This window comes from Bombus vancouverensis, chromosome 11 (assembly GCF_051014615.1).
Source record: "Bombus vancouverensis nearcticus chromosome 11, iyBomVanc1_principal, whole genome shotgun sequence".
NCBI lineage: Eukaryota > Metazoa > Arthropoda > Insecta > Hymenoptera > Apidae > Bombus > Bombus vancouverensis.
Window position 1 is genome coordinate 10,153,794 of NC_134921.1, and position 428,101 is coordinate 10,581,894.

General features: G+C 43.9%; 23 protein-coding genes and 1 long non-coding RNA gene across 56 annotated transcripts; 13 read left to right on the forward strand and 11 right to left on the reverse strand.

Annotated features, from left to right (window-relative positions):
- Window positions 1-12,280: 12,280 nt before the first annotated feature.
- LOC117154787 (uncharacterized) lies at window positions 12,281-87,072 on the forward strand. Of its 5 annotated transcripts, none has more exons than XR_013059563.1 (3): window positions 12,281-12,469; window positions 35,671-35,804; window positions 79,660-83,364. It is a non-coding gene; the product is annotated as an uncharacterized LOC117154787 (long non-coding RNA). The 5 variants fall into 5 exon arrangements; XR_013059565.1 differs by lacking the exons at window positions 12,281-12,469; window positions 35,671-35,804 and adding exons at window positions 52,451-52,719; window positions 84,307-87,072 and having other exon boundaries at window positions 79,660-82,666; XR_013059564.1 differs by lacking the exons at window positions 12,281-12,469; window positions 35,671-35,804 and adding exons at window positions 52,451-52,719; window positions 55,660-55,892.
- Window positions 87,073-87,215: 143 nt separating this feature from the next.
- Atf-2 (Activating transcription factor-2) lies at window positions 87,216-90,069 on the reverse strand. Of its 2 annotated transcripts, none has more exons than XM_033330050.2 (7): window positions 89,728-90,069; window positions 89,476-89,569; window positions 89,243-89,385; window positions 88,861-89,186; window positions 88,564-88,780; window positions 88,142-88,478; window positions 87,216-88,067 (listed from the first exon to the last, which is right to left on the reverse strand). In XM_033330050.2, the coding sequence occupies exons 1-7, from the start codon at window positions 89,776-89,778 to the stop codon at window positions 87,664-87,666; spliced, it is 1,572 nt and encodes a 523-aa protein (XP_033185941.1). In that variant the 5' UTR covers window positions 89,779-90,069; the 3' UTR covers window positions 87,216-87,663. The 2 variants fall into 2 exon arrangements, with proteins under 2 accessions (XP_033185941.1, XP_033185940.1); XM_033330049.2 differs by having other exon boundaries at window positions 89,243-89,388; window positions 89,728-90,068.
- A 680-nt stretch (window positions 90,070-90,749) lies between these two features.
- Window positions 90,750-92,185, forward strand: LOC117154782 (mitochondrial ribosomal protein L16). Its single transcript, XM_033330051.2, has 6 exons — window positions 90,750-91,088; window positions 91,156-91,224; window positions 91,307-91,464; window positions 91,539-91,670; window positions 91,727-91,837; window positions 91,929-92,185. Exons 1-6 carry the CDS (start codon window positions 91,049-91,051, stop codon window positions 92,142-92,144), a joined length of 726 nt encoding a protein of 241 aa, XP_033185942.1. The 5' UTR covers window positions 90,750-91,048; the 3' UTR covers window positions 92,145-92,185.
- A 309-nt stretch (window positions 92,186-92,494) lies between these two features.
- Window positions 92,495-173,237, reverse strand: dtn (transmembrane protein 132C dtn). Of its 3 annotated transcripts, none has more exons than XM_076622829.1 (11): window positions 171,946-173,237; window positions 138,464-138,706; window positions 120,984-122,100; window positions 112,753-112,896; window positions 106,576-106,831; window positions 102,172-102,315; window positions 101,267-102,100; window positions 100,526-100,964; window positions 99,377-99,822; window positions 98,373-98,653; window positions 92,495-98,274 (listed from the first exon to the last, which is right to left on the reverse strand). In XM_076622829.1, the coding sequence occupies exons 1-11, from the start codon at window positions 172,040-172,042 to the stop codon at window positions 97,602-97,604; spliced, it is 4,674 nt and encodes a 1,557-aa protein (XP_076478944.1). In that variant the 5' UTR covers window positions 172,043-173,237; the 3' UTR covers window positions 92,495-97,601. The 3 variants fall into 3 exon arrangements, with proteins under 3 accessions (XP_076478944.1, XP_076478945.1, XP_033185937.2); XM_076622830.1 differs by having other exon boundaries at window positions 99,377-99,711; window positions 171,946-173,235; XM_033330046.2 differs by lacking the exon at window positions 138,464-138,706 and having other exon boundaries at window positions 171,946-173,230.
- Pla2 (phospholipase A2) lies at window positions 122,204-125,555 on the reverse strand. The gene is made up of 4 exons (XM_033330052.2): window positions 124,865-125,555; window positions 124,352-124,511; window positions 123,293-123,451; window positions 122,204-122,824 (listed from the first exon to the last, which is right to left on the reverse strand). Exons 1-4 carry the CDS (start codon window positions 125,007-125,009, stop codon window positions 122,746-122,748), a joined length of 543 nt encoding a protein of 180 aa, XP_033185943.1. The 5' UTR covers window positions 125,010-125,555; the 3' UTR covers window positions 122,204-122,745.
- Window positions 125,731-135,041, reverse strand: LOC117154786 (phospholipase A2-like). The gene is made up of 4 exons (XM_076622831.1): window positions 133,497-135,041; window positions 132,894-133,053; window positions 131,838-131,996; window positions 125,731-130,934 (listed from the first exon to the last, which is right to left on the reverse strand). Exons 1-4 carry the CDS (start codon window positions 133,669-133,671, stop codon window positions 130,856-130,858), a joined length of 573 nt encoding a protein of 190 aa, XP_076478946.1. The 5' UTR covers window positions 133,672-135,041; the 3' UTR covers window positions 125,731-130,855.
- Window positions 173,238-175,959: 2,722 nt separating the features above from the next.
- On the reverse strand, window positions 175,960-181,606 carry LOC117154840 (ras-related protein M-Ras). Of its 2 annotated transcripts, XM_076622567.1 has the most exons (5): window positions 181,444-181,606; window positions 180,851-181,172; window positions 180,664-180,784; window positions 180,407-180,581; window positions 175,960-180,302 (listed from the first exon to the last, which is right to left on the reverse strand). In XM_076622567.1, exons 2-5 carry the CDS (start codon window positions 181,038-181,040, stop codon window positions 180,213-180,215), a joined length of 576 nt encoding a protein of 191 aa, XP_076478682.1. In that variant the 5' UTR covers window positions 181,041-181,172; window positions 181,444-181,606; the 3' UTR covers window positions 175,960-180,212. The 2 variants fall into 2 exon arrangements, with proteins under 2 accessions (XP_076478682.1, XP_033186076.1); XM_033330185.2 differs by having other exon boundaries at window positions 180,407-180,723; window positions 181,444-181,601.
- A 245-nt stretch (window positions 181,607-181,851) lies between these two features.
- Window positions 181,852-186,416, forward strand: LOC117154839 (116 kDa U5 small nuclear ribonucleoprotein component). Its single transcript, XM_033330184.2, has 8 exons — window positions 181,852-182,119; window positions 182,376-182,646; window positions 182,702-182,973; window positions 183,045-183,733; window positions 183,807-184,036; window positions 184,117-184,835; window positions 185,229-185,509; window positions 185,835-186,416. The coding sequence occupies exons 2-8, from the start codon at window positions 182,401-182,403 to the stop codon at window positions 186,338-186,340; spliced, it is 2,943 nt and encodes a 980-aa protein (XP_033186075.1). The 5' UTR covers window positions 181,852-182,119; window positions 182,376-182,400; the 3' UTR covers window positions 186,341-186,416.
- Window positions 186,417-187,477: 1,061 nt separating this feature from the next.
- LOC117154841 (uncharacterized) lies at window positions 187,478-199,913 on the forward strand. 4 transcript variants are annotated; one of them, XM_033330186.2, is made up of 4 exons: window positions 187,478-187,596; window positions 193,118-193,258; window positions 193,722-194,323; window positions 194,547-199,913. In XM_033330186.2, exons 1-4 carry the CDS (start codon window positions 187,581-187,583, stop codon window positions 196,320-196,322), a joined length of 2,535 nt encoding a protein of 844 aa, XP_033186077.2. In that variant the 5' UTR covers window positions 187,478-187,580; the 3' UTR covers window positions 196,323-199,913. The 4 variants fall into 4 exon arrangements, with proteins under 4 accessions (XP_033186077.2, XP_076478734.1, XP_033186078.2 ...); XM_076622619.1 differs by lacking the exon at window positions 187,478-187,596 and adding an exon at window positions 190,136-190,368; XM_033330187.2 differs by lacking the exon at window positions 187,478-187,596 and adding an exon at window positions 190,279-191,254.
- Window positions 199,914-207,151: 7,238 nt separating this feature from the next.
- On the forward strand, window positions 207,152-218,169 carry LOC117154720 (uncharacterized). Of its 4 annotated transcripts, none has more exons than XM_033329954.2 (6): window positions 207,152-207,822; window positions 212,160-212,311; window positions 212,392-212,482; window positions 212,576-212,679; window positions 212,881-213,305; window positions 213,604-218,169. In XM_033329954.2, exons 2-6 carry the CDS (start codon window positions 212,197-212,199, stop codon window positions 217,144-217,146), a joined length of 4,278 nt encoding a protein of 1,425 aa, XP_033185845.2. In that variant the 5' UTR covers window positions 207,152-207,822; window positions 212,160-212,196; the 3' UTR covers window positions 217,147-218,169. The 4 variants fall into 4 exon arrangements, with proteins under 4 accessions (XP_033185845.2, XP_033185847.2, XP_033185846.2 ...); XM_033329956.2 differs by lacking the exon at window positions 207,152-207,822 and adding an exon at window positions 208,204-208,424; XM_033329955.2 differs by lacking the exon at window positions 207,152-207,822 and adding an exon at window positions 210,250-211,311.
- Window positions 218,170-218,712: 543 nt separating this feature from the next.
- Window positions 218,713-222,363, forward strand: LOC117154724 (cyclin-L1). Its single transcript, XM_033329962.1, has 4 exons — window positions 218,713-219,051; window positions 219,152-219,336; window positions 220,804-221,388; window positions 221,472-222,363. Exons 1-4 carry the CDS (start codon window positions 218,821-218,823, stop codon window positions 221,716-221,718), a joined length of 1,248 nt encoding a protein of 415 aa, XP_033185853.1. The 5' UTR covers window positions 218,713-218,820; the 3' UTR covers window positions 221,719-222,363.
- Window positions 222,303-223,252, reverse strand: LOC117154726 (leucine-rich repeat-containing protein 51). Its single transcript, XM_033329964.2, has 2 exons — window positions 222,928-223,252; window positions 222,303-222,838 (listed from the first exon to the last, which is right to left on the reverse strand). Exons 1-2 carry the CDS (start codon window positions 223,043-223,045, stop codon window positions 222,357-222,359), a joined length of 600 nt encoding a protein of 199 aa, XP_033185855.2. The 5' UTR covers window positions 223,046-223,252; the 3' UTR covers window positions 222,303-222,356.
- A 216-nt stretch (window positions 223,253-223,468) lies between these two features.
- Window positions 223,469-224,920, forward strand: borr (borealin-related). Its single transcript, XM_076622654.1, has 2 exons — window positions 223,469-223,561; window positions 223,645-224,920. The coding sequence occupies exon 2, from the start codon at window positions 223,725-223,727 to the stop codon at window positions 224,589-224,591; it is 867 nt and encodes a 288-aa protein (XP_076478769.1). The 5' UTR covers window positions 223,469-223,561; window positions 223,645-223,724; the 3' UTR covers window positions 224,592-224,920.
- Window positions 224,921-225,126: 206 nt separating this feature from the next.
- Window positions 225,127-230,581, forward strand: LOC117154797 (BLOC-2 complex member HPS3). The gene is made up of 3 exons (XM_033330079.2): window positions 225,127-229,073; window positions 229,164-229,278; window positions 229,349-230,581. The coding sequence occupies exons 1-3, from the start codon at window positions 225,849-225,851 to the stop codon at window positions 229,528-229,530; spliced, it is 3,522 nt and encodes a 1,173-aa protein (XP_033185970.2). The 5' UTR covers window positions 225,127-225,848; the 3' UTR covers window positions 229,531-230,581.
- A 192-nt stretch (window positions 230,582-230,773) lies between these two features.
- Pex5 (peroxisomal biogenesis factor 5) lies at window positions 230,774-234,057 on the reverse strand. Of its 4 annotated transcripts, none has more exons than XM_076622537.1 (9): window positions 233,745-234,057; window positions 233,256-233,433; window positions 233,063-233,145; window positions 232,524-232,968; window positions 231,896-232,439; window positions 231,656-231,824; window positions 231,421-231,578; window positions 231,190-231,357; window positions 230,774-231,113 (listed from the first exon to the last, which is right to left on the reverse strand). In XM_076622537.1, exons 2-9 carry the CDS (start codon window positions 233,326-233,328, stop codon window positions 231,074-231,076), a joined length of 1,680 nt encoding a protein of 559 aa, XP_076478652.1. In that variant the 5' UTR covers window positions 233,329-233,433; window positions 233,745-234,057; the 3' UTR covers window positions 230,774-231,073. The 4 variants fall into 4 exon arrangements, with proteins under 4 accessions (XP_076478652.1, XP_076478651.1, XP_033185978.2 ...); XM_076622536.1 differs by having other exon boundaries at window positions 233,256-233,438; XM_033330087.2 differs by having other exon boundaries at window positions 233,063-233,433.
- A 314-nt stretch (window positions 234,058-234,371) lies between these two features.
- LOC117154801 (uncharacterized) lies at window positions 234,372-236,358 on the forward strand. Of its 2 annotated transcripts, XM_033330089.2 has the most exons (3): window positions 234,372-234,465; window positions 234,555-234,626; window positions 234,806-236,358. In XM_033330089.2, exons 2-3 carry the CDS (start codon window positions 234,578-234,580, stop codon window positions 236,233-236,235), a joined length of 1,479 nt encoding a protein of 492 aa, XP_033185980.2. In that variant the 5' UTR covers window positions 234,372-234,465; window positions 234,555-234,577; the 3' UTR covers window positions 236,236-236,358. The 2 variants fall into 2 exon arrangements, with proteins under 2 accessions (XP_033185980.2, XP_033185979.2); XM_033330088.2 differs by having other exon boundaries at window positions 234,373-234,626.
- On the reverse strand, window positions 235,617-241,115 carry LOC117154802 (beta-1,3-galactosyltransferase 1). 3 transcript variants are annotated; one of them, XM_076622538.1, is made up of 6 exons: window positions 240,750-241,115; window positions 240,191-240,252; window positions 239,861-240,101; window positions 239,035-239,300; window positions 238,692-238,963; window positions 235,617-238,612 (listed from the first exon to the last, which is right to left on the reverse strand). In XM_076622538.1, the coding sequence occupies exons 3-6, from the start codon at window positions 240,099-240,101 to the stop codon at window positions 238,189-238,191; spliced, it is 1,203 nt and encodes a 400-aa protein (XP_076478653.1). In that variant the 5' UTR covers window positions 240,191-240,252; window positions 240,750-241,115; the 3' UTR covers window positions 235,617-238,188. The 3 variants fall into 3 exon arrangements, with proteins under 3 accessions (XP_076478653.1, XP_033185983.1, XP_033185981.1); XM_033330092.2 differs by lacking the exon at window positions 240,191-240,252 and having other exon boundaries at window positions 239,918-240,101; window positions 240,750-241,113; XM_033330090.2 differs by lacking the exon at window positions 240,191-240,252 and having other exon boundaries at window positions 240,750-241,113.
- A 1,382-nt stretch (window positions 241,116-242,497) lies between these two features.
- or (AP-3 complex subunit sigma-2 or) lies at window positions 242,498-245,215 on the forward strand. Of its 2 annotated transcripts, none has more exons than XM_033330096.2 (3): window positions 242,498-243,327; window positions 243,403-243,786; window positions 244,188-244,494. In XM_033330096.2, exons 1-3 carry the CDS (start codon window positions 243,259-243,261, stop codon window positions 244,251-244,253), a joined length of 519 nt encoding a protein of 172 aa, XP_033185987.1. In that variant the 5' UTR covers window positions 242,498-243,258; the 3' UTR covers window positions 244,254-244,494. The 2 variants fall into 2 exon arrangements, with proteins under 2 accessions (XP_033185987.1, XP_033185986.1); XM_033330095.2 differs by lacking the exon at window positions 244,188-244,494 and adding an exon at window positions 244,587-245,215 and having other exon boundaries at window positions 242,528-243,327.
- Window positions 245,212-246,486, reverse strand: LOC117154803 (GATA zinc finger domain-containing protein 1). The gene is made up of 3 exons (XM_033330093.2): window positions 245,935-246,486; window positions 245,654-245,856; window positions 245,212-245,574 (listed from the first exon to the last, which is right to left on the reverse strand). The coding sequence occupies exons 1-3, from the start codon at window positions 246,208-246,210 to the stop codon at window positions 245,361-245,363; spliced, it is 693 nt and encodes a 230-aa protein (XP_033185984.1). The 5' UTR covers window positions 246,211-246,486; the 3' UTR covers window positions 245,212-245,360.
- Window positions 246,487-246,666: 180 nt separating this feature from the next.
- On the reverse strand, window positions 246,667-248,089 carry Pym (partner of Y14 and mago). The gene is made up of 3 exons (XM_033330094.2): window positions 247,937-248,089; window positions 247,567-247,663; window positions 246,667-247,491 (listed from the first exon to the last, which is right to left on the reverse strand). The coding sequence occupies exons 1-3, from the start codon at window positions 247,965-247,967 to the stop codon at window positions 246,966-246,968; spliced, it is 654 nt and encodes a 217-aa protein (XP_033185985.1). The 5' UTR covers window positions 247,968-248,089; the 3' UTR covers window positions 246,667-246,965.
- Window positions 248,090-248,681: 592 nt separating this feature from the next.
- LOC117154799 (uncharacterized) lies at window positions 248,682-335,461 on the forward strand. Of its 5 annotated transcripts, XM_076622930.1 has the most exons (19): window positions 248,682-249,276; window positions 249,901-250,039; window positions 250,209-250,342; window positions 250,467-250,707; window positions 250,802-250,918; window positions 251,495-251,724; window positions 252,826-253,035; window positions 254,220-254,463; window positions 254,932-255,206; window positions 255,288-255,609; window positions 255,866-256,342; window positions 257,364-257,494; window positions 262,108-262,259; window positions 262,370-262,632; window positions 263,084-263,377; window positions 263,461-266,014; window positions 266,319-266,482; window positions 275,264-275,451; window positions 278,409-278,549. In XM_076622930.1, exons 2-15 carry the CDS (start codon window positions 249,904-249,906, stop codon window positions 263,362-263,364), a joined length of 3,213 nt encoding a protein of 1,070 aa, XP_076479045.1. In that variant the 5' UTR covers window positions 248,682-249,276; window positions 249,901-249,903; the 3' UTR covers window positions 263,365-263,377; window positions 263,461-266,014; window positions 266,319-266,482; window positions 275,264-275,451; window positions 278,409-278,549. The 5 variants fall into 5 exon arrangements, with proteins under 5 accessions (XP_076479045.1, XP_076479044.1, XP_033185973.2 ...); XM_076622929.1 differs by lacking the exon at window positions 275,264-275,451 and having other exon boundaries at window positions 248,682-250,039; window positions 278,409-278,535; XM_033330082.2 differs by lacking the exons at window positions 266,319-266,482; window positions 275,264-275,451 and having other exon boundaries at window positions 248,682-250,039; window positions 278,409-278,538.
- Window positions 277,694-287,130, reverse strand: LOC117154888 (uncharacterized). Its single transcript, XM_076622932.1, is given in 4 exon segments — window positions 277,694-280,811; window positions 280,932-280,999; window positions 281,064-281,398; window positions 283,133-287,130. Coding segments are annotated over 4 exon segments (834 nt in total). The 5' UTR covers window positions 283,514-287,130; the 3' UTR covers window positions 277,694-280,761.
- Window positions 335,462-371,210: 35,749 nt separating the features above from the next.
- Window positions 371,211-419,326, forward strand: br (broad-complex core protein). Of its 8 annotated transcripts, none has more exons than XM_076622713.1 (7): window positions 386,359-386,516; window positions 388,605-388,806; window positions 388,978-389,169; window positions 389,641-390,223; window positions 390,609-390,668; window positions 415,754-416,029; window positions 419,189-419,326. In XM_076622713.1, the coding sequence occupies exons 2-6, from the start codon at window positions 388,621-388,623 to the stop codon at window positions 416,014-416,016; spliced, it is 1,284 nt and encodes a 427-aa protein (XP_076478828.1). In that variant the 5' UTR covers window positions 386,359-386,516; window positions 388,605-388,620; the 3' UTR covers window positions 416,017-416,029; window positions 419,189-419,326. The 8 variants fall into 8 exon arrangements, with proteins under 8 accessions (XP_033186189.1, XP_076478824.1, XP_076478828.1 ...); XM_076622714.1 differs by having other exon boundaries at window positions 390,621-390,668; XM_033330298.2 differs by lacking the exons at window positions 386,359-386,516; window positions 415,754-416,029; window positions 419,189-419,326 and adding exons at window positions 371,211-372,229; window positions 398,431-400,661.
- Window positions 419,131-419,544, forward strand: LOC143303395 (uncharacterized). Its single transcript, XM_076622898.1, has one exon. It carries the CDS (start codon window positions 419,131-419,133, stop codon window positions 419,542-419,544), a length of 414 nt encoding a protein of 137 aa, XP_076479013.1.
- The last annotated feature ends 8,557 nt before the right edge of the window (window positions 419,545-428,101 follow it).

Sequence of the window (428,101 nt, forward strand, 5' to 3'; positions counted from 1 at the left end):
CTCCTCGCGATGCAAGGACAATTCCTACCGATAGAGGGAGAGTCGATGACGCGAAATCGCGAGTACTCGCTATTGTTTTCATAAGAGGAAAGGACAAGGAGAGAAGCAACGATGGGTACCACCGCATCCCCGTTGGTGGTGTGTCTTCATCGGGTCTTCTTGGGTATCGGTTACGCGCGCGTTCCCGGATACCATCGCTAGAAGGGGTGAGAAACGTAGAATAAAAAAAAAAAAAGAAGAAAAGAAAGAAGAAGAAACAGAGAGGAGAAAAAGACGGGAGAAGAATGGGGTGGGGGTGAGCGCGTAGAAGAGAGAAAGAGGAAAAGGGAGTCGCGCGCGGTAGGCCGACTTTTTAATATCCAGGGATGATCTGTAGCTGCGGGATGCTGCGTCAGCCGCTGTCATTGTTATACGCCCGGACCTCTTCAGCACAATGACAATTTCTCTGGTTTTATTCTCCGCTAGGCACTGCCTTTTTCCCGCCCGTTTCCGTCTCGCGTATTACCGTGCCCTCCTACTCTCTCACTCCCTGCCCTGCCCCCCGCCCCCGTTGCTCCTCACCGTTTTCCGCCAGGTCCCCCCCCCCTCTTTTTTCCCTCGTTTCAACCATCGCGAACTCCCTGCTCGTTTTCTAGCCGGTCTCAGCCAGCTTCGTTCCGTTTGTCTACGCCGCGCCTCCGTCCGTCGACCAACCGCGTGTCCATCCGTCGACGGTTATCGCTTCCAGTTCTCGTCGTTTCGACGTTCCACCGGCTTTTTTGTCTATGACAATTGCTCGGAAAGTGGTCTCCCCTCTTTTTTTCCTCCGCCTCGCTGCTAGAGTTACCTCAGAGCTACCCGATCGCTTCGCTGAACCGGCCGAAAGCACTCGCGGAATCAGAAACCGCTCGTCGTTCTTCTCGTTCACCCGGACGTACCGATATCTCTTACCTCGTCTTCGAAAACCGAATTTCCATTGCACCGACAGAATTCTGGATATCCGTGTAACATCAAGTATGCTCGGCGAACGATCGGGAGAAAGAAGACGACGCTCGGTTTTCGGAGAAGAAACGTCGTGCTCGGGTCCCCGAAGGTTCGACGCAAAAACGAATATAGATACCGCTCCCGAGGACGCAAACTGCACGGGGTAACACGTACGGGATGTGTTGGTCGCGGAAGGATAGAAGAAAGATGGAGAAATAAAGGAAAGCTAGCACACGGTTGCGTGAAAAAAGAAAAAAAAGAAGTGCGATCGCCTTTCGTGGCGCTCGGCTGGAAGTCATAACGGAGATAGACGCGCATCGGAGCAATCCCTCATGCAGTCTATACGCTGGTAGTCACGTACGTGTATCGCGGCTGGCTGTATTTGTTTGTATGGCACCCGCCGGTTCCAGCCCCACGGGACCGGGTAATAGATTTATTGGACACCCGGTACATGGGATATAGATATGGATGTTATAGGCGCTCGAGTTAGAGATACAACCCCCACTGCCTAGCCAAGCCACACTGCCACCACCATCCCTGGCAAATACGACCGGCACATCTAACTTTATGAAATGTATACCCACTGTCTGCTCTCGCTCTTTTGTGCTTCCTTCCTTTTTCCTCTGTGTTCGTCTTCGTACGTTTCACCTTGCCTCCGTTCGAGAACTTCTTCAAATAGAATCATTTTCTACGTATATAATAGCACGGGTCCTCGCGAATGCAGCGTAATTCAATTTACGAACAGTTTAGAAAGTAACAAGAGAGAGAGAGAGAAAGAGCGAGAAAGATGGAGGAGAGGGAAGGGGAATGAAAGGAGAAGAGGTAAAGCATACGATGGCGCGTTTGACGTCCTCAACTAAACGTCCCGCTCTGTAACACGGCTCGTTTCGGAAATTAGAAACATTATCTTTCTTTCTCATCTCCCGTATCGTTCTTCTCGTAACTAGGTACTCGCGCGAGGCTTTACGAGTGTGGTGGCCGCGCGAGCCGCGTAACACATCGAGCTGCGATCAAATATGAATCTCGGCTGCGTTTCGTGTTTACCGCTTTTAATCAAGTCGGTCGACGAAAACGATAGTCGATTTGGCGCCTGGATAAGTCGGTAACAATATCTCGCTCGACGAGATCTCCATGCGTCTGGTTCCGTCCGAAAGTAACAGAGAGGAATACGGAAAGAGAAAAGACTGAAAACTCATTCGTATCCCTTATCTGCTAAGACAGCTCGTGGTTGGAGACCTTGGTCGTTTCACCCTTTCATCGTTGCGGAGCTTGTCGACCATGAAATTACGCGCACGAAAAAGGTAAGCTTCAGCGGCGAAAATATTCCGACGGATTCCCCTTCTTCGCCAACCTATTGCAACCCTTTCGCGTATGCACCATCCCCACGGCCACGCGGAAACTTAGCTTCGAGCCCGACTCTTATTTACCTAGAAACGGTCACCAACACGATTCCAATCCCTCTTCTCCTACGTACGATGCGTGTTGTACATGTGTGTGAAGTTACGAGAGAAAGGGTAGGGGGAGAGAGTGGTCTGTTGAAAGGGCTGGTTTTGATTAGCTCTGTAGACAATACCCACTCTCTGATACCACTGTGATTCTCTCTCTCTCTCTCTCTCTTTCTCTCGTTTGCTCGCTCGCCTACCCATCTCCACCCACCGTGCCATCCTCAACCCTCGACCCACCCCCTCATCACCCACTGGTTCTCCTCGGCTTCGCCTTCGCCGCAGCGAACGCAGCAGCCACTTTGTACGCCGACTGTTTTGTGTCTGGCGAACAATGGGCCTGCACCACTGACAGTGCACCACCACCAGTACACCTATCATCATCGTTCTATGCACCATTGCCAGGCTAGTTTCTCACTAACACCGATAAACCGCGGTCTGCTCGTCGCTGCGGTATTAAATAGCGCGCGTGGCGGACGCGTGTATCGAGATAACTTCCTCATCCTTCGTTTAAGTAACGACATTTTGAACCGCGCGTTCCACACGGTTGCAAGCCTCGTTGTTCCCCACTAGTTGCATGACTCAAGCTGCCTGAGACTCGGCGCACCTTGATTTCCGATACTTGACTTCGCGACACCTCGGCTTTTTGGCCCGGGACTGGCCCTGCCAAACCGAATCGATCGTTTCTTCAGAAAGAAATTTCTTAGCATTTCATTTGGAATATCTTCTATGGGATTTGATCTCGGCTGTTCGCTAAAGTAACCACGCATGGTTGAAAGAGATGTTCCTTTCATACTTTCCACGGATTGTAGGAATTTTCTAATGACAGAAAGTTATGATCGATGCAGATCCAAAAGATGCAGCAAGACTGAAATAGGAGCGTCTTTGTTCTTTTATTTTTTACTTTTCTCTGATAGAAAGCTAACACGTCTAAAGGAAAGATCACACAGCAGACAGGCGTGCAAAAATTACGTCGTTGCGGTAGGATAAATAAGTAGTAGGGCTTCAATTTCGAACACATTCTCGCGCAAAAATATCGACTTCGCGCGCAAGTGAATACGATATAACTAAAACAATTGTAACAGATAACGTGGATATACAGGCGGTGACTGACCCTCGCTTTTTCTGTCGCAACATCCCATTGGGTCCACAGGCTGAAAAAATGTCTACATCTTCCATAGAGCGTCGCTTCGGCGTAAATATCAGCGACGAATATGGAGGACGATCGTCGAAGAAGAATCGTCAAAGATACAAGGCTTTCGCTGAAACTTTCAAGCTTCGATTTCGCGTATTCTCTTATTCAAGCGCGACATATATCTTTAACGATCTTCCGCGCGGCCAACTCGCAGTCCACGCGCGAGGCGCTTTCAAGATCCGACGAAGCTCGAACGTAAGATAAAAGGGTGGCGGTTTCGCTCTTCGGTATTTAATCCCGCAGAATGGTTAGCGCGATCTTATCAGGCTGCTGGCGAAGTTGGGAAGCGACAGTAAGCGTTACGCGATATTAACGAGAGAGGCAACTCGTAACTCGATGAATAACATAGTTAATAAATGACTCGGCTGATAGTGAGCATAGTTGACGAGTCGTACGTTAATGCATCGTTATATGCATTAAACTAGTTAGAGAACTATTTTACGCGGCGTACCTCGAACCTAGTTGTCCGTGAACTATCGATAAGCCGTGTAACAGGTTTCCGTTAGTTACTCTTTCCTTGGTACGCGTTACGATATTTTCGTTCGTACGATATTTCCACAGGCCACCCTTTCCAACCCTTATCCTTCTCTAGCGTCTGTCAATGTTCGTAGTGGTGCGCGTCTCAAACGAAGAGACAGAGAGATATCACTTTGGTCTTTGAGATTTAATCGCGCACAATGGCAGAGGATCCTGTTGCGGTATTGTCACCGTTGTCGGTGGCAGACAAACCTAGGCAGGGGGAACGAAACTTAGTTACTCGATAGAGCACACGAGGAAACGCTTTACTCCCGGTAGCATGAGTGACGATGTGACATCGCGACTACCTTTGGCCTACCTCGCGAGACATCTAATTCGCTTATACGTCGCTCCCTCAGATAGCTTGCAATCTGTTATAATTCATACGTGCGCGCTACCTTCGAACAAGTTTCATCGCGTACCCTAATTGAATACGAGTTGTCGCGGCGTGCGGCGAAGAAAAATCAACGTCGCGTTAATCGAGCGGAGTAATAGCTGCGGAGAATAGCGTCACCATTTCCAACCGAAACGCTATCGTTCATTCTCGAGCGCTCTATTCGACCAAGTTTCTCGTTCTCTGAGAAAATTAACACGAACTCGGGGAAAAGTCAGAGTTACCGGCGAAGATTACATCGTGGAATAAACTTCTCGATGGTATTATTCGAGGTCGTCCTAGATCCCCAGCTTTTAATCGTTTTCGAGCCGATCCGTTTCGCGAGATTCTCGTTGCGCCGAACGCAACAATCGCACTGCCGGAATTTCAATTATTCCTCTCTGTCGGGGTAAACCTGTTTATACATGGACGACCTTCGCGGACGAAAATTGACGCCAATCAGAAAACTGCTTGCACATCGTCTCCTTGTTTTCGTTGTTCGATATTAGCCGATCAATTTTCATACGATCCAGCACACTTACCGGTATTCATCGAACGCGCATCGGCGAAAACTCTCTTCTCACCAGTGTCGGTTGGCGTAGACCCGACGCGACTCGATAGAACGAGACAGTGAACGCGTCGGATAAAAAACCTAGAGGGAGGGAAAGAGAAAATATTCGCATCACCTCGTATAGCCGGGTCTCGATTGGAAATTACTCCCTTTCATCCTTTCACGGGGTGAAAGAGTAAGTAGGAAAAGTGATGCAGTCGACGCTATCCAGCTGCGCCTCGAATACATTTTTTTCTTCTTTTCTTTTTTTACTTTCTCCTCTAATGCGCGTCTCTCTTTGGCCCTCGGCTCATGAATTTCGTTACGTCGAACTATCGGGCGTACGAGATACGGCGCGCTCTAGCCTCGTGCCGTTATTATCGATACGGATTTAATTAAAAAATGCTTAGCAAACCCCAACCGCCTGCGCGATGTTTCTCCTTGGAAACCGCGTAAATATTAGCCGGCATTCCGTGGTTAATTTCCTTGACGTACCGCGAGCCTCGTGGCCTGTTATTATCGCCAAAATAAAGATAAAATCTCACGGTAGAGCACAGAAAGAGCAAAAGAGGCGCGAGCCACCGGATAATTGCACCGGCTAAATTAAAAATTGCACTATCATCGTTCCGCTGGTGTAATGAAGCTGTTGGGTCGACAGCAAGTTCCGGATGTCCAGCGTGTCGCGTCAAATAAACCTTGAAGCGTATGTCCAGCCTCGCGTTGTACTCGCGAGCGTGCATTTAACTCGCTCGAGGAAGAATGCGTTGCGCGTAGCTCGCGTGCAACGCTGCACCCTAACGCATCCCCTTAGCAGCGGGCCGAAAAGCGTTCCGCGCGTGCCTGCGCCTCCTAAGCGAGCGCGTTATTGCGCCCGACATTCTGAACGCGCGTTTCTTCCCTTTTTTCGTTTCTTCCTTACGCAACTACTCGTTCTCGTAGGAAAGGACGCGCTTTCTGATCGTTTACTTAGTCGATGGGTTTTGCTTATCCATCTTTCGATACGTTTGCCTCAACGTGATGGAATAAAAATATTTCCAGCCAGTGATCCTGCTCACGCCATATCGAGCGAATTTAATCTTTACCTGTGTAATTCTCGATTTTTCGAGTCGGATTTTTCGACTCGTCATTGGTGCCGGTTATCTTTGAAAACGATGGATTGTGAATTCCAATTTCTAAAGTAGCATACAGAGTCAATGACGTCTGACATGTTCGCAATACACGATACGCAAGGAATTAATCTAAATAAATACTATTTTTTGTCAAATTTAGAAGAATTGCTATTTACTTCCTGTAAAAATTTGTTCAACAGTTTAAAAAACATCGAACCCTAGAACCGTAACATATCGAGTTAGCCACGCGTGTGAATCAAATTTTCATCCATGTAACTTTGAAGCTTTAAAATCGGATTTTCGTCGTCGTCGGTGAGTCTCCTTGCCTTCGGTACCGATAGCAAAAATTTTAATTCGCCAAACGATATATCGATGACAATGTTCTTCTAATGCGTGGAGGATACACGATATACAAGAAATTAAATATGCGTTACAGGGGCTAGATGGCTGACGAGAGAGTCGGCTCGGTGGTATTGGATTTATTCGCAGGGGCGTTCTCTGCGGCGACGAGAGGAAATCTGACTTCGCGTGGAATTTTTTAATTAGCAAAAGCAAAATCCGATGCCACGACGGCTTGTTACGCTCTCGTCGGATAAAGTCATCGACGTGTATAGGCGTATCGTGGCGTTAACACGATTTAGTCGGAAACCGGCGTCGATATCGTCCGGTAATCGTCCCGCCATCGATTTAACGATGCGTAACATTCATTATTGATACACTTAGTCGCCTGATGCGTGCCCAGGGACTGTGTTTCAAAGTGGTGTTCGCGTGTTACGTTACGATTTCACCGACAATAATTGTATCTCGTCCAAAGGCAGTGGCCAATTGCGAGTGGAAATGTAAAGAAAGAACGCACGTACGACCGCGGAAGAAACGATAGCGACAAGATGCGAGTACTTTTGCTTTGAAAGTTTCTAAAATAGATGGTTATTATCGTCGTTCGGTTAAGAGAATGTGTGGACTAAAATATATTAGATATAAAATATATATCGACTTTATAGCTCTATCGATCTAGAGCCGCGCGCTTTATAACGTACATCTGTTACGAAACTGTGCATGTTTCTTTATTTAGAATGACCAATATGTCGGACTGCACTTACCTTCGTGTTACGAAAAGCATTGATTCTATAGAGAATATTTGATTAAAGATCACATATATCGAACGATCGAAGGTATCTCAGACTTATTGGCAGCAGAATATACATATACTGGCCAGTGTAGATCAAATGTTTAAACAGAATGCAAGAAGAACTAAAAAACATTTTCTAAATCCAGTCATCAAAGTCGCTTGATATCGCAGGTGTCTCTGAATAACGAGAGCATCGTGGATAATCATCGTTGAAGCTGGTCAAGATCCTTTATCTCGTATCCTTAAAATCAAGATCGTTAAAATATTATGGAGATCAGCTCGAGGTAAGAGGATCATATAGCAGTCATTGATTCATAAACGCATTGATGATTTTATTGATAAAACAAAGGATTACGAACTCATTAAGTCTGTAAAATATATGGATCGATGAAAGAAACGATTAAGTGAAAACCACTAAAAATAATTGTTACTCATGGCACATGTTGCGAAGATAGATGTAAATCTCTTTATGAAATAACTAGGTGAATTTTCGGAATAGCGTGGCCACCGCGGAACTCCGAAATTGCGATAGGATTACATCGCATATAGGTGCGCTAGATTAAATTAACGAGAAACGCTTATGTCAATGTGTGAACGTTCAGCGAATCGTGTATCGATGCCGGTAACCTCAAAAAAGTAATTACGAAATGATGGACAGTATCGTAGGATTGGAAGATCGAAGTGTACATCCATCGATCCATCGTCACATTTTTCTTTCTTTCAAAGAGCACATAATTCACCTATATGTACAGTACATTGACGAGATAGAATCTTGACAATTTTTTACTACGATCCGTTGGTGCTTGTGCGTCTTCTTTTTTTCTTTTTTTTTTTTTTTGTTCAAATTGAGCGTCGATCAAATTCACCAAGATTCGCGTAATATATCATATACGAGAGTCGTGATAAAGTTGAAAATATTAAATCATGAAATGTTTCAGCCGGTATCTTTGCTTCTTTAAAACCACCCCATAGCGCTGCCCACACTCCTCCCATGGGGAGAAAGAAGGTGACGACACGCGTAATGGGGTTACGACAGTGTTAAAAACCTCCTTTATCCGGGTTTAACGTCATCCGCTATCGCGATAAAGCCTCGGTTGCTCGCTTAAATGACTACGACTTATCCAGAATTTGTACCGTTTCCGTATCCACTCTCCTTCTTTTTTATTGAAAGCTCTCCGACCATTACGGTGTCGTTCGATTTTCCAAGTGCTTCTGCGTAAAATGTAACATCGTACGATCTTGCGTAAACCGATTAGAAAAAGCGATTAGACACGTGTATTTAAGGCTGTAAAATATACGGCGCTTCAACTCGTTCGTATGTTCACAATTTTCTACCGAAAGTCACACTATCGATAAAAATTCCTTTTCTAAACTTTCTATAGTACCAAACCGTTGTAGTCGTATAAAAGATACCGCCAAATGATTCGAAGTTTAATATACTCGGACCTAGTTAATTAATTCGTAAATGCTACGATAAATACAATAACGTTCCAGTACTTTTTGTAGCCGCTTGACAAGTACCTCGGTGAGCCACCGAATGAAATAACGCCACAGTCTCTCGCAGTTAGTTAGGCGAAGATCTCTTACCAGTGAAACTCTCTCTCTCTCTCTCTCTTTCTCTCTCTGAAACTCTCTTACCAGTGGCCACAGCGCAGTGCACAAATGATATTCAACGAAGTGAGAACGCGTTGTCTGCTTTTAAATTTCGAATCTACGCTCGATGATCTTTGCCGGCGATGGTCGAAAGTACCGCCGGCGAAAGATCAACGAAGGAAACAGTGTCGCGGCGTCTGCATACCGGCTGATATAACGGTACGTAGGCTCTCGCGTCGCGAATCATTCACGCCAGGCGCGCATAAGCACGTAAGTCCATACTTGGACGCATGCTTTCGTACGAATACGAAGTCTATAATGCGTGTGCGGTAGGACCGCGCGAGTGAAAGGGGAGTGGGGGGTTTGTATTCACCCCTTCTACATCCGTGGCAACACAGTGATGGTCCACGGGCGCAGCGATCAATGCCACCGTCGGCCCTCTATGCTTCATCCCCACCGATGCATGGGTCTCCATGACGACAGCATCCCTACGATCCCCTCCAGATCGGCTATAGGCTAGTTGGTGGGGTTGGAAAGCCACGAAAGGGGTGACAAAGCACCCCTATCGCCGCCGCAGCAAGGAATTCCTAGGGTGCGCGGGAGACGACCAGGGGATTTTGACCCTCTCCCGTCGAATCTCCACTTCTCTTTTCGTCTCTCCAACTACCATTGTCTCTCTCTCTCTTTCACACACACACACACACACAACCACCCTCTCCTTACCCCCTTTTCACCAAACCTTGTCGCTTCTCCTAGTCCTCTCGCCGTCTGCCTCCCTCTATCCCTTTTCGCCACCATCGTCTCTCGTCGTTTTCGCATCTCCGTATGCACCGAGGGTCAGGTGGGTCACTCCAGGTGGCTCGGCCCTGACACGATATCGTCGACACGATTTCTGGATCGTTGATTAGATTATCACGATCAACCTGACGAGAATTCGACGACGGAAGGTCGTCGCGTTTTTCGCCGGGCCGCATCCCTCGCATTGCGCTTTCACCTACGCTTTCGAGATCGCCTTTAGGCAAATGATATCTCGTTTAATCCTCCTGTTAAGTCGAAGAAATGCCTAAAGTTAATGTCGATTATCTGCTCCGTGGATGTTTACGTTCCGAGCAGCGGAATCTCGCAGATCCTCGGACCAGATTTTCTCAGTTCTGTCAGCGAACTCGCCTGATCCGGGAATCTTCGTTAAAAACCTGAGCTGCTCATTGCGGCCACCTACGAGACTGCCTTTCGCGTGCGTGGCATAAATCAAGAAGGAAGGTGGGCGTGTGCGGCCTGTCGGCCGTCCTCGCGCCCCACAAAAGGAAGATCGCTAAGGTGGACGCGGCCAGCTACTGGAAGAGGAAAGAAGCTGATGGTGGAAGAGGGAAAACTGCGAGGGTGAGGGAATTCGATCCGCCTCTAAATCGAGTTACCCGGCCTGTTGGAGATAATGATATTTATGCGCGTCAAGTGTATGATGTGTGGTCCGCCACGCGTGGATCGCGCATATGTTTTCAGGGGAAAAAGAAAGACGGCTGTTCGAATGGGAAAAACATAGGTAACTGCGAAAATGTGTCGCGGGTTTGCCCCGTGAGAATGTGCACAGGGTGGCGTGAAACAACGATGATTTTAAAACTTTCTTACCCGTGCCGGTCAAAATTCTAAGGTGATTTAAAAGCAGCATCCACCTTGGGACGTATTAAATTGATTTACCTTCGTGAATCTATCTGTTTCATTCTTATATTCAGTTTGCAAATTGGCATTCGTGATGGTTCGTCTCGGTATATAGAAAGGAATCGAATGGATTTGCGCCTGGGAGAAGCGAAGGAACATTGAAATTTATGTAGTCGCACAGGTAGCACAGTAGCGTGCAAAGGGATGCAGCAGTAAAATAGAGGAGACGCTAACGGGACACGAATGCAAGTCGGGTTATTTTTCTGCTATTGTTCTTTCTCCTTTATTACGAGACGCTTTGTGTACCTCCGCTTTTTGATACGAGTCATGTACACGCGTACTTTTGTACCGCCGCGAACCTACTAGACGACTCTGCATAATCTTAACTGAAATAGCGATATTATTATCCTTGCGTTTAATCGCACCCGTTCCCTCTGTTGCTTCTGTCTCGAAACAACTCTCGCCACCATTGTGTCTTTTTTTATCGTTCTATCGTATTAAAAGCTGGTTTTAAAAAAGCTTCTGTTACTTTATTAAATCTTGGGTAGGTAGCCAAAACAAACAGACAGAGAATAAACAGTGGTACGGAGGATAAAACATGATTCGAGTTTGTCAGAAGTCAAACAGACCAATTTCACCATTTTATGCAGCTATCAATTTGTCACTATCCAGGCACATAATTAATATTCAAATTTCTTTATCGAGACAAGAATGATCACAAATTCTAGGGCGAATTTAAAGAAGTAATCGCGATTTGTAATCGTCATTTCTCCGCGACGTTTCTATGGATTTCCGAGCGATTCGTTTAGCGTCACAAACGAACGACGCAAAGGATCCAAAATGAATCGATTATCTTCGCGTTGTAACGCCTATCTGCTTTGCAATTTTAGGTACTCGCCGCGGAAGACATCATCGCACGCACGCAGATTAAATATCGTGGGAGGCACGAGTGGCTCGATTCGCGCGACCGGCGAGCATCGCTGCGCTTTTCAATGAACGAACGTGACTCATGTTCCACCGCGACCGCGTAAATATTTATCGCGAATAATGCAACCGCGTGGGAGGAGGCTGTATCTTGCGCGCGGGCCAAACTTTGCCTCTCTCTCTCTCTCTCTCTCTCTATCTCTCTCTCTCTTTCTTTCCGCTCTCTCGCCGACTCCTCTGACCCTGAGGGACATTCTTGGCATGACGCGTAAGATCTGTCCCGACGAGGAACAAGGAGAACCAAACGACGACGGCCAGAGACTAGAGACAACGGGTAGAGAAAAGCTTAGGCTGGTGAGCCACGGGGTTTTGAGCACGAAGTTTACACATTGTCATTTGGGACACGGCGCGACGAAGACGGAGAACAACGAAGAACGGCGACACGGTACGAAGGAAGCGAGAAGCTTCGCTGTTGAGCTAAGGATGAAACGAAAGGAAAGGTTCGGATCGGTAAGAGGGACAAGGTGGAAGCACAAAGCGGAAGAGAGAAAGAACGAGAAAGAGAGGAAAGGGAGAAGAAGGAAAAGAGGGAGAATTTTAGAGAGGGTTAAACGGAGAGAGAAAGGACGACCGAGGGAGAGAATGGCAAAGACGGAGAAAGGGTAACGGAGTCCTTGGTGGACCACTAGGATCCATCCCCACGTAGCTGCCGTCTTCCGTGCAGGGGTTGCTCCGGTGGAAGGGATACTCAGGGGAAGATTAGAGGGGTGGGGGTGCTATATAAGACCGGCGCAAGGGGGGGAGAGCTCAGTTCGTCCAAGAGAAGCGTATCGGTCACGTCGTTGCCACGATCGTTCACGAGAATCTCATGGAACACGGGACTTGTCTCTCCACACATACACACACACACGACGCCGTGCTCTTGTCGCCACGAGAACAACGAGACCGGACCACGCTCTAGGATTCAAGGTGTTTTCCACCGCATTTTCGAAGGAAACGCAGTGCAGCTACAGTAAACGGTAAGTACTGCGTCGAGCTACCCCTAGCGTAACCTTGAAACGTGCTCTCTGAGAACGGAAGCCACACGATGGCACGGTGAAAACGCCGAGTATCGCAGGAAGTATCAGAGTTTCGGGTCGAATATATAGTGAACTCCGTGAGTAATCTGATATTCGCGTAAAGTTGGCGTAAATCGAGTAAAGCGCTGCTTTTCCCTCACGATCATTTATGCAAGTTTCACGAGAGTTATCGATCGATCGATCGTGCTGGACCGGACCTACCGCTGTAGAAATCGTGCGTAAATTACGCTACCCGGCACTCTCGTGTTTGTAAAATGTTTATGTATCATCGAAGCTACGCTCGTATATCTTCTTTGTACTCGTGCTACGTCTCGTTGCGTTTGGTCTTCGCGATGGAATTCGTTTATTCCAAGGCAAAGTAATCGTTGATATCGCGGCGAACCGCATCGTGATGTTTGTCCGCGAAGTTAACGTCGTTAGAACTTCACCGGGAATTAAAAGAAAAACGTGTTAACGATAGCAGAACTATGTCAGAAAACTTGTTTGCATGCTATTTTTGTATGGAAAAAATTGTCCCGAGAAAGATGTGAAAACCGTTGGCCTTCCAGAGCACAAGTCCATGAATATTACTGCAATTAACAACAGGCGTATCGACTTATGAACGTTAATAATACGTAATTTGAACAGCGGGCGATAGTTTCACTGGGCCGAACTAATTTTAATGAAATCATTTGTTCGTACGTCGATCCATCTGGTTAGAAACAGTAGATGTGGGATTAATTTTAATCGTATCAGTAACAATCGAACGGGCATCGATATTTACTGTTAGATTCGACAACATTAAAAGTTACTAATGGGATTCGATATATTCGATTCGCGAATAAAATTGGAAAACTCGTATTGAAACGAACATTGTCGTCGAGAGTCATCGAAACACTGCGCGGACTCGTTTTAGATTGCAGTTTATCGCGCTGTATCGTTTCTGTCGTAAGTAAAACGATTACACGGGCCATTAGAACGATCGTTTCGTAGTTTTCCAAGGAAACGGTTATAAGTCACGTTGTAATAAACGACAGCGACCTGCAAAGATACCTGTCCTTCTTTTTATACTCGGCATCGAGCACAATTTAATCGGACAAAAGGGGATTTCTTGTCTTATCGAGATAACAACTGGATGTTAAATAACCAACCGATGTTACACGGTATTCGTCGCAGAGGAAGAGGAGGATTAACGCGCGCGAGTTCCACCCGCGATATAATATTTGCCAGCTGCGACAGGAAGTCGAGTAAATGAGTATTTTCACTGAATGAAATTGTCTGGCGTACGAGTGCGACATCCGTTTACCGAGAGACTTCCGATTCGTTTTGCCTATGCTTTTCGTGCCTATGCGGTTGCGATATTAATACATTCAAACTGGGTCAAACGTCGAACCTTCAAAATAGATATTTTGCGCGATTCTAACCCGACAGTCAAACATTATTTCCCGATATCATTTCTGATAAAAATACGCTCCCTATTTCGGTTAGCCTTTTCCGTTTTATCGTTTACTCGCGGCTGATTTATCGAGCGAGTCTGCTTTTAGATTTCAAAAAAGCACGCACTTTTCCAATTATGTCACGGTTTTTAAACGTTTTAAATTAAACCGGTCGTTGAACAAAGTAATCTCGCATTCACGTTTCGCTTCGAGGAAAAAGTACACCGTCTGCAGCACACTTTCGCAAACCGCCAGGAAATTAAGCGCAGGGTCTTTTCTTCTTTTCCCTCTTTTTTTTCTTTCTTTTTTTTCTTTTTTAATTTAATTCGCGGTCAAAGCCGCATGGTATCCACTTAAAAAAATGTATTTTGACCTGCTGTGCAGCTCGTAGCGAAAATATCAAACTTCGCCTTTCATTTTTCTTCGCGTACCACTTTCGGGTGTCACTTGCAAATTTCTAGCCGCGTCTCCTCGAGTGTGTAGCTTAACTGAAATATGCGCTTTGTCGGGTCACGCTGAACCCGCCTTAATCCTGTTAACCTATCAACACATTCAAAGCCTTTTACGCCATACAAAGATATCTTCATTCTCAATCCCATTAAATCCCTCCATCCGGGAGTTTGAGACACGATGCCTTTAATGTCAAAGAGAATAATCTTTTATGGCGTGTGTTATTTGTTCGTTGGCGCGATTGTACGACGTGAATCGACACGGTGTGTTCTTTTATTTTAACGAATATTTTGGATCGTTTAAACTCCGATATTTCGATAGATTTGGAAATTGGATTGTAGATAAGAGGGATCGATGAAACTTCAGTTTGGTATTTCAGTCGCGCAATAATTAACTCCCTTAGGTGACGCTAATGAAAAATCGATTTTGATTTTCCCAAGCATTTCATAATGTAGCTGCACTTTTTCAATAGCAATGTTCTTTTGTAATAACAATAAAAAATATTTGCCTGTCTGTGTGCAGAATTTAATAAGGAAACGAAACATTGTGTATATTCAACGATCAGAAAGTTCCTCCCTCTCTGTTCATCTTGGAGGCTCTTTTCATCGAAATTCTTTTTCCTACGATGGCAACGTGAAGAGCGTCCTACCGTTAATTAATACTAATATGACCGTGCCTCATTAACGGTTACATTCATTAAATATTCACACCACGCAGACAGCTTGTATCCGAGCCGCATCGATTCAATCGTATTGTGAAAGAGAGGCAGAATGAGAACTTGTCATCTCGTACCTTTCAGCCGTGTTTCCCTTTGCCTCGCGACTCGGATTCAGCCGCATTCACAATAAAACTGACGTGATCTCAAGGAATGAGCCGCGTTTCGCTTTCCTTCCTGGAGCCCGTTTGCGGAATAACAAAGCCTGCGAAGATTGATTAGGAGGACAGAATAGTTTACTTTTCAACTAGCTTCGAATACTTTACATTAAAAAGTTATTTATATTCGCCATACAAATCTTAGAAATTTGAATACGCGGGAATTACAAAATTTGGCGATTCGAATAATTGGAAATTAAAAAATTGGAGAGTTTGAATATTTGCAAATTAAACAATTTTGAGATTACGAATATTTGAAAATATAGATAACTTGGAAATCTATTTAAAAAATTGGAGAAATATTTGAACGTTTGATATACTAAGGAATTTGAATGAAAGGTTTGGAATCAAAAGTTTCGTATTTTCATTTGTGTAGTTTCAAGATTACTCGACAAGATTCGAAGTAACAATAGAAAAGTTGTAGCCGCTATAGGAAATTTATGTGTTTGTCTGACGCGAACAGAGCTACACTTTCCGAGAGTTCATCCGGTGATTCATTAATCTCTTTTTTTGCCAGGTAAATATATCGACCGTTTGCAAAGTTTGACCGAGTCAGATCGGTCCTCGAGTCCGTGTTCGAAAGGCTAAGCGAATTCTTAGCGAAATTCCGCAAACTCCATTCCGAAATTGTTCTCGTCGATGGAGATGAATCCTCGGTATGGAACTCGGTAGAGAGGCAGCTGCGATCGATTCCATACGGTACAAAGTCGAAAGTTTATTTAACAGGGCCACTTTGCAACACCTAGTTCCTGCACGGACATTAAATAATATCCTGTTGGCGTAAAGTGGACACAGAGTTTATCCACCGAACTGAACTCTGAATTAATATTGTTCGTATAGAGAACACGGGGGAATAATAAATATAAAGCCGCGATGCTGTTAGCTTTTTCATTCGAATTTACGCATTAGCTTTGTTCCATTGTACAATTCGTATTCTTGTCAGCTCTCACGCGATTCCGTTAAAACTATAATTCTCTTGTCGTGTCCATTCAACGAATTAATTTCGCCGCACGTTGCGCGCATTTCTCGATTCGTTTGAAACGTTTCACGTGTGTCGAGCCACTTTCCGTGCTTCTCGTTCCTCGCCGATGCTCTCCCCTTTGCCCCACTTTTCCCGGGAAAAAAGAAAGAAAGAAAGAAAGAAAAAACAACAGCTTCGTTTCCACTCTGACGAAATAGTAATAAAACGAGCGATCGTGCGGGTGTTCTTCGTCGAATCATGGAAGCTAGATTTATCGTTCCTCGGTGACGCGCGACGTTCATCCTCGCCATGGTCTGTGTACGATAGCTGGCTTTTCCATCCCAACAGAATCGCCTTTTCTCGCGGATTTTATCGCGTATTGATTCGGTCGCATCGTCATCACCGAATGACTTGTTTTATTCGGCCTGCCTGTAACGTATACCGAGGCTCCGCGATCGCAGCTAGAAATCGGCGTTTCGTACAGGACGCTTCGCACAATGGCCAGGCCGCTGACAATGGCGTCGTTAGCGATGGCCTCGGGCTGCTCTCTATCCCTCTACCTACCCTCCGTTCCTCACCTTCTCGCGCTATATCACCCTCTGTATACCTCTCTTTCTCATCCTCCTACCCCTTATAATTCCCCTTTCTCTCTGTTTCTTTCTCTGTATATACACGTCGCACAGCGTCTTGCTTCCACCCTCTCGATCTTCCTCCTTTCTCTCCTTCTCTCCATCAACCTTCATTTTCTTAAACTCCCTCCTCCCTTCCCCCGTCCCTTGCCATCCCTTTTCTCTACTTACGTATCTCCGATTCTCCGTCCCTTTCTCCGGCTTTTCCCCTATTAGCCGCGTCTTTGTCTGGCCCGCGTGGCAGCGTGAAATGCAAACGTTCAGGTTCAAAGCCGACGAAGAGGAGCTTAGCGCCGGCGCTAACCGAACACCTACCACCTACCTCCGTCTACGCTACCGACCGGGAGCACCTCTGCCAGCGATATCTGTAATGATCTTTCTGCCAGCCGTGTATCGCGCCGTGAACCGCTCGAACAACCACCGTTCCGTCACCTATTTCTCCTCTGCTTCCTTCGTTTTTTCTTTCTTTACTTTCTTTCAGCGACGTCCCGAGGAAACGAGATTTTCAAGGGCTTTAAAAAAGCTGTTAGTACACGGAGCCAGATTGAAAAGTAGCATTTCAAAAGTAGCATTACGCTCCTTCCTTATTTCCCTGCACGTTTTATTCGAACTACACCGACAGCCATAAGTATTAGGCTACTTACTTGTTATATTCATCGGAGAGCCCTGACAAATTCTACTTTATTTAATATTTTACCCGTGGCCCGTGCTGTTTCCCAAGGTTGTTGAGAATTTTCGTTTACTCTTGGAAACTCGTTACAATCTCGCAGACGAACGCAAATAGAACGTATCACTCATTCGCTGCAACGCTGACAAATATCAGAATTTGCTTTGATGTTTGAGAAACTTCTTACGGGTTGTGTAAGTGAACTCTGGAGAATTGCGTCGATGTCGCGTTTCCACGTTTGCTCCGCTTCGATGCTGACGTATCTCTGCATGACCTAATACGATACGAATAAAGTAACAGATTTATATGGAAACAATTGAAAGTTGATAGGAACGGGAAGCATTCGGTAACTATTATCGGCAATCTTAATATTTATAGCCAGCGTGTACGTGTTCCGTGATTCTATCGACGAGAAACGCGAAAGACTTTATTCTTGGAATCAGAGTAATTAATTTAATTCCGTTGTTTATCGCGACTGGGATCCGGAAACTTCTTTGATATCGTGGCGTAATTTAATTAAAAGATCGCAAAGATACCAAGTGAATTTACAGTCTGCGGAAATTCCAATTCGAGCTGCAAAATGATATAATAAGTCATTTTTAATTTCCCTTTATGAAGGTGCGTGTTCGCGCAAGCAGTCAGCGGTAGCAGCTGATTAAAGTCCTCCCGTGGTTGCGCTTCCATTCTCTGCGGCTTCGCTAAATCCATACTAATTCGGCGAAGAAAAGACAAACGGTCTGGACGCAAATCCTGGCTAGCTGGGTAGCTTAGCGCCGGCGCCATCCGAATCTCTGCAACCTCCAACTACTCTATCGACTGGAAGTACCTCAGCCAGTGATATCGTGTAATGATGTTGGCGCGATTCACGCGCTCCAATCCACCCTCGAGAACTAGTAAAACGAAAGAAAAAAAAAAGCGAAAAGGAATAGAAAGGGAAGGAACGAAAGAAAGAAGGAAAAATGAAAAAGAAAGGATGAAATTCCTTCTTCGCGCGGTGGATGGATCGGGCGTACCTTTTAACGCAGATGACAGGGGAAATCTGGAGAACGACACTGCGGCAGAGAACGGTTTCACACTTAAAAGCCATTACTCGCCGGAACTTTCGCCAGCCTCCCTTTAGTTTTCCTACCCCTCCCTTCTCTCTTTTTTTCTTTTTTTTTTTCTTTTATTCGTCAGCTTTAACGTCTCGCTTTTCCGACTTCTGGCACGCCAACTCCTCGAACACCGCATGACGACCATGATGGACCAATCGACACGGTTTAGTTTCCGTTGCTTTCAGAGAACAGCGATCGTTTCCCCAAGAGAAATTCTAATCGTACGACGCTTTGATGTATCGCTCTTTTGGTCTTTTTTTCTCCGCGAATCTGAAGATATGACGCGGTAGATCGTCGAGAGGATTCTTCATTTTGTTCAATCATTTTACTCTATGCCATTAAATTCTGTCTGTAATTCGGCCAAGACCAGGATAATGAACAGCGAGTGCAGCTCCATCCTACTTAGAAGGTTAATTAACCGCGGAGGTAACTCGAGAGGTTGGGAAAAGAGAAAATCGCGGTTGGCAAAAGGACTGACCAATGGAAAACCCACGAAATGATACCGTCACGCTGTGCAGCTTTTCCGTTTGACTTACATCCCCGTTTTTTCTCCGTGGCGATTTCGTTCTAAATTCTCGGTCTAGATGAATTTCACGGCCCTTTACTCCCGCAAGTAACCGCGTTTGATATTATTCGTCCGTATATTATTCGCAGGATTTCATTTCGACGGCTCGTTGCGTTTCTCATGAAAATTCAACGCGCGAGCCCTCTCCCTCCGTCGTCTCTGACATTCTTTCGCATACGCCTGAAATTGATGCACCAGCCTGCATTTTTTTTCTTTCTCTCTCTCTCTCTCTCTTTTTCTCTCCTTCGATCAAATTCTGGGGTAAAGAGATCGCGACGCCTAGGATCACAGACGAATATAACACGAACGCGTAGCCGCGAGAAAAATTTCATGAAAGCGAGAAAAAGGAAACGAAAGGGAAGATAGATCGATCGATCGTGTGGCAAGTGTGCGAACCCTGGCAAATTATCGCCAAGGATAACAGAGGGTGTCTGTCCTTCGACATCCTTGGTCCTTGGGGCTGAAGTTTGTCTTTGTAAGGAAAGAATCGAGGTACGAGAAGAGGATCGCTAACAGGATTTTCAGATTAGGGTAACACGGTCTTGGTAATTGTTTCCGTGTCTCTGTTCAATTCCAAAGAGCCTGAAAATGCTATTGGAGCGTAGCAGAATCCCTTTTCACGGGGGTAAAGTTGAGCAACGGTCTACTCGTTTCATCGCTCTTTTTCGCCGACCTTTTGAATTAACCCGCTAACCCTTAACGACCGAACGTTTCGTGATAGATTTCGAGGTTTAGATTCGTTCGTTGTCTACCCTTGTTTCGATGTAGTCGTACGTATTGCGTAAAATCGATCCATAAACCGAAGAACAGGAAAAAGTTGCAACTATTTTCCCAATTAATTGCATAATCCGCTCTTGTTTGTGCCACTTTTGCGTAACAAATGAATTCATAGGAGTAATTTTTTTTTTTTTTGCAACCAAACAGTAATCGCGTACTTATGTAACGAAATTGAGAAATTGATAAAAAGTGGAATTCGTATCACAACATTTCATCGATATATCTGTATAATTAGACTAGAGCTCGGTTTAAACGAACTTGATAGTTGTACAATTGAAGTTCGCATAATACAAGTCTCTACTGGTTTGTTCCACTATCTATAAGTTTTCGTTCGTACAATAGGAGTTCACCGTCGTACAAGCGAAGTGAACCGACAGAAGATCGTTTAATCGTGCATATTAATAATCGAAAATTTCATTGAAATAAAAGAACGTTCCTGTACGACGTATATAGTTGTAGTATGCATATTTCTGACCGAAGAATGGAGGGACGAATTCGAAGTTGGAACAGAAAAATCTTGCATGGAGCATGGATGTTGAATTCAGGTGGAAAATGTGGAGCATCGAAATCTTAACTATTTCGATAAAAGGACGGTATGTGGGCAATAATGTTCCTCTCGGCGGAACGATTCACCAGAGAGCAGAGATTTCACGAACGATTCGCGGCCAACAAATTGTTTTCCGCACTCGACCAGGCAGCCAACCATCCCCTCGTACCACCACTGTTTTCTACAGCGTATCGGAAAGCTCTTTGCGGTTAGTTCGGTCGCGACGTTACCCCATTTTTTTTTTTTTTGCCTCCGCGACTATTAACCATCCTCTTTCATCCCTCTTCCGGGCTGTCTGCTCGTGGTTTGCCGAAAGTACCCGGTAGCTCTCGCACTCATTAGCCGCGTTTCAAATTGAGCGTAATCGATACTCGATCGAACGTCACCTCTCAGACGTCTTCGTTTCGGAAGACGACGAGTGAGCGGTGAAAAAGGAGGGAAGGAGAAAGAGGAGGAAGAAAGAAGGGCCAAGGTAGTAAACGGTATTTCGAGATGGAACAAAGAAACCTCGAGAGTCCTCCGGGTGTATCGGCTGGAAAAGTGGCTGTTTTACGAACACAACGGAATATCAGAAGTCGTGACGCGCGAGTGCAAACTCGCCGGATAACAGCGAAAAGCCTGGGCCGGAAAAGGGAAAAGAAGGAGGGACAGTGTGTTCTCTTACTCGTGACGAACATGGTGTAACGTTTCAAAGAGTTTCGTGGGATCAAACGATTTCCTGCCGCCTTGCCCCGGTTCGGCTAACTGTCTCGGTGATAAAACGAGTATCTTACGGGCTCGATTTTCGAGATTGGGTGACCGGGAAAACGAAGTGAACATCGAACAGTACGTTCGGGTACGTCTTCTTGATTTTATCTTTCAATTTGCTTTGTTCGATTCATCGTTACGTTTTTACCGACGATCGAAGGGCTCGTAAGAAAAATCACCCTTGCTCGCGTTAGGGTGAATTCAGGATGTTCATGATAGTTTCGAAGGATTAAACAGGAACGAATAGCTTTGAACAAGAATATTTGCATTTTTGTCTTTTAATCTTCCTTACGACAGGACATTTCCAAGCTTTCCATTAATCGGTGTTTTGGTAAATGCGGTTTCATTGTACTACGAAATCACTAACGAAAACACTAGTAGATAAATCGCTGAATTTTGCGTCGAACTAAATTGAAAATAAACCACGTATGATCCAGTTTCTCCGCCATAGAGCAGCCTGCGCGAATCAAGCGCGATTTTCCCTTTATCCCGAGATTTCGAGCAACCCGTGACAGCGAACAAAACCAGGTGCAACGCAATAAAGTGGTTGCTCTCGTCATACAAATGTTCCAATGGGGAAAAAAGATCGAATAGAGGGAAACCGAAGTTGAATCTCTGCGCGAGCACCGCGCTTGATCCGGTGATATCCCGGTAGCCTGTTCATCGAAACTTTGAAAGATAACTCGCACGTATCAAACGAACGATCGAGTTCGGTGAATAAGAAGAAAACGCGTGGTTCTCGTTAAGTGTCTTGGAAGAATCGATAGTCGTCCACTTGCTACGCCTGTACACCGTGGTCGCGTAAGAAAGTAGAAAAATGGGAAGGATCAGAGAGAAAGGTGAGGCAAAGAGAAGAGGGAGAGAGTAGTACTTCGAAATCGAACAATGAAAACTCGAGGGTCCTTCGGGAGTAGCAGCGGGAAAAGTGGCTGTTTTACGAACACAACAGAGTGCAAGACTCGCCTCACGCGGGCACAATGTGACGACTTGAGAGGAACAAGTTGAAGAAGTGGGAAGTACGTTCGGCCTGTGAAGGCGTTTCACCGCGCTTCTGCTCGCCTCGGGGATTTCCACGACGCGTTCTAAACACGTTCTCTGGATCAACCACGATACACTCGATGCCAACGAGCGACTCTCCTATCCGAGTCTGTTATTCCGAGTTATTATCGAGTACCACCTGTATACGATCATTCCGTGCAGAGATTCTGTTTCGTGTTCCTTTTTCGCTCTCTCGGCCGAGGTAGACGCGTAAATTCACTGGATGCTGTCGCCAACAAATGCCGGTCTCGTCTCTAACGAGGCCAGACATCGAACTTCGCGTAGTTACATATATACCAGGAACTATTTACAAGGATTTTTCGACACGGTACAGATCTCGTCGGTCGAGGCGTGCAACTTTGCCCCGTAACGTCCCTGACAGTTCGTAGCGTGAAACGGTTTAATAATTCACTCGCAGTTGGTTAGGTTCAATCGTGAATGCCGACGAGATCTCAGGCAAGCGACAAGTCTGCGAACAGTTAGGCAGCTAACACCGCGGAACTCAATTCTTGGAGTTAGTCGGACGAATGGGTGGTAACGAGTTAACGGTGTCGGTCGACTAAACTTCAACCCAGTCGCACCTGCGTGCCGACTTTATTCTCTGGCAAACGTCGGGGCTTCATTCATCATCTTTCACTGTCGCAGTACAGTCGTTGGCGACGAGGCGATGGCGGTTTGAATATCCGTGTTTCACGCCGGCAGATACGCGACGTTAATTGTGAAAATTTCGAACGTAGCCATGGTATATCATCGTTTGGTCGGACAACGCGTCCGTTTGACCATCCTCCACCCCTGACGTGTGCTTGCCTGTGTCCCTGGGTCTCTCGGTTTTTTCATCCCAACGTGCACCAAGCTCGCCACGATCGATCTTTGTCACCACCTGCGAGCAAACAGCCGCACGCACGCACACGCGTGCGCGCTTTCCAACGTCCGAACAGGTTTTCGCCTGTGTGTGCCCGTGGCAAACACAGGTCCCAGACAATGCAGACGGGACGAAGGATTCATATTTCCCGATGCACGCTGGCCAGAACGCCAGCGAACGAACAGAAAGAGAGAGAAGCAGAGATAAAGCGAGAGTGGGGAAAAAAAGAGGGTGTGAGAGGGAAAAAAAGCAGGGCGCGAAAGTCGCTGCAGACCGTGGAAACTTCGGAATATGGAGACGGAATAGCCGATACCGAAGAGACGAGGGAACGTCGCGGCGCTGCCAGTCGGCAAGTGGAAAAAAAGAAAGAGAAAGATCGCATGGGTGGAGAAGCGTGCAAATATTTTTCCAGTCCTAGGAAAATCGAGCCTTCTCTTTCCATGCTTTCCGCCTCTCGCTGCCTTACAATCTCGATATCTCTATATTTGCTTCGGCTTCTCGTTTCGTTCTCCCTTACTTTGTTCTCGCCTCTCTTGGTCTGTTCCCCTCGCTTCCTCCTCCTTCGCTGTCGCCGCCACCTTAAATTCTTTAAACGGGCAACTTTCTCGATACCAAAGACTCTTTAATTTCTTTTCTATTCTTGCTGCGAGCGCGCGTTCTCCCCTGTTCGCAGCGTTTCTTTCTCATTTCACGCGACAGGATGTCCCTTTGAACGCGTGCACACAAACGCCGCAATAAAAAATGACGATTCAGAAACCCGATAATCGAGGAACCTCAGCTGCTCTACAGGTTTTCGATCACCCCCCTGAACCAGAGATGCTCCCGTTGACTCGTGATTCTTCCACAGAATGTGGTCCATTGTGCGTGCATCTGTTGAAGCCTACGCTCCACCCATCTACGAAAGAGTCTTTGACGTGCGATAAGCTGCTTTTCCTCTCGTGATAGATCCTCGAGGAAAGAAAGCCGAGGTATTTGCGATGCCAGGTCGATTCGAACCCGATTTGTCGCAAGTGTATATTTTTAATGTATCGATAGAATCGCAACGAATGATAGCCACTCGCAATTTCTTTCGAACACATCTGCCGAGAATCGACAAGTCTAATTGCAAACGTAAAAATAGTAGCGGAAACAAGCGGATGAACTTGTCGATGACCGTTTGAGTCGTCGGCCACCAAGAAAGCTGATTTCACGACAGCCGTATATTTTCTCATTTAACCAGTTAACTGCGAAATTTAGTTTTAGAAATGTCTCGCGGCATCAGGTCACGAAGCGCGCAAATAAATCTACACGACGACCAGTGTACGCGCCAAACGCACCGAAATAAAGTTTTTCTTCGACACGGATAGACTCGTCAGACGCAGTTAACCGGTTCGAGAGAAAAATATCGGACCCACCGAACGTCGCGAGCTTTGCTACTGTTTACTCGTATTCCTCCTGTCTGTAGCTACTGTTATCATTAAGACAAGACACAGGGTCTGGCTGTATTATCGAAACACGAATAACCTCCTGCGATTGTTTTCTGGGCGCGCGATACGCAAGCTCCTCTTCATCTAGTGGAAATGACAGCGCGTAAAACGCGAAGTGACACGACGCGAGATACATTATTCGCACAATGTAGCAAATATTCTCTTCTTTGCGTCATTGTCGACGTTTTTGCGATCGGTATAGCGAAACAAAGATAGATGACACGATTAATATCCCAGCGTTTCACGTCCCTCGAGACGACCAGACGTTATCATGCTCATTAATTAATATTGACTTATATCTATCCGAAGTTCATTTTAATGTTCGCGAATCGCGCTAATGGAAACGTCTCGTTAACACGTATTTCCAATTGCACTGGCCTGGTTTCGCTTGATTAAGGACAATCTCAGTCCGCATTAAGGACAGTCTTAATTTGGCCCGCGGTTAAGAGCGATAGTTTCCACTCCATACGTAACTCCAGCAGCGTACGCATTATCTGAAACTTCTTGCACCATCGAACCGACAGATCCTCATACGTCTATGGAAAATTCAACGATGAGAAATTTACCAAATATATCAAATATCCAAAACAAAGAACTCGTTACGATGTCTAATAAGCGAAAGGAATCTCCATTTAGCTATCATTTTTTAAAATCACTCTGACGAGGATGAAAATTTAACATTTTCAGATTGTTGTTGCCACGAGAATCGTTTGAATGGACAATTGTAGCATTGAACTTTCGAAGTACAATTTATGACTTAACAATGTTAGAGTCTAATCTATTCGTTATCGAGACTGACGATCGCGAGGTATAAAAGAAGGTAAAAGAAGAGACAGAAGGAAAAGAGGAACAGAGTGTTTGCACAGGCGGTTGGATACTTCTGTGAATCACTGTATTCAACGCGATAATTTGTATAATCGAAAATAATTCGCCCTTTGTCTGACATAGTACGAGTACGCGTGACGTGTTCTACTTAGAAGTAGGTTTCTGCGTACGGTGTTAATTCGATGGTCAGGCAGACCATTGGCAGAATTACATTCGGCAAAATCTTGTGCATTTTCAGCTTGTTCCGCGCGAAACTCTTTCGCGAACGAGCCAACGACATTTCGCCAAGAGAAGGTTTCCGTTTCCGCGACCGAGTCTGACAAGGCACGCGCGGTTAATTAAAGCCTGGGTCCCTGGGTTAATTAGCGAGACGTCGATACCGCGTAATTAGCGATTATTACCGTCGAAATCTCGCGGAAAGAGAATGTCTCTCGCGGCGAGAAGGCGGCGGCCTGGTTACACATACCGACAAATTTTAATTAATTCAATTCGCCGCGAGTTTTCACGAAGCCAGCGCACGATGGTTACACCACCTGGACTAACCCTTTCGATATTACCGATGAATATATTGAGAAGAAAATGCTGTCGAATTTTACGCGTATTTTGGTTCGACAATCGAACAATTTGCAAAATTTCTAATCTGCTCTTATCGAATAGGTCTACACAGGGCAAAATGGAAGGGATCTTCTTTGAAAAAACGCCATCTCTGGCGAATAACCCGAAAGAGAAACCAAAAACTGAGTAATTAGAATGTCTATTTTTATTCTATCTTCATCGTGTGAAAGGGTACATTTACAATTCCATCAATTTTGCGTCAGAGAGCTATCAACCTGCCTTAGTTTTACAACGCCGGTTCATCTTCGGTTGTTTTGTGAGGAAGGTTGCACTACTTTCGCGAACAATGGAATATTTTTCATTTAGTCAGCCTTGTAATACATCGTTGAAATGACTCGCCATCGTTTCTTTCCAAATTTTAAAACGCCTCTCCCCTAACGTTGACATTTCTCCAGCCGCGCCACTGTCAGAGCAAAGCAGCGATATGTACATAGATTGTAACACGTTTTTCGCGAGAATAGACAAAAACAGCGTAAGATATACAACGCGGACTATCGACATCATCGTCGTCTTTAATGGAATTTCATCGGATGTTAATGAGCGCAATGGCGTAGGATCGCGGAGCATCCAGTCCCGGTTACTCGTTCGATGAGCTACTAACGATCCACGTTGCAGACTTAATTATTTGAATCGGATCAGCGATACTTCCCTGCTGATCAAAAGCGATTCTCGATGACGGCACTGAAATCCTTGCCTCTTTCCGCTATCTTGCCTCGATTGGCATTGATAATTGAAAAGATACCTTTGAAGGAGCATTGTGTTTATTGAATAACGGATAAAAGTGGTGTTCTTTTTCTTCCTCCTCCTCCTCCATCCTCTCCTCCTCCTCCTCCTCCTCTCTCTCTTTTCCTCTTTGTCTCTGCCTCTGGCAACGATAGGTGTAATTGGCTACGGGAAATTCGTTCGTTACCGAGAAATTAGACGTAACGCCGCGGCTGGACACGTCGAATCCGTTTCATTGTATTTCTCCTTAAAAATAGAGCATCGAGTAATAGTGTCGCGAGATAGACGAAAAAAGGACCATTACTTTTCTCCTAAACTGTCCGTCGTCCAGCGAAGAATCGGAAAATATAAATTTAAGTTTTTAGCGATCGATTATTTATTTGCAGCAATAAATGACAGTATCGGACAGTTGAAATGGAATTCGAATGATGGAAGGTCCATCGTTTTTGCGAATTGTCATTGGGATAGGATCATGTCGAATGCGGGACACGTGAAAAAGCGTGTAATTAATTCGAGGGGCGTCTGGGCAAACTCCAATCAAAGTGTGCAAATATTAGAAAGCATATCGCGGCACCCCGCCCACAATGCAGCACGCTAGCACCCAACCAATTACTGCCCTCGCCTGTTACGACGATCGCACGCGCGGATAACAGAAACTCGAATCTGCTATTATCGCGACCGGCCAGCATTTTTCTGACCAAACGATCTTCCAGAAGTACCTCCGTACGTTTGCGAATAAAATAGTCCAACAACAACCACCGCATAGTCCCTAATCCCATAGTGCTAACCCCATGAACGTGTATTTCTCTGTCGTCAAATTGAATTTTGCATGGTCCGTGTAGATGAACGTTTATGCAAATTCGTGTTCTTATAGAAAGTAAAGATTTGCTTTATCTGATAAATGTTACATCTTCTGGTAGTTCATATATCGTGTTACGATCTGGTAGATATTTTCATATTTCGCGAGCACCCTGTACATTTACGCGACTTTGAATTTCCCATAAATGCGTAAACATTCCCGGTGCAGTCATAAACACCGCTACAGTGATAAAATGGTAAAAAATGGTGCTACAGTTCAAACATAGTTAAAAAATGTGCCTCGAAGCTTTTAGGTGAACTACCATAAGTCAGATTACCGCTATACTCGCAATAAAATTCACAGACGGTATGGCGCCGACCTTTGGGACGCATATTTCGTATATTTATGAAACAGCGTGCTTTCTCGAAGTCGATACGTATCGTTTAAAAAACTGACCAACGTACTATAATCCTGATTCTTTCTATTTGTCATTTTTCAAGTATTTTTCACGCGACCGTTCTCAACCTTAACGGTCAATTCGTTCGATGTGTAAAAAAAAATAGAAAAATGTTGGCATCGAAAACGGAGAATCTGCATTGTTATTATATTAATGCAACAACTGCGGTACAGATAACAGCAGCAAATTCGAGGCGATTTTCGTAGTTGGAAATTTAATCTGTATTCGCAGGAGAGGCGCATTTATTCCGGTTGGCGTTCGCGCTTGACCATTTTCAAAAGCGGCAAAGGAAATTGTTTTCTCGTCAACGGGAAAACCGTGCTGGCCGCGTAATATTACGCGTGGTCACGCTCAGCATCCCAAGAGCGTGGACGACATATTTTATTACTTATTCAGCCACTATGCATATAGCAGCTGCGCAAGCGTCCCTGGAGGCAGTGGCTCGTGTGCGGCACACGAGTAAGTACATATCGATGCCAGGGTAATTTATAAATCCCGTGTCACGTTAGAAATTAACAGCCGAGGTGTTGAACAATTTTTAATCTCATCGCGCGTCTCGACAAAACTGGTCACGCATTTTACCTCCATTAACGTTGCTTTTCCCTTCTGAATTTCTCTGATATTTCCACGTGACTATACAACGAAAGTGTTGCTACCACCATTTGTGAATATCTTGGTCGTCGTTTAGTAACGTTATACGAATCGTAGCGAAGAATATAAATTAACGATGAATTACTCGTTAGAAGCCACTTTTCCTATCGTTCTATAAAACCATCGATCTATGAATATAAATCGCGCGTTAGAACACCTGGCAATCGCAAGGTTCGCATTCGCCGCGGATAGAAATTCTCCGCTAGAGTCTCGACAGATTCCAAGCACGGAAACTCCTTCGTTCTATTTTCCAAAGGAATCCTTTCTGATGATCGTGGAAGAGAATGACGAAAGGTCGCGTTCAGTCACAATTACCACGCAGGAAAGGACGACGATTCACGAACGCAGTCGCCGTATATTATCCTTTATTTCACGCAGCCGACGGTTTCGCGGTTATACACTTGGCAGCTTATACCGGGCGACCTTTATCCGCGCATCAGCCGACGAATGCGCTCTCTTGCGTTTATACGGCAGCTAAAACCTCTCGTGTCGAGCTCGGTGTGCGAGAGAGCTTCTAGCTCGTATAACAGCGTCACCACCTCGAGCCACCCTCGAGCCAGCGGCAATCGTGCTCCTGAAACGTCATGGAGCCGCTAGCACGATGAATGACACCGAGAAAGCCGAGAGGGATATATACTCTGCGCCCTCCATTCTCCTGATGGAACGCAGCAACGGCGCGAGACGAAGAGAGGCAGAAAGAGAGTGAGATAGACCGACAGACAGACAGAGCGAGAGGGCGAGGACGAAGAGGAAAAGACCGGCGGAGGATAGAGGAGATCGTAACTTAAATCCAGAAGTGATCATTTTAATAGGGCCAAATTAATTTCTCGCGAGAATGCGGCTGCACCGAGAGCTACTGACGTGAGAAAGAGAGAAAACCAGGGACACCCGAAGTGTATAGATAGATAGATAGATAGAGAGAGAGAGAGAGAGTTTGGGATGAGGATGGCTGGTGTGTCAAGGTGGAGAGAGAAGGGGCGAGTTCCAGAGGGGCCGCAGCGAGCAAGGCTGCACGAGGAGGAGGGCTAAACCGAGGGCTCCCGGTGCCGGTGGAACCTCGAGGTTAGCGGTTGCAGAGAGGTCGAGGGCGAGGGAGGAGGACGCGGGGCATAGATTATGAGATGGGTGACATTCTCTGACATTTTAGTAATGTCGCCACCACCTAACCCACCTCCCCGGTGCTGGTATTTGGTACCCAAGGGGCATGCGGGCATAGTTCGCCCTGGCGCCCGCTACAATTCGCCTGGCAAGTTTCTCTGGCTAATTACCATATAGTGTCTTGCGGCTCACAGTCCGAGGGCTGGTTTAATAGAGATTTCGGACAGTCCGAACTACCGGAAACCAGTCACTTTTGAATTACGACCGACCATTCTTGGCTATCGGCGATCTTCGACCTCGTGCCACATCTTTCTCCGGAGAAAGACCGGCATCCGGGTCACTCGTCTATCTCGCTTATCGTTCTCGTTTAACCGTTCTCATCGTTCGGGCTAAACGATGTTTCCCCGTGACACGACGTTTTCTATAACTTATCCGATAGGATAGCAATCGAGGATTAAAAGATAACTACAAGGCGATCTTCGAGAGATAAGAAAAAAAAATACCGTGGAGAATTTCTCGATTGGTCGCAGTCGCTATTGTAAATACAGTTATTGTCGGTGATCGATATCGGTACGCTTTCAAAAGATCGCATTGGTCGTTTTAACGAACTCTCACGGATCGAAAATCGAACGGACAAGGAAAGATGGCATAAATTCTTTTTTCCTTTTAAAGAGAGAGAGAGAGAGAGGAAAATGCGCGACAGCGAGCAACGCCGAGCGTACTGCGTCGGAACGTCGATAAATCCGTCAAAGTGTCGTTGAATTTAAAAAGCGTATCGGATCAAATAGACGATGCAATAATATCCAGGAGGAGAGAGGCAATTTCCACGGCGCGACAGCTATAAGGAAGAACGTTACTGGCAGAACGGAAGAACAATATCTTGACGCAGGGGCTCTTTCAGCCGACCTTTCGCTGCTCGTTGTCCATTGTCGTGGAGCTGATACGACACGGCCGGAATTGTGCGACAAGACGCGTGGAAAAGTCACTCAAAAATATATACCGAGGTAAAAGGAGCAGAGGGATAGAGAAAAACACGAAGGGGCGAGAAAAATGGAAAGAAAGGTAGGGACACGCAGAGAGGAAAAAATCGTCGGAAAAGCAGAAGCTTTCCGGTGAGCGCATATAAATGCATGGAGTTGCGCCAGGCTGCACTTGCCGGAATACTATTAATTTCATATTCATTTCTTCTTTCCATGCTCCGCTTCCTAGACTCGCGATCGCCCACTCGTTAACGTTTCCTCCTCACAGCACTTTCTCGTCAACCACCAAATCTCAGCCGCTAAAAATTTCAAGGATTTTTCACGCCGTCGCTATGTTACGACGCAACGTATGCAAATACGTCATCGGCTGACGTTCGCGCGGTCCAGTCGATCGTAACGAAGAATCGAAAGATCGGTCGAAGCGTTTGCTATCGTACGATGAACCTGTCGATAGAGAAATTATAAAAGCGCTAATCGGGCCGAACAATCATCGTATCTGTTAGAATTTCCACTTTTCTTTCCTCAAACCTCGAGGCATGGATCGTTAAATAAATGGCTGGTCAAATAATTTTCGGTATCAAGATTACATCTATTTATACGATTGTCGATTATTTATTCCGCCAGGTGTTCCAAAGATATCCGAAATGTACGAAACGGTCCAGGAATCCGATCGCGATGGTCGATGATCGATCGATCGACAAAACTCGCGCGTCCCAGAGGAGAATGAGGCAGTCGTGTTCAGACGCGTTTTAATATATCTGACGAAGCTTAACGCGCGGCACCTAAGGGCGTAGACTCGGTATTCCTGTCGTAAAAGCCGAACCATTTGGCTCTCTTAAGCCAGTCGTAATATACGAACGGACGAGAAACGAGCGTACGAAAGAAGACGTAGAAAGAGAGGCCGAATCACCGAGACGTCCTGGCCTTCGTAAGTAGTTTTATTAAGGGGTTCCTTTCGGAAAACCGTGCAGGATGGTTGAATATACATCGGGCGAGATATATGTGATATCGATTACCGTTTGGGGTTCCGATATTACGCTCGTACCCCTTCGCGCCCCTGCTTCAGTCCGGCCCTTCTGTGCTTCTCTTCCTACATAGTACTGATGGTACTCTGCATCTCTCCCTCTCTCCCTCTCTCTCTCTATCTATCTATCTATCTATCCATCTATCTCTATCTCTATCTGCCTCTCTCTGGGCACTGTCGCATATTTCTCCATCTCCTGTTCTCATCCGTGTGCTTCTCCCCTCGCATAGATACGCAGTGCACACGCACACGAGCGCGTACGCGTAGACGCGATCGTGGTACATAGGGAAATTGTATGTACATAGGGAACACGACGCTAGGCCCCCGCGAAATAACTTTGGAGCGCCGTATCTACACATAGCGGCGTATGCACGTGGCGGTGAAAGAGTCCTGGCTACGTTATATATTTTGACCCTTTAAATAACCAGAGAAAGTAGACACACACACACACACACAGGGCGTCGTCGTTTGTACGGCACGCGCTACGCCAAATTGAATGTAGTTGGACATGGCAAAATATTTGCGCTCGGCCGTCTCTGCCGCTTGTCTTAACTTTACCATCGTGCGAAAAGTCAGGTAACTTGTCGTTTAAAATGAAATAAAAACTTTATAACGCAGGCGAGAGAAGTTGCAACTGGGAGGATTTTTCGTGATTGAACTTGCTTCTGCAGCACACCGACATTTGCGATCTATGTTATCATCGTGTGACAGTTTCTGACGAATAGAAACCCAATTCCATGTATAACCGGAAGTCGTTATTTTAGAAGCTACGCGGATCTAAAATTCATGCGTATCGCGCTGGGTCTTTCGGATTCCGCTCGTCACAAACTATCATATGTTACAGGAAGGTGACAAATTCGCTGTCTCGCGGGATAAAGCTCAATCTTTTTCATACTAAAATGTAGCAACGATATTATGTAACGCGAAAGAGAGCGTCGGGTTAAAAATAATGTTTCACAAGGAAAGAGTACCAAGTAGGTTAAATTTAGTCTCTTTACTGATTCACGAGTTTCAACCCCATTTTGTTCATCGCGGCAGAAGCAAAATGGAAAGGGATATGACGATCGTCGTTCCAATTTATCGTAGCACACGTAAAGAACTTATTCGTCCCGAATTTCCCAGACCGATATAAACCACTTTACCGACTGTCGTACAGTCCGTAAAATAACTTTGAATCGCCGTCGTACACACAGCGGCCTATTACGCACGTGACTATAAGGGACTTTGATGTTCGGTTTTTCACCCTTTAAATAATCAAAGGACGCTTGACCGGCAATATAGCGACTTTGTCGTGCGCGTGTCGTCGAATCGAGTAAAGTCGAGTCGACGGACGTATTTGTTTCGCGAAGAAGATTTTTCAAACCAGGGCGAGAAGTTTGGCGCCCGGAGCGGATCGTTAGCTCGTTGGTGGATGCGAAAAAGTTGAACGTTCGTTTGATAAATAACCTCGTTTCCACGTATAAAAGTGTGTAGCGGTTTTGTAAGTAGTTGCTGAACGAAATACGTCAGGGAGGAGGAATCTTGCTCGTCCATGGTGCACAGCGTTTCCTAGCTCTGGAAAAATAACTCCGGTAAATTATGTAGGTCTGGAGAAATGTTCCGAGCCGGATATATTTTTACCCTTTAAATAAGTGAACAAGGTAGACCTGCGTTCTTTGCCATCAAACGCTGCCGTCTCGTTGAATAATATACTGGCCGCTGCAAAGAGGAACCGTTCCAAAACCGTGATCTCCTCCCACGATACACAATTAAATTTCCCTCCGCTGCAGATATATTTTTCACTCGTTCGTTCCACTCGTAACGGATCTGGGATAAGAAGTCGATCAAGAATTTATGTATGAGCGCAGTGCCTTCGCCGTGTTCCTTCTCATTCGAACAAGAATAATGTTAAACGATCGTCCGTATCGCGCTCGATAACGCCAAGAGAACGGTTTCGCAGTGACGTATGCGTTCTTCCATGCCAGTTCCAGCTTTCTCTAATTCCCCTCCACTCGCCTTAAAAGCTAAATCCCCAGAAAAAATTCGCGAATTCGGTAGAACAAACGGTGTTTCACAAAGAAAATCCAGCGTCTCTTTCGTCGGTAAAATACAGAGAGGGATATTCATCGGGACGTAACTATTATTCTCGAATGATACAGGCGTGCATTCGTAAAATGGTCAGGGAAAGAGTAAGACAGAAGACAAAAGAGGAGAGAGATGTAACGAAGCGTATTGCGACTGCTTTTAGGATCGAGTCGCCATAGATCGAAAGCCTTCGTGACGCACGCTGTATGTAACTACGCCATTGTCTACGAAGCTACTTGTCGCTGATGCGAGTCGGAGCCGATACGCGTCTCGCATCTTCTCCGTATCAATCCATCGTGTTTGCGCGCCTGGCGTTTCCAGCTTTCCGTTAGAATGGCAACAGAAAGTTGAAAGTCTGGCGGACTCGAATCTTTTTTTACGGCAGTCTTGTGGCACGGCTTGCGTTTAAAATCAATGTTCAATGCACATACGGCTTCCTTCGCTTTGTACGGATAGCAGAGATGGATGTACTCGTAGGAAGGGGATCCGCACGCGCGCCTGCCCGCATACACCGGGCTGGTATAGTACGTGTGCACGACTTTGTCTCTGTGTACGTTCTTTGAGGGATATACGTGTATGTAGATATAGGGTGGCTCGCAGAGACGTCGAGGAATCGAGGGTGATTCTTTAAAGCGGCGTACGGAGCAACGGAAAACCAATTACAGATGCGACGGGACATGCCCCGCAATTGAATCTCCCGATTAAATTTTTTTCTTGCACGTGGCAACAATCTCGCGTAGCTTTGTATCGCGACTGGCGGTTAAAGCCAGCCGACGTGCCGGACGCCGAGCCTGATCTACTTTGCCACTTTGTCGCCGTTCAGGCAAAAATACATACGCCTTTCCACCGTATCGTTATGAATTAATCCGAATAACCTCGTACCTTGACGTTCACGATGACCGTTGTCTCGCGTTTTCTATGGCTTCTCATCTTACCAGAGGATTTTCCAGTGTAGGTAATGACGCAGGAAAATAATCGCCGACAACTTGGATGGCCCTATGTGAAATTACGTTTATTCGACACGGTCGGGGTACCAAACGTATCGAATAACCAAATCAGTCGGATAATAGAAGCCCTTCTTCTTTTTTCTCGCTGTTTATCGTTCGTATAATCGCAGTTAATTTTCATATAATTGGATTTTATTAAGCCGACATTTGTGTATACTAAGACAAAACAGCCTTTATTCGTATTAGATAACGTGGCCTGGAATCGAATAATAAAAGTTGAGGAACATATTCGCTAAATCGGGCATTGTGTCGACGTCAGTTCGCATAAACGTAGTTCGAATAAACGGAGTTCCACCGTGTATGTGCATGTATATCTGGTTCTTCCCCGATGGTACTTTGCAGTTTGATAGTTTGTACACTTTTATGGGGAAATTCTATAGCATTCCGGTTATCTATCGCGAAACGAAATAAAGTTCAAGGTGGTACATTCTGTAACTTCCCACAATATTCGAGCCAGTCTAGTTAGAAGGCGTAGCCGATAGCGTGAAGTTTAACAATGCGGTTACACGTGCTACCTCGAGACTGCTGCCTCCACTTTGAGACTCCATGCAACATTATAAAGGGCAACTTTCGACGTACGGTCTATCAACTTCCCGCAAGATTTCCCTCGTCGCTCTCCTTGAAACATGCGTGTTACCTCCGCGCGTTACTGTTCGATCATGTTTGGAATTTTTCGACAAACGCAATATTTCATTAAATTGTCTTAACTGTAATCCCCTGACGTGAAAGCTCAAAATAGCCGATAGTCGTAGCATTAATTTTCTTTTGAAAGTCAGTAACCTGATCGTCAATTTTCCTTCGTTTCAGAGATTTCACGTGCAATCGGAGTGAAGAACTGGCAACACAATTATGTCTGCGGCTTCTTCATCAACGCGATCAGCGGACGGTGGCATCGTTTACACCTGTACGGCTTCGAAGCTTCATCCATCGCCGCGAATTGCGTAAGTCTTGTTCAATTTCTTCGCTATCGAGCTGAAAGACACTGCTGCCAACACGCGGTATGCGACAACAATATCATTCGCTGTGAATGAAAGCTTCGAATCTCGTCTCTGCTCGTTCTTCCAGCTCCTTTGTTCCTCCTCCTTCTACTGCGTTTCTACGTTTTTTTTTTAAAAAAGCATCCGCCGAAACGACGAGAAGATTGGAAGTGACCTGGATAGGCGGCGCCGTTGCCGCGTGAAAATTTACTTTAACGAGCGCGAAGGACTTTTGCGCTTTTCATCGAGGGAAAGGAAACTCGATCGAGCCGTTCTTGAATCTTATTCAAACGATCTCGAGTATTTACGGCAGTTGGTTGTTGGCCACGGGGCATCGTGATCCTATACATTTCACGCCTCTCGCCTCGGTGAATACGAAATTTATTAAATTTTCCTTCTCTCTCGCCGAATCTTAGGTAAACTCGCGATCGATCGAGATATTTCTAAAAATAGGGGAAAAAGAGTTTACGAGGTTACGGGAAAATTGACACGACGGGCTGATCGATTTTCGACTCGTGTTCTTTTATGAATCTTAAACGCGTCTCAGCGACGAGGTACATTATGTAGACGTTCTCACGTTGCCATCGCTCGTCTCTTCTTCGCGCGTTTCGTCTCGCCGCGCGTCAACTAGTTGCTTATTCGCGAGATTGGAATCACGATGCTTATCGACCCGCGTGGATATCGCATAAAACGACGCATTGCAAAGCAAATAACGGACAGAGACAAGATTCCCTTTACGAGATTATCGGGAAAATTTGTGCTCGCGCAACCGCTATTTCGATCTTGTCTTTTTTCTTGCGAAACACCTTGCGTCGCGATCAGGCTAAAAGGAGTCGAAAATCCTCTCAGGGGGACGCATTTCCGGGAAACTTACCGATCGCCGGAGGCACGAGCAGGCGCTCTACCGGCTCTTTTCATCGTACACGTAGCTTTCCTACGTCCCTCCATCTCCTCCGCAGCTCGGTTGCTTCCTCCTCCCCCCTCACCCAGTACCCGCTTCCACCTTTTCGTCTTCCTGTTCCGGGTTTTTCTCCTTCTTCCACTTTTTTCTTTTTTTTTTTTTTGTCTTTTGCCGTTTAGTCTTTCAGAGAGACTTAGCTCTCTGGTCTCCTCGTGGCGTTTCCTCGTCGCTCGCGACAGATTCCATCAGCGTGGCGTTCCGCCTCAGCCCGCGGCATCGTCATCTCGTTCGTCAACGAAACAGGCTAAAACGGTCAGACGAGCCTACACTTACGAGCTTACGGAATGACGAAATGAACTGCGAAGGGCGGAAAATGCGGGGATCACGCGTTTCGTGTCGCGTTCGACGAATCCGCGAATAATCGGGAAGCAGAAGAAAGAGAGGAAAATAGGGAGGATGGTAGGAAGCGAGGGGTAAGATGGAAATAATTAAAAAGAACGACGTGGAAACTTCTCGTTCCGCTCTCCTCGCTCGCTGCTGCACCACCAATTATTGTGCTCTTTATCATCGTCATTACGCGCGATGATTATTATTATCATGCAGCGTCTTTAGTTTCCTTTTAGCTCCCCTTACGCGACGACGGATTCGCATAAAAAGATCCTCGATCCTCGTCAGCGTCGAAAAGCAGAGGGCGAATGAGCGAAAGTGTGCAGGAGGGGCGGAGGGTGGCACGAATGGCAAGTAGAATATCGTAGAAGGGGCTGACGGTTGAAAAAGAGGGGTGGCGAGCCTAGAGATATTATCTGGCGGTGGCGTTCTTCGGCCGCGTCTTTGTCGCATTCGAGAAGAAAACGCAAATTGGCGAACTTTGGCGAAACTCCTGTACAATGGGATCGCAGCCGTGGCAACAATGAGCCTTGTATCGGCCTTCTGGCCTCTTTCTCTCCTTACCTTTTCCCCCTGTGTATCGGGCGAGCGTGTCACTTTTGCCCTTTAGCTTTGAAACGCGAAAAGAAGAAGTTGCATTCATCTTCATTGTCGAAACGCCTGCGGAAGCAGCCGGACTTGGACAGGAGGCCGATGGACATTGTGCCCAGCTAACGAGAAGAAACCTTTGCTTATTCTTTCCTCCGTTACGAACGGGAAACGCGATTGAATATTATCGAAGAGTCGTCGTTGTGTTCGATCTTGATTCCACGCGTCTGAAATTTATCACTGAAAATATCGCTATCCAACAAATTTAGGCCACGAATTAATTTTCCTTTCGTTTTCTTTTTTTTTTTTTTAACTTTCCCTAGGATTTTTCGCGACGAAAAATTTACGCCGCTCTGTGGAACGAAAGTCAAACAGCGGTCGGTTCGTTAATGGACGGAACATCACGGCAAAGTTGGCTGTTTGTTCGAGGCATTGGACCGCGAAAATACGATTGAACGTGCTGCAGTATTGCGGCCAGCGTATGAAAGTTGACGAATAATTAAAGCGCGCTATCGAAATTACTTAGCGCGGTCTCGTGCACGGACGGAAACGCTTTTCGTTTAAATTGAACCGTTCGCGGATGGTTTGACTCGGGTCATCGTGGAGTGGCGCGGGCATCGTCGACGGCGAAATCGAGAGGAAGAACGAGACCCGATGGAAAAAGTTGAGCAGAGATGCCTTGTAAGAGCATTACTTCGCATTTAACGATAATTGCTCATTCGCTGGCAGTTCGTTATAAGATGAAAGAGTCGTGACTTTGCACGTTGCGACGCGCAACCTCCGGAGAGGAATGCAACGCCTCGACGTAAGCGCTGACAATATTCACGGTAATCCAATTGAAATTAATTCTCGAGCGAAGGCTCTTTGTTTCCGTCTCTGTCTTCTCTTTTCCTCTCCGACTCTGTTTCGTTCCCCTTGCGCCTCTCCCCCGAACAAAGTCTCATAACCTCTCCAACTGAAGGGGCCTGTGGAACCGGAAGTGACGTGAAATATCGCCGTGCGACGTAATCGAGCGCGCGCTGGAACAACGGATCTCTTCGAGGTTTGTCTACTTGTTACCGTGACCCTCTCAGGGTTAATCATGCGACCAAATCCACACGGTAACTCTACTCTCGGAGAGGACGCATCTGCCTCGTAAGTTGACCGTCGATTCTCTCTTTCCACCTTCTTAATTGTCCTTCGTTAAACGATATTACGAGTACATTTAACGGTGACTTAGTAGCCGTGAAAATTTCAATTTTGTTCAACCACCAACGCAAACGGGCGAGTTTCGCGTATGCTTTAACGATAGATCAATGTAACGTTGTTTGGATCGGAAAGATACTCGAACGAAACTAAGAAATTCGTCTTGTAATTCACGTATCTCCGTGATAATATCAAGAACTAACAACGTTTCGCGAAAGAATATCGCTATTCTGTACAAATTTCAAGATTGGATTTTCGCATGTTAAAGATTCGCTGATTCTACTGAATCGGAATACGTTTCGTAGATACGATAGGACCCGTTAATTTACCACGAAACACTGGCGAAATGCCGGTGAATTTGAGGATTATCGGACTACGAATTAGCAATCGGGAATTCGACGAAGCGATTCACGTGACGCTGCGAACGTGAACGCGTGTCGCCCACACGCATCCCGCGCGATAACAATCGCGCTCGCGTAGCGTGCGCGTCGCGTGAACAAAGCATAAGGCGTGTAAACGCCGCCTTCCTCATTAGAATGCCAAACATTCAGCCGCAAAGCGACTTCCTAACCTTCCTAATTCGGCGCTTCCGCGTGTTCTCTTCTCCACCCACGCGATCAACCAATCCAACACACAACCCACCATGTGTTGTCGTCTGCTATTGTATCTGCAGCGTACTCGTTTTCTGTTACACCGTGTGTTTCATCGAAATTGAGATTGTCGCACACTTGGAATATTCTGCCGGTCGATATGGCTTTTTTATTTAGTCGGAAATTTCGGTGAAAAATGATTAACAGAGAGAATTACAAAAGGCGAATAAATCGCGGTTTGGCTGGCACGCGGTGACGCGATGCCGCGATTCAGCGAATCAAAGTCGCGACTTTAGCGAAATTATCTCTACATTTGGAAAATCCCGTCGATCGGATTTTTCCAAATATAACAGTTGAACAAGATTAACGGAGAAATTAAAAGGCGGATAAATCGTGGTTTGTTACGCGGTGGCACGAAATCGCTATTCATTCGCTAAATCAAAATCATCGCCGCCGTTGAAATTATCACCGTATTTGGAAAATTTTGTCGATCGGTTTTTTCTGTTTTTTTTTTCTCTCCTTTTTTGTACATTTTCGATCAGGAAGGATTAACAGGGAGATTAGAAGGCGAATAAATCGTGGTTTGGCTGGCGCACGGTGGCGTGAAACCGCGATTCACTAAATCAAAATCGTCGACGCCAGTGAAATTATCTCCGCCGTGAATCTCCGTCAATAGCGGTCGCTTTTGAAAAATGAGAAATATGCTCGCGTCGAGTTCGCGAGATATTTCTTTCGAGGGTGAGAGAAAAGGGGGGTAGAGCGAGGAGAGTCATCGGAAATTTGTCGATATTTTAACCGGCTCTGCCTCCAGGGCATTTCGTCTAGCCATCCTCGTTCCCTTTTTTCGCCCGCCAGTTTACGTTCACCTACCGTCACCCTTAATACAGTCGTACGTACGCCTATGATTTATTGAAAGCTAAAAAAAACTCTCTCCTCTCTCTCTCTCTCTCCTTCTATCTCTGTTGCCCGATTAAAAAGTTCGCCCATTACCGGCCGCGTCGCGGTGGCATTCAGGACCCATTCAAAGATGTCGCATTGTCGCGAAGCCGTTTCGGTGCCTTGGAAAAAGCTGCCGAGCTTTATACAACAATGTGTCCTGACCGCGCGCATTCGAAGAGAAACCGCACAGCCGGTTTGCCGAGAAACCGGCATTTACCTCGCGATAGAATAATAATGGGCCGTTTATGCGAGACTAATACGCCAGCCTGTGCGCATGCAGACCGATGGAATTCGCGGATCATTGAGAACCGCTGCGGGCTAAGCTATCATAAAGCTGCCACCTCCGAAGCTGCTATAATAAACCGCGATATAACGCGGCAATAAATGCGCCGCGTGTTCGAGAGAGGCCACAGCTCTGAAAAACACTCGACCTATACATAACCGTATGGCGAAGAAAAGTTTTTCCTTCCCTTTCTCCGCTTCTTTTTCTTATCGTTTCTTCTCTTCTTTCTTTTTTTTTTTTTTTTTGCTTTTTTTCTTTTAACAAACGATGGCCCGGGCGGATGTAAGAGGTTCCAGGAAAATTAATTGCGATCCGTCTTATACCTGGGATCGATGCTTTAATTATTATTATTGGACCACCAATTTAGAAATGAAGGACGGAGTGAATGTGGTTGGAAATCGCGAGGGACCCTTCGCGCCGCCTTGACATTTTTAAACCTACGCGAGCAGCATTTCGCTTTATTGAAAAGTTCGTTTGACTAGTTTCGCCAGTGTTTCGTCGCTTTTCAATGTTTAACAAATCTATATTCGTACGACGATGGAAAAGAATAAAATTATTGTTCTTTTATCGCTAAAATCTACTGCGATAAGTATAAGCGAAAATAATGAATTGTTCGTCTTTTTTATCTACTTTTAGTAAGATTGTCCGAGTCGCGAAATTTTGACCCTGACCCGACGCGAGGCATCTAGCAATTAGAGAAAAGTAATCCTTCGTCGACTGACACAGTTCCATTACATTTTTCGTTCCGTCCCTTTATGTCCTCTGGGCGCCTGCGTGACACCAATGTACATAATAAATTAATAACGCGACAATGAGAGGTATTCCCGAGCAACGAGACAGAGAATGAAAGTCATGGAGGTACCATGCCACGGTTAATTTGTCGTTTCCTTTGGCCAGTGCGTCACGTTCAGTCTCATTCACCCGCTGCAGCACTTTCAGACTCGTACCGTCGATATTTTCCCCGATGACGTGTCGATCCTACAAATACCTTCCTTCTTATCGACGTTTTAAAATTCTCCGAACGTGAAATTTCTCGACACACATATATCACGGCGAAACTACTTCTCGTGAAAGCGTAGACTCCATTAGTACAGAAAAATTACACCGCCAGAAGAAGGAGACACTCGAAGTAATACGAACGGCGATGCATCCAGGCGCCGTTTTACGAACCGACGAACAAACACGAATACACAGCTTAACTTAATAACACAGTGCCTAAATTCGTGGTGCAAGCAGAGTCAAAGTATTCGAAGAAGAGAAGGGAATATTTTTCAAATTACGACGAAATTTATAAACCCGCGAAACCGGACGAAAGTACAATTTTTCTAACGTACGATTAATCGACGAATTACTAAATCTTAAAAACCGCTGCCTTGTAAAAACTTACGACTACTTCAGACAGAAACAGAAGTACGTGGAATCGTAATTTACCAGCGATGTATACCTGCTTCTACTTCTAAATTTGTTTCTCCTCGAAGATGAGATCTTACGTCGCGCAAAGTTTTCTTCCACTTTCTCAGCTCACTCTTCCGCAACGCGTCGTTACTGGCTCTCTCGCAGCACGATTACAAGGACACCCTATATTACACAGAGGGAGCAGAAAAAGGAATAGAAGGATATCGCGAAGGTGAAAGAAAAGAATCGTGCCGATGTTAGCATCGGGGGCGCGTATCATCGGTCCCCATTAAACGCATCCTACTTTCCCAACTTAATTCCATTCGAGTCGACCGCTTAATTGTACGGTCACGTTCTCGGACGTGCAGCAGGGTCGTAACGTCGGCCGATTGCGAAGGGGCAGGACAGGATTATATAGCTGGAAGCGCGTAGGAACGCGCGCAGACAGGAAATCCCCCTCGTGGCACGAGTGCAGTCCACATTAGGCGGCCGACACCGGGGCGAACAATCGGCCAGTAGGGGCTAATCCGACCGAGGCATTTCCATCCGGCGTTTCGGAACTTCCCACCAGCCGCTCAGATTCCGACGTCTACCCGCAGCCACGACCGCCTCCTCCACTACCTCCGTCGCCGCCTTTCCCCCACCGCCCACTTCTCTTTTCCTCCAACTTTGTTACAAACTGCAGCTAAGCTAGCCGCCCAAAATCACGCGACTTAATCGCTATTTCAGCGATGCACCCCTCCAAAACCTAACCGAGAACACGCTACCAGAACGCATTATTCGAATGCTGCTCTTATTTGCACCGGCTCGTTAAGGATACATTCTCCTCGCGTCTGATCCGTTCTCTCGCACCTTTTGCTGACATCGTCCATTCTCTCCGTTCCCCTTTAGGTTTACTTCTCTAATCGTGTTTCACGCCGAACCTGAGCGAAGACCCGTTTTAATTACTCGAACTTGAGGAAACTTTTACGCCATCTTATCTCGTTACTCGGAGTCCGAGGATCGTAAAGCTAATATTCCGTTCGGAGGTGGAAACGCCGTGACCATGGCCTGTAAACATTTCGAAGTATCGTACGTGTGTTGTAAAAGTAACGCGAGTGGCAAGTTTTTCAGAAAAATAGGAAAATCTATCCGGTGGTTGAAATCGTTTAAAACACGCGTAAAGCATCGAGCGTAGAAAACAATGGCGAATTTATATTTTCGTGACGTTTTCGTTTTTATCCTTTGGAATCCTCCGTTGACAGGGTTCGATGTTCCTTCAACAGAAGCGAATTATTTCGAGTCGCGACACTTTTGAAATAGCCAGACGCGCGATACGAAGCCAAGCAATTGTGCAACCGAATCGTTGCTTTGTCAAACAACTTTGTTATAGAAATTATGTTACATAGAAGTCGTGGAGTAAGAACGCGTTTCGATAAATCTTGTTAGTCTCTTTTGCGGATACATGGTTCGAATAACCGCGCCTTCTAGGCTACTTGACGATATTCTCGGACCAGACCACGCGGTTCGTGCCAACTGCATTTTCCTCAAATCAAAGCGAACTTGCGCTCCTATAAATCTCGACCCTGTAACATGACTTTCTATTTCCGTTCTCTGGTGGTTTTAGCACGGCTGATTTACGCATCTCGATTGAACGAACGTCAGCGCGCCGATAGGTGAAACGCCACGAGAAAACCGAATCGCTCGGTAATCGGTGGACGATCGTACGCGTCGCCATCGATGTCATCCATTTTTCTCTCTGGTGGTAAGAATCACGGAGAGAAAGGAAGTGGAGCGCGAATGCATCCCGCGAATTATGCAATTGCAACGTTAATGACCGCGGTCTCTGAAATCGTTCTCCCTTTCTCTCTTTCTCTCGAGGTTGTCGACGCTTGGCGGCGAATCGACCGCACGGTTATTGCTTTATCGCGTATTCCATTTTGTGGTGTGACTGTGTTGGAACGTCGCGCACGCAGTTATGCATTTGGAACGCATTAACGCGTCCTCGTAGACGTTTTTGTTCGGTTGGTGCGACTGGTTGTTCTTCAGTCAGTGTGTAGCGGATACATGGCTCGCGACGACGACGACGACAACGATGAAGATGACGATGACTATGAAGATAACTACGACGAGGCTCTGAAGTACGCAGAAAGCCTGTACAGGTCGCTTCAAAGACAAACCAGCAGCGAATCTCGCCACTTCGAAACATTGTGGTCCTCTCTTTCTCCGTCCCTTGGATCCTATCCCCCTTTTTACCTTCCCCTTTCTGTCTTTTTTTCACTCTTTCACGGTATTTTCCGACCGCCTCTCGTCTCCTATTTCTCTCGCTCTTATCCACTTTTCTCCGCTGTTCCCTGTCGCTCGATGGCCCCCTCTGCACCCGTCCGTTCGTCCGTCTGTCTGTCTGTTCGTCTCTCTTCGCTTAAAGCCCTGTACACACATCGCAGCGTGTACATGCGGTGTGTGCACGGGACTCTAAAAAAGGCGGCCGGGGCCATTCGATGGCAGCTGTTCCACATTTGAAGGATGGATATTCTTCGGGCTTTGTCGCCACGACAAAAGACCCTCTTTCACAAAAGGCCGAGCCGAGCCGAGCTTTCCGCGCGAGTCTCTTTCTTTCTCTGTCTCTCTGAGAGCCTGGCACAAGCATTCAGGGGTCTAAGTTCCATATGCGCCACGGCAGAGGCACAACCAGCACCACCACCACCTCCTCCTCCTCTCTTTCTCTCGTCTACTCTTCCCTTCCCTTTTACCTATTTCTCTCTTTCCAATGTTCCTCTCTGACCCCAGTGTTACGGCTCGACGAGCGACAGTTCCTCTCCCTCGACGCGAAAGCTTACGAGGACTCGCCTCTGGTAATTAGACGCCCGCTATTACCGTATGATCCCCCTTTTCCGTGGGAAAAAGCTGATAATCCAGTTCGAGTTCTGCGCTCTTGTCGCGTACCGGAGTTAATGATAATTCCGCTCGACGCGGCTGGTTAGATCGTTAGCGAAAGTATTTCACAACGGAACGAGGTTTCTAGGACACTCTGACCATTCTGCGCCCCTTTCCATTCGTTTATTTTACGTATCGGGATTTTAACGAAACCAGCTTCCTCCTAACCAACGACCTATATATCGATATCGTGTTCGGTTACATCGGGGTTTTTCTTTCTTTCTTTCTTTCTTTTTTTTTTTAACGTAATTCTCCCCCTTTTACAGTCTGTCTGCTGGAATTCCTCTCACGAGAAACGCGAGTCTTTCGTACCACCACCAGTCCCCATGACCGATAAAGGAGAATCGTATGGTGGCTGGGAAAAAACCGTCCGGAAATGCCAAGCATCGACTAGTAACCCTTAGCCGAACTAGTTTCCTTTTGATTCGAACGGAAACTGTCACCCCGCCCGTTTCGGAACCAGTGTCCGTACACCGCTGCCAGAGAGGACTCGCTCGTAGAACGACGAACAGTCTGTTCTGTGGTGACTAATGAATTTGCTACGAGCTGCTCTTGCTCGACGACCCCGTTTGACCCTAGGCAGCTTTGAAGCTACGAGACGCGTTACGAACAACCGGCACACGAATCTACCAACGTGCCACGCAACCAGTCTCCCTCGTGCTCGTTGTGACTCACGAATGATTAAGTCCGTCAGCCGGCCCATGATTTCGCGATGGAATTTCGTCGACAGATTTCATCCTTCGATTAAACTATCCGAGGTTAACTCTGCGTATACGAGCGTAAATTACAAAGTGATACAAAACGCTCGTATATGTTCCAATACGAGCTTCGTTGTAAATTTTAATATACTACGACAAAGTATAATATACTAATATCGTAAAACGATAGTCGACACTTATCAATGTGACGAGATCCGTTCCTCGCAAGTTGAGGAGAGTCGTCGCGCAAAAGCGTATTAAACAGAGTTCTTCGACTTCATTAGGCTAAAGTCGGGCTTAAATTAGAAATAAGCACGAGAGTTTCTCGCGTGACTGGAATCGAAGGTTTCCGATCGTGAGCACGAGTTGGCTGGATGCGTGAGCGAAATTAATAATTCCCGATCGTGCGATCCCAGCGATTGTCCAGCAGCTGCGCCGCCTGTCCCTAAATAAATTTTGTTTATTCGAACAGAAAAGGTACCGAATTTATTATCCCGCTTCGCGATCGTTCGTCGAACTCACAATTAGTTGCTCTGTAACACGCATTTGCTTTCTAATGCATTGCATCGGTTAGGCTATGCTTGCAGCCTGCTCTGACCAATAAAACATCTGTAGAACGACGTATCTACTTTCGTAAGAATCCATGTGAATATGTTTTCAGCGCCTGGTCTCGTAACTTCTGTGTAGATCTTCGGATTGATTTCATTTCGCCGACGTAATGTTAATTAACAAAGTTTCACAATGTATTATACAACACGTACGATATGCGCGTAAAAGTTTTCGATAGCAAGGAAGAATTCTATTTGATCATTGCGACGTATTCGTCGGAACGTTAGTTGGTCGGAGAACGGTTCCGCCATATCCATAGCCCCACATATACGTGCAATTTCCCTCTTGCCTATACAAATCTGAAGATGATAAAATTCAAGACGTACGAGTGAAATTCACCGGGAACCACATTGGAATACCGGGTCCCCTCTATACGGTGATCGATCGTCTATTGAAAATTATGAAAAACCCCCTAATTCCAGCGAATATTCGAAGCGTATCGATTCCGAGCTGCACGTACGACTAACGACTCGGTATCGGAAGAATTTCATTTAAATCGGGCTCGATTGAATTGAAATTTTTCCATCTCGCGGCTCGCGCCGTACAAACGCGGCCGCAACAATTCAAAATATGAAATATGGCATCGTGATCAATTTTTCGGTACTCGTATTCTCGGCGGACGCAAATTTTTCATCCATACCATACCTCGAAAGAGAAGAGAAGGGAAAGACGCGAGGAAGGGTGAGTCGAACGATGGGTGTCGAGACGATTTTTCCAAGGGATGGGAGTGATCGAATGCATCCTGAGACGTCACCGACGAAGATCGCCTCGGATGTCTCCGCGATGTCGCTCGATAAGTTTCGGACCATTTCGGCTGTGCTCGTCGTGAGTGGTGGTGTTTGCAGAGGGGGGACTCGTCCGTGATTCGATTCAGTTCTCGTACGTCCGCGCAACAGTTCAGATACCCATCGTGTAACAGGGATTCGGCCTTCCTAATTGGAGGAGTTTGTGTTGAGTTAAACGAGATAAACTGATACAAGTGCGCCTCGAGATAAGCTTCGACTCTGGCCTCTATCCCGTAATTGACCGAATTCAAAAATAAAGAGCGTTCACGCAGATAGATCGTCTGTTTTCCACATTGATTGCTGATTGCAAGAAGATAGAGCTGTAGAAACCGGTGGCAAGGTAACGTACATTTCATCAACCAGCCTAATTGGAACGACGATTAATTCGCGTCTCGCCTTAATTGGCATCTTTGCTTTATCGATTGTACATTGGTCTCTCGCGGTCCCTGGTTTATTTTACTCGCACGTTAGATTATGACTAGAATGTACGAGTGCTCTGACGAGCGCGTCAGAAGGCTCAAATATAGTGGCTGACGAAAATATTTGAACGCTCACCATACAACTCATTCGTGTGTTATATAAAACATTTTGAAATTTCTCTTGCATTTGAATAACGGAAAATAATGTCACGATCAAATATATATTGGTAAATAAATTGGTCCACGAAAAGATTGATTGGACTCTGGATGGGTTCAAAAATATAATTCGATATTTGGAAAAGCAACGATCAGATTGTAGTTCCTCTGCGACTACTTTTATAGAATTAATAATTATTATTATTAGAGAATTATTATTTTATAGAATTAATAATTACGTCGTATTAAAATTCTCCTGTTGTATCGTAGAGCGACGTTCAGATCAGAAAATCCTGCAAAAATATACCTAACGTCTTTCTTTCCTACGATCTTCGTACATAGATTCTTACGAATGATATTTCAATTTCCAAACGTATCCACTGTAGCCATAGTTCCATACGTCCGCATTTATCGAGCACAAACGAAAAAGAAAAATTCTCGCGGCACTGTTAAACTGTCTAATAAAGCATGGCATATTTCGAAGGTGCATGCATAACGAAGCATTTTTAATGCATACATTAAAAAAGCAATCTTCGGAAAATCGGGTGGTAGCTCGGTGAATTTTGAGCGAGAGTGGAACTGTTCAATGGGACGTAGAGAAAGGAAAAAGAGGATGGCGTGTGAGACGCGTATCGGGAGGACGCACACACGCCCCTGGCATGCTCCGGTTCCCATAAAGTTGCTCCCCACGTGGTGTTAAAACCTTCTCTATATCTCCGGCGTTCGTGTCCGCCCGTTCGTCCATGTGTTACGACGACGATACGAGAGAACCGCGATGACCTAACCAGACTGTCAATTAAAACGCCACCGTATACCACTTAAACTGTTCTAAATTTCAACCATTAACCCCCCACATGTCTCCGGCTGTTGTTCACGACCTATAACCCGCGATACTAAGAAGGGAAGGTACGAACTGCGTAATGGTAACGAAAGAAACGCGTCTTCCTTAATCGACGCGCGCCATCCTCGAATCGTTGTCACGACATAGGCGCCGAAGGGGAAAAAACAGGCTATTCCTGTGATTAAAATCAATTAGCGGTTCGACGGTACAATCATTAATCTCGTTAACGTTGCAACGCGCCGTTAATCGAACCACGTGTCTCATTTCGTATTGCTTAACGCCTATTTTCATCAACGTATCTTCCGTATTGCGCTGTCGCCCGTACACCGAAACGTTTGCCAAAATCTTGACACGGTGATAGACTGTCGAAAGAATTAAGAGCACGGAGACAATTAAATTTGAGTAGTGTCACACACGGAATTTAGGATAATGACAACTTGATCTCTCAGTCGCGACTTGAGAAACAGAGGGCCGCGTCGTCCGTGTCTGTTCGTTGTCAAGGAAGCTTATACGAAAGAAAAAAGGGTCTCCGCTCTCGAGTGGCATCGGATGAATAGGCCACCCGTTGGCCGCGCAGAGTCATCCGGCTTACGTTCTTCTTTCGTGACGAATCGCCGACCAAAGGAGTGCAGGAGACGCATACGTTGCAGAAGTGCGACGCACGCCTCTGTTTCTCTCTCGGAGAATCCAACCCCTGCAGCCACTCGCGCAAACTCGCCTGCCTCTACCTCGGTGTGCGTCGGGCACACGCAAACTCGCAGTATGTAGCGAACTAGAAACGAAAAAGAAGTCGCATTACTCTCGTGCATGTTATAGGGACGTACTCATTAGTAAATGAGCCCTGGGCAATCGAGTGTCGGGGTCCCAGGTGTTATCTCTCCTGGCGAACGAACGATGCGAACGAACCCCAGAACCACCTTCGCGTCCCACCGTGTATATAAATAGCGCTGCGCTAGGGTAACGGAGAGGGAAAAGCCGGTTCGTTCTCCGTGGCATAATGCCTTTTGTTAATTATTACAGCAGCCACACTTAGGGGCTTAAAATTCGCCATAAATAATCACTGAGACAATACCACCCCTCCCCTCCCCCCCCCGGACACACCAATACCGAGTCGAAGAGTCGGCTCTCTTGCTCTCTTTCGCCGTATCGCAGTACCAACACGCGCAAACCTCATCGTCGCCGTCGCCGTCGTCGTCGTCGACCCTTTCTCCGCTCATTTTCCATCGTCCACCCCCCACCCACTGCCTCTCGCCAGTGCTCATTGCACCCTTACGCCCCCGTTTTTCGACTCCCTTTCACAGCCTTTCCTTTCTCTCGTTTCGCTCGCTCCGTTTCCTGTTCGTCGTTTCCTGTCGATATCCTCCGGCAAAATCCGGCAAAAAAAGAAAGCTACGCGCGCGATATTCGGAACGCGGCGGGCGGTAAGGGTGGCCGATGGGGGCGGAGAAGGGAAGCGCGAAAAACGACGCCGCGAGAGACTACGGCAATTTAGCCGGCGATGTAGCTAAAGCTTGGAATTAATCGGTGGATCGAGTGCTGCGTCCCTTGCAGCGCGTCGTTACGATTTTCTTTTAAAACCAAACTCGTGAAACGCTAATGATATCGCCCCCTCCCCTTTTTCCGCTGAGTTCGCGCTCCTTCCGTTTCTTTCACCTGCTGAAATTATTTGTACATATTTGGAGAGCGTGATGATACCTTTGCAGTAGGCAGATTATGGGATAGTTCGAGTATACAGCAGGTTACGAAAATATCCGAACACTTGGCAGAAACCGTTCGCGAATGCATAAGACGAGACGCCTAGAAACGTTCCGTGTTACGTGTCCGTTGCGTACGTTCCCAGTAAATGTCTTGCAACCTCTCTGCATAGACTTCCAGAATCGTTCGAAACTTTGCCAATTTAATGGGGACGGTCGTGTCTCGTTGGTGTTGGTAAAATTTAAAAACGTTTTATGCGATACATATCACATGCGCATACATAAAAGTTTCCTTTACAGTCGTTACAGAGTTGGCGAAATTAGAGAAGAGTTTCAGATTAGAATTCGCAGTTCCGTCCGGCCAACGTAATATTTTTAACCGTGTCATTAGACCGCCGTGCGAGGAGAGATCCGCGAAAGATCGTAATTTTTCGAATGTACTCCGCTTTAAGGAAACCCAAAGCATTTTCCATGAACGTAATTTTCTTCGCAATGTAACTCCGCTTCCTCGTTCCTTCGCTGCTCTGCTTTTAAATTATCCGCCTCTTTAAGCACGCCTCCGCCGGCATTGCAAACGTAAGACGAGGATATAATTGGAGAGCAACAACCCATTAACATTTTGCAATGACGAACGATATCGCGGATACGAATGGCATATGAAATCAAATGGCAGAACAAATGGAGAGATTGGCGAAGGAATTCTCTTTAATCGATTTCTGATTCTATAGAGAAAAAGCTTGATGTTTCAAGTACGATAAACCCTTGGTCAATTAGCAACGAGAAAAGGGGATGTTGTACGTCGTAAGGGATGAAACTTTATCATCCTCTGGCTACCGGCTTTCCATTAGCAAGCGTTCGTCGACGATTTTTCAGCGTCAGATTTTTCAATGAGCCAACAGATCGGTACTACCCGGTAGGGAACGTGCTTGCAAGAAGATAGATACTTACTTAGAACTCTTTACATCAGGAACGCTTTTTATCCGGCGCGGTTTAGGTTAGGTTTAGATCGTAAAAAACTGTCGGTCGATCGGCCACGATTCGCGGACCAAAGAAAGGAGGAAACGATAGCGAACCTGGTTGACGTTAAATTTATGACCATCGCTAAGCACAGAAACTCTCCCCTGTCTTTTTTATCGATTCCCAAATCCTGCCAAGTGATTTTCACGGAAAGACCGCCTGGGGAAAGTGGATGTGAAACGCGCGTGGAATTAATTGAAACGAAAAGCGTCGAATTAGCCGCACACCGCCAGGTGATCCGTTACAAAACCTTGAAGAAAAATCGGATTCTTTTTTTAAATAGCCAATGGCTTTTTCGACGATTCCGCCGGTTGCTTTCCCGATGACGCTCGCTCATTAGACGCGGCCGATAATTGGAACGAACGGAAAAATTCGCTCGAATATAGTAGACAGCCGATGTGTCGCGTACGAGGAATCGAATTTTTCTGCGATCGGAATTTTTGTCAGTTGACTGACCATTATATAGATCCTTCGTGAATTTCAAATTAAAATCGGTGAAGTTCGAAGGGAGACGTGACGGTATCATCGTGATTTCCCAAACGTCGATTCGATCGGTATTCCGTTGAATTTGAATTTTTTTCCCAAAGTAAAATAATCCCCTTTCGTGACGATAAGAGGCGCGCTAACGAACCAAAATTATTTTTCTACCTTTAATATGTAACCTATACCTCTTTTTTTCTTTTCATCAATCAGTTTCATATTGAAGCTATCTCTTCATTGTTACACGTACGAGTCATTAATTTAGTCATCCAAAATTCTAAAATGTATCTCTGCCCTTATCTAGTTTCTACTCTCACAATAGGATCGATGTATTCCAACATATTCCGTACTATTATCATCATACTATATCGAGATTATGCGCCATAATGATCCTTATTAACGCGATATTAGTACACGTATCTGGTGAGTTGCACGCGTTGTGATTAGCGCACAGACCTGTTTGTCCCTGGCTGTCAACTCGATTCTCTCTCTCTCTCTCTCTCTGTCTGTCTGTCTTTCTCCCTCTCTCTTTAGAAGTTTCGCGACAAAATGCCTTTTGTCGATCGCTGTAGTGGCAAACATGCGTTCAACTTGGCGAGCTTCGTTGCATCGAAACCGACAGAGTGAGAGGGAAGTGGCTGAGGCGCGGCAGACGATGGAAGGGGACTGGATGGACGACAAGGGTCAGCTGATAGCGGACAATTATCTCTCAGTTTAACCCGAGCGATCCGTGCCTCTAGCCGCGATGTTGTAAAACATTATTGTACGCAGTCGGTCGATCGTCCTGGGAAATCAGCTTTCGTGAAATATTCGAGGAAACGGTTGTTTGCGGTTAATCGAACTTTCCTTTGCATGTCAGTGACGATAAAAAATACCGTATACTTGGTGCTTTTAATATGACCGTGGTCTAAAAACGTTCAAAATTGATATATCACGTTGGACGTTTTTATCGAAGTTTCAAATCTAATTTGGATGTCTTACACGATGGATGACACGGTAAGAGGATATCAGAGAGCTATGGAATAAATTGTTCGGTGTATTTTAGTCGCCGGCAAACACGATATATTTCCGTCCTTTTATCGGTGCAACTGCCTTTTGCGGTATTATGTCATCGGTTGTATTAGATTCCGCGACGTGGCACGGCGCGCCATTACCTATCCCCTTGTGTTTTCCGTTACGAATTGCAAGCTGTCAATGATAAGGACCCGTACTTTTCGTAGAAGGTAAGGTATCGTGTAACGAATCGAAATTGGTTCTACTGTATGCCTCTTGTTGCACTTCCAAGAATTCGTATGTCGTTCATACATCTTATTATTTCAAGTTTTCTATCGTCGCGCAAGACAAGAATATCGTTTGATCCGATGAGAAGAAGTGATACGCTAAAGAACAGTTTAGTCGGAACAATCGTTGAGAATATACTGTAGAAAGCGCATCAACTTACCCTTGAAAATTGCCATTTTAGACCAGTCGTTTTCTAAAGTTGAGCTAACGTTAAAAAATATCATTTGATTAAAATAACGAATCGACAATTCTATCCGATGCTTTGTAAATCAATTTATATCAACGAATTAACAAGATGGTGTTTCTCAGCGTTCAACGATTAAACAATGTAAGAACTTCATCATCTACAATTCTGTTCCTTCTCGCTTCTTGCGTTATGTAATTTCGCCTTTGCTCTATCCTTATATTATAGATATATCTTCGATTTGATAGCATATCGAACGCCGGCTTCAATTCGATCGCGATTGGAATATCGACATATTTATTTTAACGTTATGCGCGTCGCGTTTCGTTTCTTTGGCTTGTGCGCTCGCTCAATCGCAAATTTTCTGAAAGCGATCTGAACAATTCGAAGACTAAATTTTATTTTACTTCAGAAAACTTCGCCTTAGTTTGTATTTCATATTTTACGTATTAAAGATATCGCACTGCGATATAAAATACGAGTTAAATCAGAGGGTTACGTTCCGAAATAGTTAAAGGAAAATGCAACGCAAACGTACTCGGTTATCGAGCCACCCTTAATTAATTGAACTTCACCTTCGTCGGATAAGAGGCAGTTGAGAAAATAGCAGGTTAGGATGTTGCTCGTGAGCCACGCTATTCCACTACTTTCCACCGGAATCGAGATTTCTCGTTAGAGGTTAATTCGCACAATTGAAGCGGTTGCCATCTTAAAACGACTGCCTCTTTCCTCTTCGCCATAGTGTCATTCCCCTCGCCAGCCTGGCAACGGTTTCCCATTTCGGATACAGGTTTACCCTCTGACGCGACCAGACGGGAAAACAACCGGAAACGGAAGGGATGCAGAGACACAGAGAGGAAAAGCTACAGAGAGACAAAGCAACGGTAACGATAGAAAAATGCAACAGGAGCGGTTAAAACGCAACAGTAAACAAAGAAAACATAAAGTACATCAACTTGAAAAATTCAGTTTTATTTCGTAGTTTAAACGTAAAAAGGAGACGACGCTTGTTCTCAACACGTTGCCATCGTTCGCGACTATTAAGACGCTTACAGAAATCGAAAAAGTCGTTAGAAATTTATCAGAAACTTTGCAATTATCATTTGCTTAAAACTTCTTAATTATTCTTTACATTCATCTTCTTATTCTTTTTTACATCGAAACTTCTTAAATTAAAAGATCGTGGATATTGAAATTTTCGGATTATTTTCTTGTAACTATTACAAATAAATAACTTTTGGAATTATATTTCCTGCGTACTTCGAACTTCGCATAATTCTCACCGATTACATAGTCGTTCCTTTGATAGTGCGAGCCAGTTACACATGAAAAATTAACAGATGTTTCAATATTCACGAACGAGGATAGCTTGGAAATCGGCGTAAAACGTACAGCGATATAAAATGAATTCTCAGTTGAATTCGCGAATCAAAGCTCCGGCAGGCAAGCTTCCACGTAGCTGTTGCAGGCAAAACGGTTCTGCTTACACCTTGGCGAAGCGCAGGTTCGCGACGACGCACGGGGGAAGGGTTTATGCTTCCTCAAATTAGTTTGTACACGGGAAATTTATCATAACCCCACCCTGGCCTCACTCCAGTAACGTAAATACTATCGTAAACGTGCAGCCGTCGTTTGCGACCCGGCGAGAAGCTGTTTCTCTCGGGAAGAAGGGAGTGAAGAAAGGGAGCGAGCTCGGGTCGATGTGCACCCATTCGGTTGGATTTCCATCCGAGCGACGAGAATCCGTCGCGTTGAATACTTGTCACGAAACTAATGGCCCATTTCCGGCGTTGCGCGCCTTCGACTGTTTCTCAGCTTGCTTTTCTTTTGCCTCCAGCTTCCTCCCCTTCTGTTCAGCTGCTTTTTCTTGCATTCTCTTGTCCGATCAAGGCAGAAGAAGCAACTGTCGGGGGCAAAAGGCGACGAACACCAGCGTCTCTGAAGGACAATTAAGCGAATTGTCTTTCGTGATTCTTGAAAGAACGGTGTCGATCTTCTTCTGTCTTAGCGATAATTGGCCAGGAGTAGACGTTGACCTTCGCGTGACGACCTCTTCATCGTTTCCGAAGCAGGAAGGATTTGTCTTTATCGATGGTATCATTGCGTGGCTTGCGGTTTACTACGCTGATGCTTGCTTGGCTCCCCTTGCTTGGTTAGAATATAGTCGTAGCCTGCGCGATATTAGGTCGTAAAATTGTCATTTTGCGGGATTTGATCGACGTATTTTCACTTGTCCCCGAGAACGTGCAGGCTCTCCTCTATACACAGTGTTTCGTCCGCTACTACGGCTTCTGTTTTAATATCTTTGCACCGTATTGCAATAGCTTCTCTCTCAACGCCATTACGATTATTTTTTAGGATAATTTAAATATCGACGGAAGTAGTTGAAAGTAGAAAGAAACCGGAAACGTGCCCAAAAGCGTTGACGGTAAACGAACGGTTTTAAAGAATGTGACTGTTAGTGTTTACAGACTGACCATTAAGTGAGACGTCGCCTGTGACAGATACTCGACTAGAGGGTAAAATCGGTGGGTCTGTTAAAAATCGAAGACACGGGAATTGGATTAGAAGGACCGGTGAAAAAGGTCGCGCGGTCGTTTATTCTCTCCTGAACCCTGTCGAGTGAAGCTTAGCCTGAAATAACATCTGGTTGTTGTCAAGTGCTCTTCCTGCTCCAGTCGATTCATCTTCGATAAGTTACAAGGTTAGTGACACGTGCGATGTGCGCTCAGCGTTAGTATAAACCAAAGTAACAAGTGATTGATAAAACAACAAAGTGTCAAAATCTACAGGTCCAAAAATTTCGACCAACCAATTAACCGTGAATTAACGAGAACTCGAAAGCTCCATTGGAACTGTACAAAGGCCACGTTAAACTCGATCAACGAAAAAAGCAAAATATTGCGTTTAGACCTTAGATCGTGGATTTTTCTAACAGCCAGCTATCGTCGTCTTTTAATTTAATTAACGCGTAATCGATAGACCCTTTCAGGGTTAGGCTACAACGATTCTTTCGGAAACTTTAGGTTCGCGAGACTTTTTCAAAGGAAAGGCAGACGAGATAGAGATTCGAAAAATAGTGAACGACGAAGGTAGAACTGGGCGAGACCGGCTAACAGGGGATGAATCGGGGGAACGGGGTGTAGATGGAATAGTTCAATGGCCGGAAAGCACAAAACCGATGCTGGAAATAATGCCTCTCGTGGCGCGCGCGGAAAAATCGCAACATGGCTGTCGCGTCACATGCACTTTTCACTTTTTTTCGCGATTCCTCCGCGATTGATTGACAGATCATGCCGTTCCCGGCTGCGTATCTCTCCCCTATCAGGTAATATCCCAAGCCTGGAGGTACGCCGCGTCGCTCACGACTCGAGGAAAATTCGACCAGCTGTCCAGCCTACTGACAGATCATATTTACGAATGCTCGGGTAAACTTTTGTACCCGCGTTTCGGCCATTAACCATGATTTAGGATGCCAGCGAACGAACATTTACACGCGTAACGACGTTGCTCGTTCTAATCTTAACCCTCCATGGGCAAATACATTTTCAAACCCTTCATAAGCAGGCTGGGTCTTGTGCATCCACGTCCAATTATTTTACCGCTCTGCACGTTGAAAAGGTCTAAACTATTTTGAAATATTTGTTAGTTTCTACAACGTTACGCAACCGGGTTTTAAATGAAATGTCCAAAAGATTTCTCGGGAAAAATTCGCACATTCACAACATTCTATGGGAAAATCGCAGTAGCTCGCGAGTAAAATTTCGCTCGAGGTTGACTACGGACGTTATTACGATCGGTGACTCTGAATCGTGAATGTGTTAGTTACCACCATACAATACAGTTATTTAATATTCTGCAACTATGGAAGTATTGGATTTTTCTACGAACATGATAATGGAACACGTGGAATATTCTATATACGGAAGGTAATGTTTTAATCGCGTTCGTGAAAAATAAGTTAGTTCGTTAATCGGATATTCGGGAAAGAGACAAATTTTGGCTATACAGAAATCCGCATAAATTCGAAAGCTCTTCTCCTTTATGCATCGAGTCTATCGATGGTTCGTACACGCCTGAATGCCTGTATGCCGCAGTCATCTCGATCATTTTCCCTCGACGCGTCAGCAGTAAACCGCTGAAGCACCTTTTCATCGAGAATTTCGCGCGATCGAGCAACACAACGGGCAAAAGAACACGAGCAGAACGAAAACGCTTTATCGCCGAAGATAAAGCGAAGGAGAGGGTTAGAACATCGGCAGAGGTAGCGTACGGTTGGAGACGAAGGAAAAGGGACCGATCTGGACGATCCAATAAAAAGTAATGGTTCGAAAAGTCAGGGGTCTTTGGCGAAAAGTCGCCCCGACACCTTTTAAGCCTGCAGACGAACGTTCTTCCATCCACCCCTTTCGTCGTCCTTTTAGCTTAAACTCGATGCGACGGTGCGATCATCCTCGCGAGACACGAAATTAAGCTGCAGTTAAGTGCAGGCCTGATGAAAAATTAACGGTGACTGCAGGCGCGGATTTCCTTCGTTTCGCCTTTATGGAAATTTCGGGACGAAATTGTTTTCCCTCCCGCCATCTTCCCCCACCCTTCTTCATCCACCCCTTCCGTGAGCGACGTCTGCCACCATCCTCTCCTCTTTCACTGTTCGCAACGAAATTGTTTTCGAAATTTATTAGAGCAGGTCTGTACCTACACTCGTCGCGCTCATGACGATTTGTGATTTCAATTATTTCCCGGCTCCTCCGTGCTGTCATAGAAATTGGCATAATTCTAAAAGCACGACCGGTTACAGACGAAAATTTATCGCGGCGTGGCCAATTGTTTTTCGAACGTAAATGGCCCTTGTTCACCGAGGAAAAGAGAGAATTACGAGCATGGTAATTGTTAGGCGGACATCAATTACCAACGAGCGGCTATACATGGTAATTTTCCGGAGCAAGGTTTTCCCACGGCTCTTTCATGCTCGACAGATATCGAATGTTTCCAAATGTAGGATAGCCGACGATAGGACGATAAAATTGCGGTGTTGCTATCGACGCTCGCCTTATCGTAAATCACCGATAGCTACCTCGCTTCGATTATGTAACGTCTCGTCATCCTGCTCACGATACCCAGTCTCCTTCTTTTTTTCCTCTGATCTCGTCCGTCTTTCAGTTTTAACGTCGAATCTAGATACGAGGTACTCGCGACAAGATGGAATTAAAGCTCGCCGATCGGTAAATTCCTGAGGGTTCGATGATTATTTTTTCCGGCAGATTGGCTTCGCAACTCGCACTCCGGTTTTCCCGATAATCATCTTTCCCGTTGACTAAAATTTCCTCGCGTAACTTTGATCTTTCGATCGAGGCATGAAAAAATCAAAGGCGGGCGAGCTTCGTGTCCCGGTAGTTATCAAATGCATTTCATTTTCAGGCATATTTCATTTTCTCTCGTACGCATCGCGATCCATGCGTGCCACAGCATCGTGTCCCGGAAAAATTTTTCTTTACTTCGTTCGTCTCGCCAGTTTCTTTTCCCATCTACGTACGTACGTACGTACGTACGTTTCTTCTCTCTACAACCAGTTCGTTCTTCCCTCCTGTTTCTTGATTTCTCTTCGTCTTGGTGTTCTCCCTTTCTCTCCTTCTCTTCACATTTATCAGCCGAAAGCTCGAGCCACGGAGGCCGCCCATTATCACTGGAGAGATAATTAAAAAGGCAGGCGCGGGAGAGATATTAAAGCGTTGAAGAGAGGGTAGGCTCTTATCAGCGGGCCGTTATCGTTTGACGGCCATGTTGGGGTCGACTTCTTATCCTCTTTGCATCTTTGTTTCTTTACTCCATCCTCGTGTTTCCTCTTTCCTTCTACGTATCTCCCTCCTTCTCTGTCTTATCCCTTTCCGTATACATAATCGCTTTTACGTGACAGATTGTAACTATCTGGCCACTTCTTTTTTCCCTGCGCGTCTTCGATAATCGAAGGGTCTAGATTATCGACAGATATCTCGCTCCGCTATTCGTACTCACGATTGTCGAAGATTAGTGAACGAGCCAACACGATCGTCAATCTTGACGATCGATAGCGTCTCCAATGACGTGGAATTTCGTATTTTAGGGCTATCGGTCCAACATACAGAGCTGGAAGGAAGGCTAAACGAAACGTAGGTCCGTTTGATCGAAATGGATTTAGCGTGCTTTAGTTTCATAGAAATGTTTAGATACACCGATAATTATTCCCCGAATTGATTATATTTACCAATTGTGTCGTCCGAATGAGCGAGTACACTGGATAGTCTTGTACAAGTGGTAACAACTTTGACCATCCCAGAAACGAAATCATCGAATTTCAAGTTATCATATTAATTGGACAAGTTGGAAATTATTTAACTATCCCATTGGACGTAAAATTGAGAAATTGCGAGAAATAAATTTATTCGCTAGGATATTATTATTATTAAATATTCGTGCAGAAGGGAGGTTTTAGCTGCGCGTAGTACTTGGTAGTCAGCGAGTTACCATTTCTTCCAGCAGTTTTCTCTTTATAATATAACGTGTTACGCGCTTTCCTCGATCCTCGTTGGTCCACAAGACTGGAAGGAGAGCCACGAATACGTAAGCTTGCACGAGGTTGCCTCGTAACGTCCGTGAAGCGTTTGGCTGGTAGCAAAACGTACTACGAGGGTCTCGATGGTGTAAAAGGTAGAAAAATGGTGGAGATCTTGGCGGGAGGGTGAGAAGGCCCCGGTGACGTCATGCCAGCCGCTCGACATCTTATTTCCTACGTGTCTGATACCACGCGAGTAATCTACAAAAGGAACAGGCCGAACAGCAGCTGCTTTTCCTCTGCCTTTTTGTTTCTTTTGCTTTTATTCCAGCCTACAGAGCTGTCGTGAATGCACGCCAGATCCACCAGGCTGTCCTGCCTCTAATGTAGATCTTTCGCGATACAGTTATCGAGAGACGAGACAGGAAAATAGTGCAGGATCGTCGACACCCGGCAGAAATTCGTTTTCATCGTTATCGAACTTGCAAACCTATATTCCATTCAATAAGAGACGAATTCTATCTCTAGCCTTTCGTTTTTGTATACAGTGACGACTCTCACCGAACGATTATTCTCATAACGATTACTCAGCACGTCGTGTTAGTCATTTATCTAGGAATTAGGCCATGTGCCAAATTCCTTCGTGGCGAATGTACAGCAGGTTGTCCGAAAAGTTTCTTTCGTTTCACGAGGAAATACTAGACGCACAATGTTTTATATTATTTTTTCGAGTTACGTTGCCGTGTTGAGATAAACACCGCGACGTTTCACAGACTTGGTTTCTTCACGTTTCTACGAGGGTGCACTGTTGTGATAAACACGTTTGCGAAAGAAAGATACTTCTCGGGCAGCCTAATATCATAGCTGTTTATGCAGTTTACACGTACCTATTGTCGCAGAATCTTACATTTTGTAAAAATATCTTCCTCCTCTTTGGTGAAAATAGTTTTTGGCCAATTATCCGAGGATCTAGATAGAGGATTAACACAGAAATACGACATATATATGGAAGAGGAGGACAAACAAAAACGAGAAGAAGTCATATGTACTAAGTGAAGAGAAAACTTCATCTGCATAACTTTCCACTTTTTAATTTTCCTTCGTTTAAAAAAGAATTACGGTAACATCTAGCGTGAAAAACTGTCGGATGATATCGTACAGGCTTGGAAGAGTATCGGAGAATTTCTGAGGATTTTTTGAAACATAAAAGTCTAAAAGAAACTGCACGAACATAAACGAGCCGGTACGCAGGCGACGTGAGTAAAAAAGAGGTAGCAGACGGCGGGTCGATATACTAACAAGCCATTTTAAAAGCCATTTAGACATACAGCGCGTCGAACTATGGAGAAGAGCGGCGTAGATAGATGTTATAGATCAAATTTATAATCTGGCAAACAGAAGCTTAGAAAATCCGTGTGGCAATTTGATGCTGGCAACCGCGTGTCATACGACATAATACGCAAGATGAAACGGATGCGTTAATATTCTTGAGAGAATTGTGGCGTCTACTCGCGTGGGTAGTGACCTACTTCGTGCAGGTGACAAAAGAAAATATAATGCGACGTATATATCGTGAATCACGCTGCATCGTCCACGTCCAAAAACGGAATTTTACGTGATCCAATCGAGGTGATAAAAAATATCACGATTGAAATTTCATCGTCTATTTGTCGAGCTTAGATTAACGAAGCTGACAAGTCGACAAATAAAATCGTCAAGGTCCACGAGTATCGCGCGTCTGTCTAATCTACGTTCGGCGCGTTAAGCCTTTCACACCGGGACAGTGTCGTTCATTTACGAACGAATGAAAAGATTGGGCACAATTGTCTCGTCCTGTATCGGGCCACATGCGATTCCTCCGACCCTACGCGCTTTTAAGGTCAGCCAGCCCTCGGCGGAAGTTAGAAAATCCTTGAGGAACGCGCTACATTCGTCCGTGTACCAGATTGATAGAGTACGTGGATTTGAAACGACGAAGAGACAGGTTGGATAACAGCGCGTACGCCGGATATTGTTCGAGTCGAATTAAAAGCATCCAGCCGCGTTGCTGTTCGTTGCGGTCGTCTGCGTGGGCGTGTTTACGCGCTTATTAGTGGTTTCGTTGCTATTAAACCGGCACCCGGAAACAATGGCTCGTCTTGATTGTTTCGAACGTCAATGGGGATGCATCGCGTTTACGCGTAACTTTGTTGCTCATTTGCCGCATTGTGCAAAGTCCATGCTCGAAATTTCCAGCGTCGAGTCTTTATACGAATCGAATTCGTGTCTTGCTTTTTCCACTCGTATTCAGCTCGGTTGTGGGTATCGAGTCCGGCGGAATTAATTTTTATTGTTAATAACTTTATCGCTAATAATTGCACCGCGATTGTTTATGCGTTTATGGGAAATTTAAACATTCGAAAACACGTAGAATTTGGACGATATGTAAATAATTATTCGTTTGAGTCTACCTAGAAGCGTGTAACATATTTAGGTGCGTGGTAAGAGTCGCGTTGTTAATTTACATATTAGATACGTTTCTTAACGAGGCAAAATTTTCAGTCTACTCGTCTTGGTGGCTAAGATCTTCGCCGGAAGATAGGTTTGTCAGATTTCCTTAATTTTACAATTAAACTCCCTTCGCCCTCTATTAAAACTCGCACCACCCTCGTCGTATCCGCGGGGCCATTACTTTTTCCACGCTGTTCTACCCTGCAGGGCAACGTAATATTAATGCCGTAAAGTTAGCCCACTTCTGTCAGAAAGCTCATTCCGCCGTTATTTCCTCGTGTCATTAATACCGGCCGCATCTTGTAAGCAGGGTTAATTAAAACATTCACGCGAAATTAACAATCTATCCCCGGGGTGGCGATGCTGGACATTTCCCACAGGCTTCCTGAAATTATCCGATTAACGTATTCTTCGTACCTACGCCTCTTTTCGCTCGCAAATTCGCTCGTTATTAATTGCCACGATTATCCTCGGTCAATTCGTCTTTCGGAAAAGTATCTTCTTATCATAGCCGAGTGCTATGTAGTTCGAACGTTCGAAGTTCATTCTCGTCAAGGTGTTGCATTCCAGACACGCGAGTATCCAGTTTCATCGTTGATCAGTTCAACACAGTTCGACGTCTTCGGTGTTTCGATATTACGGCGAACAGTATTTTTAAACGCTAGAGGTAAAGTATGGAATGTGTTTACAAGAACGACTATTATTAGTGCGTTGGCAGTTGCGATAGATAAGAATGAGATAATTTGGATACGTTCCACAGAATGACCGGGCAGATTGACTTTGTAATTTCGACCAGCATTATATCGGCGATATATTTTTTCAAGATCGCGTAGCGCGATATCGATGATTCTCGCTCGTGTTACAGCAGGCGTAGTCACCAATAAAGGAGACTATACCTAGCGTCGACGCGTTTGCGGCCAAGAACGACGTTATCGATCAAAGGGCTGACTGCAGCCAACATCACGAAGCAAAGGAACGTGCTGTGATCCAAAACACGGGATCCATGGAACGCGGCAAATGTCACGACGAGTCTGCACGAGCAAATAACATAAAGAGTGTGTTTTGCGGGGGAGAGACAGAAAGAGAGAGAGAGAGAGAGAGAGAGGACTAGAGGATCGTAGTAGTGGCACGTGGGCGACGTTAGCCCACTTTTATCAAAGTTCTTGTCTCTCTCTCTCTCTCTCTCTCTTTGCCTGTGGTGACGGCGGCGGCGCCGTTACTTTTCCGCCCTTTCCAACAAAAGAGGAACGAGCTTGCTTGAACGTCGCCGTTTACGAGCACGGCACATCGCTCTGTACACGAATACATATTGCCTGCTGGCGGTAGCAGTGCAATTAACATCACTCGGGCTTCAAACCCTCTGCCCGATGACTGACGAAGGACGAAACGAGCGAGAACTCGCAGAAGAGAGAAAGAAAAGAGAGAGGCAGAGAAAGACCGTCAGAGAGGAGAGTAATAGTTTTCCCAGTCTCTCTCGTCACACGTTTACGCACCTCTCTCTGTAGCCGTCTCTCCTCGTCTCTCCTCGCAGCCTCCCCTTAACCAACCCCTTCCCTTCACGGTCGCCATAGCAACCGCTCTCTCTATTCTGTCCTCTCTCGCGTTCTCCCTTTCTGTCCAAGTCGCTCTCTTTATTTTCTCTCTCGTTCTCTGGCCGGCTTCGCCCTTGCCACTCCGACCGTCCCAAAAACATTGACCTTAGCATCGAGATTGCCTCGTGCTCTCTCGCGTACGCATCCCGTATTCATCGGGTCCCGCAGTGAATCGAAAGCGGAAGCGAACCGTCCGATCGAAAGCGTTCCACCCTCTCGGCCGACTATCTCTGTCTCGCTTGCCACGGCTGTCTCTATGCCGTCTGGGTCATACGACGGAGGCTACCGGACGCGCTCCAATCGAGAACCACTGGGCTAACGACACGTGCACGCTCCTCCCGGCAACGGGACCGCTCGATCGCTCGATGGCCAACCTACGTATCGATTTTCCGCGTTCGCGGTCCATTTTCAGCTCCGCACCGATGAAACTTTACCGAATTTCGCCAGGTAAACGAACGCATTTTGGTAGAACCGCGTACGTATGGCATGATCTGACGCGTAAGAAAATTTGTCGGACGCGGTTGCAGCGTCGAACGCTTTTCTCCGCTTCAGTCGTAACTTGGACACGAGCCACTCGGAGGACACGTCGATCGACCTGAAAATCGGAAAGCGGAGAAAAACGATAACGTTACAATGTTGCCTTAGAAATTCCTGTTATCCGTCTCGTTTCTTTGTTATAAATGAATTCCTGAAAATAAGTTTTGTTTTTTTTTCTTTTGTTGAGAATTGAACGTTATTGCTCTATATGTATACTTCGACAAAGTGGAGTTGACCTGTTTGACCCTCGAATGGCTCGCTCTTCGCTGTAATTGCTTAATCGTAACAAATACGTAACGGACGCAGAAACCAATGTACCAGTAACGTACTAAGAAGTAGCGTGTATACGGAAAATGATGCAAGTATTTGAGTCTTGGAATCAGGTATACTCGATGAGAAACGAGAAGGTGAGAAAGAATTTTCACCCCAATTGCGGATCTCTATTATATCGTGACAGATTGCTATCGGATTGCAGCGTAGAAGACGGAAAAGCGATTGTTACGAGCCCTCGCTGGAAAATAAGCGTCGATGTTTAGAAATAGTGCAACGTCAGCTTAAAGATGTAGCTCATAAGCGATGGATAATTTATCACCTCTCGAAAGAATAAGAAAGAAAACGTTCAGTTGTGTCGGATCCAAAGCGTCTATACTCGTTCTCAGTTACGCGAGTTCGTAACGTTCGACGACCCCTACCGTCGTTCCAACTCCCTTCGATCAGATTAAACTCTTTACGGCTCGTGGAAACGCTGGCAATTTATCGATTAACGAACACCTTTAGCGAAACATCCCCCTTCTTCCTTCTTGCGGGAAAATTACGTTCACCCAGTAAAAGAATCCTCTGGAAACAGTGAAGATCCGTAGCTCCAGCTTTCGTCCCTGTGTGGTCGTCTTTCGAGTAATTGGAGTATTCGAGTTCACGAAAATATTTAAACGCCGTCGTACGATACATTTGTAAATTTCATTAGCGTTAGAATAAGACCTGCCATGATTATCTCAGCATCTGTTTCACTTCGTACGAATTTAATTTCATTAATATATAGGCGATCTATATATATATATATATATATATTTGACATCTTCGTTATTACTATGCATTTCTTTATCACAGCAAGATAGTTTATATTTAAGAGAGTGACGTTTGCAATTGCAATTTTCCTCGACTGTTCCATTTATGAAATTGATCAGACTTCTGAACGTTTCAGGCGCCTGACATGGCTGTTCATGTGGCATTCCAATCTCTTACCAAATGTATGTCCGCGATAAATGTCATAAATTCTGTTACATCGTTATCGTTGTTATCGTGTCTTGTAGATTTTCGTCAGTAGTTTACCAATTTGACCAACGTACTTCGAAACTGTGTTATACAGCACGCGCGTCAAACGTAAAACTTTTTTTATGAAGTGTCCAAATAGTTCCGTGAGTCACAGCGTATCGAACGTTCGAAAATATCGAAGGTCAAGACGAAACTTTTTTTCAACTGGAAAGTTGCCCAAGTGCAAGGTAATTGCCCAAGTTGCTGCGGTCTTTACGTAAAAAAGAAGAGAGGGAGATAGGAAAGAGAGGAGTGGACGGTTCGAATAATCTGATTAGCCAAAGTGTGTCTGATCGTTTAAGGTCGACCACCGTTTTCATCATCGCGCTATCGCCGGAATGCTTCTGTTTACTCTTGCTCTCGCTTTGCATACTCGAATGAAGCGAGGAGTGTTCCTGAATCCATTAACCGTCGTTTCAGCTTCCGTTTACTTAACACCGTCGCCACGGGGCCACACGGCGAATCTGCCAAGAAAGCAAAAACCTTTATCAGCCAACGACAAAGTGTCGGCATGCCGGTCTCCATTATCGCGAAATCGTTTCAGTTGTCGAAAGATCGCACGTGCAAACACTATCCTCTATCCGGGCGTTTGATCGTTTTCACCCCAGCGATATCCTTGAAACAGCGGTATCCTAGGATAATACAAGTCGCGGTGTTCCTCTTCGTCATCGGACTCGTTCCTCCGGACCGACGACTGTCAACTGCAACGTCAACGTGAATTACCCGCGACTCGACGAGCCGAAGAACCAACCCCCTATTTCTCTGTCGGTGTAACAAAGTTCTCTCCCGGCTGGTTACCAGCGTGCTTCATCAATTTTAATTAAACCAGCCTTACGTAAACCGTCATTCCCAGAAGGTTCGCCTAGGCACGCAAACTTCCCTTTCCATCGTTACCATCCTTCAACCGTTTGCCGAAAAATTCCTTCGGATGCGTGTCGGTTTAATTGCTGCAGGGTGGAGCGCGGAGGATCGTTTTTCGAGGGAAAAACGGCCAACGGGAAATCGAGCGGATTTGCATGCGCGAACCGCCGCTGAATTCTTAATCGAGTGGAAACAGATAATGCCCCCCGGAGAAAAGTCACCCTATTAACCCATTAAACACGCCGATGTCCTATTTACCGACTCTTTTATTTGCGTTCGCCGCCAACGAGCCTGCCTCCGGCTGTGGACGCGGCAATCCATAGCGCCGAGATTAAATTTCACATGGAAAATCAAATTCGACTCGCCACTTCGGCTTCCATTTTAATTCCTGATAATTTCAAAATGGAACAGCATTGTCGATGCTCGCCAATGTATACTTGCACGTTTATTACAGTTGCGCGGAATATGTTACGCGAGTACGTGTTCAACGAAAGATCTTACGCGAATGTATACGGCATGATACGATTGGCAATTCGTAAAGTTGGAAATAAATTCAGAAACGTAGAGATATACAGGGTGGTTGGTAACTGGTGGTACAAGCGGAAAGGGGGTGATTCTGCGCGAAAAAAGAAGTCGAAAATATGGAATAAAAATTTAAAAATTTAAAAAAATAACGTCAATCGAGATAACGATCTACAGTGAGATCCGTTGTAACGAGACGTGATAAAGTGCGCGCGTACCGACCGAAGATTCAAAGTCGATTTTCTCGAAAACAAAGCCTCAGACGAAAAATTTTTATTCTATATTTTCGACTTCTTTTTTCGCGTAGAATCACCCCCTTTCCGTTTGTACCACCAGTTACCAACCATCCTGTAGAAGTTGGCAAACATTTGTTGTAAGAAACATACGCTTCGCCGGAGTCGCAAATTGAACTGTCTCGTACCAGCAGAATTATCCATTATATTAGTAATCGCTTTTATTAACTGTATGTATTATTTATACATTTACGTGAGAAACGACTCGGTTAATGGGCTGACTCGTCGTTCATCGCCTTTTTCGCCTGTCCGAATCTACTAACAGGAAACGAGGAAGCAAAAGTTATGTTAACGGAGAGCTGAAAATCATAGTGATAGAAATTGCTAATATGCGTGAAACAATATTCCACGTTTATCATTATAAAAAATTGATTCTATCATTCCAAATCGTAAGAACTTCATCGATTATGAAACTAAAGGGACGATATGTTTAAAAGTGGAAATATTAGGTTGTCCGAAAAGTTTCTTCCGTTTCATCGCAAGGTGATGATAGATGAACAATAATTTCTGTTTTATATTATTTTATTGAATTAGGTATGATCCATTTCGTTCTATTTCTATTATTATAATAATAAAAAATAATAAATTAATATAAAACAAAAAACATTGTGCGTCTGCTATTTCCTTGTAAAACGAAAGAAACATTTCGGACAACCCAATATATAGAAACGCAACGGTAAAAGCGTCTATCGAAAACGGAAACATAGACACGGCCGGCTCTGGAAAAGTCAAAGATGGATTCCAGAAGGACAAACGTATGATCACGTGGAATTTGCATATGTAGCAGCGAAATCGTTTGGACAGAACGAGCAACTTAGGCGACCACGTAACGACCACAATCGGCGTTGAAAGCAGACTCAAGAAACTTCGATTCTACGGAAAGTCTTTGGCGCGTTTTGGTGCCTCGCTCGAATCACGCATAAATATTTATCAGTAAAGTAAATCGAGCACCGGACGTGAAGGAACGATACGCGGATCTAACGTGACGGAAATTTCACTCGGAATAACGAACAAAGCGTAAAGTTACGAAGGTAATTTGAATTTAAAAGTCGCGCTCGTCGATGGATTTTAAAGCGGACAGAGCAGATGCAATGAATAACCGCGAAGAACTCGACCTTGTTATTCGAACAATTAGCGCCATTGTGTTTCCACTGAGGACTTATTAAGAACCGTGATCTTGCGCAGAGTCCTGGCGAGCTTTTCCGCAGCACTCTGCGAGTTCGATCATCTCTCCTTTTTCCATCGGCGATGCGAAGTTGGCCGAAGGTGACGCATAAATTGCACCGCGTGCGCCGTTTCAATTTTCCCTCGTAATTTCGGGGCTTTTAAAAAAGTTCCGCGTAAAATCTCATTTCTTCCCACGGAAAGCAATATTTGCATGCGCCGACAAGCTAATATCACTGTTTACTTGGAAAACATAATAATCGTCCGGCGTGCGAGCCAAGTTCGCTGACGGAAAAAATGGTAAATTCTTGACAGACCATGGACAGCTTTTTTTAATATCGATAGGGAAAAAATAAGGAGAGAAAGGGAAAGAAAATGCACCGATGGGGTCGGAGCTTTTCCAACGCTAGCTTGAGCGAACGTTACCCGAACGAATGATCGAAACTTTAATATTTCACGCGACTGTGAAAACGCTCTCCCAATTTTCCGCTTGTACAATATTTTTTTTTTTTTTGTGCGCGGTTTCGCAGCTCTCTTTTATGCATTTATATTTCTTTCTCTTTTTATTTTTTTTTTTTGTTTAACTCTCACCCTATCGGAGAGTCTTTTAGTCTCGTTGTTACGTTGCATAACAGAGACATGCAACGTTTTAAAACATATATCTGCCAAACGGTTTCGAAGCGGTACGCCAATCACGATTTGGAATTTGCCTGAGAAAAAGCGTTACGTGTGCCGTATTACGTTGGAACGTCGACGTCGTCGCCAACGGTAAACAGCTTGCATAATAATATCGTGGTATCGGTGGAGAGGCGGGCAAATAAACAAAGTTTCGCCCGGGAAGTGGTGCTTGTCGCGTTCGCATGGAGATCATGCGACAATTTGCGTCAGGAAGCTAAGCGGCGAGTTTCCGAGATAATCTCGATCTCGCGTCCCCGAAGCTCTCGATCCCAATTTCGGGCGGGATCGTCGCCGAGAATTTTAATTCGACGCTTCAAAAGCGGGAAACAGAAGCGTTCCGACAGCCTGCTCAGGAAGCGAAAAGGGGACGACGACGTGGCTCAAAGGGAGAAATAAAACGCGAAAGCTTAGCGTCTCCGTAAAACTGCGTATTACCATCCGGAGGAAATTATAATTTTAAATCTGGAATTAGCATTTCACTTACGTTCACCGCGAACGAAAATGAATATACAAATCGAAAGCGAGCTGCTGACGTTTCGAAAAAAAGCCACGCGGAAACAGGTTGCCCGGTAACGATTTCCTACTAAACGATCGTTCGTTTATTTATTTGTTCAGTTACATAGAAGAAGTGTACATGCTTTGGTGCGTGGAAGATAACACGTGGGAAAAAGAGACGCGACCGAGGAACAAATTACAACAATGTAGGTCGCAAAGCTTGTTTCAATGATAATAGAGATCGACCAAAGTTTCAGAAGAATGAGAAAACACTGCTTTATTCATAAACGTAATATCAAACATTATTCTTCTGTTGGTCGTGTGAACGAAATAGCGAAATAGCTATGTCTGGCTGTAAGACCCGCAGACCTTTGTATGGAATGCTTTCAATATCGTTTCTGTAAGATTTATAGCATGAAGACCAGATAATACTACCATAATGATAACGATAGCGGCAACAATCGTTTCGTAGCGATACGAGGCAGATTACGAGAGGGCTACGTGATATTTCAGAAGTTGTTTGGAGAAAAGAAAAAATACGAGAAGTCGTTAGTGAAAGTTCATAATGGATATTCGCGATGCTTCTGTCCGAAATTAACGACCAGAGCCGTGGCTCTCGTGGGCCAGGTCAGGTGCAAGAACCAACGCGAAGAAAGTTTAAACAAAAAGATTGTACGAGGCAAGCTTTCGAATAAAGGGGGTCGCGCAAGTTTTCGTTAATTCGAACGGGCGAAACTTCTCTCCTCAGGTTAACATCGTTGCTCATTGAACTCGTTGCATCATCCTGCCATAGTTATTTTCGTTCTGGCGTATCACTTTTGATATTTTCCATTAACGAACCGTTTTCGAACAAATACTTGGAAATATAATTTGCTAGATAGACTGGTCAGCTTTCCGATTTTCAATATTTACCGTATCTTCTATGCAGCTAATTAAATTTCCCGTTTGATTGCGATAAAACTGAAAGGGATGCTCGTTTGAATTTCCCTCTGAAAGTGAAATTGGAAATTCAATTTTGATTAATTTTATAATGCTATATTGGAACTGTTTTATTTCGCGATTAAATCATTGGAATTTCTGTTACACTGTTTTATTGCTGACAAAAGTCGAATCGTTTTCAACGATAGCGACGTTTCCTACGCCAAGCGTTCGGCATAATAACGATAATTCCAATGCAATGGTCGACACATTAGCATCTCTTGCCCCTCGGGACCTTTGTCACCTCTGACCCCGTCATCGAAGCCGCTTCCCGTCGAATCTTTTCTTTATCGTACCACCAGGTTTGTCGGCTGTTTAACGTAAGAACAGCTCGCTGGTTCTTTTGAATAGAAGGGGAACGTTCGTCCGGATTTAGCCACGAGGGCAAAGGGATTCGTTCTTGGATTTCCTTGTTCCTTCCCGGTGGAAATGGAGATTCGTGAAGCAACCGTTGTCACGAGAATCTTCTGTGGGAACGATAAATGTGGACGTTTGAAATTGAGGAAATTTCCTTTGAAATTTTACTCCTTTTTTCTTCGGGAAATTATCGAGTTCTTCAAACTCCTTCCTCTCGTCGATTATTTTATCGAGACTTCGATACTTTTCTTTCGTTTATTTATTCGCGCAACGATTTTTCTAACGATCAACCAGCGGCGAAAGTTTTTCTCTGTAATTCTTCCGTTTTCCAGAGATTCTGTTCCGTCTTTCCTTTCGATAACCTCGAAGAAAAATAGGAGAGGTCATGGAAGATATTCTTAAGACCTCGTTCTCGTTTGTTCGTTTCTTCATTTATTTATTTATTTGTTATTTTGTTGATGAGAAAATTCATCGACAACAGAACTAGGGTTAGATATTTGACTATTTGATCGAGTCATCCGCTTAATGAGACTTTCAATGATCGATTAGCGATCTCTTCTCTCTTCGAATGGCATTTTGAAAAGTCGAAACAGACAGGATACCGCGAGAGAAAGGATCGAAAGACGAAAACGAAGGATCTCCCTTTGATTATAGGGGCGAGCAGAGAGTTATACACTTAATTATGAAAAGCGACGATACTCAACGCGCGGTACACGGTGAAAAAAGAAAAGCGCGCTGCTCCCCTGTAACGGAACCGTCGAAAGGATTCTCGAAAAGGGGGAAAGCAAGGAGAAATTTCATCCGGCTGTACGAGGAGAGTTTTCGAGTCGGCAGATGAACTTTGAAGGGCCTGCTGGCCTGGCTTGCGCCACGCATACCAACCTCGCGCCAGCGATTCGTCGCTTTTCGCTAGTTCAGCGCGCGATTCACGAGGACGCCTAGACGACCCGTCCCAAGCAATTTTCGTATTTCCTCGAGAATTATGCTAATTACGAAGCTCGCTGTCGCGACAGCAGGGCGTGTGTTTTACCTCGTACACGTTGTTTCGACCGAAGAAGAGCCGCCTCGAGCCTTATTTCGTCTGGGCGAGAGAAAAAGCAGAACGAGGATGGATGACACACGCTCCGCTGCTGGAGACGAACACACCGGCTACCAGCTCCGGAAGAAATCGATTTATTCGCTGTTCCACAGCTCGCAGGTCACCTCTCCTTCCTGGCGATACACGCTCGGCATTCACGGGGCAAATTGGGAACGACAAAAATACGAAGATCGATCGTTCGAACACGTTGCCACGGAAGCTGGAAATATAATTTCAACTTTCCCAAGTGTAAATATTAATCTGGAAACTTGAGTATGAATTTTTGAATGCGAATTTAACCTTTTGCAAGCCTACAGTGGCTACCAAAAATATTTGCCTGGAAATTAATTATATCCAAGTATCGATCACGCGGATACGCCCGTACGGAAATCCAATTAAATGAAATAATTCCAACTTTTTCACGTTTAAATTAAAACTTTCGAACGTAATTTATGCAGCGACCAGATACTTACATCGTGAGCTCTAAAGATATAAATATCTCGCGCGTTCGAATTACCTTTCGATTCGGTTTGAACCGATCGGAATAAAACAAGCGACACGTTTTTTAACTGAAATTTTCAGACGTTCGCGCTAGTTTCTCGAAGGCGCGAAAAAGTAATTTGGGCTTGGAGACGCAACGGAGGATTAAAAGATGACCGGTGAGATTAAATTCGATGCTTCTCGAGCGGAGACTAAAGGTGACTCGTGTAAAAGGTTGTACGGTCTTTGAGACTACGTAAGTGGAACCAGTCTGCATTTTGTTGCACACTCGTGGGACTCTCTGCCATATACCAAGCATCCTCTAAAAAGAGAAATAGGTTCTTTAAATTGAATCACGGACGTTAGGGAATTACGTGCTTCATTTTGCGTGTATTATGGAATTTACGAAACGACTAGTTAATAAAAATCCGATTACTCGCTGCGTTGATTATGCTAAAAGGACAGAAAATCCGGGCGTGAATAACGGAATAATTAACGAATCGTCGGAATCGTGTAACGCGATCATCGCCGATAAATACGCGAAACTGTCGTCCTACCAGCCTGTCGAAAATAATCGACGACACGAAGAAAACTGCCAACGCGTTATAATGGACATTACGTTTAATTGGAAAGAAGTATCGATCGAATATTAATCAACATTCGTTCGCCGAACGGACAAACGAATCGCTGAAATTTGGTACCAATTGTCTGCTCTCTTGTTCGAATCAGAATCATCGAATAAATGTACAATTAATATCTCACAATAATAAAACATCGCTCGAGGTAAGAGAAAATACAGAATTTCACTCGAAAGCATTAAAAAGCTTGCTTACGTACGCTATCCTTCATAAATATTTATTACTTTATCGCATTTCCAACATTACGATAGGAGAACGTGTAAAAATTCTGCTAAATTTAACTCTATTGCGAACCTTGAATTTTTATATATCGACGTCACTCTTACTTTGACAAATCTAACGTCTCGAGACAAACTTTCGCATAAAATCGAATCACAAGACATTCGTATCGATGACGATCGTATCGTACTTTTTCTGGAATTGGAAAAATCGTTTAACAATAGAGAAAACATGATCGCGCGTCGGAAACGACCACGGAACGCAGCAAGTTTACAGAGGTTTATTTCAAATATATTTTATATATTTCCATACGGTAATTTGGAAATATGGAAATATGCTTATGGACGGCAGTGCACATATTCGAGAGGCATCGTTCCTCTGTTATCTAACATTCAACCATGATGATAAAAATACATACAACGCCACGTTCTCGTGGCTTGATAAGTTCGATCGAGATAGTGGCGAACTGCGTGATAACGGAACAACGAGTTTTATTCAATCCCGTTTGAAAAATGTATTATAACGTAATAGTTTCTATTTCACAACCAGCGTTGATCTTCGATCTCGATCGCAACACCAACTAATCAGTTAAATGAATCACGATTGAAAGGATCCCTTTATCATCGTCTATTCTCCACGAGGAGGACGCAAAGTAGCTCGATAAAAAGGCCGATCTTTCAATAGGAATTTCAAAGTCCACCAATAATTTTAACCGACGAGTGTCTCCTCTCTCTCTCTCTCTCTCTATCTATCTCTTCCCCTCTTTCGTTCTTTCTCTCTTGCTGCTCTTCTAACAAAATACGTTCCTATCGAAAATTACACGCCATCGAACGTGTCCCGATCCTAGTCCTTAATGAATCATAATTTGCCGATCCGCTGGTTCTCTCTTTCTCTGTCTCGTCATTCTCTTGTGCGATGGCGGAACGCTTGGAAACCAGAGCCGTACAAAAGTACCAAGCCTCTGGCAATCGAGGCAGGAAAAAAGTCGTGGGAACCAGGCGGAAAGTGGGTGGACCGACTCGCAAATGCGATATCTTGCTAACGAGCCAGTAATGTGCGGCGAGTCGCGCCAATAATTTCAATTTACTGGCGTCGAAGGTAGTGCGCGGCTGGTGGTGGCTGGTCGATGGTACGTCTCAAAGGGCCACATACCCTAACTAGGAAGTGTTTTTTCATTTATCCTTTATTTTTCGAATCTTCATTCTTCTGTTCTTCTCTTTTCGGTGTACTTAAAAAAAGACAGCAGTGCCTTCTTGTAAATAATTATTTACCAACTAATAAATAGCAACGAGTCGATCAATTACAAGTTACAGGTGATAGACTTTTATCTTATAATTCTGTAATTTTGCACGAAACGTATTGGAAGATCTGAGTTTGTCTGACTAACAGACCTGCTGATATTTTGCCGGGAAATTTGTTGATGTTCGTAGCTTGTAACGCGTAAATCCTCGTTACTTATTAGTTAGACTAAGGCATGAAGAACCTGGTATTCAAGCTACAACTCTGATACTCGAAATGGTAAAAGGGAACATTCCCTGTTTGGTAGTACTAGCCTGCGAATAGTCAACGCAATCTCGCGTGCGGTAATTATCGCCAAGCAAGATAGATCGAACGTTTCAATTAGCGGTTATCAAGACCCGTTACATCCGATGCAAGATTTACGCTTGTCGATTAGGTTTCTGTACAATTGGAAATTGGAGATACCGTGGCAGAAATAAGCCTTGCCGAGTTTCCACGCATGAACTGAAAGCTCATAGCTGTTGAAGGGTTTGCAACAGCAACCAGATAGCTATTTAGCAGATAGATATTTAAATTCCATCTATTGGAAAGGAGAAGAAGATACAGGTTTCATGTTGGAAAGTGCAGAAGTTTATTATTACGAATATAGCGTTACATGGCCTAATAATCTGTTCTGGCGTTATACAGAAATTTGAACTTTTCTCATCCTTTCAAAAGCGTATCAACTGTTACAAGTTGAACATCATCGTACGTTGGTACTGTTTCATTTCAGCTGCTTCAATCGTATAATATTACACGTCAGTAGTACACCCACTGATCTCGCTTACTTAAACGCTCCAACGATCTCTTATATCCCTTTAGATCTTCTCTCATCGTTTCTCTCTTTTTCTTATTTTATTAGTTATCAATTCTTCGTATTTACGATTCTAGTTCGGTATTTAGTTAGTTTCATTAATTACAATACTACCCAGAATTACTACTATTTATCAGGTTTCTGGTAATTATGTTGAAGTGGTCACCACTTCTAAGAAAACTCTACATCTGGTCTTTTTAGTTTTCTCAAGCACTGAAACCATCGACAGCGTATAGACAAAAGACTGGGACGAATGCAGACCATAGACAGTAGACAGGCGACGATGGCTACGGGGTTTTCAGTTATAGGGTAACACTGCTGGCTGCACCAGCTCAAATTATATTCCTACTTGTACTTACACTTCTGTATTAAAGTATATTTTCTACCTTACAATTTATCCGCGCGTTTCTCTGTTTATACATCTAATAACCTCAACAAATTATAATTATTAATCGATTATTCTTTTAATCGCGTGTCAGTCTACTACGAATTTTTCATGACTTTGGCCTTCGGTTGATCTTCGTTGTTTACTCGGATCCCTGGAAAATGGCAATTGCACGATACGATAAATATTGTTGTTAAAAAAGATTGAACAGGAACTAAGAATATCGGAATATCTGACTTTCTCGGCAAAGAGCCCCTCGAGTCGTCGTTACACGAACCACGATAATCAGGCTACGCGAGAAACAACGAAATTAGGAGAATTTCAAGCTCGTTCGAAAATAAAACACCTGTAATAATAGCTTGCGTCGGTGAGATGTCAATGCCTCCGTATAATTATTCCAACGCGTAACACTCTCATAAGTATCCTCGAGATGGCTACGGCTATTAATAACCTTGCCACCAAGATTCACGTAACACGACTAACTATAGGCGCATTTAATAGAACGGTGATATCTTTCCGACCGAAAGCTCCTCTCCTGTTTCTTCGTCCCCTTTTCTTCCAACCGTGTCCCGAGGGCGCGGTTTGCACTTTTTAGCCGAATTTCCAGACCTCGGCGACACCGACCGCCGCCTCATTAAGGAGTGACGTATCGACCTGGGAAATCGGCGTTATTCTCTACGGTTCTTGCAGTAATCAGTGCGTGGCGTTATCGCGAGAACGAATCTACGCGCCATTACTCGCAAAATTCGCGCACCCCTCGAGACTCTTGTCGAATTTACCGAGCACACTCGAAAGATTGAATTCGTCGTACTTTACAGTCGGGACGCGTAACTTCGTAGCAAATTAATCCTTTAACATTCTGACTCTTTTAACGATTGATCGCGTTAAAGGTACAGGGATTTTGTTTTCGGTATATTCGAGGGATTATATTCTGCGAATGTAAAAGCACAGGTTGTGCATTTTTTACGCCGTTCAAAATGCTTTTATCTTTGATATTTAAAAATAGAGAGTCGTAGGAAGATGTACAATTCGATAAATCAATAATAACGCGATAACGATTATAACAAAAAGAGTAAAAGAGGTAACGATACAACGTACAAAAATAAAACTCTGAATTATCGGGAATAAGAGCCGATAAAAAAAAGAGGGGATTACTGAATATAATGATCATTAAAAAGTTGAACAGGTACACGAGAGATATCAACTTGAGCTTTGTGAACGATGTATCACACGTATATTTTACCCACCCGATACAACTATAAGGCGAAGCACGCGTCTTAATTTTTCTGTAAAATATTATAATTTCGTTTCGACAATGTCTCCGTATGTAGCTCCTTTTGCGGACGTCACGAACTTGAATAAATTCGACGTTTTAACATAGCCGTGTATCTAACGAACATGGGCGTTAAAGAGTTAAAAGAAGAAAATCGTTGTTTCAGCCTGTCTGAAGTTGCTCTTTTTTCCCAATTGTCTGTACACAGAGGCCAGCGGGTCCAAGTAATTTCGCTAAAGATAAACGAGAAGTCGTTTTTCGACGTACACGTGAAATTAATTTCCTAGCAGGTTGTTTGGCCATTTTACAGTCATCCTGTTTTCACATCCACCCTCGAAACTAGCACGAGGGCGGAATAAAAAGATTAGTGGGTGTACTAGTATCGATGGACCAAGTAGCCTTGTCATGCCACGTCCCCGGAGATTGACCATACCGGACGCCGTAAATAGAAAACGATGGATAGAGGTTGCTCTCGGTGAACAGGGGATACGGACCACCACCTATCTGCTCCGATAGGCAACGGTCGTTCCTCCTCGTGGAAGGAGGAGATGTCCGAAACGAATGAGTGAACGAAAATAAAAAAAAGAAAAAAATAAACGACATACAAAAACGAGTAAGAATGGGGAAAGGAGAGACAGGAAACGAAGAGAAAAAGGGGAGGTTAGAGGGAGAAAGGGAGAAAGGAAAACGTGACAGGGTGAAACGGTAGTCATGGTGTGTACATATGGAGCTCAAGGTTAAACCTTGACCCTCCTATTCTGAATTGGAAACTTACCACGCCCTAAAGATGAACCCTCGATCCCTTTCTTCCTTTTCCCAAATGCTTTAACCGCTTTTCTGATTTATCCAGACTCCTTGCAATTTCTTATCGCGCCGCGTCTGCTCGGAAAGGAATTCTTCGAAAGTTAGGAACTTCCGACGCTTAAGATTCTTAAGCACGCCTTAATCTGTATTTCTCTTTAGCGAAATACACGAGCTTCTTCGAGAAGTCCATTCGACGCGTATGCGGTTAGGCATTTGGCGAATTTGGTTGGACGAAACGAGGGAAAAAGAGTGGAAATTCAGGGTGCAAATAGAAGCAGAGTGAGAGGGGGAACGATGCGAACGCTAGACGCGCGGCGAGAAAAAAAGTTGCTTAATTATTCAGCGGGGGAAAGCGAATGGAAGATGCGCCGAAAGTTAAATAATTACATTTCCAGCAGCTGGCTGAAAAGCAGAATAGGTTAATTAAAATGAGCAGCATGCAACACCCGCCATACACCCGTGTGATATTCACGATCCGTTGAAACATTATGTAAATACGGTTAACGATCGTTTGTTCTCGGTTCTTCTCTTCTTTTCTTTTTTCATCTCATTCTTCCCGTTTTCGGCCTGCGATTCGCATGGTCCTTTTCACACCAATCTCGACGGTCGTAGATCTCTTCTTTTTCGCTTTTCTTTCCCGTCTTTCGAAACCTGTACGCGGAAGATTAAAAACCATCCTTTTCCCATTCGTGATTATTACAAAAGAGCACCGAGTAGCTTGAGCTTTTATATTATTCGGCCTGAAAATTCCGGTCTTATCTCGTCCACAATGTTTCACGGACGTCTCCTCCCGGCCCCTATCCTCTGCCATCGCCACCATTCTTTTCGACCCCGGCGATACGAGTATTCAACGCGTGCCGCGTGCTCTTGCAAATTTTCAATCGCATCAGTCATCGCGCGGTTTCGAATCGCTGCCGAGCATTATCTGTATCTGGGAAAAGCTCAAAGCGCCACCCACTCGCGTCGATCTGTCCTTTCAATTCGTGCTCTCGTACACGGTGCATTTAACCGGCTGCTATACGTACAACTCGCCATGTATTCTTTTTCGACGCTTACGAAAGGCTATTTACCGTTGAATAACTCGCCGTTTCTCGAATCTCGTATTTTTATTCTTGTTTCTCCTTGTTGCTTTTTTTCCTATTCTCCGTTTGAATTTAACAAACGACAGGACAGTGGTTTGGTCGAAAAACTCACAGACTTTTTTAACCTTTGCTCCAGCAAGTGCTGGATCGTTATAATCCAGCGCTTATATTAATCCGTCTGTTTATGTGGACGATACAAAATATAGTATTGCAAATATACGACTTGCTATAAATACACGCGGTTGTTTTTTAATACGATTCATGGCGCACCAACATCTTACACTCTCTTCGTATCAAGTTCAATAATTTGAACTTTTTTCAAATTTTGAAAAAGATATAAGTACCGTCCTAAGATTTTCGAGCTGTTTGATAAACATTCGCGTGTTTCCTCCAAGGAATAAATTATTTTATAAATCCTAGTACGAGTACGAGACATTTCAGAAAAATAAGACGAAAATTTAATATGAAAAATTATCTTCCATAATGTTCGCGTCGATGGTAGATCAGAGTGAACCGCAGTTCGAAAATTGAATGGACGAACCTTATTTCTCTAAATCTCGGCGTCCGATTCACACGGTATTAACCAGTGTCGTCTCTGGTACGTTTACAGATCCAGAAAACAGCTGGCCCGAGAGCGAAGGTCGCCGGCCATGGAATATAATTAGTCCGCACCACTTATGGAACGTCAGGCCAACTATGGGTACACTGTACGCTGAAACGCTCACGCTAGTCGTCACGAGATCTACTTGGAAATCGGCCTTTGTCCAACACGTGTGCCCACGGACAGTTTAGTTTCCTTCTTAAAGCGACTCCTTCGTTCTATCGTTTGGACCATATGTCACGAAAGGAACGTCAGGAAATAACCTGCGCATTGATGGTCAGTATCGGCAAATATTTCAAGGGTAACCAACTTTTTTTCCAGGAACTTCCATGGACTTGCTCTATTCCTTTAAAGGATCCTTAATCGGGTCGATTGTTCGACGAAGCCTTGGACGAGCCTTTGGATTTTCCAAATAGCAGATAACCGATGCCAGAGTACATAGTAATTACGACAGCTGTAATTGCCGGTGTATTAGCCGTTGCAAATGTCGAACCTGCCAACCACAAGGTTTCCCTCGTAAACCTGGGGGAAGAAGATCGTCCAATTAACTGTCTCGTTTAATTGAATCTTATTTCCTTTTCGCTTGGTCCAGTTCCATCGGGGCTTCCGCGCTTAATCGCGCAAGCCGAACGCAATGCCTAGAAGAACAACCACGGACAAAAGTAATTTCAGCCTGCTCCTGGTAAATCACGGGACAATTTATTGTACGATAGAAAAGACAGAGTTAAATGGAGCAGCATTTTTGTGGTAGTCGTTGGTACTTCAGCCTTCGACAGCTCGCAAATTGTCGTCGAGAGCCGCTCGAATTTTGTGAAAACGGACCATACCACGTTTAAATGCCCGTCCAGACACGGGGCATTCTTTCGAATTTTTCAGACAATTCGTTTTGCGGCGGATGCCACGAGGGAGAGAACAGCAAGCAGAAACGAAGTAGAGGAGTTTCAGGAACCAAGGGGATGCGGGGAGCAATTCCCCGGGACGAGTCGAGGTGGAGGTGCAGGTATTCTTTTTAAGGCGGAACACTTTACCGTTGCTCGTTCCACGCTGGTAATGGAGAATCTCCCAGCCACCCCAAGGAATTAATTCGGGGCTAACGCCGAGACACTCCCCGATATCGAGTCACTTCGTTCCACGGGCCAATGTTAGTATCTGCTTACCACCCTCTCGGTTAGCTTTTCACCGTACTTAGCCATTTCGACTCCTTCTTTTCTCTTCTTGTTCAGCGAAACGATTTCTAATTTGTCCTCTAATTTGTCCAAGATCCTCGAATTCGTTTTACTGGGTCACTTGAAAAAAAGGAAAGAAAAAGGATAGAGAAAAAAAAAAGGAAGGTAAAATGTTCTCTGTATCTTTTTCCGCCTCTTACGCCCACTGGCTGCATCTGCGTACGTATTGGTCGGATATTTGGCTGCGATTTTTGCCATCAATTGTGCGCTTAAGCAGTCGTAGTAGCCCTTTATTGCCAGGCTCGCGGTCTCCAAGATGAAAAGCGAACTCCTGGCGAGCTTCCACCAGAATTAAGAGACACTCGAGGCGCTTTTTAATTAGCACGAAAGGACATCATCGGGAAGAGACAGAGCTTCGGTCTAAATACGTAATTAAAGCCGTGAATGGGGTAGTTACAGTAACTGCGTGGAACGTCATCGACTGCCAGTGAAATCGGCCGGAAAACGCACTCCTTCGGAAGCGTGCTGGAGCAATTCCTCTTCCCACATCCTCTCAAAAACTCATTCTCATAACTTTATCGATATTTACGCGTGTAGCTTCTTCGTCGTAAATGCAAATCTTTCAGAAATTTGTTTACATTCTCGCATCGAGGAAGCATCACGGTGGCATCCCTCTTTCACGATACAAAGCGCGCGTTATTCGCCGCTTCGCATTTCTCTAAAATTCTTCCAGCGTAAGTAACATCCCTGCCCTTCAAAAAATTCGGAAAATTCCGCAAGAAAATCAGAAACTGCCATTCGAAAACTTCCCGCCACCCCCTAACTTTACCTACGCCTACTTTATGCGTGAAATTTATTTCATAGACGCAAATCTTGTAGATTCTCGTACGAAGGAGAAATCACGTCAGGATTTTCTTCACTATGCGAAGCACGTGTCGTTCGCCGCAGAATCTGCTTCTCTATGGAATTCTTCGAGTATAATCTCTCCCCTTCTGACGAAAATTCGGAAGATTCCGAAGAAAAGCGAAAAATCGAAATTCGAAAGCCTGGTGTTTGAGTAACTACACACAGGATGCCTTTGAAAGCATCTTCGGGCGCACGAAGCGCGCGCGAAAGAGATGAACGAGATCGGGGCGCGAGGTCGAGGGAGGCTGGCACAGCTTGAAAGGGAGGGGGAGAACCCGAGGGCCGAGAAAGAGAGGGAAATTCAAAGATGGCGCCACGCGTATGCCCGACAGAGATAAAGCACAGGGGTTAAAGAAAGACGTGCACTTTCGTTGGCTTCCCCTCTCACAGCGACGAAGAGTGACCGGGCCGAAAAGTCCGAATCCGATCGTGGAACGGCTCAGTAGTGCGCGAGACACATTTCCCGACGCGTGTTCGTCGCTCGTATCGATATCTCTCGATGATTCACGAGCGTTGCGGCGAGAATACGCGGCGACCAATCCCCAGTTCCGTTACATCAGCATCCGACTACGTGGGTCCTCGACGATTGGCTCTCTCTGCGCTGCGCTCGAGTATCTCTCTCTAGCAACCAGAAAGGGAGAAAAAGAGATGCACTCGTATATTTTATACTCGCGATTCTGGCTTATTCTCGTACGAGATACAGCGTGATCCGTTCGCTGAAGAATCGTGCGTGCTTTTCGTGTGAAACGAGAAATTACGAGCTTTCGACGAAGAGGAAACGTTAGCGAGAATTCAACCAACAGCCGAGCGACAGAGAAAGGGAAGAGAGGGAGAGCAGAGCAGAGCAGAGTAAGAGGGTATTTTGGACGCAGATCGATCGGTCGCGGCCGCTCTCCGGTTCGCGCCATGTGACCGGTCAAAGACCAGTCTGCATAGGAAAAGAGGTTAGAAAACTTATCCGTTGTCTTTGCGCGTACGGTGGCCGCGTGGTGTTACGTCCGTTCGTTAATCGAGAAAATGAGAGGTGTCGAGTAGCTTGACGTTGTCAGTAACGCGCGAGCCAGTGAAAGATTCGCTTGTTTTTCATAAAGTGTGCATCGGTCGCCTTAGTTGTTCTAGTGGCGGTGTTCGAAGAGCGCGGTCGCGAGGGAAAAGAGAGCAGCGGAGTTTGCTACGAGAGTGTGTAGTTGTCTCGGGTCAGATGTAAAAATAAAAGGAAGCAGACGTGTCTCAAGGCTATCGCGCCGCATATTGTCTCGCCAGGAGCGTAAAATCACGCGAGAGTCTCCCTGCATGCCGTTTATTTCATTCCGCCGATATCCTCCGATGTAAGCGCGCGCATCCTCTTATCATCTCTTCGCTCGTATACTTGCACGGTTTACACGCGAGAGTGTTACTAATATAACCCGCTTTCCGAGTGGAGCTTTTGTTCAGTGTCACGAATTTATTCTTCGTCGCTTGAAAAAAATCGCGCGCTTTAGGAAGGAAATAAATTAGATCACGGTAGTTTAAGCAATTAAATGTCAGCTGAATATAATGCAAAGCGTATAACGTGTATATATAGGATTATAATATTAATTCCTCTTGTTTTTATATTTGTTACTGTAAAAAATACAAAAAACAGGACGAATTTATGTTACAACCTAGTAGTATAATACAATCTAAGGATTAATTCCATCGTTGATATATTGGGAACAACGAAACGTATTTTTCGTTTGTTTCGTTTTCGATCTCTTCTCTCGCGGTATCTCGATTCCGGTGAGACAAAAAGAACGCGGCTTGGAACAAATTCGTTCGTGCGTGAAATTCTACGAGGTTCGTTCCGAGAAAGAAATCAGCTCCAAGAAAAATAAATAAACGTGTGTTGCTTCCCTGCATACGTTCGATACATCGTTAGCACTTTTTCGAGGTTCGTTTGTGACAAAACTTCACTATCGTATACATATATAGCAAATATTTATGTATTTAACCGCTTTAGGGCCGATAGTCAGTAAAATTCGTTTCGGAAAGATAGTACGATCTACCAAGATCTATCTCTTCATGGAATCATAAACTTTGAAAAGCACGTGTGCTCGGGCCACGTGTTCTGTAACGTTACGAAAGAATTTTCTCTGGGGTTTTGAATCTTCCTTTATTCTTTTTTGTCCGTAATACTCATTCTTGCGTTTTGTTAATAGCAAGCGAGACACGAATAGTTTATTTCTTTTCACTCGATTAGGAAGATGTTAAAACATTTTCTTTCTGGCTTCAAGTTTTTTTTTTTTTTTATAAATGATATTGTTAGAAAATTAATTTATGGAACACTGTTACGTACACTAAAATAGTAAATGGCATTTCTTGAACGATTAAAATATCAAGCCAGCGTTAGGAGCTATATGTATATGGCGTGTATAGGCAGATAACGTGTGCTTATCTAGAAAAGCAGAATTCGTCTGCCAAAACCTTGAGCATTTCCGATTAACCTCTATTTATTTATTAGAGATTTATTAAAGCTTGCTGAATTATGATTCCTTCTTATTTTTCCAAGAAGAATCAGAATATATAACGTGACGTAGTAAAAATTATTCTTCTTTTCTTCTCACAGTTACCATTCAGTTGACAAATTTCTCGGAGAACGCATCTGTATTAAAGAGAAAATTCAACATACGCGTTAGTACTCCGCGAGAGGTTGAAATATTTGCGATAGAATTGCGACAGTCATTGAAGTCAGCGAGGAAATTGAAGCCCAGCGGAGACAGATAAGTGGGTCGCATTCGCTTCTGACTGCTGATTTCTGAATTCACTGTCGCTGTTGCGAATCGACGTCAATGAGATCGATATCAATTAAGCCACGGGCCGTTGATCGCTGGAAACCCCATAAATGGCAATCTGCTTACACCGGTATTTCCTGAGAATGTCTAACACACACTGACCAAGTGTGTTTAAACATAATCCATATATTTCCTTCACATTTTACTTTAAAAAAAAAAAAAAGAGAAAAGGGAGAAGAAAAAATGAAATTTGAACTCTTACTTCATTTACTTTGTTTTATTTCATTTCAAAAATTAATGTAGCGTGTTTGAAGACGTTATGTGATCTTTTTAAAGACTATTGGCACATAGCGCGTAGAATTAAGTACGCCAAGCTATCTGGAAATTACGTTTCTTTCATTTCCCCATGGAAACATGGTGTTCGCGGAAATCATGATCTGTATCAACGATTCCCCGCGGGCATCGAAAACGAAAGAAACTGGTCAGTCTGGACCAAGGTTAGAAGATTGCTCGTGTTGTATAATAGCCACGCGAGCTTGATTCAGGGCCGTAAAACTCGGGAACTCGCGAGGGGAGATGTGGTCTATTTCTGTGCGCGCGTTGAAAGCGGGAAACGTAGAAGCTTAAGAACGACATGCCTAGTTGGAACCATAAGTGACACACTCTTTTTATCTTTTAATCGTCGAGTCAAACAAACTTTCCAGATAAAATACTTGTTAATTCCTACCATCGAACCAACCAATTATCGATACTGCTTGTATCTTGTATAATTCATGTTTCTTTCCAAAAAGATTTATCCAGATAGATAGTAACATCGTCATTTTTGTTCTTAATATGCTTCCAAAGTTTGAAATGAAGTTCAGGTTCTTTCAACTATCGCTTGACTTGAAAAAGAGAACATTGTTACATTATATTTCTAATTATAATTTACATGTACACGCAAGACGTTTTATTTTCCATTAAGTATACTCTGGAGAAATCAAGTTACTCGAATTAGTAGTAACTTGATTGATCTGAACGAGATCTAAGAATCATTACAAATTTTACAAATTTTCATTGATCTACCGGTTACCGATATTTATCGAAATATTGCATTAACAAAATTTACTTTCTTTCGTTTCGCTATCGATATTCACGAACTGTCGTTCTTTTTCCCCCCCTCTCGCGTTCATTCTCAATGTGTGTCCCTTAGTTTACTTTTTCCTGCATCTCCAGATGCAACCGGAGAATCCTGCAGCTTTTTCATAAGCGATAAGGTTCTCATTGGAATACGAAGAGAAGATACGTTTTGCCTAACTCGCTCGCCTCGGTTATCGAAGAACCGGCTTATCGACGTAGCAGAGCCGTTGGTATTTGCCGAGTATAACCGATAATTCAGTTACATTTCACTTGGCCCGTTGTGTTCTGGACACGTGAGTCATCGGTGTGACTCAAGGGGACGGAAATCTTGTTTGTCGAAAAAGCACAGGCTTTTTTCATCGTGTTTCACGACTTCGATATCTCTGTTTGACCGTTGTGTCGTATTCCGCCGAAAGAGAGACACAGACAAACTCGCTGACAAAATACCAGATCGGTGACGAACTAAGTCGGCACATTCTACATAATCAAAGGATAAACATAAATTTCTCTGTTGATTAGATAAAGTTACGCGACAATATGCGTTCGTCATTCAGAATGTCAGGAGACCATCAATTACTTACTTCTATCAATGTCTGCCATTCATTGGATTCTTTTTGAGAAAAGGGGAATGGTTATAGCAATATATATAGAATGAAACTGATGTAACCAGAGGGTAAGTGACGATAGGAATATGCTCGAGGAGCATATAAAAGAATATTCTTTTTTAGAATTTACAGGAAATCACGAGAAGATTGGATACCAGGCGGCAAAGGAAGTTTTCGGTAGCCTCGTGTCGAGGCGTTTCGTGCCCAAAGCCCCTTATCATTCTCCTGTCCGGTGTAGAATTGTTAGACGACTGGACGGAGAACTGATAAGGGCCCGAGGGTCACAGAATCATCGTGAGATTTCTTGCAACGCTAAATGTGGATGAAAACCTGTGGAATCAATTGGGAAAACTTCATAATTTAAATTTTGTATAATTTTTCCTCGATGAACAGTAAAGTTTGACACATTTTTAATAAAATTGAACTGCTGATTAGAAAATTTAGGCGTCATTTTGTGTGAAAAAACAAATGTAAAGGAAAGGGAAAAATTGTCAACATTTTTGTAAAAGAAAAAAATATTTAAGAAACATTATTCTGTGTAAGTAGCAGATGTTAAAATTAATTCCGCACATTTACATGTAATCGATTGTCGTCTGTATGCGTTAAGTCAAAACCTTTCCCTGGCTTCCTACGTTTTCCAGGTATTTTGGCATAGAAAACCACTTGTATCTCAACGTTGATAGCTATGTCGGAGAATGAGATGTATTTTGTGAATAAACGTCTAAGTTATGTAAAAAGGCACGAAATTAATTTATAAGACTAATGTGTTATATATTCATCTTTTTACATCTATGTCATGTAAACAATAGATAAATGTAGGTATATGTATTTTTGCTTTTTTATTAACAAGCGATAAATAATTCATATACATATATTTTCGGATTAACCGGCAGGAAGGGAATAGGAAACCTACTGTATAATAAATGTTTATAAAATTTATTCAATAAAATTATATAATCATTAATTAATATATTTTTCTAGAATGATGGAACCAGGTAAAACAAAGTGGATAAAAAACATTACCAGAAAAAATACTCTATTTATTATAATAGATAAATACTTGTATGATTTCTTTCACAGACGCACCCGCAGATATACACGCGACAGGCACTGTGTGAAAATTTCCGGGATGATACTCTTACCCTACCTATTATGAAATAATAGTATCAATGCAGCACCTCTGTTCTCTCCTCTCTTGTTTGCTGATTTAAACCTAAATGAGTTCAAACATATCGCGTGAATAAAAGAGAATCGTTACGCCTTGTAGTATGAAACCCGCCGAACTCCTGTCAACCGCAACGCGCGAAATTTGAAACAGTCGTAACCCAATTACGAATTACGGCGTGCTCGTAATTCTACGCCAATTCCTCACGGAGAATTAGTATAACTGAAATTGTTTAACGACTATTTACGATACTTGTCTTTTATACCTTTGAGCAAAATTTTAAAGTGTCCGATAAATTACATTCACGGTTCATTAGTCTTTGACGCGCTCTGATCAATCTCGTAATTAGGGTTAATTTGAATTATTTGCCTAGTAGGATTCTCCACTTTCTTCATAGGATTTTGTACAATAAAAATTTGCTTCGTTTCTTCCTTTTCTGTTAATAGTTGACCGACACCCATAATTTTTAAAGTAGGTACTGTTTTTATTAACGTAGCATTAGGAATTGATAAATTTGTATTGCAATCTACTTTTGGAAATATTATAGGGTTTTTCGAGACTGCCAGAGATAATTTTTTCTTCGGTGTAATAGGCACTTCCATGGAAGAGAAGGTCGTCCTTTTTATCGCAGATGCTACTGGAACTGGGTTTGTTATAGTATCAGAATTTACGGATATTATTTTTGGACCAAGTATTATACCATTTCCTGTAAATAACATGAAAAGATAAAATAAAAAATAAAACAAATAGTGAGTAATTATTTTCATATTATTCTATTACCTTTTTGCATCGCCTTTGTAATTGGACAGTCTTTGTGAGCCAATAGAAGCGTTTTTAATTTAGCAACCTCCGTTCGTAGAACTTTGATTTCCATTTTTAGAGCCACGTTGGTCTCATTCACATTGGTAACCGTCCTTTCCAGCTGCTGTATCCACGCTTTTCTTTTAGCTCTTGCCCTCATCGCGCTAGCACGATTACGTTCGAGAATTTCTTTCTTTTTCAATTGATCTTCTACCGTTTTATTTCTATTCTTTTTTGAATTATTTAACTCATCTTTCGAGAAATTGCTATTCGGTTTTAAATTTTGTGAACTTTTCGTTAGTGTTTGTTTTAATTTCTATAATTATACGAAAAATATTATTTTCCAAAAGCGAGATAACTAAAATATTTTATTGAAGTATATCCTAAATATATTAAAATACCATTTTCGCTAAAGATAGTGTAGAAACCGTTGGATTCTTGGACTCTAATCTTGTATTACATTGCAAAAGTGGTTCCGTCTTTATGACAACCGTTTGTTGCTTCAATGACTGCACGTTTGTTGTACCAACAGAATCGCAAACAGGAATTGCTGAGAGTTGCATTAATTTTCCATCTGCCGTTTTTAGTAGTAGTTGTACCTCCTCGCCGTTAATCAATCTTTACAAGAATATATTTTTTATTCATTTGTGCAAGAACATTCAAATTTTGGATGAAAAGAAGATTTAAAAATTACTCACAATTGTGGACTAGGTTGTTCTTGTAAAACTTTCGGCATTATTGGCGTTTGTGTAACTTGATCGATAACATTTTCTGTTAAGGTCACATTTCGTTCAATGGTTAACTTTTCCTTCATTAAGTTCTGTTCATCCGTTTCAGTGAGTTTTACTGTACTGCAAACTTCAGTATGAATGGTAGTTTTTTCTTCTGTGCTCTTTTCAGTGATCGAGATGCTTCCACATTCTTGCACTGAATTTTCTGACAACATTTGACTGCTAGTAGACAGCACGTCGGCTATGTGAGGAAATATGTGCGGTGTATGCAAAGTATCATCCGTAATTCCAGCCTAGAGACATACTTGTAATATGAGATATTGAAATTTATTTTAATTTCATCATTTACCTCTGGTACTGCCAGCGTGCCAGTGTTCCCAGACTCCACTGCCCTCCTAAAAGTTTCTTCGAAAGGATTTACATTTTGTAAATCTTGGAATAGGCCAACTTCCTCACAGTTTCGAATGAAACGTGTTGGCGTTGGTGTTTGATCTGCTGCAAAATGTATAGACATCTCTTATTTACTTGTCTCTATGTTTGAAATATAATTCAATGATTAAACTTATTTCAATTGCAACCTACCAACAAAACTGCCATTCTTGGAACTATTTCCAAGATTTAACATCATATCATGTTTCTTCTTATGAACTGATAACTGGTCCTCGTTTGCAAAACTCTGTAGAATAAGTGGAATATGATTAAATGATATATTCAAGCAATCAGAAATTCTTGTTCTTCTTTTAATACAAGGAAGAATTACAAATTTATAATGAAATATAATCATAAACAAAATGTTTACTACTTTTAACATAAATATATAAATATCTTCATTACCATATTGCAACCGGATGAGGAGCAAGCAAAAATTTTCTCATTGTGTGCCATTATTAATCACTATTTTATGGCAACGGTTCACAGGTGGTACGATATAACAGAAAAATGAAGCCTAGAAGGTTGTGACACGGCACGATTCGCCAGAAGGCACCATTCTTTTGGACACTTTTATATAGATCATACATATTTTTGCTTAGTGTTGGTTCTTTTATACTTTCCAAGTCATTCAGAACCAAATACGTGGAAAAGAACAATACACACAGTTTCCAAAAATGTTTTGACACAACGACTCATATCAGCTGTTTCAAAGTTAGATGAACAGTCTTTCATTATAAAAAGATAGAGCGGCAGATGGTAGGTTGCATAATTTGTATCTAGGGACATTTTACTACTTGCTTGCAGAGATGAATAAGGAGGTTGCTAATGGCATGAGAGAAATTCAACTAAAAGTACTCTCCACGTATTACCGTCTCTTGGGTTAAACGATGGTTTTCGATCAAACTATACACACATTTTTTCTCCGATGATTTTAGTGGAAGTAACATGCGAATACACGAAGAAGGGTGGAAATAGATGTGCGTACTGGGTCTACGGAAAGTAGACGCTTAATGACGATTTGAAAACGAATAACATTTTGATCGCCAGTTTTACAAAAGCAGAGTTGTTTAGCTCCATCAAGCAACGGAATCAAATTCTGATAAAATTACGCAATTACGTAAATTACTATACAGAGAATCATGAACTCATTGTAAAATTGTACGATTATCGTAAATTTGCAAATTGCAGTCAATAAATCAATCTTATTTTGCAAATGAACAAAGCGTTTAATTGTTGAAAATCCTTGCAGCATCCACCATACTCAAACATTATCGTTTTCTCTTTCCATCGCCGTTCGTATCCACTTACACAATAACATATGACTTGTGTACTCTATCTTTGTCTATGATCTTTATATTTCTACGATTACTTTTAAATCATGTTTGATTTCTTTGTGGTTCCAAAGTGAGTCTAGTGTTATTTGTGGTGCATAGGTTGGTGATCTTTTTTAGTTAACTATCATGCTGTGTTGTGGTTATGTATTTACATTTAACAATATTATGAATGAAAAATACAATGTAAAAGAAACGTGTTAAACAAACTGGAGATATTACAATACCAAATATATTAGAATTTTGAACGGAGGTGCTATTTTTTAAATACCGAGGCAATATTCACAATCAGAAAGAAGTTTGAGGTTAAAAAATTTAGAACATAACATTTTTTAAAGCAAATACGATCAAATATTTTTTAACGGAGTAGGGCCTGTATAACCGTTGTGAAGATGCAAGTGTGTAGGAGAATCTCAACATTATTGTTGTCACGTAAGTTTTACTACAATTATTTCCTTCCTAAAATATTTCGTTTTTACTAATTTGCATTATTTTATAGCACATTGTGTGTTTAAGTCGGTACCAGCAGCCGGAGTAAAATCTTGTGCATTACCAACTGACTTTAGTGGTATTTGAAATGATTAATTTGTTATAAAATAGAACAAAAAATATGTGTATACATATTATTAATAAATAATTATCCTTCATAGATGTTGAATTTCCTAGTCGTATGAAGCTCAAAGTTATGCCAAAAGTACCTCAGTATCCACCTCAAATACGCCCTTATAAAACACAAAAAAGATTGAGGCTAATGCGAGGTCCAGAAGAATATCATAATACCCTTTTACACAGACAATATGGCATAATAGTAAACGAATAAACAGTAAAATTGAAAGACTATATATGTGTTTGATTAAACATAAAGATGTGAATTTTTTTCAGGCAACAGGTGGTGGCAGACTGAAATATAACAATTTTGAAATGATCCGTATGACAATTTTGAGAAATGTAGATTACAGTAAAGTATTTGCAATTTGGAGAGTACCTGCTCCTTGGCAACCTATTACTAAGAAGGTAATGGATATGAAATAACATTCGAAGATGCTAATTTTAACTTATACATAATATAGGGCCATGGATTACGGATGGGTGCTGGTAAAGGAAGTATAGATCATTATGCTACTCCAGTAAAAGCAGGACAAGTTATTATAGAAGTTGGAGGAGAGGTTGAATATTTTGAGGTATTGACAAAATTTTATTGTAACCTTTCGACCTGTTATCGACCTGTTAATATTTTGACATAGCACGCGATATTACAAATGACCTTTTTAGGTTAAACGCGTTTTAAAAAATATTGCGAAAAGATTGCCATGTACTGCTATGGCAGTTAATCAAGAAATTATGGACAAAATGGCAGAGAACAAGGAAAAAATGAAAAAAGAAAATCTAAACCCATGGACTTGGAAATATATCATTCAGAATAATATGCTTGGTTGTCATAAATGGATCTCAAAATATGACAAGCGATGGTTCAACGAGTATGTTTAATTTAAGATCTATATAGCTGTAAATATACACTGCTTAAAACACTCAAATGTCTTTTTAATTTTTGTATCTTCTCGTGTTTGTTTATCTTTTTTTTTAATCATTATATTATACCCAATCTTTATTAGAGAATAGTACGAATTATATATCAATCAAGTATATATCTATAAATGAGGAACAAATAAAAATCGTAGTATACGAATTATCGTTTTCGTTTCATTCTTTTTCGTCTAATTCTAAGAATCCATTTTCGACGTGTAACGCGCCATTACTTACCTTGTGTAACTAGAATTAGTACGTGTATTCGTTAACGATGGATAGGATTGAAGTAGAATTCGAGCAATACCGGTGTGTTACAATTACAATATTTTATATATCTTTGATGACGGTTTGGTGGTAACAACAGGTAAATACTACATATTGTACATTGAGTAGGCGATAGTCGTATCTTATTGTTTAATTAGCGTATCGGTTACGCCGATGCCGATGGCGATGGCGACGTCCACCACGACGGCAACCCCAAACGACAGGGCGAAACGCGGCGAAAACAGCGATAACAATAGCAGCAGCAACAACAACAATCTCAATAACAATAACAATAACAGCAACGATGATTATGATCGTGATAGATTAAAGATAATCATTTTCATAATACAATAAATATACATACTAATCGATAAGTACAAAGTGAATGATCTTGGTAACGGATTTTACGATAAATCCGTGCCAGCTAGAAGAACGATAAATAGATATGTGTATAGCGAGAGGATAGTGATTCGCGAGAGCATCGTCGATTATTGCCATCGTCGTCGTGGACGCGGTCGTCATCGCCGTCCTCGTCGTGTTTTGTCGCCGTCGCCGTCGCCGTCATTGCCGTCGACGCCTCGTCAATCGTTTATCTATTTTATCCGCATTTATCACACTTAACGTAGATACAGCGACATCGTGTCTGAGGAATGTGTGTGAATGCAGAGTCAGCATTGCGACGATATTCTATTACAATATATGTATATATATATATTTATATATTTATAATATAATCCTCCCTGATCGGTGGGAACTTATCAAAAATAAAAAAAAGGAGAAAAGAGAGACCGGCAGTTTCGACTTAAACAGGGTGCCCCCTGTGTGAGAATGCTTCCGCCTCTAGGACGTGCGGATTTCGTTTGCGCCAAACAAAGCTCCTGGAGATAGTATCGTATATTATAAAATTCGGCGTTATGAGTTGCATCGTGCTTTAAGCTTCACTTTCACCATTCTGTAATCGCAAAACGATCACGAAAGGCGTTCGAAAATGATCGAACGAACGGATAAAGTTACCAAAAGCGAGCCGAGGAACGTCACACAGTTTCTCTTACGCGAGTTTACATTTTTCTGACTTTTGAACGAGAAAACAAGGAAATGCGTGTATATATATATACAATGTTTTGGCCGTGGCCAGAGCTGGAGGAAATAGTATTCTAAGTAAAAAATAGTAACTGTAAGATCGTTTGTACGTTGATAGTGTTTAACGGCGAATCGGGGGGCGGTTTCGCTTCTTCCTTTTTTTCTTTTTCTTTTTTCTTTTTTCTCTGTAACATCGCGGCAAGCGAAACATTCAACAGCGTTCGTTTCGCGTGAAACAGCTTCGCAAGCTCTCCACTATTTTCTATCGTAAATACTATTTTTTTCCGGCTCTGCGCGGGGGGATTCCTCGTCCTACGGGGATGTTTTCGTCCATTTTTCCTTTCTCGTCTCGTCCGAAGGACGAGATTCCCTGGCATACGTTTAAGTAAGTGTAATTAGCGCGTCTCTCACTCACGGTACTCGATATGATTGATTCGTTTTAACGACTCGCTATCTCGGGAACGAAGAGTCGTCTCTCGATGCTCCTCGAAGGAAAAGGAAAGGATGGCCGCGGGCAGAGCTGCGATAACGACGCCACTTCAACCCGCCAGACGATTCGAGGATACGTTTAAGTCAGGCGAAAGGCAACGTAGATCGCGCTTCGCGTTTATTAGTATTTATTAATTAATGCATTAGTTACGCTATAAGACTAGATTCTCGGCGGGGTATCTTACGTTGTCTGCAGCACCTTTTAACCCTTTGCAGTTATCTTTAAAGGTAAGGACATTCGTTCGCGACACGATGTACGAATTAAAAAAAAAAAAAAAAGAAAGACGAAGGAATGTTAGTAGAAATCGAAAGTTAATTAAATAAACGTTATTGACGATCGATTAGGAAATGTAGAGGCCTTAACGAGAATACGATTAATAAAATAATTCTCTTATTTAGTCGACGTAAGATCGCAAAGGGTTAACGTGCGTGGCCCACGTCGACGCGCCTCCACGCTTTTCAACGCCGACTCGAACGTCTTTTCTCTTTTTTTCATTGTGTTCATCGGCATTACATCACTATATCCCACGCTTGACATGCTAACACACAACTTACAGATACATACATACTTAGACACGTAGTCCTTAAATGCCTATATAAGATAGAGCGACCCTTCAGGGATCCGTTGGTTTATAGATCGGATTGCTGCGATTCCTGCGCGCCTTGGCTGTTCGCCTTAAGATTTAATCGTTTCGTTTAACTCGATGATCCTTTACATACAGGCTACCCACGTTAAGGAAAATTGTTTCCTACGTTGTTGTCAAGCTATCGAACTTTGACAGTGTTCTCCTATAAAAGACTCGGTAGTCTTCATATAGAATTTATTCGCGATACAAACGAATAATTGCACGTTCGTTATAAGAATATACATTCGTATAACAGGGGTTAGCTTAGTCAGATATTAACTAAGTTCATTTATTTCTTTTACGTACCAACGAATAGCTGACGAATTCCATCGTATTTTTAAAGGAAAATCATTTCACGAAAATTCTTCCTTTCTTAAGTATCCATTCCTATCGACCTTGATAAGAGTAAAAAATGATTAGTCTCGGACATGGGTTTGCCTGTTGGATGATCTTTGACGATCGCAGGGAAGAATGAGGCGTGCGATTGGATTCGCAAGTGGAAATCAAATCAGTGCGGAAGAACGAAGGCTATAAGGTGTGCGTGTACTTTGCATTTGCATATCTCTCTAATCCATTCATTCATATTCTCTCATACAGATTCATTCCATTCCAGTCTCTCTTTCTCTCTGGGTGTAAACGTGTATTTGTATATGTATAGACGAACATGGACGAGGGACGCGTCTCTACGATGTAACTAACGATGGCACAGATGCGATTACGCTCGCATTCACGCGGGGAAGCACGTGCCTTGACTCGCGACGCGTTTAAAACGAGCACTCGCGATCGGTGGCACGTACGAGGACAATTGCGGAATCCAATCGATGGGTTGAATGGTAATTAAAAGCGATACCGGAGCAGCGTCTCGGGCCGGTGCGAGCTCGTCTAGGAGATTAGCGTTTCCCATTTCGCAGCTCGCAAATCTTCTAATAATCTACACGGCTCGGCTTTCCTTAACTCGTTAAGCAGGTCATTTCTTGGCAATTAATTCTGTTTAACCGTGTTACGCGTGTTTGCATTTATATATAGCGATCTCGTTCTCGCTTCAACAACGCGGAAAGATTCGCAATATTTTCAGAAAAGTTTCAACGAGTGAAACAAGCGAAACACTGACAGCCATTGACGGTCGTAATTAATTAATTGCGCCGTTGGTTTTGCAACGCGGCTCCCCTTTCCGATTGTATCGCGTTAATTAAAGTATTTCTGTTTAGCAATCGAAAAAAAATGGAACTTATCAGCAAGAATGGACTCATCGTGTTTTTCCCCATGTAATCTTCGAATATAAATGTGACGTAACTTATTTTTAGCAGAAACGATACGACGCATTAAAAGGCAGAATATTTATAAATCGAAAGATCGTTACGTTCCAGAAAATTGAGTCTGCTCGAACTCTCCGGTTAACAAGTTAAGGAGGTTTCAGAATACGTTGTTTCATCGTTGGACGAAACTCTGATTTTTCCATGGTTTTTAGATAAGTCTATATATGCGTGCGCGTATGTGTATGTGTACGTGTGCGCGTGTGTGTATGTGTGGAAAATTACAGGTTAAAGTACGCATGGCAAATAGGTGATTCGCGTGAAGAGAGCGATTCGGTAAGGTCCGTACAAAACGAGGAGGATTAGAATAGACGGGAAACGCCGATAGGTAGAAAGGTGCACGCGGCCCGTGCTCGCGTTTTCGCTCGGCTCCGTCGAGCGATTAGATATGCGAGTTAGTTTGCTCTATGGAGTTTTTGCCATACAAATGTAACTTCGTAATCTGTTACAGTTCATAATTAACATGCGCTAGGTCGCGATATATATATATATATATATAATATATATATGTACACAGTCTTACAAAGCAAAATTTACAAACATTATGACGTACGGACGATCGAATAAATATTACGTTTCCCCCGATGTAGATTGGAAAAAGAGTAAATGGCCCTGTGCCCGACGATCGTTCATTCCGATATCGATCTCGGCCCACGACTGGAATTTACGGTCGGGAAGACTCGAGCGCCAGCGAATACTTGGAAATAAAACGGGTAAAATAGCAGAAAAACCTTGAGGGAAAAACATCAGGAGAAGCTTTATCTTTATCGTTAGGAACCGACGATAGATAGAGCACGGATGAACACAAAAGGTATGGAAAGACGACTAAAAAAGACGAGGCATTCGTGCGGTTTGAACGTCGCTATCGAAGCCGAGGATCGATTTCGAGACAAAAGAGTCGGTTTTTGTCCGGCCACTTTTTGGTGAATGCCCTGTCGCGTGGCAGGAACGAGGGAAAGAGGTTTGTTCGATTGGCGTGAGGGAAGGGCTTGAGCGAGAGATCGATAGTGCACGGAGGCGGAAGAGAGGATCGGCGGTCGATTGATCGTCGAGGAGAGAAAAGGAAAAGCTGGTCGAATCGAGCGCGCGATCTACCTACACCACCCCGGCCACCGGCGATCGCATCTTTAAAGCCTCTGCGTGTGTGTATATGTGTGTGTGTGTGTGTATACATATACGAATGTTCGTGTGCTCTCGCGCGTGTATCATTCCTTGCGTACACTGTATTACAAGCAGAAGTCGCGCGTATTGTACGATTCGCGATAATTCGCGTTGGAAATACGCGCGCCTCTTACAGCTTGCACCTGCTTCTCTCGCGTCTATCTTTTTCTCTCTTTGCCCATATGTATCTGTGTATGTATGTCTGTATAACGTGTCTCGTGTCCATGCGTTTGCGCGATACTCTTGATGTGCTGCTAGGAAGCTGACTAGATTATAGCCTAGAATACGAAACGTCCGGAGCGTCGTTCGAACGGCGCGAGCTCGACCCTTTTGGTTCTCCATTGCGAACGTGCTACGCGGCGAAAGAGGAAGCGGAGAACGCGGCCGAGCTCGTTATCCGGCTATGCCGTTTAGTCTCAACGAGGGTTCCGGGGTTTCGTATCGACCTTGACTACTCGGCCTTCTTCAAGGCCGAACGCCATCACCTAGGCGTTCGACTCTTTCAAGTTGTCGAAGTACTGCATGATCTGGTTGTAGTCCATGCCCAGGTTCAGATCGTCCAACGCCACCGATTCCTCTTGCTCGTGGGACGAAGACGCGGACGACGAAGAAGAGGACGAGGAAGAGGAAGCGGTAGAGGACGGCGACGAGTTAGGCGGTGACGAGGACGATGAGGCCACGGTCGGGCTGGACATGTTCATGGACGAGGCGATCGCGTTCGTCGAGAACGACGAGAACATTGGATTACCGACGATCGTCGCCCTCTTCACTTCTCTGGCTCTCGCGTCCTTCGAATGCCTGTTGTCATCGTGAGTCACTAGCTCCACAAACTCCTCTTCCTCCGCGTCGTTCTCTTTCGGACTACCTACTCTAGCTTTACCGTGTGGCTTGATATGGTGAATCTGCTTGCTGTGCCGCTGATTGTTCCCATGATGAGCGCCCGCGCTGCTACTCGAAGCTCTGTGACGATGTTTCCTAGGTGTTTCCGGTAGTCGTACGATCACCCCTGTGTTTCTGTGTGGTGGTACGGGAGGTTTGTAGTCCTCGTTGCCGTTGTTGTTGGTCGTTGCGCCGACGGGAACAGCTGCAGTCGTCGAAGCCATCGCCGAGGTTACGGGGATTCCGTGCGGTGGTAAGGGTGGTGGGACGTCATCGTTGCTACGTTAAGATAAACCAGTTACTTTATATTTCGAGCGACAGAAAGCATTTAGATTCTAATCCTTCTGCTCTCCTATAAAATAAAATAAAACAATTACTCGTTTCGTGCGGATGCCACGGTGGACGTAGCCATAGATGTCGAAGTAGCGATTGTAGTTCCTGATACCACCGTAGATGGTTTCGTTACGGACTTCGTCGCGAAACTGTTTCGTGGCAGTTTGTCCCTCTTGCAATAAGTCGTGGTATCTATCGGCCCTGATCCATTGCTACGCTGTCCCGCCGAAGGTAGCTCGATGTGGTTTGGATTGTCGAAACAAGTTGCCAATTCACTCGCTTCTCCCTCGTTTTCGCCAGCTAGTGGGTTACTAGTCACTCTTACCTGAAACACAAATTGTCGATTTAGTTCGATTCGCTTGTGAAGCTGAAAATTATTAGGGGCTTGAAGATCGTGGCCCGAATAACAGCACAGCGCACGAACGATATAACATCGTTATCTTGCTGTTACTGGCAGCGAGTGTGTTATAAATAGTTCACGAGTAGGCGTTCTATTCTGTCTCTTTATTCCCGACCCTACAGGTAATAAGAAGGATCCTTTCCAGGAAGTTTGGTTCTTCTTGTGAATCATCAAAAATATCCGCTCTTATTTATTGTGCCTGCCATATTACGATATTATTTTCATCGACTGTCTGTAAACTCTTGTTACTTTCATTGACTGTCTTACTTATAATCATTAAACTCGTCCAATTATTGGAAAAACGTTGCGAGCTTCGACTTTCCATGTATAACAGCATTTTTCATTTCACGTAGATATCAATTAAATCTACTGAAAAAATTGGAATTAAATATTTGTTTGTTTAATCAAAATATCCCCTTTAATTAAATGCCTGTGTAACGTATGAAATTCAGCCCTCAAACTCGACAGCTTTAGCTGGCAAATAGTATCGGCGTGTAAATAATTTAAGATCGTTGTCGCATCGATGCTATGCTATCGAATAAGCGATAGTTGCGAATACGTGCAAGTTGATTCGACGTCGTTCACGCGTTATGATATCGCACAGTGGACGACGACCTTCAGACTCGTCAAAATGTATAGCATTGATACCTGTTGCGGTCCGCAAGCGGCTCTCTCGAGAGTGGCTCTGCCCAGCCAGACCCAATCGTGCGCGTTCGTGGTAGACTCTCTGGGAGGTCTTCTTCCCGATGCCAGCTGGTTGGCGGCTGCTCTGGCCCTGGCTGCTCCTGACAGTACCGGAAGCGCTGACCCGGGTAGCGGAGAATCCGGTGGCTGCAGTTTGAACTTGTTCGCGTAGACCACGCAGGAGATGAGGAAGACGACGATGGCGAAACAGAAGGCTGCCAGAAGGACGTACATTCCGATCTCGAGTGGGCTCACACGGTTTACTCCGTGATGCCGTATCCCAACACCGCCCATTCCTCCTGAAGACATGCCATTAGCTATAGCCGTGCGGTGCTGCCGTGCCTGCACCAAAGGTTCGTGCTCGTGCTTGTGCTCGTGCTCGTGCCCGTTCTCGTCTTTCAGCGGTAGCCCTTTGCACAAAAAACAAAGAGACAGGAAGAGAGAGGAGAAGAGTGAGAAACGAGTACTGGAAGTAGAGAACGAGGCAGCTCCCGGCTAGCTGCGTATCCTCCCGCGCGACCAGCTGCCTGCAGAAAAGCGACATCGATGCTTTGCGTCATGCACGGACAAAGAGAGAGCGTGTCGAAGCTGACAGGTCGAAGAATTCTCGCATATTACTCGTACGCACGCTCACTGGACCCGTCAGTTCGCTAAGCGATACAGGATCGAGCGATGGAGAAGATTCGAAGCGATGGCGAAGTGACGAGCAACGGAGATTCAAACGAAGAAACGGAAGGTGATGGAAAGCGAAAGAAGCTGTTACGTTGTTCGTCCGATAAGTCCGAGCAGTTTATTCTTTTTGGCTATTTGGTCGTTACAATAGTTATCCCTGATCATTTATCTAGAAATCAAAATACTTATTATTCGCTGATCTTCTCCTCTCAGGTACTAGCTCTGATCTAAATTTCATAAGACTCGTCGTTTCGGTTGTTTTAATCACGCGACACGGACTTATTGGACAAACGACACGATTTACGCTAAGTTTCGAGATTGGCGGAGATAGAAATGGATGGAAGTTAGAGGACGTGAAGCGCTACCAAAATATACAGTGGCATTCATCGAAAAGAAAAGAAGTGCGAGAGCGTGCGACGAAGGAGAACTGGATCTATTTACCGATGAGAATGTCGTGCAAATCAGGTGCCATCTCTCCCCTGCTGGTCTTCCTTTCTCTGTGATGATGAGAGCCAACCGTTCCACCTCCGTCATTCTGTACGAACTCGGGTCGATTGGGAAGATCGCTCGAGGCAAAGTCCACCTCAACGTTGGCGGAAGCGCTGGCAAGGGCTGCCGCGGTCGCTCTTTGAGATCCTTTTCCAGACCTCCTGCCGGTTAGACGACAGGCGTCGGCCAATTGAAGACTGACTCGTAACAAATCGCCTCTCCCTTCGCCGACCGCAATCACTCGAGGATGATGAGAAGCGACCATCGGAGCGAATGCCACCACTTCCGGGTCTAGACTCTCCACTAACAAGTGGTAGTCGTTCACAGCGATTTCTCTCAACGGTGTTCTCGTACCGTCAGAAAATTCCACGTCTATATCCAGCAGTCCCTCCTATGTTCGATGCAGAAATGCGAAAGATTATAATCCGATTGCCGCGTAAAAATATCCGAAGCAAGCTTTGTTTTCAAATAAATGCAAGAAAATATTCAAATCATAAATGTTACTTCTAATATTTAGCGAACGAAATAGATCTGCGGTTTCGTTAATCGTATCAACGAAAAGATGTATCTGCATAGAAATCCCTAACGAGGAAAATAACGAATTTCCTTATTGAAATTCGATCGTTTCTTCCTCGCAGCTAGATCTCTTACTCGATAGATATTTTACGCTAACAAGAGAAACATGTACCTCACCTGATACTGAGCAGTCAGCTTCCTCGTCACCGACGTCTCCGCGACATATCCATTTTCTATAGCAGTGTCCGGACTAATAGTGAGTTGTAATCCAGACACCACTCTGACTGACAACCTGGTGACCGCCACACGGTCGTTAACCACTCGCACTTCCTTCGCGCCGATTACTTTGCTCGTAATCGGCGAAAGAACCTGCACCTCCGTTCTACCCACTCCACGACCTTGAACGATTCTCCCTTGTAACAGGTCAGCGATCCTGGGATCAGAAACTCGAAGCATTCCGTTCACCAGATCTGTCACTCGTAGCCAGGTACGACGATTCACGAAGTAAGAGACTCTTCCTGAATCGTGGTCGGTGGCCAGGAATCTCGCGTGTACTTCGATAGGACTCTGCTGGAATCGTAGTCTGCAATTGGTAGAAGATCCCCTATCTATAGAATTGATCGTATCCCATCCGTTATCGGTTCCTCGAAATCTTTCCTCCTGCTCGTCTTCTTCCAAAATCACATCCGCGTCTTCGATGTCCATCGAAGTGTCCTCCAACTCCGCGGCGCTCCTCTTTTTGGTTTTCGTGCTGGATTCGTTGGAACGTGAATTGGTGGAGTTCAGACTACGCTTGCTTTTCGCCCCTACAGCGTGTTCTTCGGGAACTTTCCAGCCTTTAATCTGACTTAATCTGGTGTCCGCCACGGTCATCTCCAAAGGGAATTCCGGCATCCAAACTGTGAATTTAGCCAGCCCTGTGTAAGTACCGTACTTAACGAGAACTGACGCGTTGCTGGAGCCACGTATCTCCGTGCCGTCCACGTACACGCTGCTACAAGAAGATGATACCTGTAACACAACACGTAACACCTTGTCAGAAACGATTCTTCTCGTAAAGCTGGAAACGGAAAGTCGCGTACCTTAAGCACACTCTCGTCCTCCGAGTGACAGGAGGATTGCAGCGTAACGTCGGCGACGGTTCCGGCCTGGCTTACGATGAAGACCTTCATCCCCTGGGACACTTGGCGACCCGTCAACACCGCGGTGTTCATCACCTCCCAGTTCTACGACGAAAATGAACTCGATTAAAGCGTCGCCTTTGCCTCTATGACTCCTCGGGGATCTTGTTAAAGCGTTCTCCAACTGCATTTAGGAAAGTCGCTCGGTCGTATTAGCGAACGGCGATCGTCCCTTGTTCGTTGGAAGCTTTTGTTTGCTCCCGAGCGGGGCTGTCAGAAAAGTTTCGCGGATGGTCGCGGTCTGCAGTCGAGGGAAAAGCTTTTAAAGGGTCTCCTCGATGGCCTAGACGAGTCCGTCAGCGTTGCTCCACCATTTCATATGTATACACGCGCCTGTATCACAGGTATACACGCACACGCGCACGCACACGTACACAGAGGTGTAGTCGTATCGTTATGGAAGTTATTCTACGTGTTGGCTGTACATCATATTCCTTGGCGGTGTGTGTACTTTAGAACGGCCATTCAGTGGGAAAGGGGACGGCAGGACGAGAGACGAGAGCAGCCTGGTGCACGAGAAGCCATTTCCAAGTTGGCTTCCGTACAGTCTGCCCTTTGGAAGGAACATCAAACGACTCGGATATTGCAGCGAGGGAATTTAAATCTCTGACCCCGAGCGGCTCTCTATCCGTCCACCTACACCCGCTTGTCTTCGGTTCTACGTGTGCGTTCATGCCACCTACATACATATATATATGTGTATATATATATATATATATATATATATATGTATATATATCTTTGAACCCGCGCCCCTGGTTGGCATCGATAAGCTCGATCTTAGGCGAGCGCAAAAAACCTGCCATTGAGTGCATTCCGAATAGCACAGGCTCATCGGACTTTCTCTTCTAAAGTGTTCCCTCCGGTCATCGATATTCTTTCGATTCACGCGACTTCGAATCGAGACTTGGAAGCGTATGGGCGCTTTTCCTGCTTGCACGAATCCTCCATTTAACGTAGGAGAATTTTCTCGCTGGAAAATTCGTCCGGATAACACCCACGGGATTTATTTTCGTCCTTCGCATCGGCGAGTTTGCTACGGTCGTTCGAGATAGGGTGAGAGTGCCAGTTACGGTATTTTAGCGATCGTCTCGATAACAAAAGCATTTGGGCGATCGAATTCCAGCAGAGCCGCCCCTTTTGTTCCAGCCAAAATCTCATTGAACCGTCGTCAGGGAAGCTGCTTTTAGAAATCCGTGACCGCACGTGGAAGCAGGAACTGCGTTTAAAACAAACATCGAGCGCAACGCAGCTATCCGGTCACGGAGAGCCAAAGTTCCAAGGAACTCCGCCAACTCTGCGTAACCTCTTCTCTACCAAGTCGAGTAGTTAGTCGGCTTCGAACTACCGAACTTTATCAGGAATCTCTGATCTACTTAGCTTCGTTCTGCTGTTCGGCCGTGTACAAGATTTAGTTATGCATTATCAAGGTACTGCACCGCGTCAAAGGGCACGAGTCGTCCGAAGCGAGCTACTATTCCTGGATAACCAGGCTGCATTTCTTATCCTCGTGGCCTAAATATTTATACGCCCGGCCCGGCTGCCGTACCGTCGTCGGCCTTCCGCCAAAATATTTTCTTTTCGTTGATTAAACGAGCGTGGAGATTCGCGTTTGGCCAGCTACGCGAAAAGCAGCCGCGGCATAGATGCTGCATAGAGTTAAGCCGGACCGGCAGAGCTTTGCCGAGTGCGAACAGACGACGAGGGTGTCTCTTTTAATTAAAAACTTCCCCTCCTTCCGCCTGGCGGAGGCAACGAGCAATTAGAGTACGGATAATCAAGAAGCTTCCGACAACTTGCCCCTTCTGCCAGCCTTTCAAAGGAATATGTAAGCGAATTAACGAACTAATTAATCAATTAGGCAGCTCGTGCACGAATCTCCTGCTGATTGTCGTGTACACAGCGCACATCCATCCCCCGCCTTCTAACCCCCTTTTAGAAACTGACCGATTTCACGTCGTTTAATTCGCGAGTTGCGGATCGATGCCGAAACGCGGCGAAGTTAAAGCAACTAACACCGAAATCAATTAACCTCGGTACGCCAAGCTTCCAAAATCTCGGTCGAAGAACCGAGAATAAATCGAATAAATTTCTCCGAATGACGTATCACCAGGAGGCCGATGATAAAAACCAGTCGGGGACACGGACGTGCCCTGTTTTATCTCGAGGAAAAACTACATCGCTAAACCTTTTGGCCGGAGAGCTGCGAGTTAATGGCGGTGTCTTTTTGCCAAGAGGAAATCTACCCGCGTGCCATTATTAGTTTATCAACGACATAGTCTCAGACTATATCACGACAATACCCAGATACTAACTTCGAGACGTTCTCTCGGCGCAAGAAACTAAATTTCGCGACTGTCGTTTCGTTCTCTTTGTCACCCGGCGAAATACGTGCTGTGTTAGAAAAGTAACGAGACTGATGTCATTTCTTGCGACTTATTGTTCGCAACGGCATCGAAACCTTACTTCGCCGCCGGAGTCGCACATTTATACCGTTGCTTTTATATCAGCTACAATTCCGTAGCTACAGCACGTATGCTTTTACGATGATTTGTGTAAACGCGTGCATTAGGTAGAGAAAATGGAACAACCACGTGTTAAACATCGTTGTGCTCCAAAATTCTGTGCCGAAACGAATAAAAAAAATGACGAATAGGTACATGGGGAAAAAAAGGTAAAAATATAGAATAACGTTTTTCATTTTCTACGGAACAGAGTTTCAACACGTTCGGTTAACATTGCTCGATAAATTATCAAATTCCATTTTCTCGCAAATTATCTTATTCCAGATTTCTGATTTACTTTTTCACGACAGATCGCTCTCTTCTCCATTCTACTATAATTACTAGAAGATTACGCTACATAAGTAAAGTACATTATTATTTCTTGCAAAGTTCTGTAACCGAAGTCGTATTTTCCACCCTCTAACGCCTTCCGTTTTTACAAAAAAAAAAAAAAAAGAAAAAGAACGGATCAGGAGGACATATGCCACGTACAGGTCCGTATCGATCGGCACTTTTGCCGGCGGTTATCGGCCAACTTAGCGGATTCTTTTTCAAGAGATCTCGAGAATGGCGGCGGATACGTCGAAGGACAGAAAACGAGGGTTGGCTGGTCTAAAAATCGTGCCGGTTCGACGAGTACCGATATTGGTTCGCGTAGGAGACTAGTACTCGCCCCATTCTCCTCCCTCTTTTTTCTCTCTCTCCATCTGGTTGATTCTTTTATTTCTTAACCGGTGCGAATTCGTGGAATTCCATCGTAGTTTCCGCTGTGGAATTCCGGGTGCACGTTCCAGGCACAGTTGGCGGGAATGAAAATCGTCGGGCACGTATTCGATGGTGTCCCCCGACAGGAATTGCACCAGGAAGCTCTCTTTATCGCCACCGTTTCTCCAACCTCTGACCGCGCGTATCGGATCGCAAACACAAACACCCAACGTTCTTGTGACCAATCGAATTTTACGAACAACAAAGCGGCAACGAGGTTCGTCGTCGAGATTTTGTTAGAGAATACACGCGACGCTGAATAATCTTCGTGGCGTAGCTAACCAGGCTTCAGGGATATGCACGCACCATTGCGGTGATTCAGGATTCCCCGGCTTACAGTCTCATCCCCCTCGAGGAAGACAAGGTTTTTATCTCGACGAGCTTAAGCAGCTAATATAAGGTTACCGTGGATGGAAACGATATAGAGTGGCCGTAAAATCAGGGGAAAATTAAAATTTATACTTCCGAGTGGCGAAACGTGTTATTTGAGAGATTATCGGACAGCCATAGTGACTGAGTACCATTCGAGACTGTTGTGCCAAGTTGAAACTGTCCTTGTACTACTTTCCAAAAGAATACAGTGGCCTGAGAAACACAAGCGTAAAAATCTGTAGAAACATCTTGAAATTTCGATGAATTTTATTCCTTGAATTCGAATTTAGGTGATCTGACGCGATAACGATTCGCCGATTAACTAGGTCCAAGCGTATTAAAATTCGTATTCGTGTAATTAGAAAAGAAAATGAAACGTAGAGCTTGGCGAAAAGGCACCTGATTGAAAAATAAAGGTACGCGTGCATACATTCTGTAGCTATTGCATGTTCGTAGAGAAACTTACGATTGCAAGTACGAGTACGTTGATGGAAATGTCTTCTTAGATCTTTAATTTAGAACGACGTTGTATCGTTCCTACCTAGCATAGAACAGAGAATACGTAGAAACGTATCTCGGTCAAAGTCGAGTAATCTTCATTATCTCGACGTTATCGTAAAGAAAACGCTAGAAAGGCAAACTTTGCGCACGTGAGAGAGCTCACCTTGGATATAGGCAGCACGGCCTGAATGTCGTCTTTCTGTATTTCGAGGCGAACCTGTAGCTTTCGCCTCTCCGCGTGATGATGATGATGGTGTTGCATTTGTCTCTGCTGTAGTCGTTGTTGATCCATCCCATTTAGCTGAGAGCCGTTGTCGAAAGCGTAGCGTACGCTCCACACGATTCGACCACCGTCCCAATTCCCTTCCACCCCCTCCTCGCTCGCCTCCAGAAGCATCGTCAGGATCTCCTCTGCCGATCTGCAAATGACAAAGATGCGTTCCCAGTGACAGGATCCCGATTGTTTCCCGACAGTAATTCTAGCCGCCCGATGCCAGTCAGATTCATCGCCAGCCGTTTATATCCGAAACGCCCCAATTCCTCGCGTAACGCCAACGTCCACGGAGTGTCGAGCGTATTTGGAGAAGGGCTGAACTATTTACAGAACCGATTTCTTTGACGCAGCCATGGCAGATAGAGTTTTTCATGAAAGTGCCGCGAGCCGGGATACCGATCTACTTCCCTTTGAAGTTCGTCTGTCGGTCAATGATTTTGTTTAGTCACCTTGGCGATTCCCTTGATATTCTAGAATTTTATTTTTAGACTCGTCTATCGCATCTGGGATATTACACGATGGTGTTTTTTTTTGAACGTTGCTCACTAATCTACCCCTTTGCATTCGGAAACTTCCGGCTGATCGTCTACACACGTTTCTTACAAAATAACGAAAACCAAAATTATATTCACTCGCTTACTTCCGAATGCGACATCATCATTATCGCTACTGTACTGTTTCTCTCCGCATCGATTACTTGCTTTCTCGTAACATAGTTTTTGCAATATCCGCATAAACGTTTAAATCTAACTCACCGCCGCTTATATCGCAACTCTCGCTTGTTTTCATTTTTCCACTGTTTTACAAACTGAATAAACGAGAGAGGAAAATTGCATCCGATACGTGTGGTTCGATTGTCGAATACGGTCTCAGCTTCGCAAGTATTCTTCTTAGAATGCTACAATAATCAGCTCGTGTATGTTTCCGCGATAGCGAAGTATCGTTACATCATAGAAATTACGTTACATCACGAAACAGAAACAATTTCTGGGAAGAGAAACGCTCTATATCGTCGCCGTGTCACAGCACCGACATCACTGCGAAGACTTTCGTACTACCAGCTAACATACTCTTACGTATACCTGAGTATACATTTCATTTCTATATTTGTTTTTTTCGTGCAACGTGAAACGAAACTTTGGAGGGAAGGTATATTTCATAAAAATGTTTGGCTCGTGTAATTTCCTGCTACATAATCGTCAGTAATCTCGTCGTGTTCCCTCAGAGGAGAAATCCGAGTTGTTTGCCAGATTTACGATGTCCCCTCGCGAGGCATATTGCAGCGCAAAGGTTTAGGGAACCATCAAACACGATGATATTTTATATAAATTGATATTTTCCACTGCTGTTATCCATCTTCTAGATACTTCAATATAAATCTGTCATTTTTTTCATCGCGCCTGCCTCGCCGTATCACACACAAAACGTATGATACGATAATAATTTAATTTGTAATAATAAATATAAAAGACAAGTAAAAACTAAATAGACTAAAATTTGTTGGAATCGCAACGACCAAGTAAAATTTGTTAGAATTCTCGATAGATAAATTTTCCAGTTAGTTGTCCTGATACTTATGGCCGGCGGGGTGTGCGATAGACTCAACGTAGCGGCAAACTCAAACACCCGTGAGGTAACTAACGAATAAGACTTGCCAAAACTAGACAGAAGAAGAACCAAGCGTAAAACGTGGAAGTTCATCCACAGTGAAACAGTCCTGACTAGAGAAGCGGACGTGGGTAAGTTGTTACGTTAAAGCGTCCTCGTAGCCGGTATTTCTCAAGCTCCGTGGAACTAACGAGGATTTCGCCGAACAATCAGCGAGACGAGTAACTCGCGTCGAGGGTATTTCTAGTTACAAGTCGTTGGTGTTACGTAACGCGAGGCGCAACACGGTTGTGTTACAAAGTCGGCGGCGTTTCACGATTCCGTCGAACACGCGTTAACGACCCATCCGTCTGCGTTTGACCGTGAACAAGGATCACCATGGAACAGACGGTTATTACCGAAGGATTTACGACTCGGAACAAGCGTGCTTCCCATCAGTTTTCACAAATTGAAGAGAAGAACGGTCTATCTTGAGATGCCTCGAAGTTTACGGGCTACGAAATCACAAAGAGATTTGTCTTGATGAGAATTCCAATACTCGAGAGCGCAAAATAATATTCTACGCTCGATGCAAGCTACACTGGTTCACGAACATATTTGAAAAACCATAGAGAACGTTTATGCCCATATTGTACGCGTTATGTGAAACATTTTGAAATTTCATTAGCGTGTGCAACGAGACACGACCGTCACGATTATGTTGGTAAAATATGGAACGAATCTGAAAATGTATATGGAAATTGCCAGATATTTATTATAAACATATGTTTGGCGAGAAATTAGTATACTGTGCATTTAAACGTATAACAAATGTTAAATATAGTGCCACTGAATATCATGGTTTATTAATATAGTGGATAATTTAATGTTTGAATGTTTTCGTAATCTCTGTGAAATATACAGGGTGGTTGGTAATTGGTGGTACAAGCGGAAAGGGGTGATTCTATGCGAAAAAATAAGTCGAAAATATAGAATAACAATTTTTTTTTTAATTTTTCCATCGACACAACGATCTACAGTGAGATCCACTATAACGAGACGTGATAAAGTGCACGCGTACCGAGCGAAAATTCAAAGTCGATTTCCTCGAAAACAAAGCCTCGAACGAAAAATTTTTATTCTATATTTTCGACTTCTTTTTTCGCGCAGAATCACCCCCTTTCCGCTTGTACCACCAGTTACCAACCACCCTGTATATTCGCGCTAAATGTAAATATCTTCAAACTTTACCCACGTGGGTGTTGGCTAATGATAAATTTTAGATTCCACTATATCGTTCCATCTTTTGTACATTATTCGCCTATCTATTTCAATTATCGTCCTAAGGAATAGTATAGTTTCTGATCCTTTTCATTCACTTTCCTCGTTTATGAGAAAAATCTTGGCGTCTTCTACTCCGTCGTTTTGTTTCGATTCGAGAGCAATTCCGGATGGCATGGCGCGATAGAGACAAGCAAAAACAAACGGAGCGAAAGATTAGGAGATTTATCGGTGTCTCGTAGAAGAAAGAATGGGATTTAGAACGGTGGAAGGCGAAAACAACGCGAACACGATTGGATTTGAAAATGAAACGCAATGTAAGAAAATTAGCAGAAAAGCTGATGCACGAAAGAAGAGTGGAGATGGAGTTTGATTCCTGGTAACGATAGCAAGGTTTCTATATACGTTTTATCGAGAGCATAGGTCTCGATGTTGCGTGTTTAGCGTTTTCACGACCGATGATCCAATATCATAGTACTAAACTGTTGATTCCAATGAAGCCGCGAATACGTAGAAGCAGTACAGGGGCAAAGGGGAGGAAATTAAATCGGAGCATCGCAGGGTTAGATGCGATAACATCATCTAATATACAGTGATACTCACTACTTTTACTTTTTGCCCAAACTACGCCGAAACGAACGCTTCGCGCCTCTATTCTCGACCGCGATAAAATCTTTCTCCGACTCTCGCCAAACACGGTCTCACCTCGTTCTCTTGCCTTTTCACCGTTCCTTTATGGTGTCATTTGCATATTTCCAAACCCTATTACCTTTCGAGATTAACCTGCTCGAACAGATGCTGGTAGGTTCGTTTCGCGCTACGGAGAAATAGTTTGAAACGCGAGGAGCAAAGATGATTCTTCCATCGATACGTATCGATGCGTTAGCTTTTTCAACAGCTTCTAACAGGTATCTCTATAATTTCGTGCACTGGAGAAAGTGTTCGGATACGAAAGCAAACGCGTCTACGCTGCCACATCCATACATTTGATTTTACATATTTTGTAGAGAAAATTATCTCCTAGAACGGCTGCTATATTTTTAGTCTCGCGCGTGCGAACAATTTTTCGTGCGGAATGCGAAGATGTTGGACGTTTGTTCGACGAGCAAAGATAGCTTCCGCACGATGTCGATACGTGAGTTTTTTTTTATAGTTCATATTTGTTTAATTCATACACGGAATAAGGTTCCATGTACAAGAGGTTAACGCAACACGTATAAAAATATCGAAGCGTATAAAAAGATACGTTACGTAAGTTTACAAGAAGCTTGTTACTCGAAATAACGCGAACGTGTGTACGTGCAGAAATGAGAAAAACAAAGGCGAACGACTGTCTGGAGAAGCGATCAAATTTACTACGACTTGGAATTACGTTTGCGAGAAATATTGGGTCGCAGCTGTATCGCGATACTGAAATAATCCAATAACGGATTAATCTCGGCTGGTCCAGTGATCTATCAGCTTCCCATGAGTACCACTGCTCTTCCGATACGTCGCTTCTTCTTTCTATCTCGAGCTTATCAGGCGTCCGTTAGTGCCGCTATATAAGACCGCGAGCAGACGAGCCGCCAAGTTCGATATCGCGGATTCAGCCGGTGAATTATCTTCGCGAGTACGACATGCGTTCCAGTGCATTAATAATCGTCGCTCTGTCCGCTGTGGTGGCCTCGATGATCTACATCGAAGCGTATCCACTGGCCGAACAGAGCCCGCTTGGGCCAGAGGGAAATACAGCCACCGTGAAGCCATCTACGGACTCGTCCAGCCAAGAATCCAGCAGCAGCAGCGACGAAGAGAAAACCAGGAACGTGAACGGAAAGGCCAAGAGAGAAGCGATCGACGTAGCTGAGATGTTGATCGAGGGAGAAAAAGAAGTTTCTGTAAGGCTGGAACGATCGACCAAGAAGAAAAACGTCGACGATAGTAGCAGCAGCAGTAGCAGCAGCAGCAGCGACGAGGAGAAAACCAGGAACGTGAACGGAAAGGCCAAGAGAGAAGCGATCGACGTAGCTGAGATGTTGATCGAGGGAGAAAAAGAAGTTTCTGTAAGGCTGGAACGATCGACCAAGAAGAAAAACGACGACGACGACGATAGTAGCAGCAGCAGTAGCAGCAGCAGTAGCAGCAGCAGCAGCTCTTCCAGCGACAGCGAAGACGATAAGAAGAAGTCGAAAAAGAAATACGGCTGCGACGACAGCGACGATAGCGACGACGATGATTGCAAGAAGAAGAAAAAGTCGAGGAGGAAGAACTGCGACGACAGTGACGATAGCGACGATAGTGACGACGATGATTGCAAGAAGAAGAAAAAATTGAGGAGGAAGAACTGCGACAACGGTGACGACAGCGACGATAGTGACGACGATGATTGCAAGAGGAACAAGAAATCGAAGAAGAAGGACGACGACAGTGACGACAGCGACGACAGCGACGATAGTGACGACGATGATTGCAAGAGGAACAAGAAATCGAAGAAGAAGGACGACGACAGCGACGATAACGGCGACAACGACGGTGACGATAGCGGGTGCACCAGGAGGAAATACAAGAGGGAAGTTGATGGACAGGACAATGATACGGTGAGCAAATCCTCTTCCGAGGAGAAGAACAAACCGTAGTCTTTACAGCTTGCTGAACCTCTCTAAGAATCCATGTAGAGGTTCCTTCAACGTAGAAGCCGATTTTCGCACATCCTTGGAGACACGGAGAAAAGGAGGAAGAATCGGAGAAGAGACACGTAGACAGCGAATGTCATTACGTTTACGAGGAAAAGGAACGTCGTAGATCGCGATATTCCGTTTATTGCATATTGTTCAGCAGATTTTACGACGTAACAATTGTTTAGATAGGCATATGTAGATAAAGTTCGTCGTATTATCGTTCTTAATATCGTTCGTAAATGTTTTATTAATGTGGGCGTCATTTTGATTCGCACATCGATACGCGCTTGTACATTTCTACGGTATTTCTCTTCTTGGAATATTCCCGCAATAAAACGAAAGTACACGTGTCTCTCGATTAATTTTCATTTCTCACCTAGTCCTTACAGCGGTTTACGAAGGTATTCGATCGCTTCCTGTAGAAAACTTTTACGTTCGGATATACTTTGCCCAGTCATCGTAGATCGCTCGTCCCATCTTCGTGATAGAATACAGCGCGAATGAAGATGACGAAAAGCAAAAATAGCGACGTACTTACGCGCTTGGTAATCGCGAAGCATTCTCCTTTCGCCTGGCAGTGAACGTAGCGATCGTGTTCTTCGCGTTGATCTTGCTGTCGACGATCCAGTCGGGATTACTGGACGAGGCGTCCAAGATTTTCACGCCAGATTTCACCCTGGCCCTGTAACATTCATCGAAATCTCTATCAACGGCGATATTAAACGATATTAAACGCCGAATAATTTCGTTTATTTTGCGCCGTCTGTTCGAGAATCAAAGAGAATACGTTATTCAGAAAGCAGGAAGAAATCCGATTGGTCGGAGCGAAATTCCACCGAAATTCGCGACGTGGCCAAACAGTCGCTTGAAAATGCCATGTAAACGGAAAAACGACAGAGTAAACGAGAGCGTTTTCCGGTCGTTCTATCGAAACCGCGAGGAAAAAGGAGAGAAGAGGCAATTAAAAAATCAGCATCGAGGCTGTAGGGAGGCGGGAGAGAAGGAAAAATAGACGACGGAAGGCGAAGGAAAAAGGAAACGTCGGAACGCGGAAAATACGGTACTTCGGACGAGTTCAAGGGTGAAATAATTCTCGTGGAGCTACTTTTTCCAATAACCATAGGCACGTTGTGCTCGCGATCGATGCACAGCCCGGCAATTATCGGCTCAACTCCTTGGAATAATGCGACCGACCGGGCACACATCGTCAACTTTTCCAGCCCTTCGGTCCTTTCAATTATCCTAGGTGACTGCAAACGAAGCGTCACCTCCTTGGTGCGTACGTATCGGATTTCCGTTCGATCGCGTCTAACTGCTGGCCTGAACACACGGCACACTTTCAACCCTGAGTTTGGCCGTCGTTTCAACAACGTCCTCGTTTGCCATGGCATAACGCAAAACCTGTCGCAGCTTCGACTCTCTATGTTTGCCAAACGATCCAAGTTTTCGTCCGTATAAAGTGATTTCTACTCTTCCGGTAAATTATACGAGCATAATCTCTACAAGCAAGATGCTAGATAACTGATCACTGTTACAAGCTAATTTAACGACGATCCTGGTTCGTTTGCACAATTTAAAACATCTTAGTCAGCGCTTTACTGATCTTTACGAATTCATATCTCCGAACAATTAATCACTAGATATCAAGATCACTTTCTTCCTAGAAAGCTTCATTTATATATCAGCTTACGTAATAAATTTGTTTTGTACTTGTTCGAAGAAACGTTCAAGATCGTTACTATCTGGTATACGGAATATTCAGTCAACGATGTATATCGGGTTGTCCCAAAAGTTTCTTTCGTTTTACGAGGAAACAATATAATTTGTTCTATTGGAATACAAAATGGATCAAACATAATTCAATAGAATAATATCAAGCAATCCATCGTTTCTTTATAAAACGAAGGAAACTTCTGGGACAACCTAATACTTGTTATACGACCTCATATACATGTCATTACTAGAATCCTTAGGGTCAAATCTGAATTGAACTCGGTGCAGCGTTCAATGAACCGCGAAACTCTCTGTGAATGCGCGTCGCATCGACGTAATATATCATAGTCTAAAAATACATAATCGATGTCTGTACCTTCAACCGGATGCCAACACAAAGATTCTATGTCTGAAAATAAAAGGAAAAGAATAGCGAAATTTCGCCGCGATACGCCTGTCTAATGGAAAATTAATAGGTAAATTCGCTTATACTTAACAAACTTTCAACCTTGTTCCGTCATACAGTCATCGAATCTCTCTGTTCCATAAATTATCCACCGTCTCGCATACATCGTTTATCGACCAGAGTTTCTCGTACGAATCAATTTCGTGCAAGGTTTCGTGTCTCTGTCTCGTGTCGGCCGGTATTCCCATAGTGATATTTCGCGACAAAAAAAATTTATCTAGTACGGCACGTAAATGGAAAGACGGGCGGAATCCTCGTCGTTCGTTTCCGCGGCGTCGCTTATCCCAAGCGATTACAAAGTACCAGATTGGAAATTGAATTTTCTCGGGCACGATGAAATATGGTCGGCCAAGGTGGCTATTCACGGGTGCGGGTTCCGTTTAGACAAATCGTTTGCCTCGGAACGGCGACCTATTATATATATCGCGTTTTACTCCCCGGGAGCGATCGCGCGCGACGTCGATCATCCACTCGACGTGCCTCTCGAACGCGAGTGGTTCACGGTAACACCTCCGCTGCAAAAACCTCCGACCGGCTGTTGCTGTTTGTATATTTGAAAAATATTTTTCGCTCTGTCCGATTCGATTACGGGTCGAGGGTCATCCTATGCGAAAGCGCGAGGCACAACGCGATAACAAAGATATATGGAACGTGACGATGGCGAATATCAATAATACAGAGGTATCCGGATGGATGAGAGGATTCGATAAAAATTAATCAAAGGAATTCGCGTTGCGAAAGAGAGCGGTGCCACATTTCTCTCGCGTGCTTTTCGAAAGCGATATAGCGTAGCGTTTCACGATTGCTGGCAATAACGCGCCTCGTGAAAGACCCTCGTGTTCAGCCGAGCCGCAGAAATGTGGAGATCGTTCATCCGGCGTGGCGGTGGTCGCGTCGCAGTTTGCTGGCCAAGATTGCAATTTTAAACGATCGGCTCCGAGGAGACTGGCTCGCGCGTTACGAGACGCAATATCGAGACGTTGATAACGAGAAATCTACGCACTGCGTCGACAGCGGGCGTAATTAAAACGTCCCGAAAATGGTTTATGCGGATTAATGGCAGTGGCAGCGAGCCGGCCCACTAATGCGTTTTAATTAGAAGAGCGGCGTGTTACACGCGAATCTCGTGCCCCTCCACCTAATCCTCTTCGTAAAAAATAATTAATCCGCGTCGTAATTAAACGAGACCACGGTCATCAAAGGAAAGCGTACTCTCTCTCTCTCTCTCGTGCAAGTACAAGGATCGAGATGAGAATCTTTGTCGCGACTAGCGTGTTTTTTAATCGAGTACAGTGATATGACATACGTAATACGACGAGCCGAGGAACAAAAAATTGTACAATATCTTATAACTATAATCTCGTACGCTTTGCGTTATCGTTCGTAGAAGATACTTGCGATCTATAGAAGCCAATTGTTTCTTTTTTTATCAAACCTCTCTTATGAATCACATTATCGGTATAAGCGGCTCTGCGTTCAAGATTCATTAATAGGTCTTCGAGCGTATCAGCAGCATGACGGTTGCTATTTGTGATACGATATTTCATTGTAACGATATCGTTGTACAGATACGCGTATATCTCGAGTTGCATATTACCTCGAAGTTGCAGATGATACACTTACAGACCTGGAACTTCTTGCGAACTCGAGTTCCGCTGGTAGAATAACGCATCTAAATTCATGACAAATAATTTGACACAGAGCGTCTTAATATTTCGACTCGTAAAGCGACTTATACACCACAACGCTTAGAGTTACGAGGATTCCAATATACTGTACGTCGTATCTTTTTACGTTATTCGCATACCTACATCTACCTAAAAGGATTACTCGTAAATGAATAAGTAAGTTAATTTGCAGTTCGTGTGGCGACGGAACGACGCGTTTAAACATTTACAGGCGAGTATCCGTAAACGAAGTTAGGAAGAAAGAAGAGGAAGGTAAGGCAATATCGAACGTGGCAAATGTCGAGACGACTCGATCGCTAGCTCCGTCACGAAAGGGAAAAAAGCTGGTCGTTCGCGGCCACTCGAAAGGACATTTGCCTGGCGTCGCGACGCCGGCTTGGCTACGTTCTAGCCGAGTCTTCGCTCCCGAGAATTCACGCTCCAGTTACGTGACCGGGTCACGAGGTCGGTGTTACGGGGAAGTTACGATGCGCGAGGATAGCTGCCGTCTATCCGACGCCACGTCGGATAAATATCGATGCACTCTTCTCTTCCCAACCGATTCGCCTTCGCGCCACCAATGGAATAGCTGCTCGCGTTGTTCGCGGTTCGTTTGCGGAGGCTTCGTTCGCCGCGCGAGAAACGAGAACTCGATTGGCGCCGTGAGTTTTTCTTAGCCCGAAGGCTACAGCAGCAAAATCTGATAAGTCACATTGTTCGATTCTTACGGGCAAGTTTAACGATTTGAAACTAAAACTGAGCTTTTATTTGACTTTACAGCTAAACGTATACATTCTACGTGATTTTGATTAGATAGAAGATAGAAAGATATCGGCAGATCGCGCGTCTTCGCGGTTACAGCGACTGCGAGAAACATCGATAGATATTCTTATTTTCCAAAGGAATGTTATTTTTATCAGTTGCTACGTTCGATGTTCAGTGGCGATACGACAAAATTTGATCGAATACCTTTGACTTGTTTCCGTACGTAGCCGCAACATCGGTAGCGCTGTAACTTATGCGGAACATCTTGCGTAGATACGTATGTTTTTCTGTTGAAATCCTCAACCTCGAGGTATCCCATAGGCAGAAAAAGAAATTCAAAAACATTATCCCCGTGGAAACGAGGGCGCGAGAGATAGGGAATTTTTGCGAGTTCGACGAAACGCAACGAAGGGAATTTTACGCGGTCGCGTGTTTTTCGTTTTGCTATTTCTCCGACGGGTGAAAATGCGCAGCTACATTTTCAACGTTTGTTCTACGTCGTTGTTCTCCGCTTTGGGGTCAGGTAATATCCTTCTTTTTTTTTTTCTTTTTTGTAGCACGCGAGCAGAACTGTAATTGGAACGAATCATTTTTCCTACGGTGCTCTAATGTTCCCACGTTACCTTTATAGTTTCGATATACGCGGCGGAAAACGCAACCGTTTGCAGCGTTCGAGGCGCAGCGAAATCGATACGTGCGACCGGTGTGCACGACGTGGACAATCGCGAGCGTGAATTATCGAGAGACCGTCTCTCCGATACAAAATAGAATCTAGCGGCGCTACGATTCCGGTCAAGGGACAAAGCGCTCGTTAATTCGATAGACGATGCAAAACAAGCGGTAGATTCGATTTGTGTGCCTGCCGACCGAGTAGATAAGTCTTCCGCTTCGGCCCCGTTCTCGTACTAGCGTACATCAACGCTGCGGAGATCGATAGAGAGTTTTCAGCTTGGCCAAGGGGAACGAGAACAGCAGCTCGTCTTTTTTCAAATCGAATTACACCTGGTCGAGGTCGATTATTCGAAGCAAACGAACCCTCCGACTTAATTAAGTTAACCTCGTGTCGGCTGGAAATTAGGGTTACGAAAGGTTGCGGCAGGTTAGTCGCGATATTCACGCGCCAGAGAAAAAGGCTAGTCGTCCCTGACGAGAGAAGGGTAAACGCGCTAGTCGCCGGTAGGGAGAGAGCGAGAATTGGCCGGCTTTTGAAAAGGAACGTCCACGCAAAAAGGGAACAGTGGTGAGCTCAGTTTGCCCTCGACGCGAAACCAACCCCCTGTTCGGTACGCGGAATGACAGCAAGCGTTTCGTCCATGCAATTACAAGTCCGAATCAAGTTATTTCCGCGGGGCCATCGACTGGCATTTACATACAAATCGGCGACGTGCAAAACGGCTGGTATCGGGACGATCTCGACAGGCGAGGGAAGCTTGCCGGATCGCGTTGACGAACGACCGGTGTCGGGCTACGGCCACAATTTATTCAATGACTGGTACGGCTGGCGATCGATCCCGTAACGAAACAACGCGACATCCCGGCCGATTGCGCAACCGGTACATCGCGAGGAACGTTCGCTCGATTAAGCATCAACGTGTCACCGATAATTCGGCCGATAATTATGATCGAAACCGAGAGACGGCCGGTTGGATACGGTTTCGTTGCTCGTACACGATATTTTCGAGAGAACCACGGGATTTGGCCAATATCGCGGTCGCAACAGCTGTAAACGTGTAGCCGCAAGCGGGCGCCGATTATATAAAATTCCTGGCTGACGTTGGAAGCCGATATCGTGAAAATAAAAGCAGGATTCCTCGAGAAAGTGTCGAGGCCACGGTACATAAAATAAATCGACGTTTTTCGGATAAGATTCGAGGACACGAGCGCAAATTCTTTTATCACGCGAGATAAGGACGCGTGTGCAAACTCCTTCCGTAATCGAATTTCTAAGCGAGTGAAGATAGCGCTCTTGATTTCTCGTTAAAGGGATATGCTTAATCCCAACCAGAGCGCGAATCGTCTTGCTGAAACTAATTTCGCACCAGACTATTCCTCGATACGATCTAATTTCTATTCTCGCATATCGGTCGAAACGCGTTTCATTTTAATGCGCCCGGGGTTTTCTTTTAGAAACCTTTTAGAGAGAGAAAAAGAGAGAGAGAGAGAGAGATTGAAAATGAAAAAATTGCCTGCGGGAAATTGATTCGATCTAAGCGATGGATTTCCACGAAAGCAGAGCTCTTGAAAATCTACACTTTCCTGAACATACATGCACGCGAATCCGGCTTAAGAAGCATCGTTTCGCGTGTACAATACGAAACCCCTTTCCCATCTACTTTAACAGAAGGCGCGACTGTTTCTTGTATTCATAGAATCAGGTCCATGGTCTGGCTGGTCCATGAATCTAACCAGGCTTTTTCAACGAGTCAGCTTCGATAGCAATTATCAAGCAACGATGTCGAGTTAGAAAAGGGGTCACGATAGGATCGTTGAAAGAGCCTGATTGCCGCGGTGCAGCTCGCGAATCGCTTATGCGAGCACGAACGAAACGTCGGTGACAAGGAGCAGGAAACTGTTGGAGAGTTTACTAACAATGGAAAAGTTGTAACTTTACGCGAGGTGCTTGACAATTCATCCAATTAGAAAATTCCTGTTCCTCCTCTCCGTTCCGGATCTTTTTTCCATGCCACTCCCGCTACTCTCCCCCAAGGGGTGCATTAAGACAGTTCCGCTCGCGTGGACGAAAAACGGACGAACGAGCGAGCAAAATAAATTTCAGGAGTTCGCAGAATCTTCGCCGTATCTCATCGGTGTATTTTCAACGCGAGGAAAAGGAAAAATCGAATGGAAGTTGGCAAGTATGTTCGAACAGCGATTATCTTGAACTTGAAACGGGCAGGAAACGAAAAAAGAAACGAAAACTGTACGCGCGATCTCGAGCTGCTCGTTTCGTCTGGCAAGTTTCTCTGTTGCGAAAACGTGCTTCGTCTTTTTCGTAATTACTTTTCCAACGGCTCGTAATTACGTACAAAAGAAACGCAACGAATTCGAACAGCTCCGCCGTTATCGCTAATTCGCTATTATGTAACTAACTTCCCGATGGAACGGGTAACCGCGTCTCTCGCCGCGAGATTCAACGTTTAAAATATTTTTAACCGCTTTACGATGTAATGCAGTTTCATCGCGATTCGCGGTAATCCACCTGATATAGAGGAAACTCTGGCGGCACAGAATAATACAGTTCTGCGTTCCGTATTCCACGGTCGTATTGTTCGTTAAATTTTTCCTAATTTTCTCGAGCGTTAAATGTATATTTTTTACACATTATTTTATACGTGTTTTATTTCCTTCTATCAAGTTCCATTTATAACGTAAGTCGCTTTTTTCAAATTTAGATTTTGCCAGCCCACTTTTAGCATCAATTTCAGCGAAGTTAACGAATGAAACACCACCTTCCCCATCGTGTACAACCCCCCGCTATTGGATTAGAACCGCTTCAATACGTTTCATTTTTTTCTGTAAATTTGGGAGACGCGATCACGTTGTAATAATAAAATTCACTGACCAAGCTTAGGTGTTGCACATATAAATAGCAATTCGCAGCTCAGTTATCTGAAACCTCGCGTTCTCATTATTTTGCCAAATATTCAAAATTGTTATCTTCAAATCGGATAATGCAGTGGTGAGGCGGGAATATGCACTCACTAGACATTTTCCACGACGTTCAAATCGGTTAAATTGTTCGAGAATATTTCGATGGATATTCCTCGAAACAATGTAGGCAAATCGTTGCTACGTATACTACGTTCTTTCATCATCTGCGTAATTAACGCTAATAATTTGCACAACCAAAAACCGGTCGCCCTTTGTCCGACCTAATGTCAGGTCGTCCGAAAAGTTTCTTTCTTTTTATAAGGAAATAATGGATGAACAACATTTTTCGTTTTATATTATTTTTCCGAATTACGTATGATCCATTTTGTTCTATCAAGATAAAGATCACAAATTAGGCTTCGTGTTTGTATAAGGATGCGTCTGTAAAAGAAAGACACTTTCCGGGCAACCTAATACACTGCTCGAACGATCGAAAGCGCAATTTCCGCGTGCTGATCAAATCGACGACTCTTCGTGTCAAGGACTAGCAAAGAAACGATCTCTCACCTGAGATACACAGCGATCACGATCGGTGGCCTTTCCTGTCTCGGATCGGTAACCTTGGACGGATGCAGGAACGCTGGAACGTGTAACCGAGACCTCGGATAAAGGGGCCCGTGGGGCACCAGGAGTGTCAGCGAATCGTCGGCCTTGAGCTCCTTGTAATCGGCCCGGTTCGGAGCCAGAGGTACCTGACCCAGTGGCGTGACGGGTTGAATCTGAACTCTGGGTCTGCAGAAGCCAGCCCCGTTGTCAGGCGAGCCAGCCTCCTCTGCTCGTGGCTCGAGCACGGAGTAAGCTACCTGCACGAGCCTGGGCAGGCTCTTGGCGACCTTGACCCGGCCAGAAGCGTCCGGAGGAGGTAACGGTGCCCACCAATCGGCTGGTATGGTGATCTGCGCCAAACAGACTCCGTTCTCTCCATCGGGGCTGCACGCTGCCGTTAGCGCGGAAGCGGACGAAGAACTAGAGGAAGAGGAAGAAGAGGAGTACGAGGAGGAAGAGGAAGAGGAAGAGGAAGAGGAGGAAGAAGAAGAAGACGAGGAAGAGGAATAGGGTCTGCCGTTGTTGTTCCTGTTGGCAGTGCTCCTCGATGGAGCGGCCAAGCTCGCGTGCAGGACCACACAGACTCTTTGATGTCGAGCGAGAAGCAACTGACGCCTTCCGCCTGCCTCGCTTCCGGCGTGAAAGAGCACTCTTAGCACGGGCGAGTCACGAGGCACGCTGTTTCCAACCAGATGAGCGGACATGTCCAGATGACGCGCACCTAACTCCTGCGCGTCCAGAATCGTCGCCGCTGTTAGGTTTCGCCTCGTTTCCGGGCCCGGTAACGCGTCCAACGGATCTGGAACTATGTAGCGAGCCGGTACGGTCTGTTTCGTGCTAAATGGCCCATAGGTCGCCCGAACGGACACCGGCTCGCTCGTCTGAAACACCGTGAATTTGTCTCTCGAGAGTACGGAGCCTGGCGGTGGAGACAGAACCCCGTTAGATAATGTGCCCGTCGATGGAGATATCGACGAAATAGAATCCCCTCGGACAGGATAGTATTGCCTCGGTATGTGCTTCAAGAAAAATCCCCCATCCTTGTTCTCGAAGTGAACCTCCACCGAGGCAGCCACGTCTGAAACCAAACAATAATTTAAATTGGTAACGACGAATGGATAAGGGTTAGGAATGGAGACAGGCTTGCGGTTAACACGACCGCGGATAAACGTTTGACGGAGAGAAAATATGTCGCGAGAAGAGCTACATTGGATCAGAGATCGAAAGACAACCACTCGATCGAGCACTTGCAAACTTTGCCAAGCACTTCGTGTATGGAAGGTTCAATATATAGTGATATATATATAGCTACATACAGGTCACTATTTCTAATTAAACTCGTGTCTAAACTATGTTCTTCTGCTTTTTATTCTTACGTTTTTTCATAGGTTCGCTACCGGGATCATATACGCAGAATTGAAATATTCATGGTTTAACTTTGAAAATATAGCGCATTATTATTAAATATATCGCATCTCGCTTCGTCGTTCTTCCCCTGTTTCGATGTAATTTTCATTCCTTTTTTACAACCCTTTTCCTCCGTACGAGAGCTACGCGCGTAAAAGGAATTCAACTTTTTCACCATGTCGTAAGTTTGATAGGCTAGGATATTTATTTTTATGCGGCCAATTTGCAACTTTATTACAAGTTTAGGTAAAATATCGTTACAATATAATAATTTCGAAGATATTCGATGTCGTTCTTAAGGTCTGTTGCATTTTCCTTAGTACTCAAGTACGTCGAACCACTGGTACTTCATCGGAGCATTTGTATCCAACTCGTACTCCTTACAACGTCTTAAGCTGTAATTGTAAGAAGATCCTCTTTAAAATTGGAAGAGATCATTGCAAGAGAGTTTTCGTTAAAATTACTTGGGTCGAAATCTCTGCGCGATTATTTCTTTCATAGACGAATACTCGTGACAGATCCGCGAGGCTGTGTCACGCGTAATAAATTCTTCTGTGACAAGTTCAGTATCAAGTTTCACGATGAAGCGAATGAAATTTTAGAAATTAATTCTACGAATCACAAGTTGCTCCATTACCCTGTTTCATTTGAAATTGTAAAATTCCAAAAAGCAAATCGATAACGTGGAAATTGTAACTTTTTCATTAGCATATTTTTTTCATCCACCATTTGATGAATTATTGCGCACGAGAATAAAAAGTTATTTTTCCATGCTCTGCTCTTTGTTCGCTAACTTTGACCGCCCTTTGAGATAACTCACGGGAAAAAATGATTCGTTTGCGTCGACCAGTGATTACACTTACATGGTGGATTTGACTTTGCATTTCACGATAGGATAATCCAATCGGAAGCACTGCGTTCTTAAGATGGTGAAATAAGTTCTTCCTACAAGCGCCGCACTAACAGTGTCCCCAGAATTGTGAAGACAATGGCGGAACGCTTCGTCGCACTCGCAGCTTAACCTGTTGAAGAAATTTCAAATCCGATCTTGCATTTTCTCATCGTTCTAACGTATCAACGTTTCACTCTCGTTGCCCTTTGTTTCTCGAAACGTGTACGATCAATCGTTCGTAGTGGAAGCAACATTTGAAATTTAGTTTCAACATGTTCATACACCACAAATTATCTTCACGAGTTCTTTAAAGTTTAAGCGTATTTTTCTAGTTTTAGAATAAATAATAGCCGATAATTTATACTCCTGTGTATTATGCTCCTACGGTTTGACTAGAAAAATAAGAAACACCCTGTATATTAAAGCTGGAAAAAAATCGAATAAAATTGAACGTCGATAGCAGCTCTACGTAAGATGGCAAAAGAGTGTAATTTCCCATTTTCCCAGCAGTATCTCACGAGCAATTGTTCGTTGTACGAATTCGACGGGCAACAACTTCTGCTACTGACTCGACTAGAGTTCGATATTCACAGCGAGTGATTCACGCGACGTAGAGTCTGACTCGGCACGCCTACAAGTCGCGCGCAACGTTACGCCTAATCGCGCGCAATTTCTCATTGAATGCTGGACATTTGGTCGATTCCGGACAAAAATACCGAGTGGGCGTTCACTCGAATCCGATATTACCGCGATCGTTAACACTGTCGGCTGGTTTTACGATAAACGTTGAATCGACCCGAACGTTGGTTGCCTTCTAGTTGGAAAACTGATATTCGAGACTTTATCCGGGGAAAATGTGCACGAGAAAGGGCATCGCTTCGAGGAACAACTAATTTAAAAACGGCCGCCTCAAGACGCGACCTCGCCAGAAAAGAAACATCTCTCTGGTTCAGCACCGATGCCGCGGGCTTCGCGGTAAAAAGAACTGCGGGAAAAGCGCGAAGAATAAGAAGAAAGTTGGAAAAAGAACCTCGTATAATCAGCGGAATTAGTTAATCCGTGTTTAGAGCCGTGAGCCTCGATTATATCGGGACACATATCGTGAGTTCGGCAGCATGCGTCCGTTTGCTTCCATGACCCTAATTCGTCCGTTCCATTTGCTATGTTACCGTTTCCGCACCATAATGTTCCTGGTGGAAGGAAATACAAGCTTATATATAGGACATTTTTCTTCGCGAAATTCCGCAGAATTGAAAATAAGGAAAACTACAATAGCGATGTGACGTCGTTCATCTATCAGGACATGGTTACAATGAATGCGCGTTCTCGCGGGATTTTCTGCTAACGAATACGAGCACGTCAGAATGATCCGTCACATGATACGTCAGACGATTCGATTCGTTAAAAGTACGTAGCCGCTGGCTTTACTCCGTTCGTTCGTCGGTTTCGGTCTTGGACGAAAATGATGTTTCACTGTCGATGAAATGCCTTAACGTAGACGAAAAACTCATGTTCAAACCTTAAAGTCCAAATTTGCCTTTACCTGGGAATATTATCCTGTCCGATACTTCTATCATTTCACCGTCAGCAAGTGGATAGCCGTCTCTGACCGTAATATGCTGAAATGCGTGGACAGAGACGTGCAGGCAAAGCCAGACAGTGAAAACCGACAACTCCAGAGTCCGCATGGTACGCGTGGAACAGCAGGCGCAGAAAAGAATCAAAGATCAAGAAGGTGGAGACCTAAATCGGCTCGAGAGAATGCCGAGGAGCAGCACGAAGAGCGATTTCTTGCGATGGTGGTCAGGGTACAAGCGGGCATTTGCCTATTCCTTAGACTTATATGAGGGCGCACCCTCTATTTACGACCTAGTTTCATTGCTTCTAATCCTGGAAATTATGTTTCCACGCGACGCGATAATCGACCAACAAAATTTTAAAATGCCGGAAAGCGAGTACGGAAGCGAACGTGTAACGCATCGAATTTGGACAAATGCTGGAATCACGACAGGAATTTCAAATGGTCCGAAACGTGCATAAATTTAATTGCTACCAGACGTAATTTATGCACGAAGTTAAAAGGTAAACAGCATATGTTGCGTGCGTTTCGTGATAGTCATTATCTTTCCGTTATACGTATAGAATATATAGGTCATTATTTTCGATTAAAACTCGTGTCTAAACTACGATTTTCCAACTTTTTAATCTTTTAACACATTCGCTCCTGAATATTCGTAATCTAATCCGAAAAGTATATTGCATTATTTAATATATCGCGCGCAAGTATAAAGAACAAAATACGATTCATTCGCATCCATTATGGTGGCGAATGTGTTGGTAATTTTATGCGATATTAACTTTTTATTATCGATTTGTATCTTTAAAGTACACGAATGTATGTTACTCGTCAATAAAATAACTATAGATATTTTTTATTATATTCTTCAAAATACTTTATCTTATCGTAGGTTTTCTGGGAAACTTTATAACATAATGTATGTTTGCACACGGCAGGTCTATTTTGTGATAGAATACGCGTTTCGATCATTTTCTTGAACATTTCAAAAATATTAATACGATTAATTATACAGTCGAATATTAATCAAGTTGAACGAGTAAATTAATATCACTCGTTTCTCACAAAGCGTCATTTATTTATCGCCAATTTTCAAAGGTCTTGTATCTTCGAATCTATCAGATTATTCTCTTCTTCGATCATTTCGTGTTAAAATACTTCTCTTTAGCCAGCAAACGACACAGTAGATGGAAAGTCAACTATACGTATTTATCCTACATAGTCTTCGAATATAGATTTATCGTGATCTTTATCAGTTACATCAAATAGATATTCTTTATTATGCAATCTCGATAAAACGTCCGATCAAACTTCGTGTGCAACATTTTCCCCATACACGTTTATCTTGTAGCGAATGAAAATTAATTTCGTATATTCCCCGGCGTGATCTTCAAATGTACATTTATCATGTTTTTTCGTCCGAGCTCCAAATATTTCAACGTACTTCGAACAGATATTCGCCCGTGTACGACCTACGTAGCCAAACAGTCTCGTCAAAATCCATGTGCAACGCTTCTGCATACACGTTCAGCTTATATTAAGAGGCTAAATTAGTTTCATAAAATCCGCGCATTTTCCTTCGCGCCTTAATAAATCCTCGATATAGCGGCATGTTTATATTAAAAGCGAGTAATTCTGCGAATTTATAAGCTGCGTTAAATTAACATAGAAACGAACACGGTGAAGCACTTTGTGCCCGCGAGTCCAGCAGCTCGAAACATCGTTCGATTCGGTCTCGCAAGCACCGACGCTGTCCAGCTTATTACACCAGGGAATCTGTCGTTCCGAGCCGAGATGCTCCGATAAAGATTTGCCAGATGAAAGTTCGAGTGGAAAGTCGTGTAGAAATATCAACGATTTCCCAGATACCACGTCATTTGCCTAATATAGTATAGCCAGTATGGCATTACAGTATCGAGCCGCTCGAGGCAGCACTCCGTTTCTTCCATAAATCGAAAAAATTGGTTTCGCCGGACTGGTCGAGAGACACGGGACAGTCTCGATAAAGCGTAGTTCGAGAATATTTCCTTCGCTGAAACAAAGTTCGCGTACTTATCCGCGTTCGAAAGTTCACACAGGTAAGCGGGAGAAATTGTAAATCGGCGGGGCGAGGCGTGGCGTGGCTCGTGGCGTGGCGCGGCTGCGCTCGATCCGGACATAAATTTCCGGGGAAATCCTCCACTAAGCGCCAGGTGCCCGCACACCCTCTCGCGTAAAATGGAGGAAAACGCGCGGAAAGCCGAGACCAATTCAACTCTGCTCGCTTATCTTTTGCGCTACTCGCTCGTTGCCGTGTGCTTCTCCCGTTTCCATGTAATTTCCTTCTTTTTTTTACCATTCTTCCCCTCCGTACGAGAGCTACGCGCGCGAAAGAAACTCGTTTATCTCGCTCGTCAACGCTTCCGCCATGTCGTACGTCCGATAGGGTGCGACATTTATTTTTATGCAACTGTTTTGCGCCTTTATTACAAGTTTGAGGTAAAATACCGATCCTTTCCGAGATACTCGATATCGTCCTTATGATTCGTATTCGGGTGAATCGGACCACTGGTACTTTTTCGAAGTAACTGTAATCGTAAGAAGCTACCCTCTAAAGTTGCAAGAGATCATTGCAAGAGAGTTCTCGTTAAAATTACTTGAGTGGAAATTCCTGCGCGATTATTTCTTTGATAGACGAATACTCGCGACAGATCGTCACGCGTAATAAATTCTTCTGTGACAAGTTGATTATCAAGTTTGATGATAAGGCAAATGAAATTTTGGAAATTAATTCTACAATTCATAAGTTATTTCCATGTTTTATTTGAAATTGTAAAATTCCCAAGGATAAATCAGCGACATAGAAATTGTAACGTTTTAATTCACTGATTTTACTATTTGGTAAATTATTGTAGAAGAGAATAAACAGTTATTTTCTCATGTTTTGCGCTCTATTCGCTAACCTTTCGTGCCGTCTATGAGAACACGAGAAAAGATCGTTCGTCTGCATCGAACGATACACTTGCATCAAGGATCTGGTTTTACACAGCGCGATAGGATAATCCAGTCGGAAGCATTTCGTTAACACGAAAGTGAAATACGTTTCTACTGCTAGCTCGACACTAATTGTTTCCCGCGAATTGCGAAGACAACGGCGAAACTCTTCGTCACAGTCGCAACTTAACCCGCTGTACAAATGTCCAATCCTATTTTCCATTTACTTATCTTTCTATATCAACTCTCCATCGTTCCGCGTTGCTATTGAAACGTCCGCGATTAACCACTTGCATTCGAAGGGACATTTAAAATTTAATTCCAATTAGTTGACAGTCGAATAAAAGTTGTTTAAAACTTTAATGTATCTCGATATCTTCAGCATAAATAATAGACATTTCGTACTGCTGTGTATCATATTCCTAAAGAAACGCTTTGTACGTTGAAATTGAAAAGAAGGAAACAAATGAAATGGATCGTCCATAGCAGTTCTATGCGTAAGATTGCAAAGGGTTGCCCGAGACAGAGTACGATTTCCCATTTCCCTGGAAGAATCTCGCAAGAAACTGATCGCTGTACTAATTCAACGGGCAACAAAGAGTTTCTGATTCTGACTTTGCCAGAGTACGACATTCACAGCGAATGATTCACGCGAGGTGGCATCCGACTAGGCACGCCTACAAATCGCGCGCAGCGTTACGCCTAAACGCTTAATTTCTCATTCAATACTGGACATTCGGTCGATTCCGGGCAAAAATTCCGCGTGGGCGTTCACGCGAACTCGGTATTACCGCGATCGTTAACATTCGCCTGCTTCTGTGATAAAAGTTGAATCGTTGAACGACGCGGACGTCGGTTGCGTATGATATGCAAAGCGACGTTACAGTCTTCCTCTGTCATCTACTCCGGGAAAATCGTGCATTCCTTGCGAGAAAAACCATCGCTCCGCTATCCCGAGGAAGAACAACTAATTCAAAGCGGTTGCCTGAAGATGCGTTCGCGCAAGGAAAGAAACGTCTCTCTGATTCAGCACCGATGCCGCGAGCATCGCGGTAAAAAGAAGTTTGAGAAAAGCGTAGAGGACGAAGAACAAAGTTGGGAAGAAGCTGGTACAAACGGTGGAATTATATAATCTGCGCTTAGTGCCACGATTAGATCCCTTACATCCCCGTTTTCTAGGTTGATTTATTGCCGTATCCGCGATATAATGTTGCTGGCGGAAGGAAATATAAGAACACGAATAACGAATAGCTTCCTTCACGAAATTCCCAAGAGTCGGAAATGATGAAAACTATCGTAGCCATGTGACGCTGTTCTTCTTCTATCGGGACACGATTACAGCGAATGCGTGTTCCGACAGAACGTTGTTCCAACGAACACGAATACGTCAGGATGATCCACCGAATTTATCAAATGTATGTAAATGTACTTTACTGGCTTTGCTTTGTTCATTCGTCGGTTTGGCTGACCGTCTTGGACGAAAATGATCTTTCACGGTGCATGCAAACTCCGCGATGCACTTCCATGGCGTAAAGTCCAAATTTGCTTCGTACGTAGGAATATTATCCTCTCCGATGTTTTTATCATTTCATTGTCAGCAAATCTTTGAACATAACACGCTGATGTGTGCGAAGAGAGAAGTGGAAGGAGAGCCAGAGAGCGAGAACGCACGACAATTCCAGGATCCGCACGGTACACGTTGAACGGCAGGCGGAAAAAGAGGCGAAAATAAAGAAGATGAAGGTCCAAAGACTCGGAAAATGCCGTAAAGCAGAGCTAAATGCTGTTCCTTCCGACGATGAACAGAGTACAAGTGCACGTTTGGCTATTGCTTAGGCTTATATAAGGAAATATTTCCCATTTACGACCCAGTTTCAGCGCCGCTGATCGTGAAAATTACGTTCGATGGATGCGATAATTTGCCAATAAAATTTGTAAACGTCGAGAAGTAAGTACGAAAGCGGACATGCGATGGAACAAATTTGAAATGAATGATCGAATCACGACAGGAATGTGGAATGGCACGAGACGTGCATAAATTTATCTACAAGTTAAAGCAACGTGTGTTACGTGCGGTTCGTGATGGTTATTATCTTTTGGTTATACACATACAATATATAACACATTATTTTCGATTAATCTCGTGCATAAACTACAGCCTCTCGTTTTTCCTTTTTTTTTCTTTTTCGTTTTTTTGGCACTTTCGTTTCCCGCGTCATATTAAGCAAAATGTTCGTACTCTGATCTAAAAAGTACATCGTATTATTAAATATATTGTACATAAGTGCAAGAAACAAAATACGATCTGTTTCCATCGATGATAGTAGCGAATGTGTTCGTAATTTTTTATTATCCATCTTTATATCTTCAACGTGCGCGAATATGAATTGCTCGATAATAAAACATCTATAATCATAAAACATCGATAACAAACATCGATAATATTGTTAAAAATACTTTTATGAATATCCAAAATAGCCAAACAGTCTTGTGAAAATCCATGCGCAGCACTTCTGCACCCACTTTCTGCTTATATAAGCGCTTCGCCGCCCGCGTAAATTTATTAATGACTTCAATCAGTAACCGGCGTTTTTTTGCGAAAAATTCCAAGTTCGTATAGTTTAGGCAAAAGGTCGACTTCCGTACGATACTAACGTGGTATCATCGAACACTAACACTTGACAACACGTTGTTACCAACGGACGCGAATGTGTCAAGAGCCAAAATTAGTTTCCGCGCATTTCTCCTATCGTCTTAATAAATCCTCGATCTGACGGGATATTAGGAACAAATTTATCCTGTGAATTTAGAAGGTTGTATCAACGTTTTATTTAGCCTGTGAATATCTGCGTCATATCGTAATTTTGATAGAGTGTGACATTTATATCCTTATGCTGCTATTTTGCAACTTTGTTACAAGTTGAGTTCTACAATATTGACTTTTTTTTGAAGATACTCGATGTCGTTTGTGGATCATGCTTAAGATTAGTATTCAAGTAAATCGAACCACTGATACTTCTTCTGGCCTTTCGTATCGAACCGGTACTTCTTACAACGTTTCAAACTGTAATTGTAAGAAGATTCTCTTTGAGGTGACTGTAGTTTGTATTTCCGCGCGATTATTTCGTTGCTAGACGAATATGTATTGTATTTGTGACAGATCAGCGAGATTGCGTGATACGAGCGTGCTTTGTTTCTTGTATATTTCATAATCCAGTCCATTGGACTGTACGAGGAAATATACTCGATCGGGTATTCTTGCGGCGATTTCTGAGCATTTCTGTATAAATTATTCTGTATACTAGACAGTATAGCATTCATATTGTTCTAAATTTGTACATAGGTGCTCGTTACATAACTAGAATCTCTTGCACAATTGGACTAATACTATGTATCTAATATTAATCTACAGGGTGGTTGGTAACTGGCGATACAAGCGGAAAGGGGGTGATTGTACGCGAAAAAGGAAGTCGAAAATATAGAATAAAAATTTTGTTTTAATTTTTTTTTAATTTTTCCATCGAGACAACGATCTACAGTGAGATCCGTTATAACGTACCGCACGCGTACCGAGCGGACATTCAAAGTCGATTTTCTCGAAAACAAAGCCTCGAACGAAAAATTTTTATTCTATATTTTCGACTCCTTTTTTCGCGTAGAATCATCCGCTTTCCGCTTGTACCACCAGTTACCAAACACCCTGTATAATAAATGCTCGTGTGACAGTAACGAGATCGATGATAAAATAGTTTTAAAAATGAAATCTATAAGTTATTCGATTGCCCTTATATTCGATTTGCAATTGCACAATTCAGCATGAGATCGATAATATATAAATTGTAACTCTCTCTGTTCCATTGATTTTACTATTTCATAAATTATCGTGCAAGAGAATGAAAAGTTCTTTTTTCGCTGAAATTCACGAGAAAAAAATCATTAGTCCGTATCGAACGGTAATTACACTTACAACCAGGATCTTTCTATGCAGTCCACGATAGGATAATCCACTCGGAAGCATTGCGTTCTTAATACGGTGAAATAGGCGAATCCTACTAACTTGGCACTTATTTCGTCTTTCGATTTTTTAAGACATTGACGAAACTTTTCGTCGCAGTCGCAACTTAACCTGTTGAACAAATTTCCAAATCTTCTTTTATCTTCGTCTCCTGATGCTTATTGAAACGTTTACAGTTAACCACTTGCAGTCGAAGGAACATTCGAAACTTAACTCGAACTAGTTCATAGCGAATAAGCTATTTCTAAAAGTCGTTAAAAATTTTCATGTATTTTCATATCTATCGAATAAATAGTAGTAGGAACCTTATGATCCTACGTATTATGGCACCCACGGTTCGGTTAGAAAAGTAAGAAACTTACTTAAATGGAATAGTATGTCTGCAAGATGAAAGTTCTACATGGGATCGCAACTGCTCGATGACGGGTTTCATTTTCCGAGTTTCAAGGAGCAGCTTGCAAGGAAAAGTAACCGAGATACAAATTCCGGCTTCTCATCTTGACTCGACTAGCGTTCGATATGCACGGCGAATGATTCATACGAGGTAGCAACCGGCTAGGCACGCCTACAATTCGCGCATAGCGTTATGTCTAATCGTGCGCAATTTCTCACTGGATACTGGACATTTGGTCGATTCCGGACGAAAATTCCGCGTAGGCGTTCACGCGAACCTGGCATTACCGCGCTCGTTAACATTCGCGTAGTTCTATGATAAAAGTAGAACGTTTAACGGCTTGGATGTTGTCCGCGTCAGGCTTGAAAGCCAACGTTACAGTCTCGCTCTGTGCGATACCGTAGGAAAATCGTGCGACACTGTAGGAAAATCGTGCACCCCGTACGAGAAACAACGTCGCCCCGAGGAAGAAGAATTAATTTCGAACGTCTGCCTCGAAACACGAGCGCGCTAGAAAAGAAACTTCCCTTTGGTTTGGCACCGATGCCGTGGGCTTCGCGCTAGAAAGAATTCCGGCAAAAGCGCGGAGAATAAGAAGAACGTTAAGGAAAAACCTGGAATAAAAGGCGGGATTAGTCAATCCGTGTTTCTTCTTATAAGCCTCAATTACATCGGGACACATATCGTGAGTTCGGCAACATGCATCTGTTGATTTTAAACGTCCTAACTGATTCGGTCCACTTGCTATATTACCTATGCCGCACCATAATGTATCTGCGGGAAGGAAATATAATAACATGGAGAACGTCCATAACCAATAGACTATACAGGGTGAGTCGGTAAAAAGAGAAACAACCCGTTATCTATTGACTGTATCAAAATATGCTCGAGATGAAATTTATTGAGATAAAAGTTAAAGAGTGTAATCATTTCTTGACAAAGTCGGTAGATAACGAACTATTTTCGCCATTGGTTTTTACCCACTCATCCTGTGCATAGGAACTTTTAATACTTTTTACTGACAAAATCTTCAAAAATTGAAAATGAGAATCGTGCGTGTCCTGAAATATTGTTCTAACATGTACACTCGTTCAATTTATTGGAATAAATTGAACTTGGTCAGTTTTGATGTTCGTATTAGACGAAACCGATCTTTTACTGTGAGTGAATGCATCCATGATGCACATAGAAAATATAAAATTTACATTTGCCTTTACCTGGAAATATCCTAGTATAATTGTAAGAAGGGAACCATCTCTCCGACAGTCCGTCCTTAATTTCAGTAGCAGAAAATGGATCGGGATTTCTGAACATAATAGGCTGAAGTGCGCGAACAGAGACGTGGGAAGAGAGCCAGAGAGCGAAAACGCATGACAATCCAAGGACCTGCATGGTACACGTGGAACAACAGCCAGAAAACGAACGAAGGAGAATACGGTGGAGGCCCAGAAACTCGGGAAAATACCGAGAAACAGAAGGAAAAGTGGTTCCTTCCGATCAGAATTTTTTTAAGTAATATTTGAAATGCTTTTTCTCCAAATTTTGTCCAGCGGAAGTTCCAACAGTGTTCGGAATACAATTGCACAGCAGGCTGTTTCTTACGCTTATATGAGAAAGTGTTTTCCATTTATGGTCCAGTTTCATTGTTTTCATTCTTAGAAATTACGCCCGGGCCATGCGATAATCGGCCAACAAAATTTTTAAAACACCGAAAAACCAATTACAGAAGCGAACGTGTAATGCGACGAATTTGGACGAAACTTCGAATCACGAAAGGAATTTGAAATGGCCCGAAACGTGCATAAATTTGACTGTTACCAGCCGTAATTTATGCACCGAGTTAAAAGTCAAACAGCGTGTGTTGCGTGCGTTTCGTGACGGTTATTATCTCTGCGTGGCGCGAAATAAAACGCAAACGGTCGAAACACGTTGATGTTTTATAGGTGGCCGCGCACGATTCGTCCGTCTATATATTTTAATGATCTCTGCAACGTAAATTATTCGTTAGTTCGAATCGCGGATCACGAACGTGAACAGGGGCATGTACGTGTATCGCGTTTCTGGACGAGCGGAGACGTCCCAGCAACACGTGTCTCTTTCTGTGTCACATCGGCAGACAAAAGTTTCAACGATATCAAATTAACGCGAACATATTACGCGGGTCACGCAAAATGGTTTCAAATATTTCGTTAACGCTGTAACGAAGCACGACTATGACGATTACATTGATCAAATTTGAAACGAATCTGAAAATTCGTAACGAGCGTGTAGAAGATACAAGATACTTTTTAAGTGAATACATTTCGCCAAATAGTTGAACGTTCAATTATTACCACATTAGTAAGTAACAATAATTAGTACGGTCATTTCCATAAACGTATCTCGAAGACTATGCTGTATGCTGGCTTTTTATTAAATTTATTATATGGGAGCTAATTTTTTTACCAAATATATGTTTGTAACGAACATCATCTATACACGTCTCCGTGTCGGTTGTAAATTTTACAAATATTATAATCACGATAGTACTGTCTCGTCGTGTTGCGAATGAGATTTCAAAAAGTTTCATGTAACGTATTCATAAAAAAATGTCCCCTGCTGAATGTTCAAATTACTTTCGCGGTCCGCTATAACATGTCACGAACCCAGACAAGAATTTCAACGTTATCGGATTAATGTACATACTCTCTTTAGCTGATCGCGACCACTCAACTACGGATATATCGTGTGACAGATATATTTCTCACGGTGCAAGCTATCGATCGCATTCAATCCACGTTGTTATCGTGTTGGCAATCCTCGAGATCGGGGCAAAGAAAATGTCTGATATTTCGCGGACCAACCAGCCCTTCCTGGCGACGAGCACAGTCTGACAGCCACAGACTCACAGCTGTAATGCGATTTGTCGAGACTGGTGGACCGATTCCCTCCACTCGAAAACGCATCTCGAGACGGCCTTCGTCTACCTCCTGTTTCATTCTTTCCAGAAACCCCTCGAAAGGGTCGGGTGGCGGAGGCGTCGGGGCGCGTACCGTCTCACGAACAGGCTCCAGACATTCGCAAATACCGTGAAGGATATTTTCGAGCCCGATGGGTTCGTAGTCATCGATTTCCTCGTACGACACCGTCGTCTCCCCTCTATCCTCTTCTCCGTAATGCAGGAACGAGTCTCTGTCGTAAACGCTGTAGTCCGTGTCGAAGAAATGGTTGTCAGGAACGGCAGGTTGCGACGAATCGCGACCAACGTTAACACGACTCTCGCTCTTCGTTTCTCGCTAAACGAAACGTTCGATACGTTGTATTAAAAATGCCAGAGAAATCAGCCGCGCATCAACGATTAATTGTTTTTTTCAGTCGTCAAACAAACACCGAACGGTCGGCAAACGATTGCAAGATTACCATTCGGTCTGCTGGCAGAGAAAAATCGTAACGTTTAACGAACGACGGGCAAACAGTAAACTCATTCCCGAAGCGAAATTAAAGGGACACGGTTTTTCAACGCTCCTCCGAGGTAGAAAATCAGCTATCCAATCCACGCGATTCGACATTCGTTACCGCGACATAATTAAACCAAGTAGCGCTTTTATCCGCAGCTCGTATTTTTTATACGATCCGATACGTTCCGCTTATTTACGAACCTCTTTCTCCGATAATTTCTCCGATACCATCGATCCGACGTCGATCTGGTCTTTTAGCGCCGCAACGGCGACTTCCTGCTGCGCTTCGTCAACTTCGGAAGGTCGTGCGTCACCGCTGTAATCCTTCAAAACTTGCAGGATCCCGGAAGATCGACTTTCGCTGGGAGTAAACGGACAAACATCCAGCTTGCCGGATTCTTCTTCCTGACGGGAGTTCGATTAAAAGTGGCATGTTTGTCGGAGAACGAGAGAGAACGGAGAAAAATGACTGGCAAAAGCGTTAATTGGCCGAGTATCGGTACCCTCTGCCTTCGGATCCGATCGATTTTCACTGAATTAACTCGACTCACAGCAGGGAAAAGCAGCGTTTCCGCTAAAATATGCTACAATCAGTACGTTCTGTAAATTTGCGCTACGCATCCGCGATTCGCCGTTTACCGAGGGCGCTGAAACACCCGGTTCCACGCATCGAGTAATTATTTCTCTGGTCCTGTTTCGATTGCGCGGCGATTCCATTTGCATCGGTGCGTTATTAACGAAATTATATTTGGTGATTGCCGGGCAAGCACTCGACGAGCTCGTCGAGTGCCACGTTTGCTCTCGCAACCTTTTCCGTTCCATTAATCGCGACCGATGCCGAATACCCTGAAAAATGATTCGCCACTCGCCGAATAAGCTACAGGGAACCACAGTAGATAATCTCCGACCGAATTGTACATCGCGCCACACAACGCACACGTAGCTACATTTTTCCTCTCTATTAAACGATGCACTCGCGTATCGACCAGCGAATCGAACTTCCGATTCGATGAAAAATGGGATTAACGTGAACTTACGCTTTACAACGTTTCACGCGCGAATGTTTCATCCACGATAAAAGGCGTAGAGATTGTCTTCGTCCATACTCGTATTTCATGCAAAAGCGAACGTGTAAAGCGACCAGCGTACAAAATGTCCAAGTGAATGAATGATTCATACGTAGTGGAGAGACACAGTGATAAGTGTAATCTCGTCCGGTAACGAGTAAACGGCCATTGCTACCGACGAACCTAGTTTTCGAGTGACTGATTAAAGAACAGCGCAAGGAATAGAGAACTGTTTTCGTCTGTATCCCAGTCGAAGCGAATGTCCAAAGTGGCTAATGAATAAAGTAGGGCAAATCTCCACTTCTGATGAATCAAATGCACGATGATTCATAGCGAAGCGACAGTGATACGTCTAGATTTGTCCAGTAACGAGTAAACAGCCATAATTTCTAACGAAACCAGTGTTCGAGTAATCGATCGAAAAACGAATTTTGCATCGACGAATTGATTTTACCTCGTTGGTAACCCGAAGAAAGAAAGTTCCGTCATCGATGATCATCGCCGCGTAAGCGAAAGGAACGTCGGCTATTTACGACGATTGTTGCTAATGGAAATAATTTAGATCAACGTACTATCTAAGATCTTTGCGCTATAAAAATGTTTAATGCAGGTTATAAGCGTTACGATCTGCGGCATAAATTCTCCGTTCTTTCACGCTGGATGAATATCATCCGCGATGTAAACGCGTTCGTAAATTCGCTTTTTACCTCTTCCACTGCGGATGGCACAAGATACAGTCTAGAGTCGAAGGTGCTGGTAAGGGTGGACGGTTCACTGGGAGGTGAAATCTCCTTCGTGTCATCTTCCATTATCACATAGGGGCATTCGCCGCTGCAATCGAGCATCGCTAGATACTCGTAGAGGCGGACGAAGGTTCGCACGGGTATCATCGCCGAGCCGCCTTCTGGCTCCTCCGTCAGCAATTCGCACACGTATATCATCGTTTCGAATAGATTCTGCGGGGGTAAGTCACAAAGGATGTAGGTGAATCGGCGCGAATTGGTAGCCGGCAACAATGGCCAGTGATTAATTTAATTCAGCCGGTAACGATGATTCATCGATTCGCATTAAGGTCCGGTGAGTTAAATACATGGCGGAGGAACGTGCCTCGTCCGCAGCAATTTTATGTATTTTCGAAAGACCGTTGATACAAAACGCCCGGAGAAACGTTCTCTTTCACGGCGGAGAGAAATTTCATTAACGAGTCGAACGTTTTGTCTGGAGCATAAGCACGCTGTAAATCGTTCCGATAAATTAATAAGACAACGTTTCGTATAATTCGAAAGAAAGATCGAACTATCTCTATCCGTTACGCGTTTTCTACCACAGAATTTTCTTGCGGAGAGGATCCAAGAGATATAATTATTTTAGACTAATAAACGACCTTGCGGTAAAAACTATGATCTCGCCGACCGAGCTAAAAAAGTGCCTGTGTTTATGCCAGCTTATACCGATACACCCACGCGATAAAAACCGCTGTTGCTTCATCAATCACGAGACGTACGTTGGTACCAAGAGATTATTAAATCGATGAACGAGTCTGGTCTAAAAATACTATTCTTAGGACGCAATAAAGATCACACGCTAGAGGAGGAGGTGGGCTTATAGGCACGCTCTATTTTAGGTATTTCATACGAGAATGTTGGCAGGGAGGTGCTATTTTCAGGCCAGACGGCTTACCTTGCCCAAGAATCCGCAAGCGATCGCCAGGAATTTGTAAAAGTCGCACTCTTTCTCGGGCAAAAATTTGCCTACCAGCAACAATCGCAAAAGAGTGGTTTCGGGTAAAGAGATGCCCTGCCAGCTTAACAGTATCCTTCTCAGGCACACGTTCTCCACGTGACCGAACACGTTCACGAGGGTCTTCAGGTAGCCAGGAGTGATACCCGACGGATGGCTGAAGGGAGGGTACTCTAATCTTTCCTAAGAAAATATACCACAAGGTTAACGATCTATGATCACCAACCGGACAATTGCTCGGGACGTTACGTTATTGACGATAAGTCATAGGCAATGTCCGTAACTCGATCACGCAGAGTTAACGTAAAGCGTAAACTGTAAACTGTAACGACTGTGGCGTCGACAGATCGATCGCTTTTACGCAAGCGGAAGAAAAGGCGTGGGTTCATAGGCCGTTAAAGGATCGCGTGTAAACACGATAGTAATTCAGAAATAAACGCGACGATCGAAGGTGAAAATTTTCTTTCGACCTTGCAACGCCGTTTCGTTCCCGCCGGTTAATAACCGTTTGCTTAACGCTTATTTAAAACAACAGAGAGAAAGTAAGGCAAGAAGCTCGATATAGAGGCGATTGCACGAGATCTATTTTATATTTGCGCGTGGTTAGCTTGTTAACTATTGGTCGTTGGAAAATATGTTACAAGTAGAACATGCTTCGAAGGAGACAGCTTATTTTACGAAGCTCGGAAATCTTATCTAGGCGAACGCCTAGATTTCAAGATCACTTTTATTTTCTTTTAACGTAACTACGTGTTTTCATTTAGGTAGGCGTTGTAGTTTCGTACGTGACGAATTTATTAAGCTATAACGTGTTAGCCAACGGACATCGTAACATGTCTCTCTCTCTCTCTCTCTCTCTCTTTCTCTCTGGAAACAAAATAAGCATTACTGGAAACGTCTTTGTTGAGATAAAGATTGAGATTTATACACCCTGTGTAAAAATAGCACGAGCAATGTCTCGGCCGGACCGGAATCCTTCGAGTATTGTTTCGGGTCACGGACGTGGATGCTTTATGTCAGGCCGAGATTACTTTGGTCGTTCGACGCGAGCAAAAAATCCTAAGAGAAGAAACTAGGAAAATAGGGAAATCCGATAGTTCAAGGCTGGAATCCCATAACTGGATTCTATTCGCGTCCGGTCATGGACGTCGTCTATAATGCATCAACGTTAAAAAAGAAAAATCCTGAAAAGGTGGGCGTTGGAGGTGGCCAATAAACGGCCAGCGGTCTCCACCGAGCGGATTAATTTACAGCGATCGTTTCGATTAACCGAGTTAATCGATTTTCCTCAGTCTGGCTGGTTAATCGAACCGATCGCAATTAAATCTGGGAAATTTAGATTCTAGGCGAACGAATTGACAAAATCCCGATAAATTCCTATCGAACAAAAAAATTTGTACGCTGTTAATGACCCTCGATGGAGCCTGAGTCGATCGATATTTCAATTTACATGCCTCGATTCACGATCTTCGTACATGTACGATCGTTGCAATAAAAATCGCGGTAAATCACGGCGATCCGATGCTTCGCACGTAAATCTTTATTCTACGTTTTCCACTTAATTTTTCGTAAAAAGAATCGCTCTTTTTCGCCAGTTTGTACCACGATGGCAGAAACACATTGAAAGTTAACGAAAGTTACCGTGCTCGAAAGCCAACGAGAATTAATCGCGCTTGGTACGAAATTCTTAATTGTGTTGGAAAATCTGATTCAACCTATGGAACACGTTTCTTAGCGCTGCTTCGAGACTGATTAAACGAACTCTGCCATGCAAACCAAACGAAATGCCATTAACCGAACTTGAATAATTAAATTTAGCCGGAGGATTGATTTACTTATCTATCCGCTTAATTATACGATACGGATCGACGGGGTTTTAAACGTATAACGTACAATGGAAGCGATAGAAAAGATTACGTTTAACGAGGCTACTCGAACAAGCACTCGAAAAGGAACGAACGTCCGTTGGAATAAACTTTAATCATCCCTTTGTAAGATAATAGGGATGTAGAAAAGATACGTCAGCGACACACGTTTCGCTTTATCTTCGAACGAGACAAACCGGCGAGATTAAACGCGCACCACGATTTTTCTGCTCGAGTTCCTTATCCTATTTCATTTTTCTCCATCTTAGCTATCATCCCCTGTATTCTTCTTGCGTCGTCCTTTCACCCCCCATCACCCGGAACAGGTCCTTTAACGTCTCTCGAGAAGAGAAAACGAAAAAATCCGAGGAAAATCACGAACAGGTTAGGCACTTACTTTGACAGGGGGAATATCGTTGTTCGCAAGGGCTCGAAAATAAGCGCAAGTCCATTGCAGAAGATCGTACGGTTGTGTACGAATGGCGGCTTTCGCATACTCTTTTATAACGTACGGGTACGTCGGTGGAATCTTGATCTGCTCCGCGCAGTAAATATCTGACATGTTTGATGAGACAGAAAATCGACGAACGACCGATTACTGTCTGCGCTTTGATTCGATATTACGCTCTCGAAAATCGTTACCGTCGAATTTTTGGTTCTGACGGCGGCGAGAGTTTCAACTTCGACCGAGACTGCTGCCAAGCTCGGCCGTCCCAAATGCTTTGATGTTGCTTGTAAAAGAACCGTTTTTTGTATAGTTCTATGCCGGATTGAATCCTCGACAGACAGCGGCAGCTCTTTGAAACGCGTTTCCACGGAGACTTTTGCTTCTCGAATTCGCGTCAGAAACGTATTTGAATTATGCAAAAATGTACTTTGCCGGGAATGTTAAATTAAGCACGTGCCATCCGTTTCTCCGTATTTAGATTCTTGAGATTTTGTTTGCACTGGAAATGGTAATTTAACGCTTTTCTTTTTCACTGTCTCCACGAGACTCGTTTATTCCTTTCAATTTTCTTTTTCTCCAATATTCCATTTAGATAGTCGCCAAGCGAAACGTATTTACTATTTACCTATGCAACTAGAAACATATCGCGGATAAAAAGGAAGCCATCGAAAGCGCAAATACCGAGAGGCGAATCGATTCAGATGAAAAATAGACATTTACTTTTTATCCGCTTAAATTTCCTACGCTTCTGTTATATCGAACATCGCCGGTGCGCGATGCGTTGAATTTTTAATCTCCAACGAAAACTCCTACTCAATGAAAAAAGATTCGTCTATTTATTGAACTACACGAGGAAACGCCGATTTATCGCACTCGATGGAAATAAACGGAGCAAAATACATACACAAAAACATAACCAGCGAAAGCAAACGACCTGCTCCTACAAGATGCTTCTTTTATTAAATAATATTTTATCCAGACTACGTTTATCAAAATTTACTATATCGTTCCAATTTATTCAAACAGCTTCAACGAATTGTTTCTCTTCGTACATATACTCGTTATACAGGGTGGTTGGTAACTGGTGGTACAAGCGAAAAGAAGTGGAAAATATAGAATAAAAATTTTTCGTTCGAGGTTTTGTTTTCGAGAAAATCGACTTTGAATTTCCGCTCGGTACGCGTGCACTTTATCACGTCTCGTTATAAGGGATCTCACTGTAGATCGTTGTCTCGATGGAAAAATTAAAAAAAAATGTTTATTCTATATTTTCAACTTCTTTCTTCGCGTAGAATCACCCCCTTTCCGCTTGTACCACCAGTTACCAACCACCCTGTATAATATCTTATCGAGACTACGTTTATCAAATTTTACTATATCGTTCTAATTCATTCAAACAGCTTCAACGAATTGTTTCTCTTCGTACATATACTCGTTATATGCTCGTTCACGAGATCCCAATCTTCGTTTTCCTGGTACGTTCGATCAATTGTCACGATTCGGATAGAAACGACAGGTGTCTTGCTAATTACGAACAGAAGAACGCACTTGTCATTCTTCGTACTCGATTACCCGTTATGCCTCGTTAGATCCGTATCGTGGTCTATGGAGGAACGAGCCATCCGCGAATCAAAGGGAATCGACGTGGAGAAGCGGGTCGATCGACGCGTAGAAAAAGAAGAAACAGTCGCAACCCTCGAGGCACATCGATCGTTAAAATGGCCCCGATTGATTCGCTACCGTTTGTTTCCATTATTAGGCCATCGTTACCGTGATTGTCGCTCTATTACGCGTACGTACTTTCCTCTGTTGCACTTGCACAGATCTTGCAGTTGTCGGATGCATAATGAATCACTCGTATTCAGCGGAACGAGGGAGAGAGGATGGTCGCCGCCCCTTGCCACGCGCGTTTTCTCCTCGTTTATTGTCTCCGTCGTGGCAACAGGCCTCCCCCGGTGAAGTCGTCCTTCTCCCACTGGTGACTACTCCGGCGTAATGGCCGGGAATAGTTTCCAATCGATCGATCGGGACGAGTGGGCTCTTCAGCCGGCGTCGAGCACAGAAAAAGGACACCTCTACACGCGAACAATTGGAACCAACCGGCGCGAAGGTACATGGCCCTGATATATACGGCTCCGTTCCTTCATTTCGGCCGCATGAATATCGAAAGCCAGTTCAAATACGAGCGGAAGCAATTCCAATGTCCCTTGGGAATGGCCTTGGCATCGCAGCTGCCAGAGACTAATAGCGGCCGCGCTGAATACGCCGGAATCGGGAAAATAATCAGCCTCGTGAAGCCTATCGATATCGTCCTTTGACCTCGCTGCCTGTTCGTCAAATTATCAAGATCGAGCGCTACTCCGCTGTGCTTTGCTTTACCTTCCTGTCCCTAATTCCTCGTACTTTGTCACTCTGAATATTGCCCGGTTCCTAGCGATAATATCTAACCTACGGAATATGCACGCGACCATTTCCTCTCCTAAGGATCGTGCAACGTATTTTGGCAAATGTCAGCTATATGGTGCGCGTAAAACGAACGAGGATTTTCCTTAACCTGGCGGAGGTCATGATACTAAACGTTTCGTCGTAGGTCACGGTTCCCTTTCGTTGCTTCTTCGAGATATAGAAATTTTTCATACAAAAGAGTACTCGTGAAATATAAATGATTTATGGGTATAACTGGCCTACCTATAGCTGTATATCATCGCTCAAGTATCGGAACACTCGTTCTTCCACGGTGGAACGGGGGAAAGAGATGACAATAATTTTCTTCTCCGCTATCGTTACGACTATACCGCGATAATAAATATCTGGTTATTTGTATTTACATTTCGCGTTACACTCAGACACCATGATAAAAAAGCTTTCTACGGTAGATACTGAAAGAGTTATTAATCGGCGAGCGACATAAAAATTTCGTCAACTATTTGTACGCTGTAACGATCAAAAAATATTTACGATAAAAGTGCCAGGTGTTTCTGTCAGATCAAACGCGATCTCCGGAGGGTTAAAAAAGAAATTCTACGGCTGGCAATTTTATCGCAGTCTCGTGCTGTTTTCTTCATAGACTTTCGCGCGATACGATATAGATACCGAAAGCGGAGTTTCTTCCTGTTCATGATTTCTCGCTCTCCACCGTTTCACAATGCGATAAAAGTACGGGCAACTTGTGCAGAGGCCAACTCTGGGGTGCGCCTGTGGGACACGTGTTGATTTTTAGGTGGGTAGAGGTATGCCGAGCATTTACTGGCCAGGTGAAAAGCGTTGAAAGCTGGCGCCGTCGGAAATGCCACGAACATTCTGCACGATCCAACGCATTTCCGGTGAATGACGCGTGCGAAGCGTCGCGAGGAATAATCAAAAAGCCCGGTGAGCAAAGATTATCGTAACCCACGATCGAAAACGACTCGTCGAGGTATCAAAGATTTACACCGTATGGAGTGTTCAAAGAAGAAAAAATGATCGTGGAAAAAGTTTTAATCGAAGATCTTCAACGAGTTAGCTGGCCAGAGTTAGCGATCGTCAAAATCTAGGAAAACTTTTCGAACCACAAGTTTTATTTGCCTGTCGTTTATTACCTCGATTATCATAGCATAAATTATCCTGGCTATGGAAGAAAGAATTGGCGCTGGCAAATTCTTATCGCGTAATATGTCATTCTATATGAAAGTTCCGGCATAAATGCGCCACGAAGCACGCGAAAGAAGCTCGTGTACAAACACACACACACACACACACACACACACACAGAGGTCCGTGAAAGTATTTCGATACTCGCAGATACGTTTTATGAATATATTACGTTATATGGAATATTCTGAATTTTTATTAATATCGTCGCGAGTCTCGGCTGTCGTGCTCGTATTGGTAAAGTTTATAATTCTGCAACAACTTCGATTCCCTTATTGCTCTCATGACTGTCTAATTAGAATGCTAATGAAATTTCGAAATATTTTCTACGACACTGGCGGTCCTCGTTTAATTTAACTTTATCTTATTTTATTGACGCGTTAGTAAAACCATACTAATACCAAGCGTGATACGAACAAGCGTTTAAACGATCACACGCGTACAGCATATAATAAAATAACGTATAATTTACGAGCGCGTACATAGCGTCAGAAAGCATATTCGATGAGCTGTTCCAACATTGTAGCAAGGAATGGGAGGATAAATCCGCTTGATCCAAGTATCTATTGCGTATAGTACATATTCTAGCAACCGGTGTATCGGTGAGACCGTATCCGCAAATGGACAGTTTCAGTGATAAGCGTTGGAATACTTTCGTAATGCGCTATAACCCATTGGAAAATAGAGAGATATTTCATCCATGAAAACACAGCCGCGTGATTGATCGATCCGAGACGCGATGCGACGAAACGAAATCGATGCGGTGATTTATAAAAAAGTTAAGCACCGATCAAAGGGTTCGTAGCGGTCACGGGAAGATTGATAATCCGTGGCAAGAATGACGCATTAAGATGTATCGTTTGTGCAAGCTGTAGCGTGAGCACGGTTGATGCGGTTGGTCGAGTGTAAAAAATCAAAGAGACAACTTTTTCCCTGGCAATCGGACGGTACGTGGCGTGTAATTACTTCCGACAGATAGAGAGTACGAGACAGGCGAAACTCTCCGCAACTCTTGACGCGTAATACGCATCCACTTCCGACGCCTACGTACCACGAAATACGTTGTTACGCAGGCACGTCGATGTGTACGCGAGCTACCGGGAGAGCTCACGAGAGGTGTAAGCCGCAACCTCGATGAATACCCTCGAGTAGCAACGCATAATGTATGTCCGCATAGTAGTTACGTGACCGGCGAACGAAAATAGATGCACCCACCCATTTTCCGTCACGCTAACTTGTGCACGCGGCTGCCAGATAAGTCTCGCGAGCACGTTTTCTTGGGAACGGTAATTCCTTGGCCGGAAATAAAGAAAACCGATGGATACAGCCCGATGGTGGCCGGTTCAACAGCCTGGAACGAGACCAGTCGGTAGTATGGATTCGTTGCTCGAGAACGAGACGCGAGACGATGATAAAAGGGATTAAGCTTGTTACGATCGTCGAATATTTCAATTGCGCTTATCGCCTTATCAGGCGAAACTTTTATTGCAAAACACTTTGGAATTTCGTTGGTACGGTGCAAAGACACGAATGTGATGAAGCGATCTTTATTTATTGGTCCACTTTAAAAATAGACATTCTGAACGTACGATAAGCGTTAGAGATACTCCCGCTGTATATTAACGTAATTCACGTATACGATCTGCGTAAAATCTATGGTTCTACTAAAAATGTGTCGTAGCTTTCACGCAGCTTTTCAGATCTCTTTCAGGCTTTGATACAATCCTGACTTGATGTTGAGTCTCCTTCCGGTTTTGGTGTAATTTATAAATGTTTCGCGAAAGATACGTATTACAGCTTCGTTCAAACGAACCAAATTAATCCGACTGCTTTAGTGTCTTTTACGGCGTATGCGGGAAAACACATAATGCGGGGTAATCTGTCCATTGAATGACGTATTTTACGATATCCAAAGGCGAAGGTTCTTTTTAGGGAGCCGAGGCTTAAATGCATAGGTCGGGTGTTGGAACAACGCACAACGCCGTTAGGCGTGTTTCGCGTAAACCGCTCCGAGTTTGTCTTCAAAGGCTTAAGGGACAGGGCAAGAGAAATTATGCAATAACCATGGTGCTAGGAAATGCGGGCGGCACGACGCTGGTAATTCTACTTGAACGTATAATGATACAAGAGGAGGGCGAGGCTCGTCAAAGTAAGCCGAGGGACTAAGAGGGACTTAACCCTCGAGTGCATAATTCATAACACATTAGAGTTGGAGAGGCGGCGATCTTGATGCTCGCATTAGGTAGCCCTTACGTAATGTCGTCCAATTAAACCAGGACGACCATGGGAGTCGTCAAAAATGACTCGTTCGAGTGCTCCATCGGTGAATTAAAACGTCGATATCCAACGACTGCTTCGTTCCAATTTAAATATTTCTATCGGGAGCAACGCTCTGTCCGACGATGAAATTGCAAATTGCAATTTCGTTATTCTTTTCAGCGAAGCAGTCTACCGCTTTCTTTGATCATCCGCGCATCCAACGTGGAAAACGAGATTGCCGTTTCACATTGTGCATCAGTCGGAAGAACGGTGGAGAGCTCCTCGAGGAAATTTCTGTCCAGGTGTCCGAGAAACCTTTTCGTTTAGCGACGGGATCCGTTTTAACCGGCCACCGGGAAAAGCAAAGTCGTGGGAATTCGGTGTGTTGGCGGTGCCACGGCGAATAAAAACATCGTGGAAAACACGCTGGAAAATCTATCTCGATAAGCGAATCGACGTCGTCGCCTGCGAAAAAGTAGGAAAAACGAAGAAAGGAACGACAGGAGGGATTTCAGTGGCGTTATCCTTAGCAGTCGCATCCAGTTTGCGTTCGATAATTACGCGACGTCTTCGGGGGATGAAGCAGAAGGTCAACAGGGGGAAGTCAAGCGGAATCCCGGTGTGCTTCGAAGCGCGATCAAGCGATTAGATAGCGCCTGCGAGACACAAAAGCTCGGTGGAAGACTCGGGCCGAGGCGGTAATGTCGACGATGTCGTCGCCGTCTTCGTCATCGTCTTTGCCGTAGAAAGAGAGCATAGTCGAATCGAGACGAGTCGGGTCGAGTATCGATTAGGTTGGTGTAGGTAGAGCGAGTCGAAGTCACCGAGATACCAAGAGAAAGAGGCGATGGAAGGTGGCGGCGGCGACGGCGGCTGCGACGCCGCCGAGGATCGATCGTCGCCTCTGCCCCAGCCGAAACAAATAAAACCGTAACGAACGCGTTCTCGTGACCGGTTTCCACCGGACTCTTTTGCGTTTTTTCCGCGATAAATCCTATTCCCTCCACCACTGACCAATCCCTCGATCGTTATCAGTTCCGGGCCGAAGAGGACAATTTTTGATTAGCAAGTCCGAAGGACCGATACAGTTCCCCGTTCTATCGTGTTTTCCATACAAGGTACAGTCGGATATCGAAAAATCAAATGGAACTTTGGCTGACGCACAGATTCGTTTCCAAGATTTAAACGTTCAGCGAATCGAAATCTTGCTGTTTCGGGCTATTACGTTGATAAATATTTTTATGAAAGAAAAATAACAATTTTTCTATTTTCTTCCGATGGAGAAACTTCTTCCTCTGGATCGAGTTTCAGAAAAACATAATTTTCGGGCACGAAGATTAAGCCAAGGGCTAAAAGTTTGATTAACGAAAGCGGATGGTCGGTACAATCCGCTATTTTTCTACTGTGTTTTCTTATGGAAGATAGCGTCGAAATAGATACATAGAATAGGACTTTTGCCGCGGCACAGATTGTCATCTCAAGATTTAATCGTTCGAGTTGAAACCTTAGTCGTTCGCACTGTCGTATCGATAAATACTTTCATGAAAAGACAGCGACTTGAAAAACAGCGAGAGAAACGCTGTTTCCACTTTTGGGCAAGAATAATTTGACACAAAATTTTTACCAACTAATTCCATTTCTCTATACGAAATAACACTGCGATCGATATTTAAGAGTTAAATAAACGATTAGGAATTTCAAATATTTAGATTGTCGCGTCGACAAATTTTTATACCTTTTTTTTAACAGCGAAACTTTCAGTCCGAGCTGCAGGAAAATTTAATTGCCGTGGACAGAGATAATTTGACGCCAACGGGTTGATTACGAAACGCACTTCATATCCCTGGAAAGTTGAGCGTACAGCAGTACGTTATATAGTGGATAATGACGAAGAGCATGCTGGAGGACGCGTCATCGATCAATTCTACACACATTGCGCGAAAGCTTATAGACGATGCATAAACGAGCAAAGAGAACATTGGACGAACAGTAGGCCAGCGATAATAACTCAGCCGCAGCTGAACCGTCGCAATTTCGAAGTTTAATTTCAAGAACCAATAAAGCCGGGAACGATAACAATAAGAGAGAGAGAGGGAGAGAGAGAGAGAAGATAGAGAAGGCTTTAAAACGTTTAAGCGGGTCGAAGGGCAGAGACGCTTCCACCGCGTGGAAATAATGGATAAACTGAATGCTTTATTCCTCGTAAAATTTCCAACGATATCGTTTCTTTTTCAACGTATTTTTATTAAAGAATCATACTTTAATATACGAACTCAGGTAAAACGCCGCGCCATTGATATCGATGTTCAATAGTAAAACATTCTAAATGAAAAGGTAAATATACGTAACCGCGACGCGATACGAGTAATCTCCTGAGACTGCTAAATGATCCATTAATACGTCAGATTAGCACGTACTAATCCGAGTAGCGCCATACTTTCGCTCGTCTCGTATCGTTATAATTCAAAATTCTCTTTCTCAGATCCAATTAACCGCTTACGTAACGTCACAAATACACTCGGCGATCGGACTTTTTCTCTGATACCACGGACGTACACGTTCAACAAATTTCCATTTACCAACTTTTACGAAACCTGCGTGAATTTGTCACCGTTTATTTTATTTTTTTTTTTTTTTTTTTTACAGTTACATCTTTAAACCTTAATAGGTATCGCACGAAACGTATAAATCTCGTTTGTATTGAAATAATCCAAGCTAATGGCAATGAATTGAAATCGAAATTAAACTAAGAAAATGAAAGAAAAACCTACGTATCGTATATTTTCCCTTACGCATCGTTAATGGTACGTTGTTCCATGTACGAAATAGAGGAATTAGATAAACGAGCTAAATATCCTATATCCGCATAGAAAAGCACGTTTCATCAAGACCGATGCGTGGCGCTTCGCAAGCTTTCATTATCCCTTATGGATAGTTTGCAACCATGCCAGAGTTCCATTACTCTCTTACCATGTATGTAACCCAACGTTTCGAACCAGTACTTGATACCTACGAGGGAAACGATGCGGAGCATCATCGGAATGTATGTAAATCCGGCTATACATATGTATACATATAGGTAACCTAAGTAGATAGATACATATATTCTACTCGAAGAAAACGGCCGAGATTTAGGGATGGTGTTGGGTGGGTGGAGGGTGGTGGTGAGGGGGAAATTGGCCATTAATCTGGTGGAGGCATTTCCTCGAGAATCAAGGGATATTCTACTTTCTAAGACGGCGATTCCTTTCGACACGTATGCTAGCAATTAAGGAGCGTCATATCGCACGAGATATCTAATCGCGAGTGGTCCGCGAAGAATGCGGATTGAACTTTCTCCAGCGGTATATCCGTGTGTATATCCGTGTTTTATTACAAGAAACGACAGCAATATGGCGCGATGGTGGGAACTATGATCGATCATCGGTTCCACTGGAGCGAACAAGAGCGTGGTTTCAATGCCAGCTTATACGGTCGAGCGGTCGTTTTACGCTAAAGTTGGCACATCGGCTTGGCAAATGCAGGTTATTCAATCGTGCTGGGATCGATGCGATTTCGCGACGGTCTCGTCTCTCCGTTTCGATTATTTTCGTCGTAAAACGGAAATACATAAGTCGAGGGTATCGACCTATCGGGTCCGTTCTATCCGATAATCGGATAAACAGGGGCAGGAGTAGCCCGATTCGCGTAATTGCTCGATCAATTTTCTTGCAGCAACGGGCGCGTGGCGGCTTGTAACGCAGTTACACCCCGAGGAAATCGAGAAACGGTATTCGAACGATAGGTGGAACGGTTCGGGCTACGGACAGCTCGAACCGCCCATTTCCTTCGGCCAATTTGAATATAGATCGACACGCAGCGACGTTATTAAGTCAATGCAGGAATTCCCGGCGTTGCGAGAGTCGAGGTCGGAACCGATCGAACCAAGTTTCGCGTCGGACAATGGCTGACAACGGTAAGAGGATTCCGGTAGGTGAATCGCGAATAGAATTGCAAAAGGGCGAGAGACCAGCGGAGACCGCGTTTCTCTCTCGCCGTGCAGATTGATATACGCTCCGCCGTTTGTTCGCTCAACGAAAAAGATACCTGAAATATTAGCGGTCGTCTCGTCTCGCGTGCTCCGCTACTCTAAAACTGGAAGCACGATTTATTTTCGTTCGAACGTTAATCACCGGCGGTCTGCTAGGCATTTTCATTACTAGCGCACGATATCCGCGTAAGTAGGATGCGAGAGTGTTGCACGGTGAACGATATTAAAGCGACACAGACTTATGGCCGTTTGGCAGTTCGCTGGCCCTATTACGACATTACGAAAAACGGCATGCCCTGGTTTTATACAATGGAACAACGGAGGAGGCGGTCGCGATTCCCAGTCGTAAAAATTTAATTCCCATTTATATTCGATTAAACGGAATACCGCGTCGACTATAATATCCGCTTTATTCGTACGTACGCTTGCTCGTCTCGCAGCCAGCCAATTCGATCGCAATGAATCTGACGTGTACGATATCGCGAAACGATGTAACGAAAATGTATAGCGTCGCATCGTCAGCGAAACGCTGGTACGACGGTGAAATTGAATGCCATAGGTAGCACGTAAGGTGTGCACCGTGCATACGTCTCCTTCACGTTGACTCGTGAAATATGGAAAAGTTATTCTCGTCGAGTCGCCACGCGTAAGTTCGCACAAAAGAGAGCGCGAGCTGCTGCAATTTTTCGTTATTTCGCTTTACGAGGCCGCAGCGAAACCGCCTTCGTACGTGGAATGCGTGCGGCTTGCGTGCCACTACACGGCGAGCGCATTTATTCGCACCAGCGAGCTCACGCTTCACGCGACACACGAACCGGAGGCTTTACGAGCCGATCTATACACAGCAGCCTCAGTTATCCGGGTTAACTGCACTTTCAACGCAATTTATACTCATCGCGATGTACGCACCAATCGCCATAGCGTAACCCGCGGACGTTCTACCTACCGGTGAACTAGCTAGAAGTGCCAATGATAGCCGTGAATTAGTCGCTAAATTTCGTGGTCACATACGTATCAGCAAACCCATTCGATGCTGTATATTTTTAAACTATTAAGGATCGAACGATAATTCGTCAGAATGTCGCGGATGCTTCGACTTTCTTAGATTTCGTAAAATGGTGAAATCCAAGTGGTAGAAAGAGATCGCTGAAAGTGGCAATTTATACGCGAATCACTTACGTTTGATACGTTCTTCAGTCGATGATACCATTCAACGAACGACGTGAAAAAATTCGTGTAACATCTTCCAACACTCAAAATTAAGAGAAACAATTTATTTAAATATATCACGTATAGCGAAACACACGAAACGTGGCGTTACGCTAGAACTAGGTCGAACACGAAAGACCTACGTCTATGTACCAAGAATATAGTTGCGGAAACGTACGTGTACGATTTTATTCTGCTACAGTCCGATACGAGTTTCCTGTACCGATGATGGAATAAGGGTCGCTATATCGATGATTTCCGTCGAGTTATGAAGAAAGAAAAGAGTGGCGCGTCTCGTTGTTTGCTTACTTCAAACAGGCATTCCAGCCAATTCCAGTTAAAACGGATTATTCCGCCGGAAAGGAAGTTGCGTAGCAAACCATCTGTATCGGAATTCCAAGTAAACATCGGTTTTTCCAATTCACCGTAATTAGTGGCCTGGTAAAATGAACGAGAATCTCCAACTATTAGAGACGAAGAGAATGAATCTAACGAAGCGCCATAGAGAACGGAGCGCAAATAAAAATGCGGTATCCACGGGAAGCGCGAGCGAGCGAGCGGTCCGGCAAAAAGCTGGAAGATATTCGGTCGACGGTAACTCCACTAATTGCTGCCGGAATTGCGTCTAATTGACGGGCAGACGCTTCATCAGCATTACCAGGAAAACTGTGTGTAGTAGCAGGTGGCCCGGCGTTGTCCTTCGTGGCTCTGCAACAACGCCCTATGGGGTTTGTTTCATTCGAGGGAAAGGAAACGTTCGAGGGGCACAGAACCGCGACGAGCGAAGAAGATGCTGACAGCCGGAACCAGAGCGTCGTCGTCATTTACTCCGCGTAGCTGAGAATCTCCTTCTGCTGGTTCAGCGGATCGTGCTTCCACGTCGCGTTACAACTCCCTTTCTTCGAGTTCCGATCGACCTCGAGTTCCCCGACCGTAAGTCACCTCTCTCCCTCGAGTCCTCGATCTCTTTCGAGGTCGAGTACCATCCTCGACGATTCGTTGCGTTCCGTTATCACCTTTTTGCTGGTGTCGTCGAACGACCACACGCTCGTGGGTATCCACGCGTCCAGGTTTCGTGTCCCGCCTACGACGTCGCTAGGGCACGAAAGGCAGTTCGACGTATCCTGGGCTGACGTTTTAGGTTCCGGCTACGAGTCTCTTGACGCGGTTACACGATACAACGGGCGGAGACTGTTTTAACCGGTGTTGCTTTCTTCTTGCGAATTAATGGTCGACACCGACGCGGCCCGCTTTTCCGAGGAAATTACCGAGCGAACGAGTCGAAGCTGCACATTTCGCAAGCCACCGCGCGAACTGCCAGCAATGCAAATCTTGGCGACGCGTCTCCTCGTTCTTAGCTTGTATAATTCAACGACATCGAGCTGGGTAGAAGCGGCTTCGCAAACAACGCGAGTCCGAGGAGCGTGGCAGAGAGGGTCCGATGTAAATTTCTATTTTTTTTCTAAAAGTAAACCGATTAATAGAGGCGAAGCGGAGGTCGTTTTATTCTCGTCGTCTCTTTGCCTTCCTCTTTTCAGCCGGCGCTTCGCGCGCAAAATCAATACCGGATTCGCAATTTATTCGCTCCAACACGAACGCAACAGATGCGAGCTAACGGTCGAGGAAGAAGTAAAGCGTTTTATCGGAAATATTTTGTCCGACACGGAAGCGCGCATATACGCGCAGATACAACGTACGTACTGTACATGTATACAGACAAAACGTATATATAAATATACACGATGTTTCTAAAACAACCGAACCAACTTTCGGTCGGCGTTCCATTCAACTCGGAATTGCGACCAAGTTCCATGAACACGGAGAATCGCAAAGCCTCCGCTTCTAACTTACAGTCGCTTTACTGTATTCGCGAGAAAAAGACTTTCCTGAGAATACTTTTTTAACTTCCCTCTCAGCCCCTCCCCCCGTTTCGAAACTACCGTTAAAAATACGCTTCTCTATCTCGTTCCCGACGATGCGCGTATCGTCTGGTAACATTTCACGCGTTAAAAAATTGTCCCTCTATTTCCAAGTTTATCGCCAAAAGCGATAGAACGAGTAAACTTTTAAGAGGTTTCCCTCTGTTCGAGCAAGATCTGGCGTGTATAATCACCTCTGCAAGGTGTACGAGTAGACGAGAGCAGGCGGGTATCTCGACGTTGGCGTGTCGGATTCGTTCTAACAAGCCCTCTTTGAGGCTTGATTTAATTTTCCTGCTAGGAAAGCCTTTTTCGGTGAAAAGCTCGCAATCACCGGATAATATCTAGACGACTCTTAGAGAGGGTTGGCGGGCCGCTGTGCCGTGACGGACGTGACTCGCAAGACGAGAAATACGTCGGCGGGTATCGCGGTGAAATAAAATATCCTGCTATTGTGGCACGGAACGCCACGGGAAAATAATATGGAATCGTGTAGCAATGACAGAGCGATAATGTAAGGGAATATGGCTACGTTCGTAACAAAAGTAGCCCGTCTTATCGTCCCTGTGAACGCCATTAGCGTTTCCGTGCATCGTCGGTATATATCGCATCAAGAGCATTTTTGGAACGACTATGCGTCGTCCCATTACTCGAGAAATTCTTGCCAAAGTAATTTAACGTCGCCAACTTGTGTTCCCGTGCAATCTTAATCAATTTCACGGCGTAGCCGACATATCTTAACGAAAACATTCGCCACGACGACGCGACGCGTAACGTTGCACGGTTGATGAAACGTAGGAATGCGGAACACGAGTTCAACTACGTTTGCACTCTATTACCGCGATACACCAAAATTGACCTCCTCGTTAACGAGTCGATGAAGCGCAACTTCGCCTTCTACACTATTGAATTTGCCTGCAAGATCCTCTCTTCGTGTACTTCTATCGTCGTGTACTCGGAGACCTTGGCATGGAATGTGCGACTTAATTATGTGTGGGTATAGTATGTTCGTTAACACCATGCCTCATATTCAACTCGTGTATATGTACGTAGCTGCTCTGGCGTCAGCCTGGAATACCAGCGATGAAGTCATCGAATGAAAGACGTCGGAAAAGTCGCACGCCTTCGAAACGTATTCGTAGCGCTTTGTCGCTCGAAACATTTGCCTCTGTAGAAACGACGTATTTCTGCATTCGCAGCCCGTGGCACCGATCTCATATAAAAGACTAATGTAATATGTATTTCAATATGTACGTGTATGCGACGAGAGTATAAACAGGCAGCCGGTCTTAACGAGATCTTCTCGACGTCTGATTTAATTTTCAGGACACGGAGTCATTCGACTGATAATGTTGCTTCCGTCGCTGAAGAGAACTGCGGCTGAGTACAGCGAGCGTGTTGGCCACTCGTATCGCGAAAGCAACAGAAATACGAAGAAATGTCGCGTTAACGTCTTAACCGATTACATCGGTCGATCTGATCGATGGATAAATAATTACAACGTGGATCGTGGGATCGTATCGCGTGCAGAAATAACGCACGCGAATTATCAAGCTGTTACATTAGTAACGGGTGGCTAATTATAATCGGGCTCGTTCAATTATTGCTCGTTATCACGTCAATTAATCCGCTACGTAACACGTTTATGTATATTTCCGCGCAGTTCGTATCGGCCGCTGACAAGAGAACAAATTATCGACGTGAAAAGCGGGTCACATCCGAATCTAAATTCGTTAGCATCCGACCAACTTGGAGGATACTTTGCAGGCTTCGTAAAGGCTCGTTATATCGTAGCCACGTCCGAATGTGCTAGCCGGTGTTTCTTGTTTGCATTGAAAGCCCTAGCTAAGTCGGAAGCGTGTTTACATGTACCTTGCCGTACAGCGAAGCTAAGTGGACCAGAACCGAGCGAGTGACCAAACCTAACGAGGCCTCGTTTGCGGCTTGATTTAATTTTCCAGACGCGACGGTATTCGATGAAAAGCTAACGGGAGGTCAACGGTTGAAGGTTGTCAGGGATCCCCGGCAGAGCGTAAAGAGTTCGGCAGAGGTTGCAACACCCCGGGGAAAGAGGCACGAAGCGATGGAAAAAGAGGGAAGATGATCTTCAGAGGAGAAAAGACCAGCCCAGGCCGGATCAGCGCAATTTACGAACCGGCAGTCTACGCTCGTGCACAAACTTAATCCGTCCGATGCATGGAATGCAGAATGACGGAAACTGTCCTCCTGTGTATCCATCTCGAGAAATGGAGTCTCTTCGTGGAGCATCACTGCCGGAATACCAGAGACCAGACTTTACAGTCGGATATTTGTTTTTCCAGCCTGAATGCTGAACACTCCGGCGAATGAAGTATTCATAACGAAAGGGACGACGTATACCGAGGAAAAGAGAAGCGTTTCTTCCGCGAGAAAGTTAATTGGACGGAGTTGAAAGACGCCGAGGCCCGGCGCCCTTCTCCTATCGTTTCCTCGACACACCGAGCACACGATTAATTTTACCGACGTCTGTCGTTGCTCGACAACTTTAGATTAAGCCCGGTGGAACTTTCGAAAAGTCGACGACCGGGAAATTTATTCGCCGAACGACGAAGGGTGAAACGACGTATTAATATCGTATCGGTGACCGGAGCACGGAGGAAGCGTAACATTTTCGTATACCTCGGAGAAGTGAATCGTTGGCGTACGTTGGAAATCCGGGCGGATCGATCGTCACTGTAAAACGTACTTTAAATCCGAAAATCATCGTCTACGTCTGCATCACGGAGTCGGATGGAAACGAGAAAATAGCCGAATTGAAATCGAAAAAAGGAAAGGGAGAGGCGTACAGCCGGCCAGATATTGGACAGATGTCACGTGGAATGTGCAAATGTACGAACGAACGTGAAGCAGAAACTGGAACGAGAATCAAGAACAGTGACGACACACACCAACGCGTACGCCCGTAATCTACCGTACAAGCCGCAACAACAGCGTGCACTCTTGACACGTACTAATACGTGCAACATCGTACAATCCCGTGGAGACGGAGCGCGCAATTACTGCGCTCGCAAGAAGCAATTATCAAAGCATTGAACGACGCGAAGAATCAGAGGAACCTTGTGTCGCGATTCGTTCCATTCCACCTTTGTGGTTTTTGCCGTTCGAACGGAACAAAGCGGAAGAGAAAGAGCAGAGAAAGAACCCATCGATCCCCGGAGTATCGCGGCGAGCGTGTCTATCGTGCGATAATTGATTGTTCCCGAACAAGAAAAGCACCGTACAATAATTCATCGAAAGCCATAACGCGTCATAAAAGCATACAGCAACTTCGATGAAACTAATTTAACTACTCTCTCTCCGTTAAATCCGCGGGCGAAATCCACGTTGCGTTTCTCGTTTCTCATTCGATCGACCTAAAGATCTCACCGCGTAACGGTGCCCGGTAGGTAGGTAGGTAGGTAGGTAGGTAGGTAGTTTGCGGTTCGTACTTATTTCGACTCGACTCGGCTCAGCTCGATTTCACCGTTCTATTCGTTATCGATCCCTGCGCTTGAAGACCGAGAAATTAAAGCACCCGCGGGGACTTCTGAATCCACACCGCGATTCCCTTCCATCGTACCATTCAATTATCGTATAACCGAAAAGCTAGCTGATTCTGGCAAGTCGCTTCGTGTACCGCTGCATCGTAAAATCCCGGGAAGGCGCGTTGTCGTTGACTTTATTCTTTCCGTCTTTGTCCCTTTTTATCCCCGCCGCATTTTTCCTACGCGGTATTTCTGTGTGGTTGTTTCCTTGCCGATCCGTACATACCTATACACGTAACGCGCGGTTCTCTTCGTCGTTCTCTGTCATTCTTTCTCAGTTCCGCCGCCCTCGCTTCCACCTAACCACCCTATATATCCGTGTATATGCACACGCACGCACGTTTAGTACGTACACGATCGTGCACCAGATTCCTGGCTTCCGTGTTTCCAAGATTCCGCCGCTGTTTATATACCGCACTCCGCCACCATAGCTATATGTATATTTGCGGTCGATACTCGCGATAACACGGCAAACTATGTAAAAGGAAAAATTGTAAAAAGCTGTAGAAGCATGGAGTATGGTCGAGAGGGAAATTGAAAAACCGATTTTTATTTCGTTCGTGATTTTCTTTTTTGATAACCGCGCGCTCTGTGCACACAGAAGCACGCGTTCCAATTACTAAATTCTCAAGTTGCTCGATGAGGAGGATATTAAGTATCGATTCGTATGCACGAGCGTTCTCCGCGGCCGCTCTCCTACGACCTCGCTATGGATTTTCTTCTGCATAGTTTAAAGGGCCGGCCCGTTAGATTGTTAAAACGCAATAAAAGTACCGAAGCTGTGCTTTATTCTCGCGCAATCCGGCCGGGGGAATTAACGGCGCAACTTTCGGCAGATCGTTGAACAGGAAACAAGCGTGTTTCCAAAAACACAACTCTGCCGGAGAAGTCATTAACGCGACTCAGGGCTGCGAATTGCGAGGCAAGAGAATCCCCGTCGTATAACGCTCTCTGGGACTTTTCAACTCCGTCCATAAATCGTTAGTCGAAAATTCATAGGATTTGTACAGGGGATTTGATTGCAATTTTGCCTCACCGTGTTGTCTCTATGAAGTGAAATTTATTTATTTATTTACTTATTTATATAGGAGAGAGATGTACATCGTTACACACGGATAAGCTGTGAACTAATTCCCGATAACACGAGATCGACGACGTGGTGTACAATGACAATTTACTTTTTCGTATACCAATTTTCCACTATTTTACTTGCGAATGGGGCGCGATAGATTTTTATGCAAATTCGTATCTTTACGATTAAATTATTTAAATGAACGTCGATAGGAAACTGTTCTACCAAATATCACAAGAAGAACTATAATTTACGCATCTTACGTATTTCCTCGTATAACGCAATAAAAATCCGCCATCTATTTATAAATGTAATATCCAACATCGTTCTTCCGAATACATTAACTTGCCAGATCCCACGGTGTTAAATATCGTAGCGTAGTTAAACCAGTCGAATAACACAGGATAACCCACTAATCCAGAGACTGTGACGAAGACCAACTGAATTCTAGGAAGAACGATTCCAAGTCTACCACCGTACATCGTAACGTTTTTCCCCTCGAATAAAGGGAGATTTTGACCAGTACTCGCTTTGGAAACCAGTCGTTTACCCGAGCTCGATGTTCCCACTTTTCCCGGTACGAAGCAGTTTGCGACGGCCTGCATTATGCATTCCGTAACTTTAAAACGGTTCAACGTGCAACGATGCGGCTTTGCGCGCTTTAACAAATAATACCGCCGGTTACATTTCTGCAAACGTGTCCCGCGATACGCGTGCTCCATGAAATTTTAATACGATCTGACATATTAAGGGAACAAGCTTGCGAGTTTTCGCGAAACTATGATAACGAGACCGCCGTTAGTGGAACGTTTTATCATACATCGAGTTTAACCTAAGTACTTTTCGAACTGGAATTCTCTCGTTCGAATACGCTTGCCGATCAACCTTCCTGGCATATTAAAAAACTTTTTCCCTTGGAATTCGACACGAGCCCCCTCGATCGGAATCTCGTCCGATTAGATATATTCTTTAATTAAAAAATTCCATCTGAGATCCAGATTCCGAGTCAATCTGCCACGTTAAATCCGTTTCTGATTCAGCCTTTAACAATCTGGCCGGTGATAGTCACGGTAATGCGCACTTTGGCGCACGAGGATAAACGCACAGGTTTTACGATCGAAAACGGAAAAGTTCGCTGCAAACGCTACAAAATTTTCTGCAAATCCCGCGAATATTATTCGCCTATGAATTTATAGCACGGTTCGAAAAATGATGTTACTCTGCTCGATTGTAGTTCGGTTTTTGTTCGTTTACTCGAATTTACTTTTACCTTGTCGCGGCAATCCCTACGTTTCATATATATATAAAAAAAGAAAAGTAAACATTTGTTGATGCTTTTGGACGAATTTCGTCAAATTTGCTGGACTGTTACGAGATTAAGTCATCTGACGCGCGAACTAGATACAAAATCAAATATCCTCGTTCTTCTTTCCGTTGCGAGACGACGAAGCCAAGACAACGGCGATATCGCCTCGAATTAATAGCACCCTCGGGAATTTTAATTTTCTCCTTGACACGTTCGCCGGATCGACTTTCGTGGAGTTCTCGCGCCCGCGCGTTTCCACGCTCTACGCTCGCAAAACGACGTCGCGTACATTTTACAATATAATCGTGTGATCGTCGAGGATCTCTCGCGAAAGAGCCTGGTTCCGAGAGCAGAGCGAGAAAGAAGGGGAGACGAGAGAGCTGGGTGAAAAGAGAAGAGAAGAGGAGAGGAGAGGTCTGAGTGGACTGCCGTCGGCACTCGCCACGCTATAGTGGCACTCGCTTCCATCCCCTTTCGCGAGACCGACTGCTAGCCAGCGATCTCGTCTCGAGTGTCCCACGGAACTCGCAACACAGACGACGACGACGACGAGCTGTCGCTGTTCCCTGGCTCGCCCTCGCGCGCTCTTATCACCGGTACTGGCCTCCGCGTCGCTTTAACCCGACCCATGCGGCGGAACTTGCTTTGACGCGCGATCGCCCAATAAAACGTCTCGCGAGAAGAATAACTCCGAGGCGAGTGTTCGCGCCACGTTCCATCGTGCCGCGTCGTTCTCAGAAACACGCCTAACGATGGAAAGAGAACTGGAAAAAGGCTTTCCGTGCAGCTACGAGATGCTTGGCAAACTGAATTCGACTACTGTTCCGAAAGACGCGTAACCAGGTAGCAGATTCGAACGAAAGTTTTGTAGCTATCGCGTGAGAAAAACGATTCGAAGCACGAAATCTAAGCCTTGGAGAGGAAGATAGAACAAGAATCCTGGGACTCGTTACGTTTGCTTCTGAATTAGCCAAAACAATCCGTGCGATAAAGATGTATTTTTATAAAGCACTGTCGCTTAACTCGAAGCTTTGTAGAATGAAAAGTATATGGAGGATTTCTATGTATACGATTTCAAACGTATAATCTACATGAAATATCAAAATTTGACGAACGATGGAGAATTTCCTAGGACTTTTGGTACGTGTGTGTGATCCATCTGAAATATCGGAATACTTGGCCGGTTTCGACAGGATGTCAAAATCATTACGCCACGATAAAATTGACGTTACAGGAACGATGTACATTATTCAAACGCACGAATCGCCAGTGGTAATATCTCGCGTTTCAAATCCATCATCTTGCCCCGTGATATCAAGTTTCATCTAAAATCGCCCGCCCATGCCATTCGCAAGAATATCGCTGAATTCGATCAAGAAGCGTCATTAGCGTTTGCTAATCGTAGAACGCTGCAAGCTCTATTTTCGATGTTCCATTTACGTCCCGAATGACAGCGTAATAGCGGTGCATACGCTGTTACAACATCCACCGATCGCGTAGGAAGTACACCACAGTGTTAACGCAGTATTTTCATCGTGAGTGACGGCGAGATGATCATTCGTTTCATCGCCAGCAGACACATCAGCGCTGCACGTTCAACGTCCGCCAAGGATGCGCATAAAGCAGCCAAGAGAATGAAATGCACAGCCTGCCTCGCGCTACTTTATGCGTCGTGTGTAATATGTAAATAACGCTGTATACTAACTAGGAATGTCTTCCGCTTTTCCCTCCTTACAGTACGCAATCGATGTTCTACATAGCAGCTACAATATACATCAGAAAGAATACGTGTCCGGTGACTGTTTCGACTTGACTAATGGCTCGGAAGAAAGGGAGAAACTAGCTTCAACTCGTATTTCTTTCTCTTCACTTATTACCGTCGCATCATCGAGGATGCTGCTGCAGCTACTGCCTACGCTTTTTCAGCCACTCACGAAACAAGCTTTTATTCGAGAGCAGCGAACGCTCCGGTTTATAAGTGGTATCAGAGTTTTTTATCGTGTCTACAGGAAGTCAGTTTAACCCTAGGAATAATTAGAACGATACTTAAGAATCATTATCTGGCATAAAATTTACGTAAAGATAGAGCGGTTGGTGAAACGAGTCAGACGCTTGTCGCAGGCAATTTCTATGCGCGTACCGTACGCGTTGTAATAAAACGTATCGAAATTTCATTGACAGTGTTACGATGCGTCGCTCGCCTGATCATATCGGTCAAATTTGAAACCGATCTGAAAATATGTATAGAAATTATACCTGATGATCACTAGAATAAAAAACGGTATCGTGGCATTACGACGAACGATATCTCGGCAGTCTTAAAGTTGACGAACAAACACGCGTTTACCTTCGAATACTTAACGCTTATGAACGAAAGTGTGCGTCTTTTCACGTCTCTGAGTAGAATCACTCTCGATGTATATCCCCGGGACGCGGTAACTTCTGCAGACTGGCAAGATGCGCGAGCGAATTCCCCGGTGATTCGCGTCAACTTTCGCAATTGAAATTGCAGGAGATTCGCGAGGGAGTAGGCCACGACGGCGGCCAACGAGTTATCGTCGAAACGCAATAATCACGCTGTGGTAATTCATCGCGTTATTGTTTAACTGGCAAGTTGGCGAGCCCGCGAAAGCGGCTAAGAAATAGGAGGTCGCGCAGGCCGCCAGCAACTTTGCTCGTATAAGTGTCTGGCGAGTTACTCGCTAACTTCGAGGACACGGTAACAAGATAATGTACATGCTGTTCGCGTGACTCAAGATGCGCCGTTCTGTTCCGTATTACCGTGGCTAATTGAGTTACAACCCTAGTGTTCGTTGTTATTATTAATTATTATAGCGATTAATTAAGGGAACGAAGATGGGGCACCGATCGAACTCGCGTCAGGGTCGTGCGACCTGAACGAACCACGGCCTGCGAGCGCACGAAACGCCGTCGTATCGCGCACCAATTTACGACAAGGGGCGGAAAAATTGATCCGACGAAATTACGCTCGGTTAAAGGACAATCTCCTCTTTCGCGCGACCTAAGTATAATTATAGTTACATACATGCATAAGCGTAAATCCGATAGGGTGTCGAGAAACAAGTGGAGCGTACAGATTTGTCTGGTCGTAGGAGTTAACGTCGAAGTTCGGGGCTACGTTAACGAGGTAATATACAGGCCGTGCACGTCTATGGAACTGCAAGCCTGTAATTCGTATCACCGGCAAGCGTAGTGCAACGAGTAACTCGGTTACCAGGCTTGGTGTACGCGTTGCGCGCGAGCTGTTTTCCATGCCCGAAACTACGATCCGGTGTCGTTAACACCGGCACGAAGCACGAGACCGAACCGCCGGCTGTACGAATTTTGAGGCGACGTGACGGCCGCGCGCGAGAACTCGCTTGTAAATCAACGTCACCGGCCGATACGTATTTGGACGCGAAAGATTTTTCGAAACTAGCTATCGCGCGTTGAAACGCGAAGACAGGCGCAGGCTCGCGAAACGCGGAACTATCGGCCGTGACGACGTTAACGTTGAATTCTACGCTATCGCGTGTAAAACAACGCCGTGAACCAAAATCACGACACCGTGACTGATACTGTCGGTGGACGCACTTTGAGAACTAAAAGATGGAACGGAACGGAGGCCGAGCGGAACGTATCAAAGGCCGATCTGACTGGTAACATTACCGCAAACACCGCCACCCGATATCGGCAGTGGATCTATGGCCGCGAACTGGAACGGTTAATCACGCTGTTTCAGCTCCAGTTTAATATCGCGTTATATACATTGGCGCGCTTCAAGTTCTCGCGACGCGCAGCAAACGCGTAGACGAACATCGGGAAATCCAATCGGACAGAATCGTGTACGGGGTCGGTGAAACGCGTCGACCGATAGGCGTTTCTATTAACGACCGCGAAAAGATATCGCAGCTGCAAATCAGATTTTCGTCGCTACGCATCGTTGAATAGCGGGATCGTGCGATGCATATCGTTCTGATGTTTGAAACCGCGTTACTCCGTGGCTGCCACGATACGAACGAACGGATCTAAAATTTCCATGGGAAAATCTACGAACAGAATTCCTGGATTAACACGCCACCGCTCCTCTCCTTGTCAGTCACGGTAGAACGACGCTGCCACGCGTTCTAAAGTTCGATGCAATACAAACCGGCAGAGTGGGAAACTTAGCCTCGGAACGAAGCTCCGCGATTCCATGTAACTCGACTTAGTTAGTTCGATAACATTCGCGATAACTACGGTATATCTGATTGCCGGATTTAACGTTGTTGGCCAATACTCGAGACTTTCCAGCCTCGTTCGATCCTCGATCCGGCAAATTCGTTCGTATCTATGCTAAACGCAAGCTGATTGCAACGTCTAGAATTCGTAGAGAAACTCGTCGCTCAGGGACCGCTACAATAGCCGTAAGATTAATTTCCACCGTGTAAGATTGTGCAGAATTATTTGGTCAAACCGAACCACGTTATACAAATTCGATTATAATCAACTTGTAGGCGATCTACGTTCGAAGTTCACGTTAAAACATAGTAAATCACGTTTGCCATCTTAAGAGGAACAATTTTTAAATAGAATATGTCCGCGTGGAAACTATCTTTACGTTTCAGACGAAATGTACACGTCCATGTCACCAATTCTAACAACGTTAATTACGCAGACTGATATCGATGATATTAAATCGGCGCGACGACTATATTCGTTTCTTGCGAATTTATCGCTTATGTTCGAACGGCTCGTATCATCGAATTTATCGGATTACCCTATGCACCGACTCGAGACCGACTTTCTCGTTCGCTCTCTGAACAGAGGTACAAGAGGAGAAAAGATCGGTCGTTCGGCGGAGAAAAATTTACATGTCCGGTCGTATTCGTTTTTCGATAATAACCCGCGGTCGATGGCTGTCCCCGGCGACCCAGATTCATTTCGAGCTCTATACAGCGATGCGTATACACGGGGAGTCAAGTGCGATCGATTGCAGTGGCATAAGACGCTTTAACCTAAGTCGCCCAGCAAAAGTGTATGCATTTCAATAGAACGAAGCATCGTTGGTATGTGCCTAAGACGCCCCTAGCGCTCGACCTATATTCTTCCAGCGATTCTTTACGAGCCAAGAAGCAACGCCGCGTTGGCGAGCCAACCTATAGAACGTAACGCGTCTCCTAGCAATTGCCCGGTACAAAACCGCATCCAGCCAGGCTTCGCCGTTGAACGAGTCTATTTTAACGCGGATGCTCTTAATTTCGATAGGCCGTGAACGTCGTGAAAGAACGTGCTTTCGATCTAGCGCGGATATTCACCAGGAATATACGTATAACTGCCGGTAACCATAACAACGGCTGTCTTTTGCGGCCAATCGATTCATTTTCAAATCCGTCACAGCGCACTGGTTCGATCTCCGAGATATTTCTGTCCTTTTCACGCTCGAAGCGTAACTCGGACTTGCTGTAAATCGGACGTATCGGCCGTGTAGAACGAACGAAAAGGAATCGATCGCCGCTCGGTTCCCCTTCGATTAATTAACGAAACGACATCACGATAAAGAAAAGTCGTTTCGTAGCAAGTTCTCGTCGAATCAAATTCAGCCGATTATCAGGCGAAAAGCAATTCCGCGGAACCAGGCAATGGAGCGGTTTGTTGTATTACCGTGAGAACTACCCCATTCGGCTGTGTCATGTATATAGGAGGAAAGAAAGAAGGAAGGATGGCGCAAGTGGGTTGCACGGCTTAAAAGTTTCTCGAAGGTTGGTGGGTGTTGGAGAAGGCTGCGGGTGGCGAAACTGCGCCGTACCACCGCGCGAAAATTTTGCGAAGTACGTGCTCCTCTACGCGGACAAAAGTAACGCCGGTGCAATTTCACAGCCGTCGCATCGCGGACACGATGAAATGCGTCCTTTCGCCTAAATTCTAGAGAACCGCGACGCCTGTGCGCGCTTCTATTCGCGGCGAGAATCGAGGCCGCTTTTGGCCGGAACACGGGGCGAAACGACGAGAGATCGAACAGCGGTTTCCTTGCTGTCGTTCGTTTCATCGTTCCGTTGATGGACTCTTTTGATCACCGCGATCAAACAGTCCATCGAAAACAATTTCATCAATTTGCGGTGCTTTTCAATCTCGACAGCGATAAATACGGCAGCGCGTGACATCGGATTCGTCGGTGTCGAATTTTCCCATTTAAATTCCGAATCGGTGCGCGTTAAGCTGTTCGAGCGCATTAATTATCGCGCGACGGCCATAAAGTTGACGGACGCGATCGCGTGCTCGCGGTTCGCACTCCGTGTCGGACGAATGAAAAAGTCGGCGCGATGCTTGGCGGTCGCACGCGAGAACGCGACAGGAGAAAATGGAAATCGATAAGCAAACACGAGCCCGCCGCGATACAGAAGTTAATTCGATTAGACGAAGCGCGGGATACGGAATGGAAACGTGTTTTAGATGCCGGATAACAAGCTCGGGGAATGCATACGAAACGGCAGCTCTGCCAGCCGCTTGTTCGCGATGACCGTGCGAAATCCGCGACACGGCAACCAAACGTTTATACGACAAGCAAGGAAAAAGGCATTCCGCCATTCGATACCACTGGTCGCGTTCGTCGAATCGGATATGGATATCTCGTGGCCAGAGAACCGAGATCGATTTCAAATAAAGCGGAAAAGGTAGAGAGAGTCGCTATTATATTTAACTTTCGACTTTCCTCCCACGTTTGCCACGTGTATCCTCGATTTCACCGAGTCTCGTCGTAACCATCGATTCCAAAGGGTTTGTTGGAGCACAGCCTGGATGGGCACCGTGTTCCAAACGATTTTATTCGGCGATCTTGCGATACAAAAGTGCTCAAGGAAAGCGGCGTCTCGCTAACCCTATGAATAAAAAAGTGGGAAATCTGGTCCCACGGAAGACCGTATATTCCGACAACATACTGCGGAAAGAAGACGGAAATATTCACTTTTACCGCGTACAAAGCTACAGCTGTCTGGATTATCGTAGCGGGTGGATATCGCGTACAGATGGGAGCAATTCTAAGAATAAAAAGCGAGAGGACAATGCGCGTATCGCTCGGAACACCTGCTTCTCGCATTCTAAAGGATACGCGTTCCAGATGAGAGAAAGAGATACGGTTGTCTCTCAACAAGGTTTCCGCGTAGTTTGCCAGAACCCTTGGCTTACCTTACCTACCCATCTACCTACCTACCTACCTACCTACCTACCTTTCCCCCTCCCTCTCTGTTTCCCTTGCTCATTCGAGTTCGTTACAACGGTCGATGTAGCTGCCACCAGAGACCCCGTAAAATCATTCGACTTCGTTGCCAAGACGACCTACCATGTGTCGCGAAATTTTTAGAGGAGCCAACCACCATACACCATAGCCACGCGACGGTCGATCGAGCTTCCCTTCCGCTTCCTTCTTTTTTCCTCTCTCACTCTCTCACTCTCTCTCTCTCTCTCTCTCTCTCTCTCTCTGTACTGTTCGCTTAGAGTGATTTTCGTAGGAATTTTTGCAGACTGGAACGGCGACGAAACGTTTAGAATAATTGAACGAAAGAGTAAAAGATTCAAGATGCGAGTCTGAAAATAAAGTAGATAATCGTGTCGTTTCTTTCGAAAATCGAAGACAGCTGATTCTTTTAGTTAGTTAGAGTTCAATTACCGATTTGTGTAATGCATTCGCGGATCAAAGCAACGATGGGAAGTTCAGAGTAACCGGAATAAGAAATAAAATTCTCGAAAATGTCGATAACCGTGACCAAAGAAAGCAGAAAATCTTTTGGTTCCTATCGCGGATCGGAAATAGCGAATTCTCGAATTAAATATTTAAAGTTCAATTTTCGATTTCCACGGGTATGTTCGCAGATCGGAACAGAAATGGTATACAATGGTATGCAAAAGCTTTCGGGTACATTAACATGTTTACGTAAATAAATTTTTCGCCCTGTGTTCGAGAAGCGATATTTCAAAGAATTTCAAATAATATCGCGTAACTATGTAACAAAGATTATTTGCCGTACTGTCTTCTTTTACTCGTCACGGCCTCGTATCGAATATTAGTTAAAATATTTTTAGAAATATTCCTTTGAGGAAATATAGCAAAGGTAATGTAGCGAAAAGCTTAATTTAACTGAAACATTCTACATGCCGAATAAAGGTAAAAAAGATTTATTAACCCTTTGATCACGTAACGAAACGATATATAATTCAAAATGGAAGTTCGAAAAATAATCATCTCCAAGGTTCCCTACATTTTTAGCATCAGACGTAGAAAATACATATCGAAACAAATTCCAATAATTGCGTTTCGCAATGATAAAATTTATGGCATAATATTTATGACGCTATATTTCACAGGCTTTACGAATCTCTCTGCAGTTACGACACTGTTAAAAAACGTGATTCTATACGAACTTGATCAAACTTTTCAGATATCGACGCTTTGGCAGCCTGGCACAAATAACGTCCACCCGATTTCGCATCCTCGCCTATATCTCGACCAGATCACGTAATCTATTATATCCAAATCTAATCTAATCACGTAATCGTCAAAGAGCGATATCTTCTTGACGACGTCTTCGCAGAGACAATGATTCGGCGAGATAAATGTTCCCGAGATCAGGCTCCTCTCTCTCTCTCTCTCTCTCTCCTTTTCTCCTTATCTCTGGATCCAAAACGGTTAAAATCCACTTGGAAGAGTGAAAAGTTTGAAATAATCGAGTGGAAGGATAAAACATAGGTGGAAGATTTTGTAACTACCGAAAGAGGGGAGAAAATCGGATCGATGGGACCGAGGCTGGAAAATGGCAAATTTCCTAACTATTTTAGATACTTGAGAGTTTAATGCGGAATATTACGAGACGTTGACGTTATATAGAACAATGAATACTTCATCGTAGGCTACAGTTTGGAAGTGAAAGTAGAGAACGAGTGGCTAGGTGGACGAGTTCGAATGGCCAACAAAGATAACAGATTACCGTGCTCCTCCGAGTAGGACGTTCTTAATTCATCTCAACGGCTACGATAGCGAAATAACAGCGCTATGTACCTGTGCCAGGAGTAGATCTTTGTTAAACTTTAAGTAAGGGGGGCTCGCGCGAATTTTATTTGACACCTGATGAATGTGCTCGTGCCACGAGAAGGTAATGAGAATTCCTAGATCGTGCCGCGAGTCAAGTATGAAGCATCGCTAGTACGTATAATGAAACAGAAAGAAGCGTAGAAACGATAGACGCGGAGAATCGTCGTTCCGGGTATCGTGGAAACGAGCGTTTTCGAGAGAAACAAAATAGGTCGCGAAACTTTAGAAACTTCCCTCGACCAGATGCGACGCTGCAGATAAGAAAATCACGAAACTCGAAGAACGCTATCCCTACACGCTGTTTCAAGAAGCAATCGTCGAGATAAGACAAAAAAATGAGTATAATGTGGGTATAGTAGATACATTGCAGAAGCTCGATACAAATCAGACGCATGTTCGCTAGCTCTATGATTAAAAAAGGAAATAAATCGGCCGAGTGATTATAATAAAATACGTCAATTTCGTCAGAGTTCTTGAAGTAGTCGCGGACAAGGAAAAAGGATATCGAGTTTTCACGAAAGAACGAATCTACCGAAAAGAAACTACAAACGACATGTGGCGTTTACGCAACTGTCGGTCTTTAACGGGTTAAGATCGTTTTGCTTGTGTTCAACGGTAACTACACACGTAGCCGAAGTTTATTCCCAAGTTTTTGAAGCGCTCTGTAAACGCGTCCTTGTACGTACCTAAGTGTCCAATTCCCAAAGACAAAGTAAAATAATTTACATTACGAAATTGCTGGTTTTCGAACCGATGAGACGGACTACGACGACGAAGATAAATACGGCGAATGCGTTCGTACAGAGGTGCAACAGCGCGAGAAAAGCGAATAAGCGCGAATAAAATGCATCAAATAATAGTTCCGTTGAACGATGAATAATGCATGGTAGAATTCTCAGACGATAGAAGACTCGAATACGACTTGGAACTCGTTGCAACGGTAATTGATTCGTTACGAGCCCGTAAACGTTGCATGAATGAAAACTAATATCTATAAAACAAGAGGAAACAGAAGCTTATCTGTGAAGCCCGACTGATACAACGAGAGAACCATTGAAAAGAATCGCGATACGTATTTCCTGTAGCGGAGTTACAGTAGGCAGGGAGTAGAGAAGTGGAGCGCGCGAACGAAATCAACCGACTGCTTATCCGCTTCGAGTTCGCTTTCGAGTATCGAAAATGAACTTGAACGGTACTTTAGCGTTCAAGTATGATACGCGTTTCTGCTCGATGAGCTCAACATCATAGTGCCATACACAGAGGTGAAAATGCGTATTCATTGGACGTGATAGCGCGTGCTTCGATCGGCCTGATTTCTAAAAGGGGATTCCATTGAGCACGCGACGCGAAAAGCGATCAACGATCGCGAATCCGTTGCGACGCGCGTTCTTTTTTCGCCTCTGTGAAACGATGGAACAAACCGCGAAAGCAGCGAACCGTCTCTTCCTCGCAGCCATTGAAAAAGCCGCCTAGCGAAACACGGCATCCGAAATATCGTACACAGCATATTTTTTCCGCAGCTTCCGCTAAACATTTCCACGGCGTTTAAACGAGAGACTATCGCCGCGGCTGTTGCCGGGCCGAGGGAAACCGCAGCAGACTGCTGCTCTTTTCTTTTTTTCTTATTTCTTTCTTTTTTTTCGCGAAAATTCTCCAAATCAGACGCGATGCTATCAAAGGCCGGGCTTTTAACCGGCGCCTGGTTCGGGCAAATACAGAAACGGAACGTTGCGTGGCTTCCATTTACGGACAGAGAGCCACGGAGAGAAAGCGTCGAAGCTGCACGACGACGATTCGATCGTTTTGGAAATCGCGATAGAATTGCGATCGGACCGGCTCGGCACGAACAGCAATTATACGAGCCGGCGCGACGCGACGCTAGAAGGTAAAATCGGTATCGAGTACGTGAGCAGCGCTTTTATGGGATGCTCTCCTCGAACCGTCACGATCGTAAATGAGATTCGACGAGCACAGTCGCCGATAGTTACCCCCGTTTCCGTCGATCTTCACGCACGAATGCACCGACGAACCCTGCCGAGGAAATGGAAGAGGGTATACGCCAGGGTGATTCCGACTGCACGGACCGGAGATACGATTGGAAAGGGCAGGGAAGGGGACGACGACGACGACGGCGGCGAATTACGAGTAAAACCGGCTGCGAGGAAGAAGTAGACGAGAGAAACTCGACGACGATCGAGAAGGCCAAGCTGCGAGAGAAAGAGAGGAAAGGCGAGGAGCCGTGAAAGAAGAAGACGCGGAGGATACGTTAAAACACAGTAGTTCGTAAGGTAGAGGAACTGATAGATCGAGTGGAAGCGAGACGGCGAGCAACAGGAAAGGAAAACAAAGAGACAAAGATAAAAGAGGAAAGAACAGAGAGGAGTTTCCCGATCCTCTTTCTCGTCGTTGAGAAATTCAACCATCTGGCGTTGTATCGTGGTTCCCCTACGGTGATGTTACATCGTCGTCGTTCAGACTGGAATACTCGGTGGCGCCTACCCCACGAGGTCTCCGACAGTAGCGAAAACAAACAACTTCTGGCTGTGTAATCGGCGCAAAGAGAACGAGGCTAACAAAAGAGGAATCGCGTTTCAAGATATACCGGTTTCTCTAACGATATTTTCTTACGACACGTCCGACTCGATTCCTCCGACTCGGTCGCGTCACAGCCTTGAATCGCTCCAAAAACGGAATATCCGTGACGTTTACCGGTTAAGAACGAAAGTGGCATCGATTCTCCCTCTCCCCGATCTCTTGAATGAATCGAGACTCAACCATGGCACAGATACCACGCACTTACTCAGCGTGCTGCACGTGCCTGTTGTGCATACGTAATGCGTATTGACACGTCGAGTGACAGCACGCGGACCGAGTCACGCTGCGAGCCACTCGTCGAATCGATACACCGAGGACGCGTTAGGGGGCCGATCGTCTCTTCGAATTCGGCAGAAAGTCGGATATCGAATGGAACGTGCAACGATGATAAAAAGAAAGAAGGTAAAGAAGAGGACGAAAAGTTGAGAATAAAAGGAGAAGAGACTATAGAGTCGAACTTACCGGCGATGGCAACGAACAGGAAGAATATCCACATATCCATGAGTATGCCGGCGAGGCGTAGCTGGAAGTTGTTGGCTGCGTACGCGAGCTTGTCCATCACGGTCCGGGATTCATAGTCGCATGTCGTTGATCAGGTACGTAGTTTCTCTGGTTTGGATTCACGGTCGATTCGTCGAATCGTCGCACGGAATAGCACCCACTGTCCGCGTATTCCACACTATCGGCGGGGTAAGGGAGGGAAAAGTTGATGAAACACCCGAGACCCGCGGCGGTCTCGTGTCGCGTCGCCTCACCAGCGCGGAACGTGTCCTGGCACTGTCCTTCGACTTCCTACGAATCTCCCACGGAGCAGGCTCGCATCGTACGAGCGTCGTATTCGCGGAGGAGGAGAGAGGCGAGCCGCGGCTGATTCGAGCCGAGGAGGCTGCCAACTGGGCAGACGGTTCGTAACGCGTATCTTTAGGAGAACGACGATGTGATACGATGAGATGCGACGAGATGCGCGAGGCCTTTGGCTCTCGCACGCGTGTCCTCCTCTCTCGTGCCTGTGTTACGCTTTCGTGTGCGTGCGTGTACGTATCATACGCGTAGTCCGTTCGCGTGCAGTCACGGCGAGAATAGATCGGCCGGTCCTCCGGCTGGCGTCCCTTCCGGACGACGCTCGGCACGAGTCTCGCACGAGCGGAGATTACGCGTTCGAGACACGAAAGACACGAATCTGTACCGAGAGTCGCCGCTTCCGAGTGACGGCGTGCACGAGTACGGGGCGACCGTCGTCGTGTGCTCTCACCACCGCGTTGCCCGGAGTATTGACCGACTCGGCTCGGCTCGGCTCGGCTCGACACACGGTGCGCCGCTCTGCGGCCCAGACCAGACGCGGAGAGATGCGGAGGGGGCGCCTGCCCTCTACAGACTACCATACAACTACAGCCGATCCTACTGTTGCTGCGCGCGCACTTTAGCTCGTACGCTCGCGGCTCCGTCGAACCAGCTATACCTACGCTCCATGCCAATTCAACCATTCGATGGGCCTTGGACGTCTTTTTTCCCCTTTTTTACCCTCCGTCGAGAGACCTGTCGTATTTCTTCGACAACGCACCGCGTTCCACGAGTAAACAAACGACCAGACCCACTCGTTCGCCTCGTTTACGAAGCTCCTTCTTACTGCGAAATTGTTCACTCGGCGAATCGGAGACGCGCGGCTCGCGGCACCGGGTATATACGGCGAGACGTTTCTCTCGATAAGCTAACGAGTCGCGTAAACCGTATCGATGCCACGAATCCAGTAAAACCGTTCGTTCCCCTTCGACGAGCAACGAAACGCTGCCACGAGTTCTGATATTCGTTCGCGGAAGCGTTTTTCCCTCTCAACGCGATAAGTATCGATGTAAAAATACGCATGCTTATCGCAGGCGGATAAGAAACGTGTAACGCGGCAAACAAGTTGCAGCGTGACGGACGATTGCATAAACAAAGACAAAGCGGTTGCACGGAACCTGTTTACTAGCAACCAGAGATCCCGCGATATTCCCGATAACGCGTTATCGTACGCAGCGGTATCGTTTGTACGAAAAAAGGAAGATTCGTCGGTGCTGACGCAACGACGCGTTACGCCAGTGCTTTCGTTAAACTGGCGACTCGCGTAATAAAAATAAACGTACGACCGGAATATAAGCTGTCGGAGGAAAAGAGACAACGAATCGGTTAAACGTTAAGACGAAAGATAAACGAAATTACGAGAGTAAAATCGAGAGACGCTCGACGCAACGTCGTCGTTACGTTTCGAGTCTCTTACGCTCTCGGTATGTACTTTACGGCGTGCTTTCGCGTTTTCTACGGAACAACGACTCGGCGGCTCGGATTGCGAGCACACAGGCTCGTTTCCGCGAAAGAACACGAAGAATACGAGAAGCGATGGTCCTCGAACGGTTGGCATAGGCAAATCCAGTGATACGGACTGTAAACGTCTGCCGGTAGTTTTATTCGACGATCGATACTCGATACTGGCTTGTCTACCGTAGAGCGATTCAATCTCGAGAACAACTCGACGCCTTCCGGACTTAAGAAAGAGATCTATAGGTCGGATAAGCATCCGAACCGAGATCAAGCGGGTTATTCCACGTGGAATAAAGTTCCACGTGAAAGGAAAAACACGACCCGGAATGTTCGACTCCTGGACACCAAGCTTCCTGGTCATTTTCTAAGATGGTATTCCAACCCAAAAGAACGGGCACAAAGGGAATCGGTTGTGATTTTATCTTCCTGCAACTATCGAACCGTGAGTTGCTGCCCCCGCGACAATGGCGTCGAGTCGTAGTTAGTCGCACGCGACCTCACCGAACCGAACCTAACAACCAGCCTCGAAACGCACAGCGGGGTGCTTTTGTTTAACCGAGGCGTTTATTAATCAATTGTATATCCCCCGGTCGAAAGCATTGCGCATTTGACGGTCAAATGCTTTTTTTCTGCCTCCCAACGGAGGCAGCCCACTCGGGTCGCATCCTTTGATCTGTTTAGGGGGAACGTCTTGTAACGAGCAGCTCGGAAATTTGAAGAGACGCAATATCTACGTACAATGTAATTTGCTGTACACGGCCAATGAAACGAGACACGGCACTCTAGCACTGTGCTTCCAATTACACCGAACTCGACGATATTACCCGTTGCACGTACTTGACGAATCGGACGAGTTTCTGCGAGAAGATCTCCAACACGATGCTGGCTATTCTCCTATTACCTGGTTAGCCGGTTGCCTCTGTCACCTAAAATTTCATTGCAAGCGCTTTTGTGTAAAACGATAAACGTACAATACGTTGCTTTATAAAAAGTATATGATACGCTCTCGGATATTATAGCGTTTCAATTAGAACATCTCTAAAGTGTAGCGTAAATTGAATGCATTTTATCGTTGTTATTTTCTACTTGTTTCAGTATAAATCTACTATTTCAATTGCAACGTGTGTGTGTGTATATTGGATCATCTAGTAATTAGCGCAGTTTTTCTAAGAATTTAAAACAACGGGAGTTGTTACTATCGGAGCTTTAAAGCACTCGAATGAAAAATTTAATAGGAAAGCATACTGAATTATAAAGAGTTCAGGAAAATCCATCTCTGATCGTCTCTTATTCGGTATTTTCATCTAAATATACGAAAACCAACGACTGCGCTATATTATAAGACAACCCGCTACGTTATAATCGTTAAAGTAGCAAACGAAGTTAAACTTTGTTAATAGAATAGATGTTCTAATACATATCGATGTAGCGATGGATGGTCTTATCGACAGCGACATGTATCAAACTAGTATAACGAAACACGAATAGTTAGCACACTTCGGGATGCTGCGATTTACGTTAACGAAATTACTCTATGTTATTTTACAAATTTTCGTATTTGACGATACGCTTCTAGCGAACACATAAATAATTAACAAACGAGGTGGCCGCGTAAACGAAACTAACGCGTCAATTATGAATACAGACGCGATATCAAAGGAATCCTCGAGCGTAAATTATTCTGTACGATAACTCATGGTCGCACGATGCGAATATACGCAATATCATGGTGAACGAAATAACTGTACGCAGTCGGGAAATTATCATCGACGCATAAAAATTAACGCGCGGATTGAAACGACGTAATCGGCGTTAATTAAAGCGATCCAACGGCGGTGAGTGTTTTTGAAAGCGCTTAATAGGAGAAGACGACATCGCGTCGCGTCGTTTCGAAAGCAAATCTCGAGATTTCCGTTGTACTACGCGGGAACGATTCGAAGCATTAAGTCCTCTTAAATCGTAGAAAATGGCGTGAGTTTCGGATAATTCCAAGGTAGGGCCAATTTCAAGCAAAATCGTCGCGTCTGTCCGCGTAATTAAACTTCTTCCCTTCGGTGCTCGACTCTTCCGACAATAAATCCATTTCATCGACGAAGGTGAATTGCTTTTTCATTCGTTCCATCTTAACGAACGTTTATCCCTATTGATTTCGGGTCATAAAATTGATAGGCCAGGCGATTCCTTTTTATTGATTTTTCCTTTTTTTTTCGTAAACGCGTGTCCATAATTTATTATCAATTGTATACTCCATACAGTGACCTGCACAAGTAGTGACACGCACGATTAACACACACGCATTCTCATCCATACGTTCGTTCAACAAAGAAAATACACATACGCCCACGCTCTGTATACACATACAGAGAATACACGTATATCACATGTACGCGTATGTAGCATACATACATATTTTTCTTTTTACATATATAATTGTATTTGTGTCGACATCGCTCGTATATAACTATCGTTAAGGAGGAATACTCGTTCTTTATTTTTTGTTCAAAATATATATATACTTTTTTTTCTTTTTTTTTTTCGTCGCTATCTAAGGACAAGAACGGCGGAAACGATCGTACTTCATCTTAAACCTATAACTCTCTTATTACGTGTAGTTCATTGTTTCCTGTGTGCCATTATACGGTACTTCTTTTTTCTTTTTTTTCCATTAAAAAAATTAATAATAAGTAGCTATGCTGACGTGCGGTATTTGAATGTAGTGACTAGCAAACACTGGGAGGAAACGAGAACGAAGTCAGGGACTTTCCCAAAATTTTCCTCCGTTCGTTTGTATAACAGTAATTTAATTAAACGATATCGTTGCTTGTTTCCTTCTGTAAAGAACATTCGCCTGTGTTTCTCTTTTCGATGCGTCTCCCAATTTTGCCAACGATGAAAATTCGAAATTCTCGCCTTTTCCATTGACAGACGAAAGAAAAACGTCGTTCCAACTGACTTCGATGGCTCGCACAACCACAGCATTCGCTACGTCTTGCGATTTCTCCACCTCAGTATCACAATGATTCAACGTATTGACTATTTCATAATTAATCCTCTTGACTCTTCCCTTTTTAAATGACCTAAAAGTTTGCACGCTAACGTCACGAGTTTTGCGTTTACAGATTTCCCTTGTTCAACGTTGCACGACATTCGCTGCATGTTATAATTCAATTTGATATACGACATCGTGCTTGTTTTTAATTGTCGTACACGTTGCATACGAAACAATAGGAGAGTTTCTATTTTCATCTGTTCAATCACGATCCTCTTTCATGGACGGCGATAAAAAACGTAGCGCTTTTCAGATTATTACAACATGCGAGGAACGCTAAATCCTGAGTCTAAAAAATGTTCACAATATGCACGTATTTATACAGTTTTTTTCCCCTCGTTTCGTTTGTTTCCTTTTTCAGCTTCGAAATAACAACGACGATCGCTGTTTGAATCTTTCGATATAGAGTCTGATTCTTAACGTATAAATCTTTTTATTCGCGTAATCTAATATAATCCATTGATAGAAACAGCGTTTACGAAACGAAATAATAATTTTATATCAGCTAAAAACCAGCGAGGCATCGAACCATCGCGTTCGATTAATTTTAATTGGATCTACACGATGTTCCTCTGTAATGACTGTTTTGTGACGTAGAAATTTCCAATCGATCGACCGAGATGGATGGTCCACGTTTATTCGCGATGTAACTACTAAATCTACTACCAAATGAACGGGCTTTAAACGAAGCGGTGATTCGTTTCACCTTGTGGGAGAAATGCACATGTATAACCCGTATTATATCACGCGAACAATACGTACGCGTGCAATAAAGAAATCAATTCGGTTGCCCACACGTTCGATGAATTTCGTGAATGCATAATAGTAACGTACGATCGCTTACAATTTGCAAATTTTATGCAAAACGATACGATTCGCGGTTATATTTCATACCGAAACTGTAACGGAATCATAAGTTTAGAGTGTCGTATAAACGTTTCGGTAAAATTTGTACAATCGTTCACTCGTGCAGTGCGGTTTTTAACTACGCATTGAGCTTTCTCCGAATCTAAGAGAATAGATTAGCTAAAATAACGCTCTTAATTTATGAACCTCTCATTGGCAAACGAAAGTATCGATAGAGCAAAATACATACGTTGTTTCTCAGTTCTTTTTAATTTTCTCTAATACTTCGTTGCACTTTGAAGAACGACGCCTATGTAAAATTTTCTTTAACGAAGAATACTATCAGACCTATTCTGATCCGACGTTCGACTGGTCACAAAATACAACAACCATCTCTTTTGTATCGTTAGAGAATGTCGAAGTGGATTTTCTACATTACGGCAACTACCCCACGTTCCTTCGTTAACCTTCATCGTTTATAATACAAATTATTCTTATCTCAAGGCAAATATGTTTCACTGTTAGAATTAATCGGTGACGCCAAGATATTTGTGCACATCTTGTGCGTACGTATCGTAATATATTACTGCTGAGTTTCACACCGTTCCTACGTATAGGAGAAGCACTTTGTGCGTACACCAAAATATAATACTGGAATCGAATTTCGATAAGTAAAACGAATATTACATTTTCAAGGGTTGTGTCGCAATCATAAAGACAATCGAAGCAGAGTACTTCGTTGAAGTTTCTTAAAGAACGTCTAAAGCAATTAAACCGCCTTTTCGTTTTGTGTTTCCACAGCGCCATGTACACTACAAACAACGCGTACTTATCTTTAACATATAGCGAAGAATTAAATATTCATTGTGCTACGAATATATTTTATTTTGCGAACCGTGAACTGAACCTTTCAACGAACAAAAAAAAAAAAAGAAAAAAAAATTAACATTGCAAATGAATACTTAGTGTTATCGTACACCAACGGAAGATAATCAAACGAGAAAGTTTCATTCACGTTGTAACGTCCTCGTTGATAATCTTATCATTAACGAATACCGTACGAGTACCATATCGAGTACGTAGAAGATGTAAGACGAATATTATGCACGATATAGACTGCAACGTTCGAGTCTGTATAAGCACGAAAAATAATTCACTGTTTGGTATTTGCATTCACATGTAACATTAAATTTCACTTACACACGCAATTGGAGCGCTTCTTAAATGTACGCATTCCTTTTTCACATTTAAATACTAAAGTAGGCCATGGCATTATTTTCTTAAATATATGTAAGAAGGTCTGACATAGTCAAAGTTCGCGTATTGCACTTGATAGAGTGACGAACGTTCGAAACTAAATTAATCGATAGAAAAAAAGAAATTCTCGCGACATTAGACAAGTTTTGCTTGCGTTACAAAAGCAATATGTATATTGCTCATTGTATATCTTTCTTTTTAATAATACACTATATTTCTCAACTTCAATTAGCTAAACACAATACTTTGCGTTGTATATATTTACTTGAATACTTAAACACGATAAATATTTTATATCAGACCTCTATAAATATCAAAGCCAATAATCTAATAGCGAAGGCAATACTGCCTTACGTTGAATATTTCATTCTTGATTCAGAATATTTATTAGATATTCATTAGGTTCCAAATACCTAATGGTATATTTACCGAAGAAAGAGAAACTTATTGTTAAAGAATTCATTTTTCCGAATATTATTTACATCGCTACAAAAAGACAATGACTGAAAATATACTAAAAATCTGTACGTCAATTCAATGAAACAAATATAATAGGAAAGACTCGAGCAAACAATAAACTGTCAAGAAATACATACATCATCATACACGTAAATAAAAGGTCATTTAACCTAAATAAATAAATAAACACGCTTGAAGCTATAATTTCTTTTACCGCTGTCTAAAATAGGAGCTGAGTCAATATATGAAACTATTATAGTCATTTCATGACATGATCTTATTACGTGAAGAAGTAAAAAGATTTCTATAGAATTATGCATTGTGCAATAAAAAACGCTCAATTCCATAGTGTTTTGTCAATGGTAAAAAATTGATGTATACACGCGTACTGAGACGTGGTCTCATATTATCATAATGATGAACAGTCGATAACTCCGACAAATTTTTTCGGTCTTTTAAGTCTTAAACTGATACTGAATTGATTTTTTAAAAAATCTAATTGCGTCTCCGAGACATATAGTATCTTTTTTTTTTCTTTTTCGATCGATGCATCTCTTATCCTTACTATTCTGTACACTTATGTTACAAAGGTGGGATCGATGCTTATTAATACTATGAACTCATACGTGAATCGGCGAAAAAAGAAAAATGTACGAATCACATGTACCTATATACGATGGAGGACAGAGGACCCATTTTTTCGTCTTTTTTTTTGTTTTTTGGCAGGTGCGTTTCACTTTTTATGACAAAAAGTGACCCTTTAAAAAGGTAATTCGTAATCATTACGCAGCCCCAATACTCACTCAATATTTTTAGGGCTTTATAAAAGATTACATTTTCCTGAACGTCTTCGTTTCCTCCGATTCTTTTCCAACTCAGCTGGAGGTTGATTTCTGATGATACGAACAACCTAGAAGAAAATTATTCAAATCCCTTAGCTACTTTCACCCATGTGCAACTATATATACGATAATCTTCCTGCTCCTTCTTTTATCTATTTTTATGGTCCCCTACCTCATGGAATGCTGCATCTACATTTAATGGTGGGTCTTTGGCAGAAGTTTCGATATAAGGTATATTCAAGCGGTGAGCCAACTCCCTTCCCTGTTCCTCTGTAACTTTTCTCAAATGTACCAAATCGACCTTATTGGCTACCAGAAGCATAGGGTATACGTCTCTGTCCTTTACCCTAAGTATTTGGGTATAAAAATTCATGATATTCTCATAAGATTGTTTATCAGTCACAGAGTATACTAATAAAAACCCATCACCCTTGCGCATGTATTGTTCTCGCATGGCACTGAATTCTTCTTGACCAGCTGTATCTAACACTGTTAGGTACAAATAAACTTTTGTACACACAAGAGTGCATTGTAGGCCTAATGCGATACACTAAGCATAACACAAAAATAGCAGATAGCAGAATTAAATGCGACAAAGCAACTAAATTCGACTCACCATCTAGGATGCACCATTGTTTGTCTACCTCTGTATGTTGAATGTAGCTATCCTCGATGGTAGGATCATAGTCAGTGACAAATAATTTTTGAAAGAATTGTATGGTGAGTGCACTCTTTCCAACACCTCCATCACCAACCACGACCAATTTGAAGGTCATAAGGTTGTCATTATTAGGGGGTCGTGTCATACCGCCTCTTGTTCTCCCGCCCCCTCCCCCGCTGCCCTGCCTTCTTCTGCCTATCCTGTCAACTCTTCTAATGTATTCTTAGCAGCGCGTCTGCTCGTGAATTGTCAAGTCTCACTCTCCGACTAGAGTACCCTGAAACGGTTAACTTACATCGAACCGACGAAATTCACAACGTGTTGCTTCTTAATATTCAACAGCTTTTGTTGTAATGGTTTTGTTTACATGAACACGAGAACTAAGAAAGCTATCCTAGAGAGGTCGCGATGTAACGGGTGTGTCAATTATACTTAATAGGACAAAATTAGATGAGAAGTTCCCAGGGTTTGATTAGGAGTTTACAGATTGTACTGTGACAGTTGAATTATCGCAATGTAGTCTATATTTGAATGAAATAAGTACACACCTTACATGATCTGCCACTCCTGTTTCACGTTCTCCCAGCTGTCAATCTGCGTTACTGTGCGCAACATTCGTTTCAATGTGGAAAGTATGTTTGTGTAAGCTTTAACGTAGTAGCGTATACAATAGGTCTTGTATACTTTTATGACCATGCGCGGAAATATAACTACCCTAGCGGCATATTTTGCAATTATCACACCTATTACAGTGGTGCCAACAATCTTTGACCCAAAATAATACAGAAATGGAAATGTAACTTTCAATTAAAACCTGCTCTTATTTGTAAATGTGAAATCCTTAAGACTTCGCTTAGTCGATTTGAGAATATTCATTTAATATGTCGCAGGATATTGAATATACACTTTAAAAAGAGTGAAAGGTCCATTTTATTATATTGGCAAGCCACTTTACACTCCCTCGTAGTCTACTTCGTTCTACTTCGTACAAATTTATATGAAATGTGTATATACGATAATACACGAATAATACACGTGCAATTTATACGAAACAATTAGTGAACTTTTATATTGGTACCGTTGATCTAATAATTGAAGATCGCTAAAACACCCATATGTGTCTCATTTCATAACGTTACTTATATGATGTATTTTTATCCCGTGTAACCAGTCATAACTTTGGTTAGCCATTTCCGTGCACCTAGTCAAATAATATTAATTTTGGTAAGCATACCGTATTAGTACTTACTGTTTGTAAATATTAAGGCAAATTTAACAAAATTTATTAATGATTATTATAGTTTTTAACATCATTACAGTCTATCATTTGTTGGCATTGATTTTAAGGTTATGTTCGAATTAACCGCCTGTAAACAATCATGATTAACGCAATTTCAACGAAAAATATGGCAAAAAATAAATCTTATGCCATATAAAAATGATCAATGATATTTAAAATGTGTAATTTTTATATTTGCAGTTATTAAATAAAAAAGAGAATAAACATGGATGCAGATCTATACGATGAATTTGGCAATTATATTGGTCCCGATTTAGCTTCTGATAGCGAAGATGAAAATGAATATGGAAATGCTGGAGACGATGCAGAAGACAGAGAACGCTCCGATGAGGAAATGGAAGAAGACAGAGATGAAGTTAGAGAGCAATCGGAGCAAGGAAATTCCATGGCAGTTGTATTGCACGAAGATAAAAGATATTATCCAAGTGCTTTAGAAGTTTATGGGCCAGAGGTAAATTGAACAATTAATTGACAATTAATATATATTTAATTAAAATACGTTATAGGTAGAGACATTGGTACAAGAAGAAGATGCACAACCATTAGATAAACCACTGATAGCACCAACACGAAAACCAAAGTTTCAAATAAAACAACAGCAACTACCAGAGACAACGTATAGCATAGAATTTTTAGCAGATATGATGGATGCGCCTCACCTTATACGTAATGTTGTTCTACTTGGTCACCTACATCACGGCAAAACTACTTTAGTCGATTGTCTAGTGAGACAGACCCACCCCTATCTTCACAGCGTAACAGACGAAAAACCTTTAAGGTATTCATAAATACTCCTAATAACCGCCGTTCAGAGTTAAACAAAAAAGTACATAATATTTACGTTCTTAGGTATACCGACACATTATTCACCGAGCAACAGCGAGGGGTATCAACGAAAGCAACACCCGTGACGTTGTTACTGCAAGACGTAAAATCAAAGTCCTACCTTTTGAATATATTCGATACTCCGGGTCACGTAAATTTTTCTGACGAGGCGACAGCGGCGATACGTTTATCCGATGGAGCGGTGCTGATCGTCGACGCCGCCGAAGGCGTCATGTTGAACACAGAACGTTTACTAAAACACGCGCTTCAGGAAAAACTTGCGTTAACAGTTTGTATAAATAAGATAGACCGACTGATCCTCGAATTAAAATTGCCCCCCTTAGACGCGTACTATAAATTAAGACATATCATCGAAGAAATTAATGGACTGATAGCGCTATATTCGGATTCTGAAAATCCATCTTTCGTGTCACCTGCTATCGGAAACGTGTGCTTTGCGAGCTCGGAGTACAATGTCTGTTTCACCCTGAAATCTTTCGCGGCGCTTTACGCTAAGATCCATCCCTCGCTTAACGCCAATGAATTTTCGAAACGACTATGGGGAGATATATACTTTAATTCGAAAACACGGAAATTTACGAAAAAACCGCCACACAATACCGCACAGCGCAGCTTTATCGAATTCATACTCGAGCCATTGTACAAGATCTTCGCGCAAGTTGTTGGTGATGTTGACACAACTTTACCCGATGGTTAGTCAATATTTCTAAATTGAACTAGTAGATTTCGTTCAACGTGAAATAATATTGCAACTTAATTCCACAGTGCTGGACGAATTAGGCATAAGACTAACATCAGAAGAAATGAAAATGAATATTAGACCTCTGTTGAGATTGGTATGCACGCGTTTCTTGGGAGATATGTGCGGATTAGTCGATATGTGTGTAGCCCACGTTCCTAGTCCTCAGTCACACGCACCAGTCAAAGTTCAACACGTGTACACAGGTTCTATGGATTCGTCTCTCGCGCAGGATATGATCAATTGCGATCCTGACGTTAGTACTTGCGAAATATTTACACTACGAGTATTTCGTGTCCTACCACATAGATTTTAACACGGAAACGATATTTACAGGGCAGGCTAATGATTCACAGCACAAAAATGTATCCTACCGAGGACTGTACTCTATTCGTGGTCCTCGGAAGGGTAATGTCAGGTACACTCGAGGCAGGACAACGTGTCCGCGTATTAGGTGAAGCATACTCGCGTACCGACGAAGAAGATTCTCGCGTTCTAACCGTGGGAAGGTTGTGGATCAGCGAGGCACGCTACTCGATCGAGTTGAACAGAGTTCCCGCGGGCAACTGGGTACTTATCGAAGGTATAGACAGGCCGATCGTAAAAACGAGCACCATTACCGATCTCAGTAATTCAGACGACTTACATATCTTCCGACCATTGAAGTTCAATACTCAGAGCGTGATCAAAATCGCGGTCGAACCTGTCAATCCATCAGAGTTACCAAAGATGTTAGACGGCCTGAGGAAAGTGAATAAAAGTTACCCATTGCTGGGCACGCGAGTCGAGGAAAGCGGCGAACACGTGGTCCTAGGTACCGGTGAACTGTACTTGGACTGCGCGATGCACGACCTGCGTCGTATGTATTCGGAAATCGATATAAAAGTAGCAGACCCGGTCGTTGCTTTCGCGGAGACGGTAGTAGAAACGAGTTCTCTCAAGTGTTTCGCCGAGACACCCAATAAACGGAACAAGTTGACGATGATCGCCGAACCACTCGAGAGAGGCCTGGCCGAAGACATCGAGGCAGAACATGTTAAAATCACGTGGAACAAGTAAGTAGAAAAATTCCCTAGATCGTGGATTTTTACGCATTTATAGAAAGTTAACAAATGCAAAAATACACGGAATGCGCATAGTGCGCAAAAACGTATAAAATATCCTTAAAACGTATTTAGTGGGTGAAATTAAATTTTCGCTTAGGTTCTGTTTCTTTAGTTGTGCTTATAAAAGTAATAAATTCACACAAATATCCGCAGCCTATTTGTCGATATAGAAAATAGAATAGTACGTTAATGCAGGCTTCACAGATATATAGGTTCATCAGAGAGGGTCGATCGACCCTGATAGGGAGTAGAAACACGGTTCGTACACGCAAGTCTGGGTTCTTCGGTATCGAGCCACGAAAGTTCCAAAAATCTCAAAACAAAATGTACTCGTCTTTGCAGAAAACGTCTAGGAGAATTTTTCCAGACGAAGTACGACTGGGATTTATTGGCGGCGCGAAGCATATGGGCGTTTGGTCCAGACGCCACGGGTCCTAATATTCTGGTCGACGACACTTTGCCATCAGAAGTGGACAAGACGCTATTGAACAGCGCCCGTGACGCCATCATTCAGGGTTTCCAGTGGGGTACGCGAGAAGGTCCTCTCTGCGAAGAACCGATTAGAAACGTGAAGTTCAAAATCCTGGACGCCGTGATTGCTCAAGAACCTCTTCATCGAGGAGGTATGTATTGTATTGTGTATTTGTTATCTCGGGGACTGCGTTCGAAACGGCACTGGAGTAAGAAGAGTGCTGCAGTTTCGTTTTTTATTTCTCAATATTTTGTTTCTCGAGGTACGTTAAAATATTTGAAATCGAGCGTGATTCTTACCTTTTAAGCAAAGTTTGAAAGCGCCCAGAATGCATATACCGTATTACTATTGTTAATTAATTATTATTAATCAGTCAATAATATTTTTTTCCGACACCGCTTGATTCCGTGAAGCGACGAAAAATAATTTCCACACTTTTTTTATTGCGAACAACATTAATTTCTTTCGTTTTACAGGTGGTCAGATAATTCCGACGGCCAGAAGGGTAGCCTATTCTGCCTTCCTTATGGCAACGCCCAGATTGATGGAACCCTACTTGTTCGTCGAAGTTCAAGCGCCTGCGGATTGCGTGTCAGCAGTTTATACCGTGCTGGCTAAAAGAAGGGGCCACGTGACTCAAGACGCTCCCGTTCCCGGAAGTCCCTTGTATACCATCAAAGCATTCATTCCGGCAATCGATAGTTTCGGATTCGAGACTGACCTGCGAACCCATACGCAAGGTCAGGCGTTCTGCCTGTCCGTATTCCATCATTGGCAGATCGTGCCTGGCGATCCATTAGATAAAAGCATCACTATTCGACCACTGGAGCCACAGCCAGCTACGCACTTAGCTAGAGAGTTTATGTTGAAGACAAGGAGGCGGAAGGGACTTTCGGAAGACGTGTCTATCAACAAATTCTTCGACGATCCTATGTTACTGGAATTAGCCCGACAGGACGTTCTATTGAATTACCCGTTATAAAATATAACCATAAAGCAATTTCCTGTATAATTTTACTACGACAAGTTTTCATTAAAGAATTAATTTTATACGAAAACCGCGTGTCTATCGATTTGTCACTTTCACCTGATTCCATTTCCATATCCCAATGCTCTATTGGCAAAAACGTAAAACTTCCTTAAAAAAACCATTCAAAATTCTTAAATTGCTGTAAACTCGTGAAAAATTAGACGCGTTTCCTGTATCATAACGCCGTTACGAAGTACGAACTGTTTGCAATATAAAATAAAGAACGCCCGATCTAACTATACGACTATAAATAAGAGTATACTGTTAAAATATGTATATAGAACACATTCGAGGCCGCATTCGAAAGTAGATCGCAACATATGGACAAAGCTTTACTGTCCACCTACTTTCTTCAGAAATAGATCCACCGAACATCAAACTACGACTCCTTTTAACGTCTAAAACAAAATCCAACTCGCTTATCCAATTTTGGGAATATTCTTCGAATATCCGATACGTTTACCCATCTGCTATTAAAACACTCAAATGTACTATTGGTATCAACGTTCGATAAACGATTCGATTCTACTCATAGATATAGACAGAGTATCGTAATTAACAAATGCAAAACGAAGATTACAACGGAAAATTTTGAATCCCTTAACCTACAACGTCGAGTTGGACTCGCGGCTCACTGACTTCGACCCAAACACGAAGAACACGTGCGAAAAAGGTGGTACGTCCTTCGGGCCAAACATAAACAACACGAGCATAAAACGTACGTTCTTCGGGCTACACGCGACAAACATTTTTTTCTCTTGGCCGCATTCGGAACTTAAATTATAGGGCAGGAGGTTAAATATCATAGATAGGTGTAGCTAGCTGATCCGTCGTGACAGCATTCGATACGTAGTTTAGTCTTTAGACACGTTATTCACGTGACTTTCCGAGTAATCAGTGATTTTCCAGTGAAAATTATCGTATTAACCTTCGGAATACGAATCGCGAATTACGTACGTAAGAAAGTAGAACAGTAGGTCCAGTTCGAACCCACATGTTCAGTATGTACATTCAAATTTGTACAATTTTCTCTCACAAATATCTTCGTTACACGGACAAAGAAGAACAAAGCATATATCGCCGCTTGCCATTGATTGCGGTGTAAGTGCAAAACTGTCGATTTTAGAGAAGACGCTGTCTTGAAAGAAACACAGGTCACAAAGAAATCGTCGTGAGTCATTGGAACAACATCATGGGACCGATCGTAGGTAAAATATGTCACTAACTAAACTAAATAATAACTAAACAAAATAATAACTGAGAATGAGTCAGTGTTGCTGCAAACCTTGCAAACCGACAAAGCTAGGAATACAACGTACAACTTCTATTCGATAAAAGAAAGTTTGAAATTTGTTGAATCGTCTCGCTATCAATGCCGAGCAAGTAAAAGCTAAAACTGCAAGTTACACGTTGAATCGCGCTAAGCCTACTGCGTCGAAAATGACTCAACCATCGGATCGCGAAAGTTAGGTTACGATCGCAGCGGATACGTGTTATCTAACGAATGGTCGTTACGACGAACGAAATATGCGAAGAAATGCGTGCACTCGTAGGAATCTATATAGTATGTATATATCGATTACTTGGACGTATCGAGTTCATCGGAACGTTTACTGTCAGGACACGCATCCGCTGTAATCATAACCGCTTAGCCGTTTAAGCTTCACGAAATAGTCCCGGCGTGCAGCATATCGTCCCATTTCGTACGTTGACGAGACTGTCTCGCTTCTTAAGCGCTTATCGTTTATTCGTGAAATATCGAAGCCGTCCGTTTCTCCTCTCCAAAAATATCGCTATTTTCCGACGAAATTTCGTAAGAAAAAATCTAAAGCCAAAGAAATTAGCGAAAAAGCTAAAACAATCAACGTATGTCGGAGATTCGAGACGGAAGATACAAGTGCGAGGCAGGCAGCGCGCGCAGTTTGCAGGCGGAGCCGCAACTGCGCACAGTCGTATGGGTGGTCAAAGTGGACGGAGCCTGGCGCCATTTTACCAACTATAACCATGCCCATTCGTCCGCCCATCAGCGTCGATCGACCAGAGAGTCGTGCTGCTTCGATGGACGCAAAACCGGGTTCGCCCGGCGACTGTCTCTTTTCAAGGCGATGTCGTTATGAAGCGGTCTACCGCGTCGCCGCCGATCGATCAGTCGACTTCTCGTACTTCTCTCTCTTTCTCCCCCTCTGCTCTGTACTCGCGCTGGTGTACACGCATAACCGTGCTTCTTTTCGCTCGACTTTCGCGCTAAAATCGTACTTTCGAATAAAAATCGTCGACGCTCTTACCGAAAAACGAGAGCTACGAACCTCGAGCGTCTAACCACGTCTCGTATGACGCTACGATTTTCCATAGTTACGTCGTGTCGTGGACTAAATTCTCTCTTCGAGACGTCGAGCCCGCATCGCCGAAATCGACACCGAAGCCCTTTCACGACGCTTCGTTGAGAAGAAAATTAAAGTCGGGTTCTATCCAAGTCGGATAGACGCGAGCAACGTCTAGGAAGATGGTGCGAGAAAACGCGCGACGATGGGAGAATCGGTCATGAAAAGAATCGGAGAAACGCGCGAAAAGTACGCGGCGCGGCCAATCAGGGACATCTCGTTGGTTATTCGTTCTATAAATAGCGCAACAATTTAAATTTACAATAGCGTGCGATCTGCCGGCGGGCGACACGCTGTTGGTGCGCAAGATATTTCTCGAATACGGTTCGGTGACTTTCGTAGCGCGTTATCGGCAGACGGTGTGCCTGTATGCGTAGCTATCGTAACTAGAATAACGCCTTTACGATCGCGCAGCCACGTTTGCCTCGTTTGCCAATCACGACTGCCTCGTTTCTTTGACACACAGGCCAAAGTTACGAAACCGGAGGCCTCGACGAATCGCTGATCGAACGCGTTTAATAAGCAGCTTCGTTACCGGTGTCCCATATTTATTAGCACGCAGTACCACCGTCACGTCCGTACGTATTTGTCGTACGCAGATTCGTCGCTGTAGATACCTACGATGTTTCACAGGAAACGGATGGCGATCCGTAACTGTTGGAAAGCGGCTTTTTACGTCGAATGTACCGTGATCGTAACATATTAAAGGCATCTGGTAATTAGAGCGACATGGAAAGGGACATCGTACGGTCCATGGAGATCCTCGCGCCGATTACACGCGCGTACCTATACTTCGATCGCGTTCCTTTCCGATTCGAAAACTCGCTGGTTTCGGTTTATTCGAGCGTCCTAATCTCCGGTGAGGCATTCACCGCTGCTTCGTAGCGGACGAAGAAAGCGTCGTTTTCGCGAACAACGGATGCAAGGGGCGAAGAAGATACGTCGGGTACGAACCGTTGCTTTCGCGCGTCGGTGTACAAAAGCGGGACGATCTACGGTCGATCTAGCTTCGAATCGATCAGTTGGCTCTTTAGCAGCTTGCGAGCGAACGCTGGACGATAGAACGGTTTCGCCTGGACTGCGATCGATCGACGAATCGGTCGATGAATTCATCGACGAATCCGACGATCGAGGGATGCGAAAGGTGAAAACGTAAGCGGAGTACTAAGAGGAGGAGAAGGGGTGTTGAACAAGAAGAGGAAAGGTCGGAACGACCGAAAAGGACGAAGTCGGAAAAGGAAACCGGCTGGTTCGTCGACGCTCGCCGACGCTCGGCGTCGCTCGTGCGGCTCCGTCGCAGCGAGGCGGGGTTTAGGCGGGGTCGATACGAACAGTGCCCGTGTCTTCCCGTCGTTTCCGTGCAGCGTCGTTCTAATCGCACCGTATCGAAAAGTGGCAGCGGCTACCGCCGCAGTTCGGCGCCACCGCTGCACACACTCTCTCGTTGGCCTCTACCGCCGCCTCCGCCGCCACCGCCGCCACCGGATCCCCGATATCATCGTGCATCGTCGCACTCGTTCGAGAGTCGGCCGAGTGCACCGAATCGAGTCGTGGCCAGAGAGAGCGGTTACGTTACGTCGAGTCGCGAGACAAGACCCCGTGAGTCCTCGTGGAGGAGGAGGGCAGCGCGGAGGGGAAGATCGAGCGACAGAGACGGAGAAAAAGGCCACGAAGAGGGGAGAGCGAGAGCGAGAGAAAGAAGGAACGTCACGGGCAAGAGCGCGCGCGCGCGCCTGTCGACCCACCGGTCGATCGACAACCACGTCGTCGACGGGACAATCGCGGCAACGACGACGGCTACGACGTGGATCGAGGAAGAAAGTCGTGCACGAGGATAACAAAGGCGCGATCGAGTTTCGTTTTCTGTTCTGTTCGTTCGGCGAGTAGGGCCGACGGAAACACGTAGGAAGAACGATCGAGGAAAGAAGAAAAACGTAGGAAAGGAGGAACAAGGGGAGAGAGATAGACGGAGGAGAGCGAGTGGAGGAGCGAAAGAGAGGGAAGTAGAGCGTGGAAGGAAGGAAGGAAAGGAGGAAGGAAGGAAGGAAGGAAGGAAGGAAGGAAGGAAGGAAGGAAGGAAGGAAGGAAGTAAAGAAGGAAGGAAGGGGGAAGGAAAAAGAGAGAATCGGGTCGAAATCGTCGGACATGTGCGCGGCGCTGTGCTCGCAGGCAGCAGGGACGTGATGGTACGTAGCTCGCGGCGTGCAAGTTATCAGGATTGCTCGCGGTCACGGGTTCGTGACGACCATGGTGAGGAGTGCGACGGCGTGAGCGACGACAACGAGCGCGCTATCGCGAGAGAGAGCCTCGGGGCGCCGCACGCCGACGGACGGAGCGGCGTTGCCACCTCTCTTCGCCCGCTGCACCGCGAGAAGCGATACGGCAACCAAGAACACCGTCGTTGCCACGTCCGCTGCTACGTTCCGCTGCCAGCCGGGACGGCAGCTCGCTGCTGGCCACGGCGACCATCTCTCTCGCTACGCTGGTAAGCACCTACACGTAAGCCTCTGTATACCGCCCTGCGAAACGTATGGTAGTCGCGTGAATCGACCAACAAGCCCGTACTACGCTCGGTACTCGCGATCCTCCGCCGAAGATAGGACACCGCCGCTGCTCGCCGCGATGCCGATGCTCTACCCGCGAGATCCTGTTGCCTGGAATAGCTACCGTGCTCTCTCGGACCGGTATACGTCGACGTTCCAGCAAAAACGCTCGAACCACCGATGTTACCGTGGCAACGCTCCTATCGACGACGGCTTACCCTCGCGATTCTCCATCGCCGCTCTTTCTATTATATCTCTCCTCCCGTTTACTCTTTACCGTCTCGCCGTCCAATTTACTTTCTTCCTTCGATCGTATCAGCCGTGGCCTCGTGACGATTCGTCGCGAGCATGCGAGACGTGATCGGCATCGCGCGGACGTTTCCAAGTCCAAGAACGAAGATCGCGATTCTCTGGAGAATCGCGTCGATCCGTAACAACGGCGATCAACGAATTAGGTGGTCTCCCTCTCTCTCTCTTTCTCTCTCTGCTCGCTTGGCGCCAGACCTTTCTCAAGTTCGAACGCAGAAGCCCTTCTACTCGTCCTTCCTCTCTCTCTCTCTCTCTCCCCTCTCTCTCTCTCTCTTTGCCCCTCGCTTGCACGTTCTCTCTCTCTCTTTCTCTCTCTTTCTTCTTTCCCCCTTTCCTCCAAGTTCTTCATTACTCTTGCCATTCCTCGTAAACCAACCTCTTTTCTGTCGCGTTCCCGGCCTTGACGGATCATTCGCAGAGCGAAATTGCACGAACACGGAGCCGTCGACTATGTCGTCGACGCAGGTGGTCGAGCCTTTCCTCCTTTCTTCGAGTTCGTTAGCCATGCGCAGTGACACTTGGCCTCTGTTATTGTCGCGCGGGAGATCTGTACGCGGGAGCTCTAAAAACCTAGTTTTTCCAAGCCGACGTATCGCGTGACTAAGCTGGTTTCACTGTCAAGTATACCTTTCACGCGAGGATCTCGTTGCTCGTCGCGCGATACTTCGACAAACGCGTTTCCCGTTCGTTGCCTACGAAATCTTGCTAAATCTCCCACCATCGTACGGCTACGAAACTTGATAGGAAGCCGCTTCCTCGTTAGCCACCAGTTAACGGCCGTTCGCGAAAAGCTGTTACAGCAGCGCCGTAGCGCTGGCGCGCGCGCGCGAACCGTTCGCGAGAGCACAGCACGCGCGAAATCAGATTCGCTCGCGCGATACCGACTAAATCTCGTCTCACGCATGTTCGTCGTGAACGAGACCGTACGTGGCAACCATCTGGTCGAAAATATTATCGAATATCGTTGCACAGATAGACACGGATAGGAGAAAGGGAAGAGAAACCATCCCCTTTAAGAGATAGACCTTAAAGCCCCGGCGTAACTCGTTTCTCCCCCCTTGCATTTCACGAGATATTTCATTATTCTAAATATATCGACGGTACGCACGAGTCTCGCGTAAATGGAAATCGCTGCTTCGAACGTATCTTAACGCGATTACGTGCGTGTGTTTCCCCCCTCGGGCTAGTGCGCGCGGCTACCTGCATTTCGGAATCCTCCGACCGTTATTAGAACGCGCATCGATATCGCGCACGTCGGTACATTAACGCGTAATGTTACGCGATTTAATTTTAGATAAGCCGCAGATCGGCGATCACCGATTCGACTCGCTGTCGCGTACGACGAATCGCGACAATGCGTGGAAATTTTTTACGCAAGCGCGAATTATGATTCCGTGCGACGTGCACGGCGACCACAGCAAGCTGCGCAGTTAATTTAAAAAAAGCATCTAATCGTTGCTCTTTGGTCCCGTGGATTAACAATCCGAATGGCACAGCTGTTTCAGAATCGACTAACGACATGGAGGCAAAGGAGAGGGAGAAGCCGCTGGTTAAAGACTTGAACGAACATATCGTGTGTCCTCTCTGCAGAGGCTACCTCATAGACGCAACGACCCTCGTGGAATGTCTACATTCTTGTTAGTATTTCTTTCAATTCCGTGTTCCGTAGTAACGCTCGTCCCATCTCGTTACTCGTCGCCGGTCATCGCACGATTTTCGCTCATCTGACTCGCGTTTCATCGGCTCGTTAACATTAATTTGCATGAGAAAAAAGCTATAACGTAGCGAAGTCGTCGATGAATATCGTTCGGTGACGACGCGAAATAACGACGCGTGTACCGTGCCGTACCTCCAACGGCCGTATCTACTTCGCGTGCGTGAAATAGTCCATCCGCTTCGTCCGCCCCTCCGGCAGGGTGGCTAAATTCGAGAAGGGTGACTAACCGCTGGCGCTGTTCGTCCCGCGCGTTCTCATATTCTCCCGACGAATAGAGATTTTTCGAACGTAAAGATTCCGCGTTCGCGATGGAACGAGCGTAATTAAACATCGGAAAGAACACGTTTGGAATATAAAATAGGTACGAGTGGAACGATGCTCAGTTTGCAGAGGTTGCATAGTCAGACGGTTGAGCAGTGGTGCCAGAGCGTGTCCCGTGTGCAATGTCGCAACGTCTCCGCCGCTCTTGCCGGACGTAAAGCTACAACGACTGGTGTATCTCGTAGTACCCGGCCTCTTCCGGTCGGAGCTCGAACGAAGGCGTCATTTCCGGCTGGTCAATCCGCAATGCCCACCTTTAGCCCTTCCATTGGGTGCTCTAGACTTAACCTTGGACGATTTCGTCAGCCTGAGCTTGTGCGAGCTCGACGAACCGGAAGAGGAGGCGGTCGCTCGCGAGCCGGAGAACCGTGTCGGGTCACGACACCGAACGAACAATACCGATCAAACGAAACACGAGGAGCCGATCAAGGTTCGAAGCACGCGGTATCTCAAGTGTCCGGCAGGAGTGACGGTTCGTCATCTGGTGCGATTGTTGATGCTGAAGAGAGGATGGGAGGAGGCGAATTCTTACGGGGCGATCGTCAACAAAATCGAGATTCTCTGCGAGAAGAGCGACGAGAACCGGCGCAGTAGCACGAAAACGATGGTACTGGACCAATCGTGGACTCTACTGGACCTCGCCTGCATATTCGGCTGGAAAAGAGTGAGTTTCTTCCCCTATCATTTACCCCTTCTGCCCTGTTATTTAGCGAGCCCATAATTTACTTTCCTTTCGCATCGTGTTCGTCGGTAACTCATGGTCGCGCGATGGAGGTCGATCGTCTACCTCGCGATAGTCATAATCATTTCCTATTGCGTCAGTCGTATTTAGAACTCTCGTGATGCTGCAAGATACCATAGGGGAAGCGATAATTTTGACGTTGCAGGAAGCACCCATGAAGCTGTTTTATCGCATTACGCGCCGGGAGGCTATTATTCCTCAATCGAGCGACAGTTCCTTCAACGACGAAACGACCGAGGATACCGCGACCATGGAAAATATTCAGAGGCCGCCGACACCACCGCCGAGCCCCAAGCCGCCGCAGGAGTGCGAAGTCGAGGCTCGTAGGATTTTAGAAAGCAGCAACGTACCCCCTCGATCCTTGAAGACCAATTTGGAACGCGACAAGGAACCGAAGGCGAAGAAACCGAGGTGCAAAGTGACTCCGGTTATGAGGACTCCTAATCTCGTACCGATACAAAACAATCACGCACCTGAGAGTTCCAAGACCAAAGACCTGACGAAGCTGGAACACCACAAGCACAGGAAACGACGAAACAAACGAGTGATCGCTGAGATCACCACCACGCCGCGGGAGGATCTATTGAAACTGAAGGTTCGGTTGACCCCGTGTCCACCGAGAATCACGTCGAGCAGCGCGACCGGCCAGGCAAAAGAGAAATTGCTGCAGATGAGAGCCGTTAGACGAGAAAAGATCAAAGCGACGACGATAAGTCAGCAACGATCGACAGGCGCGTTGGTGGCACCAGGGGAAGGTGTAGTTACGAAAGAGAACCTCGGAGAGACAGAGGAGACCATCGAAGAAATTATAGACAGCATACCCGACGAGGTCGTTCGAGTCGCACAAAATATAACTACTCCTCCGACGGAGGATACTTCCGCCTCGGTCGATAAGGTGGATCAGAGAAGCATACAGCAGAGTTGTAGACCATCGTCGAAGAAGGAAGAAACTTTGCCGGAAATCGTGAAAAGAGTGGAACAGGTCGAACCAGAACGTCCGAAGAAGGACGAGGAGATTCTTCGAAGATTGGGTCTGGTAGCCGTGAACGAAGCCAGCGACAATTTCCGGGATAAAGCGAAGCAACGCGTGCAAAACAACGGGGAGAAGATCGATAACTTGAACAGAGAGAAACTCGAGAAACAATTGCGCGAAAGTAAAGCGAATCGTGTGAGAAGCTTGTTGGCTGAGAAACAGATGCGCGACGCGTTGAAAACAATGTCGAAGACGAAAGAGGAACAACATGCTGCGCCCATTCAGGTCAGCGCCCCTCCGAAAAAGAAAGGTCCGCCACCACTAGCGCCACTGCGCGTCGCCAAGCCTTCCGGGTTTGCCACGTCGAGCGCCATTTTAGAACCGAACAATTCCAAATACGAGATCCCACTGGATCTAAGCAGCGGTGGAGCGGTTCACAATAACGTTCTCGATCTGTCTGCGAATTTATCGGTCGGTAATTATTCCTCGTCCCCTGCCTCTTCGTCGTCCTCTTCACCTTCGTCCTCTTTGTCGTCGTCGTCGTCGTCGTCGTCCTCGTCATCCTGTTCCCTGTCCTTGTTGAAACCAAGGCCATCGCGACCATCGATCCCTACAGGAAACTTACTAAGAGGAAAAGCGAAAGACTTGGAGCAACGACGAGGTCAAGACTCCAATCTAGTGACACTTTCCGACGCGGCTGTGTCCCTGTTAAGCGGCTGCATCACCGACGAGAATTCGATCGATCCTTTGGTACTCAGCTCTGCCAACCTCGCCAGCAAAGTCGCTCTGCGAATACCGCAACCTCATCAAAGAATCTCCGGTTTCGGAATGAAAATCAAACCAAACTTGAGTATCAGGCACATTCCTAATCCTCAGGCTGTGGTCGCGTCGCAATACAGGAATCAAAGAGTCAGTTACTTCAATTCTGCCTCGCAACAGCCACCGTAATTCTTTCTCCGCTAACAGTACGAGCTATCCTCCTCTGTATCCTCCATTCTTTTCACCACTTCCTATGGTAATAGCCAACAATCTGGTCGGTGTCTCTGACTTTTGTCCAACTTTAAAGATCGTTACCGAGAATGAGCAAACTATCGCGAAAAAGATTTTATTTTTATTTTATTTTTATGCACTCGTCCACTGCAGCTAAAGCGATAAAGTTGTCGACGAGAAGCGTCCTCTCCGATGATTTTCGAACGTGTTACAAAGATCGATCGCTTTGAACGATTTTTCTCTTTACGTATAACCGGCGGCTGGCTTTAGTTGTCAGATTAGGTTGGGTTAATATTAATCCGATCGCCGCGAGGCGGCCAGCCAGCGTTTCACTGCTTAATCGCTTTAAAGAGTAACTGAATAAATTCGTTGAATCTCAGTAAAGTGAAGCAACGAAATGTTGACCGCCATTACGTTGCATCCGAGTGTCCGACTCAGAATCCAGATAATTATACGAATAATCGACCGCGAGGTGAACGTATCCTTCTATAAATATGTGTTTTCTCATTCAGCATCATCGTCTGGTCACAGCTTGCACAGTTTTTACTTTCTGAGCTTCTACTTTAGTTTTACTTCCACGTTGAACGTATCGTCAAACGCAAATGGAATTTCGAGGTTTAGGCTTAGATCCGACCCTAGTGTCATCGAATCGGCCAATAAAAACGACCACGTTCTCCAGGATTTTCGCGAGATCAAAGTTACATTTAGGTTTGGTTCTCGCGTAAAGTTCAAAGTACTTGTAATAGCCTGAGTCGTTATTTTTCGTGATATCTGATATCATTTAAACAGCCGCTTAAGATCAGAGATGCTGACCAAATCGCTCGATATTACCACTTCCTATTATTAGATTTAGAAGACGCTCTTACGGAAATAAGATTCCTACGTGACCAATCCAAAGGCTGTACGTTACCATATATTTTGCCCCGCTTCCTATAATGTTTCGTAAAACGTGATGAGTTTCGTGTGGGTGTGAAGACACATGGTACACCCGGTAGCATAAACTAGAGCGGCAGCTCGACAGGTGAAAGTGAAAGAATGATTGTGACATTTAATACAGCGCGAGTAAATATATTCTATTAGATACTTTTTTCAAAATGAACAAGACTAAAAGAAGATCGTCTGGTACAGAATGTTTTACATTAAAAGAGAAGAAAATAGCGACAAAACGAATAACACACGTGTTACCCTGTGTCTTTCCCTCTCAAATGAGAAACAACGGCGGTATGTTTGTAATGCATGTACGTATGTGTGTGTCTGTCTGTCTATGATCAACCATTAAATGCAAATTAGTATACCTACTTGTGGCCAGGCATGACAAATTCATTTGCGGAAAGAGTCGGCAATTTGGCTGATCCGCTTTATTGGCAATGGCACAACGCCTGACAGAGATATATTAGACGTAGCATAACGTATGGTTAAGGGATGTAGAGACAAGGATAGCGGATGAATGGTTAGAGTGGAACGGCGGATGGATGAAGGATAAACTTTCTCGTCCCCACGTGTTGTCGTTCCTTTTTTAGAACCTTAGAGAAATATGTACTTCATAGAGATGCCAAAGAACGCCAGAGAACGTGTGCAATGTACTAGTGCAATTTAATTATCGTCTATTATCATATAATATATTACGAGCGATTTATTGCGATAGAAGGCCGATTATAATTTCCTGGTAAAAGGAAAAAAGAAGAAGAAGAAGAAGAAAAAAAAGAAAAAAACAAAGAAAGAGGGGAACATGCTAGTAATACATATAACAACGGGCAACCCTTTAAAAATATTAGGTGAGAAGCTTCGAGGAGCTTTGTAAAATCTTTGTAATGTACACTCGATTCTTCGTATCGGGGTGTACCGTTTTGAATTGGAAGTTTAAATATGCAAAATACGTACCTACCACCCGTACGTCGTATCCTATAATATTAAGGGAGTTTTTATTCTACGAAGACGTATAAACTCATATCGCTGTTACTGATTTACGAATAATATATTATAGGTATTATTATCGTCCGAGATCGATACGATCGAGCGGTTTTTGAAAACATTCGGATAAAGAATAGCATCGAGTGCGCTGTGAGCTCGTTGTGCGTGATATATGGCGATTTTTAATGCTGTATCGGAATTTGTACAGACTGCTCCTGTTCGTACAAGGACAGCAATAAAGATGAACACGATGATTTCAAAGAAATTTTAAACGAAACGTTTACTAGGAATCCAAATCCTACTCGAACGATCAGAATATAATTCAGCGTTTCCGGTATTGCACATCGATCGAGCGTACACGTTGCGTAAAAAAGATGTATGTCGATGGTGGAATGAGAGTCAAGGTGGGTATGTAAAAGTAAGAGTTTTAAACGTCTGGTCGAGATAAATACTGAAAATAGGGGAACGGTGCCAACGAGTGCGAAGAAACAATGGAGAATATCGATACCCACGATTCGCGGCGAAGTCGGACGTTCGAATCTCGCTTAGGAAATTTGCATCAATTAGTTACATGGTTACGCGTGGTCGACGATATTTGGGAAAAGAAGGGAACCACACGATTTCGAATTAGCTAATAATCAAAAAAAAAAAAAAAGAACTGCCAGTTTAGGAAAACGAGGATTACATTAGAGTCACAGTTCGTTAGGATTTACGGCGAAGTAAAAGGGACCCAGATTTTTACATGTTATTTTTCTACGGCCTTTTTAAACGGAATCACGTTACGTTCAACCATCACGATCGATCGTAATTTTATCCATCGATCCGCCAATTATAAAATGCCCACGTTGAACAACTAGTAAGACAATGTTCGTTCGAACCGATGGTTTACGAAAGCGATTAACGTAGCCCACGAAGACTGCGAAGATTTTAATATCTGATTTGTTGCAAGAGTTGAATAGTTGCCATGTGACTATACCTACGTAAGTTCTACTTGAAATATTAACCCATTGTTTGGAGCAACGATCGTGTACTTGTTAACAACACGAACCGTTATGTATCGTATCTAAAGTTACAGTTCGGAAAGACTTTAACGCGCAGAAGAATAGATAGCTGCGCCACGACGAGGGATCAAGAATTCGTTCCAACTTGGAATATCTCGAGGACATTTCTTGAAACTAATGTGCCCCCCCCCCGGAAGAAAATAAACAGACGACGTATCGTAAGCATAGGATGTCAGAAAAGAAGAGGGAAAAGGGAAACGAAATCGCGTGTTTGTGATCGAAAAGCTTATATGCGAATGTTTCAGATTTTAAAGCAAGTTATCGAAATTAATAAGAAAACGGAACAAGTTATATTTTAACATCGCGAAGTCTATCGTTCGTCGCGATTACGCGAAACCTTTGTTTGGAAACTGTAGGGATTGTAACGATAAACGTAATCGGTTGTGCTTCGAAAATATTTCCACGGTAACTCCATGAAATAGTATACAAGTAATCGACGCAGTTATTATCAATGTCATTCTCATAAATATTAAACGTATAACGCAATACAGTATCTCCATAATAAACAAGCTGTGAATTGTAATCGAACAAAGAACATCGATAATCACTGAGAATACAGTTGTTCAAATATTTCAAACCTTCTTCGTTCTCCATCTTCTACCTTTGATTTGACATTTTACGAAACTTTTTCGTTGTCGCTTACAAAACGGTCCTAGGATTGCTGATTTTTCTTTCAAGCGTTGCGCGCCACCCGAGCGTTATGATCGAACTTTTAAGCGACTGGAACATGTAAACGAAGCGGCGTGCGTATTGTGTTTTATCAAAATCGACAGGAAGAAAATCGAAAATTACCGTAGATTAAGTCAGCGAAATAACCCAGGCTATAAGCGCGTATATTACTTACTACCTACTTATATATCTAATATCATTGATCGTTCGAGTATCTAATTATCCATGTCATTATCGCGAGGTTGTGCGCGTTTAAAAACGTCGCCTTACATCTTGCCGACGAATAGTAACCGGCAATGTTTGTTATCGTTAATTAGCTAGCGTTTACTTTGATGTTTTGTTAAAATTGTTTTTGAGAATCATGTTACATGAAGTGTACGATCCATTGCTCGTCAATAAATCGTGATGTGTATAATCATAAACAAGCGTACGTGTTACCTCGTCCTCTTCCTTTAACGTTACCCTGTTGAACATCGCGCAACTAGTACGTGGATTGTACGAAATAATACTTCGAAACGTACTTCGAAGATCAGCGAGTTTTATCGTTCAATTAAACGCGATTTAGAAATTACGCAAAGACAGACGGGCGAACTATTTAGTTGTTCACGATACGAGTGTTAATTCGATGTCTCCTCCACATACACGCCATTTTTGCGTTCGGATGGAACCAAGCAGCCCTTCGAGCGAGGTAAGTACGCAGCTGGTGGAACATCGTAAACGTGAAAAATAGACTAACGATATAATCGTTCGTAAATAGCAATACGATAGAAAACGAGTGATTAACCGAGTACCGATCTGATACAATCTCCAAAAAGTAGACTACCGAAGCGTCCTGTTTTGCGACCAAGTTTTCAGAGCAGAAAAGATCAAATGAAAACAAAATTCACGTAAAAGCTCCGCTGCCCAGCGGCTTAAATCCAAAGATTGTATTAAACACGAAAAATGTAAAACGCCGACACATAATATAGCATGGCTACGTCGTACCGTCGCGTATCGGTACCTTTGGTACCATCATTACCAAAATTCATAATTTATTGCGAATACCCAAATGTATTAAAATTGTGTCTTGGTTTAAATAAACGTTATTAAAAAAAAAAAAAGATCTAATACAATCTTAATGATATCTTAAAATATCGGGGAATACCAATAGAACGAAATAAGTAGAATGGCTCAAGAAAGCTTGGTAATTACGATGACCGAGCGTTCCATAAACGATCCTCGAAAATGATTAAGAAGAGATTACCTTGGTGAAATGGCGGAAATGGGGGATTTGAAAAAGGTATAACACCCTGGTAAGTTATATCGACTACCTGGAAGAATACTTTGGTATGTCGATCCAACCACAAGAGGGAAGCGACAGAGGATGCGAATACTGTACGAAGTCCTATAAATGACCTTCGTTACCTTCGGCCCAGGTAGGAGGTAGGGAACGAAGGTAAGAAGATAAGGAGGGTACAAAGGATGCCTACCTTCGACAACCTACATTAGGTACGGGAGACGTGGAGTCAGCCTGCGGCCGCGGGCCACGGAAACTCGACCGCTGATTGGCTACAACCTCCCCCAGGGAAGTGCGTCGTGAGCGTCGGAAGTGAAGAGGGGTGAGCGTGCCTAGAGCGAGCCGTTTGTACACGAGGCGGAAGGTCGGTCCCCGTGGAGGATAATGGCACGATCACCGAGACCTATCCGACCCTGTCCCTGCGCATCGTGTGCTACAGCCTATCGAGGTAATCGCATCTTTCTCTCTCTAATAACCCGCTTCTCCTTCTTTCTCCCTGATGCTCTTCCGATTTCGGTCTCCCCCTTTTCTTCTCGCACCCTGTGGCCCCGGTCGGTCGCACTAATGCCGCCACCTCTTCGATCCCTCCACCGATCCTGCCGTTTCGTCGCGGCCTGCCCTTGTCGCCCTCCGTCCCACCGAGCTATCCTTTTACTGGCTTCTGTTTGCGCGTACAAGCTTGCATCGAACACGGACAAAAGAGAGAGAGAGAGAGAGAGGGGTGGGGAGGGAGGGAGAGAGAGAGAGGCGAAAGAAAACGAAAAATACCCGACGAGGGGTGGATGAACAGAGAGGCGGCTGAAGGAAAGAGACAGAGGGATAAGAAGGGGAGGATAGATAGAGAAAAAAAGGAAAGCGGGGAAAGCGCAAGCGAGACGGTATGAATCGGATGTAAACGAAGAGAAAGAAGGATGGCCGTATAGGTAGAAGGGTAGACGAAGAAGGAGAAACACGGAGGAAAGGGAGGGGTGGCACAGAGGAAGACAGATGCGTCGGAAAAGAGAGAAAACGTACACGCGTATCTATACGAACGGCACACATAGAAACGGGACGCGAGTGCGTGTCGTGTCATCGACTACGAGGGATACGCACACACTCGTCCGCACCCTCCTGCTGCCGAATGTAGTAGAGAATGAATAATGTACCCACGTACAGTCGATGTCAGGAGGGGCTCCAGGGAATGTAAGCATCGGCCCGTCCCCTCCGACGGCTTTGTAGGCCGTTTATCGAAACGGCGTGGCCGTCTGCGACAGGATTGCACGTAGGCGATCGTAGGATGCCGCCGTTCAGGCTGGCGCTGGCACCTACCGCGGACTCGAACGCGTCAACGAATCGATCAATGGATCGTTTTCTTGGTCTTCGTGAAAAACATTTTCGAAAGAGCTGTTTTCAGCAAGGTGACTGTATGTTACTAGTAGGATCGCTAATCGAGATGTCTACGACGATTTACGGTTGTAGGCAGGATCGAGGTGAAATTAAGTCAAAGATAAGCGGAATACGAACGATTTTGCTAAATCGGCAATGTGGTAAAGCTGGCAAGTTGGATAGAGCAGCCCTCGTTCGCGAAACGTTGCACGAGGGAGTGGCAGAGAACCTTAATGACTCGTTTTCGATCGGCACACGCAAATAGGTGGAGTAGCAGGAGGCGAACGAAGGAGAATCGGCGTCACGCGGCTCCACGAAACACGTGGAAAATTTCCCAAAAGCGTATATCGACCGATAACGCAGCGCAGGCTCACTGGGGATCCTGTATACGTATACCAATGTATATCCTCCGACTAAATGTTGAGATCGGGCCGCCCACGTATCACCTACAGGTTCTATGCACGAAGAAGGGAACGATTCGCGGAACGATCGACAAAGAACGAGCCGAGGAAGCGGAGAAAGGATCAAAGGAAGAGACAGCTACGGAGCCCATCTAGCGGCGTCTCATTCGCTCGTGATTCCAGCCGCGTTCCACAGCGAAACGACCGACCATCCGTCCAAGCACTCCTGGTGGGGATAGCCCTCCAAGGGATCCTTCCAGAGAAAGCTTCGGGAGGAAGCCTACGGCCGCTGTTTTCGAACCATGTATGCCAGAGGGGAGATCTGTAGGGCTCGATGGATCGAGGGGAAGGGAACGCACACGCACCATGCGAATATTTTTGTCGGCATCCTCCAACTGTTTGGGGAGCGGTAGAAGGGGGAACGGTTCTTAAAGTACACCCAGGGAGTGTCAGGATTGGAAGGTCGATTGCCGTGGTGGGAGTATGCTGTTAGTTGCCTCATAGCTGACTGGTGTAATTAAAAACGCCCGTAATTAATATTTCCTCGTCATCCGAGATTCGTCATCGGTTTTTCACCGGCGATCTCTTCCCTGGAATCCATCCGACTTGCCTCGCGGACTTCTCGAACCTTGACCCTCCGCGAATTTAAAAACGTTCGCGTACCGTAACATCCAGTTGGTGGAATCTTTCTTTCGCTGGATAGGCGATGCAACGCATCGATGCAACGTGCACGAACGCGAACGTACTCATTGTTCGGCATAGAGATTAATTATGCATATTGTCACGGTGCATTGAATGCTCGACAAAGACGACGCCGCCGGCTTCGTCTTAATACATCGTACTAGCGTACCTACGTTCTGAACTTTCCAAACGATTAGCTCTTCCGTTCGCAACTTACGAAACCAGCTCTTCGACTACCGCTGTATTACCGCCATTTTGGTTCTCATCGATCTAACCAGCCGAATTCTCCAGTCTCTTTCGTAACACGTTGCGTAACGTTCGTTTTCCGCGTGTATCGTTCACAAGATGCTCGTCCATTTTATTTTCAACACCCGTATCATCGGATCTCCAATCGTTGGCGATTCGTTCTAACGATATTGCCAATTCACATCGTCCTGCTACCGACATCATCGCCGATCATCCGCCGAAACTGTTACGCGCTGCTGCCGAGCGATACATTTTTCCAAGGCCAACGTCGTTGGATTTTTAACGATGATCTCGAGGAAGGTGACGTCTACCGGTGTCCCTGGTGAGACGAAAGCGTTGGCGGATTGAAAGATTATTCGACGGCGCAAGCGCGGCGTACGTGCAAATAGCGAGCTGGTGCACGTCACGGAGATCTGTACGCTGTACTTGCACACGAAGACTCGCATTCGGACACTTAGGTACGCAGATGGGAAAGCAATTCTAGAACCGATATATTTGCATGTGTTCGCGATAATTTATGACCTGTCGCCTGTTCCTGTTCCATGCCGACGTTCGAACCTTCGTTCATCGTGAGAAAATTGACCCTCCGGAGCAGAAAAGTCGCAAATTGTTAGACCAAACAAGCAAAGAACCAGCCGATCGGACCGAGCTATACCGTTATCTCGAGTTTGCTTTCGAATCTTTTCGGTCCTTCGAGACCTCCGCGAGCCAAACTTTGTCTTTCGTCATCTACGACAATGCCTTTGTTTTCGTGTATGATATCCGATCGAAGAATAAAGCTACGATTATTAACAGAGAACAAACGTTCGGACGAACTGTCGTTCTCACGACCGAAGCATCCACAGATCCAAATTATATGCGCGAGAATCTGTCGGACGTTCGATCGTTCTGACTCTATCCATCGCAACAACAGCCCAAGTCCGAAGAATCAAAGTCGAACGCTTGTATATACGGTAGATCTTCGTTTATCCGAATGAAATTTTAATCAATGGCCGACTAAACGGACTCGCCTATGTAAGTTGGCGAGTATTCGCTCGTTCGAACGTGTAGTCCTATTACGCGAACGAAGTATCATAAGTAGTCGAGAGAATCGGTGGGATTCTGTTATGACAATTCCAATTATATAAATTACGAATTATGCGAGCGAGGTTTTGCTGTAATTGGAAAAGTCGCACGAAAGTGCACGAACACTAAGTAACGGTAGCCTGCGACGTTTCGACACGATAAGAAAGGGAACGGACGCGTGATTAAATGTTGGCTACGATTAGAAACTAGATTAGATTACGATGCTGACGTACCTGCGCTTGTTTCCGGAAGGTACCAAAATGGCGGAGTTTACAGCACAGTAAGCGTCATCGTGGCGAGACAAACATTCCTCGGATTTCTTTTACAGGGAGGTAAGCAACAATGGCCCAAGGTAAACGGTACTGCTAATTCTGGACAGGCTGAATGAGTAAATTTATTACCGGCCCAGGTAGCACGAAACGGTATAGGACCATTTATTCGTCAATTGCCATACCTCTTGTTGAAGTGTAAACCAGTCTTCCTTTTGCGATTTTCCTCTGCATACTCGTAGAACTATCGTCCCTTAAAACCATCCCGTTCCTTTCAAACTTCCAGGTCGAGTACACAACTATTACCTTATACCTTCTCCTAAATTTTTTGACCTGTTGGCCTTTCGACGAGTGAGTAAAAAAATAAACTTTTAACATTTACATCAAGTCGGGAGACGGGGTTGTTAATCCAGCCAGAGCAGGATTAGTAAGACATTTTACAACACTCGTCACTTTTTAAAGGAAAATTGTCCCGTGGCAGGCAACGCGCTTTGTTCCACTTTTTTTTCTTTTAACGACGTGCAATTTCAAAGTTCTTAACCGATGGAAGACCGATACTAGGTACGAACAATTTTGGGCGCGCTTGGCGCATCTTCCGAAAAATGTTGCCGTGACAAACGCGAGAACGCTCGTGATCGACGTGCACGCGGGGATTCGCGATAGAAACGGTTTCGTGGAAAAAGACAGACAGGTATTTTTACAAATCGGAAATGGACACTGCGTCGTAAAATCTCGCGGAAAATTTAAAATGAAATAAACACCGGCTACTCGAAACTGGAATGACCAACGTATCATGACACTCGGCGCTCGTGAAATTAACATCCGTAATAAAAGTCCACGGGTTTCCTCGTAATCTATCTGGTTTTATCCGGGGGATTGGTGGCCCATTGGTCGGTAGCGCGGCGAGTGCACGCCAGCCGACACTGGTTTTCCAACGTAAACGGGTTTATCGCGCATTTATTCAAACACACGCGGAAATCCATCTGGCTTCGAAGTCTCGAGTACCGATTTCCGTTACTGGCGCGCTGTAATTGGAGGTTACGAGATAGAGGAGAACGATCAAAGAAGAAGAGAGGCGAAGACTCGGGGCTGGCGAGCCAGGGGGTCGTTTCTGCGATCGCGGTAAAACGAAAGAGAATGATCAGAGAGATACGCGGAAAGAAAGAGAGGAGGAAACGCGTAGAACGTACGAAGAGAGGGGTAGCGAACGAGAAGGGTGAGGTATCGGTGTACGAATAGAGGGGAGTTCGTAACCCGGCTGGTAACGCGACGCGATCCTCGATGGGGTGAAGGGGGAGTAGTCGACTCGTCGGTGTGCTCGGTGTAGTGCACTAGTGTCGGTACGTACCACTCCGTAAGAGAGAGGAGGGGTGGTCAGAAGCGCGCATAGAGGAGTGAAGAGAAAAACGACTCGTACAGGCAACGAGGCAGGCATGCAGGCAGGCATGCAGGCAGGCAGGCAGACAGGCAGGCAAAGCAGACGAGTCGAGCGAGCCAAGCCGGCACGGGCCAGGCAGGCTAGGCAGAGGCTAGCGAGGCGAACAGCCGAGCAGAGACACGGTGTACTCGCAAAGGGGCAGAAAAGAGTCGAAGCAAGGGAGCGAGACAAGGAGAAGAAACGAGAAGAGGGAGAAGAGTAGAGAAGAGAAGAGACGAGTAAAACGAAACGGCAGGCGTAGCGAGGAGCGTGTAGAGCCTGGAGGACAGGAGAGAAAGAGTATGGAGGGGGTGAAGATGGAGCGCAGAAGGGGAGCGCGGCAAAGGGATGCAGGGACTGGCATTGAGGGGCATGAGAGGGGAAAGGGCATATCCTACTCGGGGTTTCAGTTTAGTTTGGCGTGAGTCGCCATACAGTTCGGTGTTTTGTACGTTGCTGCGATCGTTTTACGCTCGATGTCGTTCATTTCCGCAGTTTAGTTCCATAAAACGCCGCACACTGTTCCGCGGCGCCTTTGTACGGACTGGTCGTATTCCTGACTAGTAGTGTACTCGTCGTTGCCCTTGTCGTTACCGTCGTCGTCATCGTCGTTGTCTTCATCGTGGTCGTGGTCGTGGTCGTTATCGTGGCCGTTGTGATCAGATCTGCTCGATATCGTATCGTTTGACTATTTTTCTTCCCCATTCTCCCCTCCCCGAGAGCTTGATCAGACCTGTGCCGTCGTAGTTTCGGAGGCTGGTGTGTACGGTCGGCGGTAAGGTGAAAGTAAATCCCGTCGAGAGCTTACTCGAATGCCAGGGAAGCTGATCGTACGTCGCGAAATCGCGTACAGATCGAGCACGCGACGTCGCCGTTGTTGCCTGGACAAGCCGCATCTCGACTCAAGAAAAAGTGGATATTCGCACCCGAACCTAGTACCAACGTCGCGTTTCCTCTACGCTATCGTTCGACCACCAACGATACGGCATCGCATTGTGTACGTACGCGGCCAGTATGCTCCACTACCATAGAGGATAGCGTTAGCTACTCCGATTCTCGTATGCGTGTTGCCGCACATACGGCTCGCATGGTCGCACGTAAGTACACGCACGCACACTCTACCACCCAATATAGCGCTTTCCACCAAATACGTTTGTGTGCATGTAGACCTACTCGCCGGTTGAATGCTGAGAAACAACAGGGAGAAACAGGGAGGGGAAGGAGCGAGTGAGACGGAGAGACAAGAAAGAAAATACGAGAGCGAGACGGAGAGTGCGGTTTCCTCCATCTTTTTCTCCCTCCTTTCGCTCTTTTTCTGTCCCGCTCTCGCTCTTCCCCTCCCTTTCTCTTGGTTACTACTCGTTTGCCCCTCTCCTCGTTTCTATCCTCTTGCGGCTGTTCCGTCTTTCTTCGACTAGCACGCGCTGTCTTGCTCCCGTACGCCAACTCGTGTATTTATGCGTTTTCTCATATTCGCGCTGCCTCCTCTTTCGTCCTCGACGAAATCGCTCGGTATGCGTTCGCGATACGCGCGACGATGGAATAAACATCGACTCGGTGAACATCGCCGGTTTCTCAGGCGGTTAGCTAGCACGCGAGAGAAGTATCGGCTCCCTGTTCCGTCTGCCTATTCGCCAACTTTTCTGCCCGCCTTTTGGAACACCAGACCCTAGCAGTACGCTATTGTCCGAAATCGAAGGTAACGGTAAAGCTTTTCACTGAGAAAAAAGAAACTCGTCTTGCCGCTTTCGTCGCGGCACGGTCGCATTTGCGATCGCGCGAACCCCTCCGTCGTCTACGATACACGAGGAAACGTGTCTCTACTGATTAATCAGCTGGCTGCCTCGACAACCAGATCGCCGTGAAACGCGGAATACCAAAGCAACGGGAACAATAGGCGGGAAATTCCTGCCGAAGCGACGGATCAAATCAAGTTCGAAGACCTTTTGCTCGAATCTCCCGTTTCGCGGTTCATCAATTAGAAACTTTGTACCGTCGCGTGATCCAACGCAACTCCTATCGTATAAGCTGACAAATCGATCGAAAATATGCGATTGCCCAATCGTTTTCGATTCCACCGCGTCTCACGACGAATTTCACAAAGGGAGACGAACGTTCGCGAGTCTCGAATATTTCGACAGGATAGAATTCTTTTTCCCTGGACGACCGGCCGGCCGATCGAATGCCTTTCTTTCGCGATCTCTGTAGACGGTCGCTAGGTTACTTCGAATCACGGTCTTCCGCACAGTAGGGTCGTCGTCTCCCTACTCTCCTTTCTCGGGGTACGAGCCTATACAAGCGACGATAGAGGGATCGGAGAGCAGCTGGGGGTCTAATCTGTAACGCGCGTAACGCCTGATAAGACTAACTAAAGTTTTGCAAGAGAAAATGAGAGATCCAAAACGAGGGCACGCTCGTGTGCATTCCGTTGGAAGAACGATCTCTTAACGAGCTTCCTCGTTTTACTCCTTCTAGCACGTCTTACCAACGTGTAACGTGTCGCGAAATGAGTACCAAAAAGGTAAAGAACGTTTCGAAAGGTCTTTCGACGAACGAAGCGCGCAAGTATTCTTATCTTCGTATGAAATATCTCATAGAGTGAAAAAGATTCGTAGTAGTATCGTAAATCGCAACGATCGAAGGGCTCGTTGTAAAAATGAATTATGTCCGTGTTTGTCTCTTTTTAAGAATACCTACTATAACGTCTTTAATCTCTGCTCGGAACCTTTTGATTTTCAAACGAAATTTGAATGCTACGGACGAGCTTGAAGCGAATTTGAAAACGTATATAGAACACGAGATATATCATTTATCATATTGTCACGAGATATTTATTACGAGCGTACAGTTCGCACAGATCCATCGAAGCATCTCAACGGTGAATTATTCATCGTATTGCATCATGCTGTATCGATACATATTGATTCTTCGTGTAAGTTTAGAACAAATGTATTCGTACATCTTGGAATTAGTTTTAGAATTTCTAATTTATCGAAATTCATCGTCCGTCGAACGATTGTGACAAACAATCATCCTGCAACTTTGAGGAAAACCACAAACTTTCCGATACACCTCGTAGAACGTTCGAAACTCGAAATGGCAAACATCAGCGTTAAAATCGTCGACGCGTCTATTTTACCTTCGCTGTGTGAAAGTTTCACGATCATCGTCGAATATTAGTTTCGATTCGGGGCGATATTATCCCTCTTGCTATCGCCACTTGCGACGCCATTTGAGAATTTCTCTTCTTACCGAGCAGCTCGATATAAATAGACACCGATATACTAGACACCGCAGAACGCGTGACGTGTAGCCAAGGCGGGCCGATTCGCTATTTAAATAATCTTAATTAATATCCACCGGCATAAATGGAATGGATGCTCGTCTATTTACGATCTTTCTCCTTCGCGAACACACCGTGGTCGTTCGAAACTCGGAAAGGTCTAATAACATCTGGTTTGGAAGATCGATCCGATCGTTGTGTACAGGCCTTTACTTAGGCGCGTCCCTTACATTCGCGACACGTGCTGCACTCGGAGAATAGTCGCAGCAAAGTGTCCAAGCGCAAACGAACGTGAACGATCGAACGAGAACTTAGGAGATCCGCACGAGACTGGCAGAGAAAGAGATAAAACGGGAGAAACAGACTCGGAGAATTTTTAAAGATCCTCTTTAGTTTCTATCTCTGCGACGACTTCGTGAAACGACGTCGTTAACTTGTTGACCGGGCAACACGAATTGGCACGTCGTTCGAATAATATCTTTATCTAGATTTGCTTTTTACCTACGAAGGTTACAGTTCAATGTATCTCCGATTCAGCTCGTCGTTTGGCTGCTAATTTTTAACAACGTAATTATAGAAACTCGTGGTTAGGAGACACGCCGTTTAACAGGTTAACGCACGTAGATTCGCCGTGGCAAACGCGATCACCAGCAACGTTACGAATTGAACGTAATTCTCCGCCGTATCGTTCCGTTCTCGAGATCTCGTTCGTACACGGAGACCGGCCAAGAGACGCTTAGGATTCGCAGAACGATCTGGAAACGAGCGAGGCTAATTTCTTGGCAACGATAGCGATAGCGCCTAACCGACTTATCGCTGCCTCTCTGCGAAATACCACGATATTCGATCAATACGTGCAGGTATTCGACGCACAGGGTGCACACGCGTTTCATTCGCGTGGAAAGGGGCTGCTGTTTGGCGGTTTCAGCGCGTCAGTCGGCGAGTGGAAAAACCGAAAGGACGAATTTCGAAGCAGGGAGAAAGCACGAGGATAAAACGCACCCGTATACCTACGGGTGGTTGAAACCTAAATGGAGGGGAGAACGAGGCAACGGGATTCTACCTACCTGAGAAACCTTCGGGAAAGTGGGCTAAACACTGTGACAAGGCCCAACCGTCTCCTATGTCATGCGATTTATCTGCAAAACTAGCGAATTATCGTCGTGAGCGTTTCGTTATCGTCGCTCACGGATGAGCCAGCTGCTCTTCGAAAGAAAACACCGCATAACGATAAATACATATCGCATTTGGAATTCTAATCTATTTGTTTCGTCGTTCCAAGTACGAGTTAGAGTATAGGCACGTGAGTTCCCAGTTTTTGTACATAACCAAGATTCCCTGTTCTTTTTTTTTTCCGAGTAAAAAGCATCACGGGTGTAGGATTTCCTTCGATACTTTTCGAAGGAGATTAGCGCGTAACGATAAATACGCGTTCGGGACTCTAATCCATTTGTTTCGTTGATCAAGGAACGAGGAAGAACGCGCGAGATGCATTTTAACGAGGGAAAATTACACATGCTGTAGCTTACGAAAGTATTCCAACACTTGTAGCAACTTCTTATGATCAGCGTTACAAGGAGATCCGACTATCGCGATTATATTGGTAAAGTTTGAAACGAATCTGAAGCTATATATCGCGTTAAATACCTTGCAACTGTTATACTTTGCATCCTCAGATCGCTTTCGATCGATACAATAACGTTCGTCGTGTTATCGTGTTAATCGTGTTAGACCGTGTCTCGCTCTAGTACCGCTTAGCAGTAAGTATCAAAATGTTTTATGAAAGTTCTTCGCGACTAATATTTTCAAACACGTACGTTTCACTCGATCCTTTACACCGAATCTTCCCTCGTGCTTCAAGCCAAAATTTTCGCCTGTATCGAGATCGACATTTTTGGTGATACTTTGGCTTTTCGAAAAACGGTCGAGCACGACAAGTACGTAACGCATTTGGTATTCTAATTTCTCGAGATGACGAGGAAAGGCAATGTCGACAAGGCGATCTATACGCACACTAACTGTTTACACGACCAAGATTCTCCTTTAAGATTTTACCGAATTATAGTATTTGTGGATAGACACGAGATTGGCTTTTTCCACGTTGTCGACCTGTGTCGAAGGTATTACATGAAACTGTGTTTATCGTTGCAGGTACTATCGCCGACAATTCGGTGGCGCAATAAGAAAAATGTCGGGAATGGGTAAAAGGACGTATCTTCGCGAGGTGAACCCCTACCTTATTTGTCCGTTGTGCATAGGATATCTTATAGACGCGACTACCGTCGTCGAGTGTTTACATTCGTGTAAGTAAATTTAATCGAACTGGAATCATATTCCGTGCATCATATTCCGGATAATGATACGTTGGTTTTTCGCTGTTCAGTTTGTAGGAGCTGTATCCTCAAGCATCTCAACAGGGAAGCTCACTGTCCTTCTTGCAAACATGTCCTCAACAAAGCCAAGCCGAACATCAAGTAAATTGCCGCGTGACTGGCCTTGATATTCAAAAATCTCCAAATTTTCTATCCACGAGCATTATTTTTTGACCGAATGATTTTTATTTTCAGAGCGGACAAGGCGTTGCAAGATATCGTGTACAAATTGGTGCCCGGACTGTATCACAAAGAGATGCGCAGGAGAAGAGAATTTTACAAAAAACATCCTGAACATGGTAAGACTATTCCTTGCGATTCGATTACGTCGCGCGTGTATCTCAATAGCGTCGCGAATTAAAATAATTCGTAGCCTTGTTGCAAAACCGTATCAAAGTCCGCCAAGATTTTTTAAATACACGCGCGTTACGTCTCACGTTTTATACTTACGCATCCTGTATTTCTTGGAAATTATCTCAATATGTAAATGTTTTATACAGCGGATTTAGCGACACCGGAACAGCGCGGAGAAGACGTGAGCGGAAGGTTGATCTTCGCTCCAGAAGACGCAGTTAGCTTAAGCTTAGAATATCTACCGCCTGGGGCAGATCCTCTGACCATCCTTCTTAGCACTAACGACGACACCAACAACTCGAACGCATCTAACAATCAAAGTAATAGCAGTAACAACGGTAATAATAATAGCAATAGCAACGGCATCGGCAATCACAGCACAAATACAACAAGTAACAGGCGCTACCTTCAGTGTCCGGCACTTGTGACTATCGCGCATTTAAAGAAATTCTTAGCTTTGAAATACAGCGTCGATATGACGAGATACAACATCGAAATTTGCCATCGACGTGCCCCGCTGCCGGAACACTGGACCCTCATGGACGTCGCTTACATTTACGCGTGGAAAAGGGTAAACTATAGCCAATTTCAATTACCGAATATTTTAACACGTTGGTTGGCACACTGTAAAATTCACTTCTCTCAAGATGTAAAAATGTGCTCAAGGTACAAAACGATGGTACACGAAATTCGATTCAGTCGCTTCGACCAAATTAAAGCATTAAAGCATCGTTCTATATCGATGAAACACTTGTGAAAAGCCAGCGTGTCACGTGGCAACGTGTTAAACGTTTCAAAAGATCCTTTGGATAGTTCGATTACGAATATTTCCACTACTCTTTCTTAACGTTTGACAATTTTATTTTTAGAACGCACCGATGCGATTTTTTTACCGAGTAGCGTTGGAAGAGCAGAGGTTAGAGGCACCTCCTCATGACAGGCCATCCACACCAGGTTTAGGTGCTAGTTTGCCTCCCGTTGACGCAGTAACACGAGATGACGATAACTCGGACAATCCTGAGAACGGCATCGAAGCTAAGCCGGAAGCAGAGCTTTCGAACGATACTGAGCAGAAACCTGCGTTGGACAATCAGAGCAAAGTCTCGAACGAGAAACCGCGCTCTCCGAGTCATCAAGCGCCCTCGAATGAAACCAAGGAAGAGACTAGTAAAGAGGAACAACCGTCGAGTACGGTAACAACGTCGACAAGCGCTACGTCGACGACGGTTTCTGTAACATCGACAAATAGCACATCGACGACGACGGCAACCGACACGATTGCCTCGTCCGCGTCCACGTCCACGTCAACAGTCACGTCCACGTCCACGTCCACGTCAACATCCATGTCCACATCAACATCCACGTCTACGTCCACGTCCACGTCCACGTCCACGTCCACGTCAGATAGCGAAACTAAACAAATTAAAACACCTATCAAAATATTGAAGAATCCAGACGGAAGGTACGAAGTCTTAAGAAGCCCGCCAGGTAGTTGGAATTCGAAAGAACAGAGTGCTAGGAGTATCGAAACGAAACCATCGAATCCAGAATTTAGTGTCGTGAGTATAGGCAATGGTCAGAATTCGAACGGAGTGAAGATCACGTTGAAGCAATGTACACCGAACAATTCGAGTCCGAACAAGCCGAAAGTTATCAGCAACGTGTTACTGCATTGCGGTCAGGTTGACAAAGATAACACTGATTCGTTAGTGATTCAGCAGCTTCACAGAGATAAAGAGAAACGTCAGACAGAGAAGCAGGAGAAACAAAAGAGGAGGGTAACTTTCATGGAACGATCTATCCCTGAGAAGACGGTGGCCAGTAACGCGTTAAAGAGTATACAAAAGAAACCAGGGGAACAGCAGGAGAAAAAACAGTTCCTCCAAGGTTTCCAGTTGACAGCCAGAGAGTCAGCATCCGAAATGGCTTTAGAGTCTTCCTCTAAGTTTAACGAAGCGAATGCCAACAATGAGACGAATGAGACGCGAAAGAAGGGCAATGCCACGTCGAAGAAGGAGGACGGTATAGCGACAGAGACTTTGAATAATGTAAATGAGAACTCAAAGAATAAGAGCAACAACGAGAACATTGGGGTAAATGCGAGTGGGAACGCTGCGAGTGCGAGTAAACGGGTTGCAACTATGGCCGGAATTGGCAACGCGCGAGTGAATGCAAATAAACAGTGCAGTGACGTAGATATGTGCACATTTGGATACTCGAAGAATACGAACGTAGGTATGAACATCAACGTAAATAGCAATCCCGCGAAGATGGATGTGTATACGTTTTCCAACGACCCACCGGTAGTTCCCGCGGGAGCTGTGAAAAGGAAATGTCCGCCAGGTCTACCGATCTTCGATATCAAGAAAAGGAAGCATATTTCGAGCCAAGTGCCGAAAAAGCAAACTCAAGTACATCCGCCTGCAGTCGTGCAAAACAACGCCAAGTCACCTCGAAAACTTCCAATGGAGCACGTTATTTCGGTGAAACGGGCGAACATAGTCGGAGAAGCTGGTCCTAGTCGAGCACCCACGACACCAAGTACGAAACCTTCGCCGACTCCGGTACTTTCCAACGACACAAGGAATATATTAGACGGCTGCGGATTGAACATTCCTGCGAGCCTCAGTATAACTCTGACAGCGCCAAAATCACCCGCGAACAATGTTGGATTTACCGAACCAAATGATTCCAAAGATAATCGAAAGAATACGCTGGGAAAAGTCAGTCCCAGTATAACTCTTAACGATAGATCGGTCGATCCACGAGTACTGAAAGCCTTGAAGACGGGACAGATTAGAATGCCCGCACCGTCGAAACCAAGGCAGCCTAAGCAATCGGAACGCGATGCGAACCAACAACGGCAAGCGTCGTCCGCTAAACGAGAAAGGGACCAGGAATCGAGAGACATTTTAGACCTCAGCGGAGGGAAGAAGATGGACATACACCCGTTAAGAATACCACAGCCAGTAACGAAACTTAAAGCAAAACCGACGATCAGAGAAATGCCAAATATCTCGGATCAGGGACAAGTTGTAACGCTCGTTGGTGGCCATAGATATTATCGTGCGCCACCAGGTTCTTTGACTCCAGCAGCGCATAGAGTGAACGATTGTCCGCTTCCAACGCCTTCGAGAACACCAGTTTACGCTCCTGGATTCTCCAGTCCTTTAAGCAACAGCAGGTACAACACAAATCTTTCATCCGTTTTTCCCAGTCTGCAAAGTCTGTATGCCTTGAGCCAAGCACCGAATCTTCAGCAGTTTCAGACAGACGCGAGGCTAAGACTACCTCGAGGGACGGACGCTAATTCCACCATATCTAACAACGATAATCGAAATATGAACGCTAATGTATCCGGGAAAAGTCATCTAGCTGCCCAATGCGCGCCAGTGAAACCGGTAAGATCGTCTGTGGCGCCTTTGGCTGTTGCGATAACTAAGCAACAACAACAATCGAACGATAAATCAACGTGTATAAACAAATCTGTCTCGAATGAGATTAGTAAAACACCTGTGTTTCGCGGTAACGAATCTCTCGACTCCACGGAGTCTGGTCAACAATTGTCCGTCCAAACCAAGTACTCGTCGGCCGCGGAATCTAACAATCGATACCCGCCGCGAGCTACCAATAACAGCAACATGAACAACGAAAACAAAACGTCTACTGAAGCGACTCGTAATTGTAGTTTGGAAACTACTAATGATGCGAGAAAGGAACCGGACAATTCGTCACGGCAGACGCCTCATCGCGAAGCAGCCAGTCCAAGAGTATCATCTACGGCTTCTCCGTCACCACCACCTGGAGATACTAACGCGAATACGATTAACGAAACTACCAGCGGTCATACCGATAATATGAACACCGCTTCCAATGGAATAGACAACGATCTACCTGCACCGAGTCCGACGAAGAAGAACAACGCAGGTGCGGAGGTATCGAGTAGCAAATCGCCTGCTAGTCCAGACTCTAGTTCGGTAACTATCGAAAGTCCTTCCAGCAAAAGCTGCACCACGGTGGAACAAGGATGCCCTTCTCCCTCACAAACGTCAGATACGGTCAAATCATCGGAGAATTCGACAAAAGTTGAGAATAACGTCACAGAAGACTCGACGAACGATAACGAAAACAAAGCTTCCACCGAGCAACCTGCCACGAAACAATTGACTTCGGAGATTTTTCAAAAAAGGTTTCTAGCTGCGTTTCCTTCTAACGAATGGGCAAATAACCCGATAGCTGCGGAACACTTAGGCAACTTCTTGAAAAGTTTGAACGCGTCGATCAAATCAGAGAATAAAATGGATAGCAAGGGATCGGAAAAGGTCGAGAGCCAACTCGCGTGTAACGATGCAACGCGTTTAAATAACGAAGTGTCATCGAAATCTCGAACAGACGTTACCGAATCATCGTAAATACAAGCATTGATTTAAAGATGAATCGAACACTTCCTGTTTAAACGAAGAATACATCAGCTACATCACTGCCAGATACCAATGTAATGTTATCGAATGACTCTTAGCGTGGATATGAGTACCAATTTCTAAATAATTCTGTACAATACAGGGAAAATACAGCACAGATGCTGGAAATTTTATTTTTTCAAATTTTTTAAGGCCATACGTCCTTCAAGAAATTTCATCCATATGTGTAGTTGCTTTGTCGAAACAACAATGTTCCACGAGTCGCTCGATTTCAACTAAAAATATCATTTTAAGTGATTAATGGACAAAAATATGTTTGTCAAATATGATTGATATTATTCGTAGATTGATTTTATTTCTAATGTGAAAATTGTTCCTACTTCGGTCCACACTATGATTATGCGAAAGCAGAACGTTCATCGAAGTACCTCGCAATTGTGTAAAAATTTCTTGTCAAGATTTTAATTTTCGATTATTCAAACTCAATGATTGATTAGGTGAAACTCAAAGCTAATCAGCACAACGAAAAATCGAATAGCCGATACCGAACTTGCTTTCCTATTCGTTTAACAATTATAAAACGTGTACGTAATAAGAAACACAGGGACCGAAATTAAGAAAGAAAAGAAGTCGAAGAAACTAAATACAATTATTTCTGCAACGTATGAATGATATCTATGCTGTTGTTCTTTCGTTATTTACTTTCGTACGTTACGTTTCACTATGAGTTGATATTATGTATATGTTGTATAATAATTGTTATGTTATGCGACTGTATTATATTATATATATTATTTCCTTATATGTATATATTTATTGCGCTGATATGTCGTCCTTACAAGATGTGCGCAAAATCCTATTACTTTGTAAGATTCAATTTTAATCGATCGAAAATTCGTGTGAATGTACATCGTTCAAATTTTAAAACACAATTGCATGCATGTTGATTTTTAAACGACAAGAAACTGACATGTAACAACAAAAGAATATATCATTATATACTTAAACTAAAAATCGTTACAGTTCTATTTATTACCCTTCGCCGAAGACCGAACGTGATACGCGTATCAAATACTTCATAATTGCGCGGGCATTTTACAACATGGCGTCGCGTAATGATCGAATTGAATATTTACAATATTCGTACAGATATAAAAAGACACTCACCGATTCCCGGTGAATATTGCTTTCGTAGAACAATAATAGCACTGACGAGGTAATTGTCCTGCAACAGAAAAATAAACAAATAATATTTAAAATATTTATAAACTTTCATAACTTATGAATTTTCAAAGATTTAAAGATACCCGCGGTTCTGCAACTTTATATCTCAAACTTTCCAAAGCAGAAATAAAATAATTTAATAGATATTTCAGTGAATTTTATATATTGTAAATTTATTATAACGAGAATAATACGAAACGTATTTTTTAATAAAAATGCTTGACAAAGTCGAATAAAACTTTGGTTGATTACCACAAGTCGACAGTAGCGACACAAAATAAGCGAATTCTATATGAATTACACTTCTTGAAATAAGCACACACATAGGTTTAACCTTATATGTCGGAAGTATGGTAATGGAGAAAATGTAAGGCTAACCTTTTTCACCGCAAGTGCGTGAACTTACTATACTTTTTCTTTGTTTAATTAGTATAAGTTGAAATGAGTAACGCAAAAGAAAATTCTACGATACCGGCAAAAAATACGGTAACTGTTAATACGAAAGCTCATGGAAAAATCGTGTTAACACTTCAAAATTGTCTTTTACCTGATGAAAAACTAAACTCGACGCCGTCGCATTTAGACGGATTGGATGCAGAAACTGAAACCGATCTAAGGATATTAGGATGCGAATTGATACAGACTGCTGGTATTTTACTGAAACTACCCCAGGTTTGTAATTATTTTCACAAATAAACAAAATGTTTGTAAACGCCATAACCTCTATAACCTTGGAACACATAGTCTCTACTTTTATTATCTTTTTGAATAGGTCGCAATGGCCACAGGGCAAGTAATATTCCAACGATTTTATTACAGTAAATCGTTAGTTAGACATAATATGGAAACAACTGCAATGGGTTGTATTTGTTTAGCTAGTAAAATTGAAGAGGCCCCGAGACGTATCAGGGATGTTATCAATGTGTTTAATCACATAAAACAAGTTTCCAGTCAAAAGTAAGTATGATTCTTTGTTTTTAATGTTATTAAATTTTATATATATTTTATTTTATTTATTTAATCTTAGTTCGTGCCTTTCGGCTTTGGACGACTTCCAAATTACATCTCTTATATTGCCTTTACTTATATCTAACGCTTATCCTTCTTTGGCTTTTGCTTCCTTGCTGTGCTCCCTCCCTGTCGTTCCTCCCCCTCTTCTGCTGCTCTTCTCTTCGCTATTATCGCTTTCAGTTCTGTCAGTCCTTCTGCAGTCTCCTTCAGCACTTCCCCCATGTTCCTTGCTCCTCCTGTAATCTCGCATTCCTCTACTACGTGCTTCAGGTCCTCCTCTCCTTTTTTGCATAATCTGCATCCTCTTTCTCCCTCATCTTTCCAGTGTTCTCTTGCCTTGGTTTCGTTACCACATCTAAATCTTGCTACCATACTTCTGTCCTCCCATTTCATCTTTCCTTCTAGGTACTTTGGTAGTCCTTCTTTCGCTATGTTTCTGTAGTATCTGTTGTATTTAGATTCTCTTATCCTTTTCTCCCTCTCCTCTGTTCTTTCTTCTATAATCTGGTTCGCTGTCATCCTTTCTTGTCTATCTCCTGCCTCTCCTTGAGTCCTTCCCTCTCTCACCTCCTCTAACCTCCTCTTTCTTTTCCTTGCTCTTTTCCCTTCTTGGCCCTTTCCCTAATTCCTTTCTCTCTCCTTTATACATTCCTTCACTAATTCCTTCTTCGATTCCAAAGCTTTCTCCTCATACCTTACTGCTCTTTTCAGTGCCTTTTCTCTAATTTCCTCTATCTTGCACTCCTCTCTCAGGATGTAGTTTGGCGTTGTTGTGTCTAAGCCTGGCAACCATCTCACGTATCTCCTTTTTACCCTGTCCAGTCTCTCCTCTATGTTCCATCTCCACACCTCTACTCCATAGAGCGCTACACTCTTTACCAGTGCTCCAAACATCCTCATTCTCCTCTTGTAATCCCTTTTAAATATCCTTTCTCCTACGCTCCATGTCTTCTTTATCGCAATTGCTGCCCTCCTTTTTCTGTCTTGAATATGTTCTATATATAATTCTAGTTCTTATTTCTCCCATCTCCATTTCCTTTGCCTCCTCTTGTTCCTTCTCTTTTCAAACACTACTACTTTCGTCTTTTCGGTGCTCAGTTTCAGTTCCACTTCCTCTAGGAATGTCTTAAATCTCTTCATCATTTCCTTTAACTCCTCTTCTCTGTCCGCTATCAATACAATGTCATCCGCGTATGATAGTGACCATACCTTCTTGTCTCATACCACTTGCCCTTTCTTCATTTCCTCTTCCAGCCCTGCTACATAGATGTTAAACAGTGTCGGGATCTCCTCTATCCTTCTAGTTAACTTCTCATTCACCCCCATTCTCCTCATTATCTCCCCCAGTTTCTTCCTATAAATTTTATATATATATGAATAACAATAATATACTAGATTTGTTCTTCTTTTTAGGCCAATACAACCTGTAATACTTGATCAAAATTATGTAGCCCTGAAGAATCAAGTAATTAAATCTGAAAGGAGAGTCTTAAAAGAGTTAGGTTTCTGCGTCCATGTAAAACACCCTCACAAAATTATTGTTATGTATTTACAAGTACTGGGACACGAAAAAAATCAGGCTTTAATGCAACAATGTTGGAATTATATGAATGATTCTTTAAGGTCTGATGTGTTCTTAAGACATCAACCAGAAACTGTTGCTTGTGCATGTGTATATTTGGGAGCAAGACAGCTACAATTACCTTTACCTACTTCACCTGCTTGGTTTTCTCTTTTTAAAGTTAATGAATCTGCTATTAGAGATGTTTGCCGTCGTATATTACGACTTTATTTCCGACCCCGTGTTAAACCGGAACAGTTAGAAAAACGAGTAGAAGAACTTCGTCGACAATACGAGGAAGCAAGAACCAAAGCAAGAAGTGGAGATGTAGATAGCCACACACCTAGCCCACCACTGCCTAAACATCATAATGCCTGGGGTGGATTCATTAGCCGCAGTGGTACGCATGCTGTGCCAGAAAGAACAAAGTCACCTAGGTATGATGTCATGAAAGAATGAGAAAATAAAGTAATAAAATGTAATTATTATCGTAATTAAAATCGTGTTTTCCTTATTTTAGGCGATCAAAATCACCAAGTACTTCACCATCTAGAGGTGAAGGAACAAAGCATTCCAAGAGAAAGAAACATAGTAGAAGCAGATCTCGCAGCCATAGTCATGGACGATCTCGAAAACCGAAAAAGGCTCAGCGAAGACGATCTGGCAGTCATAAATCATCACGTAGTCGTTATAGATCACGTAGTCGATCACGAGATAGAGATGTAGAAAAATCAAGTAAACATCGCAGTAAGCACAGACGACATTGAATGTATGAGGAGATCATCATGTATATTACAAAAAGGAATATTGCAATTACGTGAACAAGTTATATTCAATTTGTAATATAATACGGGGCCTTTTTTTACCTCTGTTGATTAACCCATTTGCATCCAAGCGCGGATTATTACGCAATCGGACGACTGTCTTCTATCACCAAGCGCGGATTATTACGCGCACTGCGACTGCTCTTTTTTTATTTCCATTTTAATCTAAATAATTTTTACTTTTTTCCTCTGTTATAAAGAATGTAAGGTGCGATGTTTGCGAAGTAACATCGTCTACCAATCGTTTTGAGCAGTAAATTTTCGATAAACTCTATAAAGAATTCGGAAGTCATTTACTGCACCTACGATCGACCGCACGCGGTGATAGGGACCAGTCCTCTTAAGTAGGGCCATGATGCAAATGATTAAAATGCAATTTAAATAGAACGATCGATTCTACTGTATGGTATCTTGAGTTAATTTAACGATGATAATAGTAGGTTTTAAATAAATTTTTTCTAAGAGTGTGCGTTAAGTCACATGTACCTCAAGGAAGACGGTACATTTTAAAAGAATATTACAAGTAATGATACTTAAGAAGGCGTGTATTTAATACAAAACTTGAAAATAAAGTTTTATATTCATGTACTACCATATATTATTTTGTAAAATCCAGCCGGTGCTGCCTTCTTCCTCTCAGTTGATAGTACCGCTGAAAAGTCTAGCGTTGTTAATTGTGGAAGAATGTGAACGATGTATCCTCTATAATATGGAAGATTTTCAATGGGATTTCCATGTAGCGTTAAAGATTTAAGAGTTGATAACTTTTTCAATTTTACAACATCATTTATATCCGAAATATTGTTTCCATGCAAATAAAAAATTTTTAAATTCGGAAAATGTGTAATGTCATCAGCAATTTGTTCTATCTCATTGAAAGAAAGATCGAGCCAACTAAGGTGCGATGGATCATCGAGAAGCTTTTGTGCAAGATTTTCAAATCCGAACATTGATGTCAATGAATTATTGCTTAACCACAAGGAACATGTTACAAAACGATCTGCAGCTGTTCGTAACGGAATTTTACCCGTTCGTACTGCTTGTGGGCGTTTATTTGCCAATTCTTTTGTAACAAAATAAATATTTTTATTAATATTATCTTTCAATTCAGAAAATATATCATTTTAATAATGCATCATATTACTAACATACCATTCATTGTGGTTGCTTTTTTGAATGACAAGTCTAATGGAGCAGCTATCAACATCTCTTGCCGTTCATTTCGTCTATAATCAGAAAGTGGTTTTTCATAATACATAGTAGTGTCCATTTTAATGTTTGAATGATAAGGTCTTGACAAATTTTTGAGAAACTATGCCAATATTAATATTAAGAATATATGCAAAACGTTCACTTGAAATTATTTGCCAATTCTTAATATCATTACTAAAACTTCCATTCTTCATCTAAAATTCTTGTTTCCATAATTTTTGATATAGATAGTCACTTATCCAATAATTATTATCATATATCCGTTATGTATATAACTTAAAACAAAAAGTAATAATTTCAATTACTTATGTAATTTTATGAATAAATTTAACTACTTTAACAGCTTATAATTGTGAGAGATAAAATAATACGCAACCTAAGAAATTTGACGCGGGTTTTTTTCTTCACGTAATTTAAATCAAACTGAGTACACTGATTGAAGTGCATTTTTGAACACATAGAATGTAATACGTGTAAACGGCGACAGGTTGCTCTTTGTACGTATTCTGTAACCATTTTGTCATTCTGTACTTTTTTATAATCATTGCTATTGAATTATAAACTGTTAACGGCGGTAAGCTAGATTGAAAACATTTTAATGTAAATCAGACGAACAAGGAATTTGTGAATACTATTTATATGTAAGCTCACATTTAGTTTAAGCTTGAATAAACCACGTGTAATAGAAGAAGCAAGGAAGCAGTTTGGTTACATCCCTTACTTTTTGCCTGCTAAAGATGCCACGCACAAAACATGTTCGGAAACCAAAACAAGAACAGCACTCTGCAGAAGAAAGTGACTTATTAATCAAAGATTTTGAACGACAGGCACATTTGCGAATATCGAAGCTGGAGGCAGAATCAAAAATGGCGATAAAAGGTCTTGAAACTTTTGTTGATGTTACCTTATCTCGGCTTCCGACTGAAATACGACAGATGACACTTGGCGAGATACTCAATCGCGAGGCTGACGAAGAGAAAGAAAATTGTAATGAAGTTTCGTCGTCCGTCGACGACCGTTCACTAAAATTGGCTCCAACGGAGAAAAGAAAGAAAGTTGGTAAAAGAATTACTAACGGGACGGATGATGGATACGTTACTGAAAGTGTTACGACAACGCGTACATCAAGAGCTAGAAAAGTCGCACCTCCTACTACTAGAAGAACACGTAGTACCTCAAGAAATAGTAAAATGAAGCTTAGTGAAATAAACCTAGAAACTATAAGGAAGATAACAAAGAAGGAGCATATCAACAACATATCTATGAAAATCGATAAATTTAGAACTCCTGCTGCTACAAAACCTGGGTTTAACGAATTTGATCTTGTAACTCCAAAAATAAAACCTAATACACCATTAAATGTATTAAGACGTCCAAGACAAGGAGAAATGGTTCTTAGCATGCAAGGTAGCCCCTTATTGGTTTCTGCGGTTATTCAAGAAGACATTGCTAACATTAATGTACCTTTGCGTAATGGCAATGTTATGTCCTTATTACCTAATGATGGTTTACGTATGTCACACATTCCTACATTAGATGCAGAAACCATGAAACAGCTAGAAACTCTAAAAAATCACATTGAGAAAGTTATCTCAACAAAATAGTTAAGATAATCATAAGGTAGATTTTTATAGGGTCCATTTCTTGCATTGTCATTGCGTGTCAATGAAATTGATTTTAGATCAAAGTATCTTGTGGATTGTGTCAATTTTATTGCAAGTAACGAATGAAATAAATGTTATTATATGTTCATTTAATATATATTTGATTAGCATTTGTTACAATCTTTTTATACCTTATGATAATGATAATTTTATAACATATTAATATAACATATTATAGATTAAGAAAATTGATATCTTAAAATCGGATTAATATGATAACAATGCATGTATATGTATAATTTTTTATGTAATAAAAATTAAAAGATGAATTGTGATTTGTAACTTGACTGTATCTAATTCATTATAGGATATATTTTAAAAATCGTTACAAAAATTAATATTTAGATTACTCGTTTTTATATTTTTTTAACTATTTCTGGACAGAGTTCTTTTGCATTTTATATTTTATAATTATCCTACATTTCGAAACAGCATATTTATCACATTTGGCGGGCAAGAACTAGTAGAGCGCGTATGTAGCACGATTATGTTCTAACCATTAGTGTACATGCGCGTACTAAAAGATCTGTCAAACGAACGAGCTATATTTGCATTCTTCTACTTTGTGATATTCGTAGTGTTTTTAGATTGTACAAAATCATGTATAAAATATCGTAGTGCTCATTTCCATACGACGTTAGTTGGTTTTCTCGTACTTTATCGTAATTTGTCACTTTCAATATTCAATGTTTGTCACATAATGAAGGTATTAAATGTATAAAACATGAATTAGAAATGTCAAAGTACGCGTCATTGAGTTCGTTAACACGGATTTTTGGGCGGTCTAAGATATATACCTATTAATCGGAGCAGAAAGAAAGCGATATTTCGGTGATATCTTCTTACGCTTAATTCTATATATTATATCTCGTTGATATTGAAAAATTTCGAAAAAACAACGAACTTATTATTCTGTCACATATTTTGCAAGTAACTTGTGTAGTAATAGTTTAAAAATGTAAAATAACCTTCAACGAATTTTATGCTAATTTATATCTTTAAATATTGTTCGATCACATCATGTAGTAATGTAAAAAAGTATAAGTTTTATATCAGATTTGAACAAAATAATTATTAACTTGAATTCATGTTCAATTTAGTTGCAAAGGTGATCAACTTACTATAATTAGATATAGTAATTTTTTTTCATACGTAAGATAGGTATGTTTAAAGAGCTCTTTTAGCACAAAAATCAACATGGTGCGTGTAATCACAGTACATAATTTTCTGGGGCAAAATATCACTCAAATTGAGGAGCCAACTGCAAGCTGTATAGCAAATGCATCTGGACATGAAATGCTACTCCTAGCATTGTCAACTCATTGCGTCGAAGTTTGGGAATTGATGATATCTGATATTAAACTACATACGGTTTTTCCAACAGTTGATATGATTAATCAAATGGTGCACTGTACCAAAGAAGATTATGTTGTAACGTTAGAATCAAAATTATCTAGAGATGCAAGCATTAATAATCATACAGGGAAAACAATTAATAATTTTGTTAGAATTTATGTTAACTGGGCTATGGTAAAAGATCAAAGTCAACCTATGCGTGCTAGAATAGCTGGGCGTGTTACTCCAAGTTTAAATCGACCATTGAATAGCTTAGAAATGATAGAGTTGCCATTAAATGTGCAACCTACACTCATTGCTTGCTGCCAAAGTACTGGCAACCTCCTAGTGGCTTCCGGAAATAGTGCTATTTTACATGAATTTAAAATTGAAACACAGCAAGTATCAAAGATGAAGTTTATAGATTTTGAGGCTCGACCATGGTCCTTGGGCTTTTCATTTTCTCCTACACACATGGAAATTGTTGAAGATTTTATATCAATTATGGATAAAACAAATTTATGTGTTTTTCGATTGACTAATTCAATGTATGAAGATATTGATCAATTGAGTTCTCTAACTTCCACAAACTCTTCATCTATTGATAAAACATCTATATCCACTGATTCCTCTCTTGTGGAAAACAGTAATAATACGACTAATCAAGATGATAACACAATATTGCAAGGAATAAATTCAAAATGTAAAAGTTCTAGTCAAGATCTGCACTTTATTGTATCAGAAAACAATGATTCTAGTGGAACAAGTACAAAATTTAAAGGTAGGAGGCATAGAAGTTCCAAAACAAGTATATGGAGTAAACTGGAGACAGGAGATTTCAGAAAAATAAAATCTAATAATAATGACACTGTTATAAATTTGGATCATTTAGTGTATAATGAAAGGGATGAATTACAAAGATTAATTGATCAAGAAGTTATAGATGGATATTCACAACCCTTGACTATAAATTTACCATCTATAAGTTTGGAAAGAGCAGGACCTGGGCATGCATTAAGTCCTTTCGTATTAAACCCATCAGAAATAAGGATTATAATTAAAACGAATTCTCCTGATTTAGGATGGTCGGAAAATTATACAATAAAAAATTTATTGTCTCTTAAAGTAATGGCAGCTAATAATAAACTTGATGGAAGTTCTGAACTGTTCAGCTGCTCTTTATTGAAGCCATTATACATGAGGAAGGAGTGTAATACTTCTTGTTTAAAAAAATCAATCCTCAGATCAGATAAATATACATATTTGCAGGGCGTAAGTTGCTTCTTATGCACACTGCAAGAAGGATATCTTTATCATTTCTCTGCTACTAGCTCAAATCCTACAGATGCAACTTGTTTAACTACTTATCCATTTACTGCACCTGTTAATCATGTAGCTTTGGAGCATACTGCTTTGCATGCATTGACTGAAGCTGGTCTTGAATCTTACACTCTACGTTTATCTCATCATGTTGCTAGAATGTCTAATGATATAGAAAATGTAAGAGTTACATGCCCTAGTGTTTCTGAGCCTGTTTGTTTAATAGGATTAAGGCCATTTCTGGGGATACAGAAATTATTACATAGCAAAAATTATCTAATCCTCTTAGCCAAAGCAGAAAACTCTTGGACTTTATATTCTTTAATTTTACCTAAATTGGAGAATTTGTATTACGATGTTTTAAACGCAGCGAGGAGTCATAAATCTTCTAGTCCTAGCACATACCGACATTTGTTAGGGGAAGCTCATGCTTTGATACGTTTAGCTAAAGACGCTGTGTATAATTGCTCAGACATTAATGAATTTGATGATATCGCAAATAAAAATGGATTGAAATTGAAGAACTTGTATAATCAATCATGCGCGCTGCTTGGAGACTATTATATTCGTTCCGAATATGACTCAGATTGGGATTTCTGTATACCCTATTATAAAATGTCGGGTTTAAAACCTTCAGAAGTATTATCTAGGAAATCGAGTCAAGATGCACCGGGTCTCGTTACGTTTTTGACTGATATACTTTTCACGATGAAAAGTGGTCCGGAAGCAGATGCCTTGTTCCAAGGATTTAATATTGTAGAAATAATATGTAAATTAAAGAAACCAGACTTATTGAAATTGATTTTCAGTAGTCCCGTATTACGAGAATATACTACAGAAAAACTAATACATCTTTTGTTATTATATGAAACGGACGAATTAGTCAAGTTAGCTTTGGCACTCTTATACATACAAGCTGAAAAACAAGAACAAGCAGAGAAAGTACTTGAACCAGTCTCAGCATTATGTGTCAAGAAAATAGTTTTAGAACATTGGGACCTGTTGTTTGATATGACGGCGATGAAAAAGAGAAGTCCAATGATTCCTACGTTTTCAGATTTCGCTGGAACGTTAATGCGTCAGAAAAATTCAACCTTTGCTGAAATTCTGATACAATTAATCGAAGAGGATGGAATCCTATCTCTTCATCAAATTATACAGGTGTTTTTAGAATATTTACCATCAAGAGTAGGACGAGATGGGCATAATGCGGCAATGACATTACAAGTATTTCTCGAAAAATATCTTCACAACTACTTTAGTACAAAATTGATTATAGATTCGTCTGTTATAAATAAAAATCAAATACGTACGGATTTCGCTTTGGTTGAAGCTTTTAAGCTATTAGTACGATCATACTTAGGCAAGTTAACACAAACAAAAGTGTACAAAATAGAAAATAAAGAAAACGTACAAGAAAATTATGATAACTTCATATTTGTGAAGTTTAGACCTCATTATCTAAACGGGATGCCACCGTATGCGAAAGATTATCAAAAAGTTTTGAATGTGAGCGATCTAAAAGATTTAGCTGATATCGATAAGACTGACTCTGAAAAAACTATACCAACGGAATTGTTTAAATTACAGTCTGTATTATCTTGTGATTTTATACCAAATGAGTGCTTATATGAAGTTAAGCAATTTCTTGAAACACAAGAGATTGATGGCAGTTTATCTTTAAAAGCGTTGTGCATTCAAAATACTGAAGAAACAACAACACTTTTAATGGATAATTGTCCTCAAGCTGTTGTGCAATATGCAAAGGTAAATACCATATATTTCAATCCACTACTTTTACGGTATTTTCAATTTGTTTTTATGATTGAATTTCATAAAATTGTGTTACAAATTTAGGACATGTATACTAAAGATTCTGAATGGAAGTATTTAATTGAGTTAACGCAAAATAGGATTGCTGTATCGAACTCTCGACAAGAATTGCAGTGTTTATACACGCAAATTATGAAAGGTAAATTTTTTCGATATATTTATGCTGAAGTATATTAAATTGTATTATAATATACTTTTTATCGTTTCAGCAATTTTGAATTATCTACCACATGCGTTGTCCTTAAAAAGTTTACATCGTGTTCTTCCAAAAGATGATGTAATAACATTTCAAAAATGCAGTGAAATGTGTAATCAAATTATGCACGCTGAACATGTTAAATCTTTAATAATAGAAACTGGACAACAACTTTTATCGACTTTAAAATTGTGAGCGCTAATTTCTACTGATCAATTTTATCGTCATTTGATGATAGCATAGGTCCAATTTTAATTATAAAGAAAAAAAAACATATGATCTAAATGCAACAAAAAATTGTTGCACGAAAATTATACATTCTAGAGAAAATAGATTCGAAACAAATTGTACTTAATCTAATTTGTTGAAAACGATACTTTTTCATATGGCACGACTTTCATAAATTATAACTTTTTGCTTAAAATTACTTGGCGTTTAACGTAACTAGTGACTTTCTATCTCTGTGATCACATTTCAGACACTTTTTTCATTTATATAGGTGTTTTTTCTTATTGAATATAACTATAAATTTACAAATCGTTATTGAATATACTCATCATTTGTATAATACTTTTAAAAGTACATATTTATTTTAATGCAATTATTTAAAATGCTCGATCTTGATTAAAATCTTGGTCGTGCACAAGATTTTTTATGGATAAGAAGTTGTATTATATATAACAAATTGTCAGAAACTAAAGACAAATACTATAGATAAAATTAATTCACCTATTATTGATTGTTGAAATGTTCTATATAGATATATTGTATTATATCTAGACGTATGTTATCTTTCCCTTAGCTAATGAAATAGTTGAATCATAATTATGAAAAGTTTATACAGAGAACCAAGCATATAGATATTAAAATTTTACAATGTTATATATAATATTTAACGTAATAGATTGCTTTGTACACTGAACTAAGAAATTTTGTAGTAACGATCATTGTATTTTTGACTGCTGTTTGAATATTTCTAAGAATTTGTTAAAAATTGTTTATATTTTAACCGCTAAGGGCGGGGTGGCATGTGTTTAGGAAATCACGTACTGCTAAGGTAGTTACTTTTTATTATATTTGTTGATCCTATAATGTATTTTCATCACTTTCTGAATGTTACATTATATGTAACTTTAATGTGCCTTTAGGATTAATTTCTCTTTGTTACAAATGTAATATAATTATGTTAGAAGTGATCTATGATATTTATAAATTATAAAGAAATAATACATAGCTGTAACTCATATCAGAATGCTTCTTTATTATGTAATCATATTTTTATAATGCTATTTATTTATTTAAAGGAAGAAAGGAAAAGAAGGATGGAAATTATTTTATTGTTTCAGGATCGCTCGTTCCATTTCTTTTTTTACATATGATATTACCGATTTTTCTCTATTGAATTATTTTATCTCAGGGATTCAATTATTTTAACTAATTTTTATTAAATGCATAACAATTTTATTATAGTATAATAGCTTTTAATTTATATAAGATAAAACAATAAAAAGTTGTATATCTACCAAACATATCCAACAAATTAGTTTTTTGACATCTAATATATGTAACTTAACCCTTCTTATAACAAAGAAATTATATGACAGCATCTTCTTAATGTCCTTTTTTTTATGTACACTTTTCAACTACGAAAAATATTTTTAATTACTTTATTTTACGATATCTTATACACTAAGTTAAAAAGATTTTATACTTTTTAACAGGTGAAGTCAACAATATTTTATACAATCTCAAATTCCTTATTCAACCTTGTTAGATCTCTGAAATAATAAAGAGTACCACTGTTTATATAATGAAATTTAATAGTTTTTATTAAGAAGTATTTATTAACCATACCTGTTTTCTATAGCTTCATTTAAATGATATTTGTGCATAAGCGAAACGACAAGTCTCAGTGTTGACCAAATGGTATTTGACATCGCTTTCGGTGAAAAGTTTTCACTGTGAATTCCACGACCAGCAGCTTGTTGGTTTAACGCTATTACAAGATGTTCACCTGCTTCTCTGTAGAAAAATAAATAATTTAATCATGTAAAAAACTGTACATAATGTAAAAATTTTACTTACTTATATGCAGCAAGATTAATGCAAGAAATTCCAAGATTGTAACGAGCTCTAATAAATCCAGGTGATAATTTTAAAGCATGATGATACGCATTTATAGCTTCTTCCGATTTTTGACCATTAGCTAAAGTTGCACCTAATCTATTCCATAATCTAGAATCCTTCCGAAAATATTACGTTTTCGATAATATATTAACAATTGCTAATACGCATTACAAAAGATTAATTTATTACATACATCAGGGCGTACTTGCAGCGCTGCTTGGAAGCAATCGCTAGCTTTATCATATTCATTAGATAAATTAAAAAGGACTCCTAATCCACACTGTACATCGGCATCTATTTCATTCCACGGATTCATTCGTGCAGCTTGAATATAAAGATCTTTTACTTCTTCATGTACGTCACTAGAAAAAGTAAGAAGAATATTAGATATTACTCTATATATGTGTATTTTGTTAAACTTATTATTACTTACTTAAACAAAATAGTTGACACATTGGATTTTGATTGTTGCTCAGGACTACTAGCCTTCCGTACTGATAGATGCTTGTATTTTTCATTTTTTAGTAACCATTCTTTAAGTGTTACACATGCTTGGTTTTGGTAAGATTCATTTGTATATGAAACTGCAAGTGCCATAAGAGCAGCACTATTTATAGGATCCAAACTTAGACAATGTTTTAAAGCAGAAATAGCTAATGGATCTTGTTCATTTTCAGCTTGAGTTTTACCAAGAAGTAACCAAGCTTCTGAATCTTTTTCATCTTGTTGTACTGCTGCTTCAAAGCAAAGTATAGCACTTGGTAAATCACCATCTTTCAATCTTTTTTTACCCTCTTCTAATGCATTAGGAACATTTTTCATAGGATTTTCTTCACGAAATTGATAATCTTTAAATGGATCATAAAAAGTATCATATTCTGAAAGCCATGGATGCTTGGAAGATAGTTCCCCAGATGATGAAATCTTTTCCCATTCATTTTGAAGCTTCAAGAATGTAGATTCATAATTGTCTGTCTCTAGAATAAAAATTTGTTTTTATAAATATGTCTATAAGGAGAATTAGTTACAGATACTAACTTGGTACTAATATGTTTACCAACCTGAAGAAATATTTTCTTTTTGAAATTCATCTATCCAATTACTAGCAGCAGCTACTTCTTCTATCTTAGCTGTCACTTCATTTTCTTGACTATTATTGGTAGAAATTTTGTCTTCAGTCTTTTGATTATCTTTTTCATATTGTTCTGTCCAGTCTTTACTTGTATTCTGAACATCTGGCAGTGATTCTTCATTGTTTTTTGTGGGAACATCTCCTTCCTGTTTCATAAATTTCATAAACTTCGAATATTCAAAGTTAGGATTATCACTGTTTTCTATTGCTTCTGTTGGGTGTTCCATATTTATGTTATTGTGTATAGTATCTTTGCTATGTTCTATATATTCTTCTGCCCATTTTGGTCCTAATCCAAGTTCATGTTTTTGATGAGTTATAATGTTTGAATTCTGCTCTATCTCATGATGCCAAATGTCATCGGCATGGTGTTCCTGTATTAATTAGAAAATACAAATTTGTAATAAATATTTGTTTTATACTATAATGCTGCTAATATATGAATTCCAATGATAAAATGAGAATTACATTAAAATGACGTCCTGATTCAAGATATTGATTTGCCCAAGCTGTATCTAAACTGGTTAATTCTTGAGCAACTCCTGGTGCTGCTATAGGTGGATGAATATTTTGATCAATTTCACGCATTTCTTGCAATAAATTATCCATTCTAAATGTTTGAGGACATGAAGGATTTTCTTCTAAAAATTGTTTAACTAACTGGTCTGAATCTGAAGTTTGGAAAGGTTCCCCATGATCAAAAGGATGACGTATTCCTTCTTCTTTGAATCCATGATCACGTACAAAATGTGATGTTAAACGAATTAAAGAACTGGGTCCACCGCAGTCACCCTCCACCAATTCACGCAATGCCATCTTTTTATAATATCAATATATACCTAAACTGATTAAAGAAATGTGTTATTTTTGAAAATAAAAAGTAATAATGCATGAAATATATCTATAAACATTATAGTAAAATAATTCTACAACATTAATCTCATTAATTCAATCAATTAAAGTAAGATGCTTATTAATTTCATTTATTTTATTCGATATTAAATATCGAATAAAGGTATAGTTGAGATAAAATGTTTGCGCAAAATTTTTTTATGCAACATTAGAATCCAATGATATTATATAAAAGTAGAAATGAATGCAAATTTCGTAAAATATCACAAATATTGGTAAAGGTATAAAGTTCACAAACCTCGTTTCGTTCTTAATATGTATAATTAAATATTCCGATGATGTTGTTACAAGATATTAAATGTGTTTCATCAAATCTACTGTTTGAAATTGTTCATTTCCTTGCCATCGAACAATATTGGTACTATAAGTCGAATAAATTTCGTTGTATAATGGTGTATTATCATGGCAAACGTAACGTTAAGACAAGACGAGTATTATAAAGCCATTTTTTATGTGTTTGTTGGCTAACGAACGTCAAACCGTGGACAAGTTGCAGATCTATCTGAAGACTTGAGCATCCTCTTTATGTAGTATATGATATATACGCAGTACTAAAATATATTTTTAATATATTTTAGTTAAATAAAAGTTGTTCATCTAACAGTATTATATAATCCCTAAAAATAATGATAACATCATTTCATGTTTAATATTCATTTCAAGATTTTTTTATTAACAAAGTACATATAAATAATATGTATAAAAGATACTATACAAAGAAATATTATTGAAATAAGAGCAAGAAATCCAAATTAATAATGCAATGTTTATGTTAAAATAATAAAAGAAAAAATATTAAAAAAGAAAATATTTATGAAAATTCCTTAGATATTAAAATTGGACAAAATTTCTGTGAATCGCATAATAGCTCACAGTTGTACAGTAGCGCCACAATACGGATGTTATGGAAATTTCAATATGCAGAATATCCAGCAAATAATATAGTTTTCATTCACTAGGTAAGTTCTGCTTCTAGTTAATGAAAACATGTATCATTCGTAAATTGTGCTGTATTTGTAAGTTGTTAAATGACATTTTTTTATATAAGATTATAGTAACGAAAGTTTAAACATGAATGACTTTGCAAAGTCTCAGCTTATGAAATATGGCTGGACGGAAGGTATGATTTTACAAGCATTATTATGATATAATAATAGTTATATTATAACTATTACATTTAATACCTTTAAAGTATTATGTATTTAAATGTTTATTTGTGTACTTCGTTGTTAAATAAATTTGTTATGTAAATTTTGTAATACACGTTTGTAAATGTTTTTTCATATTTTATTGATATAGGTAAAGGTTTAGGTAAATATGAAAGTGGCATTACAGAACCTTTAAAACAAAAATTAAAATTTGATACAGCAGGAGTGGGATATAAAGATACAGATTGGAATAATTGGTGGGAACATGCTTTTAACAAAGCAGCTAGTAGTATCAAAGTTGAATCACGAACTGATGAAGTTTCAATATCTGTTTCAAAAGAAAATACAACTAATGATCTTCCTAAAGAAGAGTTAAATAAAAATGAATCTAAATATGGAAATTTTCTTAAAACTACTAAATTATTTAATGGCAACTTAATACTGATAAGTAGTTCTAATATGCATAAAAAACAAAATATTGAAGAAAATATCAAACATGTTCCTTTAACAGATGAAGAGTTATTTAAATTATGTGGTGGTAGAACTGCCCATAAAGGAGCCAGACATGGATTACAATTAAATGGAAAATTAAAAAGAATTGCCCAACAAGAAAAGTATTTATTAAACACTACAAAATTGGAAAACAATATCATATCCCATAATAATGAATATGAAGAGATTAATGATGAAAACATAGTATTACCAATGACTTCTACTGAAAGTGTAATGATTCCAAAAGGATGTAAAACCACTAATAAAAAGAATAGAAGACTTATAAATAACTTAAGTCATCAATTAAATATTTTATGTAATGTAAGCGATAGTGATGAAAGAAATATACATGCCACAGTAAAAGGAGAATTAAAACGGGAAAATAAAGAAAAATGTAAAAAGAGGAAAAGAAAGAAAGAAAAGAGAAGTTCAATTTCTTGTGATATTGAAAGTGCTGAAAAAGAAGAAAATACATTAAATTATGTAGTGCATTCTGTAGCTAAAAAAAACATTCAGGATCAAGTAAATGATCATACTGAAAACGAATATACAGGTACATCTTCACCAACAAAAAAAAGTAAAAAGAAGAGGAATAAATTAAAAAAGAAGAAAGATCAAGACAATCAATATAATCTCACTAATATCACTGATACATGGGAAGATGAATTGCATGGTTCTCAAGCAAAGAAATTTAAAAGATCACACAAAAATGACTTACCTTTGATTAAAGATGAAGATATTAAAACATTAGAGATCAAATTTCAAACAGAACTTTCTTGTAATGAATTAGCTGTAAAGCAAGTTGATACAACCAAGACACTTCCAGATATATCAGATGCATACTTTAAAAAGAAAGTGGATTATTTAAATACTAAAATAAAGAAAAAGAAACTGTCAAAGTTACATAAAAAAGAAAAGATTAAATTAGCTAAATTAACAGAAAGTTTAGAGGCTGTACATTTTAATACCGAAGAATCTGCTCCAAAAAAATATTCCAAAATAGAATTAAAGGAAGGATTAGAGAATTTATCTAGTATTGATTTTAAAAGGGATCCAGTTTTAAAAAAAAAGGAAAAAAGAGGCAATTAAATTCTTAACAAATTTTAAAAAAGAATATTGTCCCTAAATACACATATACTTATAAAATCATTTGTAATAATTGTGTATAAATATTTATGCATACAATAATTATGTCGTAATACGTATAAGATATCTACTGTGTATTTATTTTCTAAACACAATTTTCTAAATATGGTATTTTTTATTAAAATTTTATGGAATAATAATTTGCTACAAATGTTGATTTTTCTTCATTTTTTATGGGAGGAAAACTAGAAAAAGAATACGTTTTTCATACCCTTAACAATATTTTTTTCTTTTTGTTATACAATTTATTAATGGACACAAATTTTTGACAATTTAATAGACGCGCGTAAGAAATCAGTTGTATATATATATATATATATATATATATATATATATATATATGTATGTATATATAAATTTGTAAAGATAAATGCATCGTTAAATTTTCGTATGTATCAATACCGTATGCACTTGTGTACAGTCCATCTAAGAAACAACAAGCGTGGTAATATTTTTAATAAAAATTTGTTATTAAATTTTATCGATTTTGTGTTCAAAAATACATTTTTACTATTATGTAAAACTTAATTTTCATAAAAATTAAATGATGATCTGTAAAAAAGTACATCCGGCGAACGTATAATTAATTGCTATATAGCACCAAATTTCGTAATATGCTAGAAAAACTTTAAAGTTCAATTTTTCTAACAATATATTTATATAAAATAAAACAAGATCTTTTTCTCTAAGGCCACTAGAATAGTCCGTAGAGTCATTAATAATCTTAGTTTTGCTTTCACTAGTGAACGAATCTCACTCAACAAGCTTAATGAGTATGAATTCGTATTACTTAATTGAGCTAATAATTGATTTAAACATTGGTGTACTAATAATGCATTTTGCATTAGAATTAGCAAGGAATGTATTTCTTTTTTATATCCATAATCATTAAAATATCGTATAAAATGGTAATCGTTTCGATTAGTTGGAGTACAAGAAATGTAATTATTATTATGAATATCACTAGTATTAATTAATACGTTATAACGAACTTTTACAAAATTTTATATATCCTCAGCATACAATAGGCTACATCAAATTCATACTAGTTAAATATATGTGTCGTTGATATGTAAATATCATAATACGACACTAACAATGGTATTTTGCACAAAATACATACAGTCAAAATTGGATGGATGAATTTTCTACTTTTAATAGTCCCAACTAAAATTACTAAGTTGTATATAGTGTTATGTATAGGTAATAAATAACAAGCGGCGAATTTTAAAATTACGCAAATGATTACTAAAATAATTAGAATATTTGAGTATAAGAAAATATACCAATGTTTTATAATATTGAACAAATTTTAAACTAAATAAATTTTTATTAAAGAAATAACTACTAAGACTTACTGGCAATAGGTACAAATAGCAAAATATATGCATGTATATATACATATGTTCTCATAACAATTCTCTTAGAATTGTGAGAAAATATCAAAGTGAAATTCTTTCAATTTAGACAAAGAGTGTAATTTAATACACTTGTAAAATGTTTTATATAGTTTTTTTCTAGTTTTGCTTTTCTAGTTTTGCTTTTCTAGTTTTTGTTAAAATTATATTAAATTGAATAAGATATCATCATTGAAGATTCCGAATTATTTAGATCTTTTTACATAAAAAATGAAGTTAACTCATAAGAGCAAGTCTAATTGACAATATTTTTCTTAAAAACTATTGCTATTCATATGGAAAAATAGTCTGTAAAACTTTTATTCAAACATCAATTACAAATCTCTCTTATTGTAGCTTTAAAAAAAGTTCTCTTCGTCAATATAATTTTAGTACAACTCTGTTTTATAATTATCATAATACTTATCGAGAATTTTGTTTTAATAAATATTAAATCAATAATAAATAACAGGTTTAATACTTAAAAATTTTAGTTAATTTAAACACATTTGTTAATAGGTCTTCTCTTTACTGTATAATATCCAATGTTTCTACCACTTCTGCTTAATGTAACTGATTTCTTATCAATATGAGAATGATTACTACAAGAGAGACTTGTATCATTCAATTTGTTCCATATAACATACATACTGGACACATTTACTTTGTGTGTTGTAATAGCATTTTTTAATGTACAAGGATCCAGTTTACGTGGAACATAACTAAATCCAGGATGATTTACAGGTCGTACTTTTGCATGTTTTGCACAGAGACCAGTAATGTAAACATCTTCCAAGTGAAGTAATGGTGTTCTTAATGCTGCATGATACAATTTAAATGCCACATCTAAACTCATTACATACCCCGTACCAGATAAGTAATTAGGATATATTTTCCCTGAATACATATATTTTGGTGTATACCTAATTAAACACATTTGTATGGATTCTCTTTCTATATATTCTTATCTTATATTTATATTATGATATGTATGTTGCTTACCATTTATTATTTGGATCTAAAATAGGTTTAGCATTACAGATGAGAGAACCTAACAATGTATCAGTTAGTGACTTTGATTGTAAAGTTTTCATTAAACTAGGAATATTTACAAACATATCATCATCTGTTTTCATGAGATATTTTGCTTGGCCACAATTTGATGTTATCCATTTCAACATCATTACAGATTTCAATGTTAAATTATTATAAGTATCATAAAATTTTTCTTGAATGATATCATTGTATTGATGGCTTTCTTCAGCTATTATACTCTGTAATGTAATTTGTTATTGGTTTTGTTGTAACAGTTTTCATTTATGAAATTTTACACATAAATACATACATTAAGTGTATCATTATCACTTTGTCCCAAAAGAAATGCTATCTTTACAGTCGAGTTATATATATTATCTAAATTATTCTTATTAGCCCAAGTGCTTCTTATAGCTGTTCGAGCTTGGATATTTGTAACAGCTGAACAAATAACTATGAAAAGATATGGTGACGAAGAACATATATCATTAGGACTTAAAACTGAAGTTGTATTTTCTGGATGAATATATACACAAAGATCTCTTGAAGTATTATATGCCCATCCTGGCAATTGCGCTGTAAATTATTTATATTTACAGAAATATTTTATCTTAATTCTATAAGGAAAGTTGTATTCATGAAATTCTTTTCCTTAAGCTTTGACTTCATATGCATGCTTAATAAAATTAAATAATTATTTTATTATAGCATCACTCAAGCATTCTACATTAAGTGGATGGAAAAAGGAAGATTGAAGTATACTGCAGATACTTTTTCTACTATTCAAATTTATTTTTTCTTTTCGCTAATTCTAACATGAATTCCCATGAATATACAACTGAATAAATTACCTACTACTTATCATTATAAAAAGAATTCCTTCCCTTCTAAAAAAAAATCCTTGACTCATTGGGTATTTAATATGATAGTAGGTAATATGTAAATATGTTCTATATAAACTATACTTATTTATGTAATTCTTACAGTATTTTTTAAGCTTACATTATTATAGTCCATAGAATTTAAATTTGTAACTGACAAATAATTATAAAGAGAAGAGTGAAAGTAGATTTACATATCAAGTCTTGTTAGTTTATAACACAACAAAAGCTCTAGCAATGTTAGTGAATGCATACCTACTGAGGCTACCAAATGTGAAACACCAATGTGTTTTGGAGAAGATGGAGTCTCACCTAAGCCTAAAAATGGGCCTTGAGCTGAATGGTATGCTGGTACATATATTAAACCAAGTGTAGCTAAGATCATAAATCCTACTGCTAATCTTCGGACAAATGATATCTTTCCTTTAACTATTCCATTATTAACTATATTGGTGGTTGATGGCAATTTCAATGGCAATAGTCGCGATTTGCCCATCTAAGAACAAATAATATTAATACAAATATATAATATTAATATTGTGATGGCCAATAAGTAATGTTGGATTTTTCTTTATATAGTCTTACCTTATTAATTTTTTACTCATTTAATTCTATCTTATTTGATTGTCAACAATCAAGATGATCCTCTGTATATCATTTTTTATTTAACAAAAGCATAAGAGCTACTTTATCAATATATGCATTTTTCAATGATAATGATTATTTGAAAAATAAATAGGTAACATTTATAATAATATTATGAAACAAAATAAATGTCAATTTTGAAATTGAATGGAGTAATAAATCAAATGTTATGGTCTCAAACATTGAAAACACTTTTACAACATAGATCGTCATAAGTCAGGTTTTTTAAAATTATTTCAATGAAATTATTAATAGTTACATTCCTTAATGTCCTAAATTGTATCAGTTAAGAAATAATGTAGCAATTTAATTCAATCATAGATGCATCAATAGCGAATATAAATTTAGTGTAAAATATTGATATAATAAATGTATATTACTTATTACTTTGTACGATACAAAATTGATCTATCTTTATAAACTGTAATAAATATTGCTAAATATTGACATAAAACCAAAAATTCAATTTTTCAGTTGGATACATTATAAACAACCTTACCTTTGAAATGCGGTGATTGCGTTACGCTGCATTTGACAACTCGCCATTTACCTCTGTCGTAAGATCGTACTTACGATTTATCAAAACATATCGCAGAAATTTCACGTTAGAGTATATGACAAAAATAAAAAAAAAAGAAAAAGCTTCTACTCAAATCTTCGTGATTCTTAGACTGTACCTTGAATCCAAATAGCTTGTCATTTCGTCATTTGTCAGATATCGCGCGAATGCAGTTCCACCTAGTGTTAATTACTTTGATTTCTCTGTTTTGCACTGTATTATTGCACTGTACCAGTAGAGAGGAAATTTCCTCTCTGGTAACAACTATAACAGCACAGTCGAGATATAGACACAGACCAAACGGAGTACAGACATTTACTAAGGCTGTGGTATGGAGACTTGGCATCTTATGGGCTATATTGTTATGTTATATATTCTGAAATACCGATTGCGTAAAAAATCAGAGGTTTTGACATGCTCCCTATGATTTAAAGCGGTGGATGTAGGAATTATAATCAGTCTAATTATCGAATTTGCTAGAATCGTCGTTACGTGCAAAAAGATCTTATTTTGTTTCATCCCCATATGAAATTTGCATACTTATACGTATGTATCAAAATATCAAAATCAAATTATCAAAATATCAACCTCTATTAACATTTAACATATTAACAATTATTAACATTCAAGTCTAATAAACAACAATCTTTAATTATCTTAAACAATTTGAATAATCAACGTTATGTTGTTAAAAACAAATTATAATATTCTTTGTTTTATGATAGATTTTTCTCAGTCTCCATTTTTACCCTTTATGCTTGATGATAAACATAAAATTATGATGAAACAAAAGCTTTTCATTAAGAACATAATCTTATTCGTACTTGTTACTGAACATTGTCTTAAATACGTTCTCTATTCCTTAATTTCATCCATTTGACTGTTTGAATACGCTAAATTTGCGCGCGCTTGTATATACGAACGCTCCTATTGGCGAAATTTATTGTCAAAGTCAAATCAAGCGTGCCTATTGGTGCAGAATATTCTCAAATGAAATTGAACGTTGTTCCTATTGGCGTAATATATTGTCACGTCAAATGGAGCTTTGCTATTGGTGCGAAATATTCGAATGCGTAGTTTCGCGGAGAATCGTGCTCTGAGGTGTCATTGTACTCTTGAATGTCGTGGAGCGAAAATTTGTCTCGTCGAGCGTTACCCTGTTGTTATTAGTACTTTCATTTCGACTTCATCAACATTTCTACACTTCTATCCGCTTCATTTAAATAGTATGTTCGTGTTTAATCATTTATTAATTATAATCTCAGTAAAATTAAGAAACTTTCTTTTATTTTCATCGTTGACTGTGTACTTAACAAGTTACAATCATCGATAGCTCATATTATCGGTCTTTGAAGCAGAATTTGGGTTCTATTATTACTCTATTTCACTATAATTGGTTTCATTATTGTAAATAATTGGTTTATTATACATTTATTTTTGACTGTATTTCTGATGGTTAAAATTATTGAAAATTAATTAATTTTAAGTGTTGAGGCTCTCTTCACGATTTATTTTGAAAATTTCTTATTTTATATGTGAATTTAGTAAATTAAAGTTACGAGATAGAAAAACACTTTTGCAAACGCACATTAAAAGAAGCATTTGCTTATAAATTAATGTTTTTAATTTGATATTAAATTTTTTTGCGTAAAAGGAGGGTGGATGGGTCGTGGATAGGGAGGGTTTCCATTCACAGCAACCTCCACGCGGTGAGACCTGGACAATCATTATTTGATATACAATTACTAATTGCATCATTATATATATGGTATAATTATGAATTATATAACAAATAATACGAGCTGGTTTGCTGTGATCGCGATTATCTTTTTATGCAGTCCTTGGGTTGTTTCGAATGTACTCGGAGAACACATTCTTTTTTATTTTAGGAATCAGTAAAGTCAAATAAAGAAAAGATTTTAGAAATAGTATTATCAATTCAAATAATATTACAGTACATTTGAAATATGTTGAATCGATAATGTTGGGAATGATACTAGAATGGTAAGGGAATCCAGAGAGTTGAGTCAAAAGATTCGTTATTGAATAGTATATCTAATCTATACTTTGTCTGTGGTAATAGTATAGTGTTCACATGGAATGAGAAATATTTACGTAGAAAAATTTCTCTTTATTGTGACGTTATTTCATTGCATAAAATTACTATAATTTCTAAGTTATTTTTTAAATTAATGATTATAAATAATGCATAAATACAGTGACAGCTGCAAAATGAAATATTTAGTTGCTTAAATTTTCTTAAATATTTATTTTCTTAAATTAAATGTTTATTAGTATGAATTTCCTTAATAATGCAATGTTGGAAAAAAATTATTTTTTTTAAAGTACATTTTTGACGTTCGAAACTAACCTCTATACGAATGAAAGAAACATCTGTGTTTTTTTCAATAATAAAATTAGACCTTATTTTTTTAATTGATCGTGAATCATGATTAAAGCTATTTTAGTATTTAATAATCATGGGAAGCCTAGACTTTCTAAATTTTATCAATACTTTGTAAGTATAACAACAGTTATAATTTGTTATTATATTCTACTGCAGAATTCAATAGACTGTGTCTTTTTTTTTCAGAATGAGGATATGCAACAACAGATAATAAAAGAAACATTTCAATTAGTTTCGAAGAGAGATGATAATGTTTGTAATTTTCTAGAAGGTGGAAGTTTAATTGGTGGATCCGATTATAAGTTAATTTATCGGCATTATGCTACATTATATTTTGTATTCTGTGTTGATAGTTCAGAATCAGAATTGGGAATCTTAGATTTGATACAAGTTTTTGTTGAAACATTGGATAAATGTTTTGAAAATGTATGTGAACTCGACCTTATCTTTCATGTAGACAAAGTTCATTATATTCTCAATGAATTAGTGATGGGTGGAATGGTTTTAGAAACCAATATGACTGAAATACTTACAAGAATTGAAGATCAAAATAAATTGGAAAAACAGGAGGTAAGTAATATTTTTATAATTGGCATTTAAGAAACATCAATATATGTGTTGTATGTTTAAGCTTTACTTATATATTTCATAAATATTAAAGATAACAAATTTTATATATAATATAGCAGTACACTGTGATAAAGTTTAAATTACTAAGTCACAGTTGTAATAACTAATTTATGCAAACATCCCTTAACTTTTTGGGCCCAATAAAATTTTATTCTCTTAAAAATTTTAAGTAGTAAGATAAAGTGATAAAGAAAAAGGCATTCAATTTCTTATAAAAGTCTTCTGGGCTTGAAGAAGTTAACAGCCTATTGCAGTTTATTCGTTAGCTCTGCATGCGTCGGAATGTTTTGTAGTGCAGTTTCATATGGTGGTAGAACTGATTGAGCTAACATGAATTTTAGGGAACTTACAAATCAGGACGATCTTGCTCACCTCGTCCGTTTGTCCTTCTGGGGCCCCCTCCCTAAGTAAATCGGCAGTAAAAATCAGATCATTTTGTACACATTCATTCCTTTGTGTAATCTATCTGTGATCTTTTTTTTTTCACCAAGAATTTCAAAACATAAATCTTCCGTAGCTTTACAAAATAAATACTCATAACACGCATGATGGTGCTAAGTCGTTTGTAAATGTTTGCTCGGAAATAGTGCCTTAATGCAAATGTATACGTCGCTATGCTCTAAGAATAAAATGTGTATTGCGTAGCTACTTATTTGTATTTACTTCTATTAATTAATTTATGTTCAAAAATCCTTTATTTTCTCCATTTTCCATTTTTTCCATCCATATGGTATGTGCAGGCAGGAATCACAGCAGCGCCAGCGCGTGCTGTTTCTGCTGTCAAGAATATGAACATACCACAACAGATAAAGGATATGAAGTTGCCTGATTTACCACAAGCTATAAAAGATCTCAAATTCTGACCAGCCGTTACTTCGTTGGCTCCAAGCTGACTGATTTCAACCACAATCCCAAATGCAAGTGATACTACAAGGGTTTTTTTCCCCTCTCTTCAAGTGAATGAGAATGCACCAATACTGTCCACAAATTCTTCATACATTTCACCTCAACAGTATCAGAGTTAAACAATGAAGATTCTCAAAGAAGAGGATTTGTACCATGAAATTTGAAAAATTGTATCTGTAGCTAAACATAAGGATCTCTGGAGTGTTGAAAGTATTAAATTCAATACATGAAAGAAGGTAAAAATTTATAAATCTAAAAATACTGATACTATATTTTATAGAGATTGTATTATCATACCTAGTGTAATATTATGAAATTGCATTTTCATTATTATATCTAAAGTAGTATATTTAATGTTAACTCATTATTGAACACTTCCATTCTATTATTTTCAAAGATAGTATTAAATGATAATGTTATATTGTATCAAGCAAAGTTGTAATAAATATTGCAATAATATATATTCACGATAAATTTTATTTTTAAAAATTTAAACAGTTATAAATATACTTCAATTATTTTGTTTTATTTTTCTCTACCAGATTCATAATGTACATAAGAAACCAAAATATTAACATAAAAACAACTAAACAACTGAATTAAAAAGTTCATCTTTTACATGTAGCAATTTCATTTCTGAGTGTAGTCCAGATATATCCAGTACCGTGTTCTGTAGGTGGTGGGGGATATGGTGTATTTTTTAATTTATAATAATCTGATGGAGCATGCATTACAAATTCCATACATTCCAATTTGCGTGGGAGATCTTCTTCTGGTCCTATAATATATGTCTCAGGACTAAATCCTTCATCAGGTGGTGGACTAAACATGAAATATATAATTTTACTACTTTGGTACCTTATGAACAATAAATGAATTATCATAAGTTTTAATAATTTACCTTGCAGTGGTAGGCAAGAGCCAAGTGACAGCAGCACTTTTTTCACAATATTGATCTGTGAGTAAACCACGAATTTGAGCATAATAAATTCCTCCGTCAATATCCTGCATAGAAACTATATCACCTACTTGAAAATAAGTGCCTTTATAAAATACATAACTGCTTGTAACAGGAGTTGCTGTAGCTGTTGGTGCCTTAACTGGCTAAAAATAAGGGAATAAAATAATATATAATGTTTCGTTTTGGAATACTTGCAGTAATTAGAGGATCAAGAAACATACAGTTTTTTTGAACAAATTTCTTCTTCCTTTCCCTTTGGGTATAATTTTATGTGGAACTGATTTAGAATTGCAATATCTTGTAATCCTTGTACTTCTCCTGGTAGGTTTTAACAGACCTCCTTTATCCTCATCTTCGTTTCTTACGTTTGAACTCGCTTCTGAATTTCTTTCTTCTTCAAGACAATCGTTGCAAAGATTACCGGCTTCTGTTGAATGCCAAAGTGGGGTCTCTCGAGTCCCACACTTGACACATTCAGGTTTATTGCCGAGAGGCATCGAATTTTAATTAATTCGATTTTGTTAGTTATTTACCCATCGATAGTCAACCGTCAACCGTTCGCTTTAATCTGCGTCTCAATCGTTTTATCATTTCAATTTCACTAAATATCATTTTAATTGGATATGATATTGTACTGAATAAAAATTACAAGCTTTCATCTATGGGAATATATCAAAGACAAAAGGTAGTAAAACGCTTATAGGAGTTTATCCATTTTTCACGTAACAAATTAAGTACAAAAGACGCGATTGTATACAGTAAACAGCAAATACAGAATATTGCACTGTAGGAATTTCAGCAGCTACTGAGAAAATAAAGCTAGTCAGTGTGTCCAGCATATAAAATCCCTAGTATTTCAAGTTTCATCAAATTAGTTAGGAATTTAAGAAATGTAAATGAATTTTATTATTATAGACATAATATTTATTTCTGATGATATAAATAACAACATGTAATATGCAAAAACAATTTTTATTAAATCTGATTGGTCTTTCACATAGTGATATTATAGCATACTAAATTCTCATTAATATTTAATTTTTATCTTCTGTATATAAATGTACATCTTTATATTGCTATTAGCTCACTGTATAAAGAGGATGAAACTGTGACATTACATAAGATCATATTAAAATTTTTTAAAATTTGAAAAACACACATCTGCTTAGGTACAACTATGAAGTGATATTTTATGTAATATATTGTAAATATATTTTTTTATGTAAATATATTTTTTTTCAACTCCCTCTTTTTATTGACTTGCTTCTAATCGTTTTATTTCTTTCGAAATTTCAGCTTTTCTTGCCAATTTGTCAAGTATTTCTTTTTCTGGATTTTTTAACAATCCATTTTTTATCTTTTCTTCCAATGTTTCAATTTCTCTGACCTTTTTTCTGAGGTTTTTCAACCTCTTCTGTGGATCTGATATAGAAGTTTGAGATTGAGTTGAAACATTTGGTTTAGATGCTGAAGTCTGGTTATTGGATACTATCTTTATGTTAGTTTGTGGTTTACCGTTCTGCGATAATGATTCTTTTTTCTGATCTGGTTCTGAGAGTATAGTTTTAGCCAGTTCTTCTGTTATAAGTTCAGTTGTTTTATTTTTATTTTTTTTCTTCTTCTTTTTGACTTCTGTTTTAACTGGAGCACCAGGAATAGCTTTAGATTTTGCTGCTAGTAATGCTTCCTGTTTAGCTTTATGCTCTGCTATGAATTCTGGACTTGCACCTATTGGATACATAGGTTTGTTCTTTATCTGTTTGCCTTTGCTTTCATATCTGGAAAAAAATGGTGATAATAACAATATTATCTGTATAGAATGGTTTAATATTGTTTTATAAATTATTACATACAGTGGAACTTCTTCTTGTGGTATATAGCCATCTTTCACACGACGTGGCTTACGCCATGTACCATCAGGACGTTGGCTGGCCGGGATGAATGTTCCACCTATAAAAAATTTGTAATAAAAAATGAATTTTATGAATTAACATGAATCTATCTTTTAAATATCTTTGTTACATTAACATCATTGAATTTCATTCAAAACATCGCACATATCTTACTGTAAATATTTTTAATATTTATTAATGATTTAAAAAAAAAATGAGTATCAGAGCTTGACTTAAATTTTATGAAATAATGGTTGTTTACATGTTGCAGGTTATAAATAGTGCAACAGCTAAAATAAATCAAATGATTGAATGAAACGAAATTTATCACCTCGTTCATCTTTAATGTAAGCCGACGCCATCGTTATTCAGTACGATCGTTCGCCGTGAATATTTTTTATTATATTTCTTAATAATTCCTACTATCCGCGTGCCATTTTGCGATCGTGAGGACCTCAACCCTTGAGAAATAGTATGTGTCTTGAAATTAACAATACATGTATAGTTCCATATGATTGTAAGATGTCGCTACTATATAGTTATTCCAATATTATTTTAAAATAAATATTGCTACACAACTATGCGAATATGGGCACGTGAAATACTAGTTGGGGATAACTGGAAATTTTTCTTAATCTTCAGAAACATAATTAAGCTGGGATATTATTTTAACAAACCATTACCATTTGGCATCGCTTCCAACATTATCGATTCAGCATCGAGCATAATCATTGACTACGATTGGAGAATGTATTTGAAACACAAGAATTAATATTCTGCAGTTTTGAAATTACAATCTGTATTTATGATTTTCAGATTATACAATTTATACAGATTATACAGATTATACAATAAACTGCATACCGAAACTTTATAAATGAGATCAGAGTCGTCATTACGCTTATGTATTCACAATTGAATCTAAAGAACCATACAGTAGCGAGCAAAATTTTTAAGCCAGGCACATAGACAAATGACTTAATTGCTATAAGAATATATTCGTAGTAATTATTATAATAAAAATATATTATTAGAAATTCTATTCTTTTTTATTAGGCGTTAATTTAAATTATACATGTATGTATAGTATTGTAGCATGTGACAGAACAGATAAGGTCTATCAGCTACGTAAGATGACTATCTATTTATATTCTTTTACGATTCCGATTAAGTTCTTGAAATTAGTTGTATAGTTTATATATCTATAATAGTAAAATAACGAAAACGTAAAGATATTTGAGAAAAAATGATTTATGATTTATGTAGGTGTGACTTCAATATATAATGATTTATAGATCTGTGATTTAACAATTTTAGATCTATTTTTTATTGCTCATAGAGTGAACTCGAAGATTCTGTACGCATAGTTAGGAAACATTGTAATGGTAACATAATGTATAGGAAGCAACGGATACACGTTCATCGGAGCGGAAGTCAAGCACACACAATCAGGATCGGAAGTAATTCCGGTGGCCGAACACTGTGATGGTATTGTTAGTCGATCTGCTGAATAATAATTGGCATTCGGTGCATTTACATGGTCACGATCGCAGAGTGTCAATATCTTTCCGGATGGAATGGAAACGTCACTCGGTGGCTTTGCTCCGTGATATAGTGTTCGTTCAGTGTTTGCCGTGAATCTATGCCTGTGACTTCATCGTCCTTTCGAAGGTACGTACTGAAAGTAAAATGAAGCGAATCTTTTTGTCTTCGCGCGTGATGAAATATTCCTTACATTATTGCGAAATCCTTAGAATATATTTACGTTTAAATTGATGTTACTTAAGACGAGTCATCCGAGACGATTAGAAGGGAGCCGAGCAAGATTCAACGGGCAGAAAAGGGTTGCTATCACGATGAATAAACGTAAAATTATGTAACAAGCTGACAGAAATACGCATGTGCATATAATCTGTCGAGAAAGCAGAGTGTGCATCTTTGTGGAATATCCTACATAAATTATTTCGGTAAATTATTTAGGCGCAGGAGATAATGGAGGAAATGAATGCGATAAGTCTGTGTTTGTCAATTTTTTTGAAACCCTTTTCTCGAAATACTGATCTTTTGTAATAATTTATTGCATCGTTTCTTGATTAACTCCCTGCTTTTCATTGTGATGCTGATTGATTCAGAAAACGAATTATAACGATACATTTTACTTGGAAAAAAATATTTCAAGTTCTCCTCCTTTCCTCCTTCGAGTTGAAAAATATTGATTGTTCTATAGTTTTGTAGATCGATGTATCAAATTTGTGATAAATGTCTGTTTATTATAAGTTGTCTTCTTTTCGGAAGAGGATGGGCTGCACACCTAGTGGATCATCGTGCAAGAAGGGCAGCATTCGATTAATGACTACGAAGCTTACTTTCACCAAGGGTCAGCTGTGCAACCTGAACACGTATTTTCGCAAACTGGTCGACGAGGCTCAGAATGGTGAATGCTTAACCAGTTTCTCAATAAATCTTACTCTTTGATTCGACGAACAATGGAGAGATTCTGTCTGTGGAGGCGTTGAGAACAATAAAAATATTGAATTCAAGAGGAAATTGTGAGCTGCCAGAGTTTTACCAATCGAGTGTCGAATCGAATGGATTTGTTACAGATTCCTCTAACGCTTTTGCGATCGAAGCTATCGTGGAAAGATTGGTCCAACGATTGATGCGAAGCGCTGGTAATCTCGATCGAAGATTCTCATCTATGTTTCTCGTTTCATTAAACGAACCTCGACGAATAAAGGTAAAAGGGCGAGGAAATCGGAATTTCTGGAATTGTAATCATAACGTGAAGTTGAGAAGCTGGTAAACCTCATAGGAAGAAGAAGTACCAATACTTTCGAATTATATTTTTTTTTCCTTTTTAGCAAGGTAGGTTTGAATATCTGCTGCGGATAGATGCATTGTCGATTTCGAGTGTAAGTCCCGAGCAGGGACGCTCGACGGTGTGTGTCGAGGAGGATGCCTCTCTACCAGGCTTTATTCGGCTGAAGATGCTTGGCGTTGGGGCGGAAGTCTGGCGGGAGTACGTGGATGTCGCAGGAAGGTTGAGGAGAGATCTTGTAAAAGCCAAATTAGCAAATTTATTGGCCACAGCTATTAAACGAGGTATTTCGTATCTACCGAATTCTTTAGTTTGCGGAACGGTTCACAGAGTAATTAAACAAATTAAACAGGGACAAATGTGGAGTCGCTGTTTCAGACGTTGGAGATCAAACGAATGACAGAATTTGTGTTTCACCTGGTCAAGTGGTCGATGCTGAAATCCTCGACAAGATATTGAAGCAACCGGACCACTGTCGAATATTTTACGGATCAGGTAATGTTTTAAATTATATTTAAACGCTTTTGTTAATTTAAGGAGAATAGACATGCGCGATAAATTCTTTCTATGCAACGCAGTCGACAAGAGTCACTCGTCGAGGGACTATAAACAAGAATAAAGTATTCATCGCTTCGTTATTATTCATCCAATTCTCCATTTCGTGCTCCTTATCAATGTAATATTATCTTGGCATTACGCGTGTCCCCAAACCCATTCTCAACGATTCGTTCTCGTTTTCGCTTTCTTTTAATCGTTCTTTTCATTCTTAATTCTCTGTCCCTGTTAGCCTCTGCTTGTACTAAATAACTGATGTACGAAGTAACTTGGTAATTCGATATACCGAGCGTTCAATAAATCAGGACAAGGCGCTCGAGCAAAGTTGCTTAATAACGACTGTAAGGGATTTAGAATAACGAGCACCCAGCAAGCATGCCCAGTTTCCGTATAACCGTATTAAGGAGCATCTTATAAATCAAGTCGTGCCGAGTCTCGTGTGAAACAATAACCGTAGCTAACGATGTGATTTTTAACAGTGTTCCCTAGATAACAGGATCGTGTAATTGTTTCTAGCTGTCTCGGACGGACCATTACCAGAGCCAAGGAATCATCGAGTGGCCTTGATCGAAGATTCCGGAGGGATACTGCTTAGAATCGGATTGGATAAATTTAAAGCTCGCGAAGTTGAAGTCAGGCTACTAATCGGTATCGGAGTGTCGTCGTGGCCCACTTTAGCGGACTATCCTCAACGGATACCTCTCTATCATTGCGATGCTCTTCTTCATTACACTGCAGCGCAAAGTGTACGTGTATATAAAAAAATAAGTGCTACGATATCAATTTGCGTGCTTTTTGATTCTATTTTTACACCGTATTGATCGATCGTAACCTGTTCATCAAGTTTTGAGTTCGTTATCGCGTCGGCACTTATTCCGCTTCATTTCATCAATACAAAAGTATCGAAAAGTGAAGTTTATTAACTCGCGTTCTACGCACGCGTCATGTAATTAGAGCATTGATTATCCTCATTATATCGTTCGTAGATAAACGATTATTAAATAGCGCGGCAATCATCGACGAGGTTTTAAAAACCAAAAACTATGCGTTCTTCATCGGTGGAAAATAAGGTAATAGAAACGCAGGTTTTCTTGAACGAGGTGCTTTAAGTGCACTTGTTTCCAATATGCAGCATTGGATGCCTTCTCGCAAAAAGTCTCGAGTGCTCTCGTCAAATTCTGTTTCATACTTTTCATCGGAGCTACTATCTCGAGTTAAGTATTGCATTCCGCAACAAACGGTGCCGACGAGATCTTTTATTATTCCTGGCTACGCTCTAACGATCTATCGGTTTACCGTGTACCGTGACGCGTGTCGAGTGCATAGCTCGTGCAACGTAGTGCTGCACAACCGACGCGACGATGTAACGCTTGTTTCGTATAAACGAGGATTGCTTGAAACATCGATTTGCATGAGGTCCGCAAGGTAAATCCTTGGTTGGTTGAAGTTATTAGCGATTCAACCGATTCACTGGTAAATTAAATTAATGAACGAGAGACTGGTATATCGTTTCACCGCGCGAGTCCCTTTTGATTCCGCGAACGTAACAGAGTCGGTAACCATTTAAACGAATTAACTCGTTTGCTGGTGCCACTTTATACGATTGATGCGTTAATGGAAAAGCAAAGGCAAATGAGTTTTTCCCAAGTATACGTGCCTGTAATGTCTCGCTTCGGAACTTTCGACAGTATATGTATGTATGTAAATGTGTGTGTGTGTGTGTGAGAGAGAGAGAGAGAGAGAGAGAGAGAGTGAAAGATTTGATTTTGGCTAGTCAATTTCCATATTCTTGCCCAAATGGACAGATTCGTTTGTTTCGCGTCATCTGTTTGTCGCTGCTGTTCCAGGGGATGTACGCGGTAGTCGTTGGTCCGTATTCCGGTGCACGTTGCGAGAACCGAGCAACTCTCTGGAGAGTACGTGTTCCGGCAGCCGAGAAAATTATGAGTCAACACTATGCCGCCGACAGTGTACCAGCCCTCACTGAAGCCGTGCTTTTGGAAATTTTATATGAGCTGCGCGAAGGCCGTACTTTGCATTTACCGATGAAACCAAAGGTAATCAATCCTTCGATCAATCAATACTTTGCAAGTTACCGCTTCGTTGGTTCTACGACAGGATTATTCTTCCATTTTTTTATATTTTTTTCGTATTAGATATAAAAATACATAGTACTTCCTCAAAGACTAATGATTTCTTATAATATACAAGTTTGATTATTCTATGCAAAGTTCAAGATATAGAATTTTAAAACGTTGAAGACGAGACGACTCAAATATCCCTACTTTGTTCTGTTTTACAAGATGTTGCATACAATATTTTAAATCCGATTCCCAGTTGCATTTTCGACAGATACACTTTGTCTCGATGGATTTTACATTTGAATAACTCAGTTGGATATATCATTTGTCTTTTTTGGACGTCGCTGGCGACAATCGTCTTAGAGATATTCCAAGGCGAGCTTGGTCTGTTCCTTTTGACGTTTTCATCTATGGGAATATTAGGTGCATATCATACCTTTGCACTTGTCGCAGGGGAACAACGACTGATTTTACACGACGTCTCTGCTATAATTCAACGTGCATCTAGCTGGTGCATCGTATCCGCACACAGACGAGCTTGCATTCACGCGATCTTCAATTCTTTGGCCTATTTCTGAAATACGAGCCATCCCTCCTCTGACACGAACCAGTTTCTTTTTTCCTTACCTTCTTCTTTTCACGATAGAGATTCTACTCCGACGTTGAAGCCTGAGATCCACCTATTCTCTCACACCACTCCATTGCGTTCTTAGCTATTTAATAAAAATGTTATTGTTAACAATTTATGGATTTAAAAATAATTTATCTGCCCTCTCGAAACTGCAGTAATCGGCGGCGTGTCGATGAATACGTAATGAGAAAAGTTGAATCGATTTTTAAAGTTTCCTTCTTTTCCTTCCTCTACTTGCGGACTAGTTTCGTTGCGCTTTATTGATCGCCATTCTTATTTTAACAATGACTATTCGTACATAAATATGGGTAGACTGTGAATATTTTTAATAGTAATATGTATATGTATATAGATAATAATAGAATATATCGGTTGTCAAAAACGCTAAAAGGCATCCGATGCTTATATGCTACGCATATCTAACATACTCTTTTGCATATCACGCGTAAATTGCGCACATTTCTACATTTTTAAATTCTCCATAAATGCATAAAAGTTCGCAATTTAAATACGAGTGAAATTTTTTCAGGCAGGACGGAAAAACGGCCCCTCGCCTCCAGATCGCTTACGAGTAGTTTCCAGACACATTCTGAGAACTGTGCACCGATGGGCTCTAGAAAGAACAGGACCGGATCCGTTGACGAGCTGGGCGCCCGATACCCTTTCGTGTCATGTTCTATTAGCGTTGGACGAGTTAGTCGCTGCTCTGAAATGCCAGAGCCTGAGGTGTTACTTTCATCCGCGCTGCAACGTGATGCTACAATGTGCGAGAGGTAATTCAGTTTGAGCAAAAAAAAAAAAGTGTGTTAGAAGAATGGAACCGGTGTTGTTTTCGTCGAGCTCGCTCTATCCAATCTCCGATTTCTTTTTGCTGCTATTTTCCGTATAACAATCAATATCTCGGCGACACGCGCGGCTCGTCTGGTTTCCATGGAAATTCTTAATTAGCGATGATAACGACGTGTACCATTATTGAGAATGTTGAATGTATCGACAATTTGTATGCATTCATAAGCTGTTCGATGATACTCTTCGATCGAACCGCCGTTTTTCATCGCGCTTTACTCACCGGCTGCCCGTTTATTCGCGTCACGCCTGTTACGTCCAACGATGTGTATCATTTAATCGTAGCGTAATTTAATTAAGACGCTTGAAAATTTACTAGCACGGACGCGCGCGACTTGAATTCAATATAATTCATAGTCCATAGCCCATAGAATTCATGTCTTTGTATTTTGAAGGAGGAATGGCGTATCACGAGGACTCTTACGTCTCTGATCATCGATTGTTAGAATCTTACTTGGAAACTCTTCATTATCGTTCCTTCTCTATGACACGTGATGTACCAAGACCTCTAGACGTTATGGAGAATGAGCTCATTGTGAGATGGCGAGATATCATTGCCGCGTTGCCCAGAGAAACGTCCAACGAGGATTACGGATATAGCCAGAAACAGTTGGAATATTTTAGCATGATCCTAGAGCAAGTTGTACGAGCAAAGAACGCTTTGTTACAGGTAGAATTTCCACGACAGGATAGCTTGCTGCTTGTTACAGCTCCCGATAGTATGACAAAGACTCGTTTTCTGTGTTGATAGAACTACCCGGACAACTATAGTTACTCGAATTTCTCGGAATTATCCTACTGTATGACGGAACAAGTGGAGAATCTCGTGTTCCTATTGAAATTAATTCTAACACAGGCCAAGAACCAGAGTTATCCGATGGCGAGTCGCAAGCTGCGAATGAACGATCATCGTAAGGAATCAAAGAAAAGAAGACATTGCAATACGAGCAGTCAGTTCGATTATTCGGTCGGACTGCTAATCGATGTTATCGCAAGAGATAGAGAAACAGCCAATATGGATTTGGAATCTTTTCCAATAATGACCAAAATACTTTTACAATGGTTATACTTCGGTAGGAATATATTTATTCGTGAATAAACTGTGAGTGTTTGTGCATTTATGAAAAAATTCAAGATTCAAAAATGTATAGAATGCTGTGCAAAAATATATAAAATATCCAAAGTAAAATACTCGTAGTAGGTGAAATAAATCTCTATTTAGATTTTGTTTCTTTAGTCGTGTTCATAAAAATATTTGCACGAATATCCACGGTTTATTTATGAAATACCAAATTTTATTTTAATTTTAAGTATGTTTCATTGTTCAAGGTATGGACTATGATCGAAAGTTTCTCGAGCCTATTCTACGTCCATATCTGAACAATCTTTTCAACAGCCTTCACGAACATGGTTGGTGTGCAACGTCTTGGAAAAAGGGACAGGAGGTCTATGCTTCCGAGATGCAATCGCTATCGATATTCTGTAAATCTGTGATAAGCGAGGAAATATCACCTGCTAACGGGATCGTGGACTATCTATCAAAGGGTTGGCGCTGGGCAGAAAATATGACGAAGATGATCGAGCGTTCGGGGAATTCTCTGCGTCTGATTTTTCTTCCCAGAGACAGGGCGATTAAATACAACTTAACTTTCACAGAGAACAAGAGCCTCAGCTCGTTCTCCACGTGGAGCAAAGCTAGGAGTGTCAGTACGATCGTGAGGAAGAAAAGTATACATTACAGAATCAGCGAGCTATTTGATTTTCTATCAAAGTTGCAAGGATCTATTGCCTCGACTGAAAAGAAAGGTTAGAGGAAATATAAGATATTTACTGGTTTGTTCCATCGAATTTATAAACGAGTAAACGGAGTAGTATACATTATAGGTACAAGAATTCGCTATCTTACTCGCGGAAACTGTCACGCAGTAATAACGAATTTCGGCCGAGTGTTCGAGTTTCGAGAATTAATTAGAGCCGCAACCGTGATTCGAGTGAGTTTCCGTTTTCACGTGAAACTTCTAGTTACGGTTGTTGGAAAACATTAGTCTAATATTCTTACGGCTAATAGAAACGAGTGAAATTAATTATTTCCGTGTTGCGTATAAATTCGCATTTGCCATTGCCGCATCGGTGAGAGAAAAAGGTCGATACCGTAGAACCGGACGAAACCATTTCTGTACAATTTTTCCAATACGTCATTCGCGGGGCTTTTGTTTCTCGCGTAAAAAGCTTTGTTTGGGAAACCACGAAAATAAACAAAAAAATATTCGCTCTTCTTTTGATAAAGATTTATGTGAGATTTTCGTGTGAGCATTATTTCCTGCTGACATCTTTTGTTCCCATCGAACGTGATTCAACTGAAGTTTAAAATTATCCCTATTGTTGGACAGAGGATAGTAGTAGCCGAAATCCTTTCACTCAGCTTTGGAAAGGCCATCGAACAAAATCTTTTCTCCACGGTATGGTAGCCCTATCTAGCCACGATCGTGCATAGAATATACGTGTTTGGCATTAAAAATTGAAGAGCAGTGTCATTCGTTGAGCGAGGCTAAACGCGCGGAAGAGACAAAGATTTACGTTGACGTCGCCAGAGAATCTCATACGTAGCGGGCACGTAAAATTCGAGCTGAAAATGCCGAGCGATAGATCAACCGTGCGAGTTGCTGGGGAGAGAGCGGTTTGGGCTTCGCGTTTTAAATCAACGTCGCCGTTCGGTGACGTAGGCAAATTTCTGGTCCATGTCTCGATGTTCGGTCACCGGATCACAGAAGCGTTTACGTAAGTTACGTATATGCGGTACGTGGCGCAAAATCAATATTTTCGTTAGGGGTTGCAGGACACACGGAATTGAGGGATGCCAGCCCTTTGACATACGTCGCGTCGATGAGCAGATCGCGAGCTCGACATCGTGGTCCTGGCGATTTGATTTCCGCCATGGTCTCCCTCGGCAAGTTCAGGGTGAGTTGTCTAACTTTCAAACTTTACAACCTCTCTCGTATTTTCGTGATTTTTCTTCTTATTGCCTCAACTTTCGTGTCCGCTTTAACTTAACTCAACATTCTCCGTTCTAGATATTTTCGGATATTTTTGCAACCTGCAGTGTCCTCGCAAACATATCGAGAACAGTTTAAGCTTTCGAATAAACTACCGCAACGAGAGAAAGGTAGTCGAAGAAGTTCCTCGTATTTGTATATCGCCGAGAGATTAAGCAATCCTTCGATCGAAATTTGTCTTACGTCGCAGGATGGATATTTCGAAGTACCGAATTTCTGTACTGTCGTACGGGCAATTCAGCAATTTGAACGTATGTAAATCAAACGCCGGTGGCAGTTGCAAGCGTTTTGACCAGTATATCATACGGCAATGCGGTATAGGTTCGATGGCCGATTATTTGTCGGAGTAATTTCCGCGGTGAAACTTGCGTTCCTGGTCCTTCGCGTTCTACTGTGTTTGCTCGGTTTGGAGTTTCGGCTCAGCTTTCATTCCGCGCGCAGCAGACGCGAGGCAGCTTAATTACACACAGTTCGCGCAGTTTCATTAGATTAGACGAGCACGGATTTCCGGTGCACGAAGGCAATTCCAGGACAGTAATTTCACAGGGGTGTCCGCCGTGTGAACACGTTGGAACGACGTCGAATCGCACCAGATTCTGCGACAATAATATCGAGGCGGAACTTGAAGGAACTGCAGATTTCGTTGCTCGAGTTCCGCCATTTCCGACGATCCGCTTCTTCTCTGACGCGCGGCGGCCCATTATCCTCCGCTTGTATAATCGAGTCTCAGTCGATTTAATAGCGACGCTGGTAACCGTGTTAAGACCAGCTACCCTAGATAGAAAAACCGCCGATCTTTATGAATTTCGCGCCGGTAGAACGCCATTGAATCGGTCGTTAATGCTTTTTCACGGACAGGATTAAAGGTAAGAAAGGGAGGATCGAATCAAATTCGAAAGGTTGTTGTAACGGGAGAAGCGAGAAAGAGCCAAAAGTTCCGTAAGGCTTTAAGCGCGTGCAACGCGTGATCGTATGTGCGCGTACGTATATATGTATATATGTATGACGAAGGGTTATCTCTCACCAGGAGGCTTCTTCCTTGACAACGCGAATTAAACGTCGCTCACACGTCGCTGTTAAGAGACCGGCCCCTCTTGTGTTCCTCTTTCCGTTCGCATAAATCTTTGACGAATATAAATTGACTTTTAATCGGGGCGCAAATAAGAGTTAATGGAACGTGTATATTAAATCGGCCCTTTTATTAAATTTCACACGAAACATCCGACTATACGATTACAGTATTGACCGAGATTATAACAAATTATTTAAATCGTCGTCGGTGGCGCAGAGAAATCAGCTTTTGTTCTGGATCGTGTTACTCTTTCAATTTTAATAAAGCAACGTTTATTCGTAAACAGTTACGCGCAACGGTAATTGTTAATTAACATGAAGAATAATTTCGAGAGAACGAGCAGCTGGGAAAAACGCGTTCGTCCAGGATGTCTACGCTTAAGATTAAATTTGAAACGGGCGTAATCAAAGGGACGGCTAAAAAGACGTTCGCGTTTTACGAACGGGTCCGCTTTTTAGCCCGCGTCAAAACGACTTCCGTTTTTCTTGCATTTTCGAGCGGCAGTTTGAAATCCGGTTTAATGCTTCGGGAAAGCCGGCGACGAGAAACTGCGAAGTGAAACCTCGGTTTACGGAGAGATCATAAAATCGGGCTGCGATGTTACTTCAAAGGATCGTGTTACCGTAATAACGACAAGAAGGTTGTTGCCACAACGACGTCCATAAAGGTAGCGATGGGAACGATGCTCTCGCAAACGATATCGATAGACTGTCAAAAAGTATCATCGCATGCGTTGTCCCATAACGTAGGAAATTACTTTATCTTGGAAATATCCGTAGTATGAATCTTATTATATACCTTCTTACCTATACTCGTATCTTCTGGATTTAATGTTCATTTTACCGTATATATGATCATTTTGCAGTTCTTTCAGCTTTCAAATGATATAAATATCTTGTTGGACGTGTCGATCGCTAGTAACGTCTTTTATTCAATGAACGAATAGACGACTGTAAAGAGAAAATCAGAGAGAACAGTTAAAGGATAGATGTAGACGTTCCGGTAAACGAATCCAGAATAGAAATTCTAATCGCTTTTTAACGATTGCAATGTAATTTTAGCTCCAACTTCTTTGAACGTTTATCTATCAATCTATCAAAATGACATTCTGATATGTCTTCGACAGTTTAATTTTCTCCGAGCTATTACGAGAACTTTCGATCGAACTCAGGGGGTAATTAGACAGAAGGCACTTTGCTCCCCTGGAAACAGATGAGCGATAGAGTTGTAAATGAGAGGACACGAACCCGCACTTACGAACCCGCACTTACGAAGGCCGATTTTTTTTTATTGTCCGTCAGGAGAATCGTTCCCTCTGCTCGCCTGTTTCCGCGTACTTTCTCAATGAGATTTCGCCTCAGGATCAAAGGGATTTTCTTAAAGGTTAGCGAGTCTCCAGAGAACCTTAAACGTGTCAGCATTCGTAGGGCTCGGAGGATCGAGTTAAACCAAGCTTAATAGGTGTCAACGAGTTTACACGCGTTGGGTGGACGTTAGACCAAAATCCTCCTTGGTCGATATCCTGGCCGATAAACCAGCACCGACGAAATTCTTCGTCAGACGTCCTGGGATCCTATTTTCCACGACTAACGTCATTCACTGCGAAATTGTTTCGATCCTGTTTTCTTTGGGTGAAGTAACATGAGTCGAACCAAATAACCTGCCTACCTTTCATCGTACCGAACGATATTTTCGCTTTTCTTTTAGAATAAAATTTCATATAGATTTTTTCATTGTTAATCGGAATGTTAAGTTATAACGGAAGAATTCGAGGATGAATGATTTCAACAATTTGGAGGATGCTTTCTGCCTCAAAAGTGGTCAGATCTGCGGCATCCATAGCGAGACTTCCACGTAAGATCAATAAAACTCTGTCCAATTCCCCCGTCGCGTACAGAATGGTACAGTTAGAGCGGAATTCTTCTATAGAGGTTCCGAGTCGGTTCCTACTTACCTGATTAACGTCCCCATCGTTCGAGGCATCGGCGTCTAGAGCTGTTCTTTCGAACAAAATAAACGACACTCGATTCTTTCCTCGTTCGTATCTCCCACGAGAGTAAGTAGAGAATTTAACGTTTTCAAAGCTCCTCAAAGTTTGTTCTGTCCATCGGGTGACAGACTTTCCTAAAGGAAGATATGCTTTTCTATTACATATTTCATTTCGTAATATTACATCGGCGCAAGATATGGTTTGATATTTCTTCGACTTTGCGTTATTATTACGATAGATCGTGAGTTTCTTCGAGGTAACGATAACTTCGTCGTAGAGTCCTCGACGATCTTTTTCAACGAATGAAACTCGAATGATCACAGAAGTTTTTCTTGAATTAATATCGTTAAACTTTTACGCAATCGAGAAGAATGAAAGTGCGCGATCGTATTTTTCGCTTTGTTTGTTCCTAGCAGCGAAGAGACGACCTTCGGAGGTCACCATGTGTTTCCATTTCAACTAATTTCCGGTTGCGTGTACCTCTGCCGTGGTAGCCTTTTGGGAATGTGGTAGCGCTTGGATGGAAATCGATCTCTCCAACATTCTTGTGCACAGTTTTGTTTCAGAAAGAAGTTTTCCTTTGGACGATACATTCGAACTTTTTATCTCGCGAACGATTCCCCTCCGTGCGTCGTGATGTTGTCATGGAATTTCCCCCCAGATCGTGACTGTGAGAAATTTTCATTCTGTTTGTCGTACCAATCAGTCTACGTGAAATCGAAGCAGTTTTCGCTGGCGGATCGCGGGCTTGTTTGCAAAGATCTTTCGATTGGATTACTCCCGGGTCGTCAGCGATTCTTCATATGTATTTTTCAACGATTTTGCCGAGGAATCGTTCGAACCTGATGCACGAAACAGTCTCGAAGATGGAGTAAAAAGAGAGATTCGCTCGTGTTTCTGGCACTCCGGATGTATGTTTTTCCAGAGCCACTGAAGACGAATAAAAAGGGAAAAAATGGACACGTATTTACTTTCCCGGAGCGCTCTCGCGCGTTTTGCACACCGAGGAGCTCTTGGCTCCTGCCCCTCGTCTCCGTCTTCCATGTGCCAAGTAACTTTCTACTTAAAGAGCGACAACCCGATTCACCGGGACCCCCTTATGCTTATGGAAAATGCGTTTTGCGCTTCGAAACTAAGTTTAATCCTAGCTACCGCCGAACCAGGTTCTACGCGCCACTGCCGAGCACCACCTTCCTCTCGTTCAACCATCGAACAAAGGGGAATTTTAGCGCTGCTGAAGTTACCAAAGATTCTTAGCAAAGAACGAATTTTTCGTTAAATAAAAGGAACCTTTCTACGCTGTTTTAACGTCATCAGCAGTGTTTTAAAAACACGAGGAAATACTTTTTCGTTTTATCTACTCGGAGGCTATCCTATTCCTTGAAATCTTCCAGACGTGCAGAGCTAAATCGTGGATAGGATGTAAAGTCAGTACGAAACTTTTTCTTCTCTCTAGGTTCTGCAAGAAGTCGCCGCTCTTTTGCCACGGGAGGAGCAAGTGGCCGTGTTGGAAATGGTGCAACGTGTGGCCAGAGAATCCTCTCGTCGTTCGAAGAAGACCACCTGCTTGTATACATCCAGTTCACCGATTCAAGTCTACAGACCGAGGTACGGTTCCGTCTGTCTAAGAAGATCCTCGCTTTTAACGAGTCGTTAATGGGCGTGGTTTCCTTTGGTTGCTACTCGATGTATAACGAATTCCGTTTTGTTCGTTTCAGACCGGAATCGGATTTCCTGGATTCCGCCGTGCGTCTGTCGCCAGGATTTCGCGAGCGGCGAATCATCGCGGAGCATCAGAAACAGCTGGAGAGAGAGATACAGGAGATGCATGACACTGTGAGACGTAACGCGTTGAGAAGACGACGTCCGTGTAACGTCTGGGACTCGAACTCGTTGTCCTCCTGGAATTCTTCGATCGATTCTATCGCAGGCACGATCAGCCTTAGAAAATATCGCGCCCCAATATGGGACGCTATCAAAGGTTATTTTATTCGTGATATATTCTAGAAATACAGTGGCATGTTTTAGGTATGCATTCTGTGTCTTATATAGAATATTTTGGAATTTTCTTGTCAGTGTAACATGACGCGTTCGTATCGTCATGATATCGGTGAAATTTGAAATTAATATGAAACTGTATATATGTATAGAATCTTACACGTACATACGAAGACTACAGGCAAAGAAGACAACCTTTTCGCGAGCCACTGTATTTATGCTGAAATAGTCATTCCATTTACCATCCTTTATAAAGTCAATTATTTTAACCCGACTCGCGATCCACTTGATTTACTCCCGCCTCGTTTCGAGGCACTCGATTGCTTAATACGAACGTGGCAACAATTTACCAGCAGCGCGAGATTGGTTTTTTTCTCGAAACGGAACCTGGTAACGCCGTGCAAACAATACGGCGATCGATTTTTCAATTTCAGGAAGTTCACCGGGTCGGTCTAGCTTGCGCGTGGATGGTAATATCGAGAAAAATAAATTCGACGAGATGATAAGCCGAGAGGAATCGCCGACGTGGAGCACGCAAGATGCTCGAAGGAAGTTGGACCGCTCCGAGTCGAAGAATGGAGACGAATTGCCATCTTGGGATACGCTCGAGGCAACTCTGAATAGGAGGCTGTGTAATTACGGCAACGCCCTGTTAGGATCCTTGGAAACGGACGAAAGTATTGGAAGAAACTGCGTGGCGAAGTCGCGAGAATGATTCCTTCGAAGTAGTAGGTGCTTCCAGGGAAATGAATTTTTTATCTCGAGGCGAGTCGGTGGAAATTGTCTAGGTGGAATCGCTTTTACATTTCAGCACGTCGCGAATACGCCTGATGCTCCTCCTGTTCCGGATACATCGCTTTTAAGATATATGTTCATCGATTTTGACACTTGGCCGACATTTTCAAGCTCTTGAAGCGCCGCTGAACAGCTCGCGACACGACTTTCGTGCTTTTGCAACCGTCAAATAAATGTTTCCCTTGGAAGATATTTAGTAGAGCTTTGGTAGTATCGAGCTTCGCCGTTTGTTCAGCTCTTCGATGAAACGCGATGGGAACTTAATTTTCGCAGACAACGGGTAACTTCGTGTTTCGAGAATGCGTCTCGTTGACTCGTAAGTATATAATGATTACAGAGATAGATAGATAGATAGATGGAGAGATAGATGGAGAGATAGATAGATAGATAGATAGATAGATAGATAGATAGATAGATAGAGAGAGAGAGAGGGAAAGCTGTGAAACTCCGCGCAACTAGAACATCACCTTAAATTTTAATCTATGCCCGAGAACGATTACGTTCGTTTAGCTCTTGCCACTTTTCGTTCTGACCCTTCGTTAATTAAAGAGAACCGCAGGCTGATTGGAATTCCGTTAGCGATCCGGGTTAACGTCGACTGATTTTGGCAAATTCGACGAAAGAAAAATTTCCTTGCAACACACCGTCCTTCCTTTCTATACTTTCATCAATCTTCACCACCTACGGTTACGCTCCATGACCGTACATTTTTATTAAGGATCGCCAGTATAGAGCCCCGGCAAGGTTTCCTCTCGGAGAAGCTTTCCTGAGTACTCGGTCTCTTGGTTTCCATCTAATGTCCAAACTTCCATGCTCCCTAAATTGTGAAAAGATGTAACGCCGGGATTATTTAATCGCGCGCCGCTTTATGCGACACACCGAATGGAAAATAAACTTTCATACGAAGATCGTGATGCGTCGATGACCTTGTTCCGCTTAGAAAATTCACTTATTCACCTTTTTTCTTTGTTTGTTCATATATTTGGCGTGTTTGCTTACAACCTCGTTTTATTTATTTTCATTTCCTGCTTTTTCGTTTATGTTTCCGGTTTGTTTATTTACATCCTCCTTCTTGTAATTACGTACACTATCGACAATACACAGGATACGTGCTAATTTAAATTCTCATATATCATTGTATACATATTCGATTTATACGGGTTTCGTAGCGAGTTTAATCGCATACGCGCTATCTAGGATGCTCAGAAGGTCTCTAATTATTCTTACGAGACGAAGTAGGAAAAAGTTCGTTTGGTATTGGTCAATCAGCGATTTAACGTGAGGATCGCGGATAATTGGAAATAGGCGAAGGCTCTCTACCAGAGAGCGATTCGATTAACTGGATGCAAAAAAGCGCAGTTTTGCTAACAGCCTCGCAATTGCCAATTAAAGTCGTTGGAATGAGCAACATTGTTGTAGCATCATCGACGAGTCATTGAGCTTTACCCACGTGGGCTCTAATCGCGTGAATTTCACTGGCCCGAAAAGCCTCCAGTTCGTTGTATTATTCTTTTCTCTTTTTTCACGACCAGCTATTGTGTACGAATCCAAAGTATCAAATTTCGAACATTCGGCATACGAGTCACGTCGGTTTTCTCGTTACGTGAACGTTTAACGTCAATCGAGATACTCTTCGTTACTTTCCTTTTCGAACGGTTATTCGTGGTGATTTATATATATAAATCTACAGTTTCGAAGTAGCCTCCAAACAACTTTGAACCATAGTTTGATACTATACTCCGTGGTGTCCTCGCAATTAACTTCAAATTGTTTCGATCTACAAACCACTTGCTAATGGGCGAATCGATCGATCAAGATTGCGCGGCAATGAGATAGCGAGAAGAAAAGATGTATCGTAAAGTAGACAAAGTTACAGAGAAGGATGCATCGGTTAAAGATAACAAAAAAATATTGTTCATAAAATTGTTCATAAAAATTAAAAAGACTTGGATTCGTATAGGAGATGTTTCGCGATCAAACGGCAGGAAGAAGACCGAGAGAGAAGACGCAGGAGGACAAAGGAGCGGGACAGAGGAAAAATGGAAGCGGGAGCATCGTCGTCGTCCTCGTCGTGGTAGTCCTGGAGAGAACTAAGTGGGGACGGACGAGGGGTAGTGTTCGTTCGGCCGGGCTGCTTCCGTGTATTCCGGGGGTGGTTTTGGTGCGCGCGCGCACCGGGGTTGCGCCGTGGTTTCATCTCAGTTTCGCAGCCTCCCTTCCGCGGTCCGCATCAACTCTGTCGTCGCTGGCACAGAGGTGTGTCGTTTTTATCCGCGTTTACCTCGTTGTATCTCGTCTTGGATACACTCGCCTCTTCGATATCCGTAGCCGAATACGTTGTAGGACGTTCCATCGAGAATTTAGAATCCCTGGCGAGTGGATCCAGTCGAATTGAAAAGGAGAACGGTGTCGAGAGTCGCGGTAGATAACGAGACGAGTGAAAATTTTCTTTGCGTTTGTAATATTCGCGTTTACCGCATCTGCGAAGTATGTTACCGTGCGATAGGTGATCCAGCGACGACTGGCAGAATAATGGTGCGCGATGCGGAGGTCCCGACGCGTGTAACTTGGTAAGCAAACGTAGCTTTTTGCGTCGCAGTGTGTCTATAGCTCGCACCATCTGTACGTTTTTCTTCTAACCTTTCACGCGAAACGGTGGCGTATCGACGTTTGATCTTAGATCGCGTATATCGCGTATGTCGCGCGTTTGCTCCAGCTCGAAGGACACGGTGAATCCTGCATTGATTTTTAAACGTCGGAACGCCCGTATATACCGTTAATTGTTGGCTAGTTGTACGAGATGGAGTAGTGAATTCCGCGAGAACCGTTTTGTCGATTGTACCCTCGAGAGAATAGCGCATTCCCCACTTCTAGCCACTGGTTAGGACGGCGGAGCATCCTTTGAACCCCTTGGACCGTCATTACGAGTAATGTACTTAATCGTCGGAAAATCGGTCGCCGTAGAAACTGGCGGTGCAGTTGCAGTTGAAAGCCGAAGTCGAGGCATATACGAAGCTGGTATTGTATTGGAAATAAAGGTGAGAGGACGTTACTGAAATATACTGCATATGCAAATTGTATCAAACTTAGACTGGAAATCATTTTACGAGTTTCAAACGAGTTTTATCACGGTCTGTGAACTACTTTGCTATTCAGTTGCTGCTTTTTCCGTTTCAGATAACTTTTCATACCCTTCGCCAAGCTGTCGTTGCGTTCATGCATAATCATTGATCGATGATTATTACTTATAACGTTGATTTCTTCATTCGTACTAAAATTTTCTGTTTTATTTCAAGAGAGAGAGAGAGAGAGAGAGAGAGAGAGAGAGAGAGAGAAAGGCGAGCTTATCGAGCAGTAGTGTTGAAAGCGATGGGATAAAATGTATTTTGTCGCAATATCGGATATTTTGCAAACGTTCTGATCAACCAGTAGCATCCGTGATAGCGTTGATTTCTCATGTAAATCATATATAGCGTGTCTCAGATACGCTGGAAATACAGGGGAACGAACTGTGCTCCCCTTTTTCTACGCTTTACGGTCATTTATTAAACCAACGCCAATATCGATGCGTTTGATTTATGGCGAACCTTTTCCGGACCTTCGTATTTCTCCCGAACATTGTACTCCCATGCTGGTTCTTCGATATACGAGATCCGGTCTTCCGGATTTGGCACGTTCATGGATTTCATCCAGAAATGCCAGCTAAAAAGAAAAGAAAGAACTTAATCCGGACGAAATCTGAATAATCTCGTAGGAACAGAGCGATTAACGCGTATCGTTCGTGGAAAAAATGGTTCGGTTGTTTCTCTGTTCTTCTCGAATAATTCTCTACGTATTGTTGGTAGGGTGTTAAACAGATAAATTTTCGCAACAACGATATCTAGTATTATTTCCTTGCGCGGCAAAGAGATAATTACAAGCTTGTGTCGGCACTTTGAACACAGAAAAGTTAACGAGGTATCGTAGCCGTGATTAATTTCGCGTCGACGCTATTTTCCGTCGAATTTAACCGGACCAAAGCCAGTCACGCTCCACAATCGTTCGATTAAACGATGCACCGATGAATGCTTGATGTCGCGTCGAGTTCTCCGTCATTCGTTTCATAAATCGACTGTCTGCTTGATTTTCGAACGTCCGCGTCTCCCTCCGTACACCGATCTGCGATCTCTCGCAATTATCGAGTGATCGAACGAAGGATAATCGAATTCGCGTAGCCGACAGGAACCGTGCGTTCACGAATCGAATGCCGTTTGCAACGAAAGTGGGACACAAGCAGTCATACCGAAGGCACGTAACTCGATAAGCGAATAATTTCTCTGTGCAACAACGAATTTGAAACGGAGCAGACACGCTGAGTCAGCGGTGTAAACGTAGAGGCAAATGTTCGTGCTCTTTATTCCATCTTACTCCTTTGACGTATTACCGTCTCTTATGTTTAAGTCGATTTTCATTTTGAAGGAAAAACCTGTAACACAGACGAACAACTTACCGTGACATAAAATACAGAATTACAGAGTTCAGCTGCTCTGATCGCGTAACAAAGGTTACAGTTTGTTCCTACTTTTTTCATTAACCGTCTCCGACGTAATTTCCTTTGCGTTGCATCCGAACAACATAGTCTCTTCTTTTATTATCCGAGAAATATAATTTTTTAACGAACGATAAGTCGCATTCCCGTTGATTGATCGATTTCTCCAACGATGCGATCGCTTTATTTATAACTTGAACTGGAGGAAAGTTACGAAGTAGTTACAGCAGTCCGTGCCAATATCCTCGGGACTCTTGGAAATGAAATTTTGTCCGGCACACAAATACACATTTGTCTTCGTCAAATGGGAAGTTTTGCCTGGCAGGGTGCTTAGGTCGGTGATATCGAATACAAACGACCGAGCTATACATTTTCGTAAGACTGATCAGTTATATCCACTAACGGATTGAGCCTCGATCGGGATTGCGATAAATTTTCGCATGTTAATAGCGCACGGCTGGCGCACGCGTGGCGATTACCTTTGAATATTTCAACCATTCATTTGCCAACCGAATGGCTGACCCGAATAGAGAGAGCAACTCGAGGTCGAGTCGTTTTCGGACCGATTTTCAAACGCGATCGACCGGCAAATAATTGCAGCGGGCTTTTAAACAAACGACATTTTTCCAATAGCAAGAACCGCCCACGGAGATAGATGTCAGAATTCATTTGTTGTTCTACTGCTCGCAACCGTTTCACGGTACTTTTGAAGCACAAATGGCGGCATAATAGAACAAAATGGAACAATAGTAACGCCAATAATAATAATGGCTTTACGCGCTGAGTGTCGCTCGCATTGTGGCCGTACAGTACGTGAAACTGTTCCTCAGGAATTCCGCAGGCTGTCTCCAGAGGATAATAACGAGCTCTATCCTGCTTCCCTCTCTTATTCTTCTTATCTTCTCTCCTGGCTTTCTCTGTCTCCTTCCGTTTTCCACGCTCTCTTGCGCTTTATGAATTCATTCGCTTCCTCCGACGTTTTTCATAAATTAGTCGAATCAATTATGATTTCTGTGCTCGTTCCAACGGCGCCGGATGCCCGTAGGAAATTAATTTGTTCGTTGTTAAAAAAGGTTGAAAAGTAGCCGAGATCGATTCTTTACAATGCACTGGTTGGGAACTACCGTTGCACGTTAAACGTTCAAAGTTCAATTTATTCGCGAGCAAAATCGCAGCGTAGTTGGAAACTACAACGCCGAGAAACGTTTAGCGATTAGCAACAACTACAAGATTCTATATACCTGCCACTAATTTCTGTTCAGCCGTGCAAGGCGTGGCACAAACAGAGGCTGGCCAAGGAATTATCGAACATTTGCTTGGAAGTAAGTTGGTGTCAGTGGCCGGACAAGGAAACAGGATCGAAAGGGTGGTTTTGGTGTGCGGCGAGCTGCATTCCAGCTCTTGAGAGGAGTACTCCTTGACCTGCACTTTCTCTCTATTATCATTCGCCACCCCAAAGTGTAGCGGAACGTTTACGTTTCTCAAATGGATGTATCTCCGCTCGTCTCCAACGAGGATCGTTTCGAAGACAGATTTCTCGACGTAGACGGAGAATCCAAAGAAGCGACGAGACTCGTGAGTGGTAGAAAAACGAGAGCTTTTGATGGTAGAGAAGCATCTGTCGGATCGTCACCCGGTGGTACAGTCAGCAGTTCGACTTAACTGGAGCAAGCGGCAGCGAAGCACCCCTTGACCCCTCCTAACCACTCTCTCGCTATACGATGATTTTCAAAGTGGTCGTCGCGTGTTCAACGTTCTCTCGTCCGTTTCTATCCTGTTCCCGGCCGAGCGACCGTTTCACGGCGTTCGTTGCGAGAACGAGCTCGACACGTGAAAACGACCATCATCCAAGAGACACTTTCGCTCTTCGTTTACATATTTGGTCGAGTAGAGGGTGTCGAAAAAATTTCAAAATGCCTCGATTGATATTTTTCACGACGACTGCGCGTGCTTCGCGACGTTGAGGAAAAAAGGAAGCAGAAGCGAGAAAAAAAGTTCAAAGTCTTGTTTTAATAGTCGTTGCATAAAAAGAACGCGATAAACTGCGGAAATTTACGGGTCAGGTTGATTTATTTTCAAGGTGTTTAATGGTGTCAGCGCACGGGAAAAATTTAGTCCGGGAGAAATCTCGGCAGACTCGTTCGCCGGTTACTGCGCGCCTGAGATGCTCCACGACGATGTACACCGGAAAGGAATTCTGTAATTAACCGGCTCGAGTAATTAATGAACAACTTTGCTGTCTGGGGAGGGGAACGTCTTAAACTCCTTCGGAGATTGACGGCTTCAGAGAAATATTACGGAATTAGAAATAAAGTAGAGTAATAGATCAACAGAGGACAGTTGCCTCGTTCTCTTCCCAGTATCGTTAATATTCCCGGTACTAATTTAATTAATACGTTTTATTTCCTCTCGAGATATTCTCTTGGTATTCGTATTTCGCGTGGCTGTCTTGCTTTTGATGCGTTTAATATCAATATTTGGTGCTCTATTTGGGTAAACGTCGACGATTTTCCCGTACTTCTGCAACAGTCAAACATCCAGACTCGAAATATGTATTATACGTTCCCTAGAATCGTAGCGTGCATTCCTAAAGTCATCGCCGAGATATTGCATTGCAGTGCACCGCATGCACTTTGCGGGCTGCCTGTACATCGACAGACTTGGTCGGTATGTCTGGCAAGCCGTACACGTGTTAACAGCTTGTGTCAAACGCTCTGTTTCACGACGCGGCGTTCGCTTTGAAGCTCGAGTTGTCGTTGTTCGTCGCGCGAACGTTTCTTGGATAGGGACACTGAGCTAATTATTTAGTTATTATGCTGGCACGTAAATTAATTCGATCGCTTTGATTCCACGTATAAAACCGCGCGCCTTTGCTTTCGCGAAACGTCTTAAGAGATCCTTAACTCCGCTGGAAGGAGCAAGACCGCGTTACTGGGTTTTTAAAGAAGTTACGATTCAATGGGAGGCCATCAACCAGCTGAATGGGCCTCTAACAGCTTCTAGAATTCTATTAGCGCCACCATCTCTAAGATAGCGGTGAAAACAGTCTCTCCAGAGACGTTTCTCCTTATCTCGATACTTGCTTTTCCTTGCACGTTGTAAATGTTTTTCCCTTTTTGTCTCTTCGTTCGTTGCATCGAAGACAGGCCAGCTATTCTTTAACCGTTGTAGGCGTTATGAAACTAGAGAAAGGCAGGCATCGCCTTCGATTCCATGTCCGTACAACAATCGACGATGAGCGATATCGAACGCGACTATTGTAACAAGCGACTACTACCACGGTTACGCTTTTCAAAAGGTCTTCGTTGAAATTGAGTGAGCTAACGAACCTTGGCGAATTTCCCAACAGAAAGATTCCACCGGTGCACGAAGCACGTGCAACTCGTCATTTTCAGAATCGGAACCGGAAAGTCTATTCCCCTCCTCCAATCGAATCGTAAGTTACCACGGAAACGTTCGTCAAGCACAAAGTGCGCTGTCTTTCATTCTATTAGGCGACGAGGTCTTCTTAAAGGTGTACCATGCTTGGGAATGTTAGCAGGAATTTCTCTTCGAATTCCTAAGTGTTCCTCCTAGGCATTTCTATGAGATCGAAATGGCAATGCGAGGGTTATTTTAAACCACGAACCTTGAACTATTTTACGGCTTTCAATTAATTTACGAAGCGAAATTTCTAAGATTACAGCGTGCTTGTTACATGATCCGATGTATAACGCGAAATTCGTCGAAATTAATTTCTGCACGATAATTCATCATTTATATCTATCGTGAAAGAGAATTGTAAAATTCCATTCGTAATAATATAATATTCGTATAATATTCGTTGACTTGTAAAATCTCATTAATAATATTAGATTAAATTGTGTAGAATGTTCCTGATCAGATATTCGCTATCTTTGGCTCTGTTACAGGGAATTCAAGTAATTGGGCTTGATTTCCTCCTGACAACCATAATTCGATATACCACTTGATCTTATTAGATTTTCGTAATTAGTCTTCGTCTGCAACAAAATTTGTTTAGCGTGGATAGCCTGATTGCTTGAGATACGTTCGCGGATCAGCCGCGACTTTCGACAAGCTTTCTCCCAGGGTTTTCGTTAATCAACTTATCGAAAGAGCTTAGCGATATCGACGTGCACCGTCATTCTGCATAATATAGGTTAATTAATTACATAATATGATAGGGTACTTGTGTAACAAAATTAAGAAACCAATACAAAGTGGAGTTGACCAATTTGCTTTTCGAGAATTTCAGTTTACTATTACACAAGGTAAAAATAACGTGTACACGAAGAACTGGCATTCTCTAGTGTAGCCAGCCTATTCTTGCTGGTCTTTCAAAGTCGAACGAGCGATCGAAGGATCTTATCGAGCAGAAAGTTAGGCCAGCGTGGATTCGCCAAAAGGGTCGACCTTGCATCCCTTCTACGCTCGATGTTCGTTAGACCATGTTTAATTGTACAACGACCAGACCGTGGAATGTCCGACGATACGCGATTTAATTAAATTACGCACCGATTCTGGGGATTCGACCCACCTACCCCTAGCTGGGTCTGGCGATCGTAAAGACAACTGGTAACGTGCATCTCCACCTCGGAATACGCTTTCCAAGAATTTACGGTTGACAAATTTTGAAAAACCACTCGAACGGAACTCCATTGTGATCTTATCGGTGTATTTCATGATCGATATTCTCTGGAATTGTTTCGACTTGCCACTGGCAACTTCCTAGTTGTTCTCGCATCTGCGCGTGTGCGTTTCACACGTTCAGCGCCTTGAAACATAGAATCGGCTAGGGAAATGGAGGCAGTACGTTCGCACAGGTTGTAGAAAAGCCTGGGAATCTCATTTTCTCGCGAAAAACGCTATTCGATACGTCTGCTCTCTGCCCCGTCTCTCTTCTGCTCTTTATCTTTTTTGTCCCTCTATCTTTTTATCCTATACGTATTCGTCTATAAAACGTTTATCGCCATTCCATGGGAAAACATTACGGCATTGTTGCGTCGCTTATACGGAATTCGATAGCGATCTAACTTGCTCGAGCGGAACGGGAATTTTCGAGGCTCGTTTACGTAGCCAGTTGGAACGTCGACTCGATCCAACACATCGGAAGTTCTATTACCAGTCAGGAGAACGATCTTCGGTTTTTTTCGGTTATCTTTGGAACGATTTTTGGTTTTCATGGTAGAGAGAAACTGAATCAAAAGTAACGGTTACTTTGGGGAAGGTTCTATTACCAGTAAGGAACACAAAGAACAATTTTCGATCGTTTCGTGGTTTTTTAAACGATATTTGGCTTTCACGGAAGAAAGAGATTGAATTGAGAATAAGGATAAGGATAAAGATATTTCGACGAAAGTTCTATTATAAGCGAGGGACAGAGAGTATAATTTTTTATGTTTTCATTTACCGTAGGCGATTTTTTACTTTTCATAAAAGAAAAGGACAAGGTCGAAAGTAATGCTTGTTTCAAATTCTATGGTACGCGAAACGAGGGACCGGTCAACCCTCGACGATCGTTCAACAAATTTCTCAGGCGTCCCTCCCTATGATAGTCCTGGTATCTCGAATATATAAATTTTCAGTTCGGTAAGCAGTTCGTTTGCCCTTTGACCAACCGCTTCCATGAATCACCATGTCGGCAGGATCCTGCGCCACGGGCGATGCAATGTTGCGAAACATTCTGCCGGAATATTACTCCGGAGAATTTTCCAGTGCCGTAAACGCGATTGTATCATTGATAACAGGCACGTCGGCGAACAGATATACGATCGACTTGGTTCACTAGAAATAAACGAAAACTTTGTGAGAAAGTTTCGCGAGTTTGACGTTTCCACGAAAACTGTGTGTTAAATATTAAGAAGTTGAAAATTTGTCCACCGGGAGCATCGGACTTTTATGAAACTACACTCTCGTCCAGAGATCTCAAGATACGTATGGAAATTTAAGTAAATTTGTATAGCTATATTTTAGAAAATTATCAGAACCTTCCAAAGTTACCGTATTATCTCATTCAAGTTGGAAAATTATTGGGTCGCGATATTATATTACCGTAACTCTTACAGATAGCCTATGTACAGCGACAAACATAATCGAACCAATTTTTGCTAGAAATTTTGTCACGAAGGGTTGTATATTGTATATATACATAGCATACAGATTATATGTATATTAAGTTCCTACACGTTGAGATTAAATTGAAATGCAGGATCAATTATTAGCAGACGGTGCCAAAGTTTCATTATTATTAGATAAAGGTGCACCACGGACATTCGCAAATTACGTGGCTGTAAATTGCCTTCATTTTCGGGTGCATTTTCAGGAGAGCGCGTCCTTATGCAGGCTTCAGAGTTTCCGCATCATTTACTTGGACAGAATAGGGGTTAGTTCAACCACAAGATAGAAGCTTGGGCTAGATGATGCGTCCTTTGTTCACCAGTGACTTTCTCGATCCGCTGGGATTCGGATTCCAGTTCGTCGTCGACTTTCTTTTCGGTTAATATCGGTCGAAGCGAATTATTCAGTCAGTAGAAACGATCGTTACATTGCCTTTTCAGATTTTCATGTTTCGAATAAAGTGCATTCGAAGTTTCATACTCCTCGAATCAAACGTGATGAATATGTTTCTTGGAAAAGAACCATATTACAGAGAGATACGTATTATAGGTAGAAAAAATGAATTCATTATTTTTCCAACAAAATGGCAAAAGTTTGTATTTTTCGTTTAACAGGCTATTTATTTTAGCGTATTGAATAGTGCAGTATATAGAATATTATCAAGTAGGTTACAGAATTGATTAACTATGCTATAGCACAGAATCTGTATAGAATGCCAAATAGCCTAACGAAATTCATTATTCTGCTTTGCTTTTGATCGGTTGATCGGTTTCTATGAGCGCGAGCTTTTTACAAATGCATACGATTAAATAAGCATGCTTTGCCAGAAATTTATCGACTAGAGCCAGCTTTCATCTCGACCGTACAAGCGTGATTTTCATTGTACAAGGAGAGCGCATTGAGTCCGTTAAGTTAGTAATTAGGGCTATTAAACTGGCAAAGGTCGCGTAATTTAATTGATCATTCGTTATTTGGCGCGTAGCTTGTGTAGTAACACGATGGGCGATTGATCAAAAACTTGTCGGCTGATTAAACGTACCAACAATTTGATCGATCGCCAAGACGATAATTATAAAATCATCGAATTTTCTCTTTCCGAAAATTATCATTATCATATCATGCTATAACTCACAGATAAAATTCGCTTTACACCAAAGATTTTTTTCAATGATAGATTCACCGATCGGTGTCAGACAAGGAAATAGTTAATCGAGGCGAGTGCCGTTCTCCGTCCACTAACGAGCGTCGGCTGAAACTCGAGATGCAAAAGGAACTCCGGCAAAAGTTAATTATAAAGCGTGTTCCTGCCTCGGAGCAGTATCGAAGATCAAAGTCCAAAATGTTTCGCCATCTTCCTAGCGGGTAAGCTCGCGAAATTTATTCCACGCAATGGTCGATAGACTCGGAGTAAATTAACTAGCTGTGTAATGAACTAATAACGAGTCGACGACTTCTGGTGCCCTTAGAAATTCGTATTTACTTACCTAGACCTCTTAGGCCAAGCCGATCGGTATTTCAGCGCGGGCCGTTGAAACAGACAGTCACGAAAGTCGCTGCCATGGCGTCGATTAAACGAACCTAATGGAATTAATGCCGAGAAACTTTCTTATTAACGCCGCAGATGCCGAAACTGCGTTTAGCTGGCGTAGCTGTTAGCAGCATGAGAGACCAAACGGGCGAGTTCGATTATGCAAATCGGCATCGCGATCTTGGGGAAGCCGCGTTACATAAGAATTACTAAACCGCCATAACAGCCAGATGTTCGTCGAACCGAGAGAACGAATCTCGAAGGCGGTTTGCCCGCCTGTTCGACCCTTGGTCCACTTACGAGCAACCACATCGCGAATCATCTTCTTCCCACACGGTAACCGAGTTAAGCTGATTTTCTCGGGAAGATGCACGACTCACCGAGTCTGACAGGCATTCCGGGAACACCGGCGGTGAATGTAAATTTTCATTAAAATCTCGGCTCACGGGCACCTACGTTTCTGCGGTTCCGCGATTTCACCGTTGATTGCGACAAGCTAGGCAACGTTCCCGTTGATTACGCGACTGCTGCTCGTCGGAAATTTTTGTTTCCTCTGCGCCGCGACAAAGAGAATATTTCGTTTTTCCTTCCATAAATTTGCACGTTGAATCCTCTTTACCCTCTAACGCTCCTCGATGAGCTAGTACGCTAGAGACTTTCCACGAACGTACTCTAGCTGAACGTAATTTGACTCGGTCATAGTTTGTACAAGGAGCTGTTACCTGGAAAATAATTTCCAGGCCGAAGACGTCACGTTCATCGGATATTCTTGGAAGTTTCCGCGCGTCTAGGTAAATGAGGGATGACGATAAAAGAGGTCGCGAAAATACACAGGGCGTCGCATAATCGCTGTTACTCCCCTGTTCTCGTTGAATCGGCGAACGTTCATACCCAGAAGTTTGATATATTAGCCGTGATCGGTGTTTCGGCCATTCATCGGAAAGGTGAGAAAGAAAGCCACGCGCGTATGACGGTAACTTTGCTGGAAAGTCGACGGAATCGCTTTTCAATTCGATTAATAATCTCGTCTGTGTTGCTTGTTACGTTACGTTGTTAAGCTTGAACTCGAGTTCGTTATACGATGTCAACCGAACTGGCGGGCGGTTGTATCCTGCGACGACGCCTCCGAGCTCGCAGGAGTGTCCTCGAGGCAACCGCACTGCAGTTGCAATTTCAATGCGCCGTGCCAATTAATGCGAAGTCGTGTTCGAACTACCGATGGCTCGTGTTAACGATGCTTCGCCACGGACATAGAGTGCCAATTATCGATATTAAATATCCAATGAAATTGTGCGTCGAGGGTTTTCCTTTCGTTCTCCAACTTCTATTAGTCGAAGAAAGTCCAATTTCTGCCAATTTTCCGTAGCAACTGCGCTTTTTTTTTCACGGTTCCGGAAACGGTCGGTGATTTTAGTGAAAATTTGGTGAAAATTGCGCGAAACGTTCACGAAATGAGAACGGTGGGAAAACGAAGGTTTGTTGAAAATTGGAAAACAGAGGGTCACCGAAGTTGGTTACGGTGACCGAAATTCAAGCTTGGCCGAGAACGCGCGTGCATACGTTCATTACGAACTTACGCTTATGAATAATTACTGCATGCCCGGAAAACTGTTAGCGGAACAATGCAGCGCTAACTATCGGCCAAGTTTAATTATCGGGTATGCTCGCGTTGCGAAAAGCTATTGTGATTATAGGACGATATATTTCAAAATCGTCTATCCCTAGCTGCTTTGAATTCGAAATTGATTTATTACTAATCAGCGTGGTCAGCGGAAAATCAGGCTCGTCCTGCGTGTGTTCCTCGCGCGATTCTTCCTCACACGATTCACCACGATTACTCTCGTTCAAAATATTTCGTAGATGCTTACGTAGAGAACTTATAAGATGAATTGAAAGCGGAAAAGAAGCCTAGGGGAAGCTGAGAGATATGGTCACGAGGACAAAGACAGATTTGAGAGGGTGAATGGAAGTGGGCCGAGATGAAGAGTGCCGGAAGCTTCGAAATTTATCGACGGGGTTCAGAAGCTGGCGTGGGAGTGGAATATGACAGTCGTGTGTTTCATATGTATTACAGAATTTCATTCATGGAATTTATTCGATACGAAGAGTACACGGGGAAAACATAAGTTATACATTTCGCTCTTAACAGGAAAGGAATTTTATAATTTGGAACACCGAATCGATCCCATTTAAACGAAATTCACGTTCTACTTGATCTTAGGATTAAACATTTTTTTTCAAACTTGCTCGATCTATTGTTTCCTTTTAAAAGTCTTGTAATTTTAAACCTAAGAGTTTATTTCCTGTTTCAACTATACACAGGCTTATCATACAGCGCCCATGCGATTTTCATAGTTATCGTTACATAATGCAACGACTGTTGCAAAGAAAAAAGCATGGTAATGGCGTTGGTAATGACGCAGAGCAGCTAGAAACGGTGTCTCGATGGTACTTTATGGACGATAAAAGGAGGATGGAGGCGACACAGAAACACTAGAGATGATGAACCGACGTGAAATGACCTTGAAAAAGATTTCTCTCGAGCATGGCGCATTTAACGACGGTAATGACCGAGCAAGTCGCCGCGACGGAGGCGCGTAAACCGTAAACCGTAAGTCGAGACAGTCTCGGGAATCGCGCGACGGATTGTACGGTTCCTTCGAAACGCGCCCTTTAACGCCCCTCCCCCTAACTGCTACGAGAGTAATCTTACAACGGTCGATGAATTCCCCCGCAGGAAATGAAATTACACGGGCAATCCACTACAAGGACTTCCTTTTTTCTGTTTCAGAAGCCGGTTCTCTCGGGAGGAAAGCAGCGCGAGAATGAGCGACACTCGGTTGGCTGCTAACAAATACCAACAAAATCGTCTTCTACACCGGTGAAATTGAACCGTGGAACGATCGTCTGCTGACTTCACGAAGAGAGAAACATAGAGGGAAACATAGACAAGGAGCAAATAAGTTTCTCATTCCCGTTGCCAGGATTTCTTCCTTTGGTCGGCTTTAATCCACTCGCGAAAGCCAGTCAGGGGTGAGAAATCACCGACAGGTCGGCTAAAAATTGCGAAGGTTTCCTTCGTTCTCGTACAATAACTATTTACGATCGTTGTCCTGATAGATCTGAACGAACAGGGACATTCCATACGTTATCGGTGTACCGTAGAAATTGGTAGATCGTATCGTAGAAGCTCGTTAATTCAAGTTGTTTGTACGTGTACCGAGGTGTGAACGATCGTTGGTTAATTGGTTGGTAGAACGTCGGTGAATCCAATTAGCTGGTAGTCTTGAAGGAGTTCAGGCTGAATGACACTGGTCGAGCTATAATTGTGTTCGGATCGCGTATTTCGGTTTCGCCTATCAACCGGTGGAAGAGATGCAAAGCACGGAAGTCCGGATTCGCGTGGCAAGAAACTCGATTTCAGGTCCGTCGACTCGGTCTGAGTTCGTTTGCATCCCTGAACTCGAAGAGGTTGTCGTGCGGCGAACCGATCTAATCAGCGTAGCTTAAATCTAAATTGAATAGTAATTGCAAATTGGACGCTGGATCGCGTCCATCGGACGACAGACCGTCTCGACCGATCGATCGAACCGATGACCTCGTGTTAGCGCCGTTCGGTAAGCCTTGGAATAATAACTGCGTTGCGGTTATACTCGACTCGTAAATTTTCGAGAGAAGCGATATGCGAGCATAGGGTTGGACATTCACGGTAGAACAATGACGAGTGAACTGAACGCGACGGAGGTTGAGACCTCGACGGGCACGATGAATCTCGTATCAACGATATCCTCGTCGCCACCTAGCGTGGTCGCAGCCGCGATTAGCGCTAGCACAGCAATTCCGACTAATCCGTCCACGACAGTAACGGGTGGAGCTGCGGTCACCAGTACCGCTAAACCCGACCATCACATCTACAACGCGACCGGCTACCTCATGGAACACGACGAGCTCGATCACAGTAAGTAATAAGAGCCTGTGAATACGGTTAATGCGCGTTATACCGGTCAAAGCCGAACCTAATGGGACTGCATTACGCCGCTCTCGGCCGGAAACGCCACTTACCAATCGCCTCGACTATTTCTCCTTGCGCCGTTAACCTTGTCCGCCTTTGCCTCTCTCTCTCTCTCTTACCCCTTTTCCTTGCTCGTCCTTTCCGCTTGGCGAACGATGGAATTCGCTTTGATGTCCCTTCCATGATAAAAATCGTATTTCGTGTTGCAGCTGCTAGATCACGAAAAGCCACGTGTTAACAGGATTCGCGAAGTTCGATCAGTCTTCGTTTAGCGCAACCAGGTGCGCTTTGCAAACGATCTCGACATTTGTTAGCGGCGTACCACAGTTTCAAATGAATTAGACATGTTCCGCGTTAAATGTCGCCGAGAGTGTTCAACTGTTGCGACAATTATTTCATTCGAAACGCGCCGAGAGACAGGGCAGGTAGTCGCGAGTCGTTCAGTCATTGCGTTGGGAGGTCTTTCGACCAAGCACACTCGAATCCTGTTTCATCGGGTATCAAGGGGATTTTGAGAATTGGACTAAATGTTGGCCGTTCGTTCTAGGTCCTCTCGACTGCTCGTTAGACTATCCACAGACCTCCGGGTTTTCCAGTGTTCCTTTTGCCTCGCGGTGCGCGAAATAGTTTCCAGCGAAGCTTAATCCTGCTAGCCCTCTGGATTTATTACCATGCCGCTCACCAACTTGTTTTTTCATGAAAAATTGCTGCGAATTGCTGGCGAGAATTTCCACTTGTAAAGTCGAAGGCTCGAGTTGTTGGAAGTACGTCGATTTTTTTGAGGTCGCGTTATAAAACTTGAAGATTCCGAACGGAACTCTTTTCATCGAGTAATCGATCTCGAAGCCAAGCCAACGCGTCGATTCGTTGTCGACGGTGAATGAGATTCGATACAACCGTTGATAATCCCTTAATCGATGATTCGCTTTGAGGATTAACGCGACTTCGTCTGATCGCGTTTCGGTTTAGTAGCAATAACGGCAGGAACGTGAACTTTTTGCGAGAGGGGGTTCGATCAAAGGATAACCTGTTATCAGGGACAGGCTGTGTGGCACGCATCCTCCGTTTTGCCAGAGCAAATCTTGCCATCTTCGTCCTTGTCCGACCGGCCGACTGCGACACTCGCTGAATACTAATCATAACGCTGCGGTCTACCAAAGTCGGATCGATACCATCCGCGCGCTAGAATCATGATATACGACGAAATTCAGTCTCCGATTGAAGCTTTTTGTCGTTAGATATTCATGCTCCCCGCGAGCTACTCATGCCACCAGGATTTTTTGTAATATTTATGAGAGTTACCTGCTATGCATGAACGGAGGGAGGTGGCGATCGAAAGTTGGATTTCTTCAATACGTTCCGTGCTGGATCTGAAACAATGTGCCAGGTATTTTTAACTCGATAGCTCTTCAGATGTTTAAGTTGTAAATTTACCTTGCTTTGGATCTTGGAATACGTTTTATCACAAATCGTAGGACGATTCGCGTAAACGAGTCCTTTTCGGGGAATTGTTCTGTAAAACGAGAGAGTTTTTAATTACTTCCAGTTTCTATAGCCGATGATTTGATTACCTTTGATTTTATCAGCATATTCTCCAAGATTTGTTGAATTTCTGCTTGCGCTTTAAGCGCATACGGTTTATCCAACTTCCTGAGACAACGTGTCACAGTCATCGAGAAAGTTTCCAACTGATCCGAGTCAGTGTCGCAAGTATCGTCACTCGATGCTGTGCTATGTAATCCGCAGATTGTAAATTCGTGACACTTTACCTGTTTCAATAACGAGTTTTCTGTATTTGTGTAGAACTTCGAGAGCAATTAAACCTTGCTTTTTATGAGTAACGCAAGTCGATAAGATAATTAGTTTAATTTTCATTACACTAGCAATCAATTCAGATCTCTGCGCATTAAATTGTAAGTAGAAGGATTAATTTCTTATTTCTGTGGAAATATCGGATTACAGGCAGGTGCGTTTATTCGTTAAATATAAAACAAGATAAACAGAATAATATTTAATAATAAATAGAAATAAAACAAAAATGATAATTTTCAGCATTCTCCCTCTCTGTCTCCCTCTATCTCTCTCTTTGAATTCTTGCTGTTCTTTAAATTTTTCAGCGATTCGCTCGAGACTCTTCCGCTTCTTAGTCAAATTGCATTTTTAAACATACCGCTACACTGTAGACGTTTATGCAAATTTATATTTTTATCAGATAGAAAAAAAGAAATAGAATTAAAAAATTGTTTGTTTCGCCGTTTAAATATTAAATGTTAAAATCTGCCTCTCAGAGTACATCTTCTAAAAATTCGATTTATATCTAAAATATTTATATATAAATATCCATGGTACATCCTCGATACCTTTCATAATATTTGGCGAATAAAACAAACGTTTGTTCGCATACATTTTTTCTCGATTGCATTTACCTCAAAATATGAACTTGCATAAACTTCTACGACCTGTTTCTTATCTAAATAAATTCACACTTTGTATTATCGATCAACCTCTCGCGTGTCCCTTAATTCGTTCTCAGCCATATCTCCATGATGTTCCAAGTTCTCGCAGCAGGAAGTGCATCTACTGATCGTTGTGCAGATTGCGCGGGAAGGAAATCTGTCCAGTTGTTTTTTAGTATAGGAAATTCGGCTGCAGGAGCGAGGGCAAGTTCGAGGGCGAGTCTTGACCTCTGGCAAAGAGACGGCAGGGGAACTAATCGAATTCAGAGTAGGGATAGTTCGTTGTGTGCTAGACGGTAAGAAATGTCGAATACGAGTATTTCTACTCGATATCAGGCATCGGAAGCAACTGCAGTTCTCATTCTTGGCAAAAGTTTCGTCTACGTTCTGTGGAAATCCGACGACGAATCGTTTCATCGGGGGAAAATAATAGCGCAAATATTGCACGGAATAGGAAAACTATCTCTAAATATTTATAACCGTCGACTTATATCTTGCACTTGTGCACGAGGCTCCGCGACAAGAATCCTCGTATATAGCCATTTCAGAGGTCGTATTTTACTTTAAAAAATTCTCTTATTCTCCGCGCCCGTCGACATTTTTCTACGAGAGTCTGTTGGACGATATTACCCGAGACTTTCGTTAAATTCGTACACGTACACTCCTGTTGGTCGCGAAAGATTACTAGCAAATTATCAAAATGTTTAAAAATTAGTATTTTGCAATAAATTTTTCTACTACAGGCGAGTACAATCGAGTACACAGATCGCGAGACATTAATATTCTTCATGCACAACGCTTCGATAGAATACAACTTAATTTATCCGTCTGAACGTAATCCATCTCGGCTTATCGGAACTTTCCGTTAGAACCAGTGGATGCATCAGCTCTATCTATCGACCGCGCCATTGTAATCGGAGGATTAAAAACGTTACACGGCATACGTCTGGATGCGGAGCCTCGTAACAAGAAACTACATCAAAGTTATTGGTAAAACCGTCGAGCCACCGTTCATGCTAATGGGGTAACGAGTTCATCGATACGAACATGCAACTCGACTGCCTCGTCGTAATCCAGGTACGGGTAGAGAAATTGATGCAAATTGTAGAACCATGGTAGCGAGATCTCGTAACAATGGCCGTACGACTTGGCCCCCAGCAACCTTTTTAGTTCGTTCACGTAGAGGCGGCGCATCTCGCGAATCTTCAAGACTATCTCGACGAAAGTCACCCCCGGCAACTCCATGGCTCGATGAATGCGACTATAAGCACGATGTCTGTACTCGCTGTCCAAATAACCCCGCGTGTCTTTCTTCCACAGGCACGGTGACTTTCTGTAAAGCGACGCCAGCTTTCGGAAATAGCAATTCATCCATTTCTCGTGTTCGACGATCCTCCGTGATGATCTTCTCGCCGAACGCTCGCTCATTGTATGTAGCAGTTTCGACGCTGTCCGCTTATCATAACTTTTAGGGTCAATGGAAGCGAGATGGACGATAGGCTTATCTCTCTGGGATGCATCGTTGACGTTGCAGTTTGGGTTAGGTTGGTGAATAGATTAGGAATTAAGGTTGTAACCTTAAAGTTCATTTTACTTTGATGAATTTTAATGGAAAAGCTAATCAGTTAGAACGGCGGGCAAACTTACTCATCGATTAGATTACATAGACGTCATCTTGTAGCTCTCTCGGGACATTCTCCGTCGTAATTAGGGGAATATACGCGCTACGCGCACTGTTAGGAAACTCGTACATCCGTCCATTTCTCTCGTTTCGTATGCTTCGTATATTTTAATTGGCGAAGTCGCAGTGGCCATGACCGAAATGTACGATACGAATACCCGGCGTATCGGTTAAATCGAATTACTTAATTTTTACGACCGATTAAAACACCATGATTTCACGTACTATCCTAACGAATATAATTTTTCCAGGTATACTCGCTGGCTTTTCAGATATACAGACAGTTTTTCTAGCGTGTATTTCGACGTTGCTGCCGTTGATCGTCGCGCTGGGAATCGCCTTCGGCGTCAGGTAAGAGAAACATGGTTGTCTCGCAACGTATGCTTAGGAAAGTGCGGCAAACTTTTGCCCCGTTCCTTTAACCATACTTTCCTATCTTATCGTCGGAGATTTTATATCGCGCAAACAGCTGTACTCGTGTACTCTTGAAAGGAGAGAAAGGTGAGAATTTTCGATACGTTACAGTGTTGCATTTTATTCATCGGTGGAATAGTTTTAAAAGCACCGAAGATTATCTTAATTGAGTACGCTCTGTCACGAGGACAGGTGAAACACGCTCTCTATATTTAAATATTCTTTCGTACGTTCCAATTTTGAAAAGGCGGACACCTGCGCAACAATACGCTTTGTGCAATTTCTTCGTCTCTAAATTCGCAACGCAGTCGGCTCGTAGCATCGCGTGCACGCGAAATCGCGTTAAGGGACAGAGGCGAGATCCGCATCTAACCGCACAAAGAGCAGCACAGAAAAACCGTTAAGTCAGCGAATAAGTTAACGGTACAGCGTCAGTCGCGTTATAACTGCGAACAAGACGACTCTGCTCGTGGCTATACCGCGAAAGCGAAAGCCTCCACGTTGATTAATGGGGCAATTAAAGACAAAGCCGATGTGCGCGTCACACGCGACTCGATCACTGTCGAACCATTGCTACTATCACACCTACCTCCGTAGGAAATTCACGGGCTGATCGATTGTCGCCTTGGCTGCCACGTGATCTCTAATCCCTTACGATGTATCGACATCTAAGCCCACGCGATTCTTGCACCCGATTTACAATGCGTCGGCGATAACGTTCGGGCAAAGTCAACGAAGGCTATCGTTTCCATCGAGGTAACATAAACCGCGAAAAGATACGTTCCTCGAGCTTGGTCCCAACTTTTTAAAATACTCCGCGTAAGAGATTGTATTGTCAACGTGGACTTTCAGCGTTTTAGCTGATAATATTTCACTCCGCTCTCGGTGGAATCGTCGCGTAGACTATACGCGAATAGAATAGCGCTAGTTTCACCGGATCTCTTGATCCCGAAAAATTAACTCCGGCCTACGTCGTGACTGTGTTAACGCCATCCTTGCAATAAAAACCGATTTCACGGATCTGTCTGGGTGCAGGAACTCGCAAATTTTTGTCGTAGCCAAGGGAGGAAACAATAATCCTGCGTTATTGCTGAAATTACGACCACGAGCGGAGGATTATGCCCGGTCTATTCAGTAGAACGAGAACAATTTATTCGACAGTTGTTCAACTGCTCGTAGATGTATTCAAATTATTTTCGAAGCTCGTGCAACCAGGTCTTGTTTCAATGGAAATTGTATTATACTATAATGGCACGATTCCGAGATTTCCTGTCGAAATAATTGCCATTACGTTCTATGCAAATAAACCAGAGGGACTAAAACGTACGAATGCGGTTCAAACGCGGGAAAATGATTACTAATTAAAATCAATGTTTATCACTGATTCATCGAAAGTCGTCGAACTGTTCGAAAGGGCTGTTTCATTGCTAAGTATTGTAACTTTTTCGTTGCACCACGTAGTTCATACGTTATTCGCGAAGATACGTCCATTGCTACTCGAAAATTCTCTGATCGTTTCGTTTCTTTTTTTTAACTGAACCTTTCGCAAATATTAGGTCAATTGATATTTGCGTGATTCTGATTTTTTTAAAAATTTATTTTAATTTAATACGGTCGAAACAATGCCCTTTTAAAAATATTTGACCGCAACCCTTTGCACTCGAAGCTCTTTTTACTATATTGTTTTTTGGATTTACACTTTGATTTTAGTTGATGTTTTACCGGGAATTCAATTACTGACTGGCGATTGTATTTTTTTTTTTAGTTTATTCTCTATTTTATGAAAAAATGTGCTCTGCTTTATCTGAAATAAAATGACAACATTGAGCTCGAGAAATTCCATTAAATACATTGAATTACAGGAATCAATTCCCTCTTCAATACATATCAATTTAAATTATTGTCTGGTTGAGCAAAAGTAAGGTCCCTGACGCTTTATATACATAAAATTGCTTTTATAAATCTATGAAATGACTAAATAATTTGGAATATCCTGAAATGAAGGTATTACAATCTCTTAGCGTAGCAATATCTTTTAAAGTAGTTCGTGCTCGTACATTAATAAATTGTTTTTCATGGAATAGGAGATATTTTTAATTCTTCACGCTAAATTTACATTTCCATAGACTTTAATGATAATTTTTCCGAATTTAAATTCATATTATAAGAAATTTAGACGAATATTATTCGTGAAGATTCACTATTCAGTAATTAAGATTGAGACTTTCATCATAAATTTAAAGGTACGCGTTATTTATAAAAGATTTTTTCTTTGACATGGTTAAAATTTAATGCGCGATATTAACCTGACAGATTTAAACTTCGAACAAAAGACATTTCATATAGTAGCGAGCGTGTAAATAGAAACGCTCGCATATAAATTGAATCAACTCTATTACATATTTTTGTTCTTTTTCTGCAACATAAAAGTTCAAACGTACGTTTCTTGTACTTCTGAAGCGCCATGAATACGGTATGGCTTCCAAATTCCTATTCCAAGTGCTAATTACTAGACTGCAGGTTTTTATACTTTATAATTTTACGAGCAAAATTGAAGAAACAAAATGAAATAGCGATTTCTTTTCACCAAGTAATTATCTCGACGAGTAATACACTTTCTATTTTTCCTACGTTTTTCGTATTATATGTATTCCCTGCTCGTTTAAACGCATAAACATCCACAGTCTAATAATCGCAAACTAAAAGTTAAATTTAGTTTGAGGACCGTATCTACTAACCAAATGGCAATGTTCTCCAGAAAATAGAAAGATCTCTGTCAGTTTTCAAAGCGTGTGAAAGTGGAACTGGTAGTCACATTCAAAGTTTTGCCTCTTAATGAAGGAAACACGAATAAGCATAGTTGAGCCTGACGAATAGGGAACGAGTATTCTGAGAGAAGGACGAGGTTTTGTTCTGTTTCACAGGCACGTGTGGAGGAAATATCGAAACAGACGAGACAGCTCAAGTGGATTGCCCTGGTATAGGAGTGTGTACTCTCGAGACAATACCGCCGAATCCTTGCATCATCGACCCCACTCGGGAAGCACGACCATTCAGTCTGCCACGAGGATTCTGTCTGCCCAGGACGTGAGTATATTACGTGCCGCTATCTAGATGCATGCGTTTACCGGTCGCTTCGCGTTCACCAGCTTCGTTCCGTACAATTTTCAAGGGATCGTCAGGGTTTAGGTCAGTGAACACACCTGGCTCGGCCGAGAAGTGTCCCTGACGCGTTCGGAAATCGATCCTCCGTCGATAATTTGGTAGCGCACGATGCTAATTTTGACAGCGCTCGGTGAATAAATAAAACGTGTTCGGCCCGCTAGAAAACCAAGCCACGTTCTCGAGCGTGGAAAACGGAATTCTCACGCTCCAGTTGCTGCTGATCTCGGTCCAACCTGTCTCCTGACTTTAGGCTCATTTTTCTTCACGAGCTTCAACAATAGAACCAAGTTACAATAACTTTATGCAGGCAAATTTAAAAGATAATGCGATGTACGTGATCTTTAACGCTTTAAGAATACGATGAGACGACGCAGAATTTAGATATAACATTGATTGAGAGTTTTCATATGATACCGGACTTTAAAATTGTCCTTTTATCATATTAATATATTATATCGTTCGTATTAACTTGTTATATTATATTAACGATATATTATATTAATTTCATGGCGTGTGATAACATTTAAATTATGACATTCATATCCTAATCGTGGTACGATATTTTACAGCTTGCTTCAATCTCTACATTGTTGCGTTATATCTTTCCTTATCGATCGATAGTTGACGCGAATCAATCCGTCAAACCTTAACAAAAACACGATGAAACTGACGAGTTCACGCGACGGTTTAACAAATACTTCAGCTTGAAAATAACGATGGGGGTGTCGGCTCGTAGCGAGCGAATGGGAGGAAAAAATATAATGGACTTTCCCTTGAATTGGTTGCCCGGCGAGTGGACGTGACACGTACAACAACACAGCGTACATTGCTTTCCCATTATGCGGCATCAACGGCATTCAGAGGAATATCTTTATCTTTTTTTTTTTTTTTTGGCTCGTATCGGAAACAACGCGAATTTTTGTCGACGCGAAATCTCATTTTTCGCCCCGGTTACTCCATTAATCAGCAAACGAAAACGTTCGAAGAAATGTTCGCGGGGTGAGCTCGAATCCCTTCCGGTCTCTGGCTATTATATTCCAGATAAACGCACGCGAAGTTGGGCGAGAATGAAGCGTTACGATTATGCTCAAAGTTTGCACGGCCACGTAATTATCTCCGATTTAGCTTGCGGCCTGGTATCTCTAAGAAAACACTCGCCCCCGGAGAAAGCATTCGGTCCTTTTGACCAAAGTAAATCCCTCTTAAAAACGAAATCTCGCTGTTTTAAAAGCCGATTTCTTCCCGTTTACGCGGATCGTGATATTTTAAATGGCCCTCGATAAATCCCGCCGCGAATTCGTTCGCGTATCTCCTTGTTTGGCGAACATTTTCCGCTTGAATTTGGAAAGTCGGTTTCAACTTGGCCGGCTTTCAAATCCAATCGAAAGTTAGCGCCCAACTCTGCCCGCTCGTTGCAGCCACTTTGCTCGTTCGGTTTTCATTGCTCAGGCGTCGATCAGATCGTTGGCCCTCGTACAGTGGCGCGTCGAAGCATTCGAACACTCGTAGAAACCTTCTATTCACGTATTACGTGTTTTATCAAACATTTTGAAATTTCATTAACATTATAACGAGAGACGGCTATTTGTCACGGTCACGTTGATTAAATTTGAGATCAATCCGAAAATGTACACAGAAGTTAAAGGATATGTATCGCGAATATACATAAGAAATGTGCGTAAACTTCGTCCGGTTGGTGCGTTCTGAAATGCGAGGAGAGGACACCTAATATTTATCGATCTGTGTCAAAGTTCATGGATCGTGAAGTTGAACGTGAACGAATCGACAAGGAGATACATCGATTGGAAATTTGAAAGCAACGCGGCGTTAAGAGTGCATTGGTGACGAGCATAGTCCAGAAACGTGGAAAGCGGAGGAGACAAACGCGCCACCATTTATCGACTGCAGCTGACACAAGCTCCGTTCGTTCGGAATGCAACGAGTTCCTATCGGACATCGATCGAATATGCAAAAACGGCGCACGATCAGAACCGAAATCTACGGACGGTTCTACGCTACGTCGCGTCGCTTCGTGTCGCGTCGTTGCGGTTTGCATTCGGTTTTTAACGGTGAACACGATGCTTCGTTGCTGTAGCCGCTCTGCGGCTATTGCAAACATACGCTGGTCCCTACATCGACTTTAAGTCGGAACAATGTGGGTCAAATGACTCGCAGGCACAGGCCTCGCGCGTCGTTGAACACCCGGCTCGTTTCAACTTTACGATCAACCGTCCCGCCCTTTACGATGACTTTTCATGTCTGCGACGCCTCCGCTTATCTTCTTCCGCAGTTTCAAACATTTATATCACTGAATGATCCGTTTATGGATTTTTTCTACCAGACGACTCGCGACTTTGAAAAACTTCGTTAAACGAGGTTGAAAAATCATTATGAACCATTGTTGAGAACATAGGATCGCATCTTTTAGAGAGGGACAATTTCAAGATTCAATATACCGTCGATCTATTTTATATTTTCAATGTTTGCCTTCTTATTTGATTTTCATATTAAATATACGTACATTATTGCAAAATATTGGGTTTATAGGTTGTAGATTTTTCAAACCGCGAGTATCAATTACGAAACATAGTTGGCGGGTAATTAGAACGCTTATGCGTACTTTGTAGGGATGAGATGGAGGCCACCAATGGCATTTTTCAAGGTTCACAACGACGCTTGAAACGCAACCCCTTTACCGGATGCAGTTCCGCAGTTTGTGAAATGAAATCTCGACTCCGTCATACACACTTCGGAATCCTGTTTTCATGAAATTATTGGCCTGGAAAGTTTAAAGGGAATTTTTATTTTCCAGGGAGCTTCGCAACTAAAAGCATGGATTTGAAAGAGCGTTTGATATATGGACTAGTTTCAGCGGTGACGTTTAACCTTATACGTAAACGTTTCTTACAGAGAAATGTTTCAAAAGTTGTTTTGCGTGAAATTTCATTGACCCAGTTCTCGAAGGAAACGTCATTAGAAAGGTGGAAATCAATGAGTTCGATTTCAGCTTTATTCTGTTTCAACATCGACAAATAATATATCGAGAAACAAAATATTGAGACTGGCGCTGACTCAAATAGTTTGTTCGATGGACCGTCACGAAAAAGCGTTCGTCTACGATACGTAGTGCTATCCATTAATTTTATCGACCGTTCGGTGACACGGTGCACCGCTCCCGACCAGTGTAAGCGATCACACACGTATATAAAGCAGGATCGTTCAAGTCGGGCTGAAAATACCGAGAGCGGTCGTTCTGGTGGCAGTCAGCGGCAGTGACCTGATTTTAATTTCACGCGTGCTCGATAACAGTCACCGTGCTTAGATGAGTTGCGCGAGAGAACCACCTTTCCTGTCGGTGTGTGTTTCGCTTACCTCGAGCTCGCTTCTCTCTTGCTTGGTATCGTTTAATCGCGCGCCGCTCGCCAACCGGAACGTAAAGCGACACTTCGTTTTTTGCAACGTTGTGCTCGATCTAGTTCAAAGATTTTTCCTTTTTCTGGCCCATCGAGATTACCAACGGAAGACACGCGAGAACACATCGTCTGTTTGTTTATTGTATAACGATCGCGTAGAAATAGGAACGAAGTTTCTGAAACTTTTCGGTCGACTTACTCTCTTCGACAAGTCCACTGGGATTGCGCCTAGCATCTTGTCGCGGTGCAATTTCTACGAACAGAGAGATAGAGAGCTAGCGTTTAAAGAACGTATGCAGGTGTTAGAAAAAGGGACTCGAGAATCTAACGAGAGGCAGGAATACTTGGTTTTTCATGCGAATCGCTGTACGGGACGTAAATGGACGTACGACATTACGTAGTCGGGGTCAAGGAAAATGTGGCGCTCCAGCTGAAATGGGAAATTGCCCGCTCAACGCTCGCTTTTTTCGCAACGTCGGTGTTCTTCCCCTCGCTTTACGAGCACACCAGATCGGACAACGAAAACGACGCCGCGGGCAACTAAAGGAAAAAGAGGAGGGCTTCTTGACTAAAAGGTGTCTAGTTTAAACGACGAGGGTTGGTTTTCGAGAAAATAAAATTACTTCGTTCTTGGGTATGCGAAATGCTGCACCAAAAAAGGATATGAATATTTTAATGATCGTTCGTAGCATTGCCTTATGAAACATGTACGCTCGAAGAATGAGCTATTTCTAAAAGATGTTGTATCTTTAGATTTGACAAGTCTTCGCAACCATATAAATATATCAAAATATTCACTTCTGCAGCTGTCGACTAGCATGGAAACTAGAATATCAACAAAAATACATTTATTATTTTTATCTCAGTTTTAAAAGACTTTTTTTAAGCACATTTAGTAGGAAAAATATCGGATCGATCGGAAACGAGGTCGGAGAAGAGTTGTCGGAAAATCATGAAAGAAGCATCTCGCAGTGGAAGAACGTGGTTCCCCCAAGCATTTTTAAACGAAACGCGAAACGAAAAGACATCGTCCTCGATTCTTACGTGGCCGCGGCGGACCACAAAAGTTCACCGGCTGTGAAGCACTTTGTCCGCCCCTTTTGCCACCGTTTGCCCGCCCAGCAGAAACCCGTAGGGCATAAGGGCACCCGCTGCATTGGCGTCGCTCGCAGTTGGCCGCGATTTTTCTGATCTTTAAGTCGAAATCTCTTTGTCGGTGGCCCGTGCCAATATTTGCTCTCGGTCTTGGAGTTCGCTAAACGATCGAAATTTACCTCTTTCTAAGCTCTCTAAGAGGGAAACGGGGAATAAACCGCATCGCGTTCCTACCGAAAATATTATCGTGACCGGAGTTGTGCCGTGTGCTCGCGGACCAAACGAGTCGCTGAAGAAAACGAGGCTGCGACCGCAAATCCGTAACGAGCGGCATTCAAGAATGGAAACGACGCTTTTGCACAAAGTACACCGCGGCCCATGATTATCCACAGAAACGCGTACAATGCATGCCAGATGGCGACGCGCACTCACCGCACTCCTTTCTATGCCGTGCATCATTCTCTAATGCTCGAGTTACTAAGTAGCCAGCTTGCACTCTCATTATCTATCCTGACTTTTTCGTAATTCGAAGCCAAATTATACGACGTTAGACCAGATTACGAGTAATACTTCTTGTAGATTTACCATTATCGACTTATTTATATTAACCTTATATTTCGAGCTCACCCTGCCGAACATGCTTCGTCGTTTCGTTAATTCATTCGGCCTTTATCGTCGGATTTCGATCGTTACGACAAAACGTATAATTGCTCGTGAACCATGCAGCTTGGTAATCCGTGTAATCGTTTTAATACCGATAAATACTCATTAAATGCGGATCTAAGCACGGCTTTCGTTACATGCTGGCGTTATCTTCCGCGCGCTCTATTATTTATGGCCTTGCAACATAGATCGTGCGATACATTAGGCTCAGGAATATCATAGCAATTAAGCGCTTGTTCTTCGCGTACAAATATTTCATAGTCAATTTGTTTGTTTGCTTCGTCGGTTTATTTCAGATAAAACTGACGTACCCTCTGCTGACGGAAGATACAGAATCTAATTATTTCTGTGCCTATTCACGCTAGCGTACGAACAATTAGAAACGTCCCGTAATCCGAGTCAGTTTACTACGTAGTGATCACAATCGCTAGGAGAAACTTGAGGCTATGAATAGTTATCGATGCAACCACGATCTGTCGCTGGATAGACGCCGGATTTACAGTCTACGGTGCACTGATTTCTCCAATGTGTCAGTTGGTCTGGCAGGTCGAAAGCAACGTGGGCATCCTCGTCTGGCACGTACGGCTCAGGCTTGCATTCGATTTGCATGCAGGAAATTCGAGCATCGTTCTAACCAGAATCGATTACGCGATACTCCCATTTACGGACAAATCTCTCGACTTTTCGCCTTTCGATCGTTAACGTTGCTTCTACGTCGGACGGCTTTTAAAAAAGCTATTCTCAAAAGTTTGTTTCAAACTGAAAATACGATTTCGAGTAATTCTGAATGAGAGGTTGCTGCGTCAGATTCAAAGGAAATGGAGTGGAATAAAGTAGGATTATTTCAGTGAGCTAAACTTCGACATGTTGAAAAAAGTAAAATGTAAAAGTTGGCATAATGTAATTGAATTTGTATATCGCGAGATATTATGTCGTATGTTAATTCCATTATATTTAAATGGAAAGATAATTCTGATGCGACACGTATAAACGTATTGAATTTCAAAGTTGCTCTTCTATAAAAGACGGAAAATGTGGCTTGTCACGTTTTTCGCTTCAAACTTGTTCGTAATTGAATCGAGTTTGATAAATTACAAGGTAAATTTGATCCAAATATTCTACCGTCACAAATAACCTTATCTTACTCTATTCCCTAGGAAAGGTATTACGGGATTGCTGGGGTCGTTTTAAAGGATCACCGCGGTGAATTTATACTCGCATTAACGTAGTTACATAGTCGATTCCACGGACTCACGGTAGATCGGGAAGATTCGCATCATCTTAGGACAATGTGTCTACCTAAGCGTGTCAGCCAATATCTCGTTTGACGTATGAAGGCTATTACGGCCCCGTTTGATAGTTTAATCACAGCCATCCCTCTTTCTTTCTCGTTCGACCTACTTCTTTAACCCTTGCAACATTAATTCGCAATTTTGGACGGGCAAACGCTCCCTAAAGAAAATAGAAGATGTTATCTGACTGGTTAAATTGTATTTCTACGCTGTTACGAAGCTACCAACTGTCCTCTAATCAATGACGCAGTTTCGTTCATAGCTGCTCGTTCTATTTTTCATCGTATACTCCTTATTTGACGGTAGTGCCTTACCTCTGTCCATGTTTCAGGCGATAAATGGCAATACAGTAGATTCGCGCAGAATGCGAACGTCCTACATGAACATACTATATTTTTCACCTATGTGGCAAACTCGATTTCTCTTATTTTTTTATGTAACCCCTTTGAAGCGCGTTTCTTTCATTCGTAATACACGTTTCACTCCTTCACTCACATTTCACCACACTTTTAACTGCAATTCGTCGAACTATTTGCGCAACTATTCGCGCACCAAATAGAAAGATACTCTTTATTATTTCTTATCTTCGGGACTTTTCGTATCACTTGGCTAACTAATCAATAAAATTTCACGCACTCGCACTCGCGATCCTAAGGACGAAGAAACGTGGTTTGCTGGTTTGTAGGCACGGTGGGGTGTCGGCAGAATCGGTGCGATTACCGAGATTTCGGGACGTGCCACGATAAAAGATTAGATCTGTCGGACGTGCACGGCACAGGCCCAGGCTCGGCCCGCCATGGTAGGTGCTTGAAACTGCACTTTAATCTCGCAAATGATGCGAAGACATGGTTCCTCGGGTGAAGAATTCCAGCGAAAGAATACCGAGCCAGGGTTTCGAAACCTTTGACTCGTTTATCGCAGTGTGCTCGACGCGAGACGATTTCTCGTGTGTACGATCAAATTGGAGTGTTGATTTTTGAAACGCTATTCCGGTGAATTGAATTTCAAGGAAAAATACAAAGGACGAAAGAAACGTGAAAACATGGAAATGCAACGTCGTTCTCTATCGAAACGTCGATAGTACCAGAAATAACAATCCAAATAATATCGGCGAGAAAACACTATCGAGCTTTCAAGAGACAGAGTATTCTTCGCTTTGAGGAAAGCGTCTATGGAAACTCGAGCTAGTTATGCGCGAAAACCCTGACTCCGACGGTACCTTTGAACAAGCGTACGTGCGAGAGACGCGCCCAACATACACAGGGCGCGTGACACACGTGCAAGTTATGTTAACAATGCCTGCATACGTACGATCCCGATCCAATTTTCCACGTGCTCCGAGAGCGTATCGCCACCCAGGGTAAGCGGTTTACAGGCTCGGCATGTCATAACGTGGCCACCTGTCTAAATGCAATTGCGGATCGCGCGGTGAACCGACACAGGCCGTTGAATAATTTTACAATCGTCGAGTTTACAAAGCTCAGCCCGCAAGCTTTCGGCTCGAGAGAATCATCAAAGCTCGAATATGTCACTAACGTCTCATCGCTTCGAGGAATATCGACCGTATAGAGCGCGATGATCGTGATCGAATAACGCGGACAGGTTTTAAAAGGTTCCATATGGGGGGAAGTAAACGACCTTTTACGGTGAGCTACGCGAGGCACGGCCTCTACATGTAAGAAGAAAGTCGAATAAGGCTATAGTTGAGGTAGAGGCGTCTTCTGACCAACTCTTGCTCCGGCAAATATAGGGAAGTTTATTCGAATCACCTGTGCTTGGACATCTTAAAATTCAACGTTGAACTTTGCACAGAATAACGAAGTTTGCGTATTATAAGAGACCATTGGCCTTTGTAAGAGCGAAAGAACTTGGAATATAAAAAGGAGAAGTTTCGTTAAGAAGGGAGAAATTCGTTTTCACTACAACGACGCGAAAAAGCAATTTCTGAACACTCGATCTTCGAGAACACCGTGACCAGGAAGTTGGGTCACGTAATAAATTACCCGTCAATCGAACGCGCCCGCCCTTCTCTTCAACCCCTAAAATTATAATACGAAGGCAAAACTGCCGATATAAATTATGCAACGTCGTTAAACGATTGCCACGTGCACAACCGAGCGATAAATCTCTCTACTTGGGCCGCGAATCTAATAAATTTCGCGTTACCAAATGACTGGAAAAAATACTATCTCGATTGGGAAATATTCTCGCGTTTTAATCGTGGCGGTAAATCGTCCACGATATCCACCGTCGCGCACTTCATCATCGAAACACAATTTCTCGTTTCTTTGCCAGAGGCAGTCTCCTCGCGACGATGAGTTGCGAAGATCGAGCAGAACCACGAAGATACGGAAAATTTAATTTCCTTCTTGCGGACTGGACATCGGCGGGGTTGAGTTTCGTGACGTTTTCGGGGTGGCAATGGTGCGTGCCCAATTCCAAAGCTGGTAATTGGATTTCTACGAAGTCCCTTCGTTCGTGGCAGCACATCGAGGATTACCAAGGATGGGTCCGCGTCAACATCGTCGAGGACGTAGCGTTCTCAGTCGCCACTTTTGATCAAGCTCAGTGGACAAAGTGTTTCTGCCTCTCGGTACTCTCGGTTTCTGCCTCGTTTCGATCTCGTCTGTGTGTCGATGGGAAAAATTGTCGGTGAAAATAGCGTCGCGTAGGAATTGGCGGAAAATAATCCAGAGCGAAACGAATTTTCCAATCGACGACACAGCACTTGGACGACGAACGACGTCCGACGATCTCCAAAATTTCGTTTAACAAAGTGTTGCCCGATTTTCGATTGCCACGTTCCTCGCGCGGTTTTCTATCGAACGTAGAGTGCTTTTTCCCTCTGGATTTTCCATCGAAGAGTTTCGACGATGCGTGCATCGTCGTTCGTTTCGTTGTTCGTTTTTCCGACGGCGATCGTGGCCGAGCGGACGTAATCTCATCTTTCACCGAACGATCGACGAATCGGAAAACGTTCTTCCGTTAAAACCGGCCGACCTCGGCTGCGCGCAGAACACTTTCACCGATGGATCGATTTCTTGGAGGATTTTCCAGCACGATCCTCGACCACTTCGATCCAACTATTTTCCAGTAATAGTAAGCGCGAGGCTTGTCTATGTCTGCCGCTAGTTGCTCGCGTAGTACTCGAGGGTGGGGGGTACCGCGCGCCTTCTTAAAGCTTTGCGGTTTTTTCAAAAGCGGCGCGCCGTCCCCACCATCGTCAACTAGCTCCCCCACTACCGGACGTTGCACTTCGTTCCTCGTTCGACTTGCATTCACGCCGTCTCGCTTCCTCTCCAGCGTTCATTTGCGTCGCTATTCGTCCGTCTCTGTTTATCTGCTCTTATCTCTCTCCGGTTTCCTCTTTCTCCGTTCCACCACCTCTCCGTTCCTTTACCTCTCTGCCCCGCCACCCTCCCGTTTCTACTCCTGCATGCCTCTAGCTCTTTTTCCGACACGATCGCCTGCATCGGCTGCACCAGCTTGGCTATGCAGCTTCGCACGATCTCTTCGGCCCTCTCTCTAGCGAATTTTACTTCGCAACAGATTTAATCTTTTCCTATCCAATCGAATTTCCATGACCCGTGTTCACGTAAGAACGTCAAGGTATTTTCGTGGAAATTTATGGTACGTCCGGTTCGTTATTGCCGCCACGGATTTCACCAAGAATCGCAAGGTTGAGATTTTTACGAGCATGAATAATTTATGTCCTAGTGCGAGGCAAAGATGTCGCAAGATTTAGCGAACGGTTTATCGGCTCCGTTGCAACGCGTTTGTGGCGATTACTCAAGGTCTACCTATAGTGCAAGATCGACAGAAAAGTTGTTACCATTTCTCCAAACGAAATTTTAATCCATCTTTAAAAGGAACTACGGCTTTCGCTGTTGGCTTTGTAATTTTCGGCCAAATTTCGGGGGAATATGGTACATTGTTACGGGGACTGCCTGTCTGAGTAACTGTAAGATAAATAAGGGTAATTATTTCCGCTACCAGGTTCGCTTCCGTGGTGGAGTCACGCGAATGTTTTACGAAAACGCGAGCATCTGTCTCTTCATCGACGACACGCGGTGGTGCGAAAATGTCGATTAATCCTATCTTTCTCGTGCACTAGTTTAATTCCACGCGACAGGGACTCGCTTCAGAGGAAGCTAGGCTATCGCGCAAGATATCCTTCTTCGCGTCGATTCACATCGATGGAAGGCGTAAACTCGGACGAAATTAAATCCGATCGACGGATCGATAAGTTCCTTTGGAAAACTCCTGCCAGTCCGAGCTTCGGGTTTTGTGGTTTTACGGTCGCGGTGTGCTACATGCCAACGTAGTAGCAGCGACTCGTTTCTCTGTCAGACCCGCGAGAAACGGGTGGATAGAGGGATATTTCTCAACTGTCGAAATTGCCTATCCAGACAAATTTCTTTTCGCGATTCTTTTTTCCACCGGCTGGACGGCATCGACAACGTTGGAACCCTCGGTTAATTCGTCCGCACGGCCCAAGAACGCGGTGATTCGGGGGTCCGGGGTCGAGATAAAATCCTACCACGGTAAAATAAGCGGACGGGCCGGCACTCCGGAGAGATGCACTTGGCTGCAAGCGGGGAGAACTAGCTGGACGCGGCGCTAATGCGCCTGCTAACCTTACTTTCGCATTGCTAGACTCAATTCATGCCAAGGCTGACTGGGTGCGTTGCCCTCCATTGCCCCTATACTGCCGTCATTGGTGGCCTCCTCTCGCCCCTCGGGAGCCCTGGCAGTCGCCGTCGCCCGATGCCACGCCGCCCACCGACAGTTTCTTGCCCCCTTCGACTCCGCTTCACCCCCTTGCCAGGCCTACCAGCTTAGCCCCTGCTAGGCGACTTCGTCTTCGGCTGCAACTCCGGCTCCAGCTTCGACTCTCTGCCTCCCTGCCTTTGGTTTTCGGCTTCAGCTTCGCTCCTGACTTTGGTATCGCCTTCGACTTCGACGCTCGACTACGCACAGCCGACTGGCAATCGACCTCCGGCCACCGTTGCAATTGCCTTAGACTTTAATCGGTTGCTCACGGCCTAAAGCGTCCCAATTTCTCTTCATTCCGATTGATACAGATCGCAACGCAGCGATCAATTTCCCTTCAGGATCAAGTTTCCTCGTGATTCTATCTAGTATCCTTTCGTTGCACATTCTTAAAGTCTGCATACATATGCTATGTGCCATAGACGTATTTGTGTTTGTACGATGCTCGAAAAATATTTGGTTAGCAGATCGTCCCGTCCGGACGGAGCAAGGAGCACGGGAACCGTCGCGATTGATAGGCAAACGATTCTGCGAGACGGAAATAAAATTCGAAGGAACTGTTTTTGGATCGAATACGGGAAAGTTATTTCCGTTTGCGAATAAGCCGTGCTCCTCCGCTTTTATTATTCTTTCCCACTGCTTCCCAAGATTTTGTGGAATTTCTCTTTTTGTGGTATTTTTCGGCAAGTCGTGGAGATTCGCGTGGCTCGTAATGAAACGTCGATCAGCGTTCTCCATGGTATTTCGCGTGGAGGACAATAGGCGTTGCTCGTAAAATTTTTATACGTCCGGTTCTACTTAGGCTCTACCGACGCGACAGTCTTTCAATACCAGAAACGAAGTTAGAACGTAGGCGCGCGTCAAAACTTGTAGCTGGCCGAAAACTTTCCACGCTGCGTTGGAACTGTTTTCATTATCGCCGTGCCGTAGATTGCAAACATATGTTTGATGTTTGATAACGCCATGGATGGCCGTGGTTCGCGGATCTACACGGTTGCCTACTATTTCGAGCAAGGAACGCGCTCGCGTTACAACGGCCAGCACTATTTCGTCTCGACCCCGCCCATAGACCGCCGCCTATTATTAAAATCCTGCAGCACGATATAAACTCTCCCAAAAATAAAGCTGCAGCATCGCGCTCGACGCATCGGTGCGCGAGTTTTTCAAATCCGTTTGCCTCGCTCGCGAGATGGGCAAGATCGTTTAGTTGGAAGAACGTTGAATCTGCAATTGTGGGGCGAATTACATCGAATCGGTGAATCGGATCGCCAAACGCGAGTCAGAATTTTGTTATCCTGCAGGATAAATAAAGGAACGAAAATGACGGCTGCGATCACTGTCAGAAGAAGCACGGCTGTGTATTTGCATTAGCTACGAACACGTCGTCGAACGCAACGCTTATTTATAACTTTTTCATCCGGCGAGTTCTCTTATCTGGCGCCTTGCCATCGGTGCCCCCACTTCCTTTCTCTTCATAGCTGCTTCTCGTTGCAACTGCACAGCACGTTGATCACGACCGGCACGGTAGCATCGCGCTCTTCGTCCTACGTTCGGAGCTGCGTTATTTTACAATTTTACGCCGACAGAGTATCGTTCTACGTTTCGGACTCCGACCAGTCTCGTGCTTTCCATCTTACGCAGGCACGCGTTGTTGGGGATCTCGAAATTCACGGAGGTAGCCTCGCAAATTTCTCCGCGGGTCGGACTTTTTTGCGTAGCCAGACACGGGAAGACATAACGAGAAAGAAGACACAGGGGAGAGACAAGACGAAAAAGCAACAGATCCCCGCTGATCGTGGCTAATCGATTTTCGCGCTGTAACGAGCCGATTGGTATCAACCGGCTCGATAAACTCGACAAAGCGTGACAGGAGGTTGCAAAGGCCACGACGCGTGACGCACCGTGCAGGTTACGTTTAATGCGAAATGCCGAGCCACGCTCGGTTATCCTATGGAAACTCGTTACGTAACGAACTTTTTCTTCGCTGTATTCTCGCGATCGATAATTGCCAACTGTGTCTTTATAGCGAAGCTTATAGATAATGCGCGAGAGAATGCAACGTAGATCGATGTACGCGCGCATCTCGCGAAGGATGCAGCTCTCGTGATTACTCGTCCTGCGCAAGCTGGAACGATGTACAAGGTAGAGCTGTGCAAATTGGCGTGCACGTTGCCGTGCACGTTGCGCTGCTCTCTTTCGGAAGGATGCAACCCGCTCGAGCTGCCGCCGTTCCGTACACCTGTTTACATGGGCGCAGCGCGCGGCCACGTTCGTATTAAAAGGATTTAACGTGGCGTATATCGCGCATCAAGAGTCACGTTCGAAGGAGCGGGTATTTCGCCAATGGGCTAATATTGCAGCCAGTTTTATTCGCCACCTTTAAATCCATTTGCAGATGCGTCGTTGGAAGCGTTCATTTTTTCTTTTATTTATGAGACGAACTTTTTAGTTACATAAAAGATATCACGTAGAAGGAAGAGGCACATTTTTATACATGGATAAGTTAAGAACAAATGTTCCACATGGAACAAAGGATTCATTTCTTAAGCGTCTTGACGATGCATTTCAAAGAAAATGATTCGAGTCGGGTAGATGTTTAATCAGACACGGTATAATAGCTTTTTGACCAATTTATTTCTAAATACAACGCTTGAAGTTATTTCTCTATTACTTAGTACGCGATGGGTGAAACCATTGCGTCGTAATTTTGCGAATCAAGTGGCATAAGACATACCTGCAGAAAGATTACGTCTGGTAGCAATACGTAGGCACGGAACACTTTGTTACTCATGTTTATGCGAATGTTGCATCGCGACGTTGGAATTTTTGTCGACTTATTTTATTTGTTATTTCGTTAAAACATGCGACATACTTGTCCGCGCATTGTTAGGACGAAAGTGCCACGTGGCCTTGCATCTTTCAAGGCACGCGCTTATATTCGAACGGTCCGGTCGTCATGATTCACGAAGAAAGTTATGCGGGCCCTGTCAAAATTCTATACACTTTGCCCATTGTTCTGTCATCGCAATTAAAATACATCCTATGCAAGTGTGTTACGATCTTAAACGATGCGACTCGTTTCGCTTCCAAAGCAGTTCGACCTAACAACGAAAGTAGTTTGAGTCGCGACTATCGACGTGGTCAGACCGCAGCTCGAGTTCGCAGCTGACGAAACGTAGGTAAATACGAGGCTATCGATCCCTGGATCGTGTCGCAACCGCGTTTCTCTCGCATTGCGACTCTGTATTCCGTGTTTCCTACTCTTGATAGATCCCACTATTGTTCCCAATATTATAGTTTCGTCCCTTCGACTTCCGTCGAGCAGAAACCAATAAGTATATCGGGAAGTAGGATTCTCGGCGAGCTCTTTGTTCCACTTACATGCGAAAATTTCATTTCAGTCTCGAAGCATAGATTCGAGAAATCCGTAACTCGATAACAAGTTGCCCTCGTGTTCGCCAACCGTTTGCCTCGAATCCCGAATCTTTGATGGAAGCATGAAAAATATGGAAATATTTTGCAGAAATATATTTTTATAACTGTCAACTTCTCTACTCTAAGACAGCCGGATCTAATATGCGAGAATTTGTCTATACACAAAGCGTTTCGCAAAGTAGCGAAACTTGAGCAATACGTAATACTCGTAAATCGTGAAAACGTGAAGATTATCGGTGACTACGATAAATTACAACGATGGTTAAGAGTCAGAGACCCTTGTTTCTAACACTCTGTACGATTAACGATATTAATGGCACAGAAGAGAGTTTGGAACGGTCGGTTCATCGAACCGAGTGTGGTTGGAAATCGGAAACAATTCGCGAGGGCCGCGAAGAAACGCATCGCGGTTACTCCGGTCGCGCGATTACACGATTCTCCAAGTTCGTCCATCCGACTGTCCATTCGTCTGTACATCTGTCCATCCGTATGTCCGGCCGACCACCCGTCCGTCTGTCCGTTCGTCCGGTCCACACTCGCGTTGCTTCGTCCGTGGGGTAGCTGACCTAACAGAAGGGGTCGTTGCACTCAGTTGGGCCCGCTTTCATCCCCTCCACCTCTCTGGTTCTTCTGGTCAGCCTCGCGGACCTAACCGCTCTTCTTCGCCTCCGTCGTTTCCTTCTCCTCTCTCTCTTTTCTTTCCATCTCCTCACCTCCCTTCGCTTTTTCCTCTCTGTCTTCTTTGGCCCGTTCTTCCTCGCGTTTCTTCCTCCTCTTCTTCTGACCGTTCGTTGGTTCGCCGCGCGAAGAGAGAGCCACTTCTTCGACCCCCCTTCCCTTCCCTCCTCTTGCTCGTCCTTCTATCGTCGTACGTGTGTTGTTGGCCAACCTACTCAACCCCCGAATGTAGCCGGGTCCAAAAGAAATTATAGTTATTTACCGTCGGCTCTTTCGGATAGTCGGTTATTTCGCGGTAGTTGTTCCCTCTCGTGTAGGCATAACTCGACTTGGGAACCGAGAGACAACTTCTTTGCTCGGTTCAGCGGAGGGATGAGAGTCACGATAGAACGAGTCGGCCCGGATAACGAAAGAAGAAGACGGATAGACGAAAGAGAGGAGGGAGGAATACGAAAGAGATACGGGGAAAGGACGAGGGCTGGTAATGCCGGTGATGTTGCTGCTGTTGCTGCCGGTTCCACTGATGCCAGCGCCGATGTCGAGAAATGAGGAATTTCCTTTTTCTCCTCTTCTTTTTTCCTTTTTACAGGGGATTCGCGATAAGTATCCGCGTATACGATTCGCTTATCTCGTCGCGCAATTTCGAGGAAATTATGATTCGCCGTTCGGGATTTCGCTGATCTACCCGGTGCGGGCCTTTTCTTCTCGCCTTTTGTACTCTTCCCTTGTTTCCTCGCCTCTCGCCTCTCGTCGTGTAGGAGACCAACGGATTAAAGCGTACTTGCGAGCCAAATTAGACGAGCGAGGGAATTCGCCGGTGCCGTGTATTGCGCGCAATTGTCACCCGGATAAAAAAGGAACGATCGCTCCCTTAATGTCTGACGCAACGCGATAGTCCGTTGGAAAGAAAGAGGAACGAATCGCGGAGGCCGTGTTGGATGCAATAAAAGCAACCGGAGGGCAGATGCAACGACTTCTAGATCGTGGTTCCTTCCTTCGGTTTCGTGATCCACTCGGTAGGAGTCAATGCCTTCTCCTCTCGACGATGGAGTGCACGGCCCAGGGGAGGGGAAAAAGAGGCCCAAGGAAATCACGCTGTTTCGACGGGATTCACGAAGCGTGCATGACGGAAATGCAGCGGCTCGGTTGTGCAGCGGTGGCACGAAACCTGGCCAAGACAAAAAGTTCCTCTCCGCAGGGGAGGAAGAGGAAGGAGGAAGCGTATAGAATGAAAACGAGAGAGGAAAGAAATCTGCTTGGTTCGAAGGGGGGTATATCGGAGGAGGCCGATAGAGGGGAGCCAAGAGAAAGAAGGAGAAAAAGTTTTGGCGATGTGTGCGCGCGTGTTCACACTCGGAGGAGTCGCGACCAGACTAGAGGTATCTTGCACCAATCGTGATTATAGCCCTCTCGTATTTTATTGCAGCATCGGTCCACTCTCTTGTCCCCTCGTAATTTTCATTTCACGGGCTCCTGGCGGACCCTGGACTGTACACGAAACCGTGTTCGAACAACGCGGAAGACGAAATGTCACGCACGTCGATGATGGTAGTAGACGACAGTTCGACTACTCGATTTGCTAAATTCATTGGATCGATGGGCGCGTACCTACCTACCATTGCCGGTGCCATTTGCTGTCACCTCTCGTTCCAGCTACGTGACTAATCTGACTAGGCTGAAACGAGCGATTTGCCAGTTTCGATCGTCGAAAACGCACGAACAGACGTTCACGGATAGAGCTATAAATTCTTTTTGTAGGCGGAAAAATGGGAAACGGCGTTATCGATTCGCGCGACGCCGCCATTCCGCGAGCAAACTGCAGATGTAACGGGCCACGTGAACTATTCGCTCGCAGATTTAGGTTTTTAGAGCGAAATGGCGCAGTCTGGTTTATCGGGTGACGTAGGAGCCGCGCCGCGATAACACCGCTTGTTTGCCATGCGTTCGCGAACCGCTCCAGACTATGATAGAGATTAACTTATCTCGACTACGAACCACAAGGAAGTCTCTGTCCACTCGCCAGTACTATGTCAATATTATTTCAGTGACCGACGTCGTACAAACAACCCGGCCGAGACTCCAAACTGCGAAACGTATTTTGCCGGCACGGACGTTTAGACTAGCGCTCTACGCGTGGCTTCATCGAAACAACAGCTTCATACCGCGAGCTGCGATTCAAACGCGAGAAAGTTAGGAGCGCGTTTCATTTCGAATTTCATTCTAAGCGAAAATCAAACGATAACATCGCGATCGATCTCGAGATTAAAGTTTGAAACTGTTTTGCGCGTGTTTCGTTCTCCACGCGTTAGAATTTCCGTTTCGTACCGTTATCTAATCGCGAGACACTGCTCGTCCTCGAAAATTATCAGGTCTACGCACGATCGCGTCAGGGAACGATTTTATTTCGACCGCTGGAGTTCCGCGGATTACCCCAAATGAATCGGGCCCATTTGCATGCGCGCCGTTCGGAATACGAAACGGAGGCCAGGTATCGCGAAGGGTCGCGGAAATTTATTTTAACGCGCGTTCACAGAACTGAGAGGAGAGAAAGGGCGTTTCACAAAGAGGGATGACATAATTTGTCGGACTAAAATCGCGAGAACCGAGGGGAAACTGAACTCTCTGGATGGTCCAACGAACCGGAGAAGCTTCATTCACGGTGCTCGCGACGTTCCAAACGAGCGCGTCCGCGTTCCTTTCGTCGTGAGACTTAAATTATTAATGCCAGTTGCTTTGGACACTCATGCAACATTTATAGGAGGCGGAGCAGCGGTTCGAGAAAACACGAACGAGAGATTCGCCGATTCGCCGTGAGCGAATTCGCTTGACCTTTATAATAAAAGCGGCCCGAAAATAAATCTAGTAGCCAATTCAGTGAACACCGCTCATTATAGTTCGACGATACGCTTCTCCTTCTTACTCTTTTTCCGCTACCGTACCGACACAGACGCTTTATAGATCACATGTTCCGAGTACGTACACTATCGTTCGTCGGCATTGCGACATTTTTGCCGGTTCGTAACGGTATATTTCAATTTGATCAAAGTGTACGAATTGACAATTATGACATTTATTGCCGTTTTTGAAATCACCAAACTACAATTTATCCATATTACATTTTAAAAAACACAGTAATATATTTTACTGTTTACTACATTTGGCACAGTTGATCTCCATTTACCATTTAGATAAATAGTTCATGTAACTCCGATACGTATTAATATCCTTTTCGGTAATTGTGATTTGTTCTTCGTACGAGTTAATATTCATATAAATGAATTCTATCGGCAGGAGTTCGTTTAATTCAGTGACAGTAATTAAAATTTTGTTTGTAAGCGAGGTTCTACCGTATTACATGTGATTGCAATTCAAATGTTGCTGGTTATATTAATATCAGAAGTCGTCCTATCAATTTAGGATTTTAAGTATTCGAAGATAAAGACCAAGTAAAAGAATAACTTTACGAGATATGGTAATTATAAACGCCAGTCTCTTCGTTATATCTTATAAAAGTCAATTTGATCGCGTCATAATATTTTATGATACGTATTTAACATATTTCCGAACATGTGGTATATTTGCGTGGTCGTTTGTTTGTATGGAACGTGATTCAGAATATTCTATTTCGCTACGCGATTACGAAAAATCAGTATCTTTTTCTTTTCGTTGGAACATTCGAAATTCAGAAAAACATGCAATGTTCGCAGCTGTGCTTGCATTCGTTCCACTCAAGAAATAGATTCGTCTAATTAAGTCATTCGAACGATTCTAATGTCTTTGTTCTAGATCTATAGTTTCTGTGCAACTAGAAGCCTAAATGCACGCTGTTTAAATTTACCAGATGTTTTTCTAAACGATAGTTTGGTTAGCCTCGGATTAACGTTCGACGAACTTAATACATTTTCAAGAACTCTCGATGAATATCAATCTCCGTGTTGAACGTTTATGAGCACCACTCATCGAGCGACGCATCGAAAACGTGGAGTGTCCTCCACACAGATATTTTGTCGAATTATACTCGACTAAAACGACGTTCGAGATATTTTTAAAGAGTTGACACGACAGGTTCGATCCCTGTCACAGACAAACTGTTTAATCGCCACCGTTTCTACTTTTTATTTCTGACGTGGTACGCGTCATCGAAGAACGGCGACAGGTTGAATTTTTGCACTCAGAAAAGTGTACCATTTTTTATCGTCTAAATACACTTTCATCGGCAATGCCATTCCGTTTCTCCGTGTTCTCGTTCGAATGTGTCCAGGCAACTCGTGGCTGCAGTTAGTTTTGATAATAATTGGTACTATTGTTATTACATTTTATTATTGTTATCGTCGATAATAATTAACAGATTAACAGATTTCGCTAGTGTACGAAAGAAACAAGCTTAAAATTACATACACATGTAATAAGCTCTGATAAAATAGATTTATAACAAGGTCTTCAAAGGACGATTTCGTCTTCAATTTTCGTGAAGGCTATTACTATCCTCGATTCGTTTATCACGTATATAAATTATTATGCCAGATTCGTTTCGTTTGACGAGTTCCAACCATCGTTGTTCGCTTCTCGATCGCTTCGTTGTGTCTTTCGACGTGTTCCGTTGTAAAGCATCGTTCATCCGCCTTTTTTTGGGACCAACTGTTGTTCGAACTACCGCGCGCTACGCACAAAAAGACGCGAAGAGGAAGCGTGGAAAAAGCAAGCGCAGTATCGGCAACTGCAGCACGGCCCGTGTCATTTAATTAAAGCTCCTCGGAAGGCGAACAACGTAGCGGGCAATGTTTGAAAATTTAATTTAAAAACTCATTTCGATGCAGCAACGGGCCGCGTCTCTGACACAGCAATTCTCAGATTAACGCTTCTGTTTTCTCTTTTTCTGGTTGGTCGTACTTCTATTTTTCATTAGTTTCCGCATAAATTCCTTCGGGCCGCCTCTCACCAATTCCTCGCAATAATTTTCTTCCTCTTAACGTAGCCGAGAATTATCCAGTCTTGTTATCTCACCAATTGAGTGGAGAAACTTTTCTCTGCCTAGCGGCGGTAATTTCAAAGTGTCGCGATAAATCTGTGGTGAAATTATTAGAGACTCTGACTCTTGAAAAAATAGTTTTATTGATCGCGTGAACTTACATTTAATTACGTCTTCGTAACACGGTTCCTTGTTAGTCTCTGCAAGCGTTCGCCGTAACGAGCAACTAATTTATGAATTGCGTCTTCAATGAATTTGCATCCGATTTCCCGGCACCATTCTAACGTCGCATCCTCTGCTTCGTTATTCATGTACGAGTGATTTCCAGCCACTGTCGTATCGAAATATTGTAATCCGTATCGCGATTGCTGGGACACTGTATATAATTGGCGAGATTTTCGTTGCACCGAACATAATACGAATTCCAAGGCTTTAAACGAGATTTTTATAATTTCCCAACGATTCGTCAGGGTCTGCCTTATTTTTCTCTAAATGTCCTAATATTTCTGGCCAGCAATGGATACAATGGCGAATATATTGCTCTTTTAAAAGCAGAAGTTGGAGAACGGAGAAAACTTACTTACTGATTGATCTACGTAATACAAAGGCATAGGAGACAGCGTGTATAAGACAGCAGATATACGGAGCAGATTCCACTTTCTTAAGACGTTCCCTCTGTGGAGAGAAGAAAGCGGTCGATTATAAGGAAGACAATAAGGAAGATGTCAAAGGGGTTGGACGATATTCAGGGGGTTAACAACGGTTTCCCTGGACAGAAATCGGAGATTCGCCATCCGGGAGTAGGATATAATGGCGTGGACGGTGCAAAGCTGGCGGCGGAATATCGCGACGGGCCATCTTTGGTCTTTGTCTCGGTGACCTCTCCGACGAAGATTGCTTTTGGGTATTATACGAGAGACGTGGGCATAATACTCGCACTACCTGGCCGACTGCTTGTGCTACCACTATTCTGTATACTAACGGTATACGGCGCAACGTGTACTCGCATAACGGGCGACTGGTTTATGGCGGCCCACTAAGGAGAACTAAGTTCCCTCTATCCGAGTTACTAGCCGGTTTTCTACTAACGAGGCCTCGAGAAAGCCAGATTGCGATTTGATAGGTTGCTAAAAAAAGACGCGCCACGCCGGATCCTCCCTGACAATTCCTGGCATGAGGTCATGGCTTAATTATTCACGCCCGTCTCGCTATATTTTATCGACGAATTTGCTAAGTGTTAGCAATGTTTCTTCGGAACTTTAACGCCGGAGTTTCTATGGAATAATACATAGGCGATCAGAGGCTGACGGGACGCGTTTATCACGAACTTTCTTACTCACTCGTCACCAACTTTCCCCGTAGTGAGCTGTTTTTCCTTTTGATTATTATCGGTAGCTTCTCGAGTTAGATGCGAAATTTTGGGAAAACATCAGAGGCGAAGATGATTTACGTTGGACAGCTTGAAATACCGGCGACAAAAATAATACACGGTCACGACAGTTTGAGAAATTCTTTTTCTTTCTCGCCTCTGGATTTGCTAGCAGTCTGTAATCCTAGAATTTCCTTACGAATCGCAGCACGATGCTAGACGAATGACGGGCAGTAGCTTCCAGAGGATTAAACTAGCATTTCGAGAGATCGGACGACAAGATCATGGAGGAAGAGAAACCGGCACGAAATGATTCGTTTCTGTAGTTTGTCCTGATTTTTCTCCCGTCAGATAACGGGCACGTATCACAGGATACGGAGAGTCACTGTTGGAAATAAGAAGTCTGACGATCAGAAACGCGTCAAAGGCATGTTCCCCGACATCCCAACATCTCGTGGAATTTAGGTTAGGCGATAATGGCGCTTGTACGAGAACGGAAAAAACATTTGTGCTCTCTGTACAGGTCACGGTGAACCTTGATTCGTTCCGTGACGAGGTCATTGTCTCTCAACGGACCTTGATAATGAATATACCACGTTGCGCCATTAGAAAACGACCTCGAAGAGCGTGGATCGACGCCCGCAGGAACATTAGACGTCCTTCAGTCGTGGCGAGTACGGCTAGATAATTTGGTCAAGCTGGAGTCGTGAAATAGATCGACGCGTTCCTAACACGAGTCTGCCTTAGAACCGGAATAGAACGAAACTGACAGCTGGCTGCGACCGTGGAAAAGTCGGCCAAGATCAACGAAAGGAGGAGTGTTGGTAATTCGTTTACATTGCCACGAAGATGGTACATTTTCTACTTTCGAGTCGTTTCGATCAAAAACGTACGATAATTCATGAAAGCGTTTAAACGTTCGTAGAAACTTTTTATCGATATATCGTGTGCGTCGTAGAAAACTAAAAATGTATCGTGTAATAAATACGAATAAAAATATTTTGCGTGTAGCGTGTAGAAGATTTCTATGGTAAGTGTTCAAATACTTTCGTGAGTCAGTCGGAACAAAGAAAAAAGAATCCTTTGTACGACCGAACATTTCACAGTTATAGAATGTAAATGGGTATTCGTCGATATCGTTTGCGTTTATTGAAACGTTAGTCGCATGATCGTATCTTTTACTTTTACACATATTTTTTTTTATAACAAAAAGATAATTGTTTTTAACGATGCGAGAAATATGGTTGAGGCTTATCGAAACCGGTTATTGACGCGTGCTCGGCGAATAATGTCGCATCCGCCAGATATCAAAGCGAATGAATTCGGAATTTGCTTTTATCAAATTTGCATTCCAAACGAGTCGCGGCAAAAATTGTAGTTTTTAGAGAAATGCGAAAATTATCGGAACATTGTGTCAAATTCTGCGGTGAAAGCGATTGCTATGGGACATGGTGCGCGAGTTGAACGTTGCGGTCTATCAAAGCCGATTTTATTTTCACGCGACGATAAGCCAGCCTTTGAAACGTCGAAATGAATAATTACGTTCTCACAATAATGGTAATGGGAACAACCTGGCACGCTATTTCCGTCCGTTTGTTTACCTCTTTATTTCTGACTGCAAACCGGTCGGCCGGACGTTTCTCTGCGTTTTAAAATTCAAAACCAGACCTGGCTCGCGGTCTTTTGTTCCTCCGCGTTATCTAGTCGTTCTGTGTGTTCAGTCTCGTATACCGGCTGATCTCGTAAATTTCCGAAAAGACGGTAAATTGGGGAAAAACGTAGGAATCGAGATGGAGCGGGTCTCACAAAGGAAGTTCCAGTTAATAATTGAAGCACGGCCGGAAACCGTTGTACCGTCCTTGGCTGCTGGAAAGTGTGTTAAGCAACAATTTCACTGGCCTGCCGTACGAGTCCTTTATTCGTAAAAGACTCGTTTCCGTCAGACTCGTTAGACGGCGATATTTTCTTTTTTTTTTTTTTTTCAATAACTCGAAAGTATTCACGGAGCTCTGTGAGTGTTGGTTAACGAAATACGTCGGGAGAAAAAGGCTAAATTAATTAATCAACGTTTATTGTCAAGCCCGTACCGTTGACCGTACAATTTCAGATATTCAACGGCGGCTCTTTATCGTTTGATGAAAAGAAATAGCGGGACGCCGGTGAATGCGCGGAAGAATGGTTCCTCCATATTTCATGCGTCACGAAGATAGAACGAACGTGATCGAGACTCGATATTGGCAGCGAGAATAACGAAAAGTCGATCCCCTGCGAAGAACGAATACGGATTTTCCACTGGTGGAAAATATTTTTAATGTATCCAGGATAAATGAAAGAAATACATGTGCGCGCGGACAGTTGATATAAATTGCGTCAGATTTCCGTTTTTCGAGGCTATGAGTTGCAAACGTATGAATAAAAGAAAGGCGAAATAACGTCTGTTATTTTCTTACTTTGTCGTTGCTAGCCAAAGAATCCAGTTGGCATTTAAGGTCTGCCATTGCGGGGCCACATTTGCAGCCTCTTAGGCTTGCTTAGACACTTACGTAATGGTCAGAACCGGTGTTCGGGCGAGCGTTACGGCAAAGTTGCGCAACTAAGCCGGAATAATAAGGATCCTTGATCGTTCTAACGAGGCTAGCTCGAAGCGACCGTCTGCGACCCTACCATTAGAAAGCAAAAGTTAAGGCTGCCGGCTCATTCTAGTCAATCAAGATTATTTCCTCCCGAGACGGCCTTGGTTCTTTTTTTCTGTCCGTCTATTACCACGAACTACGCTAGCGAATCTTGTGGGCCGCTCGACGTCCCGCCATCCTATCCACGCAAACAATGCGAAATTTCCAGGAAATCGGGAGCGGAATTCAACAAATTAGTCGAAACGAATACAACGTTCGTTCGTTACGCGATTCAAGGAATTAATTGCCGATGCAATTTTTCAACGAATCATCGATTGCATAAACTTTCGCAATTAATTTTCGCTGATAATTTGGAATTTGTTTCGACAATCGGTGCGATTCCGTTGGCGATATTGCGCTCGTAGTTTTAATTAGAAATTCCGATAAAGAAGTATCGAGTTTCTTCGTTACTTATCCGCGACTCCTGCAAATAAAGTTCGATCACTATCTTGTGGCGCAAACGACACAGTTTATCTAATCTTCGATATAAAAGTTAATCTGTACTAACAATCTTTCTCCGCTAGAACGTACCCCAACGTTCATCTTCGATGCTTAAAAATCAAAAATGCGAATATGAACGAGCAGAAATGTCGTAATCGTGTGCAAATTTGTACGCTCGAACGACGATCTCTTCGTAAACATAGCTCGATTATCTCCGATGTCGGAGTCTTGAGTCGGGTTAGATCGTTTCCTTCTAATTGCAAACGTCCTCCAAAGTAGTGTGACCGTCTGTAACCTCTAACGGTGTTGGTAAAAAACTAGTCGTTAAATAAAGATTCTTATCCTTGAGTGTCTAGCACGTCACTGCTGGAAGGGAGAAACAACTTTCGAGGAGTCTGCTAATGCGATCGCGATAGACGCGATTTGCGAGGTACATCGCGTCACCGTCCAGCCACTATATTCTTAAAATCCTCTATTCTACGTAAAGTTGCACGCCATTTATTTTGAATTTTGCCAAAAGTTTAACGTAACGTTTCCACGTTTTTTTTTTTTTTTTTTAAGAATATTTCATTTCTCGTTAGAAATTTCACGAAACCGCTATTTTTAATATTCCTGCCTGGAAATTTATATAAAAGTTTACGATCTTAAACTGAATATATCGGCGTTGAAATGTATACGAAAGTTTGAACTGTGAAATCTTCCAACTAACTTCTACGCTCTTTGACTATACATCTCTTGTTATTTTGTAGCGAAGATATCGGAAAACCGCCCGGGGTTTCCGCTCTTTAGTTCTTTGCATCGACGCGAAACTTTAAAATATTAAATTAGATATTTTTATATCGAACTTTCGCGTCCAACATACGAACATTTTAAACTTACTTCTGCATTCTTTAAACAATCGCAGCAATTTGTTCGCCTAGTAGGGTGAGAAACTTCGAAGGTTCGATCAATATTTCTCCTCGTTCGAGATTTTTCTCATACGCGTGTTTTCCTTCGTTTCTCTTTACACTTAGTCTAGCTAGCAGTGGCGGCATTTTTATAGATGCACGTTCCAGGAAGCAAAATATTTGGTTAAAACGTTTGCAACGGTTCGGTGCTGGCTGCGTTGGCCGTGAGCAACGTTAGGAGAGGAGAAATTCGAAAGTAGAGTGATGAATCGGGGAGGTGGACGATCATGGTCAGACACGTTCGGCGGGCAGCCATGAGCCGTGACGAGTCTGTTCGTGGGCGTAACGTAAACACTCGTTCGCAGACTAAGCAATCGAGGCGCGTTTGCGACGCGTCTAATCTTGCGGCCACTTGCACAGTCTCGTCTGCGTACTCGTAAACCCGACGTTTATGCGGACCACCAGACCGAACTTTATCACGCCGACGTTTCCGCGTTTCCAGGAAACCAGTCTCTAGTAGTCACGAGACGCGATAACGTAGCTCGACGAAATCGAGCTACTTGGTTAGGCGAGCGAATAAATTAACGAACGAAACGACAGCGACAGGTTCCACGTAGTTTCCTTGTTCGATTGTTACTCCGATACGAAATTAAAGTTCTATGTTTAGCGGTCGAATTCGTGAGTCACGTCGAATGTGACTCAATCTATTTCTTTCTGGCATCAATTGACTCATTGTCTGAGCCGTATCAAACATGGAAGAAATTAAACCACTTAAGTCGCGATTGAACGAATCCAGACCGTCAAACTCGCGTTCTGAAATAAAATAGCGCGTCCTGATTTTAAGCTGGATATCAAAACACGTCAAGCATTTGCGTAACTTTTAATGGAATTAACTGGAACGTGCGTCGGGATATGCGGCGCTTTCGAATCGTATTTAAGATTCCGAACGGAACGTCGCGAGCGCAGGATGCAGAAACGTGTCGCGAAACAAGGAAATTCCCAAATGATAGCGGGCGTATTAACACGCCGCACCGTCTCCGTAGATGCGTTTGATCAGACGTTGGAAAATTCCAGTCGAGCCACTTTGACGAAAACAAGCGAAACTTTTAATATCGCGAGCCCGATCTTCACGAATCCTGGAAATTGCAATCGACCGCGTAGTAGGTAAATAATAACTGAAAAATTTCTCGAACAACAAAATTGTTTGTTAATTCGTTGGTAAAACGAGGCCATCGGGCTCTTGCAGGATCGTGTTGCAATCGCGTTAACGCGTGGTATTTTCGCGAGAATCGCGAAACTATCGGCTGACCGAATGCATATTTTTAAGCAGCTGGCGTAAACGCCATTAGATCGCGTCACGATCTATGACTCAATTCCTCTCGACTCCTCTTGACTCAGCCCAGTCTGTCTGTGCTAGGCACGACCTTCACAGTGTCACTAACCTATGTTACCGCGCAACTGGCCAACCAGACCCGTCTAATGCGTTCCCATCCACTGGAAGAACGCTTTGGACACGTTAATTCTTGATGTATTCCTAACACATCAGTGCCAGACTTCCGCTTGGCATCTCTTAGCCTTGAACTAGCATCGGGAACCTTGAGACCGTCTACGTGGGTTAGAAGCCACTTGTCCTATGAATAGACGTCGCGTACTGCCAGAATCTGCAGGCTGGAATGCGAACGAAAATATCGTTTCTCTACCGTACTTTTAAATCCAATGATGATTCTACTGTGAAAAATTTTATTTTTTTTTCCTCTCATCATTATTTATAGACGCAACAATGCTCGATTATAGATCACTATATTTAAAAAGGCTATTGGTAGGGAAACACGATGAGTCATATTTCGCTCCTTTCATAAAAGAGTAATTTTTAAATCCACTACGTCGCCGAAGCAATTCCACGTGAGAACTATTTTCGCGTTTAATTGTCAGACTAAGTATCGCGTTCTCGTCGTCCACTCGAACGTTCTGCCAGATTGAGTTTTATATCGAATTGTTGTATGCGAATAAAATATGCTTTGCATCGCAGTTCGAAGCGTCTATTCTATTCGTTAACGTAGCGTTACATATCTCATAAAACGGTGGATTTTCCCCGTTGAGAAGATGAGTAATGTTTGAATTACGACTGGGTTGTGTCTTGTCAGAGTATGTTAGCTTCCTAGAAATCATTATTAACTGATAACAAATATGTTTCCCGGCACTTCTATTCTTCGTTCGAACTTTCGATCACGAAATATTCGTTTGCCACTGTTCCCAGCACTTAGTATTCGATATTCGCGTATAACGAGAATAACTACAGAGACCGAGTCAATTGATTAATTAAAATTCTTGAAAGTTTTCTCGTACAAGATTCTCGTAATCTGGAGCGATAAAAAAAATTACCAGATTCGAGAGGAATTCGAATGGCTGTCTACGATAGTTTCGGAGCTGTGTCGCGAATTTTTTAACCGAGCCGAACGAGAGCCATTTGCAACGGACGTTAGTCGGGGTCTGTGACCAGCGGTCAACGACGAGGATTAGACTCAAGGCCGAATTAGAGTGACCGTGTATAGTCTGCCTGTGACGTATTCGAACGAAAACCTGAGATAACGTAACAACGTACGGTGTTTTAAAACGGACGTCGAACCGCGAAAAATTTTTCCACACGCTAACATCGTCTGACGCTTAATTATCGAAGTTAGAAGATTAATCTGTTATTGAACGGTCTGCATAGCCGATAGATATTTTGCGCATAAAACATAGTATAGTAACCGTAATAATTAAATCGACAGTCGAATCGTAAATAGCTCGCATTTAGCAGCGTCGCATCCTAGCAACGCTGTAAAAATATTTTTATTCGCCTTTCAGCTTGAATTTCTTCATCGATATGCAGCAGGTTTACAATCACCGTGACGATCTGCAAACGATCGATGGATCGATCGGGTAGTTGCGTAACAAGAAACCGCAAGATTTCTGAATACTCGAAAGCACGATGTTTACAGCCTACGCGATCGTGTTTATCGCGTGACTTCATTCACCCGTCGAATGCCTGTCTCGACTATTTTCATTCTTCGAACTGGCGAGCTGTTGAACGTCGCGAGAGCGTGCATACGCGTGAAACACGAAATAGCTTGGGTGGTCTGGCGAGAACGGCGTTAAAAGAAATCGCAGCGAAATAAGTTGCAACTTCTCGAACGTCTCGATTCTTTAGAATTTGGCGAATCAAAGGGAACAAATAATTCGAACAAGATTTCGTCTTTCGTCTACGGGGAATACCTTTTCCACCGATTCCTCAGTTCTTGGAAGCATCGTCGAACGACTGTTTCGCGAGGCATGTGGAAAAAAATCGAGTACGTTGATTCTATAGAATCCGCAGAGTCAAAGGAACGCGTAACATGGACTTTTTTAACGTTTCGTACATTGTCTACGAATGATACGTTTTTCGTGAATGTCTCAATGGGACGCCATTGAGTAATTTCAATGTGAGATACGTGGCAAAAAATCGCACGCGGACCAAGCTGCGAAAGATGGTAGTCTGGCTCGCGCGACTCGCCGATTCGCGGCAAAGGTGAAAGGCCTGGTATATGGGACACCGGCTGGCCAGAACTCGTCTACGTGGTATCCTTTTCTTGACGGTACGTCTACAGGACGTACTGGAAGGGAGAGGATCGCGAGACGAGGGGCCCGGGGAGTGATTTTAGCCGTACCTTTTATGGGGAAGGCGAACGACCACCGAGAAATCGGAACGCGAATCGCTGGACTATGCTCTTCTTTCGACTCGCTTGTTCGAATACTTTCTAACAAAGATGGGATGAGACCGCGATCGCTTGTCCTCAATTCGATGGAACTCCATTCTCCGCGATTCAACGCTGTATCTTCGTAGGAGGATGTTTGGAAACGTGATTTTCGTCCCGCGATCTAAGTGATCTAAACATCCAGCGATAACCATCGCGTAACTCGTACAGTACGTAGACATTTTATACATACTTGAAAAATGGCCGGTGTCGTATAAAAATTATTTTTATGTACATATATAAATCGAAACTTGCGGCAGATAATACTTTCCGAGTGTTTAGACTTAAAATGGACGCTTTTATGACATTCGTGTGCCGTCTGTAAAATATAAGCAACGTCTGGTTGCAAAGGAACGCACAGGGAAAGTATTTAAAAAATGTTTAAAAAGAATGTCCGAGAGAAGCGCTCGACGAAGGAACTATAAAAACGTAGCGGAGCAATGTGGAGGAAAATATTTGAAAAACACATTTAAACAAACACGAAGGATATAACTACGAGAAACCGAGGAAAAATTCTAGGAACGCTATTCACCGACGGTCGTCCGGTTAATTGAAATTGGTTCGATTCTACCAGCGGAAAGATCGCCAGAAGGCGTGGAGAACATTTAGCGAGCATTCCAATCGAACTGGTCGCGGGAGAGCGTGGTCGGGAGTGGCGGTCGATCGCTTCCTCGTTCTGCCGGTCTCGAGGAGAATCGAGCCGAGAGCACAGCGTCGACTAGTTTGTCGGTCGAGCCGTTTAGCATCCATGTAAAAAAGATTCCCGATGATGCCCGGACATCGTTACTAAGCCGTCGCTACGCCGGTGTGAGCGATCTAACAGAAAAGGAACGGGAGAAACGCACCGTAGGAGCAATGCCCCTTGGGTCAGGGTCAGTACCCTTTGGCACAAGCCACTCGAACCGCAGCCACGCACGTTCACGCACACGCGCTTCAAACTCGCGCCTGCACACGCACACGCACACCTGTGTAGTGCTGCCTTTCGGTACCGATAACTAAATCCATCCTAACAGACGAACTCGTCGACACGCGATTTCTGTGGAAATTCGCCGATTTCGTTCCCAGTTCTTTTCAACGTATGCGACCAATTCAATGCAACGCATTAAACGCAGCGAATTCAATGCAACCAATTCACTGTCTCTTTTTTTCCAGGACTAACGTTCGTCCGTTTACGTTCGGAACGTTCCACTTATGTTAGACGGTTAACCGGCCGATCACCGAAACGGTCTTGTTATGCAAAGAAGTGCGCCTAGGTTTCGTTTCTCATTCGGCCAGCTGTAGAGGCGGCCGACGCGATCTGAAATTGTAATCGTAACGTGTCGTCGTGCTGTTCTGGATTACCGTTTCCTACGGTCGGTCCCTTTGACCGGTGATATCGCGATTCAAAGCCTGCTAGACGAGCCACGCGTTCGCTTGAATGAAACAACCTTGGCCAACCACTCTAGGAATTTATGTCTGTGTCTACGTCTAGCCTGTGTCTAGCCAAGCCGAGCGTGACTAGGAACTATCGTCTTTTCTATCGTTCTTCTCGAGGTCGTTGTCTGGAACTTGTAGACGCGCGTGAAAGTATTCGAGGTTTGTGTACGTCGTGAACCACGTAACGTACGTCGTGTACGAGCGTGAATCGAGATTTTTTATCCTCGCATTAGATAACGTGGACGTAACATCGAAAGACGAACCAACGCGCCAACGACGCTGGATAACGAGTCGAACCGTAGCAAAATATGCGAGTCGTCATAGGCTATCTATCTATTTATCATTTTTAATTTGATAACAGTTCGGTTTACGCTCTGAATTAATTATCGTCGGATCGACAATTACTGCAATTCGATACAACTCGACATCTATTACATAATTACGATTTAAATCTAATTCCGGTATCGCTGAACAAGCCCTGTGTATCCTCGCTTGGCGTAACGCTGTCCGAATCGATAATCGTTTGATCGCAATTAAATCGGAGACGAAGGAGTTGGCAGCGAAATTTTATACGGTGTTACGTAAATCCGCCTGATTATCGATCCGACCAATCGCATCCGCGATGAACGAAATCCGTTTCTTTAGTTTTCAAACGTTGTGTAACGAGCTAACGATCCCTCGTATCTTTTACCAGCAATTTTATTATTCTTATTATTCATTTAATAACGCACGAGATCGAAACTTTTTAATGTACAAAGCATTACGATTAGACGTAGCTCGAACTATTGCAAACGCAAGAGGGCACGCTGCTGTGTCACTCTTCGGCTCTGTGAACTTTCAATAGCGAAGTATAGCTACGAATGATCGGCAAACGGAACGAGCAGGCGACAGTAAAAGAAGAATAAAATGGAAAGTATTCGTCTAAGATAAGAGTGTCCGGATGCTGGTGAAATTACGATACTCGTATCATTTCATTATTCTGCACCCTAAAGGGATATCCATCCCATTAATCGGGTAAACGAATAAAGCTGGTATCTCGTCCGCATACCGGGGATTTCAGGTTGATAACTATCCGATAGCAATTAAAACGAAAAGCTAAGATCGGCTGCGAACTAACAGCTCTGTCGGAATGAAACGTGTAATCAGGTTTAATCACATTAATCCACGAGCCCCGGTACGCGGTGGCAATTAAGATGATACGTACCCGGTTCGAAGCGGTTCCCTTCTCTCGTCGAGTTCCCCGAAGTCGATTCGCCAGCAGCGGAGCTTGCGACTCCCGCGAATAAGGGCCGGGTAATGGTCAAAAATCGATACGCGTGTCGATAAAATTGTAGCGAAAATTTCCGGTAAATTACTGGTTGTCGGGCTACTTTCTTACAAGAGGAGTTTCTTCGTAATCACCGCTGCGTATCCGGCTCATAGGCGCTAACTTTCTTACGCTAACTGCGTGGACGTCGACCAGACAGATGGCCCGATTCTCCATCGAGGCAATTAGGGAGGTAGCGGTTGCTTGTAACGAGGAATCTTCCCCACTCTTGGTGCTTTCGATCTTTACAAAATCGCGTTGATTCTCTACGGAGGCCGACGGCAGATCGTGATCTACCTCCTCCTTCTCGCGATCCTCTTTGCCCTCGTTCCGATAGCTACGCGACACCGCTTCGAGAGTGTGTCGAGCTTTCCAACCTCGAGCACCGTGTTATCTTCCGACGCACCTTTTGAATACCAAGACTCATCTTGAAGCGCAGTACACTCGATCTACCAATTATTTAAATGAAAAGACCACTTTCGTGGATACTGGGTTATACTCTCTGGAACGTTGTCTCGTCCCGAATTCGAGAATTCGCCCGATCGATGAACGTTGTTCCTTGCGATGTTCCACGAACTATATCGGTATGTATTCCGAGCGAGACTTGTGTAAAGAACGATAGAGGAACGAGATAAGAATTTCCAGGCAAACCTACCTACACGCCGTGTTCCCATGACGCGACGCGATTTCTATGAATATTTCCGGAAGAGCCGAGTCGATGCTCTAGAAATTGACAATTCTCACGATTGGCTACTTTTGAAGATGGAATGATGGTAATTTATCGGACAGTTTTTATCTTCCGATTATAAATCTCCTTTGCAATTAGGTTATACCAAGCACATCTTAGACATCGGTACGATACCGACATCGGGGAAGTCTACAAAAATGTTTACGTTCGTTTCCTGTGGTCTTCGATCACGTTTATCATTTGATTAATCAATAACGTCTTAAAGCACCAAGTACTTGTTGCGTACACGATATCGATGGTGAAAGGGCCAATTAGTTGACCATCCTCCTTAATTAGTTGCAATCCTCTTCCAATCTCTTCTTTTTCAGCTTTTTTCGTGTTTCTGTCGAGCACTCCTAACGACAGAAAGTATTTCTGTTTCGTTGGAACCAAAATGGTAATTCGTTTAGAAGAGAGATACCAAGCAGACGAGATATCTGCTTGACAGATTCGGTCTCCTTAAGCGTCGTAATCGGAATAAAGGAGTAGTTAAGAGCGGACTGAGAGGCCGGAAATAATTTCCCTCTCGATGTCGTCCCTTTAACGAACCCTCGAACGTGCCCCGGCGTTCACCCTTTCTAAATCAGTGACGATCATCGAGAGGCGAACGAGGCAATGAACCAATCAGGCCTTCGATCGGGAGGGTTGAGAATGGGGTCGCACCCTGCTACGCCGCTTGGCAAGACTACCGTCCTGAAGACAAAGAACCGCTCGGGACGCGAGATGCATCGTATAGCGTATCCGCTTTTGGAAAACAGGATGTTTCGATCGAAATATTTCTTGGAAAATTGTCAGAGGATGTGCACTTTGTGGGAAATCAATCGTGAGACTGTCCGCATAAAAGAAACACGTACAGTTCCGCGCGAAAGTATTCGTCGAATTCTTTTCGGAATATATCGTACGTATTATGGGGAACATTTCAAATTTTACTCACATAATCACGATAGTCGTGCCACATAACAATGCGATACAGTGGAATTTCGAAATATTTTATACGACACGCACACAATACGCGCATAAAACGATAAGCGATCAAATACTTCCTTGAGCGACTATACATCTCCTGTGTCGAGTTTAAGTATAATATTAAATTTTTATCGATACGCCGGCTGCGCAGTTTCCTCGCATTTTCTATGCGTGGTCGCAACCCGCGGGAATATCGCGGTAGATAAAACGCTCTCGATGCCTCTAACCGGACGAAACGTCGTCATGGAAGTCTATGGGAAGACGAAGACGACAAAAGATTGTTCGTAAAGGGAATATGAGTGATTGCGTTACATCGGTTAGAATGTCGCGGAGATGAGAAAAATCTGCTGACAGTAGACGTTTCTTGCAACGTTGCAAAGACGAGAAAAGAAGAGAATTTTCACTTGTAAAACGACACTCCTCCAATAGTATTTGCCCTTTACGGAAAGATTATTCGCGATAAGCGCTCCTCGTTAAGCTTGATCCGTCGATAACGCGATCGACAGTTCTGCAACGAAGCCGTTGAATGTTTCGCGTGCCTTCTGATATTTCATTCTCCGGTTATCTGTTCTTATCGGGCGTCGTACTTGTCGCGTCACCCAACGCCCATTACCGGCTATCCTCGGCGAACACCTCGCTAGAGTCGAATAGAAATAAAATCGTAAAAGAACAGACGTTGCTCGATGAATCTCCCTTTTCTCGATTTGTTAGGGAAGCGAGTGATGGATTTCTGCTTGGAGGGACGCCTAAGGAAACGAACGCGGGGTAACTGCGGCCCGGGTGTCCCGTTTCGCTGTCAATTTCCTTGACAGATAACTGCTCTTCCGTTATTCGGGATCAGTCCGGGAATTGTGGCTCGATGAAACCGGAGGCTGTGCGTATGCATCCATCAACTAGGGTGACGAACGTACATTCGTGTCTAGAAGCCGATAGAATGTCGCAGATGTTGACCCACTTTTACATTTTCAGCTGCGGAAAAATTCTCCAGCGTGGAAAGGAGCGACGCGATGGCGAAAATCGAAGTCTCGCGGTTTCAAAGTAGGATTAACGCCTCGAGCAACGGGTTGCTTAGCCGAGCAAAGCTCGTAAATCCAGCGTAGATTCGGTGAATTAGCTAACCGCGCAGCGTCAAGCTCGCGCCGCTGTAAATTCTCAGATTAAAAACTTTTAATCGGACTCTGACTGAAGCACGGTCCGTAAACCTTGCTACTTTGCAACCGTACTCCCACGCGATTACGTGTTCGTAGAAAACACCAACTCGATCGACCGGTTTTGTTGCTTTATATGATTTAACGACAGATGTACGAAGAACGGATCCTAACAGAATCGATTTTTTACTTGATATATGCATAACGATAGGTACGTATATAGTAGAATTTTTATCTCGTCGATGATACAACCGTGACAGTTGCATTTTTTGACAGTATGGTCGTACTTCTCTCATTTACTATCATACTAGTAGTAACGTTACGTGAATGTACTGACAAAATTTCATTTATTCGAACGAAATTAACGTCCGAATAATTGAACTTTCGCTGGTGAGTTCACTTGTCTGAACGTAAGCACCTATTACGTGAACGGAAAACAATAGACAGTGGGAGGTGGGACGGGGGAAATTGACGCTCCCCTACTGTATGAAATCCAATTATATAAACTGTTTGTCCGGTGACAAGTTCAGATAAATGGAGTTCCACCGCACAGAGACTACGGGCAGCAGATATCTCAGCTTCTTTTTCTTTTGGTTTCAGCTGGTGAACGGCCTCGACAGACCCAGGTACATTTGCGAGACCGAGGTCATGGAGGAAGTAAACGTGGCCAGCGCCACTCCGGTGGAGTACACTCCTCCGGGGAATCATACCAATAAAAACGCCAACGGGAACATCATCACTCTCACCCTCAAGAATAATCATCTCATCGTGGAGACGGAGGAACGAGCAGTGAGTATATTAGAGATCATCAACGACAGAATTGCAAATATTATGTCAGAGTGTTGCGTGTTATCGTATTTCGGAGAATACTGGTCGATTCGCGGCATTCTGTCGACGTTGATGTTGCATCGATCCAAATTATTTCGCGGTTGAAGTACAGGGGCAGGAGGGATTCCATTTTGTTGACGGATAAAGGATTTCTTCCGCTGATCCAATTACACGCAATTCATTGATAATTGGAAGGTTGCATCATTAGCGATCCGCACGGCAGAATAGACAAAACCAATTGCAAGGTGCATTTGATGGTCCGTGTAATAATGGAAATGTATGTTAATCCTGGTGGAAGGTGAAGCTGATCGAAACTAGGGACAAAAGGCCTGTTAATTAATTTTCCAAGAGAAACAAAATACGGTAAGATTTCGATTTTCCGAACAATATCGCGTAGCGAAAGAATATGAATATGTATTTTAAATATACCCCAGGTTTTTTTACTGATTATTAATTAAATATCCTGTAATTTTTCTGTAGATTTTAACTAATAACGACAGTCGAGTCTCGTTACGGTGGTAATGAAATTTTAAAACATGTATCGTATTACATTTTTGTGAACCTGTACATGTAACAATGTGCAACACGTTCTTATATTTCATGCAGTTACAGTTTCATACGAAGGATGACAACGTTTCGTTTGATTACTCGAGTCTTTTAGAATTAATTGATTCAGGCAAATCGAGGTCATAGTATTAATTTGTAAAAATCGATGAACGATGGTTTGTTCAAGGAGCTACGTAAGCTTTCGCAACAAACGGGTAGTCGGTGTCTGAAATGGTTCTCCGGAGAATCTAACGAACATCGATTGATCCCTTTACAGCTGGCTGTTCCAGAACTCGGTCGATCTTCGAAGATACGAGGAAACAAAGGTTTTCGATTCGTCTGCTGGTAACGTGTAAAGTCTTTGGAACCGAGTAATCGGCATCCCATGTACAATAAAGGCGCAACAGGTGCGGAAAGGTGGACAAATTGACAAATTGACATGTCGGCCGGAGAAAACCAGCCGATAGCTCGTTGCCTTAAACTAATTGACCCGATCGCCTAGTACGCGTGTGTTCGTTTCTATCAAGATTCGCGAATTCGTATCTTTTATCTCGTAATAAAAACATCGAGCGATCCGCGATTCGTGCGAATCGATCAGTGTACAGTACGTTGGTTTATCGCATTTTTCTGTGTCGTACCCACGCGACGTAAAGCGCTAACGGTTAACCGAATGCCGGATCAGTGCCATACAGGATTAATATTTCTCTTTGTTCGAGCGAGTCGGCCACGACATCGTGAAATCGATCCGCCAGCCGGAGATTCGCGCAGCTGGGTCAGCCGGTGGCTCCTCTTTGACAGGGATAACAGGCTCGCAATTATCGGGATTCGTACGGCCCTGTAAGGTCGAAGGTTACCAGGCAATTTCGCCTCCGCCTATCGTCCTACTTACCGGCTCAGACTTATCCGTGGAAACTCATCTTGCCAGGGATTCGCCAAATCCGCTGGGTCAGAGCTTCGACTATCTTTACTTCCCTTACCTGGATATCGGTGTAATTTCATCGAAACACCGTTTGCGAGATACACGTAATCCCAGCAGGATATTTACAGGATGACCAGTTGCGAATCAGTTTCCTTTTGAAAGTATTTCATCTCGTGGATCGAATCGATCGAAACGAATGGGAGAAGTGTCGTCGGTGTCTACGTCGATGGACAAATTTTTTCCCAGGTTCAGTTCTGTCCTTTCTTCTCGATTCCCTGTCCCTACGTCTTTAGGTCGTAACTCTCTTTCTTTCGTGCCAGACGGCACAACTACACGAGCAAAGTGCGCGCGACCTAAGCCGTCGAAAGCGATCGAACAACGAAAGGGCGTGGATCCGAATCTGTGGATCTCATGATCGAATCCCTAAATCCGTGATAAGTCTTTTCGTAACATGCACACGGACAGCAAGTCCGTTAATCGACAGATAAACGAAATTAACTCGCCGAGACTGGGGACACGTAGCTACATGAGAGCCGAATGTTCGTGCTTCCGCGACGATAAAAAGATACGATCGAACGGTATCGGCGAAAAGAATGGGAAGATTATCACTGCGGATACTTCAAGGGTATTATCGACGATAAACCGGTGAAACGTTTCGTTTTCACTTGGCGAATGCAAGGGTCAGAAATCTGATCCGCTGGCAAACAAGTTAGAAGGAAAGACTTTTTGGGGTTGGCTTGTGACGTCTATTGTCAGACTAAGGCAGTAAGAATCGATACGTTGCCAACAATATCGGCTTTACGTTCGACAAAGCAGCAGCTACTTTGAGAAAAAACACCGGATAGACAAAACAAACGAACAAACAGACAGAGCCGTTGTGCTGTTGGTTATTTCAGCCACGACAAGCGCCTTAGCGCACTTCCTCTTTAAAGGAATGTAAAAACCATGCGATGCGTTTGTTCGTGGATCGGGACAAATAGAAGGGGGACAGGAAACGAAAAAGGGTTCAAGGGGTGGATGCTCGGGATACTTGGACGTAATACTTGGCCTGGCGCCAAGTCGCGGTGTTCACCCTCGGTCGCGTGGAATACCCTCAGAATTCGAGAAATACTCACACTATCGAGGCTACGAGTGCCGTGTCTTTGGAATGAAGCGCGTTTTCGAAGGCCATCCAGTTCGTTGCCTTCTTTCGCATTATATCGGATGTCACCATGCCGAATAGAGCGATGAGATTGACTTTTTAAAATATCACGTATTTTATTGCCTCGAAAATATTATTGAAATATTTTATTCTATTTATTTCTCACAGGTAGAAACCGTAGTATAAGAGGGGAAGAAGGGGCACAAATAAATTCTATTACAACACGCAAACTAAAGATGAATTATTAATTAAAAGCAACGCTTAATATCTCTTCGTGAATCACGTATTAATTTCTAATTAAAATATATTCCTCGTTGCGCAAATAAACAGGTTCCCCGTTACCTCTAACGACAGTGTATATCAAGAAATATGACGTCAACGATCTTTCGTGGAGTACAAAAATATATAGATACTGCACAGTCGATTTACCAACGAACTCGTCTTCTTTAAATTTTTCTTTTTCATCTGGGTCAATCTATTCACAGAGTTGCGCGCAGTTTCCGCGTAAAAAGGAAACTCTTCGTTTTCTCGAGCCATCTAAGAACTAAATGCATCCTTAAAGAGGTGCACCGTGACCTGGCTTGCATCGTCGCCGAAGATATTTGAACTTTATTCGACAAATTAACTGTCGCGTACGTACGTTAGCGTATACCTCGTTGAATCGTCCCGTTGTATTACCATCACGAGTCTACAGAGTTTCCACGGAGATGCAATTGCATCTAAAGTTTAGACGTATTCGAGACTCCTGATACGGTTATTGGACACCGGAATGTCTCCATTTGCTTTGCCATTACCATTTGCCCTGTTCAACGTTATGCTCGAAATGTTATTCAATTTCTTTCGTTAAACTCGATCGAAACTTTGCAATTAACACCGCGTCCCGCGATTGTTCCCGGTAACGTTCCCATCGCGCTTTCGTTTAATTCGTCGATTTTTAATTACTTCCTCCGACGAGAAAAATAATTAGTTTCAATTAACGCCGCTCGCGTTGATCTCGCTCGAGAGATATAAAAAAATTTGGGTTATAAAAGGTTATTAACTAGCAGCCGATGTATAAATAGCAGGTAGAAGGGACACGAACTACGCGTCATCCGTTTAGTAGAGCATCCGGGATCAGTAACGCGTGATCGGTAATCTCGCACCCTATTATGCATCGATTAATTTATTACGTGGAAGATTAAATTCTCGGCGAAGCGTTCCCCTTGTGATCTCAATACATATTTATACGTGCAACATCGTAATGAAATAATATCGTCGATGATATACTTCCACTAGTCTGACGCCTTTAGTTTCCTCGCTAAAAACATATTCGTCGCTGGATTTCCATTTCAATTTGCAACTGCGTGTTCTCCGTTCTCTCTCCGGATAAACAAGAAGTTTGCGTGATCGCTGGATGGATCGTAAAATACGATCTTTAATAATCGTGGCAAAGCGAAACCAGAGTTGTACTAGGTCGGGAACTTACGGTGACAGAGCGTAAGTTAGCCTCGAGTCCCCGGCAGTGTTCGCGAGTTACTCGGAAGCGGAAGCGTGCAAATCCCTGAATTATGGCTGTTTCTAGCCACTTCGCTTTTCGAAAACGGCCCTAGCTGCTCTGAGTTCCACCTTTCTACCTGAGATTTCGAGAGATCCTTTTAAAGTGGAACGAATGGCGACGTCGTCCCATTTTCCTTTTCACGTGGCACGCCCCTCCTTGTTCTCAAACACGTCCCTCCTATACAAGGTGTGCCACTAAATGCGGTGCAATCAGCAGCAAGATTCTACGGAAAAGAACAAATCGAGAGCACGAAATATATTTGTTTCGTGCTTTCTTCTCGATCAAATCGAATTTGGAAATTTGTTTGCGTAAACTTGACCGATTACTGACCGCGTACGAGGAAATAATCAGTAAAAAGTTATTCTACGCAAGGAAATGATCGAAAAACGTAGAATAAAATGTCCTCGTTTCGTATGAATGCTCTATATAAACGAAACCACGAACAAAATTTATGTAGCAACCGATAATAAAGAACACGTTCGCGGTAAACGTTCTGTAATTTTTATACAGCACGTATATCGTCAGATCGCTTGAAAGTTGACCGATATCATCGTGACGATCGACGTTTCATTGTAGCACTAATGAAATTTCACAATATTTCGTATGAAAGTTCCTTATGGTAAGCATTGAGAACATCTCGCAGGCCACTGTACATGTCTTCCTAATTCCTCCCTCGACGGATCCTTAGGATTCCAGTACTTACTGTCACGCGTCATCGGGAAACCTACGTGGCGTCTCTGGTGGACGATTCGTTGGTCGATCCGTCGCGTAGGATCTGAGCTGACGGAGTCGATTTCTGAAGCGAGTCACCACTTTGCCGAGGGCTGGTGAAAAAGTACGTGATTCGGAACTCGGTTATACGATGCCTCTGGGAGCAAGTTTCGTCGAGGAATCGAGAAATAGAAGCCACTTTGCGTCTCCTCTTACCCTTGCGCGTCTCTTTGTCCTCTTCAAAGAGGTAGGACAAAGGTGTTATCGGTACGACCGATTCCTTCCTTTTGCTGAAACTCTCGGAAGTTTCTCGATGAACGCCCGCGAGGCAAATGCGACGTGGTACGTGGCTAAAAGGCTCGCCGCTTTGGTTCGATGGAACCGCCCCCTTCATCTTTTAAATTAACCACCTCGAGATGACGGGTAACCGTAACTTCCTGATAGGGGACGTATCTGCCAGATTCCGGTTACTTTATAAGCCACGGAGCAGAATCTGGGTCAAACTTTGACATGCTTTACACACTTTTGGTTAATTAGAATTTATCACGCGTCGAAGTAATTCGTTGCCTAGGGATTCGGTAATTGGATCGCTCGGGTGAAACTTTAGACAGCGTAACCGCGAAATCAAAGGCGTCACGCGTCTCCAAATGGCAGCCCTGTTCTCAACGACACGAACCTACATAGAAAGCTTATCGATCGCGAACCATCGTCGATGCAATGGCTAAGGTTGTTGCGTGGATAGAACATTGTTTTCTTGGAATAGCTCGTAGGAATAAAACGATACGTTGCTCCTGTAACAATTTATGTATCGTAAAAGCAAAATCATATCAACGATAGCGTATCTTTTCGGTTACGAGACTTGGATAGTCGAAGGCGTATCGGCTAGCGAGAAGAAAATGTACAGTTTTCGATGTCGAGTTCGAAGATGCGTTTCCTCTCTGGCATTGCCGATAATTCGGAAGGCGTGAGCGACGTGCCCCGCGGGGAAACGTTGCTTGCGACGCCCAGAGTCGTGAACGAAACACAGAGAAATGCGTCGGGATAGGAGAGACTGGAAACAATAGGGAGAACTAATTCTGCGGTCCGTCGACTCGAGTAACTCTGATCGCGGTTGCATTTATCCGCGGCCGACGGCCATGGTAGACTACGAGTAAACTAGAAACATCATCTAGGAAATTCATACGGTGGAAATTAATTTCCTAGTTCTGACGTGAATACGCTACGCTGCCTTTGTTGGATATCGGAATCATTCGTTTCGCTTGTCAACGGCGAGTTGCTTCACATTGCTCAATTGTAATCAGAATCATAATTAATATCTCGTATATGTATATTCAAATCGTTCGAGTCAATTCTTTCGCACAAAATGTCGGATAATTTGGATTCTGATATTGATCTGAATTTCGCGACGTCGGCGTAACGGCTCTCTTGCTTTCGGAATTATCGCAATATTTTAAAGTCGCTTATAGAAGAAAGGACTACGTTTGTCATAAATACTCGAGGATATGTTTATCGCTATACGGCTATAAATGCGTCAGTATGCATGAAACGCGAGCGTCAGTGGCTCGTGAGAAATCCCTTTATAGAATATCATATCTAAACGCAGATCGAGAGAACCGTTCAACGTGTTCTTATTCTTGGCAGTTCGTTTCTTTGTCGTCTTGAATAGATAACCGAAGTAAAGCAGCTGATGATGCATCGAGCTCGTAATTGCGGGGTGCTTTGAGCCGCATAGCCTGATCATGTTGCGCCGTTGAAACGGCAGTAAAAGGTCGAGGTGAGATTGCGAAGCAGGCAAAACGAACCCCGCTAATGACACGATCATTCGTCAAACGATCTGGCCCCTTCCGCCCTTCCGTTTCACCCTACAAGCGAATTCAACGACCCTACCGTTGATTAATACTTCGCCACGTATTTATTCCTCGTTTCTTTCTTTTTTTACGAGACGGGGCAATAAACGTTTTCTTTTCGCTGGCGTAGAAGCCGTATACGCGCGGTTTGATGAAAAGAGCCGCGGGAAGAAGTTAACGAAGCTCGCTCGTCTCCGCGTTTTAGGTGACAGTGGAGGATAATAAAAATCGCAGGTACCAAGATAACGGCTGCTCGTTCGTCGTCGAGGTGCAACCCAGCTATCAGAACGAGGAAACCGAGACTAACAAAGGATCCACCGATGACATGACCGCCAGCGTTACCGATCAGCAGGCTCTGGTCCACAGAGAAGAAATTCCAGAAGATAAAGCGCCAGGTACGTTTCTTTCATAATACAACCATGTTATCGTACGCGATAAAGAAACCTACAGTCGCTGCAAAAAGTATTCGCACACCATTGTATCTATTGTAAGTTATAACGGATGATGTTACAATTTATGACGTTTAAACGCTGATCGATTAAATCCAGATATATTAAATTTCGTATCATTTAGGTACGTACATTCGTACGACTACGAAAATTCAGTAGTATAAAGATAGAAAATATAGAATCGGATGGAAAAGCGTTTCGCCGCAGAACATTAGGATATGTGCAAATATATTTTGCAGCCACTGTAGACAAAGAATGTTTAAAAAAGAAGAAAATTTTGTAAAAAGAAATATTTAGTAAAAAGTATGCCTGTATGATGCAGGGTTCGAGAACGCAAGATTATTCGGTAGCACGAATACAGGATTGTCGCAGTCGGACCTCTCGATCTCTAGCCAGGGCTCGGTTAATCCCAGCTATCGTTATGGAAATCAAGTGGAATACGATGCGGGCCATCTGGGTTACCCGATGTACGGGGGTAGTTACGAGTCCGATACGTTATCTCGGAAACTCGAGGGAGGGTCGAAATGGGTGGAATTTGATAAGTCGCCGGACACCGAAAAGGCATTACTGAACGCGTCGAAAACGTCGAGTATGGAGAAGGATGCGGAGGAAAGCGTAAGTGACGATTTTAAGCGAGAAAAGGAAGATCGTGATGGAACATTGTGTTTCTTCCTTCCAGCCATCGATAACGGGAAAACAGAACAATCTGGACGTTTCCCAGGGTTCCGGAGGATCGATGGACCAGCAGGATTCAACGGATGCCAGTATTTCCACAGACACGGTTCGCTCGAATCCCAACCTCCAAGTGAATGGCGCCACCCCGAATAAACTGGAGATTATGGAGCAGAAAGCGCTGAGCAACGACTTTGGAAAATCAGAGATCAATAAACCCGTGATAACCGGAGCGTTGTTGAAAGACGACGTCCAGGAAGACACTTTTCAGGAACAGCAGCGGAAGCTGGGTAACGGCACCCTAACACCGGAGCACAAGGAAGGCAGGCCGAAGAATCAGAAGCCGGAAAGCTGCACCTTTGTGCCGAGTCATAAGCGCAGCGGAAGCATTCCACCGCGACTGATCGAGGAGACCCTGGAATTAGACCTGGAGCCGAAGAAGTCGTTGGACATTTACAGTCAGATCAAGACCAGCACTAAAAGCATACTCCCAGGATTAAGTCCGAAGTTTGAGCTTCTACAAAACGAAGTAAGTCCTATCGAAGAAAAAGAAAGTTAATGGAGATAATGGTGTGCCGCGCCTTTATCGTAAAACATCTCAAAGCATAACATCGAACCATCGAACGAGCATCGAGAGATGTCCATTGCCCATTCGAGGACCGTGGACAAAGTAAGTGGAGTCTCGCGTCGAACGTGACGCGTTAAAGTCGAAGCTCGTCCGCGTGATAACCATTTTCTACAAAAATTTCCACGTCTAGAGAAATTTTCTTCCGAGTATTCGCACAGAGCCAAATCAAAACAGCGGCTACGGGTGGTCGCGAATCTTATTTGGTATCAGAGAACAATGCTTCCACCCTCGTCGAGAACGATTTTTATTTAACGAAAAGTCCAACAGAAAGTCATTGTAGATATCTCATCAACGCCAAAACTCACCGACGCCTCATCGGGGACGTTCCAGGAGATTTTAGACGAGGCTTTCAGAAAAGTATCACGGTATCAATGAGACAGCCGAGCCATCAGGTAGCCATCCCAGCTCGCTGTAGCAGTGCCGCTCGAAGAACTCATACCGCAGCAAAAAGAGGATCGGCCAGAGACAGAGCGATAAAAAGATGTCGCGTCTGGGTTTGCCTACGATAAAATCATCGGGGGAGAAAATCGCGGCGACGGATCGATGAGGACTGGAGCACGGTGGAAGTTGATAGAGTGACCAGGGCAAATTGGTCGTATCCAAGGGAAACTGTGCTTCATAGGTCGCTGCCGGCAGAGGCGCTTGGAATTGACAATATATCCTAATGACTCTCCAGTTTCCAGCCCTTAACTCATCGTTCTCCCACCGATCTTCCTCTCTCTCTCTCTCTCTCTCTCTCTCGCTCTTGTCCGTTTCCTTCTTCAATTCTCCCTCTCTGTTCTCTCCGCGCGCTCCATAAACCCTGCCCGCCCGTTAAATTTACCAAAGCGAGGATCTACGAACCGCGGAGAACAATCGTCGACTAACGAACTCAACGCGCCGCTGCGGATTCCGCGTCCGTGGCTCTGTGTGCGCGCCAACCGCAACCGCATCGGGTAATAGAGCACCGCAGTTGTCCGCGACGCATACTGCAAACAGTCGTCCGCTCGCCGCATCGTCGAGAAACGCGTTACACCTGGTGGAATTGTTTTTCTAAAAGGGTCCTTGTCTCGTATCGCGTGTATTCTTATCGCGAGACAAAAAGCGTGTCGTTTGGTTGAAAGAGATAATCACGTTCAGAGCATGGGAGGCTATAGAGTTGGATAGACAAACGAAAGGGGTGCGTTTCGATATTTAGAAACGTTGCTGGCGTAAATTGTCAAAGACGGAAAACCGTCCTGGGTGGCAGTGATTTGCTAAATACACGCCAGTTATGTCCCTCTTCCTGCGCCATCCGTCTGCCTGTCTGACCACGCACGGCTTTCTCCCCTGCAGAGTCTCATCGCGCGGCTCGAAGCGCCGATAACCCAGTGAAGTTTTGAAAGCCTCCTCATCGACCCGATCGAGAGAATCTTCGAGGGAATTTCATGATATTCTAACGCGAGTACGTGTACTCGAGAAGAGAACCGTATCACAGAACGAATACATATGTCGAATTTTGTAAACCATTCTAAGAGTTATACCGCCAGATTCCGTTGGACTAAAACAATTTTACAAACGAACCAGATTTGTTAAGAATTTTCTATTGTCCGAGAACATACGTACGAAATAGAAGATAATTAAGCATCGTAAGTGGAACGCTATTAAGTGTCCAGATTGGTAGATGTTAAGGTTTCGAGCGTGGTCTTCGAGTTTCGATCAAGTATCGTGTCTAAGAATTCTCTATCGGCATTTTGTATCGTAGCTTTCTAAGTTCAAAGAAAAGTTAAAAAGGATTATCGAGATGCGTGTGATTTATAGCCTTAAGTTAGCGGATGAGGGTTCTTTTTTTTTTTAATATTCCAAATACTTTCGATTATCCACGTAAAAACGGGGTTGAAAGTTAGAATTCGAAGATGGCAGGATTAAATTCTTCTAAAACGTCGATATTGAAATTTCTAGACATTGGTACGTTTCGAATCTCGGGGACGATGGTCGTTTTAGTAGATCTTGTACGCAAGATTTTACTTGGAAGTAATCAGAACCAGTAAACGCTCCTAAGTACACTGTATCGGTAAATCATACTTACGTTAAACACGAGGTTCGCGACTCGAGGAAGTCGAAAAGAGGCTTAAAGATTAACGTTACGTGGATTCTAGTGCCAAAATAGTTCCTTAAGGTTTCTCGAGGGCAACTCGATGAACGTATGCCAAACGACTATACTCGATGATCTTATTATTACCTGTACGTTTCGAGCAAATGCTGCGTTACCAATATTTCAGATTTTATACGCTTCCGTTACATAGTGCGAACGTTGTTGTTAATATGGTGCTATTGCGTATGGATCTATGCGACGAGGATGTAGCTTGCTGATTTTCTCTTTAGTCATTGCGCTCCTACGTCCTCGTTTCTTCGTTCGTCGCGCCTCATTGGCACTCGCGCGCCACTACATTTCCGGTGAGAATCGACGTCCCCCTAAACTGTACTTTGAAAGTGAGAATTTTCGTCATTTTCGGAGGATACTACTTAATTAACACTCGACCAATTGCAACACTCTTACGTTCATATAATCGATATAATCGTACAATTAACATCGATATAGTATTCGTACTTCTTTCAAATAAAAATTAAAAGTCACAGGTCCGGAATCCGTGAATGAATATCACTTTGAAAAATGACGAAACTCTGTTTCTAAGATGCATCTGCGCTTCTTACACTTGAAGCCATTATCGTGCTCGAGCCGATAAACGCGAATAACACGAAACATCCCCTCATCGAAAAGTAATCACCGGTCCACGTAAGATAATAGTGTGTAGCACATATTTAGCGATTAAGTACCATAACTTAAAGATTTAATCATACTCACACACGATCCCCGAACAGAATCGATTCGTTTCACGACTCATACGTACTCCTATGCCAGCCGAGTCTCTCTCGCTTTTACATCGCTAACGAAGTAAGTCTAGTTTTCTGGTTTAGTGAATCTCGTGTGGCTGTTACTAGATGGTATTAGAGGTCTAACTGTGGACAACTATAAATTTTATATAAGACCTGAATGTCTCGCGTATTTCTAGAAATATTCACACCGCAAGTAGCTGGTCGCATAGCGGTTGATCGACCGATTATTTAGGTCGCCCTCGCGCCGATTTCGACCGCTCTAAAAGCGTCCTCTGTGTGTGTGTGTCTGTGTGTGAAAGATGGGTCGCGTCAAAGGGAAAACTCGAATCTCCAAGGTATAGAAGGTATTGGACGCTTGAAAATCGACGCGAGGTCAAGTTTATAAGGAAAAATCCATTCTCCATTCTCCGTTCTTCGACGTAATGCTCTGATGTTCTATCGCATCGCGCATCATCATTTCGCAAGGATACTTTAGAGATAATTACTCGTAGAGACTCGTCAAGAAGTAATTATAAAGACTTAATTAACGATTAAGCGAGACGCGGATCTCCGAGATCCTGACACACAACCGTTCCATATGATCAATTAAAGTCGAATCGTAATAATTAAGCTGCGAATGATGACAGAGAGCAGTTAGCTAAAAAAAAAAAACAAAAAAAAAAAGAAAAAAAAAACACTTGGGCTTGGATGATATTGAGCTTTCGATTCATGAATTTTCAGTCCTTTCTCGTTCGTATGAGTTTCCAGCACCGCTCCTATCTTCGTTTAATCCTCTGGCCCCTTCCTCGGGGGTGGATCGAAATAAAGTCCGAAAGGAACATTGTCCATCGTGCTGCATATTTGTACGCTGAAAACACATATGTAAGTCCTTTAGAACGAACGCGTGGACGGACATTCGTTTTCGCTAAAGTACCACATTGTATATGTCAATTTATTTTGCAAAATAAACCATTGGACACGAACCCTGAGTCATCGTGAGTTTGCGTGGCAAGTTGATTGATCGACCATTTCAGTTCAAGTATTTCCGTGCTTTATTTCAACAAATTTTGTTAAAGTGCATTTAATTTCACAGTTTCGTTCTATCGAAATACTACTTATTTCTCGAATTAATATTATGCACGATGTTTGTCCGCGATTAACCACAGAAGATAACACCGCGTCGGTAACGCGTAACCGATAAAAATCGATCGTAATGGGTGCGCATCCCCAAAGACAGTACGAACCATCGACCAACCTAGTAGCAGTTCTGCAGCGAAGGGTTGAACTGTTTTACTCGTTGCACCCTCGACGCTACGCGCCACCTAACGGGGGTTGAAAGCGAACGCCTCGACTGATAAAACGTTGCACGGGGGCGGAAGAGAGTTAAAGGAGGAGGATCGAAGCGCGAGGCTGGCGGCGCCAACGGTGAATCTGGCGAAACGTAAAATATCACTGAATTATACATGCGCGTTTTTAATTCGGTAATCAATAGTAAAAACCGCTAATATATCCCCACCATTTTTCCGCTATTTAGAATTCACCAATGCCCATCTGCCGACAACCCTTTCCGATCGCGTGTGGGAGGAGCCGCCAAATACTGGCTCTCTATTCTCGCGGTCGATCGGGGGATTTCGAAGGTACAATTTTTTTTTCCTTTAATGCGTCAAACGAGATAACGAGCAAAATGATGATTCGAAGCACGAAAGACCTGCGTATCGACGCGAGATATAATCGCTCGATAGAGGCGACAGAGACAAAAAGAAATTGCTAGTGAACGATACGCGAGTTTGCTCGTTAACAAAGGCGTAAGGAACAGCGGCATATGAAAATTTCAAACGACATCGATAATGGCCGTTTATTCGATAATTTTTCCAAGGCGAGGCCAATTACCTCGTGAAAGACACGAAGTGAGAGGGGTCCACCGGAGAGCAATAGGCAGAGGTACGCAGAAGGCATACGTGCGCGCGACCATAATTGCTGTTTATTAAAGACGATTGCAAAAACGAGGCAGGTGTTTGTAGCAGAGAGCGAGAGACAGGATGGTTGAACTGTGGAAAGTCTATAGCCGCAGCCGCGAGAGTTCTCCGGGTGGTTTTGTCGTAACCAGGGTCGGGACCTTCGCGCTAATTTCCATATCTTTTTGCAATATCATTCTCGCTAAGACGATTTCACGAGAGACACGTTCGCACTGTGGGAAGAACCAACGGCTTCATTCGTTTATCGGGTACATAGGATGGGCCGTAACGACCGAAGCGGGCGTATGCCGAAGGAAAAATCGGCCCACTTGCGAGCAACGATCTCGCCTGGCCAGCGGCCGACGAACTCGCGACGAACTTTCACACCGACGTCCCACCATCCGCGAGGTTGACGCAGGCCGCGAATGGAGCGAAACGGGACTGCCCACCGACGCACGGCACCGCGCTCTTGGCCAATTATTTTTACCCGTGAAATCGAATTATCGGGCGCGGCGATTAACGCGGATTTAATCGCACCACTCGTGTCGTCCTTTCGACGACCGGCCGAAGGAGGACGGAGAGAACGGGATGGCAGTCGGGATGGACAAAGACGGAAAGAAACGCGGGAGATAGAAAATAGAAGGAAAAAGGGGTGGCCGCAGGGCGGGAGCGTTCATATCTACGCGTGGGTGACAAGAGAGCGAGGCTAAACAGGAGGTTAAGGGTGAGCGGGACAGCGGGCGGAGAGAACGAGCGAGAGAAGAGAAGGATGCAGCGAGTCGAACGCAGAGGGAAGAGACACGGAGGTGGGCCAGAGAGGACGACGAGCAGAAAGAAAGAGAAAGAAGAGGAGCGCGGGGCGACGGAGGGCAGAGAAGGGTGCGCTTGAGCGTCGGTACAGATACGGCATTATGAAAACACGAATGTACTTTTAAATCAATACCACCATCGCATTGTAGGGAGTGCGCTGGTGGGGGCGGCACGCTCGCATCCCGGAATACAGGAGAAGAGAAGAGAAGAGAAGAGAAGAGGAAGGAGGAAGAGAGAGAGGAAGGAAGGTCGGTGGCGCTGCCGCGGGAATCGACAGAGGAGCGAAGGGGTGTGATAAAAGGATAGGCACCGACCAAGAGGGAGGCGGCAGGAGATGGTCGCGAGGGGTGCCGGAGAAACGATTCAGCCGGGTGAAAAGTATGAGCACCGGTTACGGCACTGCTCAGCCTCGTAACGAGAACGACGCGCGTTGCACTTGCCGTGAGAATGGCTTTTGACAGCGCGATCCGTCCTTGTCGACGCTTTGGAAGCGTCGCTGCCGCGGGACGGTTCGTTGTTAATCGTCGTTTGCCCACCGACGCAAGCATTCGCCACGTCATCCTTGGCGAAACAACACCGAATGCGGCAACGTGCCCAGAAGCGAAACGGGAACGACTTTCGGGATCGCATCGCTCGTTCCCATCGATCGTTCTTCTACGTTGAAACCGAACACGGAACTGGGACGGCAGTCAGTCGCGGCAGAACTCGAAATCGATTTAATTCGGTCAGCTGGATTTTGATCGATGCGCGACAGAGAAAGTATCGGGGGATTATTAAAAAATAGACGGGAAAAATGGAATAAAAAACAGAGGGAGGGAAAAAAACGAAAAAAAAAGCGCGCCGAGCGACGGAGGTTGCTTCCCACGCGGTGCACGGACAAACGCGAACAAATTGGCAGAGAGGAATATTTATTTTCAATAATATCGATGTCGCGATTCTCGATGTACATTTCGTAACCGTTTTAATACATCAACGACCGGCCAATTTATACGCGACACGAAATTAGAGTTTACGTTAATTATTTTAATTGGTTTTGCTAATTAAGCACGACCATTACGTAGAACCGGACAATGGTCACAAAACGGACATATTATTTGCTAAACACATTATCGTTGTCGATTGGCACGCCAAAGTGATGGGTTCAGTCAGCTGGCAGTCGATTAGCCATCGGCCTGTTACTTGGATAATTACGTTGATTAGAAGCTTCCTTACTCCACGATTAATTCCCCGGTGTACGTCCTAACGATGTGGAAAATGTACGTCGAGACCAACGGAATTCGTCTACGAAGAATCCAACGGGCGACCAGCAGCTGTCCGTATTATACAACTTAGATCCGCGTTTCGTAGATGGATACGACACCTGATCGAAATCGAGCAAAAGAATTCCATTGAGCCACCCTCTCGTCGTCGATCCCCTTGTTTACAAACAGGACACACAAGGTCGCCGATCTTGAGGGAACGGAATAACTGTCGTTCAAGCGGCTGTCCTCTCCACCCTTCGACCAAATTCCTTCGCTCTCGTTCGGGGTGGAAGGGTGCAACGGAACCGTCTGTGTTCGCCGGATGTGTCGACCGGGGGTGGGTTTTCCGATACGTAACCATCGGCGTCGCTGGCAACCCCATCGCTCGTCGACGTCCTCTCGCAGCTTCTTATCCGATGGCGGACACGCTCTCCGTCGTGTGTGTTCGTCTTCGTGCTGGTAAACATACGAGGCCGTGTGCCTCACGGACACAGACTCGCGGCATGGACAACCGCACGCTCGCACACACGGTCGCACGTGGAAAGGATGATGAAAGCGTGCTCGGCCACCTGTATGCTTTAACCGTGGATCGAACCTTACCTGTTACTCGTCCGGCGCACCGAGGTAGTCGGCCCGAGGCCCTCGACCGGGGATTTCCGTTTCCGGTTAAAGACACCACTTACCCCGATTATTCTCTCCTCGGTGGATCCGTTTTTCCCGTTTCGGGATAACGACGAGACCGTAACGGAACTCGAATTCGACGACGAAACGTTACGTAGCAGGTCGAATGGAAAACGAAGAAGTCGAGGAGAAGAGAAGATTCGTCGACCAATCGTATCGGACGTTCTTTTACCTGCATTTGTCAGCATGTGCTATTGGAAAGGCGATTAGCGGAACGGAACAGAAATAGCATCGTCACGCTTTCGTAGCCTTTCTTTTGTACGTACGATGCTTGCGACCAATACGTATGCTCGTTGTTACGTTGTGTGGTCGTGTTGAGTCTATCGGAAGTAATCAATTTGATCCGAGTTTCTTTGTCTGATCGTCTTTCGAGCTATCCGTTACGCGTAGGTATAGGAGGAAAATTTGAGAAGGAAGAACAGAGGAGGAGAAGAAGAGGCAAGATCGAGAGAAAGTATTTCTGCCAGAACGAAGCAATTTGACTAACAAATCGGATCACCGACGTGCCGCTGGAAAACGTTTCGATTTAACGAATGGGTCGCCGTTACGCGAGTACAACAGGTACACCGATTATCCTTCCGTGATTCCGGGACCGTTTCGCGGCTCCGGAATCGAGGCGGTTTGTCCTCTCTTCGATCGCGTGTATGCAATAATATTTCGCGTTATACGCACCGCGGCTACAGCGGGATTAAATCCACCGCTCACGGTCGCTGCCAAACGGATTTTAACGAAATTCCACAGCGAAAGCGACGCGGTGAGAAAAAAAAAGGAGCAACGCGAGAGCGCGCAGAGGGAAAAAAAAAACAACAAACAGGAAAAAAAGGACGGAGAGCGGAGCGCTGTGTATGTAGAGAGAACGTCGGTGAAATCACGCGACGATCGAGAGAAAGTGTATCGATACGAGGCACTATTTCGAAGCAGTTTTCAGGGTTCGAGGGACGCGGCGGCTGATGAGGGTGGCGGTGTTCCTGGCGGGGTCCCCGGGCACGTGGTGCTACTATTGATTTTAATTTTAGTGAAAGAGGTGGAAAAATTAGAAGGGTGGCACGAGGAGGGCTGACACACGGGAGGAAGGAAAAGGGAGGGTGAGTAGGAGTCGGAGCGAGCGAGAGATACACGTCGAGGGAGAGAATACGAAGAGGCGAGCGACACAGGGTGAAAAAGGAGAGACGAGAGCCCGCGCGAGGGACCGAAAGAGAGAGAGAAACACAACGTCGGGTGAGAGCATCGCTGAACAGTTTCGCTTTCATTTCCCTCTTTAGCCGAAGGCAAAGGTAGTCGCTTCGAGGGTGGGAGGGATCCCGATGCCCGAGGGAAGGCAAGGCAAGGCAAGGCGAGGCAAGGCAAGGCAAGGAAAGAGGGTGAAATCGTATCACCGAAGGATGAGAGAGTTAGAGCACTATGAAAGAAAGAGAGACAGAGAGAGGGAGATAGATAGAGAGAGCTGCGAATAGAAAGTCGAAGAAAGATACCGGAACTCGGTTAGAAAAAGAGAAGCCGAGGCTAAAAGGAGGGTGGTACTATTGAATGAGAGGGTGGGACGGTGCAGGGCTCGCGAAAAAGAGGAGAACATACCCTCGACTGTGTAAAACACAGAGGTTCGCGGTGCCGAAGCGAGTTTGTGTTTAAAAAACGGCCTCTCTTCCTCCCTTTCTCCTTCCTTCCTTGTCCCATTCCCTTCTTTTCTAGCACCCCCTTCTGCGCTCCTTGCCCTGCTCGAATCTTCTCGGCATGCCCTTACCCCTTTCACCCCACGTGCTTCTTCTATTCGTCAGCAACCGAGGACGACCTCCGCGATAATTCTCGTCGCGCGCTGGTCGGTTCTCGCGCGCGAGCTTTCTTTCTTTCTCCCTTCTATTTTTTTCTTCGTTCCTCTACTTCCTTCTTTCCTTCCTTTTTTTCTTTTTTTTTTTTTTTTTGCTATTTTCCACTGACAGCAACCGCGTGCGCGCGGCGTGCCGCGGATCACGGACAAATGCGTACTTTACGCGTACACGCGCTTCCACGTCGAGGAACGAGAAAGCGAGAGTGAGAGCGGAGGGTAGTGCGAGAGGGAGCGAGAGCGCGGGCGCGTGAGAGGGTGAAGGATGAGTTCCTTTGTGGCCGCCTAGATTAAAGGCAGACGCTGATGGGCCGTCAAAGGAAACTATTAGCGTAGAAGGTAATGCAATATTTTTTCCCTCCCCGCAGGCTGGATTTCTCCGGGAGAGTAGGCGACGCTCTCCCGAGGAGAAACGACGAGATGTGCGCCTACACGTACGCGTGTATATTGGCCGGACGAACGTGGTGAGAGATGATGGCGTTTTTTAAGGCTCTCTCGCTCCTTTTCTCGTCGGAACAGGCATAGCGGCCGAGAAATTTTTCTCCGCTAGCGCCGCTTGCTATTTATTAACATCCGATTAATAATGGCTTTACGCATCGGAACTCGTTCGAACGAACGAACGAACGAGTCGCGACGGATAATTAATATCATTATGCCCTGTGAAACACAAAGAGCGGAGTTACGACATTTAATTAACAATATTACGAATCGCAGGATGGTGAACGGGAGCGGGGGGGGGGGTGGTTGGGATGGGCGGTTGGGTGGTCGGACGGGTGGGCAGCGGCGAGGGGATATAAAGAGAAACAACGGTGTGTTTTTCCTGGCGATAGGCGAGCCAGGTATGATCGAGGGGGTGGAAACGGGGGTCCGCCTGTATAACCGGCGTGTCGAGGGCGGCAGAGGGGCACCGAGGGGGCAAAGAAGAGCGACAAAAAATTGACTTTGCCAAAAGCCGGCATCGGTCGTGATCGTTCTCATTGGCCGGCAGCGAAAAAATCCCATCGAATCAGCGGACGAGGTGAGATTTGCAATTAAAACGCGGGATGGTATACCACGGGCGGAGGGTGACGGAGGGTGGCGGCGAGCCGGGGCTGTTAAGCGGGAAGGGGTAGGCGGATACCGCCGACCGAAAGGGCGCAATAAATGTACGCATTGCGCAGAATTAGTTGATTAAAATATAAAAGAAGAGCGGTGGGGATGGAGGAGGGTTCGGCACGGGCGGGGTGGCGCGGCGGGAGGGGTGGCGGATAGGCGCCAGAAGGAGAAATCTCTTTTCCCCTCTCGCTTTTGCTCCTCTTCTCTCTGGACCGGCAACAGCGGGGAGAAGGTAGAACGCGCCGGAGAGAAAGAGAAAGAACAAGACTAGGCGGGAGAGCGCAGCAGCCCGGGAAAAGAAATAATCTGCGAGCTGTATTGACGTTTCTAGTCTAACTCTGATTGAATTATGCATGAGCACACCGAGATGCCGAGAGCTACCCTTCTCTTTTCCTCCCTACGCGCATAATTTTCTCCCTGCGTACAGAAATATAATGTACGCGTACACCTACGTGCACAGGATCGTCTAAAAAAAGGACTCTGCCAACACCGGGTGCGTGTAATGTTCGCGAAAATCGTCGAAGCGGCGGTGCTCGATTATACCTATAGCTTTCAGAAAATAAAAAAAAAAAAAAAAAAAAGAAAAGAGAGGAAAAAAAGTCGGCTACGCGGGCAGAGGGTTCTTCGTCGAATTTGGTTCTAGTCGCGTCTCATCTTTTTCGTTCTGCAAACTTTTCCATTCTCCGTCGAATATCATACGGTCGCGTAATTTATACACGCATAGATCGCCGATGATCCTACACACGCGCGCATCGGGCGCAACAATACCCGTCGAATGACATTCGTTATCATCGTTTGCCATCCCCGGCGTCCGTCCGATATCGCGAAACGATCGGAATCGCAGTAACACTCGCGCCAATTTTTTTCCTCCTTTGCCAAAGTTGAGTTATGGGTATACGCGAAACGTCGTAGCCTTTGATTTACGGGGAACGCTTTCAATCGGAGTCGCGGTAAGATCGACGACGCGGCGTCCATGAGAGGACGAGCCACTCGTAGGTTCCCCGACACGCGTCGGTTCGCGTGCCTTTGAAAATGCCAGAGGGAAAAGCGGCACCGATATGAGCAAGCAACGAATATACGCATCGTGCTCTACCACCGGTACGAGTTGAAAAAAAAAGTTGAAGCCTCTTAGCTACCCCTGGCAACTTCGTCGCCTGCCTGCCTGCCTGCCTGCCTGCCTGCCTGCCTGTCTGCCTGCCTGCCTGCCTGCCTGCGTCTCCCCTTCGACGTTCTTTCACCGTAGCAGTCTCGAGTAATGCACATATATATATATATATATTTCTTTTTTTCGCGTTTCTCTAACTAATTTCCCAAGAATGCCGGTGTGTTTGCGCAGCATGGAATCTTACGGAAACAGCTTCTTTCCTTTCTCGAGCGGTATACCTTCTATTTTCACTGTTTTCACGGAAGTTACGCGAACGTCCATAGCCGACGAGCACCGTACCGGCTATCGTATATTCTTCGACGAGAATACTCGTACGTTGTAACCGTGGACGATTTATGCAGGAAATCTGCCGCGAGGGATCGCGCGAACGAAGAAGGGGTGTCGTTAGAAAAATATTTTTCTTGCCGAGAATCGTTCGATCGTCGCAGGCGACCGTCCATCGTATTTTCTAGTCGTCCGCCCATCGAAACGCGTGTCTCCTTCGCACGCACAGGAAAGGAAAGCTCGAGGTTCCGCTATTAATAGATAAATCCAGGCCAGGGGAGAAACGCAACGCGTTCGACGGTCATCGATGCGTGCAAGAAGGGAAGGGTAGAAAGCGGTTCACGGTATCGGGAAGGGTTGGTTCGCGGTGCGTGTATCTCGCGTAGGTGCGTAAAGAAACGCGCGAAAATCTTGTCGACCGGTGTCATCGACATCTCCGTCCCGGGAGAGATCCTTTTTACACCCGATTGGAAAAGGATCCGATGAACGGTAATACCACGAACCATCAGTCAACCAACGCAACGTGCCGTAAGTTGCGCGCGAAACCGACGACAGATTATCGATAATCACGAGATGCGTTCTTTCGTGAAAACCGGTAGCGATTATCGTTTCTTTCGGCTGTAAGGACAACCGGTGAAACTCGATCAAAAGGCTTACTCACGGAATTGTGCTTCTTTCGAGAAATTCCCGATTTTCCGAAAGGTTAAAGCGAAAACGTTCGGTAACCGCTTTAGTAAATTCGATTCATCGATTCGTCGGACGTACGTAAGGATTAACCGGCTATTTCAGATGCTCGAAGCGTCGTGTCGTCCGATATCGGACCGCCGCCGCTTATCGCGTAGATATTGCGTCGATACCGAGCGAACGCAATTAATAGTCGTTTTCCTTGGTTTAATTTATTAATCGAATATTTACGACAAGCCCGACAACCGAGCACCGGCGTATGCGTGGCAATGGCAGCAGGGCAAGAGGAGAGGGAACGCAATTATCATAGAAACAGAAAGACCTCTCCTCCGTGTTTGTTTAACTGTCGAGATAATTATGAAATGCATTCGTTGTTACGGCAAAATAACGATAGGTATATACTTTCTACGGTAATGCGACTAATTATTATAAATGGTCATGTTAATTTATAAACGAAATTCATCGAATTACGCGAACGCCGGAGGCTTCGGAGGGGGCGAGGAGGTGGCACGAGAAGGTAAAGGGTGGTGGTCGGAACTAGCGCGATAGGCAGTCGGGGTGAAACGCGTCAAATGGAAATGCATGTTTTTTGCCGCTTTAGTAAAATCAGGGGTGCAGGAATTACGTCTCTCTGATGCTCAGCGCGCGAGTTTTATTATGCATTTACACACTTATACAGCCAGTGTAACTACGCATCGCTCTCTGGCAAGCCAACCCGCGACAGGGGCTGGCTGCCAGAGGGATGTTGAATCTCCCACCATCGTGGTCCAGGTACATCCCCACCAGCCGACCGCCGATGAGGGAGTTTCGCGTCTAGTACTAAAAACGAGGATCGATACTAAAATGCTTTAAACTCCTGAATTTTATATCCGACCGAGAGTTGCCAGGCCTAACGCGCTCCACCCTGCTGGTTCTCCGTTTTTTCCCATTCGGTTCAAGGACAGCCGAAACACGCGTCTCCTCGATGCCGTAGCTCCCCAAAGGCGATCATCCTCGCGAACATCCGTCCCAAGCGATCCACGATTTTTATCGAATCGTTCGAACTCGGAACTCGTTTCGAACGTTCTCCGACGTATCGATTCGTTGCCACCCTTCCTTGGTTTTCCTTTATTTGCTTTATAGGGTATCGGTTTCGCGGATTTCCTATCGTTGTTTGTCCTACTCGTTCTCAACAAGGAGCTACGAGCGTCGGAGTTGGAGTCAGCTGCTCGAAGGGTGACTTCCGTTTAGAAGAAAGACCAGGGAACAGAGTTGGTGTCGTTAATCGTCGGCCTATTTTCTTAGCTCGACGAAGGAACAGAAGGGGAAGGAAGAAAGATTTTTCAACGACAAGCGCCGCGGAGGCCCACGAGCAACGATTCTCGACTCGTGGGTGGGCACTCGAGAGAGATCCAAAGGGCTGCCGAATGTCTGCCACCAGTTCTCTACGCAACTTTCCTCCCTTGCTTGGCAAGCCGACCCTATAGCATCGAGCGTGGAGAACGCAAGAAGAAAGTAGAAGGAAGAAACCGAAAGGCGTGCCGTGCGAGAGAGGGAAAGAGAGAGGAGGAAGAACGAGGGTTGTGGAGACGACGCGGGGGCGAAGCGCCCCTTGTTTCATTCCGCTTTTTAATAAGGACCTCGTTTGGAACTCTAGGCTTTAAATAGATCAATACCTACGTACTTCATCCCTGGCAACGAACCCATCCCGCTCCCGCTCGTTCCAGCCCCCTAGCCACCCTTTTTACCCCGCGTTCAACTTCTCTCTTTCTCGCTTTTCCACCCTCTTCCTCTGCCCGTCCTGCTCTCTTTCTCTTTCCACCCGCTCTCTTTCCTCTACTCTTCGCTCTCTAGTTCCCCTTTACCTCTCGCGTCGTTCAGCTCTGTCCTTCCTCGCTCTCGTAACTCTCTCTCTCCCTTTCTTCCACGGGTTCGTCGCGTGTTCCACCCCACCGTATCCCTTGCCCTACAACTCATCCGCGACGAACCTACACCCTTTTTCGCGATTCCCCTCCGACCACCCTCGAGCGGACGCGTATCCGTTTGCAAACGTAGCCTACGCACGAGCTCGTCCCGCGTATCCGTACGCGCGCCTGCCTATTAGTATGTACGGTTCACCGTACGCTCGGTGTCTCTCCGCAAAACACCCTTTTTCGCCGCGTCGCTGCCGATAGTGGCACCGCTGCTTGCCTACCAGCGTCCTGCTTTTTCCCTTTTTCTACGCTTTTTTCCTTCCTCCTTCGTCGTTTTATTTTTCCTTTTTTTTTTCTTTTTTCGCTACTACCCCTCGCCGTCCGTTGCCAGCCTTCCTCGCGCCCCTCGGCCACCCTCCAGCCTCGTTCTCGGGCTCTCTGCGTGAATGGGCGAAATGTAGGTAGGAGCCCGTTTTCGCTTTCTATACGGCACCCGGCGAAAACGAGAGTCACGTACGCTCCGGAGTACCGACGCCGGTAGCATCACGCACCGACACACGTGGTCGACCAACCTCTCACCTTTCCACCCCCGTTCTCCCCTATCGCCAACCGGCCGTCCGTTTATCTAACTGTTTCTCTATTAATCCCACTGCGTGACATAACTTTAGTCATTGAAATTCCATGATATTTATCGCAATTCTGCTCTTTTCTCTATTGAGAACTAATTTGCAGTGAACGGATTTGCTTACGAGAACCTGTTAGCTTGACGGACGTAGGGCTTTCTTTTTTTACGAAAAAAAACTATCGTAGATCCTCGGTGGAAATGCGTATGGAAGTCGGTCAGCGCGTGTACACGGCGCGAGCAGGCGATTCGCGAGTCGGTGAAAGCGGAAGACGGTGAAAGAGAAACGCGTAGAATTTTGAAGGTTGGCAGGGAGAGCCCAGGGTAAAGGACGGAAGGCAAACGCATCGTAAATAGCCAGAATGATTGATCGGCCTCCTCTAAACGCGAGGGTCAGCTATGATCGTGGCGTTTGTACGCCCGTTATCAGGCAATTAGTAGTCGAGCCGGCTCTTAATCTAACCAATTCGCTGCTCCGCGGCCCGAGTACGTTATCCTCGTATAGTTTGATATCCGAGATATACGCGGCGCGTATTTTTCGTTACGTGGAGTTTCGGTGGCAACGATAAATCCATTTTTTCGCCGACAATATGGAATGGCGAGCGCTCGCCGTTTCACCAGACACATTTTATTAATTTTAACGGGCCGTCGTTGATTCGAGAGGCATACATACGGGACACGGACTGAAAATCATTAATTGTTGCTGCCGCCAATTCGTGTAAGTGATCGGTTCAATAAATATGTTTCAATTAATTAAAGCGAAATCAAGTTTGGTCCATCGAACTTTTCACGATTCGAAAACGGTCCGCTCGAAATCGTCGCGACAGGGTCAAATGGCAGATGAAGGGGTCTCCCGTGGCACGCCGACCGTTTCCAGCATATGTTCCGGCCGTTTATCCGAGCGTCGAAGGCGAGTCACGTAATTCCGTGGCCGATGAGGCGAACGCCGGGATGGTGACCGGGATTGGTCGTGCGATTTGTATTTTTTTAGGGTCAAAGGGGAACGGTGATGGGCGAGAGAGAGAATCAGAAGGGCGTTGAATTCTCTCCCGATCGCTCCCTATTTTTCTCTCTCTTTTTTCACGGACGTTCGGCCCGGAAAGGGTGATTTGTCGACCTGACCTCGAGAACCGTGAGAGCGTCCTTGACCTATCGACGTCGACGCGCGACGTCGCCCACCCGAAAGCTATCCGGTTTCTCCTTTCTTTACGATCGGTTCGACGAAATGTCGTTTCGATCGACGAATATGGTGCGGCCAGGAATCGAAGCGAGAAAAGAGAAGAAACCAGGCGATTTGCACGGTGTTTTCGCATCGGTCGTTCGCGCGAACCGCGAAACCGGAAGCGACCGAAGCACCGTGGAACAAGTATCGTTGAGAAGGCGATGTTGTCGTTATCGTTGTCAGGGATGACGGCGTGCTTGCCAAGCCAGCAGTCAGTCAACCGGGCAGCCAGTGCGCGAACGGAGTCGAACCGAGACGAGAGGAGACGAGACGAGACGAGACGAGGCGAGACGAGGCGAGCCAGGGCGTGCATACATCCATGGGCCGTATAATTTCCGCGGGTCGCCGCAAAATCAATAAAAGAAACATTACATCGGCGGCTGGCAGTACTGAGCTTGGCAGCGGCCATGGGATTGGATGGGGAAAACGAGATGGGAATGGGTCGCGCAAGCGTTGCTAGAAACTCTGACAGCGGCACGGGGCTCCACTGGCTCGACCGTTCGACCATCGAAAGAGGAAAAAGGAAAGGGAAAGAAGAACCGGAGGAGTTGGAACAGCAGCAGCGGCAGCAGCCGCCGCGGCAGCGGCTTCACCAGGAGGAGGAGGCGGCGGCGCAGAAGGAGGAGGAAAGGAAAGCAGCCGGAGGAAAGCAGTGAGTCTTATGAAATATGGCCTCCTTACGAAGGAGTCTGTACTCGCTCTCCTGGGCTAGGGAGCGGCTGTGAGGGGATACAGAGAACAGAGTATGCCGAGAGAAGAAGACGAATATCAGGCACGATGAGAAACAGGAAAGAAAGAGAGAGAGAGAGAGAGAGAGAGAGAGAAGACCAAGGAAACGAACTTTAAACGAATATCTTGGTTAGCGTGTTCTAACACGATCTCTCCTACCAACTAATTCGCAGTTAGATTATACGATTTCGAAAGTTGAGCCTCGAAAAATGTTTTCTACCAGTTGTTCTTTCCAAATGTATTTCTCCTTCTCGTCGGATAAGACGAGACACGTATATCGGAATTTTGTTTGATCTCGTAAAGAGAGGAACATGCACGGTGGCTGGTTAAGTCACGCTTTATTATTCCAGAAATATCTAGGCTAGTATTGTTCGTGGGTAGACAACGGTCTCTGGTGTCCCGTTGGCAGCGGCAAAGGCAAGCCGCTATTATTCCGATTGCGAGCAACAAGGTGCACCACTTGTGGCTCGAGCGGCAAACGAAACACCTACGTCAGTATCGGTTCCCCGAGCAAAGCCGAGCGAACGGGGTGGGTCTAAGGCTGGGGTAGGTTGCTCGACGATACAACGAGCTCGAGTAGCAACGTACAATCGAACGAGTTGGTCGATAGAACGAGGAGACGAGTGTAAGAGCAGCGCGAATGCCGGGGATACCGGACAGAGGAAATGAGAAACCCGCCCTTTCGAAGGCCAGACAAAAGGAAAAAGCAAGGGGAGAGGAGTTTGTCCGTCACTCAGCGCGGATATTTATCGAACAACTCGATTTCTTGCACGGGATCGATCCTTCCACGCGTTGTCATCGAAACTCGAAAGGATTTTGAAAAAGTTAAGGGTACGCTTTACCCGCTCTCGAAAAGAGTGCTCTTCCTGCACTTACTCGATACCGAGTGGCAAGTGTAATTGCACAGACGTTATCGTACGTTCAGTGCACTTGTCCAAGAGAACGATTCTCTTCGGTATCAAAGCTACACTTGCCACTCTACCAGTGCTGACTTTCCATTCTATCAGAGTTTCTACGAAGAATGCTTTTTTTCTTTGCCTATAGACTCTTGCACGATGTTTGCCTATACTCGAAGTCTAGGGTCTAGCCCCGTCTATCGATTTCCCTGTACAATTTCGCACACGAACTGTCGGCTATATTCGAGGTGCGACAGGTTCGAGCAACCGACTCGTTTCCATAAGCTTACGACGTCCGCTTATCGGGCTTTATATCCGCGGTCGAATCTCGGATAACGCCCGACTCGCGTGTAGAGGTTGGTTTTCTACCGGTACACGCGCGTTCTTGGTGGCGTGTGTGCGGCAATTAGCGTGTACCAGTGGTCAACACCGGGTCTTCGATGCTCAGCGACGACGTTTTATCGGTCCTTTTCTCCGCCCCGCAAACCAATAAATCCTTTGTCGGAAACGGAAATATTCGACGCGCACTTTTCAAGGCGTCGCTTTAGAATTTTCGCTTGATATTCACCCGGTGGCGACACGATTTTAAATTCACGTTGAAAGTATCACGCGTCGAATTTGCGAATAGTTACATATTTTATGTAGACGCGGCGGCGATGCAATCGAAATTCGCCATTTTTTCGCCCGATAACATGGCGGCTGGGAAGTTTGGACGTAAGCGATCGGTCCGATAGAAATCTATGGCTACGATCAAATCTCTGGAGGAAAGAATGCCGCGTAAAACGAACGCCTGTTGTTCTCGAATTTTATGGGCTACATAAAATTCGTACGCCTATGACGTATCTCTCGTGCTTTCTCTTCTTCTTCTTCTTCTTCTTCTTCTACTCCTTTTTCTCCTCCTTCCTCGAGACGCGTTCTCAAAGCGTGACGCGACAGCTGCGCCAACAGCTTCACGAAAATCGCGTAACCGTCGCCGGTTTATCGCGTACCTACGAAGCAGGGGTTGTGGATATCGAGTGTCACGAACATCGAAACACCTTGTTCGACGGCAGCACTCTGGATCCCGTCATATTTTGCGGGAAGCTATCGTTTACCATGGAAAACGATCGTCTTTGATCGCGAACGTGAGATTGGTTTCGCGCGCAATTCATAAAAAGTCGTGAGTCTTCGTGGCGTTGCGCGATGCTAAACGAACATCGTCAATGGAATCTGATAAATTAACTTGATACTCGATCGAAAGAATGGCGATCGAGAACGATACGAAAGAAAGGGGAATAGGGTCGGTGTAGCAAAGACGCAAAGTACCGTGACCAAGACGAAAATTTGCGAACCACTGTAAAAACTAGTTGGCGTTCTTGCGGCCAAAGAAGTCGAAAACCTCCCGTGAACCCTACGTACCCCCCACCATCGGTGCAGGCTCCTTTCTTTCGTTTCGTTGGGCCCACTCCTCGATGGTCGGGCCCGAGCGTGCACCTAAAATGCATGCTAGGCTTTCCCCTCGGGCTCGCGCCCCCGCCCACCAAAAATTCTCCCCACCAAAGCGTTGCTAGGCATCTTCTCCTGGTTGCCACGGCCCCGCGTACTCGAACCTCCTTTCCCTTTGACGATCGGTCCCCTACCTAGCGATGGGCTCAACGCGATTCCAACTCATCATGGGAGCTTTCCCGTTGCATCGAAAGTTACCGCGAAAATGTTCCGTACCTCTTAACTTTTTCCTATTCTCGAAGCAACTAAATCCGAACGACGTTGACCATGCCAAAAAAAAAAAAAAATAAACGAGACTACGTGGTATGTGTAACACGGAGTGAAATAATCTAAACACGATGCAACTTCGATCCGTAGATGTCGAACGATATCGAAGGCTGTTAACCGAAACCAGTGCCTCGAGATTTCCACGTGTCTCCGGCATTTTAAAATTCATCCGACATTCGTAGCGACACGAGTCTTCTCACGAGCGAGTTGCTTGAAAACTCGCAAGAGAGAGGCGTAGAGAGAGAATTGAACGGCCATCGCTATCCCTACCCCGTAACCAACCCCTGTCCCCCCGTGCTGCAAAGCGTACCATTGGTCTCTCGCTGCCAAATAGTCCCAAAATGCATCGGTGCCCCGTTCCTCGTCCCTCTAACCGCCCGCACCGATGCGAGAGACCGAGACGGAGGGGCCCAAGTGCAACGGCTTCGAACTTCTACACCACGCTACGGTACTCGTAGCCAACCACTACCACTACGATCGACCATCGCGATCACCTTCTTCTACTGCTTTAACTTTTGCGCTGCTGCTTCTGCTTGGCCCTCTTTCCCCTTGCTCCCTTCTCTTCGTATATGCAGTTCCCAAAGCCAGTTCACCGAGCGCTCCCCTCTAGTTGCTAGGTCCACTTGCCCGCTTTCTTCGCAAATAGGCATGTAGGTATATAACTTATACCCACTTGCACGATCGCTGGTATCGGAGAACCAGCGTGGGCAAACCCCACCTTAGGTGCAACGGCCTAAATGCAAGTTGTTCCCGGGGCTACGTTTCTCTGGCCCGGACCCTGTTCGCTGCTTCTTGCTACCTTGCTGCCGTTCCAACCTTCCTCCTTTCCCACATCCTCCTCTTAGATCCTACGATCGTTCTATAACTTTTCTGCCGTATTTTCGCACGCACCGACGTTTGCCACATTTTGCTAACGTCTCTTAATTTGCTAAGTTGTATGTATGGCAGGACTGGTAGAAAAGAAATTGAACGTTAGAAGGGTAAAAGTTCCGAGAAAAAGATACAAGTTCGACTACGCATTTGGTACGAAAATCCAGCTATTTCTGGACAATGCAAGATACGTATCCCAATTTCGTCGCGTCTGAAGATTGTTCGTATCTATGTATTTGGAGCGACGCGGGGCATCACGCTGCATACTAGATAACGATTAGCCGTGTTATTGAAATTTCCTTGCGGTTTGATAAATTTTCGACGATAAAGCGACCGAGTCCGTTAGAGCGCGTGGGACTTCTCTTATGACACTCGTGACTGCGTTCTCTCTGTTTCGAGCGACGAATCTAATCAAACACAGCAGACGCTCCGAGTGCAAGAAATCGACGCGAAGCCACGCCTTGGCCACTCGTTGCATGAAAACTTCCAGACGGCCTGCTATGTGGGCCATTTAAACGGGTCATGGTTCCGTTTAGAAACGTGTCAAGTACAAGCCTTTCAAAACGAGATAACGTTCTGTTTAGACGCTTTGTTCCTACGTACTTTGCTCCGTTTCTCGGAAAAATTAGAAAAGAAGAAACCAGAATCATCTTACGTTTCTTTATTTATTTACCGTTCGACCGGTATTTTCCAATCGTTCTTGCGAAGCGAACTCGATGAAATAGAATACACGGTGTACATAGTTTAGTGCGTAAAATACAACGAGATCGAACGGAAAACCGGCACGTCGGGAAGAAAGGAGACCGAGGCTCCGCAAGAAATCGACGCAAGAAAAAATTGCAAGCCAGATGCGGCCCTGTCTCTTTGCTAGAGTCCCCTCTCCGAATCGAGGCTGCACCTAAATGCGCTATCCCTCCGTGGCTCGTCGTTGCGCTTCGGTGCCCCACCAAACGCATTCCTCCTATTTGGGCCCCCCACCATACCGGGCCGAAAAGTGCAACGGCCTAAATTCACGTAGGGGAAGGTAACAAGGGCCTTGGGCTTCTCCCACCCATGGCCCGGTGCAACAACCTAATTTCTAGAGGCTCCTCTCTCCCCTCGGCCGGCCGTTTTGGTTGGCCTCCTCCTCCGCTCCTCCTCCTCCTCCACCGCCTCCGTTTTCATCCTCTGGATACCCCCGTGCTCCTCTTCCCTATCGTGGGTTCTTCGTTACCCTCTAGCCCCTCCGCGCTCGCTCTACTCGTCCACGAGGAGTTCAGACGTTCCTCGAGCAACCGCTGGAGGAATCATCGTGCTTCTTCTATTTAATGCAATCGCTAGTCGGTTTTCGGCAACGTTACCCGTCCCCCTGACCCCTCGGCTGGCTCCTCGGTTCGCTTGAGGCCGTGCCGCGCCGCGTCGAACCGAGCCACAGTGCGTTCCGCTTCCATCCGTTCTTTCTCTCTTTCCCTCGTTCGGCTCTCCTCTTCCTTCTTTTTCTTCCATTCCGTGCAATCGTCTCGGCTTACTAGCAGCGAGTCGTGCATGCAATACGATGCCCTCGTGTACTACGGCTAGCACGAAGCCCTTGCCGCCGTCCTCTTCGCCTTCCTCGGCTTCGAACGCCGGGCCCGTCCTCGATTCCTCCTGAGAACCGAGAGAGCTTTTCAACCGACTTCGCATTCTTCGCGCAGATCAACGCAACGGCTCGCCATTGGCGAGACCACGGAATTTAAATGACCCGACGAACTCGCGAATCAACCGCTAGCTCTTACGCTATGGTTACGTTGGACGCGTGCTTTGACGAACTGTCTTTCCGGCGAATGAAACTTCCCGACGCCGAAGTGTACACACACTCGTAAGAATCTGTATACGTGTTCGAACGCTTCGACGTTCTCGTTGGAACGACAGTTCGTCAGATCACGCGTTGCAATCACATGGATTTAGCGACACGCGTGCATCGAGACGATGCGAGAAGACACGAGCGTAAATCTTTGAAGATGTCCGGGTTAATAGACCACTTGACAGACAGAATTTCTCTTGCAATTTGAATCGATAGATCTTCTGACAATTAAAACTTCGTTAGCTCTATTCAATTCACGATCGATAGACCACTTGGCAGATGAAACGTCCCTCCCTAGCTTTATGCAATTGGAACCAATAGACTGCTTGATAGACAGAAACTTCTCTAGGTCTATGCACGTAGTTCGAAGTTTCATAAATCGCCGTTTCTCTTTCATACTCCTCCTCTTCGGCGTATAGAGTCGGACACTGATCCAGAATAATAACTGATATCGATAAATATTTAGCGTTGAGCGATAGCAAGGCGCAGTTACGTTGACGTAAGTGCACAACCGGTCGAAGGGATTTATTCCATCGGATTCGAGGACGGAAGGCAGCACAGCTCGCTCTATGGTGCCTCGAGAGGAGAAGGCGTAACGTCGTTACACAAGACGTTCCTGCAAGATGCCTCGTCCCCCTTCCCATGCTCACTGTGCAACTTTCGTTCGATAAAACGCCCCCTCGGGGAACATAGAACCTTCCGGGGCCTGTCTGCTATACGCTTTCGAATTTCACGCGAGAATCGGCCGATTTTTAACAGGGCGGCGTAGGAATATTCGAAAGTAAGCCTGATCGACTTTTACCAATGGAATACGCGACGCGGTATTAGAGATCTGCGAAAAAAAACATCCTCAATCAGGATGTACTATTGCAAATTACCGAAAGCTAGTTCAGAATCGTGCAATTATCTGAATCACATTGTGGTTAATACATGGGCTACAGAGCTGACCGCCAAACGTAAAACATAGACGTCGAAATCCGTGGAAAAATTGATTATTATAAGCAGGCGTTATCAGATTTCTATCGTATTTGTTATCAATTAATTCCACATTTCGATTCAGATTTTAGGTTCTCCGAATTTCGTACGAAACTTCGTCGATGTTCGATCAACGGGTTTGCGGGCAGCCGTTAACTCATAAAAATAGTTCTCGCAAATTCTTGTATCGCTATCTTGCGCGAATGCAAAGTCATGGTCGATTGACCATTTCCTTGACAAAACTCGAACCAATTGTCACATTTTGGCGTATTGTATCGCGACGAATTTACGTTCGTTAATTCTTTGATTTCCAACAACTTCGAGATGACGAGTCTACGAAATTTTATTAACAACCAAAGAACGAGAATGATTTTTGCAAGGTTTATCGACTCCCTGTGAGTCCGGGAGAAGAATAGGCTCAACGTAATCCCTGCGTGTCGTAAAAGGCGACTAAAAGGGAAACCGGTAGAAGAATGAAGATCCAAAGTCAATGACGTCTCGGGAAGACGTCGCTGTCTCTGGAATCTAATAACCTGGATAATAATAAAACAGCAGAAATACTCGAAACAGCAGCGACAGCCAGGACAATATTACGAGAGAAATAGAAGAACGTGTGATTTGCTAAATAACGACCCGTCTTTAAAACCACTCACCTGTAAACGAAGCTAGTTAATTAAATAATAATTATCGTTCGCCGGTTTTCAATGGCATTCTTTCCAACACCGTTCCAAGATCGTTGCTCGTACAACGTGAGATCGGATCTGCGAAGAAATCATGTTCGCGCTAACGTCCTCGCGTAGAGGTGTCTTTACTCACCGAGAGGGACTCTGCTCCTCGTAGCCCGTGCTCGGGAAGATCAACGCCCCGACAAAAGTTCTTTGAGCCGGGGACCACCTGCCCGCGAAAGACCCGCCCTGCGTGCATCGACTCTGGTGCATTGCCCTCGTCCTTCGATGTTCGCTTTACTTCACTTGACTTAGCCACTTAGAAACAACGAGGCTGGTAAGACGCGCGATCTAGCAAGTAGCAACGTAAGGAGACAATCGAAATCACGCAGCTCGCCCTTTCGCCGGCCGTGATGCGTAGTCCTTCTACCTCAAAAGTTAATCCTTTCAACTGTGCCAGTCGTCGGACGACCATCTATCCCACGACTTTCTCTACTTACCCTTAATCGCTTCGTTACGACTCCCGATAGATCGAAGCAATGGCTCGCAATAGTCGCAATTAATCGGAAAACAGACGCAGATTCGACGTGCTGTAAGCGGAGACGATATAACGATCGTTGCATGGACAGGAAGTTCAGAGATTGCTCGATAGGAAGGGAAAACATGCTAAGACGCAGTACTCGTAACGAAATGTAGTAAGTGGAACAATTTTCTGTCTACGTTTCGTCTTCTTAATTATACAAGGAGAATTCATAAGAATTCGAATTTATACGAGTGATCACGGTTTAGTGATAATAGAATCAACCGAAAGCTGAAATTCGACAGGTTTCCTGTATCTAAAAATATAATTTTTAAAGAAGCGAGGACCTCGAAACTCTTCTACGAGTTTCATATCAACTCGGAACTATTGCCTCCTTTCTCTTTCAAAAGTAGTCGAATCTTAATAACGACTAATGATTCGGGTGTTCGTATGGCTAAAGAAAATTGATCTATTTTACCGTATCACTTCTACCTGCTGTACAAATAATAGGATTTCGTATTAGAATTTTGATAAACGTAACAGCGGAGATCCTTAATGGTAATCTTCCTAATGTTCTCGGTCTCGATCGTCATCGCCGAGGTAGAATGAGAATTGAGGAATCGAAACGGTGGAAGAAAATCGGCTGAATGGCATCGAATGGTCTGTGGGGCAGATAACCAGTAGCCAGTAGGTAGCGCAGTCGTGCAAGTCGAGTGTTTCGAGGGTTCCGGTGCAACGGCCTTAATCTCTCTAGGGCCGAACTCCCTGCAGCGTGCGTGACTATACTGCGTGCGCGTGTAGGCGTGCTACGTGCGTGCACAGTGCACACGGGCTGCACAAGCGTGTACGTGCACGCTACAAAGCGGAGAAGTTTGCGTGCTGGTACACGCGCGTTGCGTGTGCACCAGGCTCGGTCTCGCAGAATGGCCAAACTTTATTTCCAGAATGTTTGATTTGAGAAAGAAATAGCCGTGACCCGTGGCCGGGAAAAGCCTTACGCTCAGCCTGTAAACTACGCCGAATTTAACGGGTTCTTGATCTTCGATGGTTGGAAAAAAAAAATAGTAGCGACCGGCTGATGCTACTTGCACTCACGCTAGTGTATTAATAGAGCGGTCCGCTGCAGCAGAAAACTTTGCGCTACGCCCGCCCGCCCGCTCTGATTCGAAGTTTACATCCAGCCCCGTTAAAAATAGGACACTTGCGTTACGAGAAAACGCAGGTTCGCGTAGTCTTTCGAAAAGTCTTGGTCAGCGGGTAAAAAATTAATTCGAAGATGTTCTTACATCGTGAAAAGAATGGCAATTTTAGGGTAGTTTTACAGATACGAGGCGCCCTATGTAGGTATAATATTATTGTCGATGTATAGGTAGCAAGTGTGTCAACTCGATTAAATCAATCAAACGCGCATTATGCTGTGTTAGACATGCAGTGTTACGTAATAGATGCACTTAAATTTGAGATATATGCAGTTACAGAATTGTTGCGGGCAAATTCTGTTACAGAAATTTCAACGGTGAAAAAATCCACCTTACGGTCCACGTCGATTATCGCGCGATCTTCGTGTATATGTAGGAAGGAAGAAGGATGTGTGACTGGGATCGTTTCAATACGGATATCGAGGTAAAGGGTGCAGCATTAAGACAGTGTCGGGAAATCGGATGGAAAATTCTATGAGGACACGCTTGAAGGAAAACGAAGATGACCGTTACTTATTGACTGATCTGCGAATACCTGTACGTACACTTTATGCAGCTATCTGGCGATGGTAACAAGGAGAAGAAAGAGAGAGAGAGAGCGGCGCGACGAAACGGAGGACCGATCCTCGAGCCGTGAATTTTGGCTCGATCCGGTCACGGTTCGTGAACGTGCTAAAAAATTTTTCCATTCTTCCCGTGGACAATTGTTTCGTTGCATCCTGTCGGTTCGCGTTCTCCCACAAGCTTCGGCAATGAGGTGGTCGTTCGTGGTTGCGGCTGATCCGTATCTACGAATACGTTTACGATCGTCTCCTCGACAACGAAGAAGAGAGGGAGAAAGGGCGAAGGGATCCTCATAGGTGATTTCGTGAACGTATAAATACAGTTGTACAGGATTTAACGGCGGTGCTAGTCGGGAGGGGAAAAATATGTTCGGTCGTTCGAGAGAACAGCCCTATCTTTTTTTTCTTTTTTTTTTTTTTAATTTTTCAAAAAGCCAATCGCTTAAATCGGGAGGTGATTATAGGATCAGCGAAGCGCGGCGAGGAGGGAAAGGGGTGGCCGGATCTGTATCTCGTTTCGGCGGGTGGCGCGTTATCGACGAGCCGGGCGCATTATATTTTTGCAATTTTATCAAAAAAGAGGAGTGCGCGAGCGTCGAAATAAATGTGCGAGCCATCCGCCGTCGAGCGTGATCAGCATTATCGAATTAACGCGGATGGTCTACGGAACGAAATTTTCGATGGTACCGCGGCGCGTTTGCATTAGCGCGTCCGCTCCAGGGAATATTGCGTTCCGATTGGACGTGCACGCGGAAATCGTGAATGATAAATATTAATTATTTTTGTTTGCCTCCCGCCGCGCGTACCAGCATTAATAACACTTCGATCTGCCCCCGCCCCATCCGCCCACTCGAACAAAACTATAACGTTGCCAGCAAACGAATTGGTTAGCACGGTACCTGTCCATTCGACCTCGCAAAAACGTTAAAATAACAGAGATCTCGCGCGCAACCATCCCCGTCCCCGAGCTGCCGCGGCTCGCCTCATCTCTTGCCCCATAACCCCGCCTTCTCTCATCCCCCTCTAGGCTACATCCGCCACCCCCGGGGACTACGTAACGGTGCTACAATGATCATCGCGCGAATACGTAATTTTCGCAAACAAAGTAGCCGCGCAAATAATAAAACGCCCCTGTTTACCTTGACCGATGCGTTTCTCCGTGCACTCTGTGTATCGCGCTGAGAATTTAATTGCAACACCGGTCGGCTTAAAATAGCATCAGGTTCCGGGTAAAATTCTGTTTTCCAACCAAGATCCTATTAAGTTCTATCCTTTGGCGTTTTTAAGTCTCTGGAGAACGAATCTCGATTTCTGCTACGTTTCGCGTCCGTTCCGTCTCATTTCAGCACGCTACGATACTCACGTGAGAAACCACGAGAACGCTTCGAGAGAGGATCGAAAGCACGGTCGTTGATCGCCTTTACGCACACGACCAGAGGTAATTAATGTCCGGACCGTTCTTGGACGAAAGGATCGGTCCAAAGTGGCAACTCGGTCGGCGTTATAAGCGCGGAAACGCGGAACGTCGACCACCGTGCGACACATGGGAAATTCCAGGATCCCCTTTCATCCTGGGACGTTACTCGCGGATGCATAGAACTTCCCTTTGCTATGTCTATTGAAAAATTCCATGCATCCGTGACTTGCTGCGACACAGGTTAGTTGCTAGGCACGCGTAACACTCGTTCGGATTTCCCGCGCGGGAGTTCCGGCTTATATTTTATTCGTCGAGGTAAAGTTGAATTATTTCTTCACCATAGACGGAATTCGCTTAGCCAGCGTTGTATTCTTATCGTTCGAAGGGCGGAGATATGACTACAAAAGTTTAACGTCTATAAATAGAATCGAATAAGATTACTCGGTTGATCAAATTTTCAATATCTTAAGGTCTAATTTTAAGCTTTACACGGAATAATCAAGCTCGTTGTACCACTTATATCGCATTATTATATGACACGCTACTGTCTTTGATGCAACGACGAAAGAGTGAGAAAATCTAGCGCACTTTAAGCCCAGTGAGGAAAAATATCGAAGACGAGAATGTTTGCGCGTCGCAATCGTGACTTAACGGGGTGGTTTGCGAGCTAGTTAGGGCGTGGACTTTGTCGAGTTCGATTCGTGAATTCGCTTACGAGACAGTGACGATTATTTCAGATTAACGTATGTATTTCTACTGGCTATTGATTGCTTCTAATAAGATCGATAGACTGTAGACGACAGACTATAGACTGACAAGCCTCTGCGTAAAGGCACATTTTCACGTGACGATAAAAATCACGGCTTTCGTTGTCGTGACACTGTAAGACGAAGCGAATGCAATGCTACGGCAACGCGACTTTAGTTTTTACGACGACAAAAGTCGTGACATGTAGCGTAAAAGTGACGATTTACTGCCACGTGAAAACGTACCTTCAGATTTGGATTTTCCAAGACCGGTGAAAAATCGAGGGATAGGGCTAACACCTGAATTGCAGAATTTTCAAGTTTGCGAAGAGGTGGCGGGAAAAAACTAGACTATAGAGATAATTAAAAGTTAATTAGAAAAAAATTGGGAGGGAATGGAAGCTAACCGCTGCTGTCTACCGCTCTTTCTCAGGTAGCGATTAACCCGAGTTGACGCGCGCGATGTCCGCGTGTCCAGCTAACAACTCGCGCGTAATAAAGTCATAAAGAACGTAGATCTTGGAAACGTATTAATTTCTAGAAATATATTTCCTACAACTTTTTAGTCATTCGGGCCGCAGCTGTGGAAGGCAGCTGTTGGCCATTTGACATTTCTCGAAGCAATTTAGCAAATCCGTCGGATTTATAATTCTATTACTGCGTGGCAATAGAGAAGATGACTGGAACAACATTACGTAAAGGAACATCGCCGTCGCTTACAATCTATCAAATAACCTATTTTCAAATATATCGAACACAGATTGTTCTAAACTTGCTTCTAATCAAATTCAACAGATCGTAAGGCAAATTTATCTTGTCCATGATATCCCGCTGACTCGAATATCTTTACTCAACATCGATGAATTGAAAGATTCTCTCGCTGAACGCGTACCACGGCATAGACGCGGAGAAAGTTTGCGGCGGTCGATAGGGTACGTTGCCGGTCGTAAGAATGTTCAACGAAGCGAAGAATAGTCGGTGAGTCCCGACAACGGCTTAACGTTTCGGGTATGGCCGAAAACTGCGTAAAGGAAGTTCACATGGGTAAGCTCGCACGTTGCTAGACCGAGTACACACCTAATTATAACTATCTTACATCTACCGCATCGTATTATTAAGCCGAAATATATCCGTCGGTTTGTTTGCACGGCGCGTAGGCCGCGCGATACGCGTTACGGCCACGTTTAACAAACGTTTCTGACGAAATTTGCAAGGATGCGCATAATAATCGTCCATTATGCAGTCACTTACGTCCGGGAAGAGGGGTTCCCACGCACTGTCCAATCACATAATCGCGGTCAGCCGCGGCCGATCGATCGAAATCGACTTCGGAATAGTCATCCTGCGGAAAATGTTTTTCGTCCGATTTCACCGCTGATCGGTGGTGAAGAAATAAAGCAAAAAAGCCGGGGAAAAAAGCTGAAAAGCGAGAGGTGAAAAAAAAGGAAGATGATCTCGCGTGGCGTGAAAATAAAAACACGACCGCGAAAAACTCGATTGGATTAAAAAGCGTCTGGCGTGAAACAAATTTAAAACGTTTAACCGTGAACATCGATTTTTATACGCGATATAGAAGGCAGATTTTCATCGTCCGTGAATTTAACAAGCTGTGTACACGATTTGGCGGGTTAACTTATGCCGTGATGTGGTGCTCGTTTTTCCATCGGTGTTTTTATCCTATTTTTCATTCTTGCTATTCCATCTCTCATTTTCTCTCTCTGTCTCTCTCTCTTTCTCTGTGTTTCTCCCTCTCTGACGCTGTCCCTGTCTCGTTTCCTCATTTTTTCGCTCGTTCGTTCAAAGGAAAAGGAAAGAACAGATACGATGGAGAAAAATGATTCACGAATTTCGCGAGGAAACGGATTCGCGTCGTATGCCGTTAAAAACCGTTCGATAATGCAAGTGCTCGATCGCAAAGGAAGCACACGACGAAATATCAATTTTCGTAAACATTCCGTTGCGTCGAATGTTGCAACATTCCACGTAACCTTATTTATAGGAAACTGGTTGGCGTTTTCGCGACAGGCGGTAAATTCGTCGACTTGCCGCGGGTATCGATGGTAGAGAACGAAAAAAGAGAAGAAACACAGGCAAATCCGAGATGCGCAGCTTTTCGGTGAAAGTCGAGATATCAGTGAATCTCCCAATAAATTCACGAACCTGTTCCGTTCGCGTAAAGCTTGGCCGGGAACGAACGTCTACGCCGATCGTTGCATGGAAACGGGAGTTAGGCATCGTCGCAAATTTACAACGATCAGCGCGGTTATGTGCGTAATTTATGCAACGGTGTCGCGAAATCTGCAAACAAGTCTAAAAATCGCGCGCGCCTCTATGGGCCCCGTTTCAGCGATTTCATAACCAGTCTTGCATCACCCGGCTTCGGGCCGAACGTTCATGCTTATCCGATGAATGTTTGCCAGATTGTGTTGCTCCACTACCCGCTTTGTAGTGCACGAGGTCGTGTTTAATGTCGCGCGCCGGCTGCATTCAGCCAATCACGCGCAATATGCACGATACGTACTTGTAGAAACTTGCGCCGCTACCTCAAGGTGCACGCGGTTACAGGACTTTTTGCACCTTCGTGAATAAAGTCCGAGTCAGGCCATCACCTGGCCGACGAACCGGCTAAAGTTGCCCCTCGATCGAACCACAGTGATCTTCTAATTACAAAAACAGCATCCACGATACCGAGACAGGGACTGCTCGATTTTGTTCCTTTTCCTTAAAATTTGATCTTTTCCACCTTGGCGAATAAAGCTCGAAACAGCTGAAGTTGGCTGTGAACCAAATGGCTACCTCGATCTCCTAATTGCGAAAGCAATATCCACGATACTCGAACGCGTGCCGCCATTTCCTTAAAATTTGACTTTCTCCACTTTCGTAAATAAAATCACAATTCGTCAATTATCGTTTGGCCGACGAACCAGCTGAAATCGGACTTTGATCGAGCCATCGTTATTTCCTAATTACAAAACCGTAGCGACCATGATGCTAAATGACGATACCGAGGCGAAGGCTTTGCGATCTTGACGATGCCGCGCGATTGTGTTCGGTCGATTTTGTAGAAAGTCGAAAGATTATCTAACTCGAAACTACCCCAGCTTATTACAATTGTTGCTATTATAATGGACGCTTACGTTGATCGGATATCCGGCGCTCGTTACGACCGTAACGTTTCATTTATTAACTCGAACGTATGCGGTTAAGCGACGGGGCTCGTCTATAGAGTGCACAAAAATTCGCTCGAATCACGAACGCAGGGGGAAGGCGTTTCCGGTTCTTCATTATGCGTTAGAATGCACACGCATATAATTGGGAGCCGCATCGTGAATTAGGGTCCCGGTATCCTCGTTCTCTCCTTCTCTTTTCTTTTTCTCTTCGCCTCTTTTTTTTTTTGCAGCGAGCGAAATTGCTAGGACGCCAGCAGAGCTTCCTGCTTCGGCGCGTCAAAAGTTTGACTCGTTGATACATATTTTTACCGCCTGTCATAGCTTTTCGACTCGATACCGCAAACCGCGTACGAAAAAATAAGGTACAACACCAAAACGATTAAAAAACGATGTACCGTAAATTTTGGTGGTAGAATATTTCCAAGAGTTAAATAGATGATCTTGTGAGATAATCGGGCGAGATTTTTTGCACGGTTCCATGAATTTCGAACGAGCTTCGCGGAACCCAGCTGCAAGGTACGCGCGTCTACGTACGGCAGGATCGTCGCGCAGATTTCGAATTTTGGGAACATGTAAACGTCATCTACGTGTAAACGTAGATTACGTGAAGCGTAAGTAGAAAAGGTGTTCAGGAGCAGCCGCGTATGTTAAGACGTAACAGTTACGATCTACTGGAAATCCAATGCCGGTTCTAGACGTTACTTGTGCCGGCTGCGCGCGGATAGTTCAGTCGCTTAAGCGATATTCAAGGTGCAAACGAAACTAAAAACGAAATAGAAGAATAATTGTATTATTGCTCGATCGGTGAAATCTACGTCCTCGAAACGAGGCAAGAACGGAGAGAAAAGAAAGAGAGGATGGAAAAAGGGGGGCAGGGATTTATTTTTAATATCGATACACAGAGCGCGATGTTCGGTGAGAAGGGCTCGTCCCAAATACGTAGCTGAAGTTCAACGACCGGCGTCTTCACTGAATGGCCAAGGGTCAGGAAGCAAGAAGTTGCTGGATGGAGCAGCGAGAGAGCTCGATGGTTGGTAACGAGTGCGCGGCGCAAGGAAACAGGCGGATTGAGGCGAAGTGACAGTGACAGTGACAGTGATGCATCGTTCGGCCGAACTCGATTGCCAAATCTGATGAGCTGGTAATAAACCTTTTAAAACGGCGACAAGAGGTCCAGTTCCAGTTCCTCGAACGCCTATTTCTTCATTGAACGTTTCCCATTCTCTCGACTGCTGCGACGACGTTGCAACCGCTGCAAACGCCGGTATGTAGTTTATGCACGCGCACGATCACATACAAATAACTTATATCGCGCTGGTACGGTTGTATGGTATTCCTTTGTAACGCCTTACTCAAGGAGCTAGCGAAATCGCCAACTGTCAGCGTAATTGAAGCTCTAGGAAAGGCGCGCGCGATTGCCTAACAGAGTTCTCTATGTGCATATTTAGACGAGTCGCTGCATTCTAGTCCAGCGGTTCCCAAACTTTAACATTCGTCGCTGTTACGTTCATCGATGGCCAAAGTGATCGACGAAAGTCGACGTGCGACTTTTAAATCGACCGTGTCCAGGTTCATGGATGAATGACAGTCGCGTGCGATCGATCGCGGTAATATTAGACGCGAGGTACACGAGAAATACGAGTAGCCGTGCATTCGAGACTACAAATCGCCCATAATCGACGTTATACGAGGGATCGCGTCGACTTTGATTCACAGCCTTTTGGGAACCATCGTTTTCGTCGAACAGACGCTGTCCTATTCTTGTTTGCGGCGTGCAAACGCATACCGCGAATACGTTAGCAATTTTCGTTGCCCACCGTTTACGACGTGTCGCCATCGCGGTGTTGCGAAAATCCTGTCGGAGCCGGCACGCGTCCGAAGAATTTCGAAAATATTTCGATGGCGCGACGATTGGCGGGCGTCGCGCGAAAAAACACGAAAAACGTTCCATTTCTCGCCGCTTCCAATTCGTTCGCCAATTTTCGCAATCCGCGTCGATTTTACGAGAGAAAATATGTGTAACGATTGAATTAGCATTACTGCTCGTTATTCGTTCCAGTGATCCTTCAAAAATAAATATAAACAATAAGGCAAAAAAAAGAAAAGAAAAAAGAAAAAAAGGAAGGAAAAGGAAAAACGAGAACAGAAAATAGGAGGAAGCACGTTCGGGAAAAGATCGAATCCGGAAATTAGATTTCTTCGAACTAAATCCGGAATTTAAATGGTGGCATGTTTATTTTAAACGAGGAACACCGTCGATCAGGCCGAAGAGGAATCTCGCAGCACGGACCACGAGGGCCAGCGAGATTTTTAACACGAAAGATTATCTAACACCGGAGTGGCGTGAATATAGCGTAGATTCACGGGTAAGAGGCGAAGCTGGCACGTTGGTCGGTGAAAGAAGCGAGGGGCAAGGTGACGGCAGCAGGACGAGGAAACAGGCAAGGAGAGGGGAAACACGGGTCCCTGGGGCCAGGGTGGCTAGCTTTTGAAGCTGGCCAGAAAAATGGTGGTAGAACGTGGAGTAGAAGAGAGGGGGGATCCGAGGCGAACGGACCCTTTGGAGGAAGATAGAGCAAGAACAAGGGCCAGGGGAACGGGTGTCGAGGAGGCACAGGAGGTGAACGTCCAAGGGGGCAACCTGTTCGGGGTTCATGGCCCTCTGTCGACTAGCAAACTCGCAGGAAGCCATCCTGCCCAATCTGCTAGCAAGGCCCGTGCGAAGGACCGTGTGTTGCCTGAAGGCGCCGCGATCCTAAGCCGATGCGTTCGTCAAGCTAGATGTGTTCGGTGGTTCAAGGACGCAGCAGGATGCAACCACGTCTAGGATGCATCCATTCCCCTCCTTTCGACGCACGATTCTAAAAGAAATAGAAGCAATATCTTGCCCTTTCTTCGGCCTCGGCCGGCTCGATTAACTCGTTCCTCGTATGTTTCTTTCGTTTCATGGGTTCGTTATTTTTTCTCGTTTCGTTTCCCTGAAAGGAGATGCGGCGAGAGGAGGAATCATCGACGAGGGGAAAAGCGAAAAGACGAGAAAGTAAGGAAGACCGTGGATCGGCGCGAGCGTATAAGAGGAACCAGTTTTCAGAGACCATACTCACGCCCCGGTTTCGCGGAGCTACGCGAGTCGAATTCTCTACCTACCTCGTCCCGTTGCATTCGGCAACATTATCCTATTCCGTCATACAACGGCGACCGGCAGATTTATTTGGCGAGGATCGGAGCGATACCGGAGCAACCGCGTTATAATTTATAATTCATTCACGTCGGGACAACGGTAGCTTATGCACGAGAAACGCTCCGAGAAGAAGTTCGTTTCACTCTGGCCGATCGGGTGAGTCAGGTCAAGGATCCCTGCCGAGATCGTACGCGCAGGGATCGACGATTCGTGGAAAGATCCAACCCCGACCAATTTTATGTCACATGTGCGTTGACGGGACGGGCGTACGTTCTTTTCCTTTTTTCTTTTTCTTTCTTTTTTTATTTCTGGCGTACACGTACGATAGAGAGAAAGAGGAAGCACAACCCGCGGAGATTAGAGAATTTGTTAATTCGTCTCGTTCTAGAAAAAAAATGACGCATCGATGGATGAACGACCGACGTCTGAATTCGTTCCTGGAAGCAATAAAAAAATATTGCTCGTCTAACCGCAAGGGCACGTTAGGCAACAGAGATCTCGACGAGCGCAAGACGATAATCTTATCTCTTATGCGTGTTAGTCATACCGCAAATATACCGGTACACGGGAAAGCGATAGGTTTAATTCTGCATCGTCGTAACGATAATAGGCGACTTCTAGAAAGACGGATTAACCGGTTAGAAGAGGAGACGGAACGGCGGTGGCGACGAAAGCACGAGGATTCGTTCGTCCACCCTGGCGTGTTCAGGTGCAAAATCGTACAAATTGAATTCTGGAATTCTCGCCATCGGAACTGTCATCGTTTTTTTAACCAACGAATTTCGGTCACAGGTAATACGAAACTCGGCGGCAGCCGCTCGAAAACTCGTCGACCAGGGATCCGGCTCGATTTACCTTTCCAGACCGCAAGAAAGTCGATGGCTGCGAAGATTCGTGGGGCGGACGAAAGTCGATAAGCCGGAACGTGGAAGAGAGTCGCGGATTAGAAGTCATCGTACGCGAGTTTCGGGATCGTTTGATCCCGAGAGCCAGCAGGTATCCGACTCCTCGGAGTCTCGATCCGCTCCTGTATTTTCTCGTTTCCTTTCATCCTTCCGTTCACGGGCTCGTACATTAAGCGATTGTTCCGCAACACGATGCTACGTGCTACATAGCCGATACATAGCGACGACGATGCACGAGCGATTTCTGCGAACGTGTACGTGCACGCGCGGCCGAAAACGCTATTTCAGAAATGGTATTTTTAGAAATGGCATACATATCTACCCGATGCAGAGGTAACTTTTTATCGACGACGAGCCGTTTCTTTTCCAGGTCGCAGCCACATGCGCAAACACTGACGAACGCCGCATTCTTTCATTTCTTCTTTTTTTTTTTCTTTTTTTCTTTTTCGCGATACGTAGAAAACTACACCGCGCGTTAACACGAGCGAAACGAAAGAAAGGAATCGACGTTGCAAATGCTCTAGAAAAAGAAGCGGTGCCGTAACCACGTGACGATTGTGACGATTGGACAGATTCTTGGTTAACGAGCGTCGTGATGTTTAATACGATGGTTAATACGACGATTAATACGATGGTTAATACGATGATGTAAGAAAAAAATGAAGACGTTTTTCGCGACCGGGTGTACGGGTAACGTTCGACCTCGAGTCGAAGTGAACGCATGCATCTTGCCCGCCAATTAGATTCGTAAATACGTGTTCGTAGCAGTGCACACGCTGTGATCGAAGAAGACGGTCAATTAAGGGCGGACGAACGGGAGTTCGCTAATGACCCGCAAGATATTAATTGGCTCTGGGACTCGGCTGGACGCGGCTTCGAAGGCGGATCGGCCCATAAACGAAATTCGAGATAGTCGTGGTCTCGCGTGGAGCACCTGCCGACGATCCTGTCGACGCTCGAGTGGACAAAGAGACCACGACATTAGAAGAGAACGTCTTCGTTCGAAGTTACACGAACTGCTACGTGGATCTAGGAACCGACTAGAAAAGAAAACCGCAAAATCGTCGCTTCGACAGCTGCAGCTTATGATCGACTCGATCCAGACAGGATCGTTGCATTAGCGTTTTAAAAGTAAAGTAGCTGTCTTGGTTGACCTCGCTGTATCCGCAAAGAAGCTTGTAATTGAGGTCGACGCTGATCGGGTTTAGTACGGTTTTCTGGGAAACGATCGGTCGCGCGACGATGCCGCGCATCCTCGTTCAGATAACCGCTGCCCGCCTAAATTCGAGCGAAGCCACGACGAAGTTTGGTCGCGCGATAAAATACCTCGATCGCGATTCGGTCTCACGACGAAAACGATTAGAACGAGAGCGTCGATCGCGTCGTTGATTCGATCGAAGGACGCGAATCTTCATGCACGTGTTATCGCTTCGAGGCGAAAGCGTTTATGGGACCGGGCGAAAGTAAACATCTTGCAGCTTATTGATACAGATGCATCGGAATTACAAGGCTGGCAGATACCCTATGGATTAAACGAGGCTGGTTACAAAACACAGAGTTAACGCGATTGGAGGATGCATTTGTAAAAACGACCGCGTCTGCCGGTTCGATGAGGCGCTAAAGCGACGCGCGTCGATAGAAATCACGGACGACAAAAAGAATCTCGATCGGATATCCTTGGATGACTGGGCCGATGGATTTACGTTCTTCGACGGAAGTGGAGAGATGGGAGGAAACTGGTGGCCAGGATCGGTCCGTAAAGAGACGTCGACTGGACGAGTAACTGCGAGGAGCCGTGGGTCGTACAGCTCGGCGGAAAAATCGGCAGGACTATTTGATGTCCAGCAATCCGTACGTAAATTCGGCTATGTACGGCTAAATGCCGCGATAGGGTTCGAAGTAGAGGACGAGGGGAAAGGAGGGGTGCGAGTGAGAGAGGGAAAAGGATAGACGGAGCTTAAGAGAGAGCGAGATCGCGCGGCGCGAGCGGTAAGGACGAAGAGAGACGGATGATCGATGCGAGAGAGAAGGAAGCGGCAAGAAGGGTGTGCAGAGAATAGTAGGGGGAGGAAGGGGAAAGGGAGGATGAGGAAGAAACGAAACAGAGAGAGGGTTAGGAAGGGTGCAGGCAGTGGCGAGTAGAACGGGAAAAGCGCGCGAAAAGCAGTCGGGAGAAAAAGACGGAGAAACGGACACGGATAGAGAGACGTGGGCCAGGGGTCGAGGTTCGGGGTGTGGGGTGACGAAGAGAGAAACGCAGAGACGAAGAGGCAGAACGGGAGGGCAGGCGAACGGTCGAGACTCGAGAGACGGGCGAGGGGAACGAACGAACGAAGAGTTGCATGAAAGAGGAGTTGCGAGGAGGGCAAGAGGGAGAGAGAGAGGGACAAAAGCGAGGGTTGGGGGACCACTAGCGAGGAAGTGGTGGGGCCAAAGAATTGGCGAGGACCAGGCTGCTCGGAGCAGGAGGAAGAGGCACAGGAGGAGGAGGAGAAGGTGGTGGCGGCGGCGGCGGCGGCGGCGGCGGCGGCGGAGGAGGAAGAGCAGGAGGAGGAGGAGGAGGAGGAGGAAGAGGTGGCTGTGGAGGAGGAGGGTAGTCGAGTGTAGTCGGAGGGGTGACGCGGGGCAGGAGCGCGAGCATAGGTGGGGGTTGCCGCCCCTCTCACGCGTTAACCCCGCCAACGTAGAGAAAATCGAGAGAAAGAAAGGGACGGACCGAGAGAAAGAGAGAGAACGGGGGCCACTGCCCCTCTCCTCGTTTCGCGAGGTTCCTATGAATTTTGCGACACTCAATAAAAAGTGGTTCCACGAGGTTAACATTTCGGTAACTATACCCTCGCCTACCCAGGGCGCGCACGCACGCAGCACCGACGAGAGCGGATCCGAGCCAACGTGTAGAGAGACGACGACACCACACAACGACGGCAACCACGACGACGAAGACGACGACACCACGCGACGACGACGACGACGACGACAACGTCGAACCACGCACCACGCACGCACCAACGCACGCTCGCATGCACGCAGCCACGCAACTACTTACTTACGTGTAACCGTCCGCGTCACGCTTGCACACACGATCTCATCATCGACGGCGTGTGTAGATACACGCGGAGAGAGGACGCGCGTAAACGCGCACACGGACACGCGGCTAGCGTGTAGAGAGAGGAACCGTGCACACCTACGGAAATTCAGACGTATGGACGAGAGAATACGAGCGCGCGAGCTAAGCCGGTACGCGCGCGTGCAGAGAAAGAAACACGCTCGTGTGTAACACCGAGGAGAGTGAGAGAGGGACAGGAAGAACGAGAAGGAAGGAGAAAGAGAGAAAAAGTCCGAGGGACACACACAGGAGCGCGCGGGCGCACACATACATGCACGCGCATGCACGCATACCACGAGACCGCCGAAAAAACTGCACGGGAGAGGCGCAGCAACGGGCAAACCGAACCGCGCGCGAATCAAGTGCTTTGGCCAGTCGCGTTCCCAATCACTCTACGACTAGGTAGTCCCCCGGTGTGTCCCAAAGAAGCGGCAGGGAGCTGGTCCTTCGCTCGATGGTGTCGTCCCGCAAGATAATACCGGATACTTTACCGCGGGATCCTTCCTTACTGGTCAACGATAGAGATCCTACGTTCGTCGATACATCGTTCTAGATCTTTTTCCTCGAAATCTCGTCGATCTTCGTCCGCCCGATCATTCATACATTTTGCGCGTTTCGTGGCCGCAACGTTATCGTCGTTTCGAAGATCACACACGGGAGTGCGTAAACGTCGATCGTCTCTTTTTTTTTTCCTTTCCTTTTCTGTTCGCGCGTTATCTCCGTCCACGACGACAACACAACGCGGAAGAAGAAAGAACAATCGAAGAAAAGGAACAGCAGTGAATAGTCGGACGTCTTTCGAGCGTCGATGAGAATCGTCGCCGATACCTATTTACGGTGATTCACAGTTGCACACGTCGCACGTCGCGAACACTGAACAAGGGAGAGAAGGGAAAATCCTCGGCAACGGATCATCCTTCTTCGTGATACGCGACCACGGGTGTTACGCTACGTACACTACGATTGCTACGACGATTGCTACGACGATTTGCTGCATCACGGACGTGTCTTCTTCGACCCGTTCGTCCTTCGGAGCCGCGAGTGACATCCGCGTGTATCGATATATCTGGATCAATCGTACTGCTTCGACTACGTGCAAGATCCACTATCGACGAACGTCTTGATGCGAGCAGACAGGACGGATAAGTGAGATACGATCGAAAAGAGGAAGCCAGCGAAAAGTAGTAATAAGTGTGTCTGTATTTTTGTTGCATCGCGGAGGCAGGAACAAACGGCGTGGTTTTCCAGCTAAGGAGAAACGGAAGACCGATGTGACGGTTGACCGAGAAAAAGCAACGACACCTTTTTTCGATTGTGTTCGCGTTCGCTGTTGTCGTGGAAGACACGATTCGTGTGGATTCGCGCGTTGTTCGACGTAATCACGTTGTCGACCACATACGAGGAGAATTTGAACGCGCGAGTTGCACGACGACGAGATCAGTTGTCGTGGTACGTTGGTCGTGCGTCGTTTTCACGAGGATGGACCTACCAGTGTCCCCGAGATCCTCCGGAACGCACGAGACCACGAACGACGATTGCGTGGCTTAGGGAATCTCGTGCGGAATTCAGACTTCCCGGTCTGTGGATCGTCTCGGGAGACGGCGAGAGAGGAGACAGGCACACAGAAATCGACACAGAGAGGACGGACAGCGGAGGACGGCAAAAGAAGGCTAGCTCGTCGCGATCGTCGCATCCGACAGTCAAACGGTGGGTTTAGCATCGACGACAAGGACACCGGGCAAAGGAGCCCCACACTTTACTTCGCGCTCAACGATCAAGGTACGTCCACAGCTGAGAGTGGTGGCCTTCGGCCGCCTGTCGGCTTCTAAAGCGAGAGACGCGTCCGATAGATAGTACGTTCGAGCGAGAGAGCGTATGCGTGACAAAGACAAACCGACCGGCTGTGTGAGAGAAAGAACGAGAGAGAATGCGTGTATGCGTGTGGCACAGAGGAAACGACAGATCGTGTGTCCGTGAGAGCGAGAGAAATGGATAGAAGTGCGTGTGTGTCGCGACTCGCGTTCGCGTTCGCGCGCATAGTATGCACGCGTACACGCACACCACCGAAACCTTACTATCGCGTGTCTGTTCGTCGCGTGGTGTGCGCGCGACCGTTGCATGTGCCTACGTTTCCCGCGGCTACGTGTGCACATTTATTCGAACGTGTCTGCGTGTATGCGAAACTCACGCAAACACACGTATCAGGCACCCAAGTGGAGAATGTATCGTAAGCACGATTTCGTCGGTGTTCATGGACACGTTTCGCGTGTCTACGCGCAGCTAGTTAACCCGTCGCGCTAGAGTACGTACAGATACGTACTTACTACGGCATGTATAACGTAGAATAGCGCGTGTAAAGAGCAGCGCGACCGTGAAAGGTAGACGCGCGTAGCGGCGCTAGTTAGTAACGTGTTTGTCCGTGCATGGAGGGATTGCCGTGCGGCTAGACGATCGCTAGACGAATATAATGCCAGACGTTAGAGGTTGCCTGGGAAATGACGTAATCCGTCTGCGAGCGCCTCGATCCTTTTGTCGCGCACGCCGCTCCGGCCCGCGTGTTACGAGTACCGTGTGTACGTACGTTAAGCTCGACCCTGCTCCTCGTTCACTCTCGTTTTCTCCGTGTTTTTTGCCCGGTTTTCCTAGTCGCTCCTGCGTACCGACCGCTCTCCCTCTCGTTCTCTTATCCTCTCTTTCCATCTCGCACTCCGCCACACCTCGTCGTCTCTTTTCCGCTCTACTCGCTCGTTTTCCTTCCTCTCTTTTTCTCCGATGTTCATTCACGAAAAATTCCACGTCTCGTAATACGATGCTCTCCTTCTCTCTCTTTACCGTGTGCGCGCGAGCGGAAAGCAATCGCCAACCCGTTGGCCAGATTCAATTAAAGCGGAGTTGGTCGTGCGCGATCGCGGCGATCATTCGCTTTTACGGTGCACGCTATCGGTCTCTCTCTCTCGCTTCTCGCCACGATGTATTAGGAAAAACGAACGAAAATCATCGTACTAGGAAATCCAGCGTTCATCCGCAAGGTCACGTCGATCTAGAGAGCCACGCGAGTCTCTACGATCGCACGCCGTCACGTTACGTGGTTCCCTGGTACTCGACCATCGAATCGACGTCGCGGATCTCGATCCTCCTCCTTCTGTTGTCGTTGCTGATGCTGCCACAGCTCGTCCTCCTCTTTTCCGCCTCTCCTTGATTTCTCTGTAACGTCGAAAGAGAGGAACCTCGATGGAGGTGCGCTCTCACGATGTCGTTTCGACCCTACGCACGACTCTCCGGACGCTTCACGAATTCTCTCGCTCTTTCCCGCTCCTCCTCTCTCTTTCTCCTTCGTCCGTCTTCGTCTGTCTCTCTCTCTCTCTCTGTCTGTCTGTCTCTGTCTCTCTCTCTCTCTCTCTTTCCCATCTCCTCTTCACTCTTGTACGTGCAACGTATCGTGCAGATCCCCTATTTTTACGAGCGACGCGCGTTTGTTACACGATGCCGCTGCAAGTTGAAAACACCGACCGACTAGGTATAAATAGATCTCGCGATACCGAACGAGCAGCGGGGAAAGAAGAAGGAAACGCGAGGGTGACGAGAGTGGAGAGAAACCGGGAGAGGGATGGAGCGACCAGAGGGAAGGAGAGAGAGAAGGAGGCGAGGGGAGGCAAAACGTGGTAAAAAATAAAAAAGCGTATCTCGTTTGCTCTCTCTTTCGCTCCCTCGGCGGTGAACCGCGCTGAACGCGGCTTCTGAAAAAAAAATTCACCGAGTCACTTGCACGCGTATATTATGCGCGCGTCAGACGAAGCCAATAAAAATTCCTCTGTACAAAGCTGATCCTTGAACGTGAGTTTGGAACCATGATCCAGGAGCCTTGAAGGTTTCTCGGCGCTCGCCTACGAGCTCATCGAATTTGTCCTCGCTAGAAGGATACCCGTCCTTTTTTCGTATTCCGTTCTTTTAGATCTCCACAGACTTCGACGATGCTACACGAAACGTTCAAACTGTCGTTTACCGTCTCTCTTTAGTTTCCTTTCTTTCGCCTTTCGGGCCTCCTCCTCCTCCTCGCCTTGAAAATTATTTTCGCGATACAGATACAGAGATATGTCATCGAAGGATCGCGTTTCTCGCGGTTAGGCTCCTAAAATACTTTCGATAGAATGTCTTCTTTCCGAAAGAGATCGGTGGACGACCGAGCGAACCAAAAACAGTCGAAAGAGAACGCGTCGACGATCGCTATTGTGGCGTACTTGGAGCGGCCGTAGAAAAGAGGGAAAAGACAAACCAGCTTTACTAGTCTCTCGCGTCGCTGTTTTGTCGACGTTCTCCTTGCGTTATGCCAGCCTTACGGCTTTTTTTATCGTCCACAATGACGCATAGATGCCCAGGTGCTCTCTCCTGGCTGCGTACATAGCCGTGCTCGCACGCACTCGCCAGCTTACGCACTCTTTGTCGCAGCCACACATGCACGTATATAGACACGCGCGGGCGCTTATAAATGCGTGCAAAACTCATGCGACGCAAAATACGAGAGGAGGAACCACGGTGGCACACTCGTCGTTCTATCGGCAAAACCGCCTTTTCAACGAGTTCGTCCCGCAAACGAGCATCGGATTTTTTCACCAATCCAACGAACGACCGTGCACTCGATGCCATTTTTAAGCAACCCGCCGCCGCTAGTTCGAAACGAGACGTTCGATGAGTCGGCAAAATGCTTCGTTTAGCGTGTACCACTTCGCGCCATTTCGAAACGCTGTTTCCCGCTTCGACGAGTTTATTCTCACCGATCTAACGACACACTTTTGCTCGCTCGAATAATCTACACTTTCTCGTCCCTCTAACCCCTTTCGTCCGCTCGTGAAACAATAACGCATCGGGACAAGTAATCTGTCGTTGCTAAACGCTACGCGATATCGCTGCTTACACCCGCAATTTGCAATTGGCCTGGTTTTCGCTTCACGTCAGGGTAACGTGGCTCGACTCGCTTGCCCCCAGAGCAAAACCGGTACTCGATCGACTTCATCCACTGAGGTATCTGTTGCTCTTCGTTCTTTCTCGTGCTACTGCACGAGAATACCTTTAGTTTCTACCCAACTTTTCCACTTTCGACAGGCATCGAGCGCGGTGTGTGTACACGCTCGAAACGTGAATTAGTTCCGGATAAAATTATAATGGCGTCGAGATTGTTCGCGATCCACCGTGGCGATAACGCGTTCTTGATTTTCTTGGCGGGCACCTGCACCTGGAAAAGGGTATATCCTCCGATAACGGTTTATTCTCCTTGAACGGCGGAGGGTACCGCTCGTTCCTCGCACCCGTTATTCCTCCCTTTCTCTTCTCCGGTTCTCCCGTTTTCTCTCTGGTCGAGTTCCAGCGCGAAACTATATCTCGACCAAAGACACCATCGTCGCGCTTACCTACATCCTCGTTTCACCGCAACAATTCGCCGCCGTGCGTTTCGTTCCGTTTCGTCGTCCTGTTCCGACTTCGATTCGTCTCTGTGCATCGATATGCGGTTAGGCGATCCGCAATCGATCGTCGTCGTCTATAGTTTACCAAGTTTACCGAGAGAATAAGCGGCGTGTACAGGGTTGGCCGCGATAGGTATTACGAAACAGGAAGTCGAGGAAACACGGTCGCGTTCCGCGTCGATTTATATTCTATCGAGGACGAATTACGGAGCAGAGATAGCGATTATTACGCGTTGAGATTTCCCGCCGTGATAATCGGGACGAAACAATACGCTACGAGATAAAGGCCGGCTTTCGTAGCTCGCGAAAATAAACGTCTAATTGCTGCCGTCAGGGAAGGGAGGAGAAGACGAAGAACTCCTTCTCGTATGGCGGGGTAATCGTGGATGGTGACAAAGTCGCAAGTCGTCAAAGACGCGACGCTCTCGCAAATACGAGATCGTCCATGTTTGAAGGCTTTTCCTTTTCTTTTTTTTTTTTTTTTTTAAATAAAAATGAGCATCTAATTATATTTAACGAACGACTCACGCTCTGCTACGTTCGTTCCGAAGGATAAAAACGAGTCACGGTCGAAGTTAGGAACCGATCGAAATTTTTCGCCTCGACAGTACTCGCACGCACACTGTCTACGCGCAGGTATGCATGCACATAATCCGAATCGACCGATTAGATTAGACGCCTAGTAACTAGATTACACGACGGCTGTGTGTTATCTGTGAAATTAGACTCCGGCTTGAATACGTTATTTAGGCGAACCGGATGCTAGAATAACCTCGGCGAGGATTTAACGGCGGCCTTTGCCTCGCGATTTACGATCCTCGTCCGGGAATTGTACACGATTATTCAAATACACGGCGGTTTGTAGTTTATAATTTTCGTTTCTTTTAATTCTCCGATCTGTCGATTGCATTTCTTTATCTACTGAGAGAAGTTTTTTCCTTTTTTTACGAGCCGATTAAAAATACACGATTATTCGATTATACGATTCTAAAAAACGATCGGGCGGGGAGGAGTGTCTGCGTTGTATCTTATCGCGGCCAGATTCTGCTGCTAGGCAACTATGCATTTCGCGTGGCTGCTCATTGAAATTCATCACGGAGCCTCCGTCCAGTCTCCTAGCGCGTACATTACAGAGAAACACTGCCCATTATGAGAAGCACTGGCGAGACGTTCGCGAATATACATGCATTTGAATGTACGCGTTGATCTGGCAACCGACGAGAATGAACTTTATACTCGTCGAAACGAGCGATTAGGAAAGGAAAAAGAACGCGTCGATTCTTCGCGGACGCGCGTCCACCGTGTAGCCGACTCAAGTATGGAAAAAAATTTGAATTTCAAAACACCGAACCATCGAGTCCATCGACTTTCAGTATCGAAACCGTGTCGTTGCAGTGTGTCGGTTTTTAAGCGGCGATTTTTTCGGGGCGCCTGTCGACAAAAAAACATCGACGCCGCTGCCGGTCAGACGGAAAAGTTTGGCAAAAATCAAAGACACACGCGTCAAGGTTGACGCGTCGGTTCTACGTTTCACCGGTAGAAATTCTTTCCGCGTAAAGGCGGCCGGATGTCGCATGGAATCCCGATTAATTAGCGCTGCGCGCATATCATTACGGTATAACAGTATCCATCGCGTATTGTAACTGACAGCCGGCGAGTTAGAGGGAAACAATGGTTCCGCTGGGTCCGCGACACCTTAAAATTCGTGCGGCCACAGCTGATCGTGACGAATCATATGTCTCACGCGATCGTTCAAAGTTATATCGACGAGGGTATAGCGAACGAGAGAGAGAGAGAGAGAGAGAGAGAGAAAGAGAGAGAGAGAGAGTCACCACCGGGTATTTATGCGAACGGTCGTATGCGGTTCTTTCGTTGCTTCTTTGTTTCGTCCTGTGCCACACGCACATGTGTGCACTTGCGCACACCCACAACCGCCTCGATGAAAAAAATGTCACGGTCGCGCGGTTTGCCTCGTCGGTTGGCCTATTCGCCGCGTTTTGTCAGCGAGTCGTTGCTTGGCAGTTCAACGCGCGCCATTTACAGAGCGACCCGAAGAAAAAGTTCGCGTCTCCTGACCCTTTCTCTCCGGAGTGCTTCAATGGCCGACGCCTCGAAGAATAACGGTCCCGGCGAAGGTGCAAGAACTGCTTTCGGCCCGAAACCCCATTCCCTCTGACCATTCTTCCCCGATCCGTTCGAGAGAAGCTGACACGCTTCCGGGATTCCATGGAAACCGATCTCGCGTTTTTGCGATCCCTTAAATCGAATGGGACTCGTTGTTCTCTGGCCGCGGGTTCGATCGAGTCGAGAATCAGAAAGGATCACGGATGCTGACGGATACATCGTCTACGTAGTCGTCTGCGGTATAATTAAAAATACAGGCGGTGACCTATTTTCAGTATTTTTAAGCGCTGACAGAAATATTCGTTGGATCATCGTGTCTCAATTAATCGCGCGGTGGAAAAGTGGGTCGGCAAATCGGAGCCGGGGACAACCTGGGAAAAGTAACACGTCTTGAGCGCAAATTTTGTATCGCTCGACTAGTTAGCCTTGATTCGAAAAAGAATGGACGGATTTCATTTCGACCTGACCCGCGAAGCCGCGGTATTTTTAGCGAAAACCATTTTAAGCCGAGTTTTCCAGTATGCAAACAATGCACTGAAGGATCTATCGAAGTAGTACGAATAGGAATCATCTCTTGGAGATAATGCAGTTTTAAATAAGTACTCTCGAGTTAAATTGGAATCGTTAGAGTACGCGGTTTTAGAGATGCGCCGTACGAACAGTGGAAGTAATGACGCAGCTATCGGCGCCGACTGCAGTAGCGCGAGTGCAGCAATAGTTAACCGTAGTTGCAGTGGAAGAGGACAGTATCGGAATAGACACGCACTAGGCCGCGGTGTAAGTAGCGCGCGTCTATTACTAGGCAGACAGGGAAATGTGCCTCCCTTTCTGGCGCGTGGCGCTCTTCCATTCTCCGTGATTCTCCACGTTTCTCCTCGATTCTACTCGATTCTTCTCGACTCTTCGTTGCTACTTTTTTTTTGCTAATCGCTCTTAACACCTCGTACGAAGCTATAGATACCGTATCATTGAACATCCGTGCCGGGATGCAATGACGTTGCAAAATAAACTATGAACGGTACACGTACACGTAACTAATCCGTATGTGCGTTGTCGAGTAAGCAGGGTCTGTCGTTAATCTTTTAAATACTTGTCGCTTTTCGAACGTGTCTGTCTATAAACGAATCCGAGGTAGGTAGAATCGCAGGAAATTGACCGAGCAATTCTCACCTGACGCGGCGATGGCATCGTCGGCTCCTAACACATTCCCACGTTTCACGGTGTATCGGCCAGCACGACTATACCGATGAAAAGAAATAATTGGTTGTTTGGCTGCCGGCGGATTAGCCCGTTCGAGGTCAACGGCCACCAAATGTTTGCGAATGCAGCAGGAGGGAGGGAAAGGGTACCGGTTCGAACGAAATACACTAGCGAGAGACGAGGGATGAGGAACGAGGGAGGTGATGGAAAGGAGGGAACCGGGGGGCAGGGTGGGTGGAAGGGGAGGAGAAGAGAGAAAGGAAAAAGGCGGAGAGGGTACGTACGATGCAGTCCCACACAGAGAAAGGGAACAAGAGAGAAAGAGAGAGAGAGGGAGAAAGAGAGAAAAAGGCTAGACCCCGCATATTCTTGCCCTGCTACCTACCTCACCCCCCACGAAAGCCTCGCGTGTGTAGAGTGCATTTAGGACGCATGTACGGTCGTGCCTAAAGAGGATGATATTCTTTATCGCTGCAGTTTCTGTCTATTGGGACGAATTCATGCGCCGGTTGTTGGCAAGCGCGTTAACTGGCAGGTGCGCCGGGTTAATGAGCACACCGGGGTTCAAACCTGCCGAAAAGGGCGCTTTTGAGGCTTCCTCGTGTACCAGGCACCACGAGCACGAACAAATGACTTTCTCTTTCCTGTTTTTTTTCTTTTTTCTTTTTTTCTGGCTTCTTTTTCTTTTTTCTTTTTTGTGTCTTTGCCCTTCGTTAATTGGTCTAACGGTGCAGGGTTAATCGCGGAACATCGAGATCTTCGCTGGCGACCGGCTGAATCGCCGCGACAAAGCGATCCGTTTAAAAGGCAGAACGCGGAGAGCAGTCACTCGACGTGCTCTCTGTTGCTATCGGCGGGGAAGGATATCGGGGAAAAATTCTGAGCAACGTTGGTCGTAAACGTTCAACCGCGTAGCTCTATCAAGTACAAAGGACTCGATTATCCGGCGGTTCTTTCCAAAGTCTAAAATAGTCCTCTTGTATGATATATATATTTTCTTCGGCCGATCGACGAATGTTTTTTTCATGGAACAATATCTCGCAGGGGCAAGACGACAGAGCATCATGATTTCGTAGACCTCGTTACTTAAACGGCGAGGGTGTGGGGTCAGAGAGGGGTAGTCGATGGAGAAGCAGACGCGTGACGTACGCTGGTGGGGAGTTGGTAATGCGTGTGAGTGGACTGGTATGGAGGGAAAGAAAGGTGGGACGGTAGGGGCGGTTACAGGGTAGGAATGTCTTGGTCCAGTGTTCCGCGATGGGTAGCCTTGAACTCGGAACAACGGCACACATCACCAGGTGACACACGCATCGGTTCGCCGTTCTCGATGGGAATCGAGTCATCCTCTGATTTCGACCCAATTATCGGATCTGCGCTGCTGAAACTGGCGAATCTTGCTAAAAATATTGACCCCTGCATATTTAAAGATACGTAACGCGAATCGGGGTCGACATAAATAATGCCAGAATTCTATCGATTCCGAACGTGGGAAAGGAGATTTTTTTTTTTCTTCTTCGGAAACCGTCCTCGAAATTCGCGCGCACCTGCAAGGTTGCACACACCGTAAAGGCTTTCGTTCGCGAGACAAAGAGAGGATCGTGTATCACGCGATCGAATCTAACGCAGGTGGAGCTGCGAAACTGTGTGTACGTGGCCACGAAGGACCGGTCGAAACATCTGCATTTTCCCTACGTTTCGGCCGAGCAAACTACAACACCCGACCTCGCTCGTCCGACCGAGCGATGGAGCGCGCGAGCGCGCCGGTTTACGTTCCTCGTTATTATGCATTATCCACGGCCGACGTTTACTGCGATTCAGCGTTTAACGCGGCGACGCTTCTCTTCACGGCAAACGACTGAACACATCACGCGTTCGTTAGCGCGCAAACGATCTCGCAGCACGCGCCACCGTTATTTATCGGCGTTTCCTTATGTTTTCTCTCGCGCGGAGTTCATTAATTTTTCAGGCGTAACCTCGATTTTACTAACGCGAAAGCGTGTAGCCGTCGTGTACGCGATGGAAGAACGACGCTCGGTATCCTGAATATACGCGTTCAAGGCCAACTGACTCATGGACTCCTGTGTTCCGCAGGAAACAACGTTCGACGTATCGTTCACCGATAGATCGTGGAGGGGATGAAAAAGGCGATGTACTCGTTTGCTTCAATGGCGCATCGTTGAATGAGAATAACGTCGACGTGGTTTACCGGGCCCTTTTCTCTGGATCGTTCGCTCGTTATTTGGCGTTTGGCCCGGTTTCCGTTGGTCCGTGCGATCGGCCTTTAAGAAAAAATGAAATATCCGGCGAGAAACGTGCTGTTCTTTCGGCGGAGCTACTTTATTCGGGAAAATAGACCGCGGGCCACGATTCATTTTGTTTGGCCAGTCGATTTTTTTTTTTTTCAGACACGATTTAACACGATAGGATAAACGCGTTTTATTTAGATAGATTTTGCCACTGAATCAATTTCGGTATAAAAGGATTAACGTCTACGTGCGCGCGATTTTTTCCCACGTGTTTGTTTTTTTTCGTTTTTTTTTCGATTTTTTGTTTGCCAGAGGTGGAAATTAACAATCGAGAGCGCGTCCTTTTCACGGATGGAATTTATTCGGTAACCGATGGAGCCGCATCCCGCTCACGGCTATTTGCCGTGAATTATTCGACCAAGGTCAGTGGAACGTTTCTCCGAACCGGCTGACTCGAGCGAAGAAAACGCAGAGAATCGGGAAAACGGGCTTTCTCGCCGAGCGTACGGAAACATTTCTAGGCAATCTAGTCGAAGTATAGGTGCCACAGCCCTCAGCTTTGGCTCCTAGGAATCCAATCAATAAATATTACAATGGAACCCCTAGAGAAGTAGGGGAGCGTATCCTCCTCTCTCCCGGCTCCCTCTCTATCTCTCCGTCGTCCTCTCTCTTCCGATCCTCCTCTTTCCGCCGCAGCAGTGGAAAAAGGATCTGTCCTACGTCGCGCTCTCACAGTCGTCGCGTTCCTCGTCCTCGTTCGCCTCGTCCTCGACTACGTCCGCGAAACTTCGCTCTCCTCTCTCTCGCTCCGCTATATCTTTCTCATACTATCTCGCTCCGTAGTTCGCTTTTTCCTTCAGCTTTTACCCTCCTCTTTTTCTCTCTGTCTTTCTCCCGTCGGCCCCTCCGCCCTTTTCGCCCGTTTCCTCGCTCTCTCGTCCCCTCGTCCTTCCTAAGCCCGCACCAACTCCCATTCGGCCCACCCCCTCCTCCTCGTCCCTCTCATCCAACGGCGTTTACATTTTACTTTTCTAGTAGCGAATTAAAACCGCGTTCATGCGCAGCCCGCGGAAGGGCGTAATGATTTTTTGAGGGGCGAATCGAGTGGGGTCGCCTACGGTGCCGGCGGAGGGGGTAGTAGCTGCGGGCGCGAGCTTAGCAGGAGCAGGATGGCAGGAGGGATCGCGAGACAGGCCGGCTGCCGAATAGATGGATGGCTAGACTATCTAGTCGACGGAGAGTAAGCGTTGTCCCTCGTTAAAGTATCATACGTATCGGTGAACGATTACGGGGGAACTCGATAGGCGTTTTCGTTCGATCTTTGTGGAGCTATCGACGAGCTAGGTAGCAAGAGCAACAACGCGAGTCGCGACCAGTAGAGAGGATATCGAATCTTTCGAGAATTTCATAGGATAATGGGACGCGTATTTCGAGGAAATTTCGATAAGCGGCCAGGAAACTGTAACCGCGGCGATGACGATTAGGACGATGGTATCGGGGAAGTCGGAAGCGGATAGTCGGGGCGGCGGCGTGGCGGCGTGGCGGTCTATCCACGATAATCCGGTGTAGCCGAAGCGCGCGAACCGAAGTAGGCAGTGGTGGCGCCTTTAAAATTCCAGCTCCAGCGCTTTTAATTGGAAGTCGTTAGCTTTGCGCATTTTCGTCTCGTGGGCTAACGGGTAAAGTGGGGTGAGCCCATGGAAGAGAAACTGAGGGGGGGAGGGGAGTCGTGAGTGCGACGAAGAGAGAAAAATGGAGTGAGGGGGGTTGCGAAGGAGCGAGCGAGTCGGAGAGGAGAGGAGAGAAGAAGAGAAGAGAAAAGAGGTGGGCTGGGCAAGGGTACAGCGGGGTGAAAGAGGAGGCACGGCCGATGCGACCACAGGCATAAAGCTCTCCCCACCATCGAGGCACCGGGCTCTTTTCTCCGTTACTCTCTTCTCTTTCCCTCTCTTTCTCTCTCTCTGCGTACGCACTATTTTTTAGTCCGCACTTATTACGACAGATGTCTCATGCTCCGATAAAGAATAACGGCGGTCGGCGGGCGACATTCCCCCCTCCCCCTGCGCTAGTTCTAACCAGACTCGGGAGCTGCAGCCGTACTCTCGGTGCTTCTCGGCTCGTGGTGTCGTCGTGACACGACACGACACGACACGGCACGACGCGACACGTTACCTTGCGTTACGTTACGTTACGCACACCTTACTTTTTTTCCCTCCTCTCTCTGTCGCTATCTTTTCGTCTCCGTCACTCCACCCTCGTACTCGCACGAGAGCTCCACCTCCCTCTTCGAAACGCGCTCGCGGAACGTGTTGCGCCGCCGTGACAGTGACTTTGTTCCACGACGTGTCAACGGTTGGTGTGTCTCCGCGATCATCCGCGATCATCCGCGAATCCACGCGCGCGGGTTACACGCTCGGGCTCCGGTGGTAGTAGTAGTGGTGGTTGATGCTGGCTGGTGGTGGTGGTGGTGGTGGAGGTGGTGGTGGTGTCTCGGTGGAACGCAGCGGCGAGAGAGGCTTCGCATTCCGGAGTGAAGCGCGCGGCAATTTGCGTCACGGTGGCTGCCTGCATCCCGAACAGAGAAACACGTGGCTAGGTGGGTCGTGCGTGCGAGAGCCGGTTCGAAATTCCCGCGCGTTGCCGCGAGATCGCCGCTTCTGACAGCCGCGTTGCCGGTGTTTTCGTATTTCGCGGGAACGATTTACGGCACACGAGCCAACCGGACAGAGAAAACGATGATGGATTAAAAGACGCGATACACCTCCCCTCCCCCTCGTTCTTCGTCCCTTTCTCTCTTCTCGCTGCTCCCAATATTATTTCTTTCTCTCCTTTTCTGTCTCTTTATTTCTTTCTTTCCGCGACGACGTCGACCCGCGCGCGTAGTGTGCCACTGCTTGGGCGTTGTATCGCCGAGCAGAGCTCCAGACTTCTCCCCTCGTGTCTCGCTGCCTGAAGGCCTATCCTCTCGCGGCACAACCCTCTTCTCTCCTCTCGTCTTCGCACAGATCGAACGCGGGCGCGTGTGTGTGGCGCGGCGCGACCGAGTGAGACACCAGGAGAAAAAGAGAAAAGAGTGGTTGCTTTTTAGGCAACGCGCGCTATACCGCTATTGTCGCTGCCGCGCGCGACCGCAACTATCATCATCGTCGTCGCCGCCGTTGTCATCGTTGCCGACTTTCACGGTCGATTCTCTCCGCTCATCGGTTTCGAGATAACACGCAGCGGACCTCGCGATCGTACCCAAGGGACACGTGTGTCGCTACGCTTCGAGGCTTCTTTTTCGACGCGGCAGCCTGCGAGGAAGCGCGGAGCGGAGCGCGTGAAAAAGCGGCGCAGCCTGCGCTCGAAGGATGCGCTTCTGAATCGCGATCAAAGAGGGGCAGGAGGAACGGAACGCACGTGAGCGACGTGTCTAACACGACAAGTGCCGCAAGGTAAACCTCGTCACCTTTCCTCGGCCGCGAATACGCGTGCACGATCTCTTCTACTTTGTACATCGGTAGAAAACTCATTCGTCGTAGGTATGGCAAAAAGAACGTGATCGGTGGCAAAAATTCGAGACGCGTTCTTCTCGCGTACTTCGCGATTCCCGACAAAATCTGCCCGACGCCTCCGTCCTATCTTTTCTCAGCTCGTCCTCCCGCTCTCTTTTTTCCTCCCGCTTCTTCTTGTCCCTCTCTGCCTGTGTGTCACTCTGTCCATCTGTCCGTCTGTCCATCCGTTCGTGTGCCTGTCTGTGTGTGCCTCCCCACGCTTATACGTGTGTATGTGTGTCTCTCTGGACGTCTTTCTTCGTCAGACGATACGTCTTTCTCCCTCTTGTCGGTCGTTCTCGCTCGTCGTACCGGCGATCGCCGGCTTTTCGTACGTTTTCGTGCGGCCTCGCTGCCGCGCCGCGACGTACGCCCGCGTCGACGAAGGCACACAGCTGCACAGTCGTGACGTGACGTTTCGGGGGTTAGTTCGCACGGTATGTGACGGAGAAAGAGGCCACCGGTGGACTGCTGTGCGCTCCAACGTGCTCCTCCCGAAGATCGTGACGTTTCCGCTTTTTCCAACGACTCGCGGTTCTTCTATTCTACGTGTCTCTCTTTCTCCGTTTGGACGCACACGTTCGTTCCTTCGTTCGTTGCTTTTGCTCTGTGACGGTGCGCGACATGTGATCCTTGCCGATTTCCTCGGTCAGCATCGACGAATCGCCATTCTCTGCCCGTTGAAAGCAGGGAACGAGAGACGGCTAACGCGCTATCTGTCTCTCCTTTGACATTTTTTTCTCCCTCTTTTGTTCGGTGTACGCGTCGTGGCACGCGCGAAACCGCACGCCGCTCCTCCCCCGCGCCCTCCTTCGCACTCCTCTTCTTTCTCGTCTTTCTTTCTGTCTTTTCATTTCCATCTTTTCTTCCTTCCTTCCTTCTTTCCTTCCTTCCTTCCTTCCTTCCTTCCTTCCTTCCTCTCTTCCTCTCTTCCTTCCTCTTTTTCTTCCTATTAACCGCCTCTTTCGTTCCTTCCGGCATTCTTACCCGCCGGCTAAATTACGCCTTCCCCGATCATTTGACGCGCGACCGTCTTGTCAACTCGATCACGTTTCGCACGCGTCCTCGCCGATTAAATTAATCGATCGATAATCTCTCTGCCAATCGCAGATTTTGCTCGTGCTCGTCGAAGATCGAGCGCGAGGAATGAACACGACGACGCTGTCGCGTCGTGGACCGGCGTCGATTCCGGACCCGTCCGTCGAGAATGACTTTCCGCCACGACGAAGCAGCACTAGTGGCCGTGTGTAGGGGACTTTTTCGCGAACTTGTGAAGTGCGCACTTTTTTGCGAGGTGGCGTTGTGCAGATAAAACGCAGAGCGTTTCAATTCGGCTCATTGTTTCGGTCATTAGCTTACGCGGCATGACGAGTGATAGGTGTGCTTTCGCGATAACGCATCTACTTTCTTCGAACTGTGATTACTTTCTGGATAATGTGTGGTGAATGTGCCTTAGAAATACGAAAAGCGTAACTGCCGTTTAGCCGCGATCGCTGAGGAAAAGGTATCGTATAACGTGCACCGGTCTTATCCTCTTCTCACTCTGATCCACGGTTTCGCTTCTACCGCCGCAATCGTTTGACAGTTTTCGAAAAATGTGCTTGTGCGCGTCGATCCTCGATCGATCGCGTTCTCGCGAATAATTCCCGATAATCGTGGCACACGGTTTAACCCGAAGAAACGTTAAAAAATGTTATGGTGTTTTGTTTTCTTTTTTTTTTTCCAGAAAGAAAATACGCGTGTCTCGTATATCGTAATACAGCAAATAAGTTTCTTTTGTCGGCGTTTTCGCCTAGATCGGCGTGCGTCCCAGTCGAGTTCTATCGTCAAAATTGCTGCGAGGATTTTCACTGCGAAACTTATCTCGAATTCGTCACATATAAATTTAGCAGTGTGCGATAGCGAACTTAAAAAGTCTAAAAACAGTTTCCGAATCGCACCGCCGCGCCGGGCTTTATGATAAACGTGTATCTGCGAGAAAAAAAGAAAAAAAAAGAAAAAAGAAAAAGAAGAAGGAATTATTCGCTTCTTTTTTTACTTTAGCGGCGATAATCGTTTGGAGCGTATCCAAAATATTGCGGCATAATATTATTTACCGGTTTGTCGGTGTACGGTTTCTATTGTGCGCGACCGTGTGTACTTTAATTACTATTTCTTCGAAGTGGCGAGTCGACCAACGCAAAAATACCTTTCGAATCAGCGATACGATTATCAACGGAAACGTTGTAAAATAGTATACGGTATCCATACTTCTTCTTATCGTAATAACGCGTTATAGAATACAGAAGAAAAAAAAAACAATCGACGATCATTAATTCCGTTCTATATCGAAGCTTTTGTCATGGCGATACACCACACACATACGGCGCGGGCAACGAGCACTGTAAATTTGTTTTAAGATCTTTTTTTTTTATCATTTTGCTAAGATAACACTATCAGCATACATTTAATGCTTGCGCTTTTATAAGTGGCGAAGAGAATTATTTAATCGTATGTTCTGGCTTCACTCCAGCTTGGCGACCTAATTTTCTTGTATGGTGCAAATAAAAAGTAGTGTAATCCTTCGCTTCTATTTTTACGCCATGCACTCTTTAATTCTTATTCTTCTACTCTCGACGTCGTGCAGACGATATTTTATTTTTTCTCGTTTCGCACGGTTTCGCCCAGCGAAACGCGTCGATGATACACACATACATATTCCCGTTTGCACGCGAGATCTGCAAAGACCGTTTTGACTTTTCGGAATATAGGTACACTAGACTCTTTCTCTTTCTTTCTCTCTCTCTCTCTCTTTTTCTCTTTTTCTTTTTCTCTCTGGTCGTTCGCGTTCTCCTCGGTGCCACGTAAAAATACCGCAAAACTTCAAAGTGTCGTTTTACAGCTCACGCGCGGCAACGGGAACGTTTACGTTCCCGTATTTTCATTCCATTCGAATTAATAACATATGTTCGTGCACGACATCTCTGGTCCATCTCGTCCCTATTAAACGAATCTGCGTATTAATTCGCCAGTTATATAAGTTTTCGTGGCTCCGAGAAATGTAAGGAAATTAACATCTGTTCTAATGCCACACCTATGGTAAACACGCTGGTTAAATATCAGTCGATACCGAAATATTATGTAATCTTTGCCCATCCTTTTACGGATAGACAAATTTTTGTCTCTCTGTCTCTCCCCCCCCCCTCTCTCTCTCTTTCTCTCTCTGTTTCGTCTGAATCGTACGTACTCGTTTTAGAGAGATGTTAAGATCGAGGCGCGATTCTCGCTCGCGACATACCTATTTATTTTTTGCAACAGTACTTTTTATTTCGAAATAGCGGTTATCAAAAATTATCGACCTGCAGACTTATCGACTCGCGATTTATCGTGCACAACTAGAAAGTTTCGGCATTCGAATTTCGTTTCCTGGCCGACGTTGGTGCACATATTCGTAACGCTGGCGCGCATCTCGAATCGGACCAATCTCCTTAGATTTCGCGTTATAAAATGTTGCTTGGTCGAGACTCGGCCAGCCAAGGCATATTTTATTAAGCGATAAGATAAGTGTCAAGCTTTCGCTGGTTTAAATAGCGTACATTATTTCTGATTATAGGTGAATAGATATAACGATGGTAGATACGCAACACTTTTGTCTGCGATGGAACAATTACCAAAGCAGTATAACGTCGGCGTTTGAAAACTTAAGGGACGATGAAGATTTTGTGGACGTCACATTGGCCTGCGATGGCAAAAGCCTCAAAGCGCACCGCGTCGTACTTTCCGCATGCAGTCCCTATTTTAGAGAATTGCTCAAGGTAAGACATAGACATCGTATCTGATCCTGTGTTCCGCGATTTTGCGCCGATCCATCGTATAAATCTACATTCTTTATTGTCACCGTACCAGCGATGTATCGAGTGCAACGTCATTGTGTAACCATTGCAAGAAAACGTCTCTTCTTTTCCTCCTTGCTTGCCCTTTTGCAGAGCACACCGTGTAAACACCCGGTGATAGTACTTCAAGACGTAGCGTTCAGCGACTTGCACGCTTTGGTGGAGTTCATCTATCACGGGGAAGTGAACGTGCATCAGCGTTCCCTTAGCAGTTTTTTGAAGACTGCCGAAGTCCTCAGGGTATCGGGACTTACGCAACAAGCCGACCAAACAGACAGGGACGAGGTAAGCATTCCTCCGATCGTTTTCCTTGCTATTTTCTTCTCTAGCGTTCGTGGAACACACAGCAACCCATCGGCCATATGTAATATCCGAGTAATATCGAGCCTCGGTACCTCGCAAATTGATTATGCTTTGAATGTTATCTCTGATAGAGACGTGACTTTTAACTAAAGAACACCTTATCTCGGTGCAGAACGTGTATCCATCTTGATTCCAATCCATAATTGTCCTAGGTCAAGCAAACAAAGATAACCAGATTGCATTACAAATAGAAAGCGAGCAATCGTGATCGTGTTCTGGCGGGCATGCGCGGTACCGTCGAGCGATATATCGAGTATTTTCTTCGTCGACGATCTCTTCCCTTGATTACTCTTTTCTCTTTCAACCTTACAACCCGCCACCGTTTTACCGGCGAGCATGATGCTCCTTTTCGTTACTTCTGTTTTTTTTTTCTTGTTTCCTTTTTAATTGCAGCTATCCCATGTACGCGCGTTGGCTGCCGGTGGTAACCACCTTCCCTTTCACGAAAAATCAGAAGAGAGTTTCCCCCGGGGTGGTTCCCCGCCCACACCAGTAACCCCGACACCGACGACCGTGCAGCAATTGCTACGTCGAGCGCAGATACGCAGGAACGAGAGACGAACACCGGATCCGCACGATGAGTCGGCGAAGAAGCCGAGGGTGCCGTCGCCGCCTCTCAACAACAACGACGCTACTCCCACGGATTTCTCGATGGTGAAGAACAACCATCTGTCGAGCAAGGTCGAGGGTAACGGCGTGCACGAGGAGAACAGCCCCCTGGAAGACAACATCAAGTGCGAGCCGTTGGAGCTGACAGGTGGTAACAGCGGTAACGGAGGCAACAACGAAGACTCGTCGGATTCTGGAGCTGCGGCGTCGGACCGGCCACCCGCGTCGGCCAGCAGTAACGAGCACGAGGCCGAATCCGAACACACGTCCACCCCGAATTTTTTGTCCGAAACGAAAATCTTCCCCACGCCTGGAAGCTTTAATTTCAGTATGGCAGCGCTAGCCACGGAGCATACACCATTGTCAGGTACGTACATCATTCGCGTTTCTACTGGGCCTGTACGCATTGACCAATTTTCATCGTCTACCCCTCACACACGCATCGAGCACGATTTTCTTTTAACCCCGTTTGCATTGCCTTTTATAGTTTTCCCTCCCGTGATTTTTGGCTATTTTGGTTTCTGCGTTCGAAACTCGACAGGACACTGATATGGTTATTTCACACCCTTTCTTTTTTTTTCTATTCTTTCTTTATCCTTCCTTTCATATTTTTCCCCCTTATAAGCAAGGTAGTTTTAGAAGACGATTATAGAAGATTCTTTCCATCGAGTCTCTGTTAATTGCGATGTTGCGTACAGGCCGTTGTTCGGTCGATAGTGCGAAAGAATGTTCGTTGCTACGTGTGACGATAGTGAAATTTCCAGGATTGGGCCACGGGTTGCAACCACCGGACTTGGCAGGAACTTCGCAAGGTAAGAATATTTGCTATTAGCTCTGCCCTAGTGAAAATCATTAGAATATCAACGATCGAGGACTCGACAGAGAAGTGGACAACCCCCACCCCGTGTACATATATACATAGATCGTGGTTCGTATGGTCGTTCTGGAAATCTGTCACGCACGATCCTGTTTGGGGTTGACTTGAACCTTTGATTTCTGTTGATTTTTCACAGGGCATTTCTATGCTGTTCCATTATTTTCTATCGACAGTCGATACATCGTGGCCGCATTTGTCTGCGGTGTAGCGGTTCGCTCTAATATAAAGTAACTAAAAGACTTGTGCAGTTATATCAAACACTAACAAATCACGAATTATAAGAATGATTATACATATTATATATATACATACATATATATATTTTTTTTTATTTGGTTGCGGTGAAAGAGCACTACTGTCTGCTTGGACGATTAAAACTTCTTCTAATTGGCATGCGTTACAAAAATCATTGATATCATCATTACTTAAATGATACCATTTACCTTGCATTTGCATTTCATGATGTCATAACGTTCCCGCGGTTATCAACGAATTCGCGACGTTAGAAGGGATTTATCTGCTCACCTATCATCCGTTTTTACTTCTTTTGTTTCTTTTAACTGTGCTTCGCCTTTCATCTTTCGTCGTTTACTGAAAATTCGGAGAAGAATGGATAAACGTTCGGCCATTCGATCAAATCAAACCGGGAGCAAATCCGTTTAAATCGCGCGCCTCGTTTGCTCCCTGTATCTCCAGGTTAGAACGAAACATGCCGCGATTACACGCGGCCGATACGTTTTATAGAGCGGAGACGCTCTCCGCGGATGACTACAGGCAAAGAACAGCAGATACATTCGTTCTTTCGACTCGTCGAATTCGCTACGATCATTCTAATTGGCACAAAGCGATGAAAGAAACCATCACTGTTTGGCATCACTGTACAAAGTATCTGCCGCAATCTCTACCATGTTTAATGAAAAAAAAGAGAAAGTAAGATCGAAAAGACCCCTCTTCATAGAAAGAAACGATAAAAGAGTAGAAAATGAAAGAAAAAGATCTAAAACAAAAAAAAAAAAAAAGAAGGCAAAAGAAAGTACAGAAGAAGTTAATGAGTAACGATGCAGCGACAGACTGTTCTCTTTGTGTACACCTAATAAATCCTCGAAGAAATTTGCCAAAGTATTACCGATTTATTAATACTTTGAGTTTCGCGAATCGCGTCAAATGTCACTTTTATCGACGATTGATCTTTCATTCTATATATATATATATATATATATATATATATATATATACATACATATATATGTATATACATATATATGTATACGTGCCGTGCTCGTATTGTCCAAATCATCGTTAAGTTTTGTATCAGTGTTGTCGTCCCATTAACGTTTGTTAACGGAAAACACGCCGCTGCCGCGATATCGCCGATACGACAGCATTATGACATTGCTTATAATTTTATATTTACGAATATTATACATATATATATATATATTTATATGTTCTTTACACATGTAAACATATACGCATATTACCATATATATATATATATATATATATCGAGCAACGTAATTATAAAATATATTTTTCTTTTATCATTATATATTTTACAGACGTTATCGTGTATTACCAATTTGAAAAGTTCGCAATTACACCGTAATTGTACGTAATTATAATCGTGAAACACATCGTCACGAGACACTTTGCAGCTTGTTCGTTTCCAATTACGAAAGAGGATGTGATAGGTCGTCCAATTTTGTCACACTCTTTTATATTATTCGAGAGACATTTGACTCTGACGTGCGTGTACCATATGGTAACGTCATTACGGTATATCTGCCGACTTATTGGCCATTTTTTCTCACTCGCTGGGACGGACAATTTGCTCTCTTTTTACTGTACGTCACGCTTGTACGCTATGCATATTTGGGGGGTCGTGGAGCGAACGCGCTCGCTGGGGCGGGGGTTAACGGTAAACTCGCTTAATAACGGTAAACGTTTCAACATACTCGACTTTGCCGAAGGAATACGAAGTGTTCTCGTTTTAGTAGCAAGATGCATTATCTGCTAGATTAGACAAACGTAGCCATTTTCTTATTCTTTTTTTTTTTTCACCATGGAGACGAACGAACGACGATCGCAGAGGTATCACGATCGTAAACGCTTAAATACCCAAAGTTTCGAAAGCCGCGCAATCTGAACGAGAAAACAAACGAAAACAAAAAAATATCGTCGATCATGGGGATACGTCGTCTTCGGTTTCGCGATCGTCAGAGGAGAAGGTCTTAAATGCGTTCTAACAGTGTCGTTAAGTAAATTCAGGTGCGGCTTCGCCCGCCTCCTCGATTAATATTTGAACGACTGGCTTATACTAGGTTAGTACTGAAAAAGTTATCAGGGGCCGTCGATAAGACCACAGATGTTATCCGCAAAATTCAAGGTCCCTCTATCTCCGACCAACGTGGCCAACTAAACATTGGCCTAACTAAAAATACGACGACCTTGGTACGCCACTCACGTTCTTGCGGCGCAGTGCGAATCATTAGACACATTAAATTATACGTGGCTGGTTCGCGAAGCTGTTCGACCCGGAGCCTAACACGGCGTATTTTCTCTCGACGTGATCGTCAGTCCGTTCTTTTCAGAAAGTCATCTCCCCCTCCTTTTCTGTTTTCTTTTCTTTTTTTTTTTCTTTTACTCTTTTCGCTTCTGTACATTTCGGTTTGCTGCACTCGCGAGACAACAAAGCGCAGCGAATAAGCAGAGAACGTTACGTCGTTTCGACGCAAGAATAGACGAGTTGTTTGGACGTGCCGTTAAAAACGATAGCGCGCATCGTTCTTGGCCGCGAAAATTTCTCCGTTGAAAAATTTCTAGCCAAGCACGCCTCTCTAATCGGTCACTTGCAGCGTACGCGACGAATGCTTGTTTGTTTTTTCGCAGTTTTTATCTCGGCTAAGGCTTGTCGGTTCCTATCTATCGCGCGTATGCCCGCTCGCGACGGACAATTTTTTTTCTTGTTCGACCGAACGAACTGCAGCGACGTGATTTTGGCAAGGTTTCAGCCGAGAGATAGTTGCAGGGTCGTCGGTCCCGCGAAACTTTCCACCTACTCCGTTTCGTTTGTTAAACGACGGGCAACCGAACGGTGCGAGTTTGCGTTAAAATTAAAACGAAAGAACGCACGGCACACCTGACTCGATTTTATAGCTGTTTGTTTCTACGTTAGATTATATTGAGTATTTTATTCCGCTTGTTCGTTTCGACGATCGATGGTGTTTTATGATAGCAGATTTTTGATAATATTGATAGTTCCGGCGATAATAGCAATAGTTTCGACATATGAAACAACATCGTGCAAGTTAATCGGGGGAAAAGATCAAGGTCTAGAAGTTTCGTAGATCAATTTAGAAAACGCGTTATCATTTCGACACACAGATAAAGTGAAATTTTAGTCTTGTAAATAGCGCGCACAGCGCCCGTTCCTTAATCATCTTTAATTCGTAATGGCTGGTTACGTAAAAAACAATCGTGCCAGATAGAAAGTACAACGTACGACCACTTGTCGAGCGATCAGCCTTAGACGAGAGCGCGAGTTTCTTTGTTCCTTCGCCTCTCTTCTGTACTCACACGGTTAAGATCTTTTTATTCCGCGCAGAGCCGGCTGCGAGCATATGGCGGTCCGCGTGTTTCTAGGCAGATTCGTCGAGGCCGTCGGAAAAAAATTCCCAAACGAATTTTGCTCTCGAACTTTCTGGTATACGGTCATTTCTGCTACATCGATACTGTCGTTATGAATGCACGATATTATAGATCGGCGAGAGAGGAAATCGTGCGAAACAATGAAAATTATACGATCGATCGCGTTAACCTTTCACACTGTGTCTGTCTCTTCTCTTTCTTCTTTTTTTTTTTTTTTTTTTGCTGTCCGAAACGATGAATTTCACGCCGTAACATTTGAAATTAAAATAATTGTGCGACCTGATCGATGCGTTTATTTTTTTTTCCAAAGGCAGGTCGTTGTACGATGCGCGAGCATCTCTTGTATATAACATTTTATACGCGCGCGTACAATATATTTCGTTGTCATTTATTTAAAGCGTGTGCCCGAGAGAGAAGTTTTGCATAGAGCGACCGACACTCGGAGAAAGATGCGTTTATCGCGGTCTAATTTTAAATCTATTCATTCTGCTCCTTTCTCTCCGCGCGCGTCTATGCCCGCGTTTCTCGGCCGGTTTCGATGTCATTATCGCAAAGAGAGGAGAAATTCTTTCCCCGGGCCTAGATATTCTTAGCCCGTTTCCCGCTCGCCACTAAAATTGTTTAAAAAGCCGATACGTAGCGGTGTTGGTAGCGGGACTACCGCCACGGTCCCGCCACCGTCACGATTCCCTTTTCTCCACCTCCCTCCCTTTTCTCTCACCCCCGCCTTCCTCATCCCCCCTTTTTTTTTTCTTCCTTTATTTTCTCTCGTTTTCTGCTCTTTTCCGCGAACGCCTGCATCCGCGGTAACCTGTTGTAAAACCCGGCCGCATAAAAATAGCGGGTGCCGAGCTCTGGAGTCGAGCACTTTATCCTCTTTCTCTGTCTCTTTGTATCAGAGGGCGCGTTGCAGCGCATCGAGCAAATATTTATTTCACGGGACGTTCTCAGTGCCGGACATACCGCGCTCCGCCACGTATTCTTCCTCGCCTCGTTTTTCCTTCGGCCTTTTTTAATGGCCGACCGAATTCTTCGCACGAAAGCGATGGTCCACGCTTCGGTCGGTCCCGCGAAATGCTCGACCAACGACTTAGGCTGCAGTTGCAACGAACGCGTGTCCCGACGAACTGGCGTTTCGACGAATTGGAAGAAAATCAGGCCGCAAAAAATATCGAAGTACTGGAGTGTTCCTTTCATCAGATTTTACATTTCATCTTCGTCGTATGCGAATCTTCGTGATACGAATCTTAACAGGCTTGGATTTAATTGATGGAGCGTATAAAAATGTTATAATACGTAGAATGTAGAGCAAACAGTTTCTTTAGTTTGCACGTATGTATTTTGGTATTCTGATGTTTCGATAATGAAAACGACGGTTCGTCGGAACGCGCATCGACTGTTCCACAGCTCGAAGGATTACACGTAGGATTTTTGTTGTTCGTGTTTTTCGAATAGAATCCTTGCTTCGTCACTTCGTAGGAAGCGATTGACGTGGCCCGAAGAACGGGAAGGGGAACGGGGCAGGGCGTTTCATATTCGATCGAATCGGCAAACTACATAGTAGCCAAGGAAAGAAATTTCGGGTTACGTAACGTTTGTTAATGGCCTGTTTGCGAAACACGGAATTCATGCTGCCATCTGTCGACGTTGTCGATTCCGATGGTGTGCGAAAGTCTGTCTCTTGCTTACGTGACGTCCGCGAGTCCGCCTTGCATACGTCTATTTACTCGATACTTACTCATCTCGCTCGTTCTCTCTCTTCTTTCAGGCCGTCTCCTTTCCTCTCTGCCTCTTGTCGTTCGTTTCGGTAGCCAACGATCCGCGTTGGCAATTTACTTTCGGCCGCGTACGCGGCGCCTCCCAAGGCCAAACGAAAGTTCGTTCTGAACCAAATCCGATGGAATTTTTTATCTGTAGTATGTACTTATCGGGGACGCCCAGGTCTAGCTGCTTGTTTTCGCCTTGTGCTATTATCGATGATGAACTTGAGGTGACCTCGAAAACTGCGCAACAGTGAGCGCGGGTGTGACGAAGACGAGTGTACGACAGAGAACGAGAGAGTATGGGATGACAGGGGGGCTAGGAACGGGCCAGACAGGGGAAGGAGAGCCAGAAAGAGAGACAGAGAGAAAGAAAGAGAGAGGGAGAGAGGGAGGCGTTTACACTTTCGCTCTATATCATTTGCTGTCATGGCTCGGATCTTTTTTTTTTCTGCAACACTTTCCAAAACGATACGCTTCTTCCGACAAATTTCTCCGTCTCTCGACCGATCGTCGGATCGAACTCATCGCATCTCTCGGATGCATCTCTGACCTTTCCCTCGGTAAATTCGACATTGACTTTTTGCAAATTCGCGCGAGTTACGTAAGAGGGGAGAGGAAGGCGAAGAACCGGTTACACGGTCGACGACAGACTCGCAGGACGAATTTTCATCCGAGTATTTGTTCGCGGGGGGGAATTGAAAATTCGGCGAAACTCGTTTACGTATCGTGACGACTCTCGCGATCTGTGGCAGAGGCGTCGTAACACCACGGTTCGAAGACAAGGTGAAGGTCTACTTGGTCGCGGTGCTTAATTCATTGAGACACTTTAGTTTCGTGCCTCGCCGCTAGTGCCCAGCAGCGTGCGAGAACGTATCTCGCGAAGAAATTGGCTTGGTGCGTTCGTGCCGCCTCCTCTCCGCCGGCTCTCCTCTTATCGGTACCGAGTTCGATCAACGTTCCGTGCAATTCGTCGCGTTGTAGAAAGACGCGGCCGTGCTCTCTCTATATAGAAACTAGATCGCGGCGTAAAGGAATATCTCTTCTGTCTGTTCGATGAATTTCCTAAATTCTACAGAGATGTGAAATTTTCCGACGACGTCCCATTAACTGGCGCGAGATGATGCGTTCCTTCGTCCTTTTCGTTCACGTAGAAGAAGTTCGCTTCTCCGTGACTAAATAGGATCCGATATCCGAAAAGACTTATCGTTTGATCGCACTGATTTCGTGAAACGCGCAACCGCATCGGATGAAAAAAGGGCCGCGGTCGAGGAGAGGGTAGTTCTTCCTGGCGGCCTCCTCGCTTCGCAGCCCCCGTCTTCGTCCCCACCACTGTCCACGTAACTCTTTCAAAAGTTCGTAAGACTCGCGTAACCAATCCGGAAGCTACTTAGATTTTTCTCTCCCCGCCGATCCCTCGGCCCTATCCTCCTTCACCTTTCTCTCTCTCCTCTTTACAACCCCTTGGCCCTCCCTTAGTCGTAGTATACTCTCTCTCTTTCTCCCTCTCTCTCTCTCTCTTTCCCTGTTTCTCATAGTCGCGGTGGTAGCGAGCTATCGATCGCCGTGGCTCTCCGCGCTTAGAGTCAACATCAGTCATAATACAGCGCAACGGCATACGGGGGTTATTAAGAATAATACGCATCCTAGGTATATATCCCCTTCCCGGCACCACGGAAAAACGGGGGAAGGAGCGTCGTACGTGGGGGGTTCCGTTGCTAGGGTAACCGGCTGGGTAAAATCCCGCAAAGAAGAAGCATCGCCGTTATGTTCCTGCTCCTGCTCTTACTCTTACTCTTACTCCTATTACTACTGCTGCTCTCTCGTTGTATCGACATCTCATCCTCGCGGACGTTATACTGGCTTTTATGAGACGATGAATGTACACTCGCCCTACCTTCCTCAGCTCCGTTAGTCCACCTTTCAACCCTCCTTTCGCCCTTCTTCCCCGATCGCTCTTTCTCGCTCTCTTTACACAGTTCTTCGTCTTCGTGTTGCTCGCGATACTCCGCTACGATTCTTGCCTCCTTTTAGCCGGCGAACGATTAACAGCGTCCGCATCCGTTTAGTCGGGAAACGAGCCGCGTTTCTCTTGATTTCTTCTTTTCTTTGGCCTGTCGCGCGCGCGTCATCCCTCTCTTGCCATCCGTTTTGTGATCTCTCGGTCGCGGTTTTCTTGCCATGCAAACCGACGATGATCGTCGCGCTCGTGAATCCGCTGGTAATCGATCGGCGTGAACATCTCGCTTGACATCTCGATGGACTCAGCCCCCTCCTCTTTGGTTGCAGACCGGGAGGTCGCCGAGGAGGACGGGGGTTGGCAGTCCGCTACCAACGGAGACGGTCAACGGCTAACCGGCCAATCGAGCCAAAGTACGGCAACTAGTCAGTGCGAGATGATGCAGGGGCACCAGCAGCACCAGGAGCTGCCCATTATCGATCTCTTAGACGACATTAACGATCAGATGCAGATCGTGCTCAAGTCGGAACCTCTGTCGCCGAAGATAGACGAGCTCGAGTCCTGTCTGCTCAACGAGCAGATCGATCTGCAATCGGATCGAGGCTCGGCCAACAATGCTAATGGTCAGCAGACGCGTCAGCAGAATGGTAACAATAACACCAACAACAGGCAACACCAGCAACCAAGGACGACGTTGAACGAAACTGTCCCGTTTGCCGATCTTCGTTGGCTAACGCAGAATGGTAACATGCAACCGGCGTCGAAACTTCGCGACGCCTCCAGAACTCAGGTCGAGCAGGAACTTAAATACTCGAGCCGTTCGATCACCGGCACTTACTGTAGCTTCTGCCAGAAGACTTTCTCTCGTGCGTGGTCTCTTCAGAGGCACTTGGCGGACACGCATTTTTACGTACCGCAGTCGCTCTCCTGCGATCAATGCGGTAGAAGCTACAAGTCGAGGAACAGTCTGGTCAGTCACAAGAGCCAGTATCACGCGAGAAAAGAGCGAAAGGAACACGAGGAACAATGCGAGGTCACGTATTGACCGACATCCATGGTTTAGTGACCGAATTTGCGTCGAGGTTCCGTCTTGCCCCGAGAGATCTACGCACGAAGAAACGCGGAATCAAGAGAAGAGAATACGGCAGAACCGTACGACCTTCTGGAACGCGATTAATCGTCGTTCCTCGTTGCATGAGAAAGCAAAGAGACGTTCGACCATCGTTTAGATAATTTTATAAGTACCACGTTGATTGAGTAGTCGCGTTATTTCGTTTCGTTTGAAACGCTTGCGTTACCGAGATAATATTAATCCTAGTCTTCTGATCGTAAAACGAGTTACCTCGATGCACGCCAAAGAGAGTCGCGAATCGAAACCTATGCATACGCGTTACCTCAAAGAATTCACGCGGAACGTTCTGTTCCTCCTTTGCCAGTCGATCGTGTCGCGTTACGCGCGCACCCTTCGAATAATAAGTTCCGCCATCTGGACTAGTTTCGTGCCAAGTTCATGGCTCGAGCGAGTGTCTTTCCACGGTAAAATCGATACCACTCTCCTGTGGTACGACTGTGCTCTTCCTCATCTACCCCAGAGATCCAGCCAAAAGGGTAGTTCATCGCCGTGCCGACGATAGAGTCGACCTTGTAGCGTTTTCCCATCGATTAGCTGCTGGTATATTTATCGATGGGCGTATCGCGTGGCTGTGCAATTTCTCTCGATCGAGCCAGAATAGAGTCGCGAACACGTCGTCGGTTCGAATTTTTGCCGGCAGAGTGGTTTTTCGCACGAAACGCGAGGCTGGTATCTCGCGAAACGCTCGAACCAAGGACGAATCTATTTATCGGTCGATTGGACTATAACCCATCTATCTACGAACCTTGAAAAACAATTTTTCGGTACCGATACGGTTGAGAGACTCGTTTTCTCGTATCGTTTCTCGTATCGTTCCGTCCGCCACCCCTCGCCTCGTCTCTGCGCCTTTCTCATGCACGGACTCACGATCGCGACCGTTCATTTTCTATAGTATGCCTCGCTGACACGATCAACGTCGTCGTCGTCGTCGCTTGCCGCGTTATACACCGCCAACACGAATCGATCGCTCGCGGAATCGTAGTTACGCTAAGGTAAACCGCGCGAAACGTAACTGTCGCCCCATAGTAATAGCGTGAATGTCGTTAGAAATGAATTGAGAAAATAAAGGAGAATTCGATGGAATGAAATATTGTTGTTTCACTGATAATTACCAACCCGTGGCACGTAACGATGAGTCGTTAAGAAGCTCGACCCCTCTGATAGGACTTCTGCTCGTTCGCGAATCATACGTTATGCTGAAACAGAGATCAATATTATAACCAAACGTTCGCTTCATCGCATCATTCCGTTAGACCAAATATCACACTCTTGTATATATATATCCACACACGTATACCTACAAGATCTACTCTGCTCTGTCTTGCTGTAAATAATACGCATCGACATGGATACATCTCTGGTGCTCTGAAAACACTAACGTCATCGCTCACGATCGTTCACTGGAATCTTGGAATTGCTTGCACTCTACTATCGTAATGCGCTAAAAAAAAAAAAAAAAAAAAAGTAAGAAAAAAATACAAAATAAAAGAGCACAACGATGAATGATGAAAAACGGTACGGCACACGCTGCCTTCCGATCCGGCAAAGAGCCTTCTGCAATCTAGTCGTGGCCATTGTCATCGTGTAACGACGCGGTTCACAGTTAACACCAAATTTTCAAACGAGCGATCTCGTTCCAATATTTGTTTCCAGTTGCACGTGACGACGTAGTAACCGCATCGGAAAGGATCTTTGAAAACGTTCTTCTAGTTATTTCCTAGAGTTTTTGAAGACGCGACGAAAGCGGCTGCTTCGAGGAATTTGCGCCGGAAGACACGCGTCGAAAAGAACGAATGGACGAAGTAGAAAACGGTGACAATGGTAAGACGACGCGCTAGCAGAAGGTACTTTCCCCGGAAAGCACGCACGCCGTACCACTATGTATGTGTATAACAAAAGTAAAAAGTCCAATAAAAATGTAATAACGAAAAGATGAAAAGTAGAATGGGCGTACGATGAAGATGCTGGGTAGCACCTGCAAGCATAATTACGTGGTTCCAAAGTAACGCAAAAATATTGACAAACATAAAAAAATAAAAAAAAAAAGACAGTTTGAGCACGGCTTGGTCGGGTGACGGTGCAATGTGCGCGACTAATCGAGAAGGGCGCACGAATTCTCTCTCTCTCTCTCGGCTCGGAAAAAAAGGTGGTAGATGGTGGTGTAAGAGTGAAAGAGAACAATTGACGAGGATCGCGGGACACGCGATGTGTGTGACTAGAGAGAGGACTCTAGAGCGGAGGGGAACGGGTTTCCTCGTTCCGTGTTAACGTGTCCGACCTACGTCCGACCTGACGTTCGAGCACAAAACCAAAAGTAACCCCTGTGTCTGGTTCTGCCGCCAGGTCAGTTGGCCGGCAGCGGCGCGTCCGATGAGTTTCGATGCGAGCCTTGCAACAAAATCCTGACCTCCCTAACGCGGTTGAGGCGGCACATACAGAACGTGCACACCAGGCCCAGCAAGGAACCGATCTGTAACATCTGCAAGCGGGTTTACTCGAGCCTGAACAGCCTCCGGAACCACAAGAGCATCTATCATCGGCAACACAGCAAGAACGAGCAGCAACGCAAGGAGATGGAACAGATGCGCGAACGGGAGAGAGAGCAGAGAGAACACTCGGACAGAGTTACCTCTCAGCAACAACAACCGCAACAACAGCACCAGGATCAACAGCAACAACAGTCACGACTGGGATAAACGAGAGCCGGAGGTCCATGAAACCTTCGATGGATTTCTTGGTCCTCTGGATCTCTCTGTCTCTCGATATTCGTTCTTCGAGATATCGAGAATTTAGGGATCGAGAACGGTGCCAGTGTTTCACGTGTGCGACGATCATAGTACGCCGTCAAAACGAGAGTTTAAAACATTCGTCGGCTAACGTTTAACGTACACACACGTCGTAAACGAGTCGTTAAAGAATCTCCTCTACACACTGGTCCAATTTACGTTATATCGGTTTCATGGCAATATCGTCGTAGGATTGCTAGACGCGTCCCGTTTCTTTCATTACGAGATATGATATTTACTTACGATAGGCTGTCGATTTTTGCATACGTTCTCTAGCGCTACCGTGGATCATTGATGTCGCATTTGTCTCCTCCACGAAGTAGGAGCTGTATGTCGAGGGAAATGTCGTCTTTGAATTCGGGTCGCGGGAAAGATCATGTGATAGTAGGCGATACTGTTATTATATTATAGTTTCTCGTATTTTCGTTCGAGCGGACGAATATTTTAAATTAAATAGACTAAAAGGAAAATAAAAAAAAAATGAACAAAAAGCGTAAAAAAAATACATAAAATGAAGCTAGACCTCGAAGCACTTGAATCGCGCGAGAAGTTTAATTTTTCTACTAAGGTTACAAAGAGATATATATATATATACATATAAATGTTACGTTGAGTGTATATAAGTAGGTAGGTGCTCGGGTCGAGCAAAAACGATTCGGAACGTCAGGATTTCCATATTCGTGAGTGAGTTCTCTCGTTGTTTCGATCTTCTTTATTTAACTATTCCGTTTCGTAAGAAGAAGAAGGAAAGATGAAAAGCGTCCCCTTTCAGTCTTTTTTTGTATTACTTAGTTTACGAGGGGTGGTTATCGGGGGTAGTCGCGCGAGTATCGCCTGGCACGATGTTACGAGGAAAGTCGCAGTACAAAAACGTGAAAATATATTATATATAAGTTAATAATATGTAACGTAAGTTAATGATCGTAATGTTCTTCGCTTATCCTACGTATAGAACGTTGACGAGATATTAGACGCGCGATCGCCCGTCTCCTTTCATCCTATTTCCGTCTTTCTCATTCTCTCTCTCTCTATCTCTCTGTCTCTGTCTCTCTATCTTTCTCTGTCTCTCTCTTTCTCTCTCATCCCTTTTCCCGTCCAGACTCGTGAACGAGAAGAAGGAACTGGCTGAGAACAGCAACGAACGACCTTGCTCGTTTTGCTCCGCTCGCACGCGATTCTTACCTGTCTCCTTTAACAAGAGAGCGACGAATGTGACGATCGAAATACGTGTAGAGGTACCTTAAGGTGCAGCCAAAGGAAAGTTACTTAATATACCGTTCTTACGGGATGTGGTGCAATGAAAAGTACCGAAACGCTTTTTTCGTTCCTTCCTCCCGCCCATGTTGCACACGTGCGCCGAAATCTTTGGGAAATTGTAACGGTACCGGAAACAACAAGAACGATGTGTATCGGCATCACGCGCGTTACTCACCACGGAGAACAATTCCGTCGAGACAATCAATGTCGATTGCTAAATTAGCGGTTGCATTTCGCTCGGTCGATTTCGATTGGTTCAACGCAACGGTGGCATCGTTCGCGGTTACAATTTAGTATTAATCTTAATTTATTCTACGTTCGAGACGTGTTTCACCGATCGCTCGGATGGGTTTCTTTTTTTTCTCGTTTTTCTGTTACAAAGGTACGCGTTTCTATTTTTAATATACTTCGTTTGTCTTTTTTTTCTATTTTTTTTTTTTTTGTTTGGATTTTTCGACGATTATTGTTAGCGCGAGAATTCTATCTAATGGTTACCTTTTTGTTATTTTGCGACTGCGATATCGAGATGAAAATTGTGATAGCTCTCGCGTTTTTTATTCACCCTTCGAAAGGAATCGAAGCTGGCGCAAAAAAACATCGACTTCGATCGTAGAATATTCTTGACGAAGACTGCGTCGCCTATTACGTAGAATCTACATATAAATTCTGTTCAAACGAAAATAGACGCCGTAGAGGGCGCGTGCGTACGTATTCATGTAAATAAGAAAGTCTTTTATATCTGAATTTATCGATACGAACGTAATTACACGAATATATAGAAGTTTATAAATACGTACACACACGCACATATACGATACATACTCTGTTCTCTTCTCTTTTTAGTCTCTAATATTGTTACTTCTCCTTGTTTCTTCTTTTTTTTTTTTTTTTTTAATTATTATTGTTCTCTTATCGGGTTTTCGGGGATAGCGTACGTCCAATAGTACTCACACACGTATACGCTTATCGTATCCTTGTTTTCTCGTTTCGTAACTATGATTAATCAGATTTTCGAATGGACTTATCGTCGACGATCTGTTATCTTTATTACTATTGCATTACGATAATGAATGATAATTATTATTATATTGATATTATTCTTCGAATTTATCCATGATTATTTATATGAATAAAATGTTTCTTTTTTGTACGCTGAGAGAGAGCGGCCCCCTGTTATTTTTCACGTATCGGAGAAAGGTGCACGCGGGTAACGTCGTGCGTCTCGTTAACCTTCGCGGCTTTATTATGCAACCTCGGCTGCGTTTTATATTTTCTTTTCTGTGTTTTGTTTGGCCGCGTTACACCTCGTTGCCCTGCGTGCGCTTCCGGCCGACCCATATACACGCATACCCCACCGTACTACGTAAGCCCCAGACCCCGTGACACGTATATTCGCCGCCCGAGGTGCCTCGTGGCCGTCCCCGAGTCAATGGGTACGCGTTCACGCTCCACAGCACCGAGGGTCAGACCGTCGTGAATACGCCGTTATGTGCCAGTCCCGAGGACGCGCGCGCCAGCTCTGCACTGCCTGTATTCGCCGTTACTTCCATCTTTCTTTGCCCTAGAACGAACACGAGGAGCCTTTTCTCGTGTCCTTCGGCTTGTTGACAACAAATCGCCGTCGTGTTTCTTCCTTTCGCTTTCTCCACCTAGAAAGATGCGAGATGCCTCTCCGTTGCATTCCACGACGCGGTACGACGGGACGCGACACGATACGACACGACACGACAAAAGAGTATAGAGCTGACAATGAGTATCGTCGTGGCGTCGTCGCGTCGTCGCAAATATTATCGAGGTTTTCACCTTCGATTGTTTCGCGTATATGGCCATTGAACGTACAGGAAAGGAATGTTATGAGCGAGAAAGAAAACGCTTCGAAGAATGCAGCGGAGACCTCGACTCAGTCACGGCTCAGGGCCGCGCAGGAACGTGCACGCGCATCGATAACCGTGCCTCGAGATTCGTAGAGAATCCCGACTTCCGGTGGCGACGATCCTTCGATCGTCGCGTTACCTATGGTCAATGACAAACCAGAGCCACGAGCTACCTTTCTCTCTACGATCGGTACGATCATACGGAAAAGGAGAAAAAGAATTTCGAGCGGCCGCAATTAAATTAAATGTTCTCGTGGCCGGAGGTTGAACAACCCTCGAAATAGCTGCCACCACGTGCAAATCGGCGGCCCCTCGATGCATCTGTATTTCCTTATCGTGTATCCTCCAATCTGTCACCTTCTTACCATCAAATTGCATTTACCATCCTACGCAAATACCATCCAAATAGCCCGAATATACACTTGTTCTTCAATCTTTTCACTTTCCTACTCGTTTTCCTCTGATGTTACCTAATTTTCAACCTTACATACCTCGTACGAACGCCAACGAATTCCGCATTTAGCCTTACCGATCACACATTACCACCCTCATCAACCCCCGGCCCTGCGCATTAAAGAATACCATCAGCGTACACTAATCTTGTCCAGTGATATTAATGGCAGTCGTATCTTTGTTCTTGTTTGTTCCCGGTCCCGCTCGCTCGGCTATACGTTCGGCTCTGGTTCGTCATTGTTCTGTGTGTACCTACCCGCTACCTTCACGAACACGGATTTGCGCTGGGGGTCCATCCACACACGTGGCTCTCCGTGTGCCTCCTCCTACGCCACAAATATTGGTTCGTAACGGAAAATATCTTTTCTTTTTAATTGGGTGTCGATATTTATAACGGACAATGGTGCTTGGTCTCTCTCTCTCTCTCTATATATATATATATTTCTCTGTTTCTCTCTTAATTCTTCCGTAACTCTACATTATTACTTATTACTTTATTCGCTCTTTCACTGTTTCTTTGCCATTTCTCTCACTCTTTGCTTAAAAAAAAAAAAAAATTCTATTTAACTCTTTCTCGTATTACGCTGCTTTTTTTTAATTTTTTTCATTTCCATCTCTGTCTAACCTTCGATCGCCTTATTCACTTGAATGCTAATTCTCTATATAACTATAACGATTAACAACAACGACAATAAAAAAAAAACAATCGGCATTTCCCTTTCGTTCGTTTGCGAAAAATGAAAAAAATAATAATAATAATAAATCGGTCGGTGACGGTCCAGCAGGCCCACCGTCGGCGATTCTCGCGATGAGATTATCGCACCCGTTACACGGCAACCCACTGCTGCCACCGGGTGTATGCTATACCTGCGACGTTTGCGGTAAAACCCTTTCCACGAAGCTCACCCTCAAACGGCACAAAGAACAGCAACACTTTCAGCCCCTGAATAGCGCGGTCTGCGCTCTCTGCCACAAGGTGTTCAGGACGCTCAACAGTCTGAACAATCACAAGAGCATCTACCATCGTAGGCAGAAATAGAGCCGGTTATCGTCGCGTTATGCTCGCATCGTGCCGAGGAACACTGTAAAACGAGCTTAGTAGAAAGACAGAAAAAGCACGAAGGAAGGAAAAAAACGGTGCCAATGGACGACGTTGTGGGGGCTCCAAGGAATGAGAACGATCAACTTGTCGACAGCATGGCCGCTCGAAGGATCGCGATTGTTCTTCTCATTTTTCTTTCCTTTCCGCGTCTGTTCGATAACGCGCGTTACCGTTGCCTTTGTTATTGTCCCTTTTTTCGTCGTTCACGGCTGCAAGCCGCGCGAGTAAATGGAATTGTTGTTAGTTGTTAATTATTATCGATTGGTTAGTCGTCACGACGACGACGTGTTCGTTAGTTCGGCGATTTGTCTGTTAACGTTTGCGATACATGGGACCAGTAACGTGATCTCGGGTCGATAGTTTTTAATCGGTCGAGAAAAAGGCGATATGTCGGTGGAGACGAAAGTGTAACGTAGTAGAGTTTTAACTTCGCGCGTGCATGCTGTTCGCGACGAGCGCACGCTGCTTCTTCGTCGATGGAGCGAGACCGAGAGACGTCCGTATTGCGAAGAGAGAGATATATCATGGAAATCGAAAGAGACTGACTTCGTAGAAACAGAAAATCAGTGCTTCCAGACGAACATGATGAACGTGGCGATTGTTATTCCAACATGGCAGTCGAGTGCACACCTTACGGGACGACACGTGTCGATATATTTTCACCGAGTTCCAATGTTGAACTTCTCCGGGCGAGATTTTGTACGGCCGTACGATGAAACGTACAAAATCTGAAAATTTTGGCCTCCATCTTTGGCCGGACTAACGTGTTATCAATTTGTTAGGGCTAAGCGTTTTACGAAGTGAGATTATTCTCATTACACGAAAGGATTCCTCGGTTTCTCGATGAAGAATCGAAACGAATCTTTTTCATCAACATAGTCGCGGAAGCTTGTGAGAGAATCAACCTTCCGGACGCGTCCCGTCCGCAGTCGAGGCTTTGCTCGTTGTTTCAGCGTTGCGAATGCCCGTTTTCATCGATTCGAGTCATCTTCAACGCACGTTCGACGAATCTAAAACGATTGCCACGACGACACTTCGGATTTGCCGTTTTCCCTGATCAGTTTTACAATTTCTATATCGCGGAGTCTTGGAAGGAAATTGGGGGACGACGGTGATCGTGTATGTTCTACAGCGCGTAGTGCTGCAGAAAAATTAGTATAAATCGCATAGTTATTTTCGTCTACTTTTATACCGCGTAACTCTCCGGATCTTTCTACGATACTTGTGTGAAACTTTCGAATCGCCCGAGAGCCTAACGAAAGCGAGTTGGTCAGCCGACTGACCGAGGGTTTCGCGATGAAAAACCAAGTCTGGTCGTACGTTGGCGATGATTCGAAGGATATCGGCGGCTTCGCAGAATCGTCGGCTCGTCGAGTCAAACGCGAATCGTTTAGATTCCCGTGAACGGGCCGATCACACGGCAAATGTTCAGTGCAACGTCCTTTCGCGCGACTCGTCTTCGAGACGCGCTTAAACGACATTCTGTACCGATACACGGCTTAATCGCAGGCTATACAGTAGTTAGATTTATGTAATGCAACAAAGGAATGGGAGAGAAATGAAACAAAAAAAAAAAAAAAAAAAAAAGAAAAGAAAAGATACTTCCAGGTGTCGGAGACACCATCGTCCAACTAACTTTTAGGCGGAAACGTCCGAAACGTTTCGACAAGACTGTAAACGAAATATTGATTAATCAGAAGACTCGAGAATTTTTAATTGTTTAGTTGTTGAGGGAGGGCTACAGAGGGGAGGAATAATTAGTTTTGGGGGGAGGGCAGGGGAAATACGCGCGGATGAAGCACAAGTGGGGAACCTCCGTCGCGGATCGATAACGATCGCATGGTAACACGGTTGTAAAAAGTAAACAAAAATGACAAAAAAGTTACGCAGTGGCAGGGTACCCGTGGTGGAGGGGACCGTGTACGTACGTTCTCCTCTGCGACGAATTTCGTCCTCGTTCCGCGACGGACACTGAGAGACAGGAGATATATTGATATAATATAATATAATATATATATATTTTATCTTAATATATTCATTCCATATTAAAATGCTTTAGAGGGGTACCTTGCACACAGACACATATTCATTTAAATACTATATACCGGGCTTTACGTAAAGTACCTTATCTTATTAAATATTATTATTTTTTATGACTATTATATACGGACGATTATAGTTGCATTTTTATTACTATTATTGATCGTTGTCGTGGTCGTTAGCATCGAACGTTAATTTCACTTTCCTTTTTCGCTGTTAAATCTTTCATCACCGCAACGCACACCACTCGTTTCTTCTTCTTAATTCTTCTATGTTTTCGTTTTCATCGTACGTTCCGTAAAGTCGCGCGTCATCTCGACACACAATTCGCTGATATCCGATATCATCGTGTTTTCGAATCATTCTCGAGAGTTTTTTCTATACTCGCAATACTCAAAAGAAGAAGAGGGACGAGGAAAGCAGGAAAGGAAGGCGTGTTTCACCCTCGCGGCCTTGGCACGTTCATTTGCATACACTTGATTCTTTGCCACTTCTCCGCTCCGTGCCTACGTCGTCTACTTTCTTACTCGTACCTTTCGAATTTTCTTCTTCTTTTTTTCTTTTTCTTGCGTTATCGCGGCAAGACGCGCGTCAACGGAGGAAAGACGAGGGGGGATGACAGGGTTGGAGGAGAAGGGGCGCCGCGATGACGACACCGTTTCATGGGAAACGTTTCCAGGCGGCAGAAACCGTGTCGCGAATTTAAACACCTCTTCGGTTTTCAGATAGGGGAAGGGATGAGAAATGAGGAAACACGGTCCACTAACACTGACAGGTTACTTATATACTAAACGATAATAGCCATATATACATATAACCGACTACATAGCATATACCTATATTTTAGTAGAACTTTGATAAGCCATCTCGCGAGGACTTCCTGATGATCACGAGATCGTTCAGATACATATTTTGTCGATCATTCGGTAACGTTCGATGCTTTTTTTACATCGTTTCCTTCCACCTTTCTTATTTCCATTTCGTTACGATCTCATAAACAGAGTCTCGGCGACATCATGGAAAATAAAATGTACGATCAGGTAAAGCTGAGAGTTTCTTGGAAAAAAGTGAAACCCGTGTACCTAATGAGTACATCGTCTGAAACGATAATTCGCGCGTCAGGAAGGATTCGAGGGGTCCTGAACGATAAACATATAGACAGACTAGATCCCGTCGTGCGTCGACGTTTGTAGAGGATCGATCGCAAAATAATTCGCAGAGCACACATAGACACATACGATATATTTTACAACTTACCACTGTGCATCATTGTACAAACGGCGTGAGACATAGCCAGACATACACAGACACACACACACGCGCACACACACGCGCACACACACGTATGCGCAAACACTCGAGACATTTACAGACTGACATAGACAGCTGGATATACATATACATATACTTATCGATGAACATGGAATACACGTTAAACACGAAGACAACACTTGTACATCGTTAGATAGGCTATGATAATTTAAATTAGGTTATATTCTGTTAAGTGGTCCGCGTCGTTCGTATTTTCGGCGTGGTATACACTCGTGATTTCCGTTTCTATGACTGATGGTGAGGTTCAACGACGAATGAAATGGACGCGAGATGGATAGTGGGAGAAGAAAAAAGAAAGAAAGAAAAAAAAAATGGGAAATCGCTTTAGCAAATTTTCTTTAGAGTTCCGAAAGTACGTTCGACGCCGAGCATTTTCTTATGCAAACAAATGAGTGGGGGAATAAGGAACGATGTCGGGAAAGAGTGTGGTGTTTCTTTGTTTGGTTGGAAAGAGGAAATGAGGAAGAACGAAGCTTTAAATTACGAGAGTAACGAACACAATTTTATAGTAGTCAGTACTGGGGAAAGAACTGATATTGATAATATTTAAACTAGTAGATTTATTCAAAGAAATTGATTTGTGACTACTGTAAAAATGGCCAAATATAATTGCGGAATATATATTTCGCCCTCCGATCCGCGGTCGGCGCTATATTATGAGAATAATAAATTATTAATGAAATTAATATAAATTGAATGAATATTTAACTGCAAATTATATATTAGTAGAAGTTTATTTGAGTATTTTCTTTCTCTTTTTTTTCTTTTTTTTTTTTTTTTGTTTATCATTCGTTTAATTTCGCTCTACGTTAACGCGTTATGAAGAGACCGTGCTACTGTGGTTTTAAATAATTTATGATTATATACCGACGGCTCGCGAAGTCACCCGTTGGGAATAATACACGCCGTTCTCGGAATTCGCGCTCTGTAGTTGGCCTTGCGAAACCCGCGCAAAGACAAGGAGCGAAGGTGCTTCCTTACTAATTTTAACGATTGGCCAGTGCAAAATGAATCGTTCGAAGCCGATTTCGAACCTCGAAAGACTGAATTGTTGAATTGAACGTGTCGCGCTTGGCAACGTCTGCTGTTTCAGCCCCTTCTTTCATCGAAGGGGCGTAGACGAGGGATGGAGTTTCACGAAAACGTAGTAGAAGAGACGAAAAATGTTCGACGATGAATTCGAAAAGCTGAGACACCGGGGACAAACTCGTGACGCGTACCTGATTGCTATCATCGTAGTTAGCCATCCGAACGCCATCCGCGACACGCTTTAGTCTCAGACTGAATTGGACTGATTTATCTTTTTTCTTTTTTCCTTTTTTCTTTTTTTTTTTCTTTTTTTTTCTTCTATTTTTTTATCGTTCTAATTAGTCGACTCTACATTGGACTGATCTTAAACGTTTCTTGACTGATGTTACCAAACAAATGTTAATTAAAAGTATCTAATTTCTAAGTTATAACACGGTTAGAGGGAAAGCATGAACGCGATCAGATTGGCAGGGCACCGCAGCAGTTCGAATCAACTGAGAAATGAATGAGTGAATGGGAAAAGCGGTACATATGTAACAGAATCGGCGCAACGCGTATTTTAATATTCATTCGTTGGCAGGACACACACAGTTCCATCTTTTTTTTTTAATTTTTATTATCGCTTCTGTATCTGACATATCCACGTTTCCTTCGTTCGCTTCTCGTTTTTTGTTCTTTTTTTTTTACACGTTAGGCTTTTAGCGCACAGACACTACTACTGTTTAATTATGGTCATGGGTAAGAGGCACATTTATATACATAGTTACACACACGTCTAGGTTCTGTATCTCTTTTTTTATTTCTTGTAATTATTATCCCGTAGACTTATGCAATAGCGACCGTAGGATCTTACAATGTTCTTTTTTTTTCTCTGAGTTTTTTGTACTGTTTTTAACGCAAGCAGCTATTATACAATACAGACATGAGAGCAAGCAGCAGTTTCGTACAACCAGCTTTCTTAAATAATAACGTAAGCCGTAATTTCGTTCAATTACCCTACGATAGAATTAAATTAGCGATCACCCACGGATACTGAGCAGACATATACCATCGACGATATCATTACCTGTGCGAGAACGATACACATCGCGATACCGTTGAATAGAATTATTTTGTAATTCCGAGTTATAGAGAGTATTCCGAGTATGAGAGGAAGAATGGGGAGAGGGAGAGAGAGAGAGAGAGATAGAGATAGAGAGATAGAGAGAGAGAGAGAGAGAGAGAACGAGGAATAGAGCGAAGAAAGAAGCAGCAAAGCACTGAGAAAAAACGAGCTTATTCGAAATTCGTCAGATATGTAAAATTGTATTGAGAAATAAAACACAACCGGTGCCATAGGCTCGAAACATCATGAAAAACATCCGGGGAACATGGAATAAAAAAAAAAAGGCTGAATTCTTTCCGGTAACGACTCCGTTTCGGGTACAAATCGTTTCTTCTTAAGCGAAATAATGTCGAGCGTTACCGTGCTTGCTTATTATTTGTTATCTGCCAAGGTGTTCTGGTTATAATATATATTTATTGATGACTATTATTAATATTATTATATTATTATAATTATAGTTATTATTATTATTTTTATTTTTAAGCAATGTCAAATGCATCTTAATATATTTTCACCACATTTTTTTTATATAATATGAAATGTACTATTTGGTTTAATAATTCGCTTGTATTCTCTTTTTTCTTTTTCTTCGTTTTTAGTCACCTATCACATCCTCGAAAAGTGACAAAACCGATAACAACGGTCTCATGCCTCCAGGCAGGTACATTCACTCCTTTAACCCCGTTCGTGTTCCGCACCTGAACCTGTTAAACGATACGCATTGTGTCACGCCTCTTTCTTTCAGCTGGAAGGTAAGTTACGACATTTGAACGTTCGAGCCTGTATCAATGGGAAAACCGACACGAACCGGAATTCTACCGATCGTTTGGCAACGATCGTTCGATAAATCGCGGGTCCGATTCCGTTCACGCATTTTCGTCGATCCTCTTTTCACGTGGCACGTGAACGTAGGAACGTAATCGTACGTGAACGCCCGTCTCGCTTCGGAAATATCGCAGACGGCGCATGGTCGTGTGTGGAGATCGAAGTAAGAACGATTCTTCAGCAGCGGGAAGGGTCGAAAAGGGTTTCTCGAACGAGGAAAACCACGCGTGCCTTTGTTCTCCTGCGAAACGTTGATTTCCTCGGAAGTCAGAATACAAAACTTTTCGCATTTTTCCATCGTGGCAAAAGAGAACACGACAGCACCAAAGTATAGATGTTGGAGCCAAAAGGCAATCTAAGAGGCGACGCGCATTCTCGATCCATTTGAACAAGATCGAGACCGTGAGAGAAACGAGGGCCATTCACAGTATGCAAAAAAAAAAAAAAAAAAGGAAAGAGAACGATTAAGCCGCCACGCCGCTCGCCAGGCTCACGCATTTATTACGTTTACTTCGAATTGCATGCTTTAAGTGTCACCCAGAATGCTCAGTGTTTCCTTCTCGTCGTCTCCTATTATTTCTCTTCTCGTTTTTTTTTTACATTTTTTTTAATTTTATTTAATTCCTCACGTCCGTCAAGTTTCACGCAGAAGGCGTGACCCTTAACGAAGCATACGTTATACGTACGTACATATCTGTCTAGAATGATTGGAGAGTGTTTATATATATATATATATTCTTATATATACTTTAGATCGGACAAAAAGGACTGCCTACGCAACTTTTGTACAACCCGTTCTCTGTTTATCTACGTCACACACAACCTTCTCCCGTATTATTCCCTTCCTTTCTATCGCTCTGTACGAGCGCCTTTTGTGCGTATGCGTACGTGTGAATATGTGTGCACGATTGCGTGCGCGTGTACGTGTGTACGAATACGTTTCACGATCTCTCTTCCATCGAAATCCTCCGACCGACCTCATCAGTGAGGCTGTTCACAATTTCTTTTGCTTGAAGTTTAACGAGACGTAGCTCGAGAAATTGGATAAAAAGCTTTTTCCAGCCAAAGGCATTGAACGAAGGGGTTGGCCTCGCCTCCATTCGCGTTCGATGGCTAAAGGGCGAAGGAAGAAAAAAAAAGGCAGATACGGTATTTGTATTATATAGCCATACGCGCATAGGTTGCATCGCGCACAACGCTACACCAGTGACTCCGTCTGACCGGATCTCTTTTAATTAACGAGCACGCGGCCATTACAAATGAACCGCGCGCCTTCTTATATTAACGCTTAATTCGTTTCCGTGTCTGTGCTTCGTTTCGTTCTTCAAACCGTATAGTATAGTATAGTATAGTATACTATAGTACAGTACAGTACAGTATATACATTTTCTTTCTCCGTCCCTATTTTTTTCTTTTTCTCTTTCTAAATCTACCCCTCACTGGCTCGCCCGCTTGCTCGTTCGTTCGTTCGTTCGTTCGTTCGTTCGTTCGTCCACCAATCCGTTCGTTCGTTGCATCTCTATCTTCTTATCTGAATTGCATACGTCGTAAATGCATAAAGTCGCAAAGGAGACGGCCGGAATGCCAACAGGGCTGAAGAGACACGGAGTCATTCTACTTGTTTCTCTGTGTGCGCGCGTGTACGTCTTAACCCTCGTTGAAGGCTTTAGTTTCGCGGTGGGTTCGTCAGCGGTTCGAAGAAAAAACTGCCATTGAAAGTTCTTACTTCGCTCCCCCGAAAGGCGACCAGCCATTTTGAAACGTCGTCGGAAGAGTTTCCACACCCCCAGAGCCTCCCCCCTTTCTTTCGCTATATCGAATGTGCACTCTGGGTTCGTTTCACTTCGTTTTCCTTTTCGCCTTGTTTTTCCTTTTCGAATCTTGGTCCCGTTTAATCCCGCGACGTTTAAAATGAACGGCATCGCGCGCACGATAGGGTGGGTCGAGGCCGGGACTTCCATAGAATGCCAACGAGGGTCACGAGGTACGCGGAAATACGAAGGATCGTGAAGGTGATCGCATCGCAGAGACGTTGATGCGATTGTTGAAAAGTTGCGCGAATCATGTAAGGAGGCACGTTCTAAAAAGCCTAAAGGAAACGTTGAATTCTGACAGTTTTTGCCGTACAATGCGACAGCTAGAACTGATCCGTGAATAATTTGTAAAAACGTGACAATAACGTGTAGAAAGAGAGAATGAGTGAGTGAGAGAGAGAGAGAGAGAGAAAAGACGAGCGAGAAAGCAAGCGAGCGAGAGAGAGAGAAAGAGACGGGGCCGAGATTTGAAAAGACATCATCGAAGAAAGGACTTTTCCGACATTTATCTTTCGGTATAACGATCGGATTCGTTTTTACATGTTTTTTACATTTTCCATCCTCGTGAAAGAAACGAACCCACCTAATACGCGCAATATCCATTTCCATCTGACAACGTTCCACGTTTTACTTACCCGTTATTGAACTTACCGCGTCGTTTAGGAAAATACGAGCACGGGCGAACAGAGAACGAGCGAGGGAGAAAGAGAGATTGAAAATAACAAGGGACGAATTTTAGAAAGAAAGAAAGAGGAAAATGTTAGAGAGCAGGAAGAAAAAATGGGAAGAAAGAGGACGGTGATGAACAGAGAGAAAGAGTTTATCGCTTGCGTCATCCTTTGATACGAGATAGGGTTTAAGTGTGGGGGTTGCAGCTGCATGAGGTGCATTGTTGTGTTTCAGTGCTCACCTCTATGACGGGGCTGACCTTGAACTCTCTGAACACCCAGTCAGCGAAGAAGCTGTTCACCTGCCAGCTGTGCGGCAAGGTGCTATGCAGCAAAGCATCCCTGAAACGCCACGTTGCCGACAAGCACGCCGAGCGACAGGAGGAGTACAGATGCGTCATCTGCGAGCGGGTATACTGCTCGCGTAACTCCCTGATGACCCACATATATACCTATCATAAGAGCAGACCCGGCGACATTGACATTAAGTTCTTTTGAAGGTTTAGATAAGGTAGGGACACGTACCTCTCTCATACATCACATAGATCTCTCGCGGAAGTTTTCTCGCGTTTCTTACCAACCGATAACCTTTCCTATTTCTCCTATCTCTCTTATCACTTCCACAGAGTCTATCAACCAGCCTTTGGATTCGACGGCGGTTCAACCTTACCACGTCGCCGTTGGAACGATCGCGCAGGTCACAATCGCGTAATCATCGGTTCGCTATACGACCTCGGCTCCGCGTACAACAGTTCCGTTCCTTCTTCATCTCGCAGAAAATGCATGCCAGAGAAACCGGTCTCAACTCCCACGTGGACCGACCCTTCTTCTTCTTCTTCTTCTTCTTCTTCATCTTCTTCTTCTGCTGCTACTACTACTACTACTACCACCACCACCACCACCACCACAACCACTACCGCTACTACTACTACTACTACTACTACTATTACTACTACTACTACTACTACTACTACTACTACTACTACTACTACTACCACTACTACTACTACTATTACTACTACTATTACTACTACTACTACTACTACTACTACTACTACTACTTCCCTACCTCCTCTTCTTGCATTTCGAAGCTTTCGTCCCAGCGTCGTTCGTTCCCTCCGTCCTGTTTATCCTGCAGAACTGCTTTTCTTTCTTCTCCTCCCGTCGTCCTTCATTCTCTTCGGTACCGTACGGTCGCCGATCGAATTCTTCCGGTATTCGCAGTTCCGTTATACCCCCTGTGTCGGTGACTCGGGATCGATGCGTCGAGTACTCGTCCTTCATTCGTAACGACGCTGGAGACACAAGAACCATGCCGATCGTCGGATCGAACAGTCAGAGACGATCGCTGAATTGGCCGATCGTACGTTTAATGGGGTTACACTTCAATTACGAGTAGTAGGTCGAGTTTTTTAGTCTCACTGACCAAACGACCGATCAGCAGGATGTAATTACGCTTCAGGTTATTCCCACTAACACCACCCACACCATACTCCTCCCGTTTCACTTCTCTCTCTTTTTTTTTTTTTTTTTATACGTTTTGTGGAAGTCAATTTGTTTATCTGTACGTGGTCGTTCCCGCTTGCTTTTACATCTATATTCTCCTTTTTTGGGTTTACAAAGTTTTTTTCTTTTTTTCATGTACCCTATTTATTTTCGTCGTGGCTCCTCGATGTTTGATGTTGTATATGCATGCTAATTCGTACCGTCGTTTAATGCTCGTTTTGCAGCTTCGATGCCTAACACGGAATGCCAGCTTTCAGTGCGGTGGATCGATCGTCGATGAATCGTCGAAAATTGAACTCTTTTTTTTTTCCTCCAGAAGTCAAACGTTTCACGAAATCGTCCTTTCGTTCGTTTGCATCGCTGCATGACGATAGTTCACACTCGCGTCCATAGCTTCGTTAATCCCGACTAATCTCTTTTTCTTCTTTTTTTTTTCTTTTTCTAACAAAATTAATTTCATTCGCCAGCCCGCGAGGAATTAGCGCGTATTGATTTTTTCATCATTAACCAACGGGCGTACGAGCATGACTGCGCAGCCCTTTGCACGCACAAACATTTTCATTAGAGAGGAAACGCGTGCGTTATCGCGGGAAGGTAATTCGTAGCTTGTTTCACGCAGTTTTATTGCACGACTACCAGCACTTCTGAAGCGTCGGATTAATTATCGTCTTTTTATCTTTTATTTCTCTTGCGATCTAACTTCATTGGCGGGAAACTAACGGAAAATGGAATTGAAACTAACCTGAATGGTAGATTCCGTAAACACAACGCGTCTGGCATGGTGGTTTTGGTCCTCTTCGTCTCAAATTCACTCGACTAATTGCAACACGGTGAATTAACGATGGTTTCAATCGCATGGATCGCTTACAGTTCCATCCGATATACTCCGGTATACTCCGACATATCGATCGGCGAAGCACCAAATTGCCTCGAGAGGGAGAAAGAAAGAGTTAACCTGTGCTAATCCTTAATTGATCCCGAGACAGCTGCTAGGGTTGAATTAAAACCGAGCCGAGGTCGTCTCGAGAATGAAAGGAAACAACTTTAATTGAGAATTGCATCGAACGTTCGAGGTTCCAGCTAATTACGAATACACCGTCGTAGACGGTCGTCCTAACGTCGAAATTCCTGGCTGATTTAACGTACGATCCTCTCCGACTCGCGAGAACCTTCTCTCCTCTTGATTTCCCTTGGACGTTCGACGAAGATTAAATCCTAAGTGACTGAGTTGTAATTCGTATCATCGTGAGAGGACAGTGTCGTGATTTGCGTATCCGCAACTTTCTTTACTCGGATTGTTAAGTTATACCAATGATAAAACTGTTTTCGCACGATGATAAGGATTACGAATACATCGTTACAGACGGCAATTTTATCGTCGAAATCCCTGGCTAATTTAATGTACGATCTTTCTCGATTCGTGAGAACCTTCTCCTCTTGCTTTCCCTCGGACGTTCGAGGAAGACTAAATCCTAAGGGATCAACTTGTATTTTGCACCGTCGTACGAGAACAGCATCGGGCTTCGAGTATGTTTAGAAACTCGAGAATTAGAGAGACTGTTACAGTAAGAGGGCAGCTCCACTTTCCAGTAATTTAAAGAAACCAACGAGAATCAAGTGAAAATCAATAAAAATCTATCCACATTTTTGGAACATTTTAGAACTATAAATTTACAGTCAACTAATATTCGTAGTAAAATAAACTTTCGCACTTTCGAATGTTAATTAATTTATTAATCTGCCTGGTGATAAACCCTCTGGGTACAATACGAACAAGGTTAGTATCGCGTGCTATAAATTCATAGTCAATTAATATTCCTAGCAATAAACTTTTGCTCTTTTCAATATAAAGCTTTCGAACACTCGTTTATCTATTAACCTGACGACAGAAAAATCCTTTGGGTATCGTACGAACAAGATTAAAAGCACAATTTACTGAAACATCGAATATTTTTTCCCTCGGTATATAATTTTCAAATAAATAAAGTTTTCAAATAAATTCAATTTATATATTGGAGCTGTCTCTTCACTGTTTCGCAATCTTTTCAATTACGATAATTCAGATTTTCAAACCTACCTACGTTGGTTTGATTCCGTTCTCGCACGATGGTGAAGAACGACCATCAAATAAAAATATTTCTGACGAGCGATGGACGATTTTCAGGTACGGGCAACGGGATGCATCCAGCACCGTCGACGCCTCCCTCTGCCATGTACCGGATGCCACCGCCAACGGCGGGTGGCATAAACGAGCCTCAGGAATGCCCGTACTGCCGTCGCAACTTCTCATGCTACTACTCCCTGAAGCGTCATTTCCAGGATAAGCACGAGCAATCGGACACCCTCTACGTTTGCGAGTTCTGCAACCGTAGGTATCGCACGAAGAACTCACTCACGACGCACAAGAGCCTGCAGCATCGTGGTTCCAGCGGTATGCTCAAGAGGCTGCTGAGGAACACGACGATTAAGAACGTTATAGGCAGCATGCAACAGGCTCAGATGCAGCAGCAGCCGCAATGAAAATGTCGGAACCGTCTTACAGTCTCCCCGTCCCGGACTCTCTGCATCGTCATACTCATCATTATCGTCAAGGTTCTCGTCTTCATGCGATTTTTCGTCGCTCATCGTCACCCATGCGCGATCGGTCATCGATCTTCGCGGACCAAGACACGCTGCGACGCATCTGGATGCATCAGGGAGCAACGAAACGCGCGTTTCCTGCTTACCGAGCTGATACACGTTCGAAAACAGAGGTCGAGTAAATCGAAGAACGAGTTCGAAGGTACGAAGCGCGTGGATCGTGGACGAAAGAAAAGGCTCACCTCGAATACCACTAATTGGACGATCGTCGAAAGGATCGGCTTCTCTTTGCCGGTTTCCCCCCATGCTCTTCCATCGGGGAGTTGCGCGATCGGCGCCCTCCTCCACGTTCCGTATTTCGTCGTTTTGTAGTTCTCCTCGAGTCAAGACTGCGATTAATCCAAAGAAGAAAGAAGAGAATCGACTGAGACGTAGTTTTGAGAAAATTTTCGGCTGATTGAAGGTTGTCGTTGCGCGCGGGCTGAGAATACATTCCATTGCGTCGGATTCCAGCCACGCCGAGGCTTGGACCGATTTTAAAGAGATCTCGAATGCGACTAACGCTTTGAAACGTTCTATCAAGGGACTGGTCGTCAAGGGTCATGACACCGGACAACGTTCCCACAGGCAAATATCAATTCTGGAAAAAACGAAAACGTAGAAGTCGGTTCGGCGACGTGCAAGTAGAACAGACCGGAATAGTCAGACGTATAGTGGAATGGTAGATATCTGTTTTTGAAGCGCGGTATTGCCTGTTCGGTGCGTTTGTTCGGTCGAGTCCCTAACAGTCCCACGAATCATGTCAATTTTCAAATATCAGCTTGTCAGCGGTTACCCTGCTAGACAAGATCTGTTCGGTCGTTTTGAAGGTGGGAGGGTTTTGAAACGGCGATCTCGAATCGCGCGGCAGGAAAGCACGGAGAATGCAAGAGCAGCGAAGAACGGAGATGGTGATTGAGCGAAGAATATGGTGAAGAAATTGCGTGAATAGAGAGTGCGTGGATTATGCTTGTACGTCTCTGTCGCTAGTTTAGGCGCGCGCATATAGACGAGCAAGAGTTTCGTTGTTGGCGTGAAGGTTTACGAGTGTTTGGGAATCGTAGATCGAGGATCTTAGGCCTAAGTGAAAATCAATTAAAAGTCTACAAATATGTGCTCAAATTTCGGAAATCGGGAAAGAGAAGTAAACGCCGCTAATTGAAAGAAAAGCGACAAGAAACGGTCAGTTTGTGGTGGTGGTGGGTGGGGATGGAAAGAGTTTGGGGTTGCCAGGAAAAGGGCGGAAGGAGTATAGCGAATTAACGAAGTAAGCCGAGCGGAGCAGGATAAAAAGGATTGGATAAAGAGAGGAAAATTTCGCGTGGAGACGAAGGAATAGATGACGGCGAGTGGGAGGGAGGGAGGGAGGGAGGGAGGGATGGAGGAGAGTCGTTAGAAAAGTGCAAGTAGAAGTTAGATATGGGCTCTTAAACGTGTACAGGTCCGTCGTGCGCGCAAATTACAGACTATATTTTTAACTCTTTAAAAGTAATATTTTGAACTGTACATATATTATATTCGTACGATATTGATAACGATGATATTCTCTTGTTCAGGTTTTATAAGAATGGGGAACGAATGGGAAGAAATGAAAAACGGAGTTAGTTCGACGTAGATAGAACCCACGGCGGGCAGGGCAGTGCAGGCTCTCGCGTCTTCTCTAATTTCGTTTCGTTCGCGTTTCACGCGTTCTAATTAGCGAATGTGCAATATTACGAGTAAGGGGGTAAATTTTATGGGATACGGTTCTGGCTCGTCTTGGAAAACGACGCAACGTGCACTCCGGCGCTCTCCATTCAAGGCGACCAACTTCTTTCCGTCTCGATCTTTTTCGTTTTTTCTCTTCGTTTGGTCGTGCCGTTCGAACGAGAAAGGAATCTAGAAAAAGACAGAGGGGATCTAATTAGGCCAAAGAAAAGATACACGGGGTGGGGTGGGGATGGAAACGATGAAAAGCAGTGTGGCGTACGAGGAACGATTTGTGCGAGATTGTCGAACACTGCCCTGTTCTTTTAAATCTTCGACACGCATCCATGCTATGTTAAAAAATAAAATAACAAACGAACGTACAAGCAAAAAACGGAATCCCTAAAAAAAGTTGTTCGTGCAACGTATTCAGGTTTTAGAACTCAGTGTAAAAAGGAAGAAAGAAAAAAAAAGAGAAAACATGACGTTTTATCATGTATAAGATGGTTACAAAGGGAGAAACAAAAACAAACAAAAGAAATGTCATTATAACTAACGAGCAAGTACAAATTATCGAAGGAAAATGATAAAACAAATTACGTCTACGTCTAATTCTTAGGTTCCGTAGTAATGGGGGAATAATGAAAAGAGGGAAATATTTAGCGAGACGCGAGGAATAGAGTAAATTGCACGCGTCCTTTCGGGTTTTAGTGACGGTAGCGCGCAAGGGAAAAAGAAGAAGCAAAAAAGAAACGAACGAATAGAAAAGAAAAAGATGGAAATTATAGGACGAGAGAACAAGTTTTCCAAACATATCTTCGAAACGAGAAGTATACCGTGAATGAGAAATACGATTTTAGATTTAGGTGTCTTCCGAAGATGGAAGTTTTTAAAATAATTACGTATACATTTGTAGAGTTTAAAGAGGGGAGAGGTTTTTCGGCGGCCGGTCAAAGCATAATGTGGAGAGAGAGAGAGGGAGAGAGAGAGAGAGAGAGAGAGAGAGTGAGAGAATGAAAGAAAAATAAAGAAGAAGATGAAACGTTCCTTTCGCGCAAAAGGAGGCGGGATTTACAATGGGCGTCTTTGCTTTCCTAAAATTTCGTTTCGACTCGGGAAAAGCTTAAAGATAATTCGTTAGTGAAAATTATCCTAGTCATTTTGGAAACTTTTTATAATTCTGTGATATATCGAACGCGAAGTATCAAGATGTATTTGGCGCTACAAAATAAAAAGGGGAACAAAGAATTGGGAGGGTTAAAAAAAAAAAGAGAAAAAAAACACGGGGAGGGAGGAAAAAACTATTACGTTCCACATTATGATTGCCGGCGTGTGTGCAAATTGCATATATATTACATAATTGGTTAATTGATATCGGGAAATTCTGTGATGTCCTTCAGTTGGGTATACTAGATCGAGAAATATTAGAGATATATGAAGAAAACAAGAAGTATACGGAATTAGGTCGATGTTCGGTGTTGTGTAAGTTAATATTTGTAAAGGAAAAAAGGAGAAAAGCCGAGACTTTTAATAACGAGAAGATTAAAATCAGATGCTGCCGGGACTCTCGCGATTGTCCAAACGACCGCTGATCCGCTTGGAAGTAAAAAAAGAAAGAAAAGAATTCGTCTGAGGGAAACGGGGGAAGAACTGATAGCGCATCGTTGGAAAATTTGCTGGGAAAACCCGTCTGTAGAAAAAAGTGTCGGGCTTATTGGCTCGGAATTAAGAATCGGTACGATACCAAAGTGGATTTGACTGTTAGTGCGATTATTTTACTTGTTTCTTTTTGTTTTCTGTTTTTAAGCGAGACCAAAGGCTTTTAATCGGGTTTCCCGACGATGTCGCGCGAAATATACCGCGTTCCCTGTGATCAGCTGTCGTCGAGAAATCGAGGGAAACGCAGTGTCTGGGTATTTAACATATCTCTTCAGGGTACTCGACCCACTGTACGCTGACACGGTGTTGAATCGAAAATCTTAAAAATAGAAAAAAAAAAATTACAAAAAAAGAGAAGAAGAAGAAGAAGAAGAAGTAATAAGTATATCATACACACACAAAATCTATTCCAATGTGCCAACGTCTTCGAACTAAAGAAAAAAAGAAAAAAAAAATACAAGGAACTTTAGGTCTTCTACTATTTACACGAGAATCGAGAAAAGGATAGTAGTTAGCCGCGCGTCGCATCTTCTTATCGAGAAACGAATATTACCAACATTATTACTACCACTAATCGTTTTTAGGATTTAAAGCGAATATTATACAAGATACTATCGAAGAACTTTTTCGAACTTTAATGCATGGATTTTCGTCTCGTATGCTATTTAAGGGAAGAAACGTAAGGAGTTCTAAATGGAGAAAAAGAAAAGAGCGGAAGAGTGGGAGAAGAAGACGATGAAACAGAAAATGAGAGAATGGGTGTGAAAGAAGGAACGAAAGGGTGGGAGAGAAAGAGCGGGTGTGAGAGGTAAGAAAGAAAATATTTTAAACTATCTATTTTTATTTGCATTCTAATATCTCGTGCGTGTAAATATTATATATCGATAAGCAACGTGTACCTCTGACGTGAATTGCAGAGGAAAAGGATATTGTAAATGGTACCGGCATAGGCATTATATCATATTGGCAATGGACTGCGATCGTATGAACTGAACGTTGGAAAGGCTTTGCGTCCCTGCGCGGACGATATGTGGTTATTGTTGTCTCAAGAGAAAAAAACGCTGTTTGTATCATGCACTTCCTTTTTTTCTTGTCGACCGTGAATCGCAATCGACGAAACAAACACAACCGACTTGTCTTCTGCAGAATTTTTATACTGTGTGAACCCTGACTACCGAATAACCGGATTTATTGTAAAGGAAAACTCGTGGAACTTGCACGTGGCGAGTACAAATCAATGTAGTTACGAATCGTTTTACGATTCGTGGCCACGCCAAGTTCGACGAATTTTTCGCAACAACCATACGTAGATTCTAGCTTCCGTTTGAACCGTTAGATCCGTTGAACTTCATACGCAAACGTTAGTAGAGGTTTTTTATGTTAGTTGTCACTCTTTTTCATTTTCGTTTAATCAACGAGTTGTATCGCATCTGAGCCAGCAGCTCAAGTGCTCAAGTTAATTTCCTGGCGCTGTGACGAAATACTTTGATACGAGAATTTACTTTCGAGAAGGCTGATTTTTATAATTTTTAAACGCGGACGTTTTAAATTAAGGAGTGAAATTTATTTTTACTAATTTCCAGACTTTTTTTTGTAATCCCTACCGTTTAGGGAGAAATCGACTGATTAGGCTGTTTTTTTTTCGATTGGTTTAAACTTTTTCTTGATCATGTGATATTGTCTTACCAAAGAGCATCGGGAAATTGTGAAAACTTCTCGGACTTTCGATCGATACCCACCTCGAGCATGTACAATCCGAAGATACGATGAAACTTTATCGATTTTCGATCGATGTTTTCCCTGTCTTTTCGGACAGTCGCAAGATCGTTCTATAAAGTATTTATACATTAGCGAGCTTGCGAATTTTTCCTCTTAAAGAAGGTAAACGATAGTTTCGAGGGTCTGAGATATCGCGTAAGTTCGAGAAAGCGTCGCGACTTATTATTATTCTTGGTACGAAAATTCTTCGGTTTCGGTTGAAAAAGAAACGAAATTTTTGTATGATTTTCAAAAGGGGGATCAAAAACAAAAAAGTGGAACTACGAAGGGAAAAGAAACGAAAAGTATAAAGAAACGCATCTTCGAATCGAAAATTTAAACAAATTGCTTAGGGATGTATGATTATGATGAATTGATAGAAAAAAAAAAGAAGAAATGGGCGAAAAAAATAACGTCGAGCATAGGAGAAAGACTACTTAGATTTATTTTTATTATGTCTTCAAAAAGACTTTAAATATAATATTTATATTGTGCCATAATTAATATTAACAAAACCTTAAGTATAAATTAATTGTTACGAAAGTTTTTAAATTTATCGGAAGGGGAAAATTGCAAAAACATAAAAAAATGAATAAGATGATGAAAAGATATCTCTACTGTCTATCGATAATTAACTGTACGATAGTTATTAAGAAAAGAAGTTACGTCATTTTTAAGTGAATACTGCATTTACAAGAGAAGCTAGGATTAAAGATAACGACGGTTGATCACCTCCGCTCATCATGTAACACTAATACGATTCGTGTAGCGTGCGCCCCTTTTGTCATTCCTATCACGAGAAACACACCGTAACACACACACAAAAAGAAAAAAAAAAAAAGAAAAAAAAATGCGACATAGAGAAAAGAAACAGAAAACTAGCGTAAAGAAAAAACTGAATGACTCCCGCCGTTTTTCAGCGTAAGAAATAACGCATCAGTTTGTTCTTGCCAAATTTGCGAAACGCCCCACTCCTTTCGATGCGTGCGACAGAAGCAAGCGAGAATCATCGACTGGTTTCTTGGCGATATTTTTCTGGGTCTTATTTATTCATAAGTTTCTTCATCAACCGTCCCGGATGTAAAAGCACGACGAAAGAAACGGGTCGATGATATCATCAGGGCCGACGTCGAGCGAAAAGGGCAATGCGTATGCGAAAGAAATCGCGATGGAAGTAGAACGTGCCGTGTAACGCGATTCGTATCGAAGGAACGAACAGAAATTCTCAACGGTGACGAAGGCGTCGCCTTTATGGATATCAGAAATGCAAAACGATATTCGGTGAGACATAGAATTTTTTCAAAGAAAATACTATCTGCGTTGGTAACTGGGAAAGTCGAGGGAGGTGAGCATTTTCTTCATCGTTGACAACTCTCCTTCTGTTCGTTCCTTCAATGGCGCATACTTTTGCAACTCGGTCTGCAACACGCAACACGGAAACGGCATCGAATATCATCGATTCATTTGATTCTACATATCGTCTCTGTGAGTGTATTCTCATATAGATGCAGATCCTCGTGTCATTTCGATATCATCGGAACCCCACATTTTACCTTCTGTTCCGCGTATTATCACAGAAATTCTGTCTATCGTGTCTTTTTGCCTGTTCAACGTTATCAGTGATGTTTATTATCGGTATGACTACTACGAACATTAAGAAATCAATCGATTACCAGGGATAGTTCAATCATTAGTTAGCTCGCGAAGAGAAGAAGAAGAAAAAAAAAAAAACGTAAGAACGATGTACGATATATTTGACGAGGAGTCGATGGCACGTTATGTTAACTTTTTATGTACATAAATATATATATGCAGATATGTACGTATACATACATAACACGCATAAAATATTATATAGGCCTATTTTGTAAGGTTTCTCCTTGGTTTTATTTTTATGTTAATCTTTTTTCCGATTTGTTACAGCGATTTTTTTTCGAGAGTGATTGTTTCAACGCGTTAAGGAGAACTTACTGGATACTTATTATTATTATTATTATTATTATTATTATTATTATTATTAATTATTATTATCATTATCACAATTATTGCTATTATTATTATATTACTCATTGATTATTGCTATTATTATTATTATTACTCTTGCAATTATTGTAATAATAATTCTTAGCACTAGACTTATTATTTTTATTATTGATTCTGTCGCGGTTACGATCGTTCAGATTTTGTTTCTTTCCTGTTTTTTTTTTTTTTAAATGTCGATCGATCGCGATGTGTGCGCGCACCGTGTTGCGTAAGAAACACGGGACAAGCTCTGCGTCGCGTTAAACTTTCAGACCTGTTGCGAATCGCCCACACATCGTGAACACACGTTATCGTTTTCTCGCGCTTTTTCAGTTTCTTTATTGTTTTCATTAGCACTTTTTTTTTACTTCTTCCTTGTCACGAATCACGAAGCGTCGATGGTTTCCATCCGTTTATAAGGTTAATTTTAGTCCCGTAATTTACAAATACGAAGCATAAATTATTAAGAGATAGACCGGGTCGTCGAGCGCAAAAGGATCCACGTGTTGCGAGCATCTATATAGAGAAAGTGATACTTTATACTATTTTCCTCGGTTCGAATCTTCTTTTCGTTTTCCGGAACGAATCACGTGGTCGGCACACTGTGTGTCGCCAAAAGCGAATTTTCGACTCACCGTTCACGATTGGTCATAGTTATTGTGCACTCTCATCGAGATGTATGCCGTATTATTCGTCTTATGCTCGATTTTTAATCTGTCATTTCAACTTCCGTCGTCTTTCACTCGGAGCATGACCTAGAGAAAAAGAAAAACGAACAAAAAACAAAAAAAAAAAAAATAAAAAAATTGGAGAGAGAAAAACAGTAACGCAGAAAGAAATCTTTATGGAAGGCAAAGTAAAATGAAAGAAAGAAAAAAAAAATGATTCGCGACGTTGTGGAATCTTTCGTGGACAATCACGGCCCGACTATAATTGTAATTGTAAACAAAGTGCAACACGCTGCCTTGCTGAACAGTACAAGTACAAAACGAATACAAATACATAAAACATGTCTTCGATTTAATGGATGGAAATGATTCCGGTAGTTAAGATATCAAAAGTACGAGAGAGAAAAAAAAGAGAAAAAAAATGATTTAAAAAAAAATAAAATGAAGAGGAAGAACAAAGCGTTTTAATCGTAGGGAATGGAAGAGAAAACGAGCCTCCGTTGTAAGCAACGCCGCTGTTCGTCGAGCGTGTAGGAAGAGAGAAATGCGACACGGCGTGCGTTCGTTCAGAAATACCTCAGTTGCCGTGGCCTCAGACATACAAACGCGCATACGCTCGTTTTAACACGCGTCTTACCTTATTATCCGTCGTTATATCAGTCGCT

Coding starts and splice junctions, on each gene's coding strand:
- LOC117154840 (XM_033330185.2), bottom strand. CDS start 181,040: ATGACACGACCCCCTAATAATGACAACCTTATGACCTTCAAATTGGTC. Junction 180,724..180,850: donor ACAATGGTGCATCCTAGATG/GTGAGTCGAATT, acceptor TGTACCTAACAG/TGTTAGATACAGCTGGTCAA. Junction 180,303..180,406: donor TAGATGCAGCATTCCATGAG/GTAGGGGACCAT, acceptor ATTTTCTTCTAG/GTTGTTCGTATCATCAGAAA.
- LOC143303395 (XM_076622898.1), top strand. CDS start 419,131: ATGGTGAAGAACGACCATCAAATAAAAATATTTCTGACGAGCGATGGA.
- or (XM_033330095.2), top strand. CDS start 243,259: ATGATTAAAGCTATTTTAGTATTTAATAATCATGGGAAGCCTAGACTT. Junction 243,328..243,402: donor CTAAATTTTATCAATACTTT/GTAAGTATAACA, acceptor TTTTTTTTTCAG/AATGAGGATATGCAACAACA. Junction 243,787..244,586: donor ATAAATTGGAAAAACAGGAG/GTAAGTAATATT, acceptor TGGTATGTGCAG/GCAGGAATCACAGCAGCGCC.
- Pym (XM_033330094.2), bottom strand. CDS start 247,967: ATGGCGTCGGCTTACATTAAAGATGAACGAG. Junction 247,664..247,936: donor TTACATTAAAGATGAACGAG/GTGATAAATTTC, acceptor AATTTTTTATAG/GTGGAACATTCATCCCGGCC. Junction 247,492..247,566: donor CCACAAGAAGAAGTTCCACT/GTATGTAATAAT, acceptor ATTTTTTTCCAG/ATATGAAAGCAAAGGCAAAC.
- LOC117154802 (XM_076622538.1), bottom strand. CDS start 240,101: ATGGGCAAATCGCGACTATTGCCATTGAAATTGCCATCAACCACCAAT. Junction 238,964..239,034: donor GTGATAATGATACACTTAAT/GTATGTATTTAT, acceptor ATTACATTACAG/AGTATAATAGCTGAAGAAAG. Junction 238,613..238,691: donor TTAGATCCAAATAATAAATG/GTAAGCAACATA, acceptor GTGTTTAATTAG/GTATACACCAAAATATATGT.
- LOC117154720 (XM_033329954.2), top strand. CDS start 212,197: ATGTCGGGAATGGGTAAAAGGACGTATCTTCGCGAGGTGAACCCCTAC. Junction 212,680..212,880: donor CAAAAAACATCCTGAACATG/GTAAGACTATTC, acceptor TGTTTTATACAG/CGGATTTAGCGACACCGGAA. Junction 213,306..213,603: donor ACATTTACGCGTGGAAAAGG/GTAAACTATAGC, acceptor TTTTATTTTTAG/AACGCACCGATGCGATTTTT.
- Pla2 (XM_033330052.2), bottom strand. CDS start 125,009: ATGCGGACTCTGGAGTTGTCGGTTTTCACTGTCTGGCTTTGCCTGCAC. Junction 124,512..124,864: donor GGACAGGATAATATTCCCAG/GTAAAGGCAAAT, acceptor TCCTTCCACCAG/GAACATTATGGTGCGGAAAC. Junction 122,825..123,292: donor TGCAAAGTCAAATCCACCAT/GTAAGTGTAATC, acceptor TTACAATTACAG/CTTAAGACGTTGTAAGGAGT.
- LOC117154724 (XM_033329962.1), top strand. CDS start 218,821: ATGAGTAACGCAAAAGAAAATTCTACGATACCGGCAAAAAATACGGTA. Junction 219,052..219,151: donor TTTTACTGAAACTACCCCAG/GTTTGTAATTAT, acceptor CTTTTTGAATAG/GTCGCAATGGCCACAGGGCA. Junction 219,337..220,803: donor AAACAAGTTTCCAGTCAAAA/GTAAGTATGATT, acceptor TCTTCTTTTTAG/GCCAATACAACCTGTAATAC.
- LOC117154799 (XM_033330082.2), top strand. CDS start 249,865: ATGTCTGTTTATTATAAGTTGTCTTCTTTTCGGAAGAGGATGGGCTGC. Junction 250,708..250,801: donor GGCCACAGCTATTAAACGAG/GTATTTCGTATC, acceptor TCGCTGTTTCAG/ACGTTGGAGATCAAACGAAT. Junction 254,464..254,931: donor GATGCTACAATGTGCGAGAG/GTAATTCAGTTT, acceptor TGTATTTTGAAG/GAGGAATGGCGTATCACGAG.
- LOC117154839 (XM_033330184.2), top strand. CDS start 182,401: ATGGATGCAGATCTATACGATGAATTTGGCAATTATATTGGTCCCGAT. Junction 184,037..184,116: donor TGATCAATTGCGATCCTGAC/GTTAGTACTTGC, acceptor CGATATTTACAG/GGCAGGCTAATGATTCACAG. Junction 185,510..185,834: donor AGAACCTCTTCATCGAGGAG/GTATGTATTGTA, acceptor TTCGTTTTACAG/GTGGTCAGATAATTCCGACG.
- br (XM_033330298.2), top strand. CDS start 388,621: ATGGTAGATACGCAACACTTTTGTCTGCGATGGAACAATTACCAAAGC. Junction 388,807..388,977: donor ATTTTAGAGAATTGCTCAAG/GTAAGACATAGA, acceptor GCCCTTTTGCAG/AGCACACCGTGTAAACACCC. Junction 390,669..398,430: donor CTTGGCAGGAACTTCGCAAG/GTAAGAATATTT, acceptor CTTTGGTTGCAG/ACCGGGAGGTCGCCGAGGAG.
- LOC117154786 (XM_076622831.1), bottom strand. CDS start 133,671: ATGCAGGTCCTTGGATTGTCATGCGTTTTCGCTCTCTGGCTCTCTTCC. Junction 133,054..133,496: donor TTATACTAGGATATTTCCAG/GTAAAGGCAAAT, acceptor TCCTTCCCGCAG/ATACATTATGGTGCGGCATA. Junction 130,935..131,837: donor TGCATAGAAAGATCCTGGTT/GTAAGTGTAATT, acceptor TTACAATTACAG/TTTGAAACGTTGTAAGAAGT.
- Pex5 (XM_033330087.2), bottom strand. CDS start 233,410: ATGGCATTGCGTGAATTGGTGGAGGGTGACTGCGGTGGACCCAGTTCT. Junction 232,440..232,523: donor AAAAGAAAATATTTCTTCAG/GTTGGTAAACAT, acceptor TTTTTATTCTAG/AGACAGACAATTATGAATCT. Junction 231,825..231,895: donor GTGTCAACTATTTTGTTTAA/GTAAGTAATAAT, acceptor TACTTTTTCTAG/TGACGTACATGAAGAAGTAA.
- borr (XM_076622654.1), top strand. CDS start 223,725: ATGCCACGCACAAAACATGTTCGGAAACCAAAACAAGAACAGCACTCT.
- LOC117154841 (XM_033330186.2), top strand. Junction 193,259..193,721: donor CGTGGAATGTCTACATTCTT/GTTAGTATTTCT, acceptor AACGATGCTCAG/TTTGCAGAGGTTGCATAGTC. Junction 194,324..194,546: donor GCATATTCGGCTGGAAAAGA/GTGAGTTTCTTC, acceptor TTGACGTTGCAG/GAAGCACCCATGAAGCTGTT.
- LOC117154803 (XM_033330093.2), bottom strand. CDS start 246,210: ATGCCTCTCGGCAATAAACCTGAATGTGTCAAGTGTGGGACTCGAGAG. Junction 245,857..245,934: donor GAAATTTGTTCAAAAAAACT/GTATGTTTCTTG, acceptor CCTTATTTTTAG/CCAGTTAAGGCACCAACAGC. Junction 245,575..245,653: donor CTCTTGCCTACCACTGCAAG/GTAAATTATTAA, acceptor TTTCATGTTTAG/TCCACCACCTGATGAAGGAT.
- dtn (XM_076622829.1), bottom strand. CDS start 172,042: ATGGACAAGCTCGCGTACGCAGCCAACAACTTCCAGCTACGCCTCGCC. Junction 138,707..171,945: donor CCTGTTCGTTGCCATCGCCG/GTAAGTTCGACT, acceptor ATATTTTCTTAG/GAAAGATTAGAGTACCCTCC. Junction 112,897..120,983: donor GTGATCGCTGTGTATCTCAG/GTGAGAGATCGT, acceptor TGAATGTTACAG/GGCCAGGGTGAAATCTGGCG.
- LOC117154797 (XM_033330079.2), top strand. CDS start 225,849: ATGGTGCGTGTAATCACAGTACATAATTTTCTGGGGCAAAATATCACT. Junction 229,074..229,163: donor CTGTTGTGCAATATGCAAAG/GTAAATACCATA, acceptor TTACAAATTTAG/GACATGTATACTAAAGATTC. Junction 229,279..229,348: donor ATACACGCAAATTATGAAAG/GTAAATTTTTTC, acceptor TTATCGTTTCAG/CAATTTTGAATTATCTACCA.
- LOC117154726 (XM_033329964.2), bottom strand. CDS start 223,045: ATGGACACTACTATGTATTATGAAAAACCACTTTCTGATTATAGACGA. Junction 222,839..222,927: donor AAAAGCAACCACAATGAATG/GTATGTTAGTAA, acceptor TTGTTACAAAAG/AATTGGCAAATAAACGCCCA.
- Atf-2 (XM_033330049.2), bottom strand. CDS start 89,778: ATGGCACACAATGAGAAAATTTTTGCTTGCTCCTCATCCGGTTGCAAT. Junction 89,570..89,727: donor CCTCATCCGGTTGCAATATG/GTAATGAAGATA, acceptor CTTATTCTACAG/AGTTTTGCAAACGAGGACCA. Junction 88,781..88,860: donor GAACAACCTAGTCCACAATT/GTGAGTAATTTT, acceptor ATTCTTGTAAAG/ATTGATTAACGGCGAGGAGG.
- LOC117154782 (XM_033330051.2), top strand. CDS start 91,049: ATGCAAGTGTGTAGGAGAATCTCAACATTATTGTTGTCAC. Junction 91,089..91,155: donor CTCAACATTATTGTTGTCAC/GTAAGTTTTACT, acceptor ATTATTTTATAG/CACATTGTGTGTTTAAGTCG. Junction 91,225..91,306: donor ATTACCAACTGACTTTAGTG/GTATTTGAAATG, acceptor TATCCTTCATAG/ATGTTGAATTTCCTAGTCGT.
- LOC117154801 (XM_033330089.2), top strand. CDS start 234,578: ATGAATGACTTTGCAAAGTCTCAGCTTATGAAATATGGCTGGACGGAA. Junction 234,627..234,805: donor GAAATATGGCTGGACGGAAG/GTATGATTTTAC, acceptor TTATTGATATAG/GTAAAGGTTTAGGTAAATAT.